General features: G+C 40.7%; 43 protein-coding genes and 4 long non-coding RNA genes across 64 annotated transcripts; 27 read left to right on the forward strand and 20 right to left on the reverse strand.

Annotated features, from left to right (window-relative positions):
• The first annotated feature begins 1,226 nt into the window (after positions 1 to 1,226).
• On the forward strand, positions 1,227 to 19,768 carry rassf4a (Ras association domain family member 4a). The gene is made up of 11 exons (XM_083987686.1): positions 1,227 to 1,322; positions 6,726 to 6,794; positions 6,931 to 7,006; positions 14,694 to 14,800; positions 15,575 to 15,639; positions 16,671 to 16,840; positions 17,271 to 17,372; positions 17,451 to 17,502; positions 17,615 to 17,736; positions 18,606 to 18,703; positions 19,654 to 19,768. The coding sequence occupies exons 2-11, from the start codon at positions 6,742 to 6,744 to the stop codon at positions 19,739 to 19,741; spliced, it is 933 nt and encodes a 310-aa protein (XP_083843812.1). The 5' UTR covers positions 1,227 to 1,322; positions 6,726 to 6,741; the 3' UTR covers positions 19,742 to 19,768.
• Positions 4,444 to 6,129, reverse strand: LOC310997756 (C-X-C motif chemokine 10-like). Its single transcript, XM_083987548.1, has 4 exons — positions 6,017 to 6,129; positions 5,694 to 5,823; positions 5,511 to 5,594; positions 4,444 to 4,975 (listed from the first exon to the last, which is right to left on the reverse strand). The coding sequence occupies exons 1-4, from the start codon at positions 6,069 to 6,071 to the stop codon at positions 4,840 to 4,842; spliced, it is 405 nt and encodes a 134-aa protein (XP_083843674.1). The 5' UTR covers positions 6,072 to 6,129; the 3' UTR covers positions 4,444 to 4,839.
• LOC310997864 lies at positions 12,050 to 12,985 on the reverse strand. Its single transcript, XR_014595956.1, has 2 exons — positions 12,914 to 12,985; positions 12,050 to 12,707 (listed from the first exon to the last, which is right to left on the reverse strand). It is a non-coding gene; the product is annotated as an uncharacterized lncRNA (long non-coding RNA).
• Positions 19,769 to 25,007: 5,239 nt separating the features above from the next.
• Positions 25,008 to 27,173, reverse strand: LOC310997764 (GTPase IMAP family member 4-like; the record flags this gene model as incomplete). Its single annotated transcript, XM_083987556.1, has 3 exons — positions 25,008 to 25,054; positions 25,917 to 26,804; positions 27,158 to 27,173. The coding sequence occupies 3 exons, from the start codon at positions 27,171 to 27,173 to the stop codon at positions 25,008 to 25,010; spliced, it is 951 nt and encodes a 316-aa protein (XP_083843682.1).
• Positions 27,174 to 28,459: 1,286 nt separating this feature from the next.
• On the reverse strand, positions 28,460 to 31,194 carry LOC310998395 (GTPase IMAP family member 4-like). The gene is made up of 2 exons (XM_083988422.1): positions 31,121 to 31,194; positions 28,460 to 29,708 (listed from the first exon to the last, which is right to left on the reverse strand). Exons 1-2 carry the CDS (start codon positions 31,131 to 31,133, stop codon positions 28,675 to 28,677), a joined length of 1,047 nt encoding a protein of 348 aa, XP_083844548.1. The 5' UTR covers positions 31,134 to 31,194; the 3' UTR covers positions 28,460 to 28,674.
• A 1,601-nt stretch (positions 31,195 to 32,795) lies between these two features.
• On the reverse strand, positions 32,796 to 35,347 carry LOC310998396 (GTPase IMAP family member 4-like). The gene is made up of 2 exons (XM_083988423.1): positions 35,265 to 35,347; positions 32,796 to 34,930 (listed from the first exon to the last, which is right to left on the reverse strand). Exons 1-2 carry the CDS (start codon positions 35,275 to 35,277, stop codon positions 33,903 to 33,905), a joined length of 1,041 nt encoding a protein of 346 aa, XP_083844549.1. The 5' UTR covers positions 35,278 to 35,347; the 3' UTR covers positions 32,796 to 33,902.
• Positions 35,348 to 37,429: 2,082 nt separating this feature from the next.
• paox (polyamine oxidase) lies at positions 37,430 to 47,697 on the forward strand. Its single transcript, XM_083987557.1, has 20 exons — positions 37,430 to 37,889; positions 38,525 to 38,701; positions 38,872 to 39,002; positions 39,123 to 39,310; positions 39,598 to 39,779; positions 39,941 to 40,110; positions 40,461 to 40,546; positions 40,622 to 40,734; positions 41,734 to 41,888; positions 41,989 to 42,134; positions 42,603 to 42,751; positions 43,923 to 44,099; positions 44,732 to 44,859; positions 44,957 to 45,144; positions 45,287 to 45,468; positions 45,772 to 45,941; positions 46,109 to 46,194; positions 46,338 to 46,450; positions 46,548 to 46,702; positions 46,803 to 47,697. Exons 1-20 carry the CDS (start codon positions 37,736 to 37,738, stop codon positions 46,953 to 46,955), a joined length of 3,003 nt encoding a protein of 1,000 aa, XP_083843683.1. The 5' UTR covers positions 37,430 to 37,735; the 3' UTR covers positions 46,956 to 47,697.
• A 207-nt stretch (positions 47,698 to 47,904) lies between these two features.
• On the forward strand, positions 47,905 to 51,909 carry mtg1 (mitochondrial ribosome-associated GTPase 1). The gene is made up of 11 exons (XM_083988106.1): positions 47,905 to 48,128; positions 48,236 to 48,300; positions 48,894 to 48,998; positions 49,095 to 49,181; positions 49,283 to 49,339; positions 49,733 to 49,823; positions 49,906 to 49,967; positions 50,059 to 50,155; positions 50,334 to 50,415; positions 50,514 to 50,626; positions 51,593 to 51,909. The coding sequence occupies exons 1-11, from the start codon at positions 48,026 to 48,028 to the stop codon at positions 51,688 to 51,690; spliced, it is 960 nt and encodes a 319-aa protein (XP_083844232.1). The 5' UTR covers positions 47,905 to 48,025; the 3' UTR covers positions 51,691 to 51,909.
• A 1,185-nt stretch (positions 51,910 to 53,094) lies between these two features.
• Positions 53,095 to 54,410, reverse strand: sprn (shadow of prion protein; the record flags this gene model as incomplete). The annotated part of the gene is made up of 2 exons (XM_083988311.1): positions 54,308 to 54,410; positions 53,095 to 53,562 (listed from the first exon to the last, which is right to left on the reverse strand). The coding sequence occupies exon 2, from the start codon at positions 53,551 to 53,553 to the stop codon at positions 53,095 to 53,097; it is 459 nt and encodes a 152-aa protein (XP_083844437.1). The 5' UTR covers positions 53,554 to 53,562; positions 54,308 to 54,410.
• Positions 54,411 to 55,091: 681 nt separating this feature from the next.
• On the forward strand, positions 55,092 to 58,906 carry echs1 (enoyl CoA hydratase, short chain, 1, mitochondrial). The gene is made up of 8 exons (XM_083988215.1): positions 55,092 to 55,272; positions 56,365 to 56,562; positions 56,698 to 56,825; positions 57,058 to 57,157; positions 57,276 to 57,380; positions 58,057 to 58,176; positions 58,260 to 58,327; positions 58,416 to 58,906. The coding sequence occupies exons 1-8, from the start codon at positions 55,185 to 55,187 to the stop codon at positions 58,479 to 58,481; spliced, it is 873 nt and encodes a 290-aa protein (XP_083844341.1). The 5' UTR covers positions 55,092 to 55,184; the 3' UTR covers positions 58,482 to 58,906.
• Positions 58,907 to 61,417: 2,511 nt separating this feature from the next.
• On the forward strand, positions 61,418 to 62,804 carry fuom (fucose mutarotase). Its single transcript, XM_083987879.1, has 6 exons — positions 61,418 to 61,558; positions 61,754 to 61,822; positions 61,923 to 61,993; positions 62,107 to 62,205; positions 62,305 to 62,378; positions 62,524 to 62,804. Exons 1-6 carry the CDS (start codon positions 61,474 to 61,476, stop codon positions 62,588 to 62,590), a joined length of 465 nt encoding a protein of 154 aa, XP_083844005.1. The 5' UTR covers positions 61,418 to 61,473; the 3' UTR covers positions 62,591 to 62,804.
• Positions 62,805 to 63,007: 203 nt separating this feature from the next.
• LOC310997766 (uncharacterized protein) lies at positions 63,008 to 63,794 on the reverse strand (the record flags this gene model as incomplete). The annotated part of the gene is made up of 2 exons (XM_083987558.1): positions 63,774 to 63,794; positions 63,008 to 63,689 (listed from the first exon to the last, which is right to left on the reverse strand). Coding segments are annotated over exons 1-2 (684 nt in total). The 5' UTR covers positions 63,776 to 63,794.
• A 19,153-nt stretch (positions 63,795 to 82,947) lies between these two features.
• msx3 (muscle segment homeobox 3) lies at positions 82,948 to 84,093 on the forward strand (the record flags this gene model as incomplete). Its single annotated transcript, XM_083988229.1, has 2 exons — positions 82,948 to 83,308; positions 83,687 to 84,093. 2 exons carry the CDS (start codon positions 82,948 to 82,950, stop codon positions 84,091 to 84,093), a joined length of 768 nt encoding a protein of 255 aa, XP_083844355.1.
• A 1,458-nt stretch (positions 84,094 to 85,551) lies between these two features.
• znf511 (zinc finger protein 511) lies at positions 85,552 to 88,171 on the reverse strand. Of its 2 annotated transcripts, none has more exons than XM_083987881.1 (6): positions 87,982 to 88,171; positions 87,799 to 87,879; positions 87,057 to 87,258; positions 86,849 to 86,973; positions 86,011 to 86,280; positions 85,552 to 85,688 (listed from the first exon to the last, which is right to left on the reverse strand). In XM_083987881.1, exons 2-6 carry the CDS (start codon positions 87,876 to 87,878, stop codon positions 85,616 to 85,618), a joined length of 750 nt encoding a protein of 249 aa, XP_083844007.1. In that variant the 5' UTR covers position 87,879; positions 87,982 to 88,171; the 3' UTR covers positions 85,552 to 85,615. The 2 variants fall into 2 exon arrangements, with proteins under 2 accessions (XP_083844007.1, XP_083844006.1); XM_083987880.1 differs by having other exon boundaries at positions 87,806 to 87,879; positions 87,982 to 88,156.
• Positions 88,172 to 89,200: 1,029 nt separating this feature from the next.
• On the forward strand, positions 89,201 to 98,137 carry adam8a (ADAM metallopeptidase domain 8a). Of its 2 annotated transcripts, none has more exons than XM_083988717.1 (25): positions 89,201 to 89,262; positions 89,371 to 89,480; positions 89,646 to 89,719; positions 89,828 to 89,906; positions 90,791 to 90,867; positions 91,271 to 91,502; positions 91,927 to 92,004; positions 92,103 to 92,171; positions 92,845 to 93,014; positions 93,406 to 93,487; positions 93,607 to 93,749; positions 93,852 to 94,029; positions 94,209 to 94,298; positions 94,461 to 94,656; positions 94,753 to 94,834; positions 94,932 to 95,109; positions 95,197 to 95,283; positions 95,371 to 95,455; positions 95,837 to 95,948; positions 96,085 to 96,283; positions 96,478 to 96,510; positions 96,609 to 96,665; positions 96,762 to 96,815; positions 96,903 to 96,992; positions 97,323 to 98,137. In XM_083988717.1, exons 1-25 carry the CDS (start codon positions 89,217 to 89,219, stop codon positions 97,365 to 97,367), a joined length of 2,646 nt encoding a protein of 881 aa, XP_083844843.1. In that variant the 5' UTR covers positions 89,201 to 89,216; the 3' UTR covers positions 97,368 to 98,137. The 2 variants fall into 2 exon arrangements, with proteins under 2 accessions (XP_083844843.1, XP_083844844.1); XM_083988718.1 differs by having other exon boundaries at positions 96,765 to 96,815.
• Positions 98,138 to 98,388: 251 nt separating this feature from the next.
• spef1 (sperm flagellar 1) lies at positions 98,389 to 102,089 on the forward strand (the record flags this gene model as incomplete). Its single annotated transcript, XM_083987559.1, has 7 exons — positions 98,389 to 98,497; positions 98,700 to 98,811; positions 99,599 to 99,737; positions 99,897 to 99,942; positions 101,022 to 101,103; positions 101,192 to 101,297; positions 101,976 to 102,089. The coding sequence occupies 7 exons, from the start codon at positions 98,389 to 98,391 to the stop codon at positions 102,087 to 102,089; spliced, it is 708 nt and encodes a 235-aa protein (XP_083843685.1).
• Positions 102,090 to 106,977: 4,888 nt separating this feature from the next.
• erlin1 (ER lipid raft associated 1) lies at positions 106,978 to 114,585 on the reverse strand. Its single transcript, XM_083987846.1, has 12 exons — positions 114,426 to 114,585; positions 113,297 to 113,425; positions 112,606 to 112,687; positions 111,983 to 112,029; positions 111,832 to 111,893; positions 111,594 to 111,719; positions 111,353 to 111,426; positions 110,401 to 110,459; positions 110,156 to 110,247; positions 109,931 to 110,020; positions 109,730 to 109,809; positions 106,978 to 109,637 (listed from the first exon to the last, which is right to left on the reverse strand). Exons 2-12 carry the CDS (start codon positions 113,407 to 113,409, stop codon positions 109,476 to 109,478), a joined length of 987 nt encoding a protein of 328 aa, XP_083843972.1. The 5' UTR covers positions 113,410 to 113,425; positions 114,426 to 114,585; the 3' UTR covers positions 106,978 to 109,475.
• Positions 114,586 to 116,686: 2,101 nt separating this feature from the next.
• On the reverse strand, positions 116,687 to 123,457 carry LOC310997978 (inhibitor of nuclear factor kappa-B kinase subunit alpha-like). The gene is made up of 22 exons (XM_083987858.1): positions 123,184 to 123,457; positions 122,125 to 122,269; positions 121,926 to 122,020; positions 121,711 to 121,828; positions 121,554 to 121,623; positions 121,358 to 121,446; positions 121,150 to 121,239; positions 120,949 to 121,073; positions 120,694 to 120,801; positions 120,464 to 120,599; positions 120,124 to 120,324; positions 119,324 to 119,426; positions 118,989 to 119,112; positions 118,754 to 118,905; positions 118,602 to 118,663; positions 118,405 to 118,514; positions 118,265 to 118,314; positions 118,045 to 118,153; positions 117,797 to 117,944; positions 117,611 to 117,660; positions 117,334 to 117,433; positions 116,687 to 117,083 (listed from the first exon to the last, which is right to left on the reverse strand). Exons 2-22 carry the CDS (start codon positions 122,227 to 122,229, stop codon positions 117,024 to 117,026), a joined length of 2,205 nt encoding a protein of 734 aa, XP_083843984.1. The 5' UTR covers positions 122,230 to 122,269; positions 123,184 to 123,457; the 3' UTR covers positions 116,687 to 117,023.
• An 8,188-nt stretch (positions 123,458 to 131,645) lies between these two features.
• On the forward strand, positions 131,646 to 134,849 carry LOC310997768 (urokinase-type plasminogen activator-like; the record flags this gene model as incomplete). Its single annotated transcript, XM_083987560.1, has 9 exons — positions 131,646 to 131,696; positions 132,218 to 132,263; positions 132,355 to 132,493; positions 132,752 to 132,780; positions 132,881 to 133,058; positions 133,191 to 133,339; positions 133,437 to 133,577; positions 133,670 to 133,815; positions 134,655 to 134,849. 9 exons carry the CDS (start codon positions 131,646 to 131,648, stop codon positions 134,847 to 134,849), a joined length of 1,074 nt encoding a protein of 357 aa, XP_083843686.1.
• A 22,256-nt stretch (positions 134,850 to 157,105) lies between these two features.
• plaua (plasminogen activator, urokinase a) lies at positions 157,106 to 160,305 on the forward strand. 2 transcript variants are annotated; one of them, XM_083988305.1, is made up of 11 exons: positions 157,106 to 157,186; positions 157,694 to 157,799; positions 157,878 to 157,923; positions 158,015 to 158,153; positions 158,237 to 158,319; positions 158,412 to 158,453; positions 158,541 to 158,718; positions 158,841 to 158,986; positions 159,097 to 159,237; positions 159,330 to 159,478; positions 159,801 to 160,305. In XM_083988305.1, exons 2-11 carry the CDS (start codon positions 157,749 to 157,751, stop codon positions 159,993 to 159,995), a joined length of 1,170 nt encoding a protein of 389 aa, XP_083844431.1. In that variant the 5' UTR covers positions 157,106 to 157,186; positions 157,694 to 157,748; the 3' UTR covers positions 159,996 to 160,305. The 2 variants fall into 2 exon arrangements, with proteins under 2 accessions (XP_083844431.1, XP_083844432.1); XM_083988306.1 differs by having other exon boundaries at positions 157,106 to 157,167.
• A 3,984-nt stretch (positions 160,306 to 164,289) lies between these two features.
• On the forward strand, positions 164,290 to 190,407 carry LOC310998623 (vinculin-like). Its single transcript, XM_083988766.1, has 22 exons — positions 164,290 to 164,769; positions 172,086 to 172,156; positions 173,131 to 173,281; positions 173,949 to 174,057; positions 175,648 to 175,770; positions 176,810 to 176,970; positions 178,863 to 178,953; positions 179,053 to 179,200; positions 179,292 to 179,445; positions 179,659 to 179,834; positions 180,854 to 181,044; positions 181,852 to 182,051; positions 182,387 to 182,515; positions 182,631 to 182,780; positions 182,907 to 183,015; positions 183,145 to 183,447; positions 183,524 to 183,648; positions 183,859 to 184,044; positions 185,270 to 185,446; positions 187,358 to 187,561; positions 187,642 to 187,746; positions 188,793 to 190,407. Exons 1-22 carry the CDS (start codon positions 164,602 to 164,604, stop codon positions 188,937 to 188,939), a joined length of 3,378 nt encoding a protein of 1,125 aa, XP_083844892.1. The 5' UTR covers positions 164,290 to 164,601; the 3' UTR covers positions 188,940 to 190,407.
• Positions 190,408 to 191,734: 1,327 nt separating this feature from the next.
• Positions 191,735 to 198,703, reverse strand: ap3m1 (adaptor related protein complex 3 subunit mu 1). 2 transcript variants are annotated; one of them, XM_083988236.1, is made up of 9 exons: positions 198,048 to 198,703; positions 197,407 to 197,684; positions 195,953 to 196,124; positions 195,708 to 195,845; positions 195,512 to 195,597; positions 194,776 to 194,909; positions 194,478 to 194,685; positions 192,940 to 193,084; positions 191,735 to 192,846 (listed from the first exon to the last, which is right to left on the reverse strand). In XM_083988236.1, exons 2-9 carry the CDS (start codon positions 197,677 to 197,679, stop codon positions 192,746 to 192,748), a joined length of 1,257 nt encoding a protein of 418 aa, XP_083844362.1. In that variant the 5' UTR covers positions 197,680 to 197,684; positions 198,048 to 198,703; the 3' UTR covers positions 191,735 to 192,745. The 2 variants fall into 2 exon arrangements, with proteins under 2 accessions (XP_083844362.1, XP_083844361.1); XM_083988235.1 differs by having other exon boundaries at positions 197,407 to 198,703.
• Positions 198,704 to 198,843: 140 nt separating this feature from the next.
• adka (adenosine kinase a) lies at positions 198,844 to 210,401 on the forward strand. 3 transcript variants are annotated; one of them, XM_083988239.1, is made up of 11 exons: positions 198,844 to 199,249; positions 201,531 to 201,605; positions 202,918 to 202,971; positions 204,058 to 204,136; positions 204,235 to 204,407; positions 204,500 to 204,608; positions 208,319 to 208,489; positions 208,602 to 208,637; positions 208,737 to 208,851; positions 208,962 to 209,048; positions 209,144 to 210,401. In XM_083988239.1, the coding sequence occupies exons 1-11, from the start codon at positions 199,158 to 199,160 to the stop codon at positions 209,266 to 209,268; spliced, it is 1,116 nt and encodes a 371-aa protein (XP_083844365.1). In that variant the 5' UTR covers positions 198,844 to 199,157; the 3' UTR covers positions 209,269 to 210,401. The 3 variants fall into 3 exon arrangements, with proteins under 3 accessions (XP_083844365.1, XP_083844367.1, XP_083844366.1); XM_083988241.1 differs by lacking the exon at positions 198,844 to 199,249 and adding an exon at positions 199,985 to 200,108; XM_083988240.1 differs by lacking the exon at positions 198,844 to 199,249 and adding an exon at positions 200,115 to 200,252.
• Positions 210,402 to 211,498: 1,097 nt separating this feature from the next.
• Positions 211,499 to 218,817, reverse strand: LOC310997770 (dual specificity phosphatase 29-like). The gene is made up of 7 exons (XM_083987562.1): positions 218,496 to 218,817; positions 218,134 to 218,351; positions 217,829 to 218,036; positions 216,808 to 216,869; positions 212,205 to 212,385; positions 211,887 to 212,110; positions 211,499 to 211,773 (listed from the first exon to the last, which is right to left on the reverse strand). The coding sequence occupies exons 1-7, from the start codon at positions 218,618 to 218,620 to the stop codon at positions 211,550 to 211,552; spliced, it is 1,242 nt and encodes a 413-aa protein (XP_083843688.1). The 5' UTR covers positions 218,621 to 218,817; the 3' UTR covers positions 211,499 to 211,549.
• dusp13a (dual specificity phosphatase 13a) lies at positions 212,745 to 217,229 on the reverse strand. The gene is made up of 7 exons (XM_083988238.1): positions 216,493 to 217,229; positions 216,169 to 216,295; positions 215,856 to 216,073; positions 215,555 to 215,771; positions 215,337 to 215,450; positions 214,607 to 214,824; positions 212,745 to 213,959 (listed from the first exon to the last, which is right to left on the reverse strand). Exons 2-7 carry the CDS (start codon positions 216,291 to 216,293, stop codon positions 213,730 to 213,732), a joined length of 1,122 nt encoding a protein of 373 aa, XP_083844364.1. The 5' UTR covers positions 216,294 to 216,295; positions 216,493 to 217,229; the 3' UTR covers positions 212,745 to 213,729.
• Positions 218,818 to 219,011: 194 nt separating the features above from the next.
• Positions 219,012 to 221,212, reverse strand: LOC310998272 (dual specificity protein phosphatase 13A-like). The gene is made up of 3 exons (XM_083988242.1): positions 220,263 to 221,212; positions 219,383 to 219,597; positions 219,012 to 219,281 (listed from the first exon to the last, which is right to left on the reverse strand). Exons 1-3 carry the CDS (start codon positions 220,478 to 220,480, stop codon positions 219,082 to 219,084), a joined length of 633 nt encoding a protein of 210 aa, XP_083844368.1. The 5' UTR covers positions 220,481 to 221,212; the 3' UTR covers positions 219,012 to 219,081.
• An 880-nt stretch (positions 221,213 to 222,092) lies between these two features.
• On the forward strand, positions 222,093 to 230,001 carry LOC310998364 (sphingomyelin synthase-related protein 1-like). 3 transcript variants are annotated; one of them, XM_083988360.1, is made up of 6 exons: positions 222,093 to 222,210; positions 225,260 to 225,899; positions 226,037 to 226,132; positions 226,337 to 226,454; positions 226,714 to 226,864; positions 228,115 to 230,001. In XM_083988360.1, the coding sequence occupies exons 2-6, from the start codon at positions 225,265 to 225,267 to the stop codon at positions 228,417 to 228,419; spliced, it is 1,305 nt and encodes a 434-aa protein (XP_083844486.1). In that variant the 5' UTR covers positions 222,093 to 222,210; positions 225,260 to 225,264; the 3' UTR covers positions 228,420 to 230,001. The 3 variants fall into 3 exon arrangements, with proteins under 3 accessions (XP_083844486.1, XP_083844485.1, XP_083844487.1); XM_083988359.1 differs by lacking the exon at positions 222,093 to 222,210 and adding an exon at positions 222,450 to 222,738; XM_083988361.1 differs by lacking the exon at positions 222,093 to 222,210 and adding an exon at positions 223,930 to 223,996.
• Positions 230,002 to 231,555: 1,554 nt separating this feature from the next.
• On the forward strand, positions 231,556 to 232,561 carry LOC310997771 (beta-microseminoprotein-like; the record flags this gene model as incomplete). The annotated part of the gene is made up of 4 exons (XM_083987563.1): positions 231,556 to 231,561; positions 231,607 to 231,730; positions 231,980 to 232,082; positions 232,408 to 232,561. The coding sequence occupies 4 exons, from the start codon at positions 231,556 to 231,558 to the stop codon at positions 232,517 to 232,519; spliced, it is 345 nt and encodes a 114-aa protein (XP_083843689.1). The 3' UTR covers positions 232,520 to 232,561.
• Positions 232,562 to 233,621: 1,060 nt separating this feature from the next.
• LOC310998157 lies at positions 233,622 to 235,179 on the forward strand. Its single transcript, XR_014595976.1, has 5 exons — positions 233,622 to 233,817; positions 233,999 to 234,081; positions 234,547 to 234,643; positions 234,796 to 234,898; positions 235,040 to 235,179. It is a non-coding gene; the product is annotated as an uncharacterized lncRNA (long non-coding RNA).
• A 4,724-nt stretch (positions 235,180 to 239,903) lies between these two features.
• LOC310998158 lies at positions 239,904 to 240,706 on the forward strand. Its single transcript, XR_014595977.1, has 4 exons — positions 239,904 to 239,936; positions 240,088 to 240,184; positions 240,319 to 240,421; positions 240,561 to 240,706. It is a non-coding gene; the product is annotated as an uncharacterized lncRNA (long non-coding RNA).
• Positions 240,707 to 253,247: 12,541 nt separating this feature from the next.
• LOC310998159 lies at positions 253,248 to 253,708 on the forward strand. The gene is made up of 3 exons (XR_014595978.1): positions 253,248 to 253,273; positions 253,357 to 253,453; positions 253,606 to 253,708. It is a non-coding gene; the product is annotated as an uncharacterized lncRNA (long non-coding RNA).
• A 2,929-nt stretch (positions 253,709 to 256,637) lies between these two features.
• Positions 256,638 to 257,990, forward strand: LOC310997772 (neuropeptide Y receptor type 4-2-like; the record flags this gene model as incomplete). Its single annotated transcript, XM_083987564.1, has 1 exon — positions 256,638 to 257,990. The coding sequence occupies one exon, from the start codon at positions 256,638 to 256,640 to the stop codon at positions 257,988 to 257,990; it is 1,353 nt and encodes a 450-aa protein (XP_083843690.1).
• A 2,499-nt stretch (positions 257,991 to 260,489) lies between these two features.
• On the forward strand, positions 260,490 to 290,455 carry mcph1 (microcephalin 1). 4 transcript variants are annotated; one of them, XM_083988233.1, is made up of 16 exons: positions 260,490 to 260,562; positions 261,519 to 261,768; positions 262,224 to 262,285; positions 262,362 to 262,453; positions 262,554 to 262,672; positions 262,774 to 262,855; positions 263,269 to 263,380; positions 263,459 to 263,590; positions 263,697 to 263,777; positions 264,566 to 265,702; positions 267,026 to 267,135; positions 270,002 to 270,039; positions 270,178 to 270,340; positions 270,440 to 270,517; positions 289,766 to 290,003; positions 290,096 to 290,455. In XM_083988233.1, exons 3-16 carry the CDS (start codon positions 262,252 to 262,254, stop codon positions 290,146 to 290,148), a joined length of 2,469 nt encoding a protein of 822 aa, XP_083844359.1. In that variant the 5' UTR covers positions 260,490 to 260,562; positions 261,519 to 261,768; positions 262,224 to 262,251; the 3' UTR covers positions 290,149 to 290,455. The 4 variants fall into 4 exon arrangements, with proteins under 4 accessions (XP_083844359.1, XP_083844357.1, XP_083844358.1 ...); XM_083988231.1 differs by having other exon boundaries at positions 289,766 to 290,455; XM_083988232.1 differs by lacking the exons at positions 260,490 to 260,562; positions 261,519 to 261,768 and having other exon boundaries at positions 262,243 to 262,453.
• On the reverse strand, positions 272,913 to 284,564 carry angpt2a (angiopoietin 2a). Its single transcript, XM_083988234.1, has 9 exons — positions 284,235 to 284,564; positions 280,448 to 280,603; positions 279,136 to 279,257; positions 278,780 to 279,018; positions 278,074 to 278,201; positions 277,464 to 277,565; positions 276,569 to 276,735; positions 274,629 to 274,759; positions 272,913 to 273,116 (listed from the first exon to the last, which is right to left on the reverse strand). Exons 1-9 carry the CDS (start codon positions 284,502 to 284,504, stop codon positions 272,944 to 272,946), a joined length of 1,488 nt encoding a protein of 495 aa, XP_083844360.1. The 5' UTR covers positions 284,505 to 284,564; the 3' UTR covers positions 272,913 to 272,943.
• Positions 290,456 to 291,661: 1,206 nt separating the features above from the next.
• agpat5 (1-acylglycerol-3-phosphate O-acyltransferase 5 (lysophosphatidic acid acyltransferase, epsilon)) lies at positions 291,662 to 305,864 on the forward strand. Of its 3 annotated transcripts, XM_083988554.1 has the most exons (11): positions 291,662 to 292,473; positions 293,186 to 293,255; positions 293,351 to 293,466; positions 293,590 to 293,679; positions 294,796 to 294,886; positions 295,977 to 296,138; positions 299,006 to 299,129; positions 304,653 to 304,735; positions 304,852 to 304,953; positions 305,058 to 305,145; positions 305,266 to 305,864. In XM_083988554.1, the coding sequence occupies exons 1-11, from the start codon at positions 292,255 to 292,257 to the stop codon at positions 305,306 to 305,308; spliced, it is 1,188 nt and encodes a 395-aa protein (XP_083844680.1). In that variant the 5' UTR covers positions 291,662 to 292,254; the 3' UTR covers positions 305,309 to 305,864. The 3 variants fall into 3 exon arrangements, with proteins under 3 accessions (XP_083844680.1, XP_083844678.1, XP_083844679.1); XM_083988552.1 differs by lacking the exons at positions 304,653 to 304,735; positions 304,852 to 304,953; positions 305,058 to 305,145; positions 305,266 to 305,864 and adding an exon at positions 299,946 to 301,963; XM_083988553.1 differs by lacking the exons at positions 291,662 to 292,473; positions 293,186 to 293,255; positions 293,351 to 293,466; ... (2 more) ...; positions 295,977 to 296,138; positions 299,006 to 299,129 and adding an exon at positions 303,249 to 303,331.
• Positions 305,865 to 305,937: 73 nt separating this feature from the next.
• On the reverse strand, positions 305,938 to 307,675 carry LOC310998314 (glutathione S-transferase A4-like). The gene is made up of 7 exons (XM_083988296.1): positions 307,602 to 307,675; positions 307,393 to 307,515; positions 307,246 to 307,297; positions 306,882 to 307,014; positions 306,641 to 306,776; positions 306,407 to 306,532; positions 305,938 to 306,261 (listed from the first exon to the last, which is right to left on the reverse strand). The coding sequence occupies exons 2-7, from the start codon at positions 307,477 to 307,479 to the stop codon at positions 306,133 to 306,135; spliced, it is 663 nt and encodes a 220-aa protein (XP_083844422.1). The 5' UTR covers positions 307,480 to 307,515; positions 307,602 to 307,675; the 3' UTR covers positions 305,938 to 306,132.
• A 923-nt stretch (positions 307,676 to 308,598) lies between these two features.
• On the reverse strand, positions 308,599 to 317,046 carry LOC310997842 (serine/threonine-protein kinase ICK-like). Of its 3 annotated transcripts, none has more exons than XM_083987662.1 (14): positions 316,760 to 317,046; positions 315,455 to 315,724; positions 315,112 to 315,166; positions 313,540 to 313,661; positions 313,351 to 313,430; positions 313,105 to 313,237; positions 312,836 to 313,007; positions 311,741 to 311,908; positions 311,264 to 311,644; positions 310,670 to 310,878; positions 310,113 to 310,255; positions 309,772 to 309,888; positions 309,551 to 309,658; positions 308,599 to 309,421 (listed from the first exon to the last, which is right to left on the reverse strand). In XM_083987662.1, exons 2-14 carry the CDS (start codon positions 315,553 to 315,555, stop codon positions 309,270 to 309,272), a joined length of 1,941 nt encoding a protein of 646 aa, XP_083843788.1. In that variant the 5' UTR covers positions 315,556 to 315,724; positions 316,760 to 317,046; the 3' UTR covers positions 308,599 to 309,269. The 3 variants fall into 3 exon arrangements, with proteins under 3 accessions (XP_083843788.1, XP_083843787.1, XP_083843789.1); XM_083987661.1 differs by having other exon boundaries at positions 316,744 to 317,046; XM_083987663.1 differs by lacking the exon at positions 316,760 to 317,046 and adding an exon at positions 314,183 to 314,215 and having other exon boundaries at positions 315,455 to 315,527.
• A 908-nt stretch (positions 317,047 to 317,954) lies between these two features.
• Positions 317,955 to 330,164, forward strand: fbxo9 (F-box protein 9). The gene is made up of 13 exons (XM_083988148.1): positions 317,955 to 318,102; positions 320,013 to 320,084; positions 320,590 to 320,721; positions 320,827 to 320,884; positions 322,382 to 322,481; positions 323,163 to 323,293; positions 323,395 to 323,509; positions 323,743 to 323,861; positions 324,367 to 324,457; positions 324,559 to 324,654; positions 324,778 to 324,871; positions 325,578 to 325,732; positions 325,828 to 330,164. Exons 1-13 carry the CDS (start codon positions 318,100 to 318,102, stop codon positions 325,934 to 325,936), a joined length of 1,275 nt encoding a protein of 424 aa, XP_083844274.1. The 5' UTR covers positions 317,955 to 318,099; the 3' UTR covers positions 325,937 to 330,164.
• elovl5 (ELOVL fatty acid elongase 5) lies at positions 328,704 to 341,718 on the reverse strand. The gene is made up of 8 exons (XM_083988150.1): positions 341,562 to 341,718; positions 337,445 to 337,509; positions 336,958 to 337,145; positions 334,395 to 334,472; positions 333,564 to 333,735; positions 332,865 to 332,989; positions 331,950 to 332,084; positions 328,704 to 331,349 (listed from the first exon to the last, which is right to left on the reverse strand). The coding sequence occupies exons 2-8, from the start codon at positions 337,500 to 337,502 to the stop codon at positions 331,221 to 331,223; spliced, it is 885 nt and encodes a 294-aa protein (XP_083844276.1). The 5' UTR covers positions 337,503 to 337,509; positions 341,562 to 341,718; the 3' UTR covers positions 328,704 to 331,220.
• Positions 341,719 to 346,373: 4,655 nt separating this feature from the next.
• On the reverse strand, positions 346,374 to 356,127 carry gclc (glutamate-cysteine ligase, catalytic subunit). Its single transcript, XM_083987943.1, has 16 exons — positions 355,446 to 356,127; positions 354,345 to 354,457; positions 352,054 to 352,236; positions 351,681 to 351,794; positions 351,347 to 351,405; positions 350,951 to 351,087; positions 350,725 to 350,799; positions 350,426 to 350,542; positions 349,888 to 350,026; positions 349,625 to 349,737; positions 349,422 to 349,514; positions 349,204 to 349,308; positions 349,002 to 349,083; positions 348,800 to 348,909; positions 347,230 to 347,350; positions 346,374 to 347,134 (listed from the first exon to the last, which is right to left on the reverse strand). The coding sequence occupies exons 1-16, from the start codon at positions 355,593 to 355,595 to the stop codon at positions 346,953 to 346,955; spliced, it is 1,893 nt and encodes a 630-aa protein (XP_083844069.1). The 5' UTR covers positions 355,596 to 356,127; the 3' UTR covers positions 346,374 to 346,952.
• Positions 356,128 to 360,145: 4,018 nt separating this feature from the next.
• Positions 360,146 to 364,548, reverse strand: klhl31 (kelch-like family member 31). Of its 2 annotated transcripts, none has more exons than XM_083988447.1 (3): positions 364,376 to 364,548; positions 361,939 to 363,144; positions 360,146 to 361,852 (listed from the first exon to the last, which is right to left on the reverse strand). In XM_083988447.1, exons 2-3 carry the CDS (start codon positions 363,111 to 363,113, stop codon positions 361,120 to 361,122), a joined length of 1,908 nt encoding a protein of 635 aa, XP_083844573.1. In that variant the 5' UTR covers positions 363,114 to 363,144; positions 364,376 to 364,548; the 3' UTR covers positions 360,146 to 361,119. The 2 variants fall into 2 exon arrangements, with proteins under 2 accessions (XP_083844573.1, XP_083844574.1); XM_083988448.1 differs by having other exon boundaries at positions 361,939 to 363,141; positions 364,376 to 364,522.
• Positions 364,549 to 365,456: 908 nt separating this feature from the next.
• On the forward strand, positions 365,457 to 370,585 carry eloal (elongin A, like; the record flags this gene model as incomplete). Its single annotated transcript, XM_083987565.1, has 11 exons — positions 365,457 to 365,542; positions 366,436 to 366,492; positions 366,593 to 366,705; positions 366,803 to 367,757; positions 367,834 to 367,933; positions 368,010 to 368,177; positions 368,265 to 368,362; positions 369,277 to 369,457; positions 369,575 to 369,689; positions 370,199 to 370,305; positions 370,524 to 370,585. The coding sequence occupies exons 1-11, from the start codon at positions 365,465 to 365,467 to the stop codon at positions 370,583 to 370,585; spliced, it is 2,034 nt and encodes a 677-aa protein (XP_083843691.1). The 5' UTR covers positions 365,457 to 365,464.
• Positions 370,586 to 373,531: 2,946 nt separating this feature from the next.
• On the forward strand, positions 373,532 to 397,722 carry lrrc1 (leucine rich repeat containing 1). The gene is made up of 14 exons (XM_083987713.1): positions 373,532 to 374,179; positions 381,498 to 381,615; positions 382,248 to 382,326; positions 383,731 to 383,820; positions 387,630 to 387,686; positions 387,858 to 387,921; positions 388,747 to 388,821; positions 389,149 to 389,293; positions 389,706 to 389,824; positions 390,254 to 390,337; positions 391,999 to 392,114; positions 392,634 to 392,806; positions 394,032 to 394,171; positions 396,196 to 397,722. The coding sequence occupies exons 1-14, from the start codon at positions 374,021 to 374,023 to the stop codon at positions 396,352 to 396,354; spliced, it is 1,578 nt and encodes a 525-aa protein (XP_083843839.1). The 5' UTR covers positions 373,532 to 374,020; the 3' UTR covers positions 396,355 to 397,722.
• A 9,736-nt stretch (positions 397,723 to 407,458) lies between these two features.
• Positions 407,459 to 436,388, forward strand: mlip (muscular LMNA-interacting protein). Of its 2 annotated transcripts, XM_083988778.1 has the most exons (12): positions 407,459 to 407,624; positions 413,158 to 413,277; positions 419,275 to 419,412; positions 420,017 to 421,633; positions 422,362 to 422,433; positions 422,997 to 423,074; positions 423,155 to 423,238; positions 423,359 to 423,403; positions 426,349 to 426,393; positions 426,851 to 426,913; positions 427,020 to 427,145; positions 435,458 to 436,388. In XM_083988778.1, exons 1-12 carry the CDS (start codon positions 407,595 to 407,597, stop codon positions 435,677 to 435,679), a joined length of 2,640 nt encoding a protein of 879 aa, XP_083844904.1. In that variant the 5' UTR covers positions 407,459 to 407,594; the 3' UTR covers positions 435,680 to 436,388. The 2 variants fall into 2 exon arrangements, with proteins under 2 accessions (XP_083844904.1, XP_083844905.1); XM_083988779.1 differs by lacking the exon at positions 413,158 to 413,277 and having other exon boundaries at positions 407,460 to 407,624.
• Positions 436,389 to 466,725: 30,337 nt separating this feature from the next.
• On the forward strand, positions 466,726 to 471,888 carry fam83b (family with sequence similarity 83 member B; the record flags this gene model as incomplete). Its single annotated transcript, XM_083987566.1, has 4 exons — positions 466,726 to 467,184; positions 468,932 to 469,096; positions 469,489 to 469,613; positions 469,938 to 471,888. Exons 1-4 carry the CDS (start codon positions 466,735 to 466,737, stop codon positions 471,886 to 471,888), a joined length of 2,691 nt encoding a protein of 896 aa, XP_083843692.1. The 5' UTR covers positions 466,726 to 466,734.
• An 8,906-nt stretch (positions 471,889 to 480,794) lies between these two features.
• hcrtr2 (hypocretin (orexin) receptor 2) lies at positions 480,795 to 498,477 on the forward strand (the record flags this gene model as incomplete). Its single annotated transcript, XM_083988121.1, has 7 exons — positions 480,795 to 481,011; positions 492,500 to 492,678; positions 495,854 to 496,097; positions 497,079 to 497,194; positions 497,314 to 497,534; positions 497,812 to 497,933; positions 498,308 to 498,477. 7 exons carry the CDS (start codon positions 480,795 to 480,797, stop codon positions 498,475 to 498,477), a joined length of 1,269 nt encoding a protein of 422 aa, XP_083844247.1.
• Positions 498,478 to 502,796: 4,319 nt separating this feature from the next.
• gfral (GDNF family receptor alpha like) lies at positions 502,797 to 505,393 on the forward strand (the record flags this gene model as incomplete). The annotated part of the gene is made up of 5 exons (XM_083987567.1): positions 502,797 to 502,881; positions 503,092 to 503,220; positions 503,638 to 503,793; positions 504,163 to 504,478; positions 505,123 to 505,393. The coding sequence occupies exons 1-5, from the start codon at positions 502,845 to 502,847 to the stop codon at positions 505,391 to 505,393; spliced, it is 909 nt and encodes a 302-aa protein (XP_083843693.1). The 5' UTR covers positions 502,797 to 502,844.
• Between the last annotated feature and the right edge of the window lie 6,879 nt (positions 505,394 to 512,272).

Here is a 512,272-nt window from a genome sequence, read left to right on the forward strand (position 1 = left end):
ACAAACTATTTTAACTTATGAGACTGTGTTAGGTCAGTTTTGAATAACTTTTTTTTTTCAAGTTCACATGGCTAAAAGTGCACCTAGTTGAAGAATCGCAGACAACTGGAGTATTCTCTTTCTCTTTATCAGACACAATCTACATCACCAGCAGCAATATGGTGTCACGTCCTTTTTTTTCAATCTTTTTAAACAGTGTTTTTTCTGCATATCAAAGCTGTGACATGTGAGTCTAGTCAGGAGATGTTTTGGTGCTTTATGGAGGGAACAGGGAGTCTTTGTGCAGGGTTTTCAGAGGTTTTCATGGCCGCTCACTGGGCCATAATCAGAGCGGCATTGTGCTCTTCATGAGGATATCTAGCAGCCGAGTGACCCAATAAGAAACAAAAGAGAAGGAACACAACGTCAGTATTTCCACACCACTTCCATAAACGCCTCACCGACCTCTTCCCGTAGCCATATCCTTTAGAATGAGCTGTTCTCCGTCAGGGAAGTTTTTCAGCTGCTGGAACAACTTACTTCCTCTGTGCATGTTAAATCATAAATCCTATTCAGACAGAGAGAGGGAGAGGGAGAGAGAGACTTCCTACAGCTTGTGTTTCCACCCTACAATAGTTTCCTAGATGGCAGATCCAGACTCAAAAACAGGATGGGTGAAGTAAATCTTAACAGGTCACTTAAAGAGACATCTTCCTTTACTGCTGCGCTGGACAGTGTTTTAGTGATTGAGGGATTAGATTTTCTTATCCTTGTATAGCTACTGTATGTGAAAATAAATGCACATTAGATGGTTCTTTGTACATCTTATTTGACATATTAATATATAGGCAAACAAAAAAAATGGGATAAAAGCATGTAACAATAAAGGTGAAATCCTAAAATGAAATTCAAGCATGATACAATATACAAATTAAAGTAAATCACAAATTGGTCCCTAATTTTTTTTTTAAAAATACAACAACCTGGATTATAGGTTAGAATAACAAAATTAGTAAAATAAATATTGTCTGATAGCCTAATTATCCTGAGTTGTTTTGTTTTGTTATTTTGTCAAAGAGCTGAATTTAAGACACTGCTGTGAACTCAGATGCACCTTGATCAGGAGGAGAGAGGTATGTGGCCCTGACTGCCTTAACCCCGCCTGCTTTTCACACGCTGATTGGCTGAGGCTTTCCGATACGTACCTTCTATTGGATCACTGCGTTGTCAGTTTTTATCCTCCGGCTCTGAATGCCGCACGGCCGGAGAGGCGTGAAGATAACGGAGGTTGTGCGGGACAGCGAACATCGCTGGTAGATACGCGGAAGACGCGCTCTGATATGGTAAGAAACAAACGGGTCAAATTTACTGCCGCTTCTGTTGTTGTTGTTTTTTTATATTAGGTAATACAGAGGGGGAGGGAACTTTACATTTACAATCACGTGGTTAAAACCCGACAACAAACAAAAAACTGAAGTTGCTGCAGGTTTGTAATGGTAACGATTTTATTTTATCAGTTAGGCTATATTACTAACCTGACGACTGCTATAAAACTTCTCTTTTCGTCAGTTTATTGTCTGCAGAAGAAATAGATCAGTGCTTTGCAGGGGGATGTCTGTCCTGTCGTCGTTTGTCTCCAAATCTAGACGTTTGTGTTAAAAGCACTGTGTGTGTATGTGTGTGCGTGTGTGTGTACGTGCTATTTGGAGCTGGAGTAGCTGGATAGTATTTTTTACGCATGGGAATAGATTGTCTTTGGGCGCAGCTGCCGGTGAAGGTGCGATAATTGGATACGAATCTCGCGATGATCAAACCAATTAGCAGACCTGCAATGAAGGTTCTTTGTCCGCTGAGGGAGAGAAGAGAAGAGAAGAGAAGAGAAGAGAAGAGAAGAGAAGAGAAGAGAAGAGACAGAATATAAAATTCACCTAAATCTCTGCATCACCAGCCAGTGAAGTGACCCTTATCTTCTTTGCACAGTCTTTGGTCCATCTCCTGTGCAGCCATGTGCAGTGGCTGAATAATTCATAATAATGGTAACAGACTGGAAATCCTTTAAGTTATGGAATATTTATACACCCATTATTATGTATAAATATGCATGAGCGATAGACTGACCATCCCATCCCATTATATGCACCTACTCTGTCAGCAGTTTCCTTGGATGAGAAGTGGAGATGGGTAGAGGTCATTACAGGGAGGGAGGAGGGCTGGTAGGTGCAGCCCCTGCCTCAGGAATTAACATAAACATTGTTAGATTTTTATGTAGATGATGAGTCCTTTAGACAATTTGGGATTTTAATCTTTAACTGTTTAAGAGTGATAAGTGGAGCGGCGACGTGACTGAAATTCAAAACAACTGGACTCCTAGCCTATTTCTTTCTGCCCAGTTGTTCATTGTTCAGCTGAAACTCTGCCTCACTTCCCGCAGTCACTTCCCAGTCAGACAGCTGTAGTCAGTACTGGGCAGTCTTGTTTCCTGGTTTTTGTGGTGACTGCCACTGCTCATGCAAGCATTTTTTTTTCTCTTCTTTTTTTTCCCCAAGACAAACTTCAGTTCAAATACAAAAAAAAGGCAAAGAGATCATCGCCTTTATCATGTGACCAAATGATTCACTGCAACTCCATAGCATAAAGATCTCAGAGCTTTGAGCACTGGGGAGTAAAAACACATCAAATCAAGTGGCCTGCAGGCTCTGTCCCTGCAAGTGGTGTCATGGTGAAGACACACTACAGTCACTGCATAATAAACCACTTTCTTCGTCAGCTGGTTTATGGACCATTAATGAGAGGGGGACAGTTTTGCTACAATGCATGAGAACCTCAATGATTTTCAGTGTGCATTACACTTTAGACACTGGGTGGCACCATTGCAACATCAATGACATGTTTATATGGCCAGTGTGACAGCTGTCATAGAAACAAGTGTTTACGCAAAGACTACTGTATGTTACAGTTAAAACAGATGAGAGAGTGTTACTGCACTTTTACTAGACTTTTTTCATATTTATATCTTATTTTAAAATTCCCTTTTAAAATAATATCTGACTTCATCATAAAAAGTAAAACTCAACAGTAACACTTTCAAGTTAAACTTGAGATAAGACAAATCTATTAGTGAATACAACATCATTATACCTTGTTCATTAACACAGTAACAGTTGTGTATTAAAGACTGAGAAAGGGGAACAGCAAATCTGTAGTTTGTGTTCAAGAATCAGGAAGTTTCATTTAGTTTATGTCTTTGCTGGTATATTGAGGTTTGGGGGTCATGAGAGCTTCTGTCTGTAGGACAATACTCAGTAAATACTCAATACTCTGTTACTAAATGTGTGTTAGCAGAATAACAGAAGAGAATCATTCAAGTATTTGGGTAAATATCATCATGTAAATATTACAATTCAAGCTTTTTATGTATTTAAGACTAAGCCTCTTTCTAATTATTGACATTCTGTAGGGTAGTGGTAGTAGTGGCACTGTAGATTATTGAACAATGAAGGAGGTACACATAGCCTACTGCTCTCATATAAGTGTAGTGCTGTTTAATTTTTTTTTATAAAGTATTGGATTATGTGTGCTGAGGATTTTAAGGAGAGTTTCTGCATGCCACACAGAAGCAAGACAGTTATCCAGACAGCTGGTGCCATATCCCCTCAGCTGGTATCCTGTCTAATCCCATTAGAAATGAAAAATTCTGATGGGAGCTTCAAAGGAGCCTGGAAACGTTTAAATGCACCAAATATGGGCAAATTCCTTTCCCAGCTCTACCTGAGACAAAGGCGTCTTTGTTGAGCCGTTTACTTTCACTTTCTGTTTTCCCGCCGTGTGCTGTGAACTCAGGATGATTTCATGGCAGTTTAGCAACAGACCAGTTCGATTGTTGTCGTGGGAAAGGACAAGTGGACACACGCGGTGGTTATACAATATCTGTTCCCCAGATCGATGTGAGAGCAGGGCAAAAGTGGGCAGAAGTGTGTGTGTGTGTGTGTGCGCGTGTGTGCGTGCATGTGGGATCTATTGTGTCACATGCTTTACAAGAAATCTCACAGCTGCTTTTCATGAGCCGGCCATCATAAAAACTCACTTTCAAAGCCTGTCACGCCGTCCGACAACCTGGATGAGCCTGTTGTGCAACACCAGACCTCAACCTGAGCCTGTTCATCATAAAACATTACAACCTATGACAGACACAATCACTGGTGCCTTGTTTTCCAAAACACCTCCAGCAAATGCTCTACATTAACTAGTTTCCTCTGTCACAGCAGTGATAAACTCCTGTTACAGCTTTGAGATATTTGTACAGATGTTTTCACTGAGATATATTTGCTCAGTGTGTCACTGACTCACATCCTGTAGTTTATTAACCAAAGCTGAAGACAGTGGGTTAAGTGACCTCTCATATCCTGTTAAGGAAGTAATTGTGTTTTTAAATCAGAGCAAAAGAAACAGAACACAAGGCTCCACCATTGTTCAGATATATTTATTTTAAAAAAGACACAATCTGTGAAGAAAATTCCCATATTCGTATAAAAATAAATAACCAACATAGTGTTCACTTAGCTTTTACAGGTGCGCTGATCTACACATAAACAATATACTGACCATTTGATAGTGTTTTAGAGCTAAAACCTAGCTTTAAAATAAAACATCTGGTGCTTCAGTCATTTGCACAGGAAAGCCCCCCACCGCTGGCGAGTAGAAGAGCAGTTCAATTTACAGCCCGGACAGAAATTCAGGGGAGCTTGACATCTCGTCTGTGACACATCTGCCTGGAGTTATGAGTCCACAGTTTGGCAAGAATCGGTATGTGCCCACTTCTGTCCAATGCAGTAGCTTCATTTCATTTGTCAGGACGGCTGATTATTGCGAGTCTGAGGATGAAGCCTGCGAGTGTTGGCCACCGCTCCTCAGTCGGGACCGTCGGCGCTGCCCGCCTCTCCCTCTCCCTCTCCTCCTCTTCAGACACAGTTTCACATCACGGCCCAACTTGTGAGCTCTAGAAAACACAACAGAAGAAGTGTAAATTTTAGCATGGAAGTAGAGCTGGGAATATGCTCCTGTAATATTAGACAATGTGGGCTAAAACCAAAGCTCTCAGCTTGGTAGATTTAATAATGCATTAACAGCTTATATAGGAAAAGCCAATAAAAGTGCCAAGAAAATGAAAGCCAAATTTTGGCACTAATACAAAAGTCAACACAATCGGATTACCAGCGTGCCAGAGGTAATAGGTGCCATGTTAATACAGGCACTGGCTTGGCAACAACTAAGATATTGTTGGCCATAAAAATGGGTGGAGCCCTTCTTTACCACAGTAACATGAATATTCTGCAGTCTGTTGTTGCCAAGTACAAAGGTCGTTGCCAAACTAAGTAACTAACAAACCTAACTTAACAATAAAAGGATCCTCTGCTTTACAAGTCTTGGTATCCCTTTGCCTTCTAGAAATCAAGGTTTTCAGGACATGTCTACAGTTTCTACCTGTAAAGACGGTGTGTTTGTCCTACTAGTTAACTTTCACTGATGCTCACCTATTCCAGCAGCGAATTAGCTGTTTTCCCATCGGTGCTTCTGGATTCAGACACACTTGTTCATTGTTTCCCTTTAGTGTCACTCTAAAAAAAACACATGGAAAAAAAAACTTTGAATCACATTTATCTTCATTTGTGTGTGTGTATGCATGAATGTGTTTGTCTGCAGGATGTGGCACTCACATGACTGTGATTTTGCTGCAGCTGGGGCTCTTTTGGTAGACTGTGAGGTCTTTCAGTTGCCCCCTGACGCCTGTTTGTGAATGTGGGCACATGCATCTTCCCGGGACATACGTGCTCTCCGACTCTCTCACTGCACACACACCATAACAGGATTATAGGTTAATTAGAAACAGCACAGCCCAAGCAGGGATTAAGTTACTGCAAGTTCACACGTTGAGAGTTTTGCCCAAACAAAACAACAATCCAAATTTTCCCTGTATCCTCATTTAATCGAAGAAAAACAAGCAAATATAAGAAAAAAAGATAAATTTATAGGTTCTTACCTGCGATCAGGACGCAGCAGAGGCTGAGGAAGACGAGCTGACAGACTGACTTCATGGTGGGGGCAAGCTGAGCGTTGACTCTCTCTGAGCCTGTTGAGCCACATGTTGCTGCTTTATACTTGTGCTCCTCCCCCGCTTTCTTTAGCGCTGGGCTTTCCAAACCAGGAAATTCCCCATGGCACCTCTCAAAATCAGGACGCGCAGCCACCAGGATGCAGGGATCAGGGACAGCGTTTCCCTACTTTTTCTAGAGGAGACTTGACACCCTGAAGGACACAGTGATTAATGGTTTTCACCAAGCATTGAATAAATTAAACCAAAAAGATAGCAGTTGTGCACTCTAAGACTGCACCAGTGAGACAACTTTCTCTTTGCGTTTCTTATCATTAGTTAAGTGCTTGTCAAGTGTTAAGAAGAGGCTGCACACAGAAACAGAGTTGTCCTTGAATGAGACATGAAGACACAGTGTCAGTTTCCAGGCTTTGTTCGGCTTTGCCGCAACGACACGACATCTATCAGTTTGTTGGCTCCCGGTCAACAAACATCATGTGATTTCTCCTAAATGTCCATCCCTGCACTGTAAAAGAAACACTTTCGAATACTCAAATTGAGTCAAAATGAAATATGATAGCATATGAGATTCACATGCAAAGTGAAACAATGTCATCCTAATGTTATTTTTAATGGTTGTCATATTTTTGTGCCACAGCTGCACTTGAGACAGAATGGGTGAGCGTCAGACCTGCGTGAAGCTCAGTGAAGAGAAACTTATACCAAAGTAAGTCCTTTTAGTAATTACATACAATAAGGTAAACTCACAAAAGCCATTGCATGTATTGAATTTCATCTTTGCTGCGATCGTGTGAGAGCCGTGAGAGCTAATCTTTCCTTTGTGTCCTCGTGTTCACACTCAGGTCTGACGTCTTGTCACTTCTGAGGACCTACAACTGTTACCATGAGGGGAAAAACTTCCAGCTGAGGACTCGTGAGGTAAGAAAAGAAAGATAGCTCGGCTGCACAGAGGTCACCTGGTCACCTGACAGGACAGGAGATGCTGCAGCTGGAGGAAATAAACATGGGGAGTTACCGATAATTCCTTGGCAGTGAGAGTGCGTTGTGCACAAATCAAAACTGGAACCACTTTGATCCCTAGACAGATAACCTGAGACCAAACATGCCTCAAATATGGCGACAATGCTGGGGTCAGTGCACCTCTGCAATTTCTGGCTTCTTGTGCAACTTACCAAGGAGCTGGTAAACCACAAAAAAAACCTTAACCACAAAAGGAAAATGGAATTGGATGGAGGGAGAGGGAGTTGTACATTTCAGTCATATGTACTCACTGCTTAGCAAAGCAGTTCCACGGTAAACGCCTGCTGTCGTGGTTTGTCTGTGGAGATGTTTGTAAGACTTAGAGGTTATTTGTTTGATAACTATTCTGATTTTTTGGTCGGGAGTTCCCCTTTGTGTTCGCAAGCAGGTTTTTGAGAACAGGATCATATCTGTCTGAGTGTGTGTGTGTGTGTGTGTGTGTGTGTGTGTGTGTGTGTGTGTGTGTGTGTGTGTGTGTGTGTGTGTGTGTGTGTGTGTGTGTGTGTGTGTGTGTGTGTGTGTGTGTGGGCAGTACATAGCAGGGTGGTCATGGTCTGTCCCTCTTTTCTGGTCCCCTCCGCCAGCCTCACTCCATCGTCTCACTCTGGGAAAATCCCCCCATGTTCACAGGCCTGATGAACATACATGCAACATACACATGTGCAGTAAAAAAACACCAGACGTCATGACATTGACTCAGTATCAACTGGAAGTTAAAGGCGCAATATCCTGAACCTCTACAACAGATTTAGACAGAAACATTGTTCTTGGATGAGAAGTTGTTAAAGTGAACTCATAACAAAGAATGACTCAACAACATAATTATTTACTGCTCAGCTGAAGATTTGACATGGAATTTGGCTGCTTGTGGGTTTTTTTTTTTTTTTTACTTTCAACCAAAACATGTTGGGTCAATCACTAAACGGATTCAGCTCAGACTAGAATCACTTCAATCCAATATATAAATACTTGAATATATATTCATGTATAAGTGTGATTATATAATGTATATAATATTATTTTTAAAAAGGCTATTGTTGATTGTACAGTACATTTCATTTCACATTAATTGCTCAAGTTGTCCAATGTTCCAGTTTGGAAAGAAAGGTTGAAAACAGCAAACAAGGACAATTACGCATTCATATAAGCATTCATATAATGCAAAACATATATCTAATAATATTTCATTAGTCTTCAAATATTAGCTATAAAACAAATCAGTGTTTCAGTTCAGGCACAGTATAGTAAATAAAATCTGTCCAGTGTGGTTTTAACAGAAGCGTTGTAAAAAAATAAATAAATAAATAAAAAAATGCCATCAAGACTGCATTGTTTGATCAGTCTAGTGTGATTAGATTAGAGTGATGCTGACAAAAATTAAAACTTCACTCCAGCTGTAACGCTACACCAGCACAATCTGATAATCTGGCCGATGTGACTGTTGAAATTTCAACAGTCAGTTGAAAAACACAAGTCTGTTCTTGCTCCACTGTTCAAATAGTTCACAAGTTGAATCTGCAATGACTTTTTTTCAGAATAAGAGTTTGTTCTTGGCCTTAGAGACAGCAGCTGTCAAAACAGTGGCAGTGTGATAGACTCGAAAGCTCAAGAAGAGCAATGTAATGTTACAGCTGGTTTCTCAACTGCTTTTTCCGTTGTTGAGCTCAAACTTTTATAAACAAGGACAAGAAAACACTTTGTGAGTTCATCATCAAAGTCAATTCCTTCATTCAGTGGTGGAGAGGTTAGCATGCTGCAGCCCCTGGTATCTCTGTCTGATTATGTTGAGGTCCCTGAGGTTTCTCCAAAATTTTCCGTTAAAAGGATTTTCTTGGGAGTTTTTCCTCAGTCCATGCGAGGGTCTAGGCTAGGGGCATGATGTTGTTATGATGCCATGTAGAGCCCTTTGAAAAAAACTGTTTGCAAAAATGGGCTACACAATTAAAATGTCCTTGCCTTGCAAAGGGAGTGTATTTGGTACATAACATGCTGACAATGATGGCAAGGCAACGTAAGAAACATGAGAAAACTTCCAAATTACCCCTTTAAACTGCCAAGAAAATTTAAATTTGAACATCAACATCATCAGCAGCATTGTCTGTTTGTGAAGATTATGTGATATGACCCAAAAGCTTCAAAAACTACCAAATTAACTCTCTTGTTCCCGTATTGTTAGAGTAGGATGTGACATTGCCGTTCCCACATGCGATTGAAGTCGAGGCAGCTCTTGTTAGTGTTTCCCTGATGCCGAATGCTAACAAATCATATCCTTCTCTAACTTCAATCATCTCTTAAAACTCACTTCTCCTGAAGGCACCTCCTCTCCTAACCCTGTTATCCTCCTAACCAGCACTTATTATAAACCTCTTCACCTGTTATTCTTTCTTTATTGAATAAATGCAGTACTTCACAATCTCCCAGTATCTCCTATTGCACTGAGGCTTTAGTGAAGTGAGGTCCCTCACTTGTAGATCACGCTGGACAAAAACATCTCCCCATGAGTGAGCATAATATAATGTACTGAAATGTAATGGGGGATATGTTGTAATGAAAAGGTCCTCCTGCCATACTATGTTAATAATATGTTAACAACTGTAATGTTGTGTAGAGCTACACTTAATGTAAATTCTTCTTGTTTTTTGTGAAATGGATTTATACATTCATGTACAGTGACATTGCTAGACTTCGTAAACCTCTTAAACCACAGAGGGTGAGACTAACGTTTTGTCATTACTGACTCATTAGGTATTTTGTGGATATGAGGGACAAACATATTACTCAGCAGTGAAATTCTTGGAGTTGAAGCTGGCATAAGATGAAATCAGGAAACTCATTATGAACTTGATGACAACCAGCCATTTTACTTGTAGCCTACCATAATTCCCAGACAGAGCTTCATTACGGCGATATCTATCTGACATGTCTGTGTGTTTGTTTTAGCTGTCGGGCGATTGTTTGGAGTAATGCAAACAGGTTTTGTGTAGGAAAAAGTCTGTTTGCGATTTGAAAGGATTTTTTAAAGATTGTGTCATGGTTGTGCTCTACAGGTGTAGTCATGTGATAAGTAGGCCTATTAGTCATGTCATGACATTGCACGTCAGGTGATTGGAGGTTTAATGCCAGTGTTGAGGAAAAAACATGTACCGACATATACTCCTTAGAGTACAACTATGTTATAAGTCAAAAGGAAACTTATCTTGATTTCTGGAGGCATCTTCCTCTTTTACTGCTCACACAGCAGAATGTTCTCTGGATCCAGGATCAATTCACTGTCGTGCTAAAGAGCACTTCAGCATGGTCCATAAGTTCACAAAGGGCTAAACCTTGAATTTGAAGCATTGCCATTCAAACAGTTAAACCCACCTCTTACCAAATAATGTGGTCACATTATACCGTGGTTAGCTGAAACATTTCAGTCTGAGTCAGCTCTGGGCACTCGAGTAGCTGAATGTGTTTTACTGTACTTGGCTGCGCTGATGCCAAATATCAATATGTGTGTGTGCAGCTCCCTCTAGTGGCAGTATCAAGCATTTTTCAAGCAAAACAGTCCTCAATGCAGCACCATTGATTACCACTAGAGGTCAGTGGCATGTTTTGTTCTTCAGATTTGAAAATCACTGATAATAAACATTAGTATGGTTGGTCAGTGAGGACTGTAACATAGGATTCACATTATTTTAACAGTCCTCATCCTGTATGGCTGTCATGGGTTTCATGCTCTGTTAATAAATTAATCTGATCGTTTATCAAAAGATGTAAATATACCGTATACAGAAATATTTGATGAGCCGAATAGATTTACAAAGCACAAACTTATGATGTGATAAAAGTTGGGTCTGGTGGAGTGCAGGCATGGGCGCATAGCGGACACGGGGTACACGGAGGACATGTCACCCGCACTTCAGGGTCATTCTATGTCAACTCAACCAGAGTATGGCAACTTTAGTTTAGATTTTGACATTGTATATAATTTTTAAAGAGCTAAAGTCGGTTTCCTGGTGCTGTTCTGTTTGTTTGTGTGGTTCTTTAGCTGCTAAGGAGAGGTGCAATTGAATGCAAGAGGATGATAAATCACTCAATAGACCTTCGAACAATTTGTCCCCCTCACTTCTAAAATGATGGCTACGCCGCTGAGTGCAGGTGCACATGCGTGCATGAAATTAGCATTTAGTATTACAACAATAAATTTGGGCAGAGCTCATCAGCCGCCTGCCAAACTGCCTGACAAATGTAAACACTCAGTGAGGTCGTATCCAGAGACTTTGTTTCCAGTCTGCACAGTTTCCGGAAACTTTTCCACTACTGCTCCACTGCACTACCGAGCTGTGTTCACACAATAAACACAAAGTTACAAGTCCAGTTCCCTCACAAGAATTTAGTTTCATACCTCAGGGAAAACAAGTAGCTACATTACTCACATGGCATGAGTTTGAATAACAGGATAATGAGGCAGAAGTAAACTACACCAATGAAATTTAGGTAAGCATAGGATATTGCCTTTTAAAATCTGCCAGGCACTAAAAAAGTACGCCTCCCAGCTAAGTAGAGTTCATACATCCAGCACCACCAGCAATTGCAATAAATCCTGAGGAATCTATTCATAATTAAGATATACTTGACATATGCTCACACTGAAGTGGAGTCAATCCATAACAGCTTTTCAACCAACTAACTGTAGTATAGCATATTTCAATTAGCCATTAAGTTTCCGAGATGAAAGAAAATATTAAAAATGTTTAAGTTTAAAGTCCCCAAGGTAATAGTTTCAAAATCCTAGAGATTCAGTTTATGACAGAAAACGGGAAACAAACAGAAAATCATCACCTTTGAATATCTTGAACCGGGAAATACCTGACACTGGTCTTTTGTGTGATAACTGATTTTTAAAGATTAAACAATTATTAGATTTGTGGAGTAGAAACAGCAAACAGTAAACATATTCATGGTTATTTAAGTATTTTTATTACAAAACATAATCCTTGACATCTTTACAAAATATTAATGTAAACATGTAGACTTGAGTCCTCAGTGCATAGAAATAAATAGATCTTCTTCATTCGTGAGGACTTCATAAGTGAGTCCCATGAACCAGCGCTCTGTTTTAATCTCCATACACACAGCAGGTCCTTCCAGCCAGATTTATTATGAGATATTCCACCAAAGTGTCCACAGGACGCGCAACCGCGTCTCCCTTCAAGTCCTTATTTGGCCAAACAGCCAGTCCATGGGGTCTTTGCCCTTGTTGTCTCGTTCTCTGCCCATCTTCAGAGATAAATCCTCTGTGCTGTTTAGACTCAGGCTGGAAGCTCTGGTAGTCCTTAGTGCGCGGGGAGACCCGCGAGGAAGTGAAGCTGAAACAGACAGCTTCATCTGAGCCTTTGAGAACTGCCGTAGCCTGGGGGACCTCTGGAGTCTGACGGGGCCGCAGCTCGGGGCCTCAACGGGGCGAGCAAGGGCCTGAATACTGGTCATGTAGTCCTCAAGAGACTCTGGGCCCTGGGTACACAGGGAGGATGTGGGGGGGACAGGCAAGTCCTCCAGCGTCTCAGTAATGGTAGGTAGGAGAGGCAGAGAAAGCAACAACCGCCTGCGTTTCATGCTAAAGTGGGAGAGGGAAAAAAAACAGTTAGTTAAATATTAGGTAACTAAAAATAAATTTTGTTTTAAATTTTAATTGTCTGTGCTAAATTAGTTTTTCATATTGTAACAAGTAAATATGTAAACGTATTATAATTCCTTAGTAGGTACAGCTGGATTGTAATAAAGAATAGCTAATAATGGAAACAGAAGAAGAAGTATTCTCACCTTTGCGGCTTCAGTTCTGAGTCCGACACGCAGAGCGAAGCAGAGTGATGTCTAGTCCGTTCAGTTGATCAGTTGAGTATGACTGGACCAGAGCGGTTTCCAGGCTTTATAGAGGCACAGTGCAGCAGAGTGATTAACCACAGCTGCCAAAAATAGCCCTGCTGACCTTACTCTCATCTGCAGTGTGTGTCTGTGTGTGTGTGTATGTGTAAGGGAGGGTGTGTTCATGCCTGTTCAGGAAACTCAGGAGTGGCGGGTCAGCGAGGTTCAGTGGTGCAGCTGCTCCGACTGTTTATGTTCCAGAAACAATGAAGCCCTGGGAGCCATCTGACACACCTCCAGAAACCTACTTTCTGCTTCTTCTCCCCCGCCCGCCCTCTCTGACATTTACATTAATTTAGGAACATATCAAAATTATTACCACTTCATTTTGATTCCCCCGACTGTATGACAAGAAATACGTAATCCACAAGTTATCCATGCGAATAAAACCATTAACAATCTGGATTTCACAGTCCACAGTGGTTGATTGTCCATGGAGAAAAACAGTTTTTCTGCCTATATAACCTCTTGTACAGCTTTACTTTTGGGGGGATTATTTAAATGAAACACATTTTTCTGTCAGGCAAATTAATCATGAAGTACAAAAAGATTTTGTACATTTTACATACAGTATTTTGTAGGCTACATATTTTGGCCTTTCAGTCTGTGGTTACTTAGCACTGAATTCATCTTTCTCTGTTGAGTGTGATGTTTTGTTCCTCAAGAGCCAGACAAAACTGTTCATAAATAATTCATCATCTGACCAGACTGAGGCCGAAAGTCTGTCTCACATCCCATGGTACTGCCACATTAACTATTACAGTAAATCCAACACACTGTGCAGTAGGCCTATATTATTTACAAAGTTGCATAATTGTAATCACCACATTTGTGATTCTTGTATAATGCTTTACCCAGACATATCTTTTTATTTGTTTACCAAACAATTAGATTACTTGGATTTAATTTTAAAAAAGCACCACAGGGTAACCAAATTTCCATCTGGAAATGCATCAGCTGATCAGACTGACATTTGTGGATTATTATGAACAGGGCTTCATTGTATTATCACTCAAATGAGATTTAGTCATTAGATACAGTGTTTACTGATGGTGTGATGGTAATCTATCTGTCAAAGTGATTACATGTGTTATGTGAGGTTACCATTACATTTATTTGTGGCTCAATTGTCAAATTTGGACAAAAAAATCAGCTGTGCGACCTCATGCGAGAGGCCAATTTGTTTTGGTTGAGCATGTAAACACTTTTTCTCTGTTCTCAGCTGTGTGGACGTTTACAATTTAATTTTAGAGTTTCGCTTTTGTGAAATCAAAACTGCTCCCTTGTGTGTACGTGACCAAAAGCAGCACAAGTTCCCTGTTCCCATTATTGCTGCCTTCTCAGACGTGACTTCATCCTTGTACTGTGTAAAAAAAAAAAAAAAAAAAAAAAAAAAGGGGGGGGGGGGGGGGCTTACAGGTTTTCTCCAAGAGGAGAGGGTTCACCGTGTTGCTGTGAGCGGCTGCTTCTGCACGTACACCTGATACTGAGCCACTATGGCAGGTGGCCAGCAGGATATCCCCCCTGACCATGACTGCTGATAATTATTGTTATACGTGTGTGTGTGTGTGTGTGTGTGTGTGTGTGTGTGTGTGTGTGTGTGTGTGTGTGTGTGTGTGTGTGTGTGTGTGTGTGTGTGTGTGTGTGTGTGTGTGTGTGTGTGTGCTATTGTGTACAGGAGGATGGGGAGCTCATCCTCGAGGGGTTGCTGAACATCTACTGGGGCCTGCGCCGACCAATCAGGCTTCAGATGTACGACGACAATGAAAGATTTCGCCTCAACTGGTACAAGAACCTTTTGCACACTGACACACAGATGCCTGAACAAACAGATGTGGAGCAGTAACATTCACAGTGAACTCTCACACAATAGCGGAGAAATTCCACATCTTAATAGTTTAACTCCACCCTGTATTATTTAGTTGAGGAAGCTGTGGAAACTGCTTCTACCTGATGACTGCTGTCATGATGATTTTTAATTAAGATAAGACAAAATAAAAGAATTTATCTCAGAAAACATTCAGATGAGATAGTGAATGAACCCTGAAAAAAAATAGACATAAAGAAAGGACATCTAAAAATCTCTCTGATTTGACACTTTTCATTCATATAAAATAAAATCAATATGTTGGGTTTTGGATATTAGGTCACACAAATCAATAATATATAGTATTACTGTTGGATCTGAATTTTGGAAATTTTAATGGTTTTCAGTTTTATTAAATTTTTTGACCAAAACAAGAATTAAATTAGGCTAATGAAGAAAAATGATTGTCTGAATAATGGAAATATCCATAATTGCAATGCAAGTAAAAAATGAACATACTGTAGTAGTGTGTAATGAAGGTAAATAGGCTCATTTAGAAAAAATAGGAGGGAGTACAGAGGAGGAGAGTTATATTCTTCACCTCATGTCTCAAGTTTTACATGAAATAATTGTTAAAGGTGATAGAAAATATGTTGTTAAGTTAGTTACTGCTAATGTTATATTTGCAAAACACATGGATGCATATTAAGTTTTGTACCAACAGTGAGCATGTTTTCCCTCTGTCTCCACAGTAACGACAGATCCTCTGTGGCATTTGCAAACAATAATTCGCTGGACAGAGAAACTGAACCAGCAGGTGAGTAATGGACACGTGCAGTTATTGTCACACATTCACAGTCACACTCACAAACACACCTGATGGATTACTGTAGATTAAACACACTCACACACACGCGCACACACCACAGTTACTGAAACGGATTAGAGCTCCACAAGTGCTTCATTCAGCGCTTCAAATGGAAAAAGGCTAGCTCACATGTTGAGCACAGATTATTGCAGGAGGTCAGATCAGATCACCAGGACTATAAATAATCAGGGCTGGATTTAGTCATGGGGCTGACATTGGGCTTTTTAAGAAGTTTTGTCAACTGCTGACATCTCAAAGATAAATAATTGAGATGGGATGTTCACAGCTTATTTACTCCCCCTGCTAACACAAAGCATTGGTTTGGAATTCATTATAGTTTTGTCACGTGATGATTTTACAGTAATGCTGTCCCAAAGGAATAAACACTCTGATTGAAAAACTAAGGGGGAATAATACAGCACATGTTTATGATATTAATTCTATTTTATTGTACATTTTTAACTTTGAATTACAGTAAAATAAAGTGACACTAACATAAGTGTCTTTATTAAAATTGAAACCATGTAATGTAACATGTGGTGATGTTGGTGCTTATCATATCAATGAATGTTCACATGTGAAGTGTTCAAAATTGTTTATTCATTATGGAGTGTACCATTTTCTTATGCTGAAACGAAAGATACGTGATGTAGGATGGCAGATTTTAGTCAGATATAGACTTTTCAAATAATATGATTACATTGAATATAGTGCCTATTGGCTTTAAAATTTGACTCAATTATTGATTAAACTCTATATAAGAAATGAAATAGGTAAGTAGAGCCAACATGCTCTGGCAACTTCGAGGAGAGAATAATAGATTTAACCATGGATAAACCAAGTGAATTAAGTTTTTAAGTCTCTTAAAAGAAATCTTAACTAATTCTTTCCATATTCCGTTTGAGTTTGTGCGACACATATGAAAAACAGCTGTTACACGTGTTAAGAGGGGTGTGTGTTTGTGCACGTGCGTCCCTGAGGTGGTGACATGGGTGGTCAGGAGGAAGAGGATTCTCCTCAGCTGCTGAGGACCAGGAGTGACGCTTCCTTCATGCGCGTCCAGAGGAGGACAAAGACACACACGGCCAGAGACTTGCAGCGATTGCGCACACACAGGTTCTCAATCAATGGACACTTCTACAACCACAAGGTACATTAAACAGAACACACACACACACACAAGTGCACACATTAATGTATCCCGTTGTTGACACATCTCCAGGTGCAGAGGGGCAGTGGTTTCCTGTGCGGGTGTGCCTGCACTTGTGCTCCGTCTCACAATGGCCTGCTGTAGGCTGATTTTATTAATGTGCTGCAGAATACAAGGTTACACTGAGTTCCTTCATCAGTTTCTCCTGGTGTGCGTGTCCTGACCTCATGCATGTGTGTGTGTGTTGTTTTTGAACAGATTCCAGCTTCAGATTGAGGGATTTCCTTTTTGTTTTAGATTTCCCGGTCCAAAATGTCCAAGGTGTTCAAGTCCAGGAATCCATGTTCACATCAAGGACTCAGCAGTGTTTGTAAAACTTTGTGTTCTCTCACTTACACGTTTCTTGCTTGTTTATTTTTCTTTCCCTCAGACATCTGTGTTTACTCCAGCCTATGGTTCAGTCACTAACGTCCGAGTAAACAGCTCCATGACGACCGGTCAAGTCCTCAACCTGCTGCTGCACAAGTTCAGGGTGAGCGACAGTGAGACACTGGTGGTGTCATGAGGAAAACCGAAAACAAGAAATAAAATGTTTTTTGTGTTTTTTAAGGTGGAGAATAATCCTGAAGAGTTTGTCCTTTATATGGTGCACGAGTCTGGTGGTAAGTCGTACATTTCACTGTGGTTTTCTCACCAGACATTATGCATTTTTTTGTGTAATTTGTGAGTGTGTATGTTTGTGTTCACTTGCTGTCTTGGACTGTGACCTTGTAGAGAGGTCCTGCCTGAGAGATGGTGAGTACCCGCTGGTGGCCCGGGTGCTTTATGGACCCTGCGAGAAAATTTCCAAGATCTTCATCATGGAGGCCGACCTGGGGGAGGAAGTCACGTATGATGTGAGTCTGGGCCTCCTGCCACCACTCCCTCTCCCTCTCATCTGTTTTACAATAAATTACTCTTTTTCTTTTTTATGTGTTGTCCTCTACATAGACACACAAGGAAACAATGGACCAATGACAGACAGTTGGGTTAAATTTAGCCAGATGAGGAAAGATATCCTGTTTTGGGACTGATGTAACAATAGACTAAGGTGATCAACAGTGTGTTGTGTCTGAACCGAGTGATATAAATAAAACCAGACTGTTGCTGGAGAGTTTTCTAGATTCTCTATAGTGAAATCTAATATACAGTATATAAAGATATATTTATATCAACACCGTAATAGAAGTTTAAATATCAGATCATCTGTCAGTGCTATAGATAAAGTTTTATCTCCCCAGGAATTGAAATATCCACCTATTATTTTTGCCATGAATGGAGGTGACTAAGATTTGGTTGTGCTGCTTTGGGTATTTAAAGATTACATTTAAATTATTCAACAGTAAAGTTTCTTTGCAGAATTAACCTTCTGGTCACTGTGGATGCACCACAGAACAAGCTGTTTTAGAGGAAGAGGGAACAGATTTATAGGTTGCCTTCTTCAAATTACTGTCATTTTGAATGTTATTTATTATTTTTAAATACAAATAATGTGATTTTTGTTTGTTCATAACCTTTTTTTACTATCTATTGAAAAGGGTCGCCTTGTGTTGCAGACAGTCAATGTAATCCATTAGTATTAATATTTTATTATCAATTTTTAGCTCTTTCATTCTTTCATTTTATTTGTGTTTATTTATTTATTTTGGACAAAGAAAAGAAGTATGAAGACATTTAATTGATGTGTAGCTCATTCAAACTTATGTCTGAATCTTTCTCTCCACAGGTTGCCCAGTACATAAAGTTTGAGATCCCTGTTTTAGACAGCTTCGTAGAGAAACTTAAAGAAGAAGAAGAACGTGAGATAAACAAACTGACCAAAAAGTAAGTCAACAATCTTTCAGGGTTGCAAAACTGGCTTCAGTCGAGACAAAGCCGGCTTTAATGACCACAGCTGATTTCATTATGTGAGGCCAGTATCTAACATCAAAACAAGGCTGCCTGTCTTCAATGAAGACTGTGTTTGTGTGAAACATTCATCACTCATTGTTTTCACTGACTGCATAATCATTTAACTCATATGACTGATATTTCAGCCCTTTAACCCTGTTATGTGTTTCTACGTGCGTATGTCTGTTTACTTGTAGCATGTGGGCTCAAACATAATGATTCATTGTTTTACATGCAGAGGGATATTTTACAGCTCGCCTTGCATGCACTCGTAACATCCAACACTGTCACTGTTGTCAAGACATTACATAAAAAGGCCAAAAACTGGGGAAAGGCCTCAAACTCATCAAATACACAATCCAACAACTCCAAAACGCTCTTGTGGACAAGTTGTGACCTGCACATTCAACGTTATTATCTCGTGGTTAATGTGCAGGTCACAACTTGTCCACCAGAGCGTTTTGGAGTTGTTGGATTGTGTATTTGATGAGTTTGATGAGGGAAACCAAGAAATCCCATTAGCCTCTGTAGCGTAGCTCTCAGCAGCTCGCCACTCGGCTCGACGGTTTTACAAATAGCTTGCACCGACAAATAAAGATAACGAACCTATCGATTATGGCAATGGGCCAATTTGCCAAAAAGGTTGAACTATCCCTTTGAGTCAATTCCACATACACCATTCCAACGCCATAAATACAAGCTAATGTGTAGTAATCAGCAGGTTGAAATAGAAATCTTGGTTTGGTCATGCAATGCCTACTTATAAAGAAAAGATAAATAGATGCAGAAGTTGTTTCACCATACTATTGGTCACTCATTTATGTCTGTATGTGAATGTATAATAGTAGCGGTCTTTAATCCTGTGTGCTTTCTCACCTCTGCAGGTACAGTGCTCTGAAGTCTATGATTGTGCACCAGCTCGAAGGCAGAGCTCACTCCGCCGACAGAGTAGAGCAGGCTGTGTACGTGTGAGTGTTTGTATGTGTGAGTGTGTTTGTGTGTGTTGGTGGGGGGGGGCAACACTAATGATTGTTGATTTGCTGTGGGAACATTTCCAGATAGTGAATGTAGAGGTTAAGGTAAAATAAAAGGGTAAAAGTAAAGGCTGCAATAGAACCATATCATGCACCAATGTGCTTCTACTTTTAGAATTTCATATCTCAACCGTTTGTATGATCTGTATTTTAATGTTATTACTTCAAGTGCACCACTGTTTTGATAACTCTGCAATTTATGTATTTGAATTTTGTATGAAAAATTCCTACTGCAAATGTGGATATTTATACGAGCTGCTTTTGGTAATGTTTTCTCTGACTTGGACCTTTTATTGTAATAAATCAGTTTTAGTGTGGCCTTTCTAAATGCTGTTGGATCTCTGCTGACACCAAACATAATACACAGCTCAGACTTCCCACAAAGAAAACATTCATCTTTATTATTTCCTGCACTTCCAGTGTGACTGGAGCTCAGATTAGCATTGTTCTTCTGAGTGACCCTCTGTGCCAGCTAGTTCCCATGAGCTTGTGTGTGTGTGTGTGTGTGTGTGTGTGTGTGTGTGTGTGTGTGTGTGTGTGTGTGTGTGTGTGTGTGTGTGTGTGTGTGTGTGTGTGTGTGTGTGTGTGTGTGTGTGTGTGTGTGTGTGTGTGTGTGTGTGTGAACTTATCAACATTACATTACACAATGGGGGTATCCTGAGAGAGGAGGACTGTTCCTTTTTCCCACAGTTTTACAAACAGTAAGACTGTTGTAATGTTTTGTGGACCCACCTTGACCCTAAACATGGATCCACAGCCAGACCCAACAGGTTGGGTGGGTTTGGATTGAATGTTTGTAATTGTTAAAGTTTTTTTTTTTTTTTTTTTTTTATGAATCCAAGCTGAAATAAAATTTTAAAAAAAACACACACCGTCGGTCCAAGAACATTTATACACCATGGACAAGGTTTCAATCCTCAAACAAAAGAAGAGAAACAGCAGTTTCTCTTCTTTTGGCCGCACAAAATAATGAGGTAACTTTATATTTTACAGCCTTGATATTGATATTTGAATATCCACGCTCATTCCAGTCACTTAAGTCAGATGGAATATGAAGCAACAACTTATGTAATTGCCAGTAATTGCCAGAAATAATCAGCTTTTCTAAAAACTAAAAAGTCTAATGCAGCACTGTGGATTACCTTTCACCAAGAAGGCCAAGCCTAGATCAGGATTCAAGCTTCAGGGGAGCTCATATGGGGGTGAAAATTAACCCCAGAGCTCTAAGGAACATACACAATGTGATGTATTGAAATTACCAATCTGTTGAGGCTCCAAACAAATTGAACAGATCATCAACACAAGTCATTAATTCTAAGACGTCTGTTTATAATTGCACATCTTCTCAGAGAGACAAATGGCTGTAGGCTATATTGTAGAGTGGCTTGAGTGTGTTATTGCTGAATATGACACACCACCAAAGAAAATCAATGTTTTTGTCTGTGACAATGCTGTAAATGTAACAGTAGTGATAAGGATTTTAGCAGAAAAGCAGATAATTATTTTGTCTATGAACATCCTAAGGGGAGTGATTTGACATTCTCTAAAGCTAAAATATTATGCAACAGTAAATAGGCAGCACACTGGTACATGTAAACACTACTGGAATAACACATCAGCCAGACTGGGACGCAGCTAAATAATGACTGCTACATGGACTGACTCAACAGTGACTCCAAGAGGGACACAGAGCGATTGCTGGTATGTGAGTGTATCTCCATATCATTCAACAGAGGACTTTGTGACTCTGTAAGATGCAAGTGGGGCCATAGTTTCCAATTTTCTGTTTCAGAACACAATGTTCAAAACAAAATGTGACACACCAAGCGCTCTTGAAAGGTCATCATCTTGTGCTGGTCCTCTGAAATGCTGTCAACTTCACACGAAAGTGCAGATTTGAGTCGCTTTCCCAGTTTTTGTTTGACGTTGATATAGGAGGAAGGAATCAGCTGATACAGCCTGCTCTTAGTGTTTGATGGGGGAGGGAGCATCATGAAGTCAACCACATAATTATATTCAAATTAAATGAAACATGGCTAAAGCAGTGTGAAAAAGAAAGGAAGGGTAGGTGGTATTACAGGAAAGTAGGAGAAATAAGATGTGCAGAGAGAACCAAGAGGGAAGAGATAGTTATCTCAAAACTTAGGATTGGACATATGCTACAGCATGAACAGTAGGCCTACTTTATACAAAATAGGTAAACATGGCACAAGGGGTTGTGATTATTGTGGTGGTGGAGCATGTTAAGGAATAACAGCGAGGAGGCAAATGGTTCAGGACCAAAAGATAATGATAATTTAATTTGGTAGATATTCATCCAACTTGCATCCAACTTGGTTGAAAATTCTCAGAGTAAGTAGCCTATCTGTTTGAGAGAATAGGCTATAGGTTTTTCTTCTTATGATAGATAGATATCCTGATTCATACTCCTGGTCCGTTGGTGGCGGTAATGCGCCATAACGTTAAGAAGAAGAAGAAGAGGAGGAAGAAGGGGGCGGGGCATAGACTGTATATAAGGGGGCGGGGCCAAAAATCGTCGAACCGGAAGTCAACAAACGCGCGAGCTCCCAGCGTGAGCCAGTGGCGAGGAGATTTGTTGTTTTCCTAGGAAGAAGAAGGACGGAGTGTTTTAAATAGAAAAAGATAGAAGAACAATAAGACGGAGAGTTTCGAGGAGAAAATGAGACGTTCACTTAATGTCCGTCGATCCATCGAGTTGTTTTATGGAGAGGAAGACGCAGAGTGTGAGCCTATTTCATCTTCATCGTCCGAGGAGGAGGAGGAGAGTGGTGTTGAGGACGATGAAGTGATTGACCCGTCTTATGTCGCCGGCGATGAGAAGTAAGGCAAACTTATCAGGAATGTTTAGGCTATAGCTTTTGTTTTGTTTATTGCTCGTATGTTAACGATATAAAACTAAACTGTTGCATACACATGCACACATTGTTTCACCCTTTATCTGAACATAGATGAGTAAACCCTCATACTCATTTTCCAAGTGTTCATTTTGGGTTATATTTTTATATGTTAGCTCTTGCCTCAATGTTTGGCTACTTGTAATGTTTTCTTTTTACTGAGTATTCACATTGTTGTAGGGAGACAGAGAGTGAGAGTTTTAGTGCCCACATTTTCTTCACTATCCATCATGTGCACATGAACAGCAACTTGAACAATCTCTAATTTCTTTACACATTGTTGTCATGCACAGATACAGTGATGAGGAAAGTAGACCCTCCATACAGAGGCCGACCCAGAGAGATCGTGGGAGGGGGAGGCGGAAGAGGTCCAGATCTCCACAGGCTCAGCCACACCAAGGCTTGGAGCCCGGGAGAACAGGAAACGACCCCGACACCGACACTGCTCCACAAATCGACCAGTTCGTGCCACGGAGAACACCGGGGCCCCAGGTGGACACCCGTGCAGCCTCTTCACCTCTGGACCTGTTCAGGCTGTACTTCCCCCCAGCCACAGTGCAAACCCTCTGTGAAAACACCAACAGGTACGCAGAAAAAAACAAAGAAATGGGGAAGAAGTACAAATGGGATGACGTTGAAGTTGAGGAGCTGTACCAGTTAATCGGGCTCCTCATCTACACATCGCTGGTGTCACTGCCGAGTCTCACGGATTACTGGAAACAGGACACAATCACGTCCGTGCCGTTTCCAGCGACCGTGATGGTGAGGGACAGATTCAGGGCTCTGCTCTGGAACCTCCACCCCAGCGACCCGGACGAGGACAAGAAAAACGACGAGAAGAAGGGAACGCCAGAGTATGACAAGTTGTTCGGGATCAAGCCCATCATCGACAGCATCCTCAGTGCCTGCCAGGCTCATTATCACCCAAGGAAGGAATTGACCGTCCATGAGAGAGTGGTGACCCGCAAGGCGAAAACTGGCCTGGCCCAGTTCATGAAGGACGAACCCCTGAGGTCGCGGGTCAAGCTGTTTGTGTTGGCCGACTCGAGCAACAGTTACACGGTAAATTTCAATATCTACGTGGGAAAAACACACACGGTACACGGGCTCTCGTATGATGCTGTGATGCACCTGGTTCAGCCGTCATACCTGGGCGCCGGCTACCATGTTTACTTGGACAATTTCTGCACGAGCCCTCAGTTGTACGTCGACTTGGCCAACATGAAATATGGAGTTTCTGGGGGAGTGGTCAAGAGCAGGATGAAGGAGAAAAATGGACATGAGGCAGTGAAGAGCATCTCCCACCCCACCCCAATCACATCCTACCAGAACATGGGTGGGGTTTGCCAGTCTGACAAGATGCTCCATTACTACTCTACCCACCGCAGGACCACACGCTGGTACCGCACCCTCTTCTTGCACCTCATGGACATCGCCACCACAAACGCCTACATTCTGCACTGTGAGATCAGCTTCTTAAATGACGCGAAGCCCCTGTCCCACAAGGACTTCCAGACTGAGCTGGTGTCCCAGCTGTGCGGGGTGGACAGCGCAGGCGTGCCCGTGAAGAGGAGCGCCGACCACATTCCTGTTCCCATCGCCACGGTAACAGACGCCAGCCGGAAAGCCACACAGGGCCGCAGGATTTGCCAACAATGCCACCAGGTGGACAAAAAAAGAAATGTCACTCCCTGGAAGTGCCAATCCTGCGATGTGGCTCTGTGTTTGATTGTGGACAGAAACTGCTTTGCAGAGTGGCATAGATAAAATTTAAAAAAGTGCCAAACTGTGCCCCATTGTATATAGTTTGATATATTTGTATATACGGTAGTTTGATTACACCTCTTTTATATTTTGCATTTGGAACTGTGGGAATAAAAAGCCCTGGTGCAGCTCCGTGTAATTTTGTGTAATTAGTTTGTTTTGAAGAGTTGGAGCTGACAAAGTAAAAAACACCTATACATTTTTTTCATGGGAAATGTTTTTCATATATTTTTTTAACTTTGCCTTTCATATTTGCAACCTATGTTTACTTCCTCAGGTTCCAAAACAGTTAATTGAGCTTGTTTTTGTTGTGATTAATTTAGATATTTTTTGACGTTTTTGGGCCCAATATGTTAATTAAGTATGTTAAAGTGAAAACAAATAACTGTCAGATCATACAGGTGAGGTTGTACTGAAAGAAAGATACCAAATATGGGTATGAAATAAAGGCAACATCAAATGTATTCAAAAATGCCAAAATAGGCTCAGACTCCTAAGGGTTCATCACATGATGTGTTCATGTAGCTACATGGGGTGATCACTGCAAGTTGTAACCACAATGGACTCTGCACCTGAGGATAAAAACACCCAAGATAAAATCTTCATCGAATGTGATTGGTTATGTTGACTAAAGAGAAGTTAGATGAGGGGAATAAGACTCCCAGCCCCCTTGACTCTTCTTCTAAATAAACTTTGTGTCAGTTAGTACCTGTACATCACCAGCAGGTGTCAGCATCACTACATGGATGCTGTACATGGAGAGCTCATGGTGTGTGACAGACATGGATAATTAAGCATATGACAGGTTGAGGAGATAATTTTGAATTCATGCCTTCTGATATAATTTGTACAGTTTGATCACAGAATCTGCTCATTGTAGATTAACTGCAGCTTGAAAAGTGGCTGGTATCAGGGGTCAGTGATAAAAAGCTGCAGTTAAGACAGTTTCCACCAGCCTCACTCTGACTTGATAAAATCACATTACTTTATTCAGCCGCTGTGAATGGGCCCGGATGTCAGACTCGCTAACAAAAAACTCACTGAGATTTTCTAATCAAAATCAAAGTGTTTATTAACCAAACAAAAGAGGTTAACTCATAATAAAGTGTGCAAACTAAACCAAAGTAATCACAGTGATCAACATGACCTGCTACTAAAATTGACATGAACTAAGTAATACTCAAAATAAACAACCCATAACCTTAACCAACCTACAACCATATTAAAATGCTAGAGAGAGATCATGATTACATATAATAATAAACAAACATTGCTCACTTATTCATTGATTTCTTTACATGACTGTACAAGCAGAAGATTGATGGCGCCGTTCAGCTTGGACCCTGGCCCTTGACGAGTAGTTGCCTCTTAATCTATGTATTTTTCTCTGAAGGTCACTGTCATGTTTCGCTTGTAAATCTCTCCTCATTTTACCCAGTTCACGATCTCTCTCTTCTCTCTCTCTCTTTCTCTCTGCTTCTCTCTTCTCCCTCTCCCTTCTTCTCTCCTCATTCATCTCCTGCTTATCCCTCTTCCTCTCCTCCTTTCTCTCTTTCCTCTCTCTCTCTCTCTCAGCCTGCAGTTGTTCATTAATCTTCCTCATTGCCTCATCATATTTTCCCCGAAGTTTCCTCTCAATTGCCTCTTGTTTTCTGCGAATTTTCTCTTCTTTCTTCTCCAGGATGCGTCTTTTCTCCTCTTCGATTGCCCTCTCAGCCTCTTTGAACAACTCGTTGGTGTAGTGACTTCCTCCGTTCCTCTGGACCATATTTCTGATCTTCTGAAATAGCTCACTGACCTGTGAGCTCTCTGTCAGCTTATTGTTGAAGACATGGTACTGGCCATTGCATTTGGCCACAAGCTCTTGCAGGTCTGGACATTCATCCAAGAACTCTTCAATGGTGTTGTCCAGAAAGTCTCCACCAGTGAAGAGAACCATGCTGTATCGACCTGCGTCCTTGCCAAAGATTTCCTGAATCTTCTTCACCGACCCTTTTTCCTCCGCTGTGAATCTGCCCACCTTGATGACCACCAGGAAGACGTGGGGTCCAGGAGCAGCGAAAGAGATGCATTTCCCCAGTTGCTTGGATGTTTGTTCCTCATCAAACCTGGTGTCAAACAAGCCTGGGGTGTCAATGACAGCAACTTTCTGCTTATCCACTGTAGCTGTGCCCTTAGAGCACTCTACAGTCAGAGATTTAGCACTGCACTTTGATTCAAAGCACAGTCGGCCCAGAATGGTGTTTCCTGTGGCACTTTTCCCGTTCCCCGTCTTCCCCACCATCACAATCCTCAGCTCCTCATTATTTGTTCTGCAAGATCCTGTGAAGAGCAATAAGAATATGTAACAGGTTACTCATAGATGTACAGGAGCGGGTAGGCTACTTAGAAAAAAAAGTTGTACATTATTAATTTCTCACCCAAAACATAGCAAAGATATTAAACTGATCAGATGAACCAGAGTTAAAGCAGAAGTAAGCGGAATATTTGTGTTAATATAAGTCTTAAATAGTTATATCTTCCGACAGCAATCACTTACATAGAGTGTTTGATCTGAAACACGGGTCTGTCAGTCACTCTGCTCTGCTGTAAGCCGAGGAGAAAACTTTCCTTGTATCCTACAACCTTTATCCAATGAGGAGAGAGAACGGCAAAATAATGGTAACTTGACTCACCTGAGTTGTCGTCCATGTTTGGGTTATAAAAGTTGCTGTGGGTGATCAGAGTATAGAGACGCTGCAGCTGAAGTCAAGAATTTAAGTGTTGAAGAGTGTGTCTGCCACACCTCCTGTCTGTCTGGTTTTATACATACCAAACAACAACCTGAGAAATTTGCACTGGTCACCGTCAAACAATAGAAATCAAAGTAAAGGTATTTAAAACCATTTACTTTATACAGTATGATCTTGGTGTGGCAAGGATATCAAGATGTGCCTCGGTTTAAGTTTGTTACTGAAGCTGTGTAGTTAAAGGTTTATTTGAAATGGGACCTCACATATTCATGAACATACAAAAAAACAAAACAATTAATTGCAGTAAATATGTCGGATTTAGCTGGGAGCTAATTTCCATCCGTAGTCCCATGACACATAATTAAATAAAATTACACTCAGACATTTAAAACGATAGACAATAACCTTAGCGAGGGGGTTAGCACATAGGGTTAGCATCAGGTTGTGTATTGACCCACAAATTGCCACATTGCTCAAAATCACCTTTTACCAACCACACATTCATGTCTATCTGAATTGAATTGAATTGAAAACTTTATTGAACAACATTAAACAAGTGTTCAAAAGGATTAAAACACAATAAAGCCCAAAGGCTTATTTCCATTGTGGTCCTATTTGATGGTAGACAAATACACATGTGAAAACTATTTTTGAAAACTTACATAAAGTTGGTTGAGGCCTGCTCACCTTACTAGCCTACAGTAACTGTAAGAAGCCTGATAAGAAAAAAGAAATGCTTCAAGACAAGAGACTGTATTAAAGACTTTTCTTTTTTATAACTCCCTGTTTGTTACAGAGAATGGAAACAGGTAGGCTATTTTAAGCTCCATGCTGTGTCAAGTGGAACTGGAATGGTATGTATGAAATGTTTTATGATTATTTTTTTTTCTACAGTAGCCTACTCCTACACTGTCTGACTCAACAATGACTGTGATTTACTTTTTTCTGGATGTTAGAAAGTAATTCCACAACAGTAGCTTTAGGCTACACATCTCACTTGTTACAGTGGGTAATACACAAGACAATTAAACAGACCGTCCAGCTGGTCTGGTCATGATTATGGGCATGTGGGTACATCTACTGTATTGGCATGTCTGTCAGTGAGTCAGTATAGCTATACATACAGTATGTGAATGAGAATTTAAGAGTTTCTTCGATGTTGCCATGAAACGATTCAGTCCACTACAAATTTGGCCTGTTCCTCTAACAGTCAGTCAGAGTGCTTGTAGCAGGTTTATTAAAGCAGAGTAGTGTATTCTCTTAGATTATTAGACTTTAAGTATAATCAGCTCAATCCTGCAAACAACAGTTGGAAACAAAAGGTTTCTAAAGAATATTATCTAAAATACAACATAATAGGCTGCAGATTTAATTTTAGAAGTTCTGAAAAATGTTTATTATTATCTGGTAACTGCTGGAACTGCATTGTGAGTATTGGCAAACAATCTTGCTGGAATTATTTACAGGATTGTACAGGGAAGCATGGAAAATGGATTGATGTGCTCAGCTTGAGACCTGGCCCTCGATGAGTAGTCGTCCCTTATACGACTCATTTCCCTCTGAAGGTCACTGTCATGTTTCGCTTGTAAATCGCTCTTCATTTTACCCAGTTCACGTTCTCTCTCTTCTCTCTCTCTCTTTCTCTCTGCGTCTCTCTCCTCCCTCTCTCTTCTTCTCTCCTCATTCATCTCCTGCTTATCCCTCTTTCTCTCCTGCTCTCTCTCTTTCCTCTCTCTCTCTCTTTCAGCCTGGAGTTGTTCATTAATCTTCCTCATTGCCTCATCATATTTCCCCTGAAGTTTCCTCTCAATTTCCTCTTGTTCTCTGCGGATTTTCTCTTCTTCCACCTCCAGGATGCGTCTTTTCTCCTCTTCGATTGCCCTCTCAGCCTCTTGGAACATCTCATTGGTGTAGTGACTTCCTCCGTTCCTCTGAACGATATTTCTGATCTTCTGAAATAGCTCATTGACCTGTGAGCTCTCCGTCAGCTTATTGTTGAAGACATGGTACTGGCCGTTGCATTTGGCCACAAGCTCTTGCAGGTCTGGACATTCATCCAAGAACTCTTCAATGGTGGTGTCCAGATCGTCTCCACCAGTGAAGAGAACCATGCTGTATCGACCTGCGTCCTTGCCAAAGATTTCCTGAATCTTCGTCACCGACCCTTTTTCCTCCGCTGTGAATCTGCCCACCTTGATGACCACCAGGAAGACGTGGGGTCCTGGAGCAGCGAAAGAGACGCATTTCCCTATTTGCTTGGCTGTTTGTTCCTGGTTAAACCTGGTGTCAAACAAGCCTGGGGTGTCAATGACAGCAACTTTCTGCCCATCCACTGTAGCTGTGCCCTTAGAGCACTCTACAGTCAGAGATTTAGCACTGCACTTAGATTCAAAGCATTTTCGGCCCAGAATGGTGTTTCCTGTGGAACTTTTCCCGTTCCCCGTCTTCCCCACCATCACAATCCTCAGCTCCTCAGTATTTGTTCTGCAAGATCCTGTGAAGTGAGATGAGAATATACAACAGGTTACTCATAGAAATATGCAGGAGGAGCAGGTACTTCTAACATTTCTTATACATTCTCCATTTCTCAGCCAAAACATAGCAAAGATTTAATCCAAGGTGAATCACGGTGAATTTGAAAGTACATCTTTAGACTTATGATGCCTGTTGGGAGACTGTGTAATAATGTGAGTCGTACATGTAAAGGTCAGAAGCTCATGCTATGTCATCACGTTTTGTTTAAGCCACGCCCGGTGTGTTGTTTTCTTTTTTTTCCTTACAATATTTATTGGTAACCATGAGGTTTAACAAACACATGACAGAAATTTGTTTAACACTGAACAGACCAGGGGATACTGCAGTTCATTGTCAGTCCGTTCAAGAATCAAATTAAATGCATAGTTTTCAACAGATCTTCTCAGCTTTGTTGTTGTTAATCAGTTCAAGTAGGGTGCCATACTGCTGGAGTTCAACAATGAAACGAAGAAAGCAGGGTTTCGATCCAGACCATTTTGATTTGTGAATATGAAACTTTCCAAGAATAATTAGAAGTTGTATTATGTAGGCAGTGTTGCTCTCCATCCCACCAAAAACAAAATAGAGCATTACATCAAACACAGTAAATTGTATAGTAATATTAATTTTTCCATTTTCAAAGTGATAAAACAGATGAAATATTGTTTCTTTGTCAACATTACAGAAAGTACAAGAATGATCAATGTTTGACTTAGCCTAAATCTTTCCAAAACCTCCTTAGCGGGATAAATTTGGTCTAACACGTTGTAGGATAGGTTCTTTCAACTTATTATGCAATATTTGTTTAAAACACTACAGGCTTTTTTCCACTGTAAATTGCTCATGATAGACGACCAGAAGAATTTTGCTGCAGGTGCTACAGTAGCCTATACTTCAATGCGTTTCTAATGTGCCTGTTACTGCAAGCTTTATCTTGAATATTGATATCTCCAATAAAAAAAACTGCCTAGAACAAAATTAATTGGTTTCTGCTAGGTTACAGTTCCTTAAAAAAGTTTTCTATTCTGGGGAAGCTGGAAGTGAGTTCCGCCATGACACAAGATGTGAGTGTATGCTAGTCTCGAATAAACATGCTTGAAGAAGCTAAAGAATATCTCTGCCTCTGTCAACTTATTCTCCGAGTTCAGTGCGAGTAAAAGCTGCAAAGCTCAACAATGCCCCAAATTAAATCATGATTTTCTAAGTGAAAAATGGATACACACACACAATTAATGAATAATCAGTTATTTGCAGTTTTATCCGTTTAGAGAAGCATTAATCTATAGGACCGACAGCTATATGTTACATAAAACAAGATCTGGCAGTGATCACTGCTGCACCACCATAAAATAATAGTAGCCTACTTTAAAGCATAGCAGTAACGTGACTTACCGAAGCTGTCCATGGTTCGAGCAGAGACGGAGACGGAGAGTCAGGAGCTGAAGTGTTGAAGAGTTCAGTGTGTGTCTGCCTCCTGTCTGTCTGGCTTTATACATACAAACGAGTGACTCGTAGTGAAAGTGAAACTATGGTTTCATCTGGCCAATCAAAGACAACGATGTGCACAGTAGGCGTGGTTTAGAAAATAAATAAATTTCAATAAAATTCTAATGTTATAAAGTGATAAGATTAAGATTAACCCCACATGATAACACAGGAGGAAATTATGTTCCTATAGCCTAGCTATCTTGTAAAGACAATCCAAAGAAAGACAATTCTTGATATGAATCATATCATCTGTGCAAACAAAATGTAGGCTATAGGTTGTCAAATGACAACATTTATTTCATGGCAGTTAAACTCTCATCAAATCAGTTTTATTGATTTCACTTCAAACCTCACCTCCTACTACTTTCTTTTTGGTTTTACACAGTGGATCTTCATGACAACATCAACCTATCCTGATTAAAGCAGTTGAACAGCTTTTTGTACAGTCCATCTAGATAGACTTAAAGCAGAAGTAAGCGATCCGGTCGTTTTGGCTAACTTCTTGTCAGCCGATGGAGTTAGCAGCCCCCGCCCTCGTCATGGATCTATTGGTCCTTGTCCCTACGTCACCACATTCACGCGCATCCCTTGGCTGCACACCATAGACTGTAAAATCTGCACACACAGCCCTTCATGCCGTTCTCTCTCCTCATTGGATAAAGGTTGTAGGATACAAGGAAGTATACAAGAAGTTTTCTCCTCGGCTTACAGCAGAGCAGAGTGACTGACAGACCCGTGTTTCGGACCAAACACTCTATGTAAGTGATTGCTGTCGGAAGATATAACTATTTAAGACTTATATTAACACAAACATTCCGCTTACTTCTGCTTTAACTAATGACATTTTGTCTGTTTGGTTGTCCAAGGCCAAGGAACAGTTTCACTTTGTTGATTCTCCCTTTGGTGCTGGGACACTTCTCTTGTTATTTTCAGTTGGTTTTGTAAAGAATCATTCAGACAACAATGTCACTAACCTTTGTATTTTACTATTTGTAGTAGTTGTTGATGATAGGAGCTACAAATGAAGGGTCACATTACCTGTGTGTCATAGTAGGTGAATGTAGCTGCTCACATGTTGAATTGGGAATGACTGATTATTTCTTTTTTTAGAGAGTTTAGTTCATTCTCTCACTTCAAGTAATGCTGCTATGAAGTATTTTTTATTTGTTTAGATAGTTGAGATCTCAAATGATCTTAAGCAGCATTGGACAATAGAGGAATGTGAGACTGTCTCAGATGAGTTGGTAAAACTAGGTGTGTCAGACAGTGAGAAAAGGTGAGAGGACTGAGAGTCACTGAGGTGCTGTGACTTGATAACCCATTTCTCCAGAGATTTAATTCATATTAATGCAACTCATTATTTCAAAAGTTTTCAAGTCTTCAAACGTCTTCAAGTTAGCACAGCTATAAGTTGAGAAGTTGTAAAGATTAAAAATTAGAAATTTTTGGTTGAAGTAGCTTCAAATACATAAATAAAATGAATGGATGCATGAATGATGTACAGTATATCATTGAGAAGTGATAGATCATTTATTTTAATTCTGTATAATGGTGTACAACATTGATATTAAGAAATACCTTTTAAGAATAGCAAAAATGTACCAATAATTGACAGATTATTTTTCCAAGCCAAACGTTGTCCTGGTTGACCACATTGTGCACCCCCTTAGAGAAGCCCTATCAGCTGTCCAATCTGTCATCTATGGCAGACATGCCTACCAGCCAACACAAAATCTACCACATGACACACCTTTACATGAGAAACATCCCAACCATCCGGCAGAACTGGACTGAACTCGGTTCATGGCAAAAGGTGAAGCCAAACCTTAGACAACATGCACAACAGGTGGATGTGATGCCAGCTATGTTTATCACATATCAAACTTCAACACACGCACAGTCGCACACAGGCTGACAGCTCATTAATGTCAGTATCAAGGGAGATGATCATTTGTCTGATAAGCTCTGTCTGCCCAATGGGTGGCTCTTGATCAAGATCTTGATATTAAGATTGAGGGTTTGATTCCCATGATGACAGAGATCAGACTGCAACTATGATGGTGCCACAGATTGAAGCCTTTTTTGCTTTTAAAGAAATCTGTTTTGCATAATCATCAGCTCATCAATGATTTCATACATTTGGAGCAGTGTTTTAATCAAAGATAGAAGAAAGCTCTACATGTATCTCTACATGATGATGAGCTGTGTTCATTATAGTTCAGACCATGCTCTTGGTTAAAAAAAAAAAGAAGTCAGGCAGATGAGGGGAATGAGACTCCCAGCCACTTAGAGCCGGGACCCCTAAACAACTGTTTTCACAGTACCACTATAGACTTTTTTTAAACAAACAAAAACATTTCCTATAGTCATGCAAAGAAAGGTTGGTTAGTGTTACAGTTTTTTATTTATTGATATCTATTGTCACTGATACCAGTAAATCTAGTAAATCACCAGCAGATGTCAGTATCACAATAACAGCAGATCATGGGTAGAAAGGGTCAATCGCATGGAAGGTAAAATGAAGATACAGACATTTTATATCAATATCTTAATAGAACCAAAGACCTAAAGAATCTAAGTTTATGGATATCTGTACAGCTGAATCATACAATTTGCTCGTTTCATTTGATTTGATACGCAGCACTGATATTGGTATTAACAAACATAAGTTGATGCAGAATTTGTTTTACAGGATTGCACAGGGAGAAGATTTACGCTTCTGCTCAGCTTGAGACCTGGCCCTCGATGCGTAGTCGTCCCTTATTTTATTCATTTCCCTCTTAAGGTCACTGTCATGTTTCGCTTGTAAATCGCTCTTCATTTTACCCAGTTCACGTTCTCTGTCTTCTCTCTCTCTCTTTCTCTCTGCTTCTCTCTCCTCCCTCTCTCTTCTTCTCTCCTCATTCATCTCCTGCTTATCCCTCTGCCTCTCCTGCTCTCTCTCTCTCCTCTCTCTCTCTCTCTCAGCCTGGAGTTGCTCATTAATTTTCCTCATTGCCTCATCATATTTCCCCTGAAGTTTCCTCTCCATTTCCTCTTGTTCTCTGCGGATTTTCTCTTTTTCCTCCTCCAGGATGCGTCTTTTCTCCTCTTCGATTGCCCTCTCAGCCTCTTGGAACATCTCGTTGGTGTAGTGACTTCCTCCGTTCCTCTGGACCATATTTCTGATCTTCTGAAATAGCTCACTGACCTGTGAGCGCTCCTTCAGCCTGTTGTTGAAGACATGGTACTGGCCGTTGCATTTGGCCACAAGCTCTTTCAGGTCTGGACATTCATCCAAGAACTCTTCAATGGTGTTGTCCAGAAAGTCTCCACCAGTGAAGAGAACCATGCTGTATCGACCTGCGTCCTTGCCAAAGATTTCCTGAATCTTCGTCACCGACCCTTTTTCCTCCGCTGTGAATCTGCCCACCTTGATGACCACCAGGAAGACGTGGGGTCCTGGAGCAGCGAAAGAGATGCATTTCCCTACTTGCTTGGATGTTTGTTCCTCATCAAACCTGGTGTCAAACAAGCCTGGGGTGTCAATGACAGCAACTTTCTGCTTATCCACTGTAGCTGTGCCCTTAGAGCACTCTACAGTCAGAGATTTAGCACTGCACTTTGATTCAAAGCACTGTCGGCCCAGAATGGTGTTTCCTGTGGCACTTTTCCCATTCCCAGTCTTCCCCACCATCACAATCCTCAGCTCCTCATTATTTGTTATGCAAGATCCTGTGAAGAGCAATGAGAATATAACAGGTTACCAATAGAGATGTGTTGGAACATTTCTTTTGTAGCTACATGATTAATTTCTCAACCCTGAAACATAGCAACTATTTAAACTGATTAGCTAAACCAGAGCTGAATTTGAAAGTTTGATTGTGATCTTCTAATTGAAAATGGATTATAAAACAGAAATAAAAAATAATTGAAAAAACAAAAACAGTTTGCCATTTTATCATAAGAATTTATCTATGGGACCTACAGTATTATATAAAATAACATCAGGCAATAATCACTGTTATGTCACCATAAATATAATGGTAATTTAAAACACATGACTCACCGAAGCTGTCCATAGTTATAGCAGAGACGACACTGGAGCTCAATAGTCTGAAGTGCTGAAGAGTCCACTGTGTGTCTGCCACACCTCCCTTCTGTCTGGCTTTATAAGCACTGAGCCGACCGGAAAAATCTGCACTGTGACGTCAAAGTGAAAGTGAAACTCAAATAAAGTCTTGCTACTTTAACCACAAAAGACTAGTGTTCCTGCTGCTCACCCCTCCCTTCACCATTTACCAGAAATGGCTTACAGTTCTCTTACAGTAAACTGAAACTGCAGTAAACTGAAAGGTGTACTGCAGAGTAAGGAATTCCCCCATCGGCTGATCCTCCTTGAAATCCTACCACTTCCCTCACCACATACACACACACCACCACACTGTGACTGATTGTCATGGTTTGTCTATAGTTCCTGTTTTATTCTGAAGTTCCCATGTTTTGTCTTCCTGCGCTTTCTCTCCTGTGAACACGGGTGTTATACCTCATGTTAGTCACCTGTGTCTCGTTTCTGTCTCATGTTTCACCTCAGTGTTTGTCCTTCATTGGTTTGTCTGCATTCATCACTTGTTTGCCTGTGGTTGTGTTCAGTGGTGCTTTGAGTTCCTTCCTGCATGTTCTTCAGTGTACCTCTGTAAGTCAATACATTTTTTTTCATTACTCCATCATACCTGTCATCTTCTGAGTCTGCATTTGGATCCAGTCCCTTCAAATCTGTGATACTAAATAATTTATTCATCTGCTTTACATCTAATGGCCCATCATCAAACACACAGGCTTCCCATGACCAAGCCCTATGTTCCCACAGCCTTATGTTCCCACAGCCATATGTTCCCACAGCCCTATGTTCCCACAGCCTTATCCCACAGCCCTATGTTCGGTCTATCCTCTACTTGGTCTTCTTACTAAACTTAACCAACTCCTTTCATCATTGCCTAAGCCCAACCAGTGCAAAATCTTTTTTGGGGAAAAATACGCCATTAAAGGAATTGTCGGAAAGGCAGGATGCAGGATGCAGAAAGGCGTGTTTTTAAAAAAGAACAAAAATACTGTCATTCAGACCATAGGAGGCGGGAATTGTCGGAATAATCGGACGTTTGATAGAAAATGAAGTGTTGCCATTTAGACAATTAGAGGCCTATGTCGGACTGGTGGGATGTCGGAATGGCGGTTGCCCCCCTGTGGGAACACAGGGCCTAATTTTCAGTGAAAAAAAAAAGTTAGAAATGTGGGAACATAGGAATGGCCCCAACAAAGGGCAAACGTTGTTCCTAATGCAAGGAGCAAGTGCAAATAAAATAAAGTATTTACAAAATAAATGTTGTAATCTGTGCCAAAAATATAATCATATCAATCAATCATCATCAATAGATAAGCCTACCGGTGTAATCATAATTATATTTTATCAGTTAAACCCCCACCTTTTTTTTGATTTCAGTTTTACACAATACGCCCTTATGACAGTATCAACTCTTCCTGATTAAAGCAGTTGAACCTTTTGTTGAAGCTAGACTAGCTGGTTTGTGCCTGTCCAAGGTTGAGTAATGGTTAAACTTCCCAGACTCTCCCATTACTGCTGGGATACTCCTCTCTTGCCATTTTCATTTTCAGAGGATAATGTCATGAAGTTCAAGTTCCTTACATGAAGGCAGTACTGTGGGTCAAAGTACAGTAGCTCAATATAGCCTTCTGCTCACATAACTGTTGTTTAATGATTGATTATTTATCAGAGCTTTGTTTAATTCTCTCAGTTCAAGAAAAGCTGTCATCAAGTTTTTTTGTTTTCTTTCATATAAAATTTTCTTGATCGTCTATCAGACAGTGAAGATGTCAGGACTAAAATTTGGAAAGTTTAAACTGATGCAAAATGAATATGATTTATATCTACTGTAGGCCTATTTGTGAGAAGCAATGAGTTGATGCATCTTAATTCTGTATAATGGTATACAAAACAAACATTTACAAAATAACTGACGGATTATTTCCCCTCATGAAGACACAGGGGGAGCAAAAACAAGCACAGCAGCAGGCCATGCTACAGTAAATAAGGCATTTTCTGGATATTCCCCTTACAGAGGGGGGCATGTCCATTAAAACGGCTGGTTGGCTACATCCGACGTGCACCCCCTCAGAGCAGCCCTATCAGCTGTCCACTGCAGCGTCATCTATGGCGGACTGTGTAGCTACTGTACCTGCAACAGAAACGCTCCCATATGAACTACGTACATGCCTTCATATGAGAAACAAACTTTATCAACCACCTGAAACTGGACTGAATCTGGCTTAGCCTATATGAGCAACAGTTGAAGCAACATGCAGAACAGGCGGAGGGATGTTATAGTCCAAAGTCTGCAAAAAGACTTGCACTTTGTCTTCGTCGGGTAGCAAGACACGGTGGACTTAGGATCTGTCTGTTATGTTCTACATTAGTTTATAGTCAGTGCCTATAGGAGATAACGCCTCTAACGAGAACCGAACATGTCTGGGAGTCCCGACCCAAAGGTTATAGTAATAGGCTGCGGTATATCCGGTATATCAGCGGCACACAGGCTCGTTCAAGCTGGGTTTCATCATGTGCGGATCCTGGAGGCGACTGCAAGAGGCGGAGGACGAATAAAAACTGGAAGAGTGGGTGAGCAAGCTAATGCCCAGTGTTATAGCCTAGCTGAAGTTTCTCTTTAAGTCAGATACAAATATATACAAATATGTCCCACCTCACCCATCCCTCTCCATTTCTTTCACAAAGATACAGTGGCCCTTAGAGCTCAAAACCGCAATTAAAGAAAATACACGCAAGGCACCATAAATATCAAAACAACTTGACAACATATGCTGTAAACATTGGCAACACACTTGAAGTGTTAGGAAAATAAGGTAGCCTACGTTGTTTGGTTTATTATAACGTTAATATGGCATGAAGATTTTTTATTTCCATGGGCACAAAAAAAATGTCCTATATGCTGAAAATCACAGGACATGTCCCCGACCCGTCCCCCACCCCAACAGGCCTTTGCCACCTTGCTCTCAAAAAAACCCAGGAAAAACCCTGAAGGCTGATATTACTACCAAATAAACTCACCTAATTTCCAGCCACCACAATACTTCTCCAAACACACTTCTCCACTTCTTCACTTCTGTGTTTTCTTAAGTCGTTGTGTTCTCACTGTACAAAGGGAACAAATCATCACTGTATATGTTAATTTTAGCTCAAACAAAATCCTAACCCTAGCTTTGTTACACAGCTCACAGAGCTCTTTTCCTCCACAGGTAATAACATTACAGAGATAGGGGCAAGTTATATCCATGGCCCATGTGAAGAGAACCCGGTGTTTTGTTTGGCTCGTGACTATGGCCTCCTGGATCCAGAGGCCCTTACTCCAGAGAACCAGGCAATGGACGTTGATGAGCGTCCTCCCTGGGTACCCAACTGGTTCAGCAATTCAGGTCATCAGCCTGTTTTAACACATTACACCTCCAGTCGTACTACTCTTTTATGTGAGGATTACCATACTGTATGATGTCCAGTGATGTGTAGGCTACCTATTACTCTGTGTATGTGCACTGATTGTTGTTGTTAATTAATAATGTAGCCTACTATTGTGGGTTGTGTGCAGGTGAGAGACTAAGTGCTGTGGACATGAATCCTGCTCTGGAGATGTTTTATGAGCTGATGAATGACACGTCACAGTTTAAGAATCAAGAGGAAACACAGTGGGCCAGCATAGGGCATTTCATACGGTCAGAGGTACATTTACTTTTGAATTATTTTAAGCTCAAGGTCATGATGACTAACTGAAGTCTGTAAAACAAGTCTGGTTGCATGTCTACACGTCTGCTCTGTGTGGTTTGTCGGTACTTCATGCAGGCACGACTGCGAACAGCAGAGAGGTGGAACGATAAACCCAAAAGCACCAGGGAGCTGCTGAAATGTGCAGTCAGTGCCATGTTGAAGGTGGAGTGCTGTGCCAGTGCCACTCATACCATGGATGAGATGGACCCAGCGGGATTTTGTATGTACAAGGATCTAAGTGGACTGGACTGTACATTCCCAAGGTTTGTGCTCCAACATTTCAAACATATTCAGACAGTATAAGCACAACCAATCAAGTGGTGGTATACCCCATGAATAAGTAGAGCTGAAGTGATTAGTCCATGAGTGATACTACTAGGATAATGCTGCACTGTTTGTCAAAGGTGGCCAGTGGCATTTATGGCATGTAGGTAGTGTGGTAGATATGACGATGTTCTGAGACACATTCTTAGTGAGACAGGTTGATATCAAGTCCATTAGATGACTGTGTCTGTGATAAATAACTTTTATTTATACCTTTGTGTTGCAGTGGCTATGAAGGTCTAATCAAAAACTTGATGTCAGAGCTCCCCAGTGGTTCAGTGACCTACAATCGACCGGTGCGCTGTGTCCACTGGAACAACACTGGCAGCGGAGGCAACACTGTGACGGTTGAGTGTGAGGATGGAGAGAAGATCACTGCTGACCATGTTATTGTCACCGTACCGCTAGGTAGCCTTCTGCTCGCATATTGTACTGTTCTTCATCCCATGAATCAGAGATGATGTAAATTTAGATTAACCACAATAACCAGACATTAAAGAAGAAGCCATCTCAGTAAAGATTATTGTAAGCACAGTATGTCAGCATAAACTTTTCTTTTCTTCTTGAAGGTTACCTTAAGAAACACCATTCAGCCCTGTTCCGTCCTCCTCTCCCAACACATAAGCTGCAATCCATCCAAAAACTAGGATTTGGAACATGCAACAAAATATATGTAGAGTTTGAATCACCGTGGTGGGAGGCTGACTGTGAGGTCATCTACCTGGTGTGGGATGATGAGGTCTGTAGTGCAACCAAGAACACGTACAAAAGACTATATCTCAGTGTTTCCTGATGGTTTGCAACTTAGCACCTTTAAATATCAGGCCTCAGATTTATTGATTTTGTCAGCCGTAAAATACATAGTTTTGATTTATTGATTTTTAAACCCATTAATACATTTCTATGATCCTAAAAAATGTAACTTAACATTTGACTGCCACACTTACCAAATAGGGAAAAGACTTGTTTTACATAATGTGATTTAATAACCTGATCATTTATTAGTTGTGTATCACTGGAAAATCCACACACACACACACACACACACACACACATTAAATATTTGTTTTACACCCTTTGTGTCCTCAGAAGGACTTTTCAGACCATGTGTCAGATATAAGCAAATATTGGATTAGAAAGATGTCAACATTCACTGTGCTCAAACCCTCTGAAAGGTAATATATCACATTAATGGTTCACTGATTAAGAGAGCAATGCAGTCCTTTCACTAAATGTGATGAACCCTTTAGGTATAGCCATGTTCTCTGTGGCTGGATTGCTGGACATGAGGCCTCACACATGGAGACGCTCACTGAGCAGGAGGTCAGAGATGCCATCACAGAGCTCGTCCAGACGTTCACAGGTGAGTGTGAACCTCTAGCTGCTTTAGCTGCTTCCTAATCACTAACATGGAGGAAAATGGAGAGTAATTCTTTACCATTTTACTTTTTCCTTAAGAAATACAATCTGTTTTACAAAGGCAAGGTTGTGAGAATAAATAAATGGAAATACAAGGAATGTGAAAGACATGTGAGAAAAGCAAAATAAATCATACACCCACACATAGAAACTTAATGACACAAATGACCATATGAATACAAAACAATTAGCAAATAGTTCTACAAAGTAGGCTATGTTTTATGTAAGTTGACAGTAGATTTGACAATGTAACATTGAAGTCGTGTATAATTATTATCTAAATATCATTCTAACATGGTCAGAATTTGTAGAGTCATATCCATTTTGTTTTAGGAAAAAGAAAAACTTTTGCTGTGCTGCCGGCTGCTGGACAAACTGCACTGTACACACACACACAAAAGTATAAATTTTTTGGCTTTTTTGCCTTTATTTGATAGCACAGTGAGATAGACAGGAAAAGGGGAGGCAGAGAGAGGGGGAATGCCCGACGTGGGATTTGAACCGGGGACGCCTGCGTTGGGGACTGTAGCCTCTACATGGGGCAGCCGCTTTAACCACTGTACCACGCACCGCCCCTATTTGGCACATATTCATCTATAGCATTTGTAAACAGGTTGGACTGACTGAACTAGGTGAAGGTACTAATTTGACCTGAGGAGGCTAAATTATTATTCCTCATGCAAAATGTCATTCTTTATCCAGCTTAGCTGCACATTTGAGTTAGGAAGAGAAGTAGATAACATTAAGTGATATACTTGTTTTAAGATTTATTGTGGTTTCCCTGAATGAGGAAATTCTTAGTTTGCTGTTGTTTAGGTGTCTTGATTGGCATAATAATATTAGTATTATTGGCTAATTCTACTCTTTTTCCTATGTGTTTGAAGTGTTTCTGAGCCTTGGTCATTTGAAGGTGGTTCTCATCAGAATAATTTTGTGTGTTTAGGAAACCCTGCCATCACACCGAAGCGAATCCTCCGCTCCCAGTGGTTCCATGACCCCTGGACCTGTGGATCTTACAGTCACCCAGCAGTAGGATGCTCAGCACAGGACATAGAGAATATGATGGAGCCTCTTCCCATGAAGGGATCACAGTCACAGGTGCACAGATGAACTTGTTGCATTCCCTCACAAACGCATGAAATTTACACCAAAAATTGAAAATGACTATATCACTCCTAACTGGCTGTGTGTGTCTCAGCCCTTGCAGGTGTTGTTTGCTGGAGAGGCCACTCATCCCTGCTTCTACTCCACCGTCCATGGAGCTGTTCTCAGCGGATGGCGAGAGGCTGATCGCCTCATCTCTCACTACTCCCCCAACAGTCTATGTCTACAAGATCAAAAACTGTAAAAGACTGACACTCTGGGTGCAAAAAAAAAATATTGTTTTTATTTTCAGGTTTATTGCAAAGAAACTTGCATTTTTCATGGTTGACTCAGGGAATCCTGCAATACCCTTGAAATAATTGCTTGAGGCCTTTTATTTGTGATTCATTTTCAAACCATCTCCACCTGAACTGGTAGGGGGCCAAGTTGCATTGTGGGTAATGTGTGTAATGTGTGCCACATTTTTAACTAATAAGAGATTACAAGAAACAATACGGAAAAAAACAAGAGTTTTGATCTTTTTTTTAACTGACCATTGTAAGTCCTAAATCTGACAAAAAAATATCCGTCCAACAACCTTCCGGAAACGAATTTTATTTTGAAACTCTTAACCGGAAGACATTTAATCGTCGCCGTAAAGCAGAAGAGGAGGAAGAAGACAGCTTCAACTAGTGAAGGAGTGTGTGTAAATGTGTAAACAATGGTGGTATCGGGTGCCAACGCTAACATAGTTATAATAGGCTGCGGTGTATCAGGTATAGCAGCGGCACGGAGGCTGTCTAAAGCTGGGTTTCAGCATGTGCGGATACTGGAGGCGACTGCAAGAAGCGGAGGAAGAATAAAAACACGAAGATGGGGTGAGTATGTAGCGGTATGTAGAGCCCAAGAAGGCGAAAGTGCAAGAAACCACTGTCAAATGTACTAAAATATAATATATCCTATTTATACAGTTAGATCTTTGCAATTGCACAGGTTATTAAACATATGGTCACTGGTTAACGGATAACCTCATAAGATATTTTTCCATAGCAAACGTCAACTCCGTAGCAACAGAAACCACTAATCTACAAGTCTTCATGTAGACTTGTAGATTTGTAGATTAGTGGTTTCTGTTGCTACGGAGTTGTTGCCACCGACAAATAAATAACATTTAACGTCATCATCTGTTAATCTGAAGTGTGAAAAACAGTTCCAGCTTCCTGAAGTTTATGGTGGTGTCCTTAGATGACCTGCCTCACAAACACTTGAAAACCTGCAATGTTTTTACCAGTTGAGAAGAAAACCAGAAAATATGAGCTAAATTAGACAGTTTTTCTAGAAATAAAAAATGGCTCAAAAGAGCTTTGTCTGCATGCAGCTGAGTCATTTGTTAATTATTTACTCCAAGAAGAAGGAAAGAAAGATCAGAGATATGACGAAAAAAGACCTATCCTATTGCAGCAGCTATACAATATAAGATATAATCAGTAATTCAATGTGAGTTACCAGATGTGTAACTGTAGGTTCAGTGTTGTACAGTAGGTAGGCTATGAATGTATACACCTCAAAAACTTTATTAAAACTTGAGAGAGGATTTTCTTCCATGCTGAAAAAAGCAGCCTTCTTCTATAACATCTTGTGTGGATTTGTTTGTGCTCCCAAAGGCTTTCCCCACATGTGAAAATAACAAGCCCTGATTTCAAGCTTTGTTTGTGTCATCATCACAAGAGTGATTTAATGATCTGATTAACAAAAGGAAAAATAATCCGAAGTTAAAAAAAGAAGTTTTGATCCTGATCATTGTGGCATCTTAAATCCCTAAATCCAAACGATAGTACTGTGAAATGTTTCCTCACCTTTTTTTTTTTTTTTTCAACTATGACCAGACCTGTTTATGTCCGTTGTAAATCAAACTAACTGATAAAATTCAAGAGATAATTTTCTAAGGGTTATTCCACTTGAATGACCCCGTTATTTTCAAGCAGCAATGGCATTTCAGTAACAAAACTGACGTGTTTTCTAACATTTCATAATATTTTTCATCTCTAGGTGATAATATTGTTGAGATAGGGGCAAACTGGATCCATGGACCATCCGAGGGCAACCCAGTGTTTTGTCTGGCTCGTCAGTACGGGCTCCTGGACCCTGAGGCCCTCACCCCAGAGAACCAGGCCATGGACGTGGGAGGACATCCGCCATGGGTTCCCAACGTTTTCACCAGCTCAGGTCAGCTGGTGCCAACTTTCATGATAAGACAGGGGAGGATTATTACAGCTTGAAAGTAAAATTTGTACCGGCTTGCTTGTACTTTGGATACACCCTGGTTGATTGTGCCTGTTATCTGTAGCAGTCAACTGCAAAAGGCATCTAACAAGAAGTGAAAGGCAATAACACGATGCAGACAAGAAACAGATGTTTTCTATGCACTTACTCTGCAAAGTAGTAGTGATGTTTCAGTCTGGACTGTAATAGTGCACTGATGATTTCAGAAGTCATAAGACATAACAGCGGTTTAACAGCAGCCTGTTATTCCAGTCACATAGTTAAACATTGATGGTCCTTCCAGGCTTTAGAGAATATTCTAAGTGTGTACTTAGTAATATGTGTTTGGCAATAATACAAATGCTCTTTTTCTGAATCTGGAATAACAAGGTACAGGTATAAAAAGTGTGAAACCAGAATTTTAGTAGGAAAACTGCCACTGAAATTTGTTGATGCTATCTTTGCTTTCTGTAATGACACATGCAACCAGTGTCTGGTTATTGATTGGTTATTGGTTACCTACTGTGTTGTGTCAGGAAAGTGATGTCAGTTCTTCTTTCCTTATTTGTATTCTGTGGGTTATGTGACGTTTGTAGGTCGGAAGTTGAATCCCGAGGACATCTTTCCTGCTCTAGAGATGTTTTTTGAGCTGATGAATGAAAGTTCAGAATTCCTTGAAGGAGGAGAGCCCTGTGCCAGCGTCGGAGATTTCATACGGTCAAAGGTGCGTTTCTTTCAGGGACTCACAATAGTAATACTGGTCATTTCAGCTGTTTTTGACAATAAATTGCATCCGGAATAAAGAATTTGCTTTGTCACAGGTGCAACAACGAGCACCACAGCTGTGGAAAGATATGGATGCAAACACCAGATCTCTGCAGCTGTGTACTATCACCACCTTGTTGAAGGTGGAGTGCTCTGTTAACGGGACTCACAGCTTGGATGAGGTGGGCCTGGGCGCCTACGGCCTTTACAAGACTCTGCCTGGACTGGACTGTACATTCCCAGGGTCCGTACCCCGAAACTGCAAACATATGCTGCAGCAACTATATTCAATAATTACAACAATCAATTTTAGTTACATATACAAATGACTATTTCCTATGAATATTTAATAAAGAAATATTACAAGTATCCTCTTTCTCCTGCAGCGGCTATGAAGGTATAATCAAAAACTTGATGTCGGAGCTCCCCAGTGGTGTTGTGACCTACAATCGGCCTGTACGCTGTGTCCACTGGAGCAACACAGAGAAGAGAGAAAACCTTGTGATGGTTGAGTGTGATGATGGGGAGAAGATCGCTGCTGATCACGTTATTGTCACCGTACCTCTAGGTAGAATCATATGTGTCAATAAACAATCACTCAATAACTGGGGATATTATAAATAGCACTTTTGTACTTGCTACACATCCACACATACTGTATGTTACTTAAGCTAATTAGACCTGACATCAGGTGGGAGCCATGTTTAGGATCACATGAGGTCACCAAACTCTATGACCCAATAAAAGTGATTAGGGTGAAGCCTGTTCTATTCAAATAATTAATAATTGTCTATTATGAACACCTTAATTGCTACATTTTTGTTTGATTCTTTAGCAACACAAATCAATGCTTCTGTATTTTTTTTGTCAGGTTACCTAAAGAAGCACCAGTCAACTCTGTTCAGTCCCCCTCTCCCTCTACACAAGCTGCACTCCGTCCAGAGGCTGGGCTTTGGAACAAATAATAAAATTTTTGTGGAGTTTGATTCGCCATGGTGGGATGCCGACTGTGAGGTCATCCACTTTGTGTGGGAAGATGAGGTAAGATATGTAGTCAGTGAATAAAAGTACACATCCATTGTCCACATACAGCACGTAAGTACCGGTATGTGCTATAAATTAGCTCAAACATTTTGACTTCACAATTAATTTGCTGTACGTCTGACTCAAGACAGTTCTGATCTGTTCTCTCACTCATTGTGATTCAGGATGCCATGGTGGACCAGGTGCCAGATGTGCAGAGATCCTGGATAAAGAAGATGTTTGGCTTCACTGTGCTTAAACCTACTGAAAGGTCAGCAACCACATTAGGCGCACAAATGCTCACACTATATGTACCTTGCTTGTTTATGTTGTATTTGTTGTGTATAAAAGTTGGCAGATTGATTTAATGTTCATGTATTGAGAAATCAGTCCTGTTTGCGGTTTAACTCTCAGATATGGCCATGTTCTGTGTGGATGGATTGCTGGGCACGAGTCAGAGCACATGGAGACGCTGTCGGAGCAGGAGGTCACACATGCCATGACACAACTTATTCGCAGGTTTACAGGTAAGTCGAAATAATTCACAATACTCCTCCATTGAGTATTATTCCTCTTTTATATTTTCAAAAGTATCTCTTAATGCTGGTTACTCTGTGCGTTTAGGAAACCCCACCATCACCCCGAGGAGAGTCCTCCGCTCCCAGTGGTTTCATGATCCATGGACGTGTGGGTCGTACAGTTACCCCGGCAAAGGCTGTTCGATGCAGGACCTGGAGAACATGGCCGAGCCCCTGCCCTTGAAGGGATCACAGTCACAAGTACTTAAATGTTCATAGTCAAACACAGATGTGTACGCACGAGCCTGTAGGTAACGATCCGTTGTTTAAGAATCCTCATTCTAAATATTTGGTGTTTCAGCCCCTGCAGGTGTTGTTTGCCGGGGAAGCCACTCATCCCAGCTACTTCTCCACCGTCCATGGAGCTCTTCTCAGCGGGATGAGAGAAGCTGATCGGCTCATCTCTCACTACTCCTCCATCAGTCCATCTCAGACGACCAAGTCGAAGCTTTAGAAGAACAATGAGATAAGATTAATGTCCACAATCTGTGACTCCTTGTAACACTATGATCTCATGGTTGATTGTAAGGGTTTGTGTGCTGCTGTTGTAAATCAGTCACTTTGTCCTAAGACAAATGAGGTGCCATACTGCTGACCTTATACTGTGGAGTTCACAGCATTGCAATCAAGTACAATTGCACTCAATATAGTAATTATATTATCAATAAACACATAAAGGGAACAGCTTTGAATATTAACTAAAGAAATGCCTGTAAGTACATCTTGTTTACAAATTTGCTTAACCATATTACATTTATCAGTCATTTCATTTCACAATGAAGTATTTCAAAAGTTAAAACAATGACTAAACCTTAGCATTATAGACATTTTATAAAGACCAATTTCACATGTTTTGGGGTTCTACCTACTAATTTTGTCATCTTTGTATCTCACAATATGTTGCCTTATCTTTTACTGTTGCACAAATGTTGTCATTAGCTACAATTCATTTTGAATGATGTGAAACATCACCAAAGAAAAGTGTATAACATTATGTTTGAATAACTATATTATCCAAATTATACAGCAAACTTTCTAAAAGCTATATTTAATTAGATGTAGGAAGCAACCCTAGGCACAGACAATGCATAAAAAAAAAAATCAAAAACAAACACAATGTGAATGTGTCTCTGCTATGTTGCTCTTTTTCTTATATTTAATTCTCAGCCTGTTTGTTTTATGACGGGCATTCAATAAATGGACAAATATATTTGTCAAATATCTGTTTGGAATTTTTTTTGTTATATTATATATCTTTCTTTGGTTTACGTGATCAGAGTAATTCATTTTCTATCCTGGGGAGGGCAACAATGCGTCCACCAGCCTGTAAAAGAAGAAGAAAATGAAAGCAGTCTCGACCCGGAACGGATAATTTGACGGTAGATTATTCGAGTCGGCATGTAAACAGTGTAACACACCGGCATGTCCTGGTCCTGTGCTGCAAGAAGTTTGTAGCCAACTGGTCAACAACATACGCCTTTCATGACCACTGTTGGACGTGAAGTGTAGTGTTGTTCAGCGGCCATGAGACTGTACCAGGCTCTCCGTCATGTCGACAAGTTCAGGACCGTGTTTGACTTCGGGGGACGGGATGTGGCTCACTGGTTCCCCGGACACATGGCTAAAGGTGACAGCTTCACGCCAGCTTCACACCAGCTTCACACCGTATTATCTCCACAATATGTTGGATGTAATGTGGTCGGGGCAAATGTGAATAACCTGACTGTTTTACAGGTCTGAAGCAGATGAAAGCCAGCCTCAAGAGTGTGGACTGCATCATAGAAATACACGATGCCAGAATATCCTTTGTTTTTACACTGACAGTAAAAATGACATCTTATTGTTTTTATTCAGATATTTTTCTATCATTTACCCAGAGAGCACTTATTTCTCACAAGCAAGTGAGTTACAATAGTGGGTTTTGGGGGAAATGGATAAATTGATACTCACTAAGGACAATATTGTTTGCAACCTTGATGTAATGTGAAAAAAAAAAAAGCTACACATTAGTGTCACTCATAAAGGTGATGTTCAAGTTTTGATTGTTACCTGGGGGGAAAAAAAATAGTAAAATCATGTAATAATATATATCCATATAAGTATTTGTATTGTAGTGTTTTTTTTAACAGCCATAATGTAAATTATAATTTCTAAATGTATTTCTAGTCTAGGTTAAGGCTTGATGACCAGTTGGATAATCCAGGCTATCCAGTTGATTTAAATTTTCATATTCCAAAGTGAATGATGTGTTTAAGCAAATATCCATCCGGCATCTCTGTGGTCAGGAATCACTGTGGCATGTAAAATGTGTACACCTTGCACAGTGTCGAGGAGGAACTTGACTGCTGTTGTTTTCTGCAGAGGTGTTTGATTTCTCTTTAACATTACCCACATCCCCTTCTCTGGAAGAAACCCAGTGTTTCAGGAGGCTCTTGATGTCAGACCACATGTGCTCATTCTCAACAAGATGGACCTTGCTGATTTGTCCAATAAGCAGGTAAAAGGTCTCGCTGCTATTCTAGCCACATCACATGTGAGTAGTATTTTTAAATTGCTAAGACTTATCAATGTCTTTACATTTAACGCTCCACAGAAAACCCTGAAGAAGCTGGAAAAAGATGGTGTGAGGAACGTTCTCTTCACAGATAGTTTAACGCAACGACATGAAAATATCAAAAAGGTAAAGGTCATCCGCACATATGACTGTTTTCACAAATTTGTTCCTGATGTGGAATAGAAATCTGATCATGCAAGTTATTCCTTTCTTTTTTCTTTTGTTAGTTGGTGCCGATGGTGATGGATATTATTGGAGACACACCACGTTTTAACAGAGATGAGGTAAATACATTCACGCAGTGTAATCATATATTGTACCTCATTGTAACTCTGACAAAACATTATAGCTCAGCAGCAGACATTTACAGCTGTGCGAATAAATAACTTAACTAAAAAAAACTTTATTCCTGCTGTTTATGAACAACTTCAGTGATCTTTTCTCATTTCTCATTGTATAACATCTGCAATAAGATACTACATCAGAAACATCTGCATAATGTGTCACAAAATAAAAAATAAGAGGCAGGTCACAGCCTCACACAACTATGAACAATGCTCATCAAACCTATATATCGCATATATTTAAACTTTATATACCGTACTTTGTTTTTTGTATTTAAACCACTGTGTGATTCACAAATTATTGAATCTTTGAATATTTTGACAAACTTTCAGAATACAAATTATTGCCTGATGGTGATCGGGGTGCCCAATGTGGGGAAGTCGTCTCTTATTAACTCATTAAGAAGAACAAACTTGAAGAAAGGTATACATAATGAAAATAGCTGATAGTTGTTGGGCATTGCCTCTGTGTAATACTAAGTATTGTAATTATGCACCAATCTCAGGTCGTGCATCTCGAGTCGGTGGAGAGCCTGGTATAACTAAAGCGGTCCTGACTAAAATTCAGGTGGGTGTGAAGGACATATTTGTCCATGTGCATGTTTGTATTCATTGTATTTGTGTATCTGTGCAATATTTGTAGCTGTCTTTGTCTTCAGGTGTGTGAGCGACCCATAATGTACCTGTTGGACACACCAGGAGTTTTGCCCCCCAAGATTGAGAGTGTTGAAACAGGCATAAAGCTGGCTTTATGTGGTGAGCAGAACATGGTCTTTTATTTTTTACCCAACATAACAAACGTTTTAATTCAGTAAACGCCACGTGTAAATTTGTTGTGCTGTGTTCAGTGGAGCGGCTCTCACACTCGTTTGCATGAGAGGTTTCTCTAATGTGCTCAACCGACCTTTTTGTCTTTTTTTTTCTCTGTCCCCAGGAACTATACTGGACCATTTGGTTGGTGAAGATGTTATTGCTGACTACTTACTCTATTCTCTAAACAGGCTGGGAAACTTCAGGTGTGATTTTTTTCTTTCTAAATTACAGTTACGGTTAGTGTATTCCTTCCTTTTGCTTCACATTGACTGTTTACTGCACGTGTCTTCTTGATGTGCAGTTATGTGGAGAAATACAACCTCAAAGAGCCCAGTGATGACATCCAGTATGTCCTCAAACGCATCGCTGTAAAACTTGGAAAGACCCAGCGAGTCAAAGCCATAACAGGAGTGGGTAAGGAAAAACTAATCCTACAGATACCCCTGTTACATATACTATGGGCTCTATGCACAGCTCCACCACTTCCTGAAATTAAGGCAGGTCCTTCATTTCCTGTCTTACATTATTGGACAAACTGATTAATCCAGGTGTGTCTGACCATTGTGACTACTCAGACACACCTGGATTAATCAGTGTGTCCAATAATGTAAGACAGGAAATGAAGGACCTGCCTTAAATTCAGGAAGTGGTGGAGCTGTGCATAGAGCCCATTACAGACACACCATCTGTTAATGGGATTACTGGACACTTTGGGAAATATAGACTTGTTTACTTTCTTGTTGAGAGTTAGATGAGATGAACTGTATCATTCTGCACAGTATGTGTGAAGCTATAGCCAGCATCCAGTTAGCTTAGCTTCACTTATGGTAAGTTTGCAAATTAATTATGGTGATTTAAAAGGGAAAAGTCTAGTTGAAATAAAATTAAGTGACTGAGGAAAAGAGGCCCGTAGACTTTAGCTATAGCCTTTTTTTCTGAGAAAACGTTTTATATTGATGTACTATAAAGTATTTCCTTTGTACAGATTAACAAGTAAGCTGTGACATTATAATAAGTGAAAAGGTGACAGTGTTCCCCTGTTTCCAGTCTTTATGCTAAGCTAAGCTAAGATAAGCTACTCTAACAGAAAGCGAATATGCATCTGTCCTAAAATGTCACTTATTACACCTATGTCTGCTATTGAACCAGATAATCCACTATATTTACATATTTGACCAATACTTCTGTGATAATTAAGCAGACTGGATTTTCAAAAAACTGAAATGGAAAATTTAAGATGGTAGACAGCAAAAAGCAAATAACCACATATTATTTAATCCTTGCATTCGGAAGCAATGTGCACAATTTCTCTTCAGTTTGATTGGCATCATCTTAAAGAATAGCCCTACTATAGAAATGTTTGTTGCTCCTCTCCTTCAGGGAACATCACCGTCACTCTTCCAAACTACACGGCAGCAGCCTATGCTTTCATAAGAGCCTTCAGGAAAGGAGAGCTGGGACAAGTCATGCTGGACTGACCTGAGCCTTTTGAATCAAGGTAACAAGAGACTGTTGCTGGATTTTAGCCAGTTCGTCCTCAATCTGGATGAATTTCAATTTAACCACAAAGAGTGTCATCGAGGAAATATGGTCCATGTCTGTCCTTGTGGCTAAGACATCCTGCGGTCTGCAGCAATTGATGCAGTCTGTCTTCAATTGTAAAAAGTCACTGTATCTTTTGTAAATAAAATTATTTAATTTGATCCAGTTTGACATTTTTCTCAGGTTTGCTTAGAAGACACGAGGCACACATATCCGACATGGTGTAAACAGGATATTTATTAGCATAAAGACAGTGATAACAAATTATTGATCATGTACATAATTGTAGTAGCATATAATAGATTGCACTTATATATATGGAACAGTCTGTTGCTCCTGAGTGTCTACTGCAGATTAAAAGCTCCTCTTGGATGACGGACAGAGAGAGACAGGAATAAATAACAGTGAGAGCAGCAGTCTGTTCTCTAGTGTCCCTCCCAACCAGGACAGGGTTCACATAAAGGTCTGAGAAACAAATTCACAACATTTCAAGGTTTTATAAAAGGGTTTGAACGACACAGAAATTTGAGGTGATTGTGGAAGATGCAGTCTAGTTTTCCCAATGACTGTTGCCATAAATCAAGCAATACTTTGAGGTTTTTCAGAAAGAATGAAGACGTAAATAACATGTTGGTTGAGGTCACAAATAAGAAAAATGTGCCAATTATCTTCCTAAAATAATAATGTGGGGGAAAAAAAGACATGTTTGGGTTTTAACTTGAACTTAAACTGTTGAATGACGTCGAGTGACCTGCACTTGAGTGTTTTACACACAGATGCAAGTCCAGGCTGATGAATATATATATACAAATAATGAATTTAAGTTGTACAGAGCAGTGTTTATGGTCATTGGTCACTCACATTTCTGTTTATGAAAATACTTCCTTTTATTTTTTTAACATACAGTTGAGTTTGGCAGTATAATTAAAGCTGTCAGCCAGCACTGTGTTTACACTCTTTATAAAGGCTATTTGGGATTTTTATGACAAACACTTTCTTACATAGAAATCACGATTTAGGAAACTAATTGTCAGTCTCTGTCACACAGATTGAAGTAGATTACACAAAGACACACTTTTTGACAGGTGAGATGTCATGTTGAACACTGTGCTGGTAATGTCTGTTGGTATAGAGGATCGTATGTGTAAAAACATACAGTACAGTGATGTTTTTTTTTGTTTGTTTTTTGTGATCGTGGTGTCACTCCACCACTGTGATGCACCTCTAACTGGTCTTCCCAGTGCAGGTTCTAGCCAGTCCTGCACATTATAGTCAGATCCAGGGCAGAAGCTCAGGCCTAAACCAAATCAGGAATTCATCCTGAGAAATGACCTCAACATCTACAGTATAGTGTCCAGTAGGAGTCCGTATTTTGATGAAAATGTTGCAATAGTGATAGAAACCAGCTTGGAGAGAGAAATCCCATTTTGAGTTGAGCCTGACATTAGTGCATCAAAGTAATTGGTCCTGTTGTAGTAATCCAGCTCTTCCTCCGAGCTGTCGGCGTTGCTGCGGCGGTAGGCAGAGGCGTACCATTTATCCGCCGTCAACGCCACCGCTGCCCCTGCAGCTGCTGCGCTTGCCACCCTCACCGGGGAAGATCGCCCCGCCACCCTGAAGCGAGAGCGGGTCCCACCGTAGGCGCCTCCTCCCCGGTAACTCCCCGCTGTGGAGCTGCGGGAGGAGGATCCTCGAGAGGAGCCCCGAGACCCTCCACGACCGCCCTTGGAAAGAGCAGGTTCAAACAGGAAAGCAGAGAGCAGGAGGCAAGTCCAGCATGTTGCAACCACCTGGTTCATTCCTGACGCCTGTGCAGGAAGAAAATGGAGCAGAAACACATTTGAGGCCTACTATACCTGTGGTGGATACCTGCACCTTTAATGTCTGAAATAGAGAAATTATCCACATCCTGTAAAGACAATTTTGGGAACATTGCAGTAAACATATAATATTTTCTATTCACTGATGAATTCTGTTTAAAATCCAGAGTGTAAACCAATATATACACCCTCAACAGAACTGAAGAACCCAGATTATAGTACTGTTACACAAACGTGAGCAGCCTTGTAGTGTTCAGTGTTGCTGAATATATTGTCTGATCATAAACACAGTGTTGCAACATCCCTCTCTCCATCAAAGTAGGTCAGTTTAAAAATAAATGTCCTCAGCAGAGAAAGAGAAATGTGCTGTTTCCTTTCAGCCTTCATGAAAAACTGCTCGGTTTATTTATGATTATGAATAAAAAGAAAAAGATGACATGTTTGCCAGTGGTAACAGGCCATCAGCAGAAATGCCTGGTCTGGCAAGTAACTGGGTCATTCAGTAGAAATATACACAGTATTGCGGTTATTGCATGTACAATATGTCATCAGTAACAGGTTTTTTACTAATGCATATATAATGCAAGTAGATGATGTTCATCTGACTGTAGTCTCATAAATCAGCCTGTTCGCTGCTGTAGCCTCAAGGAATCCCTCCATGTAAAACACATGCATTGTTCCCTCACACATCCACGCCCATATTAAACAGTAAACCTTAATGGTCGGTGCTTACCTTATTTCCGTGTGTTCTTATCCTTGCTTATGTTTTTCACTCGGAGGAGAGGAGATGGAGATGGGATTGTCACGGGCGATGCATAAAGCTCGTTCACGCAGAAAGCTGCGAGAGCGCGCAGCACGCTCACAGAGTCTCACAGGAGCATCAGATACCACGAAACAGTCACAGTCAGACTGGGAGCCTTTTCCAAAGATGATTTTTGTGATATTATGTGATAAAATGATGAAATTGTTTGGTTTTTCTCTTGTCTTGTGCGACACAACGTTTTGTCAAACGTTCATCTGCATTTACTTATTTCCTTCATATTTCAACTCATAGTTAGTGTTATATTTATTTTGGTTGTTTGGGGGGTGTAGGCTGGAAGATCCATTTGTAGGCTGGAAGATCCATTTGCTCTTCATATTTAACGCCAGGTATTTCAGCATAACGCTACTTAGATAATATTATGCTAATTGTGTCGATTTAACAAGGATGAATATTAACCAGACCAACCAAATTTTTCAATAACAGTGTAGGATATCAGAGAAAATTATATGATATTAGAATATTTCATACGTCCACATATATTTAACCTTTTGATAATATCCCCGGAATGAACTAAATAAAACATAAAATAAATAAATGAATATAATGCGAAAGTCATGTAGCCCCTATAAATAAGTGAATGGAGCAAAATTGTACTTAGGCTAGTTAAATAAATACGTTTTTTTTAAGGCAATTCCCCCTGGTCTGCCCTTCCCAGACACCAGGGGGCGCTACATGCCTCCTAATGAAAAAACACCAACAGAGAAGAAGACGCAGGAGGAAGAAGCAGCCCGAGATCCAGGAGCAAGTTCATTGACAACAACAGTCTGTCGTCGCCGTCGTCGCTGTCATGGCTTTCCTCTGCAGAAGCGCCGCCTCGCTGCTGAAGCCCTGCCGGGCCCCGGCCGTCCTGTCCGCCGCCCGCCTCTACAGCTCAGGTCGGTGTTCAGACTCAGACACAACCCGGGGTCAGTCCGCTGCTGCTGCTGCCACAATGTCAAGAAACCTGCGACACGCACCGCGACGCATGTGCAGCAGTCAGCAGCAGCAGCTAACTAACTTCACTCTGTCCAAACCATAGACTGTTGTTTTATCAGCACTGCTGCTGCACTCTAATGACAAATCATTTTTTAACACGTTGTTCGTTTCGATATCAGTGCTGTGTAAAGAGAAATTCCACCCTAAAGTGGAATTTACAGGGGTCATCTCTGTACAATCGTATGATTTATTTATGCATTGCAAACAAGATTAAAAAAAAGAAGAACCTTCCTACAGAAATTAATCATGCAACCCAAAATGCAGCATCTAAGTTTGCTGTCTTCATCTAAAAACCTTGAGAAGGAGGCATGATTGAGGAAAGTTTGATTAGTATTTACTATGTTTGTTTGTTTTTACTAATTATACATTATACAGTCAGTGTGATTTGATTTACAGTGACAGTTGTTTGTGGTTTTACACAGTAATGGGAATAGCTTGGAGTAAATTCTGTTTTGGGGTGGATTTTCTCTTAAAGGCCAAACATACATAAATCTGTGTTTCCTGCAAACATGAGTTTATTTTGTAACTTTTCTCCACAAGATGTATCAGGGCCCTCCAAGGTTTCTCTAAGGCCTTGGCACAAGGTTGTCACCTTTCATGAATGATTAACAGGAGGCCGGGACTATGAAGTGCAGGTGACCAGATAGTTACATGATTTCGCAACATGTTAGATGTTTTTATTGGACAGAACCTCACTTACTTTCTACATTGATTAAGTAACTACATGAATCAAGTAGCCTACTTTAACCACTGGCAACTACAGTAAATCAAAGGCCTAAATTAACTTTAGTGAATTAGTAATTTTTCCAGGGTTAATCCTTTTCCTTTTTCAGTGACATGAAAAATCTAATGTTAATAAATCATGTCAGGGACATAGCTTTTCTGTTCTTTTTTTGAATTGCAAAGGTCTGGAGAGTCAGCAGAAATCAAAGCCTTCGATTCTAAGTGTATTAAAGTCTCCTCTTATCAGTGTTTGTTTGCTCTTCATGCAGGTGGTCAGTATGAGTACATCTTGGTGGAGAAGCGAGGTGAGAAGAGCAACGTGGGTTTCATCCAGCTGAACCGGCCCAAAGCTCTGAACGCTCTGTGTGACGGGCTGATGAGGGAGGTGGGACAGGCCCTGGACGCCTTCGAGGCTGACGGCGACGTCGGAGCTGTCGTCATCACAGGCAGTGACAGGGCTTTTGCTGGTGAGGGAACCAACCAAGTGTGTTTTTTCTGTGCTGGTGTTTTGCATTGTGCCTCCTCGGAGCTGGGAACAGACGATGTAACGATACACCGTTCACAGTGATACATCAGCAGTAAGTCTGACTTGTGTTTTCCAGCGGGGGCGGACATTAAAGAGATGCAGAATCGAACCTTCCAGGAGTGTTACGGAGGAAACTTCCTGGCTCACTGGAACAGAGTGTCCACAGTGAAGAAGCCTGTGATCGCAGCTGTTAATGGGTTTGCTGTAAGTGTCTTTTTTTTAATCATTTATTGTATTAATTTAATTAAGATGAAAGAAAAACAATATACAGATATTTTGTTGAAGTGAACCTGTCAAAGCAAACAAACACAGACTCAAGTTGCAACCAGAATTGGAATATATTTCCTCATAATTTGTGTGTATTTTTCCTTGAAACTTTTAAAAACAATGAATAGAAACTTCATTCACTTCCTTCTACTACCTTCTATGGTTTCAGCTGGGTGGAGGCTGTGAGCTCGCCATGATGTGTGACATCATCTACGCTGGAGAGAAGGCGCAGTTCGGCCAACCAGAGATCCTGCTGGGGACCATTCCAGGTAAAGACTTGGTTCTCTCTACTTTCCTCATCCGTTCAGACTTTACTTCCTCTTACTTAAGTTACCAGATTGTTGCTCTTGGAGCGGCTGCTCATGTCGTCTGTCTGTCTGTCTGCAGGGGCGGGTGGCACCCAGCGCCTGACTCGTGCAGTGGGGAAGTCCCTGGCGATGGAATTGGTCCTAACAGGAGACAAGATCAATGCTCAAGTAGCCATGCAGTCAGGTAACAGCAGTGTTAGAAAGTACATTTATACATATACAGTGGGGATTATACAGTATTTGATCCCCTGCTGATTTTGTAAGTTTGTTCCACCACAAAGAAATGGACAGTCTGTAGTTTTTATGGTAAGTTTATTTTAACAGAGAGACAGAATATCAACAAAAAAATCTAGAAATGATATCAGCATAAAGGTTATGAATTTACATTGATCAAGTGAAATAAGGGTAACAATCAGCAGGGTATCAAATACTTATTTTTCCCACTGTATTGTTGTCAAATACAAGTTGTCCTTTACTTGAGTAATACCATTGTATACTACTTTATATTTCAACTCCACTACTATTCAGAAACACATATTGTACTTATTCCTCTGCATTTATTTGACAGGTGTAATTATTTGTCACCTTATTTGCACATGAGGTTTTTACATGTATATGATAAACTTGTCATGCATTAACAATGGATTAGATTTCTTTGATGTATCAACAACACTGTATCAAAAAGTGATGACAATGTAATGATGATATGTCAGTCAGTACTACTTTAGAATGAATTACTTTTTCTTATAATGAAGTATTTTTACACGAAGAGAAGGTTTAGCAGAGCCAGACATGTTATTTACTCTTTCTTTACTCTTTCCAGACATATGTTATTTACTCTTTCTGTTATTGTTTCCCAGGTTTGGTGAGTAAAATCTATCCAGTTGACCAGTTGGTGTCTGAAGCTGTGAAATGTGGGGAAAAAATTGCTGCCAACTCTAAACTGGTCTCTGCCATGGCTAAAGAGGCTGTCAACGCAGGTGAGTAAAGTTTGTTTCTGCTCGTTTTTCAAAAGTTGAACATGCTTCAGTGTAGTCTGACTGGTTGCTCTGTGTGACCGCAGCTTTTGAACTGACTTTGGCTGAGGGCAACCGCTTGGAAAAACGCTTATTCCACGCTACCTTTGCTACGGTGAGTAGACGAGCCCATCTCACAGTGAGTTAGTTGGGTGAGGGACTTAGATTTTGACAGTGCAGTAATGATTTGTTTTTATTTGCAGGATGATCGTAAAGAAGGTATGACAGCATTTGTGGAGAAGAGGAAGGCCAGTTTCCAGGACAATTAGAGGACGAGCAGATCAAGAGCTCAGCCAAGAACACTAAGTTCCTGATATTAGCAGGACATTTCCTCCTCATCCACAACAAGTCGAATGATGCAGAAATCCTGATGGTATCGGGACATAAAACGCTGGTTTAGGTTATCATCTGGCACTGAGTGATTGAGTGCACAAGAGTGTCTTATCACAGCGAAGCCCTGCCTGCTGAGGCTCAGTGTCAAAATCTGGTGCAGTGATGGTGCAGGAGTGCTGTGGGTTTGTATGTGAATACCATTTAATAAATAACATGCTATAGTCTGTGTGCAACGGGAGCAATCAGCCCCGATGACTTCTACAGACTTTGCCTTATTCATTTTCACCGTCTAATGTTTATCTGCGATTTGAAAGCAGTTTTTTTTCCTGTGTAAATTTTACAAATAAATCTCTAGACTGGTTTCCAGTGCTGCAATCAACCCACAATGGTACACTATGACTACATGTAATTCACATTTGCCTCTTTCAACACAAATAGTCAGGTATCTTTTGAAAGGTACAAGAAATTCAGTACAGCTGAAACAAAATTAGTTCAGCCTCTTCCAGCCAGTGTCTAATTTACATCACTAGAGGGCGCGCTTGTCTCGTATCGTTACCTACATACCGTAAAAGCATAGAAACTGGACATTGACAATAACTTCAAGGGGCCTGATACGTCGAGATGTGCACGGTGGTTTTTAGTCTGATTTGGTGCAACTCTTTAAAGTGACAGATACAATGTCAAGTCAGATCATGTTAAAAAAGAAAAATAAGTAGAATGTATAGGGTCAATATGTTCCCTTCAATATTAGGCTACGTTTTGTAATTGTATTAAAAAATACCAGTGTCTCTATTGATTTGTAAGTCTATAAATAATACTACGGCCAATTCTCGTCACAGTACAGACTTAAACTCGATATTAATTAATGACTATAGAGATAAAGTGAATGTCACTGAGGCTGATTTGATTCAGTAAAAATAAATATGTTGTATTTCATTGTATTAAAAAACAGACGTGATTCACACTGATCCGTATGTCAGGTCCTGCTCATCACCTATTGGCTTAAAATATTCGGTATAACTATAATTTTGAAAACAGCAGAACAAATGTGGTTAGTGTGCGCTTTCTTCTGCCGCTCCAATCATCGCGAGGCACCTTTTTCTCTGTGTGATCTTCACACGGCGGTGCCCCATATCTCCACAAGGCCATGGCCTAATTGATTTTTATTTTCATTCAATATTCCCCTGGAGCTTTGCTTTCTTGTCAACCCCCTGGAACAAAACTTTAAAAGGGAGGAGAGAGAAGAAGAAAAAAACTCGTCCCCTCAGTCCGCGGGGAAGCACAAAAGTCAGCAGAGAGGCTCCGAAAAGAAGCTCCTTTTTGAGGCTACCGAAAGGTCAAAATAATAAATGTAGACTCAATTGAGGCTCTCCTCACAGACAAAGGGGGCAAAACGTTACATTTTGGCAGCGCAGACCCTCATAGCGTGATAAACTCATTTAAAGCAGGCCAGATAAAGGAGGAGCAGCGTGAGTCCAGAGAGGGAGAAAGGGTCTTTGAGTCCGGCAGACAGGCCTGGCTCCTGCGAGGGCCTTTTCTCCTGCAGCCTCCCACCCCTCTCCAAAAAAATCTCTCTCAGATTGCTGAACTACACTGACTCTCTGCCTCTATCTATGCGTTTTCATCCAATTCATTATTTTAACACCAACCATTTTCCATTGGCTCCAAGAAATTAACAATAAAACTATGGCTTCCTATGAAAATAGGTTTTTGCAGTGTGATGTTGAGGATGTCTTCCTGCACAATTAAAGAAATCACAAACGGCACATTGGCGCTAGATATATGGGGGGATATTACACGGATAAAGTGGGAATAAAATGCAGGGCTGGAATGCAAAAATCCTTTGAGCACGTATAGAAAATATTTGCAATAAAGTGGCTGCATATTTCTCCCGTCCATTATTAACAGCAGCTGAATGAGGATTGTAAATTCAAGTATACAGGCCAGGGCCACAAGCCCGCAACGCTACACTGTGACTTGACTTTTATAAAAGCCTTTTTTATATGCAGATGCCTTGACTTTTTTCTTACACACAACCGGGATCTGCGGTCATGGAAAGGATTCCTCAGCATTTTTTCTGCCATCCAGCTGAGAGTTTCTTCTGGCTCGGATGAAACAGTGCCGGGTGGAGTGTGGTTTTCATCTGACAAATATTTTCATTATCTCACATTCTTGGCACCGGCGACCGTACGTCGAAATAACACGTTCACCAGGGGTGTCTGCTTTGAATTATGCCCACCCAAGGGTGTCAGAAATAACATAGGCCGAAGATTAACCAACTATGCAGCTTGTCGTAACCTCCTAATGACACTGCCCCAGTCCATATCTTTAGCCATTATACTTTTTGTAAAGGTGACTCCACATTGTAATTGTGTTTCTTCCTTTTTTCTTTTCATTTTATTCTATGTGCAATAAAGCATGCAGCTAACACATTTGGCATGTCTTTTTTTCGTTACAAGCCAACTCCACAATTTAAACGCCCAAAAATAAAAATAGATAATAATTGAATGTAGCTAATAATGTTGGAAACAGGTGGATGCGTTTAAGCCTGCAGTATTTAAATCACAAGTCTTTGAAAGGGACTTGACGTATAGCGCCTCTAGCCAATTAAATTAGGCCCGGATCACGTGACGAGCCTCATAAAGACGACGGTGTTGAATCAAGATAGATACAACAGCGCAGAAAAACTCCGTTCGGAAGATAACAGCCCAGATAATCGGCTTCACGGCCAACAGGAAACATCACAGTGATTCACACGCGACAGTCGCTTCCTCATAAACGTATTTTACAAACTATTTTACAGGCATATCGGCTCGCTTTTTTTTTTTTGGCGGAGCGAAACGAAGGCGGAAGTCGACTGGAGTGACTGACTGCTCTCACTCCGCTTAAACACTCTTCGGTGGTGGTGTTGCTACCGCAGCTGCTGGTATGGTCGTCCTGAGAGGAATCCCCTCTGTGTTATCTCCTGAGCTGCTCTATGCTCTCGCTAAAATGGGCCACGGGGATGAGCTAGGTATGATATACAATACATAACCACGGACACACAGGTCGCCTGCCTTTCCAGGTCCAAGCTATCACCTACAGAGCAGGAGGCACTTCTCAATTGTAGCTACACTGTCAAAGTCCACAAATTTAACCCGTTGTGGTTCATTCAGTCAGTTTGTTTACTTCTCACCATATAGACTGTGTGGTTTTTTCCTTTTTTCAGTTCTTGCTGATGCAAATTTTCCAACATCTTCTATTTGTACCCATGGCCCGAAAGAGATAAGAGCGGATGGTATGTAGCCTACTTGTGTACAATGTAAACACACACACATCTGTGAAAATAAAATCCTGTATTGGAGCTGTTGTTTCAACTGTGCCTGAATTTAATGTAGGTGTGGGAATCCCACAACTTTTGGAGGCCATTTTGAAGCTGTTGCCTCTGGATACCTATGTCCCCTCTCCGGTAGAGCACCCTCACATCTAAAAAAAAAAAAAAGCCACAGCCAGCAGACTAGTGTCTTTTTTTATATGGAAACAGTACAACACTCTTAAGTCTGTGGTAATATGTCTCCACAGGCTGCAGTCATGGATCTGGTAGACAGTGACAAACAGAGATGTTTAGCTGTTCCTGTGTGGGACACGTACACACAGCTCCTGGACCAGGCCGGCTCTCAGGTAAAACACCTCTGAGTGAAACAGTTATAGGCAGCACAATATAACTGTGCATCCCATTGAATTTTGAATCACTGTGTGTTGATTTCTGTCAACATACAGGCTCCTCTCGAGAGGGTGGAAAGGTTTGTTTTCTATGAAAGAGCCAAGAAAGCCTATGCAGTCGTCGCAACAGGGTGTGTATTGTGGGTTAATGTGTACAAGAGCACAGATTTCTTCATTTGTAAAAGTCGAAACCTGGAGTCATACTATTATTTGGGAAATAATATAAAAATAAACAAATGCTCAATTTGAATGTATTCCTCTGCTCTGTCTACACAGGGAAACGGCTCTTTACGGTAACTTGATACTGAAGAAGGGGGTGATTCCTGCAGAGCTGCTACAGTGATGCGCACATGTTAAAATAGTCTTGATCTCATGATGTCAAATCTTTCAAGTAAAAATCAAGGAAAGATTAATATCTTGGCATGAACAACAATTTATGTTTGTTAATGAGTAAAATACGTTTTCGAAAAATCTTTAGCTTACATGGAGCAGAAATGAGTTTGTACTTTTGTAAATATCTTTGGTGTTGAACCTGCATGTCAATAAATGAAGGACAGAAGGTCTTTGAGTGTGTTTGTGTCTTTATCATCAAGATACATATAGATGACAGTGGCATTTGGATCATTCTTTGGATACAAAGACAATTTTAATGAGGCAAAATAAGCTCATGATTAATTTTCCTGCTGCTGCTGCAGTGTATGAGCTGTGTCTGATCTGAAATGAAAATGATCTCCACAGGTTGTGTATGGTTACTGAAGGATCACTGGTGGTACAGAGCATCCAGATCTTCCTCTGGTTCACTGTGCTTCCTCTCTGATGGCAAATCAACAGGAGCGGCGGCGGCAGCATCTTGGTAAGGGACGGGCTGCAGGAGGTCTCTGTGGTACAGGTCGTCCATGTCCTCCTCTGGTTGAAGGTGAACTCTGACCTCTCTTCCTTCCCTGACCTCACGCTGCAGCAGCTCCATCTGCACAGGTGAAGGCTGGTCGTGGTGGTGATAGAGGTCGTCTTCATCCCTCTCAGGCTCAGAGCGTCTTCTGTATTCAGCCGTCAGTGGAGCCAGATATCTCTCCAACGCCTCTCTGGCTTGGTTGTAGGCTTCTTCACTGATCTCCTCAGGTTCCTCTTCCGCTTCGCTGAAAACAGGGTGGTCGACTTCGTCTCTGTCCTCCTCCGGTTCAGCGTACTTGCGGGGTTCTTCCTGTGTGAGCTCTGCCTGGATGTCAGCAGCTGGATGCACGTCTCTGAGGAGATCAGCCATGGAGGGATGGTTCAGCTTGTCAAAGTCTTTTTCAGCCATCAGGGGTGGTTTGTCCTGCTGCTTGCCCATCATGCTTTTCCAAATCAACATACTGGGGTCGATGTCGAAGTCAGTCTCATCCAAGTCCTCCGGAGGCTCCACCTCCACTGCCCAGGACATTTTTCCATTGTCATCTATGGACCTGAAAATATCACACAATCTCAGTCTACAATTCCTGAGAGAAAATCATTCACTTTCGTGTTAGTTAAAGGAAATTAAAACTTACATAACAGTGTCCTGGAAGGCCTCAACTGTAAGTTTAGTCTGAGAAACGAGTACAAATGTTACATGACTGTTGTAGGGCGTCAATAGACGTCAGCAACCATACCAACAATGTTTGTCAATTTAAAATGATCAGGCACAATTAATCATGTGATACAAATTTACAGTGTACAGCCAGAAGTGAACATACCCTGGGTTTGTATGGCTTTGCTGCAATGCCAAATATCAGAGAAACACAGACTAGTAGAGAAAACCTAGAAGTGGAAAGACTCAGGATTAATGTCCACATTTCAAACTTCAACGTGAGACCACACAATAGATCCTTGCTCAATCAAAGAAACAAACTGTAACTTTAATGTACAGTCTCTACTCTGTTTACCATGAAAACCAGGTCATTTTGATCTGAAGTCAGAAACCATTTTAAAGTAAGTGTTACTCCTCTTACCTGATCATGATGTCTCCTTTTGCAGTCCGCTCTACGTTTTGGAATGAAAAGGGAAGTTTGACTTCAGTTCACCTGAAGCAATAGACCAAAGTTCCTCCTATAAACCGGTGAGACTTTCTTGACCTTTGCATCCTCTGAATACTCTGAATACAGGAACACTCGCTGTAAGTAATTCATCTCTCCTTATCTCATATTTGTGCATAACAAAGTGGCTCATGATATAATAAAAACGGTGATGATTGATGACAGTTAAATTCATTCTGTCATCAAGTCTAATAAGAGTGAATGTAAACTGCACATATGAGAGTCAAAATAAGATTATCACCCATGTTTTAGATAATCTTTGTTATTGTACGGTGTTTTGGATAACAGGTAACGCTTGTGTATAATTCACTGCATGCAGAGACTTAGAGTTATTTGCTAAATCTAATATAATTACTAGCATAATAACTACATTTTGTGTGATTTATGGTCCTTATCAGCAATCAGTTATCACAAGGTTAGAGAGCCCTGCAGCCTTAAAGCTGAGATTGAGATATTTTATCATGAGACAATCTTTATTATGCAGAAATAGTTTCTCCAGTCTCTGTGAGAGGGTTGTTCCTACTCCTAGGGTTCAGTGAACTACAACAACAACAAAAAAAAGTATATCATTGTTTACTATGGAAATGATATTGTATGTTTATGTGTTGGACTATGCATATATCAAAAACAAAGCTGACACTCAATTCAGCATTGTTGACACAGTTTGCTTCACTGTTTCTACCTGTAACAATTTCAACACATTTTAGAAATTGAATTCTACTCTGATTTTGGATGTGTACACGTGTTGCCAATATGTTATATTCAAACAATGGTTTTATTCAAAAGGGACACTGTCCAAGGTTGTATCAGTAATCAATAATGATTTATACAGAAACCTTCTCAGAATAAGAGAGACTCCCTCCGGTTTACAGCTTCAACCATTTAAAACAACTAATTACCCCTCACATTCACATTCACAGTAGGAGGACAGATTGGAGGCAGATGATTCATCTGTGATTTTAAGACCAGGCACCACTAAAGTGAATCAACTGTTCAGTGTGTCAGCTCTGAAATATGTCCATGCTAGATCCCATCCACACATGTAAAACTCATTATTTTAGTGTGTGTTTTACATGAGCTGTTTAAAGTAAATTAAATTTCTCTTTATGAGTCAGTTTTTTCTGATATGCACCCAAGAAAGAAACCATTTAACTCAAAGGCTATAGGTTAAACCTATGTAGATATACATACACCACCACAAACTAAGTCAGCTAATGTAACATAACATATACATCCCTGAGGGATATGATTTAATCTCAGCTTTCTCTCACTGTCCATCACACTACTGTTGACATTGAGGCAATATTAGAACTCTTCACTACACCTCCTTCACTCTTCATATGACAGTGGGGGAGTCACTGAGTTAACATATGGGTTAATAATAGCTCACGACAGAAGGGTTCAGCACACACACACACACACACACACACAGTACAGTATAGAACAGGAGCAGACAGACACACCGCACACTTCCTGCCCTGTACAAGGGATGGCTCCACGGCGTCTGCTGGTTATCTGCCCTCTCTATCAGATCCATATGTGCAAGTCCAACATTGCCCCTCGACTCGCCCCACACCCAGGTCACTCACTGGCCTACTGTCTTCGACCTAAACATGCTCTCCCTAAGTAAGCAAATGCCAGACGTCTAAGCAAACAGCCTGTTCAGTTTTTACTGCTGCAGTATATAACATTATTTAAAAGAATATTTAGATAAATGCTAAGAATGCCATGAGAAAGTCAATACCATTTAAATGTTGGTAAACTAAATATGAAGGTACAGACAGCTAGCTTAGCTTTGCATGAAGACCAAAGGCAGGGGGAAACAATTAGCTTGGCTCTGCTGAAGTTAGCCCCTGTAAAAGCAAAAATTGTTGTTTCTACGCTTTGGTTATTGAATGAATTAAACAAATTAGATATAATGTATCAATTAGGTACTGGTAGGCTGTTTTTGTTACACCAGGACAGAGCCAGGCTAGCTGTTTCCAATCATTGTGTTAATCAAAGCTAACTGGCTACAGGTTTTAGACATGACTGATGAGAGAGAGGTAGTCATCATTTCATTCAACTTTCAGCAAGAGGGACATCACATTTTTCAAAATGTTAATCTATTCTTTTAAATAATACTGTCCTTATGAAGATAATCATAAAAACACTGCTGCCCGGCCCCGGCTCACCACTGATGACAAACTGGCTGCTGAGCCATTACAGAAATGTATCGGAGAAACCACAACCCCAGGAGAAGACAACCCGCAGCTCCAAGGCCTTGAAAGTGAGGTTTGATGGATCAAGTGTGCAGAGGCTTCTACCAATCCACCCTCTGTGCTCTGCACACAATCAGTAAAACAGCTTTCATGTGAAGCCCAGAGGCCCAGCAGTTACCAACACAGATTAACCACATGACTCTGTGCTCCCTGAACTTCTGATGCTCCCACAGGTTTCCAGGAAAACATGCTCCTCTGTGGTTGAACCAGCCTCTGGTTGTGGCAGAGAGCTGCAGCTCAGCAAATGAGTCGTTCTCCATTGGACTGAATCACGTCTCAGTCACGCCATCAAGGTGATCAAGATCTGTTTTTCACAGCAACAGTGGAAAGATGCAGTATAAATAAATACTAGGCTACTGTGTAAAATCTTATACTATATATTTAATACGGAAACTTTTTAAAGGAATAGCAGTAATTAGCTTTGGCACATAACCCCTATAAAAGAGCAAATTGTCACTTAAGTCTCTGTACACATTAAACTAATGACATATAACATGTTCGTTAGTGAGCTTAAGAGGAGCTGTTAGATGGATTTTTAAAAAAATGTTTGAACAGAACCTAACTTGTCGTTTCCCACAGTTTCCACTCTTTATGCTAAGATAACTGTCTGCTGCTGTGGCATCATTTTGACCACAAAAATAGGGAGGGATATTTATGTCTTTATCTAACTTATCTCATTTTACTGCCACTTACATTTTTTATTAGCAGTGATTCTACAGCAAAGCACATCCCCCTATTAAAATTCTCTAAATGTAATATGTACATTCATGTTTTATTGCTCTGATTTGTTCATAGATTTATCTTATTGGGGTCATATATTGGTCATATTTCACAATGAGTTTGTTTATACTTTAGTGATGAAGAAATGTATGTAGTGTAATTGTCAAGCCTGGGAGCCAACCAAGAATGAAAGATGGCAAGATACCTCAATGAGTCTCTCTTCTTTCAAACAGCCTGCAGGTGATATGAGGATAATTGAATCTTTATATGTGGTGTGTACAGATTATACCCTGACACCTTTAGGACTCATCACAGGCTTGGTTTAATCTGCCAAGCACATGAGGTGCAAATACGTTTTCCTTGTCCCGCCACATCACGTACTTCTGTTTGTATCCTGCTGTTGGTTCGGTGCATGTGGTGGTTCAACGTGTGAACGTGCATGTGTCACATGAATGGCAAACTTTTCAGAAAACGTAACAGCAAGACCAGAACGAATGGGAGTTGTCAGCAAGTAATGATTGCTCCCAATAAACTGTGAAGCAAACACACACACACAAACACACACAGCCGTTCAATGTTATTGCACAAAATGTAAAGAGGGAGCCAAGAATAAATTGCCTGTCTGTAACTATTTAAATGCAACATTAAGTCATGATTTATGCTCGTAACTCTGGGTTAGAAAACATGCTCCAAATGTTGCAGCTTGCAGCAATTTATGGGGGAAACCACTAAAATGAATATTTGACTGAATTCCCATTTCAAAATGAACAAACTTGGCTTCACTTTTCTTAATGTTACTGTTGCACACTTGTTGCATGGGTGTGTGGGCGCATGCATGAGCAATGGATGCTTGTGTACACAGTTTGCAGTGTCTCTTACCCACATGCAGAGTGTGTAGTCAGATACGGTAGATTAATATGTCATTGCCACCGATGACAGCACTCTCTTGAAATTGTATCTTAAGTGCAACATCTGTTATTCTGGCTCTGCCCCAAAAGCCATAGAAGCTTTATCACTGCTGAAACTGTGAGGAATGCAGCCGTCGTGTTTCTACTTGACTTAAAGTGGCATCTTTATCAAGATTTCTCTACGGGTAAAAGGGCAAACATAAAATTCAATATCTAACGGGCGACAATCAGACTCCATGCTAAACCTCAACAGAGACTATCATTATCTGAGGTGTGAGAATTAATATTACATAATTGTATGAAAACAGAAAAGATACCCCTCTGCACTAAAACAATCATCAGCACCAAAACCTCCTTCATCCTCATCATTACTGTCAGTAAATCCCATAAAGGTCGTCCTGCAGCGTGGGGCTGTCAGCTAACCGCCACCACTGTCTTCACTCGCAGTCTTCCGTCATATCCCCCATCACTCACAACATTTAGGAAAGCTGGGGTTTTCTAAATAACTAAAATTAACTCAATGATCTACAATTAACTTAATTGATGCCTCACCAACACCCATTAAACACACATTAGACATCTCACAGTGGAGTTTAACCGCACAAATTACAGGGCTGAGGGAAGGACCTCCATGGAAGAGCGGAGGCGAACATGAAATGTTGTGACGACGGTCTGGTGAACGGAGGAGCTGTCAGGCTCGTGAGGCAGCCGCAGAAAGAATTAGTGAACCATCTGCTCGAAAGTAACATGCCCGCAGTTCAGTTTTTGACACTGCCCTGAGCATGTTTTGATGCTAAGTGCTTAATAAAATGCCTTCTCCCTGAAGAGGCTGGATATTAGGTGTGTTTTGGGGGTGGGGGGGTTAAAGGACGGGAGTGATGAGCCAGTCAGTCTGGGGCCTGGAGCCACCTGACTGTGGCTCCACAGGTAATATCTGAGACAGTTCTCCAGCAATAATGGCACTGATGACAGCAGAGGCAGTTGAGGGGAGATGGACCAGGAGCTGCACGAGTCCGACTACACAGGAGACAGGCAGAGAGAGCAACTTTCCGCTGTCTCTTATGTAACTGATGACAGAGGACTGGGAAACTCTTTGTCTGTTTCAGATGAGACGCACAGGAATATGGTTGACCTTTTTGTCCAGAGCGGCTAATCTGAAAAGCCGCACTGAGTTTCTGTGTGAACGCCGGCCATTAGTGGCTCCAGCTGCTCGGGGCTGACGCAGAGCCATCACACAGCTCCGACAGTGTGTATCAGCCATGGAAATATCATATTATAGACACAATAATGAGAGGGAGAGCTCAGGTGGTCCCTCCCGTTCTCTCTCACGCACACACACAAACATACCTCACACCCTTATCCTGCCTCAATCACACCCCTCATAAACTCAGTAAACATGTGGGAGCTGTTAAAGTAAGTTTAATGGCTATTTACTGTGTTTTGTACGCTTCTCATTAAACACATTTTCCACTCGAGGAGAACTAATGTTTTGGAAAACTCTGTTAAATCAAGCACACATCATGCCAAAACTTGGCAGATGTGGTTCATTAATTAAACAAACTGCCCTCTACAGGATTAAGCAGGGAACTGCAGAAACATGACTACTGACATGCACTCACAGAATAGTTTTACAGATGTGGCTTTACCTGTTAGTTCTTGTTGTTGCTGTTGTTTTATGTTTAACAATGTGATAACTGATGTCAGTTTGAGATGCTCTTTGGATATGGGGACGTATATGTGCTTAAAAATCACAAAAGCTCTCCTTTAAAACTATTAAAAAACCTTTATTGTAACAGCATAGTCACGTGAGACCTTAAAACCAATAAATTGCAAAGCATTTCAGTACAGCAAAAGAATTTCCAATAGCTTTAAAGTAGATTGCCTTAGAGTGTTTTGTGATTTTTGGGAAATAATTATCTTTGGATTAATCATTAAGAGTGAATCAGTCACACATGTGTGTCATGTGAGCCACTGTTAGGATAAAAATGTTGATTGTAGCTCCTTCAATTGAGATTGAGCCCTGTAAAATTTAAACTATCTGCTTTTTCAGCCGTTATTAAGTCGTTATCTGAGACAAGTGATGATGGTGCCAGAAACGAAAAGCACTTTCAGGGTGGAGTACTTAAAACAAGACACAGAGAAAAAAAACAGCCTCGGCCTCCCCCTCGTCCCCCCTCCTGCTCCAGCCACTGAATGCCTCCTCACTGGAGTCCACAGCGGCCCTGGTTGCCAGCTGGAGAAGCCCCGACCTTTAACATCTGACCCCCAGCACCACAAAATTCATCACAGAGCCGTCGGCTCAATGCACTCAGCGGGGAGCGCATCCTGTGAAACAGTGTCACGACAACAGAGCGGGCAGACACCGAGTACAGGTGTTAACAGTGGGGACAGGTGTTAAGGATGTTCTTCACACTGCACACTCCCCCCCTCTCCTTCTCTTGATACTCACATTGAAGAAGTATCCATAACATCACAGAAATCCTCTCAGATTCTGTCACGCTCTGAACTGGTGAGTTGTGTGTGTTTGAGTTTGCGTGTCACGGTCCCATCTGTCCTGATGCTCCTGGGTTAAAAAGAGGATCCTGCTGTTCCTTGATGGAAAGCTGCCTGCTACAGAGAGATCCGGTTACAAGAGTGCCGCGCTTTCATCCTTATTAAAGAAACATGTGCCCTCTCTGTGCAGTGATGTCGGCAGATGAAACTTTTTCATGCTGTCTGCTTTTAGTTTCTCTCAGTAGAGATAAGGATATTACACAGATATGATCAGTCCACAAAACTCTAATCTTCTGAAGTTTATACACTCCTTTGTCATAAGAAACAAAAGGTTCAGCCTGTGAGAATATGTAGAGATGAATAAAAAGACTGTTATTTGTATCTGATTGTATGTGATTTATGCCTCCTTTTGGTGCATCCTCATACTTGAAATAAGGGTGGTTTCTTTGTCACATAGTCAAAGGATAATTACAGACTGCCTGGTGACAAAGAATGTTACACCCAGCTGATTCAATTAAGATGATTACTTAATCTTTGGTCCTCCCCGTTTATCCACAACTGGATTGGAGCGTGGCTTCTAGGGCTGCTCTCATGTGCTGGTTTGGCGTAACAGCAAAGTTTCTCTCAGTACAGGGAGCAATTTGACCAAAAATCTTTACTAATGTTAATTTCATTAGCATCTTACAATTGGAAATTTGTGCTATATTCGAATAAATAAACAACCCCAGGATCAACACAGTCCTGATGTCTTCTTACCCTGCTAATCTTCAACTCATGTGAGAATGAGAGCAACAAAACTATAATAAAAAACGGTCTCTTTCAAGTTTAAAACACAAAACAGGGATACTGACATCCTGAAGTGGACAAGACCTAAAATCTGTGAGATACTGATAAATAAATGTTGATATTTTCTAGTCAAAATCCAAGTGTTGTACCTATTCTAATGCAAAAAATCTCCCCAAACACAAAAGGCTCACATTGCATTCTGGTTTTATGACATTAAATGCCTGCTTTTATGAAGCAAAGACATTTCCAGTATTTAAGAACTACACAGAGTGTGTATTTGCCCTTGTGTATAATGCTCAGTAACTGCGCTGTCTCACAATGACAAATTGTAATCGGATTTGAGGAATCCTGTTACATGTAATACATCGTTCATCAGCCGCAGCTACTATAACGACCTCCATTCATGCCAGAATAGCAAAGTTGCTCATTGCACGTCATTCAGTGCCAAGTAAATATCCTCGGCACAGTCAGAGGATGTGAGTCAGACCTCTGAATCCACTCCACTTCGCAGGCTTTCATTTGAGGACGATGACTGTCCCTAAGATGTCTATCTCTGTAGTCTGAAGCCCCCGTGCAGCCGCCGCGCTCCCTGACCTCCCCTCCCAGACCCGGCTTTGTTCCCACGCTGTGCCCTGTGGAACGTCTGGCTCCAACCTTTTCAAACCATAATTACATACCTGCAGAAGGCAGACAACGGCAGCAGCGGCAGCAGAAAGAGACACAGCATGAAAGAGGAAGGGGTCGCCATCAGTGATACGTGATAACTCGTTGCCATGTACAAACCACTGTATCCAATTTACTTTAAAGGGAAGTACTGTAAATAAGTCTTTTACAGTCACTGCTCACTGAAACAACAGTAATGTCGAGTGTCTCCTCAGTTCCTCTGAACCCCAGCAGCTCAACATATTAAATATCACTCTGTTGCATACAGCGTCTCTCCAGTGAAAAGATTACTGCTGACGGACATGTTTACATAATGTGGATAAAACAACTCCAGATAAAGTGCAGTCAAACAGTTCAGACATAGAAAAGGAGCGGATGCAGAAGTAGATGCCATAAAAGGAGATACTGCAGTGATGTTTATACTGGTCTTCTTTTGATTTAGATATATCTCAATATGAGGGTAAAGTAAGAGGAAGTTAAACTAAACTTTGAGAATTACGTGGTATCTAAAACTGCGGCATGTTATGGCACAAATGCTTTGAAATTTCTCACTGAGCTTGATTTGCCTTTTGCTGGCATAATCAGTGACTCACTGTTGTAAATCTCTGTTTAGGCAACTATTTAAAATATGTTATGGGTTACAATAAGAGAACAAAGCATAATATGAAAAATGAGGGAATATTTTACCAGAACGTTCAGAGGATTTTTATTCTTTTTTTAATAATTCACATTTCATTCATGTGAACAAAATATAAAACAATAAATTCTGTTCTAATAACCCAATCCAGTGTAGTAGATGCAAAAACTACAGGCCGTGTGTATTTCAGCAGCTACTCACACATGTAGTGATGAGAGTTAAACACTGTACCCAAATTCAAAACTCCCCACAACTCTTTGCAAATTAAACTAACACAATAATGATGCCCACTGTGTTCAAATAAGCCTGCACAAGATGAATCTCACCGAAGAGGGTTGCTGTTACATTATTGGTTTACATAGTCCTATGAACTTATCCCTGAGGAAAGACGCTTGCCAGAATGGGATTTTACTAATGTCACTAAATCACTCCCAGCTGGTCTGACTGCAGGAAATGCTTCTTTCTTCTCAAAACCTCAGAGCAAATAGTACATGAAGCATGGTGCATTCATGAGCATGTCTGTCCTCAGAATTTATGTTAAACTGTCTGTCCGGGATTTCATAGCGTTTAATGCTCTCCAGGGCTGCGGTCACAGTCTGTCTCTGTCAGTCTGCTCAGCCCCTCTGCGCTGCCATGAGAGCCCCCATTCACCACTTAACCTTTCAAAAGTGCTCAACTAACTTCAGAGGGGGAAACCATTCCTGGCTTAAGAAGGTGTGAGGAACGCCAGATCAGCGAGCATTGATTCCATAATGATGGTAACAACCGCTTTCAGGTCAGCCGCTCAGTGACTGTGGGTCTGAGTGGGTATTTAAAGGGTCTAATAGACATTTGAGCAGGCTTTGGTCTCATGCTTGTAAAAGCAGTTTAGCAAAGAGGTAAACAGCCTGGGGCCAGCAATAACAGAGTGGAACTGATTAGAGAAGGAGAGAGAAAGAAAGAAAGAAAGAAAAGAGAGGAAAAATGAGACAGGGACTGATAGCATCTTCTTACCAAAGTTAATTATATTAGTTGGCTAAAGGCCCCATAATCTCTCAGATGACTGTTTTTAAAATTATATGTGAACTGCAAGACAATAACAAATGAATATTCTGTGGAAATATTTCTGTTTTCTGGAGCAGGAGCAGGTATTAAACTGACCCTCGTTCATTTTACTGAAAGATTAATAACATGCAACCTGGCGCTACTATTAGGTCAAAGGGTTTTAATTATTTTAATTTTTTTTTTGTACGTTTTATGATAGGGTTATTATCACTGATTACAAAATCATGCTCAAACAATAATCAACAATAATTTGTCTTGATTATTAGACTACAACCCATAGAGCTTGTCCTAAAATGTATCGCGGTGCCTCAGTCATGTCTGATTCTGCTCAGGATTCACTTCTGTAAAGAACAGGGTGGGACATATTTCCTGACGGGGTGAATGAGAAAAAAACATGTATAGTTTACTACTCGAAGGGTACTACTTCGGTGGGAAAATGTATTTTTTATTATTTTTTTGTGCATATCAGTGATGTCAAACTTCTATCCATGACTCCATAATTTAGCCACATATCATCATACTTTACAGGGAAACATCAAAATGTTTTATTTTACCTGTTGTCCAGAAGCAGATTGAAGCATTTAAAGTATTTTTCGCTATCTCAAATATTACTACTTCTTTGTATAAGATCGTAATTCTTTGTTATTCAAATTCAAATTTTCACAGTATCAAGAGCACAACAGTCTGTGGCCATGTTGGCTTTTAACACTGGTTTGGCTCCAGGCGAACATTTTATCTCATTGGGCAGAAAGACAGTCGACTGTGAGATCAAGAAAAGATACAGGTCACTATTGGTGAACAGGTGAAAAGTAACACTTTGATCTTTCCCTTTAGTTTTGTGAAGGAGGGGATATGTGACCAAATTATGAGCGCACACACAGTTTAAACTTCTGGAGTGTTGTATAAAATACATTTGAAACCACAACATATCAATTCAATCAATCAATATCATCAGTAAGTAAAAGTACTATTCGCAAAGTCATGATAAGAGGCAGAGATTCAGTGACTCAGTGAATTTCTGTTGTTTTTCTTCTGCTTTGACAGGATGTGGATACGCTGAAATGACTAACCCTCTTTTCCTGTCCTTCATCACTCCTCTATCTTTTTTTTACTCTCTTCATCTCTCATCCCCTCCTTCACCCTATCTATCCATTGCCAAGTCTTCAAGTGTCAAGTGAAAGCTGTTGCTAATGAAAGTTAAAAAGCAAACTATGAAAAGGAGGTGAGAGGGAGGCAGAGGGAGGTGCATTCTCTTCTCCCCGCATGGGAAGAGTCTTGCTTGGGCGAGAGGGAGTTCAGAGGAGGAGGAGGGTGGAAAGAGGGTGGGTGTGGAGGGGAGAGCTGAGTGTCACCCCCATCGCCCCAGGACATGGAAAAAACATTTTGTTTCGTCAAGTTTCAAAGGCAACAGCAATTACATCAGAGACGGGGGATGACAGGACATCCCTGCACGGCAGCGGCAGAGCTGTAAAAAAAAAAGAAAAAAAAAGGAAAAGACAAACGCTGAGGGGCACGCCTTGAAAAACTTAACTGGGGAAACTCATCCTCTCCTCTCTTCTCTCATCACCTCTCCTCGCCATGGCTATAAGCAAAACTAAAGCAGCACCCCAATAGCTCATCTCCATGTCCTCTGTGTCCAGAGAAGGCGGCCATTGTGTGCCCGTTCCTCTCTCCCGAAGTCAGTTTCCTATTGAGGCTGTGAAAGAGCCTTTCAGGGGCCCTGTTTTGGCTGCGCAGCTCACCTGCAGAGGGGAAACTATGGGTCTATTCTAAAGCCCAGCAGCTGCCAGGGCAGAGAGGCTGGCACCCAGTGGGAGAGAGAATAGCGTCCGCAGAGCCTTTCAATATGAAGCCACTTAGTAACAGAAGGCATGTGCCAAGCCTGCAAAGCCAGAATGAGGAGTCACCCTTTTTGGAGTTCACTGCATATCAGAGAAGAGTTAGACCCATCTTCTCTTCGCTCCCTTTCTTCCTTATCCACTGTGTCATATCTTTGTCTGTTCTGTTCTTTGTCTGGCCTCGCTGTTTATGGACTAATAATCTACAGGTAGCAGTGTGCAAAGGAAGCGTGGACGGTATCAAATAAAAAACTTATGGAGGATTCAGGGAAAAGGTAAAACACAAATCAACAGGTGGGTTAGCAGAGAGCAAGAATTACACTGGCAACAAAAATGCTGCCAAAGCAGTAACCTCCTCCATTTTTTTCCTTTTTTACAAGTATCCGCCGAACCTTGTCGTGCGACAGATCAGGCTATGATATACCGCTGTGAGGATCCCAGTGGCTGCAGGCCTGTGAAGAAGCCTTCACCACACAAAGCCCCTTTTCTGTCAGCAGGCTAGCTCCCACACTGGCACTAATTTACGATGCCCTCACAGCAATTTCCACAGTCAGAGAAGTTCAATTGTGTTTTCCAGCTCATTAAGCATCAGCACAACAAAGCTTTCATCTTCTCCTTCATCCCCCTCTTCTCTCCCTCCACCCATCTTCCTCGCTTTATCTCCCTGTCCACTAATCTGCCGCTTTCAAGCATCCAGTATAAAAAGATAAAGTGGACTGGATAAAATGGGCTTCCTTATTCCAACAAATTTCCCTCTCCCTGCATTCAATTCTGTCTCTGTCTATTATTAAGTTTTTGGAGGATTTTTTTTTTTTTAAGTTTTATTTGTAGCACAGCTCCAAGTCTGAAGGCTCCCCTCATAGGGAGAATTTAATGGTTGTTTATTCAGGGGCCTCTGCTGTGCCCTCCCATCTCTTTCAGAGCTTCATGAGACGACGTGGAATCTATTGTAATCTCAGAAGAATCAACTCAGCATATTTGTTCAGGTTGTCACTGCGCTGAGATCACAGGCACGCACTCACATTCTCACACAAATACAGACGAGCATCCTAAATATCTTTTAATTAAACTATATTTCTTTTAAACCCAGAATCTGTAGCAGACATGTTTGGTCCAGTATTGGCTAAAAGTATGAGAGATAAAAGTGTGACCACAACATCACACTGACTCAGTTCCTCTGATAGCCTGAAAGAGTCTGCATGAGGGGTTTGTGAATGCAAAATACTCTTCCCACAGTCAAAAATGCCGCTGAGCAAGGCATGTAACCCCAATTTGTTCCAGTTGCAGCTCCTCTGTGGCTTCCTCAGAGCCTCAGTAGATGATGAAACCGTCATTTATTGACATTATCAACTTGATCTTTTGAAGTCTCAGTGTACGAGACTTCAAACACACAGTCATGTACAGGTTTTGCTCCAGTGATAAAACAAGACAACTCTTACGACAATTAAATATCTTATATGCTTCATAAACAAAAGGCGCCTCAAGCGACTTTCAGCTCTCCTCTATTTAAGGATCAGTTTAACATTTCTTTCCAGAATATGCTGATTTACTTTCTTGCAGAGTGAGATAAGATGGACCACTCTCATATGTCTCTGTGCAGTAAACATGACACTAAAGCCAGCAGATTTGTGCTCATTTAGCATGGCATAATTGGCTTGAAACAGGGAGACAGCTAGTCTGGCTGTGTCCAGAGGAATTTAATCCATCTACCAGCTGAGCTGAGCTTCTTCTAATCTAAATATAGTGTTGATCACACAGACATTAGAGTGTAATATTCTCATCTGTCTCCTGGCACGGAAGGAAATAACTTTTTTTCCCCCAAAAAAAGTCATATTACTCTTTGTCTCTTTCTGAATTCAAAGAGGTACCGCAGTCTTAAAAACAAAAAACACAAGTATCTCTGTGTTGCTGCCATCATGCAAGTGGTTTCAGAGAATTCAATTTTAGTATTGTTTGGAAATGTTCAAACACATTTGCAAGACACACAAAACAGATCCAGCCATCTTCAGCTTCCAGCAGGCGGATACACCAAACTGTGTTCACTGCCGTCTCCCAGTGTGCTGTGGTCTGACCTCACGCTACAATTCACTTAAGACAAAGTGGGAAATTGATGCTGTGACACAGAAAATTTGTCAAATTTAATTCACTGTAAATCCACAGACTGTGGAGAGGAAACGGGAACACAAGTAGATAATAAAAAATATGTAGAGAGTATTATACAGTATCTTGTGGTAAGAACTTTTCAGTAGTTTATAGTTGAGCTTGTCTATATTTTAAGACTCTGCATGGGGAGAAGCTGCACCTCCAAGTGTGTGTGTCAGGTTTCTCTAGCTCCCATTAGTCCTGCGTTGTCCTCAGCTCCTCCTCTGTCATCACCCACATACTAACGACTCCTACATCTGCTACCATGGCCACACAATAAACAGCCTATGATAATTTGACATCATCATCATCATCATCATCATTATCCTCACAGAGTGCATGGCAGGCTACCATCTGAGTCCCCACCTCTGCTGTCAGCGAGGTCGCTGAGCTCACCCTAACCCTTGGCTCGCTCCGAGTCCAGAGAGGGTGTCCGGTTCCCTCTGCCCCCCTCCGTTCCTCCCAAACTGCAACAATAGAGCAACAATATCTCTGTGTTCACCTGTTAGCACCTGGCACCGCAGGTAAGACTCACTGCCGAGTCCCCGACAGCCAAACACTCTGCTCATCTCTGTTGGACGCCATGTGGAACGCGCCTTCCTGTCACCAAGCCCAATATCCTACATACAAAACACACAGAGGCATAATAACCCACTCGCCTCTTGCTTGTCAACGCTTCCCCCCCCGGCAGCCGAATCATGCTAACATATACAAGATAAATGAAAAGCACTTAACCAATCAACAACCCATCAGGTAATTACAAAGGTTTCAAGCATCATCCGCCATTTGAGTCCCAAACATGTCGTCCTCCAGGAGGGAATTACAGACTCACAAATAATGCATAGATCAGACAACTGCAGGTCATGTGGGCTTAAAATGTATTTTCAAGTTAACAATTCAAGTTGACGACATTTATGGCTTTCGATATGGCTACACTTATAGTTTCACATAAATTATTCAAATAGTGGTTTTCCTGGACAGCATTCAAACTGTTGAAGTCTTACCTACAAAAGTTAGCTCTAACCCTGTTTACTTTCACACAACTGGCAAAATACAATGTCTGTGTGAACTCTTTGTAAAATTTCCAGTAATAGTTCACTGTGCGACCCCTTGAGCGATGTTCTCAGGTGAAAACTTAAGTATGGTTGGTGCGGGTCATATCAGTGACGCCACTGACAGGTTAGACCTGACCCTCATTGGGTGTAGAGAGAGCAGCAGCTCACATGACACAATGTGTTGATGATGGTGGGAAAGATAAAACAACTAATCAAGGCTAACAAGTTGTGGCACTTCCCATCCAGCTCAGATCAGTTGATGCTGTGGGAAGACCCCAGGCCTTCCATACACTCTTCTTTGGCATGACTGGGCCTGAGCGAAACAGAGCTGGAGTCAAGCGGGCCAAATGTAATAAAACGCTCATATCAATTCAATTTACAGTGTGAGTGTTGTAAGCAGCCTATTCCAATGTAAATGGTCTGACTGTGATAAATAGATATAAATAGTCCTGTAATCCAATGATCCCAGTTTATGTCATGGACGCTGCTACGGTAGCTTTAAGTTTGCTCTTATTAATGTCCTCAATGAGGCCTCTTCATTCTACCACGTGACGTGATATAATCATCATGTGATGGCAGGACATTAACTAGTCACAGTTAATGGCGTTCAGTGATGGCGTGGTGATGAACAAGCTAGATGAGGTTACAGGGCTGTAAATTTAGAGTTGTGGACACAAGTCACATGACCTGAACTCAATCCTGACTTTACATGGATTGTACATGGAAAATAAAAAAGATGAGACAGAGTATCCCATCCAATTTAAAACATAATTTGGCATTAAAATGTAATTTCAGACATGAAAGCTGCAGTGGACTCTGGAATATTTATTACTGAGACTTGACATGAGACTAGACATATGATATTTTACATTTAGAGTCATTTCCAGAGAAAGGACCAATTTAATCACACCAACAACGGCTCAGTATGAGCTGAAGGAAATGGACCAAATCGTAAAAATGCTAATACTTGTTTGAATTTCAATCAACACTGCATTCTGTCTGTGAATATAAAGAGAATTCATATAGGGTGTGATTTTATTGTAAATGTCAGCCGGAAAAGGAAAGTTTGTGATCGCACATCCATGGAGATTTTGACATACTGCACAAAGTTGGCACGTCCACTCAGACACAGGATAATACTCTGTTATGCTTCACCGGGCAGGCCTCCCGTCTCTTTTAAAGACGATACACTTTCACCACAACGCTCCCCGCTGTGTGTTTCATAAATGTTTATCCCACATGACTTCGGCCCCCTCCACAAAGTTTGCTTAAGAGAACTGGAAACCCTGCCAACTCTCATGAAAGAGAATGATTTAAAAAATGAAATATATAAAGCTTGTCTCAACATGCTTGTTTGAAGGGAAAACTCTTTTGGAAACCACAATTACCTCCCTAAACAATTCTCCACTTTGGCAAGCCAGCAAGGATCAGAGAGGTGTGTATAAACGTGTGTGTGTGTGTGTGTGTGTGTGTGTGTGTGTGTGTGTGTGTGTGTGCGCATGTGCGTGTACAAAAACCAGGCTGACAATCAGACTGACTGGTTGTAGTTCGGTTTGATCGCTGTTTGATTGCTATTTTTTTTCTTTCATTTGTATGTTTAATAGGTTTGAAAATTATAATTGTTTCTTCACACTGGTGCCGAGGCTTCACAGTTCACAGTGTTATTCAGTTGGATCATCACTTTCAAATGTGTCAACAAGAACTAGATGGACTGCCACATTCATTGTCCACAGAGGATGAATTTTAAAAACTCCAATATCAACAGATTTTATGTCCAACACCATCAGCAGGTTGACATTTCAGACTTTATGGTCTGGCATTGGATGGAGAGTCCTGAAATTTGGCACACATATCCATAGTGCCCAGATGTTGAATCCTAATAACTGGGCAACATTTCAGCTCCACCAACAGGACCAGTGAAGTCAACATCAACATACTGGATGGATTAGTATAACGTTTTGTACTAAAAGAAATTCCCAAACAATGAATCCTCATAAACTTTGATGATCCTTTTACTTTTGATTTTGTGTCTTAAACATGTAAAAAGTGTTCAAAACTTTGGTTTATTACCAATACAACCAATAGCTTTACAATCACCTTAAGCTGTATTTGTCTTTTGAGCTAATAAACAAATGTTGGCATTTATGTAAGAGTCTGTAAACTTTGAACTGATCTGGTTTTATTTATCAAATGCATTGGAAAGTCCTAATGCATAGATTTAAAAAAAGATTAAAAAATAAAAAATAAAAAAAATAAATAAAACTGTAGTGCAGCTACTGAATGAATTTTCATCTCTCAAACCAAAATACTGAACTCATTGTTGACTTTGCTGGCATGTCCGTGCGACTCAGGGAGAGAGGCAGGAAATATCATTTACTCATTCATTATAAAACAGTTGAAGAGAAACAAAACATTACAGACAGCCCTACATCCTTCTTCAAACAGAAGGGGAGTGAGAGTGGTAATATTCGCATTAAGTAGAGGAGAATGTAATGTTGCGGGGCACTAAATTACAGTCATTGAAAGCTTGTATGGTTACCCAGCAATCTATCACTGTCACACAGAGAGGGAGAGGAGGGGGGCAGAGCAGACAGGCGCCAGGCGCAACAGGATCAAAGCAGAAATGTACCTCGGGGAGAGAAACAGTTAACTTCATTTAACCAATTGTCCCGGAGACAGACAGACAGTGTGCTGCAGCAAGCCCAGCAATAGCTCTAATAGGACAGAAAAACTCTCACATATTAGGTTTCACTGAAAATGGTTCGATTTAATATGAGGAGCAGCAAAACAAGGCCAATTTGGACGGGCCCCTTCAATGGGCTCCTGCAACATTAGTTGGGGTTTTACTGTCTTTGAAAGGGATCACAATGAACACAATAGGCTGAAATATGGCCAATGTACAACCATAGATAATTGGATTACAGGCCACAAGACAGAAATTTACAGTGATAATAACTCTTAAGAGAATAAAAAGTACTGTAATCCTGGATTGTCTTACTGCTTTAATGAAACAAAGTGATAAAATACTGCGAACATTTTCCCAAGCATAACCTCCAGTATGGGGACAAACAGCAGCTCTATAGTTTCAGCAACATAAGGAAAGCATTTATGCTGGTAAACTTTTGTAAAGTAAATGTTCTCTAACATCTTGCTCTTTTGGAGTCTATTTAGCCACTTGGGAACAGCTAAACAAGATGTAAATAGAGCATTAACATATTATCACTGATAGGGGGGTACGACAAACACCCCAAGACACAGCTGGCTTATGAGTCGTCATGAATATTCATTTGAAGTCGTGTATGTGTCAGAAAGTTAGTCCAGTTTTGAGTGTCCTTTTAGCTCTGTTGTTGATCTCAGTGTATAGCAGGACTTTAAAGCAGCTGCCTGTTGCTTCTGGGCACAGGGTTGATGAGGACGTTAAATCAAAACAGTCTGTGTTGTAAAATCAAAACACTGTGTTGAAAGGCACAAAAGTGCTCCATAGCGCTGATGGAAAAATGCAGCATCGGATATATAGGCCTACTTCCTCTAAAACAAGAAACACATGTCATGTTGAAATTTTGTCAAATGATCACCTGTTAAAAACTGATCAGTGCAGCTTTAAACTTGGTAAATACCAAGTCTTAAGAAAGTCATGGTGAGATGTGGTCAGCATTTGCCCGCATCAGCTTAATTTATATTCACTGAAATAAGAGAAATCTTTAGTCAATATTATGAATATTAAATAAGATGTGTCAAACAATATAATGTATAATAGTGCTATTTAAGTAATGTCTGAGTGCACAAATGAAACCCTGTAATTGTATTTTGGTTTTTGTGGATGATATTGACCACTACGGTGTCATAATAAGCCCGACCTATCAGAAACTGTTTTGGTTGGGTCACGTGGAAACACCGACAGACTGATAGGCGGGTGCCAAGATGAAAGACGAATTTGTGGCAACATCACAGAGGGAGAGGCAGGTCCGTGCGTCAAATCTGAAGTTTACCACGCAGCTGCGCATCATCGGAGGAGCCTCAGAGGTCTGACAGATTTACTCACGACGAAAACACGAAAACATAAAACAGGAGCGAGGAGGAGAGCGGCAGGAAAATTGGTTGTATGGCACCTCAGTCGTGCGTAATGAATCCTGCGCAGGGATCACCACCCTCGACTGCTCCGGGGGACATCTCACCGGAGGACAGAGCTACAGGCGACATGGGAACAGACGAAATGGATCTATCGCCCGTCAGAAGATGTAAAACCAAGACTTTGGATCTGCCTTTCAGTGTGGAGTCCCTCATATCAGAGCGGCCGCCCGTCAGAAGCGTCCACTCCCCGGAGCCTGGCTCCGACTGCGTCCAGGCGGTGGAGACCGAGTGCGCGTCACCCAGTGGACTTTATCGGTCCAAACCAGAGGCAGTGGACTCCAGTGACAAGGAAACGAGCCCCTGGTTTCAGGGTCCTTGCACATCCCCACCAAGTGAGTGTTGGATAGCTGCCCCCTGTCTTTATTGACACTGAGAAACGCCTGGTATTTTCATCTGTCAAACTGTTTTAAACTAAAAAATCTCCAAAACTCTATAACAAACTAAAGTAAATATAGGCTTTAAAGAATATTGCTCACCTTGTGTGTTTTAATAGAAAATAATAACGAGGAAATTCAGTAAATCTAGATGGAGAGGGATTTTATGGAGTGATATGTGGTTGTGTTGCCTTAAAAAGTACAGAAACTGTTCCTATGACACAAGCAACGTCTTCTTCTTGTCCTGTTTTGACTTATAGGCACTATAAAGGCTACAGTCAAATCACATGTTTTGTATGCCAGTGTTGTGATTATGTGACTTCTATATATTTCCAGGACTTCCCAGCCCGTCCAATTGTAACCTACGGAAACACAAGAACAACAGGAAACCTAGAACTCCCTTTACAACCTCTCAGCTGCTTTCTCTGGAGAGGAAGTTCCGTCAGAAACAGTACCTCTCCATCGCGGAGAGAGCGGAGTTCTCCAGCTCCCTCAGCCTCACAGAGACCCAGGTCAAGATCTGGTTTCAGAACCGCAGAGCCAAGGCCAAGAGACTGCAGGAGGCCGAGCTGGAGAAGATCAAGCTGGCCGCGAAGCCGCTGCTGCCGGCCTTCGCTTTCCCCTTCCCCCTGAGCGCACCTATGGGCGCTCCGTCCCTCTACGCGGCCTTGAACGCACCGCGGCCCGCCTTACCTGTCCCGGGACTATTCAGTGGACCATATGGGATGTACTACCTGTCCTAACCCTCACTAACTCTGAGCTGCATCGCTGGGAAAGTTGCCTTTAAAAATGCCTTCACACAGCAAATAACAAACACTGCACAAACGTCCACCTGTCTGAAATATCATGTTAAATCTAATGTAAAATATTTTTCGTTAGAGTGAAAAATATATTTGCGTTGAGAGGAATATTTTTCATATAAAAATGTTGGCAGAACAGACTGGTCTCTTTATATTTTCAAGGAACAGGAACAGGGATGAGAGACAATTGGAACAGAAACAAGTCCAATATTTCCACTTGGGTAATTTTGCATTTTCTATGACGTGTTTCAGATTTACTTTATCGTAAATTATTTGTTAATGTGGTCATTTTTTGCAGTGTAATCGGTAATATTCTTTTTTCCCCAAATCACAAACTTTCTGAACTCATTTTCCGGATTTTTTTTTTTTTTTTCAAAATTTCACATGTTAACTTCTGTTTTCCACTATTGTGCAGTAATTACTTGATTCTTTGTTATTTCAACGTAAAAAGAAAGAAAGAGACGATGATGTGATTGTTTAAAGCAATAACTTCTGGTGACTCACTGAAGTGACCGTGTGAATGTCTTATTTCCATTTCTGAGGCCTTTTGAAATTTATCACCTTGAACGGATGCAGTTTGTTTGAAATTTGTGTGGTATAGAAAACTCTGAAGAGCACCAGCATTTCTCTGTATTTCTGCTTAGACACAGATATAATAACTCAGTCAGACTTTTTTTTATATAAGCTGAAGGTGGAAAAATAAATGTTACCAGACGAGTTTGACTTTCGCATTGTAGGCTACCTACAATTCAGAAGCAATCTCACACATCAGTCATTTAACAAAAAAATACTCAAATTGGGTCAAACTTATATTAATATAATAGCCATAAAAAATACAAATTAGGTCTAAAATAAATCTGCGTTGTTTTTTGTTTTACATTACCTCAAATGAACTTTTTTGCACAAATGTTCAAAGAGCTCTTAAAAATCCAAGACCAGTTTCATTACAAAGTGTAAATAAAAGTCATCAACTATTTTTGCAAACACTCCAAAATGCTAAACAGGACTGATAGACTCACATCAGTCATTAATGTACAGTATATTTTATATTTGATGGGTGAGAACTTGTTTTGTACAATTATTAAAATCTCTTGTGTAAATTCTGTCATTCCTCTCATTTTTCTCCTCATGAAAACGTCCCTGTAAAACAGTGATTCAAGCACAACCATGAGTTGCACTGCAGCTTTCTTTTGAACAGCAATTGCATTTTGATTTTATTCAGCCTCTAGTATAACAGACAACTGCTGGATGTAACCTCACACAGGAGCAAGAAGAGGAGCCTTGTAGCAAGAAAAGGGATTCTTCTCTATCAACAAAAAAAATGCTAATGCATGACATGTTTTCTTTCTGCAAAAGCCTTTAATTTTTTAAGTTAAAAGACACATGTGACAGCAAGTATATTACAAGTCAAGGGCACTGAGTATACATTTTAAAAACGACAAACAGAAGGCGCAGTCCTGTGGTTTCATTTCCTCCTTCCCCGCCGTCCTCTGAAGCCTCGGACAGAGCCTTGGCCGAAGCACACTGTTGTGGGGACCCTGAAAGAAAAGAGCACGGCTGTTGTTTTCATAGTTTTCATAGGAAAACTATGGTGAATATCAACACAACACACATGTAATTTAATAATATAATATTAACCTACACATACACATAATACACCTGTCAGAAAGATCCCTTCCTACAGTTTTCTCTACACTGCTACAGTTTGCCAGACAAAAATTGGACAATTTTAACATTAACAACACTGATATCTTATCTAATGGTTAAAAGCTTGCCTTAAATTCATAGGATGAACCTAAAAACACAATGAAGTTTTTGTACTGAACTCCCTGGTACACTTGATAAAATGTAAAGACTGACCTGTAGGAGAATCGAGGTTTCACAGTTGTGGTGCTTGCAGACTCGTTGCTGTGAGCTGCAGCTGAAAGACGTGCATGCTCCCCAGAAGAGATGGGCTCGGCAGTGTGCGCAGCCGCTTCCCCAGACACATGTGTTTCCATGGACTCCCCTTGCTCAGTTTGGTCAGACAACACATCACACATAACCTCACACACACCCTCAGACTCACACACATCATCTACTACCTCCATGGCTGAGTCTTTCTGCTGCGGTTTCTTAATCTCTCTGGTTCTGTTAACACAAAATAGATAATGCTATGTTTACACATATAAGAAATATATAATTATTTAACAACTTTATAGCATCTGTTTTTGCATATTCTATGTTAAACAGTTTTCTTGTCTGTATACAACATCTATTGCACGTCTGCCCGTCCTGGGGGAGGGATCCCTCCTCTGTTGCTCACCCTGAGTTCAAATTTTCCCCTGTTAAAAGGGTTTTCTAAGGGCAGAGGATGTTATTATGATGCTACGTAAAGCCCTTTGAGACAAACTGTTAATAAAATTGACTTGCCTTGCCTTGTTTTACTTTTTTTTTTGCACCAAAACAATAATAAAAAAAAACATTTACAACAACTTTCAAGTGTACAGTGTGGAGTTCTTAAAGAAAACACCCACTGGTTTTTAATACCCTATAGCAAGGAGAATCTGTCAATATGAAATATGTCAAAAATGTTCATTTCAGATGCATAAATTCTTACTATTCTTATTTTAACCTCTAAACTGAGTCGTTCAAAGTAACAGTTCTACTGATGTTTTGCTGCCATCTAGTGGACAAAATATGGAAGGTGGCGACTTACCCTCTGTCCTTTTTGGGTTTGTCGAATCTGAAGTCTGGAGGATATTTGTGAACTCTTATTAGATGGTCTTTCCTGTGTTTACTTGTCCTGAACTTCTGTCCACAGCCTTCCACCAAACACTGGTACTGAACAATGTGAAGGAAGAGCTCTTCAAACAATGTTCAAAAATATGTAACTATAATTATGTATTTTCTTTGCTTTGGCTTACCATGTCCTGCCTCTGGGCGAGGATAGTGAAGAGAGAGTCGTGCCACTCCTGAATGTGAATGTCCAGGAGCCGGGCACTTGGCAGGGAGCGACGGCAGGAGCAGCAAACATGTCTGTGCAGGGAGTTGTAGTGGTGTTCGTACTCCTCCAGCGTACTGAAGACAGCACTGCAGCCAGAGATGTGACAGGCAAACTCTGACACACTGTGAACACAAGATGTGGAGGAAGGTGATTAACAGCCCAAGCAGCACTGACACTGTAATAAGCTACAGTTAAAAAGGGGGTCGGCTAATACCAAGGATTTATCATTAATGAATTTTATTTGGTTTAGTTTATTTTTTATTTCTTACTTTCAAAAAAGGTTTGCTGATTTTTGTGTTTCCACATGCTAATTTCCCTCAACCAAATGACCCTATATAAACTAACCATTGTTATCTGTAGCCTATCTTGTCAATCGTTCTCAATTGATCGACTAACTTCATAGTTTGGTCCACAGTGATAAAATACATTTCAAGGTGATTTATCAAACCAACAGTCCAACTTCTTAAAGATACTTAATCATAGGTTATATATATTTTTTGCATTGAAAGACGGCTGAACACTACGAAGCTTTTTGCTTTACAAATATCTCTAATGACTATTCGATTAACAAAATAGTCTATAAACAACTCTTTTCACCTGCTACAGTGTAAATAAAGATTTGTTTGCTCCTTCTTAACACAATGTAGGCCAACCACAATCACCTCATACCTGGGGCTTGGCTTGTCGTCTCCTCCCGAAGCGTACAGGTCCTGCAGATACATGTGTCTGTGAACGTCTCCATCCTGCAAACAGCGTCCACGGGCAGTAGCTACGTTAGTCTGGTTGCTATGGTTAGCCGGTTGCTATGGTTGACTTGACGGGCCAGTTCGTTGTCGCTACGTTACCTCAAACAGCTCGTGGTCCTTGTGCAGGTGCACGAGCTGTGGCGTGAAGCTGAACGGGAGCTCACTCTGCTTCAGCTCCGGCTCCTCCGTGTTTCCTGGCAGATACTTCACCTGCACAGACGCCGTCATACTCATACTCCGTCCGCCGAAAGAAGAAGAGCAACTGTCGTGAAGGAGTTTTATGTTTTGGTTGCAATTGTCGCGGAATGATAACGTCATTTCTTCGTTTTAGGCGGGTGTTCCATGCTGCATTCACGTAATGTCAGGTAACGTCTGGATTTTTCCCGCCTCACTTTCCTGCCATGTTCAATTGCTCTTGTCTGATATATAAATATGATATAATGAAAGTTTTGCCCTTGTTGCCCCATAAGGGCTTTCTAAGGGCAACTAGGGACATTGTGGTCTTGCCCACAGCGGCTCCACACCGGCCTGAAATGGGTACATTTGTTTGGCAGCCCTGTATCAAAATATTAACATTTATTCAGCCCACATTTTGCCTGCATCGTGAATATTTATTATGACACTCATAATCACAGTATCACAAACAATCACATTTTTTGTGTGAGGTTTTAATGACATTTGGAGATAATTAAACACTATTTTTTCCTATGACAAGACAGGACAACAAAGGCAACACATGAAAATTAAAATGTATGAAAACATTGACGCCATTTGGCCAGTAGATGGCCCCAAAGGCCACTAAGAGGCCTCACAGGGTCACAGCTTTTTGCTCAGCTCAGTGACCATGTGTACAGCATACTTTGTGAATGAAAGAGGGGAATTCCCGTTATAATTTATTTATCATTTTTTATCACCTCAATAAAATATGCTGACACACGTACAACCTAGTTTACATTGTTATGGAAATGTAGGCCTATATGTGTGCTGTTGGTGGTAGGCTAATTGGCTGAATATATTAGACCCTTCCCACGTGTGGGAAGAAAAAAGTTGGGTTGCGTCTCGAAGTGGTTTCAATTTAGGCTCGTGACCTGTGAGAGTATTTTCAATAAAGTGCGGAATGTAACTTGATGTTTTGCTCTTCCAGGAACTGAAAAAAAAATCATGTTGGTTTTGTAAAAGCAACGTTGAACTTCTTACAGTGACTCATGTTGTGTCAGGCAGCCTGAGATTGTTCAGGATATTACACGGCGGAGGGGCGGAGAGATGAGGAGCTGGAGAGCTACTTACCTCAGTCTGCGAGCCACACAATGACAGTGTCCGTCCGATAGAGCAACATGCTACATACTGGATATTTAATAGGGATTTTACTCTCCTCATGGGGTAAAGGCTAATTTTTTCTTTCTTTCTTTCTTTCTTTCTTTCTTTCTTTCTTCCTTTCTTTCTTTCTTTCTTCTTTTTCTTGTCTCATGTAAATGTCCCTACTTGCAGGAATACTGGTGGACAGTGTAGGGACTCTACCTCATGTGATGAAGTACCAAACAGTGATACCTCAAAGACTGAAGGATTCATCTCTCATCAATGATGCAGCTACACATCAGGTAAAACACACACACACACTTTAGATACTTAGCAGTTTATTTTTTGTGTTTTATTTCTTGAAGGAAATATTAAAGTCTCTTCTTTGTCTGTGTGTGTGTGTGTGTGTGTGTGTGTGTGTGTGTGTGTGTGTGTGTGTGTGTGTGTGTGTGTGTGTGTGTGTGTAGACATACCCTGATGTACTCCAGTACTCTTTGGCGATTGCTGGGGAAAATTACACTCTGCACCTAGAGAGGAACAAGTAAGATTTTTTTTATGTGCAGTGCAGGTTTATGTATCTACATATTGTGTTTTATGTCTTTATCTATCTATATGATTGTCATTGAAAAAAAAAATCTGTTCCTTTCAGAAATCTTATCGGGAATAACTTTTCTGTGACACACTATTCTGAGCAGGGCACCCAGATCACAACTACTCCAGATCTTGGGGTATGTACCTTTTGAATTCTTTCTGCACAATTTCACGAACATTAACATATTCTCTGTACTCATGATCAGCCTCCAATATAATGGGTTATATCATGTCTATTAGAAACAGACATGTATCACTTAAATTTAATCATAACCCTTTTTCTGAGTGTGTTATTACCAGACCAAATTACCAAAGAATAAATGAATTACCAAAGAACATTACCAACAGTACCAAAGAAGTATCTTTCTTAATAGATAACAGATACGCAACAATTGACTAATTTAAATTAATTAGGCTGCAGGATGTCCTGTTTCAACTGAAAACCCAATGTCTGTGGTTTTGACACACCTTTCTTCCTGTACCTCGCTGAATGCTGAACTGTTAAATGTGAGAAACTGGCTTAGTAATAAACTTCCTCTGAGAAGTTTGATCTCGAGCTGCTGTAACAAGTTTTCTGAAACTCCACAACACAAATACTAATCACACAATTAAATCAATCAATAATTTATTAATATTTCGCAGTTCAGATACCAGTTATCCTCATCCCCATCTTCAGTGCTAAAAACCTGCATGCAATGCGAGTCCCGTGTTCTTATTTCAAAACATGGGAGGTTATCATGAGCCTTTCAGCTTTTGGGTTTCTCAACTATAAAGTTCCTCTTAATGAGTAATGACACCACACACGGCAACACACAGCAATTCCCGAGTCTTAAGAGGAACAGGAATTGACATATAAGGTCAAGACTGTCAATCCCTCTGACCATGACGGACACATATGTGTTCTTTAGATTAGATCACATTTCTGCTCTGAGCTTGAGACATTTGGCTGATTAATGAAAAGCAAAGTGTTAGTGTGAAATCTCTCCTCTGATGACCTGGTAAATGATGGACGTCTGTTCAGGTTCACTGCTACTACCATGGACACATTGTGGGAGTGGAGGACTCGTCTGCCAGCGTGAGCCTGTGCTCTGGAATAGAGTGAGTAATGCTGGATGCAAATGTATTTCATCCTGTATCTCTAATTACAAAAAGGTTATTGTCTCCCCAAATAGAGTGTCAAATCAAATTAAACCCATGACCGTTTGGGACTGTAAGTGCCCTTCTGTGACTCATGACCTGCGTGTCCAATCCAGAGAGACAGTCAGTTCCACCATTCGCTCCAACATGCAGATCATTAATGCTGCATGTAGTGCTGAAAACAAGTTGCGCATATTTCTTTGATTAAAGCCTCTCTTCCGTTTGTCATTAAAAGGTGTGGAAAGTAAAAGCATTATAAACAAAGGCTGTTTTTATGATGCTAAAGTGAGATATGTTTTGATATGTTTTGAGTCGAGGTGTTTGCTTCTGTCCCATCTCATGTTCCTCATGTGTTGCACTGCAGGGGGTTTGTGCTTCTCCAGGACCAGATGTACCTTATTGAACCTCTGGCCGGTGCTGACGGGGGACAGCGGGATGACGGGCAGAGCTCAGGGGCTCACAGTGAGGAAGGTCTACATGCTGTTTACAACTACAAACACCTGAGGAGGAAGAGGAGCTCCTGTTCCCATGGAAACACGACCACTTTCTATGATCATGGAGCTCGTCCGTCTGGACTGTTCCAGCTCAGCAGCCTGGTAAAGACGCACAGAGTGGACACAGACATATACACCAGGACTGGAAACCTCAGCTGGTATTTTTGGACTGAAACAGCTGACGTCTAATGTTTCGTGCTGCATTCTTCTTACATTTGACAATTTTATGCAAAGAGAGAAAACACAAACTTACATGCAGTAAAAATCCTGTTTTTCACAAAAGCTCTGTGACTTATCACAATACAAAGTAAAAGAAAATACAGCAACTTTATTATGTTCAGAAACTGTAAGTAAACAAGTGACAGTTATTTTTTAAATATAAAATTGCATATTCAAATAGATGAATCACAATTATTCTCAATCATCATAAAATGCATTTTGTTGCAGCAGAACTACCAAACACCCAAACTCATTGTCTGACACACTCACTCACACACTGACTCCTTACACCTTTTGTGTTTTGCAGAAAACCAGAGCCCAGACGAAAGACCGCAAAGTCAAAGGCAGGACAGTGGAGCTGGTTTTGGTGGTCGACAACACTGAGGTTTGATTTTCTTTATTTCTTTGTCTGTCATACCATTTTGGAATGATGATGTTTTCTATCTTGATTGAATTGCTAATTTAAACAATATTTATTTTTAGTACAAAAAGTTCTATCCTAAGAAGACAATGGAGAGGAGACTGCTTGAAATAGCAAATCATGTGGACAAGGTATGTTTGTTTCTCTGCTCGTCAAGCAGTTAAAACAATATAATATATTTTTGAACTGCAATGAAATTGTCTAATTTTGGGAGGAAATTAGAGCACTCTAAAACTTTAAATGGGTGTAAAAGCTTAATTGTGTAATTTTGTGTAATTTCATCTCCTGGAATCAATAACGCATTCCACCTATTTTTATCAGTCATTCGGTAATTGAGCTTATTTTTATTGGCTACAGCTCAGACTTTCCCACAATGCAGCACAGTCAGCTGTCTGGCACACTGTGAGGGTTCACTTTCACTGTGGATTAAATGCAAGAAATCTCTCCTGATACTATCTGTTCTTCACTTATTGGAATTAGACCAATAAAAAGGAATGAGAAGTTCTCTCACTGTGAAAATCAAACTTTAACTGTGAATCTTCACACCGAAACTGAAAGTTTTCACACATTTCGCACAATCCTCTTCACATGCTCTGATAGAGTGGGGCCAACATGAACAACAGTACTAGACCCAACAGTGGATCCCGGTAACAGCATTATAGATGAGATTATATCACTGGCTCTGCTTTTACCAGTTTAACTCACATTCAAAAATATTGATATGAAGTATTTGTCTGATAAGTCATTCAGTGTTATGGGGATTTCCACTGTCCACTTTGTGATAAAAATCCTGTTCTGTTTCAGCTGTATCGTGCTGTGGGTGTTCGTGTGATGCTGGTCGGTCTAGATATCTGGTCATACAAGGACCAGATAGAAGTCAGCACGAACCCTGAGCTCACCCTTCCTCGCTTCCTCGCGTGGCGGCAGAAGAGTCTGCTGACCAGGATCAAACACGACAATGCACAGTTCATCACGTAAGATGCAGCTGATTTCAACATATTTTAAGTATTTGTTAATCTATTTATTTATTTATTTATTTCTCACAACTCCTTGGAGCAATTAGTTAACATTAATTCACTAATAATAATTGGAAAATTTAGGGGTAGGTAGGCATATGTAAGCTGAACAGCTTCATCCTATACCCTTTTGATCATTCAAAAAAAATAAAAAAAAGTAAATTAATGTATTATAGGCTCCAGCTCATAGCGATATAGAAAACGAATGAATGTATACGTCTGCTTGTATTACTTTGCACATATGATCAAATGAATGAAATGAAATAAAATAAAATTTATAGCTAAAAATAAATTGTTGATCCAATGCTATGAGTTGATTTCTGATAACTTTTATCTCCTCTTCATTTAGAGGTGTGGATTTTGATGGTTCCACAGTTGGCCTAGCAAACACCAATGCAATGTGCACCTCTAAGTCTGGAGCTGTCAATGAGGTAACAATACTTTTTTTTTTTAATTGTTTGAAAAAATACATTATTCATTTTTTTAATTTAATTATCCAAATTTTAATTTCAGTTTAACTCAACTGAACCTTTGTCTACTATAAACACAGGACCATAACACTAAGGCGATAGGAGTGGCATCTACTATTGCACACGAGATGGGTCACAACCTTGGATTGTCCCATGATACTGAAGACTGTGTCTGTGACTCCGTAACATCGAAAAAAGGCTGCATCATGGCTGCGAGTGTTGGGTAAGCAGATTTTCTCACCTGCACAAAAACTCCCTTAAATCTGCTGTTACCCAAAGTAAAGTTAATATTTATCCTCCTTTGTCTTGCTACGTCTTCTTCTAGTACCGAGTACCCGCAGCTGTTCAGCAGCTGCAGTCGGCAGCAGCTCAGTAGGTTCCTGGAGCAGGTGAACCCTACCTGTCTGCTGGACACTCCCTCCACTAATCGCATCTACGGAGGGGCGGTGTGTGGAAACGCCTTCCTGGAGCCTGGAGAGGAGTGTGACTGCGGCACTGTAGAGGTTAACTTAATTGTTTAATTGTTATATTTGGATCCCCATTAGCTGCAGCAAAACTGCAGCTATTCTTCCTGGGGTCCGACATATACATAACTCATGATACATCCCCATATGATCGCACAAACAAAGCAAGCAAATGAGGCTGCATCATAATACTTTCCCTCCCTCTGTCTGCTTTATAGGAATGTAAGAATCTCTGCTGCAACGCCACAACCTGCAAACTCAACCCAGGTGCCCAGTGTGCAGAGGGAGAGTGCTGCCACAACTGCCAAGTAAGTCATACTCGCTATCTCCTCTCTCTAGATGAGTGAAGTCACACTGTTACTAAATGTGTTACCATATTGCTAGACACTGTCTGACTGCACCGTGTGGCTGGTTATGTGTGAGTGTCATCAGTCGGTACATCACCATCTGCGTTTCTCTCCGCTCTGCAGCTGAAACCGACAGGCAGCATCTGCCGGCAAAAGTCAGGAGACTGCGACCTGGCAGAGTACTGCACCGGCTTCTCCGCTTCCTGTCCGACTGATGCCTACACCCAAAACGGCCTGCCCTGCAACTGGGGGAAAGGATACTGCTACAATGGACAGTGTCCTTCGCGACAGGAACACTGCAAGAGACTCTGGGGACCAGGTAAGACACCGGTGAATTACGGTTTAGTTTATTAGAGCCGCTTCGATACATCGAGACTCTTTACATCCGCATTTTGTTTGTTATGATTGTGTTTAGACGCTCAAGTCGCTGCAGATGCTTGTTTCAGCCTGGATTCAAGCTGCAGAACAACACGCTTCAACCCGAGATGTCCAGGCAGGTATGAAATCAAAAGCCAAAACAGCACTATAATAATGTGTTTATCGTTGGGTGTTTATCGTTGGGTTTATTGGGATGATTGTTGGTTTTGGTTCCAGTGATCAATCCTGCGGGACACTTTTCTGCACCGGAGGCTCGGAGTATCCAGTGACATCCATTAAATCCGTTTACCAAGTAAAAGAAGGAACATGCAACAAAGCAACTATAAACCCTGAAGATAACCACCCTGCAGATATAGGCATGGTACCTACTGGCACCAAATGTGGCCACAATATGGTAAGAAACCAAAGAATGAACAAAAAGCACCACGCACTGCAAATTCTGTGCCAGCGTCCTCACTACATCCCTTCTTGTGTCTATCAGGTTTGCTACAATCAACAGTGTCAAGACATCAAAAACATCAAAACATACGGAACAAATGACTGCTCTGCCAAATGCAACAACCACGGGGTAAAAAACATGTTAACCTAACAAACACTTTGTTGCACTGTAGATCTACGAGCCAGCGAAACTGACTGCACGTGTCGTTTCTTTCAGGTCTGTAACCATGAGGGTAAGTGCCACTGCCACCCTGGCTGGGCCTCCCCTTACTGTGATGTGCAGCAGTCAGAGTTGCCCGAAGGTATTGTTCACATTATGCTCGTCTGCCGTCACATGCACATGTAAAAACTGATAGTCACTGATGTATGTGCCTCTTTGTATCCTTGACCTTTTATGACCACATGACTGTTTGTGTCTCATCCTCCAATGCTCTGTTTGGCATCAAGATTTAGCTATTGGGATAGATCTCTCATGGATGCCCGGACAGTTGTGCTCTGTTTGAATGAACACAAACACACAGTGATTTGATGGAATTCCCCTCTTAGTCTGTACAAATGCAGTAATGACGTTACAGTGAATTTTTGTTGCCTTGAGCAGGTGACGTCTGCTATTATACGCTCATCCTGGGGCAATAAAAGAATATTGTGCTAATCAATATGTTTTTGTGTGTGTGTGTGTACAGGGACAAATGTGGTGAATTTAATTGTGGGATTGGCGACTGGCTTTCTTCTACTGTCTACCGTGATAATTGGGTCTTTGATGTGCTGCATCAGAAAAAAGCGACCTGTTAAGAGGTACAGTACAGAATAAAAAGTTATTCCTGTCTTCCATGCACTCTCTGTTAAATCACTTCTGCGTGAACATAATGTTTGCTCTGTTTTTATCTCGTCTATATTTTACTTCAGCGTCTGTGTGTGTATTTCTTTACAGATGCTTCAAGTCTGCTTCGGGACAAACCAACCCATTGTTTCGGTCGAGCAGTACCCGAGGCAGCCCTCGTCTTGGGACCACACACATCAGCCAGCCGACGTTTGTGGAGTCTTCGGCCACTCAAGCCTGTAAACCTCTGTTCTCCGCTACAGCCGGACCACATACTGAAGCACCGAGGCCCAGCAGAGCAGCTCCACAGGTGAGCCGCTGCAGTATATTCATCTAATAGCCTCAGGCAGCACCACAGAGCAGAAATACATTGACACTAACTCTGTGTGTGTCAGCCTTTGATCTTTTCATCTACATATTTCCATTTGAGGCAGAGAGTTATGGTTAAAAGACCAAAATAATCATCCTTTTCCTTTTACTCATCTCTCTTTTTGTCCCTCACAGCCACCTAAGAAAGTGCCGGCTGTCCCTCAGCAGGTAACCTACCTTACTATAAATTAATCCTCATGTAAAACTGACCTCATAGTCCAGGTTTCAATTGTATTTAACCACTAAATACATTTTTTTTTATTCAGGCTGTAAAGCCGTTCCTGCAGCCACCAAATATTTCAAGCAAGCCAACCTATACCGAGGTAAAACTTCACACAGAAAATCACATTATTTCTTATTTGATTTTTAAGACACTTTATGATTGTTTGGGTATAATGTTTTTGGTCTTTTCTTGTCAGCAGGCTAAGCCTTCACCTCCATCCAGACCTCTGCCACCACTTGCAACAAAACCAGTGAGTGACATTACCCGCTGTTTTTATATGTTTACATTCATAACTTGGTCCTGTCGTCGCCTCTTACTTGAAATCTGCTTTTCTAAGATCACGAAGTCGAAGCCTCAGACGCCTCCGATGCCTCCAGTGAAGCCGAAGCCCTCCGCAGCCCCGTCTCCACTGACACACACTCAGCTGGTATGTATGCAGACACAAAGCCAGAGTCAGCCAGACCTTCCTAAATCCATGGCATTCAGACATTCTTAATGTTGTTCAAGGCATTCACATTTATAAAGAGGTCTGTGGTTTCGGGCATTGTCCCAACATAACAGTGTAATGAATAAGCAGTGGCTCACTGTTTGTGAGTTATTAAGCACAACCCTCTCCCCGGCCACCACTGAGCAGTCAAGAGACACAGGCTGGAATAATCATCGACATTCAAAATTGAGTTTTGGAGAAATAAAATTGCAGCTGCGCCGGGAGAAGCTCATCTAAACTGTGTGTATTAACAGTGTTTGTTTTCTCTAGCTTGCAGGGAGAGTTGCCCTGATGCCCCCCAGCAGGCCCAGATGACAGAGATCATGATTAAGCGTGGCGTGAACACTGAGATCCTCTGACTGAGGACGCTGTTTTTGTCCAACCAAGTCGGACCTTGAAGATCCTCTCCGGAGACGCTCGTCTGTTTTTAGGTGGAAACAAGATCCGCCGAAGGATCAGCAACATGAAGCGACAGAGCTTCTTTGTCATTTACGGTCTGCCTGAGGATTAGCGCCGTCTGTGTCTTGCTTATTTGGCCCTCAGTATGTCGATGAAAACCTGAAGCCGTTATTGATAAACTCAACTTCTGTGCTTTATGAATTTACAAATGACAAATGGCTCTTCTGCCATGATGATTTTTTTTATTTTCTTAAGGGAAATGTCATTCTGCCTTGATCCTTGGATATGTGAACACTTAATGAATTGTCTTAATTTAATTGAACTCTTTACTGTTACTACTCCCTCACATGGTTTTGGTACTGATTTTCTAAGAAATAATATTAAGGGATTTTAAAATGTGGCACCAACGTGGGCACTTTACAGTTTTTTGGGATTGAGGGCGTAGGCTACCACAAAGACTTTTTCTTGAACTTCATTTTTTTTGTACTAACCTAATTATGCCCAACTTTGTGGGACTTACTTGTTACATGCAGCTGTTTTGTCTGATGCGTTTGCTGATTGTAATTCTCCAAGGGATTTTATATTGCATTATATGCAGGAGATTGCACACCTTTTAATTGCCTTTCCTTACATTTAGAGTTCTGCCTTGATGTTTCTTGCACACTGAACTGAAAATGTATTTGAATGTTTTTATTTATTGAGTTCTTTTTTTGTATTTGTTTTTTGCTTATAAATGATCAATAAAACTGAATCATGACAGTGATTTTGAGTGTTTCTCTCTGAATGAAATATATAGGATCTGCGTTGCCATGGTAGATAGACGGGTGGGGGTCGCCTAGCAACGGCGTAAACAACCAGTGGGGGCTAACAAGCTAGCTCAGTCCAACAGTTTGGAAAACCATCAAATAGTCTCGAAACCGATGTCTATATAAGAAGAATGGATCGAGAACTAACCGAAGAGGAGCTGCAGGATTTATACGCGTGGATAGACAACATACCACTGTCCCGGCCGAAAAGACACATCACCAGAGACTTCAGCGACGGAGGTAGCTGGTTTAACCTTTGGCTTTTGCTTAGCTGTGCAAAAGAAAGTGGCGAATAAACACTAAAAACCTCGTTTGGCCGCATTTGTCACGCACCATATTCAGCAACAATAATCTGTTTAACAAGTTTTATCAGCTCAAGTGTCTTGTTTGTTTATACATTTTCTTGTGAGCTGACTCTGCCCCTCTGCTGAACCCTCTGCAGTGATGTCTGCTGAGGTTGTGAAACATTTCTTCCCCAAGCTCGTTGACCTGCACAACTACATCCCTGCAAACTCCACACAGCAGAAGCTCGATAACTGGAGCCTCCTCAACAGGCAAGAAACTAACTCCTGTGTATTTATCTATTCAAACTGAATAAGGATTATAGTAATTTATTATCCCTGTTTATTATAATGTGATAGGCCTATAATAAATGCTTCACAACAAATGATGATGTTGTCTACTTGTTATAGATATATGAAATTACATAATAATTAATGCCAATACTACATATTAATGGGAGAAACTGTAATTGATGACAATATCTGTACATTCATAGACACTTACACAGTATACAAAACATATGTTACACATCAAATCAGGTAAATAAAAATTAAAGTGTTGCAAAGATACTTTTAGTGGCTGTGTTATAACCTTGATACAGTCACTACCTATCTTTGCAGAGAAATGCTACCTCTCAGCTGGAAAAACTTTAAATTACACAGTCTGACTTTGTTAATATGTCCACATCCACCCACAACATTTTTACATACAATCCCAACTGATATTTACTAATAGAAATAACAGACATTGCTAAAGGTTTTCGCTTGTCAATAGATTTTTTCCCCCAAAAACACTTAAGTTGAACTCTACTATTGGCCTCTGCATCTGACAGTGAGGACTGGTCCAACACACACACCCTCTTCCTCCTCTTCCTCCTCCTCCTCTGACATGGCGCACAGCCAGCTGCAGATTTATGGAGCATCACTGTAAACGTATTAGCCTCTGTGGTGTTTATCATCACCAAACATCATCACTTAAATCACATTCAAGCTGGAGTTCCTATTGTTTTGTAAATTCAAAACAGCTGTGTGTTTTCTCTCTTTTTTTTTCTGTGGACAGGAAGGTGTTTTCCAAGCTGAACTTTCACGTGCCTGAGGAGACAGTGAAAAAGATTGCACTGAACAATGCAGGAGTGATAGAGCCTGTGCTGACCATCCTACGGGAGAAGATAGACAAGAAACTTGAGCACAACCCACAGGTGTGTAGTGTATATGCATGTGTGCTTAGGAACATACACTCTTGGAGTCACTTTTTGTTTGTTTGAATGCTAACTGCAAAATATAAATTACTTAAGTCCTCCTGGAAAAAGCTTGAAAAATCACAATACTTTGAACTTTTTTTTCTCTTTTGAACTCAGGATCCAGAGTACTTTGACACCAGGACCCACAAGAAACCTCATGCGGGTAGAGATACAGAGATATCATACCATACATATCATACCATAATCTTAAAAACTAACAGGCATGTCTGTTGTCATATGTGACTTCCTAAGAAATACAGTCAACAGAGATAAAGGTTTCATCAGAAGTTGCAAAACTGCAATGACATCTCTACCATCAGCTGGATTACAGAAACAGAACCAGAATTAAAAGGAATGAGATGACTGTGTTTTGACCTCACATCTTGTGTCTGATATATCCATTTTTGGAGTGCATTAGTTGACGCAGCCTGTCTGTAACCCTGACTGAAGCTGCCCACTCCAAAATTTGGCCTTTTTTAGCACAGGAAAGGAAGTGGGTATAATTTTAGAAAGTTTAAAATAGTGTTTTACCCACTCGTCAGCTGATTAACAAGCATAAAATCAGCATATTCCAAGTTTCTGAATGAATTGTCTGGCAAGTGCTGTGAAAGCCGATTCTGCCTCTGTAATGTTAGTTTTCCACATTCTTCCCTGGTTCCTGGCTTCTCCTGCCTGTGCTGACATGGTTGGTGCTTGTTGCCCTGCTAACAGCTCTCAGTTAACCTTAATCTTTCCCAGAGATAGCGGTGACCACACACAGACAGACACAGACGTAGCTACATTCGACAACAGTCAGAGAGAGGACTGATTAGAGTGCCACAAACTTTTTAGGGAGCGGATCGGTGACAGGTTCCTCTTCCGTTTCCCACACCTAATCTGTCCCTGGAACTATCCTGTAAGCTGACTTCAGACCAGCACCTCCTCCCTCTGCTCTTTCCTCTGCCATCTGCACCTCCTCCACAATCAGACACACAGCTCAGACCAGGTCCTCATATCAGCTCCCAGCATCACCAGATGGCCTTTATCTCTGGCCTGAGCTCAGCACTACTGGACTTAAAGGCCTCCTAATTTTTTTTCTTTCTTCGTCTAATAATCCAACCTCCCTGTGCCTGTGTCTTCTGCTTGTGGTCATCAAATATCTGCCTCCTATCCTCCTTTGGTTTTTTAAGTTTCCTACAATGGCATATTTTTCAGTCACGTCACAGTGGGAGAAATGTTATATTTTGGTTTTGCTGTCTCCAGATATTCAACAGACAGAGGCAAAACTCCTGGCTCAGCTGGCAGAGGAAGACATGAAACATGAAAACAGCAGACCGAAAAATGGGTATGACTAGATGCTAAGAAAAAATATTTTCAATTAAATGAATCAGCAGTGGAGTTTATGGTGGTAATCGTGTGTCTTGTTTATTTAGTAAACTGCAGAACCCTCTGCAGACTTACGCAGACATGGACCCGACTTTACGAGCAATCCTGCAGGAAAAAGAGAAAGCTGTCATGGCTTTGCAGGAGACTGTGGAGGTACACACACACACACACACACACACACACACACACACACACACTGCTGACTGGTAGAACATCTGCAAACAAAATCATTTTCCATTTTGATGTCATGCAGGGGGGGAGTTTTGTTATAAAGTCATACCACCTGTGGTGTTGTTACAGATGTGTGTGTGTGTGTGTCACAAAGAGGAAGAGAGAGAGAGAGAGAGATTCTGGTGTGTGTGTGTGTGTGTGCGTGTGTGTGCGTGTGTGTGTGTGTGTATGTGTGTGTGTGTGTGTGTGTGTGTTTGTGTGTGATACATATGCGTCATAAGCTGTGTCAGCAGTGGTCAATGAGTCAGTATCTGCTCAGCGGATATAATGCTTTTTTTTGCTTTCCCATCTGTGGTCACATCTGCACATTGAGGAAAACAAAAAAAGTGACACAGATTCACAATACCTTAAGTTTTCATCAGTGAGATAAGTCACAGTCACTTTGCATCCTGTGTGTGTCTGTGTGTGTGTGTGCTCTGTTTTGCTACGTCTTTGGGACTTTTTCTTCAGTATAAACAGATCTTGTCAGGACCAGAGTCATTTCTGATGTTCTGGTTACTGTAGGGCTAAGGTGTGAGGTGAGGTCAGGTTATAGGTAAGGTTATTATGAAGTCAATGCACTGCAAACTTGTGTGTTTGTTTCTGTGTGTGTGTGTGCAGATCTTGCAGATGAAAGTCAACCGATTAGAGCATCTGGTTCACTTGAAGGACATACGTATTGAAGATCTGACGCGGCATCTGGAGACGTACAGAGCCCAAGGCAACACATACTGACGTCAACAACGCAAACACCAACAACACATTACGCACAATCACATGCAGAGGATTTGTTATAGTGGATCGGATCGTATAACCCCGGAACATAAACTCTTTGTCAAGACAAATAATTATTGTCCTACCAGCTAAAATGCAGCACATTTTGTTGAAATGCAGTTTACCAACCTCGTCTTAGTGTGTTTTGTGATACGTGCATGTTTCAACAAATTTAATATTCAGGTGAACAGGATTTCTCATTAAACAAATGATCTGCTTCTGTGTGAGGTGTGTGTGCAGAGTGTGTTTCTCAGTGTGTTCGCAATGGATCTGCTGCCACTGTGCCTTTACAATGCCTGTAACGTCCGACTGACAAGTGCTCAATAAACCAACTCGCAACTCAAACACTTCAAACTGTCTTTTTCAAAGATGAGCAGAGTGGAGCAGATAAGAAATTAACTTTAACGTCCGCAGGCGAGAACTTAATGACATGCAGTGTTAGGTGCGTGCGTCTCACTTCCTCTGAAGTCTGAAATGACATCAGTCAATTTCTTTGAAACTGCTCTTCCTGTTTAATCCTGAAGTATGATTTAATTTTTTCACAAATGTAGCAATGCACTGCTGACACAAGTCACATCACATCCTGTTGTGTGTGCATCGATAGGTAACGTTTTCTTCATGTTCTGAAGAATTGATCATTGCCAGTTTTTAGGGAGATTGCTCTCTATTGTCACACAACCATTAAGACCTGTGAGTTTGTTTGTGTGTGTGTGTGTGTGTGTGTGTTTGTGTTTCCTTGTGTGGCGTCTGATCCCACCCCCCACCACTGTTGGTGTACAATGACAGGAGACAGACGTCCTGCTGAGCTTTATCAGGAGCAGCTGATCTTCTCCAGCTGCCTGCTGCTGTGACTGAGTTCTGTGGTACTGATCACTTTGATATCACCTAATCAATCACAATTATCAAGCTTGAACCAATATAATAGAGATACACATCATTTTAATTTCAGTACTTGAACATATTTTGCCAATCACACATTTGATCTATGTATTTGTTCCACACAACTTCTTTTTTTTAACCCAAAGTTGGAGTAAGAAGGAAAACATCCTGTGAAAACACTGACTCCTACAGTTCCCATAATGCAATTCTGTGATGTCGCAGTCTAAATATAAATCACTGATTTTGTTAGAATTTCAACTTTTTTTTTCCAACTTTTTCTAGAAGGTTTAGTAAAGGTATAGAAAACCAACAGACCCAACAGGCATGACGTGCATGCTGCTGATTCCGTGAAACTGAATCATTTACTGAAAGGGGCGTGTTCAAAAAAATAGCAGTGCCAGGTTCAATTATTGAGGTCATTGATTATGTGAAAAAAAATAGGTGTTAAACAGGTGGCCCTTATTCAAGGATCAAGGCAACTGATGCTGCATATGCTGGCTGTGCATTTGTCCTTGAAAAACAGAGTAAAATGGGTTGTTCAAGACACTGTTAAGAAGAAGAGCATTCTTTGATTAAGAAATTAATAAAAAAAAGGGGAAAACCTATAAAGAAGTGCAGAAAATGATAGGCTGTTCAGCTAAAATGATATCAAACGCTTTAAAATGGCAGCCAAAACCAGAAAGGCGAGGAAGAAAAAGAAAATCGACTATTCGAAGGGATCGGAGAATAACCAAAATGGCAAAGGCTCAGCCAATGATCAGCTCCATGAGGATCAATGAAGATCTAAGATTGCCTGTGAGTACTGTAACAATCAGACAACGTCTATGTGAAGCCAAGCTACCACCAAGAAGCCCCCGCAAAGTCCCATTGTTAAAAAAAATACATGTAATGAAGCGGTTACAATTTGCCAAATAACACATTGACTGGCCTAAAAAGAAATGGCGTAATATTTTGTGAACTGATGAGAGTAAGATTGTTCTTTTGGGGTCTAAGGGCCACAGACAGTTTGTCAGACGTCCTGCAAACACTGAATTCAAGCCACAGTACACAGTGAAGACCCCCACCCCCCCACAAGCATGGTGGTGCAAGCATCATGATATGGGGATGTTTCTCGTACTATGGTGTTGGTCCTATTTATCGCATACCAGGGATCATGGATCAGTTTGAGTGCACCAGAATACTGGAAGTAGTCATGTTGCCGTATACTGAAGAGGAAATGACCCCAAACAAGACAATGACCCCAAACACACCAGCAAGCGTGTAAAAAAAGATGTCAACACTGCTATTTTTTTTAACATTATATTTCTTGACTTTCTGTAAAATATTATCTAATTAAATTACTTTTTCCAATTTTCTTGGTTTGAAATAGAATGTGCAGTGTCCCCAATGCAGTTGTGTTCCTTAAAATACAATTTATTTGAAGAATTTTGAGGTTTACTCACCTTTTTAAACACACTGCTATTATTATGAATATGAACATAACTGTATCTATCTACATTTTTTTTTTTTTTTTTTTTTAGAAAAATGCTTTATTCCCCTGTGAAAGCTCCTACTCCTACAGTTCCCATGAGGCACCTCTGTGTGATGTCTTTAAAACCTTCCCAGTCTGGAAAACGTCCTCAGCTTTTAAACTCCATTCATACTATTAGTTTATATCAAATATTTCAGGTCTGAAGACGTATTAACCACAGCAACCAGCCAAAATAACCCTGCACGACTGCACTAAACCCAGCACTTTCTTAATGTCAATGTGCAATATCTATTTATTCTTACAGGTTCTATTTCTAATACTGATTTTTAATAACTGGGTGCTTTTTTTTCCCAGTGTGAGCATGCATGTGTGTCGTTGTTGATGTCCTTTTTAGTTTGTTTTAATCCTTTTTAGCCCTGGAATGGATGTGGCACCACAAATCTCGTTGCACTTTGTTTGTTGTAATGACAATAAAGGCTATTTGAATTTGAATTTGAATTTGAATTTGAATTTGTAAAGGCCTGGATTGAGCCAGTCTCAACTGCAGCAGACGTGAGGATTATTTGCCCTGGAGAAAGCCTCATTCAGCGCCACAGACGGCACAATACAAATGATTTCAGAGGCTGAGCAGGACTCCTCCTGATGAGTAAACTGACCTTTAGTGAATAATGGCACAAGATTCACTTTGTTTGACCCAAAAGGGCGAAGGAAAGTTGACTCTATTCACACTCACACAGTCTCTCTAAAAGCATTTTTACCGTAATGACTGATCATTTGAAAGTTGGATAATAAACAAGAACAAAAACACACATACAGTGGGTTGATCAAAGCAAACACACACGCAGCAACAGAACTAGGTTTAGACTCCTCGAGTGTTGACTCAAACATCGGTCCTGAGGGTCAGCACAGTAACGTAGAGGTCGCACAGACCTTTGAGAAACAGCAAAGGTGAGACTCTTTGTGTGAGCGTGTGTATTGTGCCAACACACACACACAGAGACACACTGGAGAGGAATGTGAGAGAAAAACTTGCAGAACAGAGCAGCCATTGATGCAGGCGCTGTCTGCTGCTGATGAATCATATTCAGAATCGCACTGGTGCTTAGAGACTTAGATTTACAGTCAGAGAATTCAGTCGGGGAGGAGAGGAGAGGAGAGGGGAGGAGAGGGGAGGGGAGGAGGACCGCACCCTTGGATTTCTGGGGGAGACACAGATGCAGGGAGGGGTCACCATGGTTTCATGTCACATGAGACAAAAGGAAGGAAAGAGAAGAGCTGGCTCATCCAGGAAGCGGCAAACCTGACCTTGACCTCATATCCCGAGGTGGTGGTGGCAGCATGAGTGTGTATGAGTGTGTGTGTGTGTGTGTGTGTGTGTGTGTGTTCAAATTGCTGACCTTGTAGCCTAGATAACATATGAGACCACCCATTTAAACTCCTATTAAAAAAAAACATCCTTCACTTATGAAAACACACTCACAAACATGATTAAGATCACATTTCTCACAAATACTGACAACCAAATTAAACAGCCCTCCTCCCTCTCTGAGAGTTTGGCTGCCAGAGCAGAGATCTCCACGAGGAGGAAGCCATCCCTCATCTGGTCACTCAGGCTGTGGTCACACGCACTCACACACACTCTCTGGGATGCTTCCTGGAAACAGCTGACCGGCCTTGCCCCAGGGCACGGCCGGAGGTTTGGAGTCAGTCCCTTGGGACAAGCGTTTTACAAACTCACCACGCTTACACGCGTGTTTTTTGCAATGTTCACAACTCATTATGTTAGTGAGAACAATTGAGACAGTGTGATTGTGATAGGCTAGATGGGGTGTGTATATTCCGCTAAGTGTTCACTGAGTCATCCTCATGTTGGCACAACCACTCAGACAATGAAATAAATCAACGGCCAACACATGTTGTGTCTGATAGCTGCTATAACACTATAAGAAATATGAGAATGTGGAAAAAGTTTCAGTTGTTGAAAACGTCGGGAATTGGAACTTTTACAATCCAAACTAAACTTTGCGGTCGGAGGTTGTTACAGCTCACGTTTTTAGATCTGTATCTATATTTAAGTTAATTTTTCACTTGTGGTAAGGTGAAACCTCACGTGATTTTTTTTTAGACATTCTCAAACCTTTTGCTCAACTACAAGCCGCAATGATTCACAGTTTTCCTTCTGATGTGGTTCTTTTACCCTGACTTTGGGCAGATGCTTATAACTCAGGGCCAAGAGACTCCAGCATCAGTACATCTTTACATTTTCTTCTTAACATTGATTTTCATGCTCAATGTTTTATTGAACCTAGTGTGAACCAATAAATTGATCCTTATCCATCTATGTTTGCTTTACTTTGTTCAGTCTTGGCAAAAAAAAAAAAAAACCTAAAATCTGTTGAGGAAGTGAGTCAGAGCCATGTAACATGGTGTTAGTGCTCCTCCTGTCGGCGTCCAGGTGAACTGCAGAGTGTCCACATCAACAGGCACAGGGAGGAGAGAGAGGTACCAAAATAGGTTTTATTTTATAACGTTGTCAAAACTTCAAAACATTTTTGCATATAAACCTTTTAAAACAAGGAGACAAAGTTCAAATTTCACAGATTGTACAAAATATTGACAAAAGGAAAAGGAAAAAAGAAAAAAAAAATTTCTTGAGTGATTCATACCCCTCTTTTGCATCTTCATTTGAACCCACCACCACCACCAAAGCAAACGTAGAGTGCAGCCTTTAACTGCCTCCCGGAGGTCAAGTAAACATCACTACATCCTCCAAAACACCAGTAGTGTCCACTTCTAGTTGTGTCTTTCTCAGCTAGAGTCTATGATGAGGCTGTACAGTAACATTGTGCACATCCAAGCTCTTGATACGCCGCACAGCCCGGTTCAACTGGAGACCTGTAGTTTTTTTTAAGAATCACTGAAATCTCACCTTCAGGGGTGACTCATTATTACTTAAGGCTTGAATTCTGAGTCGTGGAAGTATTTTCTATGCTTCTGAAACAGAGAGCTGAACAAAATCCAAAAGCTTCAACAAACAATAAAAACTAGCACCAACTTGCATCTGGTTTAAGCCCAAGCACAACATTCACCTTTAAATAAAACAATGTTTATTGTGTAGTACTGGAACTCGTGTGGTCGAGCAAAACTAAATCAGAGGTTAAACCAATTCTCACCAAGTGTAAGCTGCTGTTATTACCAGGAACTGTGTGCTGCTTGTGTTTCCATTAAAATCATTTTAATTATATAGTTTAGAAAAAGAAATTGGAAAAAAAAAAACAATTTTGCATTACATCAATTTGTGAATTACACAAAAATGTAAACACTGACAGTGACAGGGTGCTTTTGTTTGTGTCATTCCTGCTTTGACAGACCGACATGCCCATAATATTCAATGTCACAGACACCTACCGCAAAGGAATGGTGCAACAAAAATGTCTCCTTAAATATTTGGAAACACACATTTTGATTTTTGTTTATGTTTTGGACATTGGTTTTTAACTTGATATTAAATCAAAGCTTTGAATTATTCTTTTCTTCTTTTTTTTTTTCTTTTTTTTACAACTTCACAGCTTATAAAGTTATTTTCTTACATTTTCTTGCAAAAAAGTACCCATTTAGACTTCGGAAGAGCAGAGGATCTGTCCAACACTAAGCAGCCGTTTTATTAAAATAAGTCCGCTTCCTGAGAATTTACATTTAGCCACGTCTCAATAAGCTGTACAAGAACAGAGTTGGCAGACAAACGCAGGCACTACTAATCATCTGAATCAAGCCAATACAAATTTCCACATGCATAGCCCTGATTATCAAAAAAAAAAAACAAGGAGGAGGAAAGAAAACAACTTAAACACTTCTTCCAGTGTAACAACCCTTTTCCTAACCGTTAATCGCCTTGAATGACTTTTTAAAGATTTTCTTGAAGCAGCACTAAAACCGTTTTTTTTTCTCAGGTGGGTTCACAGTAGATGCAACAGCAGATCTTAGTGCAGCTTCTTAAGACTTTCAGTGGCGGCCGCGCTCTCACCCACAACCAACAGCAAACTGTCACCAAATTAACATAAAATAAACTACATTACAACCAATCCGACACCACTGTATATTAACCTACTTATAAACACATGGTGACAGCCCTCCAACTTCAAAGACTTATGTGCATGTGGAGTAATATCTAGCTCGTACAGGCTCAGGTGAAAATTTAACAAAGTCAGGCCACTTGTTTGTAGAAAGCTATCGTTTAAAAAAAGAAAGAAAAGAAAAACCTTTGCAGATCATATTTCGTATGTTTGATTTCAGTCTGTAAATGTAGGTGGAACCACATTAGAAATGGATGCTTGAATTAAACTGTGTTACTGACACTATTTTAAAGTCATCCACCAACAACATTGGATCCAGGGTGTGAATCAGCATCCCTCACGCTGACTCGTGTTCAGAGAGAAAAGCCAACCGGTGATTCATTGTAAGAGACGACTTAACCCACATGACACACTTACACAAACCATCCCGCTTTTAATTAGTGTTGCCTGTCGGGTTCCAGTTTCGGCTAAACCAGAAATTAATTCTCAAAAAAAAAAAAAAAAAGTCATGTTCAGTTTCATCACTAATCACTCCTCTTGCATACAACAAACAGAATTAATGCAGATTCAAAAAAGCAAAAAAGTTCAACACTGCACTGATTGCAAGCACGTGTAAATTAGGGCGACTGTTGTTGCCGCCTTCCCAGGCAGAAGCATTTATTATGCTTTTTAAATTTTAAAACTATGGCATCGTTATTTCCCAGGATTTGTCTTTTTCCACAGAGTGGAAAGGTGAAAAAAAAATCCTTCCCTTTTTAATTTGCCCCTCCTACCTTTCACTTTTTTTTCACCTTACATTTTACCACTCTTTCTTTTGCCATTTCGATTGAAGACTGAAGTGTGCTGTTGATCAAACCAGCCGCAAAGCTCTCACTCCTGTCACCTTCAGTTCAGCGCTCTCTCCGCTCCACAGACAAGTCCTCATCAGGCGTCTCCTGTCCTTTCTTCGCTGGGCTGACCATGGGAGTTCAGACTGTTGGCTCCCTCTACAAACATGTTAGGGATGTCCTGGCCGAAGTAGATCTTACTGTTGCCCGCTATGGCCTGAAACTTCATCAGCTCCAGGTACTCCGGGGTCAACTTCAACTGTAAAGATTTTGTAGAAAGAGTATGCAAGGATTAGATGATATTAAGTGGTTGTGTGTTTAAGTGGAACTGTGTAAACACTTTTTTTTTACCCTGTTCGCCTCAGCTATCTTGGCAGCAGAGTAATATTCTGCGTCAGCTCTGGCCTTCTCTCTGGCCAGGAAGGCAGCGTCTGAAACAAAGAGTCAGTGTTGAGACAGACAAATGACAAACCAGCTCTCCTTAAGCCTCCGCACACAGGAGCACAAAAAACCATCTAAAAAAACCAAACAACTAATATTATCTATGCTAACCCTCTATTTGAGAGATCTTCTTCTCTGTCTCTTTCTCCATCACCTTCTGCTGGAACTGGATCTTTGCTACCAGAGCCATTTTCTCAGCCTCTGTGGGAACAAACAACAACAAAAAGAAACTGTGAGTTTTAACATGAGTTACACATGAGCGCACAAAAAAAGGGAAACTATGGTCATGCAAATGAAAACACAACAAGCTGAATTACAGTAAAACACCACAGTTACCAATAATGGCTTTCTTCCGTTCAGTCTCCGCTTCCTTTTCCACCACCTTCTGAGTCTGAGCTGTTATTAACAGACGAGTCTTTTCCGCTTCCCTGCACACACACACACACACAGGCAAATAAGGTTTTAACAAATATTTTCTTCTCTGTGTGGTCTTACTTGAACTAAGTGGGTGGGTCGTACTGTAGGTAATCTGAAACAAGCACCAGGACTGAGCTGGAGAGAGAAGAGATTTACAAACTCACATGAGTTCAAAGTTCCTCCTGATAGCCTCGGGGATCTTTGGCTTGGTAACGCGCACAGCCTTCATGGTGATGTCGAAAACAGTGCAGAGGAAGAGAGAGAAAACACAAAATGGGCCTTCGCTCACAATCAATCTGCCAATGATTTTCACACAGAGTGGGTGACAGCAGTTTTACAGTTGGAACAGGTCTGGTGGTATCAGTGTAGTAGAAGATGGATTAGTTGGGATGTTGTGTTTTTGATGCGATTGTGTAATTAGTTTAGAAAAGGTGTTTTTTAATCTTGTAATCAGGGCGCCATTGAAAAAGAGAGCTTGCCCTCAACCGTTTTTTTTTTTTTTTTAAATCTATTTATATAGAGGTTGTGCTTTTCATGTGAACCTTTTGGCCTACTTTCCATTTCAAGATGTCACAGATTCATTGTACACAGAAAAGTTGCACTGTGCTTAAGCTATATTACCTACAGGAACTGTGTTTACATTATGTCATTCACTACGTCATACAGAGCTAAAGCAGGATACACACATATGCCCACATTACAATAGTTACATCCAAAGAAATATACGGTATATATATACACAATATACAATCTCTGTTCTTATGGCTTTTTCTTTTCTTTTTTTTCTTCATTTATACATTTATTTGAGTGAGTTGAAGGATTGTTGGATGTTTTGCCACCAGAATTAAACTGGAGGGAGAAAAGAACAGTGGACCAATCACAGTTCTTGTGGTGACGTGATATTATTGTGGTCAATGTGGGTTACATTTTTGGAGAAGATGTGCAAGAGCAGCTATGGAATAGGCTCTGTAACCTGTTCACACACACACCTACACATCCAGTTTAAACTCATTTTATTTTGTGAGCAGTAACGAGCAAACACATTCCTTTAGCTCTTACTGCAACTTCAATCCTTCTGCTTAGGTTATTGTACGTGTCATGTATGCATTTAAATACCTGTATTGTAAGTCCAGGTGCCATACAATTCAGATCTTTCTGTAACGCAGTCTTTAGGTTCTCATCTATGATGTCTGTGAGAAAAAACAAAACAAAAAAACAACAGCAGCTCTTTCAATGCACAACATCCTGTGAATCACATTTCAGGAATTTCAGTCATGAACTCACACAACAAGTTGCTTCCTATGTAATGCATGTACAAGAAACAGTGCCATCTGTGTTATCACAAACCCGTACTCACCAAACAGCTCAATGTAGACTTCCTGTAGCGTGTGGACGCTGCAGAACTGGTTCAGTTCGTGGTGAATCTTGTTGAAAATTAGAGTTTTGTCGTAGTCTGCAGTGTAGTTTCTCACAATTTCCACCACTGCATATAAATGAACAACAGTAACTAACGCTTGTTGAAATGCAGCTGACACGGTTCATGTGTCAATACAATGATGAACTTTTGCAATGATGGAAATAAAGACATTTTGTACCTGCTGTAGGGACCAGCATGTTAACAACCTCTATTCTGTCAAAGTAGATCATCACACCACCACTGTGAAGAGGAAGGTATGTGTTAAATACAAAAAACATTTTCATGGATGGGGTAATTTGTTACACCTACCTCAGTAAACTCTCTCTTACCTTGTTCCACAAGGCACATTCTTGATTTCATCAGTTTGGAGAGTAGTCTGGAAGAAAACAGATAATTCACCTACTGCGAAGGTCAACTCAACATGTATTTACATTATTCTTTTTCCAAGTTGTTTTTAATGTTCCTACTTTATGAAAGTATGACCGGCTAGAAAAAGGTGAGCACTATTTATAATACATTACATGTAACTATTACACATGACATTAACTTCACGTTTCATCTTGAACGTGAATAGTTGATCCTGACTTTGGAAATAGTTAACCTCAGTTGACTTATAAGGTTACAGAGTAGACACTGAACCCTCTCCATCGCAACGTGATCATAAGATGCAAATAAAAGCACAGGCAAATGCTACTTAGTTGACCTTGAGAGAAGATCATTTCATTCAATTCTTATTTGTTTAATAAAAAAAAAAGATAATCTAAAATACATTTATTAAGTAGCACAACAAAATGACACCACTGTAGCCATGGTTGAATGGCAGCTGTTTGCATGTGGTCGCTGACTTATTTATAGAACATATATTGATTTTCATGTGCAGCACCATATGGTGAACTCGTACTTTCCACATAACTCTGCAAAAAAAAAAAGGACGACTGAACGGTCAGTTTACCTGCACTGATCTGTAGGTGGTGATGAAAGGCAGCATAATGTGATATCCAGGGCCGTTGGGAGAAGTCAGCAGTGCCCCGCCCCTGAAACAAACATAATCAAATTGTTTGGTCTGACTTTTAAAAATTAATTATTGCTCATATAATAATATCCTGTCAATGGATGGACTTAATCAATAGTTAAGATTTTGATATTTAGATTCTAGTTGAGAAATGTATTTTCTTTCCCCCCAGTCCTACTTTTCCTCAAATGCATTATTCTATTGATAATGAAAGAAATAAACATTGGCGTTGGCAGCACTAACTGGCATACAGTAACATTGTGCATAGTAAGCAGGGCGATTGCCTGGGTTGCTGCCCTGTTGCAACGGCTCTGCTCACAGGGAGTTAAGCTCAGGCCTAAACACTGTTCACTCAGTCATAATTCATTTGTTCAGTGTTGATATTCTCAAGTCCATGCTCAGCTCTGGGATGGAAAATCCTGCACTGTAATAGTAGGTGGTAGTAGCCTTCTCTTTGCTCAAACAGGTTTGAAGCATCCACACATCATCTCTCCAAATAATATTTACATATCCAGGCCAAAATTATATGCCATCAGGAAACAGGCTTCAGTCAAATAAATAACAATGTGCAATCCACATTCAAACAGTATGCGTTGTGTCCGTCACTGGCACAAGGCCTCTGTTGTGATACCTGTAGTACACGGCAAGGTGTCCTTCCTCTATCTTGTGAATGGAGGAGTGCAACATGATGGCCACCACTCCTGCTATTGTTGCAAACACTGCCCCTACATGCGGCATCGTCATCCTTGCTGGCAATCACCTGTAAGCAGAGGAAGAAACATAAACACACAGAAATATTTATACAACATGATGTACTCAGAGCACCGTTACAGTGGTGTAACAGCCAATCTGTGATGAAACACCAGCAGTTTCATTAAGAGAGCAGTTGATTCAGCAATAAAATTTAAACTTTATAGTTGTTTCTGGCGCTGTTGAACAATATAGTATTACACTAATCTGAGCTGTTTATAATATTTCAACTTAACATAAATGGTGCAGACAAAATTTAACATACTGTGTTTGTTTTTAAAAAAAAAAACACTGGCACTGGCCATTACAACAAAAAAGAGTGTAACTTCTTGCTTTTTAATGTATCCTTGATTACAAAGTTTTATTTACTAATGTCCTAGAATTGTCATCTCTTTATTTCCCCTTCTACCTAAAAGGTAAGAAAGTAACTTAATGAAAACAGTATGTCATACTGAGAGCTGACGACTGATATGTAATGGGACAGGGACACATTATGTGCACAGGTCAAAACGTCAAATTAAAGCAACCTCATGATCATTCAAAGTAGAAAGCCAACACATCAAAAGCATGTAACGCAATATAATAGCTGATACTTTACCCGTAAGATGACTGCTTACACAGCTGGTATGTATAGTTATACAGTCACAATAACGTGTTATATTTACCTGTCTTGATTGGAAAAGTGGACATGTAGCTAACGCTAACTTGCACCTATTAGCAAGCAAGCGGTTTGACATGCAAGTAACTTGCTGTAATTTCCTCTGTCAGCAACATGTTTGGACGACTGCAGCCGTAATGCAACCATCCCACTCAATTAAGGTCTGAATTAACCCAGTTCAACCCCAGCCAGCAACACCTGGCACACACCTTTCATGGTAACGTTGGCGTTAGCTCGCCGGGTTAGCCAGTCGTGCTAACTCCGTTTATCGGGTGGGTCGGTTTCTTGTAGCTTGATGCTAACGCTGCCTTAGCCAGGCTGCTGGAGCAAACCGTGAAACAAATTAACTTACCTCGCACTAACGCCGATGTACAATGATCAATTCGTGGTTGTTTGTGCTGGTTGATGATACATAAGATGACTTATCACTGTGTCGACCAGCCTTGCCTTCTTTCTGCTCATATCATTCAACGACCCATCCCCCCTAGCCAACCCCGCCTCACCCACCGCCTCCAACAGGTTTCGCTCTCGCTTTTACATGTTACATTATGCTGCCTTCAGAGGCAGTCGGAAGAATGGGTGATATATATATATAGGACTACAGTATATTTTTCTGATAATCCAGTATATTATTTTTAAGCGTATATAACATCCACATTCAGGTGTATGACTGCAACAGAACAAAACTAAACATACCTTATGTAGCTGAAAATACCAAATATATGTAAGGGCCGGGGCGTGTGTATATTACCATATATAATTATTTATTGCAATATGACAATTAAGAAGATTAAAAGACAGACAATGAATGGAATACAATAATAATACAATACAATAAATCTTTATTATCCACCGTGGTGGAAAATCACCGTATAAAAAGTATGATGTGTATAAAACATGTAAATTTAATCAGGCATATAATAATTATTATTAGTAATAATAATAGTTGTTATTAATAATATTAAAATGAAATGAACTTTTAATAGTCGAAAAGTAAGGCAGACTGCCACGTGCAGCGCCGCATTTGGATGTGTCTGAAGCTTGGAGCTTGACTTCCCTACGTTTCTCCTACAACTGGGCCTTGAGCTTGTTTGGAGGTTCTAGCAGGGGAGCGCAGCTACTGGTATACCGATGGATGGTCGTCCGCCGGGGGGACCTCGTCCTCTTCCACCGAGCGCGGAGCTTCGGGAGGGACACACATGGAGCGGTGAGGGAGGAAGGGGACACCCGCCTAGCCAGCCAGATCAGCCGAATCAACCCTAGCGATCAATGGGGTGACAGATGTCGCAGCCAGATCGCCCTCACATCCAGTTAGACGAGAGGGAGGCGGGGGGTTTATATACCACCGGTGGAAACAAGCCTCTTCTATTACGGTGCTGATATTTACATTGTCGACACAAAGTTAGCATTTTAGCGTTTCACCGAGTTTGATTACATACTACGACATTTATGTAACGTTTTGGTCGGCTAAGCGAAATATCGTCTTTAAAGAGAGTAGTTAGTTAGTTACCCATGATCCTTAGCGTCAATATGTTAATGAGCCGTGTTCCTATTGGCCTGAAACAACCAATCCGTTTCCAGTCCACTTCTCAGAGGCAGTCGCACACTTTATTTTCAAGAGGAAAATACTATTTTGTTATATTTAGTTAGCAAATGTGTCTTTGTTTCTTTTCAGCGAGAAATCATTATGGCCGACACAGGGGTTTGGTTTTGACTCGTAAATAAATAGAATAGAAATAAATTCAAGATTGTTTTGCCTTGTGTATTTAGAATAACAGCCTGCTGCTCCACAGGTTTTTAATGCACTGTGTGTTAGTTTGTTATGTTATGTAAGTAGTGTTAACAGTAAGACATTTCAGTGAACATACTGTTAAATACAGTACAAGAAATGCTACAGAAATATTTCCTGCTATAAGTTGGGAGTAGGTTAATAACAAATATACAGTAGCCATATTGTTGTGTATCACTGAACTCTTCAGATGCTGACAAGTGCTTACAAGTATAACCAACAATATTTTAAAAATACTGTAAAGTATTGTAGTGTATCACATCATGTCTCATGTATTGAAGATATTGAACTCTTGATGCAATCTGTACCTTATGAATTCATTTGATGGAGATGTTTAATGTTTACCTGGTGGTATGCTCAGACAATGGATATAGTCTGAAGAAGTTACAACAATGTCGAGTAATGTGGACTTTTTAATTGAGCAGGCTAGGTCAGGAAACAGAGTGAGAGTAAAACAACAGAAATGCAAATAAGTCTTCCACATAGGATATGTCCCTCTTTAAAGAAGAATAACATAGTTCTGAAGTCACATGAGTAACTGCATGTAAGCCCCATTCTTCCCAAGACGACACTTTTTGAGCTTCTTGTTATTTGTTTTCTTGTCATAATAATTTATGCATGCTACTCTGAGCTGCATCCCTGCTGTTGGGTTTCAGCAGCTCCCAAGCGGATTTTGAACCCAGGGTCTTGTAAACAAGCAATTTCCTGTGTGTTTGCAGACAGTTGTCTGGTCCACTGTGTGAATGTGGATATCCAGATACTTCATTATCTTCAGCAGTTTAACACTTGCAGAGAAAGACAAAGACATCCTAAGAAATTACATTTAATCTGCTCAAACAGACAAAACATGGTGTGTCGTACAGTTTACTCACATTACATCATGCATAGTTGGTTAGCAGCAGCAATTTACTCTAAGTATTGGAAGTAAAATAAATAAATGTTGATGACAGCTCAAACCTTGAAATTCAATAACACAATTTTAACTTAAAACATGAGTAGCTTTCCACATTATGTCTCTTCATACATTACCGTTTAACAACATCACAATGTGTTTAAATGATACAGTCTGGAATCACAAAGCTTTCAGATAGTGTCACTCTGATAAGGCACTTGTTTACAGTATACATTTTTGACTCATGACACAGAGACTGAATTCACTTTCTACAACTTCTGAGGTTGAGCTTGCGCTGTTTTGTACTGAGTCCAGCTCCAGTCTTGATCCTAGAGACGAAATAAACACACAAAGTCATTGTACCACACAAATTACTATTATACTGTATGTTGTGATACTTGTCATTCCCTGTCAAAACATTCAAACAGTATGAACCAGCATGATCAAGTAAAGACTGAAGGCAAATGTATGTTTTTAAGAAAGAAAGTCCCATATTAACACTGAATTGACAAGTTTAAATACTAGCTGTAACTTCATATCATCTGTTTGTGCATAAACACATTCCTTTATATACCGTACCATAACACTGTAGTCCATCTCCTGGGTGGCATCTTGCAGCAGAGAAGTTAACTGACCGAGATAACGCTGATTCTCATCCAATAAATGATGAACAGTTTCACTGAAAGAGACAAGAGACTCTCAATTGAATATATGTCTTAATGTTTGTACGAATCCAGGAGGTTATGAGTCCATTTCCAACACACAACTAGACTTTAGAGTGAACGGGGTGACCTCTTGTGGCCATTTGCGAAACACCAAGCAACTGGTTTTACTGTAATAGTTGTAAAGATCTCACCTGTCAGTGGGTTGCTCCATCAGTGACGGTGACGGAGAATTGCTCTGGGCCTAAATACACAACCACACACTGTATCAGCTATGGTCTTATTTGACTTTTAAATTGAATAGTTTACTACATTACGAATCTTTAAACTCCAAAAGTATGATTGATAACTTTCTGGGATGCCATTTGTTCCATACTCACACATGCAATCTTAAGGAGATACCAGAACTCTTTCTGTCGCTTCATCTGCATCTGCATTACTGCTTTTTCTGCAGTTTTTATATTCTCCACTGCTTTCTCCAACTTGGGGAACAGATCAACGATGCGCTGCTTACACACCAGAATTGTACTACAGATAACAACGAGAGATGGCGGGGAAACCACAAATCAAACACAGTGAACTCTAATACGATACCTCAGTTGTGTGTATCTGTTGGGACGACACTTACCTCAGGTGAGTGTACAAGTCTTTTAACACTCTGTCCTGGTTCTGGACGGTTTGGAGTATGGTCCTCACCATGTCTGAGCTGTCACTGTAGCCATGTGGAGGATCGGGGCCTGTTCAAACACGTACTCATCATCATTCATGTCTATCAATTAACCAAACTAGATTTAGAGACCCCTATAACCAATGTCTACTATTTTAGATGTGTAATGTTTGGTACTAACTTTTGCATTTAGCTTTCAGTTGCTTGTAGAGTTCAATAGCCTTTTCCTCACTGAAAAAAGACAGAGAGAGAGTTAACCAGTGCATATCAAAGTCATTTTTAAGAAAATGATTACAGTGTGGATATGACAGAGATACTAACAGCTGCTCCATTACATCCCCTTGCCTCCTTGCAAATTGGCTCCTCTGCAATTCCACAATCTCAGAGTGCAGAGCCACTATCTCTTCATCCAGATATCCCACATCCGCAACCTACAGACAGAAAACAGCCTTGGAGTCTGCTGCTTTTGATGAAACTGCATGTGTGAAGAGTTACTGCGAGATGTAACACTGTCCTACCTTTGTAAACCCATCAGCCTTCTTTTCATTTTCCTGCCACGTCTTCAACATTTTTTCTGAAGCTGCAAATGGACACACATAATGTCACATAGGTCTTCAGGGATAATTTTGAATAACAAATGTGTCTCAGCAGCAGGATTGTATCAACTCACAGACTCCAGTGTGCCTCTGCTTGGTGTACTGCTCGAGGTCGTGCTGGATGCTGGTCTTAAAGAAAGTCAGTTTGGCTCGGAGCTGCTGCGACTGGGAGAACAGCAGGTTCTTGTACCGTGTAAGGTTGGTGTTGTAACGCAGCAGACTCAGCCTTCACACACAAACACTAGATAAGGACATGTTTTTTTGGCTGAGTGCATATACATATATATATGTGTGTGTTCATGCACTTACATGGCAGCCTTCTGTCCTTGGTACAGACGAATATAGTCCTCCTTCAGTCCACAGATGTAGCTCACTGCTTCCCCCCACACCTTTCTCAGTGCAGACAATGGGAGCTGTGTCTTGGTCTCCCTGACTGAGACGACACAAAAAAGAATGACACGTGACTCCCACATTCACTTGGACACCATATAACACTTTATACAGAGAGTGCATCAACAAAGATTTCCCTAGTTTTACTTTTCTCCAACGTGAATACCTTCAATAACTTTCGAGGCCAAAGGAAACCCTCCAGAGTTTAACAACAGACAAAGACTGATGATAAAATACAAACTTATATATCTCACCTATAAAGTTGACACTGTCTGGCAGAGGTCTGGCAGTCAGCGGTCCTGAATACTTGGTCAGGCTCTTATCAAACAGGAAGACTATGGAGCTGTCCCAGCCTCGCTGAAAGCAAAGAACAAGTATCACCAGTGGAGATCTATGCTAAGGTTTAGATTTGCTGATATTTTTTCTTATTGAACAGTGAGAAAGGCTAGAAGCAAACAAATTAATTAATTCATATGGTCCAAAATTCATCAAATATTACAAATGAACTTATATTCCTTATTTATTTTAGCTCTTCTGCAAATCAACTGTTAAATTACTGTTGAAATGCAGAAAAAAAGACAAAAAATAACACAGTAATGCAGAAAGTACCCCAAAATCCAAAACGCAAACAATATTTTTAAATACAAATATATATACCGGTATATATATATATATATATATATATATATATATATATATATATATATATATATATATATATATATATATATTTGTATTTAAAAATATTGTTTGCGTTTTGGATTATATATATATATATATATATATATATATATATATATATATTTGTATTTAAAAATATTGTTTGCGTTTTGGATTTTATATATATATATATATATATATATATATATATATATATATATATATATATATATATATATATATATATATATATATATATATATTTGTATTTAAAAATATTGTTTGCGTTTTGGATTTTGGGGTACTTAATAAAAGTAGGCCCTATTGTCCTCTGTACTTTTTGCTGGGGTTTGATTGACAGTAGACACTTTTTGTTTACATTTGTGTCTCATACCAATCCTTCTGGCAGACAGTGCGCGGGCGGTCTGCGTGGGTCGAGGGAGATTCCCGTCTCCAGCAGCAGCTCTTGACTCAGCGGGGAGATGTGTGTCTGTGTGTGCGTCTCAAGTCGAAGCTGCAGGGAGTGTAAACTCTCCTCAGCTCCCAAAACCAAGGAGTGCAGCTGGGCTGACGTCATGTCCAAAACATGAATCACCTGGAGTCATAAATGTCCCAAATGAGAGGTTTGCTCTGCTTAACGTCCTCTAGCCTAGTGGCATGTATAAATCCATAAAAACGCTCCATAAAGTTAGATATTAGTGAGTCTAAATACAGTTTAAAATCATATATTGGACCTTCATGTTCAGGATATTCTGTAGGACAGTGTAGCAGTTTGGCTTGTTTGTCTCAGGATCCAGCCCTCCACCACGCGCTGCAGGGTCCCACAGCAGCAACATCTGTAGTAAAGACTCAACTGGCTCCAGCAGTGGCCTTTTAACACATGCACACACCCACATACGAAGGTCAGATGTAAGCCAGAATAAGGAGCGCTGGTGGGTCAGAAATAACATTGTATTATCCTTACCTGCTGAGATTGTTTGGATATGGGAGATGTGTGGAGAATCTGACTTCTCCATTCATGTCCTCTACTGCCATGATGTCCTTAGGGCCTTTGTTCTTGACTTTACTTGTCCTACAAAAGCAGGCAATCTTAAATACGATCAAAAAACGAGATCCACAATATGTTCTAAACAAACAAAATCTATATTCAGTCTCATTTCTTTGTCTCCAACTTTAACACAAATGTCTTGCAGGTCGATATGTATTAGTGCTGACTCACCACTGTACAGGCTGCATGTGGTGTAAAAAGGGCCGAAAGCCACAAGTACATTCAAAGATCACTGTGCCAAAGCTCCAGTAGTCCACAGTTACAGTGTAGGGTTTACTCTCAAACAGCTCTGGAGCCTGGGACACATACAGATAGATTTATAAGAGCTTGATTGTTGACACATATTGGTTGTACTGATGATGCAACACTGACCAGATACTGGAGAGTTCCAACAAAGGATGTACAGAGACTGCCCTGATCTAGGTCTTTGGCATAACCAAGATCAATGATTTTATGGACAAGCTGGAGAAAATACAGTTTCATAGTGAGAGCAAGGCACATACAACCACATATAACACACAATATCATTTCAGTGCAGTTTATACATGCCGTATACATGTACACAAAGATATTACTTTACCTTTCCACCATTCTCCTGCAGAACTATGTTCTCTGGCTTCAGGTCTCTGTGAATGATCTTGTTTTCATGGAGATACTGAATACCAGAGCCTGTGTTTGTAAAAGATGTATTATCCTGTTTATACACATTGTAAACTAATTTGTGATGACTGAGATGATCTGGTTTATATCAAAGTACAAGTTGAGGGGAACATTACCAATGTCACTAAGCAGTGAGAGGACTTCACTTTCCTTTAGCCCACAACAGTTTTCTGGCTTATTCAACACCTACATGAAGAGGTACAGGGGTTAAGAGTGCACTGTTAAAAGAGACCGTAAACTTCTTTGGGTTTTTGTAGTTTACTAATTTGGGACCTTGCGTAGGTCTCCTCTTGAGCAGTACTCCATGGCCAATAGAGGTAGGTCATTTAAAGCAATGGAGCTCAACTCCTCTGGTACTTCTCGGGCCTGAACAACATTCACATGGTTCAGTCTGGAAGAGGAAGAGAGCCAAACAATTAAGGTTGCTTTGACAAGATGCAAAAAGATGAAAGTTTGTTAATGAGTTACAAGCAGATGTTTTAACTCACTTTTTCATGATTTGGATCTCTCTGCTCCAGCGGTCTTTGTTCTTGGAGTTCAGCTCCAGGCGGCAGAGTTTCACAGCGATCTTGTCTCCTAGCTCCTGCTCCAAACACAGACAGGGGATTAAAACAAGCCAAAGACAGTGGACGACGTGGATCTGGAGTTCATGTTCTCCTCGGTGTGTAGGTGGCTGACAGAACTTACAATGTGCTGGTACAGGTAGACGTGCCCAAAGCCTCCCATGCCAAGTCTCTCCTTCATCTCCCAGGAGCCACAGAGCTGGTTCTGTCTGAGTGCGGTCCGCTCCATAGTGTGACGTGTACCGGAGCCACCGGGCAGCAGAGGTAGTCTAAAAAAAATCATGAAAAGGAAAAAAACAAGGAAAATACTACATTATCCTGAGACTTCTGGACTTCATTGTAGATCTTAAAAGTCTTTCTCTTCATTCATATGCACAATATGTAACACTACTCTATGCATCAGCAGGAAATATTATCATCATTATTTACTAACAATTAAGGGGCATGTATTGCATATGCAGTGGCATGCAAATGTTTGGGCCCCTGGTCAAAATTCAAGTGGAAGATGGAATGATCTCCAAAAGGCATAAAGTTAAACATGAAACACTCTTTTGCAATATTTTAGGCAATATCATTGTATTATTTTAATTTTAGAGTGACACCGGGAAACAAACCATCAGCCTGCAAAAGAATGGGAAACCCAGGAGACTCAAGCTCTCAGATAACTTTGACCAAGGTATCAGACAAGATATTTACTAGGGGGCCGGGCTACTATAGGTACTAACTATGGAGGGTACCCAAACCTTTGCTGCGTGCCCTTTTCATTTTCTGTCTTTTTGAAAATGTAAAAGATGAAAATAAATAAATACATTGTTTAAAATGTAAAGGGAATGTGTAACTTTATGCTTTTGGAGATCATTTCATCTTCCACTTGCTTTACTGTTCACATTAACAGAAATTTTGATCAGGGGTGCCCAAACTTTTGCATGCCACTGTATTCATATTACAATATTGTATTGTAATACTGTCTTTATGAAGGGTGTTGGTAACTTATAAGTCACAAGTCTTCTGTTTACCTTGCTGAATTTAACTTCCTGTCGCTACAGTGACCTAAATCTGGGGTCAAGACAGGAGCCATTGATGTGTCGCCGAATGTCCAATGCTACGTTCAATAAAATCAGACAACTCAAAGAGTGTGTCAACTAAAACCAGCTCGTCCCACTGACAGACTTGGTCGACTCACCTGTCAGTAGATGATTTTTAGCTCCAGACGTCAGAACATTGTTGCTCCAGACTAGTTAGCTAAACGTGTTGTTTACGCTTCGTTTTTCTTGTTTAGTGTTGAGAAGAAGAGGGTTAAACCGGCGAAATTATACCGTCACCCTTCAAAGTCCCCCAAACGCGACTTTAAAGTTTGTCTTCGTGTTGCGTTTCGGTAAAATAATTTCCACCAGAAAGCCAAACACGGCCCAATATCTGCGCAAAGTGAAACTACATACTGACAGTCACACACACAATGTTTCTGCGCATGCGTAGTGATGTTGGCCGCAGCAGCAGCAGCGGAGGACGAGACACATGAGGCTCTGGGCAGGACCACTCCCTCTGGGGGGGGGGATTTCCCAGCAGCCCACATCCAAACCCAAACATTTGACTTGAGGGATTGAACGTAAACACGACCGTGAAGTAAGCATCCCGCTTGTTTCTCTTTTCAGACAGCCACCGGTTTGTCAGGAGCTGCTAGGAAGGGACCATTACCAAAAGTTGACAGTGTTTTAGTTTGACCACTAGATGGCGCCATGTGCACAGTTTCTGTCAGCATCTTACGGCCCAGTAACGTGACATTTTTTATTGTCAGACTTTTTAGTGTGTGTGAAAAACTCCCCAAGTATACACCCAACGTACTGTCATTTTATTTTAATATAAATTATTGTTTTATTGTCTTGTCTCTATGGACCTAATCTGTGTCAGAAATTAAGTAAATAGCCTATAATAATAATATATTATTAATGTGACAAGAAAGTGTATTACAGCTGTACTACAAACTCTACATAAACAAATAGACAATAAATCAAACCATCCATAGAAAGAAAAGAAAAAAAAGAAGTGCTATATAAATCTTACATACATACTACATTTATGCTATAGCTGCATTATGCTTATATTCCAATGCATTTGGTGGCACATATTGTACTGTTAACATTTATCTGGCAGCTATTGTTACTATTTAATTCTCCTTTTTTGGATGATACATGATATTATGAAGTAATAAATTGATGCATTATGGATTAATCTTAAAAACATTAACATAAATCCCATTTCGATGCTAGTCAGCTGTTTTATTCCCCAGCCAGACTCTCATACAATTTTGGCTTTCTAATCCCTCATTGTTTTGATTCCTTTGTTTCAATTATGAAATAGGAAGACCATTAAATTAAACCAACACTAAGGAACTTTTCAACCTTCATATAATATTTTCATAACTTATGTGATGGTACATCGACTTACAACAGGTTGAATGACACCTCTGTCATGGGGTGGGGGGGTCTGTATCACCTTCACTGGCACTAAGCAGCTTTGAGGAGCATGGTAGGACACCGGCTCTCACTTAAGTTTAACTTTCACTTTTGCGAGTCACGACGAGGAGGGAGCAGGCAATGCGGTACGTTCTCGTCGGATTGTGTATGTGTGTTTACTGAGAAGTGATCCGCTGGTAACAGAAACTTAGTTTGGACGTCTTAATTTCCATGCACCGGGAGATCAGGATGTTTACGGCGCTACGCGCTAGTGCTCATGGGAAATGGAGTCTTCCTTCAGGCAAAACACTACCGCTTTGGGCCACTGGCGCCGCCAAACTCAACCAAAACTGAAAGTTCTTTAGTACTGCTTTAAAAAAGAGAACTTTCACCAGTTGGTGCACAGTTGCAAATCTTCAAGCCTGACTAATCCTTTCAAAATCCAGGAAGACGACAAAAATGCTTTTAATATTGTTAGTGCTGAAATGTGCAATTGATAGATTAATGTGTCATTGTTTGGTTGCTAACGGGTAGAACTCATAGTTTCTCAATCTATCAAAGAAAAGATGATGCAGCCGTGTGTTACAGCTGACCACAAGATACATGCATTTTGTCAGGAAATGTGACGTGGTTGTGGTTAAAAGTTGATTAAGAGCTGGTGCAATGACGACCAGTGCAATATGCACAGTAACTGTCTGGAGTTTCATTAGGGTCCGGGCAGCTAAGCTGCCAGGACACTATTGTATTTCGAGGAATTCTTCTTCTTTCTTTCTTTCTTCTTCCAAGGAAGTCATACTTCCCATGGGCGAAAACGCACCAAACGTTACAGACACGTCCAACCCCATGTCAGATTTACTCAACTCCAAGGACATGTGCCCCCCCACAATAAGTGTTTAAATTTTAAAACTTTAAAAATTCCTACCAAACCAACGGTAGATGCTACAGTTTTGAAACTTCACCAAAATGTAGCCTCAATACTGCTGAAACTTTTGTCCACTTAAACTCATTACAAATTATGAAGTCCATCACTCTGTTTTTTTCAATAACTGTAAAACTTATAAAATCTCCTCCTACACTTTTTGCTCAATTGTCACCAAACTTGCTACAGAGCATCTCCAGACCGTCCTCCACAAAACTTGTTTCTCTGATTTTTGATTAAGCAAAAATTGAGCCTACAGTGCATGAAAACGTTTGACTGTAAACACTACTGTAAACATACTATCTAATTCTTGCTAAATACATTTTCAGTCTTCCTGAAAAAAATTGACAATAGCCTATTTTAGAGTCATGGTTGATGAATTCTGGCAAATATCAGAATTTTATCTCAAAAACTGAATTTTTGAGAAGATGTTGAATTCTGCTCTCATGGGAACAACTGGAGTCAATGTAAGAGTGGTATTTTTAAACATAAGATTTTCTCTTGTGAAGCAAAACACTTAGGCTATCATTGAAAACAAATCACCAACATTTCCATGCTGTCAAGATGCAATTTATGTATTGTCAGATTTTTGTTTAGATAACAGAATTTCTGACATTTTGACCATTTTTAAATCTGCCTTGACAACAGCTGCCCGAACAGTGACTCCCTGAGTAAATACATGAAGCTACTGTAGGCGACACATCAGGTCTCCCTACCAGCCAATTAGCTCAGTGAGTTAAGAGCTGGTTCTTGGTGCGAAGGAATGTGGGTTCAACACCCAGCAAGGGTGATGATGATGACAGATCAAACTGCCAGATGTCCTCAACTAGCCTCTAAATTAAAACAACAACAAATAGCTTGGACCGGACCGTGGGCGAAAGCTCACCAGATTTTGCACAAAGGTCCAGTCTCATGTTCTTCTTTCTTCTTCCAAGGAAATCATACTTCCCGTGGGCGAAAACTCACCTCACCCCATGCCAGATTTACTCAACTCCAAGGAGCTAAGCTAAGCTGCCAGGACACTATTGTATTCAGGAATTCTTCTTCTTTCTTCTTCCAAGGAAGTCATACTTCCCATGGGCGGAAACTCACCAAACTCTACAGAAACGTCCGACCCCATGCCAGATTTACTCAACTCCAAGGACATGTAACCCCCCCTCCTAGGGGGGGGGGCACATGTCCGATTTTAGAATCAAGACCCAGCAAGGGTGATGATGATGACAGATCAAACTGCCAGATGTGCTCAACTGGTAACACAAGATGACAGTCCTAATGGTGGCGTCACAACAAGCCTCTAAATTAAAACAACAACAAATAGCTTGGACCGGACCATGGGCGAAAGCTAACCAGATTTTGCACAAAGGTCCAGTCTCATCTTCTTCTTTCTTCTTCCGAGGAAATCATACTTCCCGTGGGCGAAAACTCACCTCACCCCATGCCAGATTTACTCAACTCCAAGGACATGTGCCCCCCCCCCCCCCCAGGATGGGCACAACCTTGACAACTGCTGCCTGGTTGCTGACTCCCTGAGTCTATTTGAGAAGACACACACCTAAGTGCACCTCCAGACAATTAGCTCAGTGAGTTAGGAGCTGGTTCTGGGCGTCAGAGGAAGTGGTTTCAAGCCCACACAGTGGATTCAAATCTGCCTGCGTGACAGTGAATGGCTTACTCAATTTGTGAAGCCACTGTGGAACTGCCACTTGCCAATTAGCTCAGTGCAATAGATTTGTGACACAAGACGTATTTCAGATTTTATTTAAACGTGAGAACTCATTGTTTAACAACTGATCAATAATTAGTAGCCAAATACTTGTTTTATTTAAAGGCAGTTCAGCTTGTCTGCTGACTATTTAGAGGCCAAGGAGAAACTGGGTATGAAAGCAAAGAGGCATCCTGAGGATCATTTAATGTAAATATATTTATCTTCAGACTTTAGTATTGAACTGGCCCTGTAGATGTGGCCTTGCAATTTCTCACTTTTATTCTAAGGAGGGTCCACCTCTGTCGAGTACACTGGAAAAGAGAAGCAGGAGGTGTGTATGTGGTGATTTAGGCTAATAGAGAAGTAGAGGTTGCATTACCTGTGAAGAAGAGTATGAATTTGAAAATGATAAATGTTCAGTCTTCATATTTTACTGTATATAGCTCCTTCGCTTATAAATGTTGTAGGCTACCGTTAAAAAAGCTTTCTGAGTTTTAATAGAGCTTTTACGGGAGACATTTTGCACACAATTTTAAGTTCCAGTGATCCAGAGTCAATAAGAAAAATAATAAAAAAATAACTCTCATTGTTGGCAGAAAAGCAACAACACTTGTTTGTAAGCAACTTTGTGAGTTCCATTTAAATTTAGTGTCAGATTAGGCAAAAAAAAAAAAGAAGAAAAAAAAACGATAGTCATATTTTGGTTTTGTCGGTCTTTGTTTCCCATTTTCTGCTTCCCCAATTCTTCACACTGATGTCTGTTGCTGATGTCTGCAAGCAGAGGCGATTTTAGAGTCTGCTGGTTCTTGGTGCGAGGGGATGTGGGTTCAAGACCCAGCAAGTGTGATGATGATGACAGATCAAACTGCCAGATGTGCTCAACTGGTAACACAAGACGACAGTCCTAATGGTGGCGTCACCTCTAAATTAAAACAACAACAAATAGCTTGGACCGGACCATGGGCGAAAGCTCACCAGATTTTGCACAAAGGTCCAGTCTCATCTTTTAGTTTAAGGGGATAGTTCACCCAAAATTCAAATTGCACTCATTATCCACTCACCCTCATGTCGACTAAGGGCTGGGAGAAGTTTCAAAGTTATCCGTGGCTTCTCTGAGTTACAGGTGGTCTCAGCGTAGCAGTGCATGTCCATATAACTGTTGCAAATGGATACCACTTTTCTTCGTAACAAAAAGACACACCAAAAAACATCCAAATACCTCCATGCTGCTCGTATGTAATGTGACGCCCCGAAATCCAATTGGACGGACCAGGCCCTAATCTAATCGGACGGACTAGGAAGAGGATGTTTTTTGGTGTGCCTTTTTGAAAAGTGGTATTTGCAACCATTATATGGACATGCACTGCTACGCTGAGACCCCCTGTAACTCAGAGAAGCCACGGATAACTCTGAAACTTCTCCCATGAGGGTGTAGATAATGAGTGCAATTTGAATTTTGGGTGAACTATCCCTTTAAATGTTACTCTGCTTTCAGACAGTAAAGCAACAACACTTGTTTGTAAGATAGGAAGCAACTTTATGAGTTCCATTTAAATTTTGTATCAGATTAGGCTTTGTTTCCCATTTTCTGCTTCCCCAATTCTTCACACTGATGTCTGTTGCTGATTTCTGCAAGCTACCATTATTGAAAAAAGGTTATAAGCTATAGTTAATTCATACATTACACATAGAAACCATGTCACATGTCACAAGTACACTCACCTGAAAAGTAAAACTGCGCCCTTGTCCTTTGTCAACCAATCTTTCTTTTTCATTTAGATGAAGATAGATGTATGAAAGAAAGCTCAGGAAGATACTTGGGACTCAAAGAGGTGAGTCTTAAACCTGTGGGACATGACATGGGAATTTGCATCAAGTTGCACATGATTTCAACCACACATCTTCCCTGGATTTGCTAACTTCTGTGTATTTCTCTGTGGGGTAAAACACCTGTATAGGACTTAAAGAAGACCAGTGAGGTCTCCAAATTAGTGAAGTACTGTGTTTTGTTAAGTTGATTCATGCTTCCTGACATGCTACATATTAACTACATCCTTCAAAGACAAATCCGGTCCCGGATTCTTGCACAAAGATGTTATAGAGAGCCTAAGCGGAAGCAGGAAGTAACGGTCACCATGGGACCTCAACTCTGAAAAACTCTCCATACAAATGAACGGGAGTCCAAGTTTTATTTCGTGATCCGTTTGAATTGTGCCATGAGAAAAAAATTTGACCTCTACCTGTTTAAAACATCATGTTTAATCCCGAGAAATCAGCAGTTTGTTGTAAAACTATTGTAAAATAAAATTCAGAAGAATCTGTAACCAGAAAGACTACAAGTCGCGTAGGTGACGTCACACACCAAATGCCGCCCTTTCCCGTGTCAGTTGGTGACGTATTTTTTGTGGGACACAGATCTGTAGTCCGTGGAGCGCTCTTTACACAAAATACATTCTTCTGTTGCCGTTTTATGATCTTGGCATGAAACATGATGTTTTAAACAGGTCATATTTTTTTCTCATGGCGCAATTCAATCGGATCACGAAATACAACTTGGACTCCCGTTCACTTGCATGGAGAGTTTTTCAGAGTTGAGGTCCCATGGCGACGTTACTTCCTGCTTCCGCTTAGTTCTCTCTATATTTGCCCATTGTCATAGTCAGAGAGCAGGAAATGTGAGTTATTAATGAGGTAACTAGTGGCGATTTTACTCAAGAAATCCTGACAGAATTCATTGTAATACTTTTTGTTTGAGAGGAAGTTATGTATGGTAACACTGTGATGTAAGATTTCTGAAGAAACCTGTCTTAATTAACAACTCAGCAGGACTTAATTAATTAATTAATTAATTAACCCATATAGTTGCTTACAGAAGAAAGACAACCAAGCACATTTATTTCCAGATGTAGGCCTACAATGTGCTGCACATGTGAAAGTAATGATTGTTAATTGTGGAAATCACCGATAAAGAAATACACAAAATCAAATAACCTAATAAATTTGTAAATAAAAGCAGGTTTTCATTAGCTGTTACAAAGCAGATTTCATCTGAATAATGTGCAGGTGCATTTAGTGTCATCTGTAAATGATGATTTGGATTTTTACAATACAGACAAACCAAAACCAAGGATGTAGGCTACATCTTTAGGTTTATAGTCACTGTGTTTTTTTTTAATGTAAGCAACAGTGCTTATCCCATCTTCTTGATAAAGGAGTAAAGAATTTTTGTCATCCCGTTGATTTTTAAACAAGTATTATTTGAGGCTTTTATGTGTTTAATTGATGGGGGATTAGAACCGAGCCAGGCTGCAGCAAGGACTATAGCTTCTGTATATGGGGCGCCTGCTCAACCCAGTGAGCTATACAATGCCCCATCCCGCTGATTTTAACATTTGTCACAACTTACTCCCCCAGATTCTCAAGAAACCAGTCAAGACATGTAGTAGATTTCCAGAGCTGGATCAAGCATCTAATCTAATTTTACAGCTTCATGAGGGGAAATCAATGAATCAAGGAATTAACTGCCTACATGTGTTTTTCATTCACTTCATTTTACTGTACATGAAGGGATTCAGAGTTTATACCACAGTAGTAGTATTCTTCAGGAGTTATTCAAGCTGGACAGCATGAGATCCCGCTCTACAGCAGGATCTCATGCTGTCCAGCTTGATCCCAGTAGGGCACTGGAAAAAGCATTATTGAAGACCTGTAGTAACTTTAAATCTGCTTCCACTTTTTATTGTTAAATGTATGTATTATATTATATATCTGTCTGTCTGTCTGTAACTAATTGTTGTATTATGTCCGTCTGAAACAGGTCTCTCTTGGAAACGAGACCCTGTGTCTCAATGAGATTATCTGTTTAAATAAAGGTTAAATTACATTTAATTGAAAAGTTAAAGTTAAAGTTTTGAATCTGGTGTTCTGCCTCTGAAAGTGATGTGCTCTTTTGCACCTACAGCTGATACATATTTCTGACTGTGTGGTTGTGGTTTAAGGTGGGGGTGGTGGGGGGTGAGAGCAGTCAGTGTGGACGTGCCACACAGGACATGACCAATTCTTTTTTTAAAGAGTATACTGATCAGTAATTGGATGGCGATGATGTTTTCTTTTGACAAACCCCTCCCACTTCTGTGTTTTAAAACAGGAGGTAACACTGAGGAGGATCAGCACAGCAGCACTGGAGGAACCAACAACAGTGTGAGTCTGCATCCTCAGGTGCACATCGGAGCAGAGACACTTCAGCTGGAAGAGAAAACAAAGAGCTTCATCAGAAGGTAAAACAGATCTCAACAAGTCTTCTTTTGTGAAATGTGTGCAGCTCTTCTGCTGCTCTCACATTAAAACCCTCATTTCCTCTGCAACAAATGCAATCAGCAGGGATGTGACACTCTGGGCACGCTCAAACCCAGACCAAGAGGCCATGTCTCTCGTGTTTGTTCTGTCATGTGCTTTAAGATCAACTCCATATAAGGGAAGAAGAGCTTTAAATCAAATGTTGTTATGTTATGTTCCCTTTTCAGACAAAAAAATATCCCTGGTAAGGAGAAAAGAAACCAGAGACTAAGATGAATCGGTTCATCATCTTCGCCATCCTCGCAGCAGTCAGTGTGAACGTGGTAAGTGACAGTTAGAGGGATAGTTCACCCAAAATTCAAATTTCACTCATTTCACTCACAACCACGGTATGTCACTATAACGCGCCCCATTGAATTAAATTTACGTCCACTGTTCTTTTGCCGTCCATCATGGCATCCCTATATCCCGCGAGTGGAACGTGACGTCACGTGCAAAGGGTCAATTGAAGCCCCAACATGAGAAATTGTTCTGAAAAAAGTAAAAAAAAAAAAGAAAAAGTTAAAGAATATATTTTAATCTTGTTTGTAGCAGAAGCTCCCAGCACTGCTCTTACATTACAGACGAGCTGTGTGGAGGTATTTGGATGTTTTTTTGGAGTGTCTTTTTGGACGAAGAAAAGTGAGCCCTGTTCGCAAGTTGCGAATCACAACCGTCATATGGACATGCAGTGCTGCACGGAGCGCCGGAAATTTGAATTTTGGGTGAACTATCACTTTAAGAGGAAGTAACTTCAGGAAGTTTTAGAAAAATGTATGACTGAGTTTGTCTCTGCTCCTCTCAGGCTTTTTCACGAAGACGTACACTGAAAAATCAAGACACTCCTTCTGGTAAGTCAACTCTCCGGGTAACACTTTAGTTTCTTATTGTTTGTGACCTGATGAATTCACTGTCCTCTTCTCTTTTCACTGTGACCTTCAGACATGTGTCAGTCTGGAGACGGGAGCAGCTACAGGGGATTCGAGTCCAAGACGGCATCCGGCAGCAAATGTCTCTTCTGGAGCAAGGTTGGACACGACTGGGGAGCTTCGGAGGGAGTTGGCCGTCATCCTTACTGCAGGTATGATTTAAGTCACCATTCTGGGATCTAGATTTACTGGAATAGGTGTCATGTGTTTTAACATTATCCCACTCAAATCACAGGAATCCTGACCAGAGCTTGATGCCGTGGTGCTATGTCCGAAATGGGTGGAGGATTGAGAAGAAACTCTGCAAAATCCCTAAATGTATGCTGAAGCTTGAGAATGAAAGATCATTCAAATACTTTATAGTTTGATTCGTTTGATTCTAAAAATCCCTGTGTTCTGTTCACACACAGGCTCTACACCATCGACAAAAGCTCCACCAGTTGTCGATACGGGTAAATTCAGTTCTTTAAATACCTTTTATTACTTGCATGGTGATATCTTGTCATATACACTCACTGACCTTCGTGTGTGCCCTGCAGAGTTCACGTGCGGTGAAAGGTCAGAGCGGAAAAGGCATAAAGTCGTGGGAGGCTCTTTCACAGCCATAGAGTCGCACCCATGGGTGGCCGCTATCTATCACGAGGGCAGTTTCCTCTGTGGCGGCTCTCTCATCTCACCTTGCTGGGTTCTCTCGGCTGCTCACTGTTTCGCTGACAGGTCAGAGAAAAAAAAACACAGCATCCTATCATTTCCTCCACTGCAGCTCTTGTAGCTACTACACTGACAGTATGACTCATATGGGTATGTAATACGTATGTTTGCTCACTTGTGTGTGTGTGTTTTGTGCAGTGATGACATCAAAACTGAGGATCTGACTGTTTACCTGGGGAAGTCTGCCATCAATGAGACCAATGCCGACAATGAGCAGTTTTTTACTGTGGAAAAACAGATATCCCACAAAGATTTGGACGCATCCATCAACTACAACAATGACATCGGTGAGCACAAACATCACCTATATGTACACAACTGAGAAGAAAGACACCAGTAAGGTTGCTTTGTGTGCTTTTCTCAAAGTTTGTTTTCACATTTCAGCATTGCTGATGATAAAAAGCCCGGATGGAGGTTGTGCAGCAAAGACGGCGTCTACCCGCACGGTGTGTCTTCCTCCAGCTCACACTCATCTTCCTGTAGGATTTCCATGCAGCGTCACAGGATTTGGGACGGAGGCATTCGGTGAGTAACCTCATATCCTCTAACCTTCAGACTCAAGGTCGACCTCTCGGCCGCTTCAGTGACTCTTACACTTGGCATTGTGTTAACTGCAGGGGCGAGCTCCTCACAATATCTAAAACAAGCCGAGGTGAGGCTGATCTCCCAGGCCGACTGTAGACGAGAGTCGTACTACGGAGATCTCATCAGCGACAACATGATGTGTGCCGGGAGCCCTGACTGGACAGCTGACGCCTGCGAGGTGAGCCACGTGACCTGTTATGTGAACATGTGTGTATGTTCACTTAAAAAAAAGAAAGAAGAAGATTTCCTGCTTTCAAGATGTCGTCATTGTGAACATAAAGAAGTGAACTTGTAAGCTCACATGCAGACATGCAGTGTGTTAGAAACTCTGTGACCTTTGGCAGCATTAAAGCAGAAGTAAGCGATATTTTTGTGTTAATATAAGTCTTAAATAGTTATATCTTCCCACAGCAATCACTTGCATAGAGTGTTTGGACCGAAACACGGGTCTCTCAGTCACTCTGCTCTGCTCTGAGCCGAGGAGAAAACTTTTCTCGTATCCTACAAGTTTTATCCAATGAGGAGAGAGAACGGCATAAAGGGCTGTGTGTGCAGCCAAGGGATGCGCCTGAATGTGGTGACGTAGGCACGAGGACCAATAGATCCATGACGAGGGCGGGGGCTGCTAACTCCATCGGCTAACAAGACGTTATGGTGCGTTCAAGGCAACTCGTAACTCGCGTTATTCCGACCTGTGAAGTCGTACCAGTTCAATCTGGTACGAGTTCACGGGTCGGAAGTTACGAGTGGCCGTTATAGTGCACTTTCAAAGGTAAGACAGGTCGGAAAAACACGAGTGGGTTGCCTGGAACGCTACAAAGTCGTAAGTCGTGACTTGAAGCTGTAATTTACGGTTTCAAAAGCCTGCCTGGAACGCAGCATTAGCCAAAACGACCGGATCGCTTACTTCTGCTTTAAACTGGATGTGAGAAGAGACAGATCGATTATCGATTATAGGTCATCTCTTTATTCAGCGACAGCCTTTAAAACTGACATGCTGTTTTCCTCTTCTCACAGGGTGACTCCGGTGGTCCACTGGTGTGTGACGTGTCAGGCCGGCTGTTTCTGTTCGGGGTGGTGAGCTGGGGCGACAACTGTGCCAAGAAAGACAAACCAGGTGTTTACACACAAGTCACCAGCTACAACGACTGGATTGCAGAGAACACAGGGCTCCCTCAGTACACCAAAGGGATAATGTATCCCCCAAAGTGAAGTTGTGGCAGAAAAGTTACCTCTTTGGCATTGCACGTTTCTTTAAGGAAAAATCTGTATGCAAGCATGTACAGATGTAGGAGGTTTGGTCGCTGATAGGCATTGCTTTCTGTGCATTGAAAACGGGTTTTTTGCACAGTGACATTTTACTGTGACAGTTCTGAATGAATGTTTTTTTTAAAAGATATTTTGTTATAGATATAATATATAATATGTTTTTATAATGTATACATTCATACAAAGAGTATGGATTTTTAAAGCAAGCTATTATAAAGTGTATTTATCTTATTTAATTTTACAAGCATTTCCTCATGCATAAGGCTGGCCCTGCTGTTGAGCATTTGTTTTCAAATAATAAATACTATTTGTATTACACACTGTATATTGTGCTCATTAATCCTCAAACTCTGTGTTTATGCCCGTAAGCGCCATTTATTATTGTTTTGTCATTTGCGCTGATTTATATTGACTAGTAATACGTTTTGAATATGTTTTGAGTTTTGATCTGTGTTACGGTTTGGGCTTGTGCGGCTTCTGTAGCGAGATCAGGAAGTGAAGCGTTGTTGTAAAGAATGTGTTGAACGTGAGTGACGACGGAGCGGCGTACGTCTGCAGCTCGACAAGTAGAAACGGTCTCCTGTCATTTCTCATGAGTGGTTAAAAGAACAAGAAATGAAGAACATGTGAAATTCAGAAATCCAAATCTACTGAGTCTGGTAGTCAGACAGGGAAGACCCCTCATTAAACACTGGAGGGCACTGTTGTGTAAAAATTATGTATGGATAGCTCATCAATCATTATTTATTATACTAGCCTATAAACTTTTTATTGAACAATAATGGCATACAAACTGGGTCAGTGTACCTTGCTGTATTCTTCAAAGACAGGGGATCAATAATACGTTGTTTCCGTTTGGGAACACAAACAACAGGACCTTTCATTTTCATGAGTCATAAGACTGTATTCTCGTTTTACAAAAGCGATTCATCAAAATGATAACATTTTCTAGCAGATTTACTAGATCCACACCTCTGTTTCAATCCCTAAGTATTCTTCCTGTTTTTGCTGTAAATACTTTTCAAATATGTATTTTTGTTTATCAATCTATACACAAGTTACTCCCAATTTGTTTCCAAACTGTATTTCAGTTAAATTCCCAGATTCATAATTTCAACACTAGATCAGCAAATAATCTTCATCCCACCTTTTTTAAGTCTACTTTTTCTCAGTTCTCAATCAGATTTAGAGGTCCGCATTTTTGGAATGCATTACCAATCCACCTTAGAAACTGCAGAAGCATAAATTCATTTAAGAAACAAATAATTCACTTTCTATTGGCCCAATTGAGCGATTCATAATTCCACATACTTTTTACATCATTTTTGTTTTTCTCTCTCTCCTTTTCTAATTGTTTTGTTTTTCACATGATGGTAAACTGAACTTACGCTGAATGTCAAATGTTTATCCTGAATATCCACACAATATTGATGTAGCGGCCCTTGGTTCCCCAAGAAAGGAGGCGGAGAGTTCCTTACGGGTGCATGAGTTTATTGCCTTAGTTGATGTAGCACCGTGAAAACTATGAGGGAATATACAAAAAAAACACAAGAAGATATATTACACTTCACATACAATTTCCCCAACACAGATTCAAAAGCACCCAATTTATTACTATAAAAAAGCAAACAAACAAAACTACATTTTATTAACCCTTTACAAAATTACTAAAACCTTATTTAAGGAATTAAAATATAATGTGAACGGCATCACCCCAAAACCAAAAATAAAACAAGACACCAAAATAAAGTAATAGCCCAACATTCAGATACACTCCTTGTTCCACAAACCAAGGGGCTAATAGAGGATGGAAGGTGCCGTCTATACTGTGTGTCTCCTAATAACAGAACAAAACCAAACTATAAGGGAACCTGCACCAACACAAAGATTACAAATAATTCAACAAAGAAAACTCACTCAACGAGCCACGGACATGGTTCAAACAAAGCCAGCAGCACAAACACTGAGCCAGCCAGGGGAGAACAAAGGGAGGATGGTGGTGATGCGCACAGGTGAGCGCACACACCCACAGGAAGAGCTTACAGGTGACAGTGGCCTCCTCCATTTTATACCCCAGAAAACTGACCACTAGATGGCAGTAATACACTGACCTTTACACTCCCACCAATCATGCATGATGAATTTATTACCACAAGAATCATACATGATTTTTAAATAACAAACTACGATACTTGAAAGCTCAGATTTATCACTTTGACATCCTTGCATTGAACTACAATCTTAACAGGCCACCATAACAATAGAACGCAGAGTCAATCATTCTCAAAAAGGAACACCAACTTCTGGATAAGCCTTTCAACGGCTGTGGGTTTCTCTGATGACTTCTGATTTCCATGCTCCCACCAAAGAACCCTCTGATAGTTCTGTACTCCAAGGGGAACAGAAACCAGAAGAAACATCCCTTTAATATCACACACCACAGCCACAGCTTCCTTCTGAATGCGACAAAGGACTCCCACCAATGAGTTAATTGGGTCTGGACCAGGCAGAAGAGCACCACTAAGGGAGACTCCCCAAGACTTTGGTTGCAGGTGAACAATAGCCAACCCTTTGTCATTTGGTAATGAGGATGGAGTGCTGCTCTTAAAGGGGAGGGGGATCCCATAATGTGTGTCGTCTCTCTGCCTTACGTTGTTGCTAGGGAGTTGGAAGAAGCGATCCTTGTCTTGTGACACATACTTGTCTTTGTGTCCCCTTTCATTTAAGTCCATTTCAAGAATATTAAGATCAGCAGTGGCTGATAGCATTGGCATTTCCTTCACTGTAACTCTGTGTACAAAACTCTGGGTTTCCAATCTTTCGATATGGAGATTAGACGATCCTGTTATACTCCACCCAAGCTCTGTTCTCTGTGCAAAAGGTTCATTTCCATCACCTCTGATGACCTCCAGAGGTGCCAGTGCTGCTGGGCAATCATATCCAATCAGCAGTCCCACTTCACAGTCCTGCAGTGGTGAAAGTTTGTCCGCCAGGTGTCTCAGATGTGGCCACTGCAGGGCTGTCTTGGCAGTTGGGATATGCGATCTATCTACTGGGATAAAATCCCTAGAGTAAGCCTTCTGCAACTGAATTTGGGTTTCAGAGCAAATTCCTCTGATTTGAAGACCATGGGCAATCTTGCTCTCTACGACAGTGTTGACAGCTGTCATTGTGCTTAATTTCAATTGGACTGACGATGCATTCACATTAAGTCTATTCAGCAAATCTTCCAAAATAAAGGTTGAATCGCTCTGTGCATCAAGTAAAGCATAAGTGAGTATCTCTTTTCTTGGCTCTTTCACTGATGACAAAAATACAGGCACAATATTAGAGGTGGAGGCAGAACTTCGAGTCATGGTGTGGGACACAGCATTGTGGACTTCCAAGGCCATCAATGCAGCCCCCTTCTCTTCATGAAGGCAGGTCGGATGTTGCCGGCCACATGTGCCACATGTGTGCCGCCTTTTGCAATCCTTTGCAACATGCCCCTTCCACAGGCAGCCAAAACAAAGTTGGTTTTCTCGAATAAATTGCCTTTTTTCTTCAATGGTTCTTTCTGCGAAGGTAGGGCATTTAGCGATTCCATGCATTTCGTTCTCACAGACTGGGCAAGGTTGTTTGGGCTTAAAATATGATGTTCCATGTACCACAGCAGAGGAGTTGTTAGACTGAGTACTTGTATTTAAAGTGTTTGCTCTTTTGGGTGATCTGTCATCCATGACTTTGAAATTAATCAGAAATGGGGATGCAATGGGGTTACATGCTATCCGAGCTTCCTTTTGCATAAAATCTGTAAAATGAGAAAAGCTTGGGTAGTCACCAGACACATCCAACTCATCTACAACAATTCTGCTCCATCTGCGCACAATCCAGTCTGGCAATTTCTGAAGTAGTTTGTGATTTTCCTCACAATCATTTAAGATGGCTAGCCCTTTAACATGGGGCATAGCCTCAGCACAGCCTTTTAAGAAGTCTGCAAATTCTCTGAGGGCTAAAGGGTCACTTGCACTGATTTTGGGCCATTTCGAAAGTTTGTCGCGGAAGGCCCTCTGAACAATGAAAGGATTTCCATATCTCTCCTGCAACAAGGCCAAAGCACTGTGATAGGCATCTTCAGAATTTCTGTAAAAGAATCCCTCAACAGCCTTGCGTGCTTCTCCTGCAAGATAGTGTTTGAGATAGAGCATCCTTTCACAAGCTGGGAGGGGCTTCTGGTCAATAAGTGCCATGAAGGAGATCTTCCAGTCAATAAATTTTAAAGGGTCGCCAGAGAATGTTAATGGTTCAGGAGGAGACAGCCTGGTTACACTTAAGGAGCTTGCAATAGCTTGGGCTAGATTGACTGTGTCTTGACCTGTCATTGGAGGAGGTGTCTGAAGTTGAAAAGGCGTGGCCTGTGGGTTTAATGGATAGCTGGACTCCACCCTATGATGCGTCTCGGCAGGTCCACTCTCTTCTTCCTGATTCTTCACGCTGCCTTCAAGATTTTTATAGGCTCTTACCCGGGCTGCTGCTATTTCCACCTCATTTTCAACTTCTAGCTGTTTTAATCTCAGTTTCCCTTCTTCTCGTTTTAAGTGCATTTCAGCCTCCTTCTGTTTTATTTCTGCCACCATTCTTGCTTCACTCAGTTTCCATTCATTTTCCATTTGGCACAATTTTGCTTGTTCAGCTTGTATTTTCTGCATTGCCTTTGCCTTTTCCAATTTTACTAAGAGCTCTGCTTCGGCCTCCGCTCGTTTGCTAGAGACCATGGAGAGAGAAGAGTGGACTGAAGGTGTCTTTGTTTTCTGCATTGCTCCCACCTTTCCGGGTTTTACTGAGGGACCTGCTTCATCTTCAGCTTGTTTATTAGAGGGCACCTCCGAGATTACTGTTTCTGTGTTAGTATATCCAAAAATGGAGCCATATTCATTTTTGTTTAGTATCTCCCTCACCCTCTCTTTTTCCAATTCATCATTAAACATATTTTCAATAGTTCCTTTTCTTTTACACACAATGTCACAAATCTCAGCTGTGAGGGAGATGCAGGCATCCATTTTCTTGGTGATTTCTGGGGTGGAAGTACAGTTGCGTCTGATAGGCTCATATAGTTCATACACTGTGTCATGTTCAGTTTGTATGTTTTGTTGAATATTGTCGAGGTCGTCCAGTGCACAAAATGCCTTCAGTTTTGTCCTGGAGTCTCTTGCTATTTGTTTCCAAAAGCTGTATGCTTTACTGAAGTCATTCTCATATTGTTTAGCCCTCTCTTCTCGCAGCTCCCTACCCTTGTCTGTTAAAGTTCTTTCACGGGAGCTGGACCTGGATGATTGAGCCGTGAGCGCAATGTTGTCCATCTTTTGTGATTTGAGTGACATTTTATGAGGCTTGTTGTATTAAAGATTTGTGTTCAAATATCTGGGCTGTGGTTCATTTAGTTCACAAGGTGATGCCTTCACACATTCTTTAACAATAAAATATCATAACTGTAGCCAAATGAACACACAACAGCTATGAGCATAAAAACTTATATTGCTCTTTACCCTTTCAACATTTTCATTTAAAGAGACATTGTAAGTGTATCATTCACGGATAAAATACATGGGCTACTGTGGCCTTTACCGTGTATTTAACTCTTAAACCCTTGAAACACTTAATTTCTACTGCATGTTTATTCTTGACATTTAACTCAAAAACAACATTCAGTGCGTTGCTCCATTTTCTTTCTTTCTCCCGTTTCTTTATTATTTCAGTCCAGTGTCTCTCACTGCATTTGGCTGTACCTTTAGAAGATGGGTTACTGTTCATTGCGTGTGTGCCAAAGTGCAGGCTGCGTGGGCTGTGTCGGCTGCTGACAAAGGACGACGAGGATGGCTCGGACGTGATGGTCAAGTTTTCACTGTAGCGGCCCTTGGTTCCCCAAGAAAGGAGGCGGAGAGTTCCTTACGGGTGCATGAGTTTATTGCCTTAGTTGATGTAGCACCGTGAAAACTATGAGGGAATATACAAAAAAAACACAAGAAGATATATTACACTTCACATACAATTTCCCCAACACAGATTCAAAAGCACCCAATTTATTACTATAAAAAAGCAAACAAACAAAACTACATTTTATTAACCCTTTACAAAATTACTAAAACCTTATTTAAGGAATTAAAATATAATGTGAACGGCATCACCCCAAAACCAAAAATAAAACAAGACACCAAAATAAAGTAATAGCCCAACATTCAGATACACTCCTTGTTCCACAAACCAAGGGGCTAATAGAGGATGGAAGGTGCCGTCTATACTGTGTGTCTCCTAATAACAGAACAAAACCAAACTATAAGGGAACCTGCACCAACACAAAGATTACAAATAATTCAACAAAGAAAACTCACTCAACGAGCCACGGACATGGTTCAAACAAAGCCAGCAGCACAAACACTGAGCCAGCCAGGGGAGAACAAAGGGAGGATGGTGGTGATGCGCACAGGTGAGCGCACACACCCACAGGAAGAGCTTACAGGTGACAGTGGCCTCCTCCATTTTATACCCCAGAAAACTGACCACTAGATGGCAGTAATACACTGACCTTTACAATTGATTTTCTCTTTTTTAATTGTTTTATGTTGTTTTTTCATTCTGTAAACTAAATTTATGTTGAATGTTTGTCTTATGGAGGACCACTTGACAAGCCCTTAGGGGTTTTTTTGGTTTCTCCTGCACATTTGCTTTATCTACTGTATACTTTGTATGTCTCTTGTCGTTGTCGTTCCACTTTTTTAATATGCTGTTTTATACATCTTTTATGTGCTAAATAAAAATACAAATACAAATACAAAATACAAGATTGATACTTCCTTAAATATCTGTTTTTGATTTGTCAGATGAATATAGTTGGAGAATCTGTTCTCATACCTCTTTGGTGGTTTGTGGTAAATGACACAAAAGGAAATGTTCAGGGTTTTTCTTGTTTGACTTGACTTTCAGCCTTTGTGTTTGCATTTTACAGACAGAGCCAGAACTGCGCATAACTGATCGAAAACCAATGTCTATTAACAAAACAAAGCAATGTTGGTGCAGTGAAACCACATAATTCATCTTTTATCTCTTTTCTCCAGGGTGAATGGGACCAGACCAGAGGGGAGAGGTGTGACATGGTAGGATCAGCAAACCGGTCCACAACAGCAGTCAGTCAGGCTGCTGCGAGCATGTCACAGTAACCACAGTGCACAGTGACCATGTTAACATGTAGCTCTTAAGCATGTATCATTTTAACGTATGTACAATGTTTGTGTTCACATAATTCAATTTAGCATGTCAACATTTCCTAGGTTGAACTTACTCAAAATACAGCCAAGGCTGATGGGAAAGCTTTGCAGGTATTTAGGCATGAAACCAAAGTTATTACAATGAATCATGCAGGAATATGAATAAACAAAATTAGTATTTCACTCAAAACCAAAACCTCATGGTGGATTGGTAATGGGATCCCCAATAGTCATTGGGATTCACACACTGCTAGCATGGCTAAAAGAAACCTAGCAATTTGGTCTGCTGTAAGTCAAGATTTTTGCAGTGGTAGGCTATATTTATATAAAACCCATTTTAAAAAGAATTTACTTTGACTACATAAACACTGTGACTTTAGTTTTTTATGCAGCATTATTTAAATTAAAAACAAAACTAAACAGTGAGTTATTAATGAGGTAACTAGTGGCGATTTTACTCAAGAAATCCCCACATTATTCATTGTAATAGCCTACTTTTTATTTAAGCGGAAGTTATGTATGGTAACACTTAGGGCTGGGTAAAAATATCGATTCAGCAATGCATTGCAATTCTTTTCTCTGCAATTCAATATCGATTCAGCAATCTTCTGAATCGATTCAAGCCCCTGGCCAGTGGGGGCGCTGCGAGCAACACCCTCGTGTGATTCGCGCTGTACGGACGGGGGCCGCACTAGACCAAACCATAACAATATGGGAGTGAGTAGCAGCAGCAGCGTTAAGCCAGCACCTTCAAACCTGAAAGCAGATGTGGGGATTCATTTTGTATTTATAGGCGCCGATTCCGTGGGTGCTCCGGTGCTCAAGCACCCACTGACCAGGTTGAGCCACCAGATGCGCATTTTCTCCGTGCCGCGAAAAAGCTCCACCGAATCAACCTTTTTTTTTGTTTTACACCGCAACATATGGTTCACGTCATGATAACTTCTGTATTATGGCCATTGAAGCTTCCACAGTCCATAGTTCTCCTCTTTGTTTGATATTTCAAGAGACTTCCTAACCATGGATAGCTCTGCTGTGTTGTCGCCCCCCGGTCATCGCGGCCATCGCCCCGCCGCCGTCATCCGGCGGACGGCCGCGGGGGCGCCCCGCACGGTTACGTTACGGCGCTGAGCGTCAGACCCGACGACAAGTCAACAACATAACACAAACTTATCTGACAGCTGCTCTCACTTCTTCCTCTGCTCCTCCTCACTCACTCACCTACACACAGACAGGACTCTGTCTTCCTCACACTCACCCCAGCCCCTCAGTTTCTCATCCCACCTGCCCGTACCATACACATTGACAGTCAGTCAGAAATCACAGAACTTAAACATCATAACAAGAACATTACTGCGGGGTCGCTACAATATTTTCAGTTGTGCAGTAGGCTATTATTAATAATATTGTTTTGTATTGTTTTATTACTCAAAATGTTATGAGTTATTTTCCAAGAGGAAAGTAACACATAGCCTAATTTAAATTTAGCTGCACTGTAGTTCAGTGTTAAAGCAGTGTCATATTTTGTTATGCTATGAGTTATACTATGGCTGTTCATAAGGCATGAAACTAAACAAATAATTATTAAAAAAAAAAAATCTGGTACTCTTATTTGTGTATTTCTGCTTGATACTGAATCAATATCGAAGCATTTCAATCAATATCGAATCGAATCGATATCGAATCGAATCGTGACCTAATGAATCGAAATCGAATCGAATCGTGAGATTCTCAACAATACCCAGCCCTAGTAACACTGCGATGTAAGATTTCTGAAGAAACCTGTCTTAAATAACAACTCAGCAGGACTTAATTAATTAATTAACCCACATTTCTTTCCAGATGTAGACCTAATGTGCTGCACATGTGAAAGTAATGATTGTTAATTGTGGAAATCATAAAGAAATAGGCCTACACAAAATCAAATAACCTAATAAGTTAGTAAATAAAGGCAGGTTTTCATAAGCTGTTACAAAGCAGATTTCATCTGAATAATGTGCAGGTGCATAGTGTCATCTGCAAATGATGATTTGGATTTTTACAATACAGACAAACCAAATCCAAGGATGTAGGCTACATCTTTAGGTTTATAGTCACTGTGTTTTTTTTAATGTAAGCAACAGTGCTTATCCCATCTTCTTGATAAAGGAGTAAAGAATTTTTGTCATCCCGTTGATTTTTAAACAAGTATTATTTGAGGCTTTTATGTGCAGTGGCGTGCACAGGGGGGGGGGCAGGGGGGGCGGTCGCCCCCCCTCGTGGCCCAATTGTTGAAAAACGCGTGCTAAAGTGCCCCCTGGGAGCCAAAACCCGCGTTAAAGTGCCCTCTTGGAAGCCAAAACACGTGCTAAAGTGTCCTCATGGGGGCCAAAACGTGTGCTAAAGTGCCCTCATGGGGGCCATACGTGTGCTAAAGTGCCCTCTAGGAGCCAAAACGTGTGCTAAAGTGCCCTTTAGGAGCCACAACGTGTGCTAAAGTGCCCTCTAGGAGCTGAAACGCGTGCTTAAGTGCCCTCTTGGGAGCCAAAACGCGTGCTTAACCCGTTTAATCCCACCGGCAACAATTGTTGCCAGTCATTTCTTCTAACTTCTGGAAGCTCTAAAACTGCTGTTTTAGCTTTGGGCATCTAATGCAAGTTTTAAAATGAAATAATATGCTGTCTACTCTAAATTGTATCAATTTCATGTAAATAGTGCGACAGGTCACATGACCAGGCCTCTTTACTTCCAGCTTACACCTCTTGGGGGAGATGTCTGCCTCAAACGTGTACATGAGGAAGTAAATAAAATACTTTAATTAACAGATATAACTGACATTTTTTGCACATATATTCTTTAAAGGGTCTACTACTGATATGTAATGAGAATTATATGCCTGCATGCATATTTTGATCATAAGGAGAGTAGATGTAAGCACGGCAACAATTGTTGCCGCTAGCATAACACATAGTCACATAGCATTATACTAGATGGGAAGGTTTTAGCTGTTTATTCTATTGATCTTGTGTTTTTTTCTACACAGTTTAAAATATCAGAGGTCTTGGATCTTCTAGACCTAAAAAGACCCCAAAGTGATGTGTGTTGTGTGTGTGTGTGTATGTGTTGTGACATGGTTACCAGCCACATCCAATATACCAGATTTTGTGACGGTCCAACTGCAGTAGGCTATACAAACTAAACCCGGACCCTGTTGATTTGTTCTGCTGATGTATCCTTCTCTGAGGGAGCTCACTGTTGAGATGCCAAATGCCTATTCAATGCAAACCAAAGGAAGGCACTTGATTGGAGCATGGATGAGTTGCTGACTTTTCATGGGATTCTGCTCACATATGGATTTTATTATTATTATTATTATTATTATTATTATTATTATTATTATTATTATTATTATTATTATTATTATTACTATTAGTAGTAGTAGTAATAGTGGTAATAATAGTATCATGGCAAGCATGGCAGCAGTCAGTTTATCAGGGGCAAACCAATCTGGTTTGAGTACAAGTTGTGGAGCCTTGTTTCACCCACAGTGTGCATGTTTTACATGGAGCCCTATTGTGGAGTCCACACACATTCGCATAAAAGTAGCCTATAGGACAGGGCCCAGGTGTAGTCCTTGGTCAAGGTAAACAAGCAGAAGTTCCTCTAGGATGCACATTTGTACATGCCTTGTTAAAATTATGTTTCACATGTTAGTGTCAGTTTTAATTTTTTATATGTGTAAATAGGTCAAATTATAGAATTTGTGAAAATTTAGACTATGCAGTTTCCCACCGGCAACAATTGTTGCCGAGTATAAAACCTAAATTTTCACTAACAAAACCAACATGAAATGAAAAAAAACATACATATTATGTGTTAGAGAGGTCCAAGGAGTGAAATGTATGCACTTATTTTGCAGGGGAAAATTTGGGATTAAACGGGTTAAGTGCCCTCTAGGAGCCAAAACGTGTGCTAAAGTGCCCTCATGGTAGCCAAAACGTGTACTAAAGTGCCCTCTAGGAGCCAAAACACATGTTAAAGTGCCCTCTTGGGAGCCAAAACACGTGTTAAAACAGGCCACATCGACGTTTTTTAGTCTTAAGGTATTCAATTAAAATAAAGCAGGCCAAATCAACGTTAAAAAAGGCCAATAATATTCGCCACCGACCTGTGGTCGCCGGCCAAATGCACCGTGTTGCTACAGTCTCACTCTTGTCATTTTCTGAAACTTGGCAGCCCTGAAAGTGCCCTCTAGGAGCCACATCTAGGAGCCAAAACGTGTGCTAAAGTGGCCTCTTGGGAGCTAAAACACATGTTAAAGTGCCCCCTTGGAAGCCAAAATGCATGCTAAAGTGCTCTCTAGGAGCCAAAACGTGTGCTAAAGTGGCCTCTTGGGGGCCAAAACACGTGTTAAAACAGGCCAAATCGACGTTTTTTTAGTCTTAAGGTATCGATATTAAAACAGGTCAAATCGATGTTAAAAAAGGCCAAAATTCTTTCGCCGCCGACCTGTGGTCGCCGGCCAAACGCACCATGTTGCTACAGTCTCACTCTTGTCATTTTCTGAAACTTGGCAGCCCTGAAAGTGCCCTCTAGGAGCCACATCTAGGAGCCAAAACATGTGCTAAAGTGGCCTCTTGGGAGCTAAAACACGTGTTAAAGTGCCCTCAGGGAAGCCAAGACGCGTGCTAAAGTGCCCTCTTCAGTGGCGAGGACGCGCTATTATGTGCCCCTTTTTTTTCCTTTTCGCCCCTGCCCTTCAAAAAGTCTGTGCACGCCACTGTTTATGTGTTTAATTGATGGGGGATTAGAACCAGGCAGGCTGCAGCATATAGCTTCTGTATATGGGGCATCGTAGCTACCCATTGAGCTACGATGCCCCATCCCGCTGACCCTGCGTCATACGAGGACATTACATTTTTGCCTCTTTAACACCATGATACTCCATTTTTAAAAACTTGAGCCACATTTAGCGACGATGCCTGCGCCATCCTGTGGTGATATCACAAATTACACCAATTTCTTTGAAAACAACATGTAGGCTACTTTAATAACATAGTATAGTCCCAATGTCCTCAAACGAGGACGTGACATGTATTGATGTCCTAGTCTGCTACTATTACTAAAATGTGTCAAATTTTAATGCCATATGAAGACAGAGACATTGTTGTACATAAATACACTGGTTTCATTCATAAAATTTGGATTTATTCTTACCTTGGTCTTTTATCTTTCGGGAACTGCCATAGAAGGCTCCGGCTCCCCCCCCCCCCCCCCCCCCCCCCCCCCCAAGAAATTGGTGTAATTTGTGATATCACCACAAGATGGCGCGGGCAGTGTCCCTTAATGTGGCTAAGGGATAATAGGTCAAAGTTTTCAAACCCAGCCATTTGACTTGAGGGATTGAACGCAAACACGACCGTGAAGTAAGCATCCCGTTTGTTTCTCTTTTCAGACAGCCACCGGCCTGTCAGGAGCTGCGAGGAAGTTGACAGTGTTTTAGTTTGACCACTAGATGGCGCCATGTGCACAGTTTCTGTCAGCAGCTCACGGTCCAGTAATGTGACATTTTTTTATTGTCAGACTCGGTGTGTGTGGAAAATTCCCCAAACGTAGGCTACCGCAATTTTATTTTAATATAAATTATTGTTTTATTGTCTTGTCTCTATGGACCTAATCTGTGTCTGAAATTAAGTAAATAGCCTAAAGCCAACAAGAATAAAAGAGATGTGACAAGAAAGTGTATTGCAGCTGTATACTGTAGCCTACAGATACAGTCATACTCTACATTAACAAATAGACAATAAATCAAACCATCCCTAGAAAGAAAAAATAAAATAAAATAAGTGCTATGTAAATCTTATATAGCCTACATTTATGCTATAGCTGCATTATATTTATTTAATCTGCAAATTCTCCTTTTTTGGATGATACATAATATTATGAAGTAATGAATTGATGCATTATGGATTAATCTTAAAAACATGAACATAATTTCGATGTTAGTCAGTGTTTTATTCCCCAGCCAGACTCTCATACAATTTTGGCTTTCTAATCCCTCATTGTTTTGATTCCTTTGTTTCAATTATGAAATAGTAAGACCATTAAATTAAAAAAGAGAACTTTCACCAGTTGGTGCACAGTTGCAAATTTTCAAGCCTGACTAATCCTTTCAAAATCCAAGAAGACAACAAAAATACTTTTAATATTGTTAGTACTGAAATGTGCAATTGATAGATTCATGTGTCATTGTTTGGTTCCTAACGGGGAGAACTCATAGTTTCTCAATCTATCAAAGAAAAGATGATGCAGCCGTGTGTTACAGCTGACCACAAGATACATGCATTTTGTCAGGAAATGTGACGTGGTTGTGGTTTAAAGTTGATTAAGAGCTGGTGCAATGACAACCAGTGCAATATGCACAGTAACTGTCTGGAGTTTCATTTTGTTTGTTGTTGAATTTGTGACACAAGACATATTTCAAATTTTTTTTAAACGTGAGAACTCATTGTTTAACAACTGGTCAGTAATACTTGTTTTATTTAAAGGCAGTTCAGCTTGTCTGCAGACTATTTAGAGGCCAAGGAGAAACTGGGTATGAAAGCAAAGAGGCATCCTGAGGATCATTTAATGCAAATATATTTATCTTCAGACTTTAGTATTGAACTGGCTCTGTAGATGTGGACTTGCAATTCCTCACTTTTATTCTAAGGAGGATCCACCTCTGTCGAGTACACTGGAAAAGAGAAGCAGGAGGTGTGTGGTGATTTAGGCTAATAGAGAAGTAGAGGTTGCATTACCTGTGAAGAAGTGTATGAATTTGAAAATGATAAATGTTCGGTCTTCATATTTTACTGTATATAGCTCCTTAGCTTATAAATGTTGTACCTTTAAAAAAGCTTTCTGAGTCTTAATAGAGCTTTTACAGGAGACATTTTGCACACAATTTTAAGCTCCAGTGATCCAGAGTCAATTAGAAAAATAATAAGAAATAACTCTCATTGTTGGAGTTTAAATGTTACTCTGCTGGCAGACAGTAGCCTAAAGCAACAACACTTGTTTGTAAGATAGGAAGCAACTTTGTGAGTTCCATTTAAATTTAGTATCAGATTAGGCTAAAAAAAAAAAAAAAAGATAGATAGATATGAGTCATATTTTGGTTTTGTCGGTCTTTGTTTCCCATTTTCTGCTTGTCACATGTCACAAATACACTCAACTGAAAAGTAAAACTGTGCCCTTGTCCTTTGTCAACCAATCTTTCTTTTTCATTTAGATGAAGATAGATGTATGAAAGAAAGCTCAGGAAGATACTTGGGACTCAAAGAGGTGAGTCTTAAACCTGTGGGACATGACATGGGAATGACAGCTGTCTAGACTGGACTGGAGGAGTCAGAGAACTTCAGACAAAATGTCAAAATAAAACACTCCAAGTTGCACATGATTTCAACCACAAATCTTTCCCTGGATTTGCTAACTTCTGTGTATTTCTCTGTGGGGTAAAACACCTGTATAGGACTTAAAGAAGACCAGTGAGGTCTCCAAATGAGTGAAGTACTGTGTTTTGTTAAGTTGATTCATGCTTCCTGACATGCTACATATTAACTACATTCTTCAAAGACAAATCCGGTCCCGGATTCTTGAACAAAGATGTCATGTTTGCCCATTGTCATAGTCAGAGAGCAGGAAATGTGAGTTATTAATGAGGTAACTAGTGGTGATTTTACTCAAGAAATCCCCACATAATTCATTGTAATACTTTTTGTTTGAGGGGAAGTTATGCATGGTAGCACTGCGATACAACTCAGCAGGACTTATTTAATTAATTAACCCATATAGTTATTGCTTACAGAAGAAAGACAACCAAGCACATTTCTTTCCAGCTGTACAATGTGCTGCACATGTGAAAGTAATGTTTGTTAATTGTGGAAAAAGAAATAGTACACAAAATCAAATAACCTAATAAATTAGTAAATAAAAGCAGGTTTTCATTAGCTGTTACAAAGCAGATTTCATCTGAATAATGTGCAGGTGCATTTTGTGTCATCTGTAAATGATGATTTGGATTTTTACAATACAGACAAACCTTAGGTTTATAAGATAAAATAAGATAAGATATACACTTTATTGTCAGATCACTCTGAAATTTGTCTTGCGTCCCATGACGTCCAAGGTTTCACACAAATAATAACAAAATACCACAAACATACATTTACAAAAAAGCATAAATGTTACCCTCAAAAGTCACATTTAAAGAAAAAACACAAACTACCTCCTAACTCCATTCACAACATAAATCCAACATTACAATGTGTCTTTGGTGCAACACCCAGTGCTCAGTCTGTACATAGTCACTGTGTTTTTTTTATGTAAGCAACAGTGCTTGTCCCATCTCCTTGATAAAGGAGTAAAGAATCCCGCTGATTTTAACATTTATTTGTCATAACTTCCTCCCCCAGATTCTCAAGAAACTTTAATCTGCTTCCACTTTTGTTATTGTTAAATGTATGTATTGCATTTGTTACGACCCCCCTTGAGTCTAGGGGTGTGGGAGCAGTAACAAAGGAGTGCGCAGGAGACAAGAGGCAATGATAAGTGGATTTATTGGATAAACAATAAGGTAACAAGAGTAACTGGGGGCGTAACGGGTGGCGTCAAACCAATAACCAAACAAAAAGGAGCAACGAAGTACAAAAAGGAACGCCACCCATAAACTAAAAGAAAAGCCACAAACAAACCAGGGGAAAAACAATCCCCAAACCAAAACAATAACAACCAAAGCTAAAGCCTAACCCCCAACCAAAGACAAAAGGAAAACGAACACGGCGAGGGGCCAACAGCCTCGTGCAGACTGTGACTGTTGCCCACCGATCTGCCCCTCCAGCCGGCTTTTATAACGTCTTGACTTCCGGCTTCCGGTTTCCGGCTCGGACGTGAGATGACGAGGATGACGAGGATGACGAAGGATGACGAAGGGCGACGTGATGACGTCAGCAGCACCACGGTACCTGGGCAAGAAATAGCGGCAAAAATACCCACACAAACCTATACCCATAACACCCCCCCCCATAAATACAAACCCACAGGTTTGTTACACAGCACGAGACAAGGCATCCGCAACTACATTCTCAGACCCTTTTTTATGCTTAATCACCAGGTTATAATCTTGGAGGAGCAATGCCCATCGCATGAGACGCTGATTATGGTTGTACATACGCGCCAAAAACACCAACGGATTATGATCCGTATGCACGACCAGGGGCAGACTACACGACCCAACATACACGTCGAAATACTGTAACGCCCACAACAACGCCAATGCCTCTTTCTCAATAGTTGAATACTTACTCTGATGGATGTTAAACTTACGCGAGAAGAAACTGACAGGATGCTCCACACCAGAAGAATCCTCCTGCATCAAGACAGCTCCAGCTCCCACAGCACTCGCATCCACCTCCAAACTAAACGGCCTAGAGAAATCAGGGGCAGCAAGTACCGGCGCGTGACACAACAACATCTTCACACTCTCAAACGCACGCTGACATTCCGGGGTCCAGAGATATTCACCCTTTGGACTGGTCAGACTGGTTAAAGGCTGGGCGACGGAGGAAAAGTTCCTGCAGAAGCCCCGGTAATAACCAGTCATCCCGAGAAACCGCTTCAGTTCACGACGCGTGGACGGCACGGGGAACTGAACGATGGCACTGATTTTGGCCTCTACCGGACGGACTTGGCCACGACCCACCTGCCTCCCCAGATATGTCACGGTACCCTTCCCAAACTCACACTTCGCAAGATTCAATGTGAGGGACGCGCGCGCAAGCCTCTCAAACACCTCTGTGAGCGTCTTCACGTGATCACACCACGAGTCCGAATACACGATTAAATCATCAAGGTAAGCATTACAATTAGACACTCCAGTCAACACAGTATTAATCAAACGCTGGAATGTAGCGGGTGCGTTACACATTCCAAACGCCATGACGGTATACTGGAGGAAATGGTCAGGTGTAGCAAAAGCGGAGATTTCAGCGGCGCGCTTAGTTAACGGAACCTGCCAGTATCCTTTTAATAGATCGAGCTTACTAACAAACTTTGCAGCACCCAGATTGTCAACACAGTCTTCCATCCGTGGCAACGGATAGGAGTCTGGCACAGTAAGCGCATTTACTTTTCGAAAATCTGTAATGAAACGCTGAGAACCATCAGGCTTCGCTTCCAAAAGACAAGGAGAACACCACGCGCTGTTACTGGGTTCAGCCAAGCCATTTTCTAAGAGATACTTAACCTCCTTTTTCATTAAGTCTCTTTTGATCTGATTTACACGGTACGGATGCTGTTTTACCGGCTTAGCGCTCCGCACATCGATGTCATGTTCAATCACTGTGGTGCGCGTAGGCACATCACCAAAAAGACATGGGAACTGCGCCACTAGTCCCACAATGTCACGCTGTTGCGCGGATTCCAAATGCTGCAGGTGATCCGGTAACACTTGGAGCATTTTGGAATTCGGTAACCGTGCACTTTGCTGGGAAGATGGCGCAGAAGGCAACCCATCCTCATCACCGGAATCATTTTTCGTTACAATGAGCGCAGAGCAACCACCCACAGAGACAGCAGCCTCCTCTCCAAGGGAGCGCGCGTCATCGCCACGAGAATGATACCGCTTCAACATGTTTATGTGACACACGCGAGTTTTCCGCCGCCGGTCTGGCGTACCGATCACATAGTCCGTCTCACTCAATTGTTTCAAAACTTTATACGGACCCGAAAAACGCGCTGACAGAGAACAACCCGGCAACGGGAGCAGAACAAGAACACTGTCATTAATATTAAAGTGCCGAGCAACAGCCGAACGATCAAATTGCTTTTTCATTTTTTCTTGTGAGCCACCGAGGGCACTGTGCGCCACCGAACGAGCCTGATGTAACCGTTCACGGAATTTACAGACAAAATCTAACACGTTCACATTTGGAGACGCATCAATAGACAATAGCTTCTCTTTTAGCACCTTTAACGGACTGCGCATGGTGTGCCCAAACACCAGCTCTGCAGGACTAAACCCCAAAGACTCCTGTACTGCGTCGCGAGCAGCAAAAAGAACAAAGGGGACGCCTTCATCCCAACCTCTGCCCGTGTCCAAGCAGTATTTACGCAGCATGGACTTGAGTGTCTGGTGCCACCGTTCAAGCGCGCCCTGCGATTCGGGATGATACGCGCTCGAGACAACGTGCTTGATCCCCAACGAGTGGAGCACTTGTTTAAACAATTTAGACTGGAAATTTGTGCCCTGATCAGTCTGTACTGTTTTTGGTAAACCGAACGTAGCAAAAAACTTGGTTAAAGCCTTTGCAACAACACTGGCAGTAATCTTACGCAGTGGCACAGCCTCAGGAAACCGAGTCGACGCACACATTATAGTCAGTAAATACTGATGACCGGATTTTGTTCTGGGCAACGGACCCACGCAGTCTACCAAGACTCTTTCAAACGGTTCTCCCACGGCAGGAATTGGTCGCAAGGGAGCCGGCGGAATCACCTGATTCGGCTTCCCCACCACCTGGCACGTGTGACAGCTGCGACAATGATTAACCACATCTGATTTTTGACCGGGCCAGAAAAAATGTCTCAGGGCTAGGTTATAGGTCTTATTTACACCCAAATGACCTGCCCAGGGACTCTCATGTGCTAAGCTCAAAATTTGGTCTCGATAAACAGAGGGAACCACAATTTGATCCACCACCCCACAGTCAAATTCTTCCTCTGACGACGGCGACCACCGACGCATCAGAACACCATTGTCAATGAAAAACGCAGTGGAACCCAGTTTAGGAGTATCCACTTTCTCCACAGCCGCAAAACATTTCACAAGACTCGCATCAGACTTTTGTGCTGTGATTAATTCCTCTCGCGTAATAGGCACCTGTGTGCTGGTCGAGGAGCGAGTACTGGGTACCTTCGTCACTGTAGTTGATGCAGGAGAATCAGCAGCTGGTGCTGGATCTGGAACCGCATCCTCTGTAAAGAGTTTGACAAACACAGAGTCAGTTAAATCAACATTGGCAGAGTTGGAACCCTTACATTCCGCGGCGCGTCTCCGGGACTGAGCGCGCGTAATTACGCATGAGGGGAACTCCGGCTGCACCGCATCATCCGGCCGGGAACTAATGCGGGGCGCCGTGTCCAAAACCTCGAGGGAAGGAGTTACTTTACCCCCAGCAATGTCATTCCCCAACAACATGGTCACGCCACGAATAGGTAACGCAGGACAAATGGCTACAGCAAACACGCCAGTGACTAGTTTGGATTCAACGCGCACAAAATGCAGCGGCTGCGGGACGTAGCCCATTTCAATGCCACTGAGAATTACACTGTAGCCACAAGCAGACTTTTCAGAGAACGGCAACGCGCTGGCAAGAATAACTGACTGAGACCCACCCGTGTCGCGCAGAATCTGTACGGGCTGTTTCTCCCCTGGGTCTCCGGGAAGAGATACTAACCCATCAAAAATGAACGGCTGGAAACACGGGTCAAACCCGGTGCCGCTCGGTGCTGGATCGACCCTCTGTGGAGGAGCTACTTTTATCAAACCAACACCTTTTGGATGTCGCACCATCGACGCCGGATACGACTGCTCTTTTCTTTTTAACATTATGCAATTTGCAATGACGTGCCCCGGTTTGTGACAATAGAAGCACTCTCTCTCCTCCGTGACACTGGGGCGAGCTCGATTCACCTGACCCTGGAACGAGGAAACCGGACGCGAACGATCTGGGCCTGGAGAAGGAGAAGAAGGATATACAACCTTGTGAGTAAGCACATATTCATCGGCCAGAACTGCTGCAGCCGATAACACCTTCACTTTCTGTTCATTTAGATAAACTACTACACGATCTGGTAAACTCTTTTTAAATTCTTCTATTACCACAAGCTCTCGCAGCTCTGCAAAATCTCTAATTTTACAGGCAGAGCACCATTTATCAAACAATGTTGCTTTATCTCGTGCAAACTCTACATATGTCTGTGAAGGATTTTTTCGGTGACCACGAAACTTTTGCCTATATGCCTCAGGTACTAATTCGTATGCTCGCAGAATGGCCTCTTTTACTGTGTCATACCTCAAACTATCCTCAAGAGGGAGCGCCGAAACCACCTCTTGGGCTTTCCCATGCAATTTACATTGTAACAACAGTGGCCACACGTCATCGGGCCACTTCAAAGCAATGGCCAAGCGCTCAAATGTGTTAAAGTACGAGTCCACCTCGGCTTCCCGAAAAGGTGGCACCAACGCCACATGTTTACTGATGTCAAAATGGTTACGAGACAAACTGGGAGATATGGATGGCATGCCTACCGGCTCTGACACACGCTGAGCCTGCCCTTGGGCATCGAGCTCAAGCTTCCTCAGCCTGACGGCCGTGTCAGCCTCGATTTCAAGTTCCATTTTTTTGACTTGCAGGCGGAACTCACGGTCGGCCTGGCGGGCCTGCTCCTCGGACTCCAGCTGAAGACGAGCCAACCGGACTTTCACCCGTGCCTCGTCTCGCCCACTGGAAGACCCCGGAGACAAGGGCTCAAACCGAGGAAGGGTGAACGGCGTTTTGCCCCGCGCACCTCCCTCCAAGTCAACGCCCAGGGCATCTTGCCCCTTAACCTCGCCAGCCGCTGCACGTGGGGGACTCCCCTGACTACCCAGCTGCAGGGCGCCATCCGCCTGCACTGGAGCTACCGGAGGAAAAACCGGAGGCAAAACTTCCATCTCCTCAAGTTTGCTCATGACCTGCTTTTTTAGCTCTGCTTTTACCGCTTTTGGTGCTACCGAGAAGCCGAAATGCCTCGCAATGGCCTCTAGATTCTTCCGTTTACAGACCTCGATTTGATCAAGTGTGGGATTTCTTACAAACTGAGCCAAAACAAAACGTGGCATACCACTATGCTACGCTACCCTGCACACAATAACTCGGACTACTTCAAAAGGTTTACAAAGATCCCGGACGAGCCCCCAATTTGTTACGACCCCCCTTGAGTCTAGGGGTGTGGGAGCAGTAACAAAGGAGTGCGCAGGAGACAAGAGGCAATGATAAGTGGATTTATTGGATAAACAATAAGGTAACAAGAGTAACTGGGGGCGTAACGGGTGGCGTCAAACCAATAACCAAACAAAAAGGAGCAACGAAGTACAAAAAGGAACGCCACCCATAAACTAAAAGAAAAGCCACAAACAAACCAGGGGAAAAACAATCCCCAAACCAAAACAATAACAACCAAAGCTAAAGCCTAACCCCCAACCAAAGACAAAAGGAAAACGAACACGGCGAGGGGCCAACAGCCTCGTGCAGACTGTGACTGTTGCCCACCGATCTGCCCCTCCAGCCGGCTTTTATAACGTCTTGACTTCCGGCTTCCGGTTTCCGGCTCGGACGTGAGATGACGAGGATGACGAGGATGACGAAGGATGACGAAGGGCGACGTGATGACGTCAGCAGCACCACGGTACCTGGGCAAGAAATAGCGGCAAAAATACCCACACAAACCTATACCCATAACACATTATATATCTGTCTGTCTGTAACTGATTGTTGCATTATGTCCGTCTGAAACAGGTCTCTCTTGGAAATGAGACCCTGTGTCTCAATGAGATTGGTTAAATTACATTTAATTCAAAAGTTAAAGTTTTGAATCTGGTGTTCTGCCTCTGAAAGTGATGTGCTCTTTTGCACCTACAGCTGATACATATTTCTGACTGTGTGGTTGTGGTTTAAGGTGGGGGTGGTGGGGGGTGAGAGCAGTCAGTGTGTGGATGTGTCACACAGGACATGACCAATTCTTTTTTAAAAGAGTATACTGATCAGTAATTGGATGGCGATGATGTTTTCTTTTGACAAACCCCTCCCACTTCTGTGTTTTAAAACAGGAGGTAACACTGAGGAGGATCAGTACAGCAGCACTAGAGGAACCAACAACAGTGTGAGTCTGCATCCTCAGGTGCACATCGGAGCGGAGACACTTCAGCTGGAAGAGAAAACAAAGAGCTTCATCAGAAGGTAAAACAGATCTCAACAAGTCTTCTTTTGTGAAATGTGTGCAGCTCTTATAGTTTACTCTCTAAATGATAACTGGTTGAAATCTGAGACTAATATTTGAATGCAAGAAACTATAAACTAAAACTGCCAAAAAGTTGTTACATTTCCTTTGAGATCATCAAGTGTGTATAAGAAATAATGTTGGAGCAGTGCATGGCTAAACTAATGCGATTTGACTGTGTTTATATGCTATGCTGTAATCACCTGATCCAAATTGATATTACACTGGCTGTACAGATAAAGATTATGTTTACAGTACAGTGTGCACAGTGTGAGCCTTGCACTATCTGCTGCTCTCACATTAAAACCCTCATTTCCTCTGCAATAAATGCAATCAGCAGGGATGTGACACTCTGTGACCAGAGGATGAGCACGCTCAAACCCAGACCAAGAGACCATGTCTGTCATGTTTGTTCTGTCATGTGCTTTAAGATAAACTCCATATAAGGGAAGAAGAGCTTTACATCAAATGTTGTTCCCTTTTCAGTCCGTTCTCAGACCAAAAATATTCCCGGTAAGGAGAAGCGAAACCAGAGATAAAGATGAATCGGTTCATCATCTTCGCCATCCTCGCAGCAGTCAGTGTGAACATGGTAAGTGACAGTTAAGAGGAAGTAACTTCAGGAAGTTTTAGAAAAATGAATGACTGAGTTTGTCTCTGCTCCTCTCAGGCTTTTTCACGAAGACGTACACTGAAAAATCAAGACACTCCTTCTGGTAAGTCAACTCTCCGGGTAACACTTTAGTTTCTTATTGTTTGTGACCTGATGAATTCACTGTCCTCTTCTCTTTTCACTGTGACCTTCAGACATGTGTCAGTCTGGAGACGGGAGCAGCTACAGGGGATTCGAGTCCAAGACGGCATCCGGCAGCAAATGTCTCTTCTGGAGCAGGGTTAGACACGACTGGGGAGCTTCGGAGGGAGTTGGCCGTCATCCTTACTGCAGGTATGATTTAAGTCACCAATCTGGGATCTAGATTTACTGGAATAGGTGTCATGTGTTTTAACATTATCCCACTTAAATCGCAGGAATCCTGACCAGAGCTTGATGCCGTGGTGCTATGTCCGAAAAGGGAGGAGGACTGTGAGGAAATTCTGCAAAATCCCTAAATGTATGCTGAAGCTTGAGGATGAAAGATCATTAAAATACTTTATAGTTTAATTCATTTGTTTCTAAAAATCCCTGTGTTCTGTTCACACATAGGCTCTACACCATCGACAAAAGCTCCACCAGTTGTCGATACGGGTAAATTCAGTTCTTTAAATACCTTTTATTACTTGCATGGTGATATCTTGTCATATACACTCACTGACCTTCGTGTGTGCCCTGCAGAGCTCACGTGCGGTGAAAGGTCAGAGCGGAGGAGGCATAAAGTCGTGGGAGGCTCTTTCACAGCCATAGAGTCGCACCCATGGGTGGCCGCTATCTATCACAAGGGCAGTTTCCTCTGTGGCGGCTCTCTCATCTCACCTTGCTGGGTTCTCTCGGCTGCTCACTGTTTCGCTGACAGGTCAGAGAAAAAAAACACAGCATCCTATCATTTCCTCCACTGCAGCTCTTACACTGACAGTATGACTCATATGGGTATGTAATACGTATGTTTGCTCACTTGTGTGTGTGTGTTTTGTGCAGTGATGACATCAAAACTGAGGATCTGACTGTTTACCTGGGGAAGTCTGCCATCAATGAGACCAATGCCGACAATGAGCAGTTCTTTACTGTGGAAAAACAGATATCCCACAAAGATTTCAACACATCCAACTACAACCATGACATCGGTGAGCACAAACATCACTGTGTGTAGCCTGTAGCTACACAACTGAGAAGAAAGACACCAGTAAGGTTGCTTTGTGTGCTGTTCTCAAACGTGTTTGTTTTCACATTTCAGCATTGCTGATGATAAAAAGCCCAGATGGAGGTTGTGCAGCAAAGACGGCGTCTACCCGCACGGTGTGTCTTCCTCCAGCTCACACTCATCTTCCTGTAGGATTTCCATGCAGCGTCGCAGGATTTGGGAAGGAGGCATTCGGTGAGTAACCTCATATCCTCTAACCTTCAGACTCAAGGTCGACCTCTCGGCCGCTTCAGTGACTCTTACACTTGGCATTGTGTTAACTGCAGGGGCGTGGCGCTACTCACAATATCTGAAACAAGCCGAAGTGAGGCTGATCTCCCAGGCCGACTGTAGACGAGAGTCATACTACGGAGATCTCATCAGCGACAACATGATGTGTGCCGGGAGCCCTGACTGGACAGCTGACGCCTGTGAGGTGAGCCACGTGACCTGTTATGTGAACATGTGTGTATGTTCACTTGAAAAAAAAAAAAAAGAAGATTTCCTGCTTTCAAGATGTCGTCAGTGTGAATATAAAGAAGTTAACTTGTAAGCTCACATGCAGACATGCAGTGTGTTAGAAACTCTGTGACCTTTGGCAGCATTAAACTGGATGTGAGAAGTTTTTCTTCCTCTTCTTGAATGAGGGTGTTTTCACACCCTCATTCTTTACAAAGAGACAGATTGATCGATTATAGGTCATCTCTTTATTCAGCGACAGCCTTTAAAACTGACATGCTGTTTTCCTCTTCTCACAGGGTGACTCCGGTGGTCCACTGGTGTGTGACGTGTCAGGCCGGCTGTTTCTGTTCGGGGTGGTGAGCTGGGGCGACAACTGTGCCAAGAAAGACAAACCAGGTGTTTACACACAAGTCACCAGCTACAACGACTGGATTGCAGAGAACACAGGGCTCCCTCAGTACACCAGAGGGATAATGTATCCCACAAAGTAAAGTTGAGGCAGAAAGTTACCTCTTTGCATTCTCATTGCACGTTTCTTTAAGGAAAATTCTGTATGCAAGCGTACAGATGTAGGAGGTTTGGTCGCTGATAGGCATTGCTTTCTGTGCATTGAAAACGGGTTTTTTTGCACATTGACATTTTACTGTGACATGTTTTTTAAGATATTTTGTTATATATAAAAATATGTTTTTATAATGTATACATTAACTTTTCATACAAAGAGTAATGGATTTTTAAAGCAAGCTATTATAAAGTGTATTTATCTTATTTAATTTTACAAGCATTTCCTCATGTACAAGGCTGGCCCTGCTGTTGAGCATTTGTTTTAAAATAATAAATAAAGTATTTGTATTACACACTGTATACTGCTCATTAATCCTCAAACTCTGTGTTTATGCTCTTTTTTTTTTTGATTTGTTTGTTTTACAAACAACAGGAACTAATCTTAAATTATATTATCTAATATAATAAGTGGAAAAGTTTTGACTTTGTTCAACTTTGAAATTAAATTGTATGAAATTCAGAAATCCAAACTACTGAGTCTGGTAGTCAGACAGGGAAGACCCCTCATTAAACACTGGAGGGCACTGTTGTGTAAAAATTATGTATGGATAGCTCATCAATAATAATTTATTATACTATAAACTTTTTATTTAAAGGGATAGTTCAACATTTTGGCAAATTGGCCCATTGCCATAATCGCTATAGTCATAGCAGTAGGTTCATTACCTTTAATTGTAGGTGTAAGCTATTTTCAGTACGGCGGAGCGCAGCAGCTGGCTGCTCAGAGCTACGCTATGGAGGCTAATGGAATTTCTTGGTTTCCCTCATTAAACTCATCAAATTCAACATCCCAAAACTCCACAGCGCTTTTGTAGACAAGTTGTGACCTGCACAACCACCACGCTATGAGATAATGACGGAACGATACGAAACGGAGCCGTTTTCGAGGTAAATACAGGGTAAATACGGAGACTGCTTGCTGAAAAACTGTCCCTGAACGCAACGCGCATCAGCGGTTTTGTATGAATTTACCTCGAAAACGGCTCCGTTTCGTATCGTTTCGTCATTATCTCATAGCGTGGTGGTTGTGCAGCTCACAACTTGTCTACAAAAGCGCTGTGGAGTTTTGGGATTTTGTATTTGATGAGTTTGATGAGGGAAACCAAGAAATTCCCTTAGCCTCCATAGCGTGGCTCTGAGCAGCCTGCTGCCGCGCTCCGCTGTACTAAAAATAGCTTACACCGACAATTAAAGGTAACGAACCTACTGCTATGACTATAGCAATTATGGCAATGGGCCAATTTGCCAAAATGTTGAACTATCCCTTTAACAATAATGGCATACAAACTGGGTCAGTGTACCTTGCTGTATTCTTCAAAGACAGGGGATCAATAATACGTTGTTTCCGTTTGGGAACACAAACAACAGGACCTTTCATTTTCATGAGTCATAAAATTGATACTTCCTTAAATATCTCTGTTTTTGATTTGTCAGGTGAATATAGTTGGAGAATCTGTTCTCATACGTCTTTGGTGTTTTGTGGTAAATGACACAAAAGGAAATGTTCAGGGTTTTTCTTGTTTGACTTGACTTTCAGCCTTTGTGTTTGCATTTTACAGACAGAGCCAGAACTGCGCATAACTGATCGAAAACCAATGGCTACTAACAAAACAAAGCAATGTTGGTGCAGTGAAACCACAGAATTCATCTTTTATCTCTTTTCTCCAGGGTGAATGGGACCAGACCAGAGGGGAGAGGTGTGACATGGTAGGATCAGCAAACCGGTACACAACAGCAGTCAGGCTGCTGCGAGCCTGTCACAGTAACCACAGTGCACAGTGACCATGTTAACATGTAGCTCTTAAGCATGTATCATTTTAACGTATGTACAATGTTTGTGTTCACATAATTCAATTTAGCATGTCAACATTTCCTAAGTTGAACTTGCACAAAATACAGCCAAGGCTGATGGGAAAGCTTTGCAGGTATTTAGGCATGAAACCAAAGTTATTACAATGAATCATGCAGGAACATGAATAAACAAAATTAGTATTTCACTCAAAACCAAAACCTTATGGTGGATTGGTAATGGGATCCCCAATAGTCATTGGGATTCTAACGTCTGCACAACTATTCTTATCAAAGCTTTGAATGATGATTCAGCTAAATCTGGTCAGTCACAATGTGATGGATCAACACTGCTAGCATGGCTAAAAGAAACCTAGCTATTTTGTCTGCTGTATCATCTCAAGTCAAGATTTTTGCAGTGGTATATTTATATAAAACCCATTTAAAAAAGTATTTACTTTGACTGCACAAACACCAGTTATGTGCACATGCACAGCACAAAATGACTGCCCTAGAATCAGCTGTAATTAATGCAAAACACAGTGACTTTAGTTTCTATGCAGCATTATTTAAATTAAAACAAAACAAAACAAAACAAAACACAGAGTGTAGGAAGCAGTTGCTTATCTGCAGGACTGTATAATAGAGAGTAGTTCTGCTGAACATTGGTCTGCTACTGAGAGCAGAGAGCTGAGCCTCACATCTTGTCAGAGCTTATGGTTCCCAGGAAATTGTGTACGGAGCAGTGAGTGTTTACATGTTCACTCAGTCTGCTGACTCACAGCTCTCTGTCCTCTGTCTAATATCCTATACTACACCACTATACCATCAACAACCCCCACAGAACGAAAAATGCAGAGCTGCTCCAGTCCTAATAATAAATCAATGCAAATGCATATACAACAGAAACACAGACAGAACCAAGAACACTTTGTTGCACTGAACGACCACAGTCCAGCTGATCATCACGTCATTATTTAAAGCATATTTCAGAACCTCTCCAGGCAACCTGCTGCAATGTTTTCTATCAAAGTCTGTTTGGACAAGTCCACATATACAGATAGTTCACAGCAGGGCTACTGCAGCCAATCACACACTGTCCTGTCCCCTCTCAATTACTCACACACACCAGTTTACTTTATTGCTTCTCTCAACCCATATATGGGTCCGAGATGCGAGAATGAGTCTCACTCCTCTTTAAGGATAATTCCTAAGGAAGAGGAGAGGAGAGGAGAGGAGAGGAGAGGAGAGGAGAGGAGAGGAGAGGAGAGGAAGGCAGTAACAGGGTCTATTCTAACCAGGTTGACTAGACTGTCCAGTCTCTCTGGTTTGGATAGCGGCCTGTCATCTACACCAATAATGGACACACACACACACACACACACACACACACACACACACACACACACACACACACACACACACACACACACTGGGGGATCTCTTTGCTGCAAGCAAATTGGATCTTTAGCCAACACGGGGCCTCAGGGGTATAAATACCACTGTTTTTGCTGCTGGGGTCTCTGGTTTCCCCAACACAGATTCAGATCTGAGAAGTAGGGACAACCCTGCCAATACCGACACACGCGCACAAACACACACGCGCACACACTGACACAGAAACCCGAGAAGTGCCAATACACCCATAAATTACAGTAGCCTACTGTAGGATCAATTTGAGTGTTTCCCCTTAGTGTGTTAATTACAACAGCAAATTGATCACTTTAATTCTAATGCATTTTCAAGTGCAACCAGCCAGGTGGGTTTTAAAGCTGCGGGGGCAACTGTTCATCGAGGACCCTCTGTGCCAGAGTGGAGAAGCTGAAGAGTCAGTGTGGAGGTGCAGCTCAGGATCTTTGAGACTCCTTCCCTCAGCTGCAGCCAGCAGCAGCAAGCTGAGGCCTTGGGCTTTATTTAGACCTGGACATTGAGGCCTGGAGACATGAACTCCTGACCCACCTTTTAATGAACAGAGATCATATGTCAGATAGAGGTTTCAGGCTTAGCCTGAGCCAAAAACACCCGTTTTCTTCAACATTGAAGGCGCTGGTGCTGGTGCAGCTCCCAGTCTCATCTCTGGTGTCCACCATGGCTTCACAGACATGAAGATGACCTTTAGCCTATCAGGCTGCAGGGAGCAGCTTCACTGTCATGTTTACATTTTCCTCTGTTGTAGTTGTTGCACCTTATACACCCCTCGTTTCCAAATACCTCTCCTCCCATGTCCTGAAATTACGATCTCTTCCCATTAAGTTACCCCAACACTTTCCTTTTTTGGGCCACTCGCTTGCATGACGTAATTTGGGAAGAGCTCTCCTTTGCAATGTGTGTGTGTGTGTGTTTGTGTGTTTGTGTGTGCGTGCGTGTGCGTGCAGGGAAAGCGTCAGTGCGCACCAACACCAACCCGCTTGGCAGCTGTATTCCTTCGCTGTGATTGGGCGGAGGGCGGTGATTCCTTCTGTCACGATTTGGGTCGCTCCCACCGGAGCACACCGACCGTCGGAGCCCAGCCTTTACTGAGGTGCTGAGCGGAGGAGACGGGTGCACGCCGGGAGGGGAGACGCATGAGGGTTTCATCTCAGGGGCTCGGATTTGCCAACTCGGGATTTGTCCTCCTGTCGGTGAGGAGAGGGAAGGAGAGGAGAGAAGAGGAGAGAAGAGGAGAGGAGAGAAGGGGGGGATCTTGAGTGCTGGAGCGACCAGCCGCTTTTTCGTCTGTCGGGGCTGCGGTAAAAGTCGTTCACGATGCCGGTGTTTCACACCAAGACAATCGAGAGTATCCTGGAGCCGGTGGCCCAGCAGATCTCCCACCTGGTCATCATGCACGAGGAGGGGGAGGTGGACGGTAAAGCCATCCCGGATCTGACGGTGCCGGTGGCCGCGGTGCAGGCGGCAGTCAGCAACCTTGTGCGGGTGAGTCCGGAGTTTGAACCAGGGCGTCAAAGCAAACCACAAAGTCCCTGCATCCAGTGGCATTTATCACCCCCAAACTTCCACATAAGCTGCACGGTGCAGTGACAGTTCTGACACCGTGGCCTCAATTTTCCCGGGGACATAAAATAATTCAAAAGCAGCTCATCAAACTGTCCTTCGCACTGCATTCAGGGATATTCATCTTCCCTCTCTGTGTGGCTCCCAGATACATTTAATGGCAAAACCACCTTGATCTCTGCTCGCCATTAAAATCATATAAAACTGCCATAGCTACAGCCCAGCTGACGCTCATGCGTGTTTCACGAGCTCCTGCAGTAGTTTTGTGTGTGTGTGTTCACACAACAACATTGTCAAACTCTGCCCTATTGATAATCAGATGACTGCTGAGCTCAATGAAGTTTGTGGGGCGGAAGAAACGAGTGCTGATTGAATTAACAGGATGCGTCTCTCTCTCTCTCTCTCTCTGTCACTCACTGTGTGATCAGTAAATGTCACTTGTGCTAAAGAGAGAGGTGGACTGTAGCTTTATTTCCTCCCAGCTTCACTCAACTGAGTCAGAGTGTGCACTGTGCAGTTTATTTAACAGTGTCTATAATAAACCCATTCATTGTAATAACCTCCACAGAGAGCAGATGCAGTTCACACTCAGGTCATTTATCACACTCCCACACTACACTTCCCTTCATCTATACTTTCCTCCCTCCTTTCCCAGCATCTCTTACTCCTCCACTGTGGCCGTCAGTTTCACCTCCTCTCTGTCCATTTCCTCTTCTGTCATATAGTCTAAATGGTCATTTTGTACAGAGGGGAGGAGAGTCTCGGTCAGACAGAGTGGAAAAATCAATACAGGCCACACCATTAATGCTGATCCGGAGTCGTTGTTATCGATGCAGGGGCCTCACTCACTCAGGAGAAGTCAGCCACAGACAGGAGGAAACATTCAGTCGTTTTACATTTTGATCATGGAACCTGATAAAGAGAAAACAAACTGGTTTCAAGTCAATTTGTGCAAGGACACACTCACTGTGGGGCTGTGGCAGAGTCTGGGAGGAGCAGTGCATGCTCATGTTTGGTCAAGAATTTAACATGTGCTAGTTTACTACGCTCTCACTTTTGAATGACTTTGATCATGTTTTGTGTTTGTGCATTTTCTGTATCTGGCAGCTGAAACAGCTGGCCACAAATTACTATTCAGAAAACAAGCTTGGAATTTTTACGTCTGGTGTTATTCAGGGAATATGGGAGTAAATTGATTGATTTGACCTATTTTACACTATGCAGGCACAAAGATTCTGAAATTAGACAGTCATTTACATCAACATTTAGCTGGATTCATATTGTTCAAATATGGTTCTTAATTTGTTCAGAATTAAAGTGCTCTATCGTCCCACATGTGACACAAGATCAAATCTAACTCAGTAGACTAGTATTATAAGGTGTATTGTGTGAATTGCTTCTTTGAAATAACTTGTAGTGATTGTTGTTCATTTAAATTGCTCTCCTGTCAGTAGTTGAACGGCCTTGACTACGCTGCTGCTTTTCTGTGCACGGGCCCACAAGATCATTCAGATAAATGTCTCATTAACTGATTATTAAAAGGTCCCTTCAGCCTGGATCCAAACACCGAGGCCTGTCTTGATGAAAAATCTCCTTTTTATGCGATATCATCCACCAGCTTCACTTAGCCCTTGATATCCCATTGCTACCGGGCACACGAATCCATCCCTCTCTTTCTCTCTCTCTCGCTCTCACTCTCTCCCTCTCTTCTCGTCCTTGTTGATCCATTCAGTTGATCCATCCAGACAGAGAGCAGAAGGGGGCTAATAGCAGCCTCGGGTACTGTCGCTGGTCTCAGATGATGGAAATGCGAGGCTACAGGAAGAGATAAGGGCAGAGGGCCAGTGACAGTGGAAGGTGTTGAACAGAGGAAACATAGGAATGAAGGACAGGAATAACAAATGAAAGGAAAAGTAGGATGCAATAAAAAAAGAAGTTAAAATCCCAGGTGTATTTTTGAAGCTCTTATAGAGTACTGGATAAAGACACCAACTAAATGCCTAAATATGCAGCTGGAGATGGGATGGCTGGTAGTTGTGTAGTTCACTGATAGAGGGGCGAAGAGTTAATAAGTGGGTGAAAAGAAGGTGTTGAAAGAGAGAACAAAAGGTGCTTGAGAACAGAGCTTGTAAAATCAGCAGCGGCTGGTTGCCGGGTAGACAAACTTAATTGGATGCAATGGACACATAACACTGAAATCTATACAGATATTTCTGAGCACATACACTTTATTTTAGAAAGCTGATTCAGTTTGTGCTAAGACATGATGCGATATACAGCAACATGCCACAATCACCACAAGAGTCCCACTGCACACTGATACAATTACACTGTTAACCCCCCGTCCAGGGTGGGCTGACAGCAGGGGGTACTTAAAATCTAGGTCACTGAGACACTTAGAAACACACACACGCAAGATGGTGTCAGTCTCAATCCGTCAGAGGGCCGTGCGTGGGCTGACGCCGATTCAACGAAAGATCTGAAAGATGCTGCTTGGTTGAAAGTGCGAGCTCGCTCAAGTTGTGCTGATGACAGAGCCGCCTCGGTGGTGTTTGAGAAGTAATGTGCTCCTGAAGGAGTCAACATAGAATCTGAGCACGTCTGGGAGAGGGAGATGGGGAGGGGGGAGGAGGGCAAGGAATAAATAGATTTACCGTTGAGTGAAGTAACTACACTCTGACAGAACGGAGCAGAAAGAGAGAGAGAGAGGAGGGATGTGAGAAGTGAGACTAAAATTGTCTAACAGCGTGATGCAGAATGAGCAGAGAACAGGAGCGCCATGGGGAGGAGAAATAGCCACTTACAGTCAGATGCCGGCATCCCGCAAGGGGGGGAAAGTGTCTCTGGCATCTTCTGACTAGATCTTTTGACAGACTGCCAACTAGCCTCCCAGTCTGAGTCTACCCCACCCTCATCCCCACCCTGTACCTCCCTCAGATATACTGTACACACACCAGCTCTCCTCAGCTCGACCATGTAAATATGAGCCATCTCTTCAGACCTACGATGAGTCCTTGTCTCCAGCTCCATCTCTCCCCACACATTTTAAACGTCTTAAATCTAATCCTGGCTTGTATTATATAGCAGGATTACATCAATGTCTTAAATCTAATCCTGGTTTGTATTATATAGCAGGATTATATCAATGATTGTGTTTTCAGGCACTCGTGGTTCATTAATTGACATGTGCTTTCAGTACAGTACCACATATGGGCGCATTTGCATTTTTTTCTCGGATATTGGCAAATGTGATACTGAGACTTTAGGCTCTGGTCCTAGTTGGATGCATTTCAATTGAGTCATTGATTAAAATAAGAAAAAAAACATCAAAGGATTGTTGTGATTTTTTGAAGTGTTTTCAGGGTGGGAGGAGTGGAAAGGTGAGAGGAAATAAGGCAATACAGAGGAGGGATGGCATGCAGCTATAGCTTTATACCGCAGTTGTTGTGTAGTCATTGTCTTTGAAACTTAGACATTACCTGATAGAGGAGTTAGTCATCATAATTTGCAGGCATAGACGTTTCCCATCGTTCTTTGATTGAACTGCCTGGACTGTCACATTCAATGTTATGTTCATGACAAGACAGTAACAGCTGATGCCTGTGGATCTCAGATAGGACCAGGCTAACTGTTTTGTGTCAGCTATTGACAGCTGTCTGTTTCCGTGCTTTCCGTGGCTATTCAACCACATACTCACCGCACCATCAGCGTGCACAGCAAACCACTTAACTCTGCATCAATTATGCATTGTATAATCAATGCCAAGTGTTGCTGCTTACGGGAAAAGTCTTTGATCAGTGACCTGATGTGACTGTGGCTGCAGGTGTACCGAGAGTTTCCCAAACCTGCGCTCGACTTGTAGAGCTGCATTCCTCACATTTCACAGATGTGACTCTCTTGCTGCTTTTAAATAAAGAAGGAAATTCAGAACGACTCACTGAGGCCCTCATATATTTTAATCATCTCCCTTAAGACCTTTGCAGAGTTTATGAATATTCATTACAGTGTTTCACATGGACAGAGTAAGCACTGACAGATATACAATAATAACTACATAGTGAATAAAATTGAAAGGACAAATGGCTATGTAGATTATAATTTTAGTTTACAGAGAGTATCACATCTATCATATGATATTAAGAGGATAAAAATGATCAGGTAATGACATATATTCTCTTCATATCTTTTCATGCTGCCTATTTCTTAAAGTGGAGGTTGTCGTGTTGCTGTCTGATATAGAAACCCATAATTAAAAACTTCAGCTTCACTGGAAACCTTAAAGTCAGAGTTATTTTGTGTTGCATTAGTTCCACAAAGATGAAAACCCTGATGATTTCTTAAATAAAATGCAGCCTCTGCAATTACATTAATTATTGATGTAAAAGAGCAGAATAATATTGGTGAAAGTCGGTTTCCTTGTTTGATGTTTTAGCTCTTACTGGCCACAGTGTGTGATGAGAAGAAAAGTGTGTAGCAGCATAAATGGATCTCGCTGTGTAGGTGAAAGTGTTGTGTGATGGAGACATTCTAAGTCTCTGGAGCCAGAAAGTCTATTAACAGACTTTCATCGATGCAGCAAGAGACTGATGTCATCATCTCGCTGTAATTGCATCTCACATGTGTGTGTGTGTGTGTGTGTGTGGGTGTGTGTGTGTGTGTGTGTAGGTGGATGCTTGTGTGTGTTAGGGGCTGTGTCATGGTTTTTCAGGCAGCTGCTGCATCAGTCTAGAGGAAGCAGAGGATGCATCCTGCTGTGTTTTAGGTGTATGTGTGTGATTTTGCTCACTGCACTTTCGTGTCTGTTTGTGAGCTATTTATAAAATTTCAAATTTGCAGTAGACCTTGCTGGAATCTCAGCATCACTGCATGCAAGCAATCCATCTTCCTAACAGGAGAAAGTAACTCAGAATCTGAGACACTGTTGGACCCGGGGGAATTTCCTGTTGTGGTCCAAATTTGTTTGGTGACATGAGACATTTGCAGCATGATGAAGAGGAGGCACTCTGAGTATACTTACTTACAGAGAGAAAAACATTATGGTTTCTTCACTATCCACTTACCAATCATTGCATGTGGGCGGTCTATAAATGCAGGTAGTTGTGCTCTGTTCTGATCCCCCTGCCCACCCTGTTCCTGTTCACTGAACTGAAATAGTCACAGTATGTGTGGTCGCTTGTTTTGTTTGTTTCCCAGTTCATTTTAGTTTTTTCTTTTGCTTTTGTTATTCATATTTGTGCTGAGAGTTGAAGTGTGGTGTAAGTGTGGTCTGATGGGTGGCCTGAGTCCAACGCCCCACAGCCAAGCCTCAAGTGCCACACTTACCGGTAACCTATTACCGGTTCTGGTAGTGGGGTGGTTTATCTGGGACAGGGCTGAAGTGGTTCACGTCCATTAGTTCAACCACACATATTGTATTTCTATTGGTGACTAAGTTTCACCCCTTAGAATTAGTTTTGGCGTTCCCCAGGGCACCCTTGTAGGACCATCTCTTTTTGTCATTGTATACTCCCTCTAGGTGGGATGATGTACCATGGGCATGAACTAATATACCTATACTGATGATATACAGACCTGTGTGTCCCAGTAAAGCATGAAAACCCTAGTAGCTTGTCCATTATGAAAGAGTGTCTGGTCGACCATATCTCAGTTGATTTCAGCCTTAACGCTGAGCTTCACATCATGATGATAGTACACAGTGCTAAGATCTGTTCATGTCTGAGCTTCTGAGACGCAGAAACCATCAAACATACTTTCATTCCCTCACTATTAGATTACTGTGGGGTCCTAACTATTGTAATAAATCACAATATAAGTCATAGACTTTAAATAGTACAGAATACAGCAGAGGGACAACTAATAAAAAAATTAAAAACCAGAGAGAAACCATATTTCCGCCCTCCTACTGTCTTTACATTGGCCTCTAGTCCATTACACAATCGATTTTGAAATTCTCCTTATGACTTTTAAAGCACTTCATGGTCTAGTCTCAGATTAGATTTCTGGATGAATAGCCCCTTATCACCCCATAAGTGTTGTCGGGAGCTCCCAAGTCAAGATGTTTGGCAAAAAGGCAACAGAGGTTTTGCTGTTAGGGCACTGCAACTTCACAGCCTTTTTGATGAACACAGATTTTCAAAATCAGTATCTTCTTTTAACTCACTTCTAAAAACACATTTCTTTCATAAGGTGTTTGAAAAATGTATTATTACACACAATCAAAGCTATATAAAAGTTAAAGCAGAAGTGAGTGGTCCGGTCGTTTTCGCTAATGCTGCGTTCCAGGCAGGCTTTTGAAATCGTAAATTACAGCTTCAAGTCACAACTTACGACTTTGTAGCGTTTCAGGCAACCCACTCCTGTTTTTCCGACCTGTTTTACCGGTGAAAGTCACTATAACGTCCACTCGTAACTTCCGACCCGTGAACTCGTACCAGATCGAACTGGTACCACTTCACGGTCGGAAAAATACGAGTTTCCTTGAACGCACCATAACAGTCCTCGTCCCTACGTCCCTACAGCCCTGCATGCCGTTCTCTCTCCTCATTGGATAAAAACTGTGGGATACAAGAAAAGTTTTCTCCTGGGCTCAGAGCAGAGCAGAGTGACTGAGAGACCCGTGTTTCAGTCCAAACACTCTATGTAAGTGATTGCTGTCGGAAGATATAACTATTTAAGACTTATATTAACACAAATATATCACTCACTTCTGCTTTAAATCAATGTCCTTAGTGTATCAAAAGCACACATTAAAAGTCACAGTTTCAGTTTGAGTCTCAATCAGGAAAGAAGGAAAACAATGTGAAGCACGTACAGAGTCACAAAATCAACAAACTCTGGTAGAAAAGTCACTTATTACTATCAAGCTCTGCTTGTGCCATAAGAGAGAAAGCTGAAAGGTTATTTTCCGTATTGTTTACACTGCACTGATGATATTGTCATGTGGATCAGTTTAGAGCAAAATAATCGTCTTTCCTTGACCTGCCCTCCCATGGACCAACCGTCAGCCAAGTCCACCAGACCCTGAGCTGTGCTGAGCTGAGCTGCTTCCCCCCAAAGCTTGAAAAATATGACATGCATGCATGGTTGAAATAGGTGTGAATTGATACACACCCGTTCACCCTGCAGACTATTAATAGTGCTTACTTGAATACTATTTCCTCTCTTGCTGCAGCTAATGATAATAAAATGAAGGTGTGTGTGATTGTTTGTTTGTGTGTGTGTGTGTGTGTGTGTCACAGGTGGGGAAGGAGACGGTTCAAACGACCGAAGACCAGGTGATGAAGAGAGACATGCCTCCTGCGTTCATTAAGTAAGTGTTCGTCTGAGGCGCTGCGCACACTTTAGAAGAAAAAGAAGCTCTCTTGTTCCTTTGTCCCGCTGTCGCCCCCACTGTCACTCACGGAAAAAAACTGAGTGACAAAATATGGAAATGATCCACTTTATCCGAGCAGACAGAGAACTTGTTAAAAAGGAGGATTCCAGGCGATTTAATGTCAGGAAATGTGGCTCCGTTCCCAGCTGCAACAAAGAGCCACTTCTGAGGCCGAGGCTGTCCAGCTCCAGCATCCAGGCCGCTGAGAAGCTGTTTGTTGTTTTCCAGCTTGCATCCAGAGAGCTGACATGAACTCTTGGGTGCCGGCTGAGAGCTTGCTACTCAGCCATCACAGGACTTTAGACATTAGGCCGTATTTTCTGGCCCGTACACTTACGCTTACTTATCAGAGCTTTTCCCACACATTCATCGCAGTATTATCTGTTCATTTTCTCCTAAATTTAGCTTATTTACCCCAAATCCAAATGAGTGTTTTTAGTTTCAAGAAAAAGGCCCAGACCTCAGTCAGACCTATACAGTGCTCTCTAACTGCTCACTCACACATACACGGGGCACTACACCATAAATCTCACTCACAGGGCTTAGGAGGGGGCATGTGGGAATGTGAACCTGACTAAATATAGATGAACCAGCAGCCATCGATACCCTGACCAATGGGGGTCAGAAAGAGGAGGGACTTGGCTTTATTCATGTGCTCCTAAAATCCATCACCTCCTTCAGGCTGAGCTAATCACCGACCACCAAGGAGCACACGATTCAAGACAGAAAATGAAACATGAGAACTTTCATTGGTCTCACATTGTTAGTCAGAAATGTGAAAACTACAGAACCACAACATGTTATGAATCCCAGATCACCCCCCCTCTAACCGCCTCGTTTTGGTTTTCTATCTCATCTACGAAGGTGATAAATCCCTGTTGTTGTTAAGCGTCTGTGTTGTGTTTTTTCAGGGTGGAGAACTCGAGCTCTAAGCTCGTCCAAGCCGCTCAGATGCTGAAGGCAGATCCGTACTCTGTTCCTGCACGAGATTACCTGATTGACGGATCCAGAGGGATACTGTCAGGAACATCCGACCTGCTCCTTACCTTTGATGAGGCGGAGGTGTGTGTGCGTGTGTGTGTGTGTGTTTGCCTTTTTATCCCCATGTGTGTGTGTATCCTGAGAACAGCTTTTACTTCAGCGGTGCGGTATCTTTCAGTGAAATAAAGCTTTATATAGCCACACAGAGGAAGGAGGAACTCGGCTTCAAGCAAGTCTCGAATGCAGCCAGATCTAATCACTGAGATCAAATGACTTCCCTCTGTCGTAACTCAGGATATGTGTGCGGCTGACTCTGTGTATATGCTATATGTGTGTATGTGAGGATATAGTATGTACAAGGTTGCGTGGTGTGTGTGTTATGTGTGTGTGTGTGTGTGTGTGTGTGTGTGTGTGTGAGGGCAGCCTCATAAGTGGAATCACATTGGGCACGTGATGAAGCTCACCACATCTCATCAGTAGCCTCATTTTTAAAAGAGCAACTTCTCGCAGTCACAAGATGTACATCACAAGACTGTACACACACACACACACACACAAAGACACACACACAAAGACACCACACAAACAACGGGGCAACTTCAATGCCGTCTAAAAAAAGCTAATGCACACATTGAATTTTGTGAAGACGTTTGTCTCCGATCACCATTATCAGCCCTTTGTTTTGTCTGTACTTATGATTTCATCCAGTTGTGTTCATGTCATTATGTTATTATGTGTTGTGTTGTAGGTGCGCAAGATAATCAGAGTGTGTAAAGGTATCCTGGAGTATCTGGCTGTGGCTGAAGTGGTGGAGACCATGGAGGACCTCATCACTTACACCAAGAACCTAGGACCAGGTCAGCAGGATCCTTTTTTTGTTTAAGCCAATTTAAAGGTGACACTTGGTGAGGACGACACACACGTGTTGATTAACTGAAAGTGAGAATCAAACAGTGCAAGTGGACGAGCTCACATTCAGAATTTATTTAATCGTACACATTTTAAACATTTACACTGACAAAATTCATTCAAAGATCCTTTTTATGGGCTTTTTAAAGTATTTTTTTTGGCTTTTCATGCCTTTATTAGATAGAACAGTTGAGAGAGACAGGAAATGGGGAGGCAGAGAGAATGGGAATGACATGCAGGATAGAGCTGCCCGATGCGATCGCCTGCAGCGAGGACTGTGGCCTCTATACATGGGGCGCCTGCTTAACCACCTGCGCCACTCGACGCCCCTTTATGGGCTTTTATACGGGAGCGTGTAACAAAGGCCCTCAGCCAGAGGCAATCTGGGGATGTTGGACTGGCCCTCTACATAAAGGGATATGTATCAAAATCTTTGGCTATTAGAATAACTCTGCAATGAAAATTATATATTTTAAGGAAGCACAACCGGTCGCTGCAGGGTCATTGAGTTCCAGTTTAGAGCTGCACTCTCGGTTAATAAATCAGTGATGATTTAAACTTTTCCTTGTTTTATATGACGGCAAAGGAAATATTAGTTTTGGTCTCTGTGTTCAATTTTGGACTTAGTTGTTTCGGACTCTGTGAAGGGAATTTTCAAGAAAATAAACAGCAGATTTATTGATAAATAGAAAAATAATGGGCTCTATGCACAGCTCCAGCACTTCCTGAATTTAAGGCAGGTCCTTCATTTCCTGTCTTACATTATTGGACAAACTGATTAATCCAGGTGTGTCTGACCATTGTGACTACTCAGACACACCTGGATTAATCAGTGTGTCCAATAATGTAAGACAGGAAATGAAGGACCTGCCTTAAATTCAGGAAGTGCTGGAGCTGTGCATAGAGCCCATTGTCTGTTGCAGTCCTGTTCTAGTGACACTGGGCTTGATGTCATAATTCTGTGAATAATTAAGTAAAAAAGGTCAATGCGAATGCATCATGCTTTCTAGCTTTGGTGTTTTCTTAGAAACTCCACTAAGACATAAAATGTAGAATCAAGCTCTATTTCTGACTCTTCTCTGGGTTAAAGATCCAGCTGTCATGTGAAAAACTTAATTACCCACCAACTGCTCCTCTGACGCTAAGATGCTGTGATTTACAGATCAGAGTCTTTTCACTGGAGCATAAACAGTCTATTTATCATCAGAGGTAAAAGGTCAATTGTGTTGTCCGTGCACTGTGGCATAATGAGCCGGAGGAAATCTGATGCCAAGGCTTTCTCACACTTTGCTGATGCCGTCATTGTACGAGATCAGTGGTTCATGAGGTAATGGTGTTTGGATGTGTTGGAGGTACCCATTTGGTGAAAACACTGAGAGGTGGCCTCAGCCTCTGATTGCTCAAGCACAGTCGCCGTTGTAATGCTGACGCCAAACACGAGCTCATTACCATTTCTCGCATGCGTTTTGGTTTGATTTTGGTCGCCTCCAGTTTTCACAGCACAATAACATCTCCGTCATTTTGCTCTCTCTCCTCAGGGATGACCAAAATGTCAAAGATGATCGAGGAGAGGCAGCAGGAGCTGACGCACCAAGAACACAGACAGATGCTCGTCAACTCCATGAACACCGTCAAAGAGCTGCTGCCTGTTCTTATATCAGGTATGTACTGTATGTGTGACTGTATTATGTATGTGTGAGTGTGTGTGGGCAAATGACTGTGCAGGTCACTGAGCACCCAACAGTTGTTATAGCAACACTGATAATTACAGTCATTAGGTGCTGGGGATGTCAGACTACACACACATACTGTATGTCGCCCACTAGCGCCTCACATACTGTCTTCTGTACCAGCAAAGAGCAGAAACACTGTCACGGCTTCAAGTTCTACATTCACATGTGAAAGTTTAATTAGGGTGTAATCTCAGAAAAATTTGGATTACAAGCCATTTTGCACCTTAAAGTGACTGTAATCCAAAACGTTATGTTGACAGTGTATCACATGATTACTACTGTTAAAAAACAATCAGTCCCATAGATAATTAACACTTGGTTCAATAGTTGTCTTAACAGAATTTTTTTTAGCATCTTTCAGCTCATTATTGCTCTTTGTCCACAACGTTGATTCTCTCTTATGGCTTGGTTTAGATGTTTTCAGTGGAAAGACTCTGTGCTTTACATGGCCAACACTAGGAAGACGAAAATTAACAATTAAATGGCGACTATAGTGAAGCATTTAGCAGCCAAACATCCAGATGTTTCCCTCTTGGGGCATGTTGAGACCAAAAACAGAGCTAAAAGAGAGGTTGGATCTAATCTAATCTAATTTCAGCAAGTAACAAGAAACCTGACTATAAATGAAATCTAATGTTGCTTTATATGTGCTGCATTTATAAATAAGCAAATAACAAAATGAACTTACAACATGTCGCATCTGCTGCCCCCCAGTGGCCACAAAATACAGCTTTACAACTAGAAGAGTTATTATTCTGGTGGCAGTTTTTTGTTTGTTGAAAATGATGGTGAAATACGGTGCTGCTTATTTTTTCTTCAGGGATCCTTTAAAAGGTTTTTTTTTGTTTTTTTTGTACTGCTAAGTGGGCAGAATTTCAAATAAATAGTAGCTTTAATGAACAGTTATATATTTTTTGTGACAATTTTACAACTGTAATCATAAATACTCATGTTTTTTTCCCCTTAGCTATAAAGATTTTTGTGGCAACCAAGAGCGGCCGAGGTGCCGGTGTTGAAGAGGCGGAGAGGAACAGAAAGTTTACCTATGAAAAGATGAGCACTGAAATCCACGAGATTATAAGAGTCTTACAGCTCACGACCTGGGATGAAGATGCATGGGCCAATAAGGTACGATATGTGCTGCACATGTGAACTCAGCCACCCAACTCCCTATGCACTCACTTTTGCTTTGGTTTGCCTGTTCACACACACACACACACACCTACACACACACACACACGGACACACACTCTAACCACACATCTCTGTGCTGTAGAGAGCATCTTCAAAAGTCTCACTCTTTACTTTGTCTCCACTTTTCATTTTGCTCGGTAGTATAACTCCTGGTTTTTCTTTTTCTTTTCTTTCTTTACCTTCCTCCTCCATTCTTTTCCTCCCTGTAGAAGGTAAGCCTGTTTCTCTCCCCCTCTGCAGTTTTCAGCATGCCACTGTGTATGTGTGTGTGAGAGAGAGAGAAGGAAAATGTCTCCATGCTCACACCAAATATATATATATATATATAAATATATATATATACATATCTATATTCTAATATATGTGTATGTATATATGTCATAATGGTGTTTGACAGTAAGTATTTCATGCGTTTAAATCCGCACTGGTCTCTGATGATGTGCAGTACACATGCGTCATCACTGTATTACAGTAATATGTGTGCATTATGTTTGTCTCTATAGCGATTTTAGTCAAATGGCATGAAGCAGATGGCAGTTCTTTACGTTTTAAGCTTTATAACTTCCTTTTTTTTAATCAATACCTGCTTCAGAATTTTCAGTCATGTTTTTTTTCTCGTACTGCTCATGTTTACTGTGCGATTAAGCTTTCAATAGCACAATAAGACACTGTTTTGGGCAGAGTATCATCACTTGGAGATCATTTTGGACAGATAAATTAGAGATTGTGCAATGGGATCTTTATCTGATCTACTAGTCTAACCGGTAACCCTGCATGTTTCTCTGCACACAGCCACCTCAGACACTGAACTTCCTGTCTGTCTTCTGCGTGTGTGTTTGCTGTGGAAATACCTCATAGTTCGTGTGTGAGCTGTTACAATAATTTATTGTCAGTGTGTGTGTGGGGGGGGAGCCACTGGCACACAATGACTGTCCTCTGCTCAGGTCATGAATTATAGAAATAAACTGGTTGGTGTCCAGACACATTCATAATAGATGGGCTGTATTGAAGCTGTATTGAACACGTTCACCTAAGTGGTTCATTCTCCTTTCAGCTGGAAAGTATTTTTTGTTTTTTGCTCCACCTGGTATTAAGCACTTTAGATGTGAGATTAGCACTCCTATCTTCCCCCTTCATCACAAGTAATTATTAATTACAAAATATCAGTTAGATAGCTTGGCAATACAGAATTTATGAAAGCTATTACATTTTGCAGCATAAAGGCTTGTGTTATTACTAATGACTCTATTCATGGTAAATTAATAATTCATTACTACCCCACAGTTCAATAATAAAGACTAATGAATAGTATAGAGCCCACAAATAAGTTTATACATTTGGCTGCAATGGTTCTAACATAGTAATCATTTATCAATGGCTAATAAAGAGTATAAACTTTCTAAATAGTTTGCACATTTGCTGCTATAACTTTAAGTAAACCAGTGATTAAAATATACATTTCTGGGATCCTTTAAAGGAAAGAGGTGACATTTCTTTTTCAAGTACTGTCAACAAAAAGATCGAAACTAAAAAGTATTAATTGTGTAAACTCATCTTACATATTCAGATAAACAGCACGGATAAGTCAATACCATCTACACGTGGGAAAACATCAAGTTTCAAACTGACACATCTGTTGTTTTGGTGTTTTGTGTACTCTATTGGCTTCTCTCTTTAATTTCTCTCTGTTTACTTTAGCATATTATTGTTAGAATAGCAATGAATTGTTATCGTTTTTCCATAATGTGAAGTGGTACCTTCTTATTGAACACCCACTGCTGTTTGGACAAAGCTATACACAATGCTGTGTTTTCTCTTTACCTCAGGACATGGAGGCTTTGAAGAGATCTCTGGCTTTGATTGAGTCAAAGATGGCCCAGGCTAAAAGCTGGCTCAAAGATCCTCATGGACAGCCAGGTACCTGTAACAGTGTTTTTTTTTTTTTTTTTTTTACCATGTCTTCAGCTCTTTAGATCTTATTCCACATTGTCATCTTATTGTGCGTGTCATCTTCAGGAGACCCCGGGGAGGTTGCCCTGCATGTGATACTGGATGAAGCTGGTAAGGTGGGAGAACTGTGTGCTGGGAGGGAGAGGAAAGACATATTGGCAACCACCAAGGCTCTGGGACAAATGACTGACCAGATTGCAGATCTGAGAGCCAGGTAGTGTGTCTTGTATGAGAGGGTGAAACCTAAACTATTTTCTTTATGTTAAGTACTTTGTCACCATGTGCATGTTTTTCTTTTGTGGCAGAGGCCAGGGCACGACGCCGGGTTGTGTGCAGCGTGCAAGCCAGTGCTCACAGGGCTTAGACTTGTTATTTGGCAAAGTGGACAGCGCTGCCCGCAGACTGGAGGCTTTAATCAATGCCAAGCAGGCCATTTCCAGGAGGCTGGACGCTGCACAGGTCAGATAAAACAACAACAACACAGTAATCCATGTTAACCCTGTCCCCAGTGAACCTTACCTCCTCTCGGCAATGTATTTGTCCTATTTCTGTCTCCCGTGAAGTGACCTTTTCACATGGCCAAAGCAATCTTGTCATGTTTTTTTGCACAGATATACGTATGTTGCATGTTTTATGGGAGGGGAACTACAGTCATTCATGTATGTTCTGTAGGCCTGGCTGGCTGATCCTCACGGTGGTCCCGAGGGGGAGGAGATCATCAGGGCGTTATTAGCGGAGGCCAAACGCATTGCCGACCTGTGTGAGGACCCCAAAGAGAGGGATGACATACTGCGCTCTATAAGTGAGATCGCAGGACTCACCGCCAGACTGGTGGAACTACGCAGACAGTACGCTTTCCTTTTTCTGACACATGATGCATGACTAACAATGTTTTTGTGATTACTTTGAGTAACTCTTAGACCCTCTTTTTCTAGGCGCAAACTGCAACCTCATGCCACCAATAGCTGGCATATTATACCTGCCTGGAAAATATGTTGTTGCCTGTCAACCTTGGGCATCAGTCCTGCCATAAGGTTTCAAACTGTTGTAACTCAATATGGTGTTGGTGAAATGGGGATTTACCGTATTGTGGTGGGCCAGTCAGCCTACGTAAAGTAAAATATTAATCATCCTAAAGTTCAAGCCACAGAATTTTGTATTTCAAGCAAACTTCAGGTTGTGTTTAGAGCAGTAAGTTTACCAAACAGTGCAACAGTTTAATGAATCATGCCACAATGAGTCATCGTTAACGAATATGTCGTCTGTAGCCTACCGCACCTCCAGTGCATCGTCTGACCATAAAAGGAAGCCGCAGATAAACACGACAGAGTGAACCAAATGATCAAGCTGTTGTCAAGATCCACACAAAACTATGGATTTAATCTTTAAAAGAGACTCTGCAAATTGCACCAGAAGATTTAGGGGATTATCAAGTATTTTCTGATCTGGAACAGATTGTACTGTCATAATATGAGGCTCTGTACACATGTCAGCCCTGAATGATCTCATGATAACTGAGATAAATACAACCTTTATTAATCTTTCAAATAATGTACATGATATAAATATTATTTGATTTGTCTGGCATTAGGTCAGTATTAAATTACTTGTAGAAAACACATGCTCCCAGTAAAGCCTGTAACACAAGCATTTATCTTCATTTAATGGTAACACAGGATTAGGATGAATGTTGACAAGAGCAGATGGAGAAGTGGCATCAGCCTTTGGTGGTGGTATTTCCCTTTATAGATGGTGAATAACAGTGGTGTGGTGCAGACTAGACATATTTTGGGTTTAACAGCTTATTTCTAAACTTTGGCCTTTTTGTTTTTTCCTCTAATCATCTCTCTGTCTGTCACTGTCTCAGGGGTAAAGGTGACAGCCCAGAGGCCCGTGCACTGGCCAAGCAGATTGGGGCGGCGCTGCTCACCCTGCAGTCCAAAACCAACCGGGCCGTGGCCAACATGAGACCAGCCAAACCCGCCATCACCTTGGAGGGCAAGATGGAGCAGGCCCTCCGCTGGGTGAACAACCCCGGAGTGGACGACAGAGGAGTAGGTGAGAGAGGATGGATGACAGCTGCAGCGATGGATGATGTAGTAGTTTGGTTTTAAAAATGGGAGCGCTGACCTTCTACGCCTTTTGTCAGCCTCCTTGTATGTGGTTGATGGATGGGTGCGGGGGAAGTGGTAATAGCAGCACCTGTGTGAAGGATGTAAGGTGTTTGTGGTGCATTAGGACATCGTTCAGTCTGGAAACATCTCTGCATGTGCCACAGAAATAACCAAACGTGTGAATGATGCCATTTCCTTAAATGCCCACGGTGATGCATCTCTTGCGTTAATCACACTTACTTAGTCATTGCGCGTTGCATTATATTTACTGCTTTGTTGTCTGTTGTTGCTATAGCCCTGTCTTTTGTGTGTCTCCTATTTTCCCTCCCATGCTTCCCTATGGGAGCAGAGTGTGAGAGGCTACAGTGGAACACAGGTACCTGTCTGCTACGTGCTTTCTCAGAAGATGTAACCCAACACAACAGATATTAATCACACAGTTACTTCCTGGAAACATGAAACATGAGCTCAGCATGTGCGACACAATACAGCAACGTAGAAATTTCAAAAAAAGACATTAAAAACCACAGTCGTTAGTCACCTGTTTCCTTCCTATTTTTTATTTTACCACATCATTTCTCCATCATGGGCGGAATAACGGATTATCTTATCTTATCTTATTACCAAGAAAAATGTCAAATGTCTAAATAAGGACCTGTAATTGTTGCACCTGGGTTGTTATTGAACCACGAAGAAATATCAGGCATCCAGATGTGATATATTCTTGACTCTGATGCATTTCTCTCTCCAGGCCAGGCAGCGATCAGAGGGATGGTTGGAGAAGGGAGGAGGCTGGCAGGAGGCTTGTTAGGCCCCTATCGGCAGGATATGATTGGACGCTGCGACCGAACAGAGGCGCTGATGGCATCTTTGGCAGACATGGCAGGCAGGGGAGAGGCTGAGGCTCCTCACGCACGAGCTACAGCCGCACAGCTGCAGGACAGCCTCAAGGTATAGCTCTGTGGTACCACAATCATACATGTATGCGTTCACAAATAAATCAGGGTTCAGTGTTTCACTGTGCAGACCCTTAAAGGTTATTATTATAAGTTACAGTCGAGATCATTAAGTGTCCAAATGCACCAAATATATCAGATCACATAAAATTTGTGGCAGTGTCAATAAAATGATAAACAGCACATGTAAAAAAGATATGGTGCAGCCATATAAAGAAAACATGGAGTCTTAGGTTTGTATACATGATGCATGCATATGTGGTGATAGTGGAAAGCGTTGGTGCAGAGCTCCACCTAGTGGACTAAGACAACACACTCTGCTCCTACCAGGACCTGAGGCAGCACATGCAGGAGGTGATGACCCAGGAAGTATCTGACGTCTTCAGCGACACCACCACCCCCATCAAACTGCTGGCTGTGGCGGCAACTGCCCCTCCTGACGCCCCCAACAGGCAGGAGGTCGGTAGCAGACATACACTGCTCCTCTATCCAGATGTTGTCTGTCAATGAATAAGAAGAGGGAAGTAAAATGTTGTGCTTTATCTGACTCTTCCCAAAAATGATGTGTTTATAGGTTTTCGAAGAACGTGCAGGGAACTTTGAGGCCCACGCAGGTCGGCTGGGAGCGACCGCGGAGAAGGCGGCTGCCGTGGGCACAGCCAATAAGGGCACAGTGGAGGGGATCCACGCAGCTGTGAAACATGCCAGGGAGCTCACACCACAGGTGCTCCTATTTGTTTTTAGTATTTGCATGGTTGCACACACTGATGAAAGTCACACACGTATGTCTGACATGTGTGTGTGTGTGTGTGTGTGTGTGTGTGTGTGTGTGTGTGTGTGTGTTGTTCAGGTGACCTCTGCTGCTCGGATCTTGTTGAAGAATCCTGGAAACAAAGCAGCATACGAGCACTTTGACACCATGAAGAACCAGTGGATCGACAACGTGGAGAGACTCACTGGTGAGGAAATTCTCAACATTTCTTGTATTACTTGATTATTATTATTTTGAGGTAGTTGCAGTGTTACAGCACACAACATACAAAAGAGGATTTAGAGAGCTGCTATAATGTGTCTCTCTGTGTCCTCAGGTCTGGTGGACGAGGCCATCGATACCAAATCTCTGTTAGATGCCTCTGAGGAGGCTATAAAGAAAGACATAGACAAATGCAGAGTTGCCATGGCAAATGTTCAGCCCCAGATGCTTGTTGCCGGGGCAACAAGCATAGCAAGACGAGCTAATCGCGTCCTCTTGGTGGCTAAGAGGGAAATGGAGAACTCTGAAGATCCGCGCTTCAGGGACACGGTGAAACATGCGTCAGACATCCTCTCACACACCATCTCGCCCATGGTGATGGATGCAAAGGCAGTGGCCGGAAACATACAGGATAAAGGTACAGGACAACGCTAACGATAACACGCGTTCAGGATATTGTAGTGGATAAAATGTTCACACACTTTTCCCTGCAGCTCTGCAAAAGGCCTACTTGGACTCGTGTCTGAGGATCCTGGCTGCAGTCGGGAAAGTTAGAGAAGCTTTCCAACCTCAGGAGCTGGACTTCCCTCCTCCACCGCCTGACCTGGACCAGCTCCATGTACGCATACAAACACACTCTCTATTATACACATAAATACATAAGAAATACATTTGAAGAGCCTACTACTGAGTTTGGACTCTGGTGTGGTATGGAGAGAATAGAAAATCTTGCAGCAACAAGGAGCTTTAAACATAACCATCCACAAATATCCTCATTCGCCTTTATCTACATATTTGTAAGTCATATCTGTGTGTGTCATTTTTCCAGGTCAGTGATGAGCAGGCGCCACCGAAGCCCCCCTTGCCTGAAGGCGAGGTGCCCCCTCCTCGGCCCCCACCTCCGGAGGAAAAGGACGAGGAGTTCCCGGAGCAGAAGGCTGGAGAGGTGCTGAGTGAGCCCATGATGGTGGCAGCCAGGCAGCTGCACGATGAGGCACGCAAGTGGTCCAGCAAGGTCAGTTCACACAAACACACAGGAATATATACAGCTGGCACATTCTCCCAATCAAATGTGATGTATGTGCAGTTTCAAAATCAGTCACAGACAGTTCTGGGTTTAAAAAAAAAAAGTAGATGGCAAGTGCTGGCAAGATGATCCCAGGATTTTACTTTTTCTCTGTTAGACCATAATGCACTTGTCGTCGTCGAATGAGGAAGTATCTGCTCACATTTGGAGAATATCCTGAAATCAAGTTTACTTTTTTCCTCTGAAATCATTTTGATCCTGAAATGTGTAGATCAATGTGACTCGATTCCAATTTCAGAGTGAAACTGGAAGCTGTCATGTGTCATGTACACAGTAAATATCAGAAATATATATGGAGAGACGGTCAAGTCTCTCATCTACAGCAAAACTAGAGATCAAGCACATCATATTTGTAGCAGATTTTGGATTTCCTGCACTTCTATCTGTATATTGGTGTCTGTGTTTTTTTCCATTATGTGTGTCCAAGTGTTTCTATGTGGAGGAGCTGTGTAAAGGAACAGTTATATTGTCCGCCACAACGATCCAGGAATATCTTCTTACTCCACTCTCATTGTGAAGCTCGTAACGTTTCCCCCTCTTTAGTTTCCTCACACTCATATAATGATCTTTGCATCAGATGTGTCTTTGGAAACAAGGCACAGTGATAATTGCACTGGGTCACCTTATGTTCTCCAGCACTCTCCTTAGACTCTTATATGCACCAGAGGGACGCCAACCACTGGTTTTGGTTACAGTTCGACTCTATTTGATTGTGCAAATGCCACAGCCTCAAGTCACATCATCCACCTGCTGCCCACGCAAACCAGCTCCTCTTTCCCTCTTTTTTTCCCCCTCCACAACACCATCTCTGCCTGTGCAGTTTCACCTCCCCTCTCGCTGCTCTTTCATGATGCTTGCATTCTGTCCTCCTCCCTGCTGTGAGTCTCCTGTCCTCTCTTCTTCCATCCAGTGCCTCTCATACTGTACTAAATGGCTCCTTTTCCCATGCTTCCCTCCCTCCCGCCATCCTTGGCTTTCTCCTCCCCCTTCTTTTCCACTTTCCTCCTTTTTTTCCCTCCTCCTCCTCCTCCTCCGACCCTCTGTGCCTCCCTCCCTTTCCTACCCATCCCAATCGACCCTGCTGCTCCAACCTCCACCAACAACTCCACTCCCCACCCCCCCCTCCCACCACCCCTTGCCTTGCCCTGCCCAGCCTGAGGATGAGGAGGCAGTAGAGGAGAGGGAGGTAGATGATGAAGATGAGTTTACTGATGGTGAGGATGACTATGAGCCAGAGCTGCTGATGATGCCCTCCAACCAGCCTGTCAATCAACCCATTCTGGCAGCTGCCCAGGCTCTCCACCAGGAGGCGCGCAAGTGGTCCAGCAAGGTCTGCGCACGCACATATGCACATGAGCGCACACACACAACCAGATGTGGGTCAGACAGTATTTGTAGTGGATCATAAGGTAACACTTTACAATAAGGGTCCCTTAATTAACGTTAGTTAGTACATTATTAAGCATTAATTAACTGTTTACAGATATATTAACAATCATTATTATGTATTACTTAGGATTAGGAAAGCCTATTAGTAAGCAGTTAATTAATGTTCAAAGTTAATACATTTAAAAGTTGAATAATGTAATTAGTTATCATTATGTATGCATTACTCAGCATTAATTAACACATTAGTTTATATATTAAAGGGACAACGAGGAGTTTTGGAAAGCGAAGTGTCTTCACACTACATTTACCATGAGCCTCCGCGCGCACGGTGAAATTATTTGACCGGCGCAAGACGGACGTCTTGCCAAAAATGTTTTCATTCATCAAGAATTAAAGGTGTACAGAAATGGCCGTTTGTCCTGTTTGTCGCGCCGAGTTGTCACGAGCTGCAACACAAGTTTACCCGAGTGAGGAAAACGAATTTGATTGGTCGTTATCGAGCGGGCGGGATATTCAAAGCTTGGGGCGAGACCGAGCTCCGTGTGTGTGTGCGTGTCTCAGACGTTGAATGACGGATTACGGATCCAATATCAGTGGCTGGTGAATCGTGTACAGGCTGACGTATAATCCGTGCGCCTGCATTATCCAATGCGAAAAAAAAAATACACACTTTCATCCCGGATTTACTCAAAAATAGAATTTTGCACAAAGTTTGGCCTACAACGTCTGAAAAATGAGTTATCACATTAATTTTATCACCCAAAGTGGGCTCAAATTCAATTTTCTTTTCTGTACACCTTTAAAGTCAGAGTTTATATTTATCGAAAATGGACCCATTAACAAGTGTGGGTATATGAGACTTTTTTATTGTCACGGAATTTTTCTGCCGCTGGAGAAACTTCTCGTTGTCCCTTTAATGTACGAACTAATGTTAATTAAGGGACCCTTATTGTGAAGTGTTACCGATCATAAATACTGTTTGACACCCCCCGCCCCCCACCATGCACACACACATCCACGCATGCAAACACACAAGAAAAGGACAAAGAAACACTCTCTGGATTATTAGCCCACAGTCACTGAAGCTCTGCATCTGCCACTACCATGGAAACCGCCATCCAGCTGTGGCTGCTGTTTTCACAGTTGCGGCATCACACTCAGATGGTTGACACACGGTTATGCTGCTACGGTTGCACTAAAAGCCAACTGATTGAATGGCGAGTTTGTTTGTTTGTTTGTTGCACCACATGGACAAACTGGTACTGGCTTCACAAGTCTCACCCACATGTTTTCACCATTTAGTGGGTGAAACGGAGGGGCTACACACCCCCCCTCGTTGCCTGGTCAACCTGTGAAGCCAAGGATGACAGTTTCCCAAAGACTTCCGGGTGACGTAGTCTGACATTAGACTTGCTTGCTTGGCCCAATATGATCACTTGCTTCTGCTTCTTAGTCTCAGGGTGTGAACTGAACTCACCTCCAACACTGTGAACATCAACTAACCTCAGGTTGACTGTGATGTTGGAGACACAGTGAGAACCTCAACGCCGTTTCCCTCCAAAACGATGGATGTATTGTAATCGCATGCAGCTTTATGCTAAACACGCTTTTAGATGTAGTGCTTGGTTTGCTTTTTCAAAATTCAGATTCATGCACAGTTTAGTATTTTGATTATGCTATTTTCAGAATCCTACATTTTGATTATCATTAGAAAAATGTGTGGAAACATGATTCAGAAAATAATGTTTCTGTAGATTTCTCCCTCTCGTCCGAAGCCATGCTTCTCTCCAGTATCCTGCTTTGCTCTCAGCTCTCACTGCTTCCTCCTCTAATCCCTCCCACCTCTTCACAGGGCAACGACATCATCGCAGCAGCCAAGCGGATGGCTCTGCTGATGGCGGAAATGTCTCGGCTGGTGCGCGGAGGAAGCGGGAACAAGCGAGCGCTGATCCAGTGCGCCAAGGACATCGCCAAGGCCTCGGACGAGGTGACGAGGCTGGCTAAAGAAGTGGCCAAGCAGTGCACTGACAGACGCATCAGAACCAACCTGCTGCAGGTGAGGACACAAAGACACAGACTGAAACGTCCTCTTTAAGTATCTAGACTTCTACTTTACACATCTTTCTCCTCCCAAAGGTGTGTGAGCGCATCCCTACCATCAGCACTCAGCTGAAGATCCTCTCCACTGTCAAAGCCACCATGCTGGGACGAACAAACATCAGTGAGGAGGAGTCAGAGCAGGTAAACTCACTAACAAAACTGCACAACATATAGGAACAGATACAACAACGTCAGAGTGAATGAATATGAATGAATGAATATAACAGATTTCACTGATTCACTGAGAAAATGTGTATTTAATGTGGACCAGTTTTGTCCGATCCACTTAACCCTCCTGTTGTCTTTCTGGGTCAAATTGACCCAATTTGTTCCCTTACTCCATCCTTCCTTTCTCCTTCCTTCTTTCCAAAATCCTTCCTTCCTTCCTTCCTTCCTTCCTTCCTTCCTTCCTTCCTTCCTCTTTTGATCCAATTGACCCTCCATCTTTCTTTCCTCCCTTTTCCCTTCCTTCTTTCCCTTCTTCCTTCCTTGAACAAATCTGTTCCCTCCCTCCATCTTTCTTTCCTTCCTTTTCCCCTTCCTTCTTTCCACAACCCCCCCCCTTCCTTCCATCCTTCTTCCTTCCTTTTTGACCCAATCTGTTCCCTCTCTCCATCTTTCCTTCCTTTTCCCCTTCCTTCTTTCCTACCATCTTTCTCTTTGTCCTTCCTTCCCTCCTTCCTTCCTTCCTTCTTTTCCTTTGTCCTTCCTGCCTTCCTTCCTTCCTTGACCCAGGTGGACAACAGGAGTTGTTAATAAGTTCCAGAAACTGATTCATATTGGTTAAGTGTGTCATTTATAACTTACAGTCATGGAATGTAAACACACATTTATTTCTGCACTATACTTCAGTACTTTGGTACTTGTATTTAATTTAAGATACACATTACATTACACGTTTTCCATCCCCCATCAAGTGTTTACATAAAGTTACTGGTTACTTTTCAGCATTTTTCATCATTAAAGATTAAAGCGGGGTTAATCAGGGCTCACATTTTCCAATTCACAATAAGACAATAAGTTCATTGAATTAACCCCTCAAATTCAAATTGCGACTTGTTGAAGTGGTCCGACCTTGAAGCTGGACTAAACCATCTCAGAGTAATTCAGTAATTACTTGTCTGACGGTCCAATAAATCCCATCTGTGTTGTTATTTATTAACGGCTTCACTTGTGTCCCCGACCAGGCCACAGACATGCTGGTCCATAACGCCCAGAACCTGATGCAGTCGGTGAAGGAGACCGTCAGAGAGGCGGAGGCGGCCTCCATCAAGATCCGCACAGACGCAGGATGCACCCTTCGCTGGGTGCGCAAGACCCCCTGGTACCAGTGAACAGACCCGAACACTGAAACAACATTAAAACTTGGCGCAGACAGCACACACCTCATGTAGGAGTAGCAGTGCGCACACTCGTCACGGAGCAAGCGTGCACTTTCTTCACAGAGGAAACTGCAGGTGATTTTGATTTATTCTCCACTGTAGTCTTGGGTGTGTGTGTGTGTGTGTGTGTGTGTACCAGGACCATTTGATTTGGTACCGATCAGGTTTCATTTATCGGAGTGAATTCAGCTTTGCTCTCCAGTTCCCTTTATCTGTAACTTTTTAATATATATTTTTGGTATGTTGTGTTACAAGAGTTTATCCAAATCCCAGGTATATATTTTTTGCATGGAAATTTTTTCTATTTTCTAAAGGCAAATTATGACATTCAGATATTATCTCCTAGAGGATATTTTACTTTTCATTCATTTTTTTGTCAGTGAGATTTTCTTATTGTCTATTGTATATACAGTAATAATTTGTTTTATGGACAACACTCAGCTGTGAGCTTTATTCACTGAGTTTGACACTAAAGTGTGAGCTGACGACGAGCTCTCCTCTCTTCATGTTTACTTCTGGTAATAACACTGTTCTTAACTGTGGATCTACAAATTCAAAGGTGACACCTACTCACTGCTGTCCGTTGATGTTTATACTTGAAAAACTAAAAGGTCTTTTAGATTTAAAGTGTTACGACTCTGAGGCAAATGACACAGTTTCAAGGGCAATTGTGTAATTTGAAAAAAAAAGTATGATTGTCAGTAAAAAAGTCTTTTTTTTGTTGACTGCAGGAAGGTTGGTAACAGAGATGAGGTTTTCACTTGACAGTGGCAGTATGAGTGACAGTAACATAGAAGTTCAGATGTTTTTAATGTGTGTTTTGAGTTCTTTTTGTTGAACTGTCACAGTGAACAATGCCAAAGGATTTGTTTTCTTACTGTAAGCTGCATAGTTTTCTTAACACTTAAAATCCAGGTTATTAGAAACAAGACAGACAATTTTTTTTTGAAGCTCTAAAGTACGTTTTGTGGTCTGTTCGTTTTCTGTTATTGTTTTTTAGCAAAAAGGAAAAAAAGTATATTTTTTTTCTAGTTTGCATTTTTTTAAACTAATTGTATTGTTTTGTTTCTGCGCTATCACTGTAACAGTTGAACTGTTGGGATTTTTTTTTTTCCAAAATAAATCAAAAACAGTGATTTTTTAGTCGGCCATCCAACATCCTGTTTTTAGACGTTTCTCCTTGTGTGAGCTCAGTAGTCCCACTGGATGTTCTGAAGCGCCACTGTCATTCACGTTTTCTAGACGACCCCGGCGGTTTGAGTACAAAAATAAACTTTTACCTTGATGTCAGGCATTGATGCCACTGCAGCGGTCTAGTTTATTTTTAGGTTTCACTCAAAAAAAAAAACACAGTTTAAAGAGGAAGTGTTTGAGTCTGGAGTAACTACACAGCAGTTGAACAGGAAACTCAATATGAAATGCACACACACATCAGTTTTATTAATTTGTTCCTGTTAAATGGAGAATTTGTATGTGTGTGCCTGTGTGTATGTGTGAAGCGTCTTCACCTAGACAGCACCAGAGAGCCCTGCCTGTGATCCGTGGGGACAGAGCTCTGAAGAGCAGCACAGAATGTACAACCGCATTTTCATTGTTTTTATTTGGGCCTACTGAGCATGTAGCAGTCACTGACCCCTCACTGAGAGCGACAGGGTGTTCTTCTGTGTGTACTTGATGTGTTCATCCACACCCTGAATGTATTCTGATAGCTTCTAGCCCTGCCATCACATCTGCTGTGCCTTGGAAGAATAAAAGACTACGATTATGACTGAACTCGTGCCTCTTGAGTCACTGCTGCCATTACATAGAAATGAGTGAGTGTTGTGGGGAAACCAGCTTTGTGATTGAAATGCTACCATCAGCTTGCTAACACACCCATAATGACAATTTAACATGAGGATTATAAGAAGGTATAGTTCATTTAATACTATTTAGCATGTTGCATACTTTGCTGATTAGTACTAAACATAAAGTATAGCTGAGGGTGATGGGAAAGTTTTGCAGGTATTAAACCAACACTAAGTAACTTTTCAACCTTCATAAAATATTTTCATAACTTTTGTGATGATACATCGACTTACAACAAGTTGAATGACACCTCTGTCGTGGTCTGAGGGGGTCTGTATCTCTTTCTCTGGCACTAAGCAGCTTTGAGGAGCATGGTAGGAACCCTGCTCTCACTTAAGTTTCACTTTCACTTTTGCGAGTCACAACAAGGAGGGAACAGGCAAAACGGCACTTTAGCAATGGATTATGTTTGTGTTTTCACTTTGAAATGATCCACTGGAAACAGAAACTTAGTTTTGATGTCTTCTGTTAATTTTAATGCAGGATATTTACAGGGCTTCACGCTAGTGTTCTTGGGAAATGGAGTCTTCTTTCAGGCAAAACACTACCGCTTTGGTCCACAGGCGCCGCCAAACTCAACCAAAACTGAAAGTTCTTTAGTACTGCTTTAAACAGAAGTATTGGACAACATGGGCTTTAACTCATGATGGTGCTACAAATAAATAAGGATCACCAAAGTTACTATGATTCATCCTGTGAACATGAGCCACATTTATCATGTAAACTGGTCAAGTAGTTGTTGAGATATTTCATTAAAACCTCAAATTTCATGATGGTATTTGGAAAGTTGAGGAAAGGTCACAGGGATCTCCAGTCGGTAGGATTAATCCTTTAAAGGACATCTCTATAAAAGTGTTGACAATATTTCCAATGGTTTAAAAGAAGGACACAAAAATACGTCATTTTAAAGTTTTTATAAGACACCTTATAGACTAAAATACAGGTTCAACTTCATACAAGAGCTTTAAGTAGTATCTTCCACATGAACAATTGATTGTGCAAATGCTGTGCTGAGTAAAGAAGTTGCATTCAAGATTATGTGAGGATTTCCGAGTGCTTTTAATACAACTGTTCTCAACAGATTGACAGACTCATCCCTCGAGCCGGCAGATTGTAGTACTCCCTTCCAAAGTTAAATGTTGTACCTTAGATATAAGATATATTTACGATTTACTTCCCTCGGTTCTTAAAAAACATGCAGGTTGTGCTGTAGTGTGTGCTTGACGAAGCACTTGAATCTACTCATACAAGGCCACATTGAAGAGTGAATGTGTGCAAAAATACCTGCACTAAAGACGGTGCCTCGGGATGCACCGCAGCTACTCAGAGAAGTAGATACGTTAGATAGATTTTTCAAGAATAAACATGTGTATAAAACTGGCTACCTCTTATTGTGAAACATGGGTTTCAAAGGCATCGCTGCTTCTTCTTAGGCAACATGCAAGTATGCTTGAGAAAGTGTTGAAGTAGTGCGAAGCAAAGGCAGTGAGCTGAGAGTGTCCCTTTTCAAAGTAAAATATTCCCAAGAGGTAACACTCAGAGGATGATAAGCAAAATAAGAAAAAAATAAGAAAAAATATTCTTCAAAAATAGTCAAAAAAAACCAACAAAAGAGGAATGTTTCACACAATGCATCACAATTAAACTGTATAGAAACTAATAGCACTTCAACAAGGTCACACTGATTATTAAGGCATCCCTTTACAGGCCACTAATACCATCCAGTCGTATATAAGTAATGCCAAACACATTATAAATAACTGTTAGAATGCAAAAATCGTTCATTAATTACAATGAGACATAGGATATATAAGACTTATTGGAGAGCTGACTCAGCGGTGTGCGTGGCGAATTGGCCTCCTATTTGGCACATTGGATTGTTGACCTTTGACCTCTGACAGTCACGGCGCTCAGGTCCTCACTTGGAATTTCCCGGCTTTTGTCAGATATTTGACGCCTTTAAACGGCTTGTACTTCTCTCCGTACATGTCGAGACGACTCACCTTGAGACCTGCAGAAGGGGGGAAGGAAACAACGTGAGAAAACGGCAGGAAATGGAAATCAAATGCAAAAAAAAGAAGAGAGAAAGTATCAGATGAAAGACCTGATATGGCCAGCTGCTGTATCTTCAGGTCAATGTTGAGCGAGGGGTTCTCCTCAGGTCTGGGGGCTCCAGCCTGCATGCTCAGACTGCCTCGCAGGTTAGGAAGCTTCTGGGGGTTCAGTTTCCCAATGTCCCAAACCAACACCTGAGAAAACATAAACACACTTATAGTAAGGACAATGAAACAAAATTTCTCAATTTTGTTTCCTGCCACTTCCGTCTTTCAAGACCGTCTTCACAGAAAATAATTTGTATTTAAAAAGAGAAAAAATCATGCTATTACAGGCAGTTGTCTATTTAGGGGGAACTATTTAAGTCTTGTTAGTATTTCGCTGTTTTGGTCGCTTTTTTTCTTCTCTCTACGGAGCTCCCCCTACAGTTTCCTACAGAGTGCATATTTTCAACTGTCGTAAAAACTCACAGCTAAGCCCCCCCCCCCGCGGCCATGTGCACTTGTTTTCAACGAAGAGAAGGCAATCCGTGAGCAATGTCTACTGAGGTGGGTAACGTTAACAAGAGATTATGGATCACCGGGCGCATTTGTGTCGTAGCGCCGTAAAGCAGTCCTTGTTTCTCGAGACGAGATCTGGAACACCGGGTCGGAGGCACTGATCTTGCAAGGTTGGTTTTTGGCCAAGAGACTCTAGGTGGAAGGCAGAGAGCCTCCACTCTCCCCGTAACAAGTCACTTAACCATCTCAATTAATCTGAAGCTGTTAAATTAAAGGGATAGTTCACCCAAAATTCAAATTTCACTCATTATCTACTCACCCTCATGTCGACTAAGGGCTGGGAGAAGTTTCAGAGCCATCCGTGCCTTCTCTGAGTTACAGGGGGGCTGGGCGCAGCACTGCATGTCCATATGACGTTTGCGAACGGGGCTCACTTTTCTTCGTCCAAAAAGACACACCAAAAAACATCCAAATACCTCCATAGTGCTCGTCTGTAATGTCCCTGTAATGGTGTTTGTAGCGGAAGCTCCCAGTGTCTCAGTTCATTGCTCTGCCTGTGTCAGTGCAAATCTGGGAGCTTCCGCTACAAACAAGCTTAAAATATAGACTTGTTAAATTTTTTTTGGAACAATTTCTCATGTCGGGGCTTCAATACAAGACGGACATTACAGACGAGCACTATGGAGGTATTTGGATGTTTTTTGGTGTGTCTTTTTGGACGAAGAAAAGTGAGCCCCGTTTGCAACCGTCATATGGACATGCACTGCTGCACGGAGCCCCCCTGTAACTCAGAGAAGGCACGGAGGACTCTGAAACTTCTCCCAACCCTTAGTCGACATGAGGGTGAGTAGATAATGAGTGAAATTTGAATTTTGGGTGAACTATCCCTTTAAGGTGCACAATTTGCATAGTTCCTCTTTAATCTAACAATTATAAAGCAGGCAAATAGGAGGTGAGCAACAGTTGGTAGCATTTGACAAGACTAATAAAAACTGAGCAGTATAATAGACACTGAGCACATTCTCACCTTTCATTTCACACAGACCTATAAATCACTTCTTCGACACTCTTGCATGTGGTTGGTTACCTTGGTAGTGAGGTCATAGGTGTAGTTTCCCTGTGTGGGTGTGAGGTTGACACTGAGCACCGTTTTAGGCATGTGGACAGTGACCATCATTCCCTCCACTGTCTTCCCCATGGTCTGCTTGGGTCCGATGGTGATGTCCAGGCGACCACAAGATCCCGTCTCCATGAAGCTGATGTTCTGCTTCACGTACACCGGGATCGCCACGAGACTGAGGGTGAGAAAGCGCAAATGAATAAATTATCTGGTCCCATACAATTCAGTCTTGATGATTATTAGATTAGTTTTTATTTTGCTTTACTTCTGAGAGCTGACGTGATAGGTCATGAGTGTAAAGTTCCCGTCTGGTGGGATGAAGGAGAGGACGCGCTCTGACTCCCAGCGCTTAAACCGCACACACGGGTGGAAACTCATGTCGTCAAGAAGACGAGGATTCTGTCAGCAAAAACAGCAACAGTGAGTTTTAGGGATGTAACGATTACTTGTTTTCACAATTAATCGTGGTATTAAACGCCACAATTATTTACTCGTAAAGATTCCTAAATACCGTTACTTTCACAAAAAATTTATGTTGGAACCTTATTGGCAGATGTGCGCAAAAATAAAGGTAAATGCACAGATACTGGTCCATTTAACTAACGTAACACTGAATTGGTAGGAATTTAAATGTTAGCATGTCATATTTAATAAAAAAAAAAAGCAAAACAAAACAAAAAAGATTAAAATAAATGCAAACATTTGGTATAGATAACAATTCATGACCTGAATATTTCAAACATTTCCAAGAATTGGTCATATATTAATAGATACTTGAAATATTTTGTGTAAACAATGAGTAATGTAGTTATATTTTGACTATATTTGATTTTACACATTCATAATGTTGTGAAATTAATGAATGCAGAATAATCGTGAAAATCGTAGTACCGTGATTATTTCTCTGACAATAATCGTACCAAGAAAATGTATAATCGTGACATCCCTAGTGAGTTTTGAACTTGCACAAATACACAAACGCTACGAAGAAATGAACCCACCATGAAGGACAGTGTCAGGTCGGGCATCCCCGTGAGCCGTACGCAGGCTTCAATTACACCCTGGATCTCTGCAAATACTGTTGTGCCTTAAAACAGAAAGGTCAACAGAGACATGGGTGTGTTTAAAGAGTAAACCAGATCCAATTAATGTCCAATATTTCTACTATAAATATGTGATTAAATAAGTGGTTTGTACCTGATTTGTCCAGAATGGCATCTATTTCCTCAATCACATCAAAATACGCTTCATTATTAGTGTATTTAACACCAGCCCGCCTCCATGGGATGTTGGATAATTGACCTGTTGGCAACGTATCTCCAACATTACTACTTCCTGCAAAACACACAACAAAGGGCAACAATGTTAACATGCACACGAACACTGCAGGTTTTACATCAGATGCGGTTGAGGTAACAATGTCTGGGCGATATCTGTTTTACCTGTGAGCGTGTTGACGACTGATCGCAGGATAGTGGGAGGCCTGATCATCTCTTTGAGGACATTGGACTCTGTCGCTAGCGGGAAGCCGTTGTCCAGCATCTCCTCCAACAGCTCGTACACCGTCACCACATTGTCCTTGATTATATTTTCGGAGCATTCTCCAAAGTAGTCCTGTCAATGTGGCATAGTAGTGTATACTAAATGTGCACATGGAGGATGTACAGTGTACTGAAATACAGAGTATGTTAGGGGTGTCAAACTCATTTTAGTTCAGGGGCCACAAACAGCGCAATTTGATCTCATGTGGGCCGGACCAGTGAAGTAATAGCATAATAACAAATAAATAAAAAGAATTTTGGATTTTCCCCCTTTGTTTTAGTAAATTATAAAGGTATTCACAGTTAATAGACTATATATTTACAAAACATATTATGAACAACCTGAAATTTCTTGATAAAAATATTTGCAATTTCAAATTTTCACACTGAGGGCCGGATCGGACCCTCAGCCGGGCCGGTTTTGGCCCACGGGCCGCACGTTTGACACCACTGGTTTACACAGTGCTGAACAAAGCAGTGGTTGTCAAACTTAAAAGGACACATAAACTGACGCAAATTGGAGCACAGTGTATTTTGTATGTTTTTTAAATAAGGGTTCCCTTATTTAATAAGAGTTTGAAACTATGACCAAAACAGCCATACATTTTACCATTGCAAAAATTTGAGATGAAAATATGGTGAAAATAAATTATTGTGATTATCATTATTATTATTATTATCACTCTTTTTGCTGGGTTGTCACTTTGAGAACCAATGCAATTGGTACCAAAGCAACACTTGCACACACAGATGTGCACCACCCTGACCTCACACGGTCTGGTTTAATGTGTGATGGCTGAGTGAATGGCTCCTCCTTTTTCCTCCATACATTTGCATTATGAGGAACTACAGTACAAACAGCAGCACACTCTAAAGCCAGCACACAATCAGTTTTTTTTTCTTTTACAGACTGTTCATTAGCCTTGGTAGAAGATACTTTATTGTGTTACTTTACCAGTGTGAAAACACTGCAAACTCAAAGTTAGTATGAAGTGTGCAACTGAACCACAGCTCCAGGCCATACTCAACAATAAAATGCACCACAGCTGTTTTAAAAAGCAAAACATTTTGCTGAGTTGCTTGTTTGCTTCCTGTATCATTGTTACTGACTTAAAAAATATGTGAGGTGGAGGGTTGATAACTTAACTTAACTTTTAGCCACTGGGCATTGCATGTTATAGAAAGTTTGTGACACAAACAAGCCAACAAATAGTGGGATGCATGTGAGAAAAGCAGCATATTGTTTCACTGCAAAATGCGATAATGTGTTCACATTATCTAGACACAATATCCTCATTCTGCCTCAACAGATGCAACATTGTTACACACTAACTAGTCTGGGAAAAAGAGCCAACCTGAAATGTGTCTGCCACTCTGTGCAGGAACTCGATGACAAACAGCGGGGGGACCTCGGTCTGGATGACGGAGAGGAAGAAGAGCTTGCCCCTGTAGATGCTGATGAGATAGTGGTGAGGGGTCTGCAGGACCGGGGGCACATTCTCCGGCTCCAGCGCCTTCTCCTTGGCCTCGAAAAAGTAATCGCACACACTCCGGCTGATGACACTCTTCCAGTGTTTCTCCAGGAAGATGTCTCCAGAGTGATTAATCAGGAACAGGCTGTGGATCATCTCAGCTGCAACAATGAGCTGGTTGTTAGTTCATTGTAGTTGGTTAGTTAGTAGTGGTCTGTTATTGAGACAGAGGCAGATTTATAACAACTGTATTCCTCCTCCACATCTGTCGGTCCACAAATCAAAACAATGCAATGATTATTGTCAATATTTATCCACTGTCAACATGTCAAACTAACTTCCACCTCAGGTAATTTAACCGGTTTGCTAACAACCACACGTTGGTAAGTTCCGATATTTTCTCCTTTTTTTATTTTACAATATGCATCAAAAAGCTAAAACAAAACAAAAAACCCAGAGGCGACACGAAAGCACTAAACAGATGATAATGTAGACAAAGTTTCGTGTATTGTTGAAAGTTTTACCTGCTTACTCCAGCTGACTGTGCCAAGAGTGAAACACTCGGTGCCAATATGGCAGGACAGTGTGGAGCGGGTTGAGGCGACGCCTGCAGACCGAAGTACACGTAAACGCAACGTAGTCCCGAGTAGGTGTCAACAAATCAAACCAACTAGCCCCAAACCTCATGAGTGAGGTACTGAGATGTGTTCAAATGTTAACCTGCACCTATGTCCGCCTGATCGATACTTTCAGAGCAAAGTTGATCACTTTTTACTCAGGCAACGTTTTCGGGCAGCTATTTGGGATTCGTCGCCCTGGGCAGAGTCTTGCAGGTGTTTATGCGGCCCCTCCTACATCAAATAAAGTTCCTTGGAGGAGTTCTGGCAGATCTTTATATCCTATCTATAGACTGTATATAAAAAGGATCTTAGCACTCATCTTGAGTTTCACATGTAAGAATCTAAATGGCTGCCATAATTATTAAGCTGCTCTTTAAGTGTTTTCATTTATAAAAAGGCAGCTTAATAATAATAATTATTATTATGTATCACCAGTAAACCATTAATCCAGTGAGTTAAATAACTCTATCGTTTATTTTTTAATATGGGGAAACATATATTTAGTAATTTTTATAACTAAACCTTCAACTGAGATAAGAAAGAACTAAAATCAGGGCAAGTTGAGTAGATGGCCAAACTCCCCATCCCACCCCACCCCTTTTCCTGGTAAGAGAAATTGCCTTTTAAACAGCAAAGGAGTAAATGCTCCATTGTGTTTACAAGTGATTGTTTCTTTGCCAACATTTCATAGACCATAAAACCAAAACAATGACACGCTCCATGGGGATGTGGGCAGACAGCAGAGTCAGGTGAAGAAGCAAAGTAAACCTTTCAATGGCCGAATATCATGTCAACAATAAGATTATATCATTTACAAAGTGGGCGGCCACGTACGACTCAATATAACACTTTTGATTGGTGGAGCTCCGTGAAGACGGCGGCCGCCTGCGAGACTCGACTCTGGGTCACAACACCCCATCTATTTTGTGTGTGTGCGCGCAGCACGACCGCGGCCACATTTTCTCACCGGTTAAGGTGATTGCAACGTGCTCCAGTGTAGTCAACTAGTCAACCATGGCCTCAGACGAACCCAAAGCAAAGAAAGCCAAACTTTCAGAGGAGGAGAAGACGGAGTCTCCAACTAAAGAGACTCCTGCCAAACTAAGGTGACCGAAATATTCAAGAAGAGAAAAAAAGCGAACAAGAAAACAGGCAGTGGAGGAGACACGAGCCTCGTTTGAAATGTTTGAATGCTAATGAGAGCTCAAATCTCCAGTTTGCAATGTTTACATTGAGATATCATGAATATTTTAATTTGAAAACATTGGTTTCATGCGTCCTGTTGAATATGTGTTAAAGCTAATAGCACGGCGAGGAGAAAGGGGGTCGTCGTTTGTGCGGAGCGGAGTAAAGTCCCTCGGTGCTGTTACTCTTTAACACGCTGCTGCTGCTGCAGCTGGCAACTGTTGGCTAATTGTAGAAAGAAAGCAGTGTCTGGTCTGGTGCATTCACGGTGCTGTTGTCAGCTCGCCTTTGCAAGACGCTGCATGCTCAGGTGTGTGTGCCAGTATCTAATCTGAGTTCAACGTGACCTCCGCCTGCCCCTGCAGGGTTTAAAGCAGCAGGGAGACACAGGACGCTCCGTCCATTCAGCGCCAAGGACCGCTGCAGAGAGAAGCTGCTGGCTCGAGCCATCCAGCACCGGCTCCCAAAACAAAGCATTGCGAAATAGTCACATGGTCCTCTCCGTATCTTGTGTTTTGGTGTGATTTTTTTTCCTTCCTCAATAAGTGTTGATCTTTTCGACCATCCGGCTGGAACCTGCAGGTTCTTGTCATATATCAGGGTGTCTCTGTGATCAGCACGCTTCTCACGGCGTTATTTAGCTTCAAAGGAGTGAGCGGATTCAGACTAGACTGGGCAAAACAAGCCAATCACCAGACAGAGGCAGACTACCCCCGGACCTTCCTCCTTCAGATGCCTCCAATCACCCAGGCCCGGGTGGGCGGAGCTGCGGTTGCAGGGGTAAATCGATCTGGCCGCACACTGAGCTGAAATTGTGAAGTTTTTCAATCCTCAGCTCTTCCTGAGCCGGTTTTTTAAGGTTGCTCAACAGGTCTGTCACTACCTAGCTGTTACACAGAGAGAGGGAACCATGTCTGCTGCAAGGTAAGACCACGCTGGCATCCAGGGATCTGATCTAAATCCAGACATTGGTCCTGGTTTTAGTGTAATTGGCTTCAGAAGCCCACTTATCACCTGTGTGTGCAGTGGGAGATGATAGTGAGGCATCTGACACATAATGTTGAGATGTTTTCTGTTTTTTAGGCTGTCTCTCCTATTGCGTTTTCATAAGCCGTCGTCCACGTTGCACCATCCTGCTGCATTAAATCTTGCCTTCGGGGCAATTCTTGAAAGAAAGGCAGCATGGGGAAAATATACTCGCACATGTTCATGTGGTGGCATCTGTCATGAGCTGTGTTCAGAGTTTTCTGCATCTGGGGGTTTCCCACAAACACAGACAAGACACAGATAAGATGGATGTGAAATTAACATGCCACACCACAATTGCTTGGTGCTTTTTGCAGTATTACTCACAGACTGTCAGTATTTCCTTTTAAATAAGTTTAAGATTCACAGGGTCAAACCGAGAAGAGAAAGTCCCATTTAGTGTCAACACATGATGATGTGAGGTGATTTTCAGTCACTGCCTCGTGTTTTTCGTGGCCCCGGCGGTGAGAATGTTGCTGTGCTGTTGTGAAAATAATGTGTTTTTTTTTTTTTTGGCAATCACAAGACTCGGATTTGCAATGATATTCAAACCTTGCACTCACTTGTTTGTGTCTGTGCAGTGCATTTTTGTCCCTGAGGGAGAGACGTGCAGCAGCCGGCTGAGTGCTCTCCTGATGTTGCCTTGCAGTGAATATCATAACATGGTTATGGATGCACGACTGATCGACTGAGTGTCTCACAGCCGACCACATCCATATTTATCTGTAGTATTATTTGATGAGTCATGTGTTTCAATCCATGACTTGTGGATATGTATTAGGCTATTTCCTCTTTTCTTTCTTTGTGAATTGGGAGTTTTAAATCATGTGGTTGAAGTCACATGGATGCAAAGCTGTGAGATTTGTAAATTAATGGTTCACACTGGGATTAGAAACCCAGCACACCCAATGCAGAGAGTGAGAGTGAATTTTTTAAGTTCAGTCAGTTTGTCTTTGTACAAACGAGGGCTGTCTGCTATTTTAATGAATGACCGACAAGGGAGAAGAAGCTGTAAGTGATTTCAAATCCAGTTGAATTATTAAGAGCAGTTGCAACAAGTAAACACTGGATTGTACAAGATGTCCCCTTACTGTCATGCCATTGAAATGGGAAGTGATAGTAACCAAGTCCTCTGACGCTCTGCTTTTCCTTTAACACGCTGCCTTTATGTTTCAGCTCTAATTCACTCTTTGGGATGGGAAACCCCTTGTTGGACATCTCTGCTATCGTGGACAAAGACTTCTTGGACAAGTGAGTGAATGAGATTCTTTACACTTCAATAAAGTACTTTCATTAGTGGTTGTCGTCCTCCCTGCTGAGAAGCAGAGCTGAGAAATCCCCAAAACGGTTGTAATCTACCGCACCAATTATTTCTTAAAGGGGAATATTAATTCACACATGGTCCAAGTCATACAGACCCTAGAATTATATAGGCAGTTTTAGGCACAAGAGATATAAGTATTTTGTTCCAATGTTGAATAAATTACTCCATTGTTACAGACATGGAGCCTAAATCCATTAGTATGCTGCTGTAACATCTGGATAAAGCACAGTCACAGTCAGATCAAGTGAAATATGTGGGTCTGACCAGAAGAGACGGAGGCTCCTCGATGCAATTGGATCAATAGAGATACAAGATAATGGTGATAAAACAGAGCAGAGCACAGGAGACAGCGTCAGCAGAGATGTCTGTGCTGCAGATGCACTCCTTCAATAGATCCTGAAATGAGATAGTGTATCATATACACACACAGTGATTGGTATAGGACTGTTAAAGCTGAGTGAAACATTTAGTGCCTCTCCCTGTTTTGTCATTATGTTCACATTTGTAATCATCATTTATCAGCGTGGTTAAATAAATAACATGAGCCCAGCCTTAAGCCCCATGAGCTGAACACAAAAAACTTACATTGACTTAATAAGTCATCCTCTTCGATGTAAACATGGCAGGGTTTCTGTAAAGGCAGTGATCCACTACTGTGCTCCACTGATCCAGAAATTTTATCTCAGCTTATATATTTATGTATTGATTCAATAATCAGACGTATTTTATCCTCAGTCGACATATTTCTCAGTTGTGTTAGTAGTTTTCTGGTCTGTCCAAGCTCTGACACATCTGACCAGGTCAAAGGACTCCTCTGGGTTCCAGCTCAGAGTCCACTCTCAAAAGCCTTGCGTAAACCCCTGGATTAGAGCTAAAGCAGCCGACCACAGCTCTAATTCAGTCTCACATAGAATAAACCAGGACTAAATCTGCACTGTAATCCTCAACCTACCTTTGTCTTTCAAGGAAACTACTCCCCTTGAAGCATTGTTGATGAACATGCTGATATGGGAGTGATGATAGTAATAAAGTCTCTCAAAGATTTTCCCTGGGATGTATTATCTGAAATTTCATTAATCACATTTTCCATAAGGGAGGGTGGGTCAACCTATTAGGCAGCAGCACTATAGTGTCTGCAAAGTCTAATTATGTTGACATTATCCACATCCTTGTAATGTGGGATTGAGCATATGTTTCTGATGATGTGGAGAAATGAATGACTGTTAATGTCTTTTGCAGGTACACGCTGAAACCCAACGACCAGATCCTGGCAGAAGACAAACACAAAGCGCTGTAGGTGTCTCCCATACTGTTAATATTTCCTGTAGAATATAGGTTGTGAAAGAGATCTTGAACTCCTACAAAGTGTAGTCTGCAGGGAGTAAAGTGAAATGTCCATGTCCTCATTGAGTTTGCTCCTCTCTGTTCTGGAGCGGGCCAGACAAAACAGGCGCACACCAGAAAACACCAGGACTGACCTCCGTTCCTTTATAGACAGCCAATGGCAGAGCAGCAGATCCTGCAGAGAGAGAGTCTCGACCAATAGCAAACCAGGACACTTCGCCTCCCCAGTCCCTCTGAGACAAAGCTAAAAAGCAAACATTTAACAGCAGGAGATAAGAAAGTGACTGTGGGTGAGAGGGAGGGTGTACATTTACACTGACTGATATGTGAGAGCTGTTTTAAATTGAAAAAGTTAGATACAGCATTTCTGCAATCACTTTACTGTTGAAGCTCATGTGAATTATTAATGTCATAGATGATTTGTAGAGAGAAGAGAGGGTGTCTTCATAAGTTCAAGTGGAAACACTTGGGGGACACAATGAAACAATTTATTAAAAGAAAAAAAGAAAAAGTGAGTCACCAACTTAAAATTTATTTCTCCCAGATGTTTTGGCATCATCTGGCTCAGTCTCTGGGCCATTTTAAAAGCTGTCACTTAATTCTGTTTTCCAGTGACGCATTTGAATAGACTTTCTCCCTCACATCCACATAAACCACACAAATGCACGTCTCAGTGTGCGAAGATATGTGCGCTATATTTAGACCACAACATGCTAAATCAGAGAGCCCCAAGCGTGAACATCAGCGAGCTGCTTCAGTCACGTTGTTATGTAACGGGCGTAAATGGTTCAGATAGTATAATCAATGACCAGTCATGCGTGTACTGTATATTTTACCTTCAAGAAATGTTTTGCATAGAGTACAGTCTGACACCAGATGAGGTTACCGGCCGTCACGTTACATCCGTCACAAGCACGCCTCAGGGGTGTACACAGTGAAGCTAAGCTAACTGGATACGGGCAGAAATTAATGCATTTTATGTACCTTCTTTTGAAAAATGTAAATTAGTAAAACGTCATATCCATCTCTGTGTAGATTTGATGAGCTGGTGAAGAAGTTCAAGGTGGAGTACCACGCCGGAGGAGCCACACAGAACTCAATAAAGATTGCTCAGGTCAGTCAAGTACACACAAACTCACTTCCTGTCTCGACAACACTATAAAATTCGCTGCCGTCAAACTACCAAATGCTGATCAGAGCTGTCGCCTGTAGTGGATGATCCAAGAACCCCACAATGTGGGCACGTTTTTCGGCTGCATTGGCAAAGACAAGTTTGGCGGCATCCTGAAGAAGAAGGCTGAAGAGGCCCACATCGACGCCCACTACTACGAGCAAGATGAGGAGCCCACAGGGACGTGTGCCGCTTGCATCACCGGAGACAACAGGTGGGTAATTTAGATTAACGCACATTTGTTTACTCTTTATAGCCTAATCGTCGCCTATCTACAGCTCTCCATCTGTTGTTTTCTCCTCCCAGGTCTCTGGTAGCTAACCTAGCTGCTGCCAACTGCTATAAGAAAGATAAGCATCTAGACCTGGAAGAAAACTGGAAGCTGGTTGAAAAAGCTAAAGTCTTCTACATCGCTGTGAGTAGTGAAACAAACAAACCACTATGGTGTCTTCTGTGACGGATACGTACGATATTCTGCTTTGTTTCCATTATGTGGGCATCAGGGGGCCGACAGGGGCATTTTGTGGACACTCTGGTTTTCATTAGAGTCCATTAAAAGATAAAGATCAGGGGCCGTATTCTCAAAGCCTTTTATCTTACCGCTAGGAGTGCTCCTAACTCGCACTAAAAGTTTTTACGTAGGAGTTTTTTCTTAAAAGCTATTCACAAAGCCGCTGAGACCTACTCTTACTAAGGATAAATCACTAAGAGCACACTAAGAGTCACGCCCCTGGTGACGCCCCGTTGCTATGGATTACGTCAATTCTCGTGCACGAATTAGAGGCGCTCAACACGGTGATTGGTTGTTGAGTGCCAGCGGTCGAAAAGCAAGGAAGTGGCATAGGCTACAACCTAGTCCGATAAAATAGGTATTAACAGTGGGTGCAGTCGGCAGAATACACGCATGATGACCACGGATGTATTATATTATAGATCCATGATGATGACACGTTTGTGCAGGACAAGCAATTACAACAAAGAATCGTCAAAGGAATATTGAGTGTGCTGGCTTTTTTATCCCCTTTCAGTCTGCTGCTGTCGTGGTGCACCTCTATAAGATTTAGGCTTATCTTTAAAAAAAAATGTTTGGGTGTGTTTTGCTCGCTTGCAGACCACGAGAATGACGCTGTGCACATAAGAGAGAGAAAGTAAACAAAAACCACGTGAATATTATCATAACCATGGAGGTAATTGCAATCGCCCTGCTATTAGGCCTAGTCCAATCAGCATTCCCTATACTTTACCTAAACACTTTAAATATCAGCCCATACCGCCATTCAAATCCTCCTGACATGATGACTGAAAACGGAGAAAACAAACGGAAACGCAAGCCCAACTGGTCACAGGACCAGTTATTGCTGTTGGCCCAGTTTGTGCTGGAGAGGAGGGAGATTATAAAGGGGAAATTTGGCTCGGGGGTGACGAGCAAGAAGAAGCGGGAGACGTGGGAAGAAATATGCCGAAACATGAATGCTTCGTTCCCTGCAGTGTGTCGCACAACTGAGGAATGTGAGAGGAGGTGGTATGCGCTGCAATCACAGTGTCGATTTGAGATCGCAGACTTTAAAAGAGCCGTCGCGGCAACAGGTAAGTCCACTATAACCTTGCTTGTATAGGACTTGAAAAGCTAGAGCTAATATGACTTTCCTGTGAACGTAAAATATGTGCTGTATCAAGGAAAACCCAACACGAGCCGGCTGTTTAAAACAGAGGGGGGCCCTTGGAGAGAAACGTTACAATGTGTCAGTTTTTTCTGTGTGCCTGCGTCTTTGTTGCTTTTGCTTTTCCGGTGGTAAATAAACTGTTTTGGTAAACTACTTAAATTTAAGTCATGCAAACGTATTTCACACTCGGATACAGTCATTTTCAGCAATTAAATTAAATTTAACAATATTGCAATTAAAGTTATTTAACAATATATTAAATTTAAGAAACAATAAACAAAGCCTACAGTGATATGAAACGTTGTGAATTAACTGAAACATTTCATGTGTTGGGGGAGGATCTGCACCAAAGCCACTGTCCCCAGTTGCATCAGTGGTGTATGCTGTCCTTGGATCAGACACCAGCATAACCGGCCTTGAGGGTGCAGCTGATCCTGCAGTCCAGCTACTACATGAGCTTGAGGGGTATGCATGCAATAATTGCAATAGACGTGGAAAACCTTTTTGTGTAATCTTTACTGAATTACAATGTGCAAGTGTACAACCCACTTCCCAAAAATGTGCTTGAAATTATACATATCTTCCCCACAGGTCAAATCAACAACAAGCAAGTCCGGCATCACATCAGACAGCCCCAGCTGCGCCTCTTCTCCCAGCCCTTCCTCCTCTCCCAGCTCTCCCTCTCCCTCCTCGTCCAGCTCTTCCTCTTTCTGCGCCTCCTCTTCCAGCTCTCCCTCTCCCTCCTCGTCCAGCTCTCCCTCTCCCTCCTCGTCCAGCTCTTCCTCTTTCTGCGCCTCCTCTTCCAGCTGCACCTCCTCTTCCAGCTCTTCCTCTTCCAACCGGCCCTCTTTGTTCACCGCCTGCCTCTCCTCTCCTTCCTGCTGCCTGTGCTCCACTATTGAGGAGGAAAATGAGAATGGAAATTCAGGTTTTAAAAGCAAAAAAGAGGCTCCTGGATTTAAAGGCTGAATATTACAGTCTGAAGATAAAGGAAATCACAGAAAACAATAAATAATACATGTTATGAATTACAGAACTGTGTGTTGACTGATTTGTGCCAAAGTGCTTACCTAAAGTGTGTATACACAAAGTGATCCCTAAATGCCAGTCCACTCTGTGCCACACGGCCAGCGTCCTCATCATCCTCATCATCATCATCATCATCATCATCATCATCATCATCATCATCATCGTCGTGGTCATCGTCATCTTCTGGTTGTGGGATGTTCCTCCGTTTGCAGAGGTTGTGGAGAATTGCACACGCCGTAATAACTCTGCTCACCCTCTCTGGGCTAAGGCGTATTTCGCCGTGCAGGACATGAAATCGGCGTTTCATCTGCCCAATTCCTCTCTCCACAACATTTCGTGTTTTTTTGTGCGCTCTAACATACATAAACATAAACAAAATAATAAATATGGATTCCACAATAAAAAGCGACAAGAGCCAATACCATTTTTTACTCATATGCGTAATCACTTACATGTTGTAATTTAACTCTGCTCCCGGTCGTGGATTGAGATAGGGTGTCAAGAGCCACGTCTTGCAGGGATAGCCACTGTCACCCAGCAAGTGACATCCAGCTGGTACATGGTGCCTCTCAAAAAGCTGCCTCAGACCACTCTCCATTAATATGCGCGAATCATGAGTAGATCCAGGCCACTTCGCAACAATGTCCAGTATTATGTAATTTGGATCAAAAACAATCTGTGTGTTGATGGAGTGGGCTTTTTTTCGATTGACGAAAATATCCTCATCTATTGATGGTGCAATGATTTTGATGTGTGTCCCGTCAACAGCACCGACCACACCGGGCATACCTGCGATTGCCATGAAGTTGGCTTTGATCCTGTGAAGTTGCTGAATGTCCAAAGGAAACCGGATAAACTGTCGGATGATATGTGGTCTACAGAGCGCGTTTATGGTTTGATTTATGGCACGGCTGACTGATGGTTGTGATATTCCTAAATTGTCCGCGTTGCAAAGTTGCATTTTCCCTGTTGCTAAATATCTAAGTGTTGCTAAACATTTAATTTCTGCACTGATCGGGTTATTTCTATTAGTTGGGGACGTTATTGCATCCCGCACTAATTCAACTACAATACCTATACCCTCACGATTCAGCCGATATCTTTTCAGCAATTCACAGTCCTGCATTTCCTCCAAAACAATCCGCCTGGCTGCAGCCATTTCCGATTCTTTGTGAATAGGTCTTAGTGAGTTAGGAGTCCTCACGAGGACTTTTAAGCTCTCCCAGACTTAGGAGCTACTTTTAGGCATAAAATACTTTGTGAATTACTCTTATTTTAAAAAACTAGGAGTCCTAAATTTAAGACTGACACGCCCACTTTTTTTAGGAGTTGCTCCTAAATTCGGCCCTTAGGAGCTACTTTTAACCTTAAGATTCTTTGTGAATACGGCCCCAGATCAGTCTTGACCCTGTGTCGTTCGTCCTTCCTCCAGGGTTTCTTCCTGACTGTCTCCCTCGAGTCCATCCTGAAAGTGGCGAAGCACGCGTCTGAAAATAACAAGATGTTTTGCCTGAACCTCTCCGCACCCTTCATCTGCCAGTTCTTCAAGGACAACCTCATGCAGGTCATGCCCTACGTTGACGTGCTGTTCGGCAATGAGACGGTTAGTCAGACTTTCACTGCACATTCTGCACACAGTCTTTGTGTTGACCACACACACTTATACAGGTGTTTGTATGTAAAATATATACCCTAACCTTCTTTTGGTTTCTCAGGAGGCAGCTGCATTCGCTAAAGAGCAAGACTTTGAGGTGGGTGGACTTGTTAATATTCACACATTATTAAATTGTCAGCATTTTTTCTGTATTTTGTGCATTATGAACTGGTTGTGTTGTGTGTTTTGCCTGTAGACTAAGGACGTAAAGGAAATTGCGAAGAAAGCCCAGGCTCTACCTAAAGTCAACAAGAAGAGACAGAGGATTGTAGTTTTGACCCAAGGGAAGGATGAAACCGTTATGGCCTTAAGTAAGATTTTCTATTCATTGTTATTTTGGCAATGCTCTGATTCGTCAGTCTGTTGTTCTCCTGCAGATGTTAACCTCACAGGTTTCAATTTTTCCCTTATGTTGTTCAAGGTGACAAGGTCGAGACTTTCCCTGTACTGAAGATTGACTCAAAGGACATCGTCGACACAAACGGTGCAGGCGATGCCTTTGTAGGAGGTAAGTTTAACATTGGACTTAACATTACAGGATTGCTTTGGGTCTTTCCTATGTTCTTTGCAGATTTCTACAATAGTGTTTCCTCTGTGATGCAGGTTTCCTGTCTGAGCTGGTCCAGGAGAAACCACTGGATCAGTGCGTGAAGGCCGCACACTACGCTGCCAACGTCATCATCAGACGAGCAGGTTGCACCTTCCCAGAAAAACCCGACTTCAAGTGACACACTTCCGGACATCTTTTCCTTCAGCCTGAAGCCTCATGCTAATCCTGCCATCCACAACTCTGACACATAAGCTTCACCATTTTTACAAATGCTACCCTCAAGTCCCGTATTGCCTTTTTTTTTTAATTATCTTTTTGATCAGCTATACCCGTCCATGTTATTTTTCAATCCATCCACACATTATTTCTTACCAGTTATCAGTGATTATGGGTGACCCCTGACATGTGCCTGTCTGTGTCCTCAACGTGGTGCCACTAGAGGATCATGAGCTAATCCAAGGATTTATATATACATATATAGAAATCAACATAAAGGACTCGCAGTTACAGCACATGATGTTTTAATTTTGGATCTAATTGTGGTAATCAAACAGTTTATGGATTGTTTCTAAATGTTGTTTGGCTCTGACACTGCCAGCGTCAGCTGCACTGAAACTGATCAGACTGTCCTGGGAATTTACAAGTTGACGTCTCATAAGTCTTTTTTTTTTTTTCCTCCTGGACACAGAATCAAATCACATGAGGCTGATTCCACAATGTGAGGACACATAGTACACAGAGGAATGAAGAATTGAACACCTCTGTCAAAGGAGGTTTTTGGATACTGTGTTGAAAATGTGCAGGAGTGATTTGTTTTTAGATTTTTGTAAGATTAATTTTACCTTAATGTGTGTAGTAGTTTTAGTTTAATAGGCCAGTTATGAAACCAAATGTCTCTTTTTTTTTTTTAACACACTTTTTAAATGTGTTGAAGTCTCTGCCCGCCATGTCCCGTGAACACTGTCTAACTTCACGTGTACTGTGTCAATTATACTCAGAAGTTACTGTGTCCGTTAGTGTTAGAATCGTGGAAGTTCATATTGTTTGGGCAGGTGCTTCTCATAACGAGTGCCTTTTTTCTGTTCCGAGGCCTACTTGTGAACCTGCATTTGTCCGTGCTAAGAAACTTGCACCCTGAACCCGTGACGGGCAACTCAGTGGCCTGTGGGGTTGAAAATGGACACGTGACATCTCTGAAATGCATGTTAGGTAAATGGTATTGTTGGAAAGAGATACAGACATTATGTTTGAATGTTCTCTGTCTGAGGAATACAGTGGGCATTAAAAATGACCTGTCCTGTGTTACCCGAATCAGTGGCCTGGTGTTGTTTCTGGGTGCGTTTTGACCTTGGATTATATGAAATACGAACCCGCTTTAACTCGGTTATTTAGATCTGACTGGAAGTGGAAATACAGATTTCACATCAGCATATTTTTAATATGTTTATTGGGCAACTACTGCTGCAAATGAAAGATGAAGAATTTGGGTGGGAATCAAGAATGTGAAATGGGGTCAAACTTTTTAAACAGCCTGAGGTTTGTGGTCTGTTGAGGTCTGTGCAACCCTGAATACTTGAATTGATATATTCTGAATATCAACATAGTCTGAAATGACATTATGGAAAATAATCTGTTCAGTGGCCTGAAAGCAAAAGAGATGTTTTGAAACTTGTGTGTTAAAATAATGTGTCCCTTTGGCCTTCTTGATAGATACACCAGAAACCTTGTGACCTTTTATCACTGCTCTCAGTAAAATCAAGCCTTTGATCTTATTTCTCAATCACTTTTCTGTCAGGGTAAGTTTTTAAATGCTTTTTATTACGATTTTTTTATCAGAGTATTTTACTGAATTCCAACTACTTGCCATTTCACATCCATGGTGCAGGAAACTTAAAGCACTAAAACATGATTGGTGCTTAAAAAAAATAATACTTGCAACCTGTCATTACAGTTCCACTATTCACGCACTTTACAGATGTAGACAAAGCAAATCACTCTTACTCTTTAAATCTTGAAATGGAGAAACAGTCCCCATTAGTTAAAAGAATGTTTTTTAAAATGTAAGATAGCGGAGAATGGATGGATCAAGGACGTGTTATTGAGTATAAAGCCTGGTTTGATATATCTGAGTCAGAATCACAGTTTGGCTGCTGGGCTCAGAAACAGAGCTGGGATGGATGTGATCATTTAATTATTTTCTGTACCAGGACATTTCTGCCCGTTCTCTGATTCAGATCTTTCTGTTTGATCAGTAAAAGCACTGGTCTAGTCCCAGTATATGTTCTAAAACATCACCATACCCTTGAAGGCACATTTGAACCACACAAAAATTATTCAAATCAGAGGTTATTGCCACAACAGTTGAAGAAACATAAAGAACACTTTTCTCTACCTGAGATGGATTCAGGGGATAATGGAATATGTAAACATTGGTCTATAATCTATCGATTGTCTATGAGCTATTGGTCTTGTATCTGTCTCTTTTCTCTGAGCCTCTCCTCTTGTAATGTGATGTCCAGGGCTCTGAGCTGCTTTAGGAAGCCGTGATTGGGCAGGATACAGCGCCGCTGTCGCACATGCTCAATAGCATCCACTACTGTTAGGCTGTGCTTCATCATCAGGTATGCCAGGACCAGAGACGCTGACCTGCTGCGACCCATCACACAGTGCACCAGCACCTTGTCTGGAACAAAAGTAAAACATAATCTGGATTTATTATAAAGAAGAGGAAAGTGTTGAGGCTTCTTCTCCAGAGAATGATGTGGATTAAAGGATTTAATTTCCTGCAGGACTCACTCTGTGAATGACTAAGGGCCTCGTGGATGAACTGCGTTGCAGCGTAGAAGTACTGGGAGATGTTGAAGGTGGGCTTGTCATCAGCCTCTACACCGAAGTACAGGATGTCCATGTCTCTGTAGTAACCAGCCCCAGTCAGCACATTGTTAAACTTCCCTTCTGCAGCATTCAGGACGTGTGTAATACCCAGCTCCCTCAGACCGGCCAGCTCCAGAGCCGTTTTCCTGTTTTCATCAAGCACACAGACTCAGTGTGAGGCTCTCCTGACCTTTGACAGTAACAGCAGAACTATGACACAATGTCTGTGCATTTACTCACTGATCCCCGATGTAGATGCTGGGCCAGACCTGGTTGACGTGGGCAAACTGAGCGCCGCCTCCGGCCCAGAACAGCTGCTCCAGGTCTAATGTCCCTGGTGTGATGTAATCGCTGTCTGGGTCCACCTGCACTGCTGCATATGGGTTTTTACCTCTGGACTTCATCACACAGGACGACATGTCTCACCTCTGCTGCCCAGAAAACACACACATCAACCAAAATAACACATTATACATACAACAATAACACCGTGATCTGCTCTTAACTGTGCATTAACACCTATATATATTTGTCAGTCTTAGAGCTGCAATAATTCATCCATTAGTCAGTCAGATTTTAAATCCTTTGAGTCAAATGTGAACATCTGTTCTGGTTTTCTTCGTTTTTTGTTAATGACATTAAACGTAGCTCAAGCAATAATCAATTAATGGAGACTGATCAAGATGAATTAATAATAAAAAATTTATATTAATGGCAACCCTATGGCATAAACTTATGGCAGATATATGGAGGATGTTGGGAGCTATTTATGCTAATTACTTTATTTTTTTTAGAATTTATTTAATAAAATTTTCTTTATTTATATGAATGATATACTGAAAAATACCATACAAACCAGATGTACATAAAATTACATATCAAGTAAAGCTACATTATTATTGTATACATGAAATCAGTGCCATATATAATATTGTTCTATCATAATAATGATTCATTTTGATTTCCATTCAACAGTTCAACTATTACTGCATTGTGGTGCTCTAAAGGTTCCTCATAGCAAAACTTAATTTATCATCTGTCGGGACAAATAAGAGCTCTTTCAACAACAAATTCAAGTAACAGACAGTTAACAATGACTCACTTAAATGAGAGAGGTAACATTTAACTATTTTATAAGGATACTGTCTGTTTAAAGAGAATTACCAGGCCAAACATTATAAGAAGGAAAACATGACTTACCTATATGTCTTGTAGCTGTTAAAAGTTCCTGAGTAGCTCACTGACTGGCACTTCCACCTTTACTCGGTGGCAGTGCATGTGTGTTTGTGTGTGTCTGCAGTGAGCATGGAGGGAGTATGGTAACCGCTCTCTCCAGCTCTGTTTAAGATGATATTTTTAGTCAGCTGGGCTACGACACCTGACTTCACAACTTGACACACACACACACACACACACATAGAGAGAGAGAGATTCTTTCCACAGCCTTCCTAATGTGATTTGAGTCATTTAATATGACAGCGATTACTTTGCTTTAGCCTGCATAGTAAACAAATACACTGAACAGCACAGTGCTAAAAGACAATAAAAAGTTTGGTAAGAGTGGGAAGTTGTCATTGTCGTCATAGGAATGTCACTAATGTGTGGACAGGTGTGGGGTGCAGTTAGCATTTGTCAGCAGAGTTATTTCTGGGGACATAAAACTTAAGTGTGCAGTTCTTAGCTTTTACTGATTGTTTCTGTGGCAGAGATGAGCTGCAAGACTGAGACTGAGAGATGACACACAGATGACATTTCTATTTGATTATCAGGACGTGTCGCCGTGGTCGTCTCCTGTCGTCCGTCTGCTCTGGGGGCCGAGGCTGAGGTCCAACTGTCTCAGCTGCTCCAGAAATCCAGAGTTGGGTCCAATGTCTCTGTTCAGACGCACAGCAATGATGGCCTCCACCAACGAGAGGCACTGGTAGATCATCAGATACGCCAAAACCAGAGCTCCAGAGCGACTGACGCCCATGGCACAGTGGACAAACACCTTCCCTGGAGGATACATTGATTATAAGACCACCTCATCCCAATGTGAGCTCATCTTATCTACTCATACTCTGTGACATGTGTTGCCTTTTAGAGCTACTTTCATGCTCTTTCTAAATTGCCCCCTGGGGACAAAAGTGTTTTTGAATTGAATTGAACTGAATAGCCCATAAATAGAGGTCAAACTGTCAAAAAGTCATTTTCTTTAGAATATGGGCCTGTAATTGGCTGTGTAAGGTAGAAAGACATATTACATAGCACAACTTAATAAACCAACAGGTGGTGTTAGTGTACTAATTGTGTTCTCATCTTAATGCTGAACTGAAAAATAAAAATCCATTTAAAAAAAGCATGTATACTCGTTCAAAATGTTTTCAAACCAAAAACTTTGACAGAAAATTAAATGTATTAAAATTAATGGTACAACAGAGACATGAGGATCATTATTAATTATTATAAAGAATAAAGAGTGAAGTGAAAAAAGTGATGAGTAGAGTAAAAGACTGGAATCGCTAAATAGATAAAAGAGATCAGAAATAAAGAAATAAAGCAGGAACAAACCTTGTAATACATGATCTACTGTATATCTTGTTGCTGTGTATTTATCATACATATACAAAATATTAATTCTGGTGTCATGTTTGCGTACTGACCGTCTTTCTTTAGAGCGCTGTCTATGAACTGTGCAGCCGGCTCGAAGAAAGGCTGGATGTTAAACTGTGGGTGGTCGGCAGCTTCAACGCCGTGGTACTCCACCTCCAGGTCGCTGTAGAACTGCTGACCCGTGTTGATCCTGTGTCGACCTGCTGCAGCGTTCAGGATGTGAGTTACACCCAGAGACAACAGGGTGGATTTATCTCGTGCCACAGACCTGCAGACGCACATCACACACTAACTGAGTTATTGTAATATCTTTACACACTGCAAAAACTCAAATATCTCACCCAGAATATTTGTCTTATTTCTAGTCAAAATGTCATTTCTAGTCAAAACAAATCTCATTATACTTAAAATAAGACTAATAACATTAAAAAGTAGCTTGTTTTTAGACACCTTTTACTTCTTTCAAGCATATTTTCACTTGAAATAAGTAGAAAAATTTGATAATGGAGCAAGTTTTTCTTCCTTATTACGAGCACAAAAAACTGCTTTCGCTGGCAGATTTTTCTACTATTCAAGTGAAAATTTGTTTAAAATAAGTGAAAACGATCTAAAAACAAGTTAATATTTAGGTGATGAGTCTTATTTTAAGTGGAAAGAGATTAGTTTTGACTAGAAATTAGACATTTTGACAAGAAATAAGACAAATATTCATGGAAAGATTTTGAGTTTTTGCAGTGCAGAAACTTTCAAGGTGCTGGATGTGATTTTGTGTGTACTTGCTCGTCTCCGATGTAGAGGTTGGGCCAGACTTGATCGACAGGTGCCGCTGGCTTCCTGTTTGTCCAGAGAATTTGCCTCAGCTCTATCAGAGATGGCGTGTCCTCCTCCTGACCTCTGTAGCGATAAACATGTGTGTGTGTGTCTGTGTGTATGTATATGCTGATGTTTCTGGGTTTTTTTTTTTTTTTTTTTTTGCATGTGTCTGTGTGTCTCTTTACAGTGTCTGGGCCTGTCGCCGCCTCCTCCTCTCCCTCTCCAGGCTCATGTCGAGGCCGCGGAGCTGCTGCAGGAAGCCCGGGTTGGGGCAGATGTCTCTGTGCGGCCTGACGGCAGCCACGGCCTCCTGCAGCGTCAGGCCCTCGGCAATCATCAAGAAAGCCAGCACTAAAGTTGCAGAGCGGCTCACACCCATGAGACAGTGGACAAACACCCGTCCTATAGGACAGGGACATTTGTCATTACTCTGAGGTCGTGGTTGAAGATTTTCAAACTCACTCACACACAATCAATCTGACTTGCCTCCCATAGCCAATGCAGCTCTGATGTATCGTGCAATTGGGTAGAAGAAAGGACTAAGCATGAAATCTATTGCATCGTCAGCCTCCACCCCATAATAATCCACTGTCATGTCTCTGTAGAAACGCGAGCCAGTGTTGACATGTTGACGTCCGTGAGCAGCGTTTACAATGTGAGTAATTCCCAGACTGTGAAGAGTTCCCTTGTCACGAGCTGCAACCCTGAAACATAATCACACATTCATTTCTATTATGTTTATGTAAATGTGCTGCATGTGTGTGTGTGTGTGTGTGCATGTTGTTGTGTGTGTACCAACTCGTTGCCTATGTAAACATTGGGCCAAACTTGATTGACGTGTCCAGTAGGTCGTCTGTCTGCTAACAGGAACTCCTGCAGCTCTGACACAGAAGGAGGATCGTATGGTGGATCCCTCAGAGACATAACTGTAATGACACACACACACACACACACACACAGAAATGAACAAGGGGCTTCTCTTAACCTGTCAAAAATAAGTCCTAAATCTTAATAAAAAAGACACTGCTGCTCTCTGAAACAATATGCACATCAATAATCAATTATCTGACGTGGTAAACCCAGAGGTGACACAGTGAGCAAATAAGCCTTGAGAGAAACTAACCTGTTTCCACTCTGAACTTTCTTCGCTCCAGGGCTGTGCAAACTCTTCTTCTTTCAAGCTCACTCTTATTTCTCTGCACACACTCAGAGCCACACACAAACCGTTTCCTTTTATAACTCTGTAATCATACACTCGGTCGTGTCAAACTCATCTTACGGGCTGCATTCAGGCACTTTAAAAAACACATCCAGTCCACTCTGACCACATCTACTCGATCTCATTCTTATGGACAACAATGTGGCGTCTTCCTGTCAACTTTAACATTTGCTCTCTTGTTGAGATTCCATGATGACCGCAGACTGTTATGTAACACACCACTGAACCGTACGGCCTCTGTGTTGCTACCCAGCAGCTGGGTGACATCTGCTGCCCTGCTGCTTTAAGGAATATGATCGAGGCTGTAATAAGTTCAGTTTAGCTGCTGTTGTTGTGAGATAACACAATAGAAAAATAAGTAAAGGACATTTTGTAATGATGAAAACTGCAAAAACTGTGATCTAGTTAATATGGGTTGAGAAGATCAAATAAGCAAAAGTAAAGATACAAAATGAACAAAATAAAAACAGACTCTCAGTGATGAGATGAAGTCTGCACTGACGTTGCTCCATATCGTTCTTAGATATGGACCTTTGGTTGGAGTTTAGGAAGTCGTAAGTTATACTTATTGTACATGTTTTGTTATATTACTTAACAATTCTTGATAAAGACTATGTCATTAAATGTATTGCTTGTCATAGTATATTATCCATCTTCATTTTAGCATTCATTCAAAAGGATTATGATTGTTTGTCATTCTTAGCCACTGTGTTTTCCACTGAGTTTAGGAAAATTATTCAGTTAATGAAGCATTTCTCTCCTTCTTTGGTGAAAAGTTTTGAAAAAGTGCAACTGTATTTAGATATACAATGTTTAAATGAAATATCATGAAAATGTCTTTAATGGGAATTTACAAGTCATAAAGTTGGATTTACAAAGTTTATGGACATGCCTGACAACATTGAAAGGAAACATTTGAATACAGTTTGAATATGAAAAATAAAGAGAGAAATATGGTATTTACAATATTTAACAACACATGGCCATAGAAGCTGTACCCAGAAGATAAACTTGTGCAAGAATAATCTTCAAAATAAAAATATGGAATTTCCCCTCCAGACCTCTAGCTGTGTCATACACATAGTGATAAATATATAATAATGATAATAATAGAGAAACACTGCCAGTGTTGATTAGAGTGTAACACATGGAGAGAGAGTGAGTGGGAGTCCTGAGGTGACTGATGGCCGATGGCTAATGTCATGAAGGAGCAGAGACAAATGAGACAGACAGATGTCACAGAAGAGGACACAACCTCCGTCTGAGCGTCAGCTGATCGTCCAGCTTGAGGAGGAGAGACAGGAAGTTCCGGTTGGGGTAAATGGCTCGTTTTTGAACGACACGCCTCAAAGCATCCCTCAGAGTGAGACGCTGCCGCAACATCATATACACCAGGACCAGAGTGGCTGAGCGACTTACGCCCATGATGCAGTGTACCAGCACTTTTCCTGTAGAGCAGGGTGGAGGATGTGAAGGAAAATGTGAAAAAAAGCAAAATACAGAAAGATTCAACGAGACAATGGTTGTTACATTTCTATACTTTACCATCTTTGCTCTTGAGGCCTTTTTGTATGAAGTCGGCTGCAGGTTTGAAGAACTGACTGAGGTCAAAGTGGTCTGAATCCTCTGCTGGGATGCCAAAGTAAACACACGTGTTCCCATAAAAACTCTGGTCACCGATGCTGCCCTGCTTGGAGTGCGCTGCATTCAGAACATGAGTGATGCCAAGCTTATGTAACGTCTTTCTGTTCTGTGCCACAGCCCTGGAAAACACACACAAAGAAAGACAATAGACATCAAAACATGTTGCACATGTTTGCACTTTTAATTGCTATCAAAACTAATTAATATCTCTCTGTAAGCTATACGCTGTTTTACCCGCCACACAAGAAACATGAGACACTCACACATTTCCTATGTACAGGTTGGGCCAGACTTCATCCACTGGCGTCAGGTCCAGTTTGCAGGAATCCAAAGTGAGCTCCAGTTCTTTAATGAGCGCCAGGTCCTGTCTCTGGTTGCTCCCTGACATTGTCGCTGCATGGACTTCGACTCCGGCACGGCTCCTGCTGCCTCTGTCCACCGTCCCTTCACCGCCACCACGGTCTGCAGCTCACTGAGAGACATGAGCAGGTGGCCGTTTGAATGCCGCCTAGCTCCAAAATTAGTTCAGTGTGTCCTCTCTGACTGGATGTGGAGTTATTCAATGTTGCTGTTGCATTGACTGGTGTGTTCATTGACGCCAAAAGGTCCAGTGGGGGGGAGGGAAGGGGGAGACAGGGACTCTCTGTGACCACTGAGGTCACATCGGGAGAGGAACAAGGGAGAGGGGAGGGATGGAGCAGCTGATCAATGTGTACATGTGTACAGTAGATGGTACAAACAGAGACAGTCTTTGTGTGGTGTAAATGAGGACTTCAGCCAACCAACATGGGACAATATCTGTGGATTTATTGTGCAGGATTGTTCCTATAGATTAGTTTTTATTTTGGCTCATTCAACCCCGTTCCCCTGCAGCCGTCGGTCCAGGGCTATGAGCTGTCGTAGAAAGCCTCTGTTTGGGAAAATCCAGCGTTTCTCTTGCACACAGCGCACAGAGGACAGAAGACTGAGGCGGTGATGAATCATTAGGTAGGACAGGACCAACGCAGCCGAGCGACTCACGCCCACGGCACAGTGCACAAACACCTTTCCTGGGAGTCAAACAAAGACAGTGGAAGGACAGGTAACCCCACCTTTAACGCTTACTTACTTACTTAACGTTTAATCTCTCTTTCCCAACAGCCTGCGGTACCTCCTGATGTCAAAGCCTGGTGAATGAACGCAGCTGCTGGGTAGAAGAAAGGTGAAAGGTCAAATGTCGGCAGGTCGTTGGCAGGGACCCCGTAGTACTTCACCGTGGTCCCATAGAAATCGTCGCTGCCCTTACAGCACAGTTTACCATGTGCGGCGTTCAGAACGTGCGTGACGCCCAGCTGCCAGAGCCCCAACCTGTCATGAGACATAAACCTGGCACAAGCACCACATTTGTTGTGTATTATCAATCAATACGTACTGTAGGTATGAAGATGAGGCCTACAGATACTCAATGGTGGACAGTAACGGAGTAAATTTACTTGAGTCCAGAGGATTTGTACTTGAGTAGCTATTAGATTTCTTTGGTAGCTACTTATTACTCTTACTTGAATACATTTCCAAGACAAATATTTTTTACTTTTACTCGAGTTAATTTCTAGGAAGGCTGAAAAGTACTCGTTACTTTCAGGTCTTTTTCTAAAATCCTATTGGACACAAGCTGTGTTTATCAAAGAAGGAAACCCTAACCCCTAAAAGCAGCACATCAGTGCAGCTGCTTTCAAAGAGTTCATTCTCACAAACAAGAGTTTAAAGGTCCTTAAATTAATTTAGAAAAAATTATAGTAGGCTAATTCATTGATGTGAAATATAAGAAATTTACTCTCTTATTTACTCTTACTTTTACTTAAAGTACATTTAAAAGCATGTACTTTTGGATACTTAAGTACCTTTAAAAGCAAGTACTTTTTTACTCTTACTCGAGTAACATGTCGACTGAGCTACTTTTACTTGTAACGGAGTAAATTTTGACCAGTAGTATTTGTACTCTTACTCAAGTACTGGGGTCGAGTACTCTGTCCATCTCTGCAGATACTCACATGTCTCCCAGATACAGGTTTGGCCACACCTCATCTCCATGGCGACAGGAGCGTGGAGCTGAATATAAAACCTCCTCCAGTTGCGGTAGAGTTGGGGTCAGGGCCTCCAAAGACTCCCCCTGTGCACCTTCTGTCGCACTTGTGCATGTTTCCTCTTCCTCCGTGTGACGTCTCACCTCCGAGGCCTCACCTGTGATCGACGACTCTCTGTCAGACATTTTTAAGTATAAAATAAGTAGCTAATCTCCTCTGTTCTGCCTCTAAAACTAAACCACGCTGCTGTCTTCGACTCTGTTGCAGCAGCAGCAGCAGCTCCTCTTCGCTCTCTAACCGTGAGTGTCACAAACAGGTGGTGGTGCTGTTTATTGGCACAGACTCTAGTCATTTTCTCCAACTCCCTGCCAGGTGCCTTCACGACATGAACAACAAGTAAATTATATCAAGTGATGTTTTTATTGACCGGTATAATGAGTTTTAATGTGTTTCAGGGAATAGTACTGAAGTTTGACACCTCTCTGTAACTGGGTCCTGTACTTCCTGACAAACACAACCTGTTAATATCCATGACGTCCCACTTTTCTCCATCAAAACTTCTCTTTATCAGTCACATGCTGTTACATCTTTGTGAAAGAGATGCTGGTGTTTGTTAATGTCAGTTTTTATGTATGCAAAATTGCTTGCAAACAGTTAACAGCAATACTTTTTTTCCCTCCTTTTTTTTTAACATGATGCCAGGACAGACCTTGGCAAAACATCACTTACCATGGTCTTGGAATAATTTACAAAAACATTTATATCTATTAGCCTAATGATTTTAAAGTGTATAATAAAGAGTGCAGCGGGGGTATTAAATTATGTTGTTGTTCTTCTGGAGTTGCCTGTGTCTGAGTAGCTGACATTTAGTTTTATTGTTTATTGTGTATGTGTGCTGCTACCTTGGCAGGTCTCCCTTAAAGAGCTCTGATCTCAATGGGACTTGGGACTCCCTGGTTAAAGCAGATATCAGTGGAATGTTTTTGTTAATATAAGTCCTAAATAGTCCTATTTTCCGTCAGCAATCACTTACATGAAGTATTTCAGCCTAAACACGAGTCTCTCCGTCACTCTGCTCTGCTGTAACCCGAGGAGAAAATTTTCCTTGTGGGATACAAGTGTTATCCAATGAGGAGAGAGAACGGCATGAAGGGCTGTGTGTGCAGCCAAGGGATGCGCGTGAATGTGGTGACGTAGCACGAGGACCAATTGATGCCTGACAAGGGCGGGGGCTGCTAACTCATGGTGCGTTCAAAGAAACTCGTACTTTGTGTTTTTCCTTCCTGTGAAGTCATACCAGTTCGATCTGGTACGAGTTCACGGGTCGGAAGTTACGAGTGGCCGTTATAGGGAACTTTCACAGACAACAGGATGGTAAAAACACGAGCTACGGGTTACCTGGAACGCTACCAAGTCGTAGTTGTGACTTGAAGCTGTAACTTACGGTTTCAAAAGCCTGCCTTGAACGCAGCATTAGCCGAAACGGCCGTGAAGCTGATATCTGCTTTAAATAAAGGTAGGCTAAATAAATAAATACTTTTTGAAAACCTTTGTAAACCTTCTTTTCCCTCCCAGAATTCAAAAACAAACTGTCCATTTAATACACCCTTATTTCTTTCTTTTTTTTCTTTTCTTTTTTTTATTTCATGGATCTCAGACAGTTACCCACAGTTCCCTGCGCTTCCTCCATTCAGCCACTACATGTCAGTGTGCTTTCAGGCGCAGCGCTGCGCCAGGCCGGTGGCTCTTCTTTCCTAGTGTTGTTTATCATAGTCTCTTCCTGTTTGATGTTGCCTGTTTGTCACAAGCATGTTGGCCAAGAAGTCCTGCTACTGCTGCTGCTGCTCCTGTGGGTTGAGACACCGACGGGCGGCTCGTCCACACCCACTGACAGCTCACTGACAGCGGATTGATGGTAAGAGGCGTAGCTCCGGCTTCAGACCAACTTTTAGAGAAACTTTAAAAAGACTAAATGAACTTTCTGTAACTTTCTAGTCCCCCACTCAACATGTATCCTTCTACTTCTCTTGTTTACCTCGAGTAAACAGCGTTTAAACTTTTACCATGGGGTTGTGAAACAGAGATAACCACTTAATGTGGAGTCCTGTAGAGTTGTATATCTCTCTCTGTGTCTGTATGTGTGTGGTTATTGTGGCCCGGTCGGTGGGGGACAGACCATGACTATGAGCCCTTTGTCAAATGTGTCTCTTGTCTCACACACACTGAAGAGCTTTCTCCCTCCCAGCTGTGTGTCACTGCTCGCTGCCTGTGACTCACTGTAAGCCGCAGCAGCCAAACAAGCTGACATGGCACTTATGAATCCCCCAAGTAGCTAAAGCCTCGGGCCAGAGAGGCTGCAGGATGGTGCCAGTAAAATCTAGAGAGGCTAGTTTTAAAATACCACATCTCACCCTGAGGGAAGCTGAGCAGAGCAGCCAGTCATGTGAGTTACTTTAACCTTTCAGGTGTGTGTGTATAGGTAAATATTGATCAGCTGATCAGCTCAATTTGGTAGATTCTGTGTGGGTCAAACACTGCGAGCCAGATGCCCATTAGCTTTCATTGTTTGTCTGGCTCTGAAAACTTAGATCTAATACAACTTTGATACTGCAATACAACATTCAAACTGCTTGATGATAATAACTTTATTTATATAGCACCTTTAAAAACACAAGTTTACAAAGTGCTTCACAAAACAATATAGAAGAGACAAGTCATAAGAGGTGGGTGGACCGCCCAAGCGATACAGCAACACAGGCAATACAAGCACCCAACAACAAATTGAGACCAGGAGGACTCACGTTAGAGTGCAGGATGGTTGGTGTTATGGTGTTAATATGTGTCCTTATGATATATGACAGGAACTGAGTTTAAACAGTTTATTGATTAGAAGATAAAGAATTTGTCAAGCGAATGTATCAGATATTTGGTGGTTCCTTCTTTTTAAAAGTGTAAATTAGAGATGCAACTGAAAATCATTGTCAATACTGAATTGGTTGATTTGCCAAACCTATTGATTTGAATTACAGATGAATTGCTTGTTCAACATTAGACAGTAGATGTCTTGATTTGTCCGACACAGCCCATCTAATATTAATATTTTATTTAGCATGAAAAAAGGTGAATTAATTGTCAAATAAGTTACTGGTTGATATTCTGTCCTACCAACTTACTAATGGAGTATTACTTTAAAACTAAACTGGGTGTTGTTGTGTTTTGAACTGTTAATAGGCAAAAAAAAACAAAACAATGTAAAGTTGTCAATTTTTGCTCAAAGAAGCTGTGATGGGAATCACTGACAAATAGATTTATTAATTAAAATTATCAGCAAAACTAGGGTATGGTATTGAATGAATAATCACAGGAGACAAATATAGTCAGAAAGTCTGTTCAAAGTTTTTGTAAAAGTCAGCAGTGTCTCTTACTGATAGAAAGCTGCTTACTTTAGTCATTTCGGGTCTGTATCTGATGTCCTGGCAACATGTGGGCTATTGCTCACCTGTAGCAGTGAACAATCATGTTGGTTGAACCTTGAACATCTCTGGAGGAGCAGGTAGCAACGCTGAACGGAGTTTATCAGGAGGTCAAAGGTCAAAAACGAGAAACATGCAAAGCAGAGAAGAGTGATTCACAGTACCAGAGTCTGTCTTCTGCGGGAGAGGAACTAGTGTACGCTTTGGGCTTTTGCAAAATCCTGGATGGTTAGTGACTCATTGTTTTTCTTTAATTCTATTTCCTGCTGAAATGACAATAATGAAGCTGAGACACCGTTTGTTTTGGTGAACAACATACAGTAAGCCTGCTCTATGTTGATCAGGGTGTCACTGCATACGTGTCCTGTGTAAGCCTCTGCTCCGCTGTACGCTGACCGACCTGGACACAGATGATGTAATACTAAGTAGCCTGCGTTGTTTAATGCTCGGTCACATCAAGAAGATTCCCCCACAGCAGGTTACCTTTACACTGACTCCTGATCAGTTATAGCACACTGTCTCTGCCACAGGCCTTTCACAGCATGTAGGGACTTTATTATTGTGCTGTGATCGCTTTTCTATGATTCAAACCTGCAATCATTTAAAAAAATATATATATATTATTGGCTGGTCATTTGGTGTACAAGTATCATAAGTTTTCCAGAGCTCAGAGTGACGTCTTCAACCAACAAGTCTGAATCCCAAAGATATTCAGTTTTCCATATCCTCAACACAGAGTATTCTCAGGTTTGGAAAACAAGATGTTTGGAAGTTTTTGTCTAATAATGGACTGTTTGATTCATCAACAGCTTTTGTGTTAAACTGTGTCCCTCTTTCTCTCTCATAACTACAGAGAAGTGAACTGAAAACCTATGTTTTTAGTCGTTCAGTGTGTGTGGCCTTTATGTAGAGAGAAGTCCTATGGTTTATAGTTACCTTATTTATTTATTTAATCTGTGTTGTATTCTATTGTTTTTACTGATTGGTCATTCTTATCTTTTCTTTCTTGATCTTGTCTCTTCTGTTTTTTTCTACTTTTACTCCTTTTATTGTTATCTCACTAACTATTGCTGTTTTTATTTTTGATCTTTTATTGTGCATTAGTCTCCAAGTCAATTTTACCTGTTATGTTATTGTTTTTTCAATCAAGTTTTAAAGCACTTTGAATTGCTCTCTATCAGTCAAAAAAGTTAGTTTCTATATATAATATGATGAGGTTACACATAGTGGCTCTGAGGAGGTAATCTCCATACTGAACAAATGCCAGAATAGCTGTGATCAATAGCATGCTAATTGAAGACAATGATGAAATCAAGAGGTGAGAAGGGAAATGTTGTTTGAGTAGGTTTTGATCAGACCAAAGAGAACATCACGTCAGTTTGCATTTTTGTTATCACAGTCTTTTGATGGTGTCTTAAGTGCCGGTTTAAGTTTTGTACTTGATCATGACTTAACACTGTTTATGTCTTGTGTCTGTGTGTGTGTCTGCAGTGGGCATGGCACCGCCACCAGAGGACAATGTGAGTGCCTGGACCTGTAAACAGGTGGCCCAGTGGCTGCAGGAAGAAGGTTTCGGGGACTACATGGAGTTATTGTGCACCCAGCACCGACTGGACGGCCTCAGTCTGCTGGCTCTGACCGAGGCCGACCTGCGCGGCCCCCCGCTGGGCCTGACCGTGCTGGGAGACATCAAGAGGCTGACCATAGCCCTCCGTCGGCTCCAGAGACAGAACCGGGCGCAGCTGGAGGAGCTGGGTCTCCGTCCTTCAGAGAGCTCCTCCCCCTCTGGCTTCTCGCTGGGTGCCGCGGGCGGCGGGGAGTGGAGCTACGACGGAGCCGACAGGAGGTTCAACGGAGGAGCCGATCGCTTGTGTAACGGGACTGAGCTGCGGCTGAGGAACGGTGACAGAGCTGGACACGGTTCAGGGGCGGCACTCTGTCATGTACACTCCAGCGGAAGGTGTCGGCCGCTTATGGCTGGCAGGCTGGACCCAGAGGTGTGGAAGACAGTCATCAGCTCTGTATATGTCTTTTTTGTGTTTGGATTCACATCTTTCGTTATGGTCATTGTACACGAGCGCGTCCCAGACACGAGGACCTACCCACCGCTGCCTGATATATTCCTGGACAGGTATGGATTTCATGCTCCGATAATCACCAGTGAATCCTCGCTCCTTACCTCTAAAACTGCTTAGTTCCTATAGTGCACATTGTCCTGCACTCATATCTAATCTACACCCTGATACAGATGTTTTTGTGCTCTGACAGCGTTCCCAGAATCCCCTGGGCCTTTGCGATGGCTGAAGCTTGTGGCGTCATCCTGTGTTACATGTTTCTGTTGATCCTGCTCCTTCACAAACACAGGTAGTCCACTGTTCCACTTGTTCCCATCACTCATAGTCCAGAATAATAATACATGCAAATAGGCAGCAGCACTGACATACACATACTAGTGTTGGTGATGTAAATATATAGATTTTTGGTTTTCTTGGTCATACAATAGGTCTTGAAGTGGTACAGTAAGTGAGTATTTTTTAACATGTTTCAGGTCCAAACTGTTCGTTTCAGATCCATTCTCTTAAGGCGGCTGTGTTCATTGATGGGAACTGTGTTCTTGCTTCGTTGCTGCACCATGTTTGTCACCTCGCTCTCTGTGCCGGGGCAGCACCTGAAGTGCGCCAGTAAGGTGTGAAGCACACACACACACACACACACACACACACACACACACACACACACACACACACACACACACACACACACACACACACACACACACACACACACACACACACACACACACACACACACACACACACACACACACACACACACAAGAACATGTGCAGATTAGATAACGTTAGCCAGAAGTTATCCATGTCACCGTTTTCTGTGTTAATAGTTATTAGCTGCTCACTGATAACCGGAGCTGTTTGTTCCTGCAGACGTACGGTGACACGTGGGGCAAGATACAGAGGGCGCTGACCATCTGGAGCGGTTTCGGGATGACTCTGACCGGTGTCCAAACATGCGGAGACTACATGTTCAGTGGGCATACTGTTGTCATCACATTGCTCAACTTTTTTGTAACTGAATGTAAGTGTTATTTGATTGTTCTCTTTAGGCAAGGCAAAGCATCTTTATTTACAGCATATAGCGCATTTCATACCAAGGCAACTCAATGTGCTTTACATAAAGACAAAACATTTTTTTTTAAAGAACAGCATAAAAACAAAAAACACAGTTAAAAGCAGGAACAAAGAAGAATAAATAAGTAAAATAAAAGAAAATAGATAAAGTTTAAAGTTATTAAAAAGAGCTCAGCTATAAGCACCTGAAAAGAGACATGTTTTTAACCTGGATTTCAAAGTGCTTACAGTTGGGGCTGATTTCAGTTCTGCTGGTATTTTGTTCCACTTGTGTGCAGCATAACAGCTAAATGCTGCTTCACCATGTCTGGTTTGAACTCTGAGCTTCACTATCTGACCTGAGTCAGTAGATCTCAGAGCTCTACTGGGTTTATACTCTACTAACATGTCATTCATGTATTCTGGACCAAAACCATTCAGTGATTTGTAAACCAGTAGCAGAACTTTAAAATCTATTCTGTAGCTGACTGGGAGCCAATGTAAGGTCTTAAGAACCGGGGTGATGTGATCTGATCTCTTTGTTCTGGTTAAAACTCGAGCTGCAGCGTTCTGAATGAGCTGCAGCTGTTTGATACTTTTTTGGGGGGAGTCCAGTCAGAAGACCGTTACAGTAGTCTAGTCTACTGGAGATAAAAGCATGAATCAGCTTCTCCTGATCAGTTTTGGACATAAAACCCTTAATTATGGATATGTTCTTCAGTTGATAAAAGGCTGATTTGGTGACTGATTTGATATGGCTGTTGAAGGTCAGATCTGAGTCTTATCAGCACGCCAAGGTTTCGGACTTGGTCTTTAGTTTCTAAAGACAGTGACTCAAGGTGTTTACTGACAACAACCCTCTTCTCTCTATTGCCAAAAAGCAATCATCTACATTTTTCTTGATTTAACTGAAGGAAATTTTGGTTCATCCAATTTTTGACTTGCTCTAAACAGTGACATAATGACTCCATTGGACTGCAGTCATCTGGAGACAGTGCGAGGTATATCTGTGTGTCATCTGCATAACTATGATAGTTGACATTAGAATTCTGCAGAATTTGACCCAAAGGCAGCATATACAGGTTAAACAGAAGGGGTCCAAGGACTGACCCCTGAGGAACTCCACATGTCATAGACAACCATGGAGCTCAGTGTTCAATTAGTTGTTTTTAAATCCTTTTTTCTTTTCTTTTTTTTAACCAACTACTCCTCCTGCAGACACTCCACGAACCTGGAACCTGATCCACACCATCTCCTGGGTGTTAAACCTGTTTGGGATTTTCTTCATCCTGGCCGCTCACGAACACTACTCCATCGACGTGTTCATTGCCTTCTACATCACCACCCGCCTCTTCCTCTACTACCACACGTTGGCCAACACCCGTGCCTACCAGCACAGTCGGAGGGCGCGCATTTGGTTCCCCATGTTCTCCTTCTTTGAGTGCAACGTGAACGGCCCTGTCCCCAACCAGTACCACTGGCCCTTCAGTAAACCTGCCTTCATGAAAGCTCTGATTGGATAGAGTAGACTCTCAAAGATCAACACTTATTTACCTGAGATGCTGCTTCTTATTTTTTCGATGATTGTTAGTTTGTTATGTTGAATTGAGTATTTTTTTTTACCTTAATATGCACATAATTTGATGATCTTTGTTTTGTTAAGAAATGCTATGTTTAATAGTAATAGACTTTTTGGGAATGGCGCTAATTTCCTTTCTTGGACAGAGTTAGAAGAGAGGATTGATACCACTTTCATGTCTGTCCAATAAATAGGAAGCCAAAGCAGCTGATGAGATTAGCTTCTCGCAAAGACTGGAACCAGACAGCTAGCACTGCTCACTCTCCACACAAACTGAATATTGTTTGTTCAGTCTAGAAAAACCAAAGAATTAACACAGCTATTTCTTATAGAGTCAGTGCTTCCAGCCAATTGTTAATCTGGATTGTTTTACACTGTTGTGTTTGTTTATGCCAAACAAATAAGATTATATTTTGACTGATGAGTTTGCATATGTTCCTGTAGCTGGCAGACTAGCTGTTTCCTTCTGTTTCCTCGTCTTTATGCTAACCTAAACTAGCCCGCTGCTGGCTAGAGCTTTACATTTAATGGACAGATGCTGTATTTAAACATTGTTTAACTTCTCATCTCTCTCTTCCAAAATGCAAACCTCTTCCTTTTCTAAATCATTCTGACATTCAATTGCACACTACCAGATGAAACAAAGAAATGAGGCCAGGAGCCGCAGTTGTAAACATTACAGTGTATGGGAGACTTTTTTGCCTTTTTAATAATCACATTGATTTTATCCATCATATTGTTTATTCCACCTTGGGGGACGGTTAAGGTTCACATGAGGTTTGGGCTGTCAGGTTTCACACAGTTTTATGTGGGTTGTCACTTTTTGCAAGTTGTCATGACGACATGTTCACATGCCATATGTTTGCAGCCAGTTACTACCAACAGAGCAAGTGTTTTGTTTGATGTGCAAAAGGAAAAACACTTCCTGTTCCCTATCAATAGAGCTCTGTTTCCATCACTTAAAAAAAAAAAAGGTTTTGTTATTTTCCTTCACATTTTATTTTTATTTCAACTTTATCTTTGTTGTATTTGAATATGTCACTATTTGGATATTATGGTGTGCTTCCTATACAGTACATTTAACCAAATATCTGAACATTTGATGGGATGTTCAGTTTTGCCAATGAGCCCTAACAACATCTTCATGCTAATTTGATAGAGCGGTTTTAATTTTTTTACGGGTTAATTAGTTCTGAGTACATAAATGAAGCTGAGTTTGTTGATATTTAATTGTCCAGTTTTGAGCACAGCACAAACACTGACTTTTTATTAATACAGCTTTTTATAAACACTTGTATAACAAAGATGCAGTATTGTTTACTATCAAGGTTGATCCAAACTACATATTTTACATACATAACTGTTTACAATGTGGCTTTATTTTCAGTGCAAGAACTCTATATCTGCCTTTTGGCCCCACAATAGAAGAAAAACTGTTTTTGTATATCCAACCAACTGTTTTCTTTGTCATTTTCCCCCCAATTAACATGTTTCTTTTAGCATTTGTTAAATAAAGTAAATCATGAATTTGACATCCAACTTCCTTGTGCTCTAGTTAAGAAGGTATTATATCCATCAAGTATTAAAATGTCATGAGAGAGGTGTGCCTTCAGCATGAGCAATATCCCTGCTGCTTTCACCCACCTTAAACAAATCTTCATATCTCTCTTTAAATATAAAACATTATGTGCAGGTGGGACACACCTTTATATAAGCCACTATTAGAGAGTTCTCACACACATCAACGTCTAGTTCACTGGGTCACATCACACCTGAGGATGGTACGTATCTTACACCTCTCATTTCAAAAGTCTTGGTCTTAAATCATGATTCAACTTCTGTGTAATTTTACATAATGGCTAGATATATTACACTTTAAAGTCAGTATCACTGTCAAAGTTCTGCTCTATATGATCTAAAATTCAATTGGAGTGCCTAGTTAAGCTTCACGATTACCATCACATTGCTGCAAGATTTGATTAAATCATTGCACCATTTATATCAAGTATCATTATTATCATTGGTAGTAGCAGTGTTGGTGGTAGTAGCTTTTCAAAGTACAGCTTGATACATTAAAACAATGGATGGAAAAGATAAATAATTTAGTAATAGTTAAAACATCACATAATAACCTTTCATATAATGATTATTTTACATTTCCTACAGAAAATGTGGATTTTAACTTGTCTACATGACAAGTTAAAATCTGTCATCCATCTATCTTGCTGTTTAATAGTATATTTTCACACAGTTATCACAGTTAAAAGAGCCATTTTGTATACTGGATTTTTTTTGTGATAATAACACTGAGATACATGCAAATAGCTGCAATGCTAAGAACCTGTGCAATTACAAAAAAAAAATGTCCCCACTATGGTGGTTGATTTCTGTTTATGTAATGTGCTTAGAAAACTAAAGAGTGAATGAAACTCATCTACTCCAGGGGTTCTCAACTAGTCTCACTCTGGGACCCACATTTTCCAATGGTCATTAAGTCGCGACCCACTTTTATAGAATTCAAACCAAGATATATTTTTTTAAGCCTTTAAAAACTCATTTAGCTCTTTATTGAGCAAAGTGCATTTCAGAGCACATGAATGAAACTGAGGAGGACCATGACAACTGTACGGAAGTGAATAAAATAATATCAAACTGCACAAAATGGAGACCAACAAAATGATATATTTGACTTCTAATGCATCTCTGCATTCAGAGCATGTTCACAAAAGTGGATAAATATCAAATTGCACAAAATAAAGACCCACAAAACAAAACAAGATTCACTGCATTCAGGCCACATTAATAAGAAACAGACATCTTTGCATTCAGAGCAAATGGAGCAAACAATAAGAAACTGAGGAGGACCATTACAACTGCATGTGGTCACGTGTCTCGTGTGCCTTTCAAAATAAGTTATTTTTCAAAATAAAAGACATGTCCAACATCAGATGTGCATTAAATATTATTTACTTTTTTGACCAGCTGTCCGCGACCCATCCAGAACGGGTCCGCGACCCACTTTTGAGAACCACTGATCTACTCCTTTGTAGTCCTTCAGAGATCTTTAAAGGATGTCCTGAATGGAGGTTCATTATTGAGAAACATACACCATATTCACAGATGTCATGTAGGCCTATGTACTCTTTCAGGCTTCTCTCCATGTGTTTCTGTGTCTTCTGGGACTGGTTGTCCTGTGCCACTCGGACTGCTACTTCCAGCCGTTAGAGCTCAAAGACTTGAACAACCCTCCAAAAGGTGAGTGGAAATTATATTATTGAACAGTCGCTGATTTGGAGTAGTGGTAACTTTTTCCTCTGCAATGTAAATTTATTTAACACTTGACAGCTGTCCGCTGAATCAACACTTACAGTATCAGAACCACACCTATGCACACATTGTTACGCACTCATACACACACAATTACTCATTGCAGTAGATTTGTCAGAGAACGATTAGTAAGTCAACAGCTGCTCTCAACTATGGTTCTCATTTCATCACATGCAGGGTGTGTGGACATTGATGGGAAGCAGTACGAGTTTGACGCTGAATGGGTGAGAGACTGCGTGTCATGCTACTGCAAAGATACGGGAATGAGCTGCTGTTCCATGTAAGATTTTTTTTCTCCTTGGGATCATAATATGACACTTATCTGGAAAAATAAATTATCCAACTTCCACCCCATCTCCCTAGAGAAAATAATAAATGTGTATGCATCATATTCTCCCCTTCCATTTTTTAGTGCAAGTGCAACTTCCAAAGCTGAACCTACAAATTTCAGCCATCTTGGTTCAACGAGTTGGCCATATGCTTAGCTAGTGGAAAAATGGCAATAAGAGTTAAATCTCATAATCCTAATAATTTTGTACTTCTTTAAGAATGCCATTTGTTTTCCTCTTCATACAGTGGTATTAATCTTTCTTTTTGTCTCTCAGGATCCCTGATGAAAGTGAACTGGATATTCCTGATGAGTGTGAGTTGCTTGCGGATAAGAAGGCCTGCTTGTACAAGGTGGTGCTAAAGTCAGACCACTCAAAAGAGTGTTAAACACACTACTCAGTGACCTACAAAAATGCAATAGGTCCTTTTCATCTTTTAAATTTCATCAGCAAGTTCATGGTGTGTTCACATGCAATAAATAACCAATAAACAAACCTGCTTCAAGTCTTTTTCCTTTGGCCTGCTCTTTGTTTGTTATAGGCTGTGACCTTTGTATGAGGATATCATCATAACATAAAAATACATAATTCTACATTCTTCTCTTTTTAAAAATCATTTTCTTTTATGTTATTTTTCTTGTACACTCTTGAGATAAATGAAAAATGAAAACCATAACAGTTTCCAGTCTGTCTGAACATTTAAGGCGTCTAGAGGTGTGAGATGTACACGAGACATTCAGCTGTGCACATTGAGCACAAACTCATGAGACAGAGAAAGGCCTGAATCTAAGAAGTTTGCTGCCCTTGCTGTCATGAAAATGTGTTGTTTTAATCTTGTTCAAATGTTTTAAGATGTGTTGCTGCTGTCTGTCTGTTAAAGAGTCACTGCACAGCAGTGGTCTCCAGAAAACCAAAGCACAAACACAGTGATTACAACATTGCATAAGGTCACTGTAACCTCCTGTAAAACCTCAACCGGTCAACTTTACACTGCTATTTTTGTACATATTACACAAACATTACCTTTGGACAGAACCAGATTAGCTGGTTCCTTGTCATTGTGCTATGCTGCTAAACTAAACTAAGCTAAGATGCCTCCTGGCCATAACTTGCAGCTATCTGTGAAAGCATCGTCTAACCTCTCATCTGACTATTAAATGTTATAGCCTACTACTGTTCCTCTGATATTAAATTGCACGCTAAAGGCTAAATAAACTAATTTTTGAAGAGACCAAGAGATGGCAGATGGAGACATTTTCTCACACAGTTATTTTCCTTTAGATTATTATTTTGATTATTGATATCTCACCACATTGATGTTTCAGGTTTCAAGCTGTCTAATCTCTCAACATTTCTAGAAGGAAATTGATCAGGATTTACATGGTTGGGAGTTGTCATGGCGACATGTTCCCATGTCAGTCTGCCAAAACACGTTCTCTTCACTAGGCTACTGAAAGAGCTCTCTCGGTCACTGAGGGTTTTTTTTTTTTTCCTTTGAATTTTTGCTTCAGCTCTTAATCTTAGTTATGTTTAGTTATAGGCCTATTTCACAGAATGGTCACTGTTGAAGTGTGTCTCATTCAGTTAAACTGAACCAAATATCTGGACATGAAATTCAATATTTGACCATAGTTTCCTCTGCTGTTTTTTTCACTCATGTGCTTCTATCTACGTGTATCAAATAAGGTGAATAATGTTTCTAAAATCCAGCTTCCTTGTGTTAGTGGAAAGATATGTCTGTTATTGGTGAAAATGTCATGATTCAGCGAGGGATGCCTTCAGACATATAATTAAGAAATTGCTGCTTTCTCCCACCTTAAACAAATATTTGAGTCACATTAATATTGAAACAATAATAATGCTGCAGGGGGGCACATCTTATAAAGCCACCACCAGAGCACCCTGACACACCGTTGTCCTGTTCATTGGGTCACATCACACCTGAGGATGGTGAGTATTTTACACCTCACATTTCAATTGGGAAAGTCTTCCATGGTCTTGAATCAGTGTTGAACTTTTTAAGATAAGAAAAAATTGTATGTCATTTTATATATGGATAAAAACATTATTTAAAGTCATCATTGCTATCTAGATTACACTTGATATATTGTGGCAGAAATACAAGTAATTGAGTTTAGCTTTACAATTACTCCCAAATTGATCTGAAACTTGATTCTTAGCCCCACTGCAATATTTATATCATTATTAAGATTATAATTATTTGCAGCAGTGGTAGAAGGGCTGGTTGATTCCTGTTCCTGTAATGGGATTATAACGGCTAAAAAAATGAATAACACCAATCTATTCCTTTTCAGTCCACATCAGGATGCTCTGAGTGGAGGTTAAGTGCTTTGATATATTATAGACTATTAAGCATGCACCATGTTTATTGATGTCATGTGTTTACGTCTTAAGGCATCTTTCCAAGTGCTTGCTTGTCTTTTGGGACTGGTTGTCCTGTGCCACTCCACCTGCCTCTTTGAGCCGAACAAAGGGGACGCGGAAATGCAGTGTGAGTGGCCATGAACACAAACTGTAGAGAGATACAACTTACTGTAACTGTAACTTACTTAACTGTAGAACCAGACCCATGCACTCATCTGAACACACTGAGGATGATTCACTGCAGCAGATCTATTACAATATGTTTATCCTCACATGCAGCTTGTGAGGACTTTCATGGGGACCTGCATGAACTTCACTCTAACTGGGAGAGAGACTGCATGGAATGCACTTGCTATGCCCATGGCTTTGGCTGCTGTTTCAAGTAAGTTTTTCATGCCTTTCATTATGATCAACAGATAAAACACTCTTATGTTTGCACTCCACTCAAAATAGATTATGATTTTTCTCTGCTTGTGGAGATATTAATCTTTGTTTTTTCTCTGTGACCTTGATCCAAATGTAGGGAGGGAAGCTGCTAAGGGGTCACGGCCGACACTAATGAAGTGACCTCCAAAATGCATCGTTGATAAAATCTCTGTTTTATCCACATGTTTATGGTGTGTTCTCATACAGTAAATTACCAATAAACCAAACTGCATCGACTGTATTGCTTCTGGCCTGCTCTTTGTTTCTTTTACTGTATTCACATTAGGAGTCACTTTTCAGATGTAATTGAATGGATCCACCACTGTGTGACAGCAGAGCTTAGCACTCAGAGGGTCTCCACAACCACAGGGCTTTAACACTCCAATAATAGCCTCACTTCTAGCCGCTGTCTCTGACAGAAACGTTCTGGTTGTTATGATGTTTAGCTCCTTCTCCAACTCTCGTCTCTGTGTATTCACACCTGTTCAGAGGATCATTTTCTCCTTCTTCCTGGCATCACACAGACACTTCACTCAAGCAGCGCACTATGTACTGTAAGTGCTTCATTTACTCAGAGTGATCTTTGTTAGGAAAATTATTCTTTTATTAGTTAATGAGTTATGAAAAGGCTGTCTTTCCTCTCGACTTAGTGTGCACAGTTATGCAGGTGTACCATAGCAAATGTATCTTTCATTAAAAAAATGTGTTTGAACGATGCATGGACACAATAGTAATCTGCAGAAGGCATTTTTTACTATGCATCCAGATTTCACCAGGTGAACAATAGGGAAAAACCTGATATAAGGTAGACATTATGGATCTGCTCTAAATGAATATTTCAATACTGTGCAGAGATGTGATTATGTCACGGGGGTATCACCCACAATCCCTGACACCTTCAGCGAGGAATAATGAGGTTTGAGTCCTTATCTCAGATTCAGACACCACAGTGTCCGCTGCCGTTTATTTAAACACATTTGCAATAAATATTGATCCAATACAACAGATGTGCGAGATTTGCTGCAAGATGTTCGTTAGTCATTGTAAACCAATGGATGTATGATGTAAACACGGAAGAACATCTCACAGCAAATCTTGCTCATGATGCGCACAAACATCAACAGAGCCACTGGGAGCAGGGGCGGGTCTTCCATGGTGGCACAGGGGGGTACCTGCCCCCCCTGAAATCTGATTGGCCACCCTGTGTGCCCCCAAAAGTAACAAAAACTGTGTGCCCCCCCCCTCCCCCCAAGATTCACTGTTGTTACCCTCTGTGCCCCCCACCAGAAAATACTCTGTACCCGTCCATGACTGAGAGCTACTACTACAACAAGGCTAAAAACAGAGATCAAGTTATTTTTTTCCGAACAACTTTTTCATGTCGCAGCTTCAGGGCACTTGGGTCAGTATACGGACGAGCAGTATGGAGGTATTTGGATGTTTCATAGTGTGTGTTTTGGACGATTCAAAAGTGAGCACAATCTGCCGCCATTATATGAAAATCCATCCCATGAAACCTGTAGAGTTCGTTCAACCAAGCCCTGACTGCAGTAACCCTGGGATGAGGAGGGCAAAAGGATGAACTCTGTACATAACCTTGTTCTCAACTGATCTATGTTGTAAATTCCTATAGGTAAAGCAACAAAGGGGGTTGCCACAACATCACTTGTGGGACACACATCCATTGAGTATCGCACCCTGAACTCATCTTATGACTAGGAATGAGAAGTATCAGAAGGGGCTGCAACCAATGTTCCCTCTAATTTTCAAAACTCCTGAGCAGAAATTCAACTCCCCTGATGACCCGCTTGAGTGACTGTGAGCGACAGCTCAAGCATAGTACGTCCACATGCTGGTGCTATGGCCTCACCTCTCCAAATCCAAATATCATGATTAATGTGTGTGTATATATATATATATATATATATATATATATATATATGGTATAATATAATGATTAATAACAGATTATTTTGACAACATTACTACTCCAGTTACAGTTAATGATAACAAAATACAATATTGTTTTGGCAAAATAGATTTTGCATTTATTGCCATATGAACAATTATGTCAAAAAATAACTAACATGTCATCAACTCTTGGCACTAGCATTCTTGATATGAACAGTACAAATAATTTTAAAGCAAAATCTTAAATTGTAGTTGCACTTTACAGACCCAAGTGTGTGTGTGTGTGTGTGTGTGTGTGTGTGTGTGTGTGTGTGTGTGTGTGTGTGTGTGTGTGTGAGAGAGAGAGTGTGTGAGTGTGTGAGAGAGAGAGCTTGCAAAATTGTAATGAACTGTAACTGTTATTTCACAGCTCCATGTATTGATTTTAGGCAGCTTCTTGTAAACAAATGCACATGGCCATATATTGATTTTTCGCAGCTTCTTTGTAAACAGATGCACGTGGCCATGTATTGATTTTTTTGCGACTTAATTTAAAAATAATGCACATGGCCAGGGACTGCTAGCAAACCAGCAGAAAAGCAAGCGGACTTTCCATTATTTGTAATAGATTTCACTCAATATGACCACTGATCATAGCTAGATGGTAAAATAATAAGTAAGGTAATGTAAGAAAAAAGAAATTATCCCTCAAGTCTGCGGGTGCACGTGCCCCCTCGTTTCTATTGACATGACGCCGCTGGAAACATTGTCCACTCCACACTTTCCCATTCTGAAAACTCGCCTTTTACTTTTGCGTCACTGCACGTCTTGCAAACGACTCCAGTCTCGGTTGAAAAAGAAAAAAAATCTCGCCGACTTTCACCGGTGTTCCCTCGTCCGTATTTGTACCACAGACTGTGACAGCCACTCCACTTTCAACGATGCGCGTTTTTTCTTTACCTTTCAGGCAGTCTCACAACCCTCCCGTTTAGCCATTGCTATGCAATAACAAAAACGCCACAACAGCGGCTACTCGTCATAACACATTGATTGGCTTTCAAGCTAAACAACCGCTGCGTATTGGCTGGGCAGCGCCTCGTGGGCATGTTTTTTTAATGATCACTGGCTGACAGCACCCTGTAACCTGTCACTCATTGCAGTGATAAACGCCTACAGAGGTCATACATTTCACAATTCGAAGCGCACATTAGGGAGAAATAATCCGTAAACTAGTCGGGGATATTCGAGTGCGCAACTTTTTTTGTCTTCTGCGCAAAGAGGTGGGGAACAGTGCGCAATTGCGCAGTAAAACACCTTACAGGGAACAGTGGCTGCAACCACTGCTCAGTGGGCACAACCCTGAGCTCATAGACTGCCGTATGGTTCTGTGTTGGTTGTGTCCCTTCTCTATATGTAACGGATGTGCACTCACTCCACCCATAAAGGACGTGCTAACCACTTCGCCAAGCGGTTATTAACCTCTTGGCGAAGCGGTTAGCATCGTCGCCTGCCGTGCAGGAGACTAGAGTTCGAACCCCATCTAGGGCAGGCTGTGAGAAACACAACGCAGAGGGCCAGATACGATATCAGCTACATATAAATCATTGTGCATGATATTTCATTGGTCTTGTTTTTTGACTCTCCACAGGCAGGTATACATTTCCACAACAAATGTAATGGTGCAGTGGTGGAGGAAAATGATGTTCAGATATCTCTCATCTCCCTGTTAAAGTAGAAGTAAGCGATGTCGTTTTGGCTAACTTCTTGTCAGCGGATGGAGTTGGCAGCAGTCCCTGCCCTTGTCATGGATCTATTGGTCCTCGTCCCTACGTCGCCACATTCACACGCATCCCTTGGCTGCACACACAGCCCTTCATGCCATTCTCTCTCCTCATTGGATAAAGGTTGTAGGATACAAGGAAAGTTTTCTCCTCGGCTTACAGCAGAGCAGAGTGACTGACAGACCCGTGTTTTGGTCCAAACACTCTATGTAAGTGATTGCCGTCGGAAGATATAACTATTTAAGACTTATATTAACACAAATATTCCGCTTACTTCTGCTTTAAAGAGCACTACTTTGTCGTTTACATTTCTCTGAGGAAGAAAACAAGAATATGATAGAGAGCAGTGCCAGGTCACAGTGTTCCTTATTCTGCAGAGATTTTGCTCTGGAGGCGACTGATCATGCAAACAATTTCATGAAATTCTATCTATATCAATTCTATCAATATCCTATACTGTATTCAGAGTGACAGTGTTGAGGGAAAAAACTACGAGTCCTACCGGTAATGTAATTAGGTACTATAATCTGTGTGAAAGCATCGTCTAACCTCTCATCTGACTATAAAATGTTCCTCTGACATTAAATTGCACGCTAAAGGCTAAATAAACAAATTAAATTTTGGCAGATGGAGACATTTTCTCACACAGTTATTTGCCTTAAGATTATTATTTTGATTATTGATATCTCGACACATTGATATTTCAGGTTCAATCAATATTTGTCCTTCTAATGTCTCTTGAATCAGGATTTACATGGTTGGGAGTTTGTTGTTCCCATGCCAGTCTGCCGTTCTCTTCACTAGGCTACTGAAAGAGCTCTCTCGGTCACTGAGGATTCTTTTTTTTCTCTTTGAATTTTTGCTTCAACTATTAATCTTAGTTATGTTTAGTTATAGGCCTATTTCACAGAATGGTCACTGTTGAAGTGTGTCTCATTCACAGTTAAACTGAACCAAATATCTGGACATGAAATTCAATGTTTGACCATAGTTTCTTCTGCTGTTTTTTTCACTCATGTGCTTTTATTTACTTTTATCAAATAAAGTGAATAATGTTTCTAAAATCCAGCTTCCTTGTGTTAGTGGAAATATATGTCTGTTATTGGTGAAAATGTCATGATTCAGCGAGGGATGCCTTCAGACATATAATTAAGATCACATAAGAAATTGCTGCTTTCTCCCACCTTAAACAAATATTTGAGTCATATTAATATTGAAACAATAATAATGCTGCAGGGGGGCACATCTTAGATATAAAGCCACCACCAGAGCACCCTGACACACCGTTGTCCTGTTCATTGGGTCACATCACACCTGAGGATGGTGAGTATTTTACACCTCACATTTCAATTGGGAAAGTCTTCCATGGTCTTGAATCAGTGTTGAACTTTTTAAGATAAGAAACATTTAATGTAATTTTAGATATGGATAAACATGCACCATGTTTAGTGATGTCATGTGTTTACATCTTAAGGCATCTTTCCAAGTGCTTGTTTGTCTTTTGGGACTGGTTGTCCTGTGCCACTCCACCTGCTTCTTTTTGCCGAACGTAGGGAACGAGGAACAGCAGGGTGAGTGGCCATGAACACAAACTGTAGAGATACAACTTTACATACTGTAGAACCAGACCCATGCACACATCTGAACACACTGAGGATGATTCACTGCAGCAGATCTATTACAATATGTTTATCCTCACATGCAGCTTGTGTGGACGTTGATGGAAAACAGTATGAAGTTCACACTACCTGGAAGGCAGACTGCATGGAATGCACTTGTTACACACATGGCATGGGCTGCTGTTTCAAGTAAGTTTTTCATGCCTTTCATTATGATCAACAGATAAAACACTCTGTTTGCACTCCACACAAAATAGGCTATGATTTTTCTCTTCTTGTGGAGATATTAATCTTTCTTTTTTCTCTTGTGATCTTGATCCGACTGTAGCGTGGAGGAGTGCTTGGGGGCCATTCCCGAGTAAACCCTTAATGAAGTGACCTCCAAAATGCATCGTTGATAAAACCTCTGTTTTATCCACATGTTTATGGTGTGTTCTCGTACAGTAAATTACCAATAAACCAAACTGCATCGACTGTATTGCTTCTGGCCTGCTCTTTGTTTCTTTTACTGTACTCACATTGGCCCTCATTTATGAAACTTGCGTACACCAAAAAAATGGGTGTACACCAAATTCACCGCAAGGATCGGCATTTATTAATCTGAGTGTGAGCGTACGGTACGCACAAATCTCACGCCAGCTCTGACCAGGTGTACGCACATTTGGAACCAGCGTAGAACATGCAGGAACGAGTGCTGCTGTGTCAGAACGATTATTAAACCATAGTCTAATAACGCAGCGATGTGGACCACATGTTGTTGTTGTTTATATTGATAAAAAGATAAAAAGTAGCAAAAAAAAAAAAAAGAAACGCTACAACCAAGTCCGTGTTGAAAATTTAACTCGACTTTTATTTTGAGCAACTGAGATGAATTAAAAACCACGACGTGACAGATGTAATCAGCTGTGTAAACAGAAACAGTGAATGACAGACAGACCTGTTATTGTTAGATCACACACACAAACTTCCAACATCTCCTGCACCAGAGCATGACCGGACGGCTCCTCAGTCTCTCTCTCTGCCGGACACCGGAGCGGCGGGGGGGGGCTCCGCTACCTGTCCAGGTGCAGCTGATCTCCGCGGCGGAGTGTTTTTTTTTTTTTTCCCCGTCACCGGGACCTGTCAGCGGGAGATCGGGCCGGTGTTTCACATCCCTCCATCAGCTGAACCATGCCAGCGGTGCTGATGGTCATAAAGTCGCGTTCGCAGCAGTAATATGCCTATGATTTCTCCTCAGTCACTTGTGTTTAGTAAACTGCAGGAGCATTTCATGAGATCGCTGGTTTTCCTGACGTGGTCAGTGACACGTGCGTCTGCAGCCTCCATCCGGGATGACGCTTATCAATCACAAAATCTATTCCAGATAGTTAATGTTGCCGCCCTCTCCCTGTTCAACGCGGTAATGTCGGTAAAGTCTCTCTTCTTGGCCGTCTTCCGTGTCTCCATGTCGTAAAAGGGGCAGGGCGACGCCTCTAAAGCCGGAATATATCGGGGCGTGACATTTAAATGACGCTCGTTTCCAGCCGCCGGATTCATCACCACCACGCCGGTTCTACGCCGAAATCAGCAGCGTACACACTTTTAGTAAATCACACGTGACACTTGGCGTACACTGATATTTACACCAGAATCTACACCAGATCCTGCGCAAGTTTGATAAATGAGGGCCATTAGGAGTCACTTTTCAGATGTAATTGAATGGATTCACCACTGTGTGACAGCAGAGCTTAGCACTCAGAGGGTCTCCACAACCACAGGGCTTTAACACTCCAATAATAGCCTCACTTCTAGCCGCTGTCTCTGACAGAAACGTTCTGGTTGTTATGATGTTTAGCTCCTTCTCCAACTCTCGTCTCTGTGGATTCACACCTGTTCAGAGGATCATTTTCTCCGTCTTCCTGGCATCACACAGACACTTCACTCAACCAGCGCACTATGTATGGGAATAATGAGGTTTGATGAAATGTAGGTAATGATGCAGTGGTGGAATCTGGTCTAAGGAAAATGATGTTCAGCTATCTCTCATCTCCCTGTTAAAGAGCACTACTTTGTCATTTACACTTCTCAGAGGAAGAAAACAATAGAGAGCAGTGCCAGGTCACAGTGTTCCTTATTCTGCAGAGATTTTGCTCTGGAGGCGACTGATCACAAACAACCACATGGTGGATGTGCATTAGTGCCACGTCACTGTTCAAATTTGTCCATTAACGGGTCTTTTTTTTTTCCTGCTGGTGCTCATGGTTCCTCAGCTCTGTGCAGCTGTTTGTTACATCTGGTTACTGGTGACATTACACCTGCCTTCCCTCCCTGAACTGTTTCATGCAAATCATTTCATAAAATTCTATCTATATCAATTCTATCAATGTCCTATAGGTTTGTATTCAGAGTGACAGTGTTAAGGGGAAAAGAAACTACAAAGTAGGGGAGACCGGGGTTGGTTGGCTACAGGGATTGGTTGGCACACCCCTGTTTTCTGGCCTCCTGTTGGTCACATACTCACAAATGTGACATCAAAATGATCATCTTTTTGAGCTGCACTTATCTAGTTTGTTAAAACATCTGAAACTCACTCACTTTTTTGCTGAGGGCAAAATATCAGTTTTTTAGTACCAAAAGTAAAAAATTGCCCCCCGCACTTAAAGTGTTATAAAATTGCTTTGGATAAAGATATTGGAAATGTGTTACTTCCAGTTTGTAGAGATAGGAGTCAGCTTCAATTTGATATGAAACTTGAAAGTCTTTGATGAGTGATGTTACCTGGGCAACATCATATATTCACAAAAGTGGGTTTGTTTTGGTCGGGGTTGGTTGGCACACTCATGTCGGGGTTGGTTGGCACACACAAACCAACCCCAACATGCAGTATACATTATTAAATGTGATTAAACATAATTTTATACAATTCAGTGCACTGAGTGCAAGAAATGAGCACATGACTTATGCAGTGAAATGGGCCACAAAGCCTACATATGCCAATACTGTAATTCCAGTGATTCTATATAGGCCTTAATGTAAATAATCTGCATCCACCCCACACCGCAAATCTAAAACACAGTGAGATGGAAATAAATACAAATACAAAGAGGTGATATGCTATATTTAAGAATAAATTATATGTTCATTGAATATTTTCTGTTAAAAAAAAAAAAAAAAGCTCAAATCATTTACTGTTTGATGTTCTGTGTACGTGTTATCTTGTTCGTGGCCTTAAATGCCCTGTTTTAGTGTTATACATGCAAATATATGCATGCATATACATGCTAACTTCTTAAATTTGAAAATATTAGAATTAAATTTCCAATTTATTATTATATTGGTTGCTTCATCCATTCATTTTTATATTGTGCCAACCAACCCCACAAAGTGTGCCAACCAATCCCGTGTCGGGGCTGGTTGGCACAAGTGCGCAGTATGATTTCATTCATAAATAAATAGATTTTAGAATATAACTGTGGACATTGAAATGTGTTTAGTTAAAGCTGACACCTTAACCTTTCATTTAATGCTGGTTTGAATATTCTCACATAAATGATGCCAGAGTGCTATGGCAAAGAGTGAAAAGTGTGCCAACCAACCCCGGTCTCCCCTACCGCTAATCGGATTACATTTTAGCAGGGGTGGAAAGAGTACCAAAAAAATCTACTCAAGTAAAAGTACAGTTACCTTGATGAAATTTTACTCAAGTAAAAGTAAAAGTACTGGTGTAAAAATCTACTCAAGTAAAAGTAAAAAGTAGTTCATTTAAAATTTACTCAGAGTACAAGTTACTTAGTTACTTTTTTTTTTTTGGGGGGGGGGGGGGGGGGGGGGGGGGTATAATGGCCAGAGATTGGCCTAACATTCTCCGTGCATGTCTCTGTGTTTCAAATTTGCCCCTTCTCCATCGATACACTGGTCTCCATCATCTTTTAGCTCCTGTGGCACCAACTTGATTCTGACCTTCTGACACTGCAGTTGTCCAGAGCCAATCAGATGGACAGTTACAGTTACTGGCCTAAGGTTGTCACGATCATGATCATGATACTAACATTTTCAACTCAATCTCGATATTAAGGAAAATATTCGATACTCAATACCATTTTCAATACGGATAAAAAAAGAAAAGAAAAATCTCTCTCTCCCTCTTTCACTCACACACACCTGTTTTTTTTTTACTGTCTTTCCTGTCTGCTCTCAAGGAGGAGGAGGAGGGGGGGGGGGGGGTTACTGTAGGTTCTCTCTCTCTTGCCTCTTTACTGTAACTGCTCTGAAGCAGTGGGTTGCTGCTTGTCTGTTCCTTTGAGCATGGCCATGGATCTGACTGGGCTCCTACATCAACGGACTGCCGGTCCGGCCTTCAGCCCCGGTGTGTCTGGCACGGTCACCATAAACGTAGCCGAATAGATGGACATGCCTGATAACGTTGTCTTCAATCATTAACGTCAGCTTTTAACCGCTAGCTGTGGCTAATGGCTAATATTAAGACAACAATAGCGACGAGCCCTGTTATGCACAAACTCACGTAGCGGTGAGGGGGAAAGAGGTGTGTACCTGCCTGCTGCTGTGTGCGTCTGTGCAGGGAGAGAGAGAGAGAGAGAGAGAGGCGGCAGCAGCGTAGCTACTTTTGACAACCCACACAGAGTTATATATTTTTTACTTTGTAACTTAAGCTATTTAAAATGTAACTAAGTAAATTTCTTCCAACAATATGTACTCAAGTAAAACTGATTTTAAAAATTACTCAAAAAAGTACAAGTACACAAAAAAGCTACTTAATTACAGTAACTTGAGTAAATGTAACTCGTTACTTTCCACCCCTGCATTTTAGAATATTGATCTGTGCTGATGTGGACACATGTAGCCAACAAAATATGGCTTAAATAGAAGAAATTTTGTTCAAAATGAACAAGAGTCAAAGAGTAAACAACAATGTAGCAGTCAATAAAGTCTGAATAGGCCTGTAGGATGTTTTATTATCGTTGCACGTAACCGGCTGGGTTACCAACCCCGCTGTGTGACATTTTATTAAAGCCTAGCTAACATTTTCAGGAAGTTGGTAACGTGATTTAAAGCCTCAGTACGTAGGCTAGTATTGGGGCTAAACCATAACATCCAGCGTTCAGATTCTGCAGCGCTCCCTCGCTCACCCCTCCCGTCGGCAAAGTGACAGTGGCCGCCGAGGACAAACAAGTTTGCAAACTAACCGCTAACTGATAACAATATATCTGACCAATTACTTTTGGTTTTTAAACCTTTTTTTCTTTTTTTTTAACACACATGCAGACTTCCACTCGTGCCTTCAGTCATATTTCACAGCAAAAAGTTACACAGGAGGACTTACAGGATGTGCCAGTTATGCAGAAAAAAGGACGTGGGTTGCTGTGCTCTCCAGCCCACAGCTGTCAGAGGAGCCTCTGCTGTCCTTCTCTTCAGCCTGGTGTTTGGCTGCACTTTGTATAACAACAGTTCAACATTGTAAGATGTAGCCTAGCTGCTGCTAACTAGCACCAGAAAAAACAAAAACAACTACATCATTGATCATCCTCTGGGGGCACAAGCACAGACACTCAATAGTGCGTTTGGGTTTGAGCCAGGTTGTCCGCATTTGCGTACAGTATTCAAAGATGGCGATCCAACATGACAGCCCCGCGGTGGGTGCACCGGCCACCTATGTATTTGTAAACAACTTATTAAGAGTCAGCTTTCATTTGTATGCGGTTGTGATTAGACTTCGGTAGGCTATTTATGAAAGCAATATTTGATTTTTGCTAATAAAAAGCCAAATAAGCTAGGCTACATACTGTCCCTTTAAATCAACGTTTTGTTTTAGACAACAAGACAGTTAATAAGAACATACATAATTAAATTTGCTGACTTACACAAGCAGCTAAGTAATCGAAAGACATGTATGACAAAGGAATTTACTTAAGTCGACTGAAAACACTCTTCATCGCTTAACTTTGTTGAATTGCATTTCATATTGATGCTGGTGGGTAACTAGCCAAAAGCATTTTGAGAGGGACCCAGTGTCACCACTTCAAATGTCCGTGTTACAACTGACCTGCGTTAGGACGTGCTCCGCTCTCCCCTTTGGACAGAACCAGATTACCGGTAGCTGTTTCCTTCTGTTTCCTGATCTGATAAAATACGCTAAACTGCCTCCTGGCCATAACTTCATGGACAGATACTGTGTGAAAGCATCGTCTAACCTCTCATCTGACTATAAAATGTTAAACTGCTCCTCTAACATTAAATTGCACGCTCAAGGCTAAATAAACTAGTCTAATTTAATTTTTGAAGAGACCAAGAGATGGCATATGGAGACATTTTCTCACACAGTTATTTGCCTTAAGATCATTATTTTGATTATTGATATCTCACCGCATTGATGATTCAGGTTCAATCAATATTTGTCTTTCTAATTTCTCAACATTTATTGAAGGAAATTGATCAGGATTTACATGATTGGGAGTTGTCGGGATGACATGTTCCCAAACACGTTCTCTTCACTAGGCTACTGAAAGAGCTCTCTCGGTCACTGAGTATTTTTTTTTCTCTTTGAATTTTTGCTTCAACTCTTAATCTTAGATATGTTTAGTGATAGGCCTATTTCACAGAATGGTAATACAATACTATTTAAGTGTATCTCATTCAGTTAAAGGAGCATTATTGCAAATCCAAATTCTTAATTCGGCCACTAGATGGAGCCAGGCGGAGCTTATCAGATATAAACAAGTGGGCAGCTGTCAGAGAGAGAGAGAGCAGCCTCGTTTAGCCCCCCCCCCGCCCCCCCCTCCTCCTCCTCCCTCACCAGGCTGAATGAACGTGCAATCGCGGGAAAAAGAAAACTAGCTAGTGGAAGCGGCAGCTCTACGTCGCGCACAACCACAACAACGACAACAACAGCAACTGCAACTTCCTCCTCCTTAATAACGCTGAGAGGACAGCTGAAGAAAGACACAGGGACGTGGAGACAAAGTGTTCTACCGAGCGATTCAGTGACTGTGAGCAGCCTAACACTGCTACATTACTATTTACTGTTGCATTTTTCCGGTTCGGAGGTCGGATTTGCGAGTTCCGAGTGCAATTGAACGCAGCAAGCACCGGGCCGGCTTGGATCATAACAAAGACAAATGCTGCATTTGCCCCACGGACACTATACTGTTGGCGATTTTTTTTGTAAATTTAGTTATGGCTCCCCCCGACCCATCTTTTGCATATTTCAGCTTATTTTATGCTATTACTGCTGTATTTGCGATAATGCTCCTTTAAACTGAACTAAATATCTGGACATGAAATTCAATGTTTGACAACAGTTTCTTCTGCTGTTTTTCACTAATGTGCTCCTATTTACTTTTATTAAATAAAGTGAATAATGTTTCTAAAATCCAGCTTCCTTGTGTTAGTGGAAATATATGTCTGTTATTGGTGAAAAAGTCATGATTCAGCGAGGGATGCCGTCAGACATATAATTAAGATCACATAAGAAATTGCTGCTTTCTCCCACCTTAAACAAATATTTGAGTCACATTAATATTGAAACAATAATAATGCTGCAGGGGGGCACATCTTAGATATAAAGCCACCATCAGAGCACCCTGACACACCGTTGTCCTGTTCATTGGATCACATCACACCTGAGTATGGTGAGTATTTTACACCTCACATTTCAATTAGGAAAGTCTTCCATGGTCTTGAATCAGTGTTGAATTTTTTAAGATAAGAAAAAAATTGTATGTAATTTTAGATATGGATAAACATGCACCATGTTTATTGATGTCATGTGTTTACATCTTAAGGCATCTTTCCAAGTGCTTGTTTGTCTTTTGGGACTGATTGTCCTGTGCCACTCCTACTGCTCCTTTGAGTCGAACAAAGGGGACGCGGGTGAGTGGCCATGAACACAAACTGTAGAGATACAACTTTACATACTGTAGAACCAGACCCATGCACACATCTGAATACACCGAGGATGATTCACTGCAGCAGATCTATTACAATATGTTTATCCTCACATGCAGCTTGTGTGGACTCTGATGGAAACCAGTATGAATTTCACACTCGTTGGGCGACAGACTGCATGGCCTGCACTTGTTACCCACATGGCTTGGGCTGCTGTTTCAAGTAAGTTTTTCATGCCTTTCATTATGATCAACAGATAAAACACTCTGTTTGCACTCCACACAAAATAGGCTATATGATTTTTCTCTTCTTGTGGAGATATTAATCTTTCTTTTTTTCTCTTGTGACCTTGATCCGAATGTAGGGAGGAAGGCTGCGAAGGGGCCAAGTAAACCCTTAATGAAGTGACCTCCAAAATGCATCGTTGATAAAACCTCTGTTTTATCCACATGTTTATGGTGTGTTCTCATACAGTAAATTACCAATAAACCAAACTGCATCGACTGTATTGCTTCTGGCCTGCTCTTTGTTTCTTTTACTGTACTCACATTAGGCGTCACTTTTCAGATGTAATTGAATGGATCCACCACTGTGTGACAGCAGAGCTTAGCACTCAGAGGGTCTCCACAACCACAGGGCTTTAACACTCCAATAATAGCCTCACTTCTAGCCGCTGTCTCTGACAGAAACGTTCTGGTTGTTATGATGTTTAGCTCCTTCTCCAACTCTCGTCTCTGTGGATTCACACCTGTTCAGAGGATCATTTTCTCCTTCTTCCTGGCATCACACAGACACTTCACTCAACCAGTGCACTATGTAAGTGCTTCATTTACTCAGAGTGATCTTTGTTAGGAAAATTATTCTTTTATTAGTTAATGAGTTATGAAAAGGCTGTCTTTCCTCTCGACTTAGTGTGCACAGTTATACAGGTGTACCATAGCAAATGTATCTTTCTTTAAAAAAGGTTTTTGAACAATGCATGGCCACAATAGTAATCTGCAGAAGGCATTTTTTACTATGCATCCAGATTTCACCAGGTGAACAATAGGGAAAAACCTGATATGAGGTAGACATTATGGATCTGCTTTAAATTAATGTTTCAATACTGTGCAGAGATGTGATTATGTCACGGGGGTATCACCCACAATCCCTGACACCTTCAGCGAGGAATAATGAGGTTTGAGTCCTAATCTCAGATTCAGACACCACAGTGTCTGCTGCCGTTTAGTTAGACACATTTGCAATAAATATTGCTCCAATCAGATGCGCGAGATTTGCTGCAAGATGTTCGTTAGTTATTGTAAACCACTGGATGTATGATGTAAACACAGAAGAACATCTCGCAGCAAATCTTGCACATGCGCACAAACGTCAGCAGAGCCACTGGGAGCTACTACTCCAACAAGGCTAAAAACAGAGATAAAGTTAACTTTTTCATGTCGCAGCTTCAGGACACTTGGGTCAGTACGGACGAGCAGTATGGACGTATTTGGATGTTTCATAGTGTGTGTTTTGGACAATTCAAGAGTGAGCACTATCCGCTGCCATTATGTAAAAATCTGTTGCCAGCCGGACCTAGTCTTGTGAAGTAGTCGTAATCACTGGCGTTTAAGCCATGTATGAAACCTGTAGAGTTCGTTCAACCAAGCCCTGACTGCAGTAACCCTGGGACGAGGAAGGCAACAGGATGAACTCTGTACATAACCTTGTTCTCAACTGATCTATGTTGTAAATTCCTATAGGTAAAGCAACAAAGGGGGTTGCTACAACATCACTTGTGGGACACACATCCGTTGAGTATCGCACCCTGAACTCATTTTATGACTAGGAATGAGATAACAAGAGGCATAGGATGAAGTATCAGAAGGGGCTGCAACCACTGCTCAGTGGGCACAACCCTGAGCTCATAGACTGTCGTGTGGTTCTGTGTTGTGTCCTTTCTCTATACAGTACCTCTCTAATAGAGAATAAATCATTGTGCATGATATTTCATTGGTCTTGTTTTTTGAGTCTCCACAGGCAGGTATACATTTCCACAACAAATGTAATGGTGCAGTGGTGGAATCTGGTCAAAGGAAAATTATGTTCAGCTATCTCTCATCTCAGAGCACTACTTTGTCATTTACATTTCTCTGAGGAAGAAAACAAAAATATGATAAAGAGCAGTGCCAGGTCACAGTGTTCCTTATTCTGCAGAGATTTTGCTCTGGAGGCGACTGATCACAAACAACCACATGGTGGATATGCATCAGTGCCACATCATTGTGACATGTTCAAATTTGTCCATTATTGTTTTTTTTTTCATTTTTCCCCGCTGGTGCTCATGGTTCCTCAGCTCTGTTACAGCTGTTTGTTACATCTGGTTACTGGTGACATTACACCTGCCTTCCCTCCCTGAACAAAGGATGATCAATGCTGTGCAACCCTGCCTGCAGCTCACACAACACTCTGACATTGTAGGTTAGCAATGATGCAGTGTGAAGTGACTAGCATCAGAGTACCTAAACATAAACATGAAAAACAATCGGTAAAGTAAAAAACAGACAAAACACATTATTTACCTCGTTGGCTGCATGCCCTGTAAAGGAATTATCTCTGGTCTTTTGATGTTTCTTTAACACTTAACCACTTAAATTGGTCAGTAACTTAACTTTTTTAGCTTTACTACAGCACATGTGTGTCTTCACCTTCGTATGTTTAGGCTTACTTCTCACACTCAGTTTCAGAATGTCAGAATAAAAATGGTAATTTCAAAATAAAGGGTGACAGCCCGCTTACAACAACACAAATAAGCCTACACAAAGACACCAGCCGCATGTAGACAATAATAACATAAACAATGACAAATGAATGTTTATCAGCAACTGTGGTCCACTGTTACTGCTCTGCTATGTTGGTGGGCCCCTGACTTTTCCACTTTTTTTCTTAGACTACATAGTATTATCATTTTTTATTTAGCCTACTTTGTTTTGATGCTAATGCAGCATTGCTATGAGTATTAGTCAGGGTCTTATGCAGAATAATTCAGTCATACAAAGATTAGACTACTGGGGGTTTTTGTGGGCCCTACTCGGTCCTTTCTCCCCTATACAACGGCCCTGCGCCTACGCTGCCGCAAAGAAATGCTAGACCATGCCAGGACCCCAGCAAACCACCAGTCTATGCGCATTACCCACAGCTGCCGAATCAACATCATATGCTGGTCGCCCTCATAGCCTATCAGTCTTTGCTCTTTGCTGGCTGCCACTCACTATCTTGGTGGCGGCGGCCGACTGGAGGAGGCTGCCTTTATGCTGTTCTCTCTCTGCCACCTGCTGGCCATGTCTTCCACCTGCATCAACCTGATAAAAAATTGGGAAAAGAGTTGGATCTCATAATACTAATAATTTTGTACTTCTGTAAGAATGCCATTTGTTTGCATGCAGTAGGCCTATTGCTCTTTCTTTTTGTCTCTCAGGATCCCTGATGAAAATGAAGTGGATCTTCTTGATTAGTGTGAGTTGCTTGTGGATAAGAAGGCCTACTCGTACTAGGTGGTGCTAGACCCACCCAAAAGAGTTTTTAGCTAATTAAACACACTTCTCAGTGACTTACAAAAAATGCAATAGGTCCTTTTCATCGTTTAAATTGTATCAACAAGTTTATGGTGTGTTCACATGCAATGAATAACCAATATACAAAACTGCTTCAAGTCTATTTCCTCTGGCCTGCTCTTTGTTTGTTATAGGCTAACCTTTGTAGGAGGATAGGAGGATGGTTGGGATGTCCCTGGCTCTTGGTGAACATCTGCTTGGCCTGGTGGCGGGTCTATGGCAGTGCTTCGCTGCTGAGGGTTAACGCTTCTGTTTCATGCAAACGATTTCATGAAATTTTTTATATCAATTCTATAATACTGTATTCAGAGTGACAGTGTTGAGGGGAAAAAAACTACAAAGTAGGCCTACCAGTAATCTAATTACTGTAATCAGATTACATTTTAGAATATTGATCTGCGTTGATGTGGGCACATATGTAGCCTACACAAAAAAATGAACAAGAGTCAAAGAGTAAACAATAATGTACAGTAGCTGTCAACAAAGTCTGAATAGGCCTGTAGGATGTTTTATTATCGTTGCACGTAACCGGCTGGGTTACCAACCCCGCTGTAAAGGCCTGTGAGAGGGACCCAGTGTAACCACTTGAAATGTCCATATTACAACTGACAGGATGTGACCTGCTCCCCTCTGGACAGAACAAGGTAGCTGTTTCCTTCTGTTTCCTAATCATGCTATGATAAACTAAGCTAAGATGCCTCCTGGCCATAACTTCATGGACAGCTACTGTGTGAAAGCATCGTCTAACCTCTCATCTGACTATAAAATGTTAAACTGTTCCTCTGATATTAATTGCATGCTAAAGGCTAAATAAATTAATTTAATTTTTGAAGAGACCAAGAGATGGCAGATGGAGACATTTTCTCACACAGTCATTTGCCTTAAGATTATTATTTTGATTATTGATATCTCACCACATTGATGTTTCAGGTTAAATCAATATTTGTCTTTCTAATCTCTCAACATTTCTTGAAGGAAATTGATCAGGATTTACATGGTTGGGAGTTGTCAAGACGACATGTTCCCATGCCAGTCTGCCGTTTCTCGTTGTGCAATAGGAAAAACACGTTCTCTTCACTAGGCTACTGAAAGAGCTCTCTCGGTCACTGAGGGTTTGTTTTTTTTCTTTGAATTTTTGCTTCAACTCTTAATCTTAGTTATGTTTAGTTATAGGCCTATTTCACAGAATGGTTACTATTGAAGTGTGTCTGCTATACATTCACAGTTAAACTGAACCAAATATCTGGAAATTCAATGTTTGACCACAGTTTCTTCTGCTGTTTTTTCACTAATGTGCTCCTATTTACTTTTCTAAAATGAAGTGAATAATGTTTCTAAAATCCAGCTTCCTTGTGTTAGTGGAAAGATATGTCTGTTATTGGTGAAAATGTCTTGATTCGGCGAGGGATGCCTTCAGACATATAATTCAGAAATTGCTGCTTTCTCCCACCTTAAACAAATAACAATAATAATGCTGCAGGGGGGCACATCTTAGATATAAAGATACCATCAGAGCACCCTGACACACTGTTGTCCTGTTAATTGGGTCACATCACACCTGAGGATGGTGAGTATTTTACACCTCACATTTCAATTGGGAAAGTCTAAACATGCACCATGTTTATTGATGTCATGTGTTTACGTCTTAAGGCATCTTTCCAAGTGCTTGCTTGTCTTTTGGGACTGGTTGTTCTGTGCCACTCCATCTGCGTCTTTGAGCCGAACGTAGGAAACGAGGAAATGCAGTGTGAGTGGCCATGAACACAAACTGTAGAGAGATACAACTTACTGTAACTGCAACTTACTTAACTGTAGAACCAGATCCATGCACACATCCGAACACACTGAGGATGATTCACTGCAGCAGATCTATTACAATATGTTTATCCTCACATGCAGCTTGTGTGGACTTGGATGGAAACCAGCGTGAACTTCACACTACCTGGAAGACGGACTGCAAAACCTGCACTTGTTACACACATGGCATGGGCTGCTGTTTCAAGTAAGTTTTTCATGCCTTTCATTATGATCAACAGATAAAACACTCTTATGTTTGCACTCCACACAAAATAGACTATGATTTTTCTCTTCTTGTGGAGATATTAATCTTTCTTTTTTCTCTTGTGATCTTGATTCGACTGTAGCATGGAGGAGTGCTTGGCCGACTATTCCCGAGTAAACCCTTAATGAAGTGACCTCCAAAATGCACTGTTGATAAAAAAAAAAATCTGTTTTATCCACATGTTTATGGTGTGTTCTCATTTACAATTACCAATAAACCATGCTGCATCGACTGTATTGCTTCTGGCCTGCTCTTTGTTTCTTTTACTGTACTCACATTAGGAGTCACTTTTCAGATGTAATTGAATGGATCCACCACTGTGTGACAGCAGAGCTTAGCACTCAGAGGGTCTCCACAACCACAGGGCTTTAACACTCCAATAATAGCCTCACTTCTAGCCGCTGTCTCTGACAGAAACGTTCTGGTTGTTATGATGTTTAGCTCCTTCTCCAACTCTCGTCTCTGTGGATTCACACCTGTTCAGAGGATCATTTTCTCCGTCTTCCTGGCATCACACAGACACTTCACTCAACCAGCGCACTATGTAAGTGCTTCATTTACTCAGAGTGATCTTTGTTGGGAAAATTATTCTTTTATTAGTTAATGAGTTATGAAAAGGCTGTCTTTCCTCTCGACTTAGTGGGCACTGTTATACAGGTGTACCATAGAAAATGTATCTTTCTTTAAAAAAGGTTTTTGAACAATGCATGGCCACAATAGTCATCTGCAGAAGGCATTTTTTACTATGCATCCAGATTTCACCAGGTGAATAGGGAAAAACCTGATATGAGGTAGACATTATGGATCTCTTTTAAATTAATGTTTCAATACTGTGCAGAGATGTGATTATGTCACGGGGGTATCACCCACAATCCCTGACACCTTCAGCGAGGAATAATGAGGTTTGAGTCCTAATCTCAGATTCAGACACCACAGTGTCTGCTGCCGTTTATTTAGACACATTTGCAAAAAATATTGTTCCAATAAAACAGAAAAAATAAAATCTTGAAGTGTACTTGTTCTGTACTGCATTTTTGCTCTTTTACATTCCAGTTCAACTCATTAAGTTTCAAACATAACAATATTTTACATGTATGTTTTCTATTTGATGAAATGTAATGGTGCAGTGGTGGAATCTGGTCTAAGGAAAATGATGTTCAGCTATCTCTCATCTCCCTGTTAAAGAGCACTACTTTGTCATTTACACTTCTCAGAGGAAGAAAACAAGAATATGACCGAGAGCAGTGCCAGGTCACAGTGTTCCTTATTCTGCAGAGATTTTGCTCTGGAGGCGACTGATCACAAACAACCACATGGTGGATGTGCATCAGTGCCACATCACTGTGACATGACAGGTTCAAATTTGTCCATTAATGGGTCTTTTTTTCTTTTTCTTTTTTTCATTTTTCCCCGCTGGTGCTCATGGTTCCTCAGCTCTGTTACAGTTGTTTGTTACATCTGGTTACTGGTGACATTACACCTGCCTTCCCTCCCTGAACAAAGGATGATCAATGCTGTGCAACCCTGCCTGCAGCTCACACAACACTCTGACATTGTAGGTTAGCAATGATGCAGTGTGAAGTGACTGATAGCTAAGTGTGTGTGCTGTTAATGGAAAATGACAGGCTCATTTTCCTCGCGATGCTGGATTTCACAGCACATGGCAGAGGTTCCGGGGGAGAGAGTTGGTATCCATTTTTAGGATTTTGACAATGTCATGCCCTTTCACTTCAGCATCGCACACAATCTATCATCTATGCTTAAATGTCTGCATAGTAACTCACTGTTGTTGAAGCGATTGTGTTGTGTTACAGTCTTGAAACCGAACTGGAGGCTTCTAAAAAGTCTGAGATCGTCAGTAATAAGACGAGAAAAGAGAAGTAGTAACTTCAGTGCTGCTTAATACGAAATCCTGATAAAAGCATTACACAGTAACCATTGTCATCCTCTCTGTATGTGTGAACTGTGTACAGATACTGTATAAACAGCAAGATCTCCAAATTGTAGAAACATGAAAGAAGGTGTACAGGAGGGTATAGTGTCATTAGTGGGGAGGGTCAACAGGAGCTGGCCAGACAGTTGAATAGGGATCAGGAGCAGGAGGCGGGTGGACTACCAACAGACGCTGATGAAGCCTGGGCCACCGACTGAAGATCAAGAGCTTTAGGTGATGGGACCAGTGGCAGGAAACCAGGGGCTAATGTTGGCTGGATTGTAAGCAAAGCAGGAGATACAACATCAGCCAGGAAGATGGTCAAACCGGCAATTTGGGATCTGGAGCTACGTGACCAGATAGCTGAAATGAGACTAGGGGCTGCTAATGGGACATGAAGAGCAGGTGTAATGTCGACTGGGAGCTGGAACAGAGGAGGCATCGCACCAGGATGGCCAATGTGGGAATAGACAAATCACCTTAGGCTACAGGATTCAGGAATAGATGACTCAAAGAGCAAAACCATAAGCTCTAAGAGATGTAAGGGAAACATGAACAGGAACAAGATGAATAAAATACTGACATGACAAAACCTGACATAACAATCCTACAGCCATACTACTAGCTTGGCTAAATATAGAGCATAAGGGTGTTTTAATGACAGTGCTTTCTTGAACAAATTGCCACAGTGTCTTACAGTAAATTGTAAAAAAAAAACACAAGTTGCAGCTTTCCTTTTCTCCACAGCTGCAAGATGAACTTGAATATACATATCACTTCTACATGAGCAGTTCCTTTGAAGCTCCGCAAGTGAATAATGTATTTTTCTCTTGTCTCCCTCTGTGCGTTTCCTCTCTTTGTTTCAGATGCATGTTTTCAGAGGGCTGGGATGGACTGTTTGATCCTGGAGGCTGGTGACACTGAAGTCCTGGTGAGATGTCCTTTAGTGGCAACACGAGCACGAATCAGTCAGCGACAGCTTGGTCTCTGTCCTTGAACAGCTCCAGCTCTGCACACTCACTGCCATGGGAGGAGGGAAGAACCGGTCATGAGCCTGTGCAGGAGCGGCCGGGGAATGAGAGCGCGCTTCTCTCAAACCTCTTTGTTCTTGGGCATGAAGAGCAGTGCCACATGTCTCCTGTCATCACGGGGTTTCTCGTAGTGTGGTACAGCATCACAATGGTTCTGGGGCTGGTGGGGAACATCGGCCTCATCGGCATCATCACCCGTCGCAGAGAAAAAGTCAATGTCACTAGCATTTTCATCTGCAACCTGTCATTCTCTGACATTCTGGTGTGTGTCTTCTGCCTGCCCTTCACCGTTATCTACACGCTAATGGACCATTGGGTGTTTGGGTCGCTGTTATGTCGGCTCGTGCCGTTCATCCAGTGTGTGTCTGTGACTGTCTCTGTGCTGTCTCTAGTATTCATTGCTCTGGAAAGACATCAACTCATCATTAACCCCTCTGGGTGGAAACCCAGCATTCCCCAGGCCTACACGGCGGTCGTCCTCATTTGGATTCTTGCATGCTTCACCTCTTCACCTTTCTTGGCCTTTCAGCAACTCACAAATGAGCCCTACGCGAATGTAATCCTGCCCCAGTCTCCAATTCATCACCAAGCCTCTCCTCAGTCCTATCTCAATGTGTCTCCACCTCAGCCCGCCTCCTACACAGACAACTCATCCGTGGTTCCACATCCATATCGCAGTCTTTTATCTTATGTCCCCTCAACTCCCCACATGGAGGCCTGTCTGGAGCACTGGCCGTCCCAGCAACACAGGCTGGCCTACACCACATGGCTCCTGCTTTTCCAATACTGTGGTCCACTACTGCTGGTCCTGCTCTGCTACGTTAGAGTTTTTGTGCGCCTACGCCGCCGCAAAGAAATGCTAGACCGTGCCAGGACCCCAGAAAACCATCGCATGACCCACAGCCGCCGAATCAACATCATGCTGGTCGTTCTCATAACAGTCTTCGCTCTTTGCTGGCTGCCTCTCACCATCTTCAATGTGGTGGCCGACTGGAACCAGGAGGCTCTGCCCATTTGCCACCACAACCTGCTGTTCTCTCTCTGCCACCTGCTGGCCATGTCTTCCACCTGCATCAACCCCATAATCTACGGCTTCCTCAACTCCAACTTTCGACAGGAAGTAAGAGAGGTGTTCCTGCACTGCCTCTGCCACCCACTGGAGGAGGAGTGCGAGCATTTCCCTATGTCCACTGTGCACATGGAAGTGTCCCGCACTTCAGTGCCTCTCCAGCACAGGAGCAACTCTGTCGGACTCTGACCCAACAGATGCTACTGCAGTAGGATGTAGTCGCATGTAGACTGCACAGCTGTAGGACTAACTTCTACTGTTTGTTCCACATTAAACAAAAGTGCAGCAGTTTTGATAGTGGTTTTAAGTGCAACCTTTTTGTCAGTGAAGTGTGCAGTATAGTGTTGGTTTATCTTATTATGCGGTAACTCGTAGTTACAAAAGGAGCAATTTAATTTTCAATATATTGTCAAGTGTATACCCAGTGACTGAATCCCAGTTCCATGTTTAATAGTGATAATCAGCATTGCACTCATTACAGAATACTGCTTCTTTTTTTTCTTTTCTTTTTTTGCAATACTGTAAATAAGGGAGAAAAAAAGTAATCAACATAAGATTTGTACATTTTATACTAACAGGAAATTACCCAGTTGGTTGTCATTTAAATTTCAGAAAAACATAGCAAAATGTTTTCAAGATGTTTTTCCTTATGTCTCGAAGTATTTTGGAACAACTCTGGAAGCTGCAGCGTATGTTATCAACATGCAGAGAGGTGACAAGAAAGGAGAAAATGAGAAACATAACAGGTGCATTCAGAGAGAATATGCTGTGTTCGCTGAATAGGCCTTTTCACAGCACATTTGGACTTGTCATTGCAGGAGAGGCACAGGTGCTGCTAATAACATTAACAATGGTTCTGTTGTGTTCAAGTGCACCAGTGTGACAATGTGCATAACACACTGACTCTGCAACTGGAGCATCCATACATCCATTATCTATACTGCTCATCCATATAGAGACTGGAACCAATCCCATCGACATTGGGCGTGGGTGGGATTCACACTGGACAGGTTGGCAACAGCAAAATGGAGTCCAGCCATCATGCACTGTATTATTTACTCCTGTGATTTTCTTACTGACATGTCAACGTGTCCTCAGTGTAAAACTGATGAGTGTAAAAAATTTTGTGACAGTACTGTGGCACTTCCCAGCCACCTATGATAAAAAAGGAGCAGTTAGGATGTTCTCGATGCACGTGGTGCACTATTAAGACACCTTATGTGTTGATTTTTCACTTAAGCTGTCATGGAATATGTTGTTCTGAAAAGTAACACATGCCTTTTGAGATATATACTGAACATGAGTGGACTGGTGCTGTTGTATTTCTGGTATTTTATAGTATTACTACTTTTACTTTTATATTCATGACGTTGGTAGCCTACTGTGAAATCAGTGTGTTAGCTTAGTGAAGAAAAATGCATTGTGTTTGGTGATTAATGTGACTTTAAGAGGTAAAATGTAACAGTTTATAAAATCGTTGAATGAGAGTTTAATCTACAGCTGTTTGCTAAATAAATAAATAATATCCAATGTGTATGCAAGGCAGCCAATGTTAAAATGTGTTAGTTTAGGATTTTATTAGCCAGGGTGTCTTTGTAGATGCACTATTACTAAAACTACCTCAGTATTTAGTATTTCTTAAATTATAATATTTGAAAATTATTAGCCTATTATTAATTCTATCTATCTGCTTAGTCCAGCAGCTACTGTGAATGTATGTAGCAAACTAGAATTAATTAATGCATTGGAGTTTTGTCTCGCCTAAAATAACGCAGGCATCAAACGTGCCATGACTCCCAAAGCATATAATCAGTATTCGTTATTGATTGTTTGATTACTCTGAGGCTGTCTTGATCTGAAAAGTCTATGAGATGTCTGCAGAAGTAGGTACGTACACTTTTGAAATATTTTAGAATTTAGGTATTATAAGTACTACAAAATTACACTTGATAGGCTAAAATTCATTCACATTTAAAAGATAGGTGGGCACTGAAGTAGGCCTACACTCCTCAGAGCACTGTTTTTTTCTCTCTCAATGAACTTTATTGAAAAGGCATTGAACAATCACATGTACAGAGAGCATCAGACAGGTGCTCCATAAAATGTCACATTAATCAGAGCAAAAATAATAGTACCCAATTTATGCTTATGGATATGAGCAGTATTAACAATATTTAAAAAAGATATAGGCTAATAATAATCATAAAATATAGATAAACAAATAAATAAAATGACATGGGGATAAGAAGAAAGGAAACAGAATAGACATGTATGCATTACTCTTCTTTGAAAAGATTCTCATATAGATTTGTAGTTGTGACGCTTTGTTTAGTATCAATACATGTTATGGTTTTCCATTAAATTCACATGAAAAACTTCATGTTGGGGGAGACTTTTGAATGTTTACATTACATGTATACATTGCCTATGGAATTTGCCGTACAAAACCAATAGATTTGTGATATACCGTAAGTAATATCATGTTTTCCATGGTCAAAGTAGGCTACATAATCTTTTACAGTCAATTAAAAAAATTTACACTATTGCTCAAGTTCCTTAGAGCGACTGTAAAGCTGTTAATATAATACATCCATGCTGTAAAGAGGCCAGAGGTGACGTACACGTCTTCCAGCTGTAAGCCAATCAGCTGCCTCCTGTCCCAGAATGCTTTGCAGCATAAACTGCACGCGCGAATACTGGACCATCATGTTATCAGATTTTAGCTGAAAACGTCGCAATTTAAACCTCACTGGCGTTAAAAGTAAGTACAGAAAAACTACTGACGAAATCTGGTCGATATCCGTGTTCATGTCCACGTATTGTCCAATAGTCAAAAAGGGCGTGATACGTGTGTCAAAACTTTACGGAAGTATTAACTCACGTTAGCCACAGCAGCAACATGCTACTAAAGTTAGTTAGCTCAGCAGTTTAGCAGCTAAACGTTGCGTAACCAAGCACCAACGTTAGAGTTGAGCCTGACAAGCCATGTAGGAAACATTTATAGATGCGGGCTGAAGTCACAGGTGTTTTATCAACGTATGTGCTATAAGTAGTGCACTGTACACTGTGACTAAGGTCAAAGGTTGTCTATATTTTTCACTAACTTTTGCTGTTGTTAACGGTTAACGTTTAAGTAATGTTTAAAAAGAAATAGTATTTAAAACACGACAGTGTCTGGAAAATACAGGTAGAGGTGGGTGGGTGGGCATACCGTGAACATTTCATAGATGCATAGAGAAAAAAAAACTTGTTTCCTCCACCAAAGTCAAAGTATCTTTATTGTCCCAATTCCGAAACAGGGAACATGGGTTTGCAGCCAGGTAGATGTGCACACAGAGACATTCAAACACACTGGACAATACACAGATGGACAACAACAGATGGACAACAACAGACAACATGTCATAGTGGGGAGATTAAAAGAACCTTATAGTAGGGATAAAATGCAATTGAAAAAGTAATATATAAATAAATGAACAGTATGAAAGCGCAAAGAGCAGATGCAAAGTATCCAGCAGGTGTAGATTTCAACAGCCTGAACAATCTGTGAAAATAAACATATAAGCACCATGTCAGGTTTTCATTGAAATTAGACCGATTATATCCAATATATTGACATTACAAGTTGATATAAATTCAGTGCAGTTAGATGAGATTGTTATGCACTGGGCAAAACCTTCATGGATGTTTTTAATCGGTCCCTAATCGATTCTGCAGCATGTCAAAGACCCCTAACCTACAGTCAGAGTCATCGGTCTGAACGATCCTGAGAGACAGGAGCAGCCCTGCAACAGATGGTCCGGCTCACACAGAGACCTGCTCATGAAGGGACGGGACACACCAAGGCAGTTTACTGTAAATCCTCACAGGAACTGTGGCAAGTCCTCCATGGTACTTGGATCAACCCCCCTGCCAAGTGCCTTGAAGAACTGCACGCAGGAGAATTGGTACTGATTTAAATGCAAAGGTTGGTCACACCAAACATTGTTTTTTTTATGTGACAGCTATTTGTGTTATGATTTCTGAGAGCATTCTCAATTCTTTAAAACACAGCACAGCTTTTGATTAAAAGCTTGTGTCTTCACTCGTTTTCTTACGTTTAGTCAATAAATGATTGGTTGATTGACAGAAACTCTGTTCATTCCTCTGCAGCAAAATAAGCCTGAAAGTCACTGCCAGCGGCTTGTTTTTCTCTGTTTCAAATCACAACTCACAAGTTTTATTTTAACTTTTTAGACTTGTAAGACTTGTGTCTAATTCTTCAGTTAACACAATTTAATGGAATGACTACAACAACAATAATTATTGTAGTTTATAACAATTAATTATTATGCATTTTCTCTGGACCAAGCAGCTGAAGTAAAATTCTTGTATATTGCGAAAACTTCCATCTCAAAATATATCTTTATTGTTTTTGTGTAGGTAATTCTTGGACCTAAGGAGGCAAGTAATGACCACCAGCAACAAATGTTCACTTCTAAAAGGTACTGTACATGATCTTAGTGTTACTGCAGTTTGGTTGGACGTTATGGCTTATAACTCTCTTTAATGTGTCTGCAGATGTCGTCGCCTATGTTGATGTGTGGTCATCAGACAAAACAGCGAACTATTCATTATCATTTGTTCAGCAGCTGCAGGAAATGGGTGCACAGGTGAGACCACAGGGCACCTAAACACATTTTTACTATACTGTATATTATTTACAGACAGCACGTACATATTGCCAAATTTAAATCTGCCTTTCCTTTACAGATATCGAAAACTTTCAATAAACAAGTCACACACGTAGTCTTCAACAATGGTCATTTAGCTACATGGACAAAAGCCAAGAAAGGTCATGTGAAGCTGGTCTCTGTTCTCTGGGTAGCCAGGTAACCTCAACAACTCTATGATGTTTTCTGTGATTGTATTGTTATTTTACAAGATGTGTCTGGGGATCATTGTGGCTTATTTTTGGTGAAATGTTGTCCAGATGTCATGATGATGGTGTGCGTGCGGATGAGGAGTCGTTTCCAGCCTTAAACGAAAGCAACCCTGTGTTGAAGAACAAGAAAGTGAGTAGAGTTAGGTTTACCTATGATGTTTATGTTCATTTAAAGCTGTCGTTGTAAATGTATTTAATTTTGATTCAGTTGCTCAAGTCTTATCCTCACTTGATTCAGAATTTATAAATGAGATGTCATGTAGTTGTATTTTAAATGTTGATCGTGGTCATGATTGGAGATCGTTTTATCGCCCAGGCCTATAGATAATATATTTAGTATCTTTTAAAAAGATCTATTTTGAAAATGATTTGGGGGCCTACTTGTAATACCTACCACAGGTTTGGAATGACTGCTCTAGGAGACTTGAGTGAGATAATGATTTGTTCATTGTTAATCATAGTACCATTTTTAGTTTTGCTCTTTAAAGTATTAAAATGTGCATCTGTTTACTTCCTATTCTAAAATTGTGTTCATTCATGTAGCATCGCTGCATGCGGCCGAAAGATTCTCCAGACAGGACACCTGAAAATGACAAGCGCATGAGGAAAAAGTTAGACAAGATGATGAGAGACCTTGCTCCAAATGAACCTCTGGGTAAGAGATTATTGCACCTATGGAATGTTTTATTAAGACCAAAGGATGTAGATTATCGTCTGACAATCATTTCTACAGTTACAGATGTGTCGCCCATCATCATTGATGAAGAGAATGGAATAGTCTATAGCCCTGCATTGAAAAGATCAGACTATATGGCACAGCGTTTGAAAGACATGAAAGAGAAGCGGGAAAACCTCTCACCCACTGGTATGTGTATCAGCAGATGTGCAGGCTGATGAATTGATAGGGCCTTAAAAACATTTCAACACTTTTGAAATGCCAACCAATTCTCTCAAATGTCACTGTCTTTCAGCTTCACAAATGCTTGAATCCTGCTCTCCCACCGGACTGAAACCCGCTATTGGAAGCACACCGACAGTCCTCAAATTAATGTGTAAGAAAATTAAGTGTGATCAGTAAATTATTTTATGTATCTCTACCTAATCCCAAGTTCTGTTTCTAGGTTTCTAGGTAAATTGCAGCATTTAATATAGTTTGTAAATAAAGCCACAAAATGAGGACAGATGAACCCATATGATGCAGCATGAGATACAGTTGGAGTAAACATCTTGGCAAATTATTCATATATTAGTTCATGTTTGTTTCTCTGAAGCTCCTGAAATAAGAAGTGAATGTTTGAATTTGTTGAATATATTACTTAATGAGTCACATGATGCTCTTAGGCAAAAAGCTACAGAGAATCACATCTTCTATTTGTGTACGTTTTGCCTAAAGATGTACTCTTTAGTGTGTTTGTGGCATTTTACTGTTTTAAAAGCTGCCTTATAAGAATCTAGGGCGATACTAACAGTAACTGGCAGACACAAAGCGACAATGGCATCCCATTGGAGTCAGCTTCTGAATGTGCAGTATTTACTCTTGTTTTGCCCTCATTGGCTCTGACAGCTAAGAAAAATATCCTGGTCTTTGAAACTTGCTACATGAGCAATTTTCTTCTTCAGCTCCCTGTTTACTTCAGCTTTCACAGTTGCTATGTAGCGGACAATGTTGGTGTGTGAGCTTTTGAAGCACAAGCAGAAGTCTTTGGTTTATATAGTGGGGGTCAGTGGGAGCCACTGACAACCCTGCTAATCACACTAGGAAACTCAACACAGGCAGTGACCCTGCGGTAGCTGAGAGATGCATAAACCCCTAATGATCATTACTCTTTCTCCAATATAGATGACCAGTCAGATGATGATTCCAGTGCTTCTGCCGCTGAGCCTGGTTGCTCACCTGATAAAGAAGAAGGGAGAACACAAGTTACTGACCATGACCATCTTGAAAAACACCCCAGGAAAGGTTCTGAAAAGCCCTGGCTGTCCCCCTGCCGTGAGGTGCCAAAAAGGATCCCAAGTCCTTTGAAATTCCCTGACCTGGAGGACAAAAAGGACGAAGAATGCAGTAGACAAAAAAAGTCAAGAAGGGCTTCAGTCAGAAAAAAACCTGCAGATAAACACAAATCTGCAGACTTATTAGAAGCTCCGCCCCAGGATACTAGATCTGATAACAGTAAGAACTCTCAAAGAGAAAAATCACCCGTCCCATTAACTAACAAATCTGAAAAGGGAAAGCAAAAAATGAAAGCATCTAAATCGTTTACAGAGATTAAGAGCAGTATTTGTCCCGATGATGTGAATTCTCTCAGTTGCCTCTCATCACCCGCTGTTTCAGGTGATACCGCAGTCGAACTGGCAAAAGAAGCTGCTCCTCAGTTACAAAAACAGAAGATACACAAACGAGCCAGACCATCACTTTCTACCTCAGTACGATCTTTAAGCCTATCTGGTGAATCTCAGAGTGTCGCCTCAGTTTCAACTGAGGATGATAATGTGTTTGAGGACTATTTCTCCCCAGCTAACCACAGCAAGAGGTCAAAAAGACCTCTCATGTCTGGACTAGTTGAGGACATAGACATTAAAATTCCTTTTGAGTTGGACTCCACCACACAGACGAGAAAACAAAGAAGAAGTGAAAGCATTGGATCTGAAACTAACAGTAAAAAGAAAAGGAAACTTGAAGAAAAACAGAGTGGTAAAGGACACAAAAACAAGCCGTCTGATGTACATGGTCATGCACAACAGGATGTGAAAGACCATCAGCCTGCAGTGGATAGTCCAAGTGCCAATGTAACACTTGTGGCTAAAAGGCGAAGACAAAGCACCTTGTCATTCACAGCCACCAGGTCAACTACAAGTGATGCAGGAAAACGGAGAAGAGCATCTACACCAGGCCAACCAACAGCGTTAACAGAGGATCACCCAGTCTCTGAGCTGCAGAAAACCTCTGATGTCAGTGTCCTTTCTCATGTCTTGGAAAGTGAGTAATAAGGCTGCCAGAGTTTAGAACGTGCACATTAATAATAGTATTAATGGTAGTGTGCATGTTAATAACCATGAACCTCATGCTCAGATTTTCAATCAAACTATTATCAATTGTGTTTATGTTGGTGGGAGACTTGTAACTGTGACTGTAACTATACTGTAGCTCCAAAAGCAATTTTTCTTTCAGGGAATACTTTAAGTATATGATTAAGTCCAGCTATTTTCTTAACCTGACCTTTAACTTTGAATGTCACATTTATAAAAAAGAATAAAGACAACTTAAAGAAACAAGGGCTTTTTAAATTGTACATCTTTGTAATTTTTTTTTATCTATGTGTGCTTTCCTGTAAAGGCCTAATTACTTATTTAGTTCTCAAATCATCTCTAGCTTTCTCCCACAATACAAAGCCATGTACACGAGGTGCTGTTGGCTGCAGGTGTTATGTTTGTCAGTGATAGACTCATGACTATTCCAACTCATGAGGCGTGACCCCCATGAATGGGATAAGTCTAGTTTTGAAACTGGACAGTTTCAAATATTCAACCAGCATTTAATGCTTTTCTATTTAAAAACTACTGGTGTAAGTAGATCTTACAATATCAGATATGACTTAAAGCAGAAGTAAGCGATCCGGTCGTTCTTGTCAGCCGATGGAGTTAGCAGCCCCCGCCCTCGTCATGGATCTATTGGTCCTCGTCCCTACGTCACCACATTCACGCACATCCGTTGGCTGCACACATAGCCCTTCATGCCGTTCTCTCTCATTGGATAAAGCTTGTAGGATACAAGGAAGTATACAAGAAGTTTTCTCCTCGGCTTACAGCAGAGCAGAGTGACTGACAGAACCGTGTTTCGGACCAAACACTCTATGCAAGTGATTGCCGTCGGAAGATATAACTATTTAAGACTTATATTAACACAAATTTCCGCTTACTTTTGCTTTAATGTATGAAAGAACTTTTCAGTATCACATTTTAAACTTTGGTCACATTGTGCCCCCATTTCATAACATTTAGGTTTCAGCTACTGGTAAGAAAAAAAAAGTCACTGTGTTACCTGATTCGATTTCCTCGTATTCATGAATAAAATGTGAAAAACAGAAATTAATTGTGATTCAAAAGTTACTTTTTTTATTTGCTAATTGCTAATCAAATTAAGTAATAGTCTGTTGGGGATCTTGAATTAGTAACGTACATGTGGTGTAACGTAGCAGAGATGAGCCAACATGAATACACACAGACAGCCCCTGCTGTGTGATAGCTTGAGTGACACACCCCCACACTGTTTTCAATTGTTTTTCTTTGTTTTCACATGTAGGTAGAGGAAATGAATGTACAGTTGCAGCTGGCTTAACAGAGATCTCCTCTGAAGGTGAAGGAAGTCAAAATAAGCAATTCAGTCTTCAAAAAATGGTCAACAAAACAAAGGTAGGAAGATGCAGATCATTTTTGAAATAGTTTTCTAATTTAGCTTCAATAATGTTGGATGAGTTTAAAGACTACTGCACAAATGCATGTTGACATTGCATTTCCTCCAGTGTTGTGGGGGGGTAAAATGAATGAGACTGGAAGTAGAGGATGTTATGAGTATTAAGTCATCAGTAGGAAGCTGTGTGATTCATTGAAAGTTGCTGCTATGACATCCTTTTGCTCATTTTTACAGATCCTTGTCCGCTCATGACACTCGAGTGTCTGGTAGATTGCACGTAGCTCATACAGTATGTTGGAACAAGGCTTTTGTTTATTCAGTTGTAACTTCCATCCAGCTGCAACTTAACTTTTTTTTTTTATCTTACTTCATTACAAACATACAGAAAAGTGAATGAAGTGTAAAATTAATTCACTTGAGTTCACTTCACTTGATTTATCCTACAAAACATCTGTAGGTGCAGAAAATTACAACAAATCCTGACTTAATGGTTTTTTGTAATATAGGAAGTTCAGGACATAAAGTCAACATCAGTAGTGTGTGTGTGATTCCGTTTAAAGTATTTCCTCCATAAGGTCATACACTTCCATAGCTGTGGGTGTTTTTGACGCATCTAGCCAAGATGTTCTGTCTGGTCCTGAGGGCTTCCTGTGTTTTTGCCTCTGTGATGGTAGCGTACAACTTCCTTGCTTGTGAAATGCACCTGGGCTCTGTTTTCGTTACACTAGTAACCTCAACAAGCTGCAGCTTAAAAAAAAGAAAAAAAGAAAAAGCAAAGCGTGACGTCATGCTCCCCAGGGAGCTCTTCCGATGGGTTGACTTTATGGTAGCCTCATTACAGAGATGATGTAGTTGCTGTCTTCCTTTTTATGACGATCATGAGAGCAGACTAATGTCCAAATAAGGTGGTCAAATTTATGCAGAGTCTGTAACTACAGCCATCTGTAGTGTAGCTCTTGAAAGCCACACCTGTATGGTGCAACAGCCAACAATGATAAACGCCACATTGCTCAACTTCGGGTGCAAACATTGTGCATTTGCTGTTTGCTGCTACTTTTGTGACAAGTAATACAGATAACAGAATTATTAACCCTTATTTGTTAACTCCAACCCTCATTTTAAACAGATTACAAATGCTCAGTATTAAATGAGTGGTCTGGGGAATACACTTAATAACACAGCCCATCTTTCAATCCTTCAAATTCAGTACCGCCCTTTGTCATATGTCATTCACCCTTTTATCTCTTCATTATTCTATCCTGCTCCACTGTCATTATCTATGAAAGATCAGTTCTTTGAAAAGAGGTCGACCTTAAGCGTGCACTGCTGGGCGAGGTGCTGAGGCACTAAAGCAGGGGGTCTTTATTGAAATTCCCCATCACTCTCTCATCATTTCTTGTCATCTCTGCACAGTGAATTCTACAAGAAAGCACAAAAAATAACATATATTTTTTGAATCAACCGTCAACCAAGGACAAAGTCTCCTCATTTAATGTGATTTTGTTTGAAGGTGAATTACACATGAGGGAGTTTATTCTCTTTTATAAATCCTACCAATCAGAAGCAGTTTAGGACTATATTCACAAAATATGTTAACTGATATAAAGTGCTGTATAGACCCATGGTCTTTGCTGGGGTCAGTTTTTATCTAAGGTGCACTGATATTTATAATTTCCTCTCACAGCTCCAGTTGACTTCCACCTTTGCAGAGACCCAGAGTCCTCGCCTGTCTTTGATTTTCTAAAAAAAAAAAAAAAAAAAGTCATTTTCAGTGGGCACAAAATTGTAGCCATCAAGGAGACCTAGTCATACACTGAAGAATTTCCTTCATTTGTGCTCGGAGACCCTGCTGTGGTTCACACCAGCTCTTTGTCGGTGCCACATTATGCGCAACTCATTCTTCAGTGCCTGTTTTCTTGAGCTGCTGCCAAAACATGTCCACCGCATGAGATAAGCCAAAGTCCCCTATTGAGGAATCTTCAGGGAATAGCTTCCCATATTTTGATTTGTGAGACTTGATTGTTAAAGGCTCCTCCATTACCTATCATTAGCAGAAGATAACCCTGTTGTGGATCATTAACAAATTGGACTATAAAAGCATTTTTAACCAAAGACAACTTCTGTCAGGACAGTTAAAAAGTAGCAGTCAGGGGTTGACAACAATCAACACCATGACCAACTTGATTATCATGGATAATGTAACTTTTACCTCTGATGGGGGCAGGACTGGTGGGCTGTTTTGGCACCACTGTGTTCAACAGGCCTTAACCCCTGACTTCCAGCTGGGGGACCAGATACCAGAGTCTGGTGGGAGCGGACCCGGGGGTCCTGTTTGTAACTGCTGCTTAGGTGTTTGTGTCGATGATAGCTCTCTGTTTAGGGCCAAAGTACGTGGCTGGATGGACCACACTTGTCAGGTTACAAATTTACAGTTCCGGTTCAGTGGCTCTGAATATGTTTTTCTCGACCCATGGCCTTGGTGTTTGATTTCCTTTTTGGTCTCCATGCAGCTATGTATCTGGCAGGGTTGTTAAAGTGCATGGCCTGTTTGGCTGTAGAATAATCATCATTTGACATCTTCATTGCTGTGTCATTTAACACACCAGTTCGCAATAAGATTAACATTAACATTCATTGAATTTCCAAGGATCTTTGAGCCATTTTGTACAATTTATATTGGCTAGTTTAAAGCTTAGATTAGTGTTTCAGCCAACCATTTCTCCTTTTGCTTCTACAGACACAAGCCAATAGATGAAAATTAAGCCAAATTAGTTCTACTTACACATCCAAAATATATGATTGTTGTCACACATCATAAAGTTTTGTTTTGGCCCTGTCATAAATTAAATGTGTTTGCTGTTTCAGGCTATGAGAACATTGGTCATGACAAGCATGCCCACAGAGTAAGTAACTCAGACGTTTAAAAATTTTGCCTCAGGATAAAATATCCCCAGAAAACCTTCACTGCATTGATGAACACATTGATATATCTTGATAAATTGTTTATGTTGGATGCTTTCTGTTTTGTTCTCCTCTTGTAGGCACCAGCAAACTGTGCTTCAGCTGGTGAAGGCACTGGGTGGTTTTTCAGTTGCAGACCGTGTCTGTGAGAGCACAACTCATGTGGTGTCCGGGGGTCACCGGCGGACCCTCAATATTCTGCTGGGCATAGCTCGTGGCTGCTGGATCCTCTCTTTTGAATGGGTATGTAGTTTACTAATGTTAGGAGGCAATTACATGTTAATGGTGAACTGTTACAGTATCTTTTTTTTTTAATTTCTTTTTTTACTTTTCCTTGAGTAGATTCTTTGGTGTTTGGAGCAAAGGCAGTGGATTCCTGAGGAGCCTTATGAACTTTCAGACCATTTTCCAGCAGCACAGGTGAGAACTAGTACTAGTTTAGTAGTAAAAAAAAACACACAAATACTGCCAGCAATAACCCTGATGCTAAATCAAATTATTTTTTACCACTGGTGCAACAACAGAAATGTTTGTCATATTTTTCACTCAAGACGATTTTACGTGTAAAATGTTTTATTTTGTACATGAACGTGTAAACCATTACGTTCATGACAAAAGATACAATTTTCAGTATATAATCAATTATATTTTATCCAAATATATCATCCTTTTTCACACTCATAACTAATAAAGGATCGTAAAACCAAAGCTGAGGAAGTCAGTCGGAAACCTGCTATTTTTTATTGCCAGTCATCCATTTTCAGTCCGCTTGTTTTTCCTGAAGCATCCTGTGTGAAATGTGAATGTTGCCTCTTCCTGAACTCGTCATTCATGAATCACTGTCCCCTCCTGCCACTGCAAGGGAAGACGTGGGGTCTTGATGCAGACAGATGTCAACAGATTTCCTCTTGAAATTATGTGATGGCTTTTGTTGCGACAGCGAAAATATTTTCATGCCCTGAAGGCCTTTTATCATTTGTTTACTCCTCAAATCACAAGCTTCTCTGTTTAATTCATATTCTTTGCCCTGAGGACCACGGTGTTACTTTCGGCTGCTGTCACTGTCGTTGAATGGCATTGTTTAAAAAGACCACTCAGTGAAATTTTCATCTCTAGCATATTCACCTCACACTTTGCATATATGACACTGATATTATAACCCTATCATGTGCAGCTCTTCAAAATAATGATGCATGGCCTCATAATTCAGCAATAAGGTTAAAAGATTTAGACATACGGGGCGGTGTTTAGCTCACTGGGGAGAAGTTGCAGGCGGCCCCGGTTCGAGTCCCGCGTCGGACGGCCCTTTCCTGCGTGTCATTCCCCCACTCTCTCCTTCCCCATTTCCTGTCTCTCTCTCGACTGCACTATCAATTAAAGGCAATAAAAGCCCAAAAATATACTTAAAAAAAAAAAAAAAAAAAGATTTAGACATACATATCACAAGGCCATTATTGGACCAGTTTTATCACTTTGAAATAAACTCAACTCCTTGTGTGCATTAATAACATCCTAGAATAACCTAAATGTCCCATTAATATTTATAGGAAATGCAACAAATCATTTATCAGGATTACTTTATGGCTATATAGGATAGATTGCTGTTTTCTCCACAAGCAGATTCTCAATACATTTCCCCAAAAAGCAGCAACAACAAAAAGTGAATATTTGAGATTTTTTTTATTTTGAAGTAGAAATCACAAAAGATTACTGAAAACATGTGGTGATCTGGCATTTGTGCATTCACCAGACTGTTCAGTGTTACAGTGTAGAACAAGAACAATTGTGGAAAATGACTGAAGAGCCATATCTTAAGTTCTCTGCCTTGTGGCTGTGTTTAATATTCAACTTCAGGTATATAACAGCTGGTAGAGCATTACATTCAGCCACTCTAACAAAACCTAAAGCCAGTGTTTACTTGTGAGAAACTCACTTGGACATCATGCCATAAATTGTGCTTGTTGTAGCTTCAAAAGAGTCACTACATAAATAAAAAAAAATACATTCCCAAAAGATTGCAAAGAGATCATCGTCATGAATGAGCATGTGGGAAGGTACGGCCACTGCAGAACAATAACAAAAGATATCCTCTTAGTTTATGTGCAATGAAATAATTAAGTAGCTTGGAACTAGGAGGCACTCAAGATCTATGAAAAATCTCTAGCCCATATAATAGTGTTAAATATCAGCCTTAAACTCTACATATAAATTAAACAACAAATGTACACACATTCTCTAGAGAAATACAATCCTAAGAGAAACAATTTCTGTGGCATTTTTACATTTGCATTTACATTGTAGGTATTCTACAAAAAACTTTCTAGAACATATAACAATCACTTTGAGCCAGTTGTGTTCATGTTGTACCATAGTATCTTTCTAAAATGAACTATTAGCAGCTACTATCCAAAGTCTAGTTAAATGGCTGCTTAAACTATATCAAAATCATTCAAAAAACATAAATGAATGTCACATTTTACTCTGGCCTCTCCTGTTGAGTTACGTAGCTAACTGTTATAACTCTCTGTAATCACTATATCTCTTGTTACGTATACATACAACACACATAGACATAGATATTTTCAGTATAGATATTTGTCTGTTATTTTTGTCAGTCCATAATTAATAATATTTTTTTTTCCTTTTTTTTTTTTTGCAACAACCCATTTCATAAAACGTATTAAACATATAAACATGCACAAAATATGTCTTTTCGAAAGGTAGATAACATTATTTTCATTAAGTGCTTTGGCTTCCTTGAGATTTTTTATTTTTGGCTTTGTTGTTTTTTGCTGTTTGTCAGGCAGAGTTTTCTTTCCCACTTTGTTGAATCAGAGAGTGACGGCTCAAAGGGGACCAGCGAAGTCCACTGGTCTGATCATCATCGTAGTGGACTTCAGTGAATAGCCTGAGCCTTTCCAGTAGTACCATTTGATTCCATTGAAGCGGTTTGAGTTTTGGCCCTGTTGGTAATACATCCCGTTCAAATTGGAAGGACCACAGGCATCAAACCACCAACCTAGAGCATCAAAACAAAGAATCAGTTTAAGGGAACATGAAAGAAAGAAAAACTGTACAGCAGGGGGTGACTACTTTTTATATTGTATAAAATGGTTACTTTTTGTTTTTTGAAAGGGCTTGTTTGGTTTTGACTAAGAATTTTGACTCACTTAACTATTTCAGTGTGCCATGTGTTTTTATGATAATATGGCAAACTATTATAACAAAATCAGATATTACATAATGGAAAGCCATTTTTGGAACTGAATCATCTTCATGTTTCCTTCTGATAACTTTCAGTCAATTTATTCTCATAACAAATGCATTTTTGAAACTTAGAATGTAAGTTGAGTTAATAATCTGAATGAAATGGTGGTAGAGATTTCAGTAAATAAGTACTAATGTATATTTTTCAAGTCATAATAAGAGCTATAAAGCTTCAGCAGAGTGAATTTATTAATACACTTTCCACTGTCCTGCTCATGTGAGCTGTAATTAACGCTGTCATGGCATTACATTAGCTGCCAGTTGAGCTGTTAAAAAGTGGCAGTACATTCTTCCGTCTTGTCATGGTGACAAGGCAGGCGTTTCACATTTGACAGTCTCAACTTGAATTGGAAGTGACAGTGTAATTAATGCTGCTCTTACTGGATTGTCACTTATTGTTGACACACCCTTTTTTGTTTTAAATCCCTGTGACACTCCTCAAGTTTTCACCAGTGTGAGCTGGGAAGAAACTGACTTGACTGATAGCTTGGTTTATGAACTGAAGGATTGTCAAAGGTATTGAAAAAAGGGTGTGTGACAATCCAGTAAAACTTGAAAACTGAATTTTCAGTAAAAAATATGTAACGATTGCTTATAGTTTTACATGCTATAATTTCACACTGTTCTCAAACATGGCTTCCACTGAGTTACGGGCTTATTGCTCACTCCTCTTACATTGTCAAACTCACTCAAAATCAGACAGAAACATAGATAGCATTGTAGTGATCATTTTTCTGCTTTGAATTACATAGGTTTGCTGCATCCATTCATATTTTTGTTCATTCAAATTGAGGCAGTCTCATGTCGGTACTTTTTGCACTGGGTCAGTGCCAGTCAGTTACAATTGTGCATAATGTGCATATTGAGTCCCCTGTGAGAGACGCCTCATGGGAAAAAAGGGAAAGGGTTAGCTTTTTCATGCTTTCATGCTCACTTGGCAGACCCCGACACAGAGAGAGACAAACTTCTGGCAGTGGAGTCACTTTCAAGGGAACGGAGGAGGACCTTTAAGCTCTGTTCCCAGGCTATTAATGTCAGCCATTGTAGGGACTGAATTCCCCAATGAGTTGATCAGTGATTAACTCTGAGCTAATTGTGCTCTTTGACCTGGCAACAAAAGTCCAGGAGCCCTTAAAATGCCCTTGAAGATTTTTGGGGAAAGTGCCAAGATTTGGGGTGGTTGGGAATTTGTTCCTGTTTGCCCTATGCAAATTGACGTGATTTTTTGCGATGAACATGTTATCCACAAATATGCATTTCTTACCCCCTGTGGTCAGTTGTGAACATTTGCAAACACATTTGTCATTGTCTGCATCCTTTGTACTGAAATCACTTCCTGGCTGCCCGATGCTGCTTATTTTGCCTGCTGTTCCACTGTAGCCCTTAAGGTGTATCCTGTAGAATGGAAAAGGAAAAATGAAGGAAGAGGAGGAGGAAGTTAGTGACTACTGTTCCTCAAAAGGCAACGTCCTACTCACTCATACAATTTCTGGCCATAGCTTCACTACTACTGGATGTAAAAGAGGCTTTGGCAGAAGGATTAATTGTGTGCTTGCTTACTATTTGTTTATTTTTGCTGCTGTTTCTGAATTTAACAAGCAGTTTAGTGATTCTTGTTTTGTTATGGAATTTTTTCTTTTTTTCCAAAGGATGTCTGTAATGGTATTTGTGTGGGGTCTTTGTAGGAGACATATGTTGCTGTGCCCTGTAACTCAAGTTCAAATTGGTCATAGTTAAGGCGGCTTAAGACGTGAATAGCAGCATTTCAAGGTCTGTTTGCCAAATTCAAAAGAAGTATCCATTCCACTTTGAAATCAGTTTTGGTTCAGGAGGGACAATACCTCTGAAGGCTGTATTGTCGCCAAGAAGTGCAGATTGAATGTTAGAAATTCAAGACATTTTATGTATTTCCTATTTTTCAAATTCTTACCAGTTTTATTACATTTTCTTTGGCCTCATGCCAGTACCTCTGGATCAGGAAGTCTTATACAGCAAAATCCAGAGAACTGTCAGGAATCTCTACAATGTGATGTGCTGTAGTAGCAGTAGTAGTAGTAGCAGTAGGTCAGCAATTATGATCACAAGCTAGTGTTTACAGAAGTTGTTTTCAGGAAATAAACACACTGTCTGTGCCAAAAAAAAAAGTCACCTCCTGGATTTAACAAAGCTAATAGTAAGAGCCTCCCATTGGATAATTACTGCATCATGATTGTGTTTCAACTGGCAACAACCTGTTTAACCCTAACTGATGCGGTCTCATTTCTTTAACAACTATCATCTGTGGTCGTGGAAAAGATGTTAATCTGTTTCAGAAGGGTCAAATTATTGGCATGCATCAGGCAAATAAAACATCTAAGAGATTGCTGAATCTACTAAAATTGGGTTAAAAAATGTCCAATGCATTATTAAAAACTAGAAGGATAATGGAGAACCATCATCTTCAAGGAAGAAATGTGGTCCAATGTTTTAACCCCATTGAGAATCTTTGAAAAATTCATGCAACTCTGGATGGAAATAAATGTTGTGACATTGCAGAAGCTTATCGAAACGATGCCACAGCAAATGCCTGCTGTAATCAAAGCTGAAGGCAGTCCAACGAAATATATATACAACTTTCATTTAGTCTGTCATAACAACAAATTATAAAATATTAGAATTAATGCTTCTTGCAAATTAGCGCAAAAAGTACACAACCAGAGTAAATTCACCACAAAACCTATTAATGTTGTTTAATCTTCCCTGGCAATGAGCCAATTGTGAAGCATAAGCCTGATGGTCAGTCTTTCACATCATTATTCACAAAATTAATTGTTGATAAAAAATTTGAGCCGGGTGATAATCCTGACACAAACACTTTCCTATTCACATTCAAGCATTTTGTATGAGGGCACAATTAAAGCCAAAACAAAAGATATTAGATTAGAAAACAGAATGCTGCGACACACTGCACCGTGTTACAAGGAGAACTGCCTCTGAAATGTGTCAGTAGGATAGTTATTAATTTCATCATTATAACCGAAAAGCTTTAATTTTTGAGGCTGCACTTTAGTTACAGCTGAAAACTGCAACAGCAGTTTTTGATATGTTCCGACTTCAAAAGCAATGTTGTAAGACAGAAAATTAAAATATTTAGTAAATGACACCTTGTTGGCAACGTGTAAATTACTAAGGGGAAATTTCTTTGATGTTGTCAGTACACCAGACCTGTAATTTTGTGCTTCGCTGTCGAGAGAAAATTGATCATATTGTGAAAATCCAGAATTTCCTTCCCAGTCGCTCAGCTCGATCCTCAATTTGTAGGACTGGTGATTTGTCAGCTTGGAGACAAATTCATTTCCCAACCAAAATTCAGCTGTAGGTTCTCCAAACCCCTGAAAAGACAAAAAAGAATTGTAATTAAACCTTGATGAATCCCTGCGGTAGCCATTTAAGATATCTTTTTCCATTAACGAAGCAGCAAACGGAGCGAGAATCACCATGTACTGTTCATTTCTTGGCTATTACATTGAAATCTAGTTTCCCTTGTAGCTGGAATATTTCATCTGTACTCAAAACACATCCAGCAATTAAACAAATCGAACACAATCCTTCATAAGAAAGTATGCCAGTTTTAATTGCAAAGGAAATTGCATGAATGCTTTTCTCTGTAATAACTGCTCTGTGGGGAGTTGAGATTGGACTCGATTCATTTTGGCGTGCTGTTACACTATTTATCTCTTTGGCGTGGGCACTATTTTTAGTAGTAGATTATCAACACAGTTTCAGATGCACAGACAGAAAAATTAAATATGCTGTGATTGAATGTGGAATTTGAATAATGGCAAATAGCTAAAACTATTGTGGTTTCAACTTTTACAATTACTTTGATGAATAGCAGATGGTGATGACTTCAGACCTTTGCCTGGGTGGCTGTAGTTTGTCCTTTCTCCTTCAGATTGTGTCTAGGAATTCCCTCTAACTGTGCAGTCACCAGGTCTTGGAAACACTTTCTTTCGATGGCCAGAACCAAATCTGGCTGCTGGTCTTGTGGATTTGGAGTGACAACGGTAGCCTAGGATATATATTTTTTAAAGGAAGAATTTCTTCCTGATAGTTTTACCTTTTTGTACTCTTGCCACGTTCGGTGAAAGTCAACATGGCCGTCAAAGCGTTTTTGTAGGACTGTCCAGCCTCCTCCTTCTGTCTCCATGTCACAGAAAGCCTTCAAACACATGGAAGAAAGAGGTGCTGAGATTAGTAATTAAAAATTAATGCTTGGTGAAGAGTTCATGGTCACTTATAATTGGACAATGTTTTCTTATTAGAGTTGGGTTAGAACAACTTTTAGTTTGCAGAGAGGGTTATACAGAATTGAAATCCCAAGACCTTAAATCACTGAAAAGTATCTAAGGAGATCACAGTTTAAGCTCAAGTATGCACATCATTAATGGAAGTCTGAGAACATTTTAATTGAACTACCCCGCCCTCAAACACAATACTGTTTACTGCCAGTGGTGTGCAGTGTTTAATTTACAAGGTTATGTAAGTACAGATAGGACAGCGCATATCATTGTGCACGTATATACTATGCACTGTCATGGCAGCAAGTAAACACATACACAGAGTGGTACTGTATGATTCTGCTTCACCACCAGGTAATTGAAGTTTTTTTTTTCTATTCCAGCTTTATCTGATCTTAGTCTGAAACAATTAAATAGGGGTTACTTTACCTTAACCTCTGTGGTAGTGTTGGGTAATGTGAGTGTGTAGACTCCACTTTGGGTCTGTCCTGATTTATAGACAGCAGCACAGTCCAGGAAAGTGGTGGGATTATCCCGCAGCATGGCCGTTTCTGTATCTACAGAGAAAAATATTTACCTTCTTTTAATTCTGACAATACTCAAATAAGCATCTAAGTGTGGCCTCCCTTAAGAAGTTCACATATTCTAAAAACAAATGAATATTTAGCATCAATATGACTGCTTCAGCCAGCACTACATTACGGCTGAACTCTGAAGATCTGTAACACTCGATAGTTGGACTGGAATCAACTGGAAACATAAACAGTTGGCCTGGCTCTGTCCAAAGGTAATCTAATGCACCAGCTATAGATTATTTCTTGGCCCTGAGCTGTTGTTAGACAATCAGCCTGCTGGCAGCCAAGAAATGGTCCATCACATACTCCTGGTTCTGTCCGGTCCGGTGCAAAGCTAAGCTAACAAGTGGCTGGATATAGTTTCACATTTAACAGTCTATTCATGTTCACTCTCTTGACGTAATAGTGTCAGTGGAGCCAGTGTCTACGGTAGTCTTGGTCTATAGGTCATGACTATGGGTGTAGTAATATGGTGCAAAATAAGAGGTCTATATATGTATTTAGTTTTTTAGTGGTAACCATGGTTGGACAGGTTGTGATGACCTGTGATCCTGACTCACCTGGAACTGAGCCGACAGAGATGGTACTAATGAGTTTGTTGACAGTATCCAGCAGCTGCTGATGTTGATGCTGCAGGACAGTGTTGTTAGAGGAGACTTTGAGCAGCTCCTGCTCCAGCTCGCCTATGATGGCAGTCTGCCTTATTATTAGAGTCTGGAGCTGCTCCTTTTCTTCTTGAAGCATCTTCAGCTCCACTTGCCTCTGCACCTCGAACTCCCCAACTTTTTTCTCCAGAAAGCTGCGAAGAGGCAGATAACAAGTTCAGCAGCAGCTTTGTCTTTGCTCAACACATTGTTCAAATAGTGAACTGTCAGTGGCCCTGAAATGGTTTCGCCATGTGATTTGATGTCCTCACCTGTTTTTGTCATTCAGCTTGTCAATTTCATTTGTTTGGACAATTAGTTGTTTTTCCAACTTGTTTGTTGACAAGGAGTTCTCAAGAAGCTGACGCTCAAGTCGAGTTGTATGATGAATTACCTGCAAAGGAAAAACAGGCGGAGAGTTTACAGTATGTGCCCACATTATGATGTAAACTCTGAAGTCAAGTGTTTCACATAAGCCTCAAGACAGGCTCAAGGTCATTCAATAATGCCAGCCTGGTCCCAAGTTTAAGTCACATCCGGACACAGGATGTATTCTAGTGAAACAGTGGACAGAGGAATATTTTAATCTGACATAATGTGATTTTGTTGAAACGTGTGCTTGTGGTGCTGTTGAACTGTATTATACAATACAAACTGGTGTATAAGTTTGTCCACCTCATTCATATAAATGGGGATAAACTAAATAAAAAACACTTCTTTGTCAGGGAATACACTTGAATTACCACAAACTGAAGATTCTGTAAGAACTGTAATAGACTTTAATACATTTAGCAGATCTATATAAACTGCTATAACAGAGTAGTTGGCAAATTATAGTACAACTTATAGGAGTCTATAAAAAAAAACTGAAGAGCAGTACACATGTGTAACAACAATCTTTAATGACAGACCAAACTAAAGATGCTTGTTGGTGTAAAGGCATTTTGTCGCTTTTGTTATTGCAGCAGCAGATGAAGTTCACACACACACACACACATGCCCAGTAACAGAGCCCCAGTTTGTGCCTCTAGAGTGAACAAACAGCCATTTGCAAAATGGAAAAGCATGACAGGAAAGAAGAACGAGGGTCCAATGCAGCAGACATACCTGAACAAGGGGAAACTTTCAGAATCCACGTATTTTCACAGACAGATGCCTCTAATTTCCCATTTTGGAGGAACTGAACTCAGCAAAAAGCAGGTTGTTTACATGGATCCAAGCTATGTGTCTCCAATGGAGCTGTTGATGTCTTTGAACAGACGGATGTCTGATTGTGACAAACTGATAGACCCTTTCTGTGGGAATATGAGTGTGCTAATAACAGGAAATGCTGTACAGTTGGCTCACATAAGGTCATTGACGTGTAGCCACAATAATAAACTGACGCAGTCATGCCTGTTTTTCCCCCCCTGCTTATTTTTTTTTACACTCCAAAGCTACATTATTTTTAATGCATTGAATGTTAGAGCACACTGTTAAACAACCACATCACAGAAGTCTCTTGTAGGTGCAGGTGCAAACGGTCTGACAGTTTGTCAGTGTGCTTCTCTGCGTGTTACAAAAAAGCTGAAAGCACTGGCTCACCTGTGCCTCCACATTGGTCAGTTTCCTTGTTTGCTCAGCAGTTTGACTCAGCAGGTTTGTTCCAATTTCAATCATCGTAGCTGTGTGGTTGTGTACAGCAGTCTGTTGGATCTGGACCATGTCCTGCTTCATGCTGTCCTGTATGTAGTTCTCTAGCTGCAGGAGAAAGACAATTGGGTTTAGACAGTTTATAACAACTATTATATCAACACTATTGCTGTTTAAACCAGTGGTTACACTGTGCAATGCGGCGTTATATACACTGGTAGTTCTTCCATGCCGGGCAATGCTCACTGTTTCACTGCTTCTGTGAAAGGAGACACAGAGCAACTCTCTGTCTTTGCTTGAGTTCTTCAGCGACCTCATTTGTATTCAATGAGGGAAATCATCTTTTAATGTTGGTTCAGGGACAAACATTCATTTTGTGGTCACTGAACACTAACAAGGGTGCAGGTTCTACCATTGTCGTACTGTAGAGAGTCACTGAAGTATAGACAGTTGCTCTCACTAGTCACTCATACATACTGTGCATTGTTATTGGGTACAGGAGGGAATATGTGTATCTGTCACATACAGTGAAACTCAAACCCTCTCTTCACAGCTCATAGAAGTTCCTTTGTTTAAGGTCCATGGGCATAGAATTAAACAGAATAGTCTCATGGCAGGTAATTTCATTTTAAATCATGTACTGCCCAATATTTAGAAACCTCCTGTAGTTGGAATAGGAGCGTAATTTGGACTTTCGTGTCTAAATATCTTCCCATAAACATGAATGAAATAATAAATAAATTATTTTTTATTATAAAATAATTAGAATGAAGGGTTTACTCATCAAATATCAAACCTCTTAATCATAGTTATAATACAATAGCTTAGAATGGGGGGTGGGGGCTTTGCTGGTCAGAGTTTCATCTTTACGAGATGTGTTCTTATCTACCTTACACTTTTGCCAGATTTAGACTGAGACTAGTCATTAAGTTATTTCCTGCATGGTGTTCCTGAGTGGCAATCAGGTCACACGACTCGTAAACAGGATGGAAGTGTTGAGTGAGGAGTTACATCCTTCATGATAGTATGACTTGTGCACAACTGGAAACCAGTGTCATCTGCAGTCAGTTTTCATAATAGCTTTTGTTATTTACTCATCAGTCAGCAACGCAACCCCGAACAGCTAATTTTATCACTATTTTTCTTACAACAAGAGCAGCAATTAGCGCTGATTTTGTTTGTCTTCCTCTTTCGGTCTCCCGTTTCTGTCTGTGTTAGTCCACACAGAAATGTGTGCTAGGTGGAAGGATTTCATTTGACTTTTTGCCAGGATATCCCATTGACACTCAATGATCTAATCAGTTGTTTACTCCGTGTGCCTCAAAGGCGTCAGCGAGGAATGAGTGTGTTCCTAAGTCACACGAGAGCATGACAACAATGTGTTTTCCCCAGTTGTCTTCAGCTGGTGCAGCAAGAATAGGAAGTCCAGAAATTGTCACTAGATATTGAACTAGAGACCATTAAAATCTGGTGCCTCTCCTTTTGTGAAGGCAATAGCAGTATTTGGGTGCTGTTACACATCATAATACCAGTTCACAAATTGGTATTTTGACGTGTAACAGCACCCAAATACTGTATACAGTAGGTAAGTATAATTTGTGTTTTTACAAATAATTTTTCTTTATGGCAAAAAACAAGTTTTATTTAAAGGGATAGTTCACCCAAAATTGAAATTTCACTCATTATCTACTCACCCTCATGTCGACTAAGGGCTGAGAGAAGTTTCAGAGTTATCCGTGGCTTCTCTGAGTTACAGGGGGTCTCGGCGTAGCAGTGCATGTCCATGTCCATGTAACGATTGCAAATGGATACCAACTGTCTTCGTAACAAAAAGACACACCAAAAAACATCCAAATACCTCCATGCTGCTCGTATGTAATGTCCGTCTTGTATTGAAGCCCCGAAATGTAGCGGAAGCTTCTCGAAGCTCCTCTTCCCGGTTCGTCAAATTTGGACGAACTGGGAAGAGGACGGAAGAGGAGCTTCCGCTACAAACAAGCTTGAAGTATAGACTTATTTAATTTTTTTTGGGACAATTTCGCATTTCGGGGCTTCAATACAAGACGGACATTACATACGAGCAGCATGGAGGTATTTGGATGTTTTTTGGTGTGTCTTTTTGTTACGAAGAAAAGTGGTATCCATTTGCAACCGTTATATGGACATGCACTGCTACGCTGAGACCCCCTGTAACTCAGAGAAGCCACGGATAACTCTGAAACTTCTCCCAGCCCTTAGTCGACATGAGGGTGAGTAGATAATGAGTGAAATTTCAATTTTGGGTGAACTATCCCTTTAAATAAAACTTGTTTTTTGCCATAAAGAAAAATTATTTGTAAAAACACAAATTATACTTACCTACTGTATACAGTATTTGGGTGCTGTTACACGTCAAAACTTCTCCCAGCCCTTAGTCGACATGAGGGTGAGTAGGATAATTAGTGAAATTTCAATTTTGGGTGAACTATCCCTTTAAGGATGGAACATTTATTTTATGAAACTTAAATCATAACTCTTCACAGCAATAATATAGCGATATTTTTTCTCACATATTTATCTTTCGAAGTGCAAATTAATGTGGTGACAGCACCTAACCCTAAAAATGGGAGTCCTTAATTGATTTACATAGAATGATGTGAAACAGATAAAACATGCTGATACAAGTACAGGTAAATCTTTAGAGACACAATTTTATTGGAAATGCCTCTTTCTTTGTAAGAAATGCGTAACCTGCAACTTAATTAGATGTTTCATCGGGCTAGTTGTAAAACTTCCTCTTGAACATGAACCGCCTTTGATTTCTGATGCAGCAGGTTTCGTGTCTGTCAATGTGAGTGTAGTTACTGAGTAGCAGCGTCTCTAGATCATGAAGAACATCAAAGGCGAGTGCCCTCTGAGCCCTCCTGTGGAAAGGATCAGAGCTTGTTTTATGTTACGAGACGGGAATCGCTTGGTCAAGCTGTGAGATGTTCTTGTCTTGTCTGGCTCGTCTTGTATAGCACTGATCATTAATCACACTCTGAAGTGGATGTAGAGAGGCAGCCAGAGAAAGAAGCAGTTCCCCTTCTTTCTCTCGCTCAAGTAAAGACTCAGCAGGCTGAAAGGAAACCGTGCATCCCTCGTGTGGACACCTGTGCTGAGTTTTTGTTGGCTGTCAGAGCCATTATGCCCCTTTTGTACTGAATAAAAGTGCATCGTAGACACTCAAATTAATTCCAGCACAGTCTGAAAAGTTTTTTTTTTCTTGACGGAATCTCGGAGATACACATTCAGAAAAAAATGTTTTGTAATTGTAAAATTTTACACATGCTTTTTTTCTTATTTTAGTGAATACGTTTTATCGCTTTTATTTTGATAAAGTGGTTAAGCATTGTTAATGTCATCACCGCACCACACAAAGAGCTTGTGGTTCATTATGAGCCTAAAAATCTGACCCTCACATAAGTACAGCTGAAAAAAAGAAAACACGTTTCTTGTGATTTGGGATGTTAAAATGTGCCTGTTCCCTCAGAAGAGGTTCACTAGATACTAGAAAGGTTTTAGTGGAAAATCTTGCAAGGTACAGACATACTGGATAAATCTGAGTCCGGTGAATTGCTGCACTGACACCTGTGTGGATGGTTTCTCTTCTCCGCTCCTGTCTGTCACATACGTAAAACAGACTTTTAAAAAAAAAATTCAGTTGCTAGAATATGTTTGTTGTATGAATATGATAATCGTGGATGTGACTGAACTTTACCTTAAGCAGCCACTGCGTGTTGTTCTCCATGATGATCTCCAGTTGCTCCAGCCTTTGAGCCGACTCGTCGTTGTCCACGGGTCCATCCTTCTGAACTGGGTAGTTGTAGCTGTTGCTTTGGCTTTGGCAGTCTTCCTGCTCCGGCAGCAGAAAGGTGTAGCTACATGGCCCGTTTTGGATCTGATATTGTTTCTTACCAGGAGCACTGTATCCTGTCCCTAGACCGAGGCAGAAACTTAAAACCAGCAAGTCCACATTCAGCATCTTCATAGTAGTAGTTGTTTAAATGTAGCACAACTTCAGGTTTTCCCTTTAACTTCTCTCAGTGGATGTGCGTCTTTCCCCAGTAGCATCCAAGTGTAAACAATCCTCTTGAGGTCCTGCAGATTCCTTTTATTAGCTCTCAGTGGTAGGAGGAGAAAAAGCCCATCAGGATTTAGAGGTAGTGTTTCTTTCCCGTAGGTTACCGGTGCCAGACTGCATGTGCTCGCCTTTCATCAAGCCCCCAGCCACTTGTTGGAGCTGCCCAGGGCTCCACTGATTAGCTAGTGTTTTTTAACCACTCCCCCCTCACTGTGGCCAGTCACTGTGAAGAGCAGTGAAGTGGAGACTTCTTTTCTCAGTGAACAACACAGAGACAGATGCACAAACTACACATCTTTCACTATATCCTCTACGCACGTGTGTGTTTTTTTTCTGCCAAGTCGAACAGCCACTCAGGATGCAGCTGTCCACCTTCAGGACACTGTGATAGTAACCGTGTCCATCCCATTCATTGAAGAATGTTTCCCGGCCCACGACAAACATTCAAGCATCTTTGAACAGGCCATTCAAAGGAAGAAGTCTGTGTGTAAATCACACCATTATGTTTTTTTACGTAATATATTTCCTACCATGCTTTTTAAAGATGTTAAATCTATATTTTAATTCACTGAAATCAACAGGTTTTTCACTGAAATTCTTTAGTGTGTCACTTTTACGGCATTTTCCAAGAGACTGGAGTGTTTTTCAAGCATCCTCTGTCAACAACGTGCCACACAAGCTTGAGTTAATAACTTGTTTTCTGTGGATTAAAGAAAATGGCTTTGAAAAGATTCAGCTCTGGGTCATACTGTAGAAGATTAGAGACTGGCTCCCCACAACATGTGATGATGCACCCATACCCAGCCCTTGTTGTAATGTCTGTCCTCCAAGACACAAATGGGGCTTCTTTCTGTAAATCCATTAAAAAAAAAGCATAATCCCAGTCTGGCAAAGTTTTTTGCACGCAGTTAAGTGTGGGCCCTCTGATGTCACTGTGGGGAGTGCAGGTGTGCTGAGCAGGAAGGGCGCTGATATAAGGAGGACGATTTTCTCCCGCTCTACAGGAATGTGCCTCCATCACGGACACTTAGCTATTGCTTCAGGAACTTGACTTAACTTAAAGAACAGATAGACTTTGATGTCGCACCCACAGTCTGCAAAGTAATCACAGACAGACTGAGCTTTATATTTTGTACTGAATAGTAATTTCAATCCAGTGTAACCACATTTTAGTGTCAACGGCACCATGTTTAATTATTTGACAGGAAAGCCGTGGATTTGCCCTCAGTAGTGGGATAGAAATACCGAAACAGAATTGCAGGAAGTAGGCTGATGTAATAGTTACTGTATACAGGAAATGCAACATATTTAAGGCACATTACCAAAGAGGAAGGACTTGTCGTCATTCCAAAAACACTGACTTTTTCAGGTGTTCATGCTGAATCACTCAAGCAGTGGATTCATCTACACCGGTTCTTGTTTGTCTTATGGCCCTACACTATACAATACCATGCACTATTTCCTCATGCTGCAAGCAAACATTTTGGCATTGGCTGAACTGTAGCACACACTCTATTTCATTATACAGGGCTCTTAGACTTAATTTATTCTTGCCTGGGAGTGCCTGCCTCACTGCACACTCACTGTGCATAACAACAAAAGTGTACACGCGCATGTACATCAGAGGTATTGATTAGGTTGTCTGGGTAAGGAGGTGGGAGCTCCCATGTGACGAATAAATTGATTGTTATAGGCATTAGGCACAATAAACTGCAGCGCATCTAAGCTGTAATGATTTCAAGAATATTTACCAGAGACAGATTGTTACCCCGGGGATCTCTGACTTGGCCTCTAGAGATTAAAAAAATTCACTCTGATAAGAAATTCAACAAACCAGCAGATTTCAGCTAGTAGCTAGTTTACACATGAATATTTCTAGAGTGTAGGGAGAGAGAAGTGTATTTGTAGATGTGAAGTAAAATGTATGCAAATCCAAACTGCTGTTGACGATACCACAGTAAAAATACTCAAGTGGACATTTTGTCGTAGTGTGTTATCACTTAATAGAGGCCCCATCTCCATGCCTTCATGGCCATCTAGTCTTAAAATCCTGACGCAGATGAATTATAATCACACATTCCTCCAGCCAATTTTACAGTCTTCACAGTGTCATCGTTAGAGGATGTGGGACGTTTTATTTGTATGCAAAGTCTAGGCATCCAAGATCTGTCTGACCACATACCAGAGATAACTTTATATATTAATTTAACTTCTTAAAGCCAAGTTTCAAAATGCAATCCAGTTTATCTGTAGTTTTTGTGTCAGCCTATTTGCTTATCTCTCTTATTTTCCTTTTTTTTGGGTTGGCCTGTTTGCCCTAGTTTTTAAGCCCTCTTTTCCCACATAATAGACTTTGCATGTAGTCTTCAATCATTCTCTTTAAAGTGCACAATGTGGGTTAACGCTAACCTGACCCTGTCGCTGAACCTTCTGCCCAATCCCCAATTATTGACGTAAAGTGAAGCCTGTGTGAACATTGACAAAAGACTGAAGGTTTCCTGGCATTCAACTTGGAATAGAGCAGATTGGTCCCCTTCATTTTAACAAATGACCCCTGCAGGTCACAGAACAGGCCTGTAGTGAGAGCATCATGCATAACATAGCAGCTCACCTTTTTGACACTCGGAGATAAACAATAATAGTGTTGAATTAGTTCACGTGATTCACATAAAATATGTGATTATTTATTTCACCTTCAAAAATATCAGTAAGCAGGCTACCCTAGATTTAGTATTCAACAAAAATAGCGCAGAAGACTTTGTTAATGTTATTCTACAGTGAAACTCACTTTCACGTTCAAAAGTTGCCATTTAGATTGGATTTCATGGTACATTTAGCCTTTCAGTAGAGGCACTCCATGCTCTGTTTTTCATTGCCTTACAGCCAAATAGCTTCAGCTTTGCTGTATCTCCAGCAGCCACCTTCAGGCCATTCTCGGTATTGAATCAAGGTTTGTTATAATTTGTGGCTGTCTTGACATACAAATTAGGTTAACAACATTTATATATTTATTTGATGTTGGATGTGTTGGACAATTCATGAGCCGTCTGGTGTCGACAGTGCTAATCTAAGAGTGGAGCAATATGTATTGTTTTCATGTTTATCAGAAAGACCACCGGTGACTCACATGAGATACATTCATGAAATATGTGAGAATGAAACCACAAGACTGACACACAATGAATGCTGGGAACCGTGCCAATATGCTCGCAATGTCTCTGAACAAATTTGATTTGATGAGTTTAGTGAACAATCAGCAGGACATTGATTAAACCAGGGACCATGTTTGAAGACAGACCCTCACTCGCACCTTATCTTTGTTTCCCGGCTGGTGTTGGGATTAGTCCGACGGTTATCATGGGTCTTTTTCAGATGACATTTTGACATGTCACTGTAGGAGAAACACAGGTGTAAAAATATGAATTAACGCTGCCTGACTTCCAGTTCGCTGCTTCACTTTCAGGGCTCTGTTGTTATGTGTTTTGGCTCAATATCTCACTGGAACACAACAGAGCCACGCTTAATGTTATTAGTAACACCTGTGTTTTTCCTGCTATTTGAAGTCCAAATATTTAGTGTGAAATAGACCCAGCTTCAGCTCTCATTAACAAAAAATAAACTTAAAGAGAACAAAGTTAACTTTTTGTTAACTTTTTTCTGTTCTCTTCTTATACAGTTTATTTCTGCCTAAATCCTCATCAATTAAGTTACCCACGAAGAGAAAGGAAAATTGTTCACATATGTAACCCCTCAGAAATAGATGGTTTTGTAAACCAACAGGAAATTCCTCATTATGAAACCAAATCATTTTAGCATTGTTTCATATTTTTAGAAAAGAACAGATCAGTTTTTCTGTACAATGACACTTACAAACATCTCTCAGACCCTTACGTTTCAATTGAGAAGCAATGGATTTATATGAAGATAGTAACCACCCTTATTAATAACATGTATATTAGTAAGACTGTTGAATTTATACTTGTTTTAAAGGCTGAACCCCTCATTTCATTGAATTGCAGTCTGTTTTAGATGAAATAAGCAGATTGAAGAAAAGAAAAGTAAAATATTCTAGGAAGTCTTCATGAGAAACTGATCTACTCCCATTCACCATGCCCAATGCACAGATTTGTTGCCCTCTGTTTACACTAAGATTTAAGCTTAGATTTAAAGTTGACATGTGGGGAAATATTCTTCATTCACTTTATTGCAGTTAGGTGAGAAAATTGATACCACTCTCAGGACAATGTATAATATTTCTTGGCCAAGGAATAGTGTGGCTCCCAACCCAAACATTTCAGCACCAATTAAACAAACAAGATATAATTAATGAATTAATGAGCTTTTACAGTGGTGTTAAATGGATTTTGTTTCAGTTTGTGGTCTTTGTTCTAAGATAAATTAGCTGGCTGCTGGCATATTCAGCATCTTTTTTTAAAACATGTTTTTTAAAACATTCAGCATATTTTTTTAAAACATGAAACTATTCCTTTAACACCTCTGGAGATTGAGAGATTTGTCATTGTGCTTGTGTTTTTTCTTGACCAGAGAAGCAGAACAGGCTCCATTTCTGTATCCTGTTTGTACCACAATATTTTTAACTCAATTTATTTATATTGCACTAAATCATAACATACATAATCTGAAGGCACTTTACAGAGTGAGGTCGAGACCTTACAATATTGTAGAGAGAAAGCCAGTAGTTCCCACCATGAGTAGGCACTTGGCGACAGCTGAGAGGAAAACTCCCTCTTAACAGGAAGAAACCGCCAACAGAACCAGACTCGGAGTGGGCGGCCGTCTACCTCATGTGGTGGAGTTTAAAAACAGAGAGAGAGAATTAAGACCAGTAAGAGCTCTGCTTACTGTTGTATTTATTTATACTTTTTTAATTTGATATCATGTGTCATCAAACACTGTCAGACTGGTTGTTACATTAGTAATAATATCAGTGATATTTCTGGATGTAATGGTGTTATAGCATTGACAGTTGCACTTAATACAAATTATGATAATTATGATCTTGATCATGAGTGTTGAGAAGTACTGTACTGACGGAGTTGGAGCCAGCAGATCCAGAACCAGAGCTACAGTACCTGCAGAATCAGGACAACGGAGAAATGTCTGACAACAGTCCAGTATTTAACCTGGTCATTGCCTCCTTTACGTAGATCTGTCGTCTCCAGAGGCACCTGTCCGCCGGGGAGCACCAGCAGGACCTGTTCCAGGGCCAGCCAGCCATGTTTGTGTCCCAGCGCTCGCAGCCGCCCACTCAGAGTCTGGTGGAGCTGATCCAGCTCTGTGGGGGAACAGTGTGCAGCACGGTGCGGCAGGCTGGTATCTGCATAGGGAAGTACAGCGGCAGGAGACCAGATGGAAGCAGGATCCTGTCTGAGCAGTGGGTGCTGGGTAAGATCATTTCTACTCATCTCTTTTTTAAATGTTCTCATTACGTTACCAATAACTGTTTGTCTTCTTTTTTTTTTTTTTCCTTTTTTCAGACAGTATCACACATCTGAAGCAGTTGGCGTATGACAACTACAGTTTGGAGTGAAACCTGTGAAATATGTTTTGACTGTGAAGTTCAGGCCACAGCACCCTCTGCCTGTTTTACAATTTGCCTGTTTTGTATATTTATTGTCTTGTTTTTAAACCTTGTTGTGAGGGTTTGCATAAATCCTCCCAAATCTTATATTAACAAAGACTTAGTTCCTAGTTCCCAAATAAGTTACTCTCTTGAGGACTGTTGGCAATGATGGAGGAGCTGCTTTAACATGCGGGTCCTTTATTGATAACATTGTTTTCCATATGTAGCAAACACTACTGCAAAGTGTTTTCCTCAGCAAGAGAGGCATAAGATTGAGCCGTTTTTTTTTATTCATAACATGATTCTAAAAATTCTTTCTGAGCCAATTCAATACTTTAATAGTGACAGAAATGAAAACTACTGTACCTTTTACAGAAATGCTTTGTGATGTCCTTTTTAATAAATGTTTTTTTCAATTTTGATTATTGGTTTTCCTATATTCTCTCAAGTCAAAAATGTGACTTGATGAATTGGCAGTTACCACACACACCCTTTATATTATGTGATTTTGAGTTTTCCAGGACTTATTGAAACTCAGTTTTGATGAGCTGAATAGAACTGTGGGTGTATTCAGTGTTAAAAGGGAACGTGACAACTTGATTCAATAATTTACTACTTCCCTGCTTACCGGTACATACATTGCTTTTAGTATTTCTGAATTATTAAATGTATCCCAGAATTGAAATTGCTGATTCATAATGTCAAAAGAAATAATAAAATTAGAGCTATCAAACAGCACATTATGGAAAAATGATTTGCTAAGTACTTTGCAAAGTTTTAGCTGTAACATTTACCTGTCACATTGTTTGTGCACGCAACTTCTGGAGCCAGTTCCTCAGGCCAAGCCCCACAAAATGAACGAATATGTGTTTTACTGCACAATATGACTAATATTATAGTGGACTACACCAAAGACGTAAGGACTTTGACTACACCCTCTGCCATCTCCCCACCTGGAGTACAAACATTACAAAATCACATTTGCATGATTTTTCAAAACATAATGTAAAGTAGTATTTCTCCATGTGCCACGGACTGTTAGAGATCTGTTGTGTTTTGACACCAGGAATCACCTGCTGAAGGTACAGGCTGTTATTATCACCACATTTTTCACATTTTACATGTGTGTTTTTTTTTTTTTTTAGTTGTCACTTCCTTGTTTCAAATGGTTTTTACCATGGTTTTTACCAGGTTTTTACACAACAATGCAGCAAAGACTATCACATGTGGGGCTGAAAGGTCTCGTGAATTGACCTTGGATCAATTTTTAATTATTATTTTGTCAGTCTCCTGGTTTTTTTTTTTTTTAAGAGGCACGTTGGTTTGGTTTTTACACAACTCAATAAAAGCGGCATACTCCTTTAACATTAGCCCGCCCTTTAGTCGGCCTCTACTACGTCACTCGACCAATCAGCTGCGTCGATGTTGAGGGGTGTCGTTACGTACGGAGGCGTGTGTGACATTTGCTGCAAGAAGCTAGTTGACGAACAGCTAACCGGATGGAGACGAAGAAATAGGGAAGGAAATAGAAAATATTTAGTCTTTTAATTACCGAGCTGACGTTTGGGTTAACACTTTGGTGTCGTATCGACATCAGAGGAGTAAGTTTATGTCAAATGTAGCATTAGTTAAAACTTCCTCCCGAGGACAAACACGTCAGTTTAGTTGGGCTAACGCGTTTCTCTTAACTTGCACTGTAAATGCACGGAGTTAAGGTCGTTTCTGGGTTGCTGCACTGAGATGATGATGCTAATCGGATAACACCCGGCAATTTCGTTTATTGCATCGCAGCATGGATGACCGTGAGCGCGTAAACCAACTTGGCTAACTGCGGTTTTTGCACGCTTAGGTTAATGTTAGCTTTAGCCGGCTAGCTCCTCCTCATTACCTTCTTGCTGCAGCAGCTTTATCACTTTTTCTTATGCTGACTTCCCAGGACAGGTGTGCAGAAAGTAGGCCAGGTGTGGTGTGGGGTAGATAGTCTGTAACATAGCCACAGTGCTTGGAGAGTGGGGCCGAGTTGCTTCAGGGATTTTTTTTAAAGTTACTTTTATTGGAGCCAGAGGTGGAAACATGCTGCTCTCCCTGGTTGTGCACACATACTCGCTGCGGTACTGGTTTCCAGCCACGATCATGCTGGGGACAGCTCCTGCTTATCTGCTGTCATGGGGCGCCTGGCGTTTACTATCAACAGTCCTACCGACGAGGATGTATCACAGGCTGGACGACCGGCTCTACTCCATCTACCAGACTATGGTCCTCTTCTTCTTTGAAAACTACACCGGAGTTGAGGTGAGTGAGTGAGTCTTCACTTGCTGCATGTAAAACTTAACACAGGATCTGATTTTACCCACCAGTTTAAAAATAGAAAGCACAGCCCCAAGTGACAGCTGCCTCTGACTTCCTGTGCCTGCAGGATTTGAACTTGCAAACAATATTGCACCTAGACACATGTACATGTGCAGACTTGTTATGGGTTTCTGTGTTTTAAGGTGACAAAAAGTAAAGTGGATTCAGACAAAAGGGCTGTTCAACCTGAGCTTGATGAACCAGATGTAAAGCAGGAAGGCCTTCATTCTTCTGTGCTGTTGCCGCCACTCCCCTCACAGTGACAGTTTGTGGTTTTCTACCACAGGTTGTGCACAAAAAGCAGAAGAGACGGGTGTTGTAGCTGTTGTGATCTCTGACATGATGGTGTTTGTGTGGTGAGCTGCTTGCTCCGTCCCTCCAACTGGAGGCCACATGAGTGGATTGAAAAGGACTCTTTTTTTTGATAAATCCTCTTGGGTTTATTGAAAAGCTGCAGTCTTTGCAGGTTTATTTTTTTTCTACAAAAAAAAAGACAAAATCAGTCTGAACTTCCACCAAATCCCTGACGTAGTTTGACTACTTACTAATCAAACAGAATAAATGTTTATCTTATTGTAGAGTGAATGTGTAAATTGTAGACTATTCAGGATATTAGTGTCATGTCTTTAATGTACTTTTACTCCTTTTTCTTAAGATTGTTATATATGGAGATATACCAAAGAACAAAGAGAACGTGATCTACCTGTCTAATCATCAATGTACAGGTAACATGTCTGAATATGAAGTTGTAAAATATATATATATCCCAGTGTGAAGCACAGTGTCAATATCTAATCAAATGAAACGGTCTTCCTTGTAGCTGACTGGATCATCGCCGACATGCTGGCCATCAGGCAGAGTGCGATTGGTCACGTCAGATACGTCCTTAAAGATGGACTGAAGTGGCTCCCACTGTATGGATGGTATTTCTCTCAGGTAATGCAACTCTGTGAGTATTTTGGATGTACATTTTGTAAATTGCAGATGTAAAGATGTGAACAAAAAAACATTAGTTGCTTTCCTCACTGCAGTTCCAATCAGATTATCTTTCTCCATCAGCACGGAGGAGTCTACGTGAAACGAAGCGCAAAGTTTAACGAAAAGGCGATGAAGACGAAGCTCCTCACACAGGCTCGGTGTGGAACACCAGTGAGTACACTTCATGAATTAACCTCCTGCATATTTTACTCTGAGGTAGACGCACTGTTTGCTGCTACGTGCCCCAACATTTAAACCTTCAAAACTTGTATTCAGATTTTGCTGTGGGGATCTTCTATCTATCCTGTCTCCCAAAAGTTCCCTCTTATCCTAATCATAATTAGGACATTGACATTTATGAACAGAACATCATGAACTGAAATGGATAATTACACATTGGATCATGAAGGTCCCTTTACAGTGTGTGTTATTGTGTCGACAGGGCTTGTTTTTAATCACTTTTTTGGATTAAACTGTGGGAGATTAGTGTTTTTCCCTCTGTGTGTGTGTGTGTGTGTGTGTGTGTGTGTGTGTGTGTGTGTGTGTGTGTGTGTGTGTGTGTGTGTGTGTGTGTGTGTGTGTGTTCTGGCGCCAGATACACTATGAAAAGCTTAAAAGTTTAAACATAATCGGTTGTCACAAGGACAAAAATTCAGAAAATCAGACTGACCTTGGAAATAATCAGAATTATACTTGAAACACTGATGTTAAATAATATGTATTTTTTAACGGTGACCCAATTTGACTAGAAACTAATAAAGCTCTGCGCTCTCACGTACCGGCTGATTCCTGTAATTCACAAACAAGCGCCTATTGAACCGCTGGATTTTTCATAGTCTTATTGTTAAAAAGTCCTTCATAGCCTCAGCACTTTGCGGAGGATGAATAATAATTATTCTAGCATTTAATCATACAGTGCTTGTGCGAATGTGAATTGTCAGCAGAGTATAACTTCTGGGTAATTGTTGACATTAGACAACATAACACTTTTTTTCTGTTGACATAATTCAAACTTGTAAAAGAAAACATGGCAGCAGTTTAGTCCTTGAACAGTAGGAGATTACTTAATCAAAAACTTGGTTCAGTTGCATTTATTATCAGTGCACAGTTTTATTTTTCTTTATTTTTCCTCAAAAAATCAGGATATTAGATTTTTTTTTTCTATGATAGAGGTTCAGGACAACGTTTTGGTTTCCATGTCTCTTGTTCAGTGTTCAGAGTTTTGACCAGTTCATAGTGAAGCAAAAGTGAAGACGCTTTCACTTCTTGTGTTTCTTCTCCCCACAGATGTACCTCGTCATCTTCCCAGAAGGAACTCGGTATAATCCAGAGCTCAAGAAGGTTATCGCTGACAGTCAGGCCTTCGCTACGAAAGAAGGTACTGGCATGACAACAGCCGTTTAGCGCGGTGCTGCGGCAAACTAATTTAACCTGCTCAGTCTGTGACACAGTGGACTGAGGTCTGTTGGGAGTTCCTGTTATGTGGTTTTAGCTACCGTTTGACACATTGAGCAACACCTGTATGCAGATGTTTGTAACTCTTTACCTCGTTTCAACCTAGTTTTTTGGTTGAAATTGTAGAATAATTTAAAACAGTTAAGAATTTGTGTAAAATTAAAGCAGAATCAGAAAAAAACTCAAAAATATACGTTTGATTTTGGCATAGTAATCTCCATTTCTTATTTATTTCTTCTCATGGTATGTTTGCACAGTCCATTAGTTCTTATGACATTGTGTTCATGCAACTTTGAGTAAGTATTGCTTAATAGAGTTTTCTAACATCAGAACTACTGTATTCATTTATATCTTCACTGGATCACTGGTGTGGTGCCAGGCACTAGTGAGCTCTCACCAAACGTGCTTATTAAATATTCAGCCGATGTTTTGAGGAATAAATGGACTTGGCTGCCGGTCGATAAGAGAGAACTCAGTGCTCACTTACAGTAGTGAAAGCAGCCCGTCTCTAAGAGATGCATCTCTTCTGGTTATTTCAGTCCCAACAGGAAGTGAAACTAATCGATTCAAGGGCTGCTTTTATTTGATCACGATGTACATTTCATTAAAGCTTTAAAGGTTTCACCATTAAATGCATTAGTTGTATCATGATCATTGTGATGCTTTTCTGCAGTGTGGTTGTTCACAAACTGTATCCATTCTGCAGAGATTAAGCCTATCTCTGGACCACAGCTCTGAATATCACCTTCCCCCATTAATCCAAATAAATCGCTCTGGAGAGCCGACATGTGCACATGACATTATCTGCTATTAGTGAGGTATTAGTGTGCAGAGGATGGTGCCACGGCAACAGAGGAACAACAGACAGTGCAGAGACTGACCCAAACACAAGCATCCACATTGCATTACTGTTTCATAATGCATGTTTTATTGTATATATTTTTTAATAAGTGCTTTATGGGCTAATATGACTGTCAATTAACTCCTTGCACTCTCTTCCACCCTCACCGTAGGACTGGCTATTCTGAAGCACACACTCACACCCAGGATGAGGGCGTCTCACATAGCCCTCGAGACCATGAAGGACCACCTGGACGCCATCTACGACGTCACAGTGGCCTACGAGGGAACACGGGACACCTTGGGTCAAAGAAGACCTGCGCCATCAATGCCAGGTGAGCAGGCGTCTGAGGTCGGCCACAGATGTTCGGCTTTTAGACCACATACTCCAAAATAGAGCATGTACATCAGAGCAACTTCCTCTGTTTGATTTGACACTCACATCTCTTTCACAGCAGCAATCAGTAATGAGGCAAAAACATTGTCAGAACAAATCATGATTTAAATATCTGAACCTGATTATCCAATGTCGATAAGGGAAGAAGTTAATGTAAAATGTATATGTATATAGTACTACCTGGAACGTGCCGTGTTTGTTGACAAATCTATAGGCCCCATGTAACTAATTTCCATATTGAGATCAGATCACAGCTCTGGCACAATCAACACAACAGGAACCAGCTAGAGATGCATCAATGAGACGTCAGATAAAGATCACATGTAACAACCGCTCACCTCATTTGTTTGTTTGTTTGGATCCATGTTAGCTGCTTTATCACCTCAGCTGCTGTCCCTGTAGTCCATATTTAGACTATTTTTATCATCAATTCGACATCATTCGATAAATGCAAAAGCCAAAGACAATGCCAGTAAAGGTCACAGCACAAAAGGAAAAACAAGAGAATACACTTATGATTTATCAGCAAAACAGTTTCTGATTTTTGTTTTCTGTCAGTCATCTAGTAGGTTTATAATTGCCGCTGTAATCCATATAAATTATACAAATTGACGAGTACAGTTCGCTACTGCAGTGCCCATATCAACATACATTTACAAATAAAAACAGCAGTGATAAAAAAAAAAAAGGCACATTAAGACCAGGAATAAACACAGTCACAGAAAATGGAGTTGGCTGCTGTAAGTTAACAGTCTGTTTATCAGTGCACTTTTACAGCCGTTTTATTATCAATGCTGTTGTGTACTGTACACTCCCTCAGCAATTAATCACACGGCAAACATCACCTATTAACGGCCGTGTTTTCCTGTAAACAGCATGGCTCTGTGTTTTGGAGTTTTTGATTATTCTGTGTTCCTGGCTGTTCGACAAACTCTGTTTGAATGTTAACAAAAAAAAACATCCCGTTTCAGTCAGGAATAAACATCGATGTGTTTCTAGCAAACAGAACAGAGAGAACAGAAAAGCATTCTTCTCATCACGCACTTCCTGGCACCATGCGGTGGAGGTGACTTTAGTAATTTCACATGAATGTGGAAGTGATGGAAGCTCTTAACTGGGAAGTCGCCGCGGGGATATGGATGCAGGTTTCAAGCTATTTCCTTTACTGATAATTAGAAACGTTAACAAGGAATAGACAAGAACGTGCAGAAGTGCATGTTTTTCCAAGGCGACATTTTGGGACGACTAGTATAGGCCATGGTCGCTGCAAAATTTTAACTGATTAGTTGTTTAAGCAGTTAATTAAAAATGTGTAATTATAAATATGAAATGATGTCTTCAAGTGAACACTTAATGAAACTCAATTTTGTTGCTTTTGGATAGCTAGATAACTCCAAAATATTAACTGTAGCAAACTATGCAAATGAAACTTTTTCCATTATTTTTTATCTTGTACGGGTGCATTTAATAAACTGTATGTTATAGTTTTACTTTGTACTCCGGGAATTGCTTTTGGTTAGAAGAATTCAGGGTGGCATGTTAATTTTTGGTGGCATTTCACCATTGTTTGCTGCTCTTGCAAAAAAAAGCGTATTTTTTAAACTCAGAGGGAGTTGTTAGGATGCTCGCTCCTGCATTATTCCACTATCACAGTGTGGATGTGCTCCAGGGCCTCGTCAACCATGTGGAACACGATGAACAAATTAAGAATTATTGAGAACACACAAATAGAGAAAAACAAGACCGTCTCATTTTGGATAATAGAAGCCAAATGTTGCCAGAATAGAAATAGTAATGAGACTCTAAAGAGCAAATGATGTGAAGCTGCGCCTCTTGTGTTGCTGTTCAGTTCCCTCTTTGTCTCCAGATGTTAAATATTCTCCTCCAACTTTCAGCTCCACTCAAGTTGTTTTTTAAAATCAGGAGGAATTGTTTGTCACTCCAGAGCGAAGAGTTGATTTCCTTCATCTCTTCCCTGTTGTTTTTTTGTTGTTTTTTTAAGTGTGTTTTGGAGCATTGTTCTGCGCAAACACACATGACCTGCAGGGTGGAAGCGCGGTTTTCTTTTTAGCAGGTTCACCGAGTTGCCCGTGTTCATTAAACTGGCACATATTGTGTCCGAAGGTCAATTTATATCCGTGCGGCGGCTGATGGAGGTCTCTCGCTCTCTGCACCAGCGAAGCAATCTTTTCGCTTCTGACTTCGATCAAGTTTCCTCTTTTGGCAAGCGATGCCAAGTTTCCTGATAATATTGCATGTTGTGGAAACAGGAACTCGAAGGTCTCTGGGGATACACGTGTAGCCTTGAGCGTTCACACTTGGTTACATTTTTATATCTGACCTTCTCAGACACTGTGGTTTTCTTTCTCCACTTGTCGTCGTGACAGTTTTAATTTGACTTGAGACTGAAAAGATTTCACAACTGTGTTTCCTATGATAAAACATACCGTATTGGTATAACTCAAAAAATTAAGAGATTAAGAAGACATTATTAATTTCAGATATTAAATTGGACTGTCTGCATTCAAACTTGACTTTAAACTCAGACTGTTTTTGAACTGAATTCACTCTCAGCTCTTTTTGCTCCTGTTTGAGAATTAGTTATGTAACTATTGTGATCAACAAGCTGCCATACCTCAGGACTCTTTCCTTTTTGAATCAAAGAGCCTTGGCATCACGGCGTCACAGCAGCTCCACTCTATCACTGTCACCTCGTGTTGATTTTAAGTGCTTACTCTACGTGCCGTTTTGCTGAAAGGCTTTTCCTGTTTTTGTTTAGTCTCTTTTATTTTCTGTGTTTGACAGAATTCCTGTGTAAAGAATGTCCCCGTGTCCACATACACTTCGACCGTGTGGACATAAAGGAAATTCCTCCAGAGCCAGTGTTTTTCCGCAGGTGGCTGCACGAGCGTTTCGAAATCAAGGACCGGTAAGTGTGCGTGGGTGGAACAATCCATCACGCTGAAATTGCATGTTGTCCAATCGATATGTAACCTGCAGTGAGGTTTTTAAAATGTTTTGCTTCCGAATACCGTCAGTTTCAAATAGAGATATGTATCTGACTATTAGAAAACCTGAAAGTAACACAGTCTTAGCTTATTCTGAGAATCCAATTATGTGCAGTTCCCCGTAGAGCAGAGATGAATTAATCTGCTTCATGTAGTCCGAAAGCAAAAATGAATATCAAAGACAAAATGCAAATTTACTAGAGAGATATATCTGTCAGGAAAGAAACGTGGGTGTTGCTCATAAAACCAAAATATCCTAAAAGCTTGTCTGGTTCTTGAGGTCATTATTTGGTCTCTTTTTCAGTTTGAGAAAATTTTAACTTTTCATTTGCAGAAGTGAATAATGTGAGTAAAAGAATGTGGCTGTGACTTATTTCATTACAAGTTTCCTAAGTATTAAATTAACTGGAGAAATGGTTGCTGGGAGCTTTTTATTTTTTGGTAACTTTGTGTGCAATTTCTCATATAATCAAAAATAAATAAATAAATAACCAAAAAAGATGAATAATAATAAAACAAATTACTAGTTGCTGCCCTAAAATCAATTACAATGAGACATAAAAGTTGTCACTTGCTGAGCCAAAAAAGCCCTGATATCATGTGAGTGCAGACTTACTGTTGATAAAGTCCTGGTGTGAACTTTTGTCACGCATATTCTTTTATTAATTTTTCTTTCTAGTCCCTATGTATTTCGAAGATGAAGTCAACTCTTAAGAAATCTCTCTCTCTTTATAAAGGCTGCTGACGGATTTCTACGAATCAGAGGACACAAGCAAACTTCGCAAATTCCCCGGGGAAGGCAAACCGTCTCCGCTGAACCTCTCGAAAACCCTCCCGTCTGTGATCATTTTGGGGGGACTGACACTGCCATTGCTGCTGACGGAGAACGGCAGGAAACTGTACGTGAGGACCTGGGTGTACGGGACACTGCTGGGCTGGCTGTGGGTGAACTTTTTTCCTTAACGAAGGGGGCAGAGGCTGCCACGACGAGACGCACAAAAAAGACATGGAGAGACGGTGCCATTTTTCTGTATCGCAACAACACGAGGTGTGTTCCAGATGCAGACCAGTATCTGATGAGAGGCTCAGAGATTTATCCCACACGCCTGGCTCTCGGTTGACCTTGAGCTGCAAGCTGAGCAGAAATACGGAGAAATGTGAAAAATGAAAAGCTCTTTGTTGCTACCTGTTCCCCCCCTAGCGTTATTTGGATTTGCAGCCTGAAATGATGAGAAACCATGAGTGGATTTATGGAAAAAGTATTAGGTTTATGAAACCACCCCTCTCTACTATTGAATGAAAATTATTACATACTTATAAAGAAAATGTCCCTTAAAATTATAACTTACCCCTCATCAAATTTAGCCAAATTAGTATTCTTGCATGCTCACTTTACCATCAAACATTGGCCAGTTTTAAAGCTCTTTTATGGCATTTATTTGACAGCAAAGTGTGCTGAGCACTCACATTAAATGATGGTCAGCTACTACATGTAACTGACACAGTGCAATAGCCAAATAATGATGGATAATTAATTATAAAAAGCATTGGCTCAATGACATTGATTGTAATGTCTGAATTTTATGCCAAGTCCACGGAAGGAGAATTATGCACTTTGCTCAATTAAGGTGATGTTTTTACATTAGTAGAACAATTTAAATGGCATGTACTCCTCTGTAGGGGCACAAAACCATGACACCAGCTTCACTGTTTACCATAAATATTCATACAGACATCACTTTGCTTTGTATCGATAATGAATGTAGCTGTAAACATGTTAATTGATGCATATATGAAAGAGTACCGCCATCCATTAATATGTTTTTTTTTTAAATTACAACCCAGTGCACATTTTTGGGCAGAGTCCTTGTCACTGAACACCATCAGATGCCACAGTGAGCTCTTATAGAGGAACACATGTTTAAAATGAAGATGTTCTACCACTGTAAAATGTCACTTTAACCTTAAAAAGTCAGCCATTTGCCAAAACCTGGTGTATTATTATTATTATTTTGTTTGGCCTAATACATTATAATTCCATTTTTCTTATGGTTTATTCACAGTTCCATGACTTTTATATGCATTTGTTACTTCTAATACCGTGTTACAGCTCACTTGAAAGTATCTACCTAGCAAAAAGCTGACAAAGCCATGTTAACAGTATATCACAGGTTCCTGTGCACTCAAAGCCATTTGTATTATAAACATCACTGTATTGTGTGTTTGTCCGTTGTCGTCGTTTACTGTAATGAAACCATAGCATTTTCCACGAGCCACTTTACATACCTGCCGTCTCATCGTCCTCCTCGAGTTTCTCTGTAATATATGTTGTTTTCCTCATGTGGGTTGTACAGTTAAGTCTCATGGTTTTTACATGTCGCTCCAATACCTCACTTGAATAATCCTTCCTTGTTCTTAAATGACCCTTGTCAGCCATTTTATAGTCATTTTTATCCTGACAAGATCAGACTGTAACTCATCAGGAAACTATATGTAGACAGTATTTCAATGCCAACTGTTTTTGGAAATGTGTGCCTTCTCTCTGGAGGAGTTGGTCCTCAGCCCTCCCACAGAGGGCCACAGTGGCTCTTTATCCAGCAGGTGACTGCTCAGAGGCGCTCTGCTGGAGCTGCTGCTCACTGCAGCTTACGGTCACATTGTCTACAGTTCATAGTGGCTTATTTTGCTCTGAGAATGCATTGATTTACACTTTTTGAGGATTATTATTGAACAATGAAACCTTTAATGTGTGTAAGTTCTGGAAATGGGTGGTCGGACTGAAATAAAGTGGTTTTCTTTGGGGAGACTCAAGTTTTCTCTGTTGAATCACTCTGCAAAACACATGATAATGAAGACATCTGTCGTCAGTCGCAGGTATTACAGATGCAATCAATAATATCGACACACTACCGGTGTGATGTATTATTGTTGGATCTAGGCTGATAGAGGTACAAGCTCTTTTCAGGATCCTCACTGTGAAAAATCCCGTGTTGTCAAGAGTTTAAAATATTCACGCCCAAGGCTTCATTTTCTTTTTAACCTTGAGCTGCCAGAGGGACAGCTCACGGCCAGAGTAAATTATCTTCTGGGACCATATTGACCACCCACCTCTACATCTCACTGCTCTGTGTGTGTTCTGGATGCACATTAAGTTTTGTGCAGAAAGCAGACTCTACACTTCAAGATTATTAATTGATGCAGGACCTTATTGTTCTCTGTTGAATAGTGCAGAATATTTAAAAAAAATTATATTTAAATGAAATTACAATAAACCCATCTGGTCAGTTTACAAAATTGACACAATGATGAGTTCAGAGCTGATGCACTGTATGTATATTGCCTCTATGAAGGCATTTGCTTTTTCATTTTGATTGAAAGCAATGTGTCTGCAGGGGTCAACAAGTAAAATTTGACTTGTCTGCCGCATAGAATGCAAGGTAATAAGCAACCTGTCTGATGATCATAATGCCCACAGTATGAAAATGTATAATTGTAAATGTACAAGCCTGTCCATCAAGTCTGTTTTCGTAAACTACGGAAAGGGGAGTCAGAGTCTGAGAATTTTGACCTTAAAACAAATCATGCTGGGAAGTATGATAATGAAGTTAATGAATTCAATTAACTTGAAATTAACAAAACGTACTAATTAAAATGAAATTAATGAGAAAGGATTAGTTGATTCCACTAAGTTCCTAAATTATGTTTGATAGTCCGGTAACTTTATCAATCAGTTGCATGCTTTTAGACACAGCACTCAAAAATAAAGCCATTTTTAATACGTTGAGCCATAGCCTATATTATAACTTTACTAAACTCAATTTAATTTGACTAAAAGGTAGAGATAATGAAATAAATTAAATGCAATAAACAATTTGACTTCAAGAGATGGGGGCATTAATGGTAAATGTATCCAAAAGGGTGTATTACTTTGTTGCAGGGACTGAAATATCAACGTTAATGTTCTGAAACAGTACTTTCCGAGTTGATGGACGGTCTGTGAACGCAGCACGGACCGAGCTGCACATGCGCAGTACGGCCTGCGCAGGGTAAACGAGGAAGTTCACTGACATATTTTGAAGGCGTCTGTGACTGCTCTGCTGCTGCTCTGTTGTTTGGATTCAAGGTAACAAAACACGCCGAGACGAATCAGACAACAGTGTGACGATATGAAGACACACAATACGCGCTTCACACGGACTAAAATATTGGCATGAATACGAGTGTAGTTGTGTTTGTGTGAGGCAAAGACTGTAGTGAAGCTTCTGCTGTTGTTGTGTCATGTTTTAATCACAGCGACATCTAGCGGCCAGTCGGGCTTCCTGCTGGGAGATAGATGAAGTGCGTACTGTACTGTATATCCTCTGAAGGCAGGTCGCTTTCTTTGAAAAAACTGTTGATTTTGAGAAAAGACTAAGTGTAGTGAGAGAAATGTAAAGTGCGTTACAAATAAAAGGTATTATTATTATTATTAGGTGTCAATCAGGTGTCAATATGTGACTTTGTGGTTGGGACAAAGTCATTTGGTCAGCCTATTTGTTTGTAATAGCAGAGTTGTGTGTTTCTTCTTTTGTAACTGAATAATCATAATTGCAATGAAATGTGGGCATTAATGGTGCGTTCCAGGCAGGCTTTTTAACCCGTAAGTCACGACTTCAAGTCACCAGTTACGAGTTTGTAGCATTCCAGGCAAGTTACGAGTTACGAACTGGGAACTGGGAGTAGATCGATCTAGTACGAGTTCACAGGTGGGAAGTTACGAGTTTGACTGTACGTTCTAACTGGTAACCATAGGAACAGGTCGGAAAAATACGAGTTACGGGTTGCCTGGAACGCACCATTAGACCAGCTGCAGAAGCAGAGAGAAGAGTAACACATGAAGAAACAACAGCACAAAACAACAAATGGTCTTCTTCATCTATTGAAATGCCTAAAGGTCCAACACAACCAATAACAAGCCCTTTTTCACTCAACAAAATGTAACTGTAGCATCTACCTTGTCATGAAAGGTCATTTATTCTTCAAAATGACTTGATTTCTTCCACTCATCCACAAGGTTTATATTCAAAAGGTTATAGCACACACACACACACACAGAGTTTTTTTTTGCCTGTCATGTCTTGCACAAACATTAAAATGCAAATATTTCATTGGCCACAATTGTGGTTATTCAGTTGCAAACCTTTGCCATTACAATGGACATTAAGATATAGGTCTATGTATTTGATGGCGTGTTTCATCTGGGTAGCTAATGCTATGAAGACTGTTTGTATTCCTCTGATTTCTGCTTTTGTGCTTAGTGGGAAAAAAAAAGTGTGCCTCAGAACACTCATCATTTGCTCCTTCATCTTTAATATGTAAATGAATGTACCAATTTTGAGAATATTGTGGGAACTTAACCATCTCAAGACATCAACACATCTCTGGTCCTGTCTTGTCTTGTGCAGCCTTGCGATGGCAGTGGACTGGATTGGATTTGGCTATGCTGCAGCCATCGCCTTTGGAGGATTTATGGGCTACAAGAGAAAAGGTTGAAATGTCACACTTGACGATCTCAAGTATTTATTTTCCTCTTTCAATTTTGCCAGAAAGCTCAACTGCTGCACAGTTAATATAATCATCTTCATATGTCTCCTCTCACTGCAGCCAGTGTGATGTCCCTGATGGCTGGTTTAGTTTTTGGTGGATTATCTGCTTATGGTGCCTATAACATCTCTAATGACCCTAAGGACATTAAGGTCTCATTGCGTGAGTACGGCTAAGCTCCTTCTAATGTGCTGGTTTTCTATCAGAGAACTGGTTAAACTGTCCAGTCAGTGTCATGTCATGTCATTGCGTTTTCTGTCTTTCAGTTGCCTCAGGAGTCCTCTCAGTGGTGATGGGAATGAGATACAAGAAATCTGGAAAAATATTACCTGCTGGCATCATGGCAGGACTGAGGTGAGAGTCTCAATGTGCAGATAGTTCATCAACGAATCGAGCGCGGTGATGTGAAGTAACAGGCCACTGCATGTTTGCTGAATTAGTCACTTCTCGTTTGCTCTTGTCTCTTTCTTTCAGTCTGTTCATGGTGTTTCGACTGTTACTCCTGTTCGTTGCGTGACAGGAGGAACAACCCCGACGGGACAAAGGAGAGACACAATCTGTCTGTCAAAGAACGTGTCAAACGTGTCAAAGCCCTATCTTAAAGGCATCGTCATTCCCAGTGATCACAGTTCTGTATGTTTTGTAACATAACGCCCATTCCACCAGGAACCTTACAAAAAGCTTTCACCACCTCCAGACCAAGTGGATATTAAAGAGATTTAAGATCAACTATTATTCCAGTAAATCTTTTTCATGATCATGTATCAAGTATATTTTTTGTACCTGCTTTAACATAAACCTCATGATTCATTTTTCATTTTCTAGTATTACCACAGACTTATCCCCGCCCTGTAATGACATTACACATGTACATGAGTTTTGTGGGTGTGGTGCATTACAACATCATCACTAAAGGTATTTAGGTGAAATATTCAACCCACTGAGAAAATGAACAAGATTGAAGGACATTAAATAGCATTCTTGACCCCTCGCTTTCTTGCTATGTAAAAGAATTAAAGTGAAGATGTTTGTATTTTTTGTAATAACAGTAACACTAAATAAATGGATGTGATCCTTAACATGAGGCTTTTTATTTTCTGTTCCACTTATTGTCGACACGAAACAAAAACATAACAATTCTGCAAATGGTCCTCGTAAAATATACAGTATGGTTTATTGAGAAGAATCACAAAAAATAAACGAATAAACGAATATCTTACAAAAATTGGGAATTAGTACATATGTTTTTGTTTGATTGCAGATTAAGGATATATAGGATTTTAATAGATAGTAAAACTGGACATGCTAGTGTAATAAAACATTGACGCTATGAGGAGTGTACTAGAACTTGATGTTTAACACCTCATAGATCGTCTTTACGTAGTTTTCATCTGGCTGTGGCTTCCTCTTGCTGCCCGCTTCCATGAACTTGCTGATAGCGGGAATCCGAGTCATTCTGCCCTGGAAGGACTGAAGGGAAACAGAAACACAGCCGCCAGGATTACAGTACATACTCTTATGCACTGATGTGATCACTGAGATTTTAATAGGAATAGCAAAATATCTTCTTATCATCGATTCTTATGTCCAACTTTACACAAAGAGTCCCATTTACCTTGATGTTGCGGAAATCACCCAGGATCCCAGGGAATTTCTCCTCCAGCATTAACGTGCATTCAAACAGCTGCACATCTGCAACACTTAGTTTACCTCCCACCAGGTATATAGGCCCAGACAGCGCCTGAGAAGTTTGTCAAACATGTGCCAGATCTCACTGAGTCATAAGAACTGTGAAGCAGGATTAGTCGCCCCCTGGGCCATTTCATTTTATACATAGGTGCATTGTTACCTTTTCAAACACAGGCAAGTAGCGCTCTTTTGCTTTAGTTTGAATGTTGTCTAATTTTGGTTGAAGATCTGAGCTGAAGGGCAAAATCATTATCATCTCCATGAGATCGATCAGTCCCTCTGAGTACATGTTGATCCTGTGGGAGAAAGCATCCACACACATCACATGAATCCACTGAGACTAAGAAAAGACACACAGTGACAGTGGTTGTTGCACTAGTAAAATATGAAGTGGATCATACATGGCGCGGTCTTTGAGGTCTTTTCCATGTAGGTTGTACTTCTCTGCGATGTAATGCAAGATTGCCTTTGTCTGGACAAGCTTCATGCCATCCATTTCCACCAGAGGAACCTGCTGGAACATGAGAGCTCCATCTGCAGAGAAAACACAGGACTGACACTCCTGCTGGTAAAACATTACAGTAGCCTAATACATTTATGATTGTGTCTCGCAATGTTTGAGACATTGACCTCAAGATTGCTGTGTCATCCCAGGCTCCGTCACATGTAGGAGGAAGTTAACATGTGACAAAACACTGTGATATAAGCCAGAGAGGAATTTACCAAGTTTACACACTTTCTTTTTTCTTTTTGCAGCCAACTTACCACTGATGAGTTTTTCATACTGCTCACGGGTAGTCAGAAAGACCTCATCAAACTGTGAATGAGGCATTACAGCGTAGATTTAGGGTGTGTTCAGGAGGTTTAACATTAAGACAGCAGAATACCACCACCACTACACCTTTCACCCACCTCAACCTCTGCCACTGCCAGAAGCCAGCGGATTGGCTCCATTCTCCCTCTCCCATAGAAGTAGTACAGCACAACTTTATCAGCCATTGCTATTGTATTGTAAAGAGTTGTGAATCTGTAAAGCTGGAGAGAAGAGGAAAAAATGCACATGACAAATTACATAATAAAGGTGCATGTAATTAGAATTAAGTTGGGATGACCTGTCATACCTGTGCAGCGCCGGGTGAGCTGTGGGAAGACGGTGGAAGAAATTCCTACTTCGTTGTATAACTCGTGAGAAAAAAAGGGGTGAAAGGTGGAGGAAAGAAACAAAGGCTGTGATTGGTTGGTCCCAGCCAATAGAAACAAGGGTATTAATATTGTTGTTAAACATCAGGGATATAGATTTGTATACAGTTGTTCAGTGTAATACTTTTTTTTTCTCACATGTAGCTATATTTAAGTGAAATTGAAGTTACATTTACAGTTACATTAACTTAACTTTGCTGCTGACAGTTTGCATGAAGAGTTGTGAGTCTTTTGACTGCAACAGTTCGAGTTTATGAGGCAGTGGTATGTCACAAGAATCATGATCCAGCTGTCACAAAAACAGAACATAATCATGACCCAGTCAGTCCTATTTAAATTTACCACAGTTTTATATAGAGGTGTTAACAAAGAAGTATGTTTTATAACTGAATAATCATTATAACTGTGTATGCAGGTAAAAAAAAAAAAAAAAAAAAGGCCAAATATCCTGGCTCCAGCATCTTAAATGTTAAGATTTTATGTTCTACCAATGTGTTATATTAAAGGAGTTAATCAGTCGAAACAACACATATTTGTGGTTTTTATGCTTTTGTTTGACAGGTAAAGAGGAGAGAGGAAAAAGACTGACCATTACGGGTGTCTTTCAATCGTAGTATACAAGTGCTAGTACAAATCCGTGGGTACTGACTTGATTCACCATATTCATGTATGGATAGCATTAAGAGTGAGATTTTACTGCCCTGGATTAACTCTGGCTGCAGATTAACCCAGCTGCTCTGCTGCACCAGGGCTCCTGTACTCACACTGTCACAGCTAATGGTCTGACATGGAAAATGGACTGGTGTGTAATATTTAATCATAAAGACCTTCTGTCACCAAATCAACGAAATATTCTAAAAATGACACATATTACATATTATGGTACCCAGTCAAAAGTTTAATTACAGTATATTCAATAACTGGCGGTTCAATATTACACTCAATTTGGCCGAGAGAATAGATCATGTTCATTTGAATCATGTTACTACTGAAACTAAAAACAGATTTACAGTGTGGCAACGACTTGCATTGTATTCATTGGAATTTAAATTACAGCACTGCTTTGAATGTCATTAATACAGAAACAATAGCAAACTGATTGACAAGGTGATCATTATAAAACAAACAGCAGCAATGTAAAAAAAAAAAAAGACACTGTTTTGTACAGAGGCAAAATAATTAGTCAGCCAAAAAACAAGTCACAGTGAAGTTTTCATAAAGTTATAATATGCATATTAAGTTTACAAGTTGGTGAACAACATTCAATGATAAATCCAATACAAAACTGAGGGTGTAACCTCTGCAGGACAGTAGTAAAGTTTGAGAAATACAAAATAAAACACTGAGGAGCAAATCTGAGCTCGAATTTTGGCTGGTTGCATTTAGCCGTATACATACATACATACACTTAAGATATTTTACAACTCACGACATCCATAGTACACATAATGAAACAAAAGTTATTGCTGTGCAAGATGTATGTACAGGTAATGATTACAAAATAACTAGGCCTACTCTTTGGAGGTGAAAGAGTTCGTAGGAGCGCAGATCTCACTGCTGTGGCACAGATCACAGCTCCAGGCAGGCCACTAGCGGTGTCCGTATTTGGCAGACCAGTCTGTTCGCCCATGGATAGTCTGTACTGGCGGGCGAGGCAGCGGGCCAGGGGTGCTCTTGTTGGCCAACGGCATGTTGCTGGAGCTGTTCATCTGACTCCGGCCAGACCGCCATGTTGCATAATCTGAAATAGTAATGAATATACAATGAACAATAACAGGTTTGGAGTTTTCTCTAAAAAACAGTTCATATTAGCTGAAACACAGACAGAGGAATATTGCAGGAAGCTCAAAGCACTAAAATCTTCACTCACTTGATGCTGTTGATTCCACTGAGGGACCCTGATGCCCTCTGTGACTCGCCGAACCAGTTTCTTTTTTGTAAAACGATGGCATGTATCCACCAGGGATTGTGTTTGTACCTGATATTAAACACAAACAAACAGATACATTCATTTGAATCTAGTCAACAGTGAGAATGATGCGCTGTAAAGTCTACTGTGAGGTTACAGTGTAAGATGCCCTGGGTCTTTACCATGAGCGCCTCTGCTCGGCAGAGTCCCTCCAAAAGGAATACTACTGTTGCCCCAAAGATGGCTGCCACTGAAGTCCTTACTGGCATTTATGGCCACATTCTTCTTTGTGCTGATACCTATAGGAGACAGCAAGAGATTATTAGATATAAAATATATAAGGCAGGGGAACAGCACCACAACTCAATTTCGCATTGAAATAGCCACAAAAAGTAAACAATCTACCGGTAGTTAATATATCGAATCAAACTGGATAGAAATTATACATTACAGATTGAGCTGCATCTTATCTTAATTGTAAACTGTTTTGATTAATGAGAGAAAAAAATTTAGAGAAAATTACCTGGTAAATATCTTGACTGCCTCAGGTAATGCTGTTTAGCAGAGGTGGTCCTACATGGCTCTTGATAAGATGAAGTCTTGTTCAGGTTTAAAGGTGCATCTTCCTTTCCACTGGAGCGGCTGTAATCCAAAACATTTCCATATCTGGAGGACAGAGGACATTCAGTGAGACTTAGGTGGAGTGGACAGGGGGACATTGGGTGGTTGTCACGTGGGGGTAGGGGGTGTAACACCTGTAGTTCCATCAAACTGTTAAGTGATAATGGACTTTTCTGTGATATTTGAATTTATTGAGATGCATCTGTATATACACAGGAGTGTAGAGGAGTATAAGACTGAAAAACAAAATACATGGATAACTCACGACCAAGGTGCTGAAACAAGAAGAGTTACAACTAAACCTGGTCTCAACTTAATGCCAGTAGTGGCACTGTGTATGTAGGGTGACTCGGGCATTAGATCTTGTCTGGCATTCAATGAATTATATCCCTACATCATTCAGTAGTGTTCAGATGTTATTACAGTGTTGGATGCACCAATGTCAGATGATGACCTCACCTGCTCAGGGCATCGTCCCCCTGCCTCGTTTTCTCTGTGGAGAAGCTGCTTTTTCCAAGAATACTTATGGACGTTAGATCCGTTTCCTCATAGTCGTCCCAGTCGTCACTCTTGAGGTGACCTGTCCCATGGCCCCAACGCCGCCGTCCTCCTTTAGGCTTCATCTGATAGCTCAGCAGGTTGGCATTTTCAGACTCCTGTCTTGTTTGCTAGAAGAACAGTCAACATTAATCGTGAATGTGAGTAACATTTTGCACAGTTACATGTTAGAAAAAAGCCTCGCTTTGATGGAATTACTCTGTACCACGTAACTACTGTAAATAAAAGAAGTGAAAACCAGCAAAAGGAACGGACCACTTGAAGAAGTTAGTATAAAATGAGGTGTTTACATCCCACAGACAGGTGTGTAAGAACCCAACTGAACAGGATTGCTGCATCTCAAACATCTACATTTGTATTGTATGAAGAGACTTGACTCATCCATCCACAGCAGGAAATAAGATAATATCTTAAATTTCATTATACACATTTAAAAATAACAAAACAACAACAGATATTTAGTTAATACACAGAAGCACACACATGATGTTTCACCTTGCTCTGGAGACTCTTGTCTATAATGTAAGGAAGATGGCTCTGTGGCGTTCCCTCAGTCTGCTCCTGCTTCAGGATGTGCTTTGGCTGCTGCTCTCGCATCAGCTCTGTGTGCCGTTGGTACGCTGCCGCCTGCGCAGCTGCAGATGCAGGGCAGGGCTGGATCTGCTGGAGAGGCCTGGAGGGGGAGCAGTGCTGGTTGGGGGGTGGAGGCTGGGAGGGGGGCACAGGCTTGAGCAGCAGAGGTTGCTGCTGCAGTGTCTGTTGTGACTGTAAAGGAGGCTGCAGTGGCACCAGCCCTGGCTGAGGTCGGCCCTGCTCCAGGATCTGCTGAGGAGTGCCTAAAGCCTGGCCTACATGGAAGTAGGAGTACCTGAGAGCCTGAGGAGATAAACACAACATCAGCAGCGTTCAGTGTGACCGGTCAGTTGTGACCGGTCAGTTGTGACGGCTGTGGAAGCAGAGCTCAGGCACTACCTGGGCAGAAGCTGGTCTCTTCTTGGGATCCCACTGAAGCAGGTCAGTCATCAGATGGATGGCCTCAGGGCTGGCATTTGGGATCAGTGTCTTCAGGTTACTGGGGACACACTGAGGCCAACGGAAGTTCATTGCACTCGCCAGCTGGAATCCCTCTGGCCAATCGTTCTAGAGGGAGAAGACACATTCTAACTCACACACTGACTTTACACCAGATCTACAGAGAAGTTATGTTTTTATAACTAAAGGAAATGTGCCTGTCCTTATACATACATTCATACAGTATTTCTACTACGTCATATGTACTCATTTGTTAGATTCACCGAAAAGAAAATACTAGGAATGTGCCTAAATATTCGCTTTTTTAGTTGTTACACCTGTAACATCACATCACAAGTCATTTACAACCACATTGAATTCGAAAAAAAGGTGCTGAGTGCAAATGCTTATCTCTTGATAACCATCTGTAATGGTGATGAATTACAGCTAGGTGTCACTAATTTGTCCAGTTTTGTGTGTGTGTGTGTGTGTGTGTGTGTCCCATATTGCTAGGTAATTAATTCAAGATCAACTGCAGCACTGCAATTGTTTGCAAATCAGCAGTTACATTTTTTGGTCACACTGCAAATACTCAGATGTGAGGAATATAAGGCTATTTGTTCTGATTTGTTCTGGTTTGCTGCACAAGTGCAATTAAACAGAGTGTCTTCACCGTCAATGCACTAACAGCAGGACATGAGTGCAACAGCAGCAGCTGCAGTTGTCCATCAGTGTCTGTACAGTGGGTGTGTTCGGCCATGTTCACTCAGAAGCTTTTAGACAAACCTCTCAGCCCAATACATGATCATCCACTATACTGCAGCTAATAAGCAGAATACACTTGACGGAAACCGATACTTCCGCCCTGAATTATTCTGTATCAAGTGCAGCTGAATTGTAAAGAGTTACGCAACTGGTGTGTGTGTCCTTGTGTGTTTAACATTTGTACTTGTTCACCTCTCTGTTTATATACACATTTTTTTTTATCAGTGAGGTTCAACCAAATGAGCCTTTCGAGCTGTGTATTTGTTGTGTTTCACATGTTATAAATATTACCTTTTTTGGTGTTCCCAAAACTTGGCAAATCTTGAATATGGTGTCCACTTCACTGGAGCCTGGGAAAAGGGGCCTGAGGGTATAAAGTTCTGCCATGATGCAACCAATTGCCCACTGGTCAATGGGTGAGCTGTAGGATATGGATCTGAGGAGCACCTCTGGGGCTCTGTACCTAGTGAAAACAGAGTGTGTACCAGGGCTTCAATACACTGAACTATGAGGTGTTCTGTTAGTTAGTTTTGTTTGTGCATTTCATTTTGTTGACTCACCATCTAGTTGAGACATAATCTGTGTACGGTGGTCGAGATCTGATCTCGCGGGCAAGCCCAAAGTCAGCTATTTTCACCAGCTCCGGGCCCATGCACAGAAGATTCTCGGGTTTCATGTCCCTGTGAAAAAACCCTAACAAAGACAAACTGCATGACTATCTTGATTCAAAGAAAGTTAAAAAAAAAATAAAAATAAAAATAAAGTGCTAGTTGTGCCACTTCAAATTTAGCAGTAAGCATACATACCATGTTTATGAATGAACGCGAGCCCCTGTAGTATCTGAAACATAATATTTCTGACGGCAGATTCGGGAAATAACCGAGTCCTGCAGCAAGACAGAAATGGATCCAAAAGTCAGTTAAACAACTAACCATTAACCAAAAACGGTTTTAATGTGGATGTGATGATGTAAAAATAACAGCTATGTTATTTACCTGTCTTTCATTAGCTGATATAAATTTTCCTTCATGTACTCAAATATAAAGTACAAGTGGTCATTTTCTCGGATTACCTCCTTGAGTTTGATCACATTCGCATGGTTGAGTTTCTTTAAGGACTGAAAAAATAAAGAGAGCTTGTGTAAGAATATGTAAAATGAATAAACAAAAAATTGTAGAATAAAAAGTAACTTTAACCATGCTGAATAATACACACAAGTCACTGCAGCACATTCAAAAGCATATCCTACAACTATAAAACAGCCTTCTTGTTAAAACATGGCTTGTGTAGGAACGCAATGTAGTTTGGGGGTAAATGCAAAGGTGGGATTTATGCTCAAAATTTAAGAAGGAAAAATGAATACAGAGTAATAGAAAGCAGGATGGACATATACTGGATACTTCTCCCATGCACTGGGATGATACAGGTTTAACCATGCTAAATTTTTTAGTAGGGACAAAAAGCTGTAAAGGGTTTTTTTGAGATTGTATGGTGTTACATGCTGTAATTACAATCTAATTAGCAGTAGTCTAAGGAACCAGCGTGGTCTACACATGTTTTGCTGCGTTGAGGTCAAGCTCTAAGAAAGGGGGATGTGTAGGGAACCAGAGCTCAAAACCAACAGCACACAACAATCACCTTCTACTCTTATAGCTGGTGTGTGACTTTCAGCTGCGAGGGAATTTAGACAGTAACAATGAACTGGGTTGGTGTGAAAACAAACAACAGGAAAGTTTTCAATATTTCACATGAAGGCTACAATTTATGGTACGCTAAACATATCATTGCATTACCCACAAATCATCAAGCAATCAATCCATTATGTAAAAAAACAAAAAACTTCTCTTGGAAAGATATTTTTTTTAAAAGTCACGAAAAATCAACCCAAACAGAGAGTTTTCTGGTCAGTACATCAGAACATATTTGATTGTGATGTTTATCTACCATCCACCATCTATATTTGCTCTGACAACTTTAATCAATGTTGACGTTTCAACTTTGAGCAAATTCTTGTACCATTTTAAAAGCTGTGCAAAAAAAATGTGTTTTCTTGTAACCACCAATCAGTGAGACCAAATGAATGGAATGACTTCCTCATAAAACATTTGCAAAATCACTTTCACGTTACTAAAATTATGAAAATATCACCAGATGAACCATTTCGGATACAACAAACAGGAGTTTTCCCAGTGCAAGTAACTTATTGATGCCCTCTGTTATCTGTGTCAGTGACCTCATAAAACACAAAGTGGTTCATTAAATTCAGCCTTGAGCAGTTATAGTATTGTTCCACTCATCTACTCCTTTGTAAGATTAGCTAGTAATGCATTGTGCCATACACACAACTGTGCCAATTATTGTGAGGCTTGGATAACAAGCCAAGTACAGTACATGAGCAAATATCAACTGACATCAGTTTGATCTCTAAGTACGGGAGGGTCAAGATGCAACTTCAAGCCCAGAAATGAGAAATCCCCCCCAAGGTGACTCTGGGTTGATTTTTCTACAATTCTTCTGTGCTATTCAAATGTGTGAAACTGTCAAAAATGTGGAGAACATGAACTCACCTTAACCTCGCGGAGGTTCATGCATTCTTCCCAGGAGTAGAATTTTCTTTTCATTCTGAAAAATATTGTTCCTGTTAACTAAAATGTTAAAAATGACATTGAATTGCATGTTGGTCTCTCTTTTTTCCGCATTTGTACTATCTGTAATAACCACAGAACAAAAGCCACACTTGACAATACTCATGTAGTTGCCCTGCATTGTTCTCACAGTAACACAGACCACTAGTTTTCAGGGAAAACAATACAGTATGGTGTAGAACATCATAGTTTAACTTGCAACAGTAACAAAGAAATGTGTTTCTAATTTTGCAGCAAAAAACACACACAACTTCAGGATACTCACTTCTTTATGGCAACTAGTTCTCCTGACTCCAAACTACGGCCGAGGATGACTGAGCCGTAGGTGCCATCCCCAAGCTGTCTGATGGTGGTGTATCTATTCATTATGCTTGTCCTTCCATAGCATCACCCGGGGGCAGATAATAATTGGGTTGAAGACAGAGGATGTGTTCACCTCCAGCTGCTGAATGCAACCAGATTTTCCTGTGACAACAGCAGAAGACCACGGGCAGAGCTGGAGGACTCATGGTGTCATGGATTTGCCTCCTTCAAGCTGAGAAAGTGAGGGAGGGAGGGACGTCAAGACTGATGTTAATTTTATAGCTGTATAAAAAGCAACCTACATGGCTCAAAAAATGCACATGACGTTGACTGAGCAGTAACTGGGACATTTAAGGATTGCAAAACATTAGTGCTTACAGTAGCTTAGAGAACATATTGAAGGATTTTGTGACAACTTATTTGCGATTTCATATGATCCCCAAAGCATTTAATTATCCTTTCCTCATTTTTCATTCATAGATCCACAATTTCCTGAGAATTTAATCCTCCGCGCTGCCATTCAATTTGTGTATATTCGTTTTGCATATTCACAGATGCAGGATTTTTCATTGAGATGAGGGAGAAATTAAGATGTAACGAAATATCAAGGAGGTAATCAAACCTCAAATTACACACACACATTGTGTAATATAGATCTATCCATGACCCAATAAGTGAATTTGTGTGTAACAGGTAGCTTTTGGAAAAAGGGTGTCGCCCTGACAACTTGATAGAGATAAGGATAAAAATGAACTAGACCACCGAGTGTTTGTTCACATCTTTAGACTGAAATGTTGCGGACAGTATTAGCCAGCTAACATATAGCCTATGTTTAAGCCTACAGCCATATTTACAACCATGTTAATTTCAAATTCTTCCTTTCGTAATGTTTGTTTCATACCCAGTTAACAACTGTAGCCGACCTCTCAGTTATTTCGTGTAAACAGTGCAGACTGAATTGCTAACGAAACGGTAATTTAGCACTAAATGTCAATTATTCTGATGTCATTCGTGCTTTTAGGTCCAGTTGTTTCGTCTTGCGGTCTTGGCTCGTCCGTTTGTGCGATTTAAGCTTAACTTTAGCGCGTCCTTTGAGCAGTTAGTGGCGCAATTAACACTAATTGCGTTGTGTTGCTGGTGTTGGCCCAGCTGCTGCCAAAACATCACAGCACTGGTAAAGACGAAGGGTCTCCCTCCCAACTGTCTGAAATAATAATTTAAAAAAAACGACAAACAGCAAAACACACTCACCGTCTTCACGTCAAACCGACAACAACACATAGCCGACCATCCGTAGTTACCATTCAACAAATGCCTGGGCGAAAACAACCGGCTGGCTGGATCAACCCTATCGCTCTGGATCAACCGCATCCAGAGGGTCCTGTACTCAACATAAATACAATTTCAGTTTGGCCCTTTGATGAGGGAAAAAGAAAGAGTACCCGTCGAAATCTCGCGTTACTTGTCTGTGAAAACAGTTTGCAGCAGCAGTCCCATCTCAACAAATCACAGCTCGCACACAAGATAGATGCAACAGCATTACTAAGATGTGAAGGTAAAACATTCATTTACAAATTGATAACCGATTAAATAGATCACTAATATCGTTAAACGACGTAATTGTAGTCATTTATAACACAGAAACAATAAAAAAAAGAGCAACATAAATACTACCGGAAAAAAAACAAGGCGTAGAACAAAGACGGAAGTGACGAGCGCGTAAACATCTCGCTGCGAGTTCATCTTCTTTGATCACATCTCCCACTTGACTAGGAACCAATGGACATTGTAATTTATGGCGCACAAGTGGTGTAAGAAGCAAACCGTCTTTGTAAGACGTAAAAGGTGGATGTTTTTCAGGCTAACGAATCATTTTTATAGTAGAGATTTCATAGAGTGGCGTCGCTTGTAAAATAGTCTGCACCACTAGCCAAACAGCTGTTGTGGAAGTAGCTACAGTAAACCGACGTCCCTCAGCCTCAGATGGCATCAATCAATAATAGTAAAAAGTTATGATAAAATATGTCAATAAGAAAGCCATAACCATTACATCAAAAGTGAAACTCATGTTGGTCAATGGCCATATTACCGGTATCACCACCTTTACTCACCCTTACTCTTTCAGACATTTCTGTTTTTAACGTGGAATTGTCTATAAGTATACCTGTTTTCTTTTATAATTGGACTTGGAGTCTGTGATTAAAGATACATATATAGGCTATTAATTGCATGGACTCAAATTATTATTATGAATTCACCACAAAACCATACGAAACAGACCCTGTATGAGACAGTTGCCATTGTACATCAACATAATCATGCGGTTAAAATGTAAAATTATTGAAGCTGATCAATGCACATAGAGTATATAACCCCCCCCCCCTCCCCCCGAGCAGACAGCAGGGCGCCCCTCTGCTCAGTACCCCTCTCCTCCTCCTCCCCGCCCCTGACTTCCTGTGGAGCTCGGGGCCACTCAGCGAAATGGCTGCGTTCCTGCGAGCTCGCAAATATGTTCGTTGTGTTGTGCGTTTCTCCGACCGTGAACTGTAAACGCCGTTGTTGAACCGCCTGTGAAGATCAAACACAAGAGCTGCCAGCCGAGCTGTCATGGTGGGTGACCGTGCTTTAACCTGTTATTCGTGGGGGTAAAGGACTAAGTTAGGGCAGCTAGCTCGCTAACGTAGCTAACGTCACCTGTCGGTCACTACCTGCTGTGCTGCACGGCGGCCGACGTGTCTCCAGAGTTAACAACACCAGCGAGTAGTTATGAAACGCCTGAATGTTTCTGTGAACTCATTTCGGCGACAGGTCCTTTAAATAACCTTTGAAATAAACCACATGCTAGCATGAATCTGCAGCAGAGTCAGTGGTAATTTTAAGAGAACCTAGCATAACCCAATGTAATGCTGCTGCTCTGGGTCTTGTTGGTCTACTGTTACCAGGAGCAACTTTTAATAATTTTAATGAAGTTTTCAGATGTATTGAATTCATTTCAAAGCTAGTTTTTTGATAACCTGGACATGGTTAAAAAAAATGGACTGCTGAAATCCTGCGATGAAAATGTTATTTAAGTAGAGTATGAGTAGTAATCAGGACATGTACTCAAAATATTTAGCATGATAAATGGCATCTAAAAGAGTTAGGCTATACAACTGCAGAATTATTACTAACACCAGATTCATGTGTAAACAGGGTTTTATTTTGCAGCTGGTTGTTGTGAAGCCAGTTTACTTTAAGTTACAGTGGTGTGTATATACATATACAGTATATATATATATTATTGTGGAACAATCTGCTGATGGTTTTCTTGATTTATCTTGAAAGTCATGAAAAGGACACCTCATTATGTCAACTTTTAGATCTCTTGTTTTCAAAGTATATATTTTTGTAATTTATTAAAATGATGACGAGAAAACGGCTGATCAACCAATTGTCTCAGCTTTATGACATTTAGGTAATTTACTGATTAACAATGCATTTTATTTCATAAGATCCTCATAGAAATTGAATCAGTTCAATCTAGGAAGTAACTTGAAGCTACAGCTGTCAAATTGTGCGGTTGTAAAGTACCTAACACACATTCATTTGTCGTTGGCGTCAGGGTTAGTCTGATAAGCACTCTCCACTCTGCCTCATTTCCAGCTCATATCTGTGTTATGTTGCAGAAGAGATTGCAGTAAAGAGCAATAATGGAAGGACTGAGTGATTTCTACTTATCACATGCATGCCACAGGGTGTACACTGTACACTGAAATGTGAAAAAAAAACTCTAAAAGCCATGCAACCATCATAATATAAGATAAAAAATAGAGAATGTGGATTTAAAAGGTTTAAAACGAAAACAACATTGAAAATATCCCAATACAATTCTAAGGTATTAAAGCAGAAGTAAGCGATCCGGTCGTTTTGGCTAATGCTGCGTTCCAGGCAGGCTTTTGAAACCGTAAATTACAGCTTCAAGTCACAACTTACGACTTTGTAGCATTCCAGGCAACCCACTCGTGTTTTTCCGACCTGTTTTACCTGTGAAAGTCACTATAACGGCCACTCGTAACTTCTGACCCGTGACCTCGTACCAGATTGAACTGGTACGACTTCACGGGTCGGAAAAACACGAGTTACGGGCTGCCTTGAACGCGCCATAACAGTCCTCGTCCCTACGTCACCACATTCACGCGCATCCCTTGGCTGCACACACAGCCCTGCATGCCGTTCTCTCTCCTCATTGGATAAAAACTGTAGGATACGATAAATGTTTTCTCCTCGGCTCAGAGCAGAGCAGAGGGACTGACAGACCCGTGTTTCGGTCCAAACACTCTATGTAAGTGATTGCTGTCGGAAGATATAACTATTTAAGACTTATATTAACACAAATATATCACTTACTTCTGCTTTAAGTATAGGTTGAATTTGCATTCAGAAGCTAAACAAATCCACAACCACAATAGTAACAGTCTGGTTTTATGGAAAAATGACTCCTGTGATTATTTGAAGCAATGTTTCACTTATTCTTTGAACAGGCTGACGAAAATATAGATGTTGGAGGTACAATAGAGGATGAAGATGAAGGTTCAGATGACCCAAACCTTCAGGTGAGAGATCAAGTGTGTCTGTTCGCCCATACCTTTCCTACAGTGTATCAGTAGTAGCTTAGGCCATTTCTTCAAGTTTGAACATTCAGTTGGACTTGAGGATGAACTGAGAAGCCAAAGATCAAAAGACATGATCATTGTGACTTCATATATCAATGTATTTGGCCATAACTCACAAATTCATATGCTGCTAACGCTAAAACCTCTGACCATTATAGCAGGTTGGTGGAGGCTTACAACTACAGGGTTGTAACAGTCTTTTCTAATATCTAAATTGGTACATATGTCTCAGCTAATCACTACACAAGAGCAGTATTTCTTTGGCCAGCTACTGTTTCCTGTTAACAGTAAAGGAGCATGCATTCTCACTCAACCTACAATGTTATTATTAGTCTCAGAAGATATTTTAAATGGGCTGTAATTTAGAAAAATATTTTTGATTAAAACCCTGCCGATAATCTATCAACAACGAAGTTCAGAACATTTCTTTCGTATTTCACTGCAGCTGGAGCTCAATGTGTTCAGAGCCCAATGGATGTCTGAACTCAAACCGAGCTCTGGAGCGAGTGGAATAGGTGGTCGGCTGCTGCGACCTAAAGGCCAGAGGAGGACACAAGACATAGCTCGGGAGGAGAAAGTAAGTTGTGAAATTATTTCTTCTGGACCAATTAGTTCACATGTCGCAGAGTGTTCTCACTGAAATTTACAGAGCTGTTGAATGACAAGAGTCATCTTCATTCAGGCTACGGAGCTGTTCCTGAGAGCTGTGCAAGAAGAGCAGAGTGGAGCCGTCTATGAAGGTACGGTAACACAATATGTGATTATACCAACATTGGCTTGCATAAAATACCATTTATACTTATAAGGTTTTAAAATAAAACAGACTTTTATAGTTTCCTCCAACGCAGTAAAGGACCCTGATAATGATTTGCTGCTGGTCTTTTCTTTTAAGTATCAATGTGTGTGTTTTTTTTTGTTTTAGGTCTTTAATGTCTTGTGTGTGTGTGTGTGTGTAAAGGTGATGTTGGGCCATGCAAGGCAAACTTCTGTTACCCTTTGGTTTCAGACAAATAAAGTTTCTATTCTATTATAAAAAATCACTTGTTGCCATGCTGTAAGCGGTTTGCGTAGCACAGAGCGATAGCTATAACAGAGTGGCTGTTATATTATCTATCGCTCTGGCGTAGCAGGTACGCAATGTGGTACGATTCGCCTCTCTAAATTATGCAAAAAAAAAAAAAAGCTGCTGACATCCGTGAGTTTAAATGTTTAATTGCAGTACTCATGTCTAGCAGCACGATGCAGCAGCTTCAACTAATTATCGAGCGGAAAATAGCGTAGAATAACGAGTCTGCTGAACGTATCGCGTTATAGGCAAAGATAGCTATAGCGTTACAGCCCCTCCCCCTCCCTGTTCCCCGCTCACCTGACCCACACCGGCTGGCAAAGGGCATAAAAAGGTAAACAGACTTGCGTGTGCGTGCATGTGCAGACCTGCCAACTTTTGGTGCATGTGTAACGTTAAAGCAGAAGTAAGTGGTCCGGTCGTTTTCGCTAATGCTGCGTTCCAGGCAGGCTTTTGAAATCGTAAATTACAGCTTCAAGTCACAACTTACGACTTTGTAGCGTTCCAGGCAACCCACTCGTGTTTTTCCGACCTGTTTTACCGGTGAAAGTCACTATAACGGCCACTCGTAACTTCCGACCGGTGAACTCGTACCAGATCAAACTGGTACAACTTCACAGGTCGGAAAAACAGGAGTTACGAGTTTCCTTGAACGCACCATAACAGTCCTCGTCCCTACGTCACCACATTCACGGCGTCCCTTGGCTGCACACACAGCCCTGCATGCCGTTCTCTCTCCTCATTGGATAAAACCTGTAGGATACGATAAATGTTTTCTCCTCGGCTCAGAGCAGAGTGACTGACAGACCCGTGTTTCGGTCCAAACACTCTATGTAAGTGATTGCTGTTGGAAGATATAACTATTTAAGACTTATATTAACACAAATATATCACTTACTTCTGCTTTAATAACGTTATTTTCAGGGTGGAAAAATGCGACGGTATATCAGGGCTGCTGGGGGGGCACCGAAAGTTGAGCTAAAGTCTACATTAAAAAAAAAAAAGAAGAAAAAATTTTTTTTGTGAGTTACGCCGTCCGGGAATAAATAATAGACGTTGCAGATATTGACAGTAACTGAGCATGTTTTATGAAAACTGTCGTATTCATTGCATTTTGTGAACACTTAAATTTTCCCCTTTTCTGTGCATTATTTGATGTCTTCACCTGCAGCCATCAAGTTCTACCGCATGGCTATGCAGATTGTGCCTGACATTGAGTTTAAAATCAACTACAGCCGTCCTCCTGATGCAGACAGAGGTGGAGGAAACTAGTAAGTTGCATTCAAGTGTTGCATCATTAATCAGTGTCTATGGTTCAGTTAATCTAAGTCAGCAGTGGTTCAACACTCAGGGAAAGGTCTGGGTTTCTTTAAAAGATTTCTTTAATCCACAGTGGTCTTGAGGTGCTGAGTTAAAGGCAAAGGGACTTCTTTCTTTTTTGGATGAAAGGTGAATTGTCTTCAAGCAACCGGTCCAGTTGCCTTCAACTCGGCACCTAAAGACTACAATGCCCTGGACGACTGAGAACCTTCACAGACATTAAATCCACAACATTGTGAGCTCATTGCCTTTAAATTGAATGAATTAAACTGGATCAACCTGGCAAACGGAGCCCTATGATATTTTATTTTTGTCGCCTCATGAAAAAGCTAACGCAGCATCTTCCTGTCTGTATTAATCAAGGTTAAGTATCTTTGCCAGGTAATTTTATGGCAGAGAGGAGTATAACTATCTGCTACATTAACTGAAGCGATGCAGAAAAAGAAAATAAATCTGTCACAGTTAGAAGAGAAACAGTAGTGATACCAAAGTTGTTCTGACCCATTCACATCAACAAGAAATACAGGTTTTTCGGGGCTCTTATTCGTGTCTTAAAGGGGAGTGGTATAGTGAATCAGTGAAAGGGATACTTGCACTTTTTAACCTGAACATGTCATGTCTGATTGTTGTAGCATGGAGGACAGCGATGTTGATGGTGAGATTGAGGATCTACTTGCCTATTTTGAGCAGCAACTCACTCTGGAAAGCTCCTTTCCAAAGATTTGCACTCCTGAGTTGGAAATGACTCAGATGCACATTTCAGGTACAAATCGGTCCTTTTTATGAGATTGTAAACATGTCTAAAGCATTTACCCACTTGCATTCGTTATGAGTGATTTTACTTTCTGTTTTGACTGACTGCAGCCTTGCCGCGGGAAATCCTGATGTACATATTTCGTTGGGTTGTGTCGAGTGATCTGGACATGCGAGCCTTGGAGCAGCTCTCGTTGGTTTGCCGCGGGTTTTACATTTGTGCAAGGTCAGTCCAGCTGTCGTAACAGATCAGATGTGCGACAGCTTGTTTGCCAACAGCTTGCCTTTCTCAGGCTTTGCCTCTCAAAAATGGTTTACTCGGGATCAGGCAAGTGGGTGATCTCATGCACAATAGTTGAAGCAATTAAAAGAAATGTCTCTCTCTCTCTCTATATATATATACATATTCAGGTTCAGCTTATCTTATTTTTTTTGTGTATACTTTTAATTTCACTGCAGAGACCCTGAGATTTGGCGCTTAGCCTGTTTACGAGTGTGGGGGCGGAACTGCACCAAGCTTGTACCCTTCAAATCCTGGAGGGAGATGTTTCTGCAAAGGCCACGTGTCCGGTTCGATGGTAATGAAGCCGCTCATCAGAGTGTTTCCATATTCTGAAACCAGTGATATATTATTATCTTCCCCCATTCCCATTATAACTCCAGGTGCACAGTACTTAGGAGGTCGACAGCTATGTTTTTGAAGCGTAAAGTCCATGACTGCAGGAATCTTAAAATGTAGTGTGAAATTGCTGAATTGCTGATTCTGTCTGGTTCTGTCATGAACAGATTTAAAAACAATGGAAAATGACCTGATTTTGATGCTTTATGATACTCACATGATGATTTAAACATTAAAAATAAAAAATGAAAAATAAAATTCTTAACATAAAAGTTATATACACAAAAGAGTCTGAATTGACCATATCCTTACCCGGCTAAATGTTGCCATTAAAAATAGTGTGGAACTGAACTGCTTCAAAAAGTTATAAATGCCCAGTGTTGCTGACAGTCTTTATTATTACTGTAGTTCACATCTAAAGATTTATTGAATGTTGAACCTCTCCATTCATATAATTGTCACAGGTGTCTACATCAGCAAGACATCATACATTCGTCAAGGAGAGGAATCCCTGGATGGATTTTACAGGGCTTGGCACCATGTTGAGTACTACAGGTAGGTATACTGTACTTCTACAGGATGTTGTGACTGTAATCATCATTCCCGGGTGTGAATTCTACAGATGTCGGAGCTAAATGTTGACTTCATCATCACAGATACCTCCGGTTCTTCCCGGATGGCCACGTCATCATGTTGACCACCCCTGAGGACCCACTGGTCGTCATCCCCCGCTTGCGTACTAGGAACACCAGGTCTGTCCTCTCTTGTTTTCTGTAAACTCAGCCAGAATGGAAGCTACAGTGTAATAGAAATAATTGAACATGTTCATCGCCAGCAAGTTCGCTCAATTGTTGAATCGTGTGTTCATTTCACAGACTGGAATCTGTTCTGCTGGGTCATTTCCGTCTGTCACAGGAGACAGACAATCAAACCAAAGTCTTTGCTGTCGTCTGCAAGAGAAAGGAGGAGGTGAGAAACAGTTGGGGTGTTTTATGATAAGAGAAAGATTAAAAGAGAAATGTGCTTCCTTTAAAGGGATAGTTCAACATTTTGGCAAATTTGCCCATTGCCATAATCGCTATAGTCATAGCAGTAGGTAACTCATCAAATACACAATCCAACAACTCCAAAACGCTGTCATGGACAAGTTGTGACCTGCACATTCACCACGCTATGAGAAAATAACGGAACGTTACGAGACGGAGCCGTTTTCGAGGTAAATTCATTCTTCAGGGACAGTTTTTCAGCAAGCACTCTCTGCATTTGCCTCGAAAACGGTTCAGTTTCGTAACGTTCCATTATTATCTCATAGCGTGGTGAATATGCAGGTCACAACTTGTCCACCAGAGTGTTTTGGAGTTGTTGGATTGTGTGTTTGATGAGGGAAACCAAGAAATCCCATTAGCCTCCATAGCTTAGCTCTGAGCAGCTCACGGCTCTGCTCCGCCGTTCTAAAAACAGCTTGCACCGACAATTAAAGGTAACGAACCTACTGCTATGCCTATAGTGATTATGGCAATGGGCCAATTTGCCAAAATGTTGAACTATCCCTTTAAAGTTCTCCAGATGAGGTTTTGTCTTTTGTAGTGAGGCCTTAATATGAGCTTTTTAAGTAAGTCAGTTCATGGCCCAGGTTGTAATCTGATTTTTTATTAATTTAATTTTTTTGTAACAGAAAGCGACCGAGTTTCAAAGGAGTCGGTTCTGCAGGCGGAACCCAGCTCAAGAGGCTGACCACACCTTCCATGTGGGACTACATTTGTCCTCCGGGGGGCGTCAGAACTTCAGTAAGCTGATGTGGATCCACCACTCCTGCCACATCACCTACAAGTAAGATACACCAGCACCAGTGGTTGTAGGAGAGAGACCAATCATTTCTATTTTTCTGCGGTTTCAAAATTTGACACCAAGTATGTTTTCTTTAGGCTGACTGGGGAAACGGTTGTCACGGCGTTCGACCTGGACAAGATGTACGCACCCTTCCTCTTTGCACGTGTGAAGAGTTACACTGCTTTCTCGGAGCAGCCTCTTTAAACAGCATGGACACCTGCACTTGACCCGAAGAAGACCACAGTAAAGGTTGAAACAACATTTAACACAAAGCATATTCCTCAGCCTGTTTAATTTTGTTCTGCAGCTGGATTATCGTGTTAGTACACAGTACACACCCCTCATGTTTCCTACACACAAGCATGTTACGTTACAAGTTTGCATAATAGAAAACTACTTATTTTCTGATTTCAGAAATTATGGTAATGTGCTGAGAGCTAAAATGATTAGCAACCTTTCCCACCTGTTCCAAGCGATGAATGTTCATAATCTTTTTTGTTTCATGGTGCACTTTCTCCCTCAAATAAACTGTGGTGAAAAATACGTAGGCCTACATGTCCTTAATTTACATATTTTCTATGGATAAATGGTGCATAAAAAGACACTGGGTCAGTGTGAGATCATGTTAAAACAGAAGTTTATATACTGTACCAGCCTCAGGTTTGTGATGTGGAACCAGGCAGGATATCTATGAGATTTATCTAACAATTCCTCAGTATGTAATGCTCAGTTATATCTATAGAAAATACGATACATCTCAGTAAAAATTGCAGACATCCTATTACACAACCCTCAGTAAAAAGACATTGCAGATGTGATTTCAGACTTCAACATCATTTCTCTTGCTGAGGACACACAGGGGTATAATCCACGCATTACATTTTCTGGGAACCAAGCGCGGACAGATCAAACAGGATTTGCAGAGGGGGAAAAAAATAAATAAAAGTGGAAGTTGTATTGGATTAGGCTAAAATGATTTGTTGCTTGTTGACTTTAGTTGGTTTTTCAAATATATTTTTAAGAAACTAGTCGGTTGCATATCCCAAATTAACACACAGTAATACCATAAAGTTGTTGCTCAACAGCTATGGCTGCTTTTGGTGTTAGTTCTCTGGAAAGGAAGCAAATGTGGGACAACAACAGACAATAGGCATAAACAGCTGAGAGGATAAAAATAAAAGAACAATTATAAACATTTTTCTGCTTGGAAACTGGAGTAAGAGTTGATTTTTTTTTCACATGATCCCTCTTTTTTGATGCTGTTAAACTCGTGTTCTTACTGTCACTAATCCTGTTGAATTGTCATCTGTCACAGAGCCAAAGCACCCTACATTTAATACAGTGCAATACATTTACAAATGTGCAGTGCATTTAACTGAGGGAGAAATTTGAAAAAATGAACGGTCATCCATCCTGAACGATGCGGTCATTTTGAAATACAGTAATTCATGACTCCTCAGACACACCCCCGCCCCCCCCTCACCCTGTCTCCCTCAGGCCATGGCCTCAGTAAAATGAGTGAGTAAGGCATTGTTTTCATAGTGGCTGGGCCAGCAGACACGCCACCAAAGGGCACAAACAGTTGTTCTGTCCTCCAACTGTGAGCTGTGTGTGTGTGTGTGTGACAGTATTGCAGTGCATCAAGTCTGCACACAACAGTGGTGAGGAGGAGGCCCTACTGATAACCACTTAAGTGGAAAGGACTGAGGAGGGCAAAGGTAGGAGGCTGTTTCTCAGAATAGATCACCGGCTCTACATTTTGACTGGAAAATGAGAAATGAACTGGACTCCCTTAGTCAAGGCAGGTGTCAGGAGAGGAGTGGAAGTCTTTGTTGTTGTTTCCATGAAAGGGTCCTGTTTCTGTCACATAGGGAGCTCAGCAACAGCTCACCAGCCATGTGTCCTTACTATACTGGACTAAATGAACTAAACCTGATCCACACAGATTTACAGTCAACACTGGACTATTATTACCAAGAGTGACAAAAAAAAAATCCTCAGGTCTTGGGCTTATCCCTCCAAACCTTATGAAGAGTTGGGGGCTGGTATCAGAAAACCGAAAACTTTGTTCTTGGTTTTGATGCCTTTACTGTTACAGCAACTTCCTTCTGTAGTTAAACATGGTGGCTCACAAAATCCGAATTTCTATTTCAACCTCACTCCAAAGGAATAGAGTAAAACACACAAGAGACTAAAAACATTAGTGCTTTATTTGGCCAATTAGCAGTACATCACTTTAAGTGTAACTGTGAAGCTGCTGTCATTTCTATGAAGACATTTGATTTGAAGCGTTTCAGTTTGTTTGAAACACTGCTGTTGTCATTATGCCACTAGTTTATCTTCCACTGTTGTTCAGAGCTGTTGGCACTACAGCAGTACTACAAAAGAGGAGTTTTCCAATCATTGAAAGCAAGCCATTATTTATTTAATTGAATATTGAAGTAGCAACAGAGAGGTTTAGAAATGAGAAAGGCTCTGGATGTATACATCTCAGGAGAAACTCATATTTAGTATTCAATATTATAATCTTGAATATGTGAACACCCAAACTATCACATCTGAATAAAAACTGTCCCTTTTCCTTCATTGATTTGTTAATATTTGAAGGAAGAAAAAAAAACACAAACCTTGCAATATAAACACATTTCAACACCTGAGTAAATCCAACAAAACATCAAAATATTTGACACTTTTGTTCAAAAAGCTTCTCTAAGCTATTTCATCCTCCTCTGACAAAGGGCAGTTGCTATTACTGTAGTTTTTTGTTTATTAGAGCCAGTTTGGGGGAAAAACAAAAACTCAAACTTGCATCATATATATTAAATCACAGCAGTCTACAGCCATGTGTGGTTTAAGCTGCATGCTAAGGTAAGCATGCTGTTGCCTTATAAATGTTTCTTTGTTGTTGTTTTTACACTTGAATCAATTATTTGTGGCATTCACATCATTTTCAAGGAAGGAAAACAGCAGGTTTACAATCTCAGTTCATTTTAATCTCACAATGAGTAAGGAGTCAGAGCATATTAACCCACATTTACCCCTGATTTCAGAAATTTATATATTTATTTCAACAGTTTATAAAACCTCTTACCTGTATGCTTCCTTGGCCGTTGTCAGTTGGGGAATAATTTAATGCTAATGCTAATCCTGCCCTTATAGTATGTAAATCCTGTTACTTTGTACAACAGAGGACCTGTACTAGCGAAGGAGTATAGCTGAAAATAATAATAATAAAAACAAAAAAAAAATCAACCATATTTAAATGTCTGAGTAGATGTGGTTCATGCTTGTTAAAGTAGTTTTGTTATTGGCAGATATGTGTGGACCAGATTTATCATGTGGAGAAACTACAGCCTTTGTGTGTACTATTCAGGTTTTAACAATCATTCCTGATGCAGTGAACATGAATGTAGGTCACCTATACATTTAAGCAACATGTCATGCTCATTCAGCGGTTAAGGCCTTACAGCACCTCATTAAATTGAATCAGCATGGTAGAGTGAAGCAGCAGCGCTCTATAGCGAGGGTGTCAGCTTTACAGTTCATAATTCAAACATCTATATACTGTTTTTTTCTTTTTAACCTTTCTATACCAGCATTTACCGTGTACAAGAAAACCCCTGACAATGGTAAAAGGAAAATAACACAAGGAACATAAAGGAATAAATATTTGCATACAACAACCTTGTTTACCCACAAAAATACATTCTGTATTGTATTGACTGTTGTATTTAAATAACACAAAAATCCTGTTAATATGGAAAAGAAACATGTTTTTTTTGTTGTTTTTTGTGATGACACTAATCTGCTGAGTAATAATTGATAGGATCTAAATACAAGGCTACAGCAAGGCTAGCATTCAGTTAGCTTAGTTTATTATTAAGACTGGAAACGGCAGGTCTGGCTCTTTTCCAAAGGTAAGAATGAAGATTTAAGCTGAGTTTTAGAGGTTTTGGTAGGCAGATTTTTTTGTCTACCTTTGGACAGAGGTAGGTTACCTGTTACCTCCAGTTCCCACTCTTAATGCTAAGCTAGGCCAACAGAGAGAGTGGTATTGATCTTTTCTCACGCTCTTATTTCTCAACCATCCATTAAACCTATGATAAACACCACTTTTGTGTGCGGTATGTGACTGTTGTTAGGAATGATAAGTTTAGGACATTTGATAATTTGAAAAAAAACAAAAAAAAACTATATATGACAGAGTCAGGCACAGGATCTGAACAGGACGTTTGACACATATTAGTCTGAAATAGACCAACATGAGCCTGATGATAGATGACAAATGCTCCATTAGAAACCAAATGAACTGGTCCAGAAGGCACCCTAATTATGTATGTCAAAAAAAAAAAAACTGACAAAAGAAAGTAGCTGTCCTGACACTTTTGATGTTATCACAATCTCCCCAAATCCTTGTGTTGGTGAAGATGATGTAACAAACAAAAGCACCAGAACATCTAGCACTGTAAATGGTAACTGGGGTTGTGTTGAGACCAGTTTTTCATTTGCTGTTTCCATGGTCAGTAAAGCTCATTCTCAATTATATATTAAAATTTAGTTGAATATACTGTAGCTATGTGCATATTAAGTGCTGAAGTAAAGCTTAGCTTGATCATTTTAATATCTTAACAGTTAACAATAAGCTGCAGTGCAAATCTAATGGGCATCGCCTCATTTGATTCATATCTGTGAATTCAAGTTCTAGCTGCATTTACTGGATAAAAGCTACAGTAGATTTAACACATGAAATGGGGGAAAACTGTGCTCATCATAACACAAAACAACTGCCCTCTAAAACTATGTCTGGTTTAAATATGAAGCACATGAAGGACATTATATGCTTTGGTTATCCTTTGGTTGGATGGCTAACTATTCCAAATTGGAGACGCTGTGCTGCAAATATACAGCAAAATGTGACTTACTTAATACCTGCCAATATAACGCATTACAGTATCGCAGGGTAAAATTTAAGATTATGTAATAGCCCTGGCAGGAGTTTGATAAGGCAAGACACAAGATGCATGCTCTAGTTAGACATTAAAGACCATGGTAAGCACTGTGTTGTTTTAATTGTCCCTTAGGTTGACGTCACTGAGTGTAATGAAACCTCCAGCTGCCAACAAACTTGCTGGAGCTGGAGCTTTGGACTTTGTGTGTGTGAAGCATCATTGAACGAGTCAAAATATGCGTTTGTTTGCTGGTAGCGAGAACACGACTTTTTTTGCTTTGGAATGAATTCCCTCTAGAGGGCGGGGGAGGAAACGTTGTGCAGCGTTGGTCATACTACAATACTCTTCTCCTTTTAACTATATTAATTTCAGAATTCAATGCCATGAGTAGCAGTGTGCAAAAACATGGAAAGTCTCTGGATATATGTGGCTATGGCTTATTTCATCTCAAGTGAATGCTAGATTATTCTAGATAAGAAGATACATTTACCTCCTAGCAGCATTAGCTAACACTACAGTGAGCAGCGGTTTCGCAAATGTCAATCCATCCTCAGTTTCTTCTGTACGTTGTGCTCCACAGATGGCGTCCCATTTGCATGTCCATTTGTTGATACAGCAGAGCCATTCTGGAGCTCCTTTTTTAGAGAGCCACTGTGCTTCTTGTACGTCTTGAGTGACAGAACATGGAGAAATAGAGAATATGTTATTATACACAATGTTATTATGGAAAATTGACTAAAGTTGTTAACTTATCAGTTTGTAAAAAGTACAGGATGGGCAATAAGCAAAATGTAAGATAGTATTAGAAGCAACAAATTAGGTCGCCAAATTTTTCCACCATATTCATCCATGTAGAATGACAAATAACACAGTTATTACATGATTATTGTCAACGTATTGGAAACACTGAATCCAACAACACAATATACACATTTGAAAATTGGTCACAATTAGTGTAGTGTTTCAGCAACTATTACTCTAACAGGAGTAACTGCTGCATTTGTTAGGGACTATTTTCATCTGCGGTTGAATACATAATTTGTGCTTAGTGAGTACAGGTATTTAGAGCAGCAGGACAGTGCTTGTGGGATAGACTTAAAATAAACTACAGTGCCTATGTTCATGGTAGTAAAGGAACACATCACCCTGTGCAACAATATGGCTCATTGATGAGTTTTATAATTATTATTTGGGGTACAATGGAGTTGTATGCCACAGATTCATCATTTAAACTCTTTGTAATGCTTTAAAATGGAAAAACAACTCACCTGACTGTAGAAGTTTGAGAAAAGGATAATGAGTGTGACCATGTAACTTATTTGGAAATACAGCCATCCCCTGGGGAAGTCACATGGCCATATGACAGCGCACATTGTCTGAGACATGGTTAAAAAGAACTGGATCTGGAGGGAACATGACACATACATACCAGAGTGAGAAGGTGACACTGAGAGCCTATACAAAGGTAATATTGATCCAGGGGCTAAAATATCTTAAATGGATGGTAAAAACATCTGCATTGTGATAATACTAAAAGACGGTCCTGCACTAAAAGCTCCAGGAAATCTCCCAAGATCTAACTGATCAGCTCAACACTGTGAAAAACCTTTTGTTTTCCACCCAGAAATTACTTCACTACTACTGCAGCTTATACTTTTCACTTCACTACATTCAATTGGCAGCTATGGATTGACAGCATCAGATTTTTCATCCAAAACAAAAGCTAAAAGTGAACAGCTCAACATCGCATTCTTTGCTCTCATTTCCTGATCTTTACTTATGCAAAATAATTTTAAAAAATTAAAATAGTTTAAAAGCTGTATTCTTACTCTATTACAACTTTTTTCCCACCTCTTTTAAGAAGATGTAATTCCTATGATGTATTTCTACAATGTCTTTATGACATGGGGGATTAAACTTCAATTACCCACAAACAAACAAAAAAAAAACTACTCACAAATTCATGTAGCTGTAATTATAATCACTGTATGTGTAATATATCACCATCAAATTACCTCTGTTTCTTTACATATTGATAGCAAACACAAATTTTACTTGAATAAGCTTTTGGATTGAGGATTTTTTCTTGTAAGTGAGGATTTTTTTTTTTTTTACACTCTGCTACTTTCACTTGATCTGAATACTTCCTCCACCACTGGGAATAAACTGTAGGATGAACCCACCAGCTGCAGCTGTGTGATGTATTTCTTCCACCAAAGGTACGGCCGCATGGCTGGGATGGCTGAGAGCCCGTAGTAAGAATACATCACGACGTGGACGAAGCTATTTAGGGATGCACCGAAATACGCTGGGTAGACACAGAGGAGAGACACTGTAAGTTATTTATCTACAAAGCAATTGCAGTGAGTGAATGGCAAGAGTACAATGGAGTGCAATGATCATACAGGGAATATAAAAATCTTTTCATTAGTCTGCTCCTTTTACAGCCGTTACTACTATTTTTATGTAAAATCAATGAAAGCCATTAACAGCAAGGTAACACAGAAATAACACAGTGAACATCTGATAAATAATAGAACACATTTATAGATCAGAAATATCACATTATACTTAAGTCAACAGTAAACAGCATTATTTGAAGCGACTTTCAGCCTTAGACCCCTCTAAGTCGCTGAGTGCTGTGCTGTTGTCTTTAATGGAAAAGGGCAAAAAGTGTGTTACACTGTGCTGCAGTGTTCAGGTCAATAAGTGTCACTTTGTGTCCTTCAAGGCTTTGTGGGGAAAACAGGCTGTTTTCAGGGCTAATGGGTTTAACATTAGAGCACTTGAATTATTTAGCTCAGTGTGAGCCCAAACAGCCTAAATGTGGTTCCCGGAAAGATTCGCGTCACTGGAGGGCAAAGTTGTGGTGGAACACTCACAGTGGCCGCAGGGTATCCAGTTCATAACAAACCACCAGATATTCAGCATGGTAGCGTGGTGGTAGATGTGAAGAAATGTGATCTGATGATTATTCTTCCGTAGTATGAAGAAAAACGTGTCCATGAATTCGATGATCTTGGAGAAGTAGTACCACCACAGGACATTTATAATCTGAGAGAAGACACAAGACACAAATGGTTAAAGATTCAGGTAAAACAGGATTTCCCTAAGAGACAACGCAGTGTTAGACAGCAAATCATAAAAAATACAGTGCATAAACTCCACTGCACAATTAATCAATGCAAGGTGATATCTGTCCCGAAGGCCCTTGAAATTTCCGGATGAATCATAAAGCAATTTAACTATCTGTATCTGTGACACGTTGATAAAACTTTCTTTTATTTAATCACCGCAGAACTGCAAAGCTGTGCACATTTCCCTGTGAGCCTTGTTTTCACCTCCACTGCAGAGCTCAGTGGGGACACTAAAGACAGTCATCATGATGACAAGGGTCGGATTAAATTGACTCCCTGTCTCTGCAGCTTATCTGCTGGGATTTACAGGTTCTCGCTCAAAGAAATCAGAGCAGTAGATTTGAGAGAAAACAAAAAGGCACAATTTGCTTACGTTATATGTGTATTCCAGCTGTCCTCTAGTAACTCCTATTCATGCCTATCTTTATTGTCCTGCTAATAACTTTTAAAAAGTGAATGGAAATCATAGCTTCAATGTAATTAAGTCAGAGATGTTTTTATAGGAAAAACAAAAAAACAAAAACATCCCTAGCGATAAACATAAGAGTTTTCACAGTGCCAGTCTGACTGACTCACCTTATTATCCACTTCTGGTGCACTGTAAATGTCCTGGCAGTAGAAGTTGTAGCCACCGTGCCACACAGCAGTAACAAGCTGAAGAAGAAACCAATCAGATTTGGTGATTAAATCTAGATATTACCAAATCATATGAAGACATTTGCAACATCCAGACATGTAAAAGTGAAACCTGAAATGTGACTGTCTCTTTCCCAGGAGTAATAAACACAAGCACAAACAAATGCACAGATAGCACATCTGATAAACCAGACTTGGTCACGTAACTGTCTATGGTCAGATTGGGGATTGTGATTTTTTTTTAAAGAGACCATGTCTAATATTAACATACTATAAATGGCACAATTTGATGTACAGTATTGCACATTTGCACCAGATGCTAATTTTGATCTGAAGTCCCTTCACAATTCCTGCATGCATGCAAGATTAGGGCAAATTAAAAGCATCTTCAGTTGGAGATATCACATAGATTTTCTATTTGAAAGTCTCTCAAGTCCAAGAAAATGTCATCTGTGTTATTTTTACAGGCTTGACAAAGTCTTTGCGACAAGTTAAACTAATATGAATGAAAGTGATAATAAGTGATGTGCCCCTTTAAAGAATAAGTATTCAAATGCACACAGATGGTGGGGTTCAATGCTGATTCACCAAATCGATATAGATCCACTGCCCTTGTCTGCTGCTGTAAAAGGCTTCACTGACTAACATTAGCCAAGAAACTGCCATCAGTTAAAAACCAGCATCGGAGCGACCTTTGCTTTTTAAACATCATGTATCGTATCATGGGTGCACACTGCCCTCTAACCTGATATAGTCAAAATATGAAAACAAAACAGATATTTATAGTCAGTTTTAATTATCATGTGATTAACCGCTGTACCCTGGACAGCTGACAAGAACAAAACCACCCCGTATTTTGATGCACATCAGGTGGTATTGATTTTGGACTGACAATAGCTCACCCCCTGGCTGGGCAATGGTCAGAGTACAGGGTTTAATGAATCACAGAACAGTCTACCGGGCCTTATGCAATGCAGACAGACAGACAAGAAGCTTGTTCTGCCAGCTGGATTGGGAGGAGAGTAGATACTTTAGACTCACTCGTGCACTAAAACACAATATCTGGTCCTCACGATCTGCTGTTCACAGGTACACCGTTCAACACAGCTGTAACTACGAAGTGGAACCTGGCCACTATACTGCCACAACTTAAATCACAAATCCGGCTAAGACCCTGTCACCTTGTCAAATCCAAATCCCATTCCATGTTTGTTTACACTAAGGGATCTATCGATTACAATTATTTAGTCAGCTGTTTATGAAAAAGCAGTTTTCCAGCAAACAATAGGCGGCTGTGTTGATGTCTGCGAGGGTAGATGAGGGATTTGATGGCTGAAACAATGAGCCTGTCAGCGTCCAGCTGTGTCCCTCTCACTCCCCGATTGCATTGTCCCTCATGGATGCTTTCAGTGAGAGATGCCAGGAGCCACAAGAGTAAAGTGTTGGAAATCCATTTGAAATCCATTTATGCCTTCTTTATAAAAGTTAGATGAGACTGATACTCTGTATTTCTGCTCTTTAGATATAAAGCTAGAGATACTGTATGTTAGCTTAGCCTCGCACAGAGAGCTTAGCATGAAACAACAATTAATAGTAACATTTGTTTTTTGTAATTAACAGATTTAATATGTTAATTGGTAGACTGGAAGTTACTTTTGTGTCTTGCAATTTCCCGCTGTTTACTGAGCTAACTGACTTTTGGCTCTAGCAGCACAGGAGACGTTTGATGTTTTGGGGAAAATACTCAAGTTGCTAAAAGGAGAAGAAGAGTGATATATAGCCTATTTGTAATATGTATACATATCATAAATATGATTGCTAGGCTATAGCCCGCAGTCAGTTAGCATAGCAAGCAGTGAATAGGCTAACCTTATGTGTCTCTAAGACTCATTCTGTATATCTAACCCACTAAAGATTAGTAAGTGTAAAAAAAAAAAAAAAGTATTGCTTATATTTTCTTTTTTTTCCCTTCATGATACTAAGATGCTTCATGTTTTTGATGGGATAACTAATAATGTCTTTATAATTAGTGAACTCGTAGCCCATGTTACGTTTATGTGGGAAAATGAGAAATAGCCTAGTTCATTTTTGTGGGAAACATTTTGGTAAAGGTTTGACATTTTCTGAAATTTGCTTGTCAGCTTTCTTGCTATCTGTGCACTTATTCTATAGCTGTTTATCTTATTTTAGGAAATGGGAAAACAGCTAGTCTGGCTCTGTTTGAGGGTTACAAGACTGAAAGCATTCACACATTAAGTGTTTGCAATCTTGTCATCTAATTCTGGCAGTAATTCTGCCAAGAAGGAATGTATCCAAAATGTAAAATTATTTTCTTTATTAAGAAATAAGTAAACAGATCTGGTGCATGCTATGCACACATTAGTTTCAGTGAGTATGTTCTTCTCCTTTTTTCTTTTTTTCCATAATCTGTCTGCAGTGTGAGCTTGCAGTGATTGCTTTGGCCTACTTCAACACATCTCAGTGCCGAGCAGTCTGTATTTACCTCATAGACCATGTAGAAGGACAAGAGTGTGAGGCCCAGATTGTAGAGCACCAGGAGGCCTCTGCAGGAGTACGGCTGCCTGTGTTTCATGTACTTGGGCCCCATCCACACAATCAGAAGGTACATGACTGTGAGTGCAAAGGTTGGTGTGTAGTTGTCCAGCAGCAGCCATCCCTTCACTCGCTGATCTGAAATATGGAGATAAATGGGCCAATTTTTATGCAGGGGCTGATAAGGTGGCCTCATTTGTAAGAGTGGATGAACTTGAGAGGTGGCAAGCAGTAGCAATGTTTGCTCAGTGTGTAAAGTTGGCAGTAAGAAGGTGAAAAACCAGAAGAAAGCAGAATTCTTGTGCAAGTCCATGCAATGTGCGCAGCACGTAATGAATGACGTGGGTCAGAGGTTTTAAGCAATGTTTACCTTGACTACCATCACGTGAGTTTTTGAAGTAACTACAGCATTTGCAACATCAGTAAACTTGACTTACCTCTGGGACCCATCCATGTCTCTATGTAAGTGTTGAGTTTATGATTGAAGGTCTCCATTTGTCACCTACAGAACCAACACAAACCCATTAGATAATATTTTTTCCATCCACTTAATGTTAAAGTTATCAACAATCTGCTTGTTTTTGCCATCACACACACATTTGACATAAAATGCAGTTTTTAATGTTAAGAAGCATTAACAGTTGCCACTAAATCCAGCAGACACTTGAGTTGCATTACCATTCATTTGAAATTGTTACATTTCTGGTGACCTGATTTGGGTACTTTTGACCCACTAAAAACTCTTCACTGGCTAGTTGCAAACCATTTCTGTCCATTTGATGCCAAGCAGGTAGTATCCAAGGTGTTTTATTTCATGAGAGATGGGCGAGTGAACTTAAACAGGTAAGATGTGGGCCGTTAAAAACCAAAACAATGACCTGAAAGAGGTTAAAATGCTCTATAGAGATGACGGGAAATACACATTGGAATTAACTGTGTGAATTTTGTGTGGATTTGTCACTTGAGGTGCCATATTATACATTACATTACATTACATTATAAGTCCTATGACCAATAGTGCAGCTTGCAGAATGGTTTGCTTAATTTTCTGCCTGAAAGAAGGCTTAATTAACAGTCATCTTGAAATGATAAAGAATGTTGTGCTTAAATAACAAAATGTCTATCATATCCAGTAGTCAGAACCTAAAAACCTAACTTTTTTTTCTTCCAGATTTTACTCTGTCATTAGTCTTGTCTATTGTTACTGTGTTATCAATCTGTACTTGATAACTGTGTCTTTTGCCTCATTTTCATGTCTGTTTGTGCTACAGACTGTTTAGCCTCTCCCATGCCCCAATAACTGATCCTTTGCATCCCTGTGGTTTCAAACAACAGATCAAATGTGGCCACTCAACAGTGTGGGACACAAAACAAGAAGCCAGCAGGCAGGTGTGTACTGGAGATAACCGTATCTCTGTTCAGTTAAAACTGCTGCATAGTGATTCTCTGGCTTTTGGATTATTCGAGGTAATGAGGGTGTCAAAATGTGGAGATTTATTATCCTTTACATGCTCCGCTACAATAATTGCAAAATCCTGTCTTACCCAGGCAACGCTGCTACTATATTCCCTTGCCAAAGTTGTCAGATTGTAGTGGTGGTGCATTTTTGTTTGCATCTGCTAATCGCGCAAGGCTTTTTGATAAATGGTTGGTGTGTCCACTTTGATTTTAACAGCTGCCAGTGACATTATATACAGTATAACCTACAATATTACATAAGATTTGCTGGTCTGCTTCTGACAGTCGGACCAGCCCTGTGACATGAAACAGAAACCCATTCACACAACTGTATAAACATACTGTTCTCTTCTCAAACTATTGTTCTCTGCTCAAAGTATTGTGTTCACTCCTTTGTAAAGTATCATCAGCATGCAGGAAGTTCATGTTAAATTGCACAGACATGTAAAAGTGGCCTGAGTATCAGGTCAAACTACATTTTTGGTTTTTCCCTTATATAAAGTTGTGACGATCATCCACAACTGTTGAGAAAAAGCAGTGTGAAATGGTCACACTGAAAACCTGATAACTCTCAGCCACAGACTCTTTCTTCATCATCACCCCCTGGGTATGTAAACAGTCTTACAGCGCCTTTATATTATTTTTCAGACCATGCTGTATTACCTGAGGGTTTTTTTCTTTCTTTTTTTTTTGCACAAAAGCCGCCTCAAAGCTGCTGGAAATCGGAGCATTTCCCACTGAGCTATACATTCGCTTCAGTCCTGTTACGCCACAGACTGCTGCACCACTGGACAGTCTCTACACCTGCGTCTTCAGCTGGAAGCATGACACAAGACAAAATATGGACTCTATTCTGCCCTGGGTACATCTTCCTCTCGTACATCAAACCCTAACCTCAACAAACTAGGCTACTAAAAAGCCTTAAAAAGACACACATCCCTAAACAAAGTTTAACATTACACCATAAATGAATCTGCAGATGGCTTACATCTGAGGCGACAGGGTTAACAACAGAATAACCTTGGACTTAACTGACAGAAATGTGAGATTGTCTATCAAATTTAGCTAAAGCATCTCAATTCAATCTGCACAGGGCTCCTATATACAGTCATATGATATTGAACCTTGGTCCTCGACCTATAGAACTGAGGTGGCAATGCCATGTCAATGACTTTGTTCACATCCATTCAATTCATTTTTCAAAATCTACGTAAAGATGTATTCACAGGACACACACTGCAGGAATGTTTTGAGGAAATACTCTTAGCACACATTTATTCCAGATAGGCTGTTGTGCAACTTAAATTATAAAAGAATTGCTATCATTTAAAGGGATATTTCAACATTTTGGCAAATTTGCCCATTGCCATAATCCCTATAGTTATAGCAGTAGGTTTGTTATCTTTCAGCCTCCCCATTTCCTGTCTGTCTCAACTGTCCCATCAAATAAAGGCATGAAAAGCCAAAAAAATATACTAAAAATAAATAAATGAACAAATAAAAATACACAATCCAACAATTCCAAAACGCTCTCGTGGACAAGTTGTGACCTGCACATTCGCCACGCTCTGGTTAACAAATGAGTTTGTATACATACTGCATATAAATAAAAGCTTAGGCGGATTTGAAAGGGACCCTACATGTTGCTGTGAATCGCTGCCTTGGCAACAAATCAGATATTCCTGAGAGTTGCCTTTGTGCATAATCACTCATTTGCAGGAACTAAATATGGCTTATTCTGATCACTGGTACAGTAATGTCCATGCTCTGATTATCAGAGATGCATTCGGCCGCACCAAAACACGATAATCTGCGAGGCCTTAATCAGAGTATATGATGAACCACAACAGGAGATCGTGTTAGCAGCTAGTCAATGATGAGTCTTGCTGCAGCCATGCAAAATATGTCTAAACAGGCACAGGCAAAGCTGGGTCTTTCCTAAACACTAATGCATCACCACGACTTTGGTCAGAAATACACTGTGGTTTCATCACTGCAGCTGATAATGATTCATCCGAACAGGCCGATTTACTGTAAGAGTTTGGGTTGGGCCATGTGATGTAACTATGAAAGAACTATGAAATATGTTGCCAGAAATTTTGCAGAACCACCCAACTTCTATGTCCTATGTCAGTGCGTTTAGTGTTGCAAAGTAATAAGTGGTATTATTATAGCCAACTTGGATTAGTGTGAGAACTTAATTTTATTTGTTTAATGTGTGCTGTATGTGCATTCTATGATGATAAAGATTTTCATACTGGAAGGGATAAATATCATTCTACCACATACAGGCACATGTACTGCAGAGATCAATAATAAGACATTGAAAATAATAATAACAGTATCAGTAGCCTGGGGTGGAGGATTTTACATTTGCAGTCATGCTCTCCAGACGTTTCCTAAAAACAATATTTTGTGCATGACATCATACGGACGTGCGAAACTGCAAAAACCCCAGTGTGTCCAGACAGAGCATAGAAAAGTTTTCAGCAGGAGGAGTAACTTTGTCACAGCACAGTCCAGTAGCTACATAAAAACATCCTGCAGCAGCAGCGGCAGCAGCAGCAGCAGCAGCAGCAGCAGGCTGTGTCCTCACAGGGATACTTTAGAGATACGACAATGACCACGCAGCATCGCCAATAGAAAACAAATGCGCTTGAACAAAATGCGTCCTGACGCTTCTTTTTTTTATTTTTTGCGCCACCATGTTGTACAATAGTAATTTTCCATCAGGGTCACACGTGTTAATCTAAAGTGCACTTTACGCGCTGTTGTCGACGCTACGGTACAAAACAGCAGCCCAGTCTCCAGCTGAAGTGAAAGATGTGAGCCTTTTATTATTACATGATCCACTTATATCATAACTCAAACTTCCAGACAGGAGTTAATAACATTACGATATTCAAAAAAAGAAAAAAAAGAAAACCCTCATCGCATCCTGTCGATCGCATCCAGGCTACAGTAACTATGGAGGTCATCGCTCCAGCATCACCCAAACTCATCGCTTTAGACGCCATGCGCGCTGCAACTATCTTTTTCTTTTTTCTTTCTTTCTTTTTAAATCCTCATCCGAAATAAAACCATAGAAAGCCTCACCTCAAAGTGCCCCAGCCGTCCAGTGGCGAAATGTTGAGTGTGGATGAGGAGCCGCAGCTGTTTGCCGTTGGACCGTCTATATCTCTACCTTCAGAGGCGGGGGAGAGAAAACGGCTGTGTAACCTTGCTGGCTGGCCCGGTCTGAGCACAATGTGCAGCCTTGTCGCTCAGTGGAAAATAGTGGGAGAGTGGGAGGAACGCGCAGGCTGGCCCATTGCCCTGCAGGAGGGTTAGAGCCAGGAGGTGACCCGGTGTGTAGTAGCCACACACACACACACATACGCAAGCACGCACGCACGCACGCACAATATGACATCGAGTCGATCTCTGCCCCTTCACTAATGACAATTTAATAGGCTGTAATTCCTGTAAATCATTAGCATCGAGTAGCCTATATAAATCTGTATGAGTGTTATTCTTTTTAAATTAATTTCCCTAATTTTTAAAAAGTAAACTTGTATTTTTGTAAGCAAAGAAACAGTTTTGGACATGTATGTAGCCTATGTTCAGTTTTTGAAGGGTTAGAGTTAGGGTGAGCAGGGAAATACAGTTTGGACTTAGACTTATGAACATGTATGTAGCCTGTTCAGTTTTTGAAAAATTAGGGTTAAGGTGAGCAAAGAAACACAGTTTTGGTTTAGACTTGAAACTAGATGTGCAGGAAGTAGGAATAAAGCCTATCACCTATCTGCAGCAAACTGATCAGACTGGCTCCCCTGGTCACAGCTGTGATTATCATGTTTCAAACTGTAAATGCCTGACATTATTAGTTATGTTCAGAGCTCTAAATGAAATCGAGTCATAACTTTTTTGTTGTTGTGCTTAGACCAAAAACTAACATCAGTTGTCACCCAGCTGTGTACACATAAACCTGGCAGACCATCAGAATTGGACGTAACTGGACTTCAGTGTGTTTGACTGAACTCACACTGTCCACTTTACATCAGCGAACCACCATGTAATGAATATCTCACTACTATTGTAAGGACATTATCACCAGATTGTAGGCGTAATCTCAAAGCTATTTGATTATCAACTTAATTATCAACAGAAAATTCAATCAAAAGCTTTGGTAATTAAATATTTGACAAAATGATTTATCAAGTTAATGTGCCATCTGTAAATATGAGAATTTCCTTCTCTGTGTTTTTCATCTTTAAGAGACCACTAAGAGATTTTGAAGGGTTACAAAAGTTGACCTCCTGTCTGTCCCACACTGCAGCAGCATGTTTTACACTACATATTCATTTACTGTAGCAGATGCTGTTGTCTAAAGTGACTCACAATAAGTGAATTCAATGTCTGTAGGAACAGTGGCCATATGTTTACAAAACTCTGAGTACATCCGTTCACAATGACCAAAAGTGTGTGGAATGCATCAGGACAACTGCTGCATTTACAGAGAAAGACTTTAGCAGATTGTTTTATACAATGTGGTATTAAAATAAGAGGGTTAGGGTTAGGGAATAATATTTACAACTGTAGCTGTAAGCAGATTGCAGACAGTCCACCGGCACTGCTGAGTGTAGACAAAATACTAAGATAAGCTGAAACAAGCCTTGAGACGGTGACAGTAAAGTGTTGACAATGGTTATGTTTAGGTTAAGATTAGAAACTGCTGTTGTTCGGTTGTAAGGCGTGAGTCCTGGCAGTATTGGTCCTTTGGTTCACATTGACACATCTCTGCATCTATTGGATGGTCTCCTGTGAAACTTTCCACCTTCATACATGGCCATGTTCTCCTTAAAAGCTGAACTATGTTGTATAGATTTTCTGAATTGATGGATGACAGGAAAAGGTTTATTAAATCCAGTAGATGTGGAGTCTTGTTTCTGCCTCCTAATCAATCTATCATCTACCTACAGACAATAAAGATCTTAACCAGGTTAGTGATAAAATGAATTAAAACAGTTAAAGATGGCAGAAAATCAAAACAAGGAGCTGAAAGATGATAAGACTCTGTAGAGCTGTAAAGAACAAAAACATTTAACATGAAGTACATATGACTGAATATTGATTATTGATACATACATTCCCGAGAGAGGACTTGATTAGCAATCACAATGCAGACTTGTAGAAGTTATGATTGTATTAACTGTAACTCCAAATTCCTGGTGATTATAACAACTTGAAGTTTGACTTAAAGGTGTACAGAAATGGCCGTTTGTCCTGTTTGTCGCGCCGAGTTGTCCCGAGCTGCAACACGAGTTTACCCGAGTGAGGAAAACGAATTTGATTGGTCGTTATCGAGCGGGCGGGATATTCAAAGCTTGGGGCGAGCCCGAGCTCCGTGTGTGTGTGCGTGTCTCAGACGTTTGAATGACGGATGACGGATCCAATAGCAGTGGCTGGTGAATCGTGTACAGGCTGACGTATAATCCGTGCGCCTGCATTATCCAATGCGAAAAAAAAAATACACACTTTCATCCCAGATTTACTCAAAAATAGAATTTTGCACAAAGTTTGGCCTACAACGTCTGAAAGATGAGTTATCACATTAATTTTATGACCCAAAGTGGGCTCAACTTCAATTTTCTTTTCTGTACACCTTTAAGTCTCAGCTCTGGTAAAAAAAAAAATAAAAAATAAAAAATAAAAAATAAAAGTTTCAGGTTTAAGAGCTGCAGTGCCACTGATTTAGTTTCCAATAGAAACTACATTCAAGATGCATCATCTGTGCAACATCTCCATAATAATGAAATCAGGTTCAGTGCTGCTGGTGGCTTGATGGCTGCACGCCAGATCAGTCTGGGAATCTGTTGTTGGCTGATGGCATTAGTGTGTAGAAGCTGCAGAGGACAGTTTAGTGATGTACGCTACATGCTAGTTAGCATAGCTTACTGTTAAGATGTTAAGATGGTAACAACAGCTGGGCCACAGCCCTCCATGCAAAGCTGTGTCATGCCACCTCGTTTTGTTTGGGTGAGAGAAGGTATTTTAGGTCAGGGCTGGAGAATGGTGTCACCCGTCGTGGGATCCACCAGATTTATGATGGTACGGCCCGGTAGGCTCCCCACCGCAGGGCCTAGTGATCAAACATTTAAGGTGCACTGGGTTTCCAGAGGAGTTCTCATCCAACACATTTCACTCCGTAGTAGACCTACTAACTGCCTGAGAGACATCACTCTGACTTTTTTCTGATCTGAAGGATCTATAGGTGTTTACGGTGTGACAACCTGCACCTGGCTTAATGGTACCTGACAGTGTGTGAACTGATAGACCTTTATACTGTATAGACCTTTCTATAGAGGAATTTGTGACAATAAAGTAAATGATGGCTGAATTCTATTTAGCTGCTTCAGTTTCCGTCCTACTATCATGTTTTCTGGCTCACTGTCACACTGTTGTGGCTTAGTGGGACACTTGAATAGAGCAGAGCCACTGTTAATGTTATTAGTAACACCTGTTCTCTCTATTGCGTGTCTCCAGGGATCAGAGGGGATGGAGGGCTGTACTGAAATTCACTGACCTCTAATAAGTGGGGTTTTTCATTTGACATAGGATCTAATATCTGAGGAGCTCAGATGTGAACAGTGATTGATCATTTGTTCATTTTTGTGTTCTAATTACATTTCTATCTATCTGGATGTTAATTTTTCATTGATCACTTTGTGTTGAAGACCGTATATGCATTTTATTTTAGTGTCCATGGCATTAAATAAACTAGTTTTCATGGGTGCTTTTTTCTGTATAAACCTCTCTGGTCTCTCTCCAGGCCTGTATCAGCCATAATCATTATTTACCCCAGGAGGTCAAAGTGAGGCAATGCTCTGTTTGCCTTTGCAGCTCAGTATTATGTAAAGCTGTGGTTCAATACCACCATCTTGTGGATGGAAATGGACAGGTATTGGCTGTTGGGTGTTGGAGATATTATTAAGGCTATAACAGGTTGAGGTGAAAATGAATGTAATGAGCTTTTCTGACAAATTAACCTATATTTACCCCATTTTCTCTCTCTCTCCAAGAGCTAGGGCCAGGGAATTTTCTTTTGTTAACAACACCCTACTGATGAAAGAAGGTATGTGGTATCGTCTTTGACTTTTCCTTTCCGAGAGCAACAGTGGGTGTTCTTTGAGCCATTGTTTTCTGCAATGCATGAGGCATGGCTCCAGGAAAAGCAGTTAGTCCGTCGGTGACTCAGTCTGTCCACTTTAGCCCACGCCCAAATATCTCAACGGCCTTTAGACGAATTGCCATGAAATTCTGGAGACGTTAATAGTCTCTCAAGATTTTCCTGAGACATTTGACTTCAACTACAGGACAAAAATGATGTCTTCTCTAAATCTTTGGCTAAGGATAAAAAAAAGAGATATTTTTGTATAGATAACTTTCATATGAAGGACAAATGTTTTAGCATCAGTTATTAATTATCTGTATCCAGTGCAAATGAGCAAATGTTAGCATGCCAACACTCTAAGATGGCGAGGATATTAACAGCAACAGCAGCAGCCTCACAAAGCATCTAAATATCTCAACATATTATTTTCACATTTGGACTTTATCCAACATCATAATGTGGTTTATTTAAAACAGTTGAAAATAGTCTCAGTGCTTTGTCTCGACTTTCTGTCTGCTCTGGTTTTTCCTACGTTAAATGGTGTAAATGTGCTGACCGCAGACATGTCAATCAAAATGCTGCGAATGTGGCTGGTTGGAAGGATTTCAACACTATTTTTTATGAGGGCTAATCAAGATCAGGCTTCATGCTTTTGTGCTGGCTCAGAAAACATATTTGAGAGAGTTAAATTAATTGCTTTTGGTTCCATTAAATAAACAGCTTTCCAAAAACGCTGTAAGAAAACCGGACCCGCCTACTCTTGTACAGATTTATTTTGAAGCAGCATCACATTGCAAACAATGGTTCACCATTTCCACTTAGATGCAACATACCTTCAAAAGGTCCCACTACAATGTCAGCAGAGCAAAGCAAACAAGTTTTTCTTAAAGTGTGAAAAAAAAATCTCTACCCAACGCGAGGAAAGCTCATATCCAGAAAATAAAATCCCCATGATGTTAATTCTGTAAAGAACGGAAGTACAGTATTTACAGAACACAAGATTAAAAGCAGACTACTGTACAACTCTTTGCTACATTTACATTCTCACACAGATAGGCTTAATTTCCAGAGAAAAATAAATACACATCTGATTTCTATTACACAACCTTTTGAATGTCTTAACCCTATTAAAATAATTTTGTAATCATAAAAATCTGAAACAGTATATATACATATATTTGATGCACGTGTGTTTTCTTACAACACTCACATGCTTCTTTTGCATTCTCTCACACTTGGACCGCGTTCGTTCTGAGCCACACATTTGGTCTCTCTTCACATGCGCATGTTTTTTGTTTTTTTTAATAGTTACAATGCCTTTTCCACAGTGTTTCTTATTTGAATTTGTTTACTGGGTTTCCAATGAGCTCGGGGCATTGCTCTTCACCTCTCGCAATCCTGTCGCACTTTCGGAAGAGGTCGTAGTTGATCTTGTCAGTTATGACGCTGTCCTGCTTGTACTGCGGGTGCTCCGCGACAAACTCCCTCATCCACTTGGCCATGGTCATCAGTTCTCCTGTTTGACATCGACAAAGTTAAGAGTTACGCTCAAACTTCAAGGTGCACGAAGAGAAAACACGCTCATTGTTTTGTCCTTTCCTGCATATTTACCTGAGGCACGTTTCTTGATGAGCTTCAGATAATTCAAAATGGTGCATCTGGTGTCCACATCAACTTCCATGTTTTCCAGATAACAGTTAAGGATCGGGATAAGGCCTTGAAATACCCCTTCCTGGTAATAAAAAAAGAACACCATTTTATTTTTTCACATGGCTTTAAACAATCTAAAGAGTTTACAGCTGTGTTAGCAGCACCAAGTCTCTACTTGAACTACATACATACTCCAAAGACAGAATCAGAACAATAGGATCACCTCCCATTACTCTTTACATGATGAGCCTGCATAGACTTGAGACGCATAACTGAAATAGCTCCTCTGAGAAACTTCTGCTGTAGCACATACCAGATACAGTTGTGCTCATAAGTTTACATACCCTGGAAGATTTTGTAACTGTGTACCATTCTTTAAGGAAAACATGAATGGTCATGTAAAACAGATGCTCTTATTTTTAACGGAATGGGCTCTTTGCACAGCTCCACTACTTCCTGAACTTAATGCTGCTCCTTTGTTTCCTGTCTTACATTATTGGACAAACTGATTAATCCAGGTGTGTCTGAGTAGTCACAATGGTCAGACACACCTGGATTAATCAGGTTGTCCAATAATGCCAGACAGGAAATGAAGGGGCAGCATTAAGTTCAGGAAGTAGTGGAGCTGTGCAAAGAGCCCATTCAAATTAAACCGTGAGACATCCCAAAATAACATAATAATTAAAAGAAAAAAAAAGATCATCAGAGAGTCTGACCAACAACCGGACCGTGGCTTGGTATCAACAGAACCCCTCAATTTCCACTTTTATGAGAGCTTGAACACGGCTGATTGGCTTTCTCAAGTCTTTGGATATCTTTTTATATCCTTTTTCTGTTTTATAAAGTTGAACAACCTCAGAACTTTTGACAGATCTTTTGCTTTCCCCACGGCTCAGAATCCAGCAAAGTCAATGCAGCAATGGATGAAATGTGCAGGTGTTTGTCAAGAGCCCAGAATCTCATTGACTTTTTATACACAGACACTAATTACAAGCAATCAAGTTAGAGGCGTGGTCAGTTCCCCTGAGTAGCCATTTAAACCTGTCTGTGTCAATCTGTGTGTATATTATCAGGGTAAAACTTTGAGGGAATGTAAACTTTTGATCAGGGCCATTTTGGTGGTTGCACTTATCATTAGGATTTATAAAGCTCAAGCACAGTTGTGTGATAATAAATGGCTTCGCCCAGCCACTAACTCGGAATAAAAAAAGTTGTGTTGCATTATCAATTATATTTTCTGAAATGTAGGGTATGTAAACTTTTGAGCACAATGCAGATTAGACTTAAATGCAATGGGGACTTTGCAGATATTTTGCTAATATTGTGTTGCCATTTCTGTAATTCTTTCCATCAAGTGGGGAAATATCACTAATGTAAGAAGTCCACAATATTTTTCACTGCAGTCCATCCAGTTGTTCATGTGATAATTCAGTCTGGACCAAAGTGTTGCATCGCCCAGATCACTGACATGGACTTCCACTGAGCCACGGCTCAAAAGTCAAAAGCCATCAACTACGAGTGTAATAATCACCTTTCCATTGATGATAGTGTCGATGCTCATCAGTGTGTACTCCTCATTAGCACCATCAGTCTCCAAACCGTTCTGAGCAGATGTGGTACCATCAAGGACCGGGTTACAGCCTATCGGTGGACAAAACAAAGGTCAGCCAACTCTTATCTGACAAAGTCACTTCAAGCATTAACCTGAAGTTGCACGTTTTTGTTTCACCCACCTTTGAAGATGTCCTTTCGGAAGTAAAACATGCCCTCCTGTACCGCATTTCTCTTCTGTGCCACCTTCATGTTCTCATCAACCTAATGGAACAAGTGTTTTCTGTATCAGAGAGCTGTGTGCAATAACTCAAGATCCAGGGTTCAACTTCCATCAGTTCAGTTTCTCTTCATATAATCAAATGTGTGTGTGGCTGTTTTCACCTTTGACAAAGGGATCAGGAAGTCCAGTTTGTAGGACAAGATGACTCTGGTGAGCAGGACGACAAACACCACGTAAGCAGCGTTTTCAAAGTCAGTTAGCTGCACCTGAAAGTCAGAAGCATGAATAAAAATAAAACTCGCTGTCAGGTGTTTTTTTAAATATTTTTTTTAAGGTTATAACTGTAACCTTAAATGGCGACCGTGGAGTCATCAGTTACCTCCATGGGGCGGAACTCGACTCTCCAGCCGATGTCAGAGTTTGGAGGTGGAGGTTTAAACCTCATCGTCTGCCAGTTGGTCGACTGGAGGTTCTGCAAGACATCATGTGTGGCGTGTCAGTACATAGTCAGATATGCTGAGGTCAATCCAGCATGCTTTGCTTTCTTCTAAGAAGTTGCTTCAGGAATCCTGGAAATGTCACCTCGAAGTGATCGGACTCGTTTTCGTCGTCCAGGTGTATTTTCTCCTCGAAGACAGAGAGCGGATCTCGGATGAAGAGGTGAGCTATGTGTTGGGCCAGCATCTTGTCAATTCCTGTCAACAAAAAGCTCCTTAATGAACAAACGTCACGGATTTTGAGTGTCATCGTCTTTCATTTCTTTCACATATTCCTATTGATGACCACGTGGATAATAGACATTTATTTTTCTGATACATCAGTCTCTCCATTTTCCTTTTCGGTACCTCCGCTGAGCAGCTGCTCGTAGATCTCCTTGTCTATCGTCAAATCAATGTCGTTGTACTTCTCGCCACAGCTGGACAGGTAGCTGTCAATGGAGTCATATCTTGACTTGAAGATCCTGTATTTGTTGTTTTTCAAAGGCTGCAAGGAAAAGAGTAATTTTTCACACGTTAAACTCAAAATACAAACCTCAAGAAAAAGGAAAAAGCACCAACTTTGTCATCATTGCAAAAATATTTGTGCTTGAGAAATGTTTTAAGGGGATCCAAGTAAAAACAGAAGAACACAAGAAGGAAACATAGGTATTTCCTAAATGGGACAAAATGACAAGATGCAGTAACAGCATCATCACATGCACAAACATCTAGTCCTATGTTATTGAAAGGAAATGTTAATTCATATCTCACTACAGAGGTCACATTCAGTGGCTTTGACTGACAGACATGAGTAACATCAACAGTAGTAAAACGAAACAAAGGACATCCTAAAAAAAAACAGACATGGTTAAAGCCAGATCCACACTGTGGTCCGCCTACTCACCTCGAGCCCCCGCTCCTCCGGGGTCCTGTCATCCACTGAGGCAGAAATAACCCCCCAGCGACAATCATTATCTGACACATAGCCTCTGTAGAAGGGTGAAGCTGCACTCAGCGCCATCTTGAAAGAGCCAAAAAAGATGATTCAGCGCAAGTTGAAATTAAGTGGAAAAGGAAAAAGATAATTTCTGCCTCAGTCTTTCCTTATTATCAAGTTCTAAATAGCAGCAAACCTGCTGAGAAGGAGGTCAGGTACATAAAGATATTATAGGCTATGAATCACATGCTTCTCCATCTACTCACCACAATGGGGCAGAAAGTCGCTAGCTGGTCGTAGAGGTATCTTGCCTCATCGATGCTGCAAGCTTGGAATGTCACCTGTGACAACACAATACAAAAAGAGGCTGAAGTACATTTATAAATCACTTATTGGGATCGTAAAGAAAGAGTCGCACACAACTACACAGTCCCAGTTACATCCCCTCATCTTCAAACAAAAACAAAAGCCCCAGAGATCTCATATGAGTACCTGCAGACAGCAGTTGCCCATGCCAAAGCCCATGGCGTCCATGTAGATGTGATCAGGCAGAGCCGCCCTCTCTGCTTCACCATCGTCCTCAGGAAACTCCTCCACAAATGGAGATGGAGTGCACTTGTCTTTGAAGACTGAAACAGGAAAAGGAGTATAGTCTTATTCATACCAGTCAAAAAAAAGACAGATGCAATAGATTAAAACCTGCTTTAACTGCTTCTACCACTTCAAACACTGGAGTCTACAACATTTGACTGAGAATTTTGATTTGAAAAAGTATTGAAAAGTTATTTTTTGTTTAAAAAAAAACTAAACAAACAGTAAATCAATAGAAACAAATTACAACATATAGTTCACAGTACAGTTTATACGTTTGATTTCACTGAAACTTACTCGGCACGTTAATTGCAACTTTCTCTCCTCTTCTGTGACGTATGTTTCTGGTAAGGGTGCTGAAAAGGCAAATTCATGCACACACACACAAACACAGATATTATAAAAAAGGAAAACAATAAGTATAAACAATGAAACCAACATTCATTCACAGTATCTTCAAATTCTTCAGACAGCAACAGTAAAAACTGTCACTAAAAGTAACATGTGGTTATATTATAGGTTCCCCGACTAGATGTTTACTTATAGTAATTTCTGTCTATATAATAGTAAACACTCAATTTATAAACAGTATCTTTGAGGCAGCTGCACCTGCATGTTGTCCTGAACTCACCTGAATCTTGGGTGTCTGTTGATGGCTTCATCTGGAAAAAACAGGGACTTGGACACTCCCTTCTCTACAGGAGTCGGCCGGTGCTCTGGTTGGGTGAAACCTGGGCAACCTAACCTAAACAAAGGAGCAACACAAACACACATACAAATATTACAGGGCTGCAATTAAACTTAATTATATATATTTTTCTCTTTATACAATCAACACATAGAGAACAGGAATGGGACACACACAAATGGTTGAAAAGTATTCTTCTATTCTCCTAAATACTTTGTTTTGTTTAGTTTCCTGCAAAGCCTCTATATCAAACTATGAACCTGGTTTGTTTTGTGTTGCTCTGGTTCAACCACTTCCTTGTTGGCAACTAAAGTACCTTGGAAACGAGGTGATGGTGCAGAGAGTTTCATTCTGGTTGAGCACGGACGAGGCCTCTCGTCGTCTCTTCCCCATGTTGCCCTCCACGGTGTTGAACTCTGACATGGTCCCGCCGTACGGCTGCCCTGGAGTTCCTTCGATCATGTAGCTGCCGTACTCTGGTCTCCAGAGCGTGGGGTGACTGTGGAAAAATTAATTCATTAATTAACTAAAAAAAAAGGTGTTATGGAAATGTTTTGCTTTTTAAAAAGGTCAGCAGGAAACAAGGCCGTTAAGATAAAAGCCTCGTTTTCAGTTTAAGGATAACACTTCAGATTAAATAAACTCCCCCTTTATTGTATGGCAGCCGTAATCTTGGCGGGACAAACCAACTCGACGTATTTGTGCTTCAGAGCGTGCTCTGTGGTGTGTGCGACAGAGGGGCAGTAATGAGGAATGCATCGGCTCTACTATTCCCACTGCCATTGGTATTTCCCCTGGGTGAAGTTGGCTCCACAGATCTAGACCGACGTCATGGGCAGCGAGCAAGCATAACACTCAGGAGCTTGTACAAACACATCTACCCTGCCTGCAGAGAATTCCTCTTTTTTGAGAGAAATGTTACCACAGGGTTGACATGCAAACGACATGCTCAGGAGGAGCACCGATCCTTATCGCTCACTGATACCTTCATGCAAAACGGCTTTACATTGCCTCCACATATTGGAAATTTTCATAACTTTGTAACAGGTCCAGCGTGCACAGCCTTTGTAACATGAGCTTCTAAAATGTTCATCTACTTGTGCATGTGCAACCAGTAAATTTGCTGGGGGGGTTTTTTTTGGTTCTTTGGATATACATCTGGTATCTGTCATTACAGGTGGCAGGCAAATGTGTGTGAGGATCATGAACGAAAAGGAAATGTTAATATTTGCTTTGAAGACAATTTACAGTTTTTCTGCTTGCGCTCCTTGAATTTTAAGTCAGGGGCCACTGTGCTTCGAGTAAAAAAAAGTTAGTCTGGAGCCCTGAGTGGGAACAATCACTGCATAGAATAGGTTTTTGCAGAGCTCATTCCAGTATTTAAACAAACTTGGGCAGAGATGGTACCAAAGCCAGCCCTCAAAGATCCTCTGCAGAGATGGGAGAGAATCACTCCTCCACCCAATCCAGTCTGTGTAACTACACTTAACGACTGACCATCAGAACGAGGAAAAAGCCCCTGTGGACAAAGATCCAACCATTTACACTGAATTCCTACATACGTGAATTCCTAATATATCTGTGGAAAACACACTGCTCATCATGTCTGTGCTACCGGCCATCGCAGAGGTCAGTGGCAGTGTAATGATGTGGAGAGGTGGCGCTCGGGGCTGAGTCAGCTCTGTGAAAGCATGCAAACAGCGACAACAACTGTTTACTGATCCTGATCTCATGACCTGACGCCGCCCGAGGGGTCTGTCTCGGTGAAGAGAACGAATGTGAAGGAGCTTTAGCCGTTTCGACCAAGTGATGAATAGAAGGTCTTCATATGTTTATGGAGAAGAGCATATTTAATACATACTGATTCATTGCTTTTTAAACTACCACATCAGACAATAGAAAATATCTTCCATTTTGTTATCAATTCATCTATGAAGGACCTTTTGGCACCGATTCAGCCTTTTAAAGACTTTCTAACTGATTACAGGTCTGTTCACTTTATGGTTTGATGAAACTATGTCATAGTAATTTGGCATGGTGTTGTAGGGCAGGGCCGCCCACAACAAACAGGTGTGTGGGAAAAAAAATAAATAAATAAAGTGCCAATGTTGTGTGTACGTTTGGCAACAGTGAGCCTTGTCTGGGCAGTTATGGCATGTCTGGACAAACGACAAAACCAATCTTATGATGTTCAGTGAGAGTGCTGTCATGTTTACAGTACGTCTTTGTGCCAATCCGACATTGGTCAAACAGGTTCTGAGCACTGAGACGTTATCAGCAAAATCGGCCTTATCAGAATAAAATACCTGTGTGGTTGTGTTGTATCACAGCTACATGTTGATTTAGCTGCCTTGCCTCTATGTTGAGCTTAAATGTAATTTAAAAGGGAATTCACCATGATCCAAATCAACCATGATAGTCTCAGGACACTGTTGCCACTGTTGACATTCAGATATGAAATTAAGTGCTGCTATTTCTGTCTGCTGAGTGGCTCAGGCAAATCTATGACTTAAAAAAAATGTGAAAATGTGAATTGTAACAGGCTTCCTTTAAAACATTGTACATTTAGCTGACTATTCAGACATGTGCGGTGGAGAACAGACTCACTTGGGGTTTATCTTTTCACCCTGGTCTTGGAGAGTTTCCAAAACATCTCCACCATTCAGGACGAGTCGGACCTTCTCATCTTTGTCGTCCAGTTCCACCAACATGTACTCAACCTACAAGCAAATAAGAAAAACCACAACAGGACACACCGTCAAAAAACCACAATGCTTCATTCAAATTCAATGTGTGGGTCTAACTTCTAAACCAGGGTTTTCTTTTGGCGCTAGACTGCAGGACAAAGCCGATGTGTTTCAAGATCAGACTGGGAGGCCATCACATCGATTCCAATTCATCAGTCATGTTTCCTTGACTTTGACTCTGCTCCCCTGTAATCCCCTGTCTGAAAGGGGGATTAATCTATAACAACAGCATTCCACATTGTACGAAATCAAAACACTTTGTTCAAGCTGTAGCACACCAAACTTTTACGGACTGGTGGCGGGCAAAACCTGGAAATGCAAACTGCTGCCAGGGTCTGATATAACATGAAAAGAGAAGTCTTCACAGGGATCTGCCAAGCTCACATATCTTAAGTTACAGCTCTACAGGGAGGTTCCTCCTGAATTTGTAGTTTTAAGCAGACAGTAACCAATTAAAGCCAAATAGGAACATTCATCAAAAGCTGGTGGATAATCGTGAATGTATATACGTTTGATAATTCTCAAAAAACACACACATCTGGCTCTGGAGTCTGGACGCAACTCATTCACTTGTCTCTCTGATTATAATTATAGTGTCATTCAAGAATCTCCACAGGTTTAACCAGTAACCACAGGTTTGACTTTTGTTGTCTTCTCTATCAGAGGCAGTATGGACTATTGTATAATGAGCACATGCCAATGGCAGCAATATAGCACTGGAAGATACATGGTTTGTTTAGGTTATGTTTTTTTTTTACTGCAGTGTGGACAAAAACAATGAATTAATTTAAGTGAATCAATAAAAGACCACTATTGCATCATGCACAGCCAACATGACTTGACAGATCACACATATTATTACCACCAGCAGCAGCAGCAGACACAGAAACAGCAGCAGCACATTTCCACATGTTGGTTAGTTTTAAAGAGAGAGGGTGGTAAAGAAAGAACAGTTTGTTACCTCATCGCCCCATTTCAGCACATCCCTCTGACGGTCCTTCACCTTGTTGTAGATGTTGAGAAACTGGAAGATGCCGTGCTTTCTAATGTGGTCAGCATACTTCTTGGTTTCTTCCCAGTTCAGTGGAGAGCCCTGTGACAGTAAACCCATCGCACAAGACAGGCTTGTGAGGTGTAAAAAAAAAACAAAAACAAAACAAAACTCGGAGGCTGGAGGAGTCGGTTGCTGGCTGCACTCAACACTGAACCTGCACGCCGAGCGTTAGCTAGCTGCTGTGTCCACCTCGCACGCTATCATGAAGTCTCGGTGCTAACAAACGGCGGCAGGTCTGGACTCGGGCTCCGGCGGCTGTCACAGAGTCGTCAGGCCGAGGAGAGACTCTCTAGGCGGCTGTTAAGCGGCGTGCCCGGTCGGTAACCTCAGCGGGGCATCCAGAAGCAGCAGGCCCCTGCTCATCACTTGGCTAATGACCGGTTAGCACGGTATCGCAACACCCGTGTGGGGCTGAAAACGCAGCACAAAAAAAGTGAAGCAAGCAAACAAACAAGACCCAGGCGAGTTAACGGAAAGCGTGCCGGCCGGGGCCCTTTGCCTACGTTACCGACGGCGGAGCGAGGCTGTTAAGGTGCGGGTGAAGTGACAGCGAGCGAGGTGGTGGTGGTGGACCTGTAAGGTAGGTCGTTGTTGCCAAACCAATCTGCTGCACGGTGCTGGGCTGAGTTCAACATATGAACGCCCTCCTGGCTGCGCACACGTGACGGCGTCAGGCGGAGCCGCAGGACAGCGCGATGGCGTCACCATGACTCAGCAGTCTTTCGCCGCGTGGCCCCTCCCATCGAGCTGTCGATCAGAGCGGCGGTGCTGCGTTCAGGGCCGGCGGTTTCACTGCAGCTGGGGGCTCTTTACTTAGGCAAGGAGTGATGATAAAATACCATTTAAAAATTACATATATTTTCACTCTTTCTCTTTCTTCCTTTTCTTTTCTTTTTTTAACCAGTGAATTAATTGAGCAGTTGTCTTTTGTACACACATTAAAGCAGAAGTAAGCGATCTGGTCGTTTTGGCTAATGCTGCGTTCCAGGCAGGCTTTTGAAACCGTAAATTACAGCTTCAAGTCACAACTTACGACTTTGTAGCGTTCCAGGCAACCCACTCGTGTTTCTCCGACCTGTTTTACCTGTGAAAGTCACTATAACGGCCACTCGTAACTTCCGACCCGTGAACTTGTACCAGATTGAACTGGTACGACTTCACAGGTCGGAAAAACACGAGTTACGAGTTTCCTTGAACGCACCATAACAGTCCTCGTCCCTACGTCACCATATTCACGGCGTCCCTTGGCTGCACACACAGCCCTGCATGCCGTTCTCTCTCCTCATTGGATAAAAACTGTAGGATACGATAAATGTTTTCTCCTCGGCTCAGAGCAGAGCAGAGTGACTGACAGACCCGTGTTTCGGTCCAAACACTCTATGTAAGTGATTGCTGTCGGAAGATATAACTATTTAAGACTTATATTAACACAAATATATCACTTACTTCTGCTTTAATTTGTATGTAAAAGGTGGAAAGTGTAAAAGTGTGTAAAAGGAAAGTAAGCTAAGCATTGTAAATTCTCCATCTGATATAATAGCCTAGATATTTGTAAATATTGGACTTACTCCCCTTGTACACTCAGAAAGCTAATAGCCCCATTTGCAAATATTGGACCTACTCTCCTTGTACTCTCAGAAAGCTAAATTATATCAGTGACAACTTAATACGATAAAACAGCAGTCAACCAGACTAAGGAAGTTGTAGCACAACTGGTGGTAGCACAAAGTAGTCATTTGCTTTTTTGTGTGCCTAACATCTCAAGTTATTTACTAGCCTCGCCTAAACCGCAGCATGAAAAATGAAAGTCATGTTTACAATGTGGAATGTGCCACTTTGTACATGCATGTAAATCATCTAAAGACAAGAAAATATGATCGTAATAATGACAGAGCACTTTTCTTTTCAGAGGGTGTATCTAACCAATCTTTACACCCACATGAATAGAAAAGGAAGTTATAGGTCAAACGATTATGTGGTTTTAGATCCAATGTTGAGATTTTCTTGTTTTTCTGGTTTTCATTATAGGCCTACTATTATACTAGATTCATGTACTGGCTGTAATCTGCCTGAATTTGTGAAATTCACTATATCCTCCTCCACACATACAAACACAAGCTGTCCTGGTGTGTTTGTAGTGTTCCATGGGAATATTGCTTATTGAGAGAGGAGAGGTGTTGTGACTCATTGTCACAACAAATCTGACACAAATGTATTGCCGGCGGAGACACAGCAATGAGGCAATGAGGTGGTTGTTGATGAATGAAATCACTGAGTCACTGAAACCATAAACTAAGAGATTGCAGCAGAGCAAAAGTCAAAGCACTGTCATAACCCTTAACCCCAAGACCTGGCAAATTCAGATTATAGCCTTCTTGTGTGCATTTTCAGGGCAATCTGGGTGTGGTTTAATAAAATTTGGCAATGGTGGCAACATAAACGAACAACCTCAGCGTGACACCACATTTTGACTAAAATGTTAAAATCCCATTTTCTCACTTGAGCTTCATCCACTTGATCAATGAGACGACAGAGGACACACACGTGATATATGTATACACATATATTGTGTTACATCCTCAATTCGGTTGAAACCTTGCTAAAAAAATGTTCAGGAAGGAATCCATTGCTTACAATCAGTAGCTAAACAAAATCCTTTAACATTGAAGGAATTCACAGGAATTGAGGTTTAAATGGCATCTGTGTCTTTATGACAATTTATTAGATATCATAATTTATTAGATATCACAAACAGAGTATGTTTGTATTGCTTATCTTTCACATTTACTGTACTGTGTAACAGTGACGAAGCAGAACACAAACACTGTGGTGGCTAATGTGTTTCTTAGCGTCCAAGATCAACAGTTAACATGGTCTAACCTGTTTTACCTCTTGCTGAATATTATTCATTATGCGGGTTTAAACATATTAATGAAACTTCCACTGAAGCTCACAATTAAACTTTATGACCTGGACAGCCATACCTCTTTGCCTCAATAAAGAATGAAGAAAATGCGTCGTTCTGTTTCTTTATGTAGAGGTGCCTCTCGGTTTGGGGCCAATGGATTTGCATATCAGAGGCAACAGTACACCAAAAATGATGTAATGTTGCATAATGTGATATCCCTATATTCATTTGGCTACTGTACCTGAGGTTCTGTTTATCTGCTCTCTGTGTTTACGGGTCAAATGACCTGGCTGGATCCTTCCACTGGGAGCTGAAATGTGGTTTTAGACTATTATGTTCACTAACAAATTACAGGCAGATTTGTCTCTTGGCTGGACATACAAACTTTTTACACAAAATTTGACACCAGCGATGTAGGATCAAAGACAGGAGGTCAAAAATGTCCTCCTTTACTACAAACACTGCAGTCAATGCTGAGCAAATCTGGTGAAAGTAGGGGAGACTGGGGATGATTGTAACACTTTTTGTCTCAGCTCCCATAACATGCAGAGTGTTCGTGGTAGGGCTCTCAAATTTCGACACAGAGTCCTCTCATTTGTCCACTACAAATAGCAATGCCTTAAACTTCTCAAACTATATCACATAATTCACTATTTGATGTCAAATGCAAGGAGTGCCACTGTTGGTAACCTGGGGTAAAATGTAGTTAGATTTAAAACTAAAAACTGAGACCAAACCAAAAAAACATGCATGTAAGTTTACTGTGCATGTTCCAACACTAAAGCATCTTTCTGTGGTTCAGTATGAACAAAAATAACTCATTACTAATGGTTAAATGAAGAACAGTGACAGTGGTGTGGATCCTAACATTAGAAAGCTGTCTTAAAGAACATCTTCTGATAATACCAGTGAATGGTGTACATGTATGAATGGAAACCTTCAGCAGGAGGTCAGAAGAAGCTCATATTCCATGTAAAATTCCAGGAAAGATGGTTGACACTTGATGACACTTAATAAAACAACAAAGGCAAAAGGTGTTACAGCCATTCCCACCCCTGTCAGTCAGTGTTTGACTAGCTGTACCAGCATGGTGTTTAATAAACATCAATGAAATGACTCATATTTTACCTAAGAACCTGCTCTTTCATCTTATACAAGTGACCTAATTCAAACTTCAATGGTATCGATATTCATTTAATTCATTATTCATTTCTGACCTAAAAAAAAAGTTTTTTGGCTGTAAAACCAACACACTTATTCACACAGCCATGCAAATTTCACATGCAATGTCAGGGAGTGAGTGGGTACACATGATATTGATCACATAACTCTAATGTTATTCCTTATTGGTGAAAGTGATGCTGTTACAACCATCCCTTTGTTACGACCATCCCCGGTCTCCCCTAAATATATTGTTGTTTTCAATCCCATTAAGTCATCCACAATATTGACATTACCTTGGCCTTTTCAATTGTTTCCCAAAATAAGAAATAACCAAAAAAGGCAAATAGACTTGAAGTGAAGTTGATAAGATCAAAAATGAATAAATCCTATGTGGAAGTTTGTCGATTCATGGTCTATTTTATCTTACGTGTTTTACATAAATATATCTCTTTGCAAGATTCAGAAAAATTATTCAAAACATATTCACACGATTAGCATGGAAACAAATAATAAATGACCACAGCTCAGAGTATCATACACTTCATCTCTTTAATTAATTTAAAAACAAACTGAAAAAAAGGTGAAAAGACATGAGCAGTCAGGGAATTCATGTGTACTGACTTCCAGGAAAGCTCAGGCTGACAACGTCATTCCCAAGTCATATTTTTCTTTTTCTTTTTTACAAAATAGTTTCCTACTGTCACATCTAGGCCCATTCAACCCTCATCATTCCCAACATCTTCCCAACAGAATCTGTTTCCTTTGCACTGATGGTGATGACACAACAACATACGACACAAGACCACTGAATGCTATACATTGGACACATGTAGAGAGACTGCAGTCTTAGTGTGTGGTACGTTTACACACTAATCACAAGCACCTACTCCTGGTAGGTGATGCCAACACTTATTCTGGCTCCAGCTTTCTGACACTCATTATTCTGTTCAAGTATCTGAGAATCACAGTAGCAGTAGTCACCATAAACTGGACTGTCACAAAATCCAGTATTGTTTATTTCCATGGAACTGGGTAAAAAAGACACATGTTATGTTACAGATTCATTTTCATACTGATTTTATATTTTTATACCTTCTGTATAACATTATATTTGCTATAGAGAAGGGTTAATGAAATCCCCAACTGATTTGGCCCCAAAAGGAAAATTCTGTCTAAAAATGATCAAATTGAAACATATTGTAGGCACTATGTAAATGTATTAATGCTGAAAATAAGATTTTGTTTATGACTTCTCTTGCCAGCACTGACTTTAAATTCCTTTAAATTAATCAATTCTTTTCTTTCTTTTTATGTTACTAATTTTATAAGAATGTGTTTCCAAATTTGTTATTTTTGCATTTTGCTAATATTTTTACCGATCAGATGAGATTTGATGACAATGTAACTGATCATCTTTGCCCCCAAAAAGTGACTGTTTGTAACTTTATGCAACAGCCAAGCTGGAGACCTTTAGACATGTAAACTACACCATTAGTATCATTGAAACTCTTATATACTGACTGGTGCAGATGAAACTGAACTTGCTCTGGACTCTCTTGTTTTCCGCGTGGGTATGGTGACGACACAGCATGAGATGCCAACTGTGGCTTCCGGCAATTCGTCATCCTCAGTCCATTCATTGAGGTCAGGGTTGTAAACCTGAATGCATTTCTTGTACTTCTTCTCGCCCTCGTTCCAGCCTCCAAGGAGATAGACCTTGTTGTTCGAAATGGAAATACCGGCTGTGCTGACTCCAGTGTGAAGAGGTGTGCAGTAGCTCCACTGCCCATTGTGAGGGTTGTAACTTTCAACAGCGAGGACATCCACCCTCTCCCCACGACCTCCCAACTGACTGCCACCGATGACGTAGGCCCGGTCTCCCATGGTGGCGGCGCAGTGCCAGCCTCGAGGTGTGCTGAGGCTGTTCTTATCGTACCAGGTGTCAGTAGAGGGGTCGTATGAGCACACGGCCCTGGAGTAGGCGTTGTTGATGTAACCTCCAGATACGAGGATCTTGCCATTGATGACGGAGCTGCCGTGACAGCAGCGGGGCACCTCCATTGGAGCTTTCATCTGCCACTGGTTGGAGGAAGGCACATAGCACTCCACAGAGGCCTGAACACCATCAGAGTTTCGACCTCCGATGGCGAACAAGAGCCCATTGAAGGTGTTGAGGCTGAAGTGGGTGCGCTTCTGGATCATGTTGCTCAAGTGGATCCAAGCGTTGAAGCGTGGATCGTATCTAAAGACAGAAAAGATTTTAAGTTATTTCATAAATCTACACAAACTATTATGACAAATACTGTCTTCAGATGAATAAGCTCTTACCTGCAGAAGTTGCTAACAGCATGTTTAGCCTGGTTCCTTGCATCATTCTGGTCCTCACCACCTGCCACATATAGGAAGCCATCCAAGACTGCCACGCACTGATTGAAGCTCTTTGCTGGCATTTCTGTCAACTTATTCCACACGTTATCTGCATCTCTGTAGAGGACATCCTTGCTGAGAGATTTCTCTGTCAAGGCAGGGCGTCCACCAACTGTGAGTATCACCCTGAGGCCACCGCGCACCTTTGTTCTGCGTGACTGGAGGATGTTCTGTTGGTATGGCAGCAGATGGTAATTCATGGCGTCAACAAGGAGACGGTGGCACTCAGGGTCTTGCATCATCCTAGGCGCATTCTGGACATGGTTCACCAGATCTTGAGCAGAGATTGTGCCAAAACGGATGTGAGTTAGGAGATCTGCTGCGTACTTCAGCCTCTTCTCGTCAAAGTCCAACCACTTCATGGCAATCTGGAAGGCTGTGACCTCGGAGGGGAGCTGCAGAGAATCATCAGAGAGGAAGTCACATATCTGCTCATAGGTGAGCTTCAGGAACTGCTCCATCTCGGAAAACTCGATGAAGTTCTCCCGCATGAACTTCTGAGCTGCCTCCTTGGTTTCCTTGAGGTCGTAGGCGTCAGCAATGTTGCCCACGTACATGCAGTTCTCCACGCTGAGCTCCTGCATGAGGAAATCACTGCACATCTTCACTAAGCTGGTGATCTGCAGCAGCATGGCTGCAGCGATGGTGCTGCCGATGCTGTACAGCGACAGGGTCAGCTTTCCAGAGTATGCGTATGTGATTGCAGTTGCAAGGCCGACAGGTGACAGGTCGTTCAGGTCGATCTTTTGGAGGGTAGAATCCTTCTTCAAGATGTTTCTGATGTACTCGCTGCAGGAGGCCATGACAACCTTGTGGACGTCGAATGACTTGGACTTGGTGGCGACTGTTAGATCGCAGAGGAAGTTCTCGTGTCTCATGGTGCTCATTCCCTCCAGCAGGTTTGGTGCGTACACGGAATCAGTGACTTCAGTTGAAATGCAGTTGAAGCCGTTACCTCCTTCTAGCAGGGTGTTTAACCCATTGATCTTGTTGATGGGGCTGTCCTCAACCATTATGGTCATTTCATTTATGTCTCCTTTATTCTTTTTGGTCGTCTTGCTCTTTTTGGGTGCCATGGCTGTTGCAGCAGAAGACAGCCCAGATCTTCTGGAAATATAAATACAATGTGTCAAGATATTGTCAGGGAAGCATGTTACACCTTGAGAATGATACACGGAAATCAAAGTGGATTGTGGATAAGTCAGCCAGACAAAGTAGTGAGCCACAGATAAATCATTTTGATAGATATGAATTACTCTTGCAAATAATTCAGCAATATTTTACCTGCTCATCAGATTATCAGCCATGTGGTTGAAAATAAAGATGAGTTGAGGACAAGCATCATACCTAAACTGATCAGCCTATATAAATCTAGATCTTTCCTTTATTGTCCACAATATGGAAATTTGTCTTTGGCTTCACCACATAAAATACCACATAAAATCACATAACATTAAATGAATAACATGTAATTCAATACACGCATTCCTAGAATGCGTTCATGAATTTAATATTGTAATTGCATTCGGTATGAATGACTTCTTATAAATATTTTTTGTTGTTTTGGCAGCTCTATAGCGCCTATACATTTGAACATATTGTAGATCATTTCATGTCCTGACTTGTGTTGTGCGCTATTTTTAGGACAGTGTGTTGTATTCTCTGTATCAAACTAAACAACCTTGTTGGATCAAGGGAGAAGAAGATACTTTGGAGTTTGTTCAATTTATTTTGGCACATCCAGACTGACACCTACAAAAACATGTGTGCTACCAGGTAATACTGGAGTGAGTGAGTGCAACAACATGCCCCTCTCTGCATCTGTCACAATTTATCAGCAGCATGTCCAGGAATAGCAACACTGCATGGCTCTCCCATGACGTTCCTTTTATAGACTTTGAGGCATGAACAGCAGGCCTCGTGTCCTCTGACTATTTAAATTCAGATTAGGGCAAATACTAATTATTTGTACTCTTTCTGTATTGAATTCCTTCAAGCTTGTCCTGGATAAGTCTATAATTGGCACCGGCCTCAAGGCAAAAAAAAGAAAAAGGGGAAAAAAATTGTGAAAAGGCATTCCTCATGTTATTTACCAAAGCCCCAATAAACCTGAGGCTTACTATCACCATGGCTATGTGTAAAAACTTTTTTTTTTTTTTTGCTAAAAAGGCCACAACCTTGAGGAGATGTATTCACCCCTTTGGAGCCAAATTTTGTGGAATAAGACCTGCTTTTCAGTTCTAAAATGAGTGACAACAACTGAAGAAGTAATTGCACCCCACTGTCTTTTCACTGTTAAAAACTGCAAACAGTCACAGCATTGGAAAACACCACTTACCTGAGAAATGAAGTTGAGGCTAGTGAAGAAGGAACTTGCACCTCCAGTTACTGGAGCAGGAGAGAGAGACCAACAGCCACCCCTGCTCAAAGAGACATGCACTTAACTCCTCCTCTAAGAGTGTGAGTGCCAATCAAGTATTGTGCAATGCATGTGGGAGAGGGCTGGCACCATACACCCCCGACATACTGTGTCCCACAATAGCTTCCAATCACTAGATGTCAACATACCACAGGAGCTCAACATCATATCAAGAGTTTCATGTTGGCGACCCACTGCTCAGAAAAAGAAATGTTAAAGCTGATGGTACGAATTGGCATCTTGGTTTAGTGTCCAGGTAGAAAGACTCCATGATATTTCAACAACTCTTACCACACCTCACCTGGTAAAAGCCCTCAACTAAAATTAAAATGACCTTGGATCACTGTTGGATCTCATTCGCTGGACAGTCTAAATGGAAACCAACTGAATCTTTAATGCACCACTGCATCACCAAAACATTTTGTAACATCATCCTGCATCTTTCTGTGCAGGTGATATGCAACACAAAAAGAGGAATTTGTAGTTTGGAGAAGTGTAAGAGAGTTTCAACCATCCAGCTCCTGCTCATATTACATTATTGGATTCTCCAGTGTGTTGGCTGATGAAGGCTGAAAGCTGTAGTTGTAGTCCTGAAACACATCCATTTCCACAAAATATCATTCTACGGCTAATACATTTAGGCCTAATCTCCTAAAGGGAGGGGTCTTAAAGCATTTCACATCATGATAAAATGATCAATAAAGTTTTTTAAAAATCCTGTTAAGATGAAAAACATCTCCTTCATATACAAAGAGGGACCTTCAGGTATACTACCCCAAAACTAGTAGGCATTATAGAAAGGTAATTTATTTCAAATAATTAAATTATTTCCATTTGTGCAACACTATGTTGAGGAATATTTGTCATATGTTTGATATGAAAGGTTGGAGGAATTCCATACACCACCCACTATCACATCATCTGTCATCGGTTCCGCCCATTATAATAATGTCATCAATGGGCGCGCGCTGCCCGGTGTGTGTAGACGGTTGCACGTGAATCACCGTGATGGCCAGCAGCTCTGATGTGGTGAAGAAAGTCACACGGTTCAAACTTCAGCTCACGGACACAGCAGAGTCAGCCACGGTAGACGGCCCACAACACGCACGACATGCAATTTATAATAAGACTTTGGATGATACAGGCTGGGATACTCTTCTGACTCATCTTTCATTCATTGTTTTGTTGCAGTTTGCATAGAGACAAAAACTGCTCCTGGTATATTTGACACCTGCTCTCATTGGACGCTCTAAAAAAAAGTGAACAGAGTCATGATTAGGCCTAATTGACAGTTTCCTCTCTGCATGCTGTGATTTCTCTCCCCCGCGCTTGTGCTCGTGTTGTATCATGTGTGGTGTGGACAGACAGAAGCTGATGGCTGCTGTTTCGGTCACTGACATGTGCGCTGCCTCAGCCGCACTTCACCGTGGGGGTGTCGGGCTATGGGAGGCGCTTTTTGCTGCTAAATTTGGCAGCTCTTCCAGTTGTTCAGCTGATGGCTGCCGTCCATCATCCACGACGGTTGTGACGCTCTGCAGGCCTGTTTAACTCAGCGTTACTGCTGCCTAAATATAAACTGGACAATACTTAAATATTCAGATTAGGTTAAGATTACGGTCAAATTTTCGAATGCGAAACGTGACAACAGCCATTTCAGCCATATAGTGAGACTTTATAGGCTACCAGCAGTAGTATTAGGCTATCCATTTATAGTAAGCCAGTAAAAGGAGCAGCCCAAGTGGGTGTGTGTGAGGTTCCCATACATAGCTCCTGCTCTGAATGCACAATCAGCAACTGTTGAGGTCCTAAACCAGGACTTCCATATTTGGCATGGCAGGTTTTCTTCAATTTAGCAACTGTTTGTCCTAATTGTGTGTGTGAAACCCACCTCCAAGCACACCAGACGGTCAACCAACACTATTTTAATAGAATTTAAAACCTCACCACAGGGATTCATGTGTGTATTGCTCTCTTTCCAGGTTCTTAAAATCTTGCAGAAACTAAAGGATCTGGATATCACACTAGATATTCTTGCCGTGAGTCACGTTTGGCAATGTTGGATTTTGTGTTGATATATCTTCAGAGCCTTTTGCAAACATTAAAATTGAATTGACTGACTGCCATGTCTACATGAAGGAAACTGGAATTGGCAAAGCAGTTAACTCCTTGCGCAGACATGAACAGGCTGGGGAACTTGCCAAGTCGCTAGTTAGAGGTTGGAAAAAACTGGTCCCTAAGGACACATCAAGGTGAAGTGTATTTAAATTTGTATAATGTACAACACAGTCATTCAATTTTTATGTGTTTGGCATTTTAAATTCCATCTTAAATCTTCCCCTCATACAGCCATACAGGAGATGGGGATGTGTCAGAGATGTCGATGTCTGTTAAAGACCAACTAGACGACCAAAATTGTCCAAAGAATGGACGTTTGACACCAGAGGATTTAAACAATAACTGCTTGAAATCTCCCAGCAAGAGTCAGGATTCTTCAGATGAGGCCCTCTTTAAAACGGGGGAAGAGAAAACTGCTTCAGAGAAAAAACGATGTGAACAACAGAAAGAAAAAAGGAATGAAAATAGAGAAAAAAGTCGCCAAGAAAATAGCTTTCAGAATGACGTCCTGGAAAAGCAAATTGAGGAGAATAAAATAGACGATTTATGTGCTTCAAAGAAGAAGAAGAAAAATGATCAGATTGACAGAAAATTGGGAGACTGTGATATTGTACCTGGAAACAAGAACTCAGAGGACGCTGAACAGAGATCCAGGAGAGACACCAGGGAAAAACCAAGAAGCAATTCTGATAGTGGAGGATTTGGGCCAGAGCAAGAGTCAAATAAGAAATCAAAGCCATCAAAGGACGACGAAGAATCTGTTTCACTTGAGTTCATTGACAAATACTCCTTAAAACTAGACGATGTCAGAGATGACAGATCCCCAGAGAAACCAAAGAGCTCAAAGGCTAAAAAGAGAAAAAGACACAACTCAAGCAAAGAGAGACATGTTAGTCCTCGGCACAAACAAGAGTCTGAAAGTAAGGGGCATTCAAAACACAAAAGCAAAAAGGCCAAAATAAAACACAGAGGTAGGGACAGAGACAGTGACCAAGAGGAGCCCTCCAAGTCTTTTGAATCGTACTTGAACTATGATGTGAATGTTCGGAAGAGAAAGGAACAATGTGGGCTGAAGAAACCTCCCAAAAAAATCAAGACTCGAGCAAAAGAGGAAGCAGCAAAAGATCCTGACATGAAACTCATCATGTCTCCTGTGATGTCTATAAATGCTAGCCCTCCAAAGCAGGTAACGATAACCTTACTGGTTTATCTTGTGCAGGGTATGACTGATAAACGTTGATCAATAATCTGTCATGTTTTAGAGGTTTGAGGCATCTGTGATGGACCTGATGAACGTTCCTTTGCCTGCTGTCCTACCCGAATGGGACGGGGCCTCCAGTGTCGACTACATTGAAAGAAAAGGTAATACTGTACGTTAAAGCAGATGTATTTTCACATTGGTTATTGTGTTCTCGACACTTTTTCTTCTTCCTTCCAGTTGAGAGGGAGCCTGATTCCTGCGACGCCTCCGAGGAGTCTTCCGTCTTCACCGGTCAGAGACTTAACAAGAAGATGCAGGTGTACTCTGGTGCCAAGACCGTCTTCCTCCCAACCATGATGAGCTTGTACCAACAGTGTATCCGCATACTCCAGAACAATATTAACCGTGAGTAAAGCCCGGGGTGGGAAGCTGTTTTGCTGTCATGTCTTGTCTTTGTTGGATTTATGTTTAGGTTTAGGACTCTCTCCTCAGTGCTTTATGAAACTGGGGGAGTCCCGTTTGAAATCCTCGAGCCGGTGTTGGAGAGGTGTACGCCAGAACAGCTGCTACGCATTGAAGAACTCAATCCAGTAAGAATGTGACGTATGAATAAATTTAGTGCACTTTGTGGCCACTTTTATAGGCACACCTGTTGAGCACTGGGTTTGACCCTCTGAGGGCTCGGGGGGTGGGGGGGACATAAGAGTAATCTGGGGTCATTTTCCTGACACCACTATAAAACAAATAATAGTCTATGATATGAGAAGAAGAAAGTTCATTTATATAGCACTTTTACCAGACAACAGTCACAAGGTGTTTTTATAAGTAAAGCGCAAGAACAGTCAAAATTCAAGTACACATTGACAGACACAAATCAACCAGCAATAAAACAGTTACAATTGCATAAAATTAATAAAATGCCAGTGTAAACAAGTGAGTTTTTAGCTGCTTTTTAAATGATACAATGGAGGAAGCAGCTCTCTGCTCAGGACAACCTACAAAACATTATCCTTAGTTACTCTATATCAATTGGTATTATTGTTGATTGATTTTCTGATTATTCATTAATAATTGTTTAATGTTTGAAATATCAGAGAAATGTTCTTGTGACAGTAGTAGCCTACATCTGTATGTGTTGTGTCGGACCAACGGCAGGAAACCCAATGAAGCTGATGTCATAATCATACTAAAATGGAGAAAAATAGGAAATTCTCAAAATGAATAAGCTGGAACTACAGTATGTTTGGTATTTTTGCTTTAACTGATAATCATATATCAAATCATCATCATTTTATCTGCTGGGATGTATTAATAGTGTTAATGAGCACATTTATTCACAGTGGCCACTGAGTGTGAATAAGATTATTCTAAAATCACCGTTCTTGGTCAGTAAATGTGTTCATTAGAGTTTGGGTGGAAATTGGAAAAGTTACTGTAAAAGTTGTAATTAGAAAGTAATTTTGATGAGTGTTTTCATTTATCCTGTAACTGTTTGTGTCCACAGATATACATTGGAGTGACGGATCACTTATGGGGGAAACACTGTCAGAGGGACTTCAAAGACTCCAGACTTCAGGAGTATGAGTCATGGAAAGAGATGTACATCAGACTGTCAGAGGAGAGGGAGAGGAAGCTGCAACGACTGACAAAAAGCATCGTATCGGCACACTCTCAGAAACCCAAAGGTGTGTGCTGTGTATAAGATCAGTCTGTTACTGAAACTATAGACACTGTATATTGTATATTCAGTTTTGTCCTTTTTACATTCTGTACACTGTGAGGCTTTTCTTTTTTCTTTTTAGGTCGGCAGGTGAAGATGGCATTTATTCACACTGTTGCCAAGCCACCGAGAGATGTGCGAATTCAGCAGGAAATTCATGGAACTGCTGTTCAGCAGCCTCATCCGCCCAGGTGCAGGTGGGCCTAGTGAAACCATAATTTTTTTTAAATAAATTTGTTCACATTTAGTATATTTAGTTTTTTCTACTCACAAAGTTCATAAACAAACTCAACATTATAAGAGCCATACTGGGACACTGCTGTGCATTTGTTTATCTTCCCTAAATCGTGGACACCTGGTAAGCCTTGTGCTTGCTCTGCTCCTCTTCCACATAAAAGCCCTTGACTACAAAGTGATCACTCAACAACAGCAGCTTAGCAAGGTCATAACCTGTCGGAGACTCGTGTGATAACAGTTAGTGAAATGCTTTTTGGGTGAGCTTATCCAAACGCAGGAATTGGAGCAATGTGCTGGATAAACTGGTTTTATTCTGGTTGGAGACGGCTGCAGGTCCTTTGTTGTCAACTGTTGCAACATGTGACGTTGGAAATTCTTTTTTACAATTACATGTGCGTTGTTTTTGTGCTGTAAATAATAACTTGTTGATCCAAATCTGTGCTGTGCTTTTTATTTCACAAACCTCCAGCATCAAGGTTCAGGACAACAGAGTGAAGCCGAGTTGTAATGAGCCGAGTCGGCCCAGCAGCTCCAGCTCAGGGGGGAGCGCCACACCAGAAGCCCGCAAAAAAACAAGTGAGCTCACAAGAGAGTGTTGTAGATGCAGTGTTGTGTTGAGACGTTTCTATTCTATATTCCTCTTTTTTTCACCCATAATTTTCTTCAAAGATCAAAACGAGAGCTATACATATAATCTTAACTTGTGTAATCCTGATTTTCATTTCTTTCTAGCTAATTCATGTTCACCGAAATGCATGGTTAAAGATTTTTTTTTGTTTTTGTTGTTCTCACAGGAGTTGCTCCAATGATGGCAAAGTCCTTAAAGGCCTTTAAGAAACAGTTGGGACGCAGATAAATGCTCTTATATGATCTTGCTGTTTACATTGTGAGGATGTGGGAAAAGTGCACTCTATCATTCATTAACTTTGGATAATACCAGGCCTGTGTTCACCTTAGATTACTCTGTGTTGTTTGTCTTAATATAACCTCCAGGCACATGTCATGTTTTGTTCTCTGTGAATTTTCTTCACTATTAAATGGACACTGAAATCAGCAAATGCACTTGACTTGATGTATTTTTTTTTCCTTTTTATCTGTTTGAGTCAAACATGATCAGTGGTGGATCTTTTAATGGGGTGTGGCTCCCCCTAGAGGATAGATATGGGAATGTTATTTTCTGTATAGTAGGCTATATTTTTTCCCCCACAAACTCTTTGCTATAGAAACATGCAATTTCAGATCTTTTTCATAAATGTTAGTGTTTTGACATGATGAATAAGCTTGGAATAACAATATTCTACAACTTGTATATAGCTGTCAAACTAAATGTTGGTGAATCAAAGAGCAACCCTAAAGTGTTATAACTGTCAGTACTTTGCAGATGCATTTATCTCTTATGTGCTTTCATCCTTCATGTCATCCACCCAAACAATTGAAAAATGTCAACAAATTTAGAATAATATGAAAAATAAAACACCTCCTTGTCAGTCCATTTGAATCGCCAAGATGATGTTGTGTTAAATTGAGGGAAAATGTTTGCCGTCTCTCAAGGACTCTTCCTGTCTATTGTTGTTTTTGTGGGTTTGAACAACTGTTGAGAGATGGTAGAGGAGAGTCTGAAGCTGCTGTAGCAGCCTTCTCTTATTTACTAGAGGGCTGCTACTATGTAGCTATCTATGGGACTTGTGAATGTGTTTTTAGTTCTTGTATGTTTGAAAATGTTTGCTTTTATAGGCTTAACAGAGGGGGAGAGAAGGATCTGAGAGAGCAGGTCTCTTTTTTTTTCTTCATTAATCTGTTTGAACAGGGCAACAAACACAGACTTATTCCTCTATAAAAACAGATCTGTAAATTATAAAACTTAAATTAGAAGTTCAAATATCAGAGTGGAGGCCCCATACCTTGGGAGGGGGGTGGTAAAAATGACCTGACGGTTAATGACGCTGTCCTACCACAAGGGGTTCTGGAAAAGAGGCCTGGAGCTGACCTTGACCTCTGACCTTGAAGGGAGCAAAGTAGGACAAAAACCACAGTGTCATTTTTAAGGAGCATGTTTTCCATCTGGAAATTGAAACTATATTTTGTCTAGAAAACTAAATTGTAAATCCTTCAGGATGTGATGACATTCAGATACTCTGCATACATTTACAATTACTGCATACACTATTGCTTTTGGACACAGTGGAGCTAAAAAGGGCATGGCTCGAAAAAGACAGGGTGGCACACTGGCACGGCTGGATTACCAACAGGGTAAAGTGCAGGGAACCACCCAGTGGCACCACAATGGGTTTACTGTGTGGCAGCTTGCATATATTTAATTGTGACTTTGATCAGGAATGTACACAAATATAAATTACTAGGTTAACTAACATGGTAAAGAATTAGTAGCCTATGGGCCCTTTCTCTGTGTGTGTACTTCAAGTGTGTCCCTGAATCAAAATCTATCTTTAATTCCAGTATTTCAGCTGATATGACTTCACATTGTGGATATGAGTCATTTGTGTTTAATCACATTACCACACAACAAAATACAGAGAGAAGGGGAAGAAAGGGATGTCTGGTTAATACAAGCTGTTTAAGTTCACTGCACAAAATAGGCAATAAACAAACTGCAATTAATGCTCTTTAGTTTTTTTGTGATTAGAATTTATCTCAGAACAATAAATAAAGTCACAGACTCTGGTCTTCAGCATTAAGACAAATATTGAAATGTATTGCTGTTTTACTTATGGAAAACACTGCAGAGCAAAGCACACTTAGAAGAGTAGCACTCGATAAAAATGCATTATCAGCCAAATGTTTAAAAGTGGAGTAATTATACACCAGAATTACCCCCAACAGTGTTATACTATTTGAATATTAATACTGATACATTATTAAGTATGCAGTAGGCTACTTTGATGTTGCAGCTAGGTGAGATGGAGCTAATATCAACAGGACACAGTTGGATAATTGAATCTATAACAAGACATTCTATATTATAATGTGATTGCTTTTGACAAAAAAACAGCAACAAAGAAACACGTCATTATAGCTGTTAAATAAATCATATTATTTCCATGTGAAATGAAGCAGGGTGGAATAATATCTCCCTCTGTTGCATACAATAGTGAAAGTGGCACAAAGAATTGTTTTTAATTTGGACAGACAACTTGTTTTGTTCAGGGGATCAACATGTGCAACAGTGTCCAGGACCAGTTTTTAAAGAGGGATCAGTCAGAAATGCTATGCTACCTGTCCCACAGTTGATTTAGCCTATATTGTCCTACCGGTATTACTGTTTGTAAATATTTTTTCTTTCTCTTTTGATTCTGTTTGCATCATATGCTGTCTGTTCTGAGCAAGTTTTGTAGTTTTTGCTGTTTTTAAATCTATTGTCTTTGTTACTTTTCTTTCATTCTCATTTGGTGGCATGCAATTTAAATGACATTCAATTAAAAACTAGGCCTATAGGTTTTCTTATACATCTATAGCTTTTTCAAATGTAGGTAGCCTATGGTTTTAAATGTTATTATTAGGCTGTATTTTCTTTGTTTTATATTAATTATATTTTATTACATCTGTAGCAGACCCTTTTAAAACTCCTGAGGCCCAGAGTTTTTTATTCCGGGTGGCCCGCCCCTCCTCCAGGGTGCTCGGTGCCCCACCATGGCGGCGGCCCTGTGCGGGACGGGACTATCCAGAGGAGGGACCGGGGGGAGGAGCCGCCAGGAGCGGTGACGCAGGATCGGAATGAGGGAGTGAATGTTCCGGGTCAGAAACTGGACGAGAGAGGAAATTAACTCTGGGACGAGACGAGAGAGAAAACCGAGAGAGACCGCTGCCCGCCTCCACTCTGAGATGTAGCCCGTGTGTTTTTTTTTTTTAATGGTGAAACAGAGAGGGCTTGAACCACGGCGGGGGTCGACGTGAGACGAGGAACCAAGTGGAGACAGAGTAAAGAGAGAGAGAGAGAGAGGGGAGAGACAGAGAGAGAGAAAAAAACAGGTGCCTACAAAGTCACCAAAGTGAGACAACGACGGACAGTAATTCCCATGTCGGTGTCGACCTCACGGACGTCGTCAGCTCGGTAACCTTATTTATTTACCACCGGAGTTTCGCCGCTCAGTCCGCCTCGGAGTTTCGCTCCGTTTCAGTGTTTGACGGTGATTTTTTTTTTTTTTTTTAGTCCCGAGCTGCCCCCCGCCGTAACAATCTGTTGCATCCCCCTCCTCCTCCTCCTCCTCCTCCTCCTCTTCCCCGCTGTTTGTTTATCGCACGGGTACGAGATTTCGCTCCCACCTCCCCCGTGATGTTTCACTGCATACCCCTGTGGCGGTGCAACCGTCATGTGGAGATGATCGATAAACGCCACTGCTCCCTGCTCTATGTGCCCGACGAGATTTATCGCTACGGACGGAGTTTGGAGGAGCTGTTGCTCGATGCCAACCAACTCCGAGACTTGCCCAAGGTAAGTAAGCAAGCAGCCAGCCTGAAAAAACAAAAAACACAACAGCTTCCGCTCGCCGGGGTTCAGACGCAGGGTACCGTGGCTTATTTTTGGTCACATGTGTAATGTGTCCCTCCGGTTGGAGTGGCTCGGACACGGAGCTGCTAACTGAGCTGATCAGGCGTCCCGTGAGAGTCTGGTGGTACCTGGGGACAATAATTACGCAAGATAAGCAAGGCAGGCGAGCAGTGGAGGTGGAAATCTCTTCCCCCCTCTGAACTACACCTCCCACCTCCCACCACCGTAGACTGATGCACTAGGCATGTGCCACAGTCTGGGTTTTGGCCATAAAACATTTTTATTTGAGTCTCAAGTGTCTGAGCGAAAGCCCATGTCCTACAGTCTGATATGTTAAACCTGTTTGGGCAGGTGATCCTGTGCTGAGGTCAGAAATACCCATGACCCCTTGTGTCTGAACTCAAGAGAGCCATGACTGTTTGTACTGTAGAAAGCATGAAGGGTGTAATCCTTCAAGAGAAAACAGGTATCACTAATGGTCCTGCAGAGCAACTAGCCTATCTCTAGAAATGTGGATATCAATTACCAAACAAGTAAGAGCTCCAAACAAAACAACAGTTTCAGTTTCAGCCAAAGTTAAAGGTTCATTATTTCCCTTGGAAATGAGTCTGGTAACAAAAAAAGAGAAGCCAAACGCAATCAACTGATGAAAGCCATGAGAAAAAAATAAAATTATTAAATTTCCTAATAAAATTTCCTGTAAGTGGATTCTGTGCCTAGATATAAAATGGCTCATCGCAATTAATCCCCTGTAATCTATTGTAGAATTATCTGTAGTCTCATTTCACAATACTGTCATGTTTGGTTGCGACTATCCATTAGGCTTGTTTTCATTTTCAACTAATTGACCATTCATCACATCGTTTTGGAGATGCACCAATGAAGCTTTTAAGCGCTACACACGATCTTGATACCTCAATTCACCGGATACCAAATACCAGCCCAATCCCAGTGCTCTATTTTCTTAATGGTTGGATTAGTTTAGATTAATAATCATTATTTTTGCAACGTAAATGAATGAAATAAAGTGTTAGTTTATGGTGGTGTTATTTAAAAAAACAAAAAAACAGCGTACGTACATTGTGAATCTGTCAAGTTGTAAGCTGAGTTCCAATCTGCTTGAAATGGGCAATATTGGCACTGTCACCAATCTGCCCATTAACTAACTCATTCAGAGTGAAACAAAATGATATTCAACTGATTCTGAGAAAAGAAGGAAAAGCTTGACATTACAATATGTAAACAGTGAGTAATTGCTTCATTAGTGATTCAGTCTGTTGATTTACAAAGTGATTAAATGAAACAATTGATTCAACATTGTGTACTAAAAGTCAAAATTGGGTTGTGTTGACAGTTCAAGATGACAAACTTGCTTGTGGCTACTTTGGATGACTATAACCAATACACACCATGAATCATAGGATGATTGAAATACTCCATTGCTGCGACTGGCTATATTTTTTTCAAATAGAGACGACGTGTGAGGTAAAGATACAGAAGCCCGGCCGTCTTACTTGTGACCCTGGCGCTCAGGATTAAGTGAGGATACTAGTTAACAGATTTGCATGTTATTTAAATGGCTTATTAATCATATGTCTCTGTCCGGGCATGAAGATCCCAGAGTCTGAAGATGTCTTTGCGTAGCCTAGAGCTGCTACATTGAAGGAAAGGATTACCTACTGACTTTGTGGCCTTTGTTGCATATTCCCTTTACCTTTTGCAGCCAAACCGGTTCTGCTGTTGAAGGTGCTCTCGGTTCCGCTCCAGAGAGTGTATTTTTAAGCCTGGGAAAATTACATTTGGTATTCTCACTGAAACCTTCAGCAGCGGTACATCTGGTAATATATTGGGTTTACAGCCGGCCTTTCCAAGTGGACAGAGTATGGAATAAGGCTTAGCACCTTGAGGAACTGTCCTGACCGCATATAACTGAAGTCATGGTGGGTCAGATGTAAAGCTGATGGGATTGAAGGGCTGTTTCGTGCGACCATCTTTTTTGCTTAGTTTTCACCTGAATACAACTAAGAATGGTGCTATTTGCAGCTCACTGAAGTCCATACAGTAAAAGAAAGTGGAAAAAAAGCAGCAGAATCAGTATTTTCTAGGCGAGCATGTTCATAGAAATCTGATGAGACAGAGATAATGTCGGTAACCTCCCCCAGCTCTGTCCTGCTGCTCACTTTGTCCATTGAAGAAAAGCACAGGAACAGGTATTCTGTCTGAAAACAAAGACGGCATTATGTTTTTTGTTGTTGCCTCACATGTGCATTTGTAGTGTTAACTAATGAGTCATCGACCTAAATTGAAAAGTACAGACCAATAAAACCATAAACCAATTCACATAAGAGACAGTACACCTGGTCAACTAAGTGCTGCTGGCATGGTTGACAATTTTTCCATTTGCCTGTTAGTGCGAGGGTGTGTGATTAGAAGGTGTACTCTCATTGTGACAACACAGCCTGACACATACACACACAGGCAGCTGTTTGACAATTAAGCAATCTCTATGCTTGGCTTGGAGGTATTTGTAAAACAAAAGTATGTTTAAAGGCAATGAGGTGGATTACAGAGAACAGAAATGGAGTACTGTGTCCTTTGGCGTGTAACTAATATCATCAATGCTTGCTGAGTGAACCCAAGAATTGTCCCAATGGATAAACCTTAGTATCCGTCCACTGAAGTGCTCGCTGTGTGGCCTCGTCACGTTCGCCTCGGAGGTGACTAACGTTAATATTATACTGACGATGATGTAACAAAGCCCAGACATGGGAACATATTTCAAGTCAATCATTTCAACCAGGCAGATAAAGACATGCACGGAGAGATGAAAAGGCAGAGGTGTATTTTTACTGTAACAAGATGAGGCAAGTTGAACTCCAGCAGATAGTTTCAATAGTTTTACAAAGAAAAATCTGCTGACCAAGTCATGAAGCGCAGGTTCGTAGAAGTAGGTGTAACGCCGTAGGTCCTCTTTTTATTCTCTTCTTTTTCTTGTATGTATTATTTGTGCACGCACTCTGAGCTGAATCAACAAACGGTAAATTGCGTCTCTTTATTTATTCAAAAAGGCCCTTAAGCAACCGGCCCTCAACATCATACATACCACCGAACTGGTTTGTAAACAGCAGTCAAACGAAGAAACTAACCAGCAAAGGAGAACAGGAATGCAAGACTAGCTGGCTGTTGAAATGTCTTTGCCTGTTGGTCCAGTTTAAAAATGAATGTAGTTTCCAGGGTTTCCGGTTCGAGTGAAACTGAAAGACTGAGGTGTTGGTGGCTGTGACAAAGAAGACCCTTTAAATGACATTTTCTCTCTGCTGTAAGCTGCGGTACTGAAAGCAACTCCCTCTTCTGCTGTGTTTATATTTCTGCACAACAGGATCATTTATAGCTAAAATGATTTATTGATTAATCAGTCAATCTAGAGAAAATGAGAGTTTAGAATTGATTATTCATTTCGTTAAAAATTAAAAAGGCCAGTCTTTCTGTGGTCGCGGCTTCTTCCGTGTGAGGATCTAATGCTTTTCTATGTCATTCGCCATAATGAACTCAATACATTTTAGGGTTTGGCCTGAGTAAAACAAGGAATGTTAACACGGCTCAGGTGATGGGAAATTCCAACGATTACAAGTTTTCTGACATTTTGTAGACAATTTAACGACTGAGAGGATTAATCTAGTAAAGTTGAGAGGATTTATCAATTGATCGATTCGATTAGTCAATCAGCAGTTCCAGGACGCTGCAGTTGGACAAAACAGTCATGGTTTAGATATGTAACCTTATGGCCTTGGGGGGGAAAAAAAAGCTGACAGACACAGCGATGGCGAGAGGAAGCAGTATCCGGTCCGGGACAGGAAACTGCAGAGTTTCTGACATGTTTTGAAGTGGTAAAAGAAAGTGGTGCGATGGATCCCAGAGCAGGAAGCTGGTGGCTGAACTGACTCCGAAACTCTGAACTCTGATCGACAAAAAGATGCTCGTGCAAACACATAACTTAACGTGCAGTTGTTGAGTTACTGACATGTGGTTGTGGTCGAGACAGTTTTAAACCTACAGTAGACTACACTGTGATATACTGTTTTATATATGACATTACTTCAAATAGACTCAACTAAACATTCAACACTTTTACTTGGCCTTTGTGGTCGTAGTGTTGTTGCTTTACAAATGAAATTGACATGTGGTTCAGTTGATTGTATTTTATTTATGACAAATGAAAAAGCACAGAGCTCTAGTCCTAGTCCTGCAGAGGCAATGGTCCTTGCTGCAGCGTCCCCAGTTCGATTCCACCGGTGGCTCTTTGCAGCATGTCGTTCCCCCTCTCCATTTCCTGTCTCTCTACAGCTGTCCCGTTGATTAAAAGCCTAAAAGCCTCCCAAAATACTTTAATAATTAAAATAAATAAACCTATAACTTAAATACTGATTTCATATGTTGTGGTTTAATTGTGAATATTTGTTGCTAAGTTTCAAAGCTGTATCTTGCTTCACGTGACCGTATCAAGGGCTTTGGGTGACACACTTGAGGTGTATTAATGAGCCGTTACCATCAGTGCAAAGGGTGAAACTGTAAGTTCAAACATTGACATAGTAGGATACGGTTAATGTGTGCTTGACTCAGCCTGTTTTGGTTTTTGTGTGTCACACATGGGTGACTGTTGGGGGCGTGGCGGTAAATGTCACTGACAGGAAGAACAGGTTTTTCTGTCAGTAAGTTGAGGCAGGAATCACAAAGCTCGTCACAAAATTTCAACAGAGGAATCATTTGTATATTTACTCTTGATGACTTATGCGATTGTCTTTATTGTTTTGAAGAGGACTGGGAAACCAGATGAGCAGCGGCTGCTTTCTTTTGAGTTGTTTATCTGGGAAGTTTCACAGCACCGTACCTGTGTTTGCTCTCGCCTCAAGCAGGAAGTCTGGAAGTGGTGTGATCAAGCCAAGAACTGAATTGGCAATAACATTTTCCTGATCTGTCACACCTTTAGGGTAGTTTTCTGGAAATGAACAAGTCTGCACATGCAACGACTCCCTTGATAATATCATCAAGGCGGAGATAAATCCTTGGCCTGTGGACTGGCAGACTCTCATACTTGGTTTCTTGTTTTTTCTTATATGAGAGTGAAACGTGAAAGTGAAATTTAGGTGGCTAAGACGTGAACGCTCAGACAAACAGTCATTTCTTGTCAGGGTACAGGTTTGTTTGACCAGTGAAATGATGGATTAGTGACTGTTTTCTTTCTTAAGACCTTGGAATGACATGCATTTTGTAAAAGGGTGGAGTTGACTCTTGGCCTCTTGGGCTCTATTTGTTGTGCACACAAAATTAAAATGTGATATAGGTTATAGCTCTCAAAACGCAAACAAAACTTACATGTGCCTTTACAGCTAAGCTGACGTTAGCTAATGTGAGATGTGCAGGTTCTCTGGCAGTTTGAATAATGTTATAGTTTTATTACATGCTGCCTATGGTTGTAGCCGCTAATGTACTGAAACGACGAGGCTAATTTCACAGTAATGAGCTGCACGGGGTTGTCTGTGGACCAGCTGTGCCGACGATAATCAGCCTTTATTACAGCTCAACATATTTTCTAAAGAGCTAAAGTTTTCAATTCATCTCAGGCTTGTTGAGATCCAGACAAAATGCATTACATGTACCTGCTTTGAAAGCCTAATGCCATCCTGTGGTTGTTGCTGTTCAAACTAAGGCTGTTTACAATGGATTTGTATGGAGACATGTTTTTACGTCGTAAAAGTACAGTACAGAAAAGTAGAAACCTGTTGTGTCCTGGGCGCTCAGATCAAAGGAGTCAGCTTCAGTGATTGATTGACTGAACAATAAAAAAGGAGAGTATGTTTTTCATTGATGAGCCCTCGTGGCCAGCTGGCCTGCCTGGAGAAAATGGAAAAGCCAGAGGGGGAGTTTTTCTCTTTCTTTCTTGCCAAAAACACAAAGGGAACCTGAAGCAGCATTGTCAGCTCTATACCTGCTCCACCACCACACCAGCAAAGGTTCTGCCTGCTCTTGTTTAGGGCGTCAAGTATGTGCTTGTGATAATTGCCTTAGCCTTTTCAAAAAAGAAGTGTGCCAACAGGATCGTTTCTTTCTCAAGGTGGATCTTTGCGCATTTAAATGGCAACCTGTGAGTTGAGTCTGAGGCCTGGCATCCAGTCTGACAGTGTTGGAAAAGCACAGTAGAGAGGAGGAGGAGGAGGAGGAGGAGGATCTGTGGGAGAACTTTTGACACAGACTCGTCGTAGCTGGGAGAGGGAGAATAAAACCTGTTGTCAGACAGAGGCGGTGCAGCCTGTCGAGCTAAAATGTCTCACAGTGACGACATTTGAGATGCTAATTGTCATTTTTTCAGAAATGGCCTTTCACTGAAACGGGAGGTGGAGGTTTCTGTTAATTCAATAGGCCACAGGAGATGTTTGCTGTTATTTAAGTAGAAATGGAGCATGGGATTTAAGGTAGACAGGGAAAGTATCATTTATATGTCACCATAGCAAAGCTAATTACATTCAATACGGCAGGCTTCCTATTGGGATTAGACTATAGGTGTGAGGTGAAGGTGAAGCCTAAGTTTCACAATGTTTTTTGAGCATGTGTATAAAAAATTCTGGGTACTGAATAGTTATTAGAAACACAACAGGGGGAATGGGGGGCTTGAGTCCTAATAAAGAAGCCTATGAGCTGATTTAACAGTAACATGTTGAAGCTGCAGACTGGTCCTCATCATACTCATACTGTCATGCTAAATCTTTTTGCCTTCAACTGCAGTTTTTAGCTTTTTGGAGTAGTGTGTATTTGTATTGAAAGAGACCATTAAAAAAATGTTAGCACTGTTCATGTATCGTGTTAAAGCAGGAGACAACTTGGATTTAGACTTTTGTTCCCTACACTGTGGTGACCTCATGTGATTCCTATCAAAGCCCCACCCAAGTTCAACCTGAGCAGACGTCTAATCAGCCAGAATAATTGAAAACGGCTGTGGCACTGTGCGCTGTCATTAAACATGAGAAGTAAAATGCTCTTATTATTATTTCTGGAAAATGCCCGCAAGGTGCATGCTACTGCGAGAAAGAAACCAACCACTGGTAAAGATGTGATTATAAATCAAACACTTGATTTGTGTCAGCAAACATTAAATCACCTCCAGCTCAGTTTAAATTGAATAAATGTGTTGTATGTAATTGAATGCATCTGACTGATTTACATCTACTTTAAAGCCCTTTCACTCACTATTCTTTTTGCCTTGCAGCCATTTTTCCAGCTGGTGAAACTACGAAAACTTGGCCTGAGTGACAACGAGATCCAGAGACTTCCGCCAGAAATTGCCAACTTCATGCAACTGGTAGAACTGGATGTCTCTCGAAATGGTAAGAGGGCAGAACAGTGATAGATAACACACAAACAAGATGACACAGTAACACAGAAACACAGTTATAAAATGTGATGTGTAACAACTGAGTATGTTTATATTCTTCACCATCTGTGAGGATGTGGTTTAACAGCTGCACTTAAGATGGCACTAAATTCAAAAAATGATTGACAGACACTGATGGATTCATTTGCCATTAGTGAAGCTGATGCAAGAGCAAACAAGCATAAAGCCGCATGGTTTGAACTAGCCTGAATCCCTTAAGTTGTTTGAATAGACCTGAACATATTCCTTTAGACACACACTTTAGGTTTCTCCTGCCACAAAGCAGCAGCGTGTCACAGCAAAACCCCACTCCAGTTAATAGAAAGCACATCACACTATTTATGTTGAGTCATGATTAAACCTTACAGGTTTATCCTCATTAAATCTTGCACAAAATTCTGCACCATCACTGCAAAAACGATCATTTGTGTTGCGCTTGCACTTTAAGCAATAATCTGCAATGTATCGCTGAAACAAATATTAATCCATTTCTGCTGAGTGTGTTTTATGTTTCTTTTTATAATGCAAAGACCTTCCTTAGTACAGTGAATAAGTGTTGTAATATGTGTCTTTTCTCTTATTCAGATATTATGGAAATTCCAGAGAGCATTTCATACTGCAAAGCTCTCCAAGTGGCAGATTTCAGTGGAAATCCATTAACAAGGTAAATTACACGGATCATGTTGTTTTATTTTTCAAAGAGGAGAACAAGTAATCAGTCATATTTGATCACTTCACCAGCGGTCTCTTCTAAAATATGAATCTTTTAAAGTTTGCGACATTGCTGAAACTACACATTTCACCTATCAAAATAAACAGTCCCATTTATCCAAATTGAAATGTTAGAATATGAGAAGCAGGGGATACGTCTTCAACGCAAAACACTTTTTTCTTGTGCTTTGTCTTTCCATTGTCTGCATTGTGTGTATTTTGTGGATCCCCTGCTGTAACGCCTGCTACTATGAACATGACAGATTGCAAATTGTGCATTGTTTGCTCTTTAAGTGTGTGGGTGAGACTAAGTTCAATTTGCACCCCAGCAGGAGGGGAAAAAACGCCACACTGCTTTTCAGTCTAGAGCTTAGGAGGCAACAATGAATAGTATAACAAAGCATTGGTGTTCAATACTTTTTAAGTGCACATGGGCTTGCAGTCACACACAGCACTCTTTTTCCACAGTAGTAACCTAATTTGTCACTCTCACATCAGCCCTCTTTTCACAGTTTCGTAGTAAAAGTCTAGTTACCACTGTGGGTGATGGTGTTCTGTTGTCATAAAATAACAGGGGTTTTAAAGGCTTTATCTGTGTTTTCTGACCATACAAATAATATGAATTTAAAATCTAAAATAAAGACAAGATTTTTGTCTTGTGTTAAAAATAAATATGAATAACTATGATTTAGTTGTTTGGTAAGTTTTAGGATTTAAGGATTAAGGGCAAGTTCCCGTTTGAATTGCAGGGGTTGGAAATTGTGTTTATATTGGCAGGTTTAAGTTTACATTAAGCGCTGTGCTTAATCTGGAGTGTGCCTGGGTCCAAACAGCAGCAGCAGGTTACTTCTACTCAGTTATTAAGACTTGTTGAGAGCTTTCTTGATCTCTGGCTTACATCCATTCCAGATAATGTTCCTTCCTGTAGAGAAATACTGCTCAGAAGTAAATGTTTGGTCTCTCAGTCACATTTATGTAGAATGCTCATAGACAATTACATGTAAACTGATGGAGATAACTAGAGCTCAAAAGATGCAAGAAGCTTCATGCTGTTGTTGCTATATATCAGTGTCATAATAGTAAAACATGACAAAATACAGTTCTATTCTATTTTTAGAAGACCAGAATGCAGAGACTTTATTGTCTTAAGTCCTGGTAAACCCTTGTCTATTGTCATTGGTTACATTCTCAACAGACAACGCAGTCGTCAAACAACACAGCCTCTTCTTTCTAGTAGCCACCATCCATCATCAGTGTTTATGTCAAAAGTGCTGGATGACATGTTTAAAACATGTGGATTAAATCATTCTCTTTCAGTTGTCTCACACTGTTGCTGCTCTGTCTTTTATTTCTGCAGGTTACCTGACAGCTTCCCAGAGCTGCGGAATCTAACATGCCTTTCCATCAATGATATTTCATTGCAAGTTCTTCCAGACAACATTGGAAAGTAAGCATTTCATTGTGTTGGTCTTCTTTTCTTTCTTTTTTTTGAAGTGGATCTCATGCTTGTCAGTGAAACATTTCCACACAGTTTCATAACAGGAGCAAAACAGAAAATGTTTACCTTAGCTTGAAATGACAAATGTCAGCGTTACTCTGAACACATGGCAAACTAATGATGTTCAGGGAGCCTGTAACCTGTCAGATCTTTCAGAGGAGATCAAAATATGACCACAAATCTTTATTACACTGTTGTGATCATTTCAAGGGACTTGTCACATAACATCTTACATGGCTCCGTCTGCACTTCTGTGTCACTTTGCTTCCGTCTTAGTGATCTTGGTAGGAAAATCATGAATTTCACCTATGAATAGATTTAAAATGTAGATGTTTCAGTACCATGCTCAGTGATGTGATATGTGTTAACAGATGTTAAACACTCTACTGTGTAAAAAAAGCAGCAACGTTTTTTTTCCCTTTAAAATCCCTTGAGCTGTAAACATTTCTCTAGAGTGGCACTTTGTATGAGTGACTTCTCATCAAGTGGCAAATAGGTCAGGTTTTATTTCTTTTACTCAGTGAATGTAATGAGGTTGGAAGTCCTCCTCTACAGCCACTTTAAAGGGATAGTTCAGTTTTTTGAGGTGGGGTTGTAAGAGGAACAAATTGCCCCTGTAATATGTGCAGTAGACAGCTCTCTGCTTTCCCCTATTTAACTATACCAGCACATATTGCTGGACAGAGATACAGGCGACAACCGACTGTGTACGGACCCAAGCTAACAGTGTATTTTCGCTGCCTATAAGAAGTCCCTAATCAAAATAATTCACCCGTTTAAGTATACGCTAGAATTTTTTTTTACAGTGCATCAACTGGTCGAAAAAAAAAAGCAGTTATCTGGAACTAACAAACTCACTCAGTATTCCTCCGCACTCCACCTATCAGCTGTTTGGGTCAGACTCATAGCTGTATGTGGAAGAGACAGAGTGATACAGTGCGGACTTCTTGTAGGCAGCGAAAAAACACTGTTAGTTTAGGGTCCGTTCACAGCCATTTATCACCTGTATCTCTGTCCAGTAGTATGTGCTGGTATGGTTAACTGGGGGAGAGCAAATAGCTGTCTACTGCACATATTATACCATTTATAAAAAAATAAAATAAAAAAAAAAAAAACCCAAAAACTGAACTATACCTTTAACATATGCTATTGCAGTTTTTCTTCTTCGCTGAAAGAGAGATAAAAACATATTGAATGCTTCCAGATCTCTTGTTTGACCCCTTATGTGCAGTTTGGTGCGTTAAGTGTCATTATTAACTGGAACGTACAGTACATAGTGAAAGTACTTGGCTTCCTATTGACTTCCTCTCCTCTGTTATAATTTCCTCTAAAATCTCTTCCTCTTCACTGCTTTAGGGGGGAAACATACCAATCACATTACTCTTCACAGACACATCAGTCAGTGTCTGCTCCCTGGCTTCATTGTCTTGGTCATAAAAGGCAAAGAGCTTGTTGTGAGATGGCAAAATAATCCAGACTAGTGAAAACTCATGTCTGCCAACATTCTTATTCCCTAAGAAGTCTCTCCCATTGTTGAGTTAAGTTATAATTGGATTTAATAACAGAAATATGTGCTTTTAGGTCAAAGTACCCCAAGGGATGTTTTTAGTGGAAGTTTGGAATTGAAAACTTAACCTGAACAGATTTTAAGGGATAAAATGACTGTAGACGTCAGATGCTGTTTCTTTTTTCATCCATAACACCTGGCAAACTGATGAATTGTTTACAACAGGATTAAAAACCAAATGTCAATAGGGATGTTTTTAAAGGCACTTTTCCTCACATCGATTACTACAGTGAAACTCCCCCTGATGTTGTGCAGTAGTGTGTTTGAAATGATTCCTGCTGCGGTCTGGATGGCATATTTGAATCATTAGATAAGTGCTGAAACAGTTGGAGTTAATCTAAACAGAGATTTGTCTCGCCTTGCTGGCGTACCATAAATTAAGGATTATTGCTTCACCTCCCAGAGATAATGCATGGATGGTGGATGACAGCCTGACTTCTTTAGGTTCATAGGTCAGGACTATAGACTTTGAAATAATACTGTGCCTCCTATAGATAGGCTTTTATGACTTAACCTTGATTTTATGTGACGCATACAGCATTTGGCCCATTGATAGCCTTAATTTGATTTCATGTAAGACACAAGCACCTTTTGATTCAGATCTGTACTGCAGTGGTTCGTCCATATGATCGTCCTGCAGAACTGACCTTAAACATTTGTGGCTGGGTTGTGTGTTGAATTTTTCTCCTGTGGTAAAATATTCTGCACCTTGTCAAACCCTGTTGTTGAAAGACTATAAACAAGCTTCAACACATAAAAACAACTGTAAAACCAAAAAGTCAGTAGTAAGGGATCTATTTGAAAACTATGTTTTTTTTTTCCAGCATGAGTGTTTTCATATACGGAATATTAATCAAAAAAAATGAAGCCACCTCTCAAAAATCTGTTTTGTAGATCACCTGTTTGGCTCTAAGGTCTATCTCTCATACGGTTCGTGTTGTTTTTTCCATAGCAACGGACAAACTGAACATAGGGCTGGAAGTGTCTATAATACAACTTGGATTGCATTAATTTCTATGACATGTACTGCACAGTGTTCTGACTGAAAAGTCACTTAAAGTTCAAGGGATCTCTTCACACCCGTTTCCTCATGGTACGACATGCGCCCCACATATGTCTCATATCTGTCTTACATAAAGCAGTGGCTTAAGGCCTGCGGTCTGTTCAGGGAAGAAGGTAATGAAAACCATAACACAGTTGGAACAACACGCTGAAGGGCTTTTAGACATGGATAAGATAAACGGTAAAGGGGTTAAATGACATCATTTATCTCCTGAGATGGGAGTGTTTTCTCACAAAAAGTATTCACAGAAACCTGAGACACTGATGTAGTAAAGCGGTTGTTTACATCATTTAGTTGATCTCTGAAACCAGATTTCAGACAGAGTGCGCCTGAAGATTTTGTCTGTCTTTTAATCTCTGGCTCCGGGATCTGATATACCGAATGAAAAAGGAAATAAAAAAACTCAAAGAAAGCAAGATTAAGGAAAAGTAGCAGTTGCGTTGCATATTATCAAAGTTAAGGGTCAGTGAGGTTTTCAAGAGAGACTTAAACAGACCAGATTAAAAACCAAGCTGAATAGAGAACTGCAGAGCCACTGTTAACGTTTTAGAAACACTTCATTCCCATGTCTTGTTTTTTTTGGAAAATGATAGAGCTAGACTGATTGATGCGATGTCTTTATATTTACACCAGGAAAATGTTGAAAAAGATAAACACCGTAGTCCATCTCTAATGCCACAAAAACACTGGATTGTGTTCTGGTCACCTAGATGGACTTTGTACTGTACTAGTGGGCTGTTGTCATAAAACCCTCCATTAATTAGCTACATGTGCTGCACGGAGTCGTACAAGCAGCTCTGTTCTGTACTTTGGTCTGTGACAGCTATTTAGACATTTTGCTCCTCATTTAAAGTATGCACCAGTTGTTTATGCCACCGTGATTTTAGGGCCTTGATAAGACTGACACACCTCTAAGTACTTCCTGTTCTCACATATCTGATCACAAGGAGGCATTTTATGGTCTTTTTTTTTTCTTCTTCCCACTGTCATTTAAAGTCTTTCTTGTAAAAAAAAAAAAAAATCAGGGGCATCATGTACTGAGGAGGGAGTTGTATAGAAACTACAGTTCATGTTTTTGTGGTAGTTTCAGAAGCATATAATAATCTTTTTTTCCTCCTGTCATTACAGCCTTTCCAATTTGGTATCACTAGAACTCAGAGAAAATCTGCTCACATTCCTACCAGAGTGAGTATTCAGCTAGCTGCACTGTACATGTGAAGATGTTTACATAACGTTTCCTTTGTGTGCATTATTATAAAGGAGAGGTTTAAACATTTGATGAAGCAACTTTTCCTTGAGGTTAATAAGTTATAGAACTTGCTTGAACGCCTTTTTGACTTCATGTTCCTTCCACAGGTCACTATCTCTGCTTCACAGACTTGAAGAACTCGACCTAGGAAATAATGAACTTTACAATCTGGTAAGTCGTCTTGTCTCTCCGGGTGCTACTGAGCTTTTTTTTTTTTTTAGAAGAATGCCACATGGCTGCTCATGAAATGAGCAGGATGAAACTTTTCCCATTTCCTTGTTCTTGTCATGTCCAAGTAGATTAGCGTCCCTCGAGAACAGCTTTCACCTCTTATCACGCAGATGGGAGGATGACCATCTGTGTTGAGCTCCGGTTTTAAGTTGTAATCTTATGTGAGCGGTCCAACTCTGACGGTGAATGATTTACTGACAGATCAAGCAAAGTCAGACCGCAAAGAAACAGCTTCTATGTGTTACTTTCTCTGCAGTTGTAGATAAATATGTATTATTATTAATTTTTTTTATTATATACAATTATACTGTGTTTTACAGTCATTTAGATTACTATATGAATCTCTGTTGTGATTATTAATTGGTGCATTCCAAAATTATTTTTTCAATACTGTTGACATGGCTCTGCCACATTTGATAAACACAGTGAAACTGATTTTGATGATCCACAATGTTGGTTTGTCATATTGACAAAAGAAGCAGAATAATTGTGTGAAGAAAGCAGTGTGTCCTAAAAATAAAATAAGTATTGATTGAAGTACAAAAGAGAGGCTTGGATCTTTATTTTCATTCATTTGAACAGATTTTCAATGCTCATGCTTACAGCACGCTGCACCTGGCTGTGTGTGCACATCATGAGTTTGAATTAAATGAAAAAGTATATTGTCAATCAAAACACTAATATTGTATTTTTCTGTGTTGTTGTCTCTTCTGTCCTTCTGCCTCTCACTCTTTAAATCCCTCCATTTATTTTCCTCCCACACAGCCGGAGTCAATAGGCTGTCTGGTCAGCTTAAAGGACCTGTGGCTGGATGGAAACCAGTTGGCTGAAATACCTGCAGTAAGCTATGCATGCATACAGTACATACAGTATTGTATTTGAGACGCTGTTATTGCTTCTATTCATTATTGCGCCGCTGTTACATAATTGATGTTATGGCATTGTGCATTGGTACATAGAGGGCTCTTAGCGATGAACCAATGAACAGTGAAAGTGCTCAGACACATTTAGATAATACAATTAGAACAAGAACACGACTGACAGAAAAATCCATTCCCAGTAGAAACAAAAGTTGTTTTAGAGGCTCTGATTTACAAGATTGTATTTGTTGCCGTATAACAACAACTTTGGTGTTTTCTTACCACAAACCTCTGCTCTGAACCTCAGGAGATGGGCACGATGAAAAGCCTGTTGTGTCTGGATGTGTCGGAGAACAAGATGGTGCACCTTCCTGAGGAGCTGGGGAACCTGCTGTCTCTAACTGACCTGCTGGTGTCTCAGAACCTCATTGATGCTCTACCTGAAAGCATCGGTGAGCACATTATCATCTTTACTCTAGGAGCACGATTGTTTGCCCTTGGTATTTAGTAGGGCTGACCCAAAAACCCCTCCGTCAGACGTTACGATCACGCACCCCCCGGCCGCCGAAGCTTCGATCAAAATCGATTTTATGTCCGCGAAGCTTCGATTTAGGTTATTTCTCATTATCTTGTAATTCTTACACTTGGGAACATATTGTCTTTCTGTGTGTACCGAATGTGCAGAGCCAATGTGCTTTTATTTATTGTTAAAAGTACCAAATATCGAAGCACTTGTGATTCAGCACTGCTTTTAGTCATTTGTTTAAAAGAGATACACTCAGTTTTGAATGGTATCTTACCATAAATATCACTTTTGAGATATGAGAGTGTCTGATATGTATATTTTTTTCTCTCCCTCTACAGGAAAACTGCGGAAACTCTCCATATTGAAAGCTGATCAGAATAAACTAACTTATCTTCCAGAGAGCATTGGCAACTGTGAAAGCCTCACTGAACTTGTGCTAACAGAGAACCACATACAGGTTTGTTTGCAACTGAGGTGACGCTGAGCCTTGATAATGTAATGAAAGCACTTAGGGGGGTTTGTAACCTACACAGTTATTTCACAAAGTTTGGCCTTGACCAGCCCACGCTCACCGACTGGAAAATAGCTATAGGCAGACTGTTGAAGTACAGTGATGACACATACGCACTGAGTGAGACAGAGACACAGACTGAAACCACACTCAGGTGATGCGTACACGGCTGCTGTCTGTGTTTTTCTGTCATGTCTCCTTTTTGTCTTTGTGCATGAGAACACTGCTCTATGATTTGGTCGACTTTGTCCTCATGTTAGGGCTAACTTCCCCAAAGTGTTTACAAGTTTCTATAAATACTAAAAATAATGTATACAAACAAAACTAATGATTTTTTTTTCTTCTTATTGTTGTGTTTATTGTTTATTGTTGCAGAGTTTGCCGAGAAGTATTGGGAAATTGAAACGGCTCTCCAACTTCAACTGTGACAGAAACCAGCTAATGTCATTACCAAAGGAGGTAAGCCCTTCATATATCAACCAATATCAATGAAAAGTTAACTGATGGACCCAAAACTGAAGTTTAGTGGTACAGAGTTAAAATATGGGTTTTGTAATCCAAAGATAACAATAAATATGTCCAGAGTAATAACACCCACATTTAAAGGAGACATATTCAACACACAGAAATTAGTCAGCCCACACTGACGGCCTCTCCCTTCCTCACTAAGGAAACCAGAAAGACAAATGAGAAATGGTATGAATTAAAATAAAAACATAAAACGTGAAGCCTAAAAACTGTAAATTCAGGAACTCTGGTTCCCTGCAAGTGGTGCAAATGTCAAAATGCTCAGAAATAACGACTTTGTGACACTTGTCAACATGTTCAGGACTGAGCTGTTGTTGCCGTTGCAGTTGTTGTCAGCAGGTGGTGCAGGTTAGACAGGAACTGAACTTTTGACCTTCAAATTATTATGAAAGGGAATTTTTCTGTCCTGTTTTTCTTTTTGGAGAGCACTGATTCAGGGCCGGGAGCCATAATTTGATATAATATGTTACTAATACAACTGTTTTCACCTGAGCTTGAGATTCTCCTCGACTCAGATTGCCAATGCCAAACCATCTTAAGTCCATTCACGTTTTGGGTCAAGAATGCTCGTCTTTGTTGTGCTTTTCTCATTTCTGTGTTTCTTGCTCTTGGTTTGCTCGGCTCTGTCTGAGTGTCTCCATTGTTTTTGTCTGTGACATCCTTCTCTAACCTCTTGTCTGTTTAAGAGAAGGCACGTGTGGTTGAAAACTTCATCTGAAAGGCTTCTTCAGACCCTCGTACAATGGCTCTGTGTATTAACGATGCAAGGGCTGCAGTGTTGGGAGGAGAAAAAAAAACAGTTCGACACACTTGGCCTCAGATAATGAATCGATGGTGTCACTGTTTTCTCAAACCAGCTTTGCATGACATCTCTCACAATCACAGCATTACCATTTCCAAAGTATTGATTTGTGCTTTGCTTGGTTACTTGACCGTTGGCCCAGTTTTATGGATTCTATTGATTGTTGATTAGCTGCTCCTAACACATTTTCCCTGGCTGACTTTTATCTGTGCCCACATGAACTTGTGTACTCCAATTGGTCCAAAACTGTTGATTAAAACCTTTAGTTCGTTCCTTACGCTTCGTTTACTGTTGACTCTACCCTCCTCCCCTGTGGACGCACGAAGCACTTCCAATATGATGAGCTTAACCTGCTCCTTTTAACATGATGAATCTCTGGAACAGTACTGGTATCCTGCTCCTGCAGGTCTCTGTCTGAGCAGATTAATAGATTACAACTGCAGTTCAGCTGGCCCATCAAGTCTCTGCTCTGTCTGGCTACTGGGCCTAATTGCTCCTAATTTTAGGTCCCTGTGCCACATCCCATTGACATTTAACTAATCTGCCACCGAGATCACCAATTCTGGGACAAAGCGGCCGAATACTGCCGGACAGATTCACCCTGGTTTCCTTTGTTCTGCCATTACAGCGCCGGATTTATATCCACTATCTTTATATTATGTAATACTCCATATAGAAAGTAGGGGAGGAAAAAGCCCTAATGGAATGATATAGTGTTTTCATGCCTCATGGGATGCCTGCTACTGTAACTGACATGCAGTTTGACAATGGTGTCTCCTCTATCACCCAGATCGGAGGCTGCACCGGTCTGAATGTCTTCTGCGTACGAGAGAACAGACTGCAGAGGATACCGTCAGAGCTGTCTCAAGCCACCGAACTGCACGTGTTCGATGTCTCTGGAAATAGGTACGTGCAATAAAAAGGAGACGGTAGTTTACACCAACTCTTTAATATAAACACACTCTGCTCAAGTACTGTAGGAAACTTTCTGATGAAGTAATACAGATAAAAAGACAAATACTGTACAAACCTAAATGTTAAAAAAAACTAACTGTGATGACAAAGTTGTTTTCTACTTCCCTGGCGATTATCTTCATATTTTAACAGTGTATTATTCACTCTGTCAGTCAGAGGTTGTTTTGGCTCTGGTTCTCTGCCTCTGTCTGTTTTGGTCCAAGTTTTGTCTTCAGTGAAGGCTGCAGCAGTGTGTGCACTTTGAGTCACACACACGTTCAGTTCTGTGTCTGGGGAGTGTTTCCCCCTCCTGCACATTGTCAAAACTACTGCCAAGTTCCTCATCTGAAGTGCTGATCCTGAATGTTAACAGCAGTGTTGTGAAAAGAAGAAGCTGCATGTATCTTGTTGTTTCATTATATCCTCCCTAATATGAACCAGGTGTTGATTATTCATTTTGTTTGTTGTCAGGCTCATCCATTTACCGCTGTCGCTGACCTCACTAAAGCTGAAGGCCTTGTGGTTGTCTGAAAACCAGTCGCAGCCTCTCCTCACCTTTCAGACCGACGAGGATCCCGAGTCAGGAGAGAAGGTGCTCACCTGCGTGCTGCTGCCTCAACAGCCGCTGGAACCAGACAACAAAGGTAATGTCTCTCTTTTAAATCATCAAGCCTAAGATAAAGCCATGAAGTTCTCAAGAGCCAAACCATCAATCATCTGTGTTATCAAATGATGTAGACATTTTCAGTGTCTGCTGAATGAGTGGAATGAATAATACTGTACATGTACAGTAGATGTGTGCAGGCCTGCTGCCATTATGCAATACAAATATTCTACACACACTCTTGTTTCACTCAGTCCAGTATGGGAAAATATAGATTTGTATATATATATATATATATATATATGTGTGTGTGTGTGTGTGTATGTGTGGGGGGGATCAGTGTCTCCATGTTCCTTAAGTGTCAGGCGTCCTCTCCAGTGAGACGAAGTGGTGGCAGCCCTGTGACATTTATTATTCCTCATCATTTCTTGCCTCATCCCTGATTATTTATTGCCCCGCGGTTTTGGCGACATTATCACATGACGTGCTCAGGGAAGCGAAGCGTGTTCTGTCCCTTCTGATCCCTCCCCTGCAGTATCTGTCGATTATGAAGTCCTGTAAGGGATCACAGCGCCTACAACAGATCAAGCCCTCTCCGGTCCCTTGAGGCCCTCCTTGGTTATGTTTTTTTTTTTTTTTTTTTCCAGAAATGAGGCGGATTGCACTGTTAAAGAGGCTTAGCAGCGGCTGGCCTGCTGCCATTAAAAGCTCGCCTAGTGCGTATAGAGATGCGGCGACAGGCTGGCTCTATCTCTGCCTGATACCACAGTATACTGTAATGTTTTTTTTTTCTTTACTGCTGTCCTCAGTGTTAATGTGTGGAGTGTTTGTTATTCACTGCAAAGGGCCCGGTCCTTCACGTTGCTGTGTTTCTCATGCGAAAAACATATTTCCCCCATCTCAACAAGAAGTGGCACGTGTATTCGCTGATGTGCTGTGTGTCTCTCGTGTGGAGAGATGCAGATGTAAGACTGGTGGAGGTCAGATGAGTGAGGCTGAAGCCGTAGTTGGGGGCAGGGAAGATTGTGTTGCTGTAAGCCTGTGACTAAGCTGGGATTTGAAACTGTGATCTGGCAGTTTCAAGCTCTCTCTCATAAGTGCTGGGTTATGTGACAGCTTTCATTTCTGGTGTTGGCAGATTGCGGAGAAGCGATCACAACAAGTGTATTGATTTTAATCAAGTGAAATATATTCATCTCTCATCTGCGCATTTATTCACGCACACATGAATCCCAGTAATATTAATTTGTTGTTTCTTACCTCAGGCTCTGATAAACTTTCCCGCTTCGGAGCCCTGGAGAGCCTGGTGAATGACATGGCAGATGACACGTGGGACAACAAAGCCATGAACAGGATCAGTGCCATTCACTTTCTTGATGATGATGATGACGAGGATGATGATAAGGTGAGAGCAGCGAGCTGAAAGACACAGCATGGTGTCCATTTGGGGTTTTTCTTATTTCTTGTCAACAGATCCTGCTGAAAAGACTCAAACTGACAGTGACTTGTATCCAGGTGTAACTTCTTCCTCTGTGTCACAGCTCTGTCAGTTATGTCCATGGCGGCTGTGGCTCAGGTGGTAGAGCGGGTCGCTCACTAACCGGAAGGTCAGTGGTTCGATTCCCGGCTCCCCCTGTCTGCACGTCGAAGAGTCCTTGGTTTTTCTGATTATTTTTCTCCCGATTAATCTATCGACTGTTTTTTCGATTAGTCGATTAGTCTAAAGGTTAATTTTTTGACTAATCTAACGATTATTTTTTGGTTGACGATTAGTCATTTACAAAAAAACACTTTTGAACACTTCTCTTATTTAAATTCTTCAGATACTCTTTCTGGTGTGCATTCCTCTAAATCAGTGGTTCCCAACCTTTTTTCCTTTATGTCAATTTTCCTTTGTTGTGTCATAATTGTTATCAAGTCCCTATAAGCAGGTAGGTTTTATGTAGGTTTTTGTTCCTATTGATTTTGATGATTTTGATTATCCAATTGGATGTGTTATTGGAATTTTAAAATTTCAACAAATCAAATTTTGATAACCTCACAACCTCAGAACAAACAAAGCTCTGTGGACCCCCTGACATCTCTGACGCCCCCCTGAAGGGGGCCCGGACCCAAGGTTGGGAACCAATGCTCTAAATCTTTTTTTTTTTTGGAGGGGAAAAACTGTGCCACATCAGTTTGCTTTAACCTGGAAAATAGACAGATAAAGCAGAGTGCACACTGAAATATTTGAATAGGCACATTTATTTAGTTTAGTCATGGAGCAGACCAGTCTTTCCTCTAGGATTTTTTTTAAGCGGGGGTGCGTGCAGGACATCACCCTCACATACGATCAGCATGCTGTGCTGCGTCCGGGTGCACAGAAAGCAGCAGCGGAGTGGATTAAAAAAAAAAAAAAGACAACACGAGGACGTGTTTACATCTATGGATACATAAAGCAAGGAGACTGTGCTCGTATGAGTTTCGTTTTTACCGCGCACCCTTCGCTCTGTGTGTGTGTGAGTGAGAGAGAGTGAGAGAGAGAGAGAGAGCGTCAATAACGGTGAAAGAGCGCTATGCGGAGGTGAATGAACGGAACGATGTTGCAGCTTCAGGTGCTCGTTCATCGCCGTGGTGCTGCTGTGGTACAGCATGTGTTTTTCTGCTGCACGTGTTACAGTCTATGGTTCACAACCCGACGGTGTGTTGTACCCGTCGACGTATTTACGTCATCGACGTAATCGGAAACAACTCGACGGTATGTTGCACGTGACGACGTATTTACGTCATCGACGTAATCGATTAGGTCGATTAATCGGGACAGCCCTAGTCTTTGGGCAAGACACTGAACCCACATCTGCCCTGTGTGAATGTGTGTGAATGATTATCTCCAATCTCCAAAGCCTGTCTGCGAACAGAGCTGTATGAATGTGTGTGAAAGGGTGAATGCAACCATTACATTGTAAAGCGCTTTGAGTGGTCCGAGTGACTAGAAAAGCGCTATATAAGTGCAAGTCCATTTACAACAAAGAAGAGCTGCTTTTAGCAACATGCTGACAATAACAACACCATCATGAGTTTATTCAGCAGGATCAGGTTGTAAAAAGCTGTTAGTTAGTTGAACATTTCTCTGTTACATGTTCCTAATTGCGAGACATTTTCAATCAGTCACTTTGTGAGGACATTTCTCACATTCTCTGTTGTAAACTGTTTTCTTGTCTGTAAAACATCTATTGCACGTCTGTCCGTCCTGGGTGAGGGATCCCTCCTCTGTTGCTCACCCTGAGGTTTCTCCGATTTTTCCCTGTTAAAAGGGTTTTCCATGGAGTTTTTCCTCAGTCGATGTGAGGGTCTAAGGACAGAGGATGATGCCATGTAAAGCCCTTTGAGTCAAACTGTTTGTAAAAACGGGCTAAACAAATAAGATTGCCTTGCCTTGTCTTCACGCAGGGAACTTTACTTCGACGGGCGACGCCTCACCCTGGCGAGTTGAAAACCATGAAGAAAGCGGCCGAGAACCTCCGCAACGACCTGAACGCTGCCAAAGGCCTGGACTCCAACAAAAACGAGGTCAATAACGCTGCAGACAGAGTGACCACGTCTGTGTGACCTTTACCTCAGCAATGTTTCTTACCTCCTGTGTCTCGCCGCTGTGTCGTCCTGCAAAACCCCTGCAGCCCCGCCCCCCACCCCCCACCCCTATTTTTCTTTCCTCTACCTACAACCCCACTCCCTCCTGGTGTGGCCTACCCCTCCTCTGATTAAACCCTGGGACGCCTGTAACCTTACTCCATCTCCAGTCCTGTGTAAAAGGTGTTGGACTCAGAATACACCAGGGCCGCTGTGCCTTCCTTTCTTTTTTTTTTCTTTTTTTTTTTTTAAATTAACGTCCACAGCAATAATCTGCACAGAGATGCTCCTTTTTAAAAGATATTTTAAAAATTTATTACTTTCTTTTTTAAATGCCTCTTTTTAAAAATATACATTAGGTAGTTGCACTATTATAAGTCTTTATAATATGGTCAAAACTTCTTAAATGTATTATATATTTGTTCTGTATCTATTTTTAAAACACTGGGTGAACTTCTTTTTACATTTTGGGCAAATATAAAAGCAGGAGTTTTTTGGACCTACTGATTAAAGATTATTGTAAAGTCTTGTGAATATTGATACTTTTATACTTTTCGGCAGCTCAGATGTAAATAAAAATGTATAGTAAATTTCTTAATCAGTTGCAGATTTATAAACTTCTTCTTCTGTTTCAAACTTGGTACTTTTTTCCTTTCTATTTTTTTTTTTTTTTTTAATCAAAGCAATGAACAAACCACAGTCACTAATGTCTTATTCAGTCCATATAATTGTCATTGGGTGAATGGATGGCCTTGAGTCCTATTTTTATTCATTTATACTGTAAAATATCTAGACATATTTTTGGATAATAAATAGATCTGATTAATTAATTCAGTTTGGATTTAAGTACTGCACATCAAACTTAAATTACTCATCTGCAATGTAAGTATGCAGATATAACAATGCTCTCTTATTTATATGTGCTGTGCTTCACTGCTTTGCAATGTCTTTCAAAATAGATGCCAAAACCAGCTGTTTTATCTTATTTTAAAAGTTCCTCCTTCCCTTTAAGAAAGAGTACTGTACAGAATAATCATCAGGAGGTTTTGGTGACAATGAGGTTCATACCACAAGGATGGCATCCTTTTAAAAATGCAGTTGTAAGAAGTTCCACTATAATGCACTTCTCAGCGTTTCTCAGATCTTACTCTTTTATATGGTACATGATAAGTTGTATTATGTTGTTTTTAAATTGATTGCAAAAAAAATTGGACCAGAGGACTTGGTTCAAGTGTTTGGTGTTTATGTTTTAATTATTTTCTGATCAAACTGCACAAAACGGATCTCGAACGGGCAGTGGGCCTTGAGATTTGGATGACTTTTTAACCACTGATCAATAAAAAGAGTGCAACACTAAACAACATGTTTGTTATTCCTTTAATTTCATTTATCAGCCTGTTGAATCCAAAGAGAATAACAAGGGCTCTGTGACTTAATATCATCTAAGTGGAGTTTTAACTTAATTTAACTTTAAAAATGTTAGATTTAACTACAGGATACAATTGGTGTGGTGTGGTAATAAGAAATATAAAAATCTAATAATGACAAATGAGATGATCCATTCCTAACCCCTCCATTGCTTGTTTTGTCTGTCCAGCGGTGCATGATGTTTCTGTAATGCTCTGCCAGCATGTGCCACATTTGACTGGTCCACCCTGCACGTGCTGCATGTTGTACTGACGCTGTCATGTTTCCAGTGTATTAGAAAATGAATGTTTGTATCTGTGCTCAACATGTCCTAGATACAGTGAAATTAGAGCAGCAGATCTTTGGAACACGTTACTCTGATTAATTATCTGTTTATATAATTCTTGGATGCACCTTATGTACTTTAAATCTCATTGTACCTTTTTACAGTCAACATTCTGTCTCTGGTTTTAACGAGAGGATAAATTAATTATGCGTCGGGTATTGAAAAGTAATTCACTGGAAAGTCTCGGCTATTTGAAAAGAATAATAGCCTCGCACAAATTAGACCTCGGTGTTCTTGCTTATTACTGTTTTTATTAAAGAGCTGCTACTGATGTTCAGCTTGAAGTATCGACATGTTGCCACTAATGAATGCGGTACTGATTCACATGGCCTTCCGCTGTTTCTTAAGTGGAATCTCCCTCTGTTGACATGACAATGCCTTTTCAAGCATATCATTATCCTTCACTCTTCGAAAACTAAATTTTGCCAAACGCAGAGAAAGAGACTAAAACAAATTAAACTTTGGAGATCCATTCAGCTTTGGTCTCTGCTGCATTTTAGGTTTTCAAAACAATTATTCCAGTGAGGGAGAGCTGCAATTAGGCTCTGCAGTAATGATCTCCTGTGTGCAGAGTATGCATGCGTTATGAATAGTCAAGCAGTGTGTTTTAACTGAGCATCAAATGCTCTACTGGCAAACACGGTATCCCGCCAGGATTGGCTTAGAGGAAACATGTTACTCCTTTTTTATGTTCTATTTTTCTGGTGACCAATTATGATTTGTATTCAAGATGAGGAGGATGTTTCACAGGGCTCATCCTCTACTAATCCATCACTGTCGCCAGCCATTTCCTTCAAGGTTTCATTCTGAAATAAAATTTTCAGCAACAGGTGGTGTCCTCTGACTATCTCCAGGAGTGTAGAAATCCTCATACTAACCCGTCCCTCAGGACCAGTAGCCAAAACTGGGCTGTCCCAGGCCTCGGCTGGGCGGCAAACAAAGAGAGTCAACAGGGGGGACCTCAACTGTCCCAAGCCAGAGACAGTGTGTGTGGTCACCGCTGCAGCACAGACAAGAACGCAGAGGAAACTAAGCAACCTGAGGAGGTTAGGTTTTTCAATGTTGCAAATTCATATTGTTAATTTCTTTTGACATTGTTTTTATTAACAACTCCATGTTTCCATTCATTCTATATTTGTCCTTGTGCTTTATGTACCAATTAAGAAATGCTATCAGAGAGGATGTTGATCTGAAAGTTCCATCCTTCTTCTATCTTTTCCTTTTGCTAATGTATTTCAAAGAAGAAGAAAAAACCATTAGGCTGCACTGGGCACACAATAAAAGCTCCCACTCATTTCTTGTTAGGATGGTGCGGGCCAGCTGTCTGAGAGTGATGCGTTACCACGTCGGTTTCGCCATCAGAGAGGAGAAACCCGAGAGGGCAGGAAATTTCAGCATCACAGGGCTCTTAATGCTGGGTCCGCTGGTCTCCAAGGAGACCCACTCCACAACATAAAGATCTCCTCCATCACAGGGCGAATGAAATCCTCTGTGGTGACAGAGAAGACCCCTCCTCAGGAATCATTCATCTCCCAAGTGCCATTGAGAGTAACTGCATACTCTATCTTTCATATATGCCAATTTATTAATGTCATGGCTGCACTATATAGACACTGCAGGGGAGACTGGCAATTGTGGTTAAGATATTGCTCATTTAACTCCAGTTTGGCTCCAGTCAGGCTTCAGCTGCATATTAACTCCCAGCTTTTTATTTGTAATGAACCAATTTCCTCTTAGTTGCAGATCAAAGTGTCTGGCCAGAGGGGCAGTCTGGGAATCAGCATTGCCGGTGGGAGGGGCTCTCTGCCTTACAAAGACCATGATGAGGTGAGTTCTGTGGTGCAGAGGAGCCGGCATTGCTCAATCTCTTGCAACATATTTGCTCGTTTGACTGTCTGAATGGGGGATAATGAAAAGCAGCAGCACTGAAGCTGATGATGGTTTCCTCTGGTTTTTATTTAACTCCTATAAATGTGGTACAGGTTCATTTTGAATTAAACTGCAAAAATATTTGGGATGGATATGTATATGATATGTGTTTCCTTTCAGGGCATTTTTATTTCACGAGTAACAAAAGGGGGGTCGGCAGAAAAGGCAGGGGTCCATGTTGGAGATAGACTGCTGGAGGTAAGAAGGGAATCATGTCTCTGATGTTTGTCTATATTCATCTTTTCTTAATTACTCACTGTGAAAAGCTGGTAACTGAATGAAAATCATATACATTTGCTTCATACTGGCTCAATAAAGCGCAGATTTGCCCTGCTGCTGTTCCTATTGTGGTCAATAGGGGGCATTATAATACCAGCAGAACACACTCAGCTTCCTCAGTGATAAAGCCAATATGAGCTTGAGAGATAGAAATAACATTAAAACCAATTCTAGACTCACATGTTCAGGGGTAAAATTTTTATAAGAAACCTGTATCATAGCCTGTAGTGGGAGCACAGAGTTTGTATGTGACTTGAGTTCCCCACATCTGACTGGTGCACCCACTAATGTGACCATATATTCCACCCAGGTCAATGGCCTTAACATGCAGGGGGCGACTCACCACGAGGCGGTCAGTGCCCTGAGGAATGCTGGGAGCTGTATCAAGATGAAAGTACTCAGAGAGAGACTGCTACCTCGAGAGGTGCGTGACCTGGATGAGCTTCAGGAAACTCAGGACGTGATTGGACCACAGCTCTGCAACCAGGATGAAGCAGGCCAGAAGAACAAACAACCCCAGATGGAGATCGCGGACGAGTGTTTGTCCAAGAAGATTGATGTGGTTGTCTGCAACGGCAACAGCATGGTGGGTGGTTAAGTCAAATCACAGCACAAACACAATACACTTTGTATATTTCACTATTGTTTTTAGGTGGGCATCAAGCCTATTAGGCTACTCTCCCTCTTTCTTATACTGTTTCTGATGTTTGTCTTCTGTCACCTGGTTTCATGTCAGTCTGATCTGGAAAGTGACCTGAACAGGACCTTGTCTAACCCTGAGGCGGAGGCAATAACGAAAAATGATTTGCTTCCAGTTGGCAAGCACACAATGACAGTAAGCAGATTTCTCATTCCTCTCTTGGGTAAATCCTTTACTGTGTATTGACTAACCCTAAAATCACATCATTTGAATCTTTTACAAATTAAAAAATCGTGCAAAAAGAAAAGAAAAATCAGTATTATATGACACAATTTTTCTGATGTTTTATATCAAATAATTCCTACTATCCCTCCCAATCCCGTTCCCTTCTGGTGCAATCATCTGACAGATCCCACGGATCATCCTCACTCATCCCTCTACCTCAGATGAAGACGTGGAGCTCCTCGCACAGAGCCCCGGCAGAGATTTGTTACATGACTTTGACATTCCTAATAGGCGGGTGCACCCTGACTGTTTCGACAGCGCTTTCTATCCTCCTTGACTACAGCGTGGAGGGACACAGACTGTTATTACCCAAATCTTTGTTTTGTATTTTTAGGCACTGACACATTTTCAAGTTATTTAACTATGGAGGTTTAGCAAAAAAATATTGGAATGTGTTTTATACAGTCAAGCTTTATCTCTATCAGATTCAACTGCTGCTAAAAGTATTTGGTGATATTAAAGTCATTTGCAAGAATGGGGAACTTTATGACTTTATTTTTTTGCTAAAACCCACAGAGCTTCGCTTGTGTAACTGCACTACAGAGTTAAACATGAGCACAATGTTCTCCAATGCCCAGATGAAATACATGACTTAATGTTACATGCAGTCAACTTAACAATGGATTCTTCTGGCTACCTCTACTTCACATCGCTGTACTGTAAGCCAGCCAAGAATGTGCTGGTAAATAGTGTCTCTGCCTATATGACAACGTGAAGCCGTCAATCTTTTTATTGTCTGCACTGAGATAAAATGCCTTTTCAGCCAGACTTAAGCGAGTGCACAGCAGGGAGTCTGATTCCTGCAGAGCTCAGAGACAGGCAGACAGACAGACAGACAGAACTTTGATTCACATCTTCACACACCTGTTGTATTCACACTTGTGAGAGTAAACACTCTCTAGAGAACTAGAGTTTCCGGAAGAAAAGAAAAAGCACTGGAAGAATTTATAATCTTGCATTTGAAGCATAGAATGTAAGAAGTCTAGATGTTAATACCTACTTTGTATTATTTTACAGCTTTTATATCGCTCAAGAGCTCATTGTTCAGTTTTCCCTCAATAAAGTGCAAATATATTATTCCATGAGGCTTTTTTTTTCTTTGAATGGCAGGGCAGACAAGTCAATATTGATGTTTGTACTGGTTATGTGCAGAGAATGAATGTGACAAGCACTTTGAATAGCTTTTGTTGAGTGTCAAAAAGGTGTCAGATATTATAATTCTATTATAGTCTGTAGTGATTTTGTACTGGATTGCTTCATATTACGTGTGTTCTCATCCATCCTCATTACGCTTGCTGGCCACATAAAAATCGGCATCACTACTTGTTATCTTTTTTTCTTTGCTTTACGAGTGGTGCTGTCAGTGACGGCTGTCTGCTGGGTGATAATCTCCTGGGAACAAAAAACACTTGTTGAAAAGTGCATCCTGCATGCGAGATTCAATTCAGAGTCAATTACTGGCAGGTCAGGCTCATATTGTGAGATATGAGTTTGTCTCAAGAGGCGTTCACGTAAAGTCACTGGGAGTACCTGCGGAAGATGAGTACACATCTGGATGACTCAGTGTTAAAAGTAGAACACTGATTATACAAGCAGACTTCATTTTCAACCAAATATTTACTGATTCACTTTATTAACTATAGATGATTGTAGCAAATCTCAAGGAGCAATTTTTAGTCTTGGAAGTAATGTCATTTGTAAAGGTTTTGCCATAGAGGAAACGTTGACTGATTTAAAATTCTTCTTTAAAATATCAGTGAATCAACAATCAAAATCTTCTTAAGTGTCGACTGTCAAAGTATGTAAAATCAAAAGAGGACTAGAAACAGTTATTTTTACTTAAAGCACTTCTTCACTGTGATGCGTCCAATTTCTTGGTTTTAGATGTCAAAGAAAACTGAATAATTCATGTTACGATGAAAACATCTGAGAGTCCTATATGCGTCTGTTAAAACTTCTCATCAACTCTCACCAGCCAGAGGAGAAAGAAGTAACATGGGAAAATGTTGGGTCATCTTGTATCTACATTATTTTCTTGGCAAATTGGTTCATTGACTGTAACAGAGAACAGACTACTGGTAATTACAAAAACTCATGCAAAGCAGAATTGGTAAGGAGCTACTGTAAAAACAAGTTACCATACAGGAAAATCAAGGGTTAAGGATTTATACTTTTCTAGTATGCCAGTCTGATTACATACAGTTTCTATAACGTTTGTCCATTGTTGTAAATAATTAGCTTAGTTGTGCCACAGGAATGAATCCTACAACTTGTAAATTGGTTTGCATCAGATGATCAAATCCATTGATGTTTGGAACAGGTTTCTGGTCAGATGACTGAGATAAGGTCTGTGGTGTAAGCTCGAGATATTTTCACATTAAAAAAACCCATCAGTAAACACCCGAGTCAGGATTTCTTTGAGTTTTTAAGTCTCTTATAGACTTAGTTACGCCTGACACCCCTCCTGGGGTATAGGCCATCGACAAGGGACCTCCAGAGTACTTGGTCACTGGCTTTCTTCTCGATTCTGCGACCAGTTGTATCCCATCTTCTTGGTGTCTGCGTGGAGATCTCTCTGCCAGGTATTTTTCGGCAGGCCTCTATTCCTCCTCCCTTGTGGGTTCCAAGTCAGAGCCTGTCTGGTGATGTTAGATGCTGGTTTCCGAAGCGTGTGTCCTATTCACTTCCATCTTCTTCGTCCTATTTCGTCCATAGCTGGTGTTTGGTGTGTCCTTGTCCACATATCCTCGTTTGTAGTCTTGTCTGGCCAGTAGATCTTAAGAATTCTTTTTAGGCAGCTGTTAATGAAGGTTTGCACTTTACTGATTGTGGTTATCAGCATTCTCCAGGCCTTGGCTCCATAGGACAGGACAGATTTTACGTTGGAGTTGAAGATTCTTATTTCAGTTACTTATTTTATCTCTCTGGAGCGCCAGATGTTTTTGAGTTGTAGGAAGGCCGCCCTGGCCTTGCCTATTCTTACTTTTGCATCAGCCTCTGTTCCTCCCTTCTTGTCAATCACACTCCCCAGGTGAAGGACTGTGTTCATCCTCATACTTTGTTTTTCCTTTGTGGATATGGAGTCTGTCTTGTGCTGACATGCAAGTATGTTGGTCTTTTATAGACGCTGGTTGCAAAATGTTGCTAAAGTGGCTAAATGAGACCAAAGTTTTTGGATCAGCATCAACCTGAGCATGAAAACTGATCAGCGAGGCTAATGTTATGATTTAGCACACTTAATGGGCTCTCATTTTCAATTTAATTTGCACCAGCCAATATCAAGCTTCTGCTTTTGCTACCAAGTAATGTAAGACTCACCATAGCCTAAGAAATTTGATGTTTATAAATCTTTAGCAGTAATATTTAAATTTGAAATGATTTGATGATAGTTTGCAGTCTGTATGTCATATTTACTACAGTATGTTTACTACGAATGTTAGGCTGTGTTCAATCAGGTAAAATTATTCTTCATTCTTCTGTTACTATAGTCATACTTCTAATGGTATGCTAAAAAAGATTGATGATTTTCCACCAAGACACAGAACAGTCTCCTTCCCCAACTTCCTGTGCCTTTACAGGGTGCATGTTGGCTATCTACAGTTCAAGCTGTGTGGAGACCCTAGAGTCAGTCTGTAGAGGTGCATCTGTTAGGGCACAACACTTCATGTTCTTTGGAAGGGAACTTCACAATGTTTTCTTCCAAACTGTGCACGCTAAAGGGCACCATGTTTCTTATTCATTGAAAGAACTGCCATTATGGCATCATATTTTCTCACAAATATGAAAGGGCACCCCATGGTGCACTTCAATATATTAGATTTAAGGCTATCCTGAATTGCACTCATTGTATTTTCTCCTTATGAGAGCAGCAAAACCTTGAGCTCACCCAGTGACAATAGAGAAAACTATGGTCCACATCACATCTTCTCCATTTAAAGGGCATTCATGTTACCTTGCAACAGGCAAAAGTGCATGAGATGACAGCCAGTTTAGAAGTTTGGGATATTTTCTCCTTCAGGAAAAGGTGTCAGAAGACATTTTTATGTTTGCTCTTCTGGGCAACTTAGTACGGCACCAGGGGAGGAGGTTTAGACAATGTCTTTCTCCAATGTCGGAAAGAACATGTAGTATCTATGTAATGTAACATCTATTGTTTAATATCAAAAGTTGAAGTCAATAATAAAACACAAACAAGCATTCAAAAATAGTCTACTGATGTATCAAAACAGTTTCTGAAGTTTACAGGCACACTGCAGTTGTTGGTGTGTGATGTAGTGAAGGTCAATGTTTGGCAAACACACCAGTTAATCCTAATCCTAAAAAACATTTTCTCTTTGTTAAAGTTAAAAACATACTGGACACACTGTTTTCATGCAGATCAAACATTATAAACAAACCATTTGGCAATTTCAGCAGCTGCATTTGGAAACAGTGGCAATTTATTTTTCATTAATATTTTTTTTCTGTCAAAAATGAATCACAAATTGATTTATAATGACTAGAAATTCCAGACTAAAACATTCCAGCAGCTCTGTGTGGAGAGAGAAAGCTGCAGGTGTGAACACACACACGTGCTTCTCTGTAGCAGCTCAGTCAGTCTGCTGCCAGGCTTATTCAACACAGGCAGGGTGTGTGTGCTCCTGGATTTAAACTTCACTCATCTGAGGACGTAGAGGCACAAATTTGCTGCATTGTTACAAACTAATTCTAATCAGTTTTGCTTCTCTGTTGAAAGTGTTTTGTTTACGACAAATACTACATTACATAATAATACATCTTGCACATTTGGACACATTATAATTAAGGCCAGATTTTAAAAACAGTAGACTGCCTTAATTAGAGATGCATCTCTGCTGGTGTTCACTAATGGACTAACACAAGATTAAATTAAATGTTTCAGTATCAGAAAATTTCCTCTAGGCTAAAAGCTAATAATATGTGTCAAATGTTATCAAATGTTACACGCCTGAAATCAGAGAATAAATGACTTTAATCTGGGGAAACAGGGTTATATAACAGTCTTTTAGTGCCTTCAGGCTGTAATTTATGCCTTGTTCCTATCAAAACTGCTTTTTGCCAAAAGCACTCACATATTAACATTTTGGGCACTTGTCAGGTGCTGTTTTATCCGGAACCTCTCCGCATGGATAATAATAAAATCACAATATTCCTTCCAGCCTAAGACAGCAGAAGTAAAATCAAGAGGAGCAGGCAGCTATGTTGATGTATTCTTTGTCTTACTGTGACTATCCCGGTGTGCGACTGCCACAGACAGACAGGGGGGAGGGAGTCAGCCGGGTGGAAATAGACAAGAACAGCTGTGACTGGAATGAAGAAAGTAGTGTAGTTAGAGGATTAACATCCACTCCAGAGGTCTGCTTTCACTCACTGATAAGGGAACAGACAAGTCAGTGTAGTGGCAAATAAAGCAAATAAATGAATCTGTTACAAGCCGCCTGATAACTAATTACTGGAAACATGCTGGGATGTATTTGCCACATCAGTCTGCTGCCTGGCAAGGGTTTAGATTATCTCCAGGCTATATGATCATTCTATGTTATTTATATCAAAAGATGTGCTGCATTGAAAAATACATAATCTTTTCTGATTAAAAAAAAAAAATTGTTTAAAATATCAGAATTTCTTAATCCTGCTCTTGCACCACAATGTTCAGTTTTTTTCACGTCTCACTCAGACAGTTACTTTTAGTCAGTTTTCTACAGCTTCACAATACAATACAAAGAAAGAAGAAAAGTCGTTATAGCGGGTGGAGAAAGTCCTGCCACTAATTGACATCAAATTCTTGATACTGTTCCTATTTTCCATGTTTCACTGTCCAGTCAGCACATCTCTCACTTTTGATCTGAGCTCCAGTCAGCCAGGAAAATTGCTTATGTCCTCAGCATGCTGCTTATTATTCATATTGTGGCTCTATGTGAAAGACTCATGCTGGGCGATACACATTTCAAATCATCCCTGGAGATCAAACATGTGAGATGTTATTTCACAAAAATAAATTAAAATGTCTCAATTAAGGCCTCTTTTTTCCCTCTCTGGGACACAGAGCTGTGTTGCTCGTAGCTTCCAGTGTGAACATTGTTACTGGTGCCCAGCAGGCTGACTGCTGTCTGCAAGCTATTTGTGGCTATTATGTGTCTATAAAAGGAAATCTGCAGGGGTGATACACACACCAACAGTAATACACTTTGAACTTCAGGAGACGGTGCTGAAAGGGGGAGCATCCTGCTCTCTGATCAACATTTGTCTTGGGAGAAGTTTGTCAAAGCCTGGACACATGCGACAAGACTAGATGGGGAGACATTTGAAGCAGCAATGGACAGTTTGAGTAAAAGTCTGGGAAAGGTAAGAGGGTTTGGAAAAAAGGTGTATATCTTTCTTTTGAAAACATGCACCGGATGAGAAATCCTAGATATTTGTAAGGCTTAAGTAATATCACAGACCTGCCTTTGCTTTTCTATATGGTTTTATGTGCTGTTTTGAAATGAAGATTTTACCTCAGAGCTGATCCCGCTGGAAAATGAAACCAGTTAAAGAACTTGGTTTTAATCCATCAACACTATTAACTCCCCCCATTGTGCCCCCGACAACCCGCTGCCACCTTCCAGGCTTACACACATAAACACATAGACACAGTCTGTTCAGCAACTTGATACTTATCCTGTTATTTCCTGTCACACTCGGGTGAAAAACGGCTACCGAGAGACCTCTCAGATTAATTTAAATGCACAGCAAAAACAGGTTATGAGAATTACTGTCAATGCATGATATTAATTCTATTAATTTTATCATGTGCTTTCACTTTTATGACTTTTTCCATCTCTTCCCCACAGCGCTGTAAGGCTACGTACGTTAACCATATTGATTGTTACTTTGAAAGTATGTGAGTAATTATGAGATGTTAAACGAGACAGCGAACAGAGTTTCTTACGCAATTTTCAACATGCTGCTGTTGCAAATTACAGGGATTGATCGAAATGTGCATTCCTTTTGTTGTTTCTGTATTGAAGTACGAGACTTGCATTCATAGCGTTTGTTTATAATCTGGAGAGACAACTGAATGTGCTCAGTAGAAGCTGGCAGCAGGCTATATTTGCCCCCCTTATCTACTGTGGAGGGAGGGGCTGTGTGTTCTCCTGTAATTAAACTCTTAAATAACTGGCACACCCAACTGTTTATGTCTTTGCTGGGACACGGCGTGAACCACTCGTGTATAGATTTTGACATCTGTGGAGCACGGCTTCACAGCAGTAATTGTGCTTTCATTCTGCAGTGGAAGGGCTTATGTGCTTAATCTGACATTGAACCAAGGAACAGTATCAATAGCAAACACAGATAAGAGGCGATGACAGTATTGTTGCGCAGCTTTTGTTAGAATGGTGCTCAAAAGCTGGACATGAAGCTCAAATTGCACAATAATGGAGCAGATCACAACATTTATCACAAGAAATACCAAACTGCATTAATTCAGTTTCCTTTAAGTATATTTGTCTTTCTGGTCAGTCAATGTTTATGAGTGTCCGTTTAAAGGCCCACACAGGGTGGTCTGCTTCAGGAAATGATTTAGTGCTGCTTGTACCCGGTGTTTGGGACAGGTCTGACATGCCACAAGAAATAACTGAGTGAGAGCACGCAGACCGCGAGGCGATATGTAGCACAGTCAACCTGCGGTGGTTGGAAATGTGATCTGTGAGGACGGCATGACCTCGGCAACACTCAGTGCAATTAAACATTCAGGAGGGCTCCAACGGGCAAGTATAGGAAATGCTCTTCTCTAACCTTTCACAGTATAAACTTACTCTGCTATGACTACAGAGAACACGCAAACAAGGAGGTTACGTAAGAGCACAAACACATAAACAAGTGTATAAGCTGGCACGTGACTATTTTTAGCCGGGACATTTGTTATGTTACTTTATTTATAGCTGAGCACAGATACACTGGTATCTTTTGATATCTTGGCCCTTTAAAGTAAACGTGAACCTTCTCACGGCTCAGAAAGCGGGTGTCATGTCACAACTGACATGGGTGGCATGTATTTAAGGAAAGTGATGGAAGAAGTGCTCGCATTCTTTGCATTACTGTTCTTCTCAAGCACCACAATTGAAAACAAATCTGCATTATGATGAAAGGCCCTGCATTCAAGAATCGGAAAAATGAACTACTACAAACTATTCCTCATGCTGATGATGCTTTAATGTTGTAGCTTGTGCACAGGAGTTGTTCCTAAAAACTAAAATTATAAATGTATTTGTTTCTTTCATTTATCTGGTTCTGTCTTGTGCTTCTATGGAAAATATATTGAACCAAAAAGCCCATCCTAAAGTCTAAAAATCATGTTGAATGTATAATGTATTCAATTCAGAAAGTAAGCTTTGAATACATTTGATCTTCTTGATAGAAAAACAACATTAGTATCCCAGAAAGGTAACTTTTGGAGCTGTGCTCATTTTGCCGTCTAACTGGACTCAGTTCTGTCACAGATAAGAAAGCTAACTTTGACATTTTGTGAATGGTGTTGTTCTGACAGCAAATAAGTCTGCACCTCTTCCCTTGTGTTTAATTTGAATGTGAATATCCAGACGTTTCTTTGTGATTGTTGTTCCGTGCTTCTCCAGGTTGTAATTGCTGGTTGAACATGTGGACATGTTGATGTGAAGGGCTTTTCTTTTCTATGAATGCTGCTTTGCTCCACGTTCTCTCTGTTCATGTTGATTGCCCGTTGGACTGATTGTAAATGCCTGTCCCATACAATTCTGTATAGGAGAGGCATTCCACTCAAATGAATCTTGGCTTTTATCCTTCAAAGGATGAAAATAACTAAAACCTTACACTGTAGAATTTAAAATTGAGGTATTACATCACACACATGGATGTGCTTTCCTTTCATGTCAACCTGTGAATCGTTTTTTTCCCTTTTTCCTCTTTAGTTATTCTATGTCCAGCTGATAAAAACGCCAACATCCTTTTACATTTTTATCATACATCTATAAATCATTCTGTCTGATCTGCAGCTACATTCACTATAACAGAGCCTACAGTATAGCATGAATATATAACACTAATGCAATGCATGCAACATCAATTCATCAACGCAGTGTTTTACTTTATTTACAATGCATGCTGTGTTATAATTACCCAAGCACAATTTGATAGAAGATAACAAAACATCATGAGGTTGTTTTGGATTGTTTTGTTGCACCTGTTGAATAGCCACACTTTTATTTAGTATAATGTAGAGTTCACATGACATGTGACATGCCTACTTTTAATATGATGTCTGAAATTATGCGTTCTCCACTTAAAGGAAAGAGAACAATAGACATGCAGCCAGCTGTAAGTGGAAGTGGTCTGTCACATTCTGATGGTTTCATTGAAAAGCTTGTTCATGCGGGAAATAATTTACATTTTAATTACATATGATTAAAATTACAAATGAAAACCAATTTTACATTTTTGAAATAGGAGTGTTCTCCAAGTGCAGTTGTCTTGTACACCTGCAATATGTGTAAACACGCTGCTAGTTGTGATTTGGAGCTGCCTCTACTCCTCTTCTGTTAAACCTGCCACATGAAGTGGGCTGGCTGGTTGAACCTGTGTCTGTAATGAAACTGAGATGAAAGGTGAAACACAACCTAATAATATGCTAATTCTGTGCCTGTGTCTACATCAGCAGGCAGAGATCGTGTGATCTAATTTTTAATAGAGTCTCAAGTATCTGCTACAATAACCTCCACTGATTAGTGAGGGAAATTTCAATGCCCTCACCTTCCAGTTTTGCTGTTTGCAGATGACCCAACAACACTGTGGAGACGACAAGCGTGATTAGTAAGCACCGAAAGTACTTTTGATGAGTGTGTGCTTTGATTGCTGCAGTGGGAAAATATGGGAAATATTTCAACACATCCAGATGAAAAAAAAATGCCACTAGAAACTGTGATACTTTTACTCCCTTTGCATCACATGTGTATAAGACAATGGACATCAAATAATGTTTCCAATCATATTTATGGACATGAATTAACAGTTCAATGGGGGCATTGTAAATAGCAATTGAAACTGTTGTTCATCTTGAATGTGAACTAGCTACACTTTCCTGTTGCTGTCTTTCAAAGGTGAAGCTCTTCTCCAACCTGCTTCCGTATAGATTTTCAGCATCAATGATCCCAGTGAGATTCATTACTGCCGATGATGTGAAATGAGTCACTGAACCTAGAATCACTAGGCATCAGGAAACGCTGAGAAGATGCACACAGAAGGGTTGTTTTATGATGCCAACACTTAAGATGCACAGATGCAAATTAGCTTAAAACTATAATCTGGTACAGGGCATCAAATGGCAACATTTATATTTGAACACTGTCCCTTTTAAATAAATTAAAATTGAATTAAAGTGGAGACTTGACACAAGTCCTATTATTCAGTCTTCAGTTTTACAGAGGACAAATGTCTATTTAGCCATGAAAACATTAGTAACAAGAGCTCGTTCATCACATGATCAGAACATTTTGATGTTAGGTTTTGCTGTAGATTAACCCAAAGGATGCTAATTTCCCTAGCAATACTTACATGCAGCTTTCACAGGTAATTGATTAATTGATCACCACAAATTGATTTTGATGATGATGTATTCTTTATCATTCACAATACAGGGAGCTTATGTTTTTATTTCTATTTGATCTATTTTTGATTATGAATCTAAGTGCATCAAAAACAGTCATAAAGCAATATCCCAGCCTATAAACAAAATATGTGCACAGTAAAGGACATAGTTTTGTAATTTCAGGAAATATGCATATTCATTTTCACACCGTGAGCACATGTGGCACCCTATCTATCACATTTGCATCCACAAACAGTCAAAATTTTGGCAATAACCTTTGCTGAATCCATGACACAGCTGGGTCCAGTTTATTATCCACTGACGATGCAGACACAGCAGTGAAATGGTGGATGGTTACTGTGACATAATCTGTTATGTGCCACCAGCTTGACCAATCATGATCGACAGCACTGCCTATAGACCGTTTCAGAGAGTATAAACAAATACAGGTGTTACCAAGGATACTAATTAAGGCTCCATTCCATTTAGTGTACCAGAGCGTTTTCTAATGAGCCACACCTGTCTTTGTTTATACTCTCTGAAAGGGTCTATATGCTGTACTGTGAGAGTACCTGTCCTTGGTATTTAGTGTCACCTCCTGAGCTTTGCTGAATTTTTTACTTCCACTGAACATACTTGTGAATCAGACAGATGGATGCGGAAACAAAAACAAGCTGCGGGTTGTTCACCCTAACCCTGCAGTGTCAGGCCTGTTGATTTCAAAGCTTCCCACGTTGTTTCAAAACAAAGGAGCATCCCTGTCTTACCTCCACAGAGTTTCAGTCATATAACTTCAGCACTTCTTCACAAAAACTAACAGCTCAGCACCAGTGAAACGCACCAGGTGCCTGAAGCACACGAGGACTGAAAGCTACTTTAATTGCAGCTCATTACTCTTCACGGAGTGTGGGTGTGTCAAAGCTTTGAGCTGCAGGGTGCTAAACTGCCTAATCGGTGAGTGTGTGTGATGATGGATCATCAGTGTCGGGGTACAGTTACATAACCCCGTGTAGCAGAAAGCCATCAGATATTCAGAATATCAAATTCAGTGGTATTTAGATGTGAGAAGATGACATGTTGAGAGATTATGGAGAGCTCAAAACCATCTCTTCAACAGGTCTTTTAATAGCGCCATTGAATTCAACTGGTCATTTATGAAGTAATTTCCAGACACACTTATTTTACTGAGTGTCTGAGGATGAATTACTAGAAACGTACAGTACTGCTGAGAACTGATATCATTTGGACAAACTGTTCTCCCTCTTTGTTTTACAGGTTTCAATAGGAGTGCCATCCCAGCCATCCTTTTTCACATTTGTGCCACTGGTGCACAAACTCCCATTTAAAAGCATCATCACTGAAGAGGAGAGATCTGGAGCTCTCACACCAGATAAGGTAGAGCATCCCTGGACATCGATAAAGTGAAAGCCCTGACAACTGTTTTTATTTTTTTTATATTTTATATATATTTACTATATTATATATATATATATATATATATATATATATATATATATATATATATATATATATATATATTTATATATACAACAAAATTCCAGTATATATATATATTATATATATTTTTTAGCTATATTTTATATATTATATGTAACATGGTTTTATAACAAAATACACGTACTGACATTATGTCAATTTGCAGTTGCTATCTCACTTTTCTAACTTTTCTTTACATTGTGTGGGTTTGTTGTTTTAATGGTGCGTTTGCATCATCCCAGACCTCAAAATCCAATAAGGCTGCTCAATGAAGCTTTCACATTTGTTGATCAGCCGAGGTGCTGTTTATTAGCACTTCTGTCTTATTCATGCCTCATTAGATGAGCTGAAGATGTGTCTCCACAGTGTTCACATATTTGTGAAATACAACGAGTTTCTAACTGATATTACCAATAATAACAACAACAACAAGCCTGACTAGTGCTGGTAAACTCAGGTGTGGCATTATCCACCTCTGTTGGAATGCAGCTATACCTGAACCTCCTTTGTCATGGTTCATATTATGGGGGAATGACCTCCTGTGCACAAATCAAAACTTACATCAGTTGAAGAGCAGCAGCTGAAATGCAGCTTGTGTGCTGTTCCAGTTTAAGAGTGGAGATGGTCGATGAATAGGACTACTTTTTCCCCCAGACTTGTGAACCTTGACTGCAACATTTTTACTGTAAAGTACTTCTCTCTCATTTTAAACCGTATTGACAGTACTCCACCTCACACAGCGAAAACAAAACAACTTGAAAAACTTATGGTGAATGTAATAAATGTGAGATTTCAAAAGATGTGTAGTTCTTTTGAACAGACAAAAAAACCAAAATTTTCCATGAGCCATACAATTGATTTCAGCTATTAAAGTCTTTTGGAATGACTCGAGTCCCTTGTGATTCATCATGTCAGCGACCTGAGGATTAAAGCACACACCTTACCTCCCAAGGAAGAATCAATATCTCTCACTCTTACCTGCAGCATTTTAGCAATTACATCCTTGACTTCCTTCTCAGATGGTGGGGCAGCAATCAGTGTGACTCATCCCCTGCATGTGAGAAATCAGAAAAACAGATTCAAAAGCTGCAATTATTTCGTATCTCAAAATGTACTTCTGTAAACTTCAAAATCGGAGAGAAGCTGTCAATACGAGATAAGAAAAGTATAATTCCTGTAAAATGGCTTCCCCAAGTAATCCGCTATCGCTGAAATGAAAATCATTGATTGATAGGAACTGTATTAGGCTATATATTTATATGGTTGAAGGCTGTATTATGTGTCTTTCTCACACACCACCGATCAATATGATGTTTCATAAATGTATGCAACATGTCAAACATATCCCTGAACAACCTCAGTGATGGAACCCCTGGCTGTCAGAGATAGCCTACCAGACATGTAGCCTAACCCCGTCATTCTGAAATCCTTATTTCCCAGTTCACTAAATAAAACACACACAGCACTGATATTGCTTTTTCTATTGGATGTTTTTTAAATTTTTCTTTTTCTCTTATACCTTAAGCCCAATTGTATGTAAGAACTACCTAATTGCACACAAACTCCAAATGCTCAAGTGTTAGCTATTGAAAGCAGCCATCCCAGAGGCTGATGAAGACCTGCTGTGGTGTCAGTTGCTGAAAGGAGTAATGCGCTATTGGATCCAGCATGAATATCACAGCAGCACCGCAGCTCCGGGTGTTTTGGGGCAGCTAACCGACTCCACTGCCTGAAGTCAGCTCGCTGGCTGCCTGAGTGAGACTTCAAAGGTCTTCTCACAGGGGGGTGGCACCGTTAGGTTTCCAACTTCCCCCGCCTAAACCTACATAAGTTGCTCCCCTTGACGTTATGCCGACAAAATGTAACCACACAGCTGCAACACTCTGATCGACCCTGTGGTTTTGCATATAGCGGATATTATCTGCATGCATGATAATGGACTGTGCCATGTTTGCTTGAATCTTTGTGCCCATTTCCCTCGGCCATGTGTTGATTTGAACTCCATTTCCCACATTAGTTATTTATCTTTCTTTGGTTAGAGTTTTGCTGGTTGATCCTTTGCAGTAGTAGTAGCAGATCCTTGCTGTACTATTGGATTTTATTTTATTATAATTGTTTTATTTTATCAGTTTCTTGCAGCCAGTTGAGATGGATCAAATCCACTACTTAAAGCAGAAGTAAGTGGTCCGGTCGTTTTCGCTAATGCTGCGTTCCAGGCAGGCTTTTGAAATCGTAAATTACAGCTTCAAGTCACAACTTACGACTTTGTAGCGTTCCAGGCAACCCACTCATGTTTTTCCGACCTGTTTTACCGGTGAAAGTCACTATAATGGCCACTCGTAACTTCCGACCCGTGACCTCGTACCAGATCAAACTGGTACAACTTCACAGGTCGGAAAAACAGGAGTTACGAGTTGCCTTGAACGCACCATAACAGTCCTCGTCCCTACGTCACCACATTCACGGCGTCCCTTGGCTGCACACACAGCCCTGCATGCCGTTCTCTCTCCTCATTGGATAAAAACTGTAGGATACGATAAATGTTTTCTCCTCGGCTCAGAGCAGAGCAGAGGGACTGACAGACCCGTGTTTCGGTCCAAACACTCTATGTAAGTGATTGCTGTCAGAAGATATAACTATTTAAGACTTATATTAACACAAATATATCACTTACTTCTGCTTTAATGTAGGTTGGGGAATTCTCAGTAGCCTACAGTGTCAAGTGGAAATGCTAGTAACACACTTGGCACCAACATACTGTGGTAAAACCTATGGCTAAAACAAATCATAATATGTGAGCTATATTATAGCTCACATATTGTGAGCTATGATAACGTGACTGTTGCGCTTTAGAGTTGCTGGTTGCTTGCTGGTTCTTTTAGCAAGAAGAATCAAAACATGTGGAAACAGCAACTCTGACTGACTAGATCCAGTGGTGCTGAAATCATACAGTGGTGTGCACGAAACCATGGCATTTTCTAAGTAGCTAGCTAGCCTTTATAAATACCATAGAAGATGACAGTTAAGTTAATCATCTGCTGGCTCCGGCTAGTTTTGCTTATAGCAAAGACGTGTTTAGCTTATAAATACTGCCCAAATATTATTTGGTTTGACAGAAATCCAAAAAGGTCAGCTTAGAGTGAATGACATTGTATCTGCGTATGACAGATAAGTAATTAACTCCCTGAGGGGAGAGCTTCTATAGGCAGATGCCAGTGGGCAGAGTGTAAAGGATTACCTGTGAGACAATTTATCCTTATTAATCCACCAGTGTGATTTGGAGCACCCTGCACTTCCCTAAATGTCCTTTTCAAAAGAAGGAAGCTGCATGTGCCCATTTGCAGTCAGCTGGATCGATGAAATAACCTCAAGTCATCATTATCAGTTTGTATTCTGAGAGGCCACCAAGGATTTGAAACATGAGCTACCACACAATGCTTAGAGCTTCCCAGCCTAATTATCACACTTAAAGGGTTGTCGGTCCCTACTTGGCCCATTGTGCACCACTTAAACTTTCTCTCTGAGATATTCAGCATGACTATTCTGAGACATCTTCCACAGGTTTCTGCCAGAAGGCGGCACGAGATTTTAATGTTTTAATATCACCAGAATAAATTAAGCAAATATCTCCATCCTAATTTGTGGATAAATGCCTCAAGTCATAATATTATGTTATCATATTAAAGCAGAAGTGAGTGATCCGGTCGTTTTCGCTAATGCTGCGTTCCAGGCAGGCTTTTGAAATCGTAAATTACAGCTTCAAGTCACAACTTACGACTTTGTAGCGTTCCAGGCAACCCACTCGTGTTTTTCCGACCTGTTTTACCTGTGAAAGTCACTATAACGGCCACTCGTAACTTCCGACCGGTGAACTCCTACCAGATCAAACTGATACAACTTCACAGGACGGAAAAACACGAGTCTACGAGTTTCCTTGAACGCACCATAACAGTCCTCGTCCCTACGTCACCACATTCACGGCGTTCCTTGGCTGCACACACAGCCCTGCATGCCGTTCTCTCTCCTCATTGGATAAAAACTGTAGGATACGAGAAATGTTTTCTCCTCGGCTCAGAGCAGAGCAGAGGGACTGAGAGACCCGTGTTTCGGTCCAAACACTCTATGTAAGTGATTGCTGTCGGAAGATATAACTATTTAAGACTTATATTAACACAAATATATCACTTACTTCTGCTTTAAGTAGAAGTATTTGATTTGTGCTGAAATGTCTATGATGTATTACTCTTGCATGACCATAGCACGCCTTGCATGACAGATTGAGCTATGTAATCAAGTAAAAGATTGATTTTATGCATACATAGCCTACAGACATAGCTACATACATACATAGATACATACATACATGGTCAGGACAACCTGACAGCATGTATAACGCAAGGTTTTTATGGCAACAGATGTGGACTGGCAGTGCTTATGATTTAAGTTCTAAATACAACTGCCTTTGACACAAGATGTGTGGTGATATTATTGGCATAAGCTGCCATTTATGGCAAATAAATTCTCAGGAATAAAAGTCTTCCTGGCAGCCGTTCATTTGTTTGATAACTGCTTATCTACAGTAAGGCAAAACAGCATCACTGACAGAATCATTTAATGGGTTTAGAAAACTGAACGCTGTCATTAGAAGATGGTGTCATGTGTATTTTTAGGATCATAATTATCATAAGTGGAGGAGTTCATGCCACTAACGATTTACGCCATTAGCAATTACCCTTTTATAGCTTCACTTCAATGTCACACATATTATCCTAGAATGTGCTTTAGTTTGAGTCCATGCGATATAATAAACTGTAATCAGTTAAATAATTTCCCTTAGAATATTATTTTTATAACGTAAGTGTGAGTTATTTAAATATATGTGACGCAGCCATGTGTTTCAAAATGAGTTTTTTTGGGAGGTTATTTATTTGAGGAAACCTGTTAATTGAGAATATTTATTTATATATTTTTTAGCTGGACAGCTGTTTATACACAACAGTGATGTGAGATCACACACAATTTCTGCTGTCTTGGTTGTAGCAGCTGTTATCATGAAGAAAGTTGTGATTTTGTTGTGGTTTTGGACATAAATCACTCTGGCATTGCTGGTTTTGGAAAAGATATGATGCTCAAGTTTTCACTCCCATTTATCAATGACTGGGGACCATGCAGCTGTTAAATGACTTACTGCTCCGTGTATTGCAGCCCCTGTTAGTAACACAACACTGTACAACTAAATTCCAGTGCGACTGCCCTCACCAGAAAAAAACAATATGGGTCACTGTTTTAATTTGGTTGTTTGACAGGCAACCTCTTACGGTCTCCGTTGTGTTTGAGAAGCAAAGACAGCAGCAGTGTGAACTTATTATAGTCTCTCAGCAGTGAACACAAAAAGCTTTAAGGGATCAAACTTTAATATCTCAAATAGTTTTTTTTAGTTGCCTAAACTTAACTATAGTGCGGATGACACACTGAGTGAATCCATATATAACTCCTGTATATAGCATTAGAAAATGTTGGCAGCTTCTACCGGTAGTATAAAAAAAGATTCTGTGCTGGACAGTGATATAAATACAGAGAAAAGCAGCAAAGACGATAACCGTCGCTTGGACTCTCTCACTCTTTGGAGATACCATCTTGCTTATTTACAAGACTCAAAGTTGTGTGTGTACACAGACCCTGCCTCTCATTTCCAGCCCTGCTCATGAGGCATGTATTACACCAATGTTGGCGGGACATGTGCATGCACATGTGAATTATATGTGTGGGACATGTGGTGTGGTGAAACCAAGCACACCCCTGAGTTTAGAGAGGCTCGCTGAAGTTCACCTCGGCTTTTCTCGGGTTTCACTTGCTCAGTTCCTCCTAAACATTTGCTTCATTTTCTCCTGTCAGACCGTCGCTGTGTCCCATGAGAAGACAACCGGGGAGACCATGTCGGACGGGGAGATTTTCAAAGTAGAGAAAGTCTTTATCAAAGACGCTGTGGAAGGAGGAGCAGGAAACACAATCCAGCCGCTGACAGAACTTCAAGTAAGTACAAACAGAGCCCCCTCAATGTCATATACTGCACTATATGACATTGGGACAGTATAAGAAAAACTTGTGTCTATCTGTGTATGTGTGTAAACCTTTCTGTTTATTCTCTGTTCTTATTTTGTTTAATTTAAAATATAAACTTACAGAGCTAATAGATTATAAACCATTTTTAGTACATTAATTAGAAAAAATGACATGGCTGATCAAAGTGGATATTGATTGATTTTCAAATCTGTTGGTTTAATTGTAATATAATAAGTAAACATGTAATTAATTCATCAAGTTTCATAGCGTCTACTTTATAACAAGCTAATTTCAGAGTGGCAGATGGAGGCTTCATTAAAACCACTTTCTTCCTCAAATTAGATGCAAATGAAAAACTGTGTTGAAAATTTTAATTGCAGGCAACATTTTTGGCCACAGTGGGTTTTTTTTAAAGAATTTAAAGCAAATTTGAGTGTTTCAGTAATTGTTGCCTTGGTTGTGGATTGTCAGCAACAACACAGAAAGAAAGAAAAGACAAACAAAAAACAAAAATAAAAGGAACACTGTCTTGTTTTAAGCTATGCAAGGCTAATGAAAACCTTTTGTTTTTCAGTTGAAGCCTTCACTGGATCACGCGAGACCATCTCTCACCAAAGCCTGCCTTTCATTCAGCGCTCGGTCTGAAAATACACCCGACCACGCAGCCGCCGGCACGGCCTCTATGGAAACAGCTGTTGATAAACACAGGGGCATTTCCCAGCGGCAGTGTCACGATACCTCTGGACGTGCTGAGGTTAGCTCGGGTTGCTTTCCAAATAGGTCTGTGTCAGAGGACAGGGCGAGCCCCACAAACTCTGCAGACCTGTTCCCCTGTACCCTGGCTTCATCCAGAGAGTCCATCCTCTCTGAGGGCTCGGACAGAGACAAGAGCTGGTCTGCTGTGCCGCTTTCCTCTGTGGCTTCCCCCGCCTCTTTCAGCCGTACCGTCTCCCCCTGCTCGTCTGTCCGCTCCGGGGCCTTCACCCCCTCTGTGACGCAGGTCAAGAGGCACTTTCTTGCTCCTGGCTCTAGTCTGGTTCACCTCCCTCAAACCTGTTTCTCGTCCTGCGAAAGCCTGTCCTCCTCCATCTGTCCCCAGTCGCCTCCCCCCCGGCACCGGCCTCCTCTCACCCGGCTCTCCCTCCTCACCGCCATCCTGAGGAAAGGCCGTCTTCCTGTCCTGTCCCCCACTCCGCAGAGGCCTTACACCCCCTGTTGGCCTGTTAACCCCGTGACTCTGTCCTTCTGTAACGCTTGCTCAGCAGCCTCCAGTGTGGCCTCCATTCCCCTGGAGTTTTCCTCTCGCTTCTCTTCGACGGCCTCTATAGATAGTCACAGGGAACCTAGTAGATGTTTCACCTCTCCTCCACCTGTGCAGTCAAATGCGCTCAGCAGACCGTGCGATTCAACTCAGATGAAAAGATGTTCAGAGCAAATTACCAGTGTGCCTAGATGGGAGCGGGTTATTTCACCCACACCAGCCAAGAGCAACAAGCTACCCCGAGCCCCATTGCCGTTGTTTTGCTCAAACTTCAAATCTGTTTCTCCAGCAGAGCATGAAGAAATATTAGACTCTGCAACTTCCAAAAAACTGCAACACACACACACCGCCACTTCCAAGTCCCCAGAGATGAAACCCAGCAAAACTAATATGTACTTTAAGGGCCATGTCGATAATAACTTTAAAAAACTAATCTCCCCCTCCTCTAAACTTAGGAACGAGCATGAGACCTCTACGCCCCAGAAATGGAGTCACACACCAAATTCATCTCTATCGCAGCTTCATTTGCTGTCTCAAAAACTGAGATCTCCACCCGCCGGCCCTCAGCCACCTTCTCCATCACCTGCTGTCACAGTTTTCCCTGCACGCACGGACGCGCCATCACCTCTCCCTCCTCTAGAAAACAACACCGGGGGGAGCGAGCCGCAGAGGAGCTGCTCTACTTCCAAACCCGTCACGCTGTCACAAGGTTTTCACAAAGCCCACTGCTTGTCCCCTTCCCGCTACACCCCCATCAGCTTTCCGGGGTGGCCGTCGCCCACCTGCTCCCCCACCCCTACGCCCTCTCCCGCTCCACCAATCAGAGACCTCACCCCGTCCCCTTCTCTCTCCCTGCGCTCCACCACGCCTTCCCCAAGGCCGGGGAGTGGAATATCAGACTGCAGTGACAGGGAGGGTAAAAAAAGAAAGGTAGCCGCCTCTTTCGCCGTATGCATGACAGGATATTATTTAATATGTTCTGTGTGACATACTGTTCCCCCACACTATGCGGTTAAAAACAATTCTCTCAGTTGGTGGATGGATATCAAATGCTGTCTGCTGCTGTCCTCCTCCTCTTTGAGATGTTAATCTTCCCAACATAATTTACTGCTGTTGGTGTAGATCTTTGTGCACATTTCAAACATACTTTAGACTGCTGGATTTTAATGACTCTCTATCTGAAATCAAATGCCACATGTTGAAAGAAGAGCAAAGCCATCATCGTAAAATCGATGCTGCAGCTGTTAAAAAGCTCCAGTTTCTAGGCCAGACGGCTGGAAGCTAAGAAACGCCACGCACACACAGTTGGAGTATTAACAATCAGTACACTACACAGTTGTCTTCCCTATCAGGCAGGAAACACTTGGTTGTAGCTGAACTTTTCAGTGACATTTACAGTCAGTCAAAGGAGCGACGACAAGGCAGTGCTTTGAAAGCAGATGAGCACACGACTGGAGTGCGGCTGACTGTTTTGCATGATTAGTAGCCTGCAGCAGTGTGAGAAAAAGGAATGCCTAAGGAAATGTGAAAAAAACAAACTATAAATTATCCAGTACTACAACTCTTACCACAAAGTCTATCTTTAGGTGAAAATTGAAGAAATTTGACTTTTAAATGCATTTAAACATGTGTCTGTCTCTTCTGTCTATAAACCCTAGACACACAAGATTAAGCTAAGCTACAAATCGCTTGCCGCAATACCCACAAACACCCTTCTGCTGGATCAGCAGGTGAGTTCACTTATTTGACTCTAATCCCATTAATTCAGCTTGTTATCCTGTTAAACATCCAGCTGCCATTCTGATGCAGGGGCTTTTGCCAGTGTTGCAATGTGAATTGCTATGTGAGGAATGACACATAGGACTGAACTAGTAAGCCATAAAGCTTGCATTACAAAGGCTGAGGGTGGGGGTAAATCCTCCAGTCTCCACTCACAGGGCTTTATAGGAAAGTGCATGCTTTAATTGCAAAAACTAATTAGGTAAGGAAAATTACAGACAAGTATTTTCATCAGGATTTATAAGCGACTTATAATACTATACAGAAAGACTGTCAATATGTTTTTTTTTACTTGATAAAAAGTTAAATCAGACTCAAAGAGACATCAAAATGTATGGAGTAGTTGCAGTATTCACCCTGCAGTGTGATTCATTAAGATATGCAAATAGGGAAGTGCTGCCTGTGAGGAGTACAGAGTGTGAACGGTCTGGAGGAGATGCTGCAATGTTGTCTTGCATTAAATCGCCCAAAGCAATCAGCAGCTCAGTGTGTTCGCTCTGCCTTGTATTCTCAGGTGATCGACGAGCAGGTAGAGAGAGAGGACAGCCCCTTTGACACGCTGGACAGGGGGGTTACGGACACTCACGCCGAGGTATAACCCTGCACATTATTACTTCTGATGCTCACCGCCAAACTTTACATGACAATCGATAATTCTGGTTCTTCCTGCAGATGTGCTCGCCTGCTCAGCTACGGCAACAGTCAGACGAACTTTACACAGTTATTGATGAAATATTGGCAAATTCCAATCCACCAGTGAGTTTGTTATGATATAGAAGTAATTCAATATAAACACATGTTGCTTTGTAGGAATATATGTGAATTAATTGGTTGATTTCTTCAACATTTAATTGCAAACCATCCCACCCACGGCAGCCCTCCAGGTCGTTGACGTCAACACCAACCAACATCGGTGTGCAGGTAAAGTTTGTTTCCTCCACTGCATGGTCACTTCAGAAATTATTGATTTTCTCCTTCCAAAAGTTTGGCATTTTGACCCTTACAGGTGCTGGTTGGTGGTAAATGTAACATCAGCTGCAACAATAATACAGTCGTCCATTTAGCTTGTGAAGCTTTTCCTCCCATGAAAAGTGATGAATCCTTCCTATAGAGAGCCTGAGCAGAAGCGGAAGAGAAGCTCGCCATGGGAACTCAATTCAGAAAAAATCTCCATGTAAGTGAATGGGAGTCAACATTTTATTTCGTTATCTGATTGAATTGTGTTATCAGAAAAATATATGACCTTAACCTATTTAAAACATTGCGTTTCATGCCAAAAAATCTGCAGTTTGTCGTAACGGCAACGGAGGAATTTATGTTGTGTGAAGACCGCTCTACGGACTACAGTACAAGATCGGGTATCCCACAAAAGACACCAACTGCAGACATTATGGTGTGTGATGTCACCTACACAACCTGTAGTCTTTCTGGTTATAGATTTTCGGAATTTTATTTTACAATAGTTTTACAACAAACTGCTGATTTCTTGGCATGAAACGCAATGATTTAAATAGGTAGATGTCATATATTTTTCTCATGGCACAATTCAATCGGATCACAAAATAAAATCTTGAGTCCCGTTCACTTGCATAGAGATTTTTTCTGAATTGAGGTCTGATGGCAAGCGTTCCTGCTTCCGCTTACAGTAGGCTCTCTAGTTGTTCTTAGAGTCTGTCTGGTAGTTGAAATTCTCAAACACAAAAGCTTAAAGCAGAAGTAAGTGATCCGGCCGTTTTGGCTAACTTCCTGTCAGCGGATGGAGTTAGCAGTCCCCGCCCTCGTCATGGATCTATTGGTCCTCGTCCCTAGGGGAGAGTGGGGTAAAGTGAGACACTTTTTACATTTGCTCCCCTCTAAGCGAGCTAAAATGATTTATCAGTAAAATTTACACATTTCCCATTAATTCAGGATGTTGCCTAGCAATGGAAATTATCAGAATGTATTTAGGACGAAGGGCAGTGAAAATATGATTGTTTTTAAAAAAGTGGTCTTGTGTCTCACTTTACCCCAGCTCAGGGGTAAACTGAGACAGACTAGAGAAATCAATGGGGTAAACTGATCCACTTACTTTTTCCACTCTGAAACTACCATAACAACACATGTTGTAACAGTTAGAGTCCTGACAGCTAGCTTGACAACCACAATTTCCAGAACTAATGTCGGACTAGTAACAGAATCATGGTGATTGGTCAATTAAGCACTTTTTTTTCTCAACACAAAGTGACTCAAGAACAAAATCAAATACAACACAAAATGTTTTAATCAACATTGAAATGACAGATAGAACCAGTTAGATAGTCTGGGGGTCAGATTGTAGGCCCCGACAATCGTGACCATTTTGATCAAAAGTCCTCTTGTGTGTGGGGGGAGCCGACAAAGTGGAATGTGACTAAAATTGAGTTAATTAACCAATAAAGAAGTGAGCTGACTGAGCATAACAAAGCAGTGTGGCTACAGATCATTGATCACGCAAGATTTCTGGTTTGGGGGACGAGATTCTAGTGTAAATCTTTGTGTGTGGTGTGCTCACAGTGTCTCACTCATGGATTTATTATAATACATCCATGGTCTCACTTTACCCCGCAGCATTTGTCTCACTTTACCCCAACACCCCCATTTTAGAAAAAAAGACCTCTCTTAGAAATTTATGCCGTTCTCTCTCCTCATTGGATAAAGGTTGTAGGATACAAGGAAAGTTTTCTCCTTGGCTTACAGCAGAGCAGAGTGACTGACAGACCCGTGTTTCAGACCAAACACTCTATATAAGTGATTGCTGTCGGAAGATATAACTATTTAAAACTTATATTAACACAAACATTCCGCTTACTTCTGCTTTAATATGGCTAGAATGATAAATAATATAAAGTCTAAAGTCTTAAAGTGGAAATACACAGTGACCCTGGGAGCTCAATATACCGCAACCACACAGGAAAGTGACATCTTTGACGACAATGGAGGACGTGTTTCATCAAAAGTGATGAACTCTGAATGCATCTGCAGTTAATTGCTTTGTGACCTCTGTGCAATTCTGTATTCAGTGGTGAAGTGCAGCAGTGTTCTCTAACTGATGGAAATATTTTCCCGTTTTGTCCTGTTGTGTGTGCTCTTTTTCTTTTCTATTTACACTATGGAGATGGTATGAAAGAAAGAAAGTGATGTAAATATAAACTGTGAACACAATTTTTTCATTGCATCGCTGAACAACAAATTAACAATAATGTGTTTTTTCAAAGCTGTTTATTCACAATGTTATGTCACACAAGGACTCTTGACGCTCTGCTGTCCTTGTTGTATTTTCTAACATCTGCTACCCACAGCATGCAGATATTTATGGCCCTCAGCTTTCAGCCACAATAAAAATATAACTAAAATAGTAAATCATTAGTCAGATTTGCACTCTTACTGAAACACAAACGGGAAGTGGGATAAAAGTGAATTCCGACTGTATCATCAGCATCAGCATGAGGAATGAAAAGACATCTCTTCATTATTCATCAAAGGAAAAAAACCTTTCCTGGTTTCCGCAGAAAACAAGTGTGTGTGCAATGTGTGTGTGTGATAAAAACCTGTGAAATTCAGTCAATGATGAGGAAAAAGGAAAGTTACTCAGCTCCAAAAGAGAAAAAAACAAAACACTTAGGCCTAACAAAAAACATTATTTATTTTTTCTCCAAAGTTTAGTTCGGTTCCACCCACAATTTCTTTTCATCTTCGTCCTTCCTTCGTCTTTTTTGCAACAGTGACTGGCATATATTTGAAAGGAGTGATGAGTAATTTTCAGATATTTCCCACCACATGAGTGAATAACTCTGTACTTATATTTCTTTTCTCTCTGTCTCACTTCCTCTCTTTCTCCCTTTCATCAGAACAACTCGACTCTTCCGAAGTCCTTGGGACGTGAAACCAAATATGTGAGTGGGAGCAGTTGGTTTTGGTAAATTCAATACAACACATTTCCTTCAGGACCAAGGTGCCAACCTGTGACAGTCTGACTTTAAGACATTTACATTCACAGGGCTGAACTACATTATGTTGTGAAGTCTTGACCTTACCCTGTAAAATGCCTTCACGTAGTGTTGTGAATCAATGCTATATAAATAAAATTGAATTGCCTGGCATCAAAAACTCACCTCACCACTCTAATTTTCTAGTCTTGTCCTGTGATCATAACATTTCTGTCATTATTAATGCACATTTGTATTTGACTTACAATTTCACCCTTTATTTGCCACATTTCCAGAAAGGAGGCACGGTACTTTCATACTTTTGCATATCTTAAACATGCAGCCCCTCACATGCTTTATTTTCTCAGTATTTGTGAAACACTAATAATTATGTTAATCTATTTGTTCCACGTTTTTTATTCAGGCATCTTTATGCAGCCTGCACCCATCGACAAGTGTGGAAAGAAGGGTGATGGATCCTAGAAAGGTACAAATTGAATTTTCATTTGGTCAAGCCATCTGGAATACAGTTGAAGAAACCTGTGTGAATTAAACTTCCCTCGGCTGTAAAACTTCTCAATCCCTCTGTCCAGACGAAGCCCGGGGTTATTCGTCCCATGACAGCCATTCCGAGGCTGACAGTGGAGAACGACGAGGAATTTTATCCAAACCCCTTCAAGCAGCCTGTCGCCAAACAGACCTTAACTGACAACAAAAAGGTGGGCAGATGGCATGAATTTTTTTCATCAAAGTAAAAAAAGAATGTTTTCAGACAGTGCAAATTTAAAAATGAACAAAACATTTCCAGAAAGTTTGATTTAGTCTCAAGGCTGGAGATAGATGCCAAATCCAATCCAATCCTTGTTTGTCTATTGTTTACATTTTAATTTTTAATTTGATGGCTATATAAATTAGTTCTGAAAGCTTCTTACTAATCTTTTATTAATTTCAGGTTTAATGAACAATAATAAGGGAAATTTCACTTTCAAAGTCTTTGTATGTCGAAAGCTTAAGAGATGACAATATTTAATCAGATATTTCGCATCTTGTTTTATTCTGTATAATTGAGTTTCTCACAAGCCTCTGCAGTGTTGCTTTTGAATTTCACAAATCCCTCATAGTTTAACTTTAAATAGCCTTTTAACAAATTTTGAACCAATGCAGCCCATAATAAGTCCTTGATTTGTGAGATCACTCATCAGATCGTCAATTTTAACAAATCCTTGTTGAAATGATTCATAATTTCATTTTAATTTGTTCACAGCCTTATGCAAAAGAAAAATACACTACAGTCATCTAACAAACATAAAAAAAACACCCTTTGGGTAGAGCTGTGCACAACTGTAAACAATATTGCAGTACATATAGTAACTGAACTGTACAGACTGTAAGTCATTCCTGCACATCCAGATGTTCCTGTCTGTGGCCACATATTTTCATCCCATCATCATTCAGTATTCCCAAATATATTGTCATCCTCGCTTTGTATCTCTCTCAAACTTATGCCATTGTTTGCAATCACCATTGCACAAATGGCTTCTTCTTGTTGCAGAGTAAAAGGGTCCTCTTCCACCTCTCTGAGGTTGTCTTGCAATCCTATGTGGTGCAGAGTAAAATTACAGTAATGTATAGTACATATACTGCATCAACCCATATTACTGTAGTGTACAATAACAGTGCTGTAAATATGGCAAATCTTTACTGTAAGCAGGTTGCTGTAGGACACTACAATACAGTAAATATGTACTGTAAAGCTGTTGTACTGTAGTAAAGCTGTAAGTCTAAATGTAAAAACAAAACAAAGTAAAAAGTTCTGTCTCACTGTAAGCTTAATGTATGACACAACAACAGTAGTGCAGTGCAGATTGTTTAGTGCTGGTCCTGGATTACTGAAATGATGACTATTCAGCATTCAGCATTCATAAGTATAGTTCATTTTGATTGACATGACAAGCAAATGATAATGTTATAAAACAGCAGATATTGTATGAGAGCAACTGATACATGTCCAAAAGCATTTGCAAGTGCTACTATGATGTGCACAAATGACTAAATGTGGTGAAGGTTGAACTAAAAGTTTTTTTTCATTCTGATCTGAGAAATGCACCAAAGCAACTAAGAAAATATATCTATTTTCATTACAACAACTATAATGTAAACAGCTTCTGTTTCATGGCCTAAGGCTATCCAGTAGCTGTGTTACCAAACGTTACCAAAGGTCCCACTTGGTTGGTTTTTTACCCCACCACCACTCTTGTCAGCGAGCCTTGTCAAAGCTTCTGAGAGGATGATTCTTTTTTTTTTGTTTTTTTTGTACTCTGCTGAGGCATTTTTCTAAACAACTCCAGCTGGAGAGAGAAAGAAAGTCACTTGTGCTTAGCTCATATTCAGAGTATTTGTATGATGACGTGGTTAGCGTAAGAGTTTTTCATGCGTAGTTCATTGCAACATGGTTTTTCAACTGCAAACAATGACAGAAGCTTTTTAAAGAAACTGGGTGAGGGGTGGTGGTATTTTTCATGGCATTTTAAAATCAGTGAATTAAATTATAATAATAAAAAAGAGGACAAATTGCAAATTGACTCCTCATGTTGTTTATATCCTCTAGAGTGTCTCAGTGAGAGCTCCGCTGATGAGAGGAAACAGGTTTGGAGAGCTGTCAGGAGAGCTGATGAGTGTGTGGCAATTTATCAGACAAGATAAGATGCTGATTTTAAAACAGCAGGAAAAAACCCCACCAAGGATTTTGTTTTGGGCTACACTTAGGGAAACAGGTGGTGCAGAGAAACACACAGAATTAATGAGAACGTCCCGCAGCTTCTGGTGCAAGAATTATCTCACTTTATTTGTACTATTTAGTGGGTTTACACAGCAATGTTTTCTACATCAATATGCAAATCACTATTTACTTGTCATGCAGAAAATATGTGAAAGTCATAAAACTACCAGTGTAGTCTTTAATACAACTATTACCGCTGAAGGTCATTACGATGCAAGAATCCAAAATTAAAGCAGAAGTAAGTGGAATGTTTGTGTTAAAGCAGAACTATGCAGGATTTGGGCTGTAATTATTGTGGCTCAGAGTCACTGTGATGGTAGAGTGACCTATTATGAGGTGAATGGGGTCTAGGCCAATGCGCTCACCCCCCCCACTGGCTGAAAACCGCACTTGCAAGATCAGTCCTCCGTCTCGGTGTAAATCTCATCAATGGATAGAACTATCGCGAGAAACTGCCTTACGGCAGTACGAGATAAGAACGCAGATGACGTCATGCATGTCATGAATCGTGATTGGTTTGAGTTCGGAAAGTCGGAGGAAACCATGGAAACATGTTTGTACTGATGAAGTTCGGCTTGTGGCTAACACGGAGCTAATGCTAACAGACACACACACACCATGGATCTTTTATAAGATAATGTAATACATCATGACACACACACACACGCCTTCGCGTTTTGGAACCTTTATTCATGTGTGTGTGTATGTCTGTGTCTTTGTGTCTTTGTCTGTGTGTGGCCGTATTAGCGTTAGCTCCGTGTTAGCATTAGCTCCCTGTTAGCGTTAGCTCCGTGTTAGCATTAGCTCCGTGCTTAGCAAACACCGCGCTACCTTCAGCAGTAAACACAAGCACGTGTAGGGAGGGGTGGAGGTGGGGCGGCGAGTTTTTTTTTTACGACAGTGACATGTGCCTCCCAGAACTGTGGGGGAGCCCCGGAGAGGGAAAAAAAGAGAAACCAACGAAGGAGCGAGCTATTTCCGGCCAAGTTGCATAGTTCTGCTTTAATATAAGTCTTAAATAGTTCTATCTTCCGACAGCAATCACTTGTATAGAGTGTTTGGTCTGAAACACGGGTCTGTCAGTCACTCTGCTCTGCTGTAAGCCGAGGAGAAAACTTTCCTTGTATCCTACAACCTTTATCCAATGAGGAGAGAGAACGGCATAAAGGGGCGGTCCTCTCTGTGTGTGCAGCCAAGGGATGCGCGTGAATGTGGTGAGGTAGGGACGAGGGCGGGGACTGCTAACTCCATCTGCTGACAGGAAGTTAGCCAAAACGACTGGATCGCTTACTTCTGCTTTAAGGTCCATGTATAAAACAACTTAGCCACTCATGTCAAAATAATATACCAGACCTGGTTTGTTAGTTGAAAAGATACCTAATTAAATGTCAAGGTCAAACTGAGGATTACCAGTGTAGAAAAAACATTTAAAACATTTAAATCCTAACAATGACAGTACACAATCTTCTACAGTAGTTTTAATTCATTTAAACTTTCTTTTTAATTCCATTTTGCAACAAGACAACAAGACAAGCTCATCAAAAAGCAACACAAGATCACAGCCTTCCGCTGTCACAAATCACAACATACAACACAAGATACTGTAATACAACACAGCACAATAACAACCAAAAACACAAAAATATGTAAAGGCCAAAAAAGAAAAAGAAAGATGTGGGTGTGTCCCTTACCCCCCTACAGCAGTTTTTAACACATCGGTGCATTTGAAGTGTTTGATGCCAAAAACAGCCCTGAAAGGCAGCCATTTATCACTGCAGGGATAAACTGCAATGTAGCTCATTTCCAAGGACCTGTCCTGGTGGAGTATTTAGTGTATAGTTGGTTTGTCATGATGTGGAACACTAATGATGCGTAGTAAGGCTGTCCATGGGCTACCCTGCTGATTTCATTTCAGATCTCTGATTCATTGCTGTCAGCATTATGCAGTGAGATAATCATTTATTCATTGCAACTCACGTTAATCGCATTTGAGGTAATACAATTTCGATTATCATGCTGCCAAGACTCTTTTGTTCTTACATGCAAATGCTACAAAATCATTCGCTGGTGTGTGTGATGCCAACAAACCTGTTGGCTCAAAGTTAGGAGACTTCTGTACTTTGATTTTAGCTGCATGTATGGTTGACTGATGATAAGGGTCAGTGTTTTTAGAGCTTTCTTTGGTCCTATCTACCTACAAAGTTGCCATTGACTTGGTTGCTTTTTCACATACCCACTCCCACTTAAACAACATGGGATGTGTGCAGAAATGAAATGGTCCAAGGTCAGGTTAGTTAATATTTAGGGATACTCTTTGTACTTATCTCCTATACATTGTGTCATATGAAGTTTTGAAGATTGATTGATTGAATGATTAACCAACCTCTCTATCTATCAATTTTTTACCTGCTGCTCTATAGACAGTAATAATTATAATTGATTAAATTGAATATGGATATTGGTGGTGTGTATCTGGTGTGATTTGGCTGCTTCTGAACATGTCACTTTTATGTTTGAAGGTCTTTCACTAAAAAGAATTCTTCCTTTAAAAAAAAGAAGAATGTGCAGGAAGTAATGTGTGAAATTACCCACATCAAATTCATTTGCAGTGACATAGGAGTCCTTGACCTGAACTTTTTTGTTCATTCACCTCGGTCCTTTCATGCCTCAGACAAACTGCTCTAAAAATGTTTTCAACGTCAGATGTCTAGAAACATTTTACACCAATTTGTTCCTAAGTATGGCTTAATTGATCTTGTAGAGAACATGCATCTTATTACCCTCAAATTTAATTTAAGCAATTGAAATTTCACAACATGACCTCCCGGGTGCAGTGTGTCGCATGCTTGACCTTCCCCACTCAGGAAGGAGCGCTGTACTGTAAAATCCATCCATCGGTTGCTACTGCTCTTACACAATTCAAGAAAAATGACACAATGTCTCTGACAGTAGACATTAACGCCCTCTGCCTGTAAAAGATTATGTAACTCCCGTGATGTTAAAATTGAGACCTGAATTTTTGAATTCTAATATATTTGTACCTCAGCTAATCACAGAAGTCTTACGTAGGCCAGAAGCCGATTCGCCGAGCCGATGTTTACAATCACAACCCTCTTCTAACAAATCATTGAAGGAGTCTGCAATCTGCATAATCTGACAGCCCACACACTTTTTCTGCTGTTCATTCAGGTCTGTTGGTGTCATTACTGATTATGTTGATTTCTCTTTCCACCACAACGCCTCTTTCATTCTCTGGTTTCATCTTAGAAGTTTGCTTCACAGTGAATACACATTTCATATAAATACATGACTCAACAGTGAGCGTACTGACATTATTTATTCATCATCCTGGTGTCAGTTTTTGCAGCCGTTTTCATGTGTAGTTTATCACTTCTGTTATTTGATATGTTACCTGACACACTGTCACATTTATCATTCTTATGCATATAAATTAAGAGTCTTTCACCTGTGTTTGTGCTGCAGAGAGTGTCCCTGTTCAGTTTGATTCATGCACATGCACAGAAGTACAAGCACAGTATTATAATGCATATTTAATGATATTTTACTGATGTAAATTTGACAGCACTACATCTAAAAATGCAGCAAGCCAAGAAGCACAGAAGAACTTCTACTTGGATGAAAGACAGAGGTCATTATGATATTTAATCATTACCATCAATATAATTTCATTACTTTTATAAAAGTATGTCTGTTCCTATAAAGATGAAAATGTATTCATACTTTAATACTGACTGTACTTTTGGATTGCAGAAATATTGCAGACTCTCTGTTGTTTTATAATCTTTAATTAGTTCTTAGAAGATCTTCAATTAATTCATGAAATTTTACACACAAGGCAATGAGCAGCTTTTAAAACCATAATCCAAGCTTCAAGAACAACAGCTTAAACTTATCCATTGAATTTGGCTAGTGATTAATTCTCAAACATCTACTGTTTATCATTTCATTTAAATATTTTATCATCTACATCCATTTTTATTGTTTTATTTCAATCAATTCAACATTGATAGTGTAGGATTGATAATATGGAATAAAAGGGGGAAGGAAATCCACAAAAGCTGAACTGTATGTGTGAACATGACTTTTTTTTGTTTACCACTCCCCAGGGCAGTTTTAACATGAATGGTTTATGAAGTTGAACAAAGTTCAACTCTGAAATGAGAACAAATAATTTATTGAGTGTAAGAATTGCAAGCAGCATAGGTATCCTTGAGCGTGGCTGCAGCAGGTTTGGCATCAGGCTCTGTCTCAGTTATTTGTTCCCTGAATGATCTGCTTTGCCGGACATTACAGGGAATGAAGCAGACCTCCGTAGGGGATCATAGAAACAGAGCCCACAGGTGGATGCTGGGGAGGAGGTGGGTTTGCAAAACCTCATGGGTTGCAGCAGCAGCAATGAGATGTATGCAGAAGCAGCAGCAAGGACAGCAGAGCAGCAGCAGAGCAGAAAATAGCAGCGGCAGCAGCAGCATAGCCAGGGATGAGCAGGGGGTTTAAGTAGCCCGCCCTATTTGGATGAGGAGAGCATGTGACTGATCAGTATGGGCGCAGCTTGAGTTGTCTGCCTGAACTAACTCCGCAGGCTTCGCATCATACAGTACAGTATGTGACAGAGGTGCTGGCTCTGCCTTTCTTGGCATGTCGACCATGTGAACCTCAAAACAAAAGATACCAAAACAAATGATGAGAAACACCGCTCTGTGTTTGATCAAGCCAATTGCATCCGACACACATCATCCTCATCCAACTTTAGTTTAGTTTAGTTTTATTATGGATCCCCATTAGTCCTAACCTTGGTAAGGAGTCCAACCAACTTTACGTTGCATGTTGGCTTGTTTTCCCAACTAGTAACATCTAATACAATAATAATGTAATATCTGCTACCTTAGCCCTGAATGATCCCGACTTGTGTGTGAGATGTCCAGATGTGAAAATATGACATGAAATGTTTGGCTTTAATGATGCGCCTGAGGAAAAACATTAGTGTCAACCTCTGGCAACCCTGCACAGGCCCAACAGCCTCCGAATCCAGAGAGAGTGGTATAGACATTTTATTTTTGAAAGATGTGGTAGTGTTGAATGTTGTGTGTACAACGGTGTAGAGTTTATTTTCTGCCAGTGTCTTATTTGAGACTGTCAGAAGAGTGGGATTCTATGCATATTAAAACTACAGCAGGATTATGGTTGTTAGCAGAAAAAATGACAATATTGAAAAACAAAAAATGTTGCTCTAAACTTTAAAGTCTTGTTTTGTGTACATGTACGAAAGCATACTTGTGTATAGTGGAAGCAAACTAAGACTAACAGTTACAGTTACAATAGAGGCTGATGCAGCAATTACACTGAGATACTGTATTCTGCCGTCACTGGGCTCACAACATTAGCACAAACTAACAGGCTGTTATCCACTTGTTTCTAATTTATGTTCACACACTTCAAATATGCAGGATACAACAATGTGCAAGGTAAAAGGCAGCTTTGTTGGAGGTTGAGTCATTTTTCCTTTATCTAGCTCTGCAAAAACATATCACAGGCCAGGCTGAACCACAGAGTAATGAAATATATATATTGATCTTTTACCCCTCAGAGTGTATAGATAAAGTAAATATAAAGTTTCTCAAAGTGCTCTGTCTGCAGAAAAGGCCAAACAGCAACATTCAGGAGGATAGAAATATTGTGAAATATGATAATTTCAATCAGGGCGAGCTACACCTGCTCTGACACAGCTTTTTTCCTGAGCAAATGTCACATCACTTTCTAGTATCATAATTATGTTGATAAGCAACGAAAAAGATATTTTCATTCAAATAGGAAGAAGAATGAACCTTTGAGTTGGAGAAATTGGAGAAATGTGTTTGCTGCCTGCTGTTTAATGGGATATGGTAATGCAGTGTTTAAACACTGTCATACATACATGTTGAGGTAATTGTGCTAAACAGCTTATCAATTCAAATTTTCAGTCTTATTACAGTAAATATAGAGCCGTTGATTATAGTATATCCAATCCAGGAAGATGACTGTCAATTATAATCAAAAACATAATGAATATTTATTCCAGTGTGAAGCACAGCCAGCCTCAGGGAGAGCTCAATCCAGCCAATTTCACTGTGGGCTGAAAGCAGTCTAAACTGGAAACCAACTAAAAGGAACTGCTGGAGTATGGAAAAATTGATCATCTGCCACATGGCTGTAAAAACAACTTGGAAACCTTTGTGTCTTTTTCTATTTCAGGTGGAAAATATGCATCCTAAAGAGGCAAGGAGAGATTTTTTCACATTTTTGAAAAGTGAAACAATGAGAGAGGAGAAGAAACCTGTAAGAAGAAGTCCATTCTCATTATGTGACCTGCAGATCACAGAGCCTGAAGACCCCATCACTCTCCCCGTCAAAGACGCTTCAGCATCTTTCAGTCCTACTGAGGGCCGCATGGGAGCATTTGAGACTCATATTTAGAGCTTTTTTTCAATTAAGAAAAATCTGCTTAAACATATTCAGCATTTTAACCCATTTGCACAAGGATGAATTACAAGTTAACTGGATTTGTCACCTAAATTAGCGAATGAGTGCGGCATATGCTCATCTGACAAGATGAGACAAGGACAATAAAAATACATGCAGTTGACTATTTCCAAGCCACCTAAATCTGTTGAACTCTCCTTTTGCCTTCAGAGTAGAAAAAAAAGGCTTTTTTAAGTTTGCAACCTTAATTTTTGTATTCTGATCACCTCTACCTAACTAATTAAACTCATGCTAGCTCTGTCAGCTAGCTGCAAAGTTTTTTTTTATGATTACTGCTGTCTTGTTAGAGAGCACATGATGGCATTGATCTAAAAGACTAACGCTAGATTATGTTAAGAAGCAAGTTGTTTGTCCAACCTCATTAAATAAAAGGGCAGAAGTCATCGTGTCTGTTTGTGTCTGACTTGGAGGCAGACACGAGATCCATTTCACACAGGGATAACAAAAACAAAAAACACATTTTCAGACACTCTCCTGCACTCACACTGTTGCACCTGGCTGTGCAATTGTCAATGTTTGATGCGCAGCCCCTGACAAACGTTCTGCATTTGTGTAACTTGTGGGGTCCAAAAACTGGAAGCCCACAATACGTTGAGGCACAGTTAAGGGCTTAGAGTTAAGGTTTGGGCTGTTGGGATATAGAGGTAAAGGGCCCTAGTTTGCTGGCGCAGCGCAGGTGGCGCAAGGTAGTGCAGCCGGTCTAATGCAAGTTTCGACTAGCGCAGCCTAGCGCAAAGTCAGATTGGGAGATTTGTAGATCGCGCTGCGCTGAGATAGGCGTGGCCGCGCAGCAGGGGGAGGCGTCACAGATTCAGCTTGGTGCAGTGGAAGTTTTGTGCGAAAAGGTCTCGCCGAGGTTGCGCTGAAAGCTCGCCACCTCCAACCAGGTCTACTCTCAGCGCAGGGCGAAGCGCAGCAGGTGCAGTGGAAGTTTGACTGACTGACCTGCAGTGCACACACGTCACCAAGACCTCACAGGCAGATTTCCACAGTTCCAGACACATTTCAATGCAATAAATATCCACAATAACCACTATTTAATGCAACTAATGGAATCAACACGTGAATTTATATCTATATAGATTGTCCCGTCACACCTGACGTCAGATCAAAGCAGAGATCAAAGGCTGTCGGCAGCGTAATGGAAACTCCACCTGAATTAACACAGCAGGGACTAACTGGCACTGAAAAGCAGCTGTGGATGTCCCAAAAGCAGGACTGAGGGTGGATGACTGCATGTCGCTGCCGTGTTGAGATACCACTCAACACCCTTGTGATGATCGCTTTATTTATTTATTTACTTATTAATTCATTAGCGCGAGCGACCGCATCAGGCAGCTGTAATGAAAAACAAAACACAAATCTTCATCTCTCTTAGTCCACCACAGCCTCGGTATCAGATAGTCAGTATATAGCCTACTACAGTACTCTCTATCACAGAAAAAAAAGAGACGGACAGAGAGGTAGAGAGAGAGAGAGAGAGAGAGAGCGTCCTTTACGCTGATTTCATCCGTTACGCATGGTGTTTGTTTATGTTGTGATTACACCTCTCATCTTGCTTACACAGGGTTTGAATAAATGTGAGTTTCTTTATTAGTTTATTAGTTGTTGTTTCTTACATTGGGCAGGGGTTCTCAGTGTATCAGATCAAACCTGATTAAGGATAGCCTATTTGTATTATTATTAGTAAACTCATTATTGGTCACTCTGAGCTCGGACCTCCGGACCAAAACAGCTGTTTCCTCCGGGGAGAGGTTCGGCCTCTGGCGTCGCTGTCTCCTCCGTCCATGTCCAAAAATGACAAACTTGCAGCGCGCATCGCCCTCCGCGCAGTTAAAGGTGAGGAGAGGAGCTCATTTGATTGGTGAAGATCTGACTCGGCTGTGTCAAACCCACTCCACGCCTTTCTCTCCTCCTCCTGTCTCCCTCCCGCCCTGTCTCCTCCCTCTTCGCCGTTTGCGCCGGTGGGAGGGACGAGGGGAGGGCTTGCGCTGGTCTAAGTCTGACTGCGCCGCCCACCAATCTTGCGAAATGGACCTGGTCCACGCCCCGTTGGCGTGGCGAAGCTGCCCTGAGGTTAGACTTCGCTCGGTCTAAGAAACTAGGGCCCTAAATGTGATTGTTAAGGTCGGGGTTTGAAGGGGCTAGGGAATACATTATGTCAATTACGGGTTCTCAGAAATAGCTGTGTGTGTTATGTGTATTTTTGTGCAGCAGAATGAAGTGCAGTCATGACAGAGTTTGCAGGTGCCATCATCACCAGTCAGTGTTTCATGTGAGGGATATTTTGTTGCAGGACTGAACCCTTGTCATATGAGTAGAATGAGAAAAACAGGTAAACTGGTATGTGTGTGGTGTAAGAAGAATGCCCTATATCCATACAGTGCTGCTCAGGTAAGTCTTTGGGGAATTAATTTAACAGTCAGTTGATTCCTCGGCTCTGGTAAAACCTTTCTCCTTTTTCAAGCAAAAGCTACACTGAATTATAAAGAAACATGGAAAACACAGAATGGGCTTTTGTATGGGGTTTTAAATTCACATGTTACGGTAATTTACTTTATGTAAGGTGACATCACTCAAAAAAAGAAAAGAAAAAAAACTGTATAACTGAATAATTCAAGGACTAATAAAAAAAAGAGCTTTCTTGCTATCTTGATTTTCACAATAACCTTGCATTACCAAAACATACATTTCCATGTTGATATGACATGAAAGTCTGCTTATATCTTATTCATGGATTGATGGATAGAATATTTCAAAGAGAATATATTCAGAGTATGAGGGCCACAGGCCACACATTTGATTGGGTCTTTGGGAGTTCCCTGATTAGAAATCCTCAACCTACTCAACCTCAGATTGGCTCTTAGAGAACCAGGAGTTAAAGCAGTGATTGCCGTACTCCTGGCGTCTACTGCCTGCGTACACTAACTTAACTCGCAAACCTGCACCATAATCAAATGAAGAAGGTTCAAGCTGTTGTGTAAAAATATCTCGACCTTGAATTCAGCAGCCTTGGAGAGCTCTCATTTTGTTGTTTTAAAACATTTCAAATGTCAGATCGGAGTGGCAGGATCACACTAAAGAATCTGTCATTCATCAAAACTTAGACTTTACAGACTTTCCTATACTGGGGATATTGGTATCCATAGCAACAAGGTCGTGGCTGACTTGCACAGTCGACAGTCACTGCTTTTTAATTAATCTGTTGCATATAAACACAAATGTATCTTGTACTTTACTACCTTTTACTTTTTAAACTCATCACACTCAAATGTCAATATTAGATAATTATGTAAATAAGTGTGTGAGGCATGCAGTATGTTGTTGAGACTGTTTTTAAAATGCAATGGGTGTGTTTATGATGTGTGACACACAAACACACACACATTTGGTTGATTTTAAAATGCAAGGTAAAAGCCTCAGTGTGTCCGCAACAGTTTTGATCTGCAGACATAATGGAGAACGTGGAACGAATAATTGAACCTCACAGCAATTTAAAATATTATAAGATGGACTCATTTATTCTGAAACATGTTGTCTGTTATGTCTCTGTTCTGGTGCTCTCAGCCCAACTAACTTTTCACATCACTCTCCTCCTTGTTTGGCTGCACAAGCATTAGTCCTTACCCCTGGGTTCTTATATAGTATATACTGTATATAATATGTAACTTTATGTCAATATTAGCTCACCGCTCACTTTCACACATTTCTTACTCAGCTCTGTGAGACATCACTCTCAGAGATGGACTGCTCATATTATATAAAACAATGTATTTACAAGAGCACATTCAGAGCGTTGCCCTGGGAAACGCTGACGGACGTGTTCACGTTATAACACAATGCAGTCAATGCCACGATGCTGCTCATACGTAACCACAATTTCTGTCAAATCAAGGTTGATGCACTTGTGATCATTGTCAGACATGGATTCATGGATTTTTCCTTTTTGACACAAACTGAAAATAGAAATGATTGATGCTGTTGAAATAAGACAGGTTTGAGTGCTTTTACTGCTTTTACTGACTGGCTGCAATTTGTTTAACATATTGTTAACATGTTGAATTGAATTGAATTGAAATTTGTTTATTTCGGTCATACAACACCAACATCAAAATCAACCATTTTGTGTGAACAGTTTAGCCAAAACATATTATACACAATTGCAACCATACACACACACACACACACACACACACAAAAAAAAGAAAATATCATACAGTGACCGAAAAGGGAATAGGCTGAAGCCCAAGGCTTATATTTGCCTTTCCTTTACACTCTATGAAATTAAATTACCTAGAATGTCAACAGTCCAAAATAATAAGATGAAAGTAATCATTACTGTATTTTATAAATTTTCATTATTTTACATTTCAAGGCTTTCTTAAAACTCAACAAAGAACTACATGTCTTCAACTCATCACTGAGCTTATTCCACATTTTAACTCCTAAGACTGAAACACATTTGTATTTTATGTTAGTTCTCACTTTACACATTTCAAAAATCAATAACCCTCTTAAATTATAGTTTCCTTTTCTTAAAGCAGAAGTGAGTGATCCGGTCGTTTTCGCTAATGCTGCGTTCCAGGCAGGCTTTTGAAACCGTAAATTACAGCTTCAAGTCACAACTTACGACTTTGTAGCGTTCCAGGCAACCCACTCGTGTTTTTCCGACCTGTTTTACCGGTGAAAGTCACTATAACGGCCACTCGTAACTTCCGACCGGTGAACTCGTACCAGATCGAACTGGTACCACTTCACGGTCGGAAAAATACGAGTTTCCTTGAACGCACCATAACAGTCCTCGTCGCTACGTCACCACATTCACGGCGTTCCTTGGCTGCACACACAGCCCTGCATGCCGTTCTCTCTCCTCATTGGATAAAAACTGTAGGATACGATAAATGTTTTCTCTTCGGCTCAGAGCAGAGCAGAGGGACTGAGAGACCCGTGTTTCAGTCCAAACACTCTATGTAAGTGATTGCTGTCGGAAGATATAACTATTTAAGACTTATATTAACACAAATATATCACTCACTTCTGCTTTAATTTAAATAACTGAAGGATACAAGCTGGAATGCTGTTCTTTACTCGAAAAATGATTTCCATCGTCTTTAGGAACATAATATCTGAACATTTTTAATGCATTAGATCTTAAAAATAGTGGGTTGGAAGGTTCACAATAGCACTCTTTGTTTATTATTCTAATAACTCTTTTTTGAAGCTTGATTATAGGGTCTATGTTTGTTAAACATTTCCCCAAACTTCAACGCAGTATGTCAAATATGGAAATATAAGAGAATAATATAAAACATGCAGACATTTCTTATTCAACATGTCCCTTGTTTTATAAAGAATAGCAATGGATTTGGATATTTTTCCCTTGATATATTCTATATGAGGCTTCCAACACAATTTATGATCAATAATTACTCCCAAAAACTTAGTTTCATATACTCTATCGATTTCCACTTGATTTAATTTTACTTCACAATTTGTCCTAGCACCGCTAAACACCATAAATTTTGTTTTCTTTTCATTTAATGATAAATTATTAATATCAAACCATTTTTTTTGCTGAAACAACTCTACTTCTACTGTCCTCAGCACTTCCTTCAAATCCTCCCCTGAACAATATACATTAGTGTCGTCCGCAATCATAACAAATTTCAGCTTAGTAGACACAGTACAAATATCATTTAAATAAAGTATAAACAACTTAGGTCCCAATACCGAGCCTTGTGGAACCCCACAAGTGACTCTTCTAAAATGTGATTTAGTCTTATTAATTTCCACATATTGAAATCTGTTACTTAAATAACTTCTTAACCACTGTTGTGAGACACCTCTTATGCCGTAGCGTTCCAATTTCTGCAGAAGTAAGGAATGATCGATTGTGTTGAAAGCTTTACATAACATGTCCAACTTGTTTTTCTGTACAACTCAACACACGCATCAAAGCTGAAGGATGCAGTGCAGTTGCATCTACACAGACAGCTTGTATTAACACAATTGACCCTTAATGTTGCAAATTGCCTCTGACTATTACAAGCTAATGAAAAACAAAGAGATGTTAACTACCATGTATTATTGTTGCTGATAATGTTTGTGCATGGCAGACTCATCTTTGAGGAATCTGAGTGAGCTCAGTTGTCATTGCTGACTTTCTTGATAGGCACTGTTTTCACCACTCAGCCTATAGCAGCAGCAGCAGTGGGCCTGACCTGAGATGGCTCTATAAGGGAGTAAGCATAGATGCACTGCCAGGTCCTTTTCTTGGTAACTGGTATGACTGCAGATCATTTTTACATGGGCTACTTTATAATGTGCCTGGGCAGGAACTTTAAGCTACATACCGAATAAGATTTATGTTACTCACATTTTCTACTTCAGCTCTAAACAAGCATTCCATTCTGATAATCATTTTTAATTACCTTGGTCTTTTTTTTTCTTCTTTTTTTTTTAAATACAGCAAATCACACTCCTCACCAATCCGAAATTGACAAGTTCAGACCAAATATCAGAGCTTATGATGAAATAAAAAATTATAATTCAGCACCTTGACATTCAAACAGATGAAATAACTTGCTACATCTAAGCTTGATATGACACAGGACATTTGTGGATTAATATTAAGTTTGATTACTCTCATCTGTCAATGCTGGGCTTTAGGAAAGTGGCACAGAAAGACTGTTGCCACCTGCTTTGCCCCCTTGTGATATGATCACAGGAGTGCTGACTCTGCCCCATGGATATCACGTTGCACAGACAGCCCATCTAAATGCTTACTGAGGGGCTGAGCAGCAGAATGAGGCAGAGGGACAGAACATCTTTTGGTGATTGGACTTTACTTTGCAACTAAATTGTTTTCTGAGTTCTGGCTGCAATTTCATCCTGCAGAAGCAGCAACAGAAGCAGGGAAATGAGAAACACTTCACATTGCATTAAAGGAAGTCACTGACAACAGAAGTAACAAAGAGCCCTCTTTCAGATCTAAAAACAGTAATGAGTTGGATTTGTTTCCTTGAGGCCATTGTGTTGTAGCCCTGCTTGTTGTGGCTGCAGCTGTGATCAGCTGGTTTGAGCTAAGGTTTTTAGCTTCTGCCCACACCAGCAACTGTCCAGCTGTGCCAGCCAGCTGCCTGCTCAAGCGTAAATGATTGGGTCACAGTCGGTAACCCGCTCCTTCAATTTGACGGAAAATTTGTGGAGGCGGAAAAAAAAAAGCCACGCAAAAAACTCTTTTGTCAAACGGCCTTGAGCCAGAGACCCGAGGAGAAATGGTTATTCTATGTTTTTGCAGTTTAAAGAGATACTTGTGGACCCAAATGCAGCCTCGGAGGAGCTGGTACGTGACAAAAAGGTCTTTATTTTACCACGAAAAACTCAGGGATGACAGGAGGAACACACCAGGAAAAACGACATGCACACAACAACGACAAATTAACCGACAACAGAGAGTGGGAAACACAGAGGTTAAATACACGAGGAAACGAGACACAGGTGGTGCAATCAGACACAGGTGAGACACATGACGTAATCAAACAGGCGGGAGAACACAGGAAGACAAGACAGGAACTTCAGGAAAACAACAAACTCACCTGCAAAGAAAATGACACCAACACAAGACACAGGGACACAGACCATGACACTATGTATTTATTTTGTTTAGTTAAATATGCATTGATGCTCTTCATAATTGAAGTTCCTAATGGAAAAATAAAGTTCTTTGAAGTTCAATGATGGCGATGCAACATGGCAGCCTCCGGTGGGTGCACTGTATTTGTAAACAACTTATTCTGAGCTACGAGAGAGCTTTCATTTGTATGCGGTTGTGATTAGACTTCAGGAAATACATATTTATGAAAGCAATATTTGATTTTTGCTAATAAAAAGCCAAATAAGCTACATATCATGTCCCTTTAATAATACTTAATATTTATTTAATTATACATTATTTTTGCTGCACGTGGGTGGATGTATGATGAATGTTTTTGTGTTGATAATGTTTCAATAAAAAACCACAGTGCCGGTGTGGAAATGTTTCCTCTGAGGCTACGGGTGTTTACATAGTGATACTGCACATCTCTGAAATGCCCTACTGTAGCACAAAGAAAGGTTGAGACTGCCCTTGTGAAATGTACTTTTCATGAAATGGCTTTCATCTGATTTTTTTTTAAAACCCTGAAACAGCCCAGTGAGTCATTATAGTTAATACAATAAAACCTTCAAAGCTATTCAAAAGTGAACAGTACTTTAAATGGAGCTAAGCGAAAGTTCAGAAAGGAAGCCTTCCTATCTCTTTAAACATGCCTCCAAGCCTCTTCCCAGTTTTCCCACTATCCTCTCATTCCACACTTCTTCACCCAATTCATCCAAATCAAAGTCTGCCATCGTCTCTCTCGTCTACCAATCAGTCATTAGCTGTCAAATTTAAACGTGCTGTCTTTCTCTGTTGTCATCCACCTCCATCAATATACAGACCGCCTTCATCCGGATCTTCAGCCGAAGTTCCCTCGCCAGGCGGCCTCATGCACCACCAGTGTCTAGGCCCGGGGGGAATATATCTGCTTCAGATGCAAGCTTCTCTTCACCATATCAGTTCACTCAGCCGGTCTACTCCCTGGGGTCTAAGTCTATTTTTGTGCACAATAAATGTTATTTCATTTTCATCTTCAACCTGTCTCTCTTTGTGGTAATTAATCTGTCCTGATTGAAATGCATACAGTGCTATTTTGTCTTACTGTTTGTTGAGCTTTAAAGATGAGTTTCAAAGCAATGCAAAGAAAGGACCATTATGAGGTTCAGGAATAAAATTTAGTCATTTTCTAAGGAACCATGAGCAGCATTTGATGATGACTAAAAATGCCAGAATTGAAAGTAGGAAGGGGATACGGTGGCAGAGGACAGATGTAAAGTTCAAACGTGTAGATAATCTATTTCTATAAACAGACACGCACACACTCTGAGTGATGTGCATGAAAGACAGATGTTCAAATGTGGCAGCAGGACGTAGAGGTCGAGAATGTCTTCCAAAGTTGTGGGGGAGGAAGACATAGATAGAAGATATCAGTGTCCTGCCAACAAGAACTAATTTGGTTCCTCTTTTTATAAAATAAATAAATCTTGCAAATAAATAAAAGTTAAGACATCTATCTCAATACAAACTCATTTAAATGTAACACATCCATGCAAAAGCGTCACAGGCCTCGGGGCATGATTACATTCATTGCTGGCTTTATCAACAGCATGAATAATGCCACAAATTAGAATAAAATGTAATTTTTGGATGTCATGTCATTGGATGGTTGTTTATTTTTTATTTTTTGAGTCTTTAATGCAGAGGGAAATGTTAACTTTGGGGTGGTGGTGCAAAGCAGAGCGGCGATGAAAATTCACATCTCACCCGCAGACCAGCCAGACTAATTGAAGTCCACCAGCAATAGTAACAAACTTTCATTGCCTGAACTGAAACTTCCCAGTGATAGAGCGCCTTACTCACTCTCTCTCTCCTGCACATAGGAATGATCACAAGAAATGTGGTACAACAAAGTGGCCTGTCTGCTGCTCTATTACAGTAGTATGATTCAGCTTGTAGTAAATACTGAGCCTCATCTCACAAACTCAGATACAACTCTGTAAAAGATGCAGCACCAGCAGCACACCCTAACAGCACAAACCAGATACTGTAAATCACTAAAGTAATTATGTGACCTTTCAGGTTGCCCTCACACGAGAAGAACATATCGACTAAACCTTTACCACCTTCAAATGCTCAAAACCTAAGTCAAACCTGACTCACATATGAACTGTTCACATAGCTGTGAAAATAACAATTGTTGCTACAAATGATCAGAGACAGCAACCCCCAAAGGCCAAAGGAAACAAAAAATCTTCAATGCAAAATTGATTGGAAATGTCATTGTCATTTCTGACACTGTAAAAATAACTTCACACTGAAAACAACATCTGAAGGCCTAAGAAAGGTCTAGGCTTGTTCAGATAGTCCTTTCAAACATAACACCTGTGTGTATGTTAGAAGAATTCAACTTTGTTGGAGCAGAGAAAATCAAAGCAGATTTTCAAAACAGAACAGACTTGAGAGACAGCGACTGATATAGTTCAAGAAGAACAGTCTAAAACAGAAGTGATGAAAAACATCAAGGCAAATGCGTATCACATCTGTCATCCATCTTTTTCATGCAGGATGTGATGCTAAAAACATCACCAGTAATTAGTAATTAGGGCAAAACGATAAACAGCCTCAAAGGGTTTCGGGGTTGGGGGTGTAGCCTCCAGATGTGCTGCTGGGGTCCTGGTGGGGGGGCTGTCGCTCACCTCCTCAGTGACCCAGTCTGCCCTCACTCCTCATTGCTGTACTCTTAGGAGTAACTATTACACTAATTGTGTATTTATTGTTACTTTATTATTATATTAGAACAATAATAATAACTGCTGCCACCCCATATACCATCCTGTTAATTTCAAGACAATGCTTTTCTCACACACTTGCTGCATTCCTTGCTCCTCATACGTGTCCAGGACTGCTGAACATTGATACATGTCATCATTTCTCACATACTATACATTCCAGAAATACACAAATTAACATTGCCCACATGTACAGTAGCCTACCGTGCTATTTAAAGAGACCCCGAGGAGTTTGCTTTTGATTATAAAAGAGTCTCATATTAATGTGTATGAAATTTACATTACCCACACTTGTGAATGGGTCAATTTTTGATGAATATATCGTTTTGTCTTTATAGTTATTTTGATATTATTATTTAGTGGTCGACTTGCCCAGCATTTCCTACCCAGACAGGTCATGGGAATAACGCTGCCAGAACGCTAGTTGGCATAATTTATGGTCGGAACTACGACGGTATCTGATTGTATTCGAGCCTCCGACTTTCGTCCTTGATTAATGAAAACATTCTTGGCAAATGCTTTCGCGTTTTGTCTGTCTTGCGCCGACAGAAGATAATTTTACTGTGTGCTCGGAGGCTCATAAGAAATGTAGTGTGAAAACACTTTGCTTTCTGAAACTCCCTTTAAAAGTGTACAGAAATGGCCATTTGTCCTGTTTGTCGCGCCGAGTTGTCACGAGTTCCAGCACGAGTTTACCCGAGTAAGGAAAACAAATTTGATTGGTCATTACCGAGCGGGCGGGATATTCAATGTTTGGGGCGAGACTAATGCGAAATCCAATGCGGAAAAAAAAAAAAACCCACTTTCATCCCGGATTTACTTGAAAATAGAATTTTGCACAAAGTTTGAGCTCCATCGTCTGATAGATGAGTTATTACACTAATGTTAAAGCAGATATCAGTGGAATGTTTTTGTTAATATAAGTCCTAAATAGTCCTATTTTCCGTCAGCAATCACTTACATGAAGTATTTCAGCCTAAACACGAGTCTCTCCGTCACTCTGCTCTGCTGTAACCCGAGGAGAAAATTTTCCTTGTGGGATACAAGTGTTATCCAATGAGGAGAGAGAACGGCATGAAGGGCTGTGTGTGCAGCCAAGGGATGCGCGTGAATGTGGTGACGTAGCACGAGGACCAATTGATGCCTGACAAGGGCGGGGGCTGCTAACTCATGGTGCGTTCAAAGAAACTCGTACTTTGTGTTTTTCCTTCCTGTGAAGTCAAACCAGTTCGATCTGGTACGAGTTCACGGGTCGGAAGTTACGAGTGGCCGTTATAGGGAACTTTCACAGACAACAGGATGGTAAAAACACGAGCTACGGGTTACCTGGAACGCTACCAAGTCGTAGTTGTGACTTGAAGCTGTAACTTACGGTTTCAAAAGCCTGCCTTGAACGCAGCATTAGCCGAAACGGCCGTGAAGCTGATATCTGCTTTAAGACCCACAGTGGGCTCAAATTCAATTTTCTTTTCTGAACAGCTTTAAGCCTTTACTTCATTAGCCTTTACTTGATTCAGATGTTGTAGCAATAGACCCAGGGACGGACTGGCCATAGGGCAATATGGGCAAATGCCACAACGACCACGTAATGATGCGGCTGCAGTGAGGTGGACGCGTGAAGACGTGACAGAGGTGGCTGTGTAAAGATGCAGTCGTGCTGAAGTGGCATTAAAAAAAAAAAAAAAGTTTGTCGGGGCCAGATGGTTTACGGCCGGCCGATTCTGAAAGATGGAAGACACAATGATAATCAGGGCCAGTATCAGCATATACCTCACCTGGTGGGTCAGCTCCACCTGTGATCAAAAGCTTTGTTCAGATCTGGGTTCGATTCCTGCTCTTGTGTTTGGAGAACAATGCATTTTCTTATATCTTCATCATTATGAGTGTTTGTGTAATGTGTAGCCTCTCTCTGTCAAAAATGCCAGGGCCTTTTTTTGGTGCCAGTCCATCACTGAATAGACCTACAGACCTGTGTGTCCAACCTCGCTTTTTATTTTAGTCTATAGTTGTTCCAAACCTCTTGTGATCATTTGCATGACCTCAAACAACTGACAGCTCTAGTGCTGCATGAGTGAACACCAACAAATAATGCAAATTGACCTCACCTCTATATATTTTGGGATCAATGGCTTGAGGAGCCTTCATAACTAAGGGGTGGTTGTGGCTCAGGAGGTAGAGTTCACTTATTAGGTTGTGGTTCTATGGCTCCTCTAGGCCATGTGTCAATATATTCTTGGGAAAAATACTGAACCTCACATTAACCCTGATGGCTGTTCAATCACTGAATGGGTAAATGTGGCAAGGCTTTACTATTTATTATTCATCATATGCTGAGAGAGAGAGGATAAAAAGAACATAGGCAGGCACGGTTCAAAGCACATAGTTTACAGAGGATGATCAGTTTTAGAAAGCGGGTTTCCATTATCCTCATCTTCAAAAATGTGATCATCTGCCTCTCAAAGGTTGAAAAGATCTCAATATTTTCATATAGTAAGTAGTCTTCAAACTGAAGTTTGAACTGGTAGGGAGGCAGCAGAACTGCAAGCTTTAGATTTTACCAGCCAACTGAATTTTGCAAGGTCTGAATGAGAGTCTGAGAACAAAGTCAAGAAATGGCCAGGCTTGCGTTTTTTTGACAGAGCATTTATTCATAACATTTTCAAATAGAGGACAATTAGATGCTTTGTGCATCTAGTGAAGGACAACAATTTGTTATTTAGGAATAAAGTCATTCATTCTTTGCTCAACATAAAAAAATGTAGGATCCAAACTGAATGTCACCATGAGGGTAATTTAGAAAAAATCTGTCTATTTAAATTTTTTTCATTTCTTTGTGATTCATGATGAGGTTCTTTTCAGGTGTCTGTTCCCAAAACGATAGGATACAGTATAATAAATCAATGATCTCTAATCTCTACACCACCTGCAATCACCACTCCACTCCTATTAGTGAAGAATCAATATACTGTAAGTCAAAAGGTTCTTTAACAAATCACCCTTCAAATCCCCCCAGAGTTAGTATGCAGAGATAGTAACTGCAAGACGATCAACACACCTAGCTCCAGCCAAATAGACAGTAACAGCATGGAAATTTTAAGCAGAAGTACAGCATTTGAGATGAATAGCCAAAACACCACTTCTTCCCATTCTAAGATTTCTAATATTCACAACAGTCAATGGCCTTGCACATACGTACATTACTTTGACAGAATGGAGTAAACCCACGTAGGCAGGCCGTCAGAGAGGCAGAATTAATACCAGGAATGCAGATCAGAGATGCAGCAGGCACACATGTATTAATGTACAGTATGAGGGCATATGAGTCAAGGATACCATTTAACAGGCTGTCTTCATGGGATGTAAATGAGATTGGATTGGCGACCATCCAGGGAGAGAAAAGGCTTCAACTGAATTCCTGTTTCCTCTGATGGTGATTTTGAAATCACAGAAAACGCTATAGAAGCACTTACAGTGTGGACTGAGGGTTGATGTTTCAAAAACGTTTAATGAAATCCTCAACCTCTGCTCCTGCTGAGACAATATGGTGGCAGATGAGAGTTTAACAAATGTGGCGTTTAACAGAAATTGAGAGGGTGTGGAAAGTCAATTTAAACTACAAAAAAACTCTCCTATGCCTGTCAAACACATCGGCCAGGGATAGATGAGTAACACCCACAAGTAAGAAGGCAACACTTACTGAACCATAGGAACAAACCTAAGCTGGCAGCATTTTAGGCAATAAAGTGGGCTACATCCAGCAGACTGCCAAATCAAAACTGCTTAAGATTCAGAAATTCTATGTCTACAATGTAAAGTGTAGCAAATAAAAGTCCTTGATGAACACATATGAGAACAGACATGCACATCAATAGATTATGTTGGGCTGCAATTCAGCATGTCGCAAATTAAGCTGGTGATTGAAAAATCTTGTTCCATGTTGTTCCCTTCTGTGAGTCTCTGTCCAACCCTGGTTAATTCCTTAGAGTACTAACAGTTGTGTTTGAACCAACTCCCATTGCCACGGGCTGCTCTGAGGACACAAAGGCATGATTTGGCATTGCATTCAACACAAGAGACCAGGACCACAAGACTGCGGGGCGCTGCTACACCCCCTAATGTGTGTGGCTCTATGCCACACGACTCGCTGTGAGACCAAGGAGCTGCATCCATCATTAAGAATCTGCACAACATCGATGCATTGAGCTTGACTTCATCGGGCAGCCAGACTATACAGAGGTGTGAGGGAAGATAATCAGTATACAAATCAGATTAGAATTGTGAAAATTTGCTGTAACGCCTGCTAAAAGACTAAATACTCACCCTTTTTTCTGATGAATTCTTTTCAGGTGGTTTTACAATACACAGTACTGCATAGCACAGCTGTGACACACACAAACAACACCACATTTCTTATCTACTATCTGAATTTCTAAGGTTCTCAGGAAAACAGCTGACCTTCATGCCACACTGATTGCAGGTAATCATTTAGCAATTGTTTGATGTTTGTATTACTAGAGTTGCTATTAGTGTTTTCTCATAACTTCATAACTTTCCAAAGAGCAGAGCATTAAGACAGGGGTCCTGATTATAAATGTCCAAAAACTTGATATTTTAAATGTTACAGGCAGACAAGGTGATATAGCCTCCATGCTGCTCTGACCTGTAGCTATACACAGTGGAGAAGAGTTTCTGTCCCAGCAACCTTGAGATTTTAAAGGCTCTCATTAATGTCCAGCCTGTGGGACACGGACACACCTGAGACAGGTGAGAGTTGTGACAGAGGTTTACTGAACACCTCAGTCCCACATTATCTCTGGTGAGCCTAACTTTTGAATTTTACAGCAACTAACATGGAGAACTTCACAAGAGCAACTGAATGCTGATAGAGGAGAATCAGCCTGCCTTTGTCATAATCAATGGACAGCTTCTTTGAAGCAGAGGTTGGAGGAATATGTATTTTTGTTGTTTTGTCATTTCATAGTAATTTATTACAATTTTGATTTAATTAAATGTAACATTTTCAAGTATAAATAGTAGTAGTAGTAATAATTTCCCAGAATTTGGGTTGGGTTTTTGGTAGCTTTAACCCAACAATATAAGTAAAAAAATGTTTAACCCAATCTTGAGTTAAAACCTTAACCCAACATGGCGTGTCAAATCTCTAACCCTACATGCTGGGTAAAACTAACCCAGCATTGGCCCGGTCCCTTTTGGACCCAGTGCTGCGTAAGAAAATTAATCCAACTTGGGTTACTTTTAACCCAGCAGTTTTAAGAGTGTAGGGTTTCAACATCCACCACCTATTTGACCAACGCCACTCACCCGAGCCCCAGCCCCATGATCCTCAGTCACCACCCCCCAGTCCAAAACCCCCACACACGTCCAAAGAGGCAACACTAAGCACAAAAAGCCAACAAAGAAAAGGGGAAAAAACAAACAAACCAAAGAACATAGATACGTACTGTATGTATACAATACATGTACACTAAGCTCCATCCAGAATACACAGTACACACTCTCACAATCTGCCATGCTTCCCAGCCATCAACACAAAACACACCTCACACACGACTCCACCAACAGATACAGGTCCCCAGCCATATTAGAATAAAGCTTTAACTTTCTGAGCTGCTGATTTCAAATTTTATGGTTTCCATCTTTGCCCTTTGAGCATGAGCACTGGATGTTTCTATTGCTAAAACCTCAAAGAATAGTAACTTCCACTGATATAGCGCACACTAAGCACCTGTGGAGGTTTCCATCTCTTTATCAGCATTTTCCTTGCCGCCGTTAGACCTGCCAATTCTAATAATCACTGTGGTTGTCTGGATGTTTGTTCATCATGATTAGAGAACCAGAACTCCATTGGTGTATCTGAAGCAGCACACGTGTTTGTTTTGTTAGATATTTTTGTAAATTGTTAAGCACCTATTGATCCATTCAGAGATGTTCCAGTCAACATTTTTGTTTTGATGTATCTTGTTGTTTTGGGTATGCAAAATAATTGTGAAGCTTCAGCCTTGTTCTGTCCTACACAGAGCGCTGATAAAACAGGTGAGTAAACAGGTGTTTCTAATCCTCAGATCAAACCACCATGCAAATGTGCTTCTTTTTTTTTTTCAAAGCAGACAGCAAAAACAATATTGGATGTCATGAATTTCAGCAAAACCAAAATGCACAATATGTTCAAGTAGAGGTGTAACAAGAATCTTCAAACACAGGGTGAGGGAGTGAAATGCAGGCTTGGTATGGGGACTGGCAGACAGGCAGACAATACTAAAACACATCGAGCACACCTTTCTCATTAATAATAAAAACACACTCACACCAGAGGCAGACCGGTGTCACAGAGGAGGGGTCATGACACTGCAAGACATCACAGGGCTCAGCTCGTCTGCTTCACAGAATGACGGCAGCCTCAACCATCACATCCTGGGTCCATCTACACTGCAATCATAGTAGGCTACACATATCAAAATATACAAATTCAAGTGCAAAGTATTCACATTATTACACTGTCTGGTGAGTGAATAATTTAGACATGATATTTTATTCTTTATTCAGATTATTCCATAACGTTCGCAGTAAGGTTCACACATTCATTATTCATAACCAATGAGTAGAAACAGTGACTTATATGATTACTATTAATTTTCAGTATTAACTATTTCAGAGCAGTCACATAGCCAAAACTCATCCACCTTGCAGGTTTTTGGGTTACTGCTCTACACAATGTGAACTCATGACTCTTTGTTTGTGTTATAGTCAGCATGAGGAGCAAGCATTGTTTGTGAATGTATCTGTGTGACAAAGTTGGTGAGAACCACACCATTTGTCTCTTTGTGATTGTTTTACCTTTAATTTAACCATGCTTGTCAATTATTTGTTTATCTTTTATTTTTTCAAACCATTATTCCACATTTGCTCTATAATGTGCAGATGGATATCCCAGGTTTGTTTAAGTTTGCTTTATGTTTGATTCCAGTTCATAGAACAAATATTCTGGGTAAAGTCATACACAATAAGGTTAAGGTTAAATTCGTTTATTGGTTCAAAGTGGTGAGCTTCCTGTATCTGCTCCATAGTTTGATCCAGGGGGGACTCCTGCCTCCTCCTAATTGTTGGCAGTATAAAAACAGTTGCTTGGGTGAGGAGCTACAATGTGTGTCATGGTGAGCACATTATGTCATGTCGATTTAGTTAAGTCTGAATTTAGTTTCCTCAGGTTAAGCCTTGTTAACAGTTTATTTTATTTCTAAAAGAAAAGAAAAATACGGATACATTGTTAACAGCTAAATAGGAACGATCATCATCAAACATCAAATCTGCTTTATATGAAAGATTATGATTGGAGGCAATGTTTTTGGTCTTTTATTTTGAAAGCCTAATGGCACACATTTATAACTTGCAGAGGTTTCACATGCACATGGGTGGCTAGATTGAGGCTACAGAGGCTCTCTAGCTGTTAGAGTGTCTGAGAGCACTGTGAACCTTTTACTCTTTAAAACCAGACAAAAAGAGGTTAAACATGACCATAAATCATTTTAACAGTGGACACCGTGGGCTTACTGCAAATTGGAAATTTTCGCTAAAAAAACAAAAACATGCTGTCTGTGAATGTGTGATGTAGCTATCACAACACACCACTTTTACGGAACTGCTAATCCAGATGCCACATCAAATGAAATTGTTTCTGTCAGCCTCTGTCAGTTCTCCAGAAATGGCTTTGAAGAGATAGTTTGGGTTATTTGACATGGGTTTGTGTTTGATGCTTATCCACAGTCAGTGTATTACCTGCAGTAGATCTGAGTCAGCGGGCTGCCAGTTCAGGGAAGCAGACAAGAGTATCAGCACAGAGGCAGAGCAGTGCACTGCTGTGGGTGGGGACAGTAGAAAAAGACATTTAAGTACACACTCTAGGTCACATATATTTGATATGTGATATTTCTCTGAGCACTAGGGGGTGCATGATAAAGTTTGTCCACTGAGATTGAAGCCACAAGCCGGTAAACACAGGTCTTGATCCAGGTGTTTTTCGATTGTGCTCAGACAACATCATGACACAGAGAAGACATACTCTTGTTTTTTGTTGCATTTGATTGAGGAACATGAAAAATTCAATATAAAGAGAAAAGAAAAGAGGGAAGGGAACTCAAATTTTAGGTGGGCGCACATTTGTCTTGGGCAGATGACAACATTTATGACATGCAGATCCATCACATATCCACATTAAGCCAATTCAATTATTATCTCTCTGTTCCAGCTCAGCATCCAGCCTGTGATTCTATTCAGTAACTTTCCCCAGACTGGCTAAATCTTAAAACACCAGTCTGCATGGTGTTTCATTGTGTTCATGGAGAAAACAGAGCTTGGCAATGCAATGACTAAAAAACAGCAGAGCCCTGAGGGTGGGGTTGTGAGACAGTTAAGTTAATCTAACTTCCTCTGTGATCACTCACTGTACATTTTATTCATTCATATTCATCCACTCCTTATCATAAGATGACTGTGATGCACGTTCCCAATGCTTGCCAAATGGAAACAGGAGAAAGGGTTTCCTGGGTGTTTCCATCTTGTAGGCGTCTTGTTTCACTTAATCTTCCTATTGTACTTTAAGTGGCCATAACTGTATATTAAAGAACCCAGTTGAACCAGCTTTCCCTCTCCTCCCCCTCCTTTAAGAGGAGCATGACAAAGACGTCTCGTACACCTCAACCTCGCCTGGAATTACCTGAGCACCTCCCACTAATACGCCTGACCTCTGAATTCCCACAGTCTCACCATCAGCACAACAGGAGTATTTCAATCACAGGGATATACTGAGCTTTGACTTTCGGTGGTACAATAAAATATTTTTGTCATTTCATTTATATCTGGGAGGCAGGATACTGCACTTTGCCTTTGTAGGGCAGTATAGGTCTTTGAGTTGAACTTGTTTGTTTCCTGTGATCTTAGTGATCACCCAGGTCATCTTGTTCCCATACATTACTGCTCCACTTTTTTGCCCCTTTATCTAAACTGACTTAAAAATTGGCCATTTCCTGTCTGCTCCTTTTCTCCCTCTCAGTCACAGCTCCTTGGTGTCACAAACACTGAGGTTTATAAAGTTTCCATCAATCTGAGTGGCAAGGTGGGTGATGATCTGAGAGTAAAGGCAACCATGTCATCAGTGTATTTAATGAGAGAAATGTCTTTGCTCTTGTCTTTGACCTCATTTGCGTACATGGAAAATACCAGGGGAGACAAATGACACCCCTGTGGAACAATGATGCTCAGGACGAGTCATTCAGAGGTGTTATTACTACGGATTTCTCTCTTAGGAACTATGTGATCCACAGGATAATTCTTCTACTGGCAAGAGTGGCTTAAGAAAATATGCTTTTCTCAGTTGTACTGCGGTGAATTTTAATAGAGCAGTGGTCATGGGTAAAAATTACTTTTCTTGTATTTTAATAGAAATAAAATGAAGGTTAAATGAGCGGAGCCTGGCTCTGCAGACCTTCCGTTGGATTTTAAACTTGTGAACCTTGATGTATTTAGGATGCCACAACTCACTGACACTCACAAACAAACAGAGAGTGAAGGTGGGGTTTATTTCATTCCTTTTGATCTGAATTGCATTACAGATGATCGAGGTAGCAGACTGAATTTCTTCCACACTGTTGCCATAATTTGTATATTGTGCACTGCACTTACAGTATGTTTGGTTTGCATCCACTCATGTTTAGAGTTATTTTGCCACCTGAGATGCTAAAGCCAAACCAAGGTCCTTCCCCAAATCTATACAGCATGCACGCTGCCAGTCCTATTGGTGTATTAAAGGGGGTTCAAGCCCTGAACCCTCTTCCTGGATTTTTACTTACATGATTTGTGACATGGACATATTTTAGCCAAGTGACAGTTACATATCATACATGTGGGCTATGTAATATAATTATAAGTAATACAAGAGTTTGTGATGATAGTGAGCAACTGACGATGTATTTAAACAACTCAGGGTTGTTTATATCTGTAATTTAACATATTTGGAAAGGATAAAATTACTTTAAAGGTATAACTTTTGTTATTGTGGGCTGCTTGAGCTTCACTGTCCTCACATAACTCCTCTCCTCCACAGAATGTCATCATGGGAGGCAGCATGACACATTTAGACTGCAAGTCTCCTGCCAGCATAGCCAGCAGGAGAGAGGCCTCTAGTGCATTATCACTGACCTTCACCAATCCAGCATTCAATCACAGGCTTTTACTGGGTTACAATACATGTTTTCATCAAAGCAGATGTCCAAAATATCAATATCAATTCTATCCATCCAGATGAGTGGCAGTTACAAATTATGAAGCCAACTGTGTGGGCTACCCTATATCTTGGAATTGTGTCTGACTTGACATTCTCTGAACATTATCATAAACTGAATCTTGTTTGTTTGGTTTGTCTATTTGCTCAAATTAATTTCTAATCATAAAAGCAAAGATTTAAATCAAAGAATAGCAACTCATGTTGGTAAGACCAGGTAAGTGGACTCGGAGGCAGTGACAGAGGCAGCTGATAAATGCAAGAATTTATTGTTCTTCTGAGGGAAGATGGAGGCAATTGGAGAGATGAGCAGCAGGCAGAGCAGGGAACTTGCTAAAGAACACAGGTCCGTAGGCAGAACTGAGCTGGCGATCTGAACACCTCTTTATCATCCAGCACCGGCTCACTGAGGCACAGGTTAAGAAGGAGATTGATGAGTGGCAGATGTGGAGCAGAGGCCCCACCTCCAGCACAGTTCCTCATCGGAAATTAAGCACAGAGAGAGAGAGGCGAGGGGGCAGTGGGCGGTGACCCATGTCTCACCTCAGTCCTTGAATGCACCACAAGTATTGCGAGTGATGAGTGCAACTTTTTCACAAGTGATACAGAAAACTCTGGAAAACACTTCCCTCTCCTTTAATCCCTGATGTTTTAGTTTAATGTGAAATGGAAACTGAGATAGAGATTGGGAAAATGTATTGGAATATATATTTTTAAATTCAGAATCAGATTAACCTGACATTCAAGATATGAAATAGGAAAACTTTGCAATAACCTTTAGAATTTAATCAGTTCAAATACATTAATTGATGTGTGTCCATACATGATGTTTTGATTAATTAATATTACATGATTTGTAATTAGTTTTCAAAGAAGGAAATGAAGGTGAAGACTGTGCATTGTTGAAAGATAATATTCTTTATATAATTAGATTCACATTGTTATCAAAAATGAGATATTAATTTCATTTAATAATTTCAGCAGCACTGCAAAAAATGTATCATGGCTCTTGATAAATTCTGCTTAAGCTGAGCAGTAGATACATGTTTCAGTCACGTGAAATCCATGTCTCACTCATCCTGACACCAGGAAATGATACATTGAATTATTTCTTGAATATATTAAATTGCATATTTTAGGTGTCAGATAATTGTACATTCATATGATTTCAGATGTTGCAGTCAATAAAATATGAAAATGAAAGGCTGAAAGGTGAATCTGCAGAAAGTTGACCAAATGAGTATCATTGACATTTCTTTGATCTCACAAACATCTCACAAGGACGTAATGTTACATCGGGATCAGAAGCTGCCGTGTATACAAGAGTCTATATTTACCACCGTGTTGGTGATCTCTCTCCTCGGCTCAGTTTGGTTTACATAAAGATATAGAAGCTATTTTATATAGAATTTGCTGAGTAAAACTGGCAACAGCTTTCAGATGATTTCAGTTTGAAAGGCCTTATGTAATTCATTGCCACTGAATAACCTTGTTTAATTTGTCATTCATGCCAACTAATGAGCCGGTCGTCTTTGAGAAACCTTCAAAGATGCTGGAAACCTCCATGTATTGAGACGTTGCCTTTCATAGCTCTATTCTCCTCTAATTGGGTCTTATAAATCAGTGGCCTTCTCTGATGTTGAAGCATCGGGACCCAAATGAGGGGACTCACCTGTTGTATAATTTGATTCCACTTAAATACAAAAACATCTTGACCTCATCAAGAGATAAAGCAACATATTTACTCCTTGTCTGATATAGTTAGTAGTACGTGTATAGTTGTTAATGTGCTATGTGACAAGTTCGACTTCTTCTATTTTATTTAATTGTTAAATGTTATTTGGGGCTTAGAAAACTTTGACGTGGTAGTTAATAACAAGCAATTAGCATCTCCAGCAGAATGAAAAATGTTGATGTAATATCTTTAAGTGTGAGGTGAATTTTCTTTCATTTAAATTATCTAATTGTTTCTTTCTCCACTTTTGATGTCCCCAAAATGATTCTGCACAGTGTTGTTTCAAATGTGTTTTGTTTTTTTTTTCCTCAGATGCCTTTTGGCAAGTCCTGAATATGTATAATAAGAATTCGTGAAAACTATTTGTGCTTGTTGTAAATTGGCAACAAATAGAGACCAGTTGGTCTCTGAAACAACAAGGAGAAAAGTCACCTTCATTTCATGCATGCAATGGTAGTCATAGGAGCATTTAATTGAACCTGAACTTAGCTTTTAGGCCTGACTGTCTATTTCTAATGACACATTCACACCAGAGTAATTTAATTTGCTGGGCACCTTATAATGATAGATTATAATTTGAAATCCATTATTGTAAGATACAATTTCCTAAATTTACTATCAATGTGCGCAGTGCTCTGCAGGACAGAACTACACCAAACTGGCAGATGAAACAAGCCTGTGATGTTTCTCAGTGTCTGGTGTCTCCTGTTCAAGTCTGTATACAACCTGAACAAGGGCAAAACCTGAAAATATGTGGGTCCCAGAACAAACTATCTTGACATCATCCCCGCAGCCCCTGAGGAGAAACTGTCAGAAAGAGCGTTCCCTGAGATGTTTGGACTAAAAACTCCCCTACGTAAAGAAAACGCGATGGTCTGCATCAGTGGTAATGAGCTGCCTCAGGTACCAGCAAGGGAATAAGATCCAGGAAGGCTGGTTTGGGTAAAGGATCCTTGATTGATCAAACCGCACAGTGGGTCATGATACAATCAGAAAACTGATTGTATCTTTTCAACCAGTAATAATGTAAGTCTAAAAATATGTCTGTGATTCACTGACTGCACGGACACACAAAGGCCCCTGCATTCTTTCAGAGAGATCAAGGAGTGTTTGTAACCTGGAAAAAAGTAGCAGCAGTAGGTTTTCCACCCACCTTCGAGTGTTTGTACCTTTAGACATTGTGACTAACACATTGTACAGTCTTATTTATCTCAAGGACTCTAAACCCTTTAGAAGTGACAAGAACTGCAGCACATTGGTGTTGTGCATATAATATAAGCAGCACAGGAAATAAACTCAATAAAAAAAAAGGCGTGGACTTGCTCTCTGTCAGCCGAGTGTCAAAAATGGTACTTTGATGTTCTGCTCGCTAACAAGTGTACCCAGCTGGAGAACAGTGTTGTCTCACAGCATGGGTTGGTAACACAGTTTGTAAGCAGAATTTTGACTGAGATAAAACCTGAAGTAGATGTCCCTCCTCATTTACCACTCCAGCCATTATTATACTGTTTGTGAGGTATTATACAGTTTGTGAGGCCTCCAGACAGCATAGCCACACAGTTTAATGAGTGCAGCAAAAACAATCTCACTATCTTTGGGATTTGGTAAGAGAAGAAGCAGCGAACCAGATAAGTAAAGACAAAACTACTCCCCAAACTCTGCTGGGGCTCTAAAGGACAAAATAGAAAGTGCACAGGCCCCCAAACAGTTTAAGTCCCTGGTTACAGAGAAACCAAGATGTCGTCACCACATGTTTGAGCCCGACTACTCCCACTCATCAGACTGGTCAGCTGAGGTTCACAGAGTAAAAAAATGTAACACAGTATGGTGTTTGACAAAAACTCATTACTTTAGCTCGGTTTGGTAGAGCTGCTCATGTTGAGGCTACAGTCCTCACTGCATTATCGATTAAAAAAAAAAGGCAGTTAAAGCAGAAGTAAGCAATCCGGTCGTTTTGGCTAATGCTGCGTTCCAGGCAGGCTTTTGAAACCGTAAATTACAGCTTCAAGTCACGACTTACGACTTTGTAGCGTTCCAGGCAACCCACTCGTGTTTTTCTGACCTGTTTTACCTGTTAAAGTCACTATAACGGCCACTCGTAACTTCCGACCCGTGAACTCGTACCAGATTGAACTGGTACGACTTCACGGGTCGGAAAAACACGAGTTACGGGCTGCCTTGAACGCGCCATAACAGTCCTCGTCCCTACGTCACCACATTCACGCGCATCCCTTGGCTGCACACACAGCCCTGCATGCCGTTCTCTCTCCTCATTGGATAAAAACTGTAGGATACGATAAATGTTTTCTCCTCGGCTCAGAGCAGAGCAGAGTGACTGACAGACCCGTGTTTCAGACCAAACACTCTATGTAAGTGATTGCTGTCGGAAGATATAACTATTTAAGACTTATATTAACACAAATATATCGCTTACTTCTGCTTTAAAAAAAAAAACAATTAAAAAAACTCACTACTTATTACTTGACATATAACAATAAGGTAAATACTACTCACAGTGATGAGTCGTTAAGGAGGGCTAGCCATGAAAGAAAATGTACTACCTGCTCTGTGACGTTGTAAACGTCTAGACTGTGTGTGTGTGTGTTTCTCCACTGGTGACTGCAGTTCTGATAAAACTCCTACTGTTTGTCTCCTTTTTCCTCTCAACTCCCCAAGAAAATGCTCAACTTGTGTGGACCTGTCTCTTCACCTCACGTCACACCACCTCGGGGGAATTTGTCATTAATTTTGCACACAATCACTTCATGCCCTAAGGTTACCTTGTGCTCTGAGCAACAGTTCAGGGTTTCTATTTTGAAATTTAGTAACTGAATATTGTATCTGCGAACTTATCCCAGTAGCACTCCCTTATAGTGACATTTTGAAAGGAGGGACTGAAGTGTCACAGAGTCAGAATGGCTTGAGGGCAAGTAATTAAACAATTTCCAATGCTTCTGCAGATGTAGTAAAGCACTGTACAGTACTTAAACATTGTCAGAGTTAAACTGCAACATAGTAGTCATAGAGAAAGAGAGAGGATAATTATAATAAATAATTATTTACAAAGTAATTTAGTTAAGCTATGAGACAAGTGGTATAAAAATATGTAATATTTCCTTGGTGAGTCGCTAATCACACAATCATCCACTGCTTGGGTGCATTTCTTTTGTAAATGTTTTTTAGGAACTGGGAAGCATAGCCGTACTTTGCATGTCAATATTGTTTGATTGATGTGGTCTGACCGCGTACATTACTTCCTTGTTCTGCAGACCAAAATCCTCCACAGGCAAACCACCAAGCCAGGCTGCCACAAACCATCTGTAATGAACTGTTTAAACAACCCCGTTTAAATGTGCGCCTCCGAGGAGATCCAGCCTTTACAGATAAACCTGTAATTTACATCCACTGACACCTTTGATGTCACCTTTTATGTGAACATGCTATTACAGAAAGCTGCTCAGATTTGGAACATTAGTATTATCATCCAGGGTGGTGATTTAAATGATGCATGATAGGGGTATGAATAATAATCAGTACAGGCTATGAAATTTAAATTATAATTCTTTGTCTACTCAGTTGGCTCAGTCTCTGTGGTATTTTCCACAAATGAAAAATAATTGTTTTTGCAGTCTAACACAAAAACACAAAGTAATGTTGGCATGATAAAAGATTATTAAATGCTTTTGAGACTTATTTTCCCAATCTGTATTTGCAGTTTAGTCAATGGTGTCCTACAAGCTGATGTCAGTGCTGCATCTAGCTGATCAAAGGCCCATCACTACGACACCATGCAGCATGTCACTTGCTCAGACTTGTTTGCAGGAGCAGAAGAACAAACTGAGGAAGTGATCCTACTTTGCACAGAGCAGGGATACGGTGTCACAAAAGGTGACTCACAGGGAGGACGCTTGAGGAAAAGAAACTCCCTGTGACTTGGTGCACACGTTACTTAATCTACACACACCCAGATTCAAGATACTACAAAACAAAAGTGCACATATCTTGTTCTTTACGACTCCTTTCAGATGAAACACCGTGAAACTATTATCAATAGTCTGATCGAATATCAGGACTGTGTGAACAGCTTTCTTCAAATTCTTTTCTACAAATGAGTCATTTGGAAGATGGGGCTGAATGATTGCGGTTACATCGCAGTAAATTTCCATTTTTGCTTTAAACTAATTTAAATGCTCATATTATGACAATGGTGTTTCAATTTCCTGACTTTATCTTGCCATGCGCATATGGCACAATAGAGACGGCAGAGGGAACACATCTCATATGTTGCTGACATCAATGAAAGTTAATTTCATAAACTATTTAATTAGGACGGATCAAGACTAGTGTTAATAAAGAAGGAAGCCAGACGTAAACAGATGAGACAGATCCAAATGTATTGATAATCTATTAATAATTCTTTAACAAAAGTGATTGACGTAGTTCAGTGACTCTGCCAACCACACAGTAAAGATTTCTCTCTCATCTTCTCAAGGTCTAATCATTGTCTTTTCCGATTGAGCACAACATGGAACTGAACATAATCAAAGCATAGCAGGCTGTTATTATAATCATTGTTCTCTGTTGGAGGCTCAAAGAAATAATGTGACATTTTGGTAAATATGCTTGTTGGCTTTTTTGCAGAAAGATGAAATCATGGATGGTGAATAGCCACTTATTTATTGGCCTTGAGCTAAGCTACATAAAAGTCAAGACATGAATGTTAAAAGCCTCATATAAAGTATGTTGGTATGAATTACAGCGACAAATACTGAATTGCTTACAATCTTACAGCAAGAAAGCCAGAAAGCATACCCCCTTGGATGTTAACCTGCAGCTCAAACATAAACACACATGCTTTGTACATTTGCATGTGGTGAGGTCAGTGGTGCTTGCATGTCTGCGCTATAGTCAGTGAGACGATATGTTCATTTGACCAAATGTTGCCTAGAGCCAGTGTAATGTTTGCGTAGACCTGGAACGACCTGAAAAATACTTCATAGCTGATAGCGGAGGATCACGGAAGTTGGGCGTCTCCAGACTATAAGGTTTCTCCAGTAGTGCAGGTCTGAAACATTCCTCGTTTCATTCTTATAGGTCAACTAATGGGAAGTTGTGATGTCTGATTAATGCATTTGAAGCCGGAACATTTGATTTTTGCTCCAAAATAACACGCATGTACACACGTAATTTATCATGTTTATGTTGTTGTGAATTTTGACATTTTCATTATTGTAAATGTAGATATTATATTTTCGACCTGGAATGCTGGCGTATGTATGTATGCATGTATGTACAGTATATACATGTTTACTGTCACTTTTACTGTGATTACCATGTAACCTTTGCCCCAGGCTGACAGAACAAGTTGCTCTGCAATTTATTCTAGGGCTAAACTCAATGCATACAGTACCATATCTAATGGGCATGAGTGCAGTTATGCTGTTAAATGTGATTCAGAAAGATTTGCAGAAAGAGAAAGCCAGAATAATAGAAACACAGATCCATGACAACAGCGCACACAGCTGTGTTAGATGTATGCATTCTATATAAATCTTTACCACAGGCTTTGGAACAAAAGGAAAGTCAAAGAAAATGCTGTTGAATAATTCAAGAATTTAATCCATCGAAAACATAACACTTTGAATGAATAAATCCACAGAGCTATGAACACAACAGACACTGAAACAGAGCTTGAATGTGACACCAGTCACCAATTCCTTCTATCTTGTGTTTTGTAAAATGAGCCATTTTGCCCTCATGGGAGGTTGCCCCTCAGTTATGTTCAATAACAATAAACATTTCTTATGGATTCATTATGAACAGAATACAGTAGATTCTATATTTTACATGAATGTGTAAAAAGCCTTAAGGCACAAGGTCACACTGACCTTGTGCCTTAAGGCTTGAAAGGAGTGTTGTGACTGCAGCGCTTCCCCTGAAGAATACAGATGTTACACAACAGGCCAGTTTCTCAAGAGACGTAGTGAGAGCTGACCAGACAGGTTGAGACATACCAAAACTCCCCAACACCTACACTTTATAATAAGGAGGAGGAAATAGAAGAAAACTCATTAAATTTCAAATATTCTTGAGTCTCTCCTACATTTACAGGGAAATCAGCAAAAGCTCCCCACAGATGGAAGAACAGCTGCGTCCCCACCACAGTTTGGTTAGTTCCACCCTGATATTTCACCCACATGTCACATGAAAGCGATTCTTGAGCCTTGGCTAATTTAAGTTTATTTGGATGTGTGGGACTCCTCTATTTGAGAAACTTTTGCTTGACACACAAACCTAAAGTACACAGTACAGTATCTGGTGAACTGGAGTAAAAAATCCTGCCTTATTGTCTTAGTCTGTGTAAATTCACAGCTCTGGACAGGATATTTTGGTGAGGTCCAGAGCATGAAGTATTCATCAAAGGCTCCCTGTGTATGTCATTATCTTGATTTTCGTCAGTGTGACCTTCGTCCTTGTATGAAGGAATGGAGGGGAGTGGCCACTTCTCTCAAACAGGTTTATGGCTGCCTGTGAGCAAGTTTCCAACCAGACCATTTGCATGTCAAAACTGGAATCCACACCCTCCATCTGCAGACAGCTTATCATGCTGAGGCACCTCCTTGTCTTTGTCTATTTCAGCTGGCAGACAGTAGCTTCTTCAAGTTCTGAACATAAACTGAACGTACATAAATCTAAGAGGAGTATTCGGGGAGCAGTCAAGAGGACTGGAAGTTCCCATTCTAAATGTAAGTTCCTGTTGTTCAACATAATATAACAGTGTCGTGACTTAGTCACACTCACTGCTTTTGAAGCTGCAGCGTGAAGCAGCTGGTCTGTAAGATTATCAAGCATCTCAGTTTGAAAGGAAATCTCCAAACAGTGGGGGTTTTGTCACAAAATGTTTCAATGAATATCCTGTTTGTACAGGATTATGATTAAACTTTGCTGTTCAATGTTTCTTTTACAGCTTGACATATCTATTCAAATAAGGCACACCAGAGTTAACCATCCAAATGTTTAAAACTTTGCTCAGAAAGTATAGTTGTAGGTTTGTGCAAGCAGAAAGGCAACGAGTCTTTAATAATTACAAAGAGGAAAGCATGTCTGTACTTTGGGTTATTGGCTCTCGGTGAGAGCTCTTCTGTCTGCATTGCAGTGGCAGTGGACCTCGACTGAAAGTTTAAACATTCACAAAATACTTTCCTGTGCATGTTGGCAGAAGTCCTGTGCTATGAAATCACAGAGAAAACTTATTGTAAGCACTGAAGTGCCAGATGATATGCCATCTAGCTATATCAAAGTAAACAACTTGAATCTTTAAAACGTCACCTGTTTCTGTCTGCATGTTTGCTTTGATCTGCTGATGTGATGTGATGTGATGCAATGATGTCAAATATAATCACAAGTGAAAACATTTAGACATCATTAGACATGAAGGTTGTTTGTTCATTATAAACTGTGAAATGAATAGGAAACAATCTATTTACTTCAAGGTTTACAGCCTCCCTTAGACTGCAAACATTCATTGAGGGTTTCATTAGGTTGTACAAAGGCAAAATTGAATTGTCCTTTCTTTTTTATTATAAACTTTCTTTTCTTTTCCTTTATTTAATAATAACAAAATCACACTTATCCAGTCTGTGTAAAGCTCTAAACCTGTATTTTCAGAATGTGTAGGACACATTGATCATGTATTGAGCATGTTATTACATGCTTCACCATGTGCTTTCTTTATTCCATGGTAATTACTGACTTTATTTTTCCCCACCTCTACTTAGATAGATAGATAGATAGATAGATAGATAGATAGATAGATAGATAGATAGATAGATAGATAGATAGATAGATAGATAGATAGATAGATAGATAGATAGATAGATAGATAGATAGATAGATAGATAGATAGATAGATAGATAGATAGATAGATAGATAGATAGATTTACTTTATTAATCCCAAAGGAAATTCAGGTGTGGTCAACTTAAGTACAGGTGCAGCAATAAAATTTTCCTGAACAGGTAAAAAAATGTGATATGAGTCACCAGTGACCTATGGTATGTGGGGATGGTGCTGCTTTCAGACTGATGCACTTTTGTAAATGAGACGTATCCACAATCCCAGAGTAAACAAACACTGGAACCTTTACACAGACCCCTGTTTAGCTAAGAGCTAATTAAGAATTGCTTGATAATTACAATCATGACATACAAATAATTCAGGACATGTTAAATGTGCATTTCATCAGATGGTTCAGTTAATTTCAGATCAGCGTCAGTCTTTTCTTAAGTAGAATAACTGTCTACTATATGTTCTCTATTTCAGCTTTTTTATTTTTCTAAATTGTATTATGGTTTAAAGATTATTAGTATTGCCATACTCATAACTTTACAGTGTGGCCTCTCCATGTGTGACATTACTTTATTGCACTCTACAATCGCCAGTCTTACAGTGCTATGTTTGTTCTCTGGTCGTCTGACACTTTGTCTTTGGTTTCTATTATCTATGACAGGTGTTACTGAAACAGTCTGGAGCGATGGAGTCTCCAGAGTTTTCCATGCTGTCATCCTTGAGAGGGGACTTTAAGTCAGAGGATTATATCCAGCCACACTACAAGGAGTCATATCGCCTGGCAATTGATCACCTGCTGAGCGACGGCAGGGATAGTTACCTTGAATTCCTCAAGGGGGAACGGATTGGGAGCTTCCTGTCAGAGGATGAGCTCCTCTTCATCACCGCAAACGCGGAACAGCTCACACTCGAAAACGAAACAGAAGAAATCAGTGATTCCCCGGATAACCAGTCATCCTCAGGGACTTACTGGCCTCTCGACTCGGATGTGGACACGCCAGATTTGGACATTGGGTGGCCGGACGTCATGCATGAAATGATGCAGACAAATATAGATCTGCTCTTTCATCCACCAAGGCAAAACAGCCCCAGCATCAAAGAGGTGATACGGAAGAATATCCAGGATGCAAGAAAGGTGATCAAAACTACCTGCAACAAAGTGCTGAGACACACACACACACACACACACACACACACACACACACACACACACACACACACACACACACACACACACACACACACACACACACACACACACACACACACACACACACACACACACCCACCCACACCCAAACCCACACCCAGACGCATGGGCGCACACCCAAAGCCACACACATGAAAAGCACAGCAGCAAATTGGCTTAGATGTTATGTTTGATTTGTGAACTGTTCTTCTTTATATCTCACACACACCTTCACTCCCTCCCAGCAGCTCCACAGACCTTACTGCTCTCAGTTACCTTGTTGCTCTCAGTTGTCAGAGCCAAGAAGTGTCTGCTGGTTGCTGAGGTCAAAATCTGGTTTTGCAACCAGTAAAGTGTGGGAACTATTCATACGTCTGTTACACCATTATGGAGTCATGTCATGTTCTTTACAAAGGTAACGCCTCGGTTAGTTCTCAGACTCTCATGATGAATCATAAACTAGTTTTGTAACACAGCATAGTGGTTATGCAGTCAATTTTCTGCTGCACTGTTATAAGCATGTTTCCAACGTACTGGCTCTTAATTCAGGCAGATAAACTATATAGATTATTTGTGTTCCTCTTAATTAAACCAAATTGTACAGCAAAAGACTGGCAGAGAGGTCTGGACAGGAAAACATGCAAGACTCTGTTTCTCCCTGTTCCCCCTAATGCAGTGTAAAATCATCTTAATTAAATGCTGACGCAAGAACCAGAAGATCTTGCATCTAACAAAACAGCAATTTTCATCAAATAATATTTATTTAAACACATTGATTGGGCATTGCACATATTTATCTCATGGTTAATTTAAGGGATAGATTATTTTTGTTTAAATATTGGGAAACCAATCAATTAACAGAGAAATCAACAGTTATGTTTCCTTTTTTTGTTTTTTACAGAAAGTTAAAAAAAAAAAAGATAACAATTACATCCACTAACACCATTCCTAACAACAATTACAAATGACAAAAAGGAATAGCAAATAAACAGGAACCCGCAACAATAAAGCAAACGAAACAAAAAGGACAACAACAAAAAAGCGACGGCGCAAACCCTCCCATCACCCCCCACTTCCAACCCCCCCCAGGAGCATCCAACTGGAGTCTCAGGGATATATTCTTTTTACAAAAACCTCTCACACAGGAAATTAAAACAGTGAAATCAATTAATGCAAAGCAACATGCCATATAGTTGGACATGAGTTCATTAATGAGCTAATTACATGCTACAGAGTCGTAATATTATATTATTGCCTCACCATATTTAATGTTTTTATTGCACATTATCACGATGAACTTTGACTGCAAATAAATAATAGAACAGACAGAGAAGCTTTAAACCTGCCACTTGAATACTCAATAATATGTTGTTCCAGGAGTGACAGAAATGAATTTGGAATAAATAAATGTTGTATTAATTAAAAAAATACAACAATATTTGTCACAGTTTTCCCCCTCACGTACATATACTAACTTATATTGGCTACTTTTACTGTATGTACCTCGTCTGTCTCCAATTTTCAATAAAAACTCACATGACTCACATGTCCCATTTATGTGCATACATTTTGACCATGAGTGTTTTCTTTACAGTAATACGTCATTCACAGGTTTCCCAAGTGTGAAGCAGTTAAATGTACTATACCTGCTCCGGTCTTGACAACTCATGATTTATTCAACTTGTCCTCACAGGTCATTGCCATTGTGATGGACGTCTTCACTGATGTCGATATATTCAGAGAGATTGTTGATGCCTCAATACGAGGGGTCCCAGTCTACGTGCTTTTGGATGATTTCCATTTCAAAAGTTTTCTCGAAATGGTTGAAAATCAAGATGTAAAAATTCAACATCTCAGGGTGAGTATATGGCAATATTTGTTTCTCACATGGTTTACAGTGAACATTTTGTGAGGTGATAAAAAAAACAACTTAGTCTTGTGAGTGTTGGAGCTCTGAAGTATTTACATGCAGGTGTAAATTACTAAGTATAAATACAGAGCAAAAGTCTCAACTCGAAACCTGTTTTCTCCTGTTTGTTGGGTGGAGGCATAATCATTTATGCGTGCAAGATACTAGAGAATCAAACACACCCTTTAAATTCCTCTTAAGTGCTTGTCACATGGCAGCAGTAATAACAACAACTCAGCAAATTCAGGCATTTCATGATTGACATACTTATTATGCTTTTCTCCAAACTCTGCCCGTGATCAATCTTTTCTGTTGCTTTCCTTTCATTCCTCTGATGACAGAACATGAGGGTGCGCACAGTGAGAGGTCAGGATTACCTCTGTCGATCAGGAGCTAAATTTCATGGAGCAATGGAGCAGAAGTTTCTTTTAGTCGACTGCCACACAACGATTTATGGCTCATACAGGTAAATGAAACTGAACTACAAGAGACCACTAAAGTGTACACATTCATAAAGCAAAAGCACTGCCTTTACTGTCACGCAACAATTGCTGTCATCAATTCTTGCTTTCTGAAACAGTATGTGGTGACTAAACATAAGAAAAAGAATTCTTAAAGTGCAAACACAACTCTTATAGTAGTACTAGTAATTTTGTTTAGTTATTTTTTGTGGTTTGAGCCTGAATTTCTTTTCAATAATATTTTACATTTAATCCCAGTGCACAAAGCAACGTTTGTTTTGTCTTCATTAAAATACTCAGCACTCATATATTTTTATGTTTGTTTATAGCTTCACTTGGTCATTTGAGAAGATCAATCTGAGCATGGTGCAGGTGATCCATGGTCATCTGGTGAAGTCGTACGACGAGGAGTTTCGAACGCTCTTCGCCCGGTCAACTGTACCAGCTGAGCTGAGCCCCCCGGAGGGCATGCTCCAACGCAACACGCTGCAAGGAAGCCAGATATTGCCAAAATCTCATTCTGCCCAGAAAATTGACCGGAGGGACCAGCTGAGGCACACACTGGACACGGTGTATCGGAAGACTTGTGAGAGGAAACTGGGCACAAGAGACTTAGAGGAGAGGCTCTTGGAGGAGGAACCGAACTACCCCAGACCCTTGAATGAGAATGGGATTGGTGCTCAGAACCACTTGTCCCCTTTTCAGTCTGCAGAGGTGATGAACTTCTACAAGAGGCACAGCTACGCAGGGGAGAGACAAGAAGAAACCACGCCCCAGAACATGATGCCCAGAGCGAGCAACTGGAATATCTCCAGAGAAACAGGAAATGGAACAAAACACTATCCCATGGATTATTTACAAGCTCCACAGATGAACAGAGGACAAAACATACGTCAGTCTTACAATGGGAGTGACAAACAGGTTCTAGACACGCAGCAAAATATGCCAACATTCGAAAACACCTCCAAGGCGTTCATGCGCACTTTGCGGATCGAGTCTTACCTCCAAAAACCTGACGACCCATTTGGAGACTCTTGTGATTACTTAGACCAGTTTGAATCAAGGGACAAAGCTGGCTCCTACATGCAGGGAAGAATGAGGTCTTCCCTTGTTTTCAGGTCCAACATGCAGGAACAAATGGAACCAAATAGACACACAAACAACACCTCCCCTAGTATTACCTCCTCAGCAGCACAAAACGTCCCTTTGCACTACAAATCAATGCAGTGGAATCCAACAGCAGGTGACAGTAGAATGAGTAATGATGAGTTCATGTTAAAGAGAAAAAGTTTGCAGATTTTGGATGACAATTGTAGTAATGCAGGCTACGGCCCAGGGAGAAATGCTCACCCCTCTTTGTATTCCAGCTACGGCAGAGCAAAAGGTGGACAGATTCTTACAAGCCCTGATATCCTAGCAGACAATTGGCACAAAAGGCACAGTGTGGCAGATCCAAGATCTAACACTGAGTACAGACATGAATCCTCAGGTCACATGTATGACGCTTTTTCAAGGATGCAGGTCCACAGAGGCACAGCAGGGATCCATGCACAGAATGGTGGCTATGGGTTGAATTTGAATGGAGATCAAAGGTCCATCTCCCATCATGATGTCAAGAGCATCACAGGCACAAAGGGTCCGCACTGGCAGGAGCCACCATCCAGGACTGTGTCTGCAGCAGTGCTGGATCTAAACAGCAAAGACGTGACAGCGAGATCCAACAGGGTGGGCTCCCAGCACTTTCAACAGAAGAATATAATAAACATACCTGAGAAAGGGGAGGATTCAATTGGGACAGCGGAAACATCAAGTCTCAGGTCAAGTAGCAGCACAGACACTTTAACATGTGAGGATGAGAAGAAAACGTCAGGTAGCACGAGTGGGTCGGTCAGATCGTCCTCAGAGAACCAGAGGAGGTGGCTAAAGGACGACGACCACCTAAACTCAAAACCTCGATTTGCAACTGAGGACCATCAAGCACAGGCTTCTCACTCCAAAACAACCACACAGAGGAAATCCACCATTTTCGACAAAAGCATGAGGTCTGGCCTCGACATGGGCAGCTGGGGCAAAAACAGAGGAGCTGAGAATCGCCTGTACAGCAGATTTGAACCTTTCTGCTCAGTTGACAAGAAACAAGAAAGAGAGAAAACCAAAAGCCTCTCTAAAGGTGAGCCAGCCACTGAACACAACCTCACCCGGGCTACAAGAGGACACCATGAAAATAAGCTGGAGAAATTCTTTCAAAGAGTGGGGAATCTCATACACAAGAACAAGTAGTGACAACTATTTTAGCAGCCCATACAGTCAACAATTAGACAATTACTATTGTACTTATGCACACTTGACTTGTATATGGACGTCTCCTTTTTCTGTATTTACTTGAGTAAGTTTTTAGCACTGTTTACATTTTCACCTCTGCTTCTTATGTGCACTGATTAACAACATCAAACAACACAATATTCGATTTTGTTTGAATACATACTGCAGATATTTATGCAGCATCTTTTCCAAACTGCCTTTGTGGCAGTCTTCCAATGACGCAACAACCGAGGCAGCTAATTCAAATATTGTTGACAGATGTTGCAGCACCATTTACTTATGTCAAAATGTCACAGACATATAATTTACTGCTGCTGGAGCGGGCGTGTACGCATACCAAAGTGCTATGGTACATAATCACGGGATTGTTTTCCATGACTATTGCTGTTGTCAAGGTAAAGATGCCTCATATACCCTATGACGGATATAACAATATGTCACTACATCCTGCTTTATGTGTCAGACGGAGGTGATAAGAATGCTAGAAGGGTTACAATATGTTTCTGAATTGATCATGTATTTTTTCTAGTAGAATTTCATAAGAAAGTAATAATAATGTATTCTATTGAATCTTTTATAAACCAACTGAATTTGAAATAATGGTGACAGGGCCCAACAGAGATTTTGCCCTTTGAGAGACATCATCCAAGGGTTTGTTTTATGTTAAGAGCATACCTTGCAGCAAAATTCAATGTGCACTGTAAAAATAATGAAAAATGCATATGCCCTCACAAGGACAAGGATTTCAACTTAATATATCCCTAACTCAAGGTTTAGACACAGAGAAACATGGCCTTCTATGTAAAAACAAAAATGCATCATGTACATATTCATACTTTACACTTAGGTACTTAGTATTACAGCTGAGTATTCTGTGGTATTTTAAGTTGTTACTTTGACATTGCTCAGACGATCCATGTACTTTCTGTTGATGATGCTGATAAAATGTTGTTGAAATTGGATATTTGATTTATGTCCAGAGCAGCATTCATTTACAATTCATTCAGTTACATTCATTTACAAGACGTGTCAAGTTTGAGACGCTGGCTCTGATTCAACGGGTTGGGTTTTAATTTCCAGAGATTAGCCTTACAATACAGGTTTTATGTGTGTGTCATCATCACCAACAATAAACATAGTAAATGAGATGAGTAAGTGACTGAGCTGAGGCTATGTGTACATCCCGCTCTGTAAAATGGATGTGTACAGGTGTGTGTGTGTGTGTTGGGGGGGGGGGGGGCTCTGTGACACTGCTGTGAGCCTGACCACCTGTGAGTGCTTTGGGACGGGGCGGGGCAGTACCTGCTTTCACGTCGGAGTCTCCAAACCAAGAACGTCTGTAACAACCCCCGAAAAAGTCGCTAGATTTGTTGCTAGTCGCTTTTGACAAAAAAAAAAAAGTCACTAAGAGGGTTTGAAAAGTCGCCAAGTTCCTGCAGCCGGGCAAATTTTACACACTTTATAAAGCTGGCCGTTGGCTGTATCCAGGTTCTGAGCTTCTTTCAGAGAAAAAAAAGAAGCACTCTGGGTTCTTTTTCGGGAATAATTAAATGTTCAAAACCTGCAAACTCAGAATGTAAGAGGCTGTGGTCACAGCTAGTGTGATTCTCCACATTCACTGGCTCGGAAATTACAGTGATTAAAAGGTAGGCTATGTTTTGTTGTAATTATTTTTGCGAGAGTGTGTGTGAGCCCAATTATCTGATTACAAACAGTTATTCAGTATCTATGAAAGTCCACCTTGCTAATGAGCCATTGACACATATTGCCCCGTTAGTAATACTGTAAAGCACAACATACATAGACAAAGCTTTATATATAAAAATTAGGACCTTTACAGTCCTAAAAACTTGGCCTTGACTATGAGGGAGTCAAATGAAATGTGGTTGATGTTATAATGTGAACCCTTTACCAAACCTCTTTTTCAGACATTTTGTGAACATTTCTTTAATTTATGTTAAAAAAGTGAAATCACAGGAATTTATCTGTTTTTTTTTACATAGAGAATCTGTCCCACATCCATTTATAGAGATATAGATCTATCTCTTCCTTGCAAAGAGTTGCAAAGCTATAACGTCTTTCCTTGCCTTTTTCCTGGGAAAGATGTTATCTCACATATTACAGTTTTATCTTCTGTACGCTGCACTCCCTTAGTTTATTCATCAGAACTCAGTTCTAATCTAGTCTGAGCAGTCTGAATACCCCAACCCCAAGATAAACCTCAAACCGCAACAGCAGCAAAGACGTAAACAAACTTGATCATGACAAATTGTACAAGACAAATCCTTTATATCCCAACACATTAGTAGTTAAGCACAATCATCTCATCTCATGGTAGCAACAAAGCAGGTGTCCTGTGATAATGCTGCTGTGAAACCAACAAATGAAGTCATGAATGTAGCAGAAACATAGGCAAAGAACATGTACCCAAAGCTGAGCTTCACAGTCACTAGTTTTAGTAGGAATAATCCCACAAGTCTAATTTTTGTTTTCGTGAGACAGTGTACACTGTGTCTCTTAATTTGGGGTTCTCTGCTCATCCAATTTAAAATAGTTTCTTAAAACCTGTATAGCTTGGGACTTTGTGGTAACATGCAATCTCCCCTTGGGGTGAGTCAGTAGGTAGCAAAGATCCACCTGCACACAGTTTGATTGGCATTTAAACAAAACCGCACATCAACAGGCTTTGCTGCTTACCTGCACAGCCATTGAATAAAAGCCAGGTTTTAGAAACATGCTCTGAAAACTGCACTTGGACCTGCACATTGAACTGCACTTAGATGGAACTTTTTTTTTTATAGTTTTATTGACCCCTCAAAGTGCTTCACATTTACAAACTGCATTCAATCTTCCACACAGACAGCGGTTTTTATGTGCATTCACCACTATTATATTATAAAATGTTGTATGTGGGATGCAGGGCAGCAGGATATGCTTTGTGGGACTCCCAGAGGCCAGGAGAAAAAACCCTGACAAAAAGTGAAATATTCATTTAAAAGTAAATGTGCTGTTCAATCTAGAAACTGTAGTAAAACATACTCCTGGAAGCTAATGCAAACTCACTTGGGACAAACAGCCCATTGCTCGATTTTGAAAAACCATGTCAGACAACAACCATTGTGGAGAGTTTGACTCTGCCTTGTGACCTCACTGTCATTGTCCAGTCAGAATCACGTGTAAAACACAGTTCTCTGTTGACAAATGTTCATGAAAGCACCTTTGCTCTGTTACCACTGATGTCACAGAGATACAAATCTTTTCCAATTAAGGACAACCTTGGATATTTATTTTACAGGTGTTAAAACTACAAAAAAAATCATAGGAACATCCAAATGTTACCTTGTTCCATCCCATTATATCTAAAAAAACAAAATAAATCCCCTTCTCAATATCTGAGAGCAAGAATAACAGCCTTCTCATGTGATGCAATTCAGCCTCCTCTGCTCTCTTTGCCACAGACGGTCTCTCTCCCTTTGATGGCGATCTTTAGCTCATTCAAAATACAACATCAAATTTATTACATACAACTAAAGAGCATCTTCTAGCTCCAGATACTGAGTTTGACAATGGTGAAAGGATGTCACTTGGTGCTGGTTACAATGCAGCTCACATCCTGAAATTGAATTCACCTCTGGGGTGAGTAGATGTGACCTGATTGCACTGTCGCTGTCCTAACGTGATGGGGGAAGGGAGGGAGGAAGGGAAGAAGCTCCCAACACCCTCATTGTCTCCTGATCACAATGAGCTTTGGAAGATTGAGCAGGCAGTTTTATCTAGAGTAGATTAGTTTAATTGGACCAATAATAGAGGGGTTTCTTCCTCCTGTGTGTGCTGATAAAAGTACAGTATTTAGTGGAGTCCTGGGAATCAATTTAGAAATGACAAAAGATGTGAGGCATAATCATGACAGAACTAAATTTGTGTTTTTTTGCATTAACTATACAGAGTAGATTAGAATAGCATCAAAACATTTCCCTCTGCTCAGATTTCGCCTATACAGCATCAATGTACTGCAGATTTACTCTGCTGTGGATGTGGTGACATTTTCAGTTTCTCCCACACAGTTGATCCTATCTTTGACATTTAGCACACAACACGTACGGTCACACATTGCCAGAGTTTAGAACCAAGAAAGTGTCTCGCAGCTGCACAAAGAAAAAAGAAAAGACATATTAATGAGTCATGACACACTAAAAGTTTGAATGTGTTAAACTGTCACACTTCATGGGTCCAGCTCCACCTGCTGGTTATGAGCTGACTGAATGCTTCAGCTTTTCATCCACTTAAACACATACAATTTTGATGAATAAGTGGATCATACATCATATGTATGTTGGATTACAATAAATTGTGCTTTAGATATATGGCACTGCTGCAGAAGACATTCAACTGAGTGAGCTTCTACTATGGGCTTAGACTAATGGCTAATGGCCGAACTAATGGCTGCATGCGACTGTGTAATTACTGTCTGGATCAGAATGTCCAGCTTTTGCTCTGACACTTTTGAACTTGACATAATTATTATCATTGTGCAAGAACATACTAATCCATTCGCTTTATGCAGACATGTGTGTGTTGAAAGTCTACTCTGACAGATGCTTTTATCCAAAGCAACTTAGAAGTGAGGGACAACACTAAAGCTTCAGTCCAATAGGAGACCTTGGTGTGAATGCATTGTTTCAATAGATGCAAGGGGATTGAGAATGCACCACAAGAGTAAGGTATCAGCCATCACTATGTCACTATGTGAAAGTGTGAAAGTTTCAGTCACATATCATGGAATAAACACAATATTGTATTATAGTGTGAGAGCCAGCGGAGTGATCAAGTGTCTAAGAATGCAGGGCATTGAGCCGTGAGGCAGGTAATGCTGAAAACTGAATGAGACCTAATTAAATCAGAGCTGAAATGGGCTGTTATCAGGAGCAGGTACTAAAAGACGATTACGTCTAGTTTCAAAATTTCTGCAAATTATCATGAACATCATCGACTGTGGCCGCATGAGAAACATACGTTCAGTCATATGTAAGATCTGATCAGTACCAACCCGACATACACATCATTAAGACTAGGTCAAATCAATATATAATAAATTTGATCCGTTAAGTTAGGAATTGGAGGCAATGAAAGCTTCATGGACAGTTTCTCAAGTTGCAATGATGATTTATAAACATTTTCACATTGTAAGGTATCCCTGCAGCAGCATGATGTCATCGCCAAGTCTCTGAGCATCAGCTATTTCACACACATCTTTAGAAAGAGTCACCAGAATCATGTGCTGTAATTACTCATTAGTTCAAATGTAAAGACACCATTTAGCATGTGGCGTAATAACCTCGCCTGACAATCTTTCTGATTGGATAATTGATAACTCTTTGGATGTCATTAAGAGGGCAAAAAATGAGCCAACATTATAGGGACACTAACGTACAATTAGTACACTCCAGTTTCCATTAAGGGAAGCACAGAGTTAAATATCTTCACCTCATATGAGATCGAGGATTTTAGAGGCTGAGGGTGTCATGCTAACCAAGGATAGAACCAAATTGTTGCTAATTTGCAATCATCCTTTAAACCTGGACTTGCTCTGATCTCCAGAGAGGAGCTCCCAAGGCCGAGCACTTGCCTTTAAAGTCATGGCTGAGTAATTTTTTGTTATGTGTCAGAGTCTTGATACTTTATCAGGGCTCACTGATCAATAGCAAACACACAAGAAAGGTCAGGTGAATGGGGATCATTGGTGTTGCAAGTGTTTGTGAGGCGCTTTAATTAAAGACAGTCATTATCTGGAGTACAACTTGTTTCAGCTCCAGAAATGACAGTGGGAAATTAATTAACCAGACTGTGTTCCGATAAGAGGTATAGTGCTGATATTTCTGTTACACAGTACAATAAACATTGATTATTTTTTTCTATTTTTAATCCATCTCCATTCATTAGAAACTACAATTGCCATTAAAAAAGTTTAACATTTAGTCCTTCTTTTAATGCCTGTTTTTGCTGTGTCCAAACAAAACAATGCTACACAGACAAGCACTGTGTCCTTTAACACACATAGGCTACACAATGAATGAGTAATGAGCAACTGTGAAAACAGACGATTTTGCTTCATGTCAGACGTGAAGAATAAAAAACAACAACTGAAAGTTTATGAAAACAGCTCAATCTTGTCAATCTCTGCCAAATGAAGATGAAAACCAAGATGGAAAGATCAATAAAAGCAAAAGATTGGATCGAGTCTTATCATACACAAATCTGACTGTGGTTTCATGGCAACCATGGACGGGAGGTAAAGCTTTAAATTCACAGGCCACTTTGCAGTCTCTTCTTTTTACATGACACAATGATAATGAATTGGAGGCAAAATGTGACACCTGGGTCTGATCAAGGTTGCAGATACTCCACAACAATGCACAGTCATTTAGTTTCTGGTCTTCCTGTGAGCACTGAGGGGAAATTATGCCTGACACCTTTGCTGTGTTTCCTCATATAGTTTTTACAACAAATAAATTGGACTAAAGGAGAAAAAATGTGCTGGATCACATTCTGCTCCTTTGGCGATGCCTCCAACATATAGGAGCTGTATAGCAGCTATACTACTATACATTTTCAGCTCATCCTTCACCTCTAAACATCACGAGTTAACATTTAACAGCTCTGATTTAGCCTGTAGGCATGAGAGTATAAGCTTCTCAATTAACTCTCAGCAAAAAAGAAAATAAGTTTATTTTCAAGAGTGTCAATCAATTGATTCCTTTCATATGGAGGCATTTCAGGCTGTTTAGCGAGAAAAGCCAGATAGCGTGGGTTAGCATGGTCGCCTTAAAGCAAGAAGGTTTGAAGAGTTTGAACCCCAGGCCGGAGGTGTTTCTGTGTGGAGTTTGGATGTTCTCCCTGTGCCTGCATGGTTTCTCTCCATACTGTGCACACTTGGTTGATTGCGCCAATAGGGATGAATGTGTGAGGTTGCATGTTTCTATATATCTGTGATAGACGGGCAACCTCTCCGGGGTGCACCCCGCCCTCTCACCCTACTGGATCCTATAAGGAAGTGGATGGATGGGAAGAAACAGAAGCCAAGAATTTCAAGTATACAGAGAAGAAATGGAAAAAATGGTTGAAAGTTTCAGCTTTCAATTTTGTTGGCAAAAAAACATGGTAAAACCTACACTGAAAAAATACAAAACAAGTGAGCTAAGACTGAGAAGACCACAACTGCTGTGCTTGTGGAATAAAGAAAACCCTGAGAAATGATTGAAATGATTAGTCATTTTTAATGATCTTAGCAGAGACAGTGGACTTGTACAGAGTCAATAATAAGTCTCCACATGAAGAAATGACGCACATCACATTTACACAACAGAGTCAACAAGAAACCTGCAAAGAGGAAACACCTGCTGCATACAATGGAATTACAGCTAAGTACAATCTGGAACATCTTATTAGATATGGTGATAGTTCCGACAGAAATATGTCTATACCTCTGTGTGCTCCTTAAAAAACTAATAAGCATGTTTCCCTCTGGCTCCTTGCACTTTCAAACCAAATAAGGACTTGTGTTCAAAGTTAACTTCCACCACAGTATTGTAAATATATCCACTTTTACATCATTAATCGTATCCAGTTTGATCTGGCGATTTTAAAATCCATTTAAAAGATGGCATTTGGGACATGATCGGTGGCTCTTCCGACAAGGCTGACAGGGTGCGTCATGCATGGATGAACAAAAACTTGTTCCCCTCCAATTTGATTCATTTTGACCTCAGCTGTCATCAGCCATTTAGGCAGTTTTGTCTCATTTGTCTCACTCCATGTTCCGGCCACTTTTATCTGAATCCACTTTTCTCACCGTAGCCATGCTGTCAGTACAGAAAAATACTGTGTAATACAGCAGGGTGTTTTAATTTGTACCCATTGTGATGGTAAGAAAAATAACTGTCAGGAAGAAGAAAAAAAAACAATAGCTGCATGTTGACCTCATTTAGTGTAATTATTAAATGTGACATTTCTCCAATAAATTTGTCATTTTAAAAAGGACCTATACTGTATGTAAGATCATTCACACCCTGTCAATATCTCAATATTGTAACCACATTTGGAGACAAATTACCCAATTTATTCTAATCGTGTGCACTGCTGTGTTCAGCTCATGCAATTTGATCATGCAGGTTAACTGGATGTATGAAATGGTCTCAAGCCGTCCTTGGGGTATTTATGCAGTAATTTCTCCTTTAGAGGCTCCTGATGGAGCTCTTGCACAGAATTCAAAACAGAAGAAGATGCCGCAGTCCAATATACCTGACTCCAATCATTTGCATTCCCTTGTTCCGCAGAGGGAAAACTCTATGCCCCATTGAAGTATACTCAAATAGAAGCAGTGGAGTGAGGATTAATATTAATATTTAAAAAAAAAGAACTCTGCAGAAAACTTCTGCAGATGTGCATCATAATTGATGAGAAATAATCTGAAATGTGATAGTGTACCATAGGGTCTGAGATCCCTGGGGGTAGTTCAGAAAATAAAAATAGCACAGCAAGGGACCCTGTAATCCCTGTGCCTCTCCTCCCAGACTTTACCATGTGATCCCCCCTTTGTCCTTTGGGGAGTAGTGGATGGAAGCAGCTCACACCTCCTTGCTGGCAACAATCAGCTGTGTTGTTGGTGTATGACCCTGCTGTGGCCGAGCACAAGAGACAAGGGGAGAAAAAATCAGCGTCACACTGACGAGGTCTGGAGCGCCGTTATTATCGCACCACAGTGCCGCGTCCTTATTGGTTGTCTGCTGAACAAACCTGCGGTCACTGCAGACACACGGTAAACAGCGGGGATTACTGACCAGACACACGCAAAAACACATCCGAGGATGTCGGGCATCACCGGGAATCTGGATTGTGAAGACTGTTTATCTTCCGCACATGTGGCTAACACCACGGAGTTACACCTGCACCCCGCTGTGGATGAGGACGATGAACTTCTGAGATACATCTGGAGAGAGTACTTACATCCCAAGCAGTACGAGTGGGTTCTGATTGTGGCTTACATTATTGTGTTCTTCGTTTCACTCATTGGAAACTCGCTAGGTAGGTTCTATCTGTCATATATTTCTTTCCCCATCCGTGCGTAATCAACTTTGAGCAACTTTTTTATTATTATTATTGAACTTGAGAAGATGAACGCGCGTGTTGCTGCAAGGGAAATATGAATGGAATCAAAACGGTGCACTGATGAAAGATCTTAAACACTACACTACTGTTTAATTTCTATCGCAGCGGTGCAACTGCTGCTGGAGGAGAGAGCTCAACTCAGGGAGGATAAATCACAGAGAGCAGTCTCCCGGTGCAGCTCCAGATTAACAGAAGTATTTCACCAGGAGGGCGCACTTAACTCTCACTTAGAGAAAAAGGGAAAAGCTGTGATATTAGATTGAAATTCTAGTTGTTGTTGTTTTCTTTCTCTCATCGACCATCTATCGTTGTTAATTTATTGTGCTGAGCAGGAGCAGATCTACCCAAAATGTGTATAATGGGGTTTTCTCTATAAAAAATGTGTGTGTTTGGTGGTGGGCGGTGTGTGGGGGTGGGGTGTGGGGTCCACTGTTGGACACACACAGTCAAGTTTGCTTGTGGGACGTCTTAGCCGCTCTTGGGGGCCCTCTTGTGGCCACAGAGGATCCGTGGCTACCTGCTGATTTTCTCATTTGCAGTTTAACCCATTTCAGCCTCAAGTCTTTTTGTGCAGATACGTGTTGATCATTCACTGCAGAAGCCACCCTTTGTAGCACCGTATTGCGCATTTGGGTGATAGCCTACTTCCCTCTGATTTTTGTTGTTGTCATGAAGAACATCACATTATGACACATTAAAACAAAATAAAGCCAATCTATCTGTGCTTGCAGGACCTGATGTGAAATAACACATAAAATGCATCATGTGGCATTTTTTGGTAAAACAAAAAGCAATTACAGTACAGTACTAAAGAGCATTTCCATGTAAGTAGCCCAATTGCTATGGGTAGAAATCAGAGAATAAATAATAAGAAACAGTGATTCGTTTGTCTGCCTGCGTCTATAGGATCTACTCAGTCAGGTCTCACGACCTAATGGACAGTTCGACTTGAAATAACATGCTTGTGCGCAAAGTTACGGTCAGAGTAATGAGACACTCTTTCAGTCAAATACTGTCAGTCAACTCTGTATGAAGTCAGTTAGTGAAGTTTTGTGCATGGGATCCTTACTCCACAAATGACTGGCAGACTTTTCCTTTGTACTAAAATCAGACTGTGTGAACAGCAGCACCACAATTAGTCTTCTCTCTCCTGCAGAAACAGCAAATGTCAAAATCCCTATTATAATAGTTTTACTCATCTAGTGGGCTTGCTGTGTGTACAGATAATAGGTTTAACTGCAGCTCCGGGGTAATTATGTCATGTACTTTGCCGAAGTTGTCCGGCAGATTAACTTGTATTTTTTTTCCCCCTCCAAGTGGAATTTGCATTTGTTTGTATCACAAATCCAGGGGAGAGGGCTGGCATTTGGTTTCATCAAGCAGGCCATTACTTCCAGAGCCACAACTGACAGGTTGTCATTATAACTGTCTCCTTTGGATGAAATACAAACAGCACAAGGCAAAGGCTTTTAAAATCATCTTAGCTTCTCTTTCTTTGTGCTTTTGGTCCCAAGACATTGTTTTGATGTTTGCAGCAGCGTTACCAAAACCAGAGCACAGCAATGAAAAGTTTAAGATGTGACAAAACCTGTTTGTTCCCCTTGAATTTAAGGAAGTCAGCATCATCAACAGAGCAGTGAAAAACAACAACAACAGAGGACTGCATGGACATTTTCCAGCGTTCAGTTTTTAAATTTTTTTTTATTTGGTTTGTTTTGACTATTCTTCCTCACTTATTTAAGCGATTACATTTTTTACATGAGCAATGGATCAGTGCACGTGAAAGGGAACTCTTGCACTAAATGCAATGAGAATTAACTTCTGACTCTCTGACTTTCAGCTCTATGGTGCATTTACTAAAAATTCTAATTGCAAGTTGAACAGTAACAGCCAATGGCCAGTATAGTCGATTACCTATATGTTAAGATTCTGGTGGTAATAATCTAATTATCATCATTATCATTTTTATCATTATTCGTGTGCCCCATTTGACAAGATGATGTTTCACTTTGAACTTCCTCCAGCAGCATGTCAGCATCAGATGGATGCCTTTAACTTTGCGTTCAATTTAAAGCTAAACTGCATTAATCTAATAATGACAGTGAAATGGTGGGGATCAAAGATGGAGCTGTTCAAGTCAATTCAAGCAGGTGAATGTAAGTTTTACTGTGGTGGCCAGCAAGCACACCAACAAGAGCTAAGGCATCAATTACCCATTTGCAACAAGTTCATTACGCATTAGTTAATTCTCTTTTGTGTCCGTGCCAACGTCTCAGATCTGGTTTGCTGAGGGAGGAATTCATCTTGTGCTATGCTGAAATCAAACAGCATTTTAAAAATAAAGCTACAGTAGTTCCCAAATGACCAACCTGCACAATGTGGTAATGTGTACTTATAAGTTTGACTGATGTATAGATTTTGTAGCAGCCGTAATGGTGAAAGCAAATGTTCCTATACAAAAATGTAAATATATAATAGCTAATGTGTCCTGTCAATGTTGATAATGGAGATCTTTAAGGTCCTCACTGAACATATCACCATGTACTATGAAAGAGCTTCAGGAAACTTCATGCAAGTGCACATTTTATTCATTTCTGTTCCTTAAGTTTGGTTTTATAGCCTTAGATGTTAGGTGCCCTCTCTATGCAATAATACATTCTCATTATAATCAATGTCATTAAAATATACCCTGGGCTCTGAAGGACTTGTCATTTACATGTCATGCCATATGTTTTGTACATTATGAGACGCTGTGCATAACATGTTCCATTTTTACTCTCAACTGATTGATGGTTCTTTAATATGTTTTGAGCCGGAAGCCTTAACAAAACTTGCAGTATGGTCCGCAGCATTAGTTTCCAGAACAACAGAGAGTCGTTTGAAGTCAAGCCACCTTGAACAGACCAGATCAATCCACTAATCCTGCTTTGTGAGAGAGGCTCTTGTTCTCATGGCTAATTTGATAGCAAATAGTTTCCTACTTAAACATGCAGCACAAACAAAACAACGCATACATCCAGTTGGATTGTGTTTGTGGCTGCCAACTGGCATTGGATTCCAAGGCTTTGGGTTAGATTCCTGTGGAAGTGGAGTGACCCGTGATGTGGCCAGATCCTCTGGAAAATACTGAAGACATAGGCTACTGTAATAGAGTGCAGCATTTTATGAATGGTTTTATTCAATCAAGTGATATTCTGTCTATCCCTTTCATAGTTTGTATATACATCAATTTCACTGTATTATTTACTAAAAATAAAATAAAAAGTCTAAAAATGGCGCATACAAATTAAATGGTACGATATTTCAACCATAAATCTCTTTTGGGCTTTGTCTTTTTTTTCAAGTGTTTCACTTGATGGTCAGACTGTAATGTTTTTGATGTGGCAGCTAAAAAAAACATTGGGGTTGTGCAAAACAGCTTTCAGACTGTAATTTTCCTAGTTTGACATGATTTGAAATAGGATGCTGTACAGGACTTAACAAAGAGAGGGCCTTGATTAAAGAGGTCAACAATGGCTAGGACAAAGTAGTCACTGAAGACCAATCAACTTCTCCTGAGGGTCTAAGGACAGAGGATGTTGTTACGATGCCATGTAAAGCCCTTTGAGACAAAATGTTTGTAAAAACGGGCTATACAAATAAAATTGCCTTGCCTTGCCTTGCCATCATCTGTAGTGGCAGAGATGGAGGATGAAAAAGAGGTGTTGTTCCCATGACTCTCTGTTATGTTTGAGCCTTTGGCAGCGCAGAGAGCAGTGGCTGGCAGTATTTCTACAGACTGACACTCAGATAAGAGCCTCGAGACAAACCTGGTACACCTAAATGAAATGTGACTGTAAATTTGACAAGTCAGAATAATTTTGTTAATGTCGTTATGCATGAGAACAATAAAAGCACAACCACATATTTGGATTTTGAAGAATTTTGATTTGGCAACTATGTCATAGTAGATGTCCATGTCGCATGTCCTTATGAAAGACACGCTGAAAATAAATGATACTATTTTCTAATACAAATAAAAACTGTCCATGTCTCTCCACTGCTGTTTGTGGAAATTGATATTCATAACATGGCACTACTTCTGAGTTGCATTATAGTCAACCATATAATAGTTTGTGGGCCGACATGAGATGTCATACACATGCATACAAGGAATCACTGGTTAAAAAACAGTCTTTCTCATTCTCAGGACTGAATAGTGGATATGGCTGGTTGTGCAGCTCCTGCTTGTATTGACGTGGATCTATTATTCCCTCTTGGGTAAATATTGTTTGTCAGAGTTTCCGTGGCAGTACATGTAACATTGTGGAGAGCTGTCTGAGAGACACTGTTACTCATAAGAAAAACGTGTCAAACTTCAATACATTTTTAAAAGAAGAAAGTGGAGGGATAGTGTTTGTTCATGCTGCAGCGTTTTTCCTTTTCTTTTGTGATTCCTTGGTGTGAAAAAATGAAAAAAACAGTTGCTTCACTGGTTCACAAATAAAGCAAATACTTTTAATTTCAATTATTATTATGTTTTTCTAATACATTGGTTGTCGTTGCAGATGCAGCGATTTTTTTTACTACAATCTACCCTGTGTTTGCTGTTGTGCATAGTTACAGTTATGGTCTAGATTTTTCATCATGTTCATTTAATCCAAAGCAAATCAACAGTGTCACATTTTAAAGTTTGTTGTAAGGCTTGAAGAAAAAGTTAATACAGATGGATCTGACAACACCAGTGCATTCACAGATCACTGAAGTAACAGAACAGTAAAAGACCCACATAAAACAGCCAAAGTCTACTAACAGAGTTACAGTAAAAGGACAGCATGTAAGTGCTCTGTGCACTGCTGGTTCACTACAGGTGTTCTCACTTATGTTGCCTGATAAGACCTTTTCCCAGGACTGTGTGGGCATGTACATGTACAGCCTGTTTCTCATCGACATGACCCACACTGTACCGTTTCATCTTTCATTCTTACTGATATTTGTGTTTGATGATGTAGATTGAAGATGAACTTGTTCCTCTTTGATTTCACTGATGAGGGGAGCCAGAACCAATTTGCCTCTGTTAAAAAATGACCCAAGTTTTTTTTCTTACTTCACATACAGTTCACAGTGACTGACATGGAAATTGCAAGCCCCCCTGGCATAGTGCCGTTTCACAGTAGGAAAGCACAGATGTAATTAACAACAATAATGGATGAATTCCATTTAGCTGCCTCAGTTTCCATCTAAATGTCAGATGTGAAAAAGGACAATTTTCAGCTAGTTTGTGGGGAGGGATTGAAATTGTCCTCTCATTCAGAAAATACTGAATAATTACATTCTCTGCTTCAATAGAGTGAGTGCAAGGACAATATGTTTAAGAAATCGTTTACTTTATTCTCCCCTGCCTACTACTTGCTTAGTAATGTACGTCATGGTAGCAACAGAGAGTAGTTTAATAACTCACAGCTCTTATGATTTCCAGCCCTAATAGGTAGCTGATTGCACATTCCACCAGTCACTTTGCAGTGTACATATTTAGATTCCAGATATTTAGCATTTTGTATACTATTTTTTATGAAAAATATTTTAATTTTTAGTACATTTTTACATTTAAGATATTTAAAGCAGAAGTGAGTGATCCGGTCGTTTTCGCTAATGCTGCGTTCCAGGCAGGCTTTTGAAATCGTAAATTACAGCTTCAAGTCACAACTTACGACTTTGTAGCGTTCCAGGCAACCCACTCGTGTTTTTCCGACCTGTTTTACCGGTGAAAGTCACTATAACGGCCACTCGTAACTTCCAACCGGTGAACTCGTACCAGATCGAACTGGTACCACTTCACGGTCGGAAAAATACGAGTTTCCTTGAACGCACCATAACAGTCCTCGTCGCTACGTCACCACATTCACGGCGTTCCTTGGCTGCACACACAGCCCTGCATGCCGTTCTCTCTCCTCATTGGATAAAAACTGTAGGATACGATAAATGTTTTCTCCTAGGCTCAGAGCAGAGCAGAGGGACTGAGAGACCCGTGTTTCAGTCCAAACACTCTATGTAAGTGATTGCTGTCGGAAGATATAACTATTTAAGACTTATATTAACACAAATATATCACTCACTTCTGCTTTAACTTGCAGTTCTTGCCTTGTTTACCTTCGTTTATATGTCCTCTCTTCTCACTATGTTTGTTGCTCCAGGACACTGAAGCAAATTTCTTGTCATGTTACTTGTAACCATGTAACCTACTTGGCAATAAACCAGATTTTCATTCTGATTTGAAATTATAAACAAATAACCTGGAACATGGATTGTATTGTCAGCCTTGTTTTTTTTTGTTTTTTTTTACAGTACAGTAAACAATAATAGTTTAAGTAGGCCACGATGATCCTTCCTGAGATTGAGATTCAGGAGGTGTAACCATTTGTACTTTTTCAGAATTACTCAAAGTGTATGATATGGAAATGCATCATCTGGCCAGGCCTTCACAGTGGTCATAATTATATGAATCAGACAGAAGCGATGTTAAATGAAAAAACAAACAAACTGTCCTTTCATTTAGGGCTCAAAATTGTCTCTGCATTTAGTAGTTTACCAATAGGAATTTACCTATGTCACAATGCATAGATGGAGCTTGAATTTATTAAAGCAGATATCAGTGGAATGTTTTTGTTAATATAAGTCCTAAATAGTCCTATTTTCCGTCAGCAATCACTTACATGAAGTATTTCAGCCTAAACACGAGTCTCTCCGTCACTCTGCTCTGCTGTAACCCGAGGAGAAAATTTTCCTTGTGGGATACAAGTGTTATCCAATGAGGAGAGAGAACGGCATGAAGGGCTGTGTGTGCAGCCAAGGGATGCGCGTGAATGTGGTGACGTAGCACGAGGACCAATTGATGCCTGACAAGGGCGGGGGCTGCTAACTCAAGGTGCGTTCAAAGAAACTCGTACTTTGTGTTTTTCCTTCCTGTGAAGTCATACCAGTTCGATCTGGTACGAGTTCACGGGTCGGAAGTTACGAGTGGCCGTTATAGGGAACTTTCACAGACAACAGGATGGTAAAAACACGAGCTACGGGTTACCTGGAACGCTACCAAGTCGTAGTTGTGACTTGAAGCTGTAACTTACGGTTTCAAAAGCCTGCCTTGAACGCAGCATTAGCCGAAACGGCCGTGAAGCTGATATCTGCTTTAAGGCCAATACTAGAGTTGTCATGGCGTGGCATATAAGAGATTAACAACATATCATTATTTTCCCTGTATTCTTTCTGAGTATATATCATTTTGGGGAACTTTTATTTTACTAATCATATCCTTGTGTGACATTTTAGCTGTGTCCCTTTCTGTATTTTCGAGCTATGAGGAGAGATAAGACTATGTGATAGCTCCTGTTAATAATGTGTGATAACCTGGTAAAAGCGCTAAAACTCTGTAGAAATGCACAAAGTGCATGTGGTCATGGAGGGTTGTTCTGAAATCTTTTTATTTTTATTTGAACAGTTCCATAATATATAAAGATTTTTTAAAACTGCTGCTGATGGATTATTTATGTATTTATTTTATAGTTATACTGTGATGATAACTATATGATCAATATACAACACATTTTACTGATGTTAGATAGAGTGGAAGATGTAATGGCACGAGTTATAGTCAGTGTATGGCTCCGCTGGGGACATGAGAATATAGAAACCTGATCATAAGAAGTTGCTGCACTGATACACAGCAAGTCCTTGAGAGAATAAATCCCTTCAGCTGGTAAGGCAGTGGTTGTCTTCGTCTCATTGTAAAACAGAGCCTACTATCTCTGTGTGCTGTTGTTTAATTCATGGATGTTGCTTGTTCCTTCTCACCTCTTCTCCCTGAAGTGAGCTGATTTGGTCTAAGTGGTGATTGCAGCTCTCCTCGATGGCGGACAACGGGTCTTTCCAAGAATTGTCCTTATCCAACCGGCTGAAATAAAATCACTGTTGTTGCTTAGGGCTGTCAATCTCTGGGTCTAATAGGGTCTTTACCAGAGCACACTGGGACCAGGTTGTTTTTCTTCTATCCATTCCTCCCAGGTAATGTTTGAACTTCTCATTTAAAATCCTTTTTGAGGTATATTGTATCTGTTTTCTGCAGCTGTCAGTCTCTTGGATCAATACACAACATAGGCTTCCAGCTTTAGCTCTCACCATTTAACTATAGAAAGATGTTTATAATCCGTTTTTGAATTGTTGCAATGATGTAAGTGCACTATTTCAGGAGACCTCTGAGTCATATCAAAGGGTTGAACAAGGGCTTATTGCTTGGTCGATAATGGGTTATGGCTCCTTCAAGCTTAGCTTAGGAGTAAAAGGTTATTAAAGTATATTTTATCTTTTAATGGAGCTTTCCAGTAAGTAACGGCCCCTACGTGAATGGTGTTTAATATCAATTCCTCCACTGGGCTGCCTTGATTGCTGCTAATTTCTCATCTCAGGATTTACTTCTGTGCTCCTGCTTGAGGTGATTAAAGATTAAAAGACACAGTTATGGGTTTTCCATGGGGGTTTTGCAGGTCTCACCAACAAGGACTGCAGCAGATGAAATTTCTAGTATTCATACTGAGCTCCCCTTCATTACATCTCATAAACCATCTTTCCAGTACAAGTTATTACTCCAATACTTCTTGGTCCCTTTGGATCAGTCTGGCGGTGTGGCTCAAGGTGCCAGTAGCTTTATTTCTTTGAGCCATGTGGATATGGTGATCATGATGAGACTGTCTCCAATTTCTGTGCTCCACTCCATGAGCTAGTGTGTGCCCTCTTTACCTCTACCCAGAGGCACCCTCACCCTCTTCATCTGGCTCTTCACCCATTTCTTTGCATCATCCCCCATTTCAGTAGAAATGGAAATGTCCGTAACATGACCTTTTGCACATTTCTCAGGAAAGCCTGTCTTACAACAGAGGAGCCTACTATGACGCATACATGTAAGGCTGGGCAAAGCAGGACTGCTTAAAAAGACCTCAATAAAAAATTGAAAATGTGTAATTATTTTTTATTATCATAGAATCTGGACATTTATGTATGATTAGAATGGGGTTTAATAAGTAAACCTCTTGAATTGAAGTCGCTGCTCCTGGCTATACTTTTTTCAACAATTAACACATTACAGAGGGCCGTGGGGTGTCTTATAAACTTTATAAACCCAAGACCTAAATTATCTTATGGCTTCATAAATGAATCCTCTGAGATTCTGTCAATAATCCTACCAGATATGACAGGTTTTTAATCCTGGATTCTTTTCATATTTCTGCCACCTGCTCCTCTGAACTGTCATGGAGGTTTTCCCATGATTCATTATTTTAATTTATCTCACCCACCAACCTGGCCACTTCTCATCAGGACCTTGCATTTGATCTTGTTTTATCTTGGGGTCTCACATTACTGTATGTGACTTGACATATTCAGTCCTTGTATTCCTGATCACAGTTGTACTTTCTTTGATTTAGTTTAACCTCATTCTTTCAGCTCATTATGTCTATGGTACCTGGGCATCCAGATGGATAACCTCTTCAGCTGGAGTGATCATGTTGATTTGGTCTGTTGTCGCTTACAGCAAAGGCTGTATTTTTTACGTAGGCTGAGGGTGTTTGGGGTCAGTCAAAACATTATGTTTCTTTTTTATCAGGCAGTAATAGAGAGCGTTATTAGATATGGCATAACAGCATGGTATGGTAACCTCTCTGCACAGTCTAAAGCCAAGCTGCAGCGCCTGGTCTATACGGCTATGAAGGTGATGGGGAGGACTGACAAACCCTCCCTCCAGTCCATCTACGAGCAGTCTGTAGTCAGGCAGGCACGGAGGGTTTTGTCAGACCCGTCCCACATCCTTCTGGAAAACTACGAGCTCTTGCCTTCCGGTAGAAGGTATAGACTCCCTAAATGCAGACTGAATCGTTTTAAATTCTCTTTTGTACCCACCTCCATCAAACTTTTAAACAGCTCTGTAGATGGTGTACGCTGAGGCCTGGGAGGTGTGCAATAACTCTTGTTCTTATTTTTTATCTGGGAGATGTGCAATAACTAATGCTTGTTTGTCTGTTTGTTTGTTTACTTTTTAATCTTGTTAACCCTTGACTGGGTGTGTCATGAGTGTGTGTGTACATGTCAACTGTCATTTATGTATTTTATGTATATTAAGGCAGCTTTTTTACCATGCACTGAGTCCACAACAAATTTCCCCTGTGGGACATTAAAGTTTATTCTATTCTATTCTATTCTATTCTATTCTATTCTATTCTACAGCTTTCCAGACGAAGAAATATGTAAATGTAAACTAATCTGCTCACGTGCACTGTTTTCAATGTGTAGTTCTATTTGATTGATTTGACATAATTTGCAATATGATTTGATTCACTTTGCATTGTTCCCCTGTCAAAGTCCAGCAGTGCATTCACCTGTTCTTTCACTGTGGTGTTTGCATTTGCAGTGTTCTCGTGGTTTCTAAAAAGTTCAGTTTCAGTCTCTGATATACACATTACAGACACACTAGTCAATTTTAATGCCATCTTTTCCCAATTTAAGCTAGAGCTCTCTGAACTCATAAAAATACACACTTCCCAAATGCTATTATTAAGGGTCCCCAGGTCCACAACAGCAGCTCTCCTGGTGGTTCCAAAACCCAAACTCAAAAACAAATGGGCCCCCATGCAGTACAACTATCCAGAGGTGATTAGGATGGCTAACACGCTTCATCTGTGTACCCTCCTAAAACACACTTTTATAGCCTCCCTGTGAGCCTAAGTCTTACCTTACTATATTGTTTTAATTACTTTAGATATTTTTTAACTGCTCACTCTGGGAAAAAAGCATATTTCTATCGGTGTTATCATTATGAAGGTTTTAATTTTTATTGTCTTTTATCGCTATTCTTTTATTTGACTCAGAAGGGATTTTGATTGACCGAAGGCTATACTTTATGCACAGTAATTTGTGTATTTGTATTTCACTTGATTTGGTTTCAATACTGGAGGATCAAATTTGGAACCTATGGTCTTACAATGTCAATTTAATGGAGATGCTTTCATGGCAGAGGACTTTGTCCTTCACTAAGTTTAATCAATACAGCATTTAGATAATACATTACCATGACCATAACAATAAATTGCTTAAGAATAATACGACACAATCAAAAATGATGCTTAAAAATAATTAGCTTTTGCTGTGGCCGTCTAGGAAATGTCACACATTTAACTTTAATTGTCTCTATGTAATTTCTGAATTGAGAATAGTTTGCCTCTTTGTCGTGAAAAGGAATTTAATTAGATTTTAATTCCGACCATGATTGACAGCATGCCTTCAAGACAGTGGTTATTAACATCAGTGTTTCATACGTTCTGGACCTAATTTGATAAATGTTTATTAAGTCTTTGGGCTGTCTTTGATTGTGCATCATTTTCAGTTTGTTTTGCAGTGTGGAAAAACCGGCACATGCGGACTGTGACCAACTATTTCATTGTGAATCTCTCCTTTGCCGATGTCTTGGTCACCATCATCTGTTTACCTGCGAGTCTTGTAGTCGACATCACAGAGACGTGGTTCTTCGGAAACACACTTTGCAAAGTTGTGCCTTATTTGCAGGTAAGGGATTAACATATTTTAAACCAGATCTAAACAACTCTGCCTGAAAACTTTTATATTTAGGCTGAGTCCCTATTCTTCTGTTCATTTCTCTTTCTCTTTATTCATGGGGGTAAAAAACTCTTTTTTTCATATCCCAGGAGACATGCACTGTGTCAAACCTTTGATGTTATGCCATGGTGATTTAACGCCTTGAGCCAGTTTTTTTTGCCTTCTATTGCAACATCGACCTCAACAGATCTGCTGAAAGAAAATCACACTCCGGACCACAGTTATCTGCACTGAGTGTGAGCCAAATCCAGCACTATTCTGAACAAATCCTATATCCCATAAACTAAATCCAACTACACACACACAACACAAACAATATGACCACCACCACCATGTCACAAAACCTGTTTCTGATTAAATGGTGTACACAAGATATTCTATACATGGATGCAGCCAAGGCTCCAGACTGCGACCAATATAGTTGCTTACACTTGTACTGTACGTGACTATTTTTCGTACATGAGCAGATTTAACTCTGCCTACAGAATCGGGGATTTTAATTTCACCCCACCAGAGCTCTGTGTCCTTTAATATCATGGCAGTCATATCACACTATATATTATATTATATATATATATATATTTTTTTTTTTTCGACAGTGGTGTGAATAGCATTGTTTGACCCAAATCATTGTGCTTGATGGTGAGTTTAAGGTCACTGACTCTGAGAGGATACAGGGATTGCTCAGAGCATAAATATGTTATTCTCATTCATTCCCATTCTGCTGCTTCTCTCCAGCTGACAGTCACTGTCTCTGTCTGGTTTTTACACCAGTATGCTTTTGCAACTACAGTATCATGAATGTTATTATACTTCTTTACCAAAATCCAGCGTGATTTCAAAATTGTTGTTAAAATTGTAACACGGTTAATGAAAAAGAAGCCTCAGAACATTCTTCATGAGGAACGTGGCTATAAACAGTTTGAAAATGGGTTGGTGGGACCAACTGAGAGACATGGTCACAGCAGTAGAAACCAGCTAGGTTAAAGGGTTAATTTATCCTTGTATATACACGTGAACCCCTGCTGTGCTCACTGCTGTCCTCCCAGGCACATCACACCTCATGGGACTGGGTTGGCAATCCATCTGAATGTCTTGATGGTCACACTCACCCTGCTTGCTGTTGTCTGCTTCTCTGCTGGATTAGAACTGCTGCTGCTGAAGTATTTTTGAAAGACTATACTGTACCTGCTGCTGTTTTTACAAGGACTGTGTAATAGCAACAAAACTGACCTTGTAGTGACACTGTTTTGTCAATTATTGTTTTAAAGGAACAGAATGATTTTTCCAATAAAACTGAAATACTTATGTTAGTTCTCTACAGTACTGAAAAGATATGTCATCGTCAACACTTAAAGTAACACATTAACAATTTTAAGGCCACATAGACTGAATGTGTCAGTTATATAATACAGACAGTATAAGGCTGTTTTCTCCAACACAATTTCAATGAATTGCATGTAGGCTATAGGCTAGTCTTTTGTGTTAAGCTTTACTGCACATGTCCTTCCCTCTACACCCTCTCCACAAATGTGTAGTTTTGTTATGTAGGACACTATATATTCAGTATATATTAGCAAGATGATGTATGAGTAGCTGAATTTGTTCCAATGTCTCTTGTGATGGAGATGTCACCTGGTACAATGATGTGTCTCACTGATTTTTTTCAATTGCTCTCCTACAACTGTGGCAGAGATGAATCTGTCATATCGGCTTCAGCTGCACAGACAGGATGAGTTCATTGTTTGTTTTAATTGTTTCATGGGATTTGTAGATTTGCAGTTATAGATTGGCATTGACACGTCTTGTTTCTTATGGCTCAAAAAGACTACTGAAGCTATCCAGCACTGTGGCCCTGAGAGCTCAATGCACAAATACAGAAACATTTCTGTTGTGTTTTGCAGCGCATGTGTTGATGTTATTTTCTGAATTTCTAGCATGTTTGAATCTTTGGTTCTCAGGGCCCTTGTACTCCAATGTACCAGTACACTACAGTCTTGCACCAGATCTTAATTCAAGGCTAACATAACAAGCTCAAAATATCTGTACATGCACTATTCATTCACAATTCAGCAAAGGTGATTCAGTACACCCTAAGCATTGTCAATATTTGAAAACGATGGAGCTATTTCTTGCTGGAAATGACCCTGCCACAACCCATGGGGTTTATCTCCCACATGAAACTTGTGGTGCTGCAAGTGAAACATATGGACAAATTGAAATTCCTGAAGACAACCATGCGCAACATGCTGAAAATGGATAAGAGCATCTCCAACATCGGACTTCATCATGCATCAACAGGCCACTCCTGAAGGAGACCTCTCCTCATGCCATAATTGAAATCTCTCTTCATCTGGTATTGCTCCTTTCTCTACTCCCCTATAAGAGCAAGGCCATTATCAAAGTGGCGACACTCGACTGCACTCCATCAAGGTGACAAAGGAAAAGTTGAAACAGAATTGTGTTGACTTCAATCACAATGTTTGACAACAACACAGCCAATCAGTCTATTAACTGGCCTTAATCTAATGTGTGAAGTGTGAGTGTGAGTGAATGCTACATCATGCTGCAAAGTGTGTGAAGTGCTGCCCTGCCCTCTGACACACTGGGTCATAAAGAATAAATTAACATATTTTACAGTGGGTATTGACATAAATATATTGGTCTATCCAAAGGATGTATACTGTATGGCTATATGTATGACTATAGATAGAACAGATCAGGTGAATTGGGACATCTATATGACTGTGTATGTGACTTGAACTAATGAAAGATGTTTCACCATCCAAGCTTTTTAATACTGACCATGGTTTGTTGGCACTTGCTCTGAGGGCAAACAAACTGCATATAAAAAAACAACACTTTCTATAGCAAGTAGTCTCAGGTTTAAAACTTATTCCCAGCAAGGACACATTCTGAAATAATATTCCTCAACATTTTTTTATTGCACCTATTCACCCCTAACCACATTAATGTCAAATTCAGGTGAATGCCCCTGGGACTGTTGTACCATGACTAAAATAAGCAATGAGATCTGCTATATTTTCTGGGTCTTTGGGTCCTGACAGTTCAACTCCTAGAATAGTTGAGTTTCTGTCTAACTGTACCTTCTTTTTCTTCACAGACAATTTCAGTTTCTGTATCAGTGTTAACGCTGAGCTGCATTGCTCAAGACCGTTGGTATGCTATCTGCCACCCATTGATGTTCAAGAGTACAGCCAAGAGGGCCCGCAAGAGTATTGTTGTCATCTGGGTTGTATCATGCATCATCATGATCCCTCAAGCTATTGTGATGGAGTGCAGCAGTCTGCTGCCTGAACTTACAAACAAGACCAGTCTGTTCACAGTCTGTGATGAACACTGGGGAGGTAAGTTTTCCACAATGCCCCTTGAATACATAACAACGCTGAGCCAGTTCTCTCTTCATTAAGTTGCGGTAAACAAAGCAGGCTATTGATTTGTTACCTTAGGATCACAGGAGACATATTGGAGGATGCACCTGGTGCAGCTGCAGGATGTACACACACATTACACTCAAGAAAACTTCAAATAGCTCAAGTGCAACACTCGTAACTCCCAACAGCTTAGCAAAATATTATGAGTAGTACAACATTAACTGACACATCAGGGACATTGTGCAGATGACTAATGATATTAAATTAAATGATATTCTTTTTGTACAGGGCCAAATGACAACAAGTTATCTCAAGAGTCATATTCATGGAATGCCATTTTTCTTAAGTAGCAGTGCACTGAGCTCTCAGGGCCATTGTGATATTACAATATCATAACGAGAAACCCAACAGCTGCTACAATGAGTAAGCACTTAAAATTAAACCACAGTGCACTGCAGTATGTGAGTGTAAAGTTTAAATCTAACTGCTTTGTTTAAACTTCAATCATGTAACATCAATTAGATGATATGTATTAGGAACATCTTTCTTGCTAAAACCAGTAGGAATACACAATCAGGAAGCTGACATTTTGCCTCAAATATGTAGGCCTAAGCCTGTCAGTTCCTATTGTCTACTGTATATTTCATCACATAACAGAAAACACATCAGCTTCAAAAAACAGAGTTTTCACCCAGCTGCTTAAACTCATTTCAGCCAACAACATTCATAGTCTTACAGTAGAACTGAAACGCCTGATTTTGTTTATTGTGAGGTCGAAGGCCCACGGTTTCAAAAATGGATGTGTTTTTTTGAGAGATACCTCTGAATGTAAATGTGCTTTGTGAGAACAGAAAGACTGACAGGCATAATAGCAGGTGGCATGGGGTTCTAGGGAGAGATCCTGCAGTTAGTTTTCAGTCAAATTATAATGACGTTTGTTTACTTTTTCAACAGCTGACATCTATCCAAAGGTCTATCACACCTGTTTCTTCATTGTCACCTACTTTGCACCATTATGTCTCATGGTCCTGGCATATATCCAGATATGTCACAAGCTGTGGTGTCAACAGGTGCGCATTATGATTTTTTTTTTTTTTTTTTTTTAAACAAACTCCTACAGTAACAAGCCGTGCTTAAACATAAAACTCAGTGATCTGTGGTGCCTGATGTGTGCACATTTTATTTACAGATTCCTGGAAGCACATCAGTGCTGCAAAGGAAGTGGAGGCCCATGCAGTGCTCAGCTTCTGCTCCAAGTCGGGGAGAATCCATCAGGGTCAGGACCAGCACGGCCTGTGCTGAGATCAAACAAGTCCGAGCCAGACGCAAGACAGCTCGCATGCTGATAGTGGTGCTTTTCGTTTTCGCCCTGTGCTACCTGCCAATCAGCGTGCTGAATGTCATGAAAAGGTAATAACCTCTCAAGCTCTGTAGCTTCAAGTGGCATTTAAGAAAAAGAGAGAGGGAGAGATGCAAGACAGAAGCTGCTATATATCACCCTTAACATTGTGCATTTAGGTTACCATGAGGGGCTCAACTTGGTAGTCTCATGTGTGTTTACCCCACTGACAGCACTAAATTGTTACTTGTGTTCTGCAAACCTGCTTTAAAGTTGTATGATTTATAGTACAGAAGAAAAACCCAACTGAGAGAATCTGTAGCTGACACCATCCTGCTTTACCTGCAGAGTCTTTGGGACATTCAAGAACACAAATGACAGAGAAACAGTGTATGCATGGTTCACTTTCTCACATTGGCTCATATACGCCAACAGTGCAGCAAACCCCATCATCTACAATTTCCTAAGTGGTAAGTTTGTAACCTGTCTCATCACTTATACCGTGCAGCAGTATATGAGTTTATTGCTGCCCTCTAGTGTAATGTTTGGGAACAAAGATACAACCCACTGCTGTAAATACTGTAGTTCATCTGGCATGTTGTAAATATGAATGTAAGGCAAAGTTGCATCTACAGTACCAGGGACATGTTTTCAATTAAATAACAGACATGCATCTCAGCTGTCATTATGTACCCAAAAAACTGATCTATTTATCATGAATCAAATAAATACATTTGTTGGTCAGAACTTTAGTGAACCTGAAAATTTCTGTTGTGAATGCAAGGCGTAAAGAACAGGTTCAGTTTGACAGTAATTCTTTATTTCTTTATCTCATTTTCCCTAGGGAAGTTCCGCGGGGAGTTCAAAGCGGCCTTCTCTTGCTATTGTCATGGCCAAGGCCAAAATGAAACGCAGAGGATAAGGACCAGAACAAGCACAGACAGCCGGAAATCTCTGTCGACTCAAGTAAACAACATGGACAATGTGTCACGCATATCAGATCAGATAGTGTAGGGGTTTTGTAACACTCGTAGTTTGTATGACCAGTTCAAGCTTCAAAGGACACTACAGCTTCTCACATCTACATTTACAGGATTTTAGAGCAATCATGGCAACTAACTGTCCAATTATTATATTAAAAAAAAACACCACTTGAATGTTTCGTATTTAATAGCTACCTTAGAGGTTTTATGATACACGGTTTCAGTTGCATAAGGTTTTATTGTATTATAAGTGTCTTTTGTATTTATAACTTTCTGTTTTGCTCATTAGTCAGAATCAGGAGTCCAGATTGTTGTGGTCTTTTACAGATTGGCCTAACAGTATCAGTTAGATGAGGTCCTTCGTCAGTATACATGCTTATAAATGAGTGAGGTTGTTTTTTTTTAAATTGCAGCAGCACATTTACCCCACGTCCTTTAGAAAAGGGAAATTAAGATTTAAACTTCATCAATAGTTGCATTTCCATCAGCTGTTTAGATGCGCATCAAGATGTATCGCATCGGAAAATGATGATGGAAACACACATGATTCGAATTTATTTTGTGCATTTCCCAGTAATTCGAATCACTTTAGATGGAAACATGACTAATGATGCAATCAAGTATTTCTCTGTTCTCAAACATTGTGGTCTCCGTCAGCACTGGGTAGAAGTGACGTGTCAGAGCTTAAATCTAGAGTGAAATGCACTGAAATGCTTCTGTCACCTCCTCTGACAGCTGTAGAGCCCAGCGGGCACTATCCTCTCAGTCATGACAGCCACTGTCCTCTCAGTCAAAACCAAATATCTTCATGTTGATACTAAGGTACATTATGTGTGTGGTCAAGAAACGTGTCCTGAAAGGTGCATAATGTGTTTTGTGGTCTACATCAGTCCTCAACTTTATCCTTTGTTTCTAATCTCATTTCTGAAATAATTTCCATTTAGTTGGCTGGCCTTATACATAACAGGTTACTAACAAAAAAAACAAAAAAAACAGAAACACTTATAGACAGCCAGTGACGGACTGGCCATGGGGCAATATGGGCAAATGCCTCAGCGAGGTGGCAGTGTGTAGATGTGACCGAGGTGCATGTGGCCGCAAAAACAAAAAAAGTCAGTCGGGGCCAGCTTGTTTACGGCCAGCCAAGTCTGAAAGACTGAAGACACAATAATGTATAGGGAATCAGGAATAGTGTGTAGCTCACCAAGGTAGGGCAGCTCCCCCTTTAGCTTATCAAGAACTTTGTCCCAGTCTGAGTTTGATTCCTCTTATTTTGGCAATTTTGGTGGTCAATGCATTTTCTCATCGTCGTCATTATGATCTATATAGCATTTGTGTAATGTGTGGCCTCTCTGTCAAAAATGCCACGGCCTCTTTTTGGTGCCAGTCTGTCACTGTAGACAGCACACTGTCTGTCCACACAGTTCAAACCAATATTTCCAATACATAGAGGTGTACAGTATGTCTGTGAATTTTCTCATTCATCTCATTCATCTCTAGGCAACTAATTGAATTGAAGGCAACTACTGTAGATGATCAGATCAGGGAACATAGGAACCTTTTTTTTTTGGAAAAAAATCTAATTGGCCAAAACTTTTTCTTGTTGAGCCAAAAATATTTCTGAAGGGTCATTTAAGAATGAGAGTAGATTTGTAAGAGAGTAGTTTTGATATTAGCTAGTAGCTTTGAGTCTCAATTTGAAAGTGAGAGTCACACATCAACATCCCATCAATAACAATATGCTATCCTACACGTCCAGGAAATATCTCAAATTTGTGCCCCCACTGGTAGCAGACAATCAGCTGGCATGTACTCCCCTCCCTCAGTTCATGTTTTTCCATTTATAAAATTTTGATTGTATGAAGATATCGTATTGGAATCTGTGTTGTTTTTCCATAGCTATATTTTTTAAATGTATTACAAAATGGAATGTATTATGTGAACTGCCATGTTACGTCTTGACATGCACTTTATACCTTTATTCTTATATTTATTTATTTGAGTGTGTATTTGACATTGGCGTGCACCATGATCTGTATTTGTAGGTTCTAAATGTGCTTATTAAATATTCCTGTAAGACTCAGTTAATTTTGATTGACAGTGATGCAGTGTGTGTGCATATTTGGCTTATTAAAAAGCACAGACATTAGCCTCACCTTTTGAGATTCTCTCAAATTAAAACTAATTTGTTTCATTTAAATTGTAAATGGTTACATTTCACATTTTGTACAAATCATTTGAAATGTGAAATATCTGACTAAACTATAACAAAATGTTAGTCTCAGACCAGTGTGTCAGAAAACATCAGTATCAGCATCAGGAATTGCCTGTGACCCTAAATGATAATACATGTTCCCATCCACAGTTCTTGAAAAGCACTTTGGTGGTGATGGTGACATGTAATGTTGTGGTGCATTTGTTTCATTCTGCACAGATGTGTTTTGTTTACAGTGGAAATCCATTAACAAAGCTCCAGTTTTTGATTTAGTAATAGAATAAAGATTTGAGTATATTTTCAACATTTTGTCAAGGCTTTATGAGAATTTAACATTTTGCTTATTGGAACTTCTTTGTATTTCTATGTTTTTTCTCTCAATTTTGAAAGCTATGGTTTGGTGTTTAACAGTAATATGACAGTGTTTGATTTTTCAAGATTTTCAGTGCAAATCATGCCATGTGGTTTGGTAGTCCTTATCAACACGTATTTATTTATTTTTTACTGATATTGTTGTTTTGGTTTTAGTTTAGCATCAACAGCCAATTAGGACATATTTTTTTTACCATTACCAGGAGGCTCCTTTGTACTTGGTATTTTGTTTTGTTCAATCAGTGACTGTAGACCTTGATCAGCCTGTAAATTGACACATAAACTCCCATCTTAAATTAATTACTGTCAATTTTCATGTTTAGGGTTTATGTTTTAGAAAAACATACCTGACATGAATGTATTACCGTCAGCGCTTCACTGAGTTATGCACACAGTTATACTTACATGTGCTCGGCTTGATCTTCTCAGATTGTTTCATTAGTCCCTTTACTTGATATTTCTGTTCTATTGAGGTCTGAATGTGTAATGATTAGTTTTTACTTTTCACTCTTCATTGTTGTTGGGTACAGATTGTAAAGTGGAGAATACCAAAAATAACAGCAACATTTAATGTTTTATGATTTAATATAAACATTGAAGAAAAGTAAATGCCACAAGGTTTTTTTTTTATTATTATTTGGAGCTAGATTGTATTTTTTAATTTTATTTCAGTATGCACTACTGTACAATTGACACTTCACTGTGTCTGTTTTTTTTTTGTTTTTTTTTTACACATCTTCAATTTATTTATTTATCAATAAAGTATCTGCCTTCATCGTTTATCTTCAGCTGTCTCTCATCTTTGCTTCTAGTCTCTCCCCAAAATACAAGTACAGTGCAATTTCAACTTATTTTCTGTATAAGCTTATAGCCAGTAGACCAGAGTTGGCAAAGGTAGCATCTCATCTAATTACTTCAAACACCGTAAAAAACAAACACAAAATGCTTCAAATCTGCAATTATTGCTCTTGTTTTACCAGCAGGGGGATGGAGGTGGGGGGCGGGGTACTAAATGTTCGTGACAGTTAACAGTCGCCTGTTACACATCTAGCAAACACAGAGCATCATCATTTAGAGTGTTTCTGGGAGCCAGGTGCATTCAAGTCCAAGTGCAATCTTATTTGCAGATGTTTTTGAGGGGATTGGACCCCTGGGGTTAGAGTTTGAGGGAAAATATGGCTCGCAGCTTAACTGTGTTCACCAGCTAACTTTTTTGGTTCGGCGCTGAGAAGGTAAATTTAGTGTACCATTGGTTTTTAAGTGTTTAATCATGGAAAACAGCTGCATTCTGGGTATGGAAAGAGCCTGATGACAGACATGAGTGTGCACCAAAACAGTTCAGTGGCAACTAACAATACTGAGTTGAGTGACAATCATCTGTTAATGGCTGAGGGGTGCCTTAAAGAAGAGGCACGGAAATAGTAAAAGCTAACAAAATGCACTGAGACAACTTTATTTAAAATAGCTGATGACGGGTCACAACCTGATTTCCAAAAACCGTTATAGTAATTACTTTCTGTCCATGAATAACTGCACTGATAACTTTGTACATAAGAAAAAAACACAACCTGCACACAAATTCAAAGGGAGTCAGTCCAAAATATTTGTGTTAGTTGTTCTTTTGGTTTTGTTTTGTTTGTGAATTGTCTGTGTCATTTTATTACATGGTGTAAGGTACAGCCTCTAGTAAATGTGTTACATCCTGTTGACTGTGGGTGGTGTATCCCAGCTTAAGTGCATTCACACCACAGAGGCACGGATCAGCTCTAGGAGAGCCTCAGCTGTCAACTCAGAGCTTTACAACAGCTATCATGCAACTCACACGTCTGGAAGCTGCAGTCATCCTTGGTGAGTCTACAGTCAACTGCCACTATGATATACTATGTTTCTGTATGGCAAATATTACAGCTTGATTATGCTTGCTTGATTTTGTATCATTTAATCATTTGTCAGGGCATGGGGGTTATAATACTATGACCCCATCCCCTTATAATACAGACAACAAGTTGTGTCCATGTAAAACATGCATTTCATGATTCTAATGTGTTTGTATTTCAGGGATTGTTATTCCTCATATATCCAGCATCAGTATTTCATCTGCGCCTCCTGACTGTGTGGCCACTCTGAATGTCTGCATGTCGGATCTATGTGTGAGGGAACAGGCATTTTACAACGGCATCTGTGAAAGTAACAGTGACATATTTCCAATTTTCTAATCCTGCTGCAGGGGATTGTAACATGTTATCCTTTCTAAAATTAATGGGTATTGAATTAATTTCATCAGGAAGCACAGGACATGCAACTGTTTGACCGAATTGCAACTCTCGTAGTATGGCTTAAATGTAATAACCAAGGCAATAGCCTGAAGCAAAGCTTAAAATAGATTATAATGAAAAGGTCTTGACTAGCTTTTTGAATGCTTGATTTGACATTAGATTCCAGATTTATGGTCATGTATATTTATATATCTAAACAGCTTTCACTTGTGGAATAATCAGAGCAGGAGGCATGTACTGTAGGAAACACCTGTTGCACAAACAAGACCTCACTCACTTATGGAAAATCCTGTTTTTCTGCTTCCCTCTTGTGTTTGTGTCATTCAAGATGAAGGCTGCCAAATAATAGGCTCATGGGGCTGTAACATGACCATCCAGACCGTACTGGACCATTTTCCCTCTCTGCGAGGGTGTGTGTGTGCCTGGGAGGACGAGCTTTGTGACTCCATACAAGCGCTCGCCACACAATGCCACAGAAAGCCAGGTGCACTATTCTCAGTCGTCTCTGCGATAAGCATTAACAGCTGAAATTACATTTTTGTTTACCAAAGGCGATCTGATGTATGAACAAACACTATTGTGCAGCAGAGTCAAGAACAGCAGATTGGTTTTAACAGGCATTTGTTGTGAAAAAAGCTCATCAGGTTTTCTATTATTTACACAGCGAGTCGGCGGAGGAGGAGCACACTGATGGACTGGAAGTCAAGCAGCTTGACTGGCTATGGTAATTATTTTATTATGGTTTATCCACAACTGACAATGAAAAGTGAATTCAACGAAAACAAAAAGTGATGCTCGTGATATCTAAAAAAAAACAAAAAAAAAAAAAACTCTTTCACTCTCCTCGTCATAGCATATGATGCTGCTGGATCCTGCATTGATCAGATGCGAGCCTGTATCAGTGATGCAGTTTGCAACAAGTACCTAGCACCTGTTCTCCAGGCATGTACGGCAGATCTGTGTGATCCTGAACGCTGTCAGCGAGTGACTCAACATTTCCATGGCAGCTTGCCACAAAATGTCGCAGAGATGCTGGGCATGTGTGAGTGCGAGGATTCAGATCAGAGCTGTCTGCAAATGAAAAGTGTTCTTCACAGTGGCACATGTGGAGAGGAGACCCGGATCTGCCAGGACACAGTTACCCAGTGTGTCAGGGACAGTCACTGCAGGTATGTTGCTCCTCTGTCTCTACACTACGGTGGCCATGAGAGCTCAACACATACATACCTGAAGGAAACACATGCCAGTCGACAAAAATACAATAAATTCATTGGTTTGACAACACATGATTTGCAAATACTCACAACACAATAGAAGTGTTTCCAGGCGACAATGGCAAATGATGAACCTGGCTGAGACACATCTGCTGCTTTGTGACTTTTAGGTTAAAAGCGTTGAGCAACAAGTGTGAATGGATGTGTCACAATACATTCATTCAGGCCGGGTTCACCCTTTAACTCTGAAGACACTTCAATTGTGTTGTGAGTCTTTGTAAGGTATACATTTTCAAATTGATCAAGATGTGTTTCATGTGTTGCTGTGCACTGAGTGGCCTGCATCATTATCAGCATCAGAAATTGCCTGTGACCCTCATGTGTATAAATTCAGCTTTTAACGCGGTATTATTATAAAATGATAATGTTCCCATCCACTGTTTGAAAAGCACTTTGACGTGTCAAGCTGAGCCACAGCAACCAATTTTCCTTTAATCAAATTTTAATTTCCATAGAGATTGTGTGGAATTTTTAAAATAATGGTCCGTCACTGCAAGGTGATAATGTAGTGCTGTATATTTTTGTTCCCGATTTACCAGAGACCTTTTAAAAACTTTCCAAGCTAAATGCTGGAGCTCCGATGAGGCTCTATGCAGCGACAGTGACCTCCAAAGTGATGACGAATGTTTCATCAACATGGATCCAGCCCTCGTTCTTGGAACGCATTCTGAATGTAAAATGGCCTTCTTAGCTACTTTGGGCACTCCACTTCACCATGCTTGTTCATGCGGAGGCATAAACAATGATGACCTGAAGAGGTGCAACATGATTCATGATGTACTTCATAACAGATCGTACTTCAGTGAGTAGCATATGGATTTACAGCACAAGCTTTTTAAAGATATAATGTGTTTATTGGAAATATTCTAAGGTTATTTATGCTCCATTTAGTGTCATCTTTGAAAAGCGCTGGCCCGTCCAAACCTCCTGAATTCAATGAGTCTGAGCCTGGACACACATGGTTATATGGTATAATTCCATTTTAATTTCTTCACTATACACTGACTGTTGATCAATATACAGTACTTGTCAAATAACTGAATGTCACATGTTTTGTATTTTCAGATTACCCCCTATATGCTTTTGCAAGTGTGCTACTTGTTGGAATCATTATAATGATAACTCTGGCTGCTGTCAGTTACATTTGGTAAGTCTACATCAACAATATGTCACCACTAATTATGTTACGTCTCTGACATTGAACTTTTTTTTTTTTACCTTTATGTCTTGCAGGAAGTCAAGAAAAAGAAATAAAACAAAACTCCACCATCCGAAGAAAAGCAAAAGTGTTCTAATTCTGTGATTTTAATTTGTCCATCATAATCACAAATCACTTTAATTCATTTGAACACGAAAGATTCCCTGTGAGAAATATTGTGTCAAAGAGTTATTACCATTATCTTGGGGTTTTGATATTGCCTTAATGTCAGTAACATCGCAAGACATAAAATCATTTACTGTAGCCTATATGTCCTCTGTAGTGTACACTGGTTGTGGTAACAGATTACATGCTTACGAGTGAGTTTTCTGAAAATGCTGTATTAAAGAAAATGTATTAAATACAGTTAAAAGTGTCTTGAAGCAAACTAGAGGTTTTTCAGAAAGATGAATATGTTTTTTTGAACCGCAAAAGATAACATTTTCACAGAGCTGAAGAATCGATCCGCTCACTTCAGCTTTTAATCTTTTTATTGCGTTGACCTGTGCTCATCCATCACATCCGACATGTCTGGGATTGCTTTATGTCATTCTTGCTTTGTGTCTTTTTGTGATGATTTATTGGTGCTCTTGGCTTCCACTATATCAGCTAATAAAACATATCTATGAGCACTCACAGTTTGTTGAATAGTCTCTGAGGTGACAATCTGTGTTTTGGTCCAGGAGGAAAAAAATGTCTTAAAAGAAAAGGCTGCAATTTATCATTGTAACAGGTTCTTTTTAGAAATTAAACCAGCTAAAAATGTTTTACAGCATTTGAGGCTTTTACTGTATATACATCCTGTGCTTTATATGCCCCAGGGACATACACAAACTAAACAAAAGAGACAACAAAGTACTGTAGGATTAAATTAAAAAATTTAAAAGAAAGTAGAATATGAGAAACAGCCAAAGATGTCAAGCTTCAGACAGAGAGCCATTTGAGGCACAATGTAGCACTAGTTAGTGCTTCAAATTTAATCTCAAAAGCAAAAGTCTGACAGGTGGAGGACAATTACATTGTTTGAAGCAACTTTTCAGAAAGCGCTTTCAACAAAGCACTTAGTCCTACATGTGGAAACAGACAGAAGCCTTTGGTCAGGCGATGTCAGCTCTCTGACAGAGAGACACAGAGACAGCTGATATGAAATATAAGCAGAGCCAAGACCATTTAGTGCTTTGTACAAACAAAGAAGATAAAAAAAAAAAAACTAATTTCACCTCAGCTGTACTGTAGCGTGAGGCAAGAACTGGTTTAATATGGTCCCTATTCTTCTTTGGAGATGTGAGCGATGACTAAACATAAGAAGCAGCAGTAATTGAGGCCATGAAAGCATGAAGATCATTCCTAGGTCAAAGTCGCAGAGGACTGTGCAGAGAGATGATTAAAATATCAGATTCATTTTGCTTGATGATTTAGTCGATTGAACTTCAGAGCAGGAGATGTTTAACATGACTTGACAGAAGCAGAGGTGCCCAGGTGAGGGGCAAGCAGGGAAGCTCAATGATGTGGTACAAATGATAGAAATTTGGATTTAATTTGATTCTGTCTGGATAGATTCTTATCTTGTCTGCAAATTATATTATCTTATACCTGGCTCTCTAACTGTGTACACTTCAAAGCTTAAAAAAGGATGGGGGCAGAGGAAGGAAATGGTGAGATCACTGAAAACATACACTAATGGTGTCAATTGTACTGTCTGCAGGCACATGAGAGATAGTGACACGACCAAGAACAAAGCACACAGCGCTGCACATAGAGCTCATGCTGCTTAGACGCCAAAGCATTCCTGATGTGAAACAACAGTACTTAACGCCAAATCAACCATGAAGATAAGGAAGTTGCAGGGAAAGTGAAGCAAGTTGAGGAGGGTTTTGCTTTGCTCTGCGTTTCTCCTTTTATTTTTCCATCAAACACTTATTGTTTTGCTCAGAAAGGCCTCCTCAAGCCTTTTGATTTCCTGGTGATCAAAAAACAATATCAAACTCGGATATATCATCTGGGGGTCCGAGGGGAGTCCAACGCAGAAGGTTTGGTTGAAATCGGGCCGGTGGTTTTGGAGAAAATGACCAAAAACCACACAGGCCATTTTGAAAAAAACGACCACCCCGCGGGTTAAACGGACAACGAGGAGTTTTGGAAAAGCGAAGCGTTTTCACACTACATTTATGAGCCTCCGCGCGCACCGTGAAATTCTTTGACCGGCGCAAGACGGACTCATGTTTTCATCTATCAATAATTAAAGTCAGAGGTTCGAAGACGATCACATACCGTCGTAGTTCCGACCATATTCGGCGGTGTTATTCTCATGACTCGCCACGAAACCGAAAGTAAAGAAAGCTGGTCGGCTCGACCAGCATCTTCGCCACCACTAATAATAACAAAATAACGATAGAGACAAAACGATATATTTATCTAAAATGGGCCCATTAACAAGTGTGGGTAGCGTAGATTCATCCACATTAACGTGATACTTTTTTATAACCAAATAGAAACTCCTTGTTGTCCCTTTAATTTTTTTTTTTTTTACCAAAAATTTAAATTTCTCCAAACTCGGATATATCATCTGGGGGTCCGAGGGGAGTCCAACGCAGAAGGTTTGGTTGAAATCGGGCCGGTGGTTTTGGAGAAAATGACCAAAAACCACACAGGCCATTTTGAAAAAAACGACAACCCCACGGGTAAATTTTTTTTTTTTGGGACTTACAGGAAAGGAAGGAAATTTAAATCAAATGCAACTGGATTTATTATCAGTCATAGTTATCTCAAGGAAATTTAAATCGAATGCAACTGGACTTGGTTATTTGTCTAGGAAGACGTTTCACTTTTCATCCAAGAGGCTTCATCAGTTCATGTACGCATCTGACCAGGCTAGGACTGGTTATTAAGTGCTAGGTGCCATGCTACAGTAGGTCGATGATGTGATTGTTAATAAATCAATTATGTTGAGTTCTACATTTTGGGTTTTTATATGTTTAAAATTATTAAAAATCCATAGCTACTATGGACAAACATATAAGGATGTATAGGTGCACATATAGGTGATTATATAGGTGAACATATCGGTGAACATATAGGTGACCATATAGGTGCACTTATTGGTGAACAAATAGGTGAACATATAGGTGACCATATAGGTGCACATATAGGTGACCATAAAGGTGATTATATAGGTAAACATATACAGTATGTGCACATATACAGTAGGTGATTAATTATATAGGTGAACATATATGTGCACATATAGGTGACCATTATGTGTTTATATAGGTGCACATATAGATGAACATATAGGTGATTATATGCGCATATAGGTGAACATATATGTGAACATATAGGTGATTATATAGGTGAACATATAGGTGAATATAGGTGATTATAGGTGATTATAAGGGCGGCACGGTGGTGCAGTGGTTAGCACTGTCGTCTCACAGCAAGAGGGTTCTGGGTTCGAACCCGCCGGCCGGAGCCCTTCTGTGTGGAGTTTGCATGTTCTCTCCGGGTACTCCGGCTTCCTCCCACAGACCAAAAGACATGCAGGTTAGGTTAATTGGTGACTCTAAATTGCCCATAGGTGTGAATGAGAGTGTGAATGGTTGTCTGTCTATATATGTTAGCCCTGCGATAGACTGGCGACCTGTCCAGGATGTACCCCGCCTCTCGCCCAAAGTCAACTGAGATAGGCTCCAGCCCACCCGTGACCCTAGTGCTGGATAAGCGGTATAGAAAATGAATGAATGAATGAATAGGTGATTATATAGGTGATTATATAGGTGAACATATACAGTATGTGCACATATAGGTGCACATATAGGTAATTATATAGGTGCACATAATCGTTGGTACTTCTTGAAATTTTTGGTACTTCTTGATGATACGTTCCACCATTGACACTGGCACCTTCTTGTATCCTTTTCCTTCTTTTTTGGCATTTCCAATGTGTCCTTACTACACTGAGCTCTCTGGTCTTTGCCATAGCAAGTCTTGCGTTGACATGAAAATGACTGAAATATCCCTAGCAAGTCAACTTTTACAGTCAGAAAACTGGTCAAAAAACTCCCAGAAACATTGAAAATAATTGTAAACACTTTAGAGAACGGTTTGTTCGAACATCCTAGGAGGGAAACTGAATCCTACCAGCACCAAAGAAAACACTTGTGGGGACACTCTTCTCAGTCCACAGCAGTTGTAGGAACAATATAGCAGGAGCCTCCACCTGTCTGATAGCAGGCTGATCTCAGTATTGGGTAAATCCTCCGACACGACTCCTGAAACTCCTTCCAACCACAGTGGTCTCCGCTCTCCTCCAGGCAGGTGAATTGAAGAGGACGGTTCTCTCTACAATGGTGGCAGTGCAACAAACCAAGATAGCTATCTCGGCAGTGAAAAAACTTTTCACTGCCAACAATTCAAAACTCACAGAGGACGTGTGGACTAGCAAAGAGTCAGCAGTCCAACATCTCAACTCAAATGGTAGATGAACAGAAATTACATTTTATCCATTACTGGGATACACATTTTTTGGCATTGATGGACAGTCAATACACCGCTTGCCTCTGCCTCTCTTAACTGATAGAATGCTGCGTGCTGATGTGAACCCACTGACTATGCATGACTTCCTCATACAACCCCACATCAAGATAACTCATCACTATCACTTTAAGCGACTGGACGGATTTCCTGTTCCAAGAGAATTAACAGTAATGACTTTAGTTGCTATCCCTGACTTGTCTGTAGCACCGCCAGCAGTATTCACTTATTTAGTTATATTCCCAAATCTACTGGATAGATCAGCTCAAACTTTGGTGCATACAGTAGCCTACAGTCATGTTTCCCTGATGATGAATTGTAATAACATTGGTGGCACAAAAGCTAAAAATAGACACATAGTGATATCAAAGTGACAGTGACATACCTCCTGAACAGCATCCTGACACATAAAGCATCTAATATGTCTAATGTAATGGCTGTCTGCATCCATCATGTAATTTACTGCCCTCTTGTGGGTAGTGTCTAAAAGCTAGCTTGACCACCAGCCGATAGTTTCTGTCATTTTCATTGGCAAGGCAAGGCAAGGCAATTTTATTTGTATAGCCCGTTTTTACAAACAGTTTGTCTCAAAGGGCTTTACATGGCATCGTAACAACATCCTCTGTCCTTAGACCCTCACATCGACTGAGGAAAAACTCCATGGAAAACCCTTTTAACAGGGAAAAATCGGAGAAACCTCAGGGTGAGCAACAGAGGAGGGATCCCTCACCCAGGACGGACAGACGTGCAATAGATGTTGTTACAGACTTGGTGTCCAAACATGCACAGTTCCGACAGGTCATAAGCTAATATCCTTGAAAAGTTGTTAATCTTGGTTGTTCAGCCCTGATTGTCAATCTTTAAAAACCAATGCAACCAATGCTGAATGTTAGAAGGTTTAAACAACATTAGCCAAATAAATTATTTATTATCTCTTTCCTCGTGACCACCTGCGAGAAATAATGTTAAGACAGGCCAGATAAAAGTGCAGGAACTCCTAAGAAAAAAAAAAACTCGGAAAGGAGATTTATTTTTCTTTAAATGACACCGCACTGGCACTGAATTTATTACTGTATAACTAAGACCTAGTCCTAGGCAGTAGACCAGACTTTCTAGGTCTATATCCTTCACATGATTCATCTACTTGATGTCTATTATTTGATCTTCCAAAGCCTGCTCATTATTGCAGTCATCTGATTTGCATCTGTCGAGCACATAATTTTTTGATGAGTACCAGTTTGCATATGTGATCAAGATGGGCTATTGTGAGAAGGCAATTATCACATTTTAATACACTTATGCAAATGTGCCAGTCATCTGCTGCATCTATTCATTAGAGTTGAGTTTTTATTCAGTCTCAGAGTCCAGCCAGCTTTCACTCATGCATCTAATTACATTGTTTTCCTGCTGGGATATGAGGTGAAGAGAACTGACAGCAATGAAGTCACTGGATAGGAAAGCAGAGGTATCCTGAGTCAGAGATGTCCACAACAGACCTTTTGTCTTTATTTACATTATCTGAAACTAATACATGAGGACATACATTATATTATTTCTTTTCTCAAGTACAATGTATATGGCATTATCAGATAAAAGTTCATTAAAATTCAGTGCCACATTTTGATTTTCACTGTTGCTATTGTTAAGTTTTACAGACAGACAAAACACGGATGAAAAGCAAAGACATCTGACTTCCACAATAGCTTATTTCATGGCAAAGGATTTTTTTATGGCAAAAACAGTCAAGGGACACTTCTTCAATAATCTTTGGCAAATCTGAGGGCAAAAATACTTAAGTTTAGAGGCTGCTTTTCGTGGATGTTTGAGAGGAGTCATCTTTCTGGTTACTACTGCCACAGAATCTGAAGCTGAACATATCTTCAGAAGTATCTGAAGTCTGCATAAGGAAATATTTATGTTTATAAAGCAGCAAGGATTCTTTTTGCAGTATTATTCAAATG

The sequence above is a fragment of the Trachurus trachurus genome, assembly GCF_905171665.1.
Source record: "Trachurus trachurus genome assembly, chromosome: 15".
In the NCBI taxonomy this organism is placed as follows: Eukaryota; Metazoa; Chordata; class Actinopteri; order Carangiformes; family Carangidae; genus Trachurus; species Trachurus trachurus.

What these genes read in the sequence shown, in the direction of transcription:
- LOC310997756 (XM_083987548.1), bottom strand. Translation starts at nt 6,071, where the DNA reads ATGAAGTCAGTCTGTCAGCTCGTCTTCCTCAGCCTCTGCTGCGTCCTG. An exon ending in TGCAGCAAAATCACAGTCAT is followed by an intron (nt 5,595 to 5,693) that starts GTGAGTGCCACA and finishes TGTTTTTTTTAG; the next exon opens with AGTGACACTAAAGGGAAACA. An exon ending in CTAATTCGCTGCTGGAATAG is followed by an intron (nt 4,976 to 5,510) that starts GTGAGCATCAGT and finishes TGTGTTTTCTAG; the next exon opens with AGCTCACAAGTTGGGCCGTG.
- rassf4a (XM_083987686.1), top strand. Translation starts at nt 6,742, where the DNA reads ATGGGTGAGCGTCAGACCTGCGTGAAGCTCAGTGAAGAGAAACTTATA. An exon ending in TGCTGCTGCACAAGTTCAGG is followed by an intron (nt 17,373 to 17,450) that starts GTGAGCGACAGT and finishes GTGTTTTTTAAG; the next exon opens with GTGGAGAATAATCCTGAAGA. An exon ending in GGGAGGAAGTCACGTATGAT is followed by an intron (nt 17,737 to 18,605) that starts GTGAGTCTGGGC and finishes TTCTCTCCACAG; the next exon opens with GTTGCCCAGTACATAAAGTT.
- paox (XM_083987557.1), top strand. Translation starts at nt 37,736, where the DNA reads ATGTCTGGGAGTCCCGACCCAAAGGTTATAGTAATAGGCTGCGGTATA. An exon ending in AATAAAAACTGGAAGAGTGG is followed by an intron (nt 37,890 to 38,524) that starts GTGAGCAAGCTA and finishes TTTCCTCCACAG; the next exon opens with GTAATAACATTACAGAGATA. An exon ending in CAACGTTTTCACCAGCTCAG is followed by an intron (nt 44,100 to 44,731) that starts GTCAGCTGGTGC and finishes TGACGTTTGTAG; the next exon opens with GTCGGAAGTTGAATCCCGAG.
- mtg1 (XM_083988106.1), top strand. Translation starts at nt 48,026, where the DNA reads ATGAGACTGTACCAGGCTCTCCGTCATGTCGACAAGTTCAGGACCGTG. An exon ending in AAGAACAAACTTGAAGAAAG is followed by an intron (nt 49,824 to 49,905) that starts GTATACATAATG and finishes CACCAATCTCAG; the next exon opens with GTCGTGCATCTCGAGTCGGT. An exon ending in CAAAGCCATAACAGGAGTGG is followed by an intron (nt 50,627 to 51,592) that starts GTAAGGAAAAAC and finishes CCTCTCCTTCAG; the next exon opens with GGAACATCACCGTCACTCTT.
- echs1 (XM_083988215.1), top strand. Translation starts at nt 55,185, where the DNA reads ATGGCTTTCCTCTGCAGAAGCGCCGCCTCGCTGCTGAAGCCCTGCCGG. An exon ending in CGCCCGCCTCTACAGCTCAG is followed by an intron (nt 55,273 to 56,364) that starts GTCGGTGTTCAG and finishes CTCTTCATGCAG; the next exon opens with GTGGTCAGTATGAGTACATC. An exon ending in TCAAGTAGCCATGCAGTCAG is followed by an intron (nt 57,381 to 58,056) that starts GTAACAGCAGTG and finishes ATTGTTTCCCAG; the next exon opens with GTTTGGTGAGTAAAATCTAT.
- fuom (XM_083987879.1), top strand. Translation starts at nt 61,474, where the DNA reads ATGGTCGTCCTGAGAGGAATCCCCTCTGTGTTATCTCCTGAGCTGCTC. An exon ending in GGGCCACGGGGATGAGCTAG is followed by an intron (nt 61,559 to 61,753) that starts GTATGATATACA and finishes TCCTTTTTTCAG; the next exon opens with TTCTTGCTGATGCAAATTTT. An exon ending in GAAAGAGATAAGAGCGGATG is followed by an intron (nt 61,823 to 61,922) that starts GTATGTAGCCTA and finishes AATTTAATGTAG; the next exon opens with GTGTGGGAATCCCACAACTT.
- znf511 (XM_083987880.1), bottom strand. Translation starts at nt 88,116, where the DNA reads ATGAGTATGACGGCGTCTGTGCAGGTGAAGTATCTGCCAGGAAACACG. An exon ending in GACGACAAGCCAAGCCCCAG is followed by an intron (nt 87,259 to 87,805) that starts GTATGAGGTGAT and finishes TTGTGTTCACAG; the next exon opens with TGTGTCAGAGTTTGCCTGTC. An exon ending in AAACCCAAAAAGGACAGAGG is followed by an intron (nt 86,281 to 86,848) that starts GTAAGTCGCCAC and finishes TTGTGTTAACAG; the next exon opens with AACCAGAGAGATTAAGAAAC.
- adam8a (XM_083988717.1), top strand. Translation starts at nt 89,217, where the DNA reads ATGCTACATACTGGATATTTAATAGGGATTTTACTCTCCTCATGGG. An exon ending in TGTTCCAGCTCAGCAGCCTG is followed by an intron (nt 91,503 to 91,926) that starts GTAAAGACGCAC and finishes TGTGTTTTGCAG; the next exon opens with AAAACCAGAGCCCAGACGAA. An exon ending in GACAATGCACAGTTCATCAC is followed by an intron (nt 93,015 to 93,405) that starts GTAAGATGCAGC and finishes CTCTTCATTTAG; the next exon opens with AGGTGTGGATTTTGATGGTT.
- erlin1 (XM_083987846.1), bottom strand. Translation starts at nt 113,409, where the DNA reads ATGACGATGCCGCATGTAGGGGCAGTGTTTGCAACAATAGCAGGAGTG. An exon ending in CATGCTGGTCCCTACAGCAG is followed by an intron (nt 111,720 to 111,831) that starts GTACAAAATGTC and finishes ATTTATATGCAG; the next exon opens with TGGTGGAAATTGTGAGAAAC. An exon ending in ACGGAAGAAAGCCATTATTG is followed by an intron (nt 110,021 to 110,155) that starts GTAACTGTGGTG and finishes TTGTTCCCACAG; the next exon opens with AGGCTGAGAAAATGGCTCTG.
- LOC310997978 (XM_083987858.1), bottom strand. Translation starts at nt 122,229, where the DNA reads ATGGAGCGGACCGCACTCAGACAGAACCAGCTCTGTGGCTCCTGGGAG. An exon ending in TCTACCTGTACCAGCACATT is followed by an intron (nt 122,021 to 122,124) that starts GTAAGTTCTGTC and finishes TGTTTGGAGCAG; the next exon opens with GAGCTAGGAGACAAGATCGC. An exon ending in TGCAGGAGAATGGTGGAAAG is followed by an intron (nt 121,240 to 121,357) that starts GTAAAGTAATAT and finishes TATTTTCTCCAG; the next exon opens with CTTGTCCATAAAATCATTGA.
- plaua (XM_083988305.1), top strand. Translation starts at nt 157,749, where the DNA reads ATGAATCGGTTCATCATCTTCGCCATCCTCGCAGCAGTCAGTGTGAAC. An exon ending in GGCCGTCATCCTTACTGCAG is followed by an intron (nt 158,154 to 158,236) that starts GTATGATTTAAG and finishes CTTAAATCGCAG; the next exon opens with GAATCCTGACCAGAGCTTGA. An exon ending in ATTCTGCAAAATCCCTAAAT is followed by an intron (nt 158,320 to 158,411) that starts GTATGCTGAAGC and finishes GTTCACACATAG; the next exon opens with GCTCTACACCATCGACAAAA.
- LOC310998623 (XM_083988766.1), top strand. Translation starts at nt 164,602, where the DNA reads ATGCCGGTGTTTCACACCAAGACAATCGAGAGTATCCTGGAGCCGGTG. An exon ending in CCAGGGAGCTCACACCACAG is followed by an intron (nt 182,781 to 182,906) that starts GTGCTCCTATTT and finishes TGTGTTGTTCAG; the next exon opens with GTGACCTCTGCTGCTCGGAT. An exon ending in CAACGTGGAGAGACTCACTG is followed by an intron (nt 183,016 to 183,144) that starts GTGAGGAAATTC and finishes CTGTGTCCTCAG; the next exon opens with GTCTGGTGGACGAGGCCATC.
- ap3m1 (XM_083988236.1), bottom strand. Translation starts at nt 197,679, where the DNA reads ATGATCCACAGCCTGTTCCTGATTAATCACTCTGGAGACATCTTCCTG. An exon ending in TGCCATTCTGGACAAATCAG is followed by an intron (nt 195,598 to 195,707) that starts GTACAAACCACT and finishes TTCTGTTTTAAG; the next exon opens with GCACAACAGTATTTGCAGAG. An exon ending in CCTATGACCTCACTACCAAG is followed by an intron (nt 193,085 to 194,477) that starts GTAACCAACCAC and finishes ATGTTTTCTCAG; the next exon opens with GTGTTGGTTTGGGACATTGG.
- adka (XM_083988239.1), top strand. Translation starts at nt 199,158, where the DNA reads ATGGCCTCAGACGAACCCAAAGCAAAGAAAGCCAAACTTTCAGAGGAG. An exon ending in TGCATCACCGGAGACAACAG is followed by an intron (nt 204,408 to 204,499) that starts GTGGGTAATTTA and finishes TTCTCCTCCCAG; the next exon opens with GTCTCTGGTAGCTAACCTAG. An exon ending in TGAAACCGTTATGGCCTTAA is followed by an intron (nt 208,852 to 208,961) that starts GTAAGATTTTCT and finishes ATGTTGTTCAAG; the next exon opens with GTGACAAGGTCGAGACTTTC.
- dusp13a (XM_083988238.1), bottom strand. Translation starts at nt 216,293, where the DNA reads ATGTCTCTGAGGGATCCACCATACGATCCTCCTTCTGTGTCAGAGCTG. An exon ending in AGCTGCATTGGCTATGGGAG is followed by an intron (nt 215,772 to 215,855) that starts GCAAGTCAGATT and finishes CCTGTCCTATAG; the next exon opens with GACGGGTGTTTGTCCACTGT. An exon ending in CGGCGACAGGCCCAGACACT is followed by an intron (nt 215,451 to 215,554) that starts GTAAAGAGACAC and finishes TTATCGCTACAG; the next exon opens with AGGTCAGGAGGAGGACACGC.
- LOC310997770 (XM_083987562.1), bottom strand. Translation starts at nt 218,620, where the DNA reads ATGTCAGGGAGCAACCAGAGACAGGACCTGGCGCTCATTAAAGAACTG. An exon ending in AGGCCTCAAGAGCAAAGATG is followed by an intron (nt 218,037 to 218,133) that starts GTAAAGTATAGA and finishes CCTGCTCTACAG; the next exon opens with GAAAAGTGCTGGTACACTGC. An exon ending in AGAGGCCGTACGGTTCAGTG is followed by an intron (nt 212,386 to 216,807) that starts GTGTGTTACATA and finishes AGCAGAGGTGAG; the next exon opens with ACATGTCGTCCTGTGTGATG.
- LOC310998272 (XM_083988242.1), bottom strand. Translation starts at nt 220,480, where the DNA reads ATGTCTGACAGAGAGTCGTCGATCACAGGTGAGGCCTCGGAGGTGAGA. An exon ending in AACCTGTATCTGGGAGACAT is followed by an intron (nt 219,598 to 220,262) that starts GTGAGTATCTGC and finishes TGCTTGTGCCAG; the next exon opens with GTTTATGTCTCATGACAGGT. An exon ending in CCAGGCTTTGACATCAGGAG is followed by an intron (nt 219,282 to 219,382) that starts GTACCGCAGGCT and finishes TTTGACTCCCAG; the next exon opens with GAAAGGTGTTTGTGCACTGT.
- LOC310998364 (XM_083988359.1), top strand. Translation starts at nt 222,657, where the DNA reads ATGGTGCCAGTAAAATCTAGAGAGGCTAGTTTTAAAATACCACATCTC. An exon ending in TGAGCAGAGCAGCCAGTCAT is followed by an intron (nt 222,739 to 225,259) that starts GTGAGTTACTTT and finishes GTGTGTCTGCAG; the next exon opens with TGGGCATGGCACCGCCACCA. An exon ending in ACCTGAAGTGCGCCAGTAAG is followed by an intron (nt 226,455 to 226,713) that starts GTGTGAAGCACA and finishes TTGTTCCTGCAG; the next exon opens with ACGTACGGTGACACGTGGGG.
- mcph1 (XM_083988230.1), top strand. Translation starts at nt 262,295, where the DNA reads ATGATCTTAGTGTTACTGCAGTTTGGTTGGACGTTATGGCTTATAACT. An exon ending in TCTGTTCTCTGGGTAGCCAG is followed by an intron (nt 262,673 to 262,773) that starts GTAACCTCAACA and finishes AATGTTGTCCAG; the next exon opens with ATGTCATGATGATGGTGTGC. An exon ending in TGCTCCAAATGAACCTCTGG is followed by an intron (nt 263,381 to 263,458) that starts GTAAGAGATTAT and finishes TCATTTCTACAG; the next exon opens with TTACAGATGTGTCGCCCATC.
- angpt2a (XM_083988234.1), bottom strand. Translation starts at nt 284,504, where the DNA reads ATGAAGATGCTGAATGTGGACTTGCTGGTTTTAAGTTTCTGCCTCGGT. An exon ending in AGCGAAGCACAAAATTACAG is followed by an intron (nt 274,760 to 276,568) that starts GTCTGGTGTACT and finishes TCCATTCTACAG; the next exon opens with GATACACCTTAAGGGCTACA. An exon ending in TTCACAACTGACCACAGGGG is followed by an intron (nt 273,117 to 274,628) that starts GTAAGAAATGCA and finishes TTGATGCTCTAG; the next exon opens with GTTGGTGGTTTGATGCCTGT.
- agpat5 (XM_083988554.1), top strand. Translation starts at nt 292,255, where the DNA reads ATGCTGCTCTCCCTGGTTGTGCACACATACTCGCTGCGGTACTGGTTT. An exon ending in GTCTAATCATCAATGTACAG is followed by an intron (nt 293,256 to 293,350) that starts GTAACATGTCTG and finishes TCTTCCTTGTAG; the next exon opens with CTGACTGGATCATCGCCGAC. An exon ending in GGCCTTCGCTACGAAAGAAG is followed by an intron (nt 294,887 to 295,976) that starts GTACTGGCATGA and finishes CCCTCACCGTAG; the next exon opens with GACTGGCTATTCTGAAGCAC.
- LOC310998314 (XM_083988296.1), bottom strand. Translation starts at nt 307,479, where the DNA reads ATGGCTGATAAAGTTGTGCTGTACTACTTCTATGGGAGAGGGAGAATG. An exon ending in TGGCAGTGGCAGAGGTTGAG is followed by an intron (nt 307,298 to 307,392) that starts GTGGGTGAAAGG and finishes CCTCATTCACAG; the next exon opens with TTTGATGAGGTCTTTCTGAC. An exon ending in GACCTCAAAGACCGCGCCAT is followed by an intron (nt 306,777 to 306,881) that starts GTATGATCCACT and finishes TTTCTCCCACAG; the next exon opens with GATCAACATGTACTCAGAGG.
- LOC310997842 (XM_083987662.1), bottom strand. Translation starts at nt 315,555, where the DNA reads ATGAATAGATACACCACCATCAGACAGCTTGGGGATGGCACCTACGGC. An exon ending in ACAAGAGTCTCCAGAGCAAG is followed by an intron (nt 310,879 to 311,263) that starts GTGAAACATCAT and finishes CTGTTCTTCTAG; the next exon opens with CAAACAAGACAGGAGTCTGA. An exon ending in GCCGAGCAGAGGCGCTCATG is followed by an intron (nt 309,659 to 309,771) that starts GTAAAGACCCAG and finishes GTTTAATATCAG; the next exon opens with GTACAAACACAATCCCTGGT.
- fbxo9 (XM_083988148.1), top strand. An exon ending in GACAGAGGTGGAGGAAACTA is followed by an intron (nt 322,482 to 323,162) that starts GTAAGTTGCATT and finishes TGATTGTTGTAG; the next exon opens with CATGGAGGACAGCGATGTTG. An exon ending in GGGTTTTACATTTGTGCAAG is followed by an intron (nt 323,510 to 323,742) that starts GTCAGTCCAGCT and finishes ATTTCACTGCAG; the next exon opens with AGACCCTGAGATTTGGCGCT.
- elovl5 (XM_083988150.1), bottom strand. Translation starts at nt 337,502, where the DNA reads ATGGAGACCTTCAATCATAAACTCAACACTTACATAGAGACATGGATG. An exon ending in CACCAGAAGTGGATAATAAG is followed by an intron (nt 333,736 to 334,394) that starts GTGAGTCAGTCA and finishes GTCTTCTCTCAG; the next exon opens with ATTATAAATGTCCTGTGGTG. An exon ending in CTGGATACCCTGCGGCCACT is followed by an intron (nt 332,990 to 333,563) that starts GTGAGTGTTCCA and finishes GTGTCTACCCAG; the next exon opens with CGTATTTCGGTGCATCCCTA.
- gclc (XM_083987943.1), bottom strand. Translation starts at nt 355,595, where the DNA reads ATGGGTTTACTGTCACAGGGCTCTCCACTGAACTGGGAAGAAACCAAG. An exon ending in TGGGCAACTGCTGTCTGCAG is followed by an intron (nt 350,800 to 350,950) that starts GTACTCATATGA and finishes GTGTTGTCACAG; the next exon opens with GTGACATTCCAAGCTTGCAG. An exon ending in CGGAGGAGCGGGGGCTCGAG is followed by an intron (nt 350,027 to 350,425) that starts GTGAGTAGGCGG and finishes TTTTCCTTGCAG; the next exon opens with CCTTTGAAAAACAACAAATA.
- klhl31 (XM_083988447.1), bottom strand. Translation starts at nt 363,113, where the DNA reads ATGGCACCCAAAAAGAGCAAGACGACCAAAAAGAATAAAGGAGACATA. An exon ending in GCTGTTAGCAACTTCTGCAG is followed by an intron (nt 361,853 to 361,938) that starts GTAAGAGCTTAT and finishes TTCTGTCTTTAG; the next exon opens with ATACGATCCACGCTTCAACG.
- lrrc1 (XM_083987713.1), top strand. Translation starts at nt 374,021, where the DNA reads ATGTTTCACTGCATACCCCTGTGGCGGTGCAACCGTCATGTGGAGATG. An exon ending in CTGCTCACATTCCTACCAGA is followed by an intron (nt 387,687 to 387,857) that starts GTGAGTATTCAG and finishes TTCCTTCCACAG; the next exon opens with GTCACTATCTCTGCTTCACA. An exon ending in ATAATGAACTTTACAATCTG is followed by an intron (nt 387,922 to 388,746) that starts GTAAGTCGTCTT and finishes CCTCCCACACAG; the next exon opens with CCGGAGTCAATAGGCTGTCT.
- mlip (XM_083988778.1), top strand. Translation starts at nt 407,595, where the DNA reads ATGGACAGTTTGAGTAAAAGTCTGGGAAAG. An exon ending in TGAGTAAAAGTCTGGGAAAG is followed by an intron (nt 407,625 to 413,157) that starts GTAAGAGGGTTT and finishes TTTGTTTTACAG; the next exon opens with GTTTCAATAGGAGTGCCATC. An exon ending in TGGGACGTGAAACCAAATAT is followed by an intron (nt 426,394 to 426,850) that starts GTGAGTGGGAGC and finishes TTTTTTATTCAG; the next exon opens with GCATCTTTATGCAGCCTGCA.